This window comes from Amphiprion ocellaris, chromosome 12 (assembly GCF_022539595.1).
Source record: "Amphiprion ocellaris isolate individual 3 ecotype Okinawa chromosome 12, ASM2253959v1, whole genome shotgun sequence".
In the NCBI taxonomy this organism is placed as follows: domain Eukaryota; kingdom Metazoa; phylum Chordata; class Actinopteri; family Pomacentridae; genus Amphiprion; species Amphiprion ocellaris.
The window spans coordinates 19,241,953-19,745,945 of record NC_072777.1 but is presented as its reverse complement, the minus strand read 5'-3'; the positions used below and the strand labels follow the sequence as shown (position 1 = coordinate 19,745,945).

Below are 503,993 nucleotides of genomic sequence, written 5' to 3'. Positions count from 1 at the left end.
CTACTCACATTCACACCTATAAACAATTTAGAGTTACCAGTTAACCTCAGCATATTTTTGGACTGTAGGACGGAGCCCGAGAACCTGGAGAAAACCCATGCATGTGTAGGAAGAATGTGCAAACTCCAGGCAGACAGATCCCAGCAATGCCTAGACGTGAACTGGGGAGTCACCACTGAGTCACTATGCAGCCCTATCTGGTGACATTGTTAATTATATATTAAAGCATTTATAACATTACTACTTGAGATACATAAACTAGTTCATGATTTTTGAGATAATCATTTGATGTAAAATCGAAACAAAGGAAATACCAAGCAGATAGATTTTTCATTTGATATCTAATCTTTTCTCTGCTATGCACAGATTTATTTATTTTTGTTCATTGCAGAAATAAAAGCTAAGATATTACTGATAACATTATTGACGTGTCCCAGTGTCAACAAGTCAACATGCAAAACACACAAATGAGATCCAAATATATAACAGAGATGAGTACACACGTTTGCAATATCATTAAATGTCAAATGTTTCAAAATTATTTCACCGTCCAGTACTGTTAAGTTGAAGTTTGATGACAGACTCAGTCGTCCTTGACATAGAAGATACGAGTGTAGCACAAATTCTGGAGAGCTGTTTGGCCATTCTTCAAGGGCACTTTATTTTTTGCTGCTCTTTGCTGGGGGGCTGTGTTGCTCTAACTTTCTCTTATACTCTCAAACATCCCAAAGGTGTTCTATTGGATTCAAGCAGGTTGACAGACTTGAGTAGGTCATAATTTTCAGTTTTATCTTCTTTAGAAACTCTTGTATGATGTTGGCAGGGTACTATACATGTTTGTCATGCTGTAATATTCCTCTTCTGCCAAGTTTCTGCAGACTGGGAGTCATCTTGTCAGCCAGTATTTTGTTAGATATATCCTCAAGGATTCATGGTGTCATCGATAAATGTCTCTTCCTGACAACTTTTCCACTCATACCCCCATCTCTATGTTTCACTGTCAGGACTATGCATTCACTGTGGCAGTCCTGGCCAGGTTCATGACAAACATATCAGACCCAGTCTGAGCTAAATAAATTCATCTTGATCTAATCTGACCAAAGAATATTCTACCAGCACTCATCGGTCTTCTTTAAATATCTTCTAACAAACTTTCATCTTGCAGTTTTGCACCAAAGATCAAACAGAGGTTCTATTCATAGAGGGTTATGTAACTGTCTGAGCTGTCACAGAAACTCTGATTTCCACTGATAAAACCTGCTTTACAAAGCTCAGTTACTCTTCCTCCTACATCTTTTGTTTGCTTGTCAACTTAGAAGTGAAGCAGTTTTTGCAAGGTGATGCAGTTTTGCATCATTTAACATTTGAGAAATATTGCACAGAGATATGTTCTCTTCTGTTGTATATATTACAGGATTTCTACAGATTGTTTTTATTGCAGATATTTTTGCAGAAATTTTAGATAATACTTATAACATTCCTGAAGTCCCAGTAAGCCAGTGACAACATGCATAAACCAGGGACATTTAAATGCACTGTAGTCATTCTTAATTCATTAACTGTACCTGTGCATTTCTTGCAACCACATGTCAAATTGTCTTTTTCAAAAGACCATATTGGTTGTTTCTGTTTTTTATGAAAGTGTGAAAAAAAGGGTTGATCATTAATGGAAAAGTGTTAAAGGGATCATCTTTTAGTTTTTAAACTTTACTCCAAGAAAACGAAGACACATCAAAGCTGGAGTCAGTTTCTTGTTTTACTGAAAGCAAAAACAGTGAATTATTCAGATATATTCAAGCAGCAGAGCATATATTCAAGAGTTTTTATACTGCTTCATTACAATAAGCAATTTAAACCCAAGTTATCTGAACAATAAATGGTCACAAAGCGATTAAAGCAGAACTGTTTCTCTTCGTCAGTATAAACCTCACGTTTTGCACAAGCATATTTTTCACTGGAGAGCCATATAACGTTGAGCTGTGTCCAAAAAACCCCGAGGCCACTGAGCTTCAGTCAGCCTGCATCAGCTTTCTGTAAGTGTGAGAAAGCTTTCTGGAATTTAAAACAAAAGAATGAGACGTGCAAGAGAGTTAAAGCATAACAACTTAGAAATACACAGAGTGAGCACTTAAACACAGGTAATCCTTTAATCCTAATAAACAACATATGAGGACTGCGTCATCTCAGGGGGTGGATGTTCCAGTAATCGCACACACACACACACACACACACACACACACACACACACACACACACACACACACACACACACACACACACACACACACACACACACACACACACACACACACACAGATTCTTTCAGTCTGTGTCAGCTGCAGTCATCTCTCTGTAGAGCTGTGATCTGCAGTCTAAGAGTTCACCAGATGCTTGCACTGTATCCATATTAAAGCTTTCATTTCTATGTTTGAGCATGACATCTTGAAAAATTGCATGCTGAAGCCTAAGTGTAATAGGGGACTGGTTTTACAAAGATATGTCATTCTATACTGCTCTATAGTGTTAGGCCGTTTTACGTAACTGTGCTCTTAGATTGGTCTAATGCAAGTTAAACATTTTCATAACAGTAAGACTGATTTCTTTTAAGCACAAAAAGTAGCCACCACATGGGGAAACCTACACCAATCAGCTGCATCTCATGTGAAAAATATACACTACCACTCAAAAATTTGGTGTCACCCAGGCAATTTCATGTTGTCCATGAAAACTCACACTTTTATTCATGTGCTAACATAACTGCACAAGAGTTTTCTAATCATCAATTAGCCTTTCAACACCATTAGCTAACACAATGTACCATTAGAACACAGGAGTGATGGTTGCTGGAAATGTTCCTCTGTACCCCTATGTAGATATTCCATTAAAAATCAGCTGTTTCCAGCTAGAATAGTCATTTACCACATTAACAACATCTAGACTGTGTATTTGTGATTAATTTAATGTTATCTTCATTGAAAAAAAAACCTGCTTTTCTTTCAAAAATAAGGACATTTCAAAGTGACCCCAAACTTTTGAATGGTAGCGTACGTAACCCTAGGTATTTTGTTAGACAGTATTTCTCACTTACACTGAAATGTCACTGCTGTCTTGATCTTTGTGTGCTTGCGTTACATACTAAGGAACATCAAAGTAAGACACATATGCTCCTGTTATTACACAGTCAAATCTAAAACTAGAAAAGCACTCAGAGAGCGCAGTACTCCGCCAAGACTGCTCAGTTAACGTATCATTTTCAACGGATAATATATTTAATTAAAAATGACCTTGTGCTGAGCACAGGCATGTGTTATGCAACTGCATGTTATATATGGACACCGAATTGCATGTAAATTACTCTTATAAAGGTGTGTTGATCAGTTCATCACTTTTGGCAAGCCTTTGTTTTGCTGGTGTTAAAATAACCGTTCCCTCCATGCTTTTACTTTGAAGACGTATTTTTAATGTTGCGGGCTTTTATTTCATCACCGTTCCAGCAGCACAGGAAGTGTTTATCTAAGAAGAGGTTTCTTGACATGACGAAGGCGCTGCCGAAAAGTTCGAAAATTCAGATAAAGATGAGAGAAAACGGTGTTGCTGTCTAAGGCTGACAACAACTGAACTTAACGTGTGTGGCTGGGGTTAGGTACACTACGTGATCTAAATTTGTAGCAGGCGGCAGGAATTGATGGCACTCAGAAACACCCCACAGTTTAATCAGTTGTTCCTTGTATGATTTCTAACTGATAAATCATGGTCATTTTGTAGTACGATTGCAATAATGTGATGGTCAGCAGGTAACTGACACAGTGTTCATGTCATGGTTACAGCGACGCTGTGCTGGCAGCTATATCTGGCAATGGGAAATCCTTAACAAAGCCGTGGATCCAGATTATATACCACATCACTGCCAAAATCTAATCACTTGGTCTTTGTGTCATCTCTGACCTTCCCTGAAAATTTTGTCCAAATCCATTTGTCCGTTTTTGATTAGTGTTTCACACAGACAGAAAGACAGACAGACAGACATACAAACGGATGCCGATCGTCACATAACTCCACTTTTCCTTGGAGGAGTAATTAAAAACCTTTGTTTCTTTTCATGCTGGTGACTGACTTGTTCATCATTGTAAAGGTCAGAGCCAACACTAGGTGGCAGTAGCTACATTCTTATAAACTCTCCTTCCTTAAGTTCTTAAGATGAAGTTGTGAGGCTTTAAATAAAGGCATTTGACTGATTAATAACTGCTTTACCGAGTGTTTCATGTTTTCATTTCTTCTCTGGAAACTGAAAAAAACCTTGAGATCAACTATTACTCCTGACATTTGTGCCATTCTCTGGTTTTCTGCACTCCTGAGTAAATGTCCTTCTCCAGATTAAAGATGGAAAAATTGTTGATGTACTAGAGCTTTTCATTGGGCATCTATGATGACAAGAACAGAAAAAGAACAAGCTGCATTCTTTACAGATTTCAAATGCATGTAATGTGTCAACTATATTTGGAATCACAAATGAGAGACATAGGGGTATAAATCATGAGAACTTTTGTTATAGTTGCCTGCTTTTTCTATTCCCTCTATGTGCCACCTTGAAATTAAGAAGAGACATTCAAATGAATTACATTGGAATTTGTATCCTGATTTTGACTTTATTTTGAATGTGAATGGTATCCAAGTTGTGTGTTGATTTTTCCAGTTTGTGAAGGTTTCAGAAGGATTTATCAAGATATCTGGAATGAGGCCAAGATGTTCACCTGCAAAATGCATGACTGAAACTCTCAAACCCTCATGACAACTCTGATGCAAGGCATATAAACAAAGCTAAGTCACTCTTGCATAATGCCAATGAGTGGTAGACTGGGTAAAAACAATGAAAATAATTAAGCCACCTTTTTAATTGGAAGTTTTTCCATATCAAATCAAATCAAATCAAATCAGATCACATCAATTCAAATCAAATCAAATCAAATCAAAGCCTTTATTGTCATTGTATGACAGTGCATACAATGAAATTGAGAGCGCTGCTCCAACTAATGCAATACAAAAACAATTTTAAGAATAAAACAGAAGCAAGAATTTATCAAAATAAATATAATAATAAATGAAATATAAAATATAAGAAACTTAGTGGAAGCATAAGTGGGAAAATATATACAGTATTTACAGTGGGCAACCAGTTATTGCACGATTAGGTTGTTTGCATTGTTATTGTTCAGTGAGTGATTGTGTTCAGAGCTCTGATGGCTCTGGGGAAAAAGCTGGCTCTGAGTCTGTTTGTCCAGGTTTTGTAAGACCTGTAGCACCAGCCAGAGGGCAACAGGTTGAACAGGTGTCATCCAGGGTGAGATGGGTCTCTGATGATATTTGTGGTCCTGCTGAGGGAGAGAGAGCTGGCAATGCCTTCAAGGGAGAGCAGGGAGCAGTCGGTGATCTTCTGGGTGGTGTTTATCACTGCAGACCTCTCTTGTCTGCTGCTGTGCACCCAGCGAACCATACTGTGATGCAGTACTTCAATATGCTCTCCATGGTGGCTTTGTAGAAAGCCACCAGCAGCTTCTCCTCTAGGTTGTTTATCCTGAGCACTCTCAGGAAGTGGAGTCACTTCTGTGCCTTCTTTACCACCGCTATGGTGTTAGCAGTCCAGAAGAGGTTGTTGGTGATGTCACCTGGTGAACATCACCTGTTTGTTAACAAAATTTTAAAACTGTTAATTCACCATACAGAGTCTCACCCTGGTTCATGAAAAGACTAATGTAGTCTTGAGGTTTGAAAAACCAGTGCAGAAGTGCCTTAAACCTGCATTCTTTCAAAGAGTCAACAGGGGGCAACTGGTTGTATAGAACTCTATGACAATATGGTACTATTTCTCTCTTGATTTATTACCTCAGTAAACATTTTCTTAATGAGTTCATGGTCTCACTTGCTAGTTTTAAGTCTTGTTCAATACAGTATGATGTTCATTTTGAAAAATATTTTCCCGTTTAGAGTAAAATAAATGCTAAAGCAGGGCATGTTTTAGGGCAGTGCTACTTTGAGGTTGAGAACTTGCCAACATATAGTGTGTGCAGTGTCCTTCTGCACTCAATCAGATCTGCCTCTCATTTGACATGTCCAGTTTCAGAAAAACAAAATTGTGATGGCATCCCTGTGGCTATATCTTTTGTATATACAGTCTGTGGTCTGGTTATGGCTTCTCACTGGATCAGAATAAATCAACAAGTTACCAGAACATCAGTGTTAAGATAATGTATGAGACTGTACATATGACCCTATACTCTGTCAGATATGGTCTCCACGTGTGAGACAATATTACAGTTCTGCTGTTAGTTTGACAGAACCCTTAGCTAATTTGATCTATTTAACAAAGTTTCTATCCATTTAAAACAGAATTGTGGTGATTGTAAGGGCAGGACTGACTTTTTTTCCTTTGTCATGTGCTGTCTCTATTTCTGGAGTCTTGTTCACTTCACAATATGTAGCACTCCGGATGGAGCTTCATCAAATCAAGATGGATATTGTTGAAATAGAGCAAATTGCTGGAAGGAAGTACAAGATAGAATTCTTGAAACATCTTGTGGTGGTTACTGTTTACACTGATTTACGGCCTCTTACTGAACTTCTACCAAAGTTCACTCACTTACTTGCTAAATGGCAATTCCCGAAAATGCCACCAACCTTGGCTAAAAGATAAAACATGTAGCATTTTCTGTAATCTTAAAACATCTGTATAGTTCCTAATATCAACATGACAATGCAGCTACAGGAACCTATAAACAATAAACGCTTCTGCAACACATGTGCTCTATTTTAGATCAACAACTTTAAACTGAGATTGTGCAAGGCCCTAAGCAATCTGGAACAAGTTTAATACATTTTTGCTTTGTTATATGTTTGGATTGCCTGTGTCTTCAACTGCCAGCACGGACCTTAAAAACACACTAAATGCTGATGGCAAATGGCAACCAGTCAAGTTAGTGACTAGCTGGTAAATGCAGTCATGCATTTTCTTGCTAAAGACCCACATATTTCCCACAGAAGTTGATAGAGGTCAAAAACAGAGAAAAAAAGATATTAAAACATGACATGGTTGAAAACATGACAATGAAGATAACATTAATCAGAAGTACAGTCTAGACATTGTTAATGTGATAAATGACTATTGTAGCTGGACACAGCTGATTTTTAATGGAATATCCACATAGAGGTACAGAGGAACATTTCCAGCAAGCATCACTCCTGTGTTCTAATGCTACATTGTGTTAGTTAATGGTGTTGAAAGGTTAATTGATGATTATAAAACCCTTGTGTAATTATGTTAGCACATGAATCAAAGTGTGAGTTTTCATGGAAAACATGAAATTGTCTGAGTGACCGCAAACTTTTGAACGGCTGTGTACATAAATAACTGCCGGCTAACATGTAAGGTATTTCAGCTTTATGTGTTGTTTTCACATTTTGTTTGCACTGCTAATGTTGTTCAAATTTGTTATTTTAGGTATAAAATCAGACTTGAATTCAAGTCTTAAATCATGTGCCTGCAGTTCTGGCTTTAACAGCATAAATACTGTGAAATAAATCAATCAAACATCAACTGCTGCCTCCTTTGTAATAATCCAATAATACGTTTAAACAGCTACATTGCAGCAAAGTGGAAGAGTTTCTGGCCCTTGAGGTACGTTCAGTTTGTTTGGCTCAGCGTTGACAGTTTACTAGCAGCGGACCTCGTGTGACTAAGCTAATTATCTATTGCGTGACCCGATGCAAACTTGTTTTTTGCTTCATTTTCTCACGAGTGTTTGCTCATGCAGCTATCCAGATGGTCGACAGAGTGTGCGTGCGTCCTTTGCCAAGCTGCTGCAGCGTTAAGTTGGATGACTACTGAACTGAAACCATGTTGCTCTGCAGCCGTCCTCATCTGGTGCCATGACTTTCAACACACACAAGCAAAGAGACGGCTCGCTCTGCTGGCTTCTAACACAAAACATAATTATCAGCGGGCTTAATTGGTCCCACTGGTGGTACTGAATAGCCGTGGCTAACAGACCGCGTAAGAACTTCAAACATTTGGATGATTCTGGTATCACTTTAGGGAAAATTGTGTTTCTGTGTGGATGGATGCGTGAGTAAGAGTTCGCTGGAATGTATGTGACCCAAGCTGATTAAGAAACTTCTTGTTATCAGATGTCAGTGATTTTTTTAGTCACTCTGATTACATTTGTGATGATGGCACAATGTAAAGAATTTTAGCAGCACTGAAGTATTCAGAGTATCTACAGCTGCAACAGTCATGTGGAATGTCCCTCAGGGTATTACAGAGTGCTGGAAAATGTTCTTGGTTTGTTGTTTTTGATGTACCTAATTTTCTCCCCATGTGTCCATTGTCCTTTGCGATGTTTCAGCCAAATAAATTTTTGAAGCTACAGTCATGGTTGTAATTGGTTTAGGGCTTTTAGGGCTTTTGGTACCTCTTTATAAAGACACATATTCTCACTTTTTGCTTATACATTTACTTGCAACATATTCTTAAAAGTATCGGTTTTAAAAACTCTATTTGGCTGGTGTATGTGGTTTTACTGCTGTGGGGACAGGGTTAAAACCATTGACTGTATATTTAGATGGACAAGTCCTCTATGATGTCTCCTATACACTTCTAGAGGTTTTTAGATTTCAGCTTGGTGGCTCCAACTGTCACCATCTTGGCAATGCTTGACTCCTCCTGACTTCTGACTAATCCAAAAATTAGAAGACATGGAGCTTGAGAGGAGCTGAGGAGAGCCATGGAGTGTCCTGTTTTAGTACTCGTCTTTCATTTAAAGCAGTCACACCTTAAATGATGCATAATTTTAAGCCTTAATACAGTTTATATGGGTGAATTATATAAACATGTACCTGTGTGCAGTTGTCATAAATGGGCAAATTAGTTATAGAGATCATTATTATTTTTTGTACAAGGCTGCAAACATGTTTGTTTCTGCTGTAAGGAGAGCATAATAACACGGGGGCTTATGAGGATTGACTCACTTTTGCAGTAGCCTCATCATGGGTGTTCTTGGAGCTGCAGTTTTTAGCTCTTCTGCATTGGCTTCACTGGAGTAGCTGCTTGCTTAAAACTCATGACACTGAAGTCAATTATTGGTTTCTGTCAATCTAATAAGTTATCCGAAATGCAGCTGTAGAGTTAATAACTAGCTTATCAATTTGTTTTGGTCTTGATGCTTTGCAGCTGTTTTCCATAAGGAAACAGTTTATTTGAGGGGGTTTCATTTTAAAGAGCAAGATAAATTTCCAGAGAAGCTGAAGGAGGATATGTTATACATCACAACCTGACAAAACTTATCTTTATTAATGGCTTGCTCTTGATCTATAAAACATTAACATTTTATTAACCATGTATAATCACTGTAACCCTTAAAAGTTGTTGGCTCACTCTGCAGGGCTGTGGGTCAGGCGGATTACAATTCTATAATGTTCTTATAGTTTGCTGTTCTTATATTTTGCTGTCTTATGTGCTAGTACATTACCACAATGGAAGGACAGTTTTCAGTTGGCTTTTATTTCAGCTCCACACAACAACGCTGACCTGTGCTCTCACTCTCCGTGTCGCGATCTAAAAAGGTCGTACCAGAAACAGCAAGAAACAGGAACTAATATCTGGGACACTGAACATGGCAATAAGGAAACACAAAACAATAACTATCAAATAATTCAAATAATCTATGAAATAAGATCCAAGAAACAACATAAATAAACACCAAAGTAATAAGCAAAATAAAAATGTAAATGAACATAATCACACATAAATGCTACAATCACTAATATCCATGTATTCTGCACATGTGCACTACTGCCCTTTTAGTGTGGTTTCCGCCTGGACATTTTGCATGTTTGTGCTATGGTCTCACTTACATGGAGGGATAAGGAAAGTAGTGTCACAAGGACTCTAGATGCAGAAAGTTTAATCGTGGCCTTACATTTCTTTCTAGCTTGCTTGGAATCTGCTTGGAAAGCTCTATTCCATGCATGCGCATTATATCAGTGTCCAATGTTCTGCACATGTGCAATACCACCAAGCATGCACAACAGTGCTCTGGAGCATTGTCGCTGCACAAATTTTATGCTGCATGTAGATGACCACACAGGGGTCTGGATGTTGTTGGAGCACCTGTACCTCAGACTAATAGTAAGAGACACATCGACCACACCTCCCCCTCCCTTCATTTACATTTACTACCTGAATAGCTGTGTACACCAGGGGCAACAAAAAAAAAAAAATTAAAAATCCAGTTGCAACCATTAGCACACACTAGCACTGTTTAATACATTGAATGGCCATAGTGAATTGTCTTCACTTCACTTGTCTCTCATTCTCTTTGCTCTTCTCCACTCTGTGTTAAGCTTGTTCAATGCTTGTCGAATCCGCGAGGTCTGTGCGGCTCTGTGCGGACAAATTACATCATTTATCAGCCACGCCCCCTCGAGAGGCCCTTCTCACGTGGAAAATTTGCACCTCCACATTTTTCTAACTATGCAGATGGAGATGCACAAGGCACAATGGCAGAGGACCAGGACTTACTCGTAGCTGAAGTCCAGAAATACTGGCACTTATATGATTCATCACACAGAGATCACCATGACAACCGAGTTATGAACAATTCATGGTGTGAAATTAAAACTAACTGCTGAAATGCCACTATTCGGTAAAATGCCATGTTAAGTGGTGTAAACAATGGCAAACTTCTTCTACTGTAGTTTAGTACTAGAGTAGACCAGGTAGACGTGTGTTTGCGACACACTGCCCCCTGCAGTTTGGGAGCAGACGCTACACAGAGTATAAAGTCACACACATTCTCTCGTGAAGATTTCTGCGCGGCTCGTTTGCGCAGAAAGCATAACCCAGCCTTAAGTCTATTTCCACCGTTTGTTGACCACAGCAGACTCCTGTATGGAAACAGACACATAAAGAGTGGAGTGAACCAAACATGCACTGAGAAAGAGAAGCAGAGGAAAGTCTCAAAACAGCAATGAAGACTCCATGTCCATATGATCTGTTCTTATTGAAGTATTTATGTTCAGAATTGTGTGTATGGCATCTTTAATTTGCTCTCAATCGAGTTCAAGCCAATTAAATTTAGTGTTATTTATATAGCGGCAATTCGCAACATACACCACTGTTCAAAAGCTTGATTGTCACTTAGAAAAGTCCATATTTTCAAATGAAATACAGTTTTTTCAATGAAGATAACATTAAATGAATCAGAAATACAGTCTAGACATTGTTAATATGGTAAATGACTATTCTAGCTGAAAATGGATGATTTTTAATGGAAAATCTACATAGTGGTACATTTCCAGCAACCATCACTCCTGTGTTCTAATGGTACATTGTGTTAGCTAATGGTGTTGAAAGGTTAATTGATGATTAGAAAACCCTTGTGCACTTATGTTAGCGCATGAGTAAAAATAGGAGTTTTCATGAAAAACATGAAATTGCTTGGGTGACCCCAAACCTTTGAGCGGTAGTGTATGTCAACTTATTGCACATCCCATAGTGAGGTAATGACCTTATGAATTTTAAACAAAGAACAGAGAACCCAATAATCCAAAGCTGCTTCTGAATTCCCTATGAGAAAGCAATGTGTGCATAGCTACGCATCCATGCATATTAATCTTTACATGCAGAGCTTAACAAGGTGTTTTATGTAACGCATCTGTGATTGAACTTTTTAAGAGTCTGCAATATCCTCAACTATTTATTTAGTAGTACATGCCTGTATTAAAATGCCCCAGTGAGTGCAGGAGAGGAAACAAAGGAGCTGACAGTCAAAGTTCCCAGACAGCCACTGGAGCTGCCTTGTCAGCTGGATGGCCGGATGTGTGTGTCGGTGTGAGAATTACACCTGCTGTTAGTCTAACGCGCTGCTGGTCGGGGTGAGCAGGAGCAAGCTGAGAAGACTGCAAACTGGTGCCAGATAGGGATTATAGCTTTGACATGTGTGTTGTTGTTGTTGTGTGTGTGTGTGTGTGTGTGTGTGTGTGTGTGTGTGTGTGTGTGTGTGTGTGTGTGTGTGTGTGTGTGTGTGTGTGTTCACAGAAACCATTTTCCTGCCTCACAGGCCAAGTCCAAAGATATCCAAGGTGCTCACTCCACAATGTTCATACATTTGTTAGCAATTAGCCTCGGCCACAAAACTGACTTTCAACAGAACACATGGACCCTCCCTGCCTCTCTCTCCCCCTCCCTTTCATTTTTTTTCATGCTGTCCCTTTCCAGTCCCTCCCTCATTTTCAACTTTCTTTGTTCCCCTCCCATCTCTCTCTCTCTCCCTCTGTTACCACTCTTCTTTCTTTTTATCCCTCCTAGCTCCACTTCTCCCTCCCTCCTTCTCTAAAGTTGCACATGGTTTCTGTCTGAGGAGGTTTAACTTCTCAGGCTCTGGATGTGAGAGGGATGATACTGGAGAGCTGCAGGCCAGCACACATGTTCAGAGCTTTTTACCAACTTCCTATAGCAATGACAGAATTTCTAGAATATATGAAATAATCTAGAAACTAGATCATTTCTTATGTTGCAGAAGTTTGGTTTTTATTCAGCCATATTGGATGTGGGTGATTCCTCTTTTTTTCTTTGCAAATCTGTGGAAATAAGTATTTAGGAACTTTGGGCTTTCTTCCTTTTGGAGACTTTGGTGACAACAGTCTGATATCTTAAAGGTACTGACTACTTTTGCTGTTCTTCACCAGTAGCTTTGTCTGGAGAAAAGGTGAAGAAGACTGCAGCACGGTCGCCATCATCAGGTTGAGCACCAACAAACTGAACAAGATTTTTTGCACACAGTCTGCAGCCAAAAATCATGAAAGGTAAAATGTCCTTCTTTAATCTACTTTCTGGCTTTCTCTTTTTCTTCTTGTTTGGAAAAAGCATTTAATTTTTTTTTCTAAGTGCATTCCCCAGTGTGGAAAAAAGCTGAAAACGTAGACGGCAGTAATATTTGTCATGGTGGCATGCAGGCACCTGCACAGGGCAGTGACCACATATGCTTCTCATCAGCTCAGAATCTTGGCAGCGCAGATCCTGAGAAAGTGCACGTTTGTTGTTGTTGGACATGAGACTTTGATCAGTCAGCTTTAAATTTCTACATGTGTCTGTGTGCGTGCACCACAGTCCTGTTTCATAAAACATAAAATGTTCTCTGGCCCTGCCAATCTGCCGCAGATTGACTTAATATCCTCCTTAAAAGAGGGCGAGTGAAAACAGTTGAATTTGAGCGTTTTCACAACATGGCATGAATGGAGAGCTGCCAGTGGCTTTGAAGAGGGCAGGAGCTCTTACAAGGTTCCCAGACTTGCAGTATGGGAAGTGAAAGGCTGACAGAGATGGGAGGATATGGTGGGAAAGAGGGGATGGTAGAGCAGGAATGAGAGGGAGCAGGAAGAAATCCTCCCCAAAGGATTACCAACTTGAAAAGATGCTAAGAAATGTTGACATATTCATTACTAACATTAATTGGAATATAGTGGATTTATTCCTGTTATTGTTATTGTTGTTAACTTAAAGCCGGGCTATTCTGTTTTAATTATCTCACTTATTTGGAAGTGTTAGATTGCAAATTCCCACACTTTACATAGTTACATTCGAAAATCAACACACAGAAGAAACTATCACTGTCAGAATTGTCCAATATGATAGAATTACAATTTTTTTTGCTTGTAATTGTGGTTTAAATGATATGGGAAGAACACAATAGAATCCCATCTACCAGCCAGTAATTATCCAAGTATAGCTTTATAATCACTACTGTGGGTTAGTGGATTTGGAGATCGTAGGAGGTGTGTGAACCTGACACCTGAGATGCTGCCATACTGAGGTTAAGTTTAGCTTGTTGATCACTAAGTCCCTCCAAAGTTTAAGGCTGCCTGTTTTTTTAAACCCCAATGTCTTGTTTTTCTCATCTACTTGAGTTAAATACAGAAGATGTGAGATGTACAAATGGATTTGGAGTTTAAGGGTAGTGTGTTACTGCTGTCACTGCTGAGTTTATTAGAAAGAGAAACATAACTGCATTTTCAATAGGTCATATGTAATGAATGTCTGATTATTGTTTCTTGCACAACTGCAAATCATTGGGGAGTGCAATGGAGCTGTGCAGTACTTAGCACACAATGATCAATCCTGGTTACTAAAACTTCATCAATTTTTCATCATCATGGGATGTACACTCGCTCATAAGGCATTTTTTCCTACATGCAATTACAGTCCATGCAAAAGTGACTCTTTTGAATTTGGTCCATTCAAATCAATAACACTGGGAGAATCTAGAGGAGCTGTATGATTATCAAGAATTCATTGGCTTGGGTTGCAGGAGAGGGCACATCCTAACTAACAGCTGAGAGGGACGCTAATACTCACACTCTATGGGCCTGAAACTTCTGAAGTTTGCAGAACTATTGAATATGGAAGATGCTTGGAAAATGTCCACACCTGAGTAACCGTTGTGTAAATTATTTCCAAAATCCGCTTTCCCATTCAACTAGGAATACTTTTATGTATCAATTAACATCCAATACATTCATACTCTTGAAGATTTGCTCTGTGTTTCTCGCTATACAGAAGTTTTAAATCTGGTTGTCATGCATTTTACGTTTGCCTGAGCTTAAGAGGGGACCAACGGTGACAATGGAGATGGAGCAGGCTACAGCAGCTAGGAGTATGGTAGAACCTGTGGTAGAAACACCTGGGAAGTGTCAGATAAAATAGTAGGAATATATAGAAACTGAGTCACAGTCTAGCTCCAGGCAGCACACTGAGACTTGGGGAGAGAAGCTGAAGCATGAACCACAGAACGACACAGCAAATTAACTCAAGAACATATACAGTACAGGAGTCTTCCCCGCCCAACAGTACAGGAGGTCTGCTAATGTGGTTTCCAGCCCTGAGCGACCAGAACAAAATATGCTGCCTCATACATTCCTAACAGGGTGGGAGAGGTGGGAGAGGAGGGAGAGGGGTGAGGGGCGGGGGGAGCGTGGGGTGGATTGAGGGGAGAGAAAGAGAGGACGGGGGACAGGTGTACTGCTGGTCTACTGAGAGACATATATTCTTGTTTTCAGTTCTGTTTTTGCAGCTTTATGAATTTACAGCAGAGGTTTCTTGAATTTAGACTGAAAGGAAACTGAATATCAGAATGTTGTATTAACTTTTCTTTCTTCTTCGTTTGCTTCCATTAGCTTGGATTCATAGACTAAATATTTCTGCTGGACGTTTTCTTGTTTTAACACCAACATTGGCAAATGAAAATGCTGAATGTGTAGCAAATGGATCTTTAACTAAGACATTAGCATTATTATCACTTCAAAACTGGAATTTTATTGCTTCAGCCTTTTTTCCTACTTTTATTTACATGTAATAATGTTGTTTAGTTATTACTTCGCCAAAGAACGCGGCAAGTTATGTAACGATCGGTGTTGGTTTATCTGTGTTTTAGCAGCATTACTCAAAAATGGACAAATGGATTTGGATAAAATTTTCAGGGATGGTCAGAAATGACACAAGAACCAAGTGAATAGATTTAGGCAGTGATGCGGCTTATAGTCTGGATCCATGGATTCGTTAAAGATTTCTGTATCATTGCAAGAAAGTGGCACAGCGTCACTGTAACTATGGCCACAAGTGAACACTACATCAGTTGCCTGCTGATGATCACGATTGTGATCCTACTAAAAATCCACCAATTTTTAAAAAGAGTTCATCTATCGGAAATCATACTACGACTGAGCAGTCTTGGCAGAGTAATGCACTCTCTGAGTCAACGTACTTTAGGTTTAGGTTCACTTTTCAAAGCTTACAAGGGCCTGTAGTTCCTATTAAATGAAATAATAATGCTACTGCATATAATGCTATATTTGGCAATACAGTGTTTTTATTTATATTTACAAGCATGAATATCTTTATTCGCAAATTAGTTGTATCCTTAGATGAGAGGGAAATACTTGATTAAGCTTACCCAGCTGTTTGATTAGTCCAACATTAAGGGTATAAAATGGTCAGTTGAGGTATATTGTACAATCTTTGTGAATTTCACTAAAATTCTTCCATGTAGATGATTATTCAGAAGAAATAATTCTCATTTTTCGCCAAGGTAGAAAGTCCTGCACATTTTTGGAAACAGCACATGACTAGAAGGAGAGAACTAAAACTGTCTTCTGTGCAGTATGACCCAGTTATAAGATAAGATAAGCTTTTGTTAATCATACTGTGAGGACATTTGCAATAGCATATAAGCATTTTGAAGTGCAATAAGAGAAAGAAAATTCAAGTTGAATATCTTTGATCACTTTTTTTTTTTTTTTTTTTTTAAACAAAAATTGGAAGAAAGGTGGAACCAAGCTCTCCACACTAGATGTTTCTCACTACTCTGTACACCTACTCATTACATTAAGATACTTCACCGTGGGGAAAGTATCTTGCAACAAACTGCTACCAGCTTGCTCCTCTGTATGCAAATTTTGTGTCATGCTGCATTTGTTTGTCTCTCAAGTATGCTTTAATTTGTTCTCAATGTGTCTCATTTGTTTCCATGATGTGTAGATACACCCTGCAGTACAGACAACTTGCAAATTTTTTGTCACATCAAAAATGGCTTCTCAGTTGTGCTGAGAATTTCAATTTTGATAATCTTATTTTTTACAGGATCTGGTGCCAACATATCATGAGCTTTATTGTAATATTTCTTGCAGGGTCACAGAACTGTAGTAACATGCATCAGCTACTATTTGTTGCTGTTTTGCTGCACTCAGAGTTCATGCTTATGTTGAAGCTGTTGTATCTGACACTGCAGTGGAAACAGATGAGCTGACAGGGCTGGTTAGGAGGCCATCCTAGTTGATGTTTGTGCCACTGTACCTGGACCGACTTCCCACAGATTTTTTAAAATTATTTTTAAACGTCTGAAGTGTGGGCTGCACAGTGGTGTAGTGGTTAGCACTTTCGCCTTGCAGCAAGAAGGTCCCTGGTTCGCGTCCCGGCTTTCCCGGGATCTTTCTGCATGGAGTTTGCATGTTCTCCCTGTGCATGCGTGGGTTCTCTCCGGGTACTCCGGCTTCCTCCCACAGTCCAAAAATATGCTGAGGTTAATTGATCATTCTAAATTGCCCGTAGGTGTGAATGTGAGAGTGATTGTTTGTCTTTGTATGTAGCCCTGCGACAGACTGGCGACCTGTCTAGGGTGTCCCCTGCCTTCACCCGAGTCAGCTGGGATAGACTCCAGCCCCCCCCCCCGCGACCCTAGTGAGGATTAAGCGGTGTATAGATAATGGATGGATGGACGTCTGAAGTGTGTGCTTGTCTGGTGGGAGGAGTTTGAGCAGAGAGGGAAGATAGCATGAGGGGGGCAGTATTTTTCCCTTTTACAGATTTCTGCATACACCCGCTTTAATATGTGTTGTACACACCCACTGGCCTTCCAGCACTGTAAACCTAACCAGCCTTGTCTTTGTGTCCTAGTCCAGGTTGTCCAACGCAGTTTAGTCCAGACAGCATGTGATGCATTTGTAGGATCGTGACTCTAAAAATCTCTGTTTCACTTGCTGGACCACAATAAAAGAATATCCTTTTGTATTGGCTCTTCTATAACTTCAGCTTCGTAGTCTGCAGCAACACATACCAGACGTTTATAGTTTTGCGAGGAGACCACACATTCCAGTCAGAGGGCACCTAAATAGCTGGGATGTCAACAGAGTTGGAAAGGCACTCATTTGGCTTTATGAGTTGTGGTCAAGACCTCCACTCTGATCTGGAGCAGGGCCCATCCTCTGACTCTGGCTCCACTTAGGACTTGGAGTTGCTGAAGTTATTGAGGGAGATTTTCTGGTTAAAATAACTTAAACAAACTAAAGAGAGAAAAGGAACATCAAAAGCATGACATGTTGAAACTTTACATCTTTATGCGGAACTGGCATCTCTGTTGGCATAGTACATCGGATCATGAAATGATGTGGTGAGGTCAGAGGGCATGTAGACCATGCTACCACCAAGGATAACATTTTGCACAATCCCCTGGTGAAAACAGAAACCAGAGCGAGGAAGAGGGGAGGGAAAGGGTGGGGAAGGGGTTTGGAAAGTCCAAAACCCTTTGAGAGAAACCACAGCAAGGAACCAAAAACATGAATTGGTACAGATGGTTAGCTGACTCAAGTACAGGCCTGGCTCTGTCTCAGAGCACAACAACATTTGAGTTTTTATTCATTTATTAAATTTTGAAATTTAGACAGCTGATAATTTTTGGCTGCTTTCACCTGCTCCTTAATCCCTTAAGGAAGAGATTAGAGAGAAATCAGAAATGTGCAGAAAGCAGCTCTGACATAGTAAGTGACATGTTTGTCTCCTGTCCTGTGTAATGCTGTTTAAATGCGCTGCTAGCCCAGACATCTTCATAGGTGTTGTAGCTAGGTATTGCACACTGTCTAGACATGTGGCTTTCATACAATATTGCACAGAATAATGAGAAATCATACTAGCATTCACTGAAAGCTCAACAAAGGAGCTCCTAAAGTCCTGCAAAATGATTTGATATTAACTTTTGCCCCAAGACTACAGTTCATTCAATTCAGTTCAGTGTAAAATGTCACGTGCTATGTATGAACAAGTTTGGTTAGGTTTAGGATAGTGTGACTCATTGAATGGGAACTTTGGGTATTAGCCTGCCATTTACTCCATCGCATTTCTCTTCCTTCTCCACAACCTGCAGGTTACTGTTTGCAAATTTCTCTTTACTGTGCAAAACAATAACAGCTAGAAAAGCACTCAGAGAGCGCAGTACTCTGCCAAGGCTGCTCAGTCATATCATTTCCAATGGATAAGTCCCAACAAATCCACAGCGGTTGATTTGTAGAAGAATCGCAATCATGTGATCGTCAGCAGGCAGCTGATGTAGTGTTCACTTGTAGTCATAGTTACAGTGATGCCTTGCCACTATCTTGCAATGATACAGAAATCTTTAACAAATCCATGGATCCAGGATATTATCCGCATTACTGCCTAAATCTATTCACTTGGTCCTCGTGTCATTTCTGACCATCCCTGAAAATTTTATCCAAATTCGTTTGTCCGTTTTTGAGTAATGCTGCAAAAAAACAGACAAACCAACATCGATCGTCACATAACTCGCCGCGTTCTTTGGTTCTTTTCCACTTTTGAATTGATAATAATGCTAATGTCTTAGTTAAAGATCCATTTGATACACATTCAACATTTTCATTTGCCAGTGATGATGTTAAAACAAGAAAACATCCAGCAGAAATATTTAGTCTATGAATCCAAGCTAATGAAAGCAAACGAGGAAGAAAAAAAGTTAATTATATATAAATTTGATTTGATTTGATTTGTTCTGATAATGAAATCAGAATAGTGTTTGTGCATGTAAAACGTCTGACCATAATTACACATTTTCTGAAATCTTAATCAAGTGTTTTAGGTGCCTGATCCATACAACACCTTAATAATGAATTACACACCCTTAATCTGTTATATTGCAGTTCAAGTTCAGCTAGTGCAGTAAAAATAGGGTTAGGGTTAAGGTTAACTAACCCTAACCTTAACCCTTAGCTAATGGTGTTGAAAGGCTAATTGATGATTAGAAACCCTTGTGCAATTATGTTAGCTTGGGTGACCCCAAACTTTTGAACAGTATTGTATCAACATCCTTGCAAGGCTATACAATGACAATTTATATACATATTTTGTAGTTTTACTGCAACATGTTCAGACTTACCAACTGTAAGGAAGGGTAGTTGAATTTTTTTGCAAAAAAAGTTTAAAAAAAACCTAATTAAATCCAATTTTGTTTGGCAGACAAGTTCAGTTTTTCATTTCTTATCCCATCAAACCTTGCAGCAGTTATTTCCAACGACACCTAAATTAAAATTAAAATAAAGAAGAAGGTCTCTTGCCAATGAAAGCAAACAAGATATGTTGTTGTTTGCTCATGATGTACAACAAAGAACCAACTGGAGGAGGTAGGTGTGATGGTAAAGAACAGGACCCAGGAGACAGGCATGTTTCCTGTGTGGGACCTTTATTGTTTGACTTAATAGCCTATTTTTAAAAAAAAAGTAATTTAATCCCCTTGATTGCCTGCTATCAATGTATATTATTTTCATTCATATAGGCCAGTAAGGACTTCCTCTGCCTTCTAGATGCCCCAGTAGACAAATTATCATCCATTTGATCACTGGTAAAAAGAAAGTCACCCCAATAATATCAGAAGCGTCTGTGAATAGGTGCATGTAAAATATCTGGTGGAGTTGTCACCTGGGAAATGTACAAAATGGAGCTTCAAAACATGTGGTTAACATGTGCACTGTGAGCAAATCAGGATCATTTTCTTAGCTTAACCAAGTGCCTAAACTTAACCAAACACTGACTGAAAAACAGTGCGCAAAAGTCTCCTTGATGTAAATTCACTGACTTAAGCCTCATCCATCCCCTCTAGCCTCAAATGTGGACTTGTGCAAAATTTGGGCCATACCCTGCCATTTTATGGGACGTTAACAGCCTACTGAGCCTACTAGAAGGTGAAGAAACCCCCTACTGGCTCATATGTATGAGAATGTGCTTATAACGGGTCATTTAATGGGCTGACAACATCCAAACTAGGCAACCTTAAACAATTGACCAGTATTATTGTTTTCCTTGTGAGGTTGAACCGTTTATTTTAAACCCAGAGGGCGTTTTTCCTCCCTCAGTGCAGTTTCTTTAGAGAAACAAGTCATTGACAGAAATTCAGACCAGTTGGATCGAGACTGTGTTGCAGGAGTGACTCTGAATAATCAGATCCCACCCAGTTACAGGAAAGCAAAGCTTGTTATCTGCTTGGCTTATGCAGATGCTCTGTGTTTGTTTAATTTAGGGGAAAATATGTTGCAGAGGCCAATTAAGCTGTTGGTTAGTGAGGCGCGACAGACTTTGAAACACAATCTTTTCACCAAAGCGAATATGCTCTTAGTTCCACAGTGTTTTGCCTGACTGTATAGGTGTGACCTGGCATTGCTGTGTTGTGCTGCTGTCACATCAGCTCAGTTCTGCTCTGTGTGTGTTGGACAGGTCGACTTCCTCACTAACGAGACAGACATGAGGGTTTTTTCCACAGAGAGCAGTGAAAACAAGGAGAGAAAACTGAAAGAGGGAGGGAGGTGAAGGGGGAGAAACATAACCAAGGAGCTGGTGGATATTAGAGGGTGGATACGGATTGTGATATTTAGAATTGCAGCTTCCAATAACAAATGTGCTGATATTTAAGCATTTCAATCTGAGCAATTTTATACCACAAATGTCAAAAAATGTCAGCAATTCAGTTTGTGCCCCAGAAATGTATTTCAATCAGAATGGGAAAGTCTGAAGGAGGATTTAGATCAGTTTGGGACATGAAAGCTGCACTGAAACCCAGAATAATGATGGCATGTGATGTTACTACCACTCTCATTCTCATTCCTTGTACTACTACCTTCACAGTGAAATTGCTAACTTTGACATGTTTTAAAAACAGCACGTTTACAGCAGTGAAATTTTTCTTTTGAGCACTTGGAGGAAGCAGAACCAGTTGTGTCCACCACATTTGAGTTTACAAAGCTGAGAAACCTGTCATCATAGCACAGAAAAGCATATTTACACATCCAAGAGACATAAAACAGCATTACCAGCTATTTTGTTTTGTTCCAGGCAATATAAGGTGAGTATTATTTGACTCTGTAGCTGATCAGTGCTCCTATGTGTTCACTAACCAGTTGCAAATGTTGTCTGGTAGGTAGTCTTCAGGGTTTGGAGGTGAGCTATTTACTGAAAACATGTGCCTCTTGTAGCTAGGAAGATGTGATGAGGGTGAACCAAACCAGTGAAGCTGTGGGTCATAAAACCAAAAGAGAGACCTGAATAATGGTACAACAATATAGATTGTATGTAAAAGATACATACCTTTCTTTATTGATTATTTCTTTAAATAGCACCATAATTTACAAAATGGACATCATGCTGTGTTTAAAAGTTTCCAAACTAGTAACCTAATATCTGTTTACTCGGAAGATGCCATAGAAACACACTTTGACAACATCACTTTTCATTGTGTGAAAAAGAGATCAAAATGAATTTGTCAATAAGTACATCCAGCACTGTCTCCAGCAATGATCAACTTTTAGACACATTCCACCAGCTACCACACTGGAGAATGTAGATTTAATGCAGAATTATTGATATAACATCATATGTGATCCAATCTGCTGATTTTGATTAGCTATTCACTCTTAACTGTCCTCCAGAGACATGCTGAAATTTGACATTTCTTCCAAAGAGTAATCTTCTCCTTGTCCTGGTTAATTAGCTTGTTTTAATTAAATTTTTTTTGCAACTGCAGACAGTGTGAGTCTGCAGTTCTTTTCCCCTCTCCTCCTATTTTCCTCTCCCTCCCTCCTCTCTTCATCATTACGCCAACCTCAGTGCTTGTGACTCGTCCAGACCAGACCTGACCTCAGCTGTTCCACCACTGACTCACATAAACATTCATCTCACTGTGACGTTTGTAAGGGTACCGTCAAAACTTCACTTCACTAACACTGTTTCTAGAGATATGTCTTGTGAGTTCATTTTCTTTTTCTGTTTTTTCCAAAATTGACATTTATGTTGTCTAATATCACCCCAGTGCAGACCCTTTGTACATCACAACCTGTCTTATCATACTACTTAAAAACTTAAAGGATGGTATGGGATGAAAATGGCTGACTTCATGACACATGCACAGTAGCTTGAGAAGTCGGTGAAAAGTTAGTATTAAAACATTCTGTATCTGTTGGCAAATACACAACACATACAGTTTCTGGTCTTCACATATTGTGGTTGTGTGTTTCCGGTTTTGTTCTCCAACCAGCCATTTCTCTCTTTTTTTCTTACTTTAACAGGTCAGATATCTCATCATGTTAAGCTGATGATGTGGTTGACCTCAGAACCTGAACCATGGCAGATATTTCAGCTGAAAAATTCTGCAACATTTTGTGTTAACTTGAGAAATCAAATAAAATAGAAAAATAAACGATTTAAAACCAGTGAATCCACAATTGGTCATAGTTGCACAACTTTTTCACTTACATAAAACACAAGAGAGTGAGGTTAAGTCTGAAATGCCAGACCAAACAACTCTTTATGCATGTGCTCATTTTCATTTAGCAGAAGCTGCAAGTACTGCAGCTTCTGACTCCCTATGTCTCAAAAATTGTTTTGCTACAAGAAGAACACCATTGAAAACCCGCTATTAGCTTCAAACACTCGTCATGTGGGTCACAGAGATGTCTCTGGGAAGTTTATAAGCGTCCTCCCCTCAAATTACACAAACATTTACCATTCAATGTTGGAAATATGCACATTCTGTCTAAAATATGGCTAAATACCTCTTTCACTAGCATGGTTAGCTGTTAGCTAGATATTTGTCCATGACCAATGTGAGGAAATGTTTAAAGACATGCCAAGGAAGTGGCGATGCAAATGTTCATACAGACAGACCAGATGGAACAGCCCGACCTCTTAAGGGGACTCGCACCACTTTTAAAGCTGGGGTAAGCAGGGTTTGCTGCCTCACTGGGCAAAAAATCCACGAGTCTACCAGTATATTGTAATTCACATTGTTTGAGAGGTAACTAGAATTCTCCACCTCCTCCTGGCTCTGTTTACAGGTTTTAGAAAATCTAGCCTGTGATGAGAGATTTTAAACAATCACAGCACTGCTCAATGATCAGATGAGATAGTATAAATAGCAACAAAGACGAAAATGTCAAGTGATTCAGAGGTGCAATCGGTTAGATATAAGACTTTTGACTGGACTATTGTGTCCATGTAGTGGGAGGAGCTTAGAACAGCGGGAGAGAGGGATATATTTTTATATTACGACTTTTTTCTCCTTTTCCAGATTTCTGCCTACTGCAGCTTTAATATACACAATATGTGAATATCAGGACTGAGTAAAACTAACATAGATGCCAAAAACTAGATGGCATAAACATTCAGTGAAGAAGTATCAACCTGTAAATCTTTTTGATTGATTGATTGATTTCTTTATTTTTGTATCATGTACACAAGTGTGCCTAACCCTCGTGGGTTTACAAGACACCAGCATACTAGCATTTCAGCAATATATCCAAAGCACACTTTATTCTGCTGCTCAGTTCTCAAACAAAGTATGTTACCTTGTATCCCAGGCCTGGCAAAGAAATTCTGCCATGAAAAAGGTTCCCCTTCTAAAACATAACTCCAATTTTTCATTGTCATCCAACCAAAAGTAATCAGTATAAACAGAGGACATCTTACTGAAAAGTGCCTCCCTTACATCTTCATTTACAGGACAGTAAAACATAAATCGAACCTCATTCTCAACTTCACTTAAATTACACAGCAAACAAAGTCTGTCTTTCTCTGGATTAACATTAAACCTCCATTTTTTTTCAAGCTACTGATAACGTTCCTGAGTGTCAAACCAAGATATTTATACTGGTCAGTATATGACAGCACTACTGGACCAAAATTAAAAATAACTGAACTTCTCTCCAGTGATTTTCTCCTGATAAGTACTATTTGTGTTTTTTCATGACTTGTCACTGATCTCCATTTCCAGCATGATTCCTCGACATCATTCAGCATACTCTGCAAATGTTCTTCATTTTCAGCAAGAACTACATCATCTGCATATAATAGTATGCCCACAGTCTGATCATCAACTTTAACTCCCAAATTAGAGGCCTTCATGTGAATAGCTAAATCATTTGCATAAAATACAAGACAATGTTGGTGACAAAACATCTTCTTGTTTCACACTGAATAGTTGGGAAAACCATTCTGTTCTGTATTCAATAACTTGAATGTGAGCAACAGGGGCCAGATAAAGGGACTTGATGGCATGATAGAACTTTCTATTAACACCAGATTTTAAAAGCATGTATTGAAGAAGCTCTCTATTAATCGAATCAAATGCCTTCCTGAAGTCAATAATACAAACATAGATCTACTCTTCTTAATTCTCACACGTTTAAGGGAACTGACTACAAATATATAATCAATAAATGTAAGATTGACGAATACAACTTATACACAACTAATTAAACTTATGCCCTATAACTAAGACTGCTAGTAGCCAATCATCTGACTTTGAGCCTTATGTGGTGATTAATGGAGATAATCAGTCATTTTAGTTGGAGTGTGACTTTAGTGTTCCTTTTGAACAAACACAATCTTCCATTTAAGTACAAGAAGGAGAACATGAGAAACATTTCACAGCCGCATTACAAACCTACAGAGAAGCATTTCATCCTCAGAGCAGCAAGTGTTTCTTTAAAACAGACATCTGTCTCAGAGACATCTTTGCAAAGTCAAACAATTTGATGTACTAAGGAAAACCACTTTCAAAATGACTACACAGATTATATTGTTTCAGCAATTAAGACAGTCAAGTCTGACAGTATTTACTTAAAGGCCACCTCAGACTATCAGTAAAGTGTCTCTCATCAGCTACTCAAGCTATGTATATGTGCGTTTTCCAGCTCTTTTCCTTCAGACAAAGTCTCCCCTGTGATTTGACTGAATGGTTAAGTGTTTCCTAAACATGGAGCTGCACACCAGCAGAACCTCAGGTGTCGAGCTGGATGGCGTACAGTAAATGACGTGCTGTATAAAGTCCATAGCGGTTACATACAGCTATGAAAACATGAAGTCCAATGTATTGTGGGACTTTAAAGTAAACCGGTTTTATTTGGTTTATTAGACCCTCTGGTTATATTCTGTGATATTTCTATAGCTTGTTCCAGTGTGTGATGACAGCCTCCGCAGACTCACAAAACACACAATACTCCCACCAGAATCACCACACAAAACCAACAACTGTTCTCATGCTTTGCACCACTATGGGGCTGATTTCTACTGAGTGAGCAACATCTGAGCAGAAGAAAAACATTCACTTTCTGAGATCACAGCCTCATGTTGCACACAATGAGCACAATGCCGAGACTTCAAGGAGATGGACTATGAGGCAGCTGGTTTGTGTGATTTATGACAGGATTAATAAAACTTGTTGGTGGCTCCAGTAGAATTGAATTTCAGTCAGTTTCATTTTTTTAAAATGTCTGCTTTGTGTCTCTCTTTTTTTCTCTTTGGCAGACAACTATGGTGGATACGAGAACCAGCTTTTCAAAGGTAACGATCAAGTTTTCTATTGTTCTGGGCCAACAGGAACTGATGTCAACAAGTTCATTTTACATTATATTACTTGTCTCCACATATACACATAATTGTATGCCCAAGCAGACAAGCCCGATTTCACCATGCTGGCTTGGGTTTTATTGTTCTCATGAGAAATCAGCATAACTGGTCTCAGAGAAAAGCAAAAGAGCTTAATGCTGCATTCGTGATACATAAGCATTGTCATTTTTGGACTTGTAGAGAGTGTTCACATAAATATCCAGATCATAACAGCAACTAGGCTTGCAGTTCACAGTTTTCCAGGCAGAAGAACTGCTCTGTAGAACCTTTTCCAGTGACCTTTTTGTCAGAGAAAATGCACCTACTCCAGTGTAGGGTAGCTACTTTTCATTGGTTAAACTCAGAGAACACAAATGCTGATTGTTAAACCTGGAGAGGATGACGAGTGCCATTTTTCTCTCTTGATGTCCTAATCAAGTAGAAGTCTACCCCACCTCTAATATCCCATCTTCAATACAAAACTCACTTGACAAGCTAGCATAACATATCATACATACTCATAGAAGGGGAGTTGTGTCCTGAATCTTCAATTTTTTCTTGTTTTGGTGCACTCTGAGTTAATGTCATGGTTGAAAGCTGTCGGGTCCTACATTGCAATGAAACTAGAGAGCTGAACGGTCAAATTTCAGGCTGTACCTGTAAATGTTAGCGCCAACTCGTGCCTGCCCAGAGTTCCTGCAGTGGAAACCCATCCATAGATTCAATTACAGCAGTTCTTCTCAGTTTCACTGGATAGTATTTCACACAGGCACGTCAGGAGCCAATCAGCTCACACTGTTAAACTGCCTTCCTTTGTTTCCCTGTTAGTACACTCCACAGTGTTAGATCATTATGTTCAAAGTTAAACCATAGACAACAAGTGCAAACTTGCTACACCTTCTATTAAGGTAAAATAAACCCTTGAAGCGTTTTCCTACCGATGTTTTTATGAACTCCATAAACAGCAATATTTATCCAAAGATCTCAAACATCACCACAGCTCTGCTTAATGAGACCATATACGAATATAAAACAGTATTTCCGGTGCAAAATTATCCATCGCCTTCCATTCCTTATGACATGATATGTTACGCCCGGCCTAGGGGTCACTGTGCGTAACACGAAGAGGCATCCTTCCCCTGGTCCCAAGCATTTCCAACACACGTTTTCGCATAAAATTTAGGTATTTATTTCCCAACAAATTTTAAGAACTGAAACAATGGGGACTGGTAACTGAAAGCGACAGTGAGCAAAACCAAAAACAACAAACAAAACGCCACTAAACTATTAACCCAAAACTGATCTGCCAAAAACAAAAGGTAAAAAGAACAACAAAGTCTAACCTCAATAACTCAATATTAAATCCCTAAATCACAGCTGATCACTGGAAGCCAAGTGTGCTGACGTGTAGGTTGGAAGCAGGGTAGGATGTAGCCACGCCCTCGGACCCTCTGACCACGGAGACGACGTCACGGTTCCGCCTTTATATCGCGGTCTTCCTGGTACAGCCAATCAATCCAGTGCCGAGCCGTCATCCTGGCGACCAACCGTGGCCGTGGTGCGGCGCAGCCCTATTTGCATACATGATGGGGACATAAAAAGGACACACGCAGCACAGGAAACTACAATAACGACCGCAGTCGTAACACCCCCTTCCCCAAGAATTAAATACCCCCCTAAGGTATTTAATTCAAATAGGACCTTGACAGAGTGTCAGCCAATACATTTTCAGAACCCTTCTTATGACGAATCTGCAAGTTAAAATCTTGCAGCAAAAGAGACCAACGCATGAGCCTCTGGTTGGAATTTCTCATCCTAGAGAGAAACACTAGAGGATTATGGTCCGTGAAAACCTGAACTGTTTGTGAGCTAGAACCTAGATAAACTTCAAAGTTCTGCAGGGCGAGCAGCAAGGCCAGTGCTTCCTTTTCTATGGTACTATAATGTACCTGATGCTTGTTGAACTTTTTAGAAAAGTAGCAGATGGGATGGTCGAGCTTCTGGTCGTCTTCCTGCAGGAGAACAGCGCCTGCGCCCCACACACTAGCATCCACCTCCAACTTAAAAGGACGCGCAAAGTCGGGCGCAGCAAGAACAGGAGCGCTACATAACAGAGCTTTGGCTGACTCAAAAGCAGCTTGACAAGCGGGGGTTATCTCTGGAAAAATATCGCTTCAGCATGTTAATATGACACACAAGAGTTTTTCTTCTTCGATCAGGAGTTTTAATGATGTAATCTGTGTCACTTATCTTACGTTCCACTGCGTATGGACCACTGAACCGACACTGCAGACTGGATCCGGGCAGCGGCAGCAGCACCAAGACTTGGTCACCTGGCTGGAAAACTCTCAGAACAGTCTTTTTGTCAAAATGACGTTTCATTTTTGATTGAGCCTGCGTTAGGTTTTCTTGCGCCAGCTTACAAACATGGTGGAGACGCTCACGAAAAGTACTGACATAATCTAGTACATTATACTCACTCTGAGTAGAATCTGACAGCCATCTTTCCTTAAGAAGATGCAAAGGACCAGGCACACTGTGGCCGAAAACTAGGTCACAAGGACTGAACCCTAAGGATTCCTGTGGAGTTTCACGCACAGCAAACATGAGTAAAGGCAGACCCTCATCCCAGTCTGTCTCAGTCTCCAAGCTGAATTTACGCAGCATGGACTTCAGTGTTTGATGAAACCTTTCTAAAGTACCCTGAGACTCCGGATGGTAAGGACTGGATGTCTGATGCTTAATGTTTAACTCTTTCACTACCTGAGCGAACAGTTTTGACATGAAATTGCTTCCTTGGTCAGTTTGAATTTCTTTTGGAAGACCAAATGTCGAAAAAAAACTGTATCAGAGCTTTGACAATAGGTTTAGCTTTTAGCGTGCGTAAAGGAATCGCCTGAGTGTAGCGAGTAGCAGCACACATAATTGTTAAAATATACTGATGCCCAGATTTGGTTTTTGGCAAAGGCCCCACACAGTCCAGCAACACACGTTCAAATGGTTCCCCAAGCACAGGAATAGGATGCAACGGTGCTGGCGGAACAGGCTGACTTAGTTTTCCTGCTAGATGACGTGTGTGGCATGATCGGCAGTATTTGGCCACGTCGGTTTTTAAACCAGGCCAAAAGAAATTGCGCAACACACGCTGATAAGTTTTCTTGACACCCAAATGACCTGCAAAACAGGAATCGTGTGCGATGCTGAGAACCTGAGGGCGATATTCCTTTGGCACGACCACCTGATTAACAACACGTAATTCATCAGAGTCAGGACTCCACTTTCTCATCAGAACTCCATTATCTATAAAGAAAACAGGAGATGTGCTGTCAGTAGCGAATACAGAAGAAAAACACAGAGTTAGCGATGGATCATGTTTCTGAGCAGTGATCAACATGTCATTGTTAACATTCACAGTTAATTCTGCGTCACTAGGGAACAGAGATGTGTCATTTTTACATTTGGACTTATTTTCAGTTTTTACAATTTTGTCAGTCACATCAGATTTCTCATTCTCATCTAACGTAGTCATGAATGAGTCAGACAAATTCACAATTTCACCCAGTTTACCAGCCTGTGTGCGTGTAACAGCGCACACAGGGAACAGATGTGGTTCAGAGAGATCAGCAGGAGTGGCCGAGGACGAGGCGGGCACCGGAACACCGGTAACCACGGGGTGAGGAAAAACGTTTCCTCCTGCCAAATCGTTTCCTAAAATGAACGAGACACCATTGATTGGCAACCGCGAACACACGGCTACTTTTACCGGTCCTGTCACCAGCGGTGATTTCAAATACACCACATGCAGCGGGGCTCTCAGTACAGTCATCCCAATACCCCACACTAACACATCAGAACCACACGAAGTCTCGTTGGACAGTGGCAGGACATCACTTAACATCATCCAATGATAGGCTGCCGTATCACGGAGAATTTTTATCGGTACTTTTTTCCCCTCTCCGGTCACAGAAATAAAGCCCTGAGTAACGAACGGCTGAAAACGAGCATCAACGTCAGAGATTTTGCTTTCAGAATGCACAGAACGCACTTGAGGAGTAGTCACAGTTTTTATTAGACAAACGCCAGCGGGCGGTTTGTTAGATTTAGACTGACCTTTCTTTTTCAGATCAGGACAGACTGCGATTAAATGACCCAGCTCATGGCAGTAGTAACACTCGCGGCTGTCACCGGCAACCGTGGGAATATTTCTCCGCGCAAGCTTCGGTGATCGGTTTCTCCGTTCATACACAACATTTTGACCACGAGATGACTGTGGAGAAAACACACTTTTATGCGTCAAAATAAACTCATCAGCTAAGACAGCTGCGTTCGTAACAGACGAGACTTTCTGTTCATTCAGATACACCACGATGCGCTCCGGCAAACATTATTTTAAATTCCTCAATCAGGATTAACTCGCGCATCTCTTCCAGAGTTTTAACATTACAAGCTTGACACCACTTGTCAAACAAAACGCTTTTCTCGCGCACAAACTCTACATAGGTCTGGTTGGCATTTTTTCCACGATTCCTAAATTTTGCCTATATGCCTCAGAAACGAGTTCATAGGCCTGCAGCACAGCTTTTTTCAGTGTCGTAATCTAAACTCTGCTCTATAGATAAACTAGCACAGACTTCTTGTGCTTTACCCACAAGTTTGCACTGCAGCAACAAGGACCAAAATTCTGTGGGCCATTTTAAAGCAGAGGCTATGCGCTCGAAAGCGCTGAAATAAGAATCGACTTCAGATTCACGAAACGGAGGAACTAATGCAATGTGCTTGCTCATGTCAAACCCACCTGATGACACAGATGCAGCACTTTGACTGGACACTGATGGGTGAGCTGCAGGCTGGTCCCGCTCCAGTTCCAGAGCTCGGATGCGGAGATGCATCGCCTGCACTTCCAGCTGTGGGTTTCCCACCTCAGCTTCTTTAATTGCCAGAGTTAGGCGGAGATCCTCTGTAGCCAAACCTACCAGAGAACCAGCGGCCGGTTTGTGATCCAGACCAGCAGGGGATTCACCGGGAACCTCAGGCTCCGCTGCGTCCACCTGCAGTGGCGTCTTACTCTGCCAGCTGTAGCAGGAAGCACACCTGTGTCCACCAGCTGTTGAGTCAAGACAGTCTGCATCTCTGCTTTGCGGACATTAGCAGACACACCAAGATTAAAATGACCAGAAATAATAAGTCTGTCTTCCTACAGTTGTCAAATTTTTCCCACGAGGGACTATCAGCAAACTCATCAATGGAGAAATCAGCCATTCTCCCCCCTAATTCCTCCCACACACAGAAAAATGCTAACCAGAAAAATACTCACCGATATAAGAGTAACACTAAGCGAAAAAAAGCAACGGACGAGCCCCCAGTTCATGTTACGCCCAGCCTAGGGGTCACTGTGCGTAACACGAAGAGGCATCCTTCCCCTGGTCCCAAGCATTTCCAACACACGTTTTCGCATAAAACTTAGGTATTTATTTCTCAACAGATTTTAAGAACTGAAACAATGGGGACTGGTAACTGAAAGCGACAGTGAGCAAAACCAAAAACAACAAACAAAACGCCACTAAACTATTAACCCAAAACTGATCTGCCAAAAACAAAAGGTAAAAAGAACAACAAAGTCTAATCTCCCTATCCTAACTTAAACATGAGAAAAAGCCGGTTAAACAAAAGGTGGCTGCTCACTGCGATCACAATATTAAATCCCTAAATCACAGCTGATCACTGGAACCCAAGTGTGCTGACGTGTAGGTTGGAAGCAGGGTAGGATGTAGCCACGCCCTCTGACCCTCTGACCCCCGGAGACGACGTCACGGTCCCGCCTTTATATCGCGGTCTTCCTGGTACAGCCAACCAATCCAATGCCGAGCCGTCATCCTGGCGACCAACCGTGGCCGTGGTGCGGCGCAGCCCTATTTGCATACATGATAGGGACATAAAAAGGACACACGCAGCACAGGAAACTACAATAACGACCGCAGTTGTAACAATATGGCATTATGCATGTATTCCATTATATGATGATGGCAATGCAATTATGTTTCAGATGACAAAAATACCATGAAAAAAAAAATGAAAAAAAATACCATATCTTTGTTTTATGGTTAGATCACATCTTGATCTTAAACTGTTTTCTTCATTGTTCCTCAGAGGAGGATTTCACTGGAGAAGAGGAGGAAGTCCCTTCGTTTAGAGGTGAGATCAGCCTGTACACTAGTCTAAAAACAACAAACAGCTTTTTGCATTTTTTCTTTTTACTCATGACATATTGTGTGCATAGAATCTCCTGATTTTACCCTCCAGATTATGATCCCTTCATTTCCTTTATGTTGTACATCTTCCCTTACATGGACATTTCAGGGAAAAAAAAAACTCAGTTACATTTATTTAATGGCTATTTAGCTAGTCACAGTTTCAAAGAATTAGGTTTTTTCAACCAAATCACATAATCACCTGACAAAGTATCCTGCACTGTTAGAAAAAAAAACAACTTACAGGTACAGAAAGGAGTCAGAGTAAGTGGTACTTCAATAATACAACATTTAAGATAATGCCATTAGAAAGATTATTCAAATATACATAGTTGAAGTTAATAAGTTAATTTATGAAAAAAATATTCAAATTAATAGCTTTAGTTGGTTTTGACAGAAAGCTACATAAAATTTCCTTGTTTCAAGCTGTCAATATTTTTGCTAGTTTTCTGTGAGACTTAATTAAATGGCTTTTGGTTTTGAACTAATTCCTATATATTGGCTTGGGATTTGTTGCATTCCGATGGGTAAAACTGGTACACTACTGTTCAAAAGTTTAGGGTCACTTAGAAATGTCCTTATTTTTGAAAGAAAAACAGTTTTTTTTCATTGAAGATAACATTAAATGAGTCAGAAATACAGTTTAGACATTGCAAATGTGGTAAATGACTATTCTAGCTGGAAATGGCTGATTTTAATTGAATATCTCCATAGGGGTACAGAGGCCCATTTCCTGCAACCATCACTCCTGTGTTCTAATGCTACATTGTGTTAGCTAATCATGCTGAAAGGCTAATTGATGATTATAAAACCCTTGTGCAATTAAGTTAGCACATGAATGAAAGTGTGAGTTTTCATGGAAAATGTGAAATTGTCTGGGTGACCCCAAATCTTTGAACAGTAGTATGGCTTTAAATAATAATATATTTTTTTTAACCTACACTAAATATCATGCAAATGAGATTTCTTTATAATGATGCCTTTGATTTGATATTTAAAGCAACTTTCATTGCTACTTTCACTGTAACTGTGCATCAGTTGTCAATGTGAAAGCTTGTAGTGATGAACCTCTTGAGAATTATCATCAGAGTCTGTTGTTTTCTAAGAATTAATGGTGTTTTATAATGACTTTCAGCTCAATGTTCAAATGTCTACTAGCCTGAAACCTTTCTGTTTTGGTTCACTCACTGCTCCTGGAGTTTTGTTTTGGCTACAACAGGCTGCTGCTTTCAGTGAAGAAACTTTAAAAATCCACTGTACACTACCAGTTCAACAACAAACAGCAAAAGATAGCCTACTAAGGCTTCAACTCCATGTGATTAATGAAGATACCTTGAGGTATAATGTGACAAATATGCATGCAGCAGCTCTTTTGAGTCTTGTAAGTTATAGCTGGAGCCACTGTTTGTTCCAACACCTCCCTCAACACCTCCTACATCTTGCTGTTTCAGTGATGCTTCCATTTCCAGTCGTTTGGCTGACATGATTATCAAAGTCCTGCATTAATGTTTTGCTTCATCTGTGTATTTAAATTTTATTTACTTGCACACATTCAATTACTGTATGTTTATGTTGACTTGATATGTCTCCAGGTCGAACTAGAGGTGGCTGTGTGAGGTGCCAGCAGAGCCACTCTCTTCAGCTGGCCGTCAAAGTTCTCTATGGATTTGTTGCTTTCCTCATCATTACTGTTGCAGTGTTGGCGTCACTTGGTGAGCTCACTTTGACTTTTGACTGTCACAGCCTGAAGTGAAAAAAAAATGCCCTATATTCTATCTCTCCATTCCAAGATGCCAAAAGCTTGGCTGTATTGCAAGATAAGATAAACTTTAGTGATCTCTCACTGGGGAAATTGACATGTTACAGCAGCTGAACACAACTGAGGCACGGAAGGGGTAATACACGAAATGCAAAAGTACAGTAGGGCTAAAAATAAAGATATGCAATAAGAGTGGCAAGCAGGCTTGTCCTGGGAATAGGTCAGACTTCTCTACTTACCTTTTACTTGTCTTAATAAAACACAGTCCATTTAACTCCCATAGATCAAATAAATGTGTCCCTGGGTTGCACAGGTCATGTTTTACCTGACAGCTGCTCAGCACCAACAGATGCTTTTCACATTAACATCACTTTTTATTGGAGCTGAAAGCTGTAAATCTCCATCTTTTACTACCGTTCAGAGATCTCAGAGGAGGGAGTGAGGCATGGCAGAGTGATGCAAAATCCCACATCACACCCAAGCCCATATTCAAGCACATAACATAATAAAGTCCAGTTTTGTTTTGGGTGTGCCGTGAACAGTGTGTGGCCATTTCATTTAATTTTTCTAAACACATGTGCAGGAAACATGTTGACACGGTGTAAGTGTATGCTTAAGTTTGTCAGCTGCCATTAGCGGTTAGTGGTTTAATCCATGACAAGCTATGGGTGGATATCACTGAGAACCCATGGGTTGTGACATGTCAGTCACAAGGTAACCCTGTTCTACCTGGTACCCTACTTTGTTTTCTATTTTACTCTAAATGGGATCACAATTTACACAATTAACACCATTCTGTATTTAAAAACACTTGAAACTAGTGGTTGAGACCATAAACTCCTTAGGAAACTGATATTTTTGGTCTCTTCTAACCACACAAATTTCCTACAGAAATCCTTTTTTTGTCCACGTATTAGTGTTCTTTAGTTGATCCTTAAGGTGCCACTTCTAGAGAAAAGAGTTTCCTTCTTGCATGGCAACCTCTCAGTCCATGGGAATGTAAAACCCACTTTACTGTGGACACTGACAACTTTGTTCCAGCAGCTTCTAATTCATTGAAGGCCTGCTTTTTGGTGATTCTTGGTTGACTCTTGACCCTCCTGACCAACTGTCTCTCTGCAGCAAGTGTTGGCTTGTATTTTGTTCCTGATTGTGGCAGTGACACAACTGCCCCATGCACCTTATATTTAGAAACAATTGTTTTCACAGTTGATTTGGGGGTCAGTAGCTGCTTTGACATGGTTCCAAGTGTCTTATCTGTTTGTTTAAAAGTTACTCAAGTAAATGTAACGGAGTAAATGTAACTCGTTACTACCCATCTCTGGCTGATTGTCTGATCTGCAGGTGTGAGGCTCTCGCAGCTGCACCTAATCCACTGATCACCAGCTGCAGAGAGCCTCACAGACTGGAGACACACAGGCAGGGGAGCGGATGACCGGAAGGGGGCGGGGCTAGACCAGGCCCGTAACAATTTTATAGTTACAGCCCTGTTTTAAATATTGATCACAGTCACGTTTTGTTTTGATTTATTCATTTCTGTTGTTACAGCTGACATACAGTTAGCTCCAGTAAAATAAAAAGGTCATCTGCTGTCAAACTGTGTTTAGTCATTACTAAAAGTGAGAAATAAAGAAAATATTACTAGGGGAAACATTTTTAAGTTTTTACAAAATGGTGCTCTGTATGCTATCAGCAGAGACAACTGAAAAACAATATCAGAGTCAGAATCGCTTTAATAATCCCTGCAAGGAAGGTGCTTTGTACACACACACACACACACACACACACACACACACACACACACACACACACACACACAAAATAGTTTTTCAATACTTAGTTCAGGGTTGTGACATCCAGCACAGCTGCACGACACCAAAGCACTGAAGACTTCAGTATCAACAGATAAAATGTTGCACTTGGCTGCAACTATCATGCACTTGTGTGCAAGGAAAACAGGAACCTTTGATTTTCCATTCCCAGCCGAACATCTGTTTTGAAACAAACAAATTCTTCTGCAAAAGCCTGAAACAAATGCAGAATGATATAACACATTTTTATCTCTTTGCATCATGGAACAAAATGGAGTGAAAATGTCACCCAGAGTATTTAAAAACACATACCACAAGTAATGTTTATGCAGAAAAAAATAGTAGTTGATTTCTATTTATGTCCATTCTTGCATCTAAATACTCTGTTGCTTCTTAAGCATTGTTACACAGAATGTAGCAAAAGCCATGAACCACGTTCAGCATCACTGTCACAGCAGCTAATACAGTAGAGCAGGTGGTATGTGCAGAGAGCATGTGGAAGCATTTATATATACAAACATCCTATAGAACAAGCCTCCATTAATCCTCTAAGTCAGAGCTTAGCATGCTGAAAAAGTCTGAAAATATACAGCACACAAGGCTGCACTCTCGTGAATGTAAACTTGTACACACAAAACCTCATGCTGTCTAAACTGTTGTTGCTCTCTCGGGAAATATGCTGGGGGAGCAGGACCCGACCAGCTGGCTAAACCATCATTCTTCAGTGTTTTCATTCCATTTGTTAGTTAATGAAAACTTTATGTGTTTTGTTGTCAGGGCTTAAATTACAACTTCCTGTTTTTACTCCTTTAAATACTTCCCATTTTCTCTTAACACCAAGGTACTGCTGATGTTAATCATTTCTGTATCCACTCAGCAGCTTCAGGGCCAGCTTATTCCTGCTTATTTCACTGCCAGATGTTTATGGGAATTTAGATCTAATAGTTTAATTTCCCCATAAACAAAGCTGTGACACCATTCAACCTGTGCAATGTGCTTGTTCTTAACTATTAATTAAGGAAAAATTCTGTGTACTTTCATAAAACTTGAACATTTTTCCTGACATCCCTGTGTCTTTAGTGTTCAGGAAGGTGGACAACCTGTCTGGTGAGGAATCCATCTACCAAAAGAGGATCACCAAGGCCCAGCAGGGAATAGATGGTAAAGTAGAAAGATTAACTTCCTATAGGTCATTTTTTATACTGACTCAGGTTGATAAACTAAATAAACTTTTGCACACAGAAAATTATTTTTCTAAAATTTTTAGGGTAATGCTAAAACATGTAGATATTTTCTTTTCAGTGCAAGATTTTGTTATATGTATATTCTCAAAGCAGCTACAACTGCTATTCTGTGGGACAATTTAAAAGGAGTTGATTGTTCCTACATAGAATTATCAATACATGGAAAAGGTTCTAAAAATGTACAGTGCAGCACAGTACTTCTCCTAAAACCACAGGCACATTTAGAGATGAGCAAGAGGACCAAATGTTTACTACGGATTGAGGATTGGGTAGAGACCATTGACAAGATGGATCTCCTGTTTGTTTCTTTATGTCTCAGATCTGAGGTCCACGCCAAACTGCTCAGGCTGCCTTGATGTTACTCTGTACAGCAAGGAGATCAGCAAACTGAAGAAAGAGTTTGAAGACATCCAGAGAATGATACTGGGACAGGAGCAGGTATGGATGATCTAAAATGAGGTTCACATAGCAAAGGTTTTGGTTTTGTTCAACCAACAGTTCAAACCCCAAGGACAATCAATTTGTAACAATATAAAACAGACAAAAGCAGCAAACCTCTCCAAATCCTGATCTGATTCCTGTCCCTCTCCAGGTCCTGGACCAGGCCTCACAGACCCAGGCCACCCTGAAGTCCACCAGCAATCGGCTGACGCGTGACAGTCAAAACCACCTCATGTCGATCAAACTTCTCAACCAGTCACTGCAAAGATACCTGGATCGTGTGGAGGGCTGGAAGGACGTGATTGAGGAAACTGAAGAGAAGATGAAAACGCTGACGGAAGATCAGTATGATATAAAAGCAACAGCACACCAAGTTAACACAACAGTGGTGCTCAGGTAACTAAAAAGCTGGAGGAAGACACAGATGAATAGATATACACCGATCAGGCATAACATTATGACCACTGACAGGGGAAGTGAATAACACTGATTATTTCTTCATCATGGCATCTGCTAATGGGTTGGATATATTAGGCAGCAAGTGACCACTTTGTCCTCAAAGTTGATGCGTTTGAAATTGGAAAAATGAGCAAGCATAAGGATTTGAGCGAGTTTGACAAGGACTAAATTGTAATGACTAGACGACTGGATGAGAGCATCTCCAAAACTGCAGCTCTTGTGGGGAATTCCTGGTCTGCAGTGGTCGGTATCTATCAAAAGTGGTCTAAGGAAGGAACAGTGGTGAACCAGCAAAGGTTTATGAGAGGGCCATGAGCGGCCAAGGGTCACTGATGCATGTAGGGAACGAAGGCTGGCCTGTGTGGTCCGATTCAACAGACGAGCGACTGTTGCTCAAATTGCTGAAGAAATTAATGCTGGTTCTGATAGAAAGGTGTCAGAATACACAATACATTACAATTTGTTATGCATGGGGCTGCATAACCACAGACCAATCAGGGTGTTCATGCTGACCCCTGTGCATGGGCACCGCTGAAATCACCAACAATGGGCACATGAGCATCAGACCTGGACCACGGAGCAATGGAAGAAGGTGGCCTGCTCTGATGAATCACGTTTTCTTTTGCATCACCTGGATGGCTGGGTGCATGTGCATCATTTACCTCGAGAACACATAGCACCAGGGTGCATTATGGGAAGAAGGCAAGCCGGCGGAGGCAGTGTGATGCTTTGGGCAATGTTCTGCTGGGAAACCTTGGGTCCTGCTATCCATGTGGATGTTACTTTGACACGTACCATCTACCTAAGCATTGTTGCACAGCATGTACACCCTTTCATGGAGACAGTATTCCTTGATGGCTGTGGCGTCTTTCAGCAGGATAATGTGCCATGCCACAAAGCAAAACTTCCAAGACTTAAAGGATCTGCTGCTAACATTATCGTGCCAGATACCACAGCCCACGTTCAGGGGTCTAGAGGAGTCCATACCTTGATGGGTCAGGGCTGTTTTGGCAGCAAAAGGGGGACCTACACAATTTTAGGCAGGTGATCGTAATGTTATGCCTGATTGGTGTGAATGTGCTAGATGAATGTTAGAATCTCTCTTACAGTTATCCTGAATGGGGAATGAAAGTATGCACCAAATATCATGGTAAACCATCCAAAAAAGTTCACTCTGACATAAAAATGAACTGTAATTTTGTGTCTAAGTTCATAAGATTCATTTTCTGAGGATCATGAATATATGTGTAACATTTCATTGCAATCCATCCAGCAGTTATTTAGATACATCAATCTGTTGTCAGGCTGTTCCCAAAAAAACAGCATAATGTGAAGACTACCCTTTAACTGCTTCTCTCATGTTCTCTATGCTCCTGCTTTGTAGTACCATGTGGATAGATGCCTTGCAGAGGAAAGCAGATGAGGAGACTCTTGTTCTCCAGAAGTTGACCAGTGATTGGCAGAACTACAGTCGAGTTCTTGGTGCCATTAAGTCCAACACGAGCAGCACCACGCAAACCATGCGCTTCCTCCAGAACAATATCGTAGCGGATCACCAGAGAATTGCCATGTCCACTGAGGTGTACTATGACCTCACTCAGCAGGTTAGTGTGAACTTGGTTACAGTTATTGAAACATGAATAGTTTAAAAAAAAAATAAACAAACAAACAAAAAACACCTGTCAAAAATTAAGAGTTATGATGGTTTAATTGACTACAAGGCAGTCAAGATGCAATATTTTGGTTGAGAATAAAAAAAAAATCTTTGCAGCTTAAACTCTAAACTAATCTTTCAATAGCTTTTATAGTGTGTCTTTTTGTACTTGTACATAAATCTGTAGGAACCAATTTAAACTCCAAGAGCAATGTTATTGGAAGGTGAGGACAGATCACCTTCCGTCCTCACCTGCCCTCCTTCAAAGACTTTACAGTTTAAGAAAGGGCTGAGCTTAACCTGGTACTTCATTCAGAGGTATGATCAAATATGAGATCATCCATTAGCTCAATGAAGGTCCTAACAAGTACTGAACTGCAACATGTGTATTTGTATTTTCTGCAGGTGATGAACCTGCAAATGCAACTTGACAATGTGACATCTTTCATGGATGAACATGAGGAAAATATGCATGACCTTCACTACCATTCCAGGTAAAATACATACACACATTGTGCTGTTGCACTTGTAAGAATATTGTATTGACTTATAGCAATTCCCTGAAGACTTATTTGTTCCTGATCCTATCCTTAACCCAAGACTAATTCCAAACTAAACCTTAAATTCTAATCCTAAAACATTTGCCACTTATCTTGAGGTGAATCACCACATGTGGACGAATGTCTCCATAACATGTTACAATATGTAACACACATAGACTACTATTCAAAAGTTCGGGGTCACCCAGGCAATTTCATGTTTTCCATGAAAACTCACACTTTTATTCATGTGCTAACATAATTGCACAAGTCTTTTCAAATCATCAATTAGCCTTTCAACACAAACAGCTAACACAATGTACAATTAGAACACAGGAGTGATGGTTGCTGGAAATGGACCTCTGTACCCCTATGGAGATATTCCATTAAAAATCAGCTGTTTCCAGCTAGAATAGTCATTTACCACATTAACCCTTTGATGCATAACCTGGGTCAAAAGTGACCCAAATCCAATGGAAAATGGGTGTCTCCTGATGTGGTCTACGCATCAAAGGGTTAACAATGTGTAGACTGTATTTCTGATTAATTTAATGTTATCTTCGATGAAAAAAAACTGCTTTTCTTTCAAAAATAAGGACATTTCTAAGTGACCCCAAACTTTTGTGGTGCAGAGAAACACGAGATAGTAATATGAATCCAGTTACTTCAAATCAAAACCACCTCCTTTAGGTACTACGAGAACCGGACAGGTGAGCGTTTCTCTGCCTTGGATGGTCGTCTGAACTCCATCATGATGGAGATTGACACAATCTCCTCCAGCATTAATGCCACTGTCAGTCACGTCCAGAGTATGTACAAATACATCAACATCGAGAGCTCATCCTGCCAGAGTCGCCTGGGAAGACACACAGAAGATCTACAGGTTGTGAAAAACATGAAAACTATTTATTTTTTTAAAGTTTAAATGGTACAATACATTTGAGAAGCATTCTTTGGTGACAGACCCCCACAATGTGACCTACAGTACTGTTATCATCTACATCAAACATTAGACACATCACTACTGTCTGTTCTGCTATTATTTTAAAAGCATAAGACTGGATAAACTAATTTGTTGCCAGATTATGTGTTAGCTTAAAGGTTAGCTAAGCTTACTTATAATCTTTGAGAGTCTGTTGATAAGACTCTTCTGTTCTATTTCTCCTTTTGTTTGTCCTTGCCAGTTTCACCTGTCACCTCATTTATCTGCCCTCTCCTCTGTTTTGTGCAGAACCTGAACAGCACAGTTGTGTCACTTCTCCGCTTAGCCGACACAATGAGGCAGCAGAACATGTTGCTGAATGGCAGACTGGATGTGGATGTCAGGGATTTGTCTATGGTGATGGAGGAGATGAAGCTTGTAGATGTTTTACATACGCAGCTCATAAAGAACTTCACTATAGTAAAAGGTACAGTCAATTTTCATGTTTCACTGAAAACACAACAGCATGTGTCCACCCTACGTTTTGATTGCACCCTACCACGTTTTGTCAACAGGTGCTCCTGGACCACCTGGACCCAAAGGGAACCGTGGTGAGACTGGCCCAAAAGGACCTGTGGGACTGACTGGCAGTAAGGGGGACCGAGGCCCCATAGGAAGCCGTGGATCTGTTGGAGAGAAGGGTTCTCTGGGTTCCAAAGGAGCACCAGGTGAACCCGGCTCCAGTGGCAATAGAGGGGCAGCAGGTATCAAAGGAGCCAAAGGGTCCATTGGTCCACCAGGTGCCAAAGGTGACAGGGGCCAGAAAGGTGACACTGGTCCTTCTGGTAGCGATGGCAGTCCAGGACCCACAGGGCCTCAAGGTATACTGGGCCAGACAGGCCTACCAGGCATCATTGGGCCACCAGGGCCTAAGGGAAAACCTGGGCCAGTAGGGCCACCTGGACCACCAGGACTCCCTGGCCCTCCAGCCTTGTTTAGCCATGACTTCCACCACCAGCAGCAAACTGTGACACCTGCTGCTGGCTCCAAGAGACACTAGAGAGAAAGAGGTGATTTGTCAAAGAAGCTGAAGATTCACAGTGATTGGAGACATAATAGTACATTTCTATGGCATTGGCAAGACTTTAATGAACAAATGCCACAAATTAATTTCAACATGGAGGTTGAAGGGATGCATTCCCCAGAAGAAATGACATGGCCACGTAAAATGAAATGAAATGAAATAGGAAGGCCTAATAAAAGAAAACAATAAACCTCCCACAGACTGAACTGCTGTTAAGAAAGGAAAGTAAAGGCTGAAAATGCACTGTTTGGATAGACTTTGAATTTTGTATGGTGGTGGTCTTCATACAACTCATAAGATGTTGTTTTGCATCAAGATACAGCAAGATTTACTAATGTACAGTACAAGTACCGTACAGACCAGAAAAAAAGTAGATGATGATATATAGGAATAAAAAAAGAAAGTTATGCTTGGTTGAATGTATTAGAAGCAAAGAATGTGTTTGAGGTTATTGTCAAGCCACAAAAACCTCTTGGGACATAATAAATAGGAGGTTTGTTAACCACAGATTTGGACTATAGTACTGGTGTTTTCTATCCAGTCTATTCAAAGGTTTACATTCCCATGTAGTGGAAAAAATCCATGTTTTGCATTATGTACACATTGCTAATATCCTTTCCAAATGGATTGCACTTTGTTCTTTTGTAAAGTGTAAAATTTAAAGTCAGATTGCTTAACTTTGGTATTTCAGAGCAGGTACTCTGAAGACCTTTGCATCTACTGGGTCTGTGGTATGTGGTTTGAAGAGGTAAAGTTGCAGAATCAAAGTCTTAACTTTGTCATACATTGTATATAAAATGTTCTTTTGTTGTTGCTGTCGTTGGTCAAGAAAAATAACAAAGAAAGTAATAATAAAAATGATAAATAACTCCTGTTCGCATGTGAAAATATAATGGAAGTTTATTCACTGCCTGAGTGTCAGACTGTCAGCATTGGAGATTCACTCCACCTTACTCAAAGAGAATGTGAGCAGCTTATATCTCCTCTTCTTACTTTTGAAAAAGGGAAAATAAGCATATCTCACAAACAACCATAGAATACTTAAAGATGTATGAAACATCATAAAACTTACTCAACACACTAATAAATAACAGCATCTGTAAATCTATAAAGTAATTAAAACTTGCAGTTACAGTTTATCTTTTTACTATTGACAACTTTGATAACAGAGCAAAGAATTGTGAGGATTTGGATTTTATTATACACAACATCGTTTATATCACAGACTAAAAATCTTACAAAGAGTTGAATACAGTTGTAAATCTGAGTGTTGTAATGAAATGCGACTGGCTTGCATTGAACTTCAATAAATCCCCTTTTTAAACAATCTCTTCCTTGTCAGTGTCCTACTGTATTTCCATACAGATTGCTTTTTTTGTGCTGTGAAGGAAAGGAAGTGGCTTTGTCATTAATTTAAAACACATGTCAACCCCTCCCACTAGATTTTCGAGGTAGATTCAATTGTCTGTATTTACCCTTCTATTTTAACATAGTACTCGATTAAAAATATGACCTGTAATTTACACTTTGCAGTTGACAGCAAAGTAATCAAGTACAAAAAATACCATTGACATTCTGAATAGCACCTGGGTTACTATTTAGCAAAGTATTTAATGATTGTCATCAGCAATCTGAGAACAGTGATATCTGAGACGGGCTGAACTATAGTAAAACAAATGAACGTCCAAATGTAGAAGAGTGTGGTTGCCCTGAGCTCCTGTTGAATGATATTTTCACAGATTTCCTTCCTTTTCTCAGCTCTGGAACATGACAGGCCATGTGGGATGTTAAAGGAACCTGATGTCCAACAAAAACTTCCTTCAAATATCCAAGAAAATCCTTTATTCCTGTGGTTGCATGACTGTTAGTTATGAGCATGGAACATTTGCTCTTTATCACTTGCTGTTTTCACCTCAGAAACCTGAAGCAAAGGCATAAAATTGCTGCTGTTTCTGATCTGTGAAGCAGCAAAATATAGAATCCAGGATATACTTTCACTTTAGAAATGCTTTAAGCTAACTCGAACCATTTCTCAGCTTTGAAAAAGAATCTAGCCTTGTGGTGACACAGACCTCTTGGAGACACATTTAAACTATTCCCACATGTGGAGCCATAAATCACCAACACTGGTGCTAAGCTGATGGAGGACAACACAGGGCAAAGCATTGTAGATGTCACAACCAGCTACAAAGAAAACACCAAGAAAGCAAAGGGTGAAAGGAAAAGGTGAAAAATAAAGGAACAGGAAAAATTCTAAGTTTACCAAACCCTATAGATATATGGTAATGATCGATGAATGATAAAATGTTATTTAATTAGAATAGTTATTTTGGCCTTCTACATACATATGTAGTCGAACAGCCATGACACTGTTAAAAATGCTTGCCACAAGGAGCTTATTACGACCCACACTGTTGTAATTTTTCATTTTGACACTCTCCTCTAGTGGCCAATATGCGAGAAGTAAAAAAAGAAGTGAGGTGACATAGTTATACAGCTGTAGGGAGATTAGGATGGTTTCCTGAGTCATGAAAACTGGATTTAAAGACAGTGATGACTGTTGGTTTCCTGTTTTAGATCAATCTCATTGGTAATGTTCAGAAACAGACCCACAACCAGGGTTATATTTAGACTTATGCTAATTTTTCCAGATTTTTACTGAAGTTCAAGTACCGTAATTTCCAGACTATTGAGCACACTTGATTATAAGCCGCACCCACTAAATTTAAAAAGAAAAACATTTTTGTACATATATAAGCTGCACTTGACTATAAGCCCCAGGTGTCCACATTGTAACATGAGATATTTACAGAAAGATTTTTTTAACTTTTAATTAAATGCTTTTTTCCAAACAGTGCCTGTAACACGGCAGTAAAACGCACTGAGACAGTTCTTCACGCTGCCGACTCCAACGTCTCACCATCGATTCAGTGATTCCAAGCTCACGTGCTGCAGCTCTATTTCCTTCTTCGACAGGCAGATCGACTGCCTTTAACTTAAAAGCTGCATCATATGCATTTCTTCATGTGTTTTCCATGATGAGGGTGTGTGCATGAAGCGCAAAATGACTGATCCAAATAATTTAGTGTGAATGCAATTGATTTAATTCGAACAGTTTCATTGGTCCACTGTGACATTTCATTCTGATGTGACGAGGCTAAACCTATTGGCGTCATGAAGCTCGCCCGTAAAAATCTATACACTAGCCACATCGCTGTATAAGGTGCAGGGTTCAAAGTGTGTGAAAAAAGTAGTGGCTTATAGTCCGGAAAGTACGGTAGTTCAAGTCCAATGAATGGCTTCACATGGTACAAAGGTAAGTGGTGAACTGCCAGAGGTTAAAAAAAAAAAGGTAAGGTTTCCCAAAATATATATTATACAAAAAGGTCTTTTTCAGGAAACAAGAAATAGACTCACAACTTAAAGCTGTTCTGTGGCAATGGAGGTTGATCAAGCCTTGAAAGTTGGTGCTACCAAATCCTACAGGTGTCCCAACTTTTCTTGATTACTTACGACCCTTACAATGTTGGAACACAGTGGCACCATACCTTCCAGAGCATTATTTGAACAGTATTGTACTGCAGAAAGTAGTGTGATGCTATAAAAATGGTGAGGAAAAGGCAACAATAGTAGAGAGACACTTAAAAATGTAGGTCCTTCCTACAGTGAAATTGCAAAGAAAGTCACTGCGTCAGCGAGTACAGTTTTCTTCACCATCAAAAGGCACTCAGAAACTGGGGGAAACTCTGACAGGAAGAGGTCTGGAAGATCCAAAGTCACAACAGAATCAGAAGACAAGTTTCTGAGAGTCAACAGCTTGGTGATAGGCAGCTCACAGGACAACAGCTTCAAGCACAGCTTAATAGTGGTCGTAGGAAGCAAGTCTCAGTTTCAACTGTGAAGAGAAGACTTGGAGTTGCAGGTTTGACAGGTCGAGTTGAAGCAAGAAAGTCATTGCTAAGTATCAGAATAAGAAAAAGAGGCTTGCCTGGGCCATGAAACACCGCCATTGGACTACTGAAGACTGGAAGAAGGATGAATCAAAATTTGAAATCCTTGCTTCATCACACAGGATTTGAAGGTTCCTCGGTGTGTGACATCAACTGTCAAACATGGAGGAAGTGTGATGGTCTGGGACTGTTTTACTGGATGCAGGGTCGGTGACTTGTACAGAGTGAGAGGAACCCTGAACCAAAACAGCTATCACAGCATTCTACAGCACCATGCAGTACCCTCTGGTTTGTTCCAAGTTGGTCAGGGGTTCACACTACAGCAAGGTAATGATCCCAAAGCATAAGTCCAAGCTTTGCCAGAACTGCCTTCGGAAAAAAGAACAAGATGGTAAGCTTGAAAACATGGAGTGGCAGCACAGTCTCCAGACTTAAACCCCGTGGAGCTGGTTTGGGATGAACTGGACAGAAGATTGAAAGCAAAGCAACCTACAACCCGCCTTTCTAACCTGCCTTTCATCTCCAAAATACTCAAAAAAATTTTTGCTTCTCAATTCGATTCCCATCTAACTCACAATAGTCTCTGTGAACTTCTCCAGTCTGATTTCCGCCCCAGTACAGAAACTGCATTCATAAAAATCACCATCTCCTCCTAGCAGCTGCTCCTGCTCTCTCAGATCCTCTTCCTTCGTCCACCTCACAGTACTCTCCGCCTGTCTCAGCACCACGGGGAGCAGGGCTTTCAGCCGCTCTGCTCCCAAACTCTGGAACTCACTCCCACCGGACCTGACCTCCGTAACATTGACTCACTGCCTCTCTTTAAATCTAGACTCAAAACTCACCTGTTCAAGATTATTTGTTCTCTTTAACTGCCTCTTTTTTATGTGTGATTTTTTTCTTTATGTATGGTTTTTATCTTCAATGTATGGTTTGTATCTGTTCTGTTGAATTTGTTTTTCTTCTAAAATGACCTTGGGTGTCAAGGAAGGCGCTTACAAATAAAATGTATTATTATTACAAATGCCACACATTTATAGCAACTTCTGCAACAGAGTTGGGAAGATCTTTCTCAAGAATATTTGTTTTCCATTGTGGAAAGAATGCCATGAGTGTGTTCATCTGTTATATCTGCCAAAGGTGGCTACTTTGATGAGTCAAATGTTTAGAATACATTTTGGTTTCTAAATGGATATTTTTTTACTTTGTTTGTTTATTTGTTCTATGCTTTCATTTCAATGAGACATTAACATGCATAATTTCCAATAAAAACTGGAAAAATTGGGGTGTCCTGAAACATTTTACCGGCAGTGTACATCATTAATAAAATAAGCAGTCAGCCCTATGGTTAAGCATGCAGTGCAGCGTACTGATGATAGTCTCAAAAACATCCAAGAAACCTAAGGAAACAATCTTGTCATCTTGCAGGGTGGCACTTTCTGTTTTATTATTATTCTTCAGAAACAGTTTCCCTTTTCCAGCATGTGTGACTGAATTACTCCAACAGAACAACTTGTCATTGTTAAGAATGGAGATGTTTTACAGTGTTTGAACAGTCGTAGGTGAGCTGGTGTGCTGAGCTGCAGCAAGTGAATTAGAAGTGTGTGATGAGGGGAGGACTTCATAGTTTTGCACACTCTGGAGTAAGCTACCATATAGAGGTACAGCTAAGTACATTTCAGGCAGGAAGGCATTATTTTCAAGAAAAAACAAAACAAAAATGAATATATAATTCTCATACATGGAGTTTGTTTATATTTGTTTATATTTTCAAAAAAGTTACAGTCATTTACACAATACTTACTAAGTATAAGTGATAATGATATAATATGTACAATTAACAGTTACAGGGGGTATTTTCTCCAGTGAGTGATACTTAAGGTTTATTTTCCTGATTAATAACATACATCCTTCAGTAGTATCTTTTCACATTTATGTTTTTTTCTGTCTCAGCATCATCAAGACCTCCAAATCAGTTACAGCAACATATAGTGCTTCATGTTCAGCTACAGCTCCAATCAACCTGAGGTTTACTCAAGTACTATGGGAAAGGGGCACTGGAGCTGAGGTCTGTTTAAACTGGCTCGAGTCGCTTGTTTATTTCGATTCACTCTGTGCACCACATGCTTACTTGCAAAGGTATATTTAAGAACGTTCAGGCTGGCAGAGGTCACTGGAGGGGATGAGCATAATAATTGTTTTTCTCTTTATTATAGTGTTTTAGAATCTGTAATCCTAGATTTTTGTAAACATACTGCAATGACAAAAACACTGTAAATGTGCATCAGAGGCCACTGTCACTGCAGTGGGTTCTAGCTTGATTTGAGTTTATCCAGTGGGTTTCAAAAGGGTTTGATTAACCTGAAGGTTGTATAACTTTGTGAAATTACAACGATGATAGAAGTTAGAACATGTAAACCTCCAGAAGCAATTTGCTGCGTTAAAGACAAGCAAAGTGTGAGAGGAGGGTGTGTTAGGCTGTAATGGAGCCAGCATCAATCCTACAGCCATCTGCCAACACTGAATTTATGACCTAATGCTTTACTTCAAGACTGAATGTAATACATTTTATCTTTTCATGTATGTATAATTTTCTCACCCAACGGTCTAAAAAGCTTGAACTTCAAAATGAACTTTGTTTTTCTTATGAGCTATAACTGGGGGATGTAAGAAGTCTCTCCCTCTCCACATGAACACTGAGCAGCTGACTGGCTGTGATGGGGGTTGAGTAGCTGTGATGTTGTGTAATAGAGTAATGGTTTGTTGCCTGAAGTGCCTGCAGGACCAGCACCTTCTGCTGACTCAGGGATGTGATGTCATGCCTGCACATGGCTTAACTGAGTGATGGTGAAAGGGTGTTTGAAATTCACAAATAATCTAACTTCAGACTATCATTTAGACTTCATCACAGGGGGGTTTCTGTTTAGACAGCTGAAAGGCAACGATCCAGAGTCTCTTTGTTTATTCCCACTTGCCCTGTGAAATATCTCAACATCTACTCTGTGGGATGGCATAAGATTTTATACAAATATTCGTGGTTTCCAGAGGATAAATCATGTTGTCTTTAATAGATTCCTCACTTTTTCTCTTTTGCAATCATGACAACTTGTCATAAAACCAAATATCCGACATTTATGCCGTCTTTATGGAACTGACCAGCTGTATGGATGTGAAAATTTCTCTCTTAAGCTCTTTTTTTTATTCTTTACATGACTACTTCTATCACTTTTCATCAATCACTTCCTTTAAATGTAGATATTTGGACCTGCCCTCTCACAAAGTGAACAACATGATGTTTTCCAGCAAAGTTCTATTCTGAGATGGATATTTATGTTTTCTTTGAAGAGGACATTCAATCTAGTCTTGATGCATTGAAAGGATTAAATATATTAACTGGTCCATTAACTTCTCCACCTTCACCTTTAACTAGTCAAAATTTCACTTTGTCCAATACTTTATAGTCTCAGGTATACTTTGTGTTCATGCTGATGGTAGATATTTGAAGCTTTTATGTCGCTCTATGCTCTTTTCTATTCCACCAGACTCCATTGACAGAAACAATAAGGCCTAGTTCACAGTACAGGCATTTTGGGCTGACTGAGCCCATTTCTTCTGATAATCAGGTTCTGGTCTGAACTGATGTTTGGTCCACATTACATTAGATTAGATTCCAGTCCCCATTTTGTTTTCATCTGCTTCTCTATGAGACCACGAGCTCTGCTCTCTGAGTGCTGCCTCTGGTATGATAATCTTAAAAATACCCGACAGTGTGATGTGCCATTATTTTACAATTTTATGGTGTGTGCATGTCTGAGATGAGAGAATGGAATATCAGTGAAGTTCTTATGTGTGTGATGCAACCCAGTTTCAAAATTAAGGACTTTAAAATCATTGTAGTGTGAGTTGTCTATTACTTTGCCTTAGTTTGTTAATGTGGACCTGGAATTTACCTCAGAGTGTGCACTCTGAGGTAAGAAGACTGTTTTGGTCAATGGAGTCTTTTGGTGTCTTTTTAAAAAAAGTATAACTGCTGAAACATGGCTAAACTGCTAACATAGGTTGTGCTGTGTCCCCCTTAGCTGGAGTTCATCACTTAGCGCTTAGCGTCCCTACAGGACCTCCTGTCTTTTTCAGACTGGGCACCTACCAACTGCCATCTACAGTAGATTATACACTAACTATCGATAAGTACCTCATAAAACCCCACTTCAAAGAAACCAAACTCTAGTCTGAATTAACTTTCACACAATGTAATCTCTGTTAAAATTTGGTGAAGATTGAAGGAGCTTTTCTTTCATATGTTTTTCCATATCATTAAAAGGAACGATATGCACTTATCACTATAATCATGTATGAAGTGATTACTTTTGCTGAGTTACTGATTGAGCTGAAATCTTCTAACATTTGTGTCACTTCAAAACCTTTTTCCATTTTCGCAGTCTGTCAAGTGATACAGTATATTTTATCCATAAGTACTGCTTTGTGGTTTACATGTTTATTCTGAATAGTTATGGACTGCTTACATGTTTATTAAGACTGACAGTACAATTGAACCCTGCAGCTCTGCAATATTTGTGCCTCTCATTAATAAAACAGCTTTGTAAGGCAGACTGTTTAATTTTCCAGTTGTCCTCTTCTTTTATAGATAAGACTATAAATGAAGTTTTTCTCTTAGCTTTCTGTTGTTCTGATTCCAAGGTCAGATTGTGTAATTTCAGTCATATGGACATCATCTACCAGAAGTGGGAGGTTGCTCAGAGAGACATTACCTAACCTGCACCAACACACACACATACATACGCACATTTAGCACACAATTTGAGACGTTAGCTAACTGTTGACTTGACAGGCCCCGGAGGAGCTCATTACGTAGACAGCTGTAAAAACACACTTGGCCTTTCACTGTGGCTCAGGTAGCTCATGTTCTGTGTGTTTGTGTGAATGGATGGGCCTCACACCTGCTTCAGTGTATGCAGTGAGTCAGCAAGTAACACTGAAAATAAACAGATTGGTCTATGGTTGAAATACACACACACACAAAAAAATTTGAAATAATAGTTGCAGTGGTCAAACTATATCAAAACTGTTTGAGACTAGCGTGTAGTTCCACATCCTCTTATTCACAAGCACCTGGTATGGAGAGATGTTCTGTCATTCTTCAGAGACTATTTTTTTTTTAGCAGTTCTTTGCTGGAGTGTTTCTCTTTAAAATACCTCAGAGTTGTTATATTGGTTTCAAGTTAGGCAATAAACATACTGGCCAGATCAGAGTTTCAGTCTTTCTTTTATTAATTTATCTGATTTTAAACTCACTGATTTTGGCAGTGAGCTTTGGATTATTAAACTGGAATATTCTTCTTCTGCCAAGCTTCTGCAAACCGGGAGTCATTTTGTCAGCCAGTATTTTGGTATATCCACTGCTTTTCATGGTGTTATGTATAAATGCCATCTCTCCAACACCTTTTGCACTAAAGCATCCCCAAATCATCACACTCCCACCTCCGTGCTTCACTGTCATGTGGTGGGGGTTGGGAAGTGGGGTGGGGGGGTGTTCTGTTCATGATGTGATGTTATTCAATTTGGCAGGGTCAGAAATGACAGCTGCTCTAATGATTCATCTGCTTTCATGCTAATGGTCCACTGGCCTGCAACAGAAAAAGTGTTTGAATTTAAATCTTTACTAGACAAATACGTCTGATTCCCTTTGACATACACATTTATGCAAATTGACATTCGTTGGAGTGTGAGAACAGAGTCTAATCCAGCAGAACCAGAGGATCAGATAATCCTTCTCCCTCATGACCTACAAACCCACATCTGCAAAAAAAAAGGACAATTCACGTGAAAACAAAATTCCAGTTTACCTAACAAGACACTGATTGAAAAATATTAACTCCATCATGGAAACATTTGAATTGTTACAAATGTAAATCATTACAGCCAAAATTGAGTCCCAGATAATAATAATAATAATAATAATAATAATAATAATAATAAAAAAACAAACAAACACGATAGCATGAGGACCTGCATGGGGCCTCATGCTCAGCATCTGGAAGGCAAAATGAGCACTGCCAGGACAAGTGTCACTGATGCACATATCAGCTGCTGCTGTCAGCATGTCAAAGGACAGAGATCTCATCATATCCAGCACACAGCTGAAGAAGTCATGGGCATCCTGTACAGAAATACACAGAGAAAAAAAATATTTCAGTGACAAATAATCTAAAACTTGGTCAGTAAAGTGGAAAAGTTTGAGTGTGGTACCATGCTGTGCAGTGTAAATAAAAAATGTTGAGTATGAATGTTGAGAATGCTGAGTTGCACTCAGTGAAAGTCTGTTTGAAGGCAGCCAGGACAAACTATTATTCAAATTGTTGTTGGAGAAGTGGCTGACTCCAACATTCACAAACCCTCTGGAAGAACCAAAGTGTGGAACTCTTTGTTTGCAGCCGGTTGCGTGACCTGAAACAAAACCACACACCACTCTTATACATACTTCAGACATTAAGATTCATAGACTCATACCCAGCATAAAGATTTACATGGTTCTTTAACACTTGGAGGTATAAAAAATATATAATGTGTGTATATCATTCTCTTTGCTGCTGCTTACCCGAGGCTTCTCTGGAGAGGGCTTTACTGGTGATGGGATTTGAAAGGTAACCATATACTTTTTTTCCCACAGATGAGTGTTGCTGGATTTAGCCTACAGGCTCCCACTACGACTAAGACTGCCTGGAAATCGATGCATCAACATCAACTTCTTGTCACTGCTGTAGAAAAGTTGACAATTTAAAAGGAACAGTTTCATTGGCCATCTGTTGACTGGTCATTTGAGCCAACTGTGGTGGTCTCAGATGGAGGGCCTCTCTCTACTCCTTCACCTACTGCAACCCTTAAAAGTCGTTGGTTCACCTCTCCAGGGATGTGGGTCAGGCGGGTTACAATTTTGTAATGTTCTTACATTTCGCTGTTCTTTTGCTGTCTTCTGTGCTAGTACATTGCCACAACGGCAGGACAGTTTTCAGTTGGTTTTTATTTCAGCTCCAGACAACAGTGCTGACCGTACTCTCACTCTCGGTGCCTCGATTGAAAGGGTCGTACCAGAAACAACAAGAAGTCGGAACCAACATCTGGGACACCGAGCATGGCAATAAGGAAACACAAAACAATAAACTATCAAATAATTCAAATAATCTGCACAGTAAGATTCAAGACACAACATAAATGAACACCAAAATAATAAACAAAATAAAGTAAATGCTAATTATCACAATTATACATAAATCCAATGCTACACCTACCTTAACTGGGGAACAACCTTGTTTCTTTCAGGAATAGATAGAAGAAAACAGTGTAAAAACAGCAAATATAACAATATTTAGACTCCAGTAGTTTGAATAATAGTTGTTTAAAATAGTTTAAAACACGATCAGACAGGGGCTTCACAGTGGCTTGGTGGTTAGCACTTCCCCGGCTCACATCTCAGCCTTCCTGGGATCTTTCTGCATGGAGTTTGCATGTTCTTCCTGTGCATGTGTGGGTTTTCTCTGGTACTCCAGCTTCCTCCCACAGTCCAAAAACATGCTCAGGTTAACTGGTAACTCTAAATTGACTCCAGCCCCCATGCAACCCTAAAGACGATTAAACGGTGTAGAGATAATGGATGGATGAAGGCTTCGAGAGTATCTTGTAACTTACTTCTGTAGAATAAAATGGCACAATAATGTTTTCATCCACATATTCAGCCTCAAATCTTGCTTCTTTCTCAGCAGATGTATGTCAAGTTTGGAGGGCAGGTTATCTGAAGTTGATGTTTTACCATTGTAGTCCTAAGATGGTGCGTAGAGGCCATGCAAGCGGCCTTAAGAAAGACAGACTTTCAAAAAGGCCTGCATTGACCTTTTGAACCCAATCCAGCTTGAGACACTATTTCTGTTGGCAGGGACTGACAGTGAGGAGGGTGGGAGCACTACACGCTCCCTCCGTGCTTGAGAGCGTTTTTAAAGTCATGACAGACAATCGAGCAGCGAGCTGAACCACCGACTATGATGGATGCGGCGTCAGTAACGTCACCCTTTCATTTGAAGAACGCTGTCTTGAAGCCTTGAATTTGGCATTTGAGTGCACTGTAAAAAAAAATTAAGTAGATAAAAAAATCCATTACAAAAGATGACTATCTAGCAGAAAGGGTTTATGAGTGGAGTTGAGGGGGTCATGCGAATGTGGCCACCCCCTTATCTATAACTTAAAGCTTTATTGCAATTTAAAGGAAGCAGTTATATCAAAATCCACCCCCCACCCCCCCAATACATTTGACTTTCATGAATTTGACTATAGAAGCCAAAACATGAAGTTTATTCCTGCTGTACAGTTGGATACTTTAACACGAGGGACTGAGGGACTGTGGGGGCCTTCAAGGAACTGCATTTTTTGGCACTTAAGCACAGGTTTCATTTTTAGATGTCTGTGGCTTTATACCTGTTCATGTTTGCAACAGGTCATCTGGTGCCAACGCCACACCTTTCGTGTGAACACACTCATAGCTAGTTTCAGAAAACTTCAGATGAATGACCGAGTTGGTAAGCTCCATGTTTTTTGCATAGCATGATTGTAATTGTGAGGCTTAGTGAAGATGATGAAAAGATATCCTCTGTGTGTTGAACTTGGTTCACAGTACAGGCCTCAGGCGGAGATTGGGGTGGATGGTGGACAAACAAATTGCAAGACTCTCACACCAAAGACCAGCATTAGCATCCATAGTTCCCTCTGTGGTTAGGTTTAGGCAACAAAAGTACCCTGATTATGTGCTTTAGGGTAGTTTTTTCATTATTTAACAAGACTGTGACCTTTCCAAACTATAACCAAGTGCTGACAGCTTCTAAACTCAACAATTAAAACATTTCATTTAAGTGCTACAAGATTTTTGACTTTCCATATACATATGCTTCTTCATTATTTTAATACAAAATTGTGTAATTGTGTGATATAATTTAGCTGTATTTCTAGAAGACAAGGTCAGCACTGAAACCTCTGTGGTTGGATGAGTCCCTGTGTAACATCCACTGCTTCGATCAGCTGTTTACTTTTGCTAGATTTCACAGACTGGATGTCTGTTTTACTGAGTGGAAAGATAGTTTTAAAATGATGGAAAACTGGTCAAAGAAAATTAATGAAAATAAAGCCTTGCAATTTTCATGTCCCACACCTGTTTACCTTGAGCACCAGCCCAGCTCTTAATCCACTCTAAGGCTGTTTTACTCCACCAGAGGAAAAATAACTTGCCTGCAAAACAGCTTCCTTACAGACACTCTCAAGTTAAGTTATTTCAATAAGTAACGTAGCATTTAATCCAGAAACTAAATTAAAGTCTTACATGTTTGTTTGTTTTGCATGGCGGCAGAGGAAAAATGAGGTTTAGTATTACTACAACCATGTGTCTGGAGTCTGCAGCCAAATGAGGAACATTAGTCTGCAGTCACCAGCGGGAGAATATTTGATTTGTTTTCCTTCATTTTATTTTTGGCATATTGATCCAGCGAGTCTTTGGCACCACAAGCCATCATATGAACTGGTTTGACTTAATATGCTTTTTTTAATTGATGCTTATTCCAATAAAATTCTTATTCTCAGCTATTAAAGCCTGGCGAGAAATCATAATGAGTAAATCAGAACATTATACATCACATGTGGGTGACTTAAAAATACTAATAAAAATGTCTCATTAACCACAGAGAAATGGCTGAAATTCTTCACAGAATATTGTAATAAACATTTTTTGTATTTAATTTTCTACAAATGGATTTTAAAACTCATGTCCAGGATCAACAGCTCTACACATATGTTTAGGGGTGGATCAACCTGCCAACAAGATCCATCTGTGGAAGGACTGCTTTTGGTAAGCTCCAGAATTTAGTCAATGAAGTGGAAAATGATCTTCTGATCCCTCATTTTGCTGTCAGGGATGTTTAAACTACATTTGCTGTTCTTTTCACTTCCCCTGTTTTGCCACATAACTAATTTGAATGTAATATTTAAAGCTCTGGGTCCTAGATATCATCATGGCAATTTAGCAGCAACATGCTGGCAGTCTTGTTGTGGGTTGGTGGGGTTTCTTGTATTGAAAATTTTGTTTGGTAAAACAGGCCATATTCTGCCTGTGTTCTAATAACAGACAGCTGGGAGGATTAGCCATGACAGTTTCTCAGCATTTCAAACCAGTAATTTGTTTACTGAAGTAAAAACACATTTCTTTTTGACTTTGTCATCATTTGTAGATGTCCCTTTTAGCCACAAAATGCTACTGAGCCAACAGTCAAAAGCAATTCAACAAAGATTTACCACATTTCACAGATTTTTCTCATTGTGATTATACAAGTAGAAACAATTCCATTAAATATTACTTTTCCAGCTGACTTTAGAGAGATAGAAATCCTCCATTTGGTCCATCGTGTTTTTCTTCATGCATGTGCTTCCAAATCCTATGAGTGTCACTTCAGTAGTGGTGGATTGTAGACAGAGAACGTGTCTCCTTTATTTAACTGTAGCTGAAGCTCAGGAGTCAGTCATGGATCACCAGTAAGTTGGAGTTTTTCATCTTTAAAGATGCAGTAAACTATAACTTTATATTCACAATGAATCAAGCTATTAGAGTATGTTTGCTGTGAAAGGTGCCATTAGTAGTGACAAACCCACAGAGAATTATCACCTAACTCTCTTTCATTCAGTTGAGTGTTTGAGCAGCTTTTTGCTGTTTGTTTTGGTTTTAGAGGTCATAACTTTATTGTTCAGGCTCTTATAGCATCATAACCTTTAAAACCCACTGTACGCTACCTATCAAACACCAAACAAGACAGACAAAACGATTCAGCATTTAGCTAATGAACCAGCAATGTCCCTCAGTAGTTGGTGGAGACCAAAATGGAGATAAAGAAGAGCTAATAACGGACACTCATATCAGATTTGCAAATGAGTTAATATGCTATTATTTGCCAACACATTCCCAACATCTTTTTAAAGTGTTTAAAGCCTGTATGTAATGTGATGTCAAAGTGGCCAAAAATAATTTAGAGGGATGCATCTGTTAGTTTATTTTTCAGTTTGTGGGCTTCAATCAGAATATTTTGTACTGGGTCATCTTCTTCAGATATTTTATTTTATTCTAAATTAATGTGCATAGTACTGTCACGAAAAGTACCATTTTTGAACAAACATTAGCAAAAGAATTAATAATGCAGAAGTCAGTTGGGGATATGTTCTGAACCATATGTAGCTATGGGCCACAATAATACAAAAATAAAATAGAGAAAATATTTTTGGTGTGACATACTTCATCACAAAAATTATAAAAAGTTATTTTCTTTAAACTTTTAAACAGATTGAGCAAGTTGCATACAAAAACATAAATATTGGTAGAGAGCCTAATCCAGGTAGAAAAGAGTTCAGGAGCTTCAAAATGGTTCTCCAAATATAACTAGAAAACCTTTGAAGAAATTTTGAGCATTAGACTTAACTTTTTGAACTGTTTAAAAGTTGTTGTCATAGCTACAGTGACGCCATGCCACTATCTCGCAATGATACAGAAATCTTTAACAAATCCTTTGATCCAGAATATAATCCAATCCGCATCAGTGCCAAAATCTAATCTACTTGGTCCCTGTGTCATTTCTGGCCTTCCCTGAAAATTTCATCCAAATCTGTTAATCCTTTTTTTTAATGTTGCTAACAGACAGACAGACAGACAGACAGACTGATGAATGGCAACCGCCTTCTTGGCGGAGTAAAAATAGAGTTTGTTTGTATAGCACCATAAAACTAAATAATGTGTGCTTTACACACAATATGTTCTCTTGTCCAGGGTTAGTTCAAAGTCTAGCAGCAGTGTCTTTCAGTAGTTGGAGCCTGTTGAAGTATCTCTAGTTTACTCCTGTTAAAAGACTGTAGTTCAGTATAACAGCTTCTGCACCGTTCAAACTTACAACAGGACTGGAGGAGCAAGGTGCATCACTTTTTTCCCATCTTCTTTTTTTTTTAACCCCAGGAACCATGATAAAGCTTGATCTGCACATGCAGGTTTTCTGGACCAATAACAAGAACATCTCTGTGTTCAGAGTTCAACTGAACATCCAGTCTTTCACATCTGCTACACATATTCCCAGGCAGGACAGATCAGAGCAGTTATTGGGCTTCATGAGGAGACATATCTGGGTATCATCTGTGTAACAGTGAAAGACAACACCACGTGTGCATATGATGAGACTAAGCGAAGAATAAAAAGTGCTTCCTACCTCAGGCATGGTCTGTTTCTTTAAAAACTGAGCCCAGCACATGACCCTGCAGAGACACACAGGCAGACCCTTGGTTAACCCTCATCCAGTGTTTTTGGGAGGAGCTGCAATATAAAATCCTTTCTTCATTTCCCTCCCTGTGTTTAGAATAACAGAAATCCAGCTGCCCCGAATGGAAACTGCTGCTTTCAGATACTTTGCTCTCCTCAATGCTCTGTCTTTTCCTCTCTGCTTTATTTCGTGACGCTCAGCCTCATTGATTCAGTACAGCAGCTCTGACAGAGGAGGGAGGTTTTGATAACACCTCCTGTGTGTAGTGCGCACACTGCCATACATCTTCCTGCACTACTACATACATTCACATGATAAACACACACCTATGTATACAGTTTTTTGGGTTTCATTTGGACATGTGGGGAGTAAAGAAGACAGGAAAAATGAAGTTATGTGCCATTAGTAATTTCACTCTTAATAAAGTGATGTAATGAGTCTTTCAGAGGTCAGCTTCATTTATCACACTGACCTGGACCATGAAGGGACATATTTGCAGGGGTGGAGCTGCTAAAGTCTGCTGTACAGACTACAAATACACTCACAGATCTGGAGTTATATCCTAAACTTAATACAATATTAATTATGATGTCAACAATTTAAAACAAACCACAACTTGAAACAGGGGCTTCACAGTGGCTTGGTGGTTAGGACTTTTGCCTTGCAGCTAGAAGATCTCCAGTTTGGCTCCCAGCCTTTACGAGATCTTTGTGCATGGAGTTTGCATGTTGTCTCTGTGCATGGTTGGGTTTTCTCTGGGTTCTCCAGCTTCCTCCCACAGTCCAAAAACATGTTCCAGTTAATTGGTAGCTCTAAATTGTGAATGTGAGTGTGATTGTTTGTCTCTATGTATAGTCCTGTGATAGACTGGTGACCTGTCCAGGATGTCCCCTGCTTTCACCCAAAGTCAGCTGAGATAGACTCCACCCCCCCCCGCAACCCTTATGAGGATTAAGCGGTTATACAGATAATGGATGGAGAGCTTGGAACAGCTGTTTATGATGTTTTTTGTTTGTTTTTTTTTTCTACTGTGTCATCCAAGTGAGAGTAATGCACACATGTTCTGTCACTGACCTTTTTATAAAGTTGGAGGAATTGTGTTGTTTTTAACCTTTTGCCTTTTTCATATCCCAAAGGTGTGCTATTGGATTTAAGTCTGGTGACATACTTGTCCAGGTCGTTGTTTTCCATTTCACTTTTATTGGAGACTTTTGTATGATTTTGACACTGTGTCTTGAACTGTTTTCATGCCAGAAGTTTTCTCTTCTGCCCAACTTCTGCAGACTGGGAGTTGTCTTGTCAGCCAGTATTTTGGTAGATCCACAAAAATTCATAGAGTCGTTTACAGATGTTCTCTGCCATGCACCTTTTGCACTCATACAGCCTCATTTCATCACGTTCCCACCACTGTGCTTCATTGTCAGGAGTATACACTGACTGTGGAAGCTCTGGCCAGGTTCACAGCAAACTTGCTGGACCCCATCAGTGCCAAACAGTTCTATCTTGGTCTCATCTGTACAAAAAATGTTATCCCAATTTAAGATGTATCTCTTGTGCTCCACTTTTTATTTATTAATCTTTGACATGCTGCCTGCTGTGACTTGACTCTATGCACAGGTGACGTTGATTCAAATGCTTAGTATTTATAAATATCATCTAAAATAATTCATTGAACAATAATTGACAATGTAAAGAAATGCTGCAGCTGATGATGTAAAGTTGTCATTATCAGTGTGTGGTCTTTTGCTTGGGACAGATGTTGATTTTCTCAGTGTTTGTTTTTTGTGTGTAGTGAGATATATAACCTATGGTAGAAGTAGATATGATATTTGCCATGTGTTAGTGTTGGAACATGATGTGCTATACAGTGTATAGCACTTTAACAGTAAAGATGAATGTTAGAAAAACAGTACTTTTGGTTGAAGGTTTTGGGTGACATTGTGAAACGTGACAAACAAGAGCTGTTTTATATAGACAGAACCATCTCCTCACACATAATTATTTCCATCAGGATCTGGTTATGGTGAAGCTATAAATGTGACAGGGCCTCCAGCGTCGTGATAGCTGCTGTACGACTGTGGATTTGTGGGAGTCGGGGTCCCTGAGGCAATCAGAAGTAATTATGGAATGTTTATAATGTCATTGCCTCAAACACACAAACACGAACACACATGCAGTCAACCACCTACATAATACATTCTTTTGCACACAGTCATGTAAACATAGAAAAAAAACATTGTCCTCTGGATGCAGTCAGATCCCTCATATTTGGGAAATGGTTTTCAGGGAATTTAGGTGTAATTCTTCCAGATTCTTCAGAGCTCAGAGTACTTACATGCAGATGAGCCTTTTATTCCTCGGGATGATGGATTTCCACTGAAAATCCACTGTACTGAACAGCTAATGGAAAGTCAAAGTGAACACTTTTCTGTATGTAATTCTTTCTGTGTTGCATCATACATCACATTTTCCTTCTTTATATTCATGCGACCTCCTCTTGCTGTCCAAACATTCCTCTTCCAGGCTTACAGTGATCTCTCCTCTGTCAGGCGAGGCCTCAGCAGAACTGGCTGGCTCCCTTTAGCATTTGGAAACCATTCAGATATTTGTTTCTGTAATGAAAGAGCCTGGAGAAGTCACAAGTTAAACTGCTGACACCTCTTCCACTGCAACTGATGCTCCAAAAGGATTAAAGGAAATGTTGGCCGTAGTTTTTGGCCCATGCTTGACCCCTCCAAAAAAAGCTTTACTACACTGTTAAGAAGTTATAGTAATTGAGTGGTTGTTGGGAGGTGTAAAATATTAATACTAATCTTAAGACATAGAGAGTATTTCTTTGATTGCAAAAATATAGGCATGCAAGCACTTTATTGTGGGCATACCCATTTGTTTGATTTTGAAGCATTAGTACATTTTCTGATTTGACATTCATCATATGAGAAAATGAGAAACTGGAGTCAGCTGTTACATGAATTTCTCCAATAAATGCATTTTATTTTTGTTATTTTTTCTACCTCCATCAGGCATTTAAGTATTGCAGTAACATCCAGTTTGCAAAAGGAAACAAGAGATTACCATCTAAGATCTCCTACATGGTGCCACTTGTTCACCATATTTACTTCTAGTAAAGCATTTCATTTTGCAATGAGTGAAATAAATGAGGGATCAGAGCATTCTCAGCACTCTTTATGTACATCAACGTAATCATAACCATGTAATGCAGGCAAACACACACAAACACTAACGGCTGCTAGATCAAGCAGCAGGAGTCCACATGCTGAAAAGAAAACTGATCTCACTGATCCTCAGCAAAACATCTCCTGGTGTGTGTTAGCTGCACATTTTTAAGAAGTCTGTAATCTCATCATAAACTTATGAACAGAAATAATTCAGGCTAAATGTGTGGAATACCACTGCAACAAATGGACTCATATTTTTAGGAGGATGATGTTATTTTGAAATGTGTCATTTATGTAATTTGGACAAACACATAGTTGATGATTCCTTTTAGTGTAAACATTCCATCAAGCTACTGCAGAAATGTATTCTTCTATGAAGCAGCTGCACTTTAGGTATGTGGCGATATTTGTATTTCATCATGCTGAAATATTTCTCTTCTGCCAAACTTCTGCAGACTGGGACTAATCTTGTCAGCGAGTATTTTCCTATATTGACAGAAATCATAGGACCATCTATAAATGTCATCTCCCCAAAACCTTTTGCACTCATGTAGCCTCATAGCATAACACCCCAACATCTGTGCTTCACTGCAGGACTATACATTCACTAAACCTGGCCAGGTTTAGGCTCAACATGCTGAACCCCACCTGAGCTGAACAAATTCATCCTGGCCTCACCTGACCAAAGAATGTGATCCCAATACCCATCAGACTGTTTTTCATGTTCTTTAGAGCTTTTTTTGGGGGGGGGGATGCTGTCCAGTGGAGGGTGATGTTATGAAATGTTTTTATATACACTACCAGTCAAAAATTTGGACACACCTTCTCATTCAATGTTTTTTTTTATTTAATTATTTTCTAAATTTTAGATTAATACTGAAGATATCAAAACTACAAAAAATGCATATGGAATTTTGTTGTAAACAAAAAGTGTTAATCTTCAGGATTATTAATCTACAATGTATATATATATATATATGTATATATAGTATATATATATATATATATATATATATATATATATATATATATATATATATATATATATATATATATATATATATATATATATATATATATATATATATATATATGAAAGCCATAAACAACCGAACTGACTTGACTTGAGATTGCAGCATAAATTAGTACCACAGTAATTGTTGCTCTTGCCGGGTTAGAGATCTTTAGTCTGACTTGATGTGGGCAAGGGGATTTGGAAAACTGAAACCACATCTTCACTGGCAACAGACAGATGACAACATGTAGGTTGAAACACATGAGGTTTGACCTCGCAAACCCCTCATTCATGGGTGACTGGTTCGCATGCACAGTAAAGCATGTCTACACACACACACACACACACACACACACACACACACACACACACACACACACACACACACACACACACACACACACACACCAAGCCAAGACAGTTTCATTATCCAACAAAAGCAAACACTGCTGTTAAACACAGGTTGGTAAAGTTAATGTGTGTCTGTGTGTGTGTGTGTGTGCAGCTGTAGTGTGAGGAAGGTCAACATGGCCGACACATGGTGTTAGAATGATTTCATAATTTATTCTGTGGAAGTGCGAAGACAAGATATCCAGGTCTACTTGTGGTATTTGTGTACTTTTGCGTGTGTGTGTTATCACAATGACATATACTGAGATGGTTCACTGCACTTCCCCGTCCAATTAGGGTCAGGGCATGTAGGTGTGCGTGTGTGGTCCTCTTCTAACATGTTCAACCACCAGCAGATGTTAGGGTGACCACCATGGGGGCAGTGCATGCTGTTTCCATTGTATGTGTCTGTGTGTGTGTGTGTGTGTGTGTGTGTGTGTGTGTGTGTGTGTGACCACTACAGGGGTGGTAGAGGTTGTTGTGACTGGAAGCCTAGCAGATAAAACAACACTGCTGACACCACCACAGCCCTCACTCTGACTCTTCCCCATGAACACACATTTATGTTTCCATCACTTCAGAGAACCTTACACTAACTTACCTTCACTTCATGATATAATGTTGACCTTTACCCCAACCATCCACCAAGTCTTCATTCTAAAATTGCATGATTTATGCAATGGGCACTTTGTTTTTCTCTAGATGGGAGACAGGTCCCCACAATGTGACTGTGTGAAGGGATTTATGTTCCAACAACATAAGTAAGTGTACACACACATACAAGTTGTGTGCAGACTACTGGGCACCATGGGTAATTTTACTGTTTTACAGGACTGAATAGAAAATAAATGTTTCCTTTTCCTTTTACATAAGCCTTCTCTGCCTCTCATTTGTTGTAGGTGGAGGATGAACTGCAATACGGAGAGTATGACAACATATTTCCTATACACGGGAAGACATGTGCACATGCACACACACACACACACACACACACACACACACACACACACACACACACACACACACACACACACACACACACACACACACACACACACACACACACACACACACAGACGGTGAAAAAAATGGCAAAAGGCTGCACAGTGAGGAGCACAGATGATGATTATTATCATTGCCACCAATCCTAATGTGACTGTGACCACTGATTCTGTTAATGCCTCTCCCACTTTAACATGAATTGTTAGTATTACTATTACCAATAAAAAAAACCCCCGAAATAACTTAAAATAACATTCTACATACCAAATTCATATCCAAATGCTGTGACTAAAGGAAACATAACATGATGATATAATATCAGGAAGCACTGAGAAGGAGAAGTGCTCAAAATAAAAATTGACTAACCGAAACAGGCAATTTAAAAAAGGTCAAGGAAAGAGGACTTTATTTCCACCTTCAGTCTTGTGTATTTTATCCGACTGAGCTGACGCCCTGCACCACAGAATGAGACCTTTCTTCCCTGCGCGCCGCTTGTTCAGGTGAAAGTTCTCACTCTTACACTGTTTCTGGCATTCTGGATTAAAGGTTTTCCACTGGAGAGCAGCCATTACAGTGGACCAGACAGTGACCTCTGGTTGTTAGCGGTGATGGGCATTAAAGATGAAAACTTCTGTTGTTTATTGTTTTTATTAAAGAGAGGGGCTGCTGAGGTCGTCCCTGGATGACCACACAGCCATTTGTTACATAGTCCCTCATTTCCACAGGCTCACAAGTATTTGTTTCATGTCCATATGTGGCTGCTTACTCATAATTTCATTGCAAATGAGGGAGATTAAAGGTCTGGAGTTGCTTCCAAGTGCTGAATTTGCGTCGTGTAGTTGTTCATGAAAGTATATGATCCAAAGAGGTGTCGCTGCAAGTCAAGGTCATCAGTAGGCTGAAAACACAAAGCAGATCTGTCAGAGAAACTGAAGATTTTTTAGAAAATGACCAAATCAACAGCTCAAAGCACTCTTATACATCATGAATGTACTGGTGAACTAGAATTTAAAGAAAAAAACAAATAAAAAATCATCTCAAAAGTCAGCCCAATTCTAGAACAAGATTCTTTGGACAGATGAAACCAAGTACAACTTTTAGCAGAATGATGGGAAGAGAAGAGTATGGAGAAAGAAAGGAAGACCCCATGATTCACGGTCAACATCATGGAGACAACTTCATTAAATAATTGTAGTGAAGAGAAAGTATTTTCAGGACCGGTGACACAAACGCAGTATTGAAAATAAGTTACTATACTGAGTCTCATAAGGGGACTTTTCCCCAGCATGCAATAGAGCAAGTGAGAAGTTTCAGAACATCAGAAGCAGGTGGACAACCTGATGCCTCTGTTTTACGCAAAAATACAGCATTTCCCATGACTTTGCTGGTCGGCCACATGGATGGAATTAGATTCAGCTGATGACTAAGAGATATAAACATCAAAATGCACATTCTCGCACTGTGAGAACCAGTCACAGAAAGATTATTTGCAAAAATCTTTTTCCAAAACTACACATCTGTTTTTTTAATGTTAGCCTGCTCCAGTGCATAGTGGGAAAAATAACCTTTAACAGACGGGATAATATCCTCCTCTAGCAGCAGTAAAATACTGGGAATGAGGAAGGGGCTGGCTGACTTTGGGGTCCAGTAAAAGTGATACCATCCACACATACATACTGAAGACATGAGTTATGGGAACCGTGGGTGTTTGGCAGGACTTCTCACCATTTCTCCTCATAAATATGAAACTAAACGTCAGTGACAGAGCTGGACCTGCTCCCTGTGATGGAAGTCTCTCCTAATTTGCTTCTGCCAGTCCATTTTGGCTCACACCGTCACTGCCAACACTTTATTTTGTGGCGGACAGGGACGACCCTTTCACCCCCTGTTAATTATAGCCTCCCTTGCCAGTATTAATCACTATCCTGTAGCTTACGCCGTAGTGTGATGTGCATTTCCCCAGAAATGTAACTACATGCTGTGGAAGTGCAGTCCCAAGAAATGTAATTACTCCACTTGGTAGTAATATGACATGTTTACACAGCATGTTGATTTGCAAAGAATAATGCTTCTGTAAAACACAGTGTACTGTGCCAAAGATTGTAATTGTACATGGCTTGCAATGGCCTGGACTCTTCTAATGTAGTCATGTGCCCTTTCCCCATATGCATAGTTCTACCAGTCTGTGTATAGACTCTAAAATCTGTTCTACTGTCTTGTCTTGAAATCTGCAGGCCCTTTCAGTTGGGTCTTAACAAAGTAAACTTAATGATGTTCTAATCATTGTTATGTCAGAGAGGTCACACAGTGAAATATTCACGACTTGTTGTTTTACCTCATTATTGTGGCTGAAAGGCTCAAAAAGGTGACTGTTCTGTTTACTGCCAGCAAAAGAGACAAATATATCCCTCAGAACGTGGTGGAGACCGTAACAGAGTTAAAAGGAAGGTATTATTTATTTCAGTTAATTGCTATTTCATGAAATCTATTTACATACACCACCATTCAAAAGTTTGGAGTCACCTAGACATGTCCTCATTTTTGAAAGAAAAGCAATTTTTCAATGAAGATAACATTAAATGATTCAGAAATACAGTCTTTACATTGTTAATGTGGTAAATGACTATTCTAGCTGGAAACAGCTGATTTTTAATGGAATATCTACATAGGTGTACAGAGGCTCATTTCCAGCAACCATCACTCCTGTGTTCTAATGCTACATTGTGTTTGATAATAGTGTTGAAAGGGTAACTGATGATTAGAAAACCCTTGTGCAGTTATGTTAGCACATGAATAAAAGTGTGAGTTTTCATGGAAAACATGAAATTGCCTGGGTGACCACAAACTTTTGAATGGTCGTGTACATCAAATTATCCGTAAATTCACTGTTATGGTAAGTCTTTCCTCCATTAATAGAAACAGTGATTAACTGTTGACTTTGGCAATGCCAAACCCATCATACAAACAAGACTAAAAACAACCAAGCAAAAGTAGCAACAAAGAGTAAAATATATGATTAAAAAAAATTGTATGAGAACTTGTCAGGATTCTTTTTGTTTAATGAGTGGACTTAAAGGCCTTGTAGATCCACACAAGTGCTTTTTGTTATTTAAAGGCCAATTATGGGCGCCCAGATAGCTCTCCTATAAAACTATAGGAGCAATTATTCTTGCAGTATGTTTCCTTCCAGTTGTAATGTTAAAGTCTTGGCATTTATTGTGGTAAAGTCTAGCACACAAAATGAGGTTGCTCTATTATGGCATGATTTATTTTCCATATAAGTGAGCCTGCAGGCAGCTTCCCCGTCATAAACAAACTACAAAGCAAATTCCAGACACCATTTCATCTTTAATAACCACAACTGGAGCAAAACATCTTATTTTATAATGTATTTTACAACAGTTTTGGAACAAAGACTTTTTCTGCAGGCACACCAAATTATTCAGCAAACCAAGGCGAGTCACAGTCATTTCAGTGCATATGAGTACTGACTCATTAATAGAATTGAGTAAGATATGACCTCCAATCCAAGTAAATATGTGCCTCCTTTATCTGTGAAGTTCAGAAACAGACTACCTGCACCACCTAGTGCTGAAAGAGCAGATTTAAAAGAGATAGCTGAACTGAAACCTAAGATTTAACCCCAGAGATTTTTATTCACATTATTTAGAGTTCTGTTTTATTATGAGCAACCAGAAAAGCATATGAAACAACTGATTATATATGTTATTTTTGCAGTGAATCTCATTAATATATACAGAATAACATATCAGATTTGTGCCCATTTGGATACAACATCACAAAGTATGTATTTATTCTGAATAAGACTATAGACATTCTTTTTTAACACCTGAAGAGCTTTTCAAAATGGTAATTCTGAAGAGCAGTGTTTACATCTTTACTGGCTCAAAACAAGTCCCAGCATAGTTCTTTTTCCAGTAAATGCTGACGCTATAACAGTGTGCGCTGAGTCACTCACCACATGGAGGCTCTGAGAGGACAAATCTGTAATGAGTGGAAACCTGGATGAAGTCCGACACAGCGATTTTTTTTCAGACTTATGGTGAAACCGTGTTAAAAAAAAAATTGTTCTTATGTAAGTTGATGTCATCTTCGAATCACAGAATAGACGAGGTGTAGTTTTCGTGTTTGCCATGTGATTGGTGTACTAGTACAGTCTGGATAATGAACTGCTTTAAGCTTGTTCTTATTTAATTTATATTAAGTAATAACAGAACTCTTCTTCCTTTGAAAATGAATGTTAACAAAACTAGGTAAATGTAAAATATTTTGCTTTCCACACTATGAAATACCATGTTTTTATGGCTTTCAAAATAGCCCACAGACACATATACTAAATACCTCCACTTTACCTATTATGACCCCTGACATCTGGCCTCCTGTTTCAGAAGTTGTAATTAATAGCAATAATAATAGTTAGTAAATATGATGGTTTATAGGGTGGTGATGGTTTATGTTGACTGTCAGGGTTTCGTTTTGACTCCCCCTGCAGGACTGCTGTAGTTCGTCATGTTCACTCTGCAACAGAGCATTTGACCTTCTGTAAAGAGCTGCAGGTGACCTGCACAGTTACCCATTTAACTGTCTGTTTACACTTACTGCAGATTATGAGTTGTTGTAAAAATTTGATGACTACGTAACGCTAGAAATTCGCAACCCTTCCATTAGTGACAAAAAATGTACATGTGGTGATTAAATTAATAATTTCACTGTTAGAGACAACTTTTTCCACAACCTGACTACCCAAAAGTTGCTCCTGTTGTTGCCATTTTAAGCTTTACTCAATTACAATTTCTAAAGTCTATATGAATTATGCTACAGAGTGCCCCTAAAGTCTGGACACATAAGAAATCTCATTAACTATAATTTTTTGCCTCCACAGATTAAATATGGCTATTATATTAAATATATATTTGATTAATTATCAAATATATATTAAATTCAATATATTAAAAAATGAATATATTAAATAAAATGTTGTCTATGTATTTTTTCTTATATGTCCAGACTTTAGGGACACCCTGTACAAAGAAAATTAGCACCAGTCATAGAATATACATGTATAGATTTGTGCAACATGTAGATAACTTAGTCTTTAGAATCTTTATCTGCAGGGTCAGTTGAGTTTGGGGTCCCAGTGATATTGGTCACCTACTTCTTATAAAATCAGTTGATCAATTTTGATGACTTTTTATTTTTTTTTTGGCTTAGTTGTTTACTGTAGAATAAGCTGCCTCCAAATCTTAAGATGGGGGTTAGGTCACATCCTCATTAGACTGATAATTATTCTTGTTGACTGCTTCGTAAAAGATGTTCAGCCTGTGAAGACAAAAGACAATATACAATATGAGCAGCTGTATGCGATCACTGGTTTTAAATGTATGACATACTAGTAGGTCTGCTGTGTAAATACCAGAAAGTCAACAGAGTCCTCTGGTTTGATCTTGCAGCACTCCAACATGGCCTCAGTGAGAGAGGGCATCACATACTTCATCAGGTAGTTCCTCAGAGGGAGACAGCGAGCTTCCAGCATCCTGTACTCCTGACGCTTCACCTCTGACAAATTCTTTTGCTAATAAATAGAATAATTAAACTGACTGGGATTGTTTACCAGTCAATATAAACAGTAAAGCATGCATTCTTTTTTTCTGCTTCTCCTGATTTGCTCTAAATGTGGGGCTTTGTTGAACCCAGTGTGAATGTTTACAGGGATCATATTATGCAAAATACATTTATTTTTATTGTTCGTGGACATCATTACGTGTCTCCAGTTGATGTAGAAAAGCAGAAAATATGAGAGAAGACCATCCCCTGGTTTCTCTCCATGTTCTTTCTCCAGGCTCTTTCTCACTAGATCAGAAGGTGAATCTCTGATTGAGTTGTTCAGGCTTACAACCTGCTGTGATGCCACAACAGTTGGACTGACAGCTGCAGGCACTAAGAGAGCCCGTCATAAAACCAGGGCAAGGGAGAATTAACGATACTTGTAGTATTTAGAATTGAGACTTGAAATAACATGTTTGGGACAAGTAAGACATAGATTAACTTGTTCAAAACAGGTATGATATTTGACCTTTGGTGCAGCTCTTATGGACTCACCCACTCCTCATACTGAACAACCATCTCAGCCAGTGCAGCTTCCTTCTGGCGTTTCCTCTCAGCAGCCTCTGCAGCCAGTTTCTGTTTCCGCTCTTCTTCTTTCTTTCGGTATTCCTCATCCTGCTCTTCTGGACTCAAACCAAAATTCCTGGGAACCCCCACCATCTCTGTGATCTTCTTCATGATGTCTGTGTAGTCTGGATCATCTGTACTGACCTCTGGAAAAGACAAGTCACATTTAATGCAAAGAATCAGAGCCATAGAACTGAACCAAAAAAAAAAAATCTGTATGGCATTCAATGACTTATGCAACAAACGTGAAAATGTGCATGTTCTTTCCTGGGACAACATAATTTTATAAATATTATATCTGGTCATTTCAGTTGTTTAAACTGTAAGTCTGCTCTTTTAGTAAATACAACATTACTTCCAGGACTGTCTGGAATCCCGCCTCTTTCTCTTCTCCTAGTGGTTTCTTCCATGCTCTTTCTCTGCCAAAAGGTTGTCTTGGGAAGAGCTTTTCCTTATTACTCCACCAAGGAATGCGCTGGAGTTTTGTGAGGATCAGCGTTGGTTTGTGTGTCTGTTAGCAACATCACTAAATAATTAACGGATTTGGATGAAATTTTCAGAGAAGGTCAGAAATGACACAAGGACCAAGTGATTAGATTTTGGCAGTGATGTGGCTTATAGTCTGGATCCACGGATTTGCTAAAGATGTCTGTGTCATGGCGGCATGGTGTCACTGTAACTATGACTACAAATGAACACTATGTCAGCTGCCTGCTGACGATCAAATAATTGCAATCCTACTATTTTTTAAAGATTTCCTCTGTCGGAAATCATACAACAACTGAGCAGCCTTGGCAGAGTACTGCACACTCTGAGTGCTTTTCTGCTACAAATTGAGACACTAAGGACAGAAGGGGTTGTTCACTGCCCTAGACGACTTGATACTGATACTGAGCATGATGCTATCTGTACAACCCAAAAGCAGCTTGCTTGCTTTGTCTTTGTCTACTAACTGCTTGTCTGCTATGTATGATACTTTTTTTGAGGATTGTATGTGACTTGCCTGGCTCTTTAAAGGCTAATATATAACATATGTGATGGCTTTGAGAGCAGTACCAATATGTTCAGGATGAATCTCAAGCTGATCGAAGTAGTCCAGTAATGTTTCCTCAGCACCACTAAGCTGTCTGTATCTCATCAGGCGAGGCACAAACTCATCGTTAGTGTAGCGCATTTGCTCTGCCACACTTTCTTGAAGTCCTTGCACCCTCTTTGTCAAGAAATAATCTGATGCATTTAGGGCCAAAACATGCTCTGCGAACATATAACAACATAAATGTTTAAGTAAGTTAGCAAATTCTGTTTAGATTTTAGTGGTGAATTCATGTCAGAAGTACATCAACAACCTGGAGTGATCCTCTTGTTGCACACTGGTCTTTTAGACATTGGATCCTGGCTCTCCAAATCCTCATCTGAGCAGAGAAAGAAAGACAGTATACTCTACGACACAAGGACTTTATGAAACACTACACAACAACTAAATTAACAGATCAGCTCACCAGAGAAAATCAGCTTTGCTTGCTCATATGTCTTAGGGAAGCCATCAAGTACAAATCCTTGATTCCTACAGGGTTTTGAGCTCAGTTTTTCTTGCAAAATGTCAAAAACTAGATGGTCAGCCAGCCGACCTAATGGAATAAAACACTGCTGTAAACAAACAGAAACAGAAACCAAAGAACAACAGTACACCACAAATCATCAGACACATCAAATCCAGGTAGAATGAAACAGAAAGAAACATCAAGAGATTGTGTTTTACACTGTATTGCTAAAATCCATCATAAAAAGAAAACGTGACAACAGCCTAAACTGAAATTTAATCCTAACCCGAGTGTTCCCATCACTAAAGATCTAAACATTGTCTAAGCATCAGACCAGTTTCTTTTCATGTCTCTTCACACACACAAGTCTCAAGTAAAACAAAAGCCTGTGAGAAATTTTAAAATAACGTCTATTTTGTAGTTTCCAACCTGAAAGATTATTTTTTTTATTTAGTGCTGTGGTTCTAAGACCAACCTTCATTTGCTTCCATGCTTTTGTTAATATTTTCCAGCTGTTTCTGTGCAGCTGCTGCTACCTCCTCAATGACATCTACATGGTCAGCTCTGTTCACCATCTCCTTCTGTAGCATACAGAAAGAAATATGACAAATTAATAGAAAATGTGCATCTTCCACATGTCGCTGGTACCATGGGAGAGTCTTGAAGTGGAGCAAGAATTCCTCACACCTTGTTTTCACAGAACTTCCACAAGAGGCCAGCATAGTTGCCTCTTGCTACACGACAGCAGTGAGAGACAAATAAATCTGTCTGACTGACAAATATAATTCTCCTTCCACTGACCAGCTGTGTAATCTTCTCTTCAATGATGTCTTTGATGTTGATGTGGTGTATTTTGTAATGATGGCAGAGCTTCTGTGCAACACTGGATTTCCCCACAGCTGGAGGTCCAACCAGGAAGATTCTAATTGGCTACAGAAAAAACAGAAAAAAAGGAAACCTGGTGCATAAGTCAGTTATGATAACTGCAATTTTTTTCTGCTAGATGCATATATACAAATACTGGGACATTTCATGAAAACTCGTACCCATCAAAGACACATAAGTTTCCCAGAGTATTAAAGTCTTGTACACCAATCAGCCACAACATTATGACCACTGGCAGGTGAAGTGAATAACACTGATCATCTTGTTATAATGTAATGTTCTGCTGGGAAACCTTGAGTCCTGACATTTATGTGGATGTTTGACATGTACCACCCACCTAAACATTGCAGGTCAAGCAACCCTCCAACCCCCATGACAACAGCAGTCCTTGATGCCAGTTGCCACCCTCAGCAGGACAATGCACCCTGACACGCTGCAAGAACTTCTCATGAGTGGCCTGGGGAACATGACAGGGCTAAGGTATTAATCCAAGATCCAAATCTTATTGAGCATCTGTGGGATGTGCCAGGATAAGCCTGATCTAGGTAGGTCCCACCCTGCAACCCACAGGACCCACAGAATTCACTGCCACCATCCCGGTGCTACAGAACATCCCCAGAGGTCCTGTGTCCATGAACCACTGGGTCAGAGGAGTTTGAGCAGCACAAAGGGGACCAACACAATATTAGGCAGGTGGTCATAATGCTATGCCTGATCAGTGTATGTACCATATGTTTATAACAAGTCCTCATTTTAAGGATATAAACACTCACAAGCAGTTGTCTGGTTTCTTTGTAATCCTCCACAATGTTCTCCATGTTTTCAACCATCCCAGCTTCAGATATCCAGTTCAGGTTGAAGGAGTCTTTTATGATGAAAGCATCGAGACTGAGGTCAATGCTGAGGCACTCCAGTTCCTCTGGCTGAAATGAGACTTGCTAAATTATTAACAGTTTGTTTTGTATGGAATATTGCAATAATGTGGTGGGGCAATATTATGCGGCTATCTATTAAAAGAACAAAAAGCTATTTTTTTCAAAAATGTTTTTCCTAATTGAAATTAGTTTCAATCAGTATCCAGTGGCAAATTTTATGTTTGTGACTGCGACAAAGTCAAACTTAAAGACAGAAAACTTTGAGTTCTGGGATTCTGTTAAAGTAGTTATGAATCCAGTCCTTCTTTACTGTGTTAACCATTTTAAGGCATAAAGCATTTTTTTCATTTGCAAGTTCTTAAGATAAGATAATCCTTTATTACTCCCCATGTCAGGGGAAATTTTCCATGTTACAGCAGCAACTTATAAGTGATAATGATAAAAAAGTAGATATGAATTTGTTCATTTGTCCATAAGTAGATCTGTATTTATTTGTGTGATAATTGTAGAATTTTGAGCATGTTGCCTGCTATAGGTTCTTGTTTTTTTGGGAAGCCTAATTATAATTACAAATAATGGGCAGAGAAATAAGGAATCAACAAAGAGAGATCTAAATTTTCACATTGAACTATAGTCTAGAAAATAATTTTTTGTTTGTTTGTTTTTAATCACATACTGTACCTTAAACACCTTCATGTTGATGGCCTCCTGCACTGGTAATTTTTCAATTTCTTCTGGCCCAAGCACATAGCTTATTTTCTAAAGAGTTAAAGGTCAGAATTGGTTGGTTTTGTTTTGTTGTTGATACCATCAGAAACATATATAGAGAGATGACATGATTCAAACAGACCACCCTAGCACCCCAAAGTAGTATTTTTACTAGAAATACATTTTCTTTAAACTACTAAATGTGCTCATTATCATTTATTACAAGATTACCTTTATAATATCCTCTAAAGTGTACTTGGAATCATCAACAGCAAGGATGTACTTAGACTTTGGCTTGAGTTCAATGATGTTTTGGATCACTCTGTAAAACCAACATAATCAGCAGAGTCAGCTCTAACTCAGTTATCTCCATATGTATATATGCAATATAGATACAGTGTATATTTAAAATAATAGTTTATTCAGGTCACCCTCCAAGATCATAAACGTGAATCATGGGAACATGATTTGTGCCCTCTCCAAATAAAGGAACTTTTGGAAACTGCATCAACCAGGAAATCTATTACAAAATACAAAATATGAATTATGCAGGCAGCTTGAAATAAGACAGGCAGTATAATGTACCATAGAGGTTAATAGCATGTTAAAATGTACCTTGAAAAAGTAGTGAAAGAGGTTTTCCCCTTTTCCATACTGGAGACCACTGGCTACTACATAACCAATAAGTTTGGACTTTTTCTGTAACATAGAAAAATCAGAAGAATCAATATTTCCCACTCAGTTTCTTTGTACAGCTCATCTCATTTTCCAGGTCCTGTTTCATCTAAGCAGTTAAATGTAGCCTATGATCAAAGTGAAGCAGCAATAAAATGTTGTGGTGCCAGACTTTGCTGTTATGTTGGAATATATTTTGGAGGGTATTGATATTTTCGTCGCCATAATCGACTTACCCCTTTTGCCAATGTGAGCACAAGTTTTTCCAGATCATTGTGGTTTCTGAACCTGGGGTGAGGCCTTCTTCTTCTGAACTCTCCCTCTGTTATCAGAACATCTGTTTCATCCTGAAGAGTAGAATTATGCTCACATTGGTTGTGTTTAAGGAACCGGACAAGTCCAGGGTTTGATCAAATTTACTTCAGACTCACCTGATTGCGAGGTTTGGTCATGGCCCACGTCATTACAGTGGAGACTAAGATGAATATTTTCCGAGATTTGAAGTTTTCCATCTCATTATGGAGAGCTGTTTGTGAAAGCAGACAACTGTAAGTGATGAGTGTATCATTATACAGATCCAACAAATATTCAGCCTGCTTCACTCCCTTACCTTTGAGTGCCCATGTTGCTTCTTCAACCTGCTGTTGTGTCGCACTTTCTGAGATGTTGTACACCACCACATCACACGCTAGCAGGCACTGAAGAAGCCTGTCTCTGGTTGGGGACTAACAAAGGAGATTACCATATTACTTCTTCAATTTTGTTTGCAGTGTTCAGAAACTGAATTAATTTAAAGTCTGTCAGCTAAAATATTCAGTTTCAAATCATTCAAGTCTTGCATTCCATCTTGATTACTCGACTAAATAAGATCAGTCTATACAGATGCCCCCTCATCAGATCATAGTATCATATCACCACAGTACACAACAGAAGTGAGTACATCCCCATAAAGTATCAGTTAAAATCAAACAATTCAAAACTGCATCATCTTACAGTACTTTCCATAGTTCCGAGTTGAACTGTAAGATATTTGCTCTTATGTCAAATTACACACCAATAGTTTAGATGTACATATTTAAAAAATACAGTAGAAACAGTTTATTACTAAGGATCAAATCTTTTATTTTTTCAATAGTTCATATATCCACCTTTATTTGATCTCCTTTGATGTGGTACAGACAAAAGTTTTGGTTTCTGGAGAGATATTCTGGGAAAACAAGAAAGTTCTGGCATTCACAAGTTGTTACTCCGTCAAGGTACGAATTATGTGACAATCGGCGTTGGTTTGTCTATTTGTCTGTCTGTCTGTTAGCAACATTACTCAAATACGGACAAACAGATTTGGATGAAATTTTCAGAGAAGGTCAGAAATGACAAAAGCACCAATTGATTAGATTTTGGCAATGATGCAGCTCATGGTCCATGGATTTGTTAAAGATTTCGGTATCATTGTGAGATAGCAACACAGCATCACTGTGCAAAATCTTAGTGCAAAATTAATAAATACAAAGTGCATTAATAAGCAGCAGAAATTGCTAGTAGGCACTCAGGTCCAGGCAGATAGTGTGACTGTTTGGCAGAGTTCAGATATTGTTCTGAGGCAGAAACTGTTTTCAGTCTGTTTGTGATTTGATGCACCTGAAGCGTCTACCTGAGGGTAGTGGGTTAAACAGATGGAGTCCAGGATGGGATTGGTCCTTAAGAATGTTTGCTGCTCTATAACCATGCAATTTATACATACTAATTCTGATAACTATGTATAATGTATGTTAACCTGATATATACATAGATCATTATCATAGCCATGCATGCATTTATTAGAGTCTAATATAAAATAATCTATTGTATACCTTATATTAGATTATTATATTGTTAATACTGATGTCAGGACTTAGGCACCATTTTAACAGTGCATTAAAACTACATTAATGGATCAAATCGGTCCTGGTGGCTCATGTGCTCGAAATAGAGGTTAAATGTAAAGCAGTAAACTTTCCACCACTACTTGCATTTAAAGTCTAAAGGCAAAATGCACCACATTTCTTTAGACAACGACGAACTGTAGCATTTAATACCTGTCTGACTCACCGTGTACTGTTCCAGAAGAAAGTCTGACTTCTCTCTGGAGGCAGAGCTCACAGTTCCTACGACCTGGAAGGCAGCTCCGTATCCGGGGGAGGCCACCGTCCCCTCGGCCTCCTCGCTGCTCTCTCCCTCTACGCATGTTGATAAAAACTGTTGAAGAAGGGCAGAGGGATGAATGTAGACTGATGAATGTATTTCAGGAAAAAAACAACAACAACTTACTTTTACTCTTTTACCTTTGCGATGTGTTTGGAGGAATATCCGTCGACGTCGTTGACAAAAATTCGTTTGGTTCGAGTCTGTTGTTGCTTATTGTCCCCCATTTTAAAAACTGGAGCTCTGAATAAGTTGAATGACTACGCTTATTACGGGACTGGCTATTCTACAACATTAATAGACAACATTTAAGAGTGGAAACTGCGGGCTTCATCAGCAAAACACAGCTGGTTCCTTATACTTTTCCCTGTTGCTACGGACTCACTGCGGTTGCTATGTCTCCAATGAAACGCTGACGTCACAACCCAAACATGAGGACTTCTATACAGTAGAATCAACTTTTGTATGTAACTCTCAGCTGAGTAAATCAGAGACGACTGCTAAAGCTTTTATTTTGATGACTGTTGTTGAACTCGAAAGATAACTATAATTTCATTTATATTTATTTATGCGTTTATATTTATTTATGCAGATTATTAGTTGGGTCTTTTCTTTCTGTTGTGTTTTGCTATTGTTAGGTCCTTTTGTCTTTGTCTTTTTGTACAAATGTGGATTGACAAATTGTTGTATATTTATTAAAAATAATGTTCACACTTATTATTATTGTGATTGCTTATAAATAGTAGTACTTTGAGGAAGCAGGACGATTAGATTCACAATAATTTGTGTAAGGAGAAGGGGTGGTATTGGGTATTAAATGGTTGTAGATTTGTATAATGCATATGACTGTCGGTGCTTTGCCTTGATGATTAAAACATTCAGGTAAATTCCTTTTAATTAACTCTGTGAGATCTAAAACGGAATTTTGTAATTTGTCAATGTGTACAATAAGAAATATTGTAGGATTTTTAACCTCTTATGTAATTTTTCACATACATCTATACCACAAATAACGTTTTCTGCTCTTTCCTTAATATTTAAATCACCATCTCAAATCATCAAATTTTTAGAAGATTTTCTGATCTGAGTTTTTGTAGTATAAATGTGGACATTTATAAAGATATTTTAGATGATGTACATTTTGGAGATTTGTCATGTATGAATTATCACTGCATTAGATCATTAGGATGACATCAGTATAATATAACCATGACTAAATAGATAGATCTGTTAAGACAGTGGAATCTTCACAGTGTGGAATTATCACACCTTGACAAATGTTTAAAGATAATCTGATGTACTTTAATTGTGAACAAAAGTTTACATGAACCTATAAAGACCATAATGGCAGTCTGAAGTTTCCAATGACCTCTACAACTATTTATTTTCTGTACAGCTCTTAATTTTCTGTGATGGAATCATTCAAACACATGTCTGTATCACAAAAAAAAAAAAACCATGTATTTTGATTCTTTCATAACTTTATTAGAAATCTGACATATGATGAAATATCCATCTATCCATTATCTATACACCAAATCCTCATTAGGGTCATGGGGGGCTGGAATCTATCCCAGCTGACTTGGGGTGAAGGACAGGGGACACCCTGGACGGGTGACCAGTGTATGACAGGGCTCCACATAGAGACAAACAATCACATCTCGGACGATTTCGAATCAACAATTAACCTCAGCATGTTTTTGGACTGTGGGAGGAAGCTGGAGGACTCAAAGAAAACCCATGCATGCACAGGGAGAACATGCAAACTCCATGCAGAAAGATCCCAGGCCCAGGCTGAGACAAAAACAGGGGATCTTCTAGCTGCAAGACGACAGTGTTAACCACTGACCACTGTGCAGCCCTAAATTCTAACAGCACAGTCAAAATGTATTGGATCAACAGGACACCATGGAAAGTATATCACTTTCTCTGTTGATTACTGGGTCGTTAAATGTTGAATACATTTACTGTAGTGTCACATGATGATGTGTGTGTTTGTGTATGATACAGGCTAATAATTCCACCAAAACCACTGAGGATGCTGAAGGAGGGAGCACAGTAGAAAACACCGTGGCCTTCCCCAACTGGCTATATTGAGTTAAAACTGCACAAAAAGTCCAAAATATGAGAATGTGCACTACTGTGTCTGTTATCTGTTATAGTTTTTACAGTTATGGATCTAAAAGTGTCATAAATGTATTCCTGCAGTAACCTGTGGTTGCTCTTCTCTTCTACGCTGAGGATGAACTTGCTTTGATAGTTTAGATTGCGAAGATGGCTCTCCTGTTTGAGGAGGATCACAGCAATGTATCATGGGAGGAGAGCAGAGTATATAACCGTCTCATTATGGTAAACAAACAGGCTGATGAATTGAGTTCACTTTCAGTAACAGCATGAACTGAAGTCCCTTCTGTCTCGAGCTATGCAGCTGCCCTACCACACTGTTGTGGGGAGAGACCGGCACATTTCAGCTTCTTAAATGCTGATTTCTCCCCTCAGCTCCTGGCAAACTTCTCCAGAGCCACAATAGAAACCATCCTCTGTCTCATTGCAACATTGTGGTATGGCAGCTGCACAGCTCAGGACAGAAAGGACTTCGCCCAGGTGGTGAAAACAGCACAGGGGAACAGTGGGAAGTCCTCTTCCAGACCTTACCTGAACTCAACATATGCGGGCCTGGGTCCAGAGAAAGGCCTGACATTTCGCTGTCAACCCCACCCACCAAGGAACTAGTCTGTTTGTTCTGATTTCCTCTGGTAAACGGTTCAGGAACATAAAAACTCTAACTTCCAGACTGAAAAACTGTTCTAAATTCCAGAGCTGTCCAGTCCATTTCACCCCTTGCACACACAAACAGACGCACTATGTGCAATAAAGAACTGAGTCTTGCACTGGACTGCACCACACATCCTACTGCTCATTTTGTACTGATTCTGTTTACATATTTATATCTTCTATTTTATTTGTATATAGTGTGCCCTTTTCTATGTTTTATCTATAGCTAGGTGTCAGCAATCAAAATTTTGCTATGTGAAAATATAATGACAAAAAGATTACTGATTCTTTAAGTTCAGCAGTTTACACCACCAGCTTCCAGAGAGAGAAGGTTTCATTCCTACAGACTGACAAAAGCTTCCACACACTTCTACACACTTTAACAAATACAGACATGTGAAATCACATTCCTTATTTACACTATCTAAACAGATGCACTTTAGTACTGCCTATACATTTTTAAGTGACAAGAATAAAAAGTCTTGAGTTGCTACAAAATTAGTGTAAGCATTTACAGTTGTACTTGGTACAACTAATTGGTTGTATATGGCTGAGTAGTGAGTGGTTGTGCTGTTAAAATACATCTGCATAGGAACACCAGCTGCCTCAAAAATTGTAGTACTTTGATGTTACTCTTGTTCTGTAAACACATGCAGCGGTCTAATGGGCTTCACTATCAGTTGCATATGGTGGCCAGACTTCAGTGGTGGCTCTGACTCTATCCCTGTTTGCAGTTAATGTCTTGTAACATTTCAGTTGTATGTTCATTCTCCTACTCTGCAGGGCAATTTTAGATCCTTCAAATTACTATTGCTGAACTAAAAAAGAAAATATTCCAAGAGAAACATAGACAGCTGAATGACTGACTCAACGTTATAATTCAGGGTTACAGTTTGATTATTGTTGCAGATTTACAGCATTGATTTGACATCTAAATAATACATCTGACAATATATGACCTCACAATGCAATAGTTGGCTATATCTTTTTTCCTTTTTTGTACATGGTGATATGATGAAATTCCTCTAAAGCTACTGTAATTATTCCTGCAGGACTAAAGCATCCTCCACCCAGCTCAACATCCCACTTTTGCCCTCTTACTCTTCGATACCCACACATGACCAAATCAGCCACACCTGTGGGCCTGTAAATCCCTTCATGTCGCAGGACAATGGAGTAGCGACATGGAAACATTCAAAGCACCCCATATATTTATAGAGCTGACATTATCTGAGAAACTCACTTCACAGCACAGTGATACCGATGGGGGCTGCTCAGAGGATGGTTGGTTGGTTCTTGCCATGTATAGTAAAGTATAATGTCTAACAAAAATAAAATTAAAAATTAAAATTAGTGTGCATGAATAGCCAACAATTACTTGATGGTACATCAGTTTGATAAATAATAATTACTGGAATATCATGTAATTTTGAATAAAATACAAGAAGTAAAGTCAATAAAGTAGAGGTGGAGGTCAGGGAATGTGTAGAAATCTTACACTTGTAGGGGAAGATAGCAAAATTAACTTTTTGATGTAACTTTGGTTGGTTATTTTCTTGATTAATCATTTAGTCCATGAAATGCAAAAAAAAATAAAAACAAAAAAAAAATCCCATTGCAAAGTGTGATGTCTTTAAATAGATAGATTAAGTCTAGATTGATCCCACAGTGGGGAAATTTGCAAAACCATCGTGGAGGATGCGGGCATAGATCCCACTACCTCTCAAATGATAAGCAAGCGCTGTACCATTTGAGTTAATCCCCCATCTAAATGTCTCTCCAAACAATGCAAAGGCCAAAGTTATTCCATTTAAAAGTGTATGAAGCAGAGAAACACAGATGACTACCACATTTCAGAACAAACATTTGATATTTAATTCAGAACAGTTTACAATGAATTTTCTGTCGGTTGACAAATTAATCAATCAACCAACTGTTTTGGCTGTCATGATTTAGTAGTTTACACATTATTTGATATAACATAAAGTAAACCAGTTGAATGTCATAGAAGTATACATGTTTCTGTGAGTTTGTTTGGTACATACAGCTAACTCTAATTCAGTCAAACAATACTCCAACAACTGTTCCTTCCCTTGAGAAGCTGATAATGTGCAGCTTTTATAAGTAGCAGAAATGTTTGCAGGTTCACAAATCATTTTGGAAGAGTTAGTTTTAGGTGCTGTTTAGCTGTGTTGTAATCAGCTTTACTCATGTATAATGATTTCAAATGCCTACTGATATGATGGTACTGATTAACAACAGTTAAACTGATATGAATTCATCAAACACTGCCTAGTCATCAGCTATTTGTAGCAGGCTTGTAGCACATTACAGTAACAGCTACTGGTGCCAGCAGCAGCACTGCAGGAAAAAGAAAAAAGACTTTTCAAAATCCTCTGTAGTGGCAACACTTTGGTAGCAGTAATAGTCTACTGTTATTGAGATGGGCAACTCTGCACTAGTATAAACTCAACCTGAGATACTCATGTTCACTGAAAATTTAAATAATACACAAAAAAATACAAAAAAAAATTGCCCTCATGCACCACGTTGAAGCCATCAGTTTAATTTCAGCAGATCTAACCTTCTAGCCATCAAATACTGAAGAATTATATAATTTCTTTTGATTTAGATTTCATAAATTCAAGTAAAATATATCTCTGTGTGCCAGTTTTGCACAAAATGTGGCACAAAATGTTCTTTTCCTGCAAAACATGGTGAAATGGTAAACAAACCCCCGTTTACATCAGACACACAGTTGAGAAGCAGTTGTTGCTAACAGCTGCTTAAGTGTGTGTTGCAATGGGGGGTGAAGTGCAGCTGTCAGGACAGAAAAACTGTGTGCTTCCTACATTCCCTTATAAGGACGAATGTCCCTCAAAACCATGACCCATTTGAGACCAAACTGCTGTATCCTGATAAAGACCTGCTGATAAAGACAGGACTCTGCCAAAAAGTGCTTCTTTGACTTGTAGGGAGCTGTTGACAAAACACAGCAGCAGTTTCATCCAGAGACTAATGTGATGTTTCTGTCTCATACTTTACCTCAAAACTATGAACTATGCGGCTCATTTACTCATCAAGCTAAGCTGCGTTAAGCACCCACTGCAAAGATGCATTGTAATACTTAGTACAGTTTAAACCTTGTTTGGCTGATTTAAATGGTATTAGTCAATACGGAATTATACAAATCAAGGTACTAAGGATGCTAATCTGATATATTTAATTTTGTTGTTCTATTTTCTAAGTTGTCAATTTGTTTTATTCACCAGAGAACTAAGAAAATTACATTTGATTGATAATTTGTGGGGAATTTTGACTGCTGCATAACAATTACATACATTTACTCAAGCACTATACTGTACTAAAGTATACTTTTGAGGTACTTTTAAGGTTTTCCATTTTATTTATTTATTTAGACAGACAGACAGAAGAGATGCAATAAACCACTTCTTGTCAAATTTTGACAGGTCCCAATCAGAAGCTGCCACATCACAACCGGAAGGCCTGCCCACCACGCCCCCAACAGATGTTTTTACCAGAAGTCCCGCCTTCCCGTACTCTAATACTTGGATGTATATGAGTGTTGAGTGTGTCCATGACTGTAATCTGCCTAGCAACCCAAATCTGCGTAGCAACCCCTAACCCTAACTAACCGGAAGTCCCTCCCTCTTTAAACTACACACTCTTGCATTTCAACTGTTCTTGTTTGCCAGTGACACAGAATAGAGCAGGGGTAGCCAACACGGGCGCCTGGTTGCCCGCAGAGACCATGTGAGTTGCCCACGACACATGTTCTAAAAATAACACTAGTCACCATGAAATTCCTTCTAAAAAATTATAGTTGCTGTTCTTTTTAAATCAAAAATACTTACATTAATGCAGATTTTAAATTACAATATTTATTAGATTTTATTTAAAAAACAAAAATGTCTTCGGTGTAAATGAACTTTGACCTTGTCCGAGTCAAAGTTCACTGCGCATGTCAAACCACCACGTCATTCTGCTGAAGCGTCCCGACGCAGACACTTTGGGAAGCTAGATGTGGTTTTTACCCCCAAAACATGACAGAGAAGTGAAAGAGAAAACACTATTTTCACGATGACTGGGAGGAAGAGTTCTTTTTCACGACAGTGAAAGATGTGTCCTATTTGCGGGGCGACTATTGCGACGGCAAAGCGGCACAATGTGGAGAGACGCTACTTTAGCCGCTACAAAGCTTCCATGCTAACTAGCCACCTGGTAGCGAGCATAGACTGTATGTGCACTATGGACAGGGAAAACCCAGGACTTAAAGGCAGCTTTGACATCTACTATGTGGTGAAAAGTTTCTTCGTGGAGAAAAATGTACCATTAGAAAAGCTTGTTTCAGTGACGACGGACGGGGCTCCCTCCATGACGGGTCGCCATGCAGGCTTCATTGTACGATGCAGAGGTGATCCAGACCTCCCAACATTCCTACATTACCACTGCATCATTCACCAGCAGGACATATGTATGTACAAAAGTGACCGGATTTGATCATGTGATGACTCGTGTAGTGAAGATCATAAATGGCTCCAAAGCCAAACAACCAGGACATTGAAGGTGCTGCTGGAGGAGCTGTCAGCTGAACATGGTGACCTGTTACTACACACAGAAACCCCGTGGTGCAGCGTTTTTTTGTCACTGTTGGCCGAAATCAAAGAGTTGATGCAATCCAAAGGGGAAGACACCTTGCTGCTTGAGGACACTGAGTGGATTCTTGCCTTTGCATTTTTAACGGACATCACTGGGAAACTGAACCATCTGAACTGTGAGCTGCAAGGCAAAGGTAAGACATGATAAGCTCTGCAATGCCAGGCTTCCCACTAACACACATTTACAAACAAAGAAAGAGGTAACATATGTTGTCATTCAGAACACCGTGTCGTTACACAAAAATGTGAAAAATAATTTGTTGAAAACATGTAATGATTTGTTGTTATGATCTGTTAAAAATGTTGCAATGCTGGTGAAAAATGCTGGTGATTAGTACTAATGTGATAGGATTCATTTCAAAATGTGAAAGAGTTGATTTTTTGTTACATAACTGATAAATTGTACAAACATGGGACAGAGTTCATGAATTGTTCAAAAATGTTACAAAGGTAGTGGTTTGCACAAATGATGCATGATTTGCTGACTGTTAATGATTTCCTAAAAATGTTAGAAGTGACAATTTGCATAGAAATGAAACTGGTGTGATTTTGAGCAAAATGTTGCAAATATGCTGATTCATACAAAACTGACAAGAAAGATATTTACAAAAGTTTCAGAGATGGGATACCTCTGACTTTTAAATATTGGAACAGATTTCCATATATGTGTGTGTGTGTGTGTGTGTGTGTGTGTGTTTCCTACCGTCATTGTTGTGGAAATCGTTGTTAATAATTATTGCAAGGAATAATTAACATAAAGGTGATCAGACAGTCTTTTTATATATTATTTTCATTGTTATTATTATTGTCTAAAGATGATGGTGCAAGTTTGCTATTGAGGAAGTTTGTATCAAACAAGGTGCCATTCGTACTACTCAGTACCCTTGAAGTTGCTCTCAGGTTCAGAAAGGTTGGTGACCCCTGGAATAGAGGTTATCAGGCAAGTTTCATGGATACATGAACACATCTTGATGTCAAATTTTTATACATTTATTCAAGAAACAAATATAAATGAATTCAATTCAATTCAATTCAATCCAATTTTATTTATATAGTGCCAATTAAAATTCTGATTGTGTCAAAATGCTTTACAGAACCCATATGGCCTGAACCCCCACAGAGCAAGCCTTAAGGCGACAGGGGCAAGGAGAAAACTCCCTTTTAACAGGAAGAAACCTTGAGCAGAACCTGGCTCATATGGGGGGACCCATCTGCTGCTGGCCGGCCGGGTTGAAAGAGAGAGAGAGAGAGAGAGAGAGAGACAGAGAGAGAGAGAGGGAGAAAGAGAGGGAGAGAGAGTGAGAGAGAAGGAGAAGGAGAGAGAGAGAGAGAGAGAGAGAGAGAGACGGAGAGAGACGGAGAGAGAGAGAGAGATAGAGAGAGAAAGAGAGGGAGAAAGAGAGGGAGAAGGAGAGGGAGAAGGAGAGGGAGAAGGAGAGGGAGAGAGAGATAGAGAGAGAAAGAGAGGGAGAAAGAGAGACGGAGAGAGACGGAAAGAGAGAGAGAGAAACAAAGACAGAGACACACAGACACAGAGATGTTCCAGCTTCTTGTTCTGAGGGCTGGTCTCCATGTTTCCTCACTGGTGGTGAACAGAGTTACATCGTTAGAAGGAGGCCACCACTTTAACATCACAACTTTAAATTGCTTATTTGCACAATAACATGAGTGTTTGATGTGTAGCAGCACTTTCTGAGAGTGGAAGAGCTGCTCTCTTACCTGCTTTTCATAAAACAGAAGGTATGCTGATACCTGCCTCAGGTGACACACAGATTCACCCGTTGTCACGGTGACGTGCTCATCATTGTAGGTGAGCCAGCGGTCTGTGTCACCTGGTCCCTGAGGCCGGTGAGCACCGTCACAGATGTAGTGTCCTAAGAGGAGAGGAGACATTCAAGTTAATGGGACGTCTGAAAACATGCAGGATTCTTAAACCTTAAAAACCTGACTTCAACAAATGCAAAACACAAGCAAACACTTACCACTGTGAGCTGTGGAGCCCAAATGACTCACGATGCTCACCAAAGTGTAGCGAGTCCCTGTCTGGAAAAGAGCACAGACAACAACAATTAGCTGCACATGTAGAAACATTTCATCTGACTGCAGATACATCTGAAGGGTTTCTCTGTATCCAGAAAACTATACTAGTCAAAGTAACAGGGTCCATTTGTGTATAAAATGAAGTGTGGTTCTAAACATCAGTCTTACCTGTGCAGTGAGGGAGTGTTCTGGGTTCACCACAAGCTCCCTGGTCAGTTGAACAGGAGTGTTGACCTTCTCCAGCCTGAAGGTCGAGGTGAACTTGAATCTTTTGAGCTGGAGAATCAGAACACTGTTGACAGAAAAGACAGAAAAAGGAGATACAGAGGAGAAGGTCACATATCACCATGACAAAGGAAATGAAATGAAAGAAACTGCTGGTTGTTTTAGTCTGTTTGTGATGATAAGATGTTACTCACTTTGGCATCGTCAAAAACGAGAGACGTTCTGTCGACTGTCCAGCTCCACAGGGACACTGGAAGTCCAACTTGCCCTCCTGCAACAGGGAACAGCACAAAGAAATATGTTTTAGTTGTAGTTATTCACAGATTATATCAGATTCACAGAGACATACATGTTCATGCACACACTTTGTTGGAGTGTGAGAATAAAGCAGAAAGCAGCTCTTACTTTCAGGTACTCCTGCAGACACTGGCTCACTGAGCCTGCAGGTACTGGATCTAAAGAGAGGTTCAGGAACTCCTCCTCTCTCATGGATTCACACCCACAACTGCAGAAGAAAGAAAAAGTTCAGATGAAAACAAACTCACACATTTCCTGACACACATTCTGATTGTGAAATGTTCACAATAGCAAAAAACATTTAGCTTAGCATGACTGCCTTTGAAATAATGACATGTGGACAGTCAACAATGTCAAAAGACTCTGATCTCCAACATCAATCACAGAGAAGAAATCTAAATGTGAGGAACAGTGTATACGTACCCCTGGCAGGTCCTGGTGCTCAACATTTCAAATGAAATGTGAGCACCAACAGGGCAGGTGTAGGTGACGCCCATGATCGCTGCTTCTGCCTGCAGATCAAAGGACAGCTCCTTGATCATATTCAGCACACAGCTGAGGAACTCATGGGCATCCTGCACAGAAACATACAGAAAAAAACAGGTTGAGAAGGTGAACATTCAACAAAAACTGTAAAACTACATCAGCAAAGACAAATGTGGTACTATGCTGCTCCTTGTATACAAAAAGTGTACTCACTTTTTGACTGTCGTCCAGGAACTCAGAGTTAAACTGAGCGACAGTCATTTTAAGGTCAGTCAACACCAGTTTTTTCTCCTCCCTGCTGTTGGAGAATCGACTGATTCCAGTGTTCCCAAACCCTCTGGAAAGAACAAAAGTAAAGAGGTGAGAATGCTGTTTAGTTGTTGTCACTTCAGGTAAAGCTGCAAATTAGTGAAGAAACCAAAGAGAGACAGTGTGTGTGTTAGCGTGTGCAATGCTGTACCTGATAACCTGGGATCTCCAGTGAGAAGACCACAACTGCTCCTGGTTGTAGACCTCCTGCATGAAACCAGTCAGTGTCAGGAGGCCTTGCAGCGTGGAATTCATGTAGCACGTCTGCGCCAGGTTGGGTAACCTTGAATCAAACCAGAAACAGGACAAAAGTCAGTATAGGGTTCATTTTCTTTGTTTTAAAGATGTTTCAGCTGTACTTCAAACATGAACATTCATAGACTTCAGGTGGCGTATAAATGTGTTCAGTTTTCAAATACTTGGATGTATATGAGTGTTGAGTGTGCCCATGACTATCTTTGCTTACCCGAGGCAGACTAGCTCCTCACTGCAGAGGGTTCTGGTGCTGGTGGGATTGGCTTGCACCGGCAGACTCCCACCAAGACCCACTGGATTGGACAAACTTGAAATCGGCGTATCGATTTCTGGAGTGACGTCAGCGACGGACTCCACGTCACTGTCACTGTCATCATCGCAGAAAAGACTGCCGATGTCAAACACGTCTGAATAGCCATCGGTCAACTCGTCCACCAAGTTGACCGCGGCAACCTCAGACAGAGGGCTGTTGTTGGCTCCGTCGGCAGCTACTGGAGTCTTCACCTGTTTCTGTTAGGACCAGACAGAATAACACAGTTAAATACAGCAAACATCAAGTACAAAGTCTTGGTTTCTGCATGATGCATAACATTCAGACTCCATGTGTTACTTTAACAGTTGTTCAGTGATAATACTTGCAACATTTAGCTCTGTGAAACATACTTTACGGAAAAACGATAAACACCGGCGCCACCATAGTGTCTTTTTCGTCCTCGTCTCCGTTGCCTCCGTCGCCTCCTTTGTCTCCGTCGTCCCTGGAGTATTGGAGGCGGGTGAAACCTCCTGTTCCCTTTTGTTGACACTGGTGATGAAGGGAAACAGATTTTAGTTGAATTCATGATACTGCTACAATGGCTGGACCATTGCTACCTTGATCAAGTAAAAGCAAATGTTTAATATATTCACGGTCAGTCTGTATCAAATCAGTCAGAATTTAGTTTTAAATGACAAATAAGTGACCTCTGAATAAAATCTGAGCTGGTGGAGAAACAGCTGCCTGAAATGATGCCTTCTGACCCTTGAATCAGATTAAATTGAGGAACAGACAGTAAAAGAATTTCATACCTTTCTGAAATCGCTGTCTCACAAACAGGAATTTTTACAGCTGAAGATGAATCTTTGTAGCAGGTGTCAACACTGCTGATAAAAGGAAACAGACGTAATTCTATCGCATGGAGTGAACAACATGAAAATAACATCAATATAATGCGTTCAATCAATGTAAAAAGGAGCAGAAAGTAAAAGAATTTCATACGTCTCGTCCATGTCTTTTGGAATCAGTTGATTCCTGGTTTCCTGCTGAATACACACACAAAAAAATAACTGTTAAACAGAGCTGAGACAGACAACATACTGCATTGTTTGTTCACTGGTTGTTATTTGATATATTTAGCTTTGCTAAACTTAAATTATATAAAAAATGCAATTGGCAAAAATCTGGCAGAAAAGATGCCACATTTTAAAAATGAGTTTAAAAAATGATAGAATATTGCAACATTCTAAAACTAACATGTCAATATTGTTTTTTTTCTATGATTTTAACAATTATCTGTACTAACAAAACAGGGAAATGTGGAAAATAACAGTAAATTGTTCAAAAATTAAATGAAGTGTACCTTGAATCGACGGAGCCATCTGCAGCACCACCAAGCCTTTTTCTCAGGTAAACCTGAGACTGTGGTGACTGGAGTATCAGGGACATCCTGATTACTCACTTTTTCCTGTTAAACATATAGAAAATCACATGAGGAAATGTGACAGGCACATAACTAACTGACTTACAGAAAAATAGCAACAAAAAACATGAAGACTGACAAAATTCTGTACAAATCCTGTCAATACATGAAATTAACTAAATGAAAAATTTAGAGAGAATCAGATATTAACCTTTCTGCGTTTTCCTATGCAGCTGAACATCTTGTAGTTGGTTTTTGTCTCTCAATATCACGCTGTGATCTTCTCAACAACTCCTGGTTGAACTGAAGTGTTGAAGAGATTTTCACAGAGTTGAAGATTCTAGAATGTTCTCTTATGACATCAAAAAATTGAAAAACAACAAACTTGGTTCATTTTATTGCTGCTTTCAAAATGTGTTTACAGTGAATTATTTTATTTGGCTTGATGTTCCACAAGCAGTTGTTTGATATTATCTTAATATACTCAAGATTTATGAAGAATCAATATGTATATTTATTTCATTTTGTGTTTTTGAATTGATTTTAACTCATGGTAGGAGTTTAAAGCTCCAGAAGGCTCAACTTTGTCAGTTCCTTTGTGAGTCCTGAAAATGAATGTGTAAAATACAACCCTTTAATGGTGGCTGGTGTCTGAGGTGACCACAGATTTAATATTGTAACATAATACAGACATGTTGTAAAAACTTTCATGTGAACAGTTTGAATGAACTGAAGTGGTGGACTCACCTGTTCAGATGTTTCACATCCGGTTGCAGCCCGATGAACTCCTCAACTGGTTTATTTCAGCTTTGTTCATTAATGTTTCATTTTCTCAAATACAACAGACGGTTTTGTTTACAAAAAGTTGTACTTGTCAGGAATTATATTTATATTTTATTTTCCAGTACTAGTTCCACCTGTGTTCAGGTACTTCAATTTCAGCGCAGTTTTATATTTACACAGCAACAAGCATTTATGAGGAACTTTTCAAATCCAGGTTACAAAGTGCTTCACAAGGGAGCAAAATAAAACAGACAAGTCATAAAATCAGCAGAAATTAAAAGACAGATACAAGCACAATGTGGTGTTTATAAAACAAGATATGAAATCATTATTCAACAAAATAAAGGACAGCTGAAAGATAATGAAAACTCAAATATAGTCAATAAGGGATTCTAATAAGCCTTTATCTTAAGAAGAGGCATATGATACTAAAAGGTTAGAAATATAACGAGGAAAGAGGCCTTAAAAGTGACCAATAAATCTTAATATCTTTCCCTGAATATACTGGGAGCCAGTGTAACGAGGCTTCTTGGTTCTTGTTAAAAGTCTGGCAGCTGAATTCTAAAGTGTCAAAGACTGTTACAGTAATAAAAGCAAGAAGAAATAAAAACAATTAAAATGGCCTCAGTGTCTATCCAAGTTAAAATATGCTGCGTTTTTAAAATTTTTTCCTGAGGAAGAGGAAGGCAGAAGACAAGTTTTTTTTAAATTTTCTTTTAAATGACAGCGACAGTGACGTGGAGTCCGTCGCTGACGTCACTCCAGAAATCGATACGCCGATTTCAAGTTTGTCCAGTGCAGTGGGTCTTGGTGGGAGTCTGCAGGTCCAAGCCAGTCCCACCAGCACCAGAACCCTCTGCAGTGAGGAGCTAGTCTGCCTCGGGTAAGCAAAGATAGTCATGGACACACTCAACACTCATATACATCCAAGTATTTGAAAACTGAACACATTTATACGCCACCTGAAGTCTATGAATGTTCATGTTTGAAGTACAGCTGAAACATCTTTAAAACAAAGAAAATGAACCCTATACTGACTTTTGTCCTGTTTCTGGTTTGATTCAAGGTTACCCAACCTGGCGCAGACGTGCTACATGAATTCCACGCTGCAAGGCCTCCTGACACTGACTGGTTTCATGCAGGAGGTCTACAACCAGGAGCAGTTGTGGTCTTCTCACTGGAGATCCCAGGTTATCAGGTACAGCATTGCACACGCTAACACACACACACTGTCTCTCTTTGGTTTCTTCACTAATTTGCAGCTTTACCTGAAGTGACAACAACTAAACAGCATTCTCACCTCTTTACTTTTGTTCTTTCCAGAGGGTTTGGGAACACTGGAATCAGTCGATTCTCCAACAGCAGGGAGGAGAAAAAACTGGTGTTGACTGACCTTAAAATGACTGTCGCTCAGTTTAACTCTGAGTTCCTGGATGACAGTCAAAAAGTGAGTACACTTTTTGTATACAAGGAGCAGCATAGCACCACATTTGTCTTTGCTGATGTAGTTTTACAGTTTTTGTTGAATGTTCACCTTCTCAACCTGTTTTTTTCTGTATGTTTCTGTGCAGGATGCCCATGAGTTCCTCAGCTGTGTGCTGAATATGATCAAGGAGCTGTCCTTTGATCTGCAGGCAGAAGCAGCGATCATGGGCGTCACCTACACCTGCCCTGTTGGTGCTCACATTTCATTTGAAATGTTGAGCACCAGGACCTGCCAGGGGTACGTATACACTGTTCCTCACATTTAGATTTCTTCTCTGTGATTGATGTTGGAGATCAGAGTCTTTTGACATTGTTGACTGTCCACATGACATTATTTCAAAGGCAGTCATGCTAAGCTAAATGTTTTTTGCTATTGTGAACATTTCACAATCAGAATGTGTGTCAGGAAATGTGTGAGTTTGTTTTCATCTGAACTTTTTCTTTCTTCTGCAGTTGTGGGTGTGAATCCATGAGAGAGGAGGAGTTCCTGAACCTCTCTTTAGATCCAGTACCTGCAGGCTCAGTGAGCCAGTGTCTGCAGGAGTACCTGAAAGTAAGAGCTGCTTTCTGCTTTATTCTCACACTCCAACAAAGTGTGTGCATGAACATGTATGTCTCTGTGAATCTGATATAATCTGTGAATAACTACAACTAAAACATATTTCTTTGTGCTGTTCCCTGTTGCAGGAGGGCAAGTTGGACTTCCAGTGTCCCTGTGGAGCTGGACAGTCGACAGAACGTCTCTCGTTTTTGACTTTGCCAAAGTGAGTAACATCATATCATCACAAACAGACTAAAACAACCAGCAGTTTCTTTCATTTCATTTCCTTTGTCATGGTGATATGTGACCCTCCACTCTGTATCTCCTTTTTCTGTCTTTTCTGTCAACAGTGTTCTGATTCTCCAGCTCAAAAGATTCAAGTTCACCTCGACCTTCAGGCTGGAGAAGGTCAACACTCCTGTACAACTGACCAGGGAGCTTGTGGTGAACCCAGAACACTCCCTCACTGCACAGGTAAGACTGATGTTTAGAACCACGCTTCATTTTATACACAAATGGACCCTGTTACTTTGACTAGTATAGTTTTCTGGATACAGAGAAACCCTTCAGATGTATCTGCAGTCAGATGAAATGTTTCTACATGTGCAGCTAATTGTTGTTGTCTGTGCTCTTTTCCAGACAGGGACTCGCTACACTTTGGTGAGCATCGTGAGTCATTTGGGCTCCACAGCTCACAGTGGTAAGTGTTTGCTTGTGTTTTGCATTTGTTGAAGTCAGGTTTTTAAGGTTTAAGAATCCTGCATGTTTTCAGATGTCCCATTAACTTGAATGTCTCCTCTCCTCTTAGGACACTACATCTGTGACGGTGCTCACCGGCCTCAGGGACCAGGTGACACAGACCGCTGGCTCACCTACAATGATGAGCGCGTCACCGTGACAACGGGTGAATCTGTGTGTCACCTGAGGCAGGCATCAGCATACCTTCTGTTTTATGAAAAGCAGGTAAGAGAGCAGCTCTTCCTCTCTCAGAAAGTGCTGCTAGACATCAAACACTCATGTTATTGTGCAAATAAGCAATTTAAAGTTGTGATGTTAAAGTGGTGGCCTCCTTCTAACGATGTAACTCTGTCCACCACCAGTGAGGAAACATGGAGACCAGCCCTCAGAACAAGAAGCTGGAACATCTCTGTCTGTGTGTCTCTGTCTTTGTTTCTCTCTCTCTCTCTCTCTCCCTCTCTTTCTCTATCTCTCTCTCTCTTTCCGTCTCTCTCCGTCTCTCTCTCTCTCTCCCTCTCCTTCTCCCTCTTTCTCTCTCTCTCTCTCTCTCTCCGTCTCTCTCTGTCTCTCCCTCTCTCTCTCTCTCTCTCTCTCTCTCTCCGTCTCTCTCTCTCCCTCTCTTTCTCCCTCTCTCTCTCTCTCTCCTTCTCCTTCTCCCTCTCTTTCTCCCTCTCTTTCTCTCTCTCTCTCTGTCTCTCTCTCTCTCTCTCTCTCTCTCTCTCTCTCTCTTTCAACCCGGCCGGCCAGCAGCAGATGGGTCCCCCCATATGAGTCAGGTTCTGCTCAAGGTTTCTTCCTGTTAAAAGGGAGTTTTCTCCTTGCCCCTGTCGCCTTAAGGCTTGCTCTGTGGGGGTTCAGGCCATATGGGTTCTGTAAAGCATTTTGACACAATCTGAATTTTAATTGGCACTATATAAATAAAATTGGATTGAATTGAATTGAATTGAATTTATTTATATTTGTTTCTTGAATAAATGTATAAAAATTTGACATCAAGATGTGTTCATGTATCCATGAAACTTGCCTGATAACCTCTATTCTGTGTCACTGACAAACAAGAACAGTTGAAATGCAAGAGTGTGTAGTTTAAAGAGGGAGGGACTTCCGCAGATTTGGGTTGCTAGGCAGAGTAGAGTACGGGAAGGCGGGACTTCCGGTAAAAACATCTGCTGGCATGGTGGGCGGGACTTCCGGTTGTGACGTGGCGGCTTCTGATTGGGACCTGTCAAACTTTGACAAGAAGTGGTTTATCACATCTCTGACAGACAGACAGACAGGCAGTTAGATAGATAGATAGATAAATAGATAGATAGATAGATAGATAGATAGATAGATAAAACCTTTATTGATCCCACAGCGGGGACATTTACAGTGCAACAGCAGCAAATAGAACAGTTTGAATAAAAAAGAAAGCAGCACACAATGCACACAGTGCATAGATATAAATATTTTCGCCTTCTAGAAGAAAAAATACAATATTTACAGCAAAATTCCTATGAAATTGCACAGCATCATTATGTACATTTTTATTGCACAGTTTGTAGGTGGGTGAACTGAGCTACTGGGAGCAGGCTTGATTGTAAAGTCTGACTGCAGCAGGAAGGAAGGACCTGCAGTATCTCTCCTTTAGACACCGCGGGTGAAGCAGTCTGTCACTGAAGGAGCTGCCCAGTGATGTTACTGTTTCCTGCAGGGGATGGCAGGTGTCCTCCATGATAGACAACAGCTTTGTCATCATCCTCCTGTCTCCCACCACCTCCACAGGATCAAGGGGGCAGCCCAGGACAGAATTGGCTTTCTTTACAAGTTTGTTTAGTCTCTTCCTGTCTGCAGCCGTGATGCTGCTGCTCCAGCAGACCGCTCCATACATGATGGCTGATGCCACCACAGAATCATAAAAGGTCCTCAGAATTGCTCCCTACACCCCGAAGGACCTCAGTTTTCTGAGCAGGTGGAGTCTGCTCTGACCTTTCTTATAAAGTGCGTTGGTGTTAGAAGTCCAGTCCAGTTTCTTGTTTAAGTGAACACCCAGGTACCTGTAAGAGTCCACAATCTCAATGTCTGTTCCCTGGATGTTCACTGGTGAAGGAGAAGTGTGTCTGTTCCTGCTAAAGTCCACCACCAGTTCCTTGGTTTTCACTGCATTGATCTGGAGGCAGTTCAGCAGGCACCAGTTCACAAAGTCCGGTTAAGTTCTCTGTACTCCTCCTCATCTCCATCCGTGATGAGGCCGACGATGGCGGAGTCGTCAGAAAACTTCTGAAGATGGCAGTTTGTGGTGTGATGGGAGAAGTCTGCTGTGTAGAGGGTGAAAAGAAAGGGGGCAAGGACAGTCCCCTGTGGGGCCCCCGTACTGCAGACCACAGGTCGAACACACAGTCCCCTGCCCTCACAAACTCTGACCAGTTGGTGAGGTAATCCAGCAGCCGCATTGTGAGGTGGGAGTCTACTCCTGTCTGCTCCAGCTTGTCCCCCAGAAGCACAGGCTTGATGGTGTTGAAGGCACTGGAAAAATCATAAAACATTATTCTCACAATGCTCGTCATCTTCTCCAGGTGAGAAAGGCATCTGTGCAGGAGGATCAACCCCGATGCCGGGCTGGTAGGCGAACTGCAGCGGGTCTAATCATGAGCTCACCAGGGGTCGCAGATGACAACGGACCAACCTCTCCAGGGTCTACCTCAGGTGGGATGTTAGTGCCACCGGCCTGTAGTGGTTGAGGTCCTTGGGGTGCGAGATCTTTGGCCCCGGTACGACGCAGGACGTCTTCCACAGCTGTGGTACTCTCCCCAGCTTCACTCTCAAGTTGATGACATGCTCCACAACCCTGCTCAGCTGATCTGCGCAGGATTTGAGGAGCCTGGAGCTGATGCCATCTGGACCCTTAGCCTTTCTGATCTTCAGCCTGCTCAGTTCTCTTCACCTGGGATGTCGATAGGGACAAGTTGGGGCAGGGGGGCTGTGTGCTGGTTGTGAGCGTGGAGCCCTGTTGGGGAGGGGAGGTGTGATGGTAGGAGAACTGTGATGGAGCCCTAAGGAGGGGGAATGCAGCGGGGGTGGTGCAGTCAGCAGGGGGTGCAGACAGATACAGTGGTGGCTGCTGCAGGGTGGACTGGTCCGGGGGAGGGGTGGCTGGCTGTTCAAACCTGTTAAAGAAGGTGCTCAGGTCATTCACCCACTCCGGGTCCCGTGTCAGTTCAGTCTTGGGGTCTTTTAGGGGCTTTCGACCAAAGAGCACCAGGTGCTAGGTTGGTTCAAATTTGAGAGCCAGTGCTTTTTTGGTTCAAATCTCATGCCGCCCAAGAACGGGTTTGTGTTTCCATTCGGAAGGAGCAAAGTTGGAGCTGCGTCATTGCGCCACCACAAAACGTGTGTACGTCACTGCGTACGTAGCCGTTCAACAGCGTTCGCGCCGTACGGAAGCCCACACAACAACAATGGAGGACTTCATTGGAGTGGTGTTCATGGCTTTGCTAGTGTGCCTTGCCATCGTTGAACAGCAAAACCTTCTGTTAGGGGTTACCCATCGGCGTCACCATTCCAATGCCCGGCGACCACGTTTGAGAAGAAATGTAATTATCAAAGACGTTTGGATACTTAACAGTAAACGTGTTAGCGTTAGCTTAGCTATGACTATGCTTACATTGATTACTTAGCGGTTAAACGTGCAATAATTTGATGATCATATCTATGTTTATCTTTTTAGATGTTTTTAGATGTCACCCCGCCCTCTGCCCGTGACATGCTCGGCTCTCAACTCTGGCCAACTCTGGCCCAGCAACGAGTTGGTGCCCGAAACAGCCCCAGTTTTTGGAGCCCGGAGCTGTAGCTCCGGTGGTGGAAAGACAAAAAAACGGCGCCAAGTCGGGCGCTGGCTCCGACTCCGAACGGGCTCCACCCCGGTCGAAAGCCCCTATTTGTGGCCAGAGATGGTTTTCAGGCCCCTCCAGACCCCGCTGACATTATTCAGCAGCAGCTGATTCTCCATCTTCTTCCTGTAGCTGCATTTCCCCTCTCTGGTCTTCCTCCTCAGTTCTCTCTGTGCAGACCACATGTCCTCCTTGTCTCCTGACTTAAAAGCCCTCCGTTTGTCCTTTAGGAGAGCCTTTATATCTGGAGTAATCCAGGGTTTGCTGTTGGCAAAACAGCCTACAGTCCTGGTAGGCATGGTGTAATCCACAAAGAATTTAATATAGTACGTGATGCAGTGAGTGAGGTTGTCGATGTCCTCCCCATGATCCTCACAGAACACTTCCTACATAGTCATGTCGAAACAGTCCTTGAGAGCCTCCTCAGCTTCCTCGGACCATCTCTTGACTGTGCGGGTGACATCGACTGTCTGTGTTCCAGAGGTTTGTATACAGGAAGGAGGTGAACCAGGTTATGGTTGGATTTACCAAGTGGTGGAAGAGGAGATGATGTATATGCCTCCTTGGTGTTGGCATAAAAAAGGTCCAGTATTTGTCTCTGGTATGGCAGGTGATATATTGTATGAAGGTGGGTAGTGTGGACAATGGAGAAGCATGATTTAAGTCCCCGGTAATAAGGAAGAGGGCCTGTGGGTGCTGTGTCTGTAGCTTGCTTGTTACTGTGTTTAGGACATCAGTTGTGGAAACATTCCACAGTCATCCCCATCCCCAAGAAGAGTACAACCAAAGTGCTCAGTGACTTCAGACCTGTGGCTCTCACCTCCCTCTCACGAGGGCAATGGAGAGAATTGTGAAACAACACGTCATCGGATTTACTAACTCACAGATTGACCCTCTCCAATTTGCATATCGTTCGAGCAGAGGTGTTGATGATGCCAAAATATTCATTCTGGACACTTTACACAGTCACCTGGAACACCCGAACACTTCAGCAAGACTCCTGTTTGCCAACTTCTCCTCGGCATTTAACACCCTCCAGCCTCACATCCTGGCTCACAAACTCTCCTCCAGCTTCCACCTGGATGATCAGCTCATCCTGTGGTTATTGGAGTTTTTAACCCACAAATCACAGAGGGTACGGGTCAACAACACCTTCTCTGATTTACAATGCACCTCCACTGATTCTCCTCAGGGCTGTGTCCTCTCTCTACTCTTCATCCTGTACACAGATGACTGCAGATCCACACAATCCAATTCCCACCTGGTCAAATATGCAGACGACACAGTCCTCCTGTCTCTGCTGTCAGGACCTTCTCAGTTCCACAGCTCTGTCCTCCAGGAGTTTGTGGACTGGTGTGACAACTCTTGCCTGGAGCTGAATGTTAAAAAAAAACAAGGAGATGTTGGTGACCTTTTCCAACAAGCAGATGGCGCTGGCTACAGCTGTCACCACCACATCTATGGAATGCCTGTTGAGTTTGTGGAGGAGTACAAATATCTGGGTACCATCTTTGACAGCCAGCTGAAATTCTCCTCAAACACAGAAGAGATTATCAGAAAATGTCACCAGACGCAGTATCTCCTAAGGAAGTTCAACTCTTTTGAGTAAATAAGAACATTCTCCAGACATTCTATTACTCCTTCATAGAGAGCACATCACCTTCTCCATCACCTGCTGGTTCTACTCTATCAGCCTCCAGAACAGAAACCGCCTGCAGAGGACTGTCACTGTCTGCTCAAAAATCACAGGAAAGCCTCTCAGAACTCTACTACAGGAATCAACTACAGGAGGTGGACTGGCAAACCGGGTCATCCATGATCCCTCACATGCTCTCTTCTCTGCATTCGAGCAGGACATAGAGGAGAAGGACTACCTGTGTACCCAGGGCAGTCCAACTCCTCAACTCATAAACCATAACACCCCTACACACCCCCACCCCACCACCACACACGAACTTTAACATGGACCTCTGTGAACTCTGCCATTTTGCACTCTGCAATTTATATCTACTCTGATATATTCTTGTATCTACCTCATTGCCACATTGCACCTACTTTTCATTCGTATTTGCACTATGTATGACATATTTGCACTAATATGTTACCAAGCTATGGTTTTTGTCTCATTTCTTTTTTATTTTTATTCCTATATTACTTGCTATAGATTTGTATAAATATTTATCCCTATTTCTTAAATATTATGTCATCGTTGCACTGCCTGCTCTACGTGCCTTTTTAATTGGCCCCTGGGGACAAATAAAGTTTTCTGAATCTGAATCACAAGCAGAGTTAGCATCAGCAGAGGGGGGAATGTACGCAGCTATCGCGATAACATGCAAGAATTCCCTCGGCAGGTAGTATGGTCTCATGCTAACAGCTAAAGGTTCAATGTCCTTGCTGCAAAGTTTTTCTTTGATAGTGATGTGTCCAGGGTTACACCATCTATCATTAATAAACACAGCCAGTCCGCCTCCTTTCCTCTACCTCCTTCATCCGGTCTGCTCGCAGCAACTGAAAGCCGTCCAACACAGCATTAAGGCTGGGTTACTTTTCACACGAATGAGCCGCACGGAAATCAACCGCACGGAAATCCGCGCTACAAAACGCGTGTGCATTGTTACGGCCAGCGACTCCTACCCCGTGTGTGTGTGTTTTAACCAAATGCTGTGGTTATGCAAATAGGGCTGTGTGATCCCCACTCCCTGGTTGGACCGTGACAGCAGAGGCGTGGCTGCGACCAGGAGTCCAGTGATTGGTGCGGCGCTCACCAGGCCGACCAACCGAAAACTGCCAACTCCTTTAAAAGAGTTGGCAGTTCAACTGAACGGGGCAGCTGACTTCCAGCGTGCCATTCGGTGTTCCTGTGTGGTGGAGGCGAGATTGTCTGTGTAAAAGGAATCGGGCGAGGGTTAGGATCAAAAACTGATACAGCCTCATTTCATTCCAGGTAGTTCCTTTTGTCTAGGTTTCACCAGGATTAGGGGTGCTGACTCCTGTGTAAGTTTTGTTTTGTCAGTTCCCATTTAGTGAGTTTTTTTTGTTCCGTTTTTCTTTTGTCCACTGCGATGGTAGTGTTAAGTTCTCCTTATGAGAACTCTTTTTGTGTTTTGCTATTTTCTTTGATTTGAGCAGCACCCACCCGCCCTCTTCCTTAGTTTTGCCTCAGTTTGTATAGTAACGTGCACATTTCTGTTCAACCTTTTCTGTAATAAATAATTTGATTTTTACCACCAACAACTGGTTATGTTGTTCTCCTCCTCTTAGCTCACGGGGGACGTCAGGCCTCTCACCGGTTAGCCTCGCAGTGCTACGGAGGGCTAACAGCTGGTCTCTAGAGTAAACAACGGGGTCACCGCTGCGCGCTGGGTCTGCTATCACCGATGCGGACAGCAGATTCAAAAACAGAAGAAAAATCAAAACAAACCGCTAATTTCGTGTCCATTATTGACACTAGTTACTAGTGCAACTTCACCAAAAAGAAAAAACAAGAAAAAGCAAGAGGAAAAAGAAAATAAACAGAAAAGAATATTTGAGAGAGTTGCTGTAACTAGTTGCCACTAGAGATGGCGCTGCTTATATTTCCACTGCACTACATTTTAAAAGGATGTTCTTTATTTATTTAACATGAATACAGGTTATTTCAAGATTTCAACAAAATATAGCCAGTTTAATCAGCTTATGAATTAATATGATGCTTCAATACTGAAGATTAAAAGCACAATTCAATTTTATTTATATAGTGCCAATTACAATTCAGATTGTCTCGAGATGCTTTAATCCATAATCAATAATCAGTGCAAGTTAACTTTATCACTATGAACTGCAACATTAAATCCCTTACATGTACTGCATGTTACATTCTTTAATAGCTTGACCCACAAATAAAGTAATCAAACTTAGTTGAGGGACATTCAGCATGAAAAGAGTTTTTACTTTTATTGCTTAAACATCATCCGTGCAATTGATACTTCTTTTCTGAAGCAGATAAGTAAATGATCCGAATATTTCTTCCACTACTGACTGCAGAGCATCAGAGGGCAAACAACTCTTGAGGCACTGTTTTCACCCACTGTCTCTGCTGCTGCTGTAAAAATGTGAATGTAGAAGCTTTGCTGTGTCCATAGGAACACCACTGAGGGATGTCCAATAACAACACAGATGAAACATGTCTCTTTTTTGTCAGTGTCAGTTTGAATTATACTTTCACTCCCCTATATTCTTTTCAAATTTGTCATGACTCACAAAACTACACTTACAAGATCACATGGGAAAAAAATTGTGTTGGTAATTTTTCCTCCTGTCTATGCTAGCTGCATAGAAATCCCCTTCTAAAAAGATAGGAGACAGCATCTGTGTAAAAAAACATGGACAGGACATGTGAATCAAATAGGTAGTTTAGAATGCTATAATCCATTTTGCACAAAGGTTGCTCCCCATTTGCTCTTCCTCCACTTTAATCTAGGAAACACCGCTGAGGGAAACAATAACACAGAATTTTAATCATTACAAGATTATTTTAAAATAAAACATTAAATCCATTAAACAAATGGATATGCGAGACTCATCTGCAGATACCCCAGGCTTCTGTTATGTAAAAGCCTGGAATAGAAATAGACAAGTAGGTTAGTAGTGTCTCTTTCTGCGGTACATTACAGCACATGGCTACAAATGGAATATTTCAGATGTGTTGATGGTATTGGGGGGGGGGGGTGTTTACATTCTGACTGCAGTGGCCTCATAGGGCTACAGCATGGAGAGGAAGGCTCTGTGGGGGCAGTACGACGTGACGGATAAGGAGCCTGAGCTCTTGCCGTTCTGCCCTCAGAGTATTGCGACGTGCAGCCACTGGCACCTGCTGCACTCCACTTCCCTAAAAGGAAACACTGGAGCCAATCAGAGCTGAGGACTGTCGTCAGACGCTCCCTGCACAGGCTGTCCTGGGGATCTGTCTGCTGCTGGAGGTCTGGGCCCTGGTCTCAGCTCCCTCCCATCCGCTGGATATTGCTTCTCAGCTGTCTGGCAAGTTTCTGGCCCCCCTCCCCATTCACACATGCCACAAGACTGGCAAACTGTCACTGGCAAGACCCCTTGGGCAGCTTCTTAACCAGATTGCTCAGACGAGGTCTCATATTACCATCACAGCTTAGTCATATTAACACATCCTTAGGGACCTGAATGGAAGCGCAACAAAGTATGAGTGGGAAAAAGATGCTGCTAGGTGTGAAGCAGGAATATGAACTTTTTACTGATTACATTGCAGATGAGGGGTTTTCTAAGTGCCTTGAATTCTCTATAGGTTTGAATTTCAAAGACATATATTGATTTTTAAAGAATCCAAACAAACAATTTGACACCTAAAATACTATGTTACACAGCATTCTAATGTAAAAACCATATACACTGCCGTTCAAAAGTTTGGGTAACTTAGAAATGTACTTATTTTTGAAAGAAAAGCAGTTTTTTTCAATGAAGATAATATTAAATAAATCAGAAATAGAGTCTAGACACTGTCAATGTGGTAAATGACTATTCTAGCTGGAAACATCTGATTTTTAATGAAATATCTACATAGGGGTACAGAGGAACATTTCCAGCAACCATCACTCCTGTGTTCTAATGGTGCATTGTGTTAGCTAATTGTGTTGAAAGGCTAATTGATGATTAGAAAACCCTTGTGCAATTATCTTAACACATGAATGAAAGTGTGAGTTTTCATGGAAAACATGAAATTGCCTGGGTGACCCCAAACTTTTCAATGGGTAGTGTATATTTGTCTCAAGTCCTACAATTGTGATTTCAGTTTAACATAAAGGTCTTTAGTCACAGATAACATACATAAATTCTGTCATCCATCACATATCAACTTTTTCTAAACTTTCAGTCCTATATTACGTATTTTTGATAAAATTCCTATTTGCTGCTTTTTATGTCTTACTTCTGTCCATGTCAATCTCCAAGGTAACATCCCTCCAGTTTGGTGGTGTCCCTGATACAGGATCCACTTTACTGAACCATTCTGCTGAGCAGCACTTAATTTGGGCTTGTGTGAGGTCCTGAGCCCGCCCACCGGCCCCCAGCCTCAGGACACCAAGACGTATTTAAGGACCCTCTCGCACCCTCGCTTCTTTGTCCCAGTGGAAACTCCAGTCTTGTGGTTACAACTTGGTGAGTCCATTTTGCAGTCTTCCTACTATGTTTCAGCTGTTGCCTGTTGGTGTGTTGGGGTCAGAGAGCATGAGAAGATGCTGTAGCTGTAGGAGATATTCATGCCACAAACATGAATATATCATATTTTTGACAGTTTAGAATTGCATCTTTGTTTTATGTGAATAGATGATTTGTTGTTGAGCACAGCAGACTGGAAGAAAAGGGGTGAGTAGGAGAAATTTAAGAAAACCTATGTTGTTTAACAGTTCAGAGACTGTTGCATCAGGTCAGCCATATACTTTCTTCAGAACAGAAAAGGTTCAAAGGTTTGGGATGTAGGAGTGATGTTTGCTGAGGAGTAACAGACGTACAGCTTTAAGTCAGGTCAGACACAATCTCAGAAGGCTTATGAAGTTTAGCCAGTGCTAATGTACTTTTAGAAAGAAATACTATTAAACTTTACCATTTAGAAACCATAAGAGCCAAACAAATTCATCTTTCCATATCAGAAAAGAAACCTCTCTGAAGGTACATTCATGCTATTGGGGAAAGCTGAAATTCACACAGATGAAAGGCATTTCCTTCATCAGTAGTGGCCACTTAAATGCAGAGTTGTACACTGTGGAGATCTCACAATAGAGAAGGCAGTCTTCGAAGGACAATATTTAGTTGTAAGCAAGTTAGTTACAATGAGTCTCATTCAATCAATCAGCCAATCAATGAAGTAATTCATTTGTAAATTACACAGGCCTTTAAAATCAAGTCTGCTTTTCTCAAATAAAAAGTTTAATAACAAAAAAAATCAAGTCTGCTTTTTAAATTACATCTGCAAGTTGTGGTATTGGTTTGCAAAAACGTTAAACAGCGCTGGCCTGATATGTTCAAGTCAGTTTTGCATAAACAGAATGGATGGAAGGGTCATATTCAGACTTCCTGTCACTGCAAGTATGCCTCTGCCGAAGTAATTTTATTGATTCATTAGTTGAGGCTGATTTCCATGAATACGTTACACAGCAATCATTAAAACTGCCAGATGTTGATTTGAATGGGAAAGCCTTTAAAAAGGAGGGATGCTGACACTTGGGATGCAGGCTGAGGCCAGAGATCCTAGAAGGACCAGAGCACATGGTCTGGATCCAAACAGAGGAGTCCACTATGTGGTGACAGCTGAGAGGAGAGCCAGGCCTCCACTGCCATTTGTCAAAAGACACACCGCTTCAGCTGTTAACTGGCTCTGGCTTAATGATGAGATACTGAAGAGCAGTTGTGGGGGCAGGAGGGGGCGACAAGAGTCCTGAGGCTTAAAATAGCCTCATGAGTGTGTGTGGGGTGGCCGGGCCATGTCCTGTTTAGGCTCTTCAGGCAGCTGTGAGGAGATTAAAGCACTCAAAGGTGCCTTCATACTGAAATAGTGACAGATTGTTTCTCAGAATTCCATGGTTTTGTTTTAACATGTGAAAGAAGCTTCCATTTAGACTTTAAATGGAACAATTACATATTTAGACAAGACATGGGTCTACATTTCTGCCAGTAATCCCCATGGTTTCATCAGAGAGCTTATGATGTTCAGATCTAGACAGAATAAAACATTTCTGTCACAAACTAATATTTTGCTTGTGTTTTCATTTTTTGTCTTGTGTAGCAGGCCAGCACAGAAAAGACCAAACATGTGTGACGATGACGAGACCACCGCCTTAGTGTGCGACAATGGCTCTGGCCTGGTCAAAGCTGGGTTCGCCGGTGATGACGCTCCCCGTGCTGTCTTCCCATCAATTGTTGGGCGTCCCCGTCACCAGGTTAGAATAATGAAAAGGTCAAAGCTTTTGAAAAATGCAATTTTTGTAGGTAGTAAGAGCAGCCTCTGGTTTGATGTTGACTTTCTGAGATATGTTTTCTTTATTTTCAGGGTGTGATGGTGGGTATGGGTCAGAAAGACAGCTATGTGGGAGACGAGGCCCAGAGCAAGAGAGGTATCTTGACTCTGAAGTACCCCATCGAGCACGGCATCATCACCAACTGGGACGACATGGAGAAGGTGCGACTTAAAGACACAATTTGTTTTCCTTTTTGAAATAATTAGACAATATGGAGCAAACATTCTTACTGACCAATGATTAAGAGAGCCTAGTGTTGTAAGGTGCTACACCCATTGCAGTCCCTCATCCTTGTCCTGCTTCCATAGATCTGGCACCACACCTTTTACAACGAGCTCCGTGTGGCCCCAGAGGAGCACCCTACCCTGCTGACTGAGGCCCCCCTCAACCCAAAGGCCAACAGGGAGAAGATGACCCAGATCATGTTTGAGACCTTCAACGTCCCTGCCATGTATGTGGCCATTCAGGCTGTGCTGTCCCTGTACGCCTCCGGTCGTACCACCGGTGAGTCTCTCCCAAGGACATAAACTCCTCTACGGTGTGACATCGTATCTCAATTAAACTAAGCTGGCAAACAATTTCTTTATACCAACAGGTATTGTGCTGGACTCTGGTGATGGTGTGACCCACAACGTACCCATCTATGAGGGTTATGCTCTGCCCCACGCCATCATGCGTCTGGATCTGGCTGGTCGGGACCTGACAGACTACCTGATGAAGATCCTGACTGAGCGTGGCTACTCCTTCGTCACCACTGGTAAGAGGAGGCTATTGCCAGATAACACTAAAGAGAAAGTGCTCAACCACGTTCACTTCCGGTTTACTTAACTCCCAGCTCCACATAATGAGCATAAATGCAATATGTAACACAAAAACAAGGGAAGTAAAGAAACTGACTCATTAATATCATTAGCTTCAGCCAGCAATATTGCCCTCAAGTTTGCTAACATAAGCTAGCATTCGCCAACATAAGCTACTGGTCATACCACGCCATCGAGTAGCAAACAGTATAGAATCATGAATATGTGCTGTAAGGATTAGATCAAGTGATCGACTGAACTGTGACATTTCCTTCCACCAGCTGAGCGTGAGATTGTGCGTGACATCAAGGAGAAGTTGTGCTACGTAGCTCTGGACTTTGAGAATGAAATGGCCACTGCTGCTTCTTCCTCCTCCCTGGAGAAGAGCTACGAGCTGCCCGACGGTCAAGTCATCACCATTGGCAACGAGCGTTTCCGCTGCCCTGAGACCTTGTTCCAGCCTTCCTTCATTGGTGAGCCATGGCAGCAGAAAAATACAGAAAGGCCAACAATTTGGTTTAACTTTATATCGATAGTGGTCAAGGAAAGTCATTTTGACTGTCCCAAAATTAAAATAAAATATATACATGTTCAAAAAAATTTGTATATATCATTTGACCCCAAATAGTAAGCAAGTAGTAAAAGAAATCAGACACATTTTAGTTTAACACTCTCTGTGTAGCATATATAGGCTAACATATTCTGTAAAATAAGTGATAAATGAACAATAGCATTGTAAAATACAGTTGTAATATCATAAAATATGCGTTGATAGTTCATTCAAATCTTAAGTGATGACAAAGATTAGACATAAATTAACAATTAAGAGCATTTTTACATCTTATAATACATTTCTATGGCTTATAATAACAGCATAGTATGTTGTAAAGATTTTGGAAGGTAAGTTTTTTGTCGTGATAAAAATACAGAATGGAAGAATTTACAGTATAATCAGATTTTCTTTAAGTGGATCTAATTTCTTAATTATTTTTTCCTACTTTCATCTTTTATTATTGTGGTATTTTTTTCTCTTTATTTTTTCATTTACGCTTGGTTTCTGAAAGTATCACATAAATAATATTTGTGTTGTTTCTATCTCACCTTCTCAGGTATGGAGTCTGCTGGTATCCATGAGACTGCATACAACAGCATCATGAAATGCGACATTGATATCCGTAAGGACCTGTATGCCAACAATGTGCTGTCTGGTGGTACCACCATGTACCCTGGTATTGCTGATCGTATGCAGAAGGAGATCACTGCTCTGGCCCCCAGCACCATGAAGATCAAGGTGATTCTGACTGGTCGCATCTGCTTAAAGTTTCTGAAGTGGCCAAGTTCACTATATGTAAATATGGTGTCAAATATTGTCTTACCAACCTGCTCTTCCTCTCACCACCTTGCAGATCATTGCTCCGCCTGAGAGGAAATACTCCGTCTGGATCGGCGGTTCCATCCTGGCCTCTCTGTCCACCTTCCAGCAGATGTGGATCAGCAAGCAGGAGTACGATGAGGCTGGCCCCTCCATCGTCCACAGGAAGTGCTTCTAATTCTCCAACCAGCTCCACAAACTGCCACACCAATCACACCAGCCTTTCTTCTGTATCTGTATTTCTACTGTGCCTTTTATTGTATATACATGTACTGTTGTAATAAAAATAGATGCTTTTAACAATAAGCTGGAGAGTTGGAGTCTGTGTCAACATGTAAGTGATGAACATATCCATGAACATGTCAAGATGTTGATTCAGAAGATTTAATGTAGTTAAACAAACTCAACATGTACTTAGTCCAACTCAACAGCATTTTTCATTTATGGTCAACTCTATTGTTCCAAAAGGATTTTCTTGAGGCACACGTCAAACTACAAGCAGACACTTTCCCAATATAATCACAAGAAACAAATACACCCATTGAATTTAAAAAAAAAAAACAGAGTAGGTCAAGACAACAGGATGCATTGAACAACATTTAAAATTCTCTATCGCCCCATAGGTTTGCTTGTCAAAATGACAGGTTTAAAAGTACAATTAAATCATGTTTAAAGGGTCAAAAGATCACTTTAAACTGAAATGTTCACAGTTTTAAAATTCCTCCGTTGGCACTACTGAAACCACTAAAATGAAAATTGCATACTTACTCTTCTAATCCTTCATGCCTTAAAATGGCTTAGATATAATTCCATGCCTCTGCTGTCTCTGCTAGGTACAGACCTATGAATACGCAAATGAATGGCCTCCTCTGTCTCCATCCACTCTTTCCAACGCTCACCTGCAGCTCAAGCACACTGGGTTGCAGAGGTACCAGCTGGGGTACAAAGGCCTTGTTTGGATTCACTGATTTAGACTGACTGATTTAGACTGGCATAGACCCCCCCCCTAAGGGGGGGGGTCTATGCCAGCTGACTTAGGGTGAAGGCAGGGGCACCCTGGACAGGTCACCAGTCTATCACAGGACTACAATACAGACAACCACACTCGCATTCAGACCTACGGACAATTTAGAATCACCAATTACCTCAGCATGTTTTTGGACTGTGGGAGGAAGACGGAGTACCTGGAGAAAACCCACGCATGCACAAGGAGAACACAGAAACTCCATGCAGAAAGATCCCGGGAATGCCGGGATGTGAAGCGGGGATCTTCTAGCTGCAAGGCAAAAGTGTTAACCACTAAGCCACTGTACAGCCCTCAAACAGCAGTGAAAACGTTTGTTGTTCAGAAGGGAAAAATCCGGGCTTAGTGTGGATATAGGTTCAAATAAAAATAAATGTATGTATTTCCCTTAGTCTGTGACTGAGAAGTGGCTCTGCAGTGTTTTCAGCGTAAGCTCATTTCTACCACCTTCCCTGTGCAACCTGAATGCACCACTTTCCCCTCAGCACTCACCTGCTGTGTCGCAGGTGATATGGATGAGTATAATAAAGCCCACCTCCTTCAGTCACAAGTGATTTTATCCAGTGAGTTACAAATAATATAGACAGAGGGAAAGGCTGTGAACTGATTGTTGTTTGACTTCTTTTAGTGAAATCATGAAGGTTACAGATAGCAATGTGATTCGCCTCTACCTTAAGGTCCATTATGGGATATCCGTGAAGAGCTGTGAGAAGACAAATGACAGAGTGCTCATCAGCGGTGCAAAGGTCTTTGGTGTTCCTCTGGAAAATTTGCCCAGGCGATACATTCCTGAGTTTGGACTTGTACCCTGGTGAGTGGAAACCGCAAAACTGGAAAACTTTTCATGTGACTTAAAACAAAATGTCAGACATAAAGCATGGCTTTAAAAGTGATTTGTATCTCAGCTTTTTGGTGGATGCCTGTTCATTTCTTCTGGAGCGTGCTGGTACTGTGGGCCTGTTCAGGAAGTCAGGCTGTCTATCTCGCATCAAGACCCTCAGGGTAAGATCTGGACCTTTTTGTTAAGTTAGATTCATATCATCTCAACTGGAGCAACAGTGTCATCTGGTGGTTTGAGCAAACACTGGTCTGTTTATCAACTACTGTCACTACAGCTGCCAGGTTATTTGGTACACATCCCTAAAACTTATGCAGTTTAATGCAGCATTACTGGTGCAAGTCATACACTCCTCAAGGTTATAATGTTCAGTTTTCATTCAAACTGTTTTAGAAAGGTGCGGAGGAACTAGTTTGATGTGTAACTTAATTTTATTACATTACACTCACAAGAGTTCAAATTGTGTCCACATTTTTATAAAACAGGGCAGACGAAATAACAAAAACACATTGATACCAAGCTACAGTAAGTGCTAAAACAGAACTAATTTGATGCTACAGCAGATATGAATTATTGTGAACTCTGTGTGTCTGGTTTAGGCCAGGCTGAACTGTGGAGAAGAGTGTCTGTCCTCAGCTCTCCCCTATGATGTGGCCACGCTCATCAAACAGTTTTGCAGGGAGCTTCCAGAGCCGTTGTTTCCCTCTGAACTCCACACAGCTCTGCTCAAAGCCCAGGAAGTTTCCGACCAGCAGGATGGGATGGCAGCCCTCCAGCTGCTCTCCTGTCTGCTGCCTGCCAGAAACTTCTCTTGTCTGCATTACCTGTTCAACTTCCTCTCCCAAGTATCTCAGAGGTATGAAAAATTATACCGTAAATGGGATTTGAAGTGAAGTGCGGCGGGGGGGCTGTTTTTAAAATTTGTTTTACTCCACAATATTCACACTGTCTCTTTTTCTTTATTTATCTATATTTGGTCATTCATTTATTGAGGGAAATTATTCAGTATTACAGGTCTAGGAGGTGCAAAAGTGACTGGAAGGGCACACGATCTGTCTGACTGATTGGTGGAGTCTCACCTATTTCAAAGTGTTTTTTGGAACTTTTCCCAGCATGACAACATCAACAACTCTGTTTTTCGAGATCCTCAGAAATCCCTGAGATAGTCCTCCACAAACGTTTTGTGAAGACAAGTTCCTGTTTTGTTTTGTTCTTGAGCCCACTCAGGTAAATAGCATTAAAGCTGTTTTCTACACCAGTGGCTCCCAGACTGTTTGCCTTGTGACTGCTTATAATTCAACAGCAATGTTACACTATGACATCTCATGCAGGTTGTGGCTCTTTCTTTTAAAAATAAAGACATTTCTAAGTGACCCCAAATTTTTGAATGGTAGTGCATATTTTTTTAAAAGTTTTCCTTATATTACTGTATTCACATTTAGAAATCTAATAGATCAGGGTACAAAAAAAATAGAGAAAAGATTCTGTAATCATCTTGAGACTTAGTTGCTTGCTTAGTTTTTTTTAATTTTAGAATTTCTTTGGCGAATTTGTGCAGCCAAGAACAACCAGTCTACAGTGAGGTGACAGAAAGTTTGAATGGCTCAAACGATGAACCCTCTCTTTTTTACTTTACTGTAATACTTAAAATTACTAGACAATCTTCTGCTGACAGGATTTCACTAATTTTTCTGAGACTAAAGATTTCCCGTGTTTCCTCTTCATTGATGTACTGCTGTCAGATGCACTGAGAACCTGATGACCAGCTCCAACCTCGCTACAGTTTTTGTTCCATGTCTTTTACCACCTCCAAACAAGGCAGAGATGTCTGAAGGACGACTGGAACTCAGAGTTCTTGTCCTGCGCACCTTCACTGAACATCCTCATCTATTTGGTAAACACCAGTTATTTAGTATTGACATTGTTTAAAAGAAACATTGTTTGTATATAACCCTAATATCTGCACTGTTTTGATCTTCACTACATCTGCTAGGTGTGATTCCTAAAGCTGCAATGGACAGTATGGAATATTTGATGAATTTCCATTTTCTGAAAGATGCACACTCAGTGAGAGGAAATAGAAAGAGACACAGTTTCAAAGGTGAAAAGACTAGAAAATTATTTAGCAAATCACCATCCGTGCAAACTGCCTTGAAGCAGAAAGTCTGCTTTTCACCTTCATTTTTTTCTAACACATACAGTGATCCGGTCTGTGAAGACGATGCTCTGGATTCAGGGGAGGTCAAAACTCAGGTCTCCAGTGTCAGAGCAGAGCCAGGGCTCCACATCAGGGGACAGACCAACGCTGAGGAGAAGTCTCGGCCAGGTGACTTTCCACAATGCTCACCCATTTAGAGCCAGCGTGCCATTTGCAGGTAAATGCAGCATGAAGGGGAAAAATACACCAGGCTGTAATGGATGAGAATGTAACAATATGACATTTGGTTCCAGATCAAGGTTTTAGACCTGCAGCTGCTTTGTTGAATGATGCCGACGAAGATTCATGCAAGACACTACAAGCAAGACTGAAAAGGTGATTTATGAAAGTTCATTTCATGAAGTTCATTTCTTGTTATGAAATTTCCTAACTTGTGATTAGAGAATAAAATAGAGTGTTCAGGTTTTATCAGGTATTATTGTCACTTTTTAGCCAATATTATTATCTGTATTTAGACAACAGCATTTGGTTTTAGATTTAGATTCAGAAAACTTTGTTTGTCCCCAGGGGGCAATTTAAAAAGGCACGTAGAACAAGCAGTGCAACAATGATGTAAAAAAACAAGAAATTAGAGATAAGTAACATAAATAAACAAATAGGGATAAATATATATACAAATGCAGAACAAATAATATAAGAATAAAAATAAAATGAAAAGAAAGAAAAGAGAAAAAAACAACTTAATAACATACTAGTACAAATATGATATGCATAGATGAAATAGTCAAGTAGTGCTTGAGAAGTACTGTAAAAGTAATTTACATTATGCAACACAAGTGAGTATATCCTGTACAAAATGTTAGATGATTTACTGTTTCACCTTACAGTAATTGCACTTCTATAGGGTATTTGCTCTGATGTAGAATTAAAAATTAACCGTTCAGATTTACAATACATAAACCCACAAAAGGGACAACAAAAATGTGTGTATCTTCATTATTGAGATTCAAATCTCTTCTTTTATTCAATACTTTCTATGTCTACCTTTTTATTTTAGAAGACAGACTCAATCCTGCTCAGGGTAGAGGATTTCAGTTGCATACATTTCTGAGGAGATAGTCTGACATTCTTCAGAGTGTGTTTTTCAGCTGACTGGGTTGTGTTGCTCTGTCTTTTTCTGAAATGCCTAAAAGATTTTCTGTTGGATTCAAGCCACATGACACACCTGTCCATGTCATAGTTTACACTTCCTTCTTTAGAAACTATTGTGGGATTTTTGGCAGTGTGCTTAGGATCAATATGTTGCTGGAATATTTCTTTTCTGTCAAACTACTAGATAGTAAACCCAGAGATATTCATGGTGGCATCCATAAATGCCACAACTTCACATGCAGCTTCATATCATCTCGCCCCTGTGCATCAGTTTCAGGACTATGCATTCACTGTGGTAGTTCACATCAAATATGCTGAATGGAATCTATACTAAACACATTTTTGTTGGCCTCATCTGATCAAGGAATGTGCTCTCAATATTCATCAGGCTTCTCTGAATGCATTTTAGCAATGCAACTGAAACACTGACCTGTGTGTGTTTTTCAGAGTTTTTCAGGTATCTGTTTGAGGTGCAGCTTAGATTAGTGGTACCTTGATGGATTTTTAGTTCGCTGCAGATCTTCCTGTCTCCTTTCAGATCTTTGCAGAGTTACACAATAATTTTTAAAAAATTTTTTTAAGCTTTCTTTCGTCATTCTTTTCTACTTGGAACCCCGATGAACACATAGACACAGTACATAGGTCCAAAACTGAGAAGGTTCTGGTGATCACAGCTTATTTCATACCCACATCTATGCAATTAAGCTAACTGGAAATCACAAGCATGCTAAATTTTGTGTCACTAATCCCATATTCTGTTATATACTGTAGGTACTCACTGACTTCAAGTTAACAACACACCATCTGATGTTTCCTGTTCATTTTATGTCCCTCAGGTTCACCAGAGGTCACGGTGCAGACAGCTCTCCTGTGCTCACTGCTGTGGGAAAGTTGCAGCTAAAACTTTTGAAAAGACGCTCTTCACTATAATGTATCAGATATGTTGGTTTCTCCATGTTTGTGAAGAATTTAGGTTAGGATCTCAGGTTGACCAGATTACATCTCTAAGTTGGCCTAGAGTGGCTGTATATATCTATATCTTAAGATTGTATGTTTGAATACCTGTAGGTATTTTACTATATTACAAGAAACTCAATGTATGAAGCTTTTCCATTCTTTTATATAAAGTGAATAAACATAAAATATTTTTAAAGTGTATGTTCTGCCTCCACATACTATACAGATCAGTGCTACTGTACATGGTCATGCTAAGAGGATTTTTGTCTCACATGTAAATCAAGAGGTAAAAAGTAATTTAGTATTGTGAGCCCAATTAGGGCCAATGAAGGATTAAGGCAATAAAAAACAACAACAAAAAAAAAACCACTACAGACCCACAATGAAGCAGCATACAATAATAAACCATACAGCAAAATTAATTAAAAAAAATCAAACAATTAATAGCAAAACTCTAGCAGCAACACATAAAATTACTGTAAAAGAAAAAAAGTACAAAATAATCCAAGAAAAACCTATATAGAACAGTTTCTGTATGTTCCACAAATGCATAGCTGTTCTTTAGAGTCAGAGCTTCTTTTCCAAGCCCATTATTCAAATATAAGATAAAATAAACATTTATGAAAAAGTGCAAAGTAATTATAAAATAGCAGCCATCTTTAAATACCACTCATGTAGTGGAAGATTACAATTGATGATAAAAGAAAATTATAGCTGCAAGCAGCGTTTGTCGGGTCCTCGCATCCCAGCGGCTCGACTGTCGCACGTATGTCCACCAGGTGGCGCTGTAGCAGAATGTATATCGGCATTTGAGCCATTTTGGCACACAAGTGTGCAATTCCCCTACAATATCAGATTTTTCGCTGGTTCTGGTGTATGTGCAAACTTTACAAATGCAAATTAATACGTTTTCATGTATGTTTAGAGCATCAAAATGCGTTTTTCCTGTCCAACATAGAAAGTAAAATAATAATTCCTTGCATTCCAATAGGTTCCTTGCATCACTACGTGGTGCTTGGACCCTGATTTATGGTAAGTATAGCCTAGTATTTTTTTTTTATTACAAATGGAAACTAAATCTCTAATTTCACACAATGAAATTTCTTTACTGTAAAAATGTAAGTAAATTTCTGTTTGATACTTCTGGAATTTTAAAATAAATGCTTTTCTCTACAAGGCATTCTTTGTAATTTAATGATGAATTAATGTAAAGAAAATATAAAATACAGTGGTGGAAAAAAATTTTCAGACACTCCATACATTTGCATGTATATTGCATTAACAATCACTCACAAGTCCTCACACGCAATTTCTTTTAGTACAACCACAGCCATAATACTAAACAAATCCTTAAAAAGCCATTACAAACTTAACATTGATTGATTCCATAAAAATAAGAAATTTTGAGTATTGGGTCATTTTGGTAGAATTTAGTTTGCTAGTTTTTCTTGTAAACAATAATTTAAAAAAAAATGTATAATTTGTATTTGTTTGTGTCTGTCTAATGCAGCCACACCTTTTGAAATGCAAAAAAAGATTTTTCCACAAATATTTCATGATGATATTTGAGATTGTGTAAAACATTAAGGGTGTCCGAAAACTTTTTTCCACCACTGTATATTTAGAACAGTGACTACTGTTACATAATGCCTTTGTATACTTTCATAGATAGATAGATAGATAGATAGATAGATAGATAGATAGATAGATAGATAGATAGATAGATAGATAGATAGATAGATAGATAGATAGATAGATAGATAGATAGAAAGAAAGAAAGAATAAACTAATTATCAAAAATCTATCTTCTGCCTTCATAAATTTCGTATTCTGAGCTCAGTCAAGACCCATAAAGAATAAAGGGGATGAAGTAATAGAGTGAAATAATCAGCAGCAGTTACATCATCAGCAGAGAGGCCCTGGCTTTGGCCTGCCTTTCATTATTAATACCTCTGGGTATTGCAGAGGTATTAACACAATAAGAACAAAATAACACAATAAATATATACTACATAGAAAATCTTAAACCAGAGAACACATCGGATATGTTGTCCTCTGATTTGTCGTGTCAGTGCACAGCCACTGTGTAGTAATTGGTGCTATGTAACAGCTAATGAAAAGAGAGGATTTTTGGTTTCCTAGCAACTGCATCTGAACCGTGAAGCTAAGCTGATCTCATCCTCCTGCAGGGTTTCATAACAATGCTGGCCACCGTTTCCCTTCAAAATAAAAGAAGGAGTACCAACTATTATAGAAAAAAAAACGTGCAGATTACATTTGAATTAAAGGTCCCACATTCTGACATTCCATTTTTATTGTGTTTTGTGGTTGTTATAAACTTAAAGGTGTAATGTAAAACCTATTAAGACATAAAAAAAACATATAACATCTACCTCCAGCCAGCAGCACAACTATACTCCCTGCTTTATCAGGTTGTCCCAATAGCTGGATCAGCACCTACAGCTGATCCAAAATGCTGCAGCCAGAGTACTGACGGGAGTTAGCAAGAGAGATCATATTTCTCCTATATTGGTTTCTCTTCATTGGCTTCCTGTTAAATCTAGAATAGAATTCAAAATCCTTCCTCTGACATATAAAGCTCTTAACAACCAATCTCCATCATATCTTAAAGACCTGACAGTACCATATTATCCTAGCAGAACTCTTCGCTCTCAGACTGCAGGCTTACTTGTTGTTCCTAGAATCTCTAAAAGTAGAATGGGAGGCAGAGCCTTCAGTTATCAGGCGCCTCTCCTGTGGAACCAGCTCCCAGTTTGGGTTCGGGAGGCGGACACCCTCTCTATTTTTAAGACCAGGCTTAAAACCTTCCTTTTCGACAAAGCTTATAGTTAGGGCTGACTGGGGGACCCTGACGGGGTGAGCTGGTGTTTTCATTTGCACAACTGACTTCCCCTCTTGACGTCCCTTTAGTTTGCCCCTAGTTATGCTGCTATAGGCCTAGACTGCTGGGGAACCTCTCTTGATGCACTGAGCCCTTCTCTAACTACCTTTATATTTAATATATATACCGTTATTGCATTACACTCACTCTGTTTCTTCCTGTGTCCTTTCTCCGAGTCCAATATTACCACCAATTAACCTCAGCGTGTTTTTGGACTGTGGGACTAAGCTGGAGAACCTGGTGAGAACCCACGCTGCACAGGGAGAACATGCCAACTCCTCACAGTTCACCAGGTTTTTTTATTTGCTTGAGCTGCTTCTGCAGAACAAAGCACATCAAATGTTCTTTGCTTTGCAGTGGTCTGCGTGTTCTTTTTTTTGTGGGGGGATGTCCACATATGTGGACGCCATGTCTTGAATTTCCCAGCGTTTTGGTGAAGTACGATTTTACTTTGGAAAACGCATCGTCGTCTCTGTGTCCAGCTTGACTGAGGTCTTCTCCCAGCAGGCAGGTCCTTCCTTCAGCGCCGACAAGGTAAGAAAACGCACACAGAAATCCATTTTTGAATATTGTTGATACCTTTCTAGCAATAAGACCATGGATATAATCTGACAATGGTCGTGAAATATGTCATCTATTATGAATAAAAGCTTCTTCGGCTCAGGTGGGTTATTTATAGACCATTTCCATCGGCCTCAGTGTCTGCTGTTTACAGAGTGAGTGGCGCACCGAAGCTTTATTCCGTTTCACAGACGCCAGTAACCTGAGTGACAATCACTCCCTTTATATTCTGCCTCGTTAATTCCCCTGCCGTGTGTCCAACGGGAAAAGAGCAGCTGTGTTTGCACATGATAACACGCCTGTCCGTGTCCGTGCACTGACATGTGTTGTGTTCGTCCCTGCAGATGACGGAGATGGTCCCGGCGGTGCGCTTCTCGTTGCTCGGCCTGCTGCTGTGGCTGCAGCTCGGTACAGCTCCAGCCCGCAGCCCCCGCACGGCCGACCAGGTTTCCGAGGCCGACATCCAGCGGCTCCTGCACGGCGTCATGGAGCAGCTGGGCATCGCTCGGCCCAGGGTGGAGTATCCTGCACACCAGGCCACCAACATAGTGGGGCCTCAGAGCATACAGGGTAGGCTGGATAGACGGAGACAAGATACAGACTAGAGCCTGCGTTTAATAGTCTCAATAGATGGCACCAGCAGTAATAAGATAATAGTATTTCTGGCTCAAAACATCTCAATGCTGTGAGTTTAACCCAGTGGGCTTATTGCAGTACTGTACAGTACTAGTACTACCCGCTGGGGAATGTGTTTTTTTGGACCTACACGGCTCCTATCATTTATTGTAGGGCTGCGATGGAAAATCAGTTGTCATTGCTGAATAATCTGTTGATTGTTTTCTCTGTCAATCAGTTGGTTATTTGTTTTACAAAATATGAGAAAATGCTGAGAAACGTCTGTCAGTGTTTCCCAAAACCCAAGATGTCCTCTACAGATATCTTATTTTGTCCACAACTCAAAGATATTTATTTTGCTGTCACAGAAAAACAAAGAACCCAGAAAATACTCACATTTAAGAAGCAGGAATCAGGGAATTTAGATCTTTTTCTTTAAAAAAAAAAAAAAACTCAAATTGATTAATCAATTATAAAACAAATTGGGGATTAATTTAATAGTTGATGGCTAATCTATTAATCATTGCTTCTCTAATTGGTTGATACTAATGTATATAACTTGTTCGCAGGCTGCTTTCACTTTCCTCTCAATATAAATGCTTGTTTATGTGTCACGTTCTGTTAAACCTAATCTTTAAAAAGGTATTCATTTGTCCATTCATTCATGTATTCAATGTATATTTAAATTCAAAGCACATGGAGGTTTGGCAGCCTTTATTACAATGTAGCCAAGTAACAAAATACAATAGGTAGGTGCACAAATAAGAAACCCAGATAACAATAAAAAATCTAATAAAACAAGAAAACAAATGTATTGTCAAAAAGAAAATGACCCAGCTTTAGATGGGCCTGCATATTATTCCAGGTTGCAGGTGCACAATGAATGAAACTGGACTGTCCAGGCTCAGTTAAACCAGCAGCTGCAGTTTGATTCAATCAGTTGAGTGTATTTGGTAAGAACTCATGTTAAAATACAGCAATGAAGTCAGCATCTGTCGTACCTTACATAGAGGGACGGCCACCCAACCTCAGTACAGCTCACAGTAATGAGTATTTAGTCATGAAGGGTTGATTCAGTTGGCAGCTTTTTGCAGTGCAGTAGAAAACATGATTTATTCCTGTAACTGAAACCAATTTTTTTTGTTGTTGTAGTTTAGGCACCTGTGTGGACACATTTTGTTTAAAAGTCAGCTTGTCATAGATCTAAATTCCCAAATATTTGTGCCACTATTTCAATATTTCTACCAGCAGTCGAGCAGTGTTTCAGTATTTTCTGTGCCCTCAAGCTCTTAATTTCTTTTTTTAAATCTTTCACATCATATAAAAGCTGATTTCAAAGCAATAGGTACATTTCTCCAGGCTTGTGTTGACAGACAGAATCAGCTGAAGATTGAAGCCGTGAAGAAACACTTGCTCTCAGTTCAGACGTACGTAACGTAAACATAGACATAATCTGATTATGACATAGAAAATATTGTAATATATGGCATTTAAGATTGCCTGTTTTACTGTACTGCAAGTTTTTTTTGTAGCCATTCTGCTGTTTTGTGGTGACTGCAGAGTCTGTTTCCTCCACCAGGTGGTGCTCATGAAGGACTGCAGCATCTCGGCCCATATGGGAACATCCCAAACATTGTGGCTGAACTGACAGGAGACAACGTCCCCAAAGACTTCAGTGATGACCATGGATACCCAGACCCTCCAAACCCCTGTCCTCTGGGAAAGACAGGTACAAGATGTTCCTCTAAACACACTCTTTTTTCAAATACTGACTTTTAGTAAACTCATGGAACATGCTGCTATTTTAAAAATATATGGAACAGAATAGAAATAGAATAGAATAATACTTTGTTAATCCTTTGCACGAAGTTACTTGTAACAGCAGCATGTTAACATGCAGACAACCCACAAACCCAAAAGAACACAACACTAATAGTCATCAGTATGACCATATACATATTATATAAGTTAGAAACATTTTAAAAGTTAAAAACATATGCACAGCATATAAATCATAAGTTAAAATATTAATGGTAATTACTGTGAATTGAAAAGCCTGATTGCAGTTGGTATGTACACTACTGTTCAAAAGTTTGGGGTCAGCCAGGCAATTTCATGTTTTCCATGAAAACTCACACTTTTATTCATGTGCTAACATAATTGCACAAGAGTTTTCTAATCATCAATTAGCCTTTCAACACCATTAGCTAACACAATGTAGCATTAGAACACAGGAGTGATGGTTGCTGGAAATGTTCCTCTGTACCCCTATGAAGATATTCCATTAAAAATCAATCAATCAATCAATCAATCAAAGTTTATTTCTATAGCTCTTTACAACAGCCCAAAATGTGACCAAAGTGCTTCACAGTGAAAACAAGAGAATAACTTAAAAACAATACAGTAACTTAAAACAGGACAAACAATCACACTCACCCCTACGGGCAATTTAGAATATTCAATTAACCTCAGCACATTTTTTGGACTGCGGGAAACCAGGATTCCAGGAAGGCCGGGACGCAAACCAGGGATCTTCTAGCTGCAAGGCGAAAGTGCTAACCACCACGCCTTTTTGATTTTAAAAGACCTAGGTCAATGATGGTGCGCATGCAGCATTTCTCACGAGTTGCAGGTGGCTGATAGATGACTGGCCGTTTCTCGCCAGAATAGTCATAACAATGTCTAGACTGTATTTCTGAATAATTTAATGTTGTCTTCACTGAAAAAAAAATGCTTTTCTTTTAAAAATAAAGACATTTCTAAATGACCCCAAGCTTTTGAATGGTAGTGTATTTTATTTTGTGTGTGTGCTGTTCTTGCCATTTAAAAGACTAAAAATGGTGGTTAAAAACAAATAAAGATCCAGTACATTGACTTTCCTGATTGTCTAGCCTTTTTTCCACACTAATGAACTGAAAATGTGACACCGGCTCTGCCTGTGCCTGGTTGTGTTCACAGCAGCAGATGGGTGTTTGGAAAATGCTCCTGACACAGCTGAGTTCAGCAGAGAGTTTCAAAAACACCAGCACCTATTCGACCCCGAGCATGACTACCCAGCCCTGGCAAAGTGGGTGAGTTCAGAGAAGACTATGTGTTGATTATTGCCATTCTTGTCATTTTTACAGTTTCAGGGTGCTATATGACTAGTTTTAAAACAATGATGTGATATAAGTAGGTTTTAAGATTCTTTAATTTCATCTGAGCTTGAAGCAATTCAGTCTTATCTCACCTTATTGTCATTGTTGGCAGATACAGCAGTGTCACTTACAGCTTTGGTTAAATTGCTTAAATATGAAGTCACAACAAGACATGTCTTTCTGAAAGGTCAAAAAAACATGTTTGTAATTCACATGGATTCATTTGTCAGTGTGTCCTCCAGCCCTGAGGAAGTTACCCTCAGAGAATAAGTGCTTTTATTCCCTGAAAATGGCATTCAGGTAATTTGTTGGCTGTAATTAAGGAACAAAGGGACTAGCTGTAAAACCACAGATACACGATTTTATGTCTGGAATCCTTTTTTTCTGCATTTCCTTTCAGAACAAGGAACGTCTGTACCAAAAACTGAAGGCAGGACCAAAAAGAAGAAAAAGGGTATAATATTTCTAGCTTGTCTTTTTCCTTTTCCTGTGTGGATCATGTCTGAGAAACCACATCACCAGCATAGATATTTACCCCTGAAGGGAATGATGTGCTCATAAACCCACTGATTTACTGTCCAAAGAATCCCCGCTTTTAATTTTGTCAGATGTTTGTACTTTATTTACATGTTTACAGTCTGTATACAAACATTTTTACTTCTCTGTCCACAGAGTGTCAACCCATATTTAATGGGCCAGAGGCTGGATAATGTGGTCGCCAAGAAATCTGTTCCTCACTTCTCTGAGGAAGAGGAGGAAGAAGCAGCGACTGTCCCAGCTGCCAGCCAGTCCATGACCTAAACTCCTGCAACACACACTGTAATATTAAAATACATACATTCTCAGAAAAGAGTTTTTAACACTGCACATTTAAGCATTTTGGTTTGCAATCAATGGGACTGTGACTTTAGTGCAAGTATTGTATTTGTAAATGCTTTGTTTTATTGTATCACAAGCATATTAGTTGGCCAAGATCTGGCTCCCAGTTAGACACAACATGCTTTCTATGTGCTCTTGCTGGTATTATTATTTTAACATGTAGCATTACAATCTGACATCTTGGTCATGGAAACACAATTTTAGGGCTTTTTTGTTAAACATTGAGGGGCACTTTTTACTTCTCAACCTCAGAGCCATGCAAACAGGAATTTGCATGGCATTTTGACAAATGCTGTTTTGAAGGTTAAGAAAAAGTTTGAAGCTCGTCTTGGAGGTAAAATACTTGCATCTAGAACATTAAAAAATATCTGAGTTCAGAGGCTTTTAAGGGTTGATAAAGAAACAATCTTACAGTTTTTACTTCAATTGTGAGTCGAAATTTGTAAATCCATATGTTTTTTGATTTTAAGACAGTCACATTGCAGAGATTCAACCAATAAACCCAAAATACTAGAATATATGGTGTTAAATACTTAACTGGCAGTGTATGGTACATCTGCAGCTGTACATTTAATATGAAGTTGTATAAAGATTGAAGAATGTTGAATCAGAAAGTTATTATTCAGAACTGTACAGAGATCAGTTTACTCACAGTTTCATTTTTGTATGTGACAATATGAATCACTTCTGTGTCTTGAATCAAAGATTTAATTCTATTTATATCCTTAAATACAATTATAATTATTAATAAGTTTTGGTTTGTCATTAAAGGAATGATTGTGACCTACTTCACAGTAGCATGGCAAATATTTTAGAGCTTATTCTGACTAGTATCTGTTCACTACTGCAGTCATGTGAGTGTCTACAGGCAGCACTGACTATCTTGGGTTACCTCATCTCGTCATAAATGGTTGTGTTCTGTTTTTGTTCTGTAAAGTCAAATAAACGATTTATCTGCATTGACAAAGTTTGGAAGGAGGATGTTTTTTTTTTTCTTTCTTCTGTTCTCAGACAGATAAAGTGAGGATCCGGGTTTGGGGGTGTGTTTTGCAGAATCACAGGACAGTTTGGAAAACCCCTCACTGTGGTGTTCATAAAGCCACCACTGAGGACGCCGGACCTCCAGAACTAACACATGCTGTCAGCTGTGTGACTGGATAAAGCTTTCTTCTGAGGAGTCTAAAAATCAACAGGTAACTCAATATAATTATAGCAAATTCGGGTATTAAAGTGAACTCATAGATGATGTTTTTTGGGGGGGAAACACTGCATGCGTACTGCTTATCCAACGCGTAAATCGCGCGTAAAACCTATGCGTAAAATCCTTTCTATTAACGGATGACTTCTGATTTTTTTTTCCCTTTCAGCTTCAATAATGCAGAAACATTCAGTGCTGGTCCTTGTAGTAGGTTTGGCACGGCTGCTCACCCCGTTGGAGAGCACTGACACTGGGGCATTTCAAGGCGCTTTCCCTCATCCAAACAAATACAACCCGAATGAATCGGAGAGGTGTCTGCAGCCGCCCATCAGTGGGCTCCTCTCCCGCGGAACGGGGCCCCCAACCTCAAACGACGAAGTGCTAGAGTCCAGCCAGGAGGCCCTGCACGTCACGGAGCGTCGGTACCTGCGGCTGGACTGGTGTAAAACGCAGCCGCTGAAGCAGACCATCAAGGAGGAGGGCTGCCTGAGCCGGACCATCATCAACCGCTTCTGCTACGGACAGTGCAACTCCTTTTACATCCCGAGGCACATGTACCAGGACGGGAACGCCTTTCAGTCCTGCTCTGCTTGCAAACCCAAAACCTTTAGCACCGTTACTTATACCCTGTTCTGTCCGGGACAGACGCCCAGTACGAGGAAGAAACGGGTCCAGCGCGTAAAGCAGTGCCGCTGCACAACTATTGATACGGATTAGACCCGAACTAAGACCTACTGGCTAATAATGTTCGCTTCCGTGGAAAATAAAAAGGGAAAACTGTGTTTTACTTAGAGGAAATATGAGAATAAACTGGAAATGTGAGGGACGTGCCTGAAAGACATCAGAAATAAGTAGTTGATTGATGTGCCGCGTTCTGTCAGTGACAGTTCGATCCACAAGTAAAAATGTATGGCACTGACCAGTCACCATGTCAGTTATCAGTTATATCTGCTTCCACGTAGTCTTCGTGTGCTTTAACAGATTGGCATTATTTGTTGGCACATGGTTTCAGATGCAGATTCCAAAGATCAAACCGGTTTACTCTGAGTACCAATGAGACTGGGTTTAAGCTAAAAGCAGGACACTTCATAATAACATATTTGTTGCAGACATGCAGGAGAATGGATGTGAAAGACTTGCAAGAGGACACGTCTTCAAAGGTTGTTTCCACTGTGTGGAATGTGAAGCTGAAGGCTTTGGAAATATTAGATTTATTACAACCTGCACTGCTAAATGCTACTTGATTATCTGACTGTGTATAATTTGTGTATCATGTATTGTAATGTTGCTTGTAAATAAAACATCATTCAAGCTACTGCATCACATTTTTTTCTGATCTGATCAGTGATTTTTATTTGAATCAATGCAACAATGTCAAGTACAATGTAAATGTCTATACACATTTGAAGATAGATTTTTAACACCTTTCAAGTTTAAATACATTTTATGTAGCAAAGTATATTACATAAAGCTTTCAGTTGTTGAATGTGAGTACTCAGTGGAGACAAATCCATGTTGTGTTTATCAAGGGAAATGTTTGATGGAATCCTGGTCCACATTCCGTGGAGGACGGTTGTGTGATGAGTTTTTCCTAAGCCTGTTACGTTGAAGACATGCTGGCTTCTTTCTGACGCAGTCGCTCTTTCTGTTGAGAACAAATAATGATTGGATTTATCAATACAAAAGAAGCCACTGCAGAGAATGTTATAATAATTTAATATGGTTTTGTAAAATATGCTGGTCAGATTTGGTTTTCTGTGGAGAATAAGTTAGTTTAGTTGTTTAAATGCAAACTCTTGAGCACATTTCTGAAACTATGCTTTCAGATGGAGTGTATGTTCAAGGTCTGACTCAGCAAATGTCTGCTTGAGGCCGATCTCCTCAGAAAATCCACTAAATCCAGTCTTACCAGGCTGTTGGGGTTGATCTTTCTTGTCTCAACCTTCTTCTCTCCTGTGATCCTTTTCACTGACAGCTGAGCTTCTTTTAATCTGCAAAGTTGTTTTAAGTTATTTGGTTTGATTAAATAGCAGCCTTTAGTCAGTAAAACAACTTCAATCCCAAAAAGCCAAGAAAAGGTCAAATTAATTTGTTAATTTGTGACAAAAATAATGACTACGATAATGCAGATGTGAATATGAGAAGCTTTCAGCATGTCCTTGCAATATCTCAGACATGACAGACTGGATAACAAAACATTTTACAACACATTATGGATGTCTACATTTGCAGGTGGTTGTTCCTGAGTGATTGGTGGGGACACATGGGGAAAAACACCAACAAACACATGCCTTTTATTGTAGGCATTATTTCATTTGAATATGCTACTTGAGATATTTTGGGGCATCTGTTCAGTATTCATCTGGGATGCCTTCCTTTCGAGAGTTTTGCCCAACTTTTAGGCGACCCAGAGGAAGATCCAGATCCCCTCAGGATCGCTGAGAAAGATCTAGGAAATGTTGCTGGGAAGTGGGACATCTGTGCTCACTTGCTTCACCCAAACCACACTCCAGATAAGCAGTAGAAGGTGAGTGCATGGTTATGACCCAAATTCTTATTCCATATTGTTGGGTGCAGTTATCTAAATTAAAACTGAGCTAAACACAAACACTTGGGACTGGCTCACAAAGCGGTAGTCTTAGACACATATGCAAACACACACACACACGCACACACACACGCACACACATGCACAGCTATTACTCACCTCTCTTTCGAGATGTTCTTGTTCTCCCTCTTCCACCTGGCCTTGAAGTCGGCACAAAATTCAAACCAGAGGATGAAGAAGTGACCAGTTGTCACCTCCTTCTCTCCTGTTTTGGGCTTCAGTCCAAAGTACAGAACCAAATCCTGAAAACTAAAAGCAAACATAAAAAGGAATGAGGACACAATGGAGATGTGACTTTAGTTCTGTTTACTTTGCGATTGTTAATTTATTACAGTTTGTAGTTTTATTGTGAGACATTTAACTGATAAGAACACAGAGTTGTTAGCCAGTGTAGTAGCTGCCAGGTGCTATGATTGCTAATGCAATGCTCTAAGTAACAGTGAAGCATTTTGGAACTTTAATTTTGAAGGTGCTCTATAAATAAAGACTATAACTATTATTAATAATAATGTTATTATTTCACTGGTATAGTATAAGGAACAACAAAACAATTTGATCATCTTTACATTTGTGAATCTATTTTCCACAAAGAGACACAAAATCCCCACAAACAGATGCAAAAGGATCAAACTGAGACAGAAAATTATCATGAAAAGCTACAGAACAGCTAAAAAGAGAAACAAAGTGACCAAAACAAGTCAAAAAACAAGAAGAGGATACTAAAATTACTATAAGACACAAAATAACCAAAAAGAGATGCAAAAGAACCAAAGGAACATGTTAAATGATTCAATAAGAGCCATGAGTCAATATAAAGAGACCTAAAAACTGTAGAGACACAAAACAGCCAAAAGGAGATGTAAAACAACCACAAACAGATGTAAAATGACCAATAAGAGCCACAAGGTGACAATAAAGTGAGCAAGATTACAAAAAAGAGAAATAAAACAGCCAACAACACCTGCAAACCAATTACAAAAAGCTGCAGAAAAGAGATACAAAATAGCATTTTTTCTTATTTTTATCCTGTTTGTCACTGTTTCACAGTTGCTAAACTACAAAAGCCAACATTTCAGTCTTCATTAGCAGTCTATTCAACAGTCTAGTATTAACTATCTGTGCATCTACACATGAGGGTAGAAAAGGTTTGTTGCCAAGTTTATCATGTCCTGACCCAAGAATCTTTGAAATGTAAATTGGAAAACTGCTCCACATATTTTCACAGACATCTTAAAATAATTACTGAGCACAATGTAAACTATTACTGTGGCTGCTAGAGCTGATGCTGAACCAAATTCAGATGAAGGTCAGTATTTTACACACAAAGGAAAAGCACAGTGTAATTCTCCCACCTTTTTTGTACAGTCATCAGCTGATAGGAAGCATCAGTGTGTTCTTTTCGTGCTGAAAAGAAGGAATAGGAAAAAGGTTTACTTGTTAGCAGATGCCACAAAAAAAAAACCAAAAAAAAAAACCACAGACATTATTTTTTAAAGAGTCCAAATCTCTATAGAGAGTCTGTTGATGTTAATACTTGTAGGGGCACAATGAGAAACTCTTGTATGATGATGACCTTGTCTAAGGGAGCCAGACGACCATTTGGTCTCTTCAAAATAGCGATTATACAGTCAGTTATTCAACAATGGAGCCATTCTTGCTGCCACTTTCAAATTGCAATACCATTATGACAAAATAACAGATATGCTACTTATTACATGCGTCTGTCTCTCTGTAATTTTTCTGAGTCTCCTTCAGACCCCAGAAAAATGTCCAGATCAACTAATTCTCCAAAAGTCAAGTCAAAAATCATTCTGTTTTATTCTGTTGCATATTCAGAGTCACTATTTAAAATTCCTTGAAACATTTTTTATTTCACATTTTCAGCATTTTAAGTGGATGAAAAATGTTTCAGACAAATTTGACATGTTAAGAATGACATGTAAAGGCTTAAAATATTTAACGTGAGATCCTGCACATAGTCCAACTGTCTGCAATAGTTTAATAACAAATGAAAGAATGTGGAAGAAGAGACAAAAGCTCTAACATGAATAGCTCCAGGGTGATCTGAATCGACTGCAGTCTCATGATACTCAACACAAGAAACACACTTCCATTGAACCAAAACTCTTTCAGACACTGGGTAGAGGAAGCTCTTCTCTATTACTCGACTCTGTTACTTGTGAAAAACCTTGACAGGGGTCAATATCAAGGTCTGTAACATGGAATGATTCTGTTAGCTGGATGGATGTTTTCTGCCGAGAAAGAGTGCCTGTATGTCTCGGCCAGGAGTCACTCAGTCATTTCCAGATCTGCCTGATTCCTATCTAAGTGTCTAGCCTTTACTCTGAATCCATCATATCTCCCTTTTACACACACACATGCACACACACACACACACACACACACACACACGCACGCACGCACACAGATACCAAAGACAAAAAAGAACATTTCAAGACCTGTAAAGGCTGAAGGTTACATTTATCTGACGACTAGAGACAGAAAAATCATTGAATAGGCCTGTTGGGCAGAGAGCTGCTCTTGACATTTCTTGTTGGGAAGTCAATCATGTGTAGAATCAAAAGAGATGTTAATGACTATAAAAACACTAAACAACCTGACTAAGACAAAAAAAAATAAATGGATATCAACATGACCAAAAAGAAACATAAGCCGACTAAGACACATAACACATCTACAAATAGACAAAAAAATGATGAAAAAGAAGTATTAAAGTGACCCCAAAAATGACTATGAGACACAAAACATTGAAAAATGACCAAAAAGACACAAAAACAACCAAAAAGATAAATTAGCAAATGCAAAAAAGGTGGAGGAACATGCAAGGAGATGCAAAATAATTCAAAGGAATCCTTCCTTTCATAGGGGTGGGGGTGTTGTTCAGACATATTGTCTAATAATCAGTCCAAGACTAGAGACTATGGGGTAGTTAAGAAGAGGTACAATGGAGATACTAGTGAAGAAGAATGAGGGCGGCTGCATTTGGATTTCACGATACAACTGAAGCAAATTTGTCCTGGCAAGGTCTTCAAATGCACTGCCTTCCAAAAGTTTGAGGTCACTTAGAAATGTCCTTATTTTTCAAAGAAAAGCAGTGTTTTTCCAATAAAGATAACATTAAATGAATCAGAAATACAGTCTAGACATTGTTAATGTGGTAAATCACTATTCTAGCTGGAAATGGCTGATTTTTAATGGAATATCTATAAAGGAGTACAGAGGAACATTTCCAGCAACCATCACTCCTGTATTCTAATGCTACATTGTGTTAGCTAATGGTGTTGAAAGGCTAATTGATGATTAGAAAACTTTTGTGCAATTATGTTAGCACAAGAATAAAAGTTTGAGTTTTCATGGAAAACATGAAATTGCCTGGATGACCCCAAACTTTTGAACGGTAGTGTATATAAAATAGAACTCAGAGAGTAAAATATCTTCAGTATGGCTCTTAAATTACATTTCAAAGATGCAAATGATATATAAGCTGTTTACTTAAACAGACATGAAGTGAAACTTGAAAGTTATAAAACAGACTTGCAACAGCTTTACCAAGATCTGAGTTTCACATGTCAATACTATTCAATCTTATCAATTTGTTTTGGTTTTTAACTTAATTTATAAAGAAACACTCGCAGTTTTGCAGCTGTACAGAATATGATCATATTTACTCACCACTGAGAACAAAAGCCTCCATCTTGTCCTGAAATGGCTGTAGGTGTTCTTCAGGAGAGTCAGAGCAAACTCTCTGGACATCTTTCTCACATTCTGAAAGAAAACAACAACAGCACTAATGCACCTAGCAAAAATAAGTACATAAATACATTCTGTTTCATTTCAAACTATTTTTATTCTACTCTGAATAACAGAAGATGTTTGGAATGAGACCTCATCCTTTGGTCTCCGCTACACTCCAACATTTCACAGAGAGCTGGATAATCATGAAATATCAACTTTAAACCAGCAGCACCTGTAAAAGCAAGATATGCTGACAAACGCCAGGTGGATCTTTAACATCCACACATCATGTCACATTACATCCTTAAACTGCAAGATACTTAAACACACCCTGTCTTTGTCTTTTCAGTTCAAGGCTTTTATTTTCATATTTCTTACCAGTAAGACAGTGTTAATTATGGAAATTAGGAAACTCTCTTCAGTGATGCAGCCAATATTTGCGATTTAAATTGTTTGTTTCTGCCTTGAAAAGTAGAATTTCTACCCATAAGCAATATAAAGCAGTAAAGGAGAGCTAAATGAAGAGCTAAACTATTTGCAATTTTGACAGATATTGGAATATGATTTGTGATGTTACATGACGTGACGTGACGTGGCGTAATAGGTGTGGATATTATGTAAGATTGTGTCAGTGTGCAGCCTGAACCATATAGTATTCACTGATCTGACAACTCCTGAAAGCGTCAAATCATTTCTTTTAAATTGCAGCCTTTTTGATTTGCTAATTACAATTTTTCAAATTGTGATTTTAATTTTATAATTGATTAATTGTTCAACCCTAGTACTGGGTTTCTGCAGGGTTCACTAAATCAACTTTGACATAAAATACCATTTAAAAACCAGGAGAGGATACAATTACTATAATTAACTTTTAATTCTATGAGTTTATTGACATTCACATCCCACTTTTGTTTATACTGTACTTATTGGCTGAATGCAACAAAAAATCTTGGTATTAGATTTAATCTATTCACATGACGCAGAAGATTGGTTAAATAATTCAGTTAGGTTTGTGTTTAGATTGATACAGCTTTTAGCCTCTGCAGCTAACAGTAATAGCCTGACAATAACTACTAACAGGACAACCTATAACTAGTGCTATTATATATGGCAGGAAAGACATTTGTAATTGAAGACCTTGTAATACCTTGTATTTGATAAATTAATTTCAATGCTTTTAATGACTTTTCAGGACTTGCAGATAACCCGTAGTATGAATAGGAACGCAGCATCGAGGGAATCAGGACCTGAACCAGCTCCACCTGTGCCCGAGCTGGACGTTATCAGAGTTTTCTCTTCAGATATCACTTATTGAGATTCATCCAGAGATGGCGACTGAAACTCCTCTCCCTCTTCCTGTGCCAGTCTGCGGCTCCAAGCTGCTCTGCATCCAATCAGTGGATCAGAGGAGCCAGTCTGCAGAGCCAGTCATAATAGAGGCTGCAGAGGGAGCCGAGCCCCGGCCTCCCTCCACCCTGATGCCCGATCAACATCTCCCAGATAAGATTACAAAAGAATACTGTTTTCATTTGTGTAAACTGTGGAGGCGGGTATCTCTCTCTGCATTGTGTGGGGAGCCTTTCTTTCGCTTGTCTGCCTTTTGTGCCTGACAGAAGTTTGCTTACTTCAGATTGAAGAGGGTTATGGACCTTCACATAAACACAGCCGGCTGATGAAGTGACTGCAGTTACACAAACACTGCACTGAAGCTATGATTTAGTTTCATAGTGAAGGATACGCGCCTGAAGAAGTTTAAAGGTTTTCATGATGCCATGTTTGGATTGGTCATAAATCACATCATTACTTCAGTGACATAAATCCATCAAGAGTGCAAAACACAGGCTGCAGTGCAACAGAGTAGCAGAAGGTTTTCATACACACCACATCTTCATACCTGTAGTTATCATTAAAAAGGTACAAAGGTGGGTGAGAGGTCTTGACAACTCTGGTGGAGCTCGGGATTCATCCAAGAAGCTTTAATACAAATAATTCCACTGTAAAGACCTGAAACCTATGTTGAACAACTGACCTGCCAGGTGTGTAGAAGAACACAGAACATGATTTATCATCACTCTTAATTTAAAGAAGCAAGTAATTAATAAAGTCAGAGGAAAGATTCTGGCACACAGTCACCTCTGGGCAATAAATGGGACTTCAGGAAGTTTATTATTGTTTCTGCAGAATCCTGAACTATATTGTGTGAAACCTGAAGAATATTGTTTCAGACATGAATCTAACATTCAGACCTGCTTGGGTCACATTAATAGCTGTATTTTGCCAGACACAACCCTGCCCAAAGGAATGCACAGTTATACCTAGACTAAAATACAAAAGAACACAATGCTAACATTAGCTGTTAGCATTTAAAACAAACCACAGTGACAATCATTTGCTCAAAGAAAAATGTGAGTTTTGGAGTCATCAAAGTTATTCTAAAATTTCTCACCAACCCATCTAACTATGACTGCTAGTACAAAATTAGGACTAGGACTGCATTTCTGAAAAAGACAAAAACAAAACTGGTGACTTCTTAAATATAAAATTTGAATGAGGTGGATAAAGACACTGTTTTCACAGTCACTATCACTGCGATTTGGCCAAAAGTCACAGATATCTAAAACTCTGGACAAACAAAGCTAATTGGGCTTGTCTACACCCTGTCAGGTAAGTCAGTCACATTTCCTGTAGTAATTTAAAGGAACTTTTCAGTGAATAAACTAGTTTAATATAACATGGCCTCAACATGGATGACTTAAGAGAAGTTAAACCACAATAAACAGTAACATTTCATACCAACCAAACAGAAAACACAGGGAGAGTGAAGAATGACAAAAGCAGAGCTCCAAACCAGGCATGAGGGCAGTTCAAACAGGCAGAACAAAAGGGACCTGCGACGGGCGATTCAGATTGCACGGTGGTTTGGGTAGACTGCCCGATAAGACAAAGCTGTGTTGAGAGGTAAAGAAAGCTATCTGAGGCACACATCTGGGGGCCACACTGGAGCCCAGGTGATATAGCCGAGCAAGTTAAGGATCCGTGCATCTCCGCAGAGATACTGCAGATACTGGAGGTCTGGAGATTACATAAGTGGGAAGCTACGGCCTCCCTGCGATGGCGACAGGGGCACAAAGGCAGGAGATCTGATGGGCAGGAGGATTAGAAGCTGGATCTGAAAGGCGCCAGGCCAGTATCAGCAGTCTCTGAATACACACACATAAACACATGCAATGAAATGCATGCAAAACCACATGCATACATAGAAACCCGACAATGCACTTACTCATAACCACACACATGTACAGTAAGCATTGTCCTCGGAATGACTTTTAACTGACTGGCATACTGAATGGCGTCATATGGGCACACTTAGAGGGTGAAAAGAACAAGCAAGAAGGATAAGAAAGACGAGAGGAAATCTTTTGTTCTCGAGCTTTAGCTAACAGGAGTTCGGTCGGAGAGACTGAAGTATAAACAGTTTCTCAATGGCTGGGGCCAGTGATGGGAAACCAGAGTGGTGAGTTTTTTGAGGAGGGGGGTGATGTCGGAGGAAAAATGATGCCAGACTGAGCCGAGGTTTGGTTTGTGGGAACCTCTTGAGCATATCACAAAATCAGAGTGATAGAGTTTCACTGGCTGGCTTAGTTGTTCAAACAAAAACACACAACAAAATGACCACAACTCAAGACTGTTCCCGGTCAGCCAGTCACATGGATGTTGGAGCTCGCTGTTTGTCTGCTCAGAGTGGAAATCATGTTTGGGGAATGTGCGCAACCATCTAATATTATAGGCCAAAAAGAAAGGAGGGGTTCATTACTCCTCTCAGGGCTAATTTTCACATACTGAGAGAAAACGTACTGTGGTGTCACGTACTTGTCAGATCTCGTCCGAGCTGTCTCAGATCTCTGTTGAGGTCATCAAACTTGACCTGTGCTGCCAGGAAGACGTCTTGAGGTTCAGGAAGAGGGAACATGCTCTTGTCTGTGCCGGCATTCTAGTGGAACACAATCAAAACATAGAAAAATGTAAGTAGCTGATCAGGTGCTTCTTAAATTCAGGACAGCAACTCCTAGCCTTTGACCCTTTTATAACTGAAATCCTGATCAACCAATTGTGCAATAATGAACATAAACCTATTCGAGGCTTTCTACGTACGCACTTGCCTTATTCCCTTGTTCATCTTTATATAAAAATGTGGAGATGGTGCTTTATTTGCGCTACTAAATGCTGCAAACCAACTAGTGCAGTGCTGGAACTCGTTTTGTGTCACAATCGTTTTCCTATAATAACACACTCGCCTGTGTTTCTGAATGAATTTGATTATGAAATAGGAATAACATTCAAATCTGCATTATAAAACAACATAAAGACATCAGTTTCCTGTAAAGCATAGGAAACGACAATATCAGAGTTTTTTTATAGATACCTTGTCCACGTTGTGCAGGTAATAAGACACCACATAGTCCACCAGGCTGATCCGATTGTCCTGGCAAGAAATGCAGGAGACATGTCAGAGCTGGATCAGTAAAAATTAGAACCTTCGTGTGCAAACTTTTGCCTCCATAAAGGCCTTTTATGGGATATATTTTGACTATATAGATTATCATTTGATGTTCAGAGGAAATATGGTTTTATTCCTTTTTTTTTTTTTTTTTAAAGAACCTGTTTGGTTACGACCAGTGTGGATTGAAAGGGATGAAACGGAATGAATTTCCATTGTGTGTAATAATTACATGGATATGGGATCTGGGATCTTTCTGCATAGAGTTTCCATGTTCTCCCTGTGCATGCGTGGGTTTTCTCTGGGTATTCCGTCTTCCTCCCACATCCAAAAAACATGCTGAGGTGAATTTGTAACTCTAAATTGTCCATAGGTGTGAATGTGAGTGTGATTGTTTGTCTCTCTGTGATAGACTGGTGACCTGTCCAGGATGTCCCTTCACACTAAGTCAGCTGGGATAGACTCCAGCCCCCTCGTGACCCTAATGAGGACTAAGCAGTGTATAGATAATGGATGGATGTCTTGGACCTGCTCGACATCTTCACATCATCACCAGTCAATCATCATATTAGACTACTTTTTCACTAGTAACACGTGTCCACTTGAACAGCAAGTAACAAATTTCGTCCCAGCGTTTATGTGTGCTTACCCTGCTCTTCACATCCTTGAGTTTGGGGAGGATTTCCAGGCCGTAGCCGTCAGCCTGCCCTCTGGTCCTGCTGCCTCCATTCATGTGGTTCCCCAGAGCCAACACCAGTCCCATCACCTCCCTGACACTGTCACTCTCCAGTAGAGCCTAGAAACAATTAACACACACACGGTGAACAGTTTTATAAACTAGTGAAGCCAAAGCAGTTTTTACTCCTGTCACATTTTTACTCACTGTGTTGCTCATTTTTCAATTAAATATAATGTTCTGCACATCTATGGAAATAGTGCAATCAGGACTAGATGGAGAGAGAGGTTGTTGGAAGTTCCATGAAGTTGGAATGCCATGAATTATAAATTATAAAATAAAAGTTTACCTTCTTTGATTATTTGTTTTGCAAGAAATACATTGGGGTTTTTTTTGTTTGCTTGCTTTTTAGAATTTCAAGCTTAGATTTGATTATTTTTCCTGATGGAACTGTGCGTCGCATGTAATCATTTATGGGGCATTGAAAAGCTGAAAACGTGATGATTTTTTTTCCATTTATGCAGCTTTTGGCTTGGACAGATACCAGGTATTTTTAATGGACTTCATCAGGGCTTTTACCGACCTTACAGACAGAGGAGAGGGTGTTGAGCTTGCTCTGAATGGAGGCGATCCCATCGATGAAGACTGACTGGAAGATGATGCAGCAAGCTCTTCCTGAGAAGTCTGGGATCTGAGACAGTTCATACAGGAACCTGGAATACAATCACATAAAGAGTGAGAGTCCAAAACATGATGATGTTATCCAGCCCTCTTAGAACTGTTAGCACTGTGCTGCTCTACACACACAACCCATTTCTGCAGCATTCTCTTAACATTGTTCAAATCAGCTGAGGTACTGACTGTTCTGGTTTGTCCAGCAGTTTAACTTCCTCTTCCTCTGACGTCTCATAGTGTTTCTGGATCCTCTCCAGCTCCTCTGGCTGTGCTCTCTGACACAGTGACATTAAAAATATATATATAAATGGTCCATAACTGTACATTTGTCGTTAAACTACAGTAGAGTGTGCTGTGATACATACGTTTTCATACAACGCTTCAATGGTCTCCAGGTCCACCACAGAGTGATCCACTGTCAGCACAGCTGGAAATGACAATATGAAGAAGCACAAACATCAAGTTTTGACAGTAGATAGAACAGTAGATAGAACAGTTAATAGGGCATTATGACTAATATACTAATGTATCTCATGTATCTCATTACGAATGAGTTAATTACTATTCAAAATGTACTGAGTATCTCTTGGTCTAGTTCTAGTTAAATGTCATGTAGTTAAATGACAGCATTGCAACTCTACAGGCATGCTTCCAATCTACAAACTGGGACAACCTTCTGGCATCCAGTCTGATTGACTGGAAGGGAAATATGTGAAACGAAAAAAACTTTCACAATCGCATTTTTCATACTAGTATGATTGCAACCCTGAGAAGTTTATCAAGAAGGTCAATTCAGGAACTTAGGAGAGCCTCACAAGGACTGAGGCTGGTGTAGGTGCATCAAGAGCCACCAATCACAGACTTCTTCAGGGAGGATGCTGCAACTGTTACATTACCAAGACACTCCTGCATCTCACCTGGTCTAAGAAGAAAAAGAACTGGACTGTTGCTCATTGGTCCTAAGTTCTATTTTCAGAGTTTTAACAGAAGAGAAAAGGGAAAACTATGACATGGAGAAGTATGTCTCCTGATCTGAATCCAATAGAATGACTTTGGGGTATTTAAAATTTTGAATCATTTGACTTTAAAGTGATATTGCACATAGATGTACTCACTTCTGCTGTATACTATATCCAAAACCAGCCTAGTAATGCACATGTGTGTAAACGTTTCCAGTGGTGGCTTAATAATTCTACTATAAAGTGGGGCAACTAGTCATCCAACCCAGTTCACTTCGGACAAAGTCAGAGTTCGTCCCTGATAAGTCCCCAGTCTATCACAGGGCTACACATAGAAACAAACAATCACACTCACATTCACACCTACGGACAATTTAGAATCACCAATTAACCTCAGCATGTCTTTGGACTTTGGGAAGAAGCAGGAGAAAACTCATGCATGCACAGGGAGAACATGCAAACTCCATGCAGAAAGATATGAACCAGGGATCTTCTAGCTGTGAGGCAACAGCACTAACCACTAAGCCACCAGGCTGAGCGGGGCAACTATTGCAGCAAAATTACAAATTCCACCCTGAAGAACTGATCCACAACATTTTTAGAAGAGCAACTGCCCATTTTATCTACTTATCCACCCACATATAGCAGGGGTGGCTAATCATAAATATCAATCAGAAATATTCATAGCTGTACAAATAAAAATACACTTTTAAGGGCAAAAAGTGTAGAGGCAAAACAAAGGAATGCATTCTCATTTCTCTCACCAGGAAAAGAAACTGTCTGCTGTCTGCCATAAAGATTTTGCGGTTTGGGATTAGCAGTGGAGATTGCCTCATCTTGCTGACATTGTGGTGAGTGTTTCAGCCTTTAATCCTGCTTTAAGTTCACCAGCAGCTCATATTCAGAGTGAAATACAGGGTGCTTTCAGTGGGATGTCGGGTTCAAGTTAAACACGGGTGATGTTCAGGGAGTTGAGGTCACCTGAATGTTTACAGCAGCTTCAAATTCCCAGACTGGCTTTTTTAGCTTAGTTTGGTGATCTACTGTATTCCACCTCTTATATGACAACGTTTGTTTAGTCTGATGCTGTTTCAGAGGCCTTTACACCACATAAAGAATGCTTAAAATATGTACATTTAACATATCGTAGCCAATAGTTCTCTAGTTTTCATAATGAAATTACAGTATTAGCAGCAAAATGTACTTGAAGTATTTATTTCTATATCATACTATCTGGTTATTATTACTGGATACTGTATGCAGCTGTGATAGAGCTACATTTACTTATTTTATACACTTTCAGGTGGTTTAATCTACTTTATAACAATGCCTTGTATTTCATATGATCACTATAAATCTTTTCCTACATAAACGGTCAAATAACATACAAGCAATTAGAATAGTTTTCTTTTTACCTTTGTACTCATATTTGCATGCATTGGATTGTTCTGTGTTACCATTCTTGCATAAATGTTACTATCTTTCAATTATGGTAGATTATCAGTAGTAGTCCCTGTAGTTTTGTAAAGGTGTGAATGAGGTATTAGTGAAAAAGCCAGAAGTAAATGCAGCCTTTACTAATGAGCTCCCTACGTACAGACACATAATTCTTTCTAATTACAGGTCAATATTGATGATAAAAGAAATGGAGTGTTGCATTGGGTCAACAACAATAAAGCTGGAAATTTAAAAGTGAAGAAAATACAAACTGAGATGAATTTTGAGGATAAGACTAGTAGTCAGTACAGGAGCAAAAAAAATAAAAGCTGCCCCACTTCTTATTAATGTAAGTTCTTAGTGCTGATCAGCAGTTTAAAGAGTATACGAGGCACTATGAATTTAAATCTAAAAAGAAATCAAATCTTATAAAGACAAATCAAGAATATTCATCCACTTCAGACAAGTATTGCACGTGGTGATCTGATTGATTATTTTCAGTTTCTAATATATATGATTTGGTTTTATTGTGTTGTGAATGTCCATCCATCCTTTTTCTCTACACCGCTTAATCCTCATTAGGGTTGCAGGGGGGCTGGAGTCTATCCCAGATGACTTAGAGTGAAGGCAGGGCACACCTGGACAGGTCACCAGTCTGTCACAGGTCTACGTATAGAGACAAACAATCACACTCACATTCACACCTGTGGACAATTTAGAGTTACCAAATAACCTCAGCATGTTTCTGAAATGTGGGAGGAAGCCAGAGGAGCTGAAGAAAACCCACGCATGCACAGGGAGAACATGCAAACTCCATGCAGAAAGATCCCAGGAAGGCCACGGCACGAACCGGGGATCTTCTAGCTGCAAGGCGACGGCGCTAACAACCAAGAAACTGTACAGCCTGTGTTGTAAATGTGATTATAGTAAATAATCATATATTTTTTTTGTTGAGCTCTATATGTGGTTTGTCCAAGTGACAGAATTCAAAGTGTAACCTGTGTCATATGACTGCCAAATAAATTGTAAATGCAACACCGCTTTCCATCATTAGATTATTCATAGTGAAGCATCAGTGTGTCATACTGTCCTAGCTGCTGCAGGTGGAACTGCTTTCAACTACTTTATGTCCAGTTTTCTATACAGGGACAGTGGATACATCTGAGCATTTATCACATAATTAATGGAGAGCAATAAAGAAAAATGAAGTTCTGATACATGAATCTGTTTTTCAATTTTTGGACTTTTTGTCTATCAGTTCATTTGAATATTTATTTAAATGAAGCAAGGGAAAATCTTAATTTGGTCTAGCTGTGAACAACTCAGACACATCTGAGTTGCCATCAGATAAATGTAGTGGAGTAGGGAATATATTGTATTTCCTCTGGAATATAGGGTTATAGAAGTATAAAGAAGCATAAAATGGAAATATTCAGATATAGTATTGCAAAAGTGTAAATGTGCTTAAAGCACCTGCTATTGATGAAATGCCCTCACCTTGTTGGATGTCCTTCATCTCCAGGTGGAGGCTTGATATGAGGATGCCCACAGCCTGAGAGCGTTTACCGTCCAACAGCTTGATGATCTAAAACACACACCGTCACCATGACGACCTCACCATTAGAAACCATTAGCAAGTCATTAGTGGAGAATCTATTGTGGAAATGGAGCAAAACAAATGTTCATTTCACGTTTCACCCTGATGCACCGTTGCATTTGAATCCAGAGTTGTCATGTTTGAACAAATGGGATCTTTTTTTATTCATTTAATTTGATTTAAATTTCATTAGAATTGTGTCTTTGATTGATTTTACAACATTTTAATGTTTTATGTATGTCACTGCACCTTGCATTAAAGTAAGTAAATCCCAATAGTGAATTTAATGTAATGTGTTTAATTTGACTAGTAAAGTGATATAAACATTATGATAGAGTTTTTATCTTCTGTTTGTTTAAGCCACATAACTGTATCAAGACCAGGATTTTTAATATTTTATGTTAAGAGATGACTAGTTTGTAAACACAATGTCATTGACCCCCTCTAGTGGACACATGACTTTTAGTACCATTGGGTCTTGCTTTTTTTTTTTTTTTTTTTTCTTTTAGTAATAACAACTTCAGAGGATGAATTATTTTTAATATGATGTTGAAATGTACTTCTTACCTTCTTGGCTTTTGCTTTTTTCTCATAAGCCTCGGACAGCAGCTTCCTCTTAGACTGTGTTGTGGTTTTAGCGAAGAGATCCTCAAACTCGCTGGTGTTAACGATGTTTGGTTCCTCTAAAACGTTCCACAGTGTGCTCTTACTGAGGAAGAGGGGAACACAATGTTTAATCAGTTTATCATGTTGACTGAAGGAACAGTAACACAATGGTGAATGGGTGTCATTAGCAGAACAAGGACCCTTTTAACATAAGATTTGAACATATACTAGTATTCAAAAGTTTGGGGTCACCCAGGCAATTTCATGTTTTCCTTGAAAACTCACACTTTTGTTCATGTGCTAACATAATTGCACAAGAGTTTTCTAATCATCAATTAGCCTTTCAACACCATTAGCTAACACAATGTAGCATTAGAACACAGGAGTGATGATTGCTGGAAATGTTCCTCTGTACCCCTATGGAGATATTACATTAAAAATCAGCTGTTTCCAGCTAGAATAGTGATTTACCACCTTAACAACATCTAGACTGTATTTTTGGTTCATTTAAGCTTTTCTTTCAAAAATAAGGGCATTTCTAAGTGACCCCTAACTTTTGAATGGTAGTGTATATACTGTGGCTGAAGACATGGTTCAATTACACAGTCATGAGATACTAAACTAGAATTACAATGATTGGTTAATTTGCATAAGAGTTGAAGTGTAACTGTACTTTAAGGGATATTCACTGACTTGGACATTGTTTGTATCCACTCCCTGATTTTTGCTTTTCAGTTCCCTTTTCACTGACTTGTTTGGAGTGTTCTTTTGACTTCATGATGTACAGCACTGTTCAAAAGTTTGGGGTCACTTAGAAATGTCCTTATTTTTCAAAGAAAAGCAGTTTTTTCAATGAGGACAACATTAAATGAATCAGAAACACAGTCTAGACATTTGTACTGAGGTAAATGATTATTCTAGTTAGAAATGGCTGATTTCTAATGGAATATCTCCATAGGGGTACAGAGGAACATTTCCAGCAACCATCACTCCTGTGTTCTAATGCTACATTGTGTTACCTAATGGTGTTGAAAGGCTAATTGATGATTAGAAAACCCTTGTGCAATTATGTTAACACATGAATAAAAGTGTGAGTTTTCATGGAAAACATGAAATTGCCTGGGCGACCCCAAATTTTTGAATGGTAGTGTAGTTATAACCAGAAGTACTGATTCACCAGTGACTGGACCTTCCACATACAGGTGTCTTTACACTACAGCCATGTAGAAACATTAACTGCATTCAGATGAGCTCTGCTTCACCCAAATTTTTAATTGGCTGCATCTGTGTTGAATTAATTGAGCCATTAAAAAGAGAGTGAAGGTGCCCGTATAGCTCAACGCGTTAAGCGAGCGACCCATGTACAGGGGCTGGCACCTGTCGCAGCGGCCTGGGTTCGATTCCTGCTCGCGGCCCTTTGCTGCATGTCTTTTCCCAACTCTTCTACCCTGTCTCTTTCTCTCACTGTGCCTAAATAAAGGCCAAAAAAATAATTTTTTTTTAAAAAGGGAGTGAAAACTTACACGATAACTTATTTTATCTTTTCTGCTTTTATCTAACTGACATTACACTGTAGAAATCTGTTTTCACTTTCATATGAAAAAGTCCTTTTTTGGAAATTGTTGTCAAAGAGCCAAATTAAATTGACCATGATTTATGTTTTAAAGCAATAACAGGGGAAACGTCCAAGGGGGGTGAATACTTATAGACGTTGTATCGTCCTGCTTATAAATCAAAAGAAAGGAAACTTTTTTCCTCAGATGACAGCTGAGGGGGACAGAGCTGCACACAAAGTATCAGACAATCCGGTTAATTTAAGTGAACATTTGGCTACAAAACCTGCTACTAAGCTAAAGTGGAGGATTTGCCAGTGGCAGCTTTTAGCAGGACAGCCAAGTGATGGTGAGTTAAAATCAGTTAAAACTACCAGGGACCTCTGCACTGTTCTCCCACAGCCATTCACTGTCATTAGATATTTTAAAAATCTTATTGTAGAATTGCTGAATTAGACACCTTCAAAAATCGAAGTTCCATATGGAGGCTTAAATTTAAACTGTATATAATAAATAAAGATACGAAGAAGAAAAAAGTTCATTGTGAACTCATAAGTCATTAAGACGCAACATATTATTTCAAAATTTTATATTACACTTTTATGATTTAGGAAGAATAGGATTTAGGAAAAATTTTAATCATTGTTCTTATTTCAAAATGAACCTTTCAATTTTACAGTTGTGTAAAAATTTTTTAGATTGTAGGTGTTTTTGTTATCCAAGTGGAGTTTTAATAAGGTATTTCATTAATTTACCATTTTTGTATTAGTATACACAGTGACTGTACTGATTCCTAATAATAATGTGTAATTTAGATGAGTACATATAAAAAATATAAACAGTATTTAAATAAAAATTCTAATTGTCAAAAAATTTACATTTTAAAAGAGTTCAACCAAGGGGCTGCACAGTGGCGTAGTGGTTAGCACTTTCGCCTTGCAGCGAGAAGGTCCCTGGTTCGCGTCCCGGCTTTCCCGGGATCTTTCTGCATGGAGTTTGCATGTTCTCCCTGTGCATGCGTGGGTTTTCTCCGGGTACTCCGGCTTCCTCCCACAGTCCAAAAATATGCTGAGGTTAATTGATTATTCTAAATTGCCCGTAGGTGTGAATGTGTGAGTGATTGTTTGTCTATATATGTAGCCCTGCGACAGACTGGCGACCTGTCTAGGGTGTCCCCTGCCTTCACCTGAGTCAGCTGGGATAGACTCCAGCCCCCCCGCGACCCTAGTGAGGATTAAGCAGTGTATAGATAATGGATGGATGGATGAAGATTTCAACCATTTCTGACTCTTCAAAAGACACTTCTAACCTCTTTAGTAAATTAACTCTAGATACAATCTCAAATCAAACAGTTCACATTTTACATATTTTAACATTAGAGTGCTGAAACTATCCACTTATCCACTATCTTTTTAGAGCAAGCAAGCACAATGAAACTTTAGTCTTTTCCACTTCACGAATATGCAACTTTATGTCTTATTTATATGTTGTCTTCATTTAAAACCTTGTTTAGCACCGCATTATTAGATAATGAATCTTTAAAACAAATGATATGAGAGCAGTAGCTGCTTTGGGATATGAATATATCTCAGTGGTGAACCTACTTGTTGTCCTGGATCTGGATTCTGGTCCAGTAAAGAGGCTTCATGGGTCTGGAGGGCTCCACTGCCGGTTTCCTGGGAGGTTTGTCAACGATGAGACCCCCAACTGGAGGAGGAGGAGGGGGAGGGGGAGGCAAACCTGGCATGGATGGAGGAGGTGGAGGTGGTGGGGGAGGTGGTGGTGGAGGACCATTTGATGACTGTGTGTGGTTTATGGGTGGTGATACACATGGTGGAGGCGGTGGGGGAGGAGGAGGAGGAGGAGGAGGAGAGAGAGTGTCTGCTTTGGTTGGTAATGCTGTAGAAGAGGCAGGTGGCTGCTCTGACTGAGGTAGTGAGTCTCCAGAAGGAAGAGTTTGAAATGAAGGTACAGCAGACGAGAAGTACAACGTGTCGTCCTTCTGACCAGCCAGGCTGAAGCTGATGGAGGTCAGGTCCAGCTTCTTGGGGGTCACCTTTTGCTGCTGAGGACTCATGCAAGCATCTTCAGGAGTTTTGACAAAGGTCTCTCGATCTGTCTGGATGCAGACGGTACGGAATGATTTGTGTAGAGAGTCATCTGCTGTGGACACAGCCACATCTCTGACTTCGCCTGGACGGTGGGTCCAAACCTGGGAGAGTTTAGCCTGCAGCTCGGCCACAGTGATCTCCAGACGGGCAACATTGTCCTCGTTCTCCACCCTCAGTCTGGAGAGCTCCTGGTTGTAGTCCTCCTGAAAATAATGTTTGTTAAGGTTTAGCACCATTTGGTTCTCTGATATATTTGTCAACAAGCTTAGCATCTCTTTTTCAGAACGATGATAAAAGGCATAACTACCGCAGTTTAATGTTTCGCTGAGTCTGTACAGCTTTATGAGGTTGAATTCAGGTTTAGTGGTGCTTTCAGATATAAACAGTACACTAAAGTTTACATTTGTTAGCACTAAATATGAAGTATGGCTGAGGCTGCTGGGAATGTTGTTAGTTTTGCAGTGATTAGTTCATAAATACTAAAAGTACTGGATGAGACCCCAGACATTTTGCTTTGAATCGCAGATGTCATGTGGCTTGTGTGAGCTTTTGTGGCAAGTCATGCAAGTTGTTGACATATTCCACTAAAAATGCTACTAAAAATTAACAAGGCCAAAATCAATGTGTACATTTTATAATTAATTCACTGGTTACTGATATATTTCAAATTGACACCAAATAACACAGATGGTCATGTATTAGACATAAGGACATTCATAGTCCTCAGAGGATAAAACTTACAGTGTTGTAGTTCCTACAGAAGTAGAAGTACCTGAGTGTCTTTGTTCAGACAATGTGAGTACAAATACAGACATTTAGTTCCCGCTGAGGGCAAACATTTCATTATTACAATAAAATGCTAAAAATAAATTTTTCATTCATTAAGCTGATATTTCTTTGGATGGAAAATGAGTTCTAAAGTGAAAGAACTGTTGAGTTTCTCAAAGTTTTTAAAGATGGATCTATTTTTCCATAAAAAGTCTCACTTATCCCTATGCCTTGACTGTAATGGTACATAAGGAGCACAAACTGAAGGTAATTGTGGGAATTAGTGCAGTAATCAGTGGCAAAGGGATTAGCAACCGATCAAATGACTTGTAGAAATCTATCTCTTTGAGCGTATAGCATAGGCCCCATATTATGGTTCAGCGCCTCGCTGTACCCTGTCCGACTGACCTGTAACCTCTCCAGCTCCTCTTTGCATTCTCTCTTCAGCTGCAGGAGAGCAGCCTGGTGCTCTGAGAGGAAACACAACAGCACATCAGCAAGACAGAACATTTTACCACAGCTTTGCATTCTTCCTGGTACTGCAGCAGATCGTCATTATTGGCTGGTTATGAGCTGCAGACAAATCTCACTCAACAACTGTAACTGGTTGGGCTGGACAAATATAAAATAATGTTTTAGTTGCTACTGGAGGCTGAGTTAGGTTTGAGGATGTGGATGTTGAAGATAGACAGAAACAATGCAAAGTTTTACCAGACGATGGCAGTAGACACTCAAACATAACAGAATCAGAGACATTGATATGCTGGCTGGCTGGCTTATTGAGCAAACTATTTAAGCAAACATTCATCTGCTAATGGATGACTGAAGCTACTGAACGGTCAGTAGGAAAGTAAATTTACTGCCACCTTCCTGACAGTGTTTACAGGAAGAGTATTTTCAGGGCTGTGGGTGTGTTCGCATGAAGCTCACAGTTTCATCCCTGGTCAAACACTGTTTGGTAATCCTGCTGGTTAACAGACGACAGCTTTTACAACGAAGGCTGGACACTTTCATCAGCTCATACACTGACGTACAAAAATATCCTGTTATGTACAATGTGTTTTCTTCCACAATTTTACCTCTCCAAGAGGTACTTTAAAACATTTTTGGATTCACAATTTATTTACCAGGTTTTAGTGCATATTAAATTTTAAATGAGTCAACAGCAGTTTACAGATTTGTATGAATTATTAGATTAAAACACATAGACATATCCGTTTCAGTGCTGAGTGATGAGAAGGGAAAGATATTTTTGAGACTGCAAAACCCTTTTGGAAATAAACAGCAGTGAGGACATGGTCAATCATGCATTTGCTAATGGAAAGTATCTTCAGACTGACTGAAGAGTTAGAAGGAGTACTAAGCTCCACCACATTAGGTGGCATCTCTGCTCTAATACACGTTTATTTTTGAACTGTTAAGACTTCCTGCTGAGTTTTTTTTTCAGAAAAAAATAAATAAATGTAACTGCTGAACTTCCTATAGAAGGAACATTTCCTGCTGGTGAGCTGAGTGGATCACAACAAGTGCCCAGTTAATGATGCATTTAGTTTATAGGTTGCAAATTGACCCAAATTTAGGCCAAATGAGTCCTATTTTAAGAAATTCAAGCAGTAGACAGTGATTATTTCCCTGCTGTCAGCTGCAGTACAACCACTAGGTGGAATCAAAGTAAAAACAAAAAAAAGAAGAATATTAAAATAAATATTTTTTTGTAAGGAAAACAGTGTCACGTGTGACCCAGGTCTGGTGTCCAGTAAATGCTTTCACATAAAGCTGGCGGAGTCACAGTTTACAGACTTTGGACACTAACAGGGTGGTGCTTTGTTTACCTTAACAGCAGGACTTGATATTACATCCACCACATTATACCAAACACTGCTTACCATGAATATTCACAGCATAGTACTTCACCTAATTATAGTACTGCATGTTGAGCTTTGAATTTTATATTAGAGGGAGGTGATTTCTGTGCCATCTAGTGCATTTATTAAAACCATAACTTTCAATTTCTCCAGTTTTTAATACTACTAATAAAATCATTAAAAAATGTAAATCTTTATTCATTCTTTTCTGATTTTTGTCCCATTTTTAACTAATGGCATAGTTCAGACATTCACCACATGACACATTATTTGTTCATGCATGGATTTTAATAGACTCGACAACTTTGATTCATGTGAGGAAAATGACCGCCTTTCCCAAAAAGAAACTATTTGAATTTCTCTTCTTTCTGAGATCTACCAGGGAGTTTTACCTTTCTAAGGTTCAACGAACCCCGGTTTTACACTGTATTTATCTGTGAATACATTTTTGGCAACATAATTATTTATCTGTCTCCTGATATCACATATAACATACAAAATGTGAAAAATCCTATATATTTAATATTTATTGTCACTTTCAGCATGATGTCAAAGTTTAGTTTATAGCACATGGAATGATACAGCATTAATACTGCTGAATTTTAAAACGGAACTTGCTGCTGGTATAACACACTGAAAACTGACTGAAATGTCCTTAGTCAAGATGCAGTTGATAAGGAAAAGAAAAATGATATTTCTGATTCTGCTGCTTCAACTGTCAGTTGCAATGCTAAATGGTGGTTTACTGAAAGATACACATATCGTGGAAAGATGTGTGAGACTTCAAATTATAGGCCATTTTCCACGGCAGAACCTGTGTGTTTCTGACTGCAAAAACCGCCTCTGTGGAATGTGTTTCTAGGTTGTTTTCAGGGAGGAAATAGGTACCTACTTCAGGGAAGGTTCTTCTGAGAGGATCTGAAAAACTGGTCTCAAAGCTGACTGGTCAAGAGTCATTATTCTGCCTGCTATGACCACCCTGCCTAACGTCATCATCAATAACGTAAAATTCACCACATATAATCACATAACAAACTGGAGTTATGTCCAGTAACTAAGATTTGTCGTTGCTTTGGTGTACTTGCAGTTAATATCATGGCTCCTAGACCACAATGGAAGTAAAGGTCTCAAAATGTGGATTACAGGTGCCTGCCCTGAGTTTCTGCAGTAGAATGATGAGGTAATTTAATGTCATCAAAACACCAGGGCTGATTTATATAGACCAAAAATTATATGTACAAATGAATCAGTACCTGCTTCAGTATACTTCAGCCCTACTTTTTCCTCCTTCAAAGGTGGCCAGACAGCTTGTAGACGACCAGGAGTTCGTTCCTCTCCTTCTCCTGGAGTGGAGGTCTCAGGCTGGGAATAGAGATCGACAACAGAAATGATGAACCTCAGTAACAGAGCAAAACAAGCCTTTATCTTGTTCTGTTTAAGACTGATTGATTGACATGATTCACTGTAAAAGAAATCACAATTAACAAGACCCGTACAATGCATACTTTGCCATCGGGTGGGTCTTTCTTGTCTGGTGTCTTAGTGGAGGTTCTGTCAAACAGCGTTCTTAGTGCATCTTTATCAGTTCTGATCTTCTTCCTCACTGCCTCTAGGTCGACCTTCTCTGCTGGATCCTTCTTTAAAGGCTTTGGTGTGAAAAAAGCTTTGAAGGCATCAAAAGCCGCCTCTGCACTTGACACAGAAGATTTTGTGGACTCAAATGACTTTAAAATCTTTCCATCTTCTTCTGCTGCAAGCTCTTTCTTCTCACCTTCTCCACTTTCTTCATTTCCATTCACTCTGGTTTCATACTGGGCTCCTTCAGGTTCCAACTCCCTCTTCTCCTCTTTATTATCTCCTCTCTTTTCCCGACTCAGAAACTGGGAGATCTGGTCCAGGAAACTTTCCTGAATCTTCGCGTCCCCCTGTTCTTCAGCAACCCCTGCTCTCCATGCTCCCAGAGAAGCTGGTTTAATCTGGGCCACGGTGTCGTGCTCGGGACCGACGACCCCCTTCCTCAGGACCCTGAGGCCACTGAAGAGGGCCGGGAGCTGGGTGGGCTTGTTGGTGGAGGAGCCTGGAGAGAAGGTGGCTCTGGTCAAGGTGGATCCAGACGGAGGATTGGGAGTCTGGGGCCCAGATATTATGTTAATATTAGGTGAACTACCGTTTACGCTGACAGGATGGTGGAGTTGGGTAGGGGAATCTGGAAATATATCTCTTTTCTCCTCTTCTTCATTCTTCACACCTGTCCTTTCCTCTTCACCTTCAGCTTCCTCCGATGTTGGTTGCTGCTCATCAACAGTGGGTTCTGTCTGAGTCACAGTTATCCCAGTGGGTTTGGTTTCAGATGGTTTACTTTCCATAGATTCCTCAAGATTAAAACCCACCTTCAAAGCGAATGTACTTCTGACAGAATCTTCCTTACAGTTTGCACTTCCAGCATTTTCATAGCTGTTTTTTACACCCTGGTTGGTTCCGTTAGTGGTTTCCTGCTTGACACAGACTGGTGCAACACTATCACAATCTGCATTTGTGCAGTCAGTTGAATTGTGTTGACATTTTGGCTGCAGAATTTCATCCAGTGGATTCTGTGATTTGTGACAACTATCTTTGTGGCAACCATTAACTTTGCATTCTTCCGTTACATTACTGTGGTTGTGATTTATTGCAAAACTCTGTTTCTCTGTGCCAGTTTCATTAGTTACAGACATATTTAGCTGCTCTGTTAGGTTAAAATGATTCCTTTCCCTCTCCGCTGTGTCTGACTCATTTCTTCCTTCCCTTAAAGTTAAGCGTCCTACTGAGTTGGAGGTCTTTTCACCTTCATGACTCAAAATAACATACGGCACAAAATCTCTAAAATGTTCATCTTTTAGGTTCATATCCACATTTTTCTTGAGATCAGCACTCAACTCTTCCTGCATTAGGTCCTCATTTTGGTCCTCTGAGAGGGCCTTGAAAAATTTCAGGATGGCTTTTGGCTGCTCCATTTATGCCAATCAAACAGAAAATGGTGAAGTTATCCAGAACAGAGTGACAAGGAAGTTCCTGAGAAACCTTGACATTAACATTGTGGTTACCATCCGCGCTGTATATATTTAGAATTTAAGTGCAACATTGTGTTGCTTTGATCTGAAAGAAATGCAGGCTTATGAGGTCTAACTGGTGTTTAAGTATCTCTACAGCATGCATAACTTTGTCTAAATAGTCCAAGCATCATGCAACTTCAGATTATTATTAATAAGTGCAAGAAAAGTTAGAGTCAAAGTCTAATCATGTCTGAAAAGCCAACCTGTTTGCGCTCCAGTTTGTTGAAAAGAAACAGATTTATCCTTTCAGTTTTTCAACCTTCAACTCTTACCAGAGAGCTAATTTTCCAAACCTAAAAGCAGAAGCAGCTGTTGGTCACTCAGAGCAGCCAATTACGGAGGAGAAATCCACCAAGTCATGGAAAATTGAAGGTTTCCAAGCCCGGCTCCAGGACTCTGTTGGCAGGAGTGACTCAGCTCAGCCACAGTTCAAGTCAAATCCAAGTTCCAGCTTTATCCTCTGATTCCTGTCTCCTTTCCCTTCTAGCTCTTCTGTACCTGCTGCAGCAGTTTACTGAGCAGGATCTTGGACGTCATCCTGTAGATTGTCACAGAGTAATTGGAAGCAGATGGTGTCTCCAGCCGCTGTTTGTGACAACACCCTGACATCTGTGAGCCATAAGGCAAAGAAAGCCACCCAGAACAGATGGAGGAACACCACACCCTGAGATGTAGGAGGGTAAATGGGACTGCCAGGGATCACTTGCTAAACGTTTGGCCAGTAAATCCACAGTACAGGGAGGTCTCTTAGCTCCGCTGCAGGTACTGTGCAGCTCCTGGCTAATCTGGGCGTCTTAATGGGTCTAACCCCACCTACAGCACACTGTTAATCAGCTCCCACTGAAGCTCATATACAGGATCAATCAGCAGAGAAGGTTTGCCAGATTATTGGGAAAATAAAAGTAGAGCTACAGGCATTGTTCCTGAGTATTGGTTACTTTTCTTTTTCTTATTAGAATACTTTGACTAAATTTTTGATTAAGAAACTCTACAAATTTATCTTGTTTGCCTTTGCTAGAAAAAATAAGTGGCTTTTCAAAAGAAAATGCTTCATTAAATAGCATTCAAGTTGGTGACATAGATTAACCCGATGGAAGCGAACATGTGGTTGAAAAAAATGTTCCAAAATAAGAATTACAATCCCAGTTCAGTGAATAATTATCCAAAAAAAGGTGTAAAACTAATAATAAAGAATAAAAATGTTGACAAAGAAAGTAGAAGGAAAATACATCAAATGAAACACAATTGCCAAAGTAGTACAAATCAGGAGTGTTTGTCCGCTGTTTCTGTGTGTGTATGTATGTTTTTGGAGGGATTTCTCAATTGGAAGATTGATTCTAAACTTGCTCCTTCACTGCTTCATGTTTGGGTTTTATTCAATTCTCAGGTCCACCCATGTTTGCTTTCATGTTATCACAGCCAGCCGGTTAGTGCAGATTACATCAGTGATAACACTTTTACTGTATCTCATTACACTGTGTACATTTCTCCAATACTTACTGTAGTCTGTTTGTCTGAGACATGACTGTATACCCTGCAGTAAGGTCTTAACAGGCTATACTTAAGCTTCTGAATGCTGATGAGGTATTTTTGCATTCATTCATGGGGCAACAGTGTGGCCTTTATGTGCGTTTGTGTTTGTGTAACAGGAATTCATCCATCTAATCCTGTGAAACTGCATTAAAACAGAACACATTCACAGCATATCTGAACAAACATGTTGGGCTGCAACCAGCATTAGACAGCAGCACTGCACTATATGCACAATGTATAGATCATCAGGTTGGAATAAATATTGATTATTAATAACTACTGAGACTGAATGATTACAGATTAAATTCATAAACATTCTCTTTGCTGCAGAAATGGTTGTTCCTCTCCCTTCTACAACTCGCACCACATTAAGGGGACAATATGTTAAAAAAGGCTTACTCAAAATAGAAAGTGCATTGATTAAGATGGAAATTATCTGTAAAACACAGAATAAGTTTCAAGTTTCACAGCTTCAGGCGGCACACAGAGTAAACACAGTCCAGATGCTTTACTTAAATCACTTTACTCTTCTTTTTCACACTTCATGTGAATCTCAAATCATACTTCTTAGGAAAAAGTTATAAATAAGCCAACACACAGACAACAGCCATGGTTGGAGCTAATATGTTTTTGGGTTTCCCTCTGTCCGTCTGTTCATCGTATTCTCATTAACACAGTATCTCTTGAGCAACTTGGCAGAATTATTTATAGGAGAGAAGAGGAGTGATGGCTGTGTTGTTGTGGCCAAAAAACCTGCGTGAAATAACTATTCTGTGACCTGCTGCCCAGTAAATGGAGCACATGTGTGTCATTACACTATAGTTCAGGTCGTTTGAGATGAATGTTCTGTCTCAGACACATCAGAATGTTACAGTAGAACTTTATCTTGACAATAGGACCCTAAGTTTGTGAATTCACAGCACATAGCCACATGAATGTTGAAGAACAAGCATGTGGCTGCCTGGTTTTGGAAACTGCTGCTCTTTTATTGTAAAAACTACTAGTTTTTCTCTCTCTGGTAATTGCAGATCCACAATTTGTTGCCAGTAATGATCCTCTACATGCAGGTTGAGGCTTGTGGAGGCTGGCTGCTGACCTACACATAATGTGATTTTTTTCTTTCTACTCCAGTTTGAGATTCATGGAGAAATTGCTGTCAGTCTCCTGACTGCTGACAGTTACTTCTCATGCATGTTGTGTGTACACAACCACGATGTACTCTGTGTTCATGAACCACAAACAGTCCTAGATCTTTTTGATTGTACCTTGTATATCATCTAATTTGGCACAAATGCTCATTTGAACAGAATTGGTTGTTAAATGTCAAATGTCACTGTAACCTGTTTTTGGCAACTCTCACTCTACAATTCAAACACTAATTATGACAAAATTCAACACAATTATCTATCTATCAAGATAAAATAATAAAACAAGAAAAGCACTGAGAGAGCATAGCACTCCACCAAAGCTGCTCAGTCGTATCATTTTCAACGGCTGAAATCTTGAAAAAAATTGTGGCAAAAATCACGGCAACATAGAATGTGGCCATTCAATATAGATGTACCCACAAACAAAATGATCTTGCGCTGAGCACAGGCGTGTATTATGCATGTGTACATTATGTAGGGATACCGAATCACGTGACCTAAATATGTGGCAGGCAGCGGGAATTGATGGGACTCGGAAACACCCCTACAATTTAATCAGTTGTTCCTTGTATCATTTCTGATGGCTAAGTCCCGATAAGTCCACAGCGGTCCATCCATAATAGGATCGCAATCATATGATCGTCAGCAGGCAGGTGACGTAGTGGACACTTGTAGTCATACAGTGATGCCGTGCCACTATCTCGCAATAATACAGAAATCTTTAACAAATCCGTGGATCCAGACTATAAGCCGCATCACTGCCAAAATCTAATCAGGTGGTCCTTGTGTCATTTCTGACCTTCCCTGAAAATTTCATCCAAATCTATTAGTCCGTTTTTGAGTCATATTGTGAACAGACAAACAAATGCACACCGATCGTCACATAACTCCGCAGTTCCTTGGCAGAGTAATGATGGCATTCTGTATTCAATAGGTCATCGGCCAATTTCACTGTACCATCATAATGTTCTGCAAAACCCCTTTTTCTGCAACTTGACTGGTTGGTACAGGCATATAACTGAGACAGTAATTCTAGTTAGCACTGAAATGAGGTAACAAACTTAGACATGTCAAACTAAAATTCTTTTTTTTAAATTGAGATTTATCAGCTTTAATTAGAGGTAGTCTCACCTTTAAATCTCAGTTCTTGTGTTTTTATCTTTTTGTCTCACTATTCTACAGATGGCTTAGTTTTTAATAACTGAATATTTTGAGATTTTTTTTTCACATATTCTGTTGCTAACCTTTGTTCCTGTGTTCTACTCAGCTTGATAAGATCTTTTTTTGTGTCACACTTGCATCTTTACATGAAAATACTATTTGAAAATTCTAATCCATTATTCATACAGTGATATTTTAATGACAAACACAGTATGAAATGGCTTTAGCAGCTCCCTTAGTGGATGTTTCCTTAGTAGGGAAGAGAACTTTAAACATATCCAGTAATAAACATACAATGCACCTACAGAGTCGCATTAAACCCCTTCTGTTATACAACCACAGAGAACACAGAAGTCTTTATAACACAGTACCAGTTTATGACGTTATTGTTGGAACTTGGACTTACAGGACTGTGAAGCAATGTACTCCACTGTCATTATAAATGTGGGTTAATGTCATGAGGATGCAGCATTATTCTGATAAGGACTAGTTTCAAATAATTTCATTGTTGCTAAGAGAATAGCTTAACTGAAATTTGACAAGATAGCAGCACCTTTGTCTAACTTTACACAATGTGCAGTTGTTACATGTTATGGGATATGCCACTTTTTAAAAAACATCTCATCTTGTAATAAGCAAAAAATTGGACACATTTTGAAGGTAAATTCTACACAGATTTTATACCCTCAAATATACATGTTTTGTTTTCTTCTGAAATGAGAAGTCCTCCCACGATAATTTTTTTTCCAGTACCAGAAATTGGGAGAATGGGGATAAAATGCAAAGTGGGTTGCAGAGTCTCTGAAAGTAATGTTAAATAATTAAATAACACACAAAAGTGTTATTGTATTAATAGTATTTTGAGTCTCACATTTTCAGGCAAATGTTGCACTCCAAATGTTTATATTCCATTCATAAAAATCCATAATTGCGTATTTATTTTCAAATAAGAGGGATAACAGCTTACTATACTGCAAAAATCATGCAGTTATACTACGCCATATGTACACATACAGCCAAATTTAAGGTTTTAAATGTACACTACCAGTCAAAATTTTGGACACACTTTCTCATTCATTTGAGTGAGAAAGTGTGTTCAAACTTTTGAGTGGTAGTGTATATGAGCTGCAGGTTTTCAGACTGAAGGATCCCTCCCAAAATAATACCAAAACAGTGATGATTTACCGAGAAGCTTGTAGCTGTGACTTAGCAATGGTAACCACTATGCCATTCTGGTAAATAAATTACTTTACACTTTGTGTTGTTAGCTCAGTGCTCTGCATTACTTTGGTATAGGAGCTAATTTCACGTCTATTAAGCCAGATAACGATGCTGTCAACTGCAGACTTTCGGGTCATGGGAATAAATATTTAAAACCCACTAGTCTAGACAGTGTGAGATAGCACAGCACTCTCCTTCACATCGAGTCTCTCACTCTACTCACCCTCAGCTCTCTGGGAAGAGGTGTGGGTGTGGGTGTGTCAATGATGTCATCATCCAGGGCAGTGATGCGAAGGAAGTCGATATGTTTCGGTCTAGACGGATGAAAAAGTGACCTGCAGAGAGAGAGAGATTCCTCAACCTCCTGCTGCCAGATCTCCTCCTGCCTCTGCAGAGCCTCATCTGAAAGCAACAACAGTAGAATTCATGTTTTACATGATAGATAGATAGATAGATAGATAGATAGATAGATAGATAGATAGATAGATAGATAGATAGATAGATAGATAGATAGATAGATAGATAGATAGATAGACAGACAGACAGACAGACAGACAGACAGATAGATAGATAGATTTTAACTGTACAGCTGCATAAAAGAAGACATAGGCCACAAAATACAAGCATTTTTTAAGAGCGTCTTACTTACCTTGAAGGATTCTAGTTTCCAAAGGGAAAAAAAAAATTAATTCCTTCACTAACATTCTCTGACCAGTTCATTTAAAATCTATGAACCTTCAGATATGAGATGCTTTTATTATTCACAGATTTATTCTGAGTGGATGCAGATGAGGCAGCTAAGACTGCCGGTAAGGCATTACCATAAGATCATTACAGTCATTTATTTAAAAGTTAGTATAAATATCGCACGTGTCCATCTTCACCTGGTAGTCATACAACTGTTAAAAAAAAAGGAACTACTTTTGAACCAGTGGTAAATAATGTGTGTTAAGCTTTGGTGTCACCATGAGGCTATAAGGAGGAATTTCATCCAAGACAAAAAGCAAAGCCTCCCTGTTTTACCGTCCACTCTTCAAAAACACTACAAACCATCTGTAGTGATCAGTGTGAGATGAAACACTGATTCCCTGCAGGAAAATTACTATGCAAAATTTATTTTCTGGCAAATGAGGTAAATGAACTGTCAAAGTGAGTGAAGATTTGAAAAGAGGATTTGACAAGACTATCAAATTGATTAGGGTTCCTCTAATATGACTTCCTTCCATTCAGCACTGAACTTCTAGAGCTGCCACAAGTTGAAATCTTATCAGGGGATTTCCAAAACCAACAAAATGTATTGGCTGATGTCCAGTCTGGTCAAACTAAAGATGTTTTGTATGTACTTAAACATCTGGTCAAAGGGAGCTCAACCTTGAGAGACTAGACCAGGGGTGCAGGGTACATTCTGTCATGACAGACAGTCAAAATGTATGTAAAATATTGTAAGTAAACATAGTCAAAATAGCAGAATATGCTTTACTGTACTAAATCTGTGTGTCGTTTCAGATAAAAGTGCTAACAGAGATGCCTTGTGTAATGAGTTGGGTAACTGTCAGGCAACTGTTAAGGCTGATTAAAAGGCTTCTAGAAATGTGTTATCTGCCCCCAGTTTGACCACACTGAACAGAAAACTGGATTTCTGAGGATAACTCTCAGAAGACTCTGAATGTCTTTCTTCTTCTCCCTCTAATCATCGTCCTCTAAGGATTTGCTGTATTTCACAAAGCTCAGAGCATTAATCCTATTTGGACAGCCTGCGGTCCTGCTGCCCGGCCTGAGTGGGCTTTCATTTCCTGAGGGGTGAGAAAAAGACATCAGACTCATCTGAGTGAAAGCCAGATTCTGTTACTGCAAAGGCATTTATTAAAGTATTTCTATACACAAATGTGTCCCAGTTTTACATTTTTACTGCCCCGAACAAGTTAAAGTATTCTTTTTTTCCATAGCTTTCATGTAAAAGATGGATGTGAGTGCTGTGACATCATTCATTGGTTCTGAAGCCTCAAGTTTGGAATTTGGCAGTCACTATCTTTATCATTTGAAAACAGATGTAACAAGTGAGGAGCAGATCTGAGGACAGTCAATCTGGTGATAGATTAATAACCAGTTAAACACAGCCCTGAAACAAACCCTGCTCTATTGTTTATTTCCCTCTAAATGGAACCATAATTTACTAAATGAATATCATACTGTACTGATGGAGATCTAAAACTAGTAATTAAGACTAAATGCTTATAGTGAAACAGTGGGTAGCACGTTATGCTTTAACAAGTGCACTGCCGTTCAAAAGTTTGGGGTCACCTGGAAATGTACTTATTTTTGAAAGAAAAGCAGTTTTTTCAAAGAAGATAACATGAAATGAATCAGAAATACAGTCTACACATTGTTAATGTGGTAAATGACTATTCTAGTTGGAAACAGCTGATTTTTAATGGAATATCTACATAGAGGTACAGAGGAACATTTCCAGCAACCATCACTCCTGTGTTCTAATGCTACATTGTGTTAGCTAATGGTGTTGAAAGACTAATTGATAATTAGAAAACCCTTGTGCAATTATGTTAGCACATAAATAAAAGTGTGAGTTTTCATGGAACATATGAAATCCCTGGGTGACTCCAAATTTCTGAACGGTAGTTTATGTGCTCCTGTAAATGACAGAAAATGTAAGAAACTATTGTTTTACTATATATACTCCTATTACAGCGTAAGGCACTGTTGCTGCTGTGTGTGCTATTGGTATCTTAAACCCGTTTTTACTGTTAGATGTGAGAGGTTTTGTGCTTTTAAATGATGTATACTTTGATTCAGAATGGGCCAATGGTGGTGAGTGTTAAGTTAAAAAATTAAAGAATAAAAGGTAAATCCAAGCAAAGGGATGTTCCAGCACTGCCAGATTTTTCACATCAAAAGGTAAACCTTTTTAACATCTGTATTCCTCTTGAGTCATTATGTTTATGGGGGTTTTATAAAGAATTCGATGCACATAATCCTGCACAATGTCATTGTAAGTGACTCAAAATAAGAATGGCACACGTGATAAACAGGAATGAACTGATCCAGTGCAGTGTTCAATGGTTGAAATTTATCCACAAAGAAATGAGTGAATTCTCATCATAAGCCTCCCCTGGATAAAGTGAGCACAAATACACACATTTGTATAATCCATTCAGTCGACCTTTACGAAAACTTTAACCGTCACAGCTAAACACTAAACACCTGATCCAAGCCCTCACCCTAAACCTAAGTCTCACCTTTCAGAACAGTCAAAATATTCTCACTTTCCTCATGTGTCCTCACTCTCTAAATGCCAAAATGCAAATTGGTCCTCACAAAGACACACGCACACACACATTTTCTGTTCTTCAAACTGACATCTCAGGTCAGTGCAGATCCAGCACAACAAGGGTGTCCACATCAGGTGCTCACTGGTATCTCATGCCTGAGTAAACACACACACACACACACACACACACACACACACACACACACACACACACACACACACACACACACACTTGGATGTGCTGGTATGTTAAACCAGCAAGAGGTCATTATTTACAGACTACCACACATCCCTCAGGTCTGAGATGGGTGGCTATGTGAGTGTTCAATGACCCAGTGGAGACTACAGCAGACGAGCGCAAGCAGTCAGAGCATTGAAATCAGAGCTTTTTAATCAATGTGTAAATCTGACAGTCAGGACTCAGCATGTACCACCGCCAACACCATCTGCTCCTTCTCTGATGTTCGCTTTACTAACCAACCACTGAAAGTCAAAGTCATGCTGTTACACACATAAACACACACACACACACACACACACACACACACACACACACACACACACACACACACACACACACACACACACACATATACCATGCAACATTGGTATTTACAAGTTATTGTGTTCTACTTCATCCACTGTTTGCAGAATGAACATGAAACACATACAGTGTACAACAGAGGTCCTACAGTCCTGTGCAATATCCACTACCGTTCAAAAGTATGGGGTCATCCTGGCAATTTCATGTTTTCCATGAAAACTCACACTTTTATTCATGTGCTAACATAATTGCACAACGGTTTTCTAATCATCAGTTAGCTTTTCAACACCAACAGCTAACACAATGTAGCATTAGAACACAGGAATGATGGCTGTTGGAAATCATCCTCTGTATCCCTGCATAGATATTCCATTAAAAATCAGCTGTTTCCAGCTAGAATAGTCATTTAACACATTAACAATGTCTAGACTGTAGTTCTGATTCATTTAATGTGATCTTCATGGAAAATCTGCTTTTCTTTCAAAAATAAGGGCATTTCTAATTGACCCCAAACTTTTGAACAGTAGTGTATATAATTACATTTCTAAAACTCACTGCAATTACTGTTTACATTCCAATGTTTTGTACTTGTTAAACGTGCCAAAGGTTCATTCTGAATTTGGGAAACACTGTTTTAAGTACTCTGCACCTACTGTCTGGAACTCACTGCAGAACACGTTGAACCTAAAGGAACTCGTCACCCTTGGAACTCGGAAAAAACATACAAAATATTTTGTAGCAGCTATTTATCACACTTGTTGTAATGATGTAAATCCTTCATCCTGTTTCTTTTATCTGGCATGTATTTTATTTATTTCGCTGTGTGAGTTGGTATGTATGTTTTAATTGTTGCAGTTTTAATGCTTCTTCTGTCTTGGCCAAGCTTCCCTTGAAAAAGAGTTCATTGTATCTCTATGGGACCGACCTGGTTAAATAAAGGCTACATTTAAAAAAATAAATAAATAAAAGAATGTCTATGGATCTACCAAGCTGCTGGCTGACAAGATGACTCCCAGTCTACAGAAGCTTGGTTGAAGAGGAATAATCCTGCTTTATAAAGCAAAGCACAAATCAAACAAGAGTTTCTACAGAAGAGCAAAATATGGAAACTGTGACTTGTATAAGTACGTTTCTGGAGTTGAAGCCAGTAGAACACCTCTGAGGCATTTTAAGCAGAAAGGCAGGGCAACACAACCCCTCCAGTATAGATCAGCTGAAAAAAAACCCTCTGAAGAAGAGGCAGAACATTTCTGAGGAAATGTGTGTAACACTGGTAACCTCCTTGCTTAAGAGAGTTGAATTTGTCATCAAAGATAAAAGTGGATATATGAAGTATTTAAAAAAATAAAGATCTGAATCTCAGTAATGAAAGGTGAACTGATTTCTCTTGTGTTGAGTTCCTACAGTGCAGCCTGAATTTTCTTAAACTATTTAATTTTGCATAAGACCTGAGGATCCACTGTTCAACCTAGAAGTAAATGGAAAAGTACTTACAGGCAATACATTCTTACATTATAATCTGTGGCATTAACAAGACTGCATGTGCTTTGACTCCCCTCCCCAGTGTTTGCTGAACAATAACTTAATCCAATGGTAAAATTCAAGGTGAAGGACAGGCGTTTGTGTTGTGTATGAAAAAAGGTGAGATTATGGACTCCAAGTATGGCACAGGCAGCCAGAAGGAACGATTCCCAAACAAATGTCCCTCCACTGCTGAAGGTTGGCAAAAATGACTTAAAAAGTAATGTGTGCACACTTCTACAGTTTCAATCTGCATCATCACCATCTTCATGGTCATCTTCATTATCTCCAGCAGAGTTCTCAAACTCCCCTGTTTCTGAGTTCCACATATGTTATGTATGAGTATGTATGTGGGCCGTATTTGTGCATTAATTTATTGTTGTAGTTACATGCATTACTTGTAGTTGTTTCCCTTGATTTCAATGTCATTGGAGAAGCTCTGTGAATATAGAAGAGCGTGTTGGCTGTCTGGACTGCAGCTGTTAATGAGCTCAGTCTGACATTTGGATAGCATTATCTAAGAGCATAAAAAATAAATTCCACTACCAGGTGGGTCTTAAAATTTAATTGCTCGGGAAAGTGTTTTTTTGTTGTTTTTTTTCTAAGAACATTGTTCATCCTATGTAAGAAGTTAGTTATTGTGTGAGTATCAGTTGTAGCAAAGAATGTTGTATGCAGGTGCACTTTTTGAAACATCACAGTAAGAGCATCCTTAGATTCCTACTCTCCACTGCTTAGGCTTTGATTATGCTTATTGATTATGTTTTGCATTATCAGTACTGTTTTTGTTAGTTTTTTTCTTTAATTCCAGTAACATTTAAGAGAAAAACAGAAACCTCTGTTTACATTGTTAAAGTAAAGATTGACAAAAGGTGTTGTTTTGTTATTTCATCCCGAGTTATAGTTTCATGTGGGAAATGTGACTTCTTTATGACTTGCTTAGGTTACACCCTGTCTGTCACATGGCATTACACTGTAATACTAATGAAATGTTTTCTATTCATCTTTGTTGCACAATGTTCAACAGCCTTCTTAAAAATAATATTTGTATTATATTCATCTATAAATTACTGCTGTTATAGTTTAGAATTCCAACCTCAGTTTTTCTATACCCCTATTTGGACAACAGAAATTTGGGAAAAGATGATTATATTATCACAGTAGAATACCATCTGACAGGTTTGAAGTTGTTGTTTTGAGAGTATTAGAGGCATATTTACCTGAAGAAAACAGGTATTCTTCCTTCAGTTGTAGGCCCGCTGTATTCCTCTGATCATTTTCTCTTCTTCCATTGACTGTAGTGGTGCTCTCACAGCCTCCAGCCTCCAAACTAAATAATGCATCTTCTACTGAGTCAGTCCACACTCTGTGATACTCTGGGACATCTGCCTCCTGCTGTTCAGTCACCTTCAGATTGAATGTGAGCAGAGGTGACAGGATGGGAGACAGTCTCTCTAAGCTGCTGGATGTTCTTGAGGAAACATCCAGGACTGCAGACAGGGATGATGAGCGTGTAGGTGAGACTTCTCCATCTGCTGAAATAGACTGCAATAAGGGATTATTTAGCACAGCAGAGGGGAAATGAGAAGGATTCAGAGGACTTTTTGTCACGTGGCTCTGCTCACAAAATGACTTCTTAATTTCTGTGCAGGCTTCATTCTCTTTTGTTGCTGTCTCCATCCTCAGGGCCTGCTGCAGACTCTGGCTCAGAGCTTCACCCAGAGCATGGAGCTCCTCCAATAGCAGCTGCTTGTCTTTATTAGATTCCCTGTCCTGGTCCTCCAGCCAGGACTGAGTACTGAGTTCATCCTGGCATTTTTGCTGTAGAACATGAAGTTGCTGCAAAGCCCCCGATGAAACATCCTCCCCTGCACATCTATCTGGGACAAACTGAGGTCCATCTTCTCTGTCGCTATGTTCTTTGATCCAATCTGCACTGGTGAGACTCACCTGGCGTATGATCCCCTCCACCTCCTCAATCCTGCCCGTGACTCTTTGTGCTGCAGTCCTCCTTCCCAGCTCCTCAAACCTCTGCTGAGATGGCTTTGTCTCTACATTTTCTGCATTCTTTTCTTCAGGTTTCTGACTTACAGTCTTAGTACTCTTTGCCTCAACATTAGTATGAGAGATAAATGTGGAGTATATCTCATTGTCATATTCAGAAATGTCAGTGTCTGAGTCAGCAGGATCATCGTCTTCCTTTACAGATGAATCCTTTCTGGGAGAGAAAGGACCATTATTGCTGTACAATTTAGAAAAACTTGCAGACGAAGCATCAGGTAGCTTAACTTTCCAGGCTGACTTAAACTCCTGTGTTGAAGCACTTTTATCTTCTCTTTCTCTCCCGATTGCTCTCTTTCTTCTGGCTGCAGGAGTGCAGATGATCGGCCTCTCTTCCTCAAAATCCCATTTCCCAAAGGAAGGAGAACCTGTCATCTGGAGCTTCGTCAGTTTCCTTGCTTTTAGAGGCACCCGTGGAGTCCTGGGTGTCATCTTGAGATCACGATGAAGGTTGTCGGTGTAAACTAGCCCCTCTGCTCTTCTTCTCCGCTTCCGAGGAATCTGGATTCTGTGGGATTTTGATAAAGCATCCCAACTCTCTGCATAACTATGGCAGTTAAGTTTTGTGCCCTGTTGGTTGCCCATCCTCATGAAAGCGTGGCACTCCGAACACAACTGTAACAACTCAGTCAGCCAGCGGATCTCAGATGAGTCGTCTAAAGCTTGGAGGGTTTCTTTAAAGGCCTTAAGGCCAAATTTGTCTGCTTGACTCTGGTTCATTACTTCAGCTGGACCCTCCTCCTCGTGCTCAGAGGTTAGTCTTTGATGGCAGCTGAGAGAGGCTTTAGAGGGGAAACATGGGCCCCTGCAGAGGGAGAGGAGAGGACTCATACAGCACCTCTCGCTAATGGGCCTGTAGAGGTGTATGTCTGTATGAGTGCTCTCCATGATGTTATTTGGTTACCACAGACAAAGCACTGATGGCATCTTCGTGGAAATCTCAGTCATCACCGGCCAACCAACATCAGACCTGCCATAGAAAGATAAAACATCTATTTTACACCTGTTAAAATTAGCTGATGTACTTCTATTTACTTCCAGGTAGTTAAATTACATTTTTATTAAAATAAACAAATGTGAGGGTTGTTTTAGAATACTGAATGATTCCACGAAACATTTTCACCCAGTGCCAAAGTGGAGCTGCAAGAGTTAGTCAGTGCACACAGAAGTTATTTTCATGCAGAAATGACAGAAATTCACTGGCTTTAGTTGCTCCAGTGTGAGTATTTGCTGGTTTCCTAGCCTGTGATTGTTTAATGTACATATTCGGGGTTTTAGCCTGTTGCATTTACAGAACTATGAGTTATATTTAATCTTACATATTTTCCCACACATTTTTGTGACATTTAATAATAATTATTAATAAAATACCTGGTTCCATACATACGTTTATATATATATATATATATATATATATATATATATATATATATATATATATAAAAACATTATTTTCCAAGATCATTAGTTCACAGAGGAAATCAAAAAAATAAGCATACTGTTACTTCATACTTCATTTAACTTCTGTTTGTTTGCTTAGACCTTAAACCATACAGCTGGTCCACAAAGACAAGTTTTTAAAGATAAATATCAAATTAATGTTCACAGTCTTTTAAGATCGTGGCACATATGAAACAAATAACAAAACAAACATGATTTCAAACACTGACTTACTTGTTGCACCCTCCACACAGCAGCAGGTCCTCCTTTGTTGAGTCACTCAAGTGCCAGAAGACTGTTTCCTGCCCACTGTACAGGTTTCAGCCAATCACTGCTGTCAGCTGGAAATTCAAACAGCTCCTATTGGCTCATCTGTTAAAACGCAGTCCCACTAATCCCCTGAGGGCTGACAGTTACTGAGAGGGGCAAATTAACAATTTAACAGATGGCAGGCTCGGCAAGGATTTGGATTTATCGTCTTAATCTTGCTGACTTCAGTCTATACCTGAATAAACACTGAATGGGCTCCATTGTTTCTTCATTTGAGTTTTCCTGTTTGAACTTTTTCTTTTAACAGTAGCAGATTAAAACTTAAAAGGTTTTAATGTTTCACTTAGTGGGTCTCACAATAATACAATGTACAAACATTCGATGACAAGTAAAAGTAAAACATCCAAAGAAAAAGGGGTCATTAAGCAGCCGAACTGGTTCTACTGACAATAAATGCATATATATTTATGATACTGTATTATTTTTTAAAGATTGATTAGTATTAAAACAGCATTTTCACATTGTAGCTGTTGGAGTTAAATTTACCAAATTCATATTGTGTTGGTTCATTTAATATATAACATACATCGAGGATTGATCATTTACTGGCCTACTCAACTGTCGGATCAGATTTTGCTTTTTTGTTTGTTTGTTTTGTTTGATCTGCAAAATCTTTGCATAATAACATATAAATAATGACTATTCCAAATTTTTCCCTTTGTTTTAGTGCAAAAAAGTACATTCTGAAAATGTTCACATTTAAGAAACTGTCTTTTTACAAAACATTATGAGTAACCTGAAGTTTCTTAAGAAAAATAAGTGCAATTTCAACAATATTATGTCTCAGTTTATCATTAGTACATTACAACACAGTGTATCTACAAAGGCACAAACAATTAACTGAACAATATAATATTTAACTTCATGATCAAAACAGCTTGTCAGGATCTAGAAATTATTTCAAATGTACAGTTTTACAAATTTACATTTGTCAGTTAATATCTTCTCTATAATTTTTACACTTTACAAAGTCGTCCCAAGGGCCGGATTGGACCCTCTGGCGGGTCGCTTTTGGCCCATGGGCCGTATGTTTGACATCCCTGTTCCAGAGCAATCTGATTGGCTACACGTCACCGGTGGCAGCCTATCAACAGTGAAGGACAAAGGTTACAGAGTTCTTTTTTCACTAAGCACATGAAGAACATAAGTAAACAAAGTATTTTCAAAAAAGTTAGTTGGTGTTTTCCTAAATTTTGACACCGGCAATTTCATTTTCACTGCAAATATATATTGGTTCCAAATATCAGTTATCCATCTAATTGATCACTAATAATCAGTATTGATATCAGTCCTGGAAAATCTTATCAGTTGACCCCTACAATACATTATACTGTTTAACTGATCACCTTTGTTTTATGTAAAGTCCTTACTGAACAGTGCTTAGCTCCATTTCACCACTGTCTGAGCAAACTTTGAGGAAAACTGCTGCGTCTGCGTGACTTGGCATGGCTGCGATCATATGTTATCTCTGTGTTAACCTGGATCATGGAAGTGACATCTGCCCTGCAGTGGTCTACTAACCACAGACTGTATGTAGGTCAGCTGAGCACCTCGCTGTGCAGCACACCGGTCAGTACGTGCACGAGGCTAATCTGACGACTGGCCAGCTGTCAGTGTGATGGATTACAGGCATTTAAAGGAAACAAACAGCTGTTAGTGTCACTGAAACCACAACAATGACGCCTTTACTGACAACTTGATTTAAATCTCCACGTGGTAACATGGTTACATATTAATAATGTATATTAAAGACAGTGAAAGTGGTCAGTTCTGGTTATAGGTTCATGCAGGCAAGATTCATTTCAATTCAATTCATTTTACCTTAAGTTTACTTTACCTAGTAAATGACCCAGCAAGGTAAAAACCTGAGAATATTACATATTTAGAGAAATTCATCAAATCAAAGTGACTCTCTCTGAGCAGCTCTTTGGTGAAAGCGAGAAGAAAAACTGTCTTTAAACAGGAAGAACCCTCTGGCAGAACCAGGCTCAGGGATACCCTTTACCTCGTAATATTATTTTTCCTTAATAGTCTTACTATCTGTATTATCACTGTTCAAGTGCAATATTTCTAGTGCAACACATTGGTTTACTTTTACTTTCAGTTCATGTATTGTTAATCTGCTTCTTGCTATTAGTCTACAGTTTACATTTTGTACTAGTGTTATTTTATTTTATTTATTTTCATATTTTATTTTATTTATTTATTTATTTATTTTAGGCACTATTCCTTGGCATCCACTTATCCACTTCACACACTTAGACACTTCACACAAACACTTCGACACTTTGCATTTTGTACTTGGTATTTTTTTTATTTCTATTTTACTACTAACCTCTGTGTAATTGTATATATTCCACTAACCTTTGTTTATTGTATTGTATTCTGGCAAAACAATTTCCTCTGGGATAAATAAAGTTGATTTTATCTTATTATGGGCTACATCTTGAACTACACAAAACAGCGGATGGTCCTGATAAAGCAACAAAAATGAACACTAAATGAGCCACGAAGTGCTCATGTTTCTTCTCCAAATAGACTGAGACACAGATACACAGGTTAACAGCAGTGTAACAGACACTGAACTGAGCTACAAATCTGATGTATTATAAGTTGTTATAAAAAAAATATGAAAATGTATGAACACGGATACAAAAATTGTGTTAAGAGTGACTGAACGCCAAAGAGACTGACTTTTTGTACAAACACTGGCTCACATGGTTGAAGATTTGTAGCAACCAATCGTGTAATAACGACCAGTAATATGATATCTGCCAAAAATGTAATAATTTTGGCCATTTTAAAAGTAACAAAGCCAACAATGTAATAACCTGTCGATAATGTAATAAAGTTTTTGAGCCAGTAAAGCAATAACATTTTGCCCATAATCAAATAAGTGATTACAATATGGGCTGGTTATTATGCTAATGGCCTAGCATTAAAACATCTTTTGAAAATGAGTCATCTGCAATCGATGATGTAATAATACATAAATAGCACTGCATTTCTTCTCTTATATGTAAGAGAAACACTCGCAGAGAAGATCACTCTTCCATTGGTATTATGAAGCTCTGCAAGGCTGCTGGAGCAACAGTGGTCTACGTTTACACAGAAAACAGTTATTTGGTGAGGACAGCTGATGTGTGAAAGCTTGGATTCTTCTCAGCAATGTAGCTTTTGGGCAGTACAAAGTTAAAGACATTTACTGGAGAAAGTAATGTCAATCCATCCATCCATTATCTATACACCGCTTAATCCTCACTAGGGTCGTGGGGGGGCTGGAGTCTATCCCAGCTGACTCGGGCGAAGGCAGGGGACACCCTAGACAGGTCGCCAGTCTGTCGCAGGAGTAATGTCAATTACAAGCATAATTAAGGAGAGTGATAGCTACATAGGATGCATCCTTGATGAATGAATATGATGACTATGCCATCCACAATCCCTATTTTTGATGAGCAAACTGCACAAAAATTGCAAAAAAAATATTAAGCCCTTTTAATGTGTTATTACATTATTGGGTGGAGTTATTACATTTTCAAAAGATTTAAAAAAAATAGAATGCTACGTCATTAATGTAATAACCAACCAATAATGTAATAACTTATCACATTATTTGGCAAGTTATTAAATTATTGGCTTTACATTCAAAATGGCCAAATTTATTAAAATATTGGCTTTTATTATGTTACTGGTTGCTCAAAGGTTAAACAACTATAAGGTTGTGTCAAAAATACAGTGAGAAAAATTCCCTCTGCATTTACATAGAACCTAGTCAGGTCATAAACTGCTAAATGCCATGTACACTGTTTCACTGTAAAATTCACTAGATATCCACTAGATGTCAGACATGTCCTTGAAGCAAACATGATGGGCTCACCCAGGCACTTTCATCTTTTCCATGAAGACTCAAACTTTTATTCATGTGCTAGCCTACCTTTAAAAAAAGATCTTAAAGACGAAACAATGCTCTCTACATATCATTAGCGCCATTTTAACATTTTACAAATAATTCAGCTTACATCCATGGCGCTAGTGAGGCTTGGTAGGTGAAAATTAATTCTTTCTCAGCCACACATTTTTTTCCCCCCTGATTACACATGACATTTATAGTGATGCAATCTTAGACTTGAAATTAGAATTTTATAGTGCAATAAAAACATGTAGTTGTGGATTTAATGGCAAACTGATCTAAAAACAGCATGCATCTGTGTTTCTGTGTTTCTCATTAGTTGGTAGACGAGTGAACAAAGCAAGTAAGCATGCAAGTGGGCAGGATAGGGTGGCATGTGTAAAGGAAGACACTAAGTTTGCCTAATATGCAAAAAGCCAACAAACAACAAGACAAAAGCATCGTCAAGGTATAGGAGTAAGTTCACAAGACTGACAAGGAGGAGATGAAAATGTGTCTCTTAAAAATGACAGCTGCTCGCAGTGTTTGGACACAAGCATTCAGTGTCAGGGCTGTGAGTGTGAGTGGGTGAGGGAGGGAGAGTGAGGGAGGGTGAGGGAGGGTGAGGGACTGCCAGTCAGGAGCAGCATGCGTCATTGTCAGACAGGGAGTTGTTAAACTGCTGAATCGATTGGCAAAAGGAGGTTTTCACTTTAACCTCGGACATTTCAGAAGTAGTACCATCATTCTCCTCATCATCGGCAGCAGAGCGGCAGCATCCTCAGCACCGGGAGCTCATCGTCCCCTGATGCCCGGATCCCTCCGTCTCTGCTCCGCACTGCTGCTGCTGCTGCTGCTGCTGGCGTCGGAGCGCAGGGAGGAGGAGGAGGAGGGAGGAGGGAGGAGGGAGGGTGGAAGGGGGGGGAGTCAGGGGAGGAGAGGAGAGGAGGGGGGGGGGGGGGGCTCGGCCGGGCTGCCCTATATGGCTGTGGATGAGCTCTCTGCTAATATCGGCTTGAGAGGCACAGCATCGCGTTTCTGCCGGCAGTCAGTGGTGGCTTCCAGAGTCTGAGCAGGCTCCTTCACAGCCATGGCTGAGGGCGGAGAAGGGGAAGATGAGATCCAGTTCTTGAGAACTGTAAGTAAAGACCGTTTCATCGGCACAAAGAGCCGTTCCTTATTTCCTAATTAACGCTTTGAGATGCCGCAGGCAGCTCGTCAATTGCCGCCCAGCCAAGTTGGATTATTGTGGAAGTTTTTCAGAAATGTTCTGCTTTTGCATGACTGCTGATGGTGAAGTTGCCGCAGGTTGCAAAGGCTGCACCTTCGCACCTGTCGACTGGACTCCTGGTGGAGAGAATTTCAATGAGACTTCCGTCTGCAGGTGCAAGGGCAAAAAATCTGGTCATTTCACAGCCTGGACGCTCTCTGATCTCGCTCAGTGTGCACAATCATTTATCCTTTCACTTGCTCATGGCTGGATTCTTTTCCTCTGGGAGAAGAGTTTCAATAAGTTGTGCTCACACACACAGCACCCTGTGCAGTGACTATTTTAGTTGTTTGACGCAGGTTGCTTATGGTTCTACACAGCAGCTCTCCTGGTAAATGATATGACAGCTTGCGTGTTGGGGTGGAGGGAAGATCTGTCCGCATCTTCTACTGTGCAGCCTCATGAATGTGTGTGGTGTTGCATGCAGAGCAATAAGACTGGACAACGACATGCACAGCAGGACTTCTACCTGCTCTGTGGTACACATGACACTTTATCACCCTGAGACACATATGAGCAGACTGTGTTGATTTCAGTTCTGGGGAGAGACTGTGGTTGTGTACCTTTTGGTAGTATATTCTAATTGGAATCATTTCAAATGTTACCGAAAAAAATATCTGTGTGGGCACTTCGGAGCCTCTGGATTTCTGAAACGCAACTTTCCCTATGCCAAACCAGTTTGTTTGTACACTGAAGCCCAGTCTGTTCCTGTGTAATTGGGAAATTTAGTGAGATTTAGTGCCATGAATGCAGCAAACAACCCTTATTTGACATACGTTACCAGTTTCTACTAAAATGTGGGTTTACAGTACAGTATTTTTTAGCAGGTGACAGATATGTTTTCATGGCTGATGCCAGTTTTGTATTAATCAAGACGACCAGGATCTCATATTTGGAGCCAGTATACAGTAAAGCCTGCAGTATGAAAACATTGTTGTCCAAATTTAGAATAAAACATACTTGAAATGCTTTTGCTTATTCATGTTTTGCATATGCTTCATAAAAAGAGAATTAATCTAAATTTAACTTTTAGTGTTGATATGCCAGTACTCAAGACACATAACCAATGATAGTGTTTTATGGGGAAGCAGTTTTTAAAAACCTGATACCGTTAATTTAAAAAATGCTCAATATTGAATTCGATGTTGACCAAGCCGATAATCAGTCGACTTCTAGTATTTTGTTAAAGCAGTTAGGAATCTCCAGTCTTTTGCATATGAGATGAAAACCTATAATTTGGAACTTGAGTGGTGAAGTTCATCACAGTTTACTTAATGTCAACATCGTTTGAAATCAAAGTTTTAGCATGATTTGCAGATGTATTCTACACTTAAGCTGCATCACCAGAATAAAAGAGTATTCCCAAAAATATTAACAAACGCTTGCTAACTGTGAAGATTACATAAGTCTGTAGAGTGTGCTATTACATGCTCATTTCATATCTAAATGAATGGAAACCAATTGCCTGAACCATTGTAAACACTTTTATAATGTTTGTTATCTCATTAGACCCATCAATTCCATCCAGCTCCACGCAGCTGAGAATCAAGCTGACACTGAGCTAACTTACATGACGTCAGTAGGGTTATTTCCTCAGACTTCTTCCACATCCACAGAGGTCTAAATTCTACCCCTATTCTCTCAGGCTGTCTCATGATCTTTCTACAATTGGTAAAATGATCCCTAAACATGCTGGCGTAGTCTTTTAAGTCACATTCAATGAAGAGACAATCTCTCTGTTTTGGTTTTCCACTGACACCCATTTGGTTCATGACTTTGGGATGCTGATGTATACATTATTGTTAATCCGTATGAAAGCCCCTCAAGGCTTGGCTGGTTGTTAGTGGCAGACGGGAGCTTGTACTTAACAGCGCCTACTATTTGTAATGCCAGTGATATGCTGACCCATGCCTCTCAAATTCTACTGTCACAATGGCATCCTGGTTATCTGATGACAACAGCGATTTGAGAGGGGGGCTTCCCTTGAGGTCCACAGCCTTGTTATCAAACCTCCATGGTGAGAGAAACGTGCCCTCACAGGAAGCCCTAAAAAAAGAGTGCTAATTGACACACACTACATTACAACTGTTGGACATTTTGGGATAAGCTTATGCACAAGTGGCAGGCCCTTTCTAAAGATTGCAGTCAAAGTTGTTGATTTCATGACATTTTTGTTTCTGTTTTGGAAGGAAAGTTGTTGCAGGACAAATGTCGTGCACTCTGGAGCTATTGCGTGTTTTCTGAAGAAAATTGTAAGCAGATTTCACATGGTCAAAAGTGCAAAGAATGCAGCATTTGCATTGATACTGTCAGGTGGTGACAGAGGTCCAAACGTTGTGGTTCAGTTTCAACATGGGCACTCTTCGCTTGCTGTTGATGTGTAACGTTGGGAAAGCTGGCAGTGATGAGAGCCTCTCTGTCCAAGGTGAAGACAGCAATCCCTTCTGTAACTTTATATTCCTACACTGAAGCTCACTCTCTGTTTGATAAAGGGAAATAAAAGACTTCATGTGGTGAAATATACAGTACTTCAAAATCATGTGGTCAGGAATGAGTTGCTTTGGACAGTTCATTTAATTTGGAACTAAATCAACACTCATGGTATGATGTCAACCAGCTCATGATTTGGGTGAAATATATGCTTGTTTGTTCAGTGCACATACAAAGAGTAAGTAAATTTATCGTCAGGTCATAATCAGTTGGGAGCTTCAGCTTGTATTTCACAGGGCGATGGAAATGACAACAACATTGTTTTGGCTTCTGACTTGCATTGAGACATAGTTACTAACAACAAATATATGAACAAGTGTTTTTGCTGGTCAATGTGTTTTAGAATGAAATAGTCTAATGTTACCATTTTGTTTCTCGCCAAGGAACGTGGCGGAGTTATGTGACAATCGGCGTACGTTTGTCTGTCTGTTTGTCTGTCTGTTCGCAACATAACTCAAAAATGGATTTATTGGATTTGGATGAAATTTTCCAGGAAGGTCAGAAATGACACAAGGACCAAGTGATTAGATTTTGGCAATGATGCAGCTTATAGTCTGCATCCACGGGTTTGTTAAAGATTCCTGTATCATTGCGACATAGCGGCGATGTAACTATGACAACAAGTGAACACTACATCAGCTGCCTGCTGACGATCACGTGATTGCGATCCTACTATAAATCGACTGCTGCCAACGTATCGGGACTTATCTGTCGGAAATCATACAACGACTGAGCAGCCTTGGCCAAGTATTGCGCTTTTGGAGTGCTTTTCTGGTTACTGTTTTAACCATTTCATGGAATTAATGTCAGTTTAATTAGTTAGCAAATTACAGCAGATGAAAAGTGCCAGAGCTAGTAGTGATTTATGGCTGTCACTGGCTGGAAATGAAAATCGACTGAACAGCAGTTTTGACATTTATTACTTCAGTTTTATTATCCAGCATTGAAATGACAGATGTCAGTGTAATTTTCAATGATCATAGTTACACTGTGACTAGTCATAGTCTTTATTCCATGTCTAAAATTTCATTTTAACCAGTCAAAGTAACACTTACAGATATCTGTGATTTAGTTTAAACCAGTCAAAATAGTAGTCGCAGATATGTCAAACCTCACAATGTCTTCTCTCAGCTGTTGTGCTTGGCACTGTTTATGAGAAGTTCCCTGTAGGATGTTGGTCCAGAAAAGCATTTGAACAGTGTTAGTAGAAGTAATGGTGGCTGCTGTAGTGGATTAGATTGTAAGAAAATGTCGTCCGCTTATTAGCAGGAGTTTGTGGAGAATGAAAGCTTTGATCCTTGGAATATAATTTCATGTGATCTACAATGTTGTACAGTCTAGTTGAAACTTAAGTTAAGATTTCTTAAAAGGACAATGTAAATATATTGAATTGAGGGGAATTAAAGATATATTGAACTGGAATTATGACTGGTCAGAATTAAACTGTTGATTTCTGAAACTGAAAATCACAACAGATCATAATTTAGATGTAGATATCTGCAGTTCACGTTGGATGTCTGCAGCTGAATTGTAAATATTGGTTACAATTCCAAACACATGAATTGTAAGAGACATCATTTGTCATAACAAACGATGACAATGTGGAAATCTGAAATGCTCCTATAGACTAGGAGGAGTCAAATTACAGATATCTTCAATACATATTGTCACACAAACCCACTGGGGTTTATTTTTGTCTGAAATTAAAGACTAATTGTGTAAGACTATGGTAAAATGTCAGTCATTATCATTGTACACTGTAGATGTGTCACACACGAGAACAAAAAGCTTGACAGGTGATGCTACAGTTACTAAGTTCGACAGAGTTTTGCTAATCGCCAAAGTAGGATTTTCTTTTTAGAGATAATGCGTTTGCACCTGAAAACAGTTTAAGTTCATTGCATCTTGCACTGTCCAGGTGAGCTGCTGCTGCACCTTTTAAAACCAGGTAACTGAGGCTTACAGTCCACCAGTAGCTCCTCAGGGCTTATTTGGACTTTATGTTGTTCTGGAAGCCTTCTGCATACCAAACCGAGAACTCGAGGGGTTTAAATTTAGCCTTTTTAAAGATGATGCTTCCACAGCACATACAGCTCTGCTCGCCTGGCACTAAACCACACCAGGGGCAGTGCTTCAGCCGGCGCAGCACAAGATCGGTGACACTTTAACACCATTTTTATAGGGATAAAGTAGCATTTAAAAATCATATGCTTGATACCACACAGCAATATACAGCATATTCTGAAGCTTAATATATCAAAGTAATGGACAGTGCCACCAGGACTTTAGGTGGCGGAGACAGTTTGGTCGATTTTAAATCAAAGCTGTTCACTTAGGTCTTAATGCTAGCTGAAACATATTGACTTTATTATTTGAGACACGTAATCAAATCAAATATGCAATATGAAGTCAGTGATGTGATTCAGATCTCCATGAGGGTACATATTATTCATGTACATGTTAAGAAAACTGCAGCTAACAGGTGGCATCATTGTTGATCACCTATCAGTCATTTTGCAGCTTCGGAGATTTCAGTCATTGTCGACTGTACCTTTTAGGGCTCCTGGGTATGTAATGGATGGTTAGGGTGCTTAAAGACAACATACAGTGTCTATAAAATGTATTCATAGCTACTGGAAGTTTTAATGTTTTATTGTTTTATAGCACTGAATCAAGTAGATGTAATGTGTTGTTGGGGTTTTTTTTGCCACTGATCTGACGGAAAAAGATTCTTTAATGTCAAAGTGAAAACAGGTGTCTGCAAATTATTCACAAATGTATAATTTGTACATAAAATCTTTGAGGTGAGTTACACACTGTGTATACTACAGTTTTGCTATCACAGGTTAAAGAAAGTATTGCTATTGTTATAAGGATAGTAGGTTAGTATGTGAGTTTCCCTATAATTGTTTAAAGAGTTGACTCAGCAGAACCACTGAAGACAAACTTCCCTGAGTCAAACCTAACTTGATTTTAGTTTCCCTACCTAACAAGAATTCTAATGCATTTTTGAAAGATTATGTTTTAGAGGAGTAATGTGAGTAATAAAATTGAACACTGATTGGAAACTGTTTGCCCTGTACCAAGTAAAATGGAAAGCATTTTGACTGGAATCATCCTGGCAACCCTGCATGTCCTCTAAAACCTATTAAAATAGTTTTACATCAACAGGTCTGAGGAGAAGAATTAAAGCTATAGTATAGATTAATTACTGTAAGACAAAACCAGGAAAACACAGAGCAACATTAACTCTTAATTTCTTTGATAGAGAGAAATTATATCCCATCTGACTCAACTTGATTCTACTGGGCAGCATTTACTGTGGTACTGCATTAGTTGATGCCCTTGTAAAGCTTTCCTCTCCAACAAGATATGGAGCGTTATCCTGCAGCCTCAGGTGAACCTCCCTCAGCTTGATGTAAATTGAATGAGACGGATTTCCTCGGTATTGATTGCGCAGGCTGGGATGGCAGAGCAACAGTGTGTTCTCTGGCCGCTCTGGCTCTCTCCAGTCATCAGTACTGAAGGACAGCGAGGCGCCTGCCATGCTCGTCATTTATACAACCCTGACGTCACGGTGGCGGTACCACAAAACCACTAACTGTCCTCCAGGAGAAGTGAGGGGTGTGAGGGGAAATAATAAACAAACTGATCATATAACATGATATAAGCTCATTTGAAGTTCCATTAACATGAAATTTTCATTATCTTTTTTTTCTTGCTAAAAAAAACAAAACATTATCTTCTCACTAATCTGTCTCCAGTCTTTAAACTGGTGTTGAACAGCTTATGTAAAAGCCATTAAACATGAAGGAGGTAGGACAAGGCTCTTGTCTCTTCAGCCAATGTGAGGCCTTTAGGTTTACCTTCACCTGCAGACCTTATGTAAGTGTTTATTCCCAAAATGCTGCTGGAGCAGTTCCTTAACCAGAAAACAGACTACTATGTTACTATATGGATATAAGTTGACATACTTATTCCTCTGACTGTAAATTATTTTGCCTCGCCACTGACTATGGCCTGTTTTTGTAGTCTTACAAATCACAAGAATGTCACTGCTTTAATTAGCAAACATTATACAATCAAAATCAGTACCTTGTTTAAAATATTGGCTCTAAATTTACTTATACAGCAATATAATTTCATACTAGGTGCATTAGGTTTTATGTCCTTACCAATAATACATACAAATGTAAATTGCGCCTTGAATAAATCGATCAGGTGCTGCAGTTAGTTGCTGTGGAGCTTCAGGCACAGTTGCTAGTAGCAGCAGCGTGAGTGGACTCTAAACCCAAATAATTACCTTCATTAATCAACAGAGGACAGAAAAAGGTGCAGCCAATGAGCTTCTTAGCATTTTGAGTGTCCCTTAGGTCACTCAGTTCATATTCACTTAACACCAGCATGGTTCAGTTTGTCATCAGGGCTTTGCCATAATGATTTTTCCTCTTGAAACTATATAAAAGACAAAGTGACCACTTGTACACTAGCATTGTCAGGCCTTTAGTTTGGCATTTGGCCATCGCTATGTTGGTCTGTTGACACCGGATGTAACAAAAGAGTTTCTTAATCTTAATCAGAGAAAGTGGTGTCATTTTATTGTACCAATCAAATTTTAGCAACATTTGAATAAAGCATTTAAGTTGGGTTTTGTGTTACTTGCTATGAATTAAGTTTACCTAAAATGATTTAGTTTTTAATGTTTAAGTTGCTTATTTTGTCATGAGTGTGACATCGATTAAACCTATTTTTTCAACCTTTGTAAGACTGCAGAAAGAAGCTGTGACCACAGCGCTGACACATCATCAACCTTTTGTTCCTACATCTAGCTGTAAAAAAGCAAAGTTGTAATTTATTTGGAGCCTTGTTTCTATCTCCTTTCAAATTCACATATTATTTTCTAATTGTTTTTGATACATTTTTATTATAAAACATTTTTTAGGGCCTTTAAGCCTGCTGAGCCCTTAGTCACCGAGGAGCTCTGCTGATGCTTTGTAATAATGAGGGAGGACCAAACAGTCAATCACTTCCACACCCATTTTTTCTTAATAAACACTAAGATATATCCATGTTTGAATAATAGATCCCTTTAAAATTATTTTCTGACAAGATAGGATTTGAGGATGTTTCACTTTGACAAGTATGATTGTGTTTGTCATTTTGCTAATAATTCAGTCGTCTTCAGTTTTTCAGTAAGCCCACTGACATCCTAAAACAGCACTTTCTATTTGCTGTGTGCAGCCATCCATGGCAGCTGCAGTCAGAGATGACATCTTGTAGCTGGATGGATCTGAAAATCATTTCCAGCCCTTGTAGTGAGGGAGGTTTACCTTGTCAGAGACTGCTACTGATGTATTGCACAACACTTAAATGCTCATTGGATTTATCTTGTGTCACGTCCACTATCGACCCACAGGTATTCAGTCTGTCTGAGGAATGAAAATTTGACCTCTGTGAAATCTATTCTGCTGAAACAGTACTTACCTTATTGGACTGCTGTTTTCTGAGGTTTGAGGTTGTACCATCTGAGTTAAAATCAACTAAAGCTTGCATCAAATTTGACACAAACAGCACTGCCAACTTGGAAGGTAAAACTAGTGTTGGCTTTGCTCAGGACCTGAGAGCTTAGAGGAGAAAAGAAGGCTGAAGTCAGCCTCAGGTAAATGTCTTCACTTGGCCTGATCCCTGCACTTCTCTGTGTTTTTCACCTCTCACACATACACAATGCTGTCTGCCTCTTAACACGCCACTACATCTTCCCTGTGTCCGCTCTGTCTCATCAGACAGGATGATAGACTTTAGAGATGCTCCAGCTGCATCCCTGACCACAGGCCCCTTATTTCTCAGCACTTCTGCTGAGCTGGACGCCTCGGCCTTGCACGCATGGGGGCCTCTATTATTTGAAGCAGCTCTAAAGCAATATGCATATAAACTAAGCCAAGAAAATCCAATTTGTTATGGGAACACCATATAAATCTTGGAGCCTGTCATCCATGGCAGTTTACTGCGGGGCAAAACTTGCCTTACTCTGGAATTTTATTTCTTTTTTTTTTAATACAGAGCTCAGATGTGCAGTGCATTATTTATTTTGACGCATGATGTTTACTCAGATATGCACTCACACACTTGCATATGGACACCTACACGCATAATGTTCACTCATATGTCTGTATATAACGCATGAAGGCAAGAGCATAAAATTAAGGCATCTTCACTGACAAATCTGTGTGTAACTCTCGAGGTCTCAGATATTTTTTAGTCTTTGAAGTGAACTCTGATGACGTTTTGGGTAAAAAAGATTTTCATCAAAATATCTTTGATTCTCTGAGGCTGCGGGACAGCTATGAAAACCTGCAGGAACTGGGGGGGTCAAGATATTTCTGAAAACTCTTATGGCAATAATTATAGATGAGAACAAGACAAAAATAACACGATACACGAGTCCACAATTGTTTTCTATAAATGCAAATGCTCAGATGACATTTTAAGGCCGAACTTTTGGTGAGAACTGGCCCAGTACATGCATTATGAAGAAGGCATTGAAGATCATATTCCAAACATAATCCTACATCACAAGATATATACACTACTGTTCCAAAGCTTTGAAATGTTCTTATTTTTGAAAGAAAAGAATTTTTTTAATCAATGAAGATAACATGAAATGAATCAGATATCCAGTCTAGACATTGTTAATGTGGTAAATGACTATTTGAATGGAATATCTCCATATGGGTACAGAGGCCCATTTCCAGCAACCATCACTCCTATGTTCTAATGCTACATTGTGTTAGCTAATTGGGTTGAAAGGCTAATTGATGATTAGAAAACCCTTGTGCAATTATGTTAGCACATGAATAAATGTGTGACTTTTCATGGAAAACATTAAATTGTGTGGGTGACCCCAAACTTTTTTTAAATGGTAGCGTATCTGTGTCTGCTGTCTGTCCAGAAGTGAAGTGTAAAGACAGAGATAGGAAAATAAACTCAACAATTTGGCGATTGACTCCTTTAGGAGTTTTAGGAATGTTACAGCCACTGTAAAAAAATGCATTTAACTTCTGACTTTTTTGAGAATTCTGAATTTAATCTCAGAATTTTGAGATTAAATTCAGAGAAAAAAGTCATAATGTCAGAAATCAATTGCATTTTTCACATTGGTCTTAATCCTCTTCCAAACTTTATAGATAATGTTCTCTTCTTTGAGCCTAAATACATTGTCACTGTTCTTCTACTTGTGTGCCTAATGTTGTACTGTCTACTGTGAAACTTGCAGCGCTTTTCCGGCCAGGTCTCCTTGATTGTGGTTGCTAGCTATAGCTATAATAACAACAAAAATAGTGCAGAGAAGACAGCTGCCTTGAGTGACCTCACAGAAATTGAGTTTTTTTATTGGCCGTAGACAGCAGTAAAAATGTGTTCAAGTGAAATCTATTTGAATCAAACTAGGGTAAGACACCCTTGTCAGAGAAATGAAATTACAGCAGTCACAGCCGAAGTCACCTGTCAAATCTGGGAGGCCGAACAATGACAAGAGGGCAGCAGTCGTACGTGACCACACAGAAACACCACAGAAATGTCTAGAAGCTACAGAGAGGATGGCAGCACAGCCTGAACAAGAATTCTTCTCTCCCTGCACCTGATGTGTTTATTTTGTATTAAGCAAAGACACACACCACATAATGCTGTTTATAAATATGTGATGACCTGCTTTGGTTTGTCTGTCTGTTTGTCTGTTAGCAACATTACTCAAAAACAGATTAATGGATTTGGATGAAATTTTCATAGAAGGTCAGAAATGACACAAAGACCAATTGAGTAGATTTTGGCAGTGATGCAGCTTGTAGTCTGGAGCCATGGATTTCTTAAAGATTTTTGTATCATTGCGAGATAGTGGCACGGCGTCACTGTAGCTATGACTACAAGTGAACACTACGTCAGCTGCGTGCTGACGATGATTATGATCCTGCTACAAATCCACCACTGCAGACTTATCGGGACTTATCTGTCGGAAATGGTACAAGGAACAATGCATTAAATTGTGGGGGTGTTTCTGAGTCCCATCAATTCCCGCTACCCGCTACATATATAGGTCACGCGATTCGGTATCCGTACATAATGTACACATGCATATCACATGCCTGTGCTCAGTACAAGGTCATTTTGTCAAACTCTATAGTGCCGTAATTTCTGCCATGAATTTTTTCAAGATTTCAACCATCGGAAATGATACAACTGAGCAGCCTTGTCAGAGTACTGCACTCTTTGAGTGCTTTTCTTGTATCAAATGTTACTAAATTAATACAGAATTCGACATATCTTGCTGAGGCAGCACATGTACTGTAGCTTCTATGCTGACTACATTCTATTTGTGTTCTGAAGTCCATCCCATTCATCAGTTATGACAGAAAGCAGTCAGGGTTTGGTTGCAGATGATTCAAAACAGTGAATGGCCGAGTGTAACTGCTGCTGGTGCTACTGAAGCCCAGACTTGTGGAGATTGTTGTAGCATAGGAGAGTGTTGTGGAAAAGCATATGGACACCACTGAAAACAACTTTCTACTTGCTGCTGAATATTGTAAAAAGTAAAATAATCATTGATTGGCATAGTAGATTAGTCCTTGAATTGATAAAAACTGTCTTGAAGTGACATTCTCTCTCTGGTTTAACAACAACTCATAAACATCTGAAATCTAACAGTGGGCCTCAGGCAGACCATTTTTTTGTCATAAGTCCAGTAATTTGGGTGTAACAGGTCAAAATATATCATTGAAGTTTTCACATGTGTTTTATGTAAAATCTTTATCTAAGAAATTGTGTTCAACTATAATTGGATTGGAGGATAACATTGAATAAAACTGCAAGTAAATCTCAGCTCAAATAGATAAAGTGCTTTAAAAATATGGTGCTTAAATAAATGACCTTAGTTTTTATTATTACATTTAAATTGCACTGGATTTGCATCAAACTTCTGAGGAAAGTTGTGGGACGCCGTATCTATCTGGGATCTTGCCTATCATCAGATGATAGATATGGTTTTGAAGTGTCATCATGGTCAAGCTTTGTTGGCTTCCAGAAGACATGTACATAACTGAACTGTTTATATAACCTGAAGACCAGTTCATGGTTTCCACATCAAGCGTCTGCAGGCCGATAAGAAGAATGTAGACATGGCTCTGTTCATACTTCAACAGAGACACGCTGAACATAGAAAACACATGGGGAGACAGCAGCTGCTTACAGACTGGGCTGTAGCACCATGTCAGTGATTATTCCTGAGGTGTACCAGGTACAGTGTGTTGACTTAGCACAGGATATCTGGAGAAATGAGACTCCTACTATGTTTGGGCCCAATCGATGAAAGCATGTACAAACATTGCTCCTCCAAAGTCCAGCAACGACTACTTTACTTAAAACGCTTAGTAATGAATTATAAAGGCATATATGACTGAAAATCTCCTCGTACAGTCTCTGTTTATATTACACATTTGTTTAAAGCAGCGCTTGTTTTACTGGCACATGGTTGTAGTGCAGACAGTCCTCGTGGAGTGTGTGGATGATGAAATGTACGTATCGTACACTTAAACAGAAAGCACGAATTGTCCTTAGAAGTATCTAAACTTAACTAGCAGATTAATCAGGCATTACTGAGGCTTACGTTTAATATTTATTCAGCGAGCTAGAACTAATTCATAAACAATATAGATAAAGATTTTTCTAACTGTGTGTCTCTGAAGAAGCTACAAATGCAACCACTGCAACTGACTGTGCTGACACATTTGCATCAGACAAAAAAAAATAAAATAAACAGAGCAGCAACACACTGGGGCTGGATCTGGCATACCTTTTCCATTAACCAGAAATACTGAGAGTCTCTGACTTGGCTCGTTAGCTCTCACTCACTTGTTCACGAGATTATTCTACCTTCAGGGCATCTTAACTTTTGAAATATATCTGTGAACTGCAGTAAAATGTCAAATTGCTAAAACATCAGTTTCCCAATCCTTTTTTCTGTTTCTTGTTTATGTTGTCATCTGTTTCTGTTCTATTTTTCACTGTCGCTGCACTTCATCAGGTTCTCCTTTGCCTTTAATCATTTTTCTCTCACCATTGAATCCTTTTCCTGAGGCCCTACAAGATTTTAAAAATTTAACATAAGGTTGGAACATTGTGAATAATAACTTCATTATTTATAATACCGGGCAATCATGGTTGACAGGTCGCTCATAAACGCAAAGATCCCAAAGAGCAAGTTTAGTTCACAATCTATTTAAACCACCATTTTTGAAAATCCTTGTTTTTCATGTCAGAAACAATAATCTGAGTGACAGCGCTTTGATAGGCACGACTATCAGCCCTTATCAAGCTTATCAGGTTTTACTTCTCACACATCTACACTGTATCTTCTTTGCTCTCCATGTTGTTAGCTAAGCTTCACTAAAAACACGTAGCTCAACCTGTACTTAGCACCTTGCCTGACATTTATGAGAAACACGACTCCTGAGCAGTCAGAGACTACACACTGAGACAGTGTGAACAAGGAGACAAATGTGCAGGAATTTTCTTCGTTCCCTTTATTTTCTGACCTCCTTCTACATTTTTCCCCTCCCAAAGCCCACCTGTGTTGATCTCCACTGAGCATGTGCAAGGCATGTGTGTCAAAATAGCAGCGCTGAGGGATTGAACAGATTCACCTTTTCTCAAGTTCACATTGGTGGCAGCGCCGGGTGAGTTGTGGGAGTTTATTTGGCACGCTGGAGCATCGGGAGTTCTCGGGTTTCGGTTGGTGGATGCATCGGGCCGCACACACACACACCTGTTGCTGTCACACACAGGCTGGCTATTCAGTGAATTAAGCAGAGGAAGGAAAAATAAAGGGTGGGGAAATGCCGAGCGTCTGTCAAAGAGAATCAACACATTCAACAGTGATTGTGGTCATTCAAGAAATCTCTGAGCGGCGTGACAAACTCATTTTTTTTGGGGCAAGTGGAGACATGTTGGACCTGCAGGATCCAGAGGGCAATCGAGGGGTGGTGAGGACGGGTGGGGTCGGGTTGGGAGAGGGCAGGGTCAAGTTCCCGCTCTACACTTGGAAGCTGGATAAAGCAGCCACCCAACCCTTACTTACCTCCTCCTGCTGCAGGCCAGGGCCCTATACATAGTAATGATGCTGGTCTTTAGCTGTCTAGCAGATGGTCGCAATGCTGTTGCGAGGATCACTTTGCCTCAGATTCACCAGATTCTCTGGCTTGGAATCAAGTCAGGAGTGCACAGACACACAAAAAGTGTCTTAAGGAAGTGTCTTGGCTGTGGGCACATGATGCCATTTCATTAGGTTTTCAGATCTGATCATAGTGATTGGATTTTTCTCAGAGAACTCCACTATGGCTCCACTGAAGACATTAAACCCTCCCATACAGTGTCTCCTGTGGTTGTGTTTATTATAGAAGTATGTTGGCATTATCATCCATTCTGCTCTTCCTCCTGTTGCTTCACACTGCTCAGATGACTGGATGGCATCCAGTCTATGTTGCTTTCTGATCTCAGTGCAACTCCGACTGCTTCTGATTCTGAAGCTGCACTATGCAAGTGAGCAAAAAATCAATTTTGTGCATCTGAGCCCAGTGTGGTTGGCCAGTTACATTAAATTCATGTACGCATGAATATGTAACAGTTTCAGTGCAACATTTTATGGTCCCATTGCTATTTTAGATGATTTTTCATGCTGATTAAAAGAACATTTCATGAATTTTGCCGCAGGATTAGGATAAGTCGGCACTAATAGTCATCCGTAAGTGATTTCATGAAAAGGCACATCACATGCATGCATAAATATAGCGTCAGCCAACGGTGCCAAGCACTGCTGGTTTCATAAGGCCACCAGAATCCCAAACAGCTGAAAAGAAAGAGGTGTATTTACTTGATTTTAAAGAGGTGACAAGTCTTTGGTCATCCTGTGACCGTATTGAGTTTCCCTATCTGTAGCCTGAAACAACAAACTGCATTAACTCCATCACACAACTACCCAGAAAGCTGTAGCAGTGATTCTGAGCCAACACTGATGCTTTCTGCTATCGGTAATCACCTCCCTGAAGCCCAAAGTTGGGTCACAGATTTTTAAAATGCTACAGGTGTGAACTGCTGTGCCAGTTTTTCCCCTCATTCACTTCACCATGACATTTAACTTGACTATGCTTCACTTTGACTCTGTATGATAGATTTTTATTGTCTTGCAACACAAATTGACCAGCATATAGCTTTGAGGCAAGAACTTTGACTTTTTGTTACAAATTATCCATTGTATGGTCACAAAATGTCTCTTTACTGTTACTTATCCCTGTCTTTCTATTTACATTTAATCCATGTTTGTATTCTTTTTGATTTATACCACTTATGTTACCTACAACTTATTTTATTTATATACTTAGTGTGTTCATAGCACTCTGTTCATACTCTTAAAACTGTATCATACTGTATGTAGTCAGGCTACATTAACTATGCATACACTGTACCTTGCATATTTACATGCATTGTAACTGTCAATCTTGCTCAGACTGTATATATCGTAATACATTCACACTGCCTTTAAAGCTGTTCTACTTAGACATTTTAGATTGCACTGCACTTTTACTGAATCTTTTACACGTCAAGTTAAATGTTAAACTGCATTTTGTTGTCTTAGTACTTTCACTGCAATGACAATAAAGCTGAATCTAACCTAATCTGATCTAATCTTTTGACTCAAATTGTTTATCCACTGGTCTCATTAATTTTTTCCTGCTTAGAAAGTGTTTCTGTGGGATAAAATTGATCACATCTCTGAGACTGAAAAATGTTGGTGCTGGAAGTCAGATGATGAGTTTATTTTTTATTTTGTTGTTTATTGCAAAGATGGTGAAATGTACCTGCTGCAAAATAAGAGCAAGTCTTCATTTTTCTTGCACGCAGATTAAAAGTTCAAAGGTTATACTTTAGTGCAATATCACAGATCTGGACTATTTTAGCCTTCACTAATACTTTTTAGCATAAGAGTTCACAAGAACAACTTACAAGAAGAATGTAACATTTTGGAAAATTGGCTTATTTGTTTCCATGCACAGTATTAGATGAAAAATCTGCCTAGTGACAGCAAAACTCCTTACTAGAGCCAGGAGAACCGTTTCCTTCCTCTGTCCAGTCTTACAGCTAAGCTAAACTATGCTAACTAGCTGTGGCTGTGTATTTATAGCACATACAGTCTGTGGCATGTAGACAGGAAAGTGGTATTGATCTTCTCATAATAACTCCAAGTGTATTGCTCAAACTTTGTACTATTCACTGAATACAGATTGCTTGTTGAATTCTGTTGGGCCTTCCTGTTGTGGGTGAAGACAGTCCAGTCAGTGTCTTTGATTTATGAACACCTCCCACATGTAGAAACCAGAAAGACATATCATCCTCACTAAGTCTGAAACAGAAACTGACTGTAAGCCTCCTGTCTGTTTGAACTTTTACATCTGCTGAGCAAACACGAAAATCTGTCCGAAGATAAAATACCTCAAATATCCTTGTTTCCAGTTCATTTCCATTTGTACAGCAGTGTGTCTGGAAACAATTTTCTCTTATATTGCTGGACGCAGGAGATGAAAGTGAACGCTTTCTAATGTGGAAAAACATATGACAATGTAGTAGGACACATTCAAAAACTGAAAAACCCTCCTATGTTATTCTCTGCACACAGATGTCTGACCATGCAGGGGCTCTTCCTTTGCAATCACACTAAATTGTCTAGTTAGGGGTCTAATGTGGCATTGTTTGAAATAATGTCAGGGTCTGTTATCTCGCCTCCTGAGTCTGTGGGTGCTGTACAGCCTGTATCTAAATCTACTGAATTAATACTGCTGTGAAGGAGATGGGAGCCAGAACCATGGCAACCATCAGCTCAGATTAGTGTGGGACGTGAGCTGGCAGGAGACGTGCACACCACACACACACTGAACACTCACACACTCAAACAAATCAATACAGGTGAGCGTGTTGCCAAATAGAGCCCGACCCTCTGCACCCTGACAGATACAGATGTTCATCTATTGGTTGCACTGATTGAATTGAGGTTTTCGTCTCGCCCACAGAGATATCACATTCTGCATATGACAGCTTTAGAAATGATATTACTCAAAGCTGGTTGCCCTCAGTAGGATTGATTTATACAGCTGTAGTTCTTTTCTTTTCTGTTGATGAAATGAAAAACTATAAATGACAACTGTGTATTGTGTATTAAGTCAAAATCCTGCTTCTATTCTTGTCCTATAAAGAGTTTATTTAGAATATCCAGTCAGCTGCCACCACATAACACACAATCTAAGAATTTATTTTTTATGCTACTTTGATCTGAAATCAAAGTTTCACGCTGACTTTGTGAACTGGAGTACATTTGGATTCCAAGTCAGGGAGGTATCTTGTTTATTTTGGTTAGGTCCCTGTCAGAAAACTTGTGGCTTTAATGCTTCTCCCTCCTCTGGCAGGATGATGAGGTGGTGCTCCAGAGTGCAGCCACCATCCAGAAGGAGCATCGTAAGTTCTGCCTCGCTGCTGAGGGACTTGGAAACCGCCTGGGTTACCTGGAATCTACATCGGAAGCCAAGGTGAGGATGAAACACAGTGGCAGTGCTTCTTGCCTTTTTCATCTGTTGTAGTCCAAGCCCACAAACCTGTCAGATAAGATTAATGGCACCATTGTTACTTGAGTATTTTTACACAATTAAACTATTAATATTTACGTCTGTTTGGTCAAGTTTGTTGTAGAAGTTAGACTTTCCAGTGATTTTTTTTTCATTAAAAAAAATCCTATATTTCTTACAGCTTTTTTTAAAAAAACCATTTACCCTAATTTTTTACTATCTAAATCTTTTCTTTTAGTTAAGTATTTCAGCCATTTACTTGTAGCTAACCATATCAACCACTTAACTTTACATTTGACTAACTACTTACATTTAGTTATTAATTTTAGTATTTGTATTGTTGTAGTCAACTAATTGACTTTAAGGTGACTATTTCAAACATTTGCTCATACACTTTGAACCAGTTACTTCAGTTGTCTGTCTTACCTTATATATTTATATTTAGTTTTTTTTAAGTATGTTGTTTTAGGTAACTATTTCAGCTGTTTATTTTAATCTTTTTCATAAATCTCCTTATATTAAGTAACAAATTGAACTATTTATCAACCACTTACCTTTATATTTTTCAAATTATTCAAATTATATTATTTTAGCTAACTACTTCCACATACACTACAGTTCAAAAGTTTAGGATCACTTAGAAATGTCCTTATATTTTTGAAAGAATAGCAGTTTTTTTCAATGAAGATAACATGAAATGAATCAGAAATACAGTCTAGACCTTGTTAATGTGGTGAATGACTCTTCTAGCTGGACACTCCTGTGTTCTAATGGTACATTGTGTTAGCTAATTATGTTGAAAGGCTAATTGATGATTAGAAAACTGTTATGCAATTATGATAGCACCTGAATAAATGTGTGAAATTGCCTGGGTGACCCCAAACTTTTAAACGGTAGTGTATATACATCACATATCACTTTAGTTACTTATTTAGATCTTTAATTTTAAATTTTCTTCCTTTAGACTTTCCCACAAATATTTAACACATTTATTTATACATTATTTTAAAGCAATTAAAAAAAATTCTTATCCATAACTTTTCCCTAACAATTTCAACACTTAACCTTATGTTAAGCAAAATGTTTTAATTCCTTAGCTTCTAGCCAAAAAGTCATTTTATATAGAGCTATCAATTACTTTTAACAAACTATTTATCCACAGCCTCCAACCAGTTAACTACACATTTGGCTGTTTCAAATATTTAGCTTTCAGCTGACTATTTAAAAAATGTTGTTATATTTAGCAGGTAATTGAACTGTTTATCTTAAACTTTTAGCTAACTATTTCCTAAGCTATTTTGCAAGCTTCCCATATACGCTTTGGCAACTAAGAGGGAGGTGAGATGCTCTCTCTGAAGGGACTATCCTTTCAATACATTCAAGCTGCTGAAGTATCCAGTGAAGTTCAGGTGACCCGTGTCATTAATAGACTCCCATCAGATTAATGCAAAGAAGCTGGTTTCGTCATTTAATGACAGAATTAGGGTTTGGAAAACCTAATATTCAGCAGAGACATTCCTGAAATGTAATTTACTGAGTGACACTCACTTAACTTTGGCCCAGATATGAATATTCTTACATGACTAAATATGTTGTCTCATTCATTGTTTGATCTCAGTGACCAGTAGATGCTTTTACTTAATCAGGAGGATAATGCTAACTCTGATCAAATTACAATAGTTGGAGGTGTATTTATGTCTCTGTTCTCCTGTCATATTTCTGTCCCCTCTCAAAAATATTAATTACATCTTCCAGTAATTGAGTCCTTTACAATTCAGTTTGGATCTGTCCTCATCTGACAAACATTTCTAATATTGAGGTTAATAGATGCATGAAGTTGTGTGGAAATAATGTGGAAAGATGTCTGCAGTGTTGTTCCTTGCCATCTCTCTTACTGATACAATACAGATCAAAGATACCTTTCAGAGTTCTTTGACTAAAACCCATTTGTTTGTCCTCTCTTTCACTCCCACCTACTCCTGTTGAGATGAGCTTTCCTCCAGTGTAGGTTCTGCACAGACTCTGTGATATAAACTACAGTTAATTAGATTTTTTTTTTTTTTTTTTTTTTTTTAAAAAAATCTTTAAATTCATCTCTTGCTGAGCGCACCACTACCACTGCAGTGATCCAGGTTGAGTTGCCAGCTGTGGTTCTTCCAGTTTGGCCAGAACTCAGTGATTATGGGTTCAGTTCTCCTGCACCAAGAGTTGGTCAAGTGACTCAGGCAGACAAAACAATAACAAGTCTGATATATAGAGGATGTTTTTGTTTTGCTGTTAGAGTAGTGATGCTGTTTTATTGTGACTGAATGATGTGGCTGTTTCTGTAGCAACACTGAGCTGTCAGTACACTGTTACACATCTCATTAATCTTCTATTTGACAAAAAGAAAATGCTCGAATTGTCAAAAGATGCAATGAGATGAAGCAGATTGTGTTTTGTCTGGAGAATATGCCTCTTAATAGGAATATAATTGTTGTATGTCATTATGTGCATCATTAGTCACAACATTTCAATGGGAGCATGTATGTTGTCAGTCAGCAACTTCACACTTCCTTTAGATGTCAGAGTTATAATCCCATGATTGTGACGGGGCACTCCGACATGCCAGTTTTTTTTTTTTTTTTTAAACAAACTGTGCATATCATGGTAGTCTGGATTTAATTGGGCACTAAGCAATTTGAATAAAATATGGTGACAGGAGGGCAAGTTTTTGCTCTGTCATTTGGAACTGTTGTTGAGCTGGAGGGCAACACCTGCAGAGCTCCAGACGTACACCTCTCACCTTGGGTGCCAGTGACAATACTTCGGGCCTCCTTTAGTGTGAAATGTGGTTGAGTATGGAGGATGTCAGCTGTGGTTTGGCACAAGGGGAGTGGCTGTCATCTGCTAGCTGATCTCAGGTGTTGACACCTCATTTCCCAGACTTTAACGAAGCCTGGCTGCCTGCCACTGCTGGTGGACAGAAAAAAGGCCAAAGTGAGACAAGGACTCACTGGATCCTATTAAAGAGGAGTTCTAAGACGGTAGTTAAATGCGATGCATCTGTTGTTCCACAGACATATATTGTATTACCATGGCACACTGTGAGCTTCTGTTATTGTAGAGCTTTGACTCTTTCTTGAGAATTAACTTACACTACCGTTCAAAAGTTTGGAGTCACCCAGACTATTTCATGTTTCCCATGAAAACTCACACTTTCATTCATGTGCTAACATAATTGCACAAGGGTTTTCTAATCATCAATTAGCCTTTCAACAGGATTAGCTAACACAATGTACCATTAGAACACAGGAGTGATGGTTGCTGGAAATGTTCCTCTGTACCTCTATGGAGATATTCCATTAGAAATCAGCCGTTTCCAAATATAATTTAACACATTAATAATGTCTAGACTGTATGTATGATTCATTTAATGTTATATTCACTGAAAATAACTGCTTTTCTTTCAAAAATAAGGACATTTCTAAGTGAAACTTTTAAACGGTAGTGTACCTACATTACATGATATAAGCTAACAAGGGACTCTAATTATGAAACATCTTGCTGCAAAAAGCCTTAAGCTTTACAAAGGAAGATATTCTCTAATAATAACTGACATATCTCATTTTTACATTCATCAGTTTAGTCCACACTCTTGTTAATGTCATTGTTTATATCAAATACATAATTCTGATTGATTCTGTTCACATTCTGGATGGGCTAAAGGACTGGGATGGCAATACATCTATTTTGTTTTCACTGTCAACAGTCCAATAAAATTAACATGTTCCAGATTCCCCAAGCTGCCTGTTGCATTTAGCCCCAGGACCACTTTTTCCCACTAAAGAAATAAATCTTTAAAAATGGGCCAGAAAAATATATATATATATATATATATATATATATATATATATATATATATATATATATATATATATATATATATATATATATATATATATATATATATATATATATATATATATATATATATATATATATATATAAGAGGCGATCAACTGATCTTAACAGTATTGTCTGTGCAGACAATATATATATATATATATATATATATATATATATATATATATATATATATATATATATATATATATATATATATATATATATATATATATATATTGTCTGCACAGACAATACTGTTAAGATCAGTTGATCGCCTCTTCATGACATTTTTTGTTAATAAGAATATTTTGGAATATCACCAGATGTGTCCTTTAATATTGATGACCTTGAGAAGATGAAGAAATCTTTTCATTTCCCTTTATGTGGTCTCTTCTGAATAGCTGGCATATGGCATAATAGTCTAGACTGTCAAATAATTCAGTGTGATCTCCTAAAGGATTATTTAACCCATTTTTACGGCTTATAATATTGTGCTCAATCAAGCTCCTTGTAGAGCATGAAAGAATTTGACTTTCTAAAGGTGACTGTGGCCACAGAGACAGACTCATCTCTACCCAGACATGGCAGAATGTTCAGTATGTCTGCCCAACCCTGGAAGAAGTATGATAATTGGAAAATTGGTGGTGAATAATTCATTAGAGGTGCAAGGTTTGCAGCAGGTTTCGAGTTATCACTGTAGAAGGTCGCATGAGACCACAGGTGTAGCTGCATCATGCCATGTTGCATCTTCTTCAATGCAAAAGTAAATATTAACGTGATATTAAAGTGACCTTGTCTTCTGTGGTGCGATAACTACATTTTAGAGCTGCTAGCCTATTAATAAAGTCTGACATTCCTTGTCTCACCGATAACATCTTATCTAAATGGTATTAAATGATGAATATGTGAGTGGGCTGTTGGATGCAGGCACAGTAAAGTGGACACACACACACACATGCACACACTGTGGTGTCAGGTGCTCCCATGCATGTTTGTGTTGAGTTACAGAGCAACCTCGTCCTCATTATCACCCAGCAGCCCTCCCCTCTGCTCACATTTCTCACTCCACTGCAGAGGTGAGAGGTCGGCCGGTTGTGTTAGTGAGTGAGGGCCGGCACCCAGTACCTTAAATCATCGCTTATCCTATTCTGTGTTCAGAGGACATGATGTATGGGAAACTGTTGTCATGAAATGGAGCTAAACATTGTTACATACGTACTAAATAATATTTGGATCGTTCAAGGATAGGAGGGCGTGGAAGTTACTGGCTTGTGGCTAATTTGTTTGTTTATGTGTTGTTGTTTACAAATCATGTCAGCAGTGTACTGTTAATCAACAGTGCCATCTAGCAAATCCCAAAGTAAATTAATTTTTCATACTCTGACAAGAGATGCTAATGAATAGGTGTGCCTCTGCTCTGCGTTTGAGTTGCAAGCAATTTATAAGCATTATGTAACTTCAAATGCCTCACTGTTTTTTCAGCGTCATCTCTTTGCATCGACTCTTTGAATGAATTTAGCTTTTTTAAACATCATTCAAAAATTATACCCCCTTGTTGTGGGCAATCTTTGATCACTGCATAATTTATAAGCCTCAGTTATTACTGAATTTATTGAAGCATAGCCGATGCGGTTTTCACTCTGAAAGCCAGATCTGAGGCAGCAGAAAGCAAAACAACCCTGAGGACTAAGTCCGAGCCAAACTAATTATTGATCATTGCAGCTCTAGGCTGCACACCTTTTGACAGCCCTCCTCATAATCCCCAGCCACTCGTTAGCAGCACACCAGGATGGCAAAGAAGTTGCAAGTTATCAGAATTATTCATGAGCGCCATTTCTCACTGAGCAGTTTAATCATTTCAGCTGGTCTCTTGTCTCAGAGCAGTTAACTTAGTAGACATCTACTACTGTAACATCCGTCCATCCATTAATCCTCTGTAGGGTTGCGAGGGCTGGAGTCTATCCCAGCTGACTTAGGGTGAAGGCAAGGAAGGCGGAGAACACAGTGAGAACTCACACATGCACAGGGAGAACTACTACTGTAACAGTTTCAGTAAATGTTTGGCATTGTAGATCAAATCTTGGTCAAGCATATGTATTTAAAATAAATCAACACCATTGTACAGTACAGTATTTCCCTGTTATGACGTTGATTCAGTTTAATTTATTGATATGCAAAAAGATAACAGATCTCCACAAAAGTCTCCTATACAGTAGAAACCTGTGTATACAGTAAAAAGGCAACAACATGAAATTTGAGGCAGTGACTAGATGTCCACACTTTCAACTGATATTTTTTCTTATTATACTTAAAATTCAAGAATTAGTTTCCATGATTATTTATTGGTCTCAGTTTGGAGCCACTTTAGACTTACGCTGTAATTTTTATTTAGGTCATTGCCTGCACATCACGGTCCATCAAACTGCTTGGATACTTATGTTGACTTTTTTGAATTCACTGAGAATCAGAAAACATTTTTATAGACCAAGTTTCTAAAACTGTTTTGCTTTTTGCTCTGGAGTGTCACGTTTGAAAGAGATTTTTATATGATATCTGACTCCAAAGCAACCTAGCGTTTTTATCTAAGGAAGAGTACTATAGATGAGGGAATTTGGTGCAGCTGCTTCCCTCTGACGCTCTGCAGGTCGCATAAAAAGAAATTCAAGCAGAGTAAACTCCTGGCACATAGTTTTTTGTACCCAAGAGAGGGGCTTGTTTTTGTTCTGCAACTAATGTTTCTTTCCTCTGTCCCTTTGTCCTCCTATTCTTCCCCTTGCATTCTCCCTCCTTACTTTCAACCCTCCCTGTGTTTCTACCCTGCAGTATGTTCCTCCAGACATGTGTGTTTGTAACTTTGTGTTGGAGCAGTCCCTGTCAGTGCGGGCCCTGCAGGAGATGCTGGCTAACACTGGACAGAACAGCGAAGGGGTGAGTACCTCCCACTCTCCATCCCACTGATTCCCTTCTGCTCTCTGTCTCAAGCACATAAACACACTCACATCCTTGTATAGACAACCACACCTATGCACACTTGCATAAATGAATCAGTCTGTTATCTACCATTAGCACCCTGGTACAATATGCCCTTGAGTATTTTTTTTAACAGTATGAGTTGCCATTTGAAGTCTTTATTTCTGTGATCTTGCTAGGTAATATGGCACAGGAACAGTGTAACAGAATAATATTCCTTACACTGCTCTCCAGTGAACATAATTTAGCCAAGAGGATACGTTTGAATGGACTTGGAAGAAGAGCAGAGGAGTAAGAGCACTGGAAGTATGTATTGAATCTGCTTAAAGGAACTTCTCAGTTCAAATACTGGAAATTGACCTGATTTTTCAGGTATTTTCTTAAGCACACCCAATCAAAGTCAAGTCCAGCTATGCCTTTGCTGCTGTTCCCAAAATGATCATTCAAATGCTGTCTTTCACAGAAGGTAGCTGCATTTCAAATTCCTTTAAATGGAGGATTGGGACATCTCAACTTTGTACAGTTGATCACAGGCATTTATTCTTCAAGTAATTAAACTGCTAGCAAAAATATCTGTTGGCTGTGCTAGCTGGATATTGGCCATGTTGGATGTCCCACTTTCCTAGTTGGACATTTGATGTACATATGAAAGACTCATTATCCTAGAAAAGGGATACAAATTTTTCCTTTAAACTGCTTAAAAGTTAACTTAATCACACTACTATTTAAGGCAAATAATCTGCAAAAAATAATACTGAAGCATAAGCACACACACAAAAAAACATTTTCAACAAGGAACTTTAAATTTTGGGTCATTAGATAATTTCTTTTGTCTATAAATAAAAATATTTTTCAGAAACTATTTTCAACATTAGCTGAGTTTCCTTCTGTATGTGGGCCTTTTGTTTTGAGTATTTGCAGTATTTTGCACAATGGAATCTTGTTTGTCCGTATGGAAAATTTTAGGATGGTAAAGCTGTTTGTTTGCTGTTTGTTGCAGCTTTAAGAAAGTAACTTTGAACAGTGTGTATGAATGGGAAAAAAATACAACCAGAAAAAAACTTTGAATATGGTTGCCAGGTCTACAAATACTTATTTCTCACCATTCATAGGTCATTGTTTATATACTTCAAACTATCTGTGCAGAGAATTTTAATTTTTAGAGGTGAATGTCGTAAAAATCAATAAGTAGCTTGGATCAAATCCCAGTAGTGCTTGGATCAAGGAGACAGACCACACAGAGCAACGTTGAGCTACTTTAACACCAAGAACTGTAATTGAATTCTAAGCACTAGGTGTCTCATTTCATTTTCTGTAACACATTCCTGTTTTGCAAAAAGAGGTCAGAATACAAGGCCGTTGGGGGTCAAAGAAAGGAGAGACATTATCTGTGAGTGCTCTGCTGCATCCACAGCATCCTCTCTCCTCTTCCTCTGCACTCTTGATTTACAATAAACAGTGTGAGCTCCTTCCTCCTGACTCTGCTCCAGCCCTCTTGGCATGCTTATTAGAGCAGGTAAGTAATCTTGGATCGGGCATCTTCTGTAATGCCATAGGAGTGTCATCAGTAGCAATGAAGCACTCCGATGGGCCACGTGTGGTCTGTAAAGGCCCAGTCACATGTTCATATTCACTCCTGCGCTGTGCTCTAACAGTCATTTCATGTGTCGTTTAATCTCATCACCCAGAAACTGCAGTTTTGATAGGAAAAGATAGCAAAACCCTTGTCTGAATAAAATTTTTGATCACTTCCCTATAAATATGTTTTGGGAAAAACAAAGAGAAAACAGAGCTTAATTTTCTAATACATCTTACTGTTACATTTGGACAAATAAATCACTACACACAAAGAATTGCTTTTTATTTTTTTTAAAATCACTGTTCCTATAGGATACATGTGGTCTGTACTGAGTTAGAAAGTATTCCTCAAATAGCTTACCTAATCATTATTATATCTCAGGATAGGCCACTTGTATTCTAGGAATAGAGATGACAGCACTATGGTAGCATGAATCATTGTGCAGTACAGCTGTAGCAATTACAGAAACCTACGCAGCATCATGGTGCTATTTGTAAGACGAACTGAGGATAAAAAAACTAATGTGAGACAGCCCAAGTTGTGTGCTGTGCTGGGTTGTACTAGCTACCACTGTACTTCCATGCACAACATAGCCCTCTGGCACAGACGGTTCTTTAAAGTGTCTTATTTTGTTTACTGCTTGGGTCCTCCTCCATGGAGAATCAGGCCTGCATTGTTATTAGCCTGGGTAGCAGATTTGTTTCGTGCTCAACAGTACAACATTGTTGGCTGGCCTTGTTTGGCAAGACAACATGATGCTGGCAAGAGTACAAACTCTCTGGTAGCAAGGCTAATAAATCACTCCCCTCCTATTTTTCACTGTTAGGGCCCATTTCTCTCCATTCTTGCTCTCAGATTTGTGTAAGTGGCTGCTATATGTCCCAATAACACATTCTTTTCATTTGTATTTGTATGTTACTAGAGTGCTGACCTTGAAAAATGGGTAGGTCCATCAGTTTGTTCATCCATCATGTTGTCAGTGTGCATGAGTGATGTACTGACTGCCAGATGACAGGGCTGAACTTGTGGCACTTTCACTAAAAGCAGTGCCTATTTCTTGATTGCCATAAACACCGCATTTATAGCATGTACAGCATTTAGTTATATGGCAGTGCATTTAATTTTCTTTTCACCTTATCACATATTGGGCAAATGAATATTTAAAGACTTTTTTTTCTATGTGGACTCTCTGAGGATAGTAAATTGAGCTTTCACCTCATCATAGCTCAACCTTTTCTCATTCTCTCAGTCAGTCCGCAGACAATCAATTAACCTGTCAGATGTCTCTGAACTTTAACTTATGGCAATCTTGAAATAGACATCCATTGGTGCTGTCACCTTGTGCACATTAGTCAAATCTTTTGCCTGGGCTCTTTGAAGACTTCTGTGTGCAAGTGTGCAAGTACATGAAATAATAAATATTTGCTTTTTTCTTGGGGGTGGGGGGGGTTAAGAAGAATTAATATACAGTGCAATAATGTTTGGGTTGTAGAAAACAACCATATACGTTTTGCTTACCAACAACAGCAATGACCTGTCATAATTTATCCCATTCAGCAAATCTAAATGCAAGAATCAGAAAACCCACATACTGGCAGAAGACTCACTTTGTGGTTTGGATGTGGCGGTCTGTTTTCTCTGGGTTTGGTCTCTAACATTAATTAATTTTAAGGATACTGACAAGAGGAAATGTACTGAAATCAGACTGGATTTCAGATTGTTCACATTCACATTTGCTTAATAAAATTTAAATATAGGCTGTGGCACTACACTGATTTAATTTTCTTTTTTTTTCTTAACCTGCCTATACGTGTCAAACATTACATACCTCAATATATATATCACATTGTTATACTAATATGAAGTAAATGCAAAACATGGAGCACAAACCCGGGCTCATCATACATATGATCTGAATTACTGGGCAATGAATATGTACATGAGAATCAATGTATCAGATGGTACTTAGCAAATGAGTCTGCCATGAATTGTGTCATAATGGTCTTGGAAGATTGATGAGTGTCCTATTTCCCATTCTCAGGCCATTCTACATGAGATAAGCTATCGATATTAAGAGAGCATTTAGGTAAATTACTTAGTCGTGGTTTGGTGTAATAGCTCTGTGCGGCTCTGGCAAAAAGAAAGCCAATAAACACTTATTTCATCCTTTTAAGACAAGCAGGTATTGACGTGTTGAGGAGATTGGTCTGTCTTAGTGAAGATATGTTTGAAATAGCTTTGATTTCTTCTTTTTTTTTTTTTTTTTACATAAAAATCTTATCATAAAAAAATGACACTAAAATAATCTGCGGTGGACACGTATGTGGTTTTAAGTAAGAATATAGGAGTTACTGATTTTTGTCTTTAATGTCTACATTCAGCAAAAAACAAACAAAAAACCCATCCAACTTGCCAGACACCAAAGAATTTGGACATTTTAAGTTCAGATTCATAATTGCCAATGAATAAATAAAATATGATTAGAATCCTGATTGGCATTTCGGTCTAACTATAGCGTAAGTTAAGCTGTGGAGCACTGGATGACTTCGCGTTTGCAATGACAAGGAAGTAGTAGAAGAAGAAGAGGAGGAAGCGAAGGAAGAAGAAGAAGAAGACAGATTGCTGTGATGTTAGCTATTTGCAACCCGCGAATGGAAAGCAGGTACATAAAAATACTTTTAGAAAACTGTTACCAGGTCAGTGCAGTCTGACATATTTGTCTAACCAATGATGCAGGTAATTTCCGACGACGAAATTCCAAAATGGAGCTTTTGTTATTTTTTTTTTCCCACTTGCTGCCGCAACCGTCTGGAAGTCCATGAAAGTGGTTTAAACTCTGTCAGCAGCCTGTAAGGTCATATACCTAACTCGTACTAATTCGGGATAAAACAGTAAATTCAACGTTGTGAACGTTACTGTTCACTTGTTTCAGAGACATGTTTTGGTATGTCTTAGCCATTAGCTCCTATACGTTTCAATTAAGAAAAACTTCAGCTTCCACCAACTATTAGAGAGCACAGCTGCAGCTAATGGTTCTTAACCCTTAGATGCAGTGATTTTACCCTACACTCTTCCGTAAAGGGGTCAAAATGACCCGTATAAGAATCAATGTGTTTTTATGTCATTTTCATAAAGAATAATCATTTGTATTATTGTTTGTATTATATTTTTTGTTTGAAATATGTTTATTTTTTCACTTTCTCGCACATTTTGACATTTGAAAAAGAAGAATATTGCACAGAACAGCAATGAAAGAATGTTAACATCCATTCTGTTAACATTTTTCCACTCTTTTCCTCCAGCTGTTGCTATTCTGTGTCCCTCCAATGTTACATTTTCTTTAAAAGCCTAAAAGGTAACTTTAACATTTAGATGGAATGATATAAAAAACAATTTATTTTTTTTTTTTTGGGGGGGGGGGGGAAGCTAGAATATGAAATGATAAAAACTTTTCATTACAAAGATATTGCAGGAAAACGACCTCACCAGGTAGTTTTTGACCCACTTATGCATCTAAGGGACATGATAAATGGAAAGTAATAGCTACTCAGTTACACTCATTTGTGTGTGCTCAAAGCTTTGCTAGAAGTCAACAGCTGACACGTGACTGACTGATGAGTTTGGTGTGTAACTGCAGTTTTCGTGACTCAGTATAAATGCAGGGAATGTAGGACTACAACAATCTTTATTGTTACTAGGTAGTTTTTTTTCTAGTTATAACATTCAATTTTGAGGTGTTTTCCATTGTCAGCAATTTATATTGCCCTCTTTACAGATCTACAGAAGGTTACATCGTTTCTTAGGGTGAGTGGCTTCCAGAGTGACTTTCAAAAAGGACAAGAGTCTGGATTTCTGTTTCATAAACTGCTTTAGAGAACACAAAGGGAATTGCAGTTTCAGATCACGGCACGGTATAACTTAGTACTAGCATAAATTAAATATTTTTCTGCACCTGTACACACTGTTGACCTCCCAAAATTCCCTTGCTTGACCCCGAGCATCGTGGGTAATGGAGTCCAACAATTCAGCTGACTCATTATTGCTGTGAAATACTCAAATAAAAGTGCATTCTTATTTAACTTATTAATTTCTCACATTAACTGTCTTATATGACTTATCCACTCGGTAAATAAACAAAACTTTATCAAATAAAGTCATAACATAGGGCATAGCATTTCATCCTGACACCCCAGCATGGAACGAAAAAATGACTTTCTGTCCAGAATCTTGAAAGAATAATCATAACTAATCACTGTTGTCAGTGTGTGGAGCTATTTCTGTATAACTTATCAAGCCCATTTACTTTGCGATGATGAAAAGCACCACTCAGTGCAGCAGTGTGGCTCGGTGGAGTGTTTTCTGTAGCTTTTGGTTAACAATGGAATAAGCTAAATCAGATTTTGAAGAGAGGGACAATACTAGTAGTATCAGTTAACCTTCTGAACCCTAAGTATTTTCTGAATGTTTGTTTGCTCCTGTCAAAATTAAAATGGCTAAAATCTTTTTTTAAATTATTATTACATATTTCACAAAAGTTGAAAAAAGAAATGGAATAATCCTTTTTCCAAGCGCCCCAGATGTTATGAGTTTACCAATTCTGGGGAAAAAATGGATGGATTTTTGTTTAAAAGGAAAATCCCTTTGAAACCCATATTTTATCATTGGTTTTAGTCTTTCCACTGGATTTGTTTACAAAAAAATACAATACACAACCCTTCTTCCAATGACACATATGCTCTCACACAAACACTTAAAAACTTTCTGTCACAAATCACTCTCAGCGCGACCAAGCTCTTCAGGATACAGTGCTTCTAGCGGGAGGGGCAGCAAACCAAAGGTCACAGTTCCTGGCAGTGATGTGTCAGCATGACAGTGGGCCTGAAATACAGGCTGGCTGTCTCTCTGTACCCCCTCCCTCACTCCCAGCTGTTGCTGGATACTCTTCCCATTTTTCTTTTGATCGAACCCTCCGTTTCCTTTTTCGTCAGCCTTATAAAAGCCATCTGGGAGAGACTTTGAAACCAAGAGAGAATTAGTTTGGGGTCATATTCAGGGGACAGTTGGGAGTAGGCCTGTTCGTAATCTGTAGTGTTTGTCTAACTCACAACATCAAAAACCCAAATCAAAAATGCTGATGCAGAGGTGAACGAGATTCCACTGCTTATGATATTTTATCTTTTTTATTCTGCTGCTAGAGGTTGATTAAAAAGGTAAGTAATTTCATGATTGCTGTGTTGATGATGATGATGAAAAAACTCGTCATTCTTTATTGCTAAACTCTTTCTTCACATTTCCTCAGACATTTTGCTACTGTACATCAGTTATTCTTGTCTGTCACAAGAATGAGCAAACTGTCTATTGAGTGTGGTACCATACATGTGTTTGGTGGTTTGTTTGACTGTGAATGTAGTTTTGTGTGTTTTCCTCCCTCTTTCTTTGTCTGTTTCCTGCTTGCTCTTGGAATGGGTGTTTGAAGTAGAACACTCCCACACAGGGTGTACAGCAAAGGGATCTTAGACTTAATATCTGACACAGAGGTGAAGTGGAAGTTACTAACTTCAAGTCTGACAGGATCCAGAGGTCAAGAATGCTTAGATATAGTATTAATCTGTTTCCTGTATTTTTCATTGCAGGCAGGTCAGGGGGGTGGACACCGGACACTGCTCTACGGTCATGCCATCCTCCTACGCCACTCCTTCAGTGGCATGGTGAGTGTCAACAATGCATTGTCTAGAGTATCCAAAGTAGAGCTGAGTGGTTTTACAAAAATGTATATATCAGTGTACATATTTGTTTTTACTTTTTATGTGTGTGTGTTTAAATGGTTCATAACATATCAGATAGCAATAACGTGTCAAATTTACAGAGACCATTGTGAAGTCTATGTACTTACTTTCTTTGAACTACATTTGCAAAACCCATTCGGCAAAATCTGTTACTCTTCACATTATAGGACACAATAAATTGGTCATTTAATAGTATTAATTGGTTTTCAAAATCAACTATTCAATGAAGATACTGATTGTTTAGCACTAAATATTTACCTCTAAATACTAAACCATTATCTTTCGAATAAGCAAATGTACTGTACTTTGTTGAGATATTTTACACATGAGCTGAATTGCACTCACAGTTAAGTGTTTTCTTTCACTCACCAGTACTTGACCTGTTTGAAGACGTCAAGGTCTCTGACAGACAAGCTGTCATTTGATGTTGGACTACAAGAAGATTCAATAGGTACAATATGACTAAAGGGTATTTTGCCGAGTTCACTGTATTCAGTTGCCTGAGTTACCTCTTCAGGTTGACATAACCTTGAGATTGAATTAGTACTGTAATGCTGTAACTCCAAGTGTGCTGTGTATTTACAAAAGAGTTACATTTGAGCTACAGAAGGGATTAAAGCCATTTATCAAGTGGAAACAGTACTTCCACTGCTTCTTCAGTCTTTCTCAGATAATGGATATTTTAAGAAATTTCTGAGAGCAGTCACATTAACCAAAAGAAGAGTTTAGATTTTTTTTTTTAAATGGCATGTATATGACTACATTGCTTAACAGAGATGTTCAGATTTTTTCCAACATTATGACCAGTTGATAATGCTTTTATCTGTTTTCATGGGTAATAGGTGAGGCCTGCTGGTGGACTATTCACCCTGCTTCCAAGCAGAGATCTGAGGGAGAGAAAGTCCGCATCGGAGATGACCTGATTCTTGTCAGCGTGTCAACAGAGAGATACCTGGTAAGTCACATCTAAAACTCCTCACCCCAGTAGCACCTTTCAAACTTACCAGAACCTCAAAAGAAAATGAGAACATTAAAAGTTAGTTTCTCACAACAAACAAGCTGTTTAGCCCAAAGAGTGTATTGCAGTATTTTGGAAAAAAATATGTCTGTGTGAATGCAGACAGTTGCATCCAAAAAAAAAACAATGCACCCACAAAAACTAGAAGAAAAACACTGTTTCATAAAGCTCAAGCAATGAAAGGTCATAAAATGAAAAAGTATATGTGGACTCGTAATTATTGCATAAATAAATATTATAGTTATCCACAAGTATCTAATTAACCAGACGCACTCAAAATAATAAAACCTCATAAAAAACTTAAGGGAAAATATCCAATGCTCCTCACTGTTAATGTCAAATAAATACTATGACCATAATCATCTGAGAAAATACACAAATTTTTCTTCTTGTGAAATGCATATGAATGTAGGCACACATGTCGTTACACACACTGCCGTGTTTCATCTGTAGTATTGCTAATTCAAAGTGTGATTTACCAGTTTTTTGAGAACAACTGAACGGGTTAGACATTATGATCAGTGAGCATCTCATCACAAAAGCCTCTCATGGTAATCCTTTCTCTCATTAATATGTACTGTTGTTCAGACAGTCTGTAAACACTAGATACAGCTCCATGTCTGAATTTCACTGGATAACCTCATTTTTCTTTGTCTGGTTTACTTGTCAGATCTCCATTAATTCGGTTATTCTCTGCTGCTTTTGGGGCTTGCTTATTTCTCTGCCAAATGTGTTCATGTGTGAACTGAATTTTCTGCCTCTAAACTTAAAAGAGAATTGTACCGAATACAAAGAGGGGTGTTTGTATTTGGAGATTATGCACCCCACATAGCTACAGTTATCTGCTGTGGGTCACTGTCTGTCTCAAAAGGCACTTTGGAAAGTTTCATAGCTGGCGCATAGCTCTGATATCCGTTTCACACCAGCCAACTTCAGAGTGACAAGGCAATTCAAGCGGAAAAGCTGAAAACTTTACACTGCTATCTGTAATGGAAATCTGATTACCTGTAAAGCCCTCCTGTGCAGGGAAAAAACATATTTATAAGGAATTCATCCATCTTACTAATGAGCTTAGAGTAAATACTGTCTCCCTTATGCAGAGCTATACACCCAACCTCAATTAACTTACCTGGTCAAGAAGGAGGAGAGAGGGATTTCAAGGGATAGTCAGAGAGAGAGAGAGAGAGAGAGAGAAGAAGATGCAGAGAGAGAAATGGCAATAGGGAGGGAATGTAACGTGCCAAGCATAGGAGAGTGAATATGATATCTTCTAGTGGCTGTTCTGGCCCTTCGGGGAGGGAAATGTGCAATTAAAGCAAACCGGCAAAGAGCCAGGCTTTCATCTCCTCCAATGGGAAATCTTCACCTGATTCGGCCCGACAAAAAGTCAGCTTTTGAAGAATGGGATGCATCAAAAATTCAGGCAAAAGCAATCAGTGCTTTATTACTGTGAACAATCACAGAGGTCGTGAAGTAGTCTCTTTAGTACCTAGGAGCTGCTGCTTCGTGTCTTTGTACCCAGTTAGGCTGAATTATGTCCGCAGTTTCTCTTAGCTCTGCACCAAGGGGTCAATTCTGGTGCCCAAATGTCAGGATAATAAAAAAAAGTCATGTCAGTGTGCGCTAGTGCATAGATGGTTTGACGTCAAACACTAATGTACAGCACTCCATCAGTCTATATTATAGGTCTACACATTGGAGCACTGTCAAAATTTTTGAAATCAACCACCTTACAAAGCTAACATTGGTGTGTTCTAATAAAAACACTAAATTGATGCCTGGATTTGCAGACTAGAGTAGGGACTGCTTAGACCCCTCCCTAAATGTGCCGCATGATGCTTAAAATGGAGACATTTAAAGTCTCAAAAACTTTTTCACAGTACTGTACGTAATACAAATTAGCACATCAGCTAAAGGCTAGAATCATTTTGAGCTTTTACTCGCCTCTGAATGTTACCTATTAGGAAATGGATGCTGCTCCAAGTGTTTCTACTCGATGGACTCATTTTATTATCTGGGCATTGCTGCATCGTGAAACACTTAAGCAGCGGTGCTTCTTAGCCCACAGTGTTATAACACAGGCACCTCCACAGGAAACAGGAAATTATTTTAATCCAAACATTGGGACATCTCTCCCCTCCAATGCAGTATTGCTGAATCTCACTCTTTGTCTGTGTTTCCTTCTTGCTAACACAACAACTTTACTGGCAATCCACCATTCTGTCTAAAATACTGTACAACCTGCTTCTCTCTTCCAGCATCTTTCTATCTCCAACGGCAACATTCAGGTGGATGCCTCCTTCATGCAGACCTTGTGGAATGTCCAGCCCACTTGTTCTTCAAGCAACATGGCTGTAGGTAGGTTTATAAGCCCAGCAACAACTGCACCAATCGCACTAACAGCTGTTCATCATTCATCATAGTGAACTGCATTTAAAGTGTTACTGTCTTATGCAATGGATGTGTTGTATCAAATGATCTTCTATGCATCGTAAACTTGAAAGCAAAAGGGGGAAAACCATCTAAGTTGAACTTGAAAAGTCAAATTTTATTTCCAATGATTAACAAATAAGTGTTTTAATGCTTGAGTCTTTAAATGTCATTGTCTTTTTAACCATGTGATTGGTTGCTCTCTTTATCATATACCCATAATAAAACATTTCTGCAATATCAAACAGGAAAATATTGAAGTGCCATGTTAATGTTTCTGTTAGGGTATTTGATTGGTGGCCATGTGTTGCGTCTCTGTCATGGGCACGATGAGAGCTTGACCATCCCTGGAGCAGACAAGAGTGAAGAAGAACAGAGGTTAGTAATTTATTGGTTCAGTAATTCAAAATTCAACAGAATTTCTGCAGGTGTCCTATGAGAACGGTGACCTATCTCTGCAGCACTGTTGAAGCACTATGGAATGGTCTGGCTGCACCTCATTATTATTCTTCTACACGAGGACAAAAAATGTGACTTGTTTGTGTTTCTCTACACCAAGTAAAATTGTCTTGTGCGGTGCTAAGCCTAAGATGCAGTGATGGAATCCCTCCAAAATATTGTTGGGTTATATTGTTTTGGAGGGACATCTGTACATGGGGAGGCAAGCCCTGTCATTAAAATGGATAATTCATTGAAAGAACCAAACAGAGCTGCCATCTTGACTGATCCAAATCTTTGTCAAAACTTGCCCTTTTTCAGCTTGCTGGTTGCCATCTAGAGATTGGTGTTGTTTACCATAGTGAAAGGGATTTTGCAAATGGTAACACACGAATGGTGAAATAGTAATAGCATGAAAAATTCTCTAAAACTAACAGCTGAGAAAGTAGCTGTTAGGAATGACAAATGACAATTGCTGTCTTCGTAAACAGGTACCTTGGGCTAAAGTGCTGTGTGATTGAGATACATTATGAACTAATATTTCAACATGGGACACGTCCTATGTCCTTCCCTTTTCTTCCATTTAATTCCAGTGTCCTTTTTTGTGCTGGGTAATGAGTAGAAAATTCATATTAATGTCAGCTTATTTTCTGGGTGAATCATTGGCAAAGGCATAAAGGGCATATTTCACTGAGTAGCATCATATTTGACGGGACTGTTTGTCTGCATGTGACCCTGACCTCTCATCTTCAAATGTGGACATTTTCTCCCTGAAGATTTTGATGTGCACTTGCTTGAGCAGTAAAATTTGATCAGGATTATTGGGATTTCCTGTTCTGCTACTGCACAGAATCTATTCATTTTATTCTGCTGTGATTTGAACAGCTAAAATAATTGCCATCTCCCTACTTTTTCAGGATAGTCAACTACGAGGCGGGGAAGGGAGCATCAAAAGCCCGCTCACTGTGGAGACTTGAGCCTCTCAGGATCAGGTAAGATCTGACGTAAATACACACACTGTCTAAATTAAATCACTGAGTAAAGTAAACCTTGACTTAGATTTTGCTCAGAAATACAGGAGTTGTCCTTTTTAAGTAGGAAAACGATATAAAAAAAATTGGTACTTTGTTAATATATTACATGCGCCATACTGTGGGTTATATATAAACATCACCTTCCTCTTCTTGGAGCTGTCACTGCCAATTAGTGGTGTAGTCCGCAATGAGAGGGTCTGTTTTCGATCTATTTCAATCTACTTCTCTTCTGTCTATCACCCTCGCTGTTCTTTCTTCTCATTCCTTTCTGTTACTGGCCCCCCACGCATTTTCCCACCAGTCGCACTGACTGCCAGCTCTCACTGGGACTGCCTGTCAGAGTCTGTACACTTTGAAATGGCTCAGGTGCATCTATTAAGACACATGTTTTTCTTCCAGCCAACGGATGAATTTTGGACAGGATTTCCCTACAGCATTATCAATATAGAGAAAGCTGAGCTGTACTTAAGTATAGTGTATGGCCGTTATGTTCCAGTGTTCCATTTTTGTTTCTTTAGCAAACACATTTTTGAGTATAGAATATTATTAAATGTAAGCAGCCAGTGAAGAAGTTGCCTGACTTGAACAATTTCAGATTTTTGAATTGTGATCAAGGAATAAGTAAGCACGATTTCAAATCTGTTATAAATTTGCTATTAGTTCCTTGTTTAGTGCTGTAAGCATGTAACAATCAAGTTCATAGTATTAGGGTTGTAATACCTCACCTCAGCCCACAGCAGCTCTTGATTTTCAAAATACAACAGCATCCTGCTTCATGCAAAAGCTTTAATACTGTTGTCAATTTATAGTACCTTTAATTTTTCTCAAAAAACTGAAAGGTCAAAACAGCTATCAGTGGCTTCTGTATCCAAAATTTGTGACTCCACTTCTCTGTGTATAGCTGGAGTGGTAGCCACATCCGGTGGGGCCAGGCCTTCCGTCTACGACATCTCTCTACTGGCCATTATCTAGCCTTGACTGATGACCGTGGACTGGTCCTGCAGGATAGAGAGAAGTCTGACACCAAGGCCACTGCTTTTTGCTTTCGGGCTTCCAAGGTCAGTGTTATCTTTACCTAAACATAATGCGGCAGTTACACCAACTGAAAGCTGCCTTGGCTGTTGATGTAAATAAAAGTTCTTAGTTATGTTTCCTCATTAAAAGAGGAGTCCAAATCTTTTCCCCTGACTATTTCATCAAAGGCTCCCAAGGCAGGTCCATAAGCTCTTAATGAGCTCATGCCTCCCTATCATAAATTGACCTTTTCACAGCTGCTGAGTAGGCAGCACTGTATATGTTGTAACAAACATTCATGTTGTCCATGTACTGGCCAGTTGAACTGGCTTGCATAAAGCCGTTTTCTATTGGGATTTGTCATCACCAATACAGATATAAGAATTATTATGATGCATTGACATTTTTGGGGGGATGGTAACTTTGTATGCTTTCATTTGCCTTCTCTCATTCTTTCCTCTTAATTACCCACCTTTTTTCTTTCACACTCACGGTGTTAAACTCTGCAGGTTCCTGCAGATATGTTTTAATTGCCTTTGTTCCAAAAACAAATTCTCACTGCTAAAAATAACCCTGAGAAAGTAGCACATGGTTTCCTTGAAATTCTAATTGTAAGTAGGTGTTTCAATGATGCTCAAAATTGTAGCCTCTACTTGTAAATTGTGCTGTAGAAGGTTAGACAGCAGTAAAATTATACTGCATAGCAACGATTGGTTTCTTGCTAATCCTTCAATAAAGTAATGATTTTATGTGTGTATTTTTGTGTTGAACCTATCTAGCCCAAGTTTGTACAAATATCTATGGCTGATTTCTGAATTTTATCATTTGTTCTGTAAGCAAATCCCTTATTATTATCCCAGGTTGAAATGGTTGGTTAAAGCCACATAAAGAGCACATTGCACAATGAGTCACCTTCACAGAGCACCATTTTGTCCCTGTGGATATCCTTTTATCTACATTAGGTACAGTATAAAATCCGTCTGAGTCCTGTCAACTTCCAAGGCTTTATTTTACTGACTTATACTCCTGACAATGCAGTGTAATTGTCCTCCTGGTAATCATATCTGTAGGACCCTCAGGCCTTGTGGAATTAATGAGGACTCATGTTTCATTTGAAAAATATAGAGCCCTTTCTATTTACTTTGTATGAGTTAACTTCTCTTCCCATCCCTTATCCACACTACCCCGTGCCAGTCAGTTCCTGTATCTAGAAAGGTCAATGCTTTACCATGTTGAACATTGGCATTAATATGTTCCTTGCTGCTTTTTGTCGACTGCAATCAGCTGCATCGCTCCATCTCTGCTGTACCAGAAACGTAGCAGAGCTAATGAGGCCAGAAGCAACCTCCTGGCAGGCCAACGAATGCACTCTCCTCAACCTGCCCCTCTGATTACCATCTAGTCACATTATATCTTCATTTGTCATATTTCCATATGTGTGTATGCTGCTTTTCTATCTGTGTATATTTGCTAATGTGGGTATGTTCCTCTCAATATGAACACAACAGGAAAAGGGTGATTCTGGCCCAAAGAGGGACATTGATGGCATGGGAGCACCAGAAATCAAGTATGGAGACTCTGTCTGCTTTGTCATGCACATGGCGACAGGACTGTGGCTTTCTTACCAGGCACCTGATGCAAAATCATCTCGTCTTGGTCCCCTGAAAAGAAGGGTAAATAGGATCAAAATTTTCTTCCACAAATCACTTTACTGAGTCACTCCCAAACAGATTATAAATGACTGAAAGAGCAATTTTTTCAGTCGTTATGACAAACAGTTAAAACATGTACATGTTAATAGGTATTTCAATCAATGCAAGTACAAGAGATGTTTTTATTACTCTGCATAGTGCAGTGCTGAACATACATACAATAGTCCATGAATATACAGTAGAAAGTAAGGTTGAGCTGAATTGACCTGTTTGGTGGCTTTGCAGCAGACATTTGCTAACTTGGGCCCAAGTTGTGCTGAGGTTGCCTTCAACCACAGTGGCCATAACACATTGTAGATAGCTACTTCATTATATTGTGAACAGAGGCTCAAAAGCCAATCAGTATTCCAATACTGGCAATGGTTTCCCTATATGCTAATCATTTGATGAAGTAACTGTATTTAGATGAGTGCACCATGCAAGAACAACGTACACTAAAATAATGAAGGTACTAGAGTGCAGGACACCTCTATTACTGATCCCTCTACTTAATGATACAGAATATGCTTGATGTTGTTCTTTAGTAGCGTAAATTACCAAAGAGATTTACAAGTAAATTGACGTACAGTTAACCTGAGGTTTTGGGAATGTTGCCCCCTCTGCATAGTTCGTTAGTCTAGCTCTTTTTTGTAATGGTTAACTGAATCTTAGCAATAGGACCATATTATTATATCTTTAATGTTGCACTTTGAGATTTTGCTTAAATGAAAAGTGCATTACAAATAAAATTATTATTATTATTATTATTACTATTATTATTATTATTATTATTATTATTATTATTATTATTATTATTATTATTATTATTATTATTATTATCTAGGTGATCTATTATATCATGTGTACAAGTGTAAAATTGTATCAGATTAGCCTTTCTTTTTGTTGTAAAAAAAAAGAAAGGCTAATCTGATAGAATAAGACGACAAAATGAACTTAATCAGTCTACTAATTATAATTGTGTACTTGTATAATTTTGTGGCAATCATTGCACTGGTACATAGTGATACAAATGGCTCTGTATATATATCTGGCATCTTTGTACCTATGTGTTTACAATAAGATCCCGAATGCCTGTCATTGCTTAACTTCTAACACCTTGAAGCCTATTTGCACAGTAGCGAGTCACACCCAATTAAAGCAGCGGGATATATGGCCATTTAAACACCTGCCCCCCAGGCAAATGTTTCTTTTCCTCTCTAGACTTGACATAGTCTACCCTGGAAAAGCTTGACACAACCACTCTATGCAGACATATACCGTCCTGTTTGTCGGAGATAGCAACCCATTTAAATGTGATAATGGGCCACGTGGAGGGTTACAGTTAGTTTTGGGTGAGACAGGGGGATTAGGGCCACACATGAACGCTGCTCATCGTTGGGCAGGCCTCCAGGTACATGAAACATCACCTCATGCTGGTGCCAGGCAGTCTGTGCAGCCTTGGCAGCCTGCCAATGCACCTGACATGTTGGAGGTGATGGTCAGTTTACACTTAAATCCTCCTGACCCCTCTCTCTTCTTGACTATGCTCTTTGATTACAGTGAGTCAGATTTCACTGAGCTTTGGTGGTAGTATACTCTCTCTTCAAAGTCTCCAATTTTATACTTAGATGTTTAGTCATTAAAGCTTGTGGATAGCTTGCACAATACCTACTAAAGCAGTAGAGTTCTGAGAATAATTAAAAACCAAGGTAAAGCAGTGTTTTTACCTGTCTTTTGCTATCATCAATAACTGTTAAAAATCTAAATCTCTAATATTATACAGATAGGTTTTCAAAACTCTAATTGGACAAAAAATGTTATGGCTTGTTATCAGTGCCTAGTTGTGTAATTGCTTTGTGTTGGTCCTGTTTCAATTATTAAATTATATTTAAGTCTGTGGTGTCCTGACCTAGGCCTGCCTACATTCTGAAGGCCACATGGATGATGGGCTCATCCTCCAGCGCTGTCAGCATGAAGAGTCTCGGGCTGCACGCATCATCCGTAACACCACTTTCCTCTTCACCAACTTCATCAAGTAAGGAGAGGGAATATTGGAAAATACTTTCTCTGCCAGTTACAAAAAGACAATATAACAAAACATCCACATAAATTCATTCTCACTGTCTGTTTCAAGTTTTATAGCATGATTCTCTTTCTTGGCCTTCCCCGTCTTTCTTCCAGAGCTTTGGACAGCACTGCAGAGGGTGAGTCCATGGCAGTCGCCGGATACGTTGAAGAGGTGCTGCAGACGTTGAACGATCTCATTGAATACTTTAAGCAGCCTGATTCAGAGTTGGAGCACGAGGAGAAACAGTGTCTTCTTCGTTCACTCATCAAACGTCAAGACCTCTTCAAAGAGGAGGTGAGGGTGGAGCCATTCACTTCTGAGCAAGAATCTCTTACAAACTGTGATTTTAAACTTGCTGCATCAGAATCATTCATTTAAATATTTTCCAAACAACACATAACTTTATAATCAGCTGGTGCAGTCTCATTTTTTGATAAGCAGTTTATAGAGTTTAAGAGGTCAGATGTTTAAAATGCATTTGACAGAAGTTTACAATAATGTTTCAAGCTGTGGGTTCTAAATAAATAGAAAAAAGACATATTGTTACAAAAGTAAATATTGTTATACTGTGATGTGGTAAACCACATATTATTTATGGTTGTAATGTATGCATCTTTTGGTTAGGGTATGCTGACCCTCCTGTCCAAGTGCATTGACCGGATGAACCTGTACAACAGTGCAGCCCATTTTGGAGAGATGGCCGGGGAGGACGCGGGTGCAGCATGGAAGGACATCCTCAACCTCCTCTATGAACTCTTGGGTAAGTATGCCTGAGTGATGGATCACATGAAAAGTCTTCAGAGCTGTCAGCTGTTGACTCTGAGCAGACATATAGTATTAATCTTCCCTCGGTGTCTTCACGGAATCCTTCTCTCATTGAACTTCACATTTAACACTCCTTATCCTGCAGGGTTCAGGGTTCCAGTCATTTTGGTACCAAATGCACCCAAAGTATGTTAAGTGAAACTAGGCATTTACACTATTTATACTGGTGCCCCTGACATTTAGCAGTTCTGTCTGTGTGTGCCTGTGGGCAGCCTGGCCTGCTAGATGAATCACTCGTTTTCCCTTGTTTAATTTTTTTCAAATTAATGTTTGGTTAGACACCTGTTAGAGTTGTAGTAAAGTCAAAAATAGCAACTTATCAGTCGTGTTAAAAGCTTTATTGATAGGACAGCAGTGAGAGAGAGTGGGGAGAAGAATGGGGGAATGGCATGCAGTAAAGGTCCATGAACTAGATTCAAACTAAATGACTGCTGCGTTGGGAACTATATCCCCTGTTTATGGATCACCCGCTAAACCTGTTGAGGTAGTAGGGCAACCGAAAAAGAACAGTTTAAATGTAAAAAACAGTATCTACACTTTTAATCCTATTTACAATCATTTACATAATATGCTAAGAAACTACTTGTATGCAATTTGTAGTACACCTAAATTATTTGTTGATGCAACTAAATTAAAAAGTATGGCGCACCACTGCAACCAGCATAAAAACGTTAAGGTGTAGTGTGTTGTGTGATTTCTTCGTCCTTTCCTTATTCCTTCATAAACGCACTTCTCTCTTATCTTGCTTCCTGCATGTCACATCTGGATTTCACAGCTGACCACAGCCTTTACATGACATTTATTTGTAATTATTTATTATAGGGGAATGGAGAGACAAGCAAAGACAGAATGCCTCTTACATTCTTCTTTGACAGTCTGCCCTGCCTTCCATCTAGGTCACGTCCTTTTTTGAAAGCGGTGTGGACATTTTACAGAGCATTGAGCTGAATATTTGAAGAAAAGATAGCATCATTAACAAAATGCCAGCCATCAAAGGTGCTGGCATTATCCCATTCTCTCAGGGCACGTATTGAGTCATGAATACTAAAGATTTGACCCTGCAAAGTTTTATTTTGGACAACTTTTTCTTGTATATTTGTTTTGCTGTCACTGGAGCCTTCTCATCAGCAGCTTCCCCTCAGCTCACCTTGACTGCCCTTATATTCATCATCACCTCTCCCGCATGTGTCCCCACATGTACACACATTACACACAAGCACACACATACTCAAAACCCATAAATACACTCCTCTGAGTACACTTCAACCTTCCCCACAGAGGGGTCACCCCCAAGGATTCAGAAGGCAGTCTGGTGAAGCAGATTTTGCATGATGAATTGTGCAGGAGCCTTGTTCGTTTTAACCTTCTCTGCAGCAGGCCAGACAATCTATTTAAAGGAAAATACGTATTTATTGGTCTAACTTGACTCTCTGGGTAGCCAACTTGCCTGTTAAATGATCAGAACATTGACATCAAATCCATCTATCATGATAAGTAGCTGGTTTAGGTATTTCCAAAGAGGTGCATTTTATGGATACATAGCCACTGAAAAAAAACAGACATTGAGCTCGAGTGCTTGACATTACCAGTTTACCTTTTAAGTTTAAATATTAAGGATAAGACCCTACAATATTATTTAGTATGTACATTGAAATGACTGATTTAGATATTAAGGTTAATATGTTGCAGTATTTTTAATATAAAAATGTGTCTGACTAAATTAAACATTAAGGTCAAGACCCTGCAATATTGTCTGTTACACAAATTTACCAGCTTGATTTAAATATTTAGGTTTGGACCCTACAATATTATCTATAATACAAATTTACTTGGCTCATTTAAAGTTGAGGTTAAAACCTTACAAAAGTATACATGAACACTAAGGTAAGTACATGCAATAGTGCATATATGCATGGAGGAAAAAGACACATCCATCCATCCAATATCGACACCGCTTAATCCTCTACAGGGTCACAGAGGGCCTGGAGTCTATCCCAGCTGACATAGGGTGAAGGCAGCGGACACCCTGGACAGGTCACCAGTCTAGCACTGGGATACACAGAGAGACAAACAAGCACACTCACATGGGGAATAGAAACAATCAAACAAAACTTGAGTGTAAAAAACAACCACCAAAAACACATTACAACCAAAGTAAAGAATATTGGCTCGAAAAAAAACAGAAGTAGAGCTATGAAAACAGAGGCGTAAACAAGAAAAATGGATATAATTAGGTTGAGTACTGTCAACTGAGAAAATGATCATTTGTAGAGATTTTCCAGACAATGTTTGTCCTTTAACATGTATAATGCAATGCAATACATGAAAGATTTGGGTTCAGTTCATCCTTGCCCTGAGGAGCAACAGTTCAGAAAACAGTTCTACCACAGTGTCCAATGTCCAGCTGGTTTGGAAATTTTTATCATATCACATACTCTTCATTAGCAGATGAAGTTTATTCATCTTTTATAGGATTGTAGATAAGACTTCTATTTCCCCCTATTCTATCAAATAAATTCTTCTTTTCAGTAACAATTTGCTGCCTGTGAATGGATGGATGTTATTTAGTGCTGGGTGTGGTTTCATGGGGCCCTGAAGTGCTACTGCATGGTAGATCACTGCAGCAAGTTGAGAAGTTTACTTGCTGCAGTTCAGCAAAAACAGGATTTTCAGTGGGCTTAAATTTGAAAGTATGCACCACACTATGCTTTGTAGGTAGTTGTAATGTCCCATCTGATATAAAACATGTTAGCACACTGAAACAAATCACAAAGAAAAGCACAAATCCTTTCACATTCATTAGTTGTCTTCATTAAGATATTATCAGTAGTATTAAGTAACATTAACGGTATTTAATACATATACTGCTAATGCAACTATTATTTGAAGTTGGTAGTTTGTGTAGCCCCAGGTTCTCTCTCTGCCTCAGACTTTTAATTTCACATTCACAGTGAACATCCTTGCCCTTGACTCATGAATGGCTCTATCCACGTGTTTGTATTGAACTATAGCTTTCCTGAAAAGGCAGAATTACAGGAGATTAGACACCCATCAGTATTCCTTTGACACAAAATGCTGTTAAATTGGTTCACAGGCATTATCGGCCTAGTGTCCCTGAATTCAAATGGTGAAAAATGAGACAGTGAAGTCGTAAGGAGACTTTTAATGTCACCACAGCGGCAGAAAAAGGGCACAAGGGAACACACCTCAACTCTTTATAGGGCATAGAGCTCCCGGCTTCACACTGGCTTTACATTTTCCCCATGTATTTTTTTATCAGTAAGACTTTATAATAGTATATGACAAGGAATTAAAAGATTTAATGAATTGTATTATCTACCTGTTGATTGAAGATGTCAGATAATGACTTTATTTTCTCAGGAAAATGGAGCCATTTTCCATTAACAGTCATACTATCTTCCACATCCATGTATCTATCATTCTACTACTTAGAAGGCATTTTACAAATGTTACAATAGTATTGTCCTCTCTATACCTTGTGTGTACTTTCATTAAATGTTTCGAAAACTTTCTCATTTGTTAAGCTGCGCTCATTCGTGGAAATAGGAACAACTGCACCCAGTTTTCCCGGAACTTGGACTGGTTGATCAGCAAACTGGACAGGCTGGAGTCTTCCTCAGGTATTGTGGGAAATATATTTTATTTAGATTGTAATGGAAACCTTGGCCCCAAACAATGAGAACATTGTACAGGGGTAAAAATAATTCGTGGGTGGATGTTAAGATGTTGTCTATTTGATAATGGCACATATTTTATATAACCCCTTAGGAATCCTGGAAGTCCTCCACTGTATCTTGGTAGAAAGCCCGGAGGCTCTGAACATCATCCAGAGAGGGCACATTAAATCCATCATCTCTCTGCTCTACAAGCATGGACGTAACCATAAGGTGGGCAGAAATATGAGCACAACACTCTAAATATTAGACAACAGTGTTTTAGACCAAACAGTGATTGGCTCTTGGTGCAAGTGCTTCAGACTCGATGTGGAACTGCTCAAGCAGAGGACGATTTTATATTGAGTACCAATGTTAGCATGCTGTCATGCCTACAGTTACCATGTTACCATTCATGCTATTCACAAATTTATAAAGTTTACATGCTGTAATAAGTGTGTATGGTAACATGCTTGGACAAATTGAAATTTCGGCATCAGGGTGCTACCAAAGTCATCTGAAATGCTTGATGCTTCTGCAATGCAATGAAATATTTTACTCATAACCAAAGTGTGGGACCAGACAGATTAACATTTCCATCTCCAAAGCTAGACTCGTAATGTTGAGATTTAGTTTTTACATTAGTAAATTAAAAAATGTCAAGCTGTGAAATACAAATACTTATTTAATGTAACACAGGCGGCAGTATTTTTACATGCAAGTGTGTTTTATTAAATGTAGGGAATTTAATGATGTTTTGATGACAAGAGAATTTGATTGAAAAGCCCGCCATTATCCCTTTTCAGCCTGTCTCTACAGGTTCATAACACACAAAAGCCAAGCTAACAAGCTAAAACTCTAAAAACAGTTTATTTAAATGTATTTCTGTGCTTGTATTTGATGACATTCCAGCCATATGTCTTACATGCAACATTCAAATGTCAGTCTCCTAATATTTACCCTGTAAATCGTTCCAGACATGAAAGGGCATCCTTGTAAACAACAGCTGTTGATCATGAGTGACAGTTGGAAGACGATGGTCCTGCTGACTTGAAGGCCCTTCTTGCTCTGTGTTAAAAAAATGCTAAAAGCATTGTACTTGCAAAGAATCTGCCTGAACTACTGATCGTTTCATCTTAGAGTGTGATTGTGTGAAAATGCTTTACACAAATGTCATCTTGTCTTTTTCTATACCAGATTCTGGATGTCCTCTGTTCCCTCTGTGTTTGCAATGGGGTGGCAGTGAGAGCCAATCAGAATCTGATCTGTGATAACCTGCTTCCCAGGAGGGACCTGCTGCTTCAGACTCGACTGGTCAATGATGTTCAGAGGTAAAGAAACAGAAAAGGTGCAGCCTTTTAATGATTTTCTTTTTCCACTTTGAAGTATTCATGGGTTCAAAATATTAGAAAATTTTGGACCAATGATGGTAAAAATATAGTGCATATCCCAGCTTTAATGGTAGAGAAATTGGAGCCAGCATTTAGAGCTAATAAAGAGGGTGTGTTTTTTTAGGTTCAACAGAATGTACCTTACTAACTCTTCACTGTGAGATAAACTACTATTTTGCATCATATACCATTCTTCAATCTCTGTTTTTCATTTCCAGTATGAGGCCAAATATCTTCCTGGGCATTGCTGATGGTTCAGCTCAGTATAAGAAGTGGTATTTTGAACTAGTCATTGACCAGGTGGACCACTTTGTAACTGGAGAGCCGACCCACTTGAGGGTGGGCTGGGCCAACACTAAAGGCTACGCTCCTTATCCTGGTGGAGGAGAAGGGTGGGGAGGCAATGGTGTTGGGGATGACCTGTACTCCTACAGTTTTGATGGACTTCATCTCTGGTCAGGTAGGCATTACAGCTTAATGTTTCACTTCTGGCTGGTCCTGTATATGAGTGTGATTGAGAGGATGGAGTATGCAAGGTCTGAGTTGGCCTTACAGCAACAAGGAAACTCTGAAGTCCCTCTCCAGACTTTGATTAAGATAAGATAAGATAAACTTCCCACACTGGAGAAAGTTCACCATTACAGCAGTTCAAAAGACAGGGGTATAAGGGCAGTAAGAATATATTAAAGACACAGTACAAAAATTGCAGAGAAACATTATATGCAAAAGATGAAATTTTCAATAACTATATACAAAAAGATGGGGTTGTAACAAGTTAGTGTGCATAAGTTACAGTAGCAGCATCAGTAGAATGTGTATGTAAGAGGAAAAGTGCAGTAGTATATGTGGTAGACCAGTGAAGTTATAATGTGGCATTGTACAGTGTCAAATGACTTCCAATTCTGTGTGACGAAGTCCATATGAAAACTTTATTTTCTGCTAAATTTGGAAGACTGTTGGTTATCTTACATGAGAATTTGTAGTACTAATGTATTTCCTTGTGTTTCACATTGGTTTGTAATGGGTAGGGCCTTCTTAGTTTGGTGTATGACCCTTGTTGAAGTCTCAGATGTGGCAAATCAACACGTAATTTATGAGTAAAGACCTGAATCTATTTTATAAAGTATACACTTCCGAAATCACTCTGTATTAATTTGCAGTATTGCCTTGAAATATTTCAAAGTCAGTTGTTGTTTATTATACAAATAGAAAAGGTATTATGGAAGGATTTTGCATTGACAGAAATTACTGTGAATTATGCAGGAGCCTGCTGTCCGCTCTCTAGGTTACCTTTTCTTTTTCAACATTGTGAAGGACAAACAGCATTGACACTGATACAAAATTCCACCATCTAACCTCTACTTGACAGACCTTTTTGAGTCATTCCACTCCTTTACATCGCCTGCAAATCCTAAAATTCTCTGTGTTGACTTAAATATGCCTACCTTACATCTTCAAATTGCACTCAGACACACTGTGAATGTTATAACTGAAGTGCCAGCTGACTCCAGATATGGTCTGTGCCCATAAACGCGGAAAGAACTAGTTAGTAGTTTGGATTCATAGAGCCAGCTGTTGGCTTGTTGACTTTGGGCTGTAAGTTCTTCAGTGACTCTCTTCTCTGCTCTCACACTAAAAGCATAACAACTATTTCACCTCTCTTCCCTTCTAAATCTTCTAAAAGACCCATCACCTCCTCTCATTCATTACATGTCATTCCTTTTAAAGCACTTATCTCCCATCTCTACACCTCTCTGCTCCCCTCTCTTCTTCTCGCCCATCATCCTGCCCTACATTCCCAGTGACATTGCAGCTGTAACAGCCATCTATCCTCTGTCTCTGTCTCTGCCTGGGGTTGTCTAGGCCGAATCCCGAGGGCTGTGGCCTCCATTAACCAGCACCTGCTGAACTCAGATGATGTGGTCAGCTGCTGTCTGGATTTGGGTGCTCCCAGCATGTCCTTCAGGATCAATGGGCAGCCTGTCCAGGGCATGTTCGAGGACTTCAACACTGACGGATTCTTCTTCCCCGTTGTCAGCTTCTCTGCAGGTGTCAAGTAAGGATCTTGTGAAAATAAAACACAGTTGTTACCTCTTAGGTGACCATGCACTCATTTTTTGTATGTTTACGATATATTCCGGGTTGAAACTGATCACTGCTTCCGAATTAGCACGTGTGTGTGTTATATAAGTAAGATGAAAAATAGAACCCTCAGACCCTAATGTGGCATTGGGTTTTAGTCTGGGGGAGCCTTTTTGTCAATATATGGACTGCAGTCCCAGAGTTTCTGATATAGTTGATTACAGCTTTCCTGTCTTTGTAGGTTTACATAAAAAGCAATGATGTAGCATAAATAAAAGCTTACTGACAGGATAGCCCTACTACCCAAATACATTAAAAAAAAAAAAAAACTAATTAAGCAGATACACTGTCATGAAACGAAAAAGTAAATCAATCAAATCAATGTTTTAGAAAGACAACTGACATCATTCCATGAAAACTATACCTTACAACGTTATTTATATTTGTATTAGAAAGTAGAAATAGATGAGGTTGCAGACAATTTTATGTCAGTGGAAGAAGATAAAAAATCCCATTTTTTTTAATGGATTTACTCTCCACTGCAGTCCATGGTGTTATGTAATGACAGTGAAGAAAGCTGTCTGCTGAAATTGTATTTGGGTAGAATACAGTTGCTAGTTTCAAAGTAAGTAAATAGCTGTTCTTAAAATACCCAGTTAGTTATGTACCGTCATCCATTGTTATGTAACTTCTCATCTCAGGGTTCGTTTCCTGTTGGGTGGACGCCATGGAGATTTCAAATTCTTGCCACCCGCTGGTTACTCTCCATGTTATGAAGCACTGTTGCCCAAGGAGAAAATGCATGTAGAGCCTGTGAAGGAGTACAAGAGGGACCATGAGGGGGTCCGTGATCTGCTGGGAACTACCCAGTTCCTCTCTCAGGCCTCCTTCATCCCCACTCCTGTTGACACCAGTCAGGTGAGGTATCAAATTCAGGATATAGCCGGTAAAAAACAATGTAGATAAAAGCAGAGCAAGCGGAGGTCTGAATAAATGTGTTGAGTGTACAATAATCCAAAAAATCTAAATAAATTGTACAGAGAAATGGAAATGGTTCTTTGCTCCTGCTCTAAAAAGGTCTGCTATACAACATTAATAATTGTTGCATATATCCAAAATACATCCATCCATTATCTATACACCGCTTATTCCTCATTAGGGCCGCGGGGGGGGGCTAGAGTATATCACAGCTGACTCAGCATGAAGGCAGGGGACACCTTGGACAGGTCACCAGTCTATCACAGGAATACACAGAGACAAACAATCACACTTATATTGGGAATAGAAACAATCAAACAAAACTTGAGTGTAAAAAACATCAACCAAAAATAAATTGCAACCAAAATAAAGAATATTGGCTAGAAAAAACAACGGAGGTAGAGCTATAAAAACAGAGCATCAGGGCCACACTTAGTGACAGACAATCACTCTCACATTCACACCTATGGACAATTAAGATTTACCAATTAACCTCAGCATGTTTGTGGACTGTGGGAGGAAGTCGGAGTATCTGGAGAAAACCCATGCTTGCACAAGGACAACATGCCAACTCCATACAGGAAGATCCCAGCCCCAGGCCGGGATGCGAACCGGGGATCTTTTAGCTGCAAGGCAACGGTGCTAACCACCAAGCCCACTGTGCAGCCCGTAGCCAAAATACAGTGTAGTGGAAATATTGTAGTCAAGTTTTTGTGATGGTAATGACTTTTGTGATTATCAGTTAAACTCCAGAGCTTTTTTAAGAGTTAAAGTATTCAAGGATTCGAGGATATTTATTGTCATTGCATTTCTGCAACGAAACTTTGTATCACGGTGTTAAAGAGAACTCACTTCTTGAATTGACTAAATGCAAGATTTCTACAGTATTGGCGGTCTGCTCCTCCTTTAAGTATTATTTGAAATTAAAATAAAACTTTTTTAAACCGTCAGGAGGTTTCAGTAATCTTCCCACAAGAAATCGGTTCACTTTGAGCTGAGCACCTGTTATATGATATTCAGTGATGCAGAAATGGCCCTGAAGCACAAATGCAAAGTAGGCGCTGACTTGCTAGCATAATGTAACAAAATGATGTGAAGCTTCCTACAATCCCTATGAATCTAACAATTGTGTAGACAGAAGGGACTTTTTTTTCATTTGTCAGCCCATTTTTTCAGCACCTTTCTTGAATCCAACTGAACCATCTGTTTCCCTTCTCAATGTGCAGATTGTTCTTCCCCCTCACCTAGACAACATCCGGGACAAGTTGGCAGAAAACATTCATGAACTGTGGGGGATGAACAAGATTGAACTGGGTTGGACCTATGGCAAGGTAAAGGTGCTAGAAATCATCACACTCAGACGGTGACAAAATTCACACAAAAACACATCCTTGGAAACGGATAGTAATGACAGTCAACTCTAACATTAAAATGATTGTTAGTAGTTTATTAACACAAAGACTTTCCTCCTTTTAACTCCATGTTATGACTGCTGACATCCTGACCTGTTAATGCACATGACTATAGAAAAATCATCTGTTTCAAAGAAGCAGGTGAAAGATATAATTTTGAAGAATAAAATGAGATCTATCTTTAGGTCAGGTAAAGAAGAGAAGAAATTTAAAAAGGAAAGATGTGTGAAAGGAAGAACAGAAGCACAGAAAGAAAGTATCGTTAACCTAGAAAATGTAATTTTTTTCAAAGAGATTGATTGGGTTTAAGAGGGGTTGACCTTGTGGGTAGTATGCCCCCGCACATCCTCAAATCATTGCGTTTGCTCCCTCCTGTAAAAAAAATCACTATTTGGTATAGTTTTCAGTCCTCTATCTCCTCTCAGCAAGCACAGCTCACAAAAAGCTTTATCTAGAGAATGGAGAGGCAAAGGATAATGTGAGTGAGCTGATGATTATGCATCAGGTTATGTTCTGTTGTTTTTGTTTTTTGCAGTGAAATTACAATACAGTTATGCAGAGATTTTTGTGATTTTTTTAAGCTTTCTTGTTTTCCTGCTAACAAAAGCAATATAAAAAAAAATCCTAGAAAAAAATCCTACCAAACAACAAAAATATCCTTTGACAGTATTTATATCATTTATTAAAATGCAACTGATTCTATATTTCTATGTTAAACTTGGATATCAGATGGGAAACCTCTTACTTTTCATTCAAGGTGCTCAGACATATAGTTTAGGGGTTACTAAAGCTAAGGTCTGTTATATCTAAAGACATATTAATCATTCCTTTCTGCACTGTTTCTATCTTTCTTCCATCATTTTACTGTCACTCACTTGTCCTGTTCACTGCAGAGCAGCCCGTTAGAAGTCTGATCACACACGCTGCCTCTTTTGTACTGTAGTGGTTATCATAGAATCATTTCCCACAGAGGCTGTTTCCACAGCGGCCATTTAACAATCTTAATGAGTGTCTCACCTTCCAGGAGTATGACATCCACATTAATTAAGACTGGGAGAAAGCTCCACTCTGGGGGTTAGCCCAGGTCTTATAGTTTATTAAGGACAACATTTAGGTCTTTACAGCTGCTTGGTGTTTAATTTTGCTGTAACAAGCTCCATGAGCTCAGTTTGACATTGCACAGAAGCCTCTTTGAGTAAGCAGCAGTTATTTGGTTGGCAGGATGCTGCTAAAGTTGGATGCAATTTCATTGTATTGTGTTTGAGTGCTTGGTCTTGCTGTGCATTGCTTATACTGCGTGTGTCTCAGTTCTATTCAGCTGTTGTCAGCAGTAGATAGTGCCTTATCAGAAAGAGTCACTAGCAATGTCTTATTGAGAGTCTGGGTGCAGCAGTAAATTTCTCTCCATAAACTCTCTTGCAGACAGCTGAGCCTCTTGCCACTGTGACTGTGTTCTCTGAGCTGATTCAGGCTTTTTTCTGCTTCATCAAAAAAAATCAACACCGGAGCCTTAAATTAGTTAAAGAGGAAAACAAAAATCCATCAGTGATTGTTCACTGTGGCTAATTTTGACTGCAGTGCAGTTTTTATTTTTACTGGATACTAAACCATCCTTAATGATATCAAACGTTGTGTTTGTTTTGCCTTTAAGTCTGCAATAGTTAAAGATGCTGATAGACCAAAAGAAAGTAAGTGTTGGGAGATGAAACATATAGTAATGATGCCTGACTGTTTTCTCTTCAGGTTCGTGATGACAATAAGAGGCAGCACCCTTGCCTTGTGGATTTTGCAAAGCTGCCTGAAACTGAAAGGAACTACAACCTGCAGATGTCTAGTGAAACACTTAAGTAAGGCTGGGCAATTCTCTAAATAATCCAGTTACCTTTTCGTGGAATTGCTACTGCTCCCTGCTGAATGCTGAGCAAGAGCAGATTACGGCTAAGATTAAAGCAGTGCTTGTAATGACTTGCATCTCCTGAGTGATTTCTGGTATTGATTTTAAGGAAATATTGGGTCCAAAGCTTATTTGAGCCAACTACTGAGTCATCTCACTGTAAAAACATTTGGCTTGGCTCAATAAAGCGACCTCCTTTTACAGTGAGTTTAATTCGGTTGTGCAGTTTGTGATTACATACTGTGGGGCCCCAAATATCGTGTATCCTCACAGCCAAAGCTGAGTGCTGTTGACTGTGTTACTGTATTGATTGAGATTCATCATTGTCTAATGAGCTGTGTTAAAAATGTCGAAGTCTCTCAGTTTATTCCTCTGGTGTAAAACTGTGATAATTTTATTTAGCAAAGTGTAATAGGGGTTTATTATTGGTCATAGCCTTCATTTGTCTTCTTGTCTCACTTCTGTCTTTCATTCTCAGAACCCTGTTGTCACTGGGCTGCCATGTTGCCCAGGTTAATGTTCATGCGGAAGATGATCTCAAGAAAGTCAAACTACCCAAAGAGTATGACATCTTGCTATAAATTTAAGTCAACATGCATTTCCTACTTGTAGAATTTACACCGATCAGGCATAACATTATGACCACCTACAATTCTACAACTGTACAATTTCATTTAGCAGATGCTTTTATCCAAAGAAATGTACATCTGAGAGTAGACACAACACAAGCAAGGAGCTACACTACCGGTCAAAAGTTTTAGGACACCCCAATTTTTCCATTTTTTTCTTGGAAATTATGCATGTTAATGTCTCATTGTTGATGATGAACGCATAGAACAAATAAACAAATGAAGTAAAAAAAAAAACAAAAACAACAAAACATCAATTTAGAAACCAAAATATATTCTGAACTTTTTGCTCATCAAAGTAGCTACCTTTGGCAGATATAACAGCTGAACACACTTGTGGCATTCCTTCCACAATGGAAATTAAATATTCTTCAGAAAGTTCTTCCCAACTCTGTTGCAGAAGTTCCCATAAATGTGACACTTGTAGGTTGCTTTGCTTTCACTCTTCTGTCCAGTTCATCCCATACAACTCCATGAGGTTTAAGTCTGGAGACTGTGCTGCCACTCCATGATTTCAAGCTAACCATCTTGTTCTTTTTTTGTAAGATAGTTCTGGCATAGCTTGGACTTATGTTTTGGGTCATTATCTTGCTGTAGGATGAATCCCTGACCATCTAGGAACATAGCAGAGGGCGCCTCATGGCGCTGCAGGAGGCTGTGGTCGCCATTTTGGTTCAGGGTTCCTCTCACTTTGTACAAATCACCAACCCTGGATCCAGCAAAACAGCCCCAGACCATAACGCTTCCTCTTCCATGTTTGACAGTTGATGTCACACACTGATGAACCATCCTTTTGTCTACTTGATGGCGTACAAAAATCCTGTGTGATGAACCAGAGATTTCAAATTTTGATGCATCAGTCCATAATATCTTCTTTCAGTCTTCAGCGGTCCATTGGAGGTGTTTCATGGCTTAGGCAAGCCTCTTTTTCTTATTCTGACGTCTTAGCAATGACTTTCTTGCTGCCACGCAACATGTCAAACCTGCAACTCCAAGTCTACTCTTCACACTTGTGATGGGGAATAAAATTGCACTCACTTGACACCTTGACTTTCTTTGCAATTTCTTTGTTTTTGTAAGAAAGGCTTACATTTTTTAAGTGTTATGATGGTCTGTCTCTCTTCTATTGTTAATTGCCTTTTTTTTTTGCCATTTTTATAGCACCACACTATTTTCTGCAGTACAATACTGTTCAAATAATGCTCTGGAGGGTGTGGTGCCACAGTGTGTTCCAAGACTACTTTTATGCAGACAGAGTCCATCAGTGAGCCTTGGCCGCCCATGATCCTGCCGCTGGTTCACCACTGTTCCTTCCTTGGACCACTTTTGATAGATACTGACCACTGCAGACCAGGAACACCCCACAAGATCTGCAGTTTTGGAGATGCTCTGAACAAGTCGTCTAGCCATCACAATTTGGCCCTTGTCAAACTTACTCAAACCCTTGTGCTTGCCTATTTTTCCTGATAACACATCAGCTCTGAGGACAAAATGTTCACTTGCTGCCTACTATATCCAACCAACTAACAGGTGCCACGATGAAGAGATAATCAGAGTTATTCACTTCATCTGTCAGTGGTCGTAATGTTATGCCTGATAGGTGTAATTATTCTAGAAATAATGCATTTTTTAGTTACCCTAAATTTACATTTTTTTTAATGCAAATAAACAGTGCCACCACATATATTCTTGTCCAAGCCATATAGATGTCAAGATGCTGTGATTTCATCTTTACCCTTTGGTCTTGCTATGTTTTATTGTCTGCAGCTACATGATGTCTAATGGATATAAGCCTGCGCCACTGGAACTCTCTGACGTGAAACTGACGGCAGGTCAGGAGGTTCTAGTTGATAAACTGGCCGAAAATGCACATAACGTGTGGGCCAAAGACAGAATTAAACAAGGATGGACCTATGGCATCCAGCAGGTAAAAGTATTTTGTTTTCCCACAGAGAAAGGAATTGACCCTAGATTTGAAAATGGCTAGTAGTGAGTAATAAAATATTTTATTACATTAACACCTGCAATGCTACAAAACTGAGTATTTTACTCATTTACTTTCTTTTTATGTGCACCTAGCAAAATGAATTCAGTCTGATAGTGTGTTTACTTTTTTATTGGTTTATTTTTTTGTTTTTTTTGTGGCAGGATTTGAAGAGCAGGCGTAATCCTCGCCTGGTGCCATATGCTTTACTGGATGAACGCACTAAGAAATCTAACAGAGACAGTCTGAGAGAGGCCATCAGGACTATGGTTGGATATGGATATGACATTGACCCCCCAGACCAAGAGGGTGAGCCTCTGTTGCTGACATATGTAATATGTAATTTTCTGTGGCATGAACTGTGGATTGTAAGTGAACTAGTATACAGCTAATGTGATCTGATTAACACTCATTGTTATCTGCAAGCACAGCTTCCAGTTAACATGTTGTGAATGTTCAGATATATGCTTACTTTGGCCATGGTCAACTTATATATTTGGTGTATTTATATAGCACTATACTATCTACTACACTTTAGTGACTGCGTTCTTTTCACTGTGTAACCAGGAAAAAGAAAATACTATTAACTTTCTCTTCAGTTTTGCTTATTGGGTCTGTCATTGTACAACCAAACAACATTGCTGCAAATATCAGCACGTGTATCCATCATGTTAAAGCTGTTTTTCTCTCCTTTGTCAAAGTTGTGCACGTGTTAGATGATCAGAGCATCGAGACCATCCGCTTGTTCCGTGTGGAGCAGACGTATGCGGTGAAAACGGGGAAGTGGTACTTTGAGTTTGAGGCTTTGACTGGAGGAGATATGAGGGTTGGTTGGGCCAGACCGGGCTGCAGGCCTGATGTGGAACTGGGAGGGGATGACCAGGCCTTCGTCTTTGATGGATATAGGGTAAACCACATGTGCCCTTTCTTTTAACCACGTCACAGACTGACAGCAATTTAGAAATATTTAGATTTTTGGAATAACAAAGATATTTTTGCACTACTTTAAGATTTCCTTGCACTGTAAAGGAGAAGCTCTGCAATCTCGTTATACATTGTATAATGACAATAAAGAATATTCTATTCTATTCTATTCTATTCTATTCTATTCTATATAGTTTCAAAAAGTTATAGAAATCCCAAAATAAAACTAATATATGCTTGTATACATTAAGATTTTTGTGAAGATCAATTGGCAAGGGCCATAAAAAGGTAAATAGTAACATAACATAAAAAATGAGCTTCAGTGTATTTAAAAAAGACATTTGATTTTTTTTTCTTAAGGGTCGACGTATGCATGCAGGCAGCCGCTATTTTGGACATCCCTGGAAAAAGGGCGACGTGGTTGGTTGCATGATCAACATGGAGGACAAATCCATGATTTTCACCCTTAATGGAGAGCTCCTCATTACCAACAAGGGTTCTGAGCTTTGCTTCACTGACTTTGAGACAGAGGATGGTGAGGGCTACACACTCCAGTCAACTTAAGTGCTAATTCATTCATGTATTCTGTGTGTGTTCCCTCCACAGTGTCTCCAGGGGTAAGACTGTGTTTGTTTGCATGAGGCAAAACAAAAAAAAAAGCACTACAAAATGCTAACAGTGTTGCAAATTAATGCAATGTGTCATTGGCCCATTGCTCTGTAAATGAACCATCTTTTAGGACCAGACAGGGTAGACAGTCACATAGGAACAAAGTTCATCTATTAAAATTCATTAGAGTTGATGTATGATGGATTCTGCTGCATAGACAGTTTGCAGACTGCATAAATATATGACACTGATATGAGTTGTTCCACTGCTAATAAAGATGCGTATTTAGGAAGCTAGCTCTCTTAGATTAAGAGTTTAATCATTTTAAATAATATAAAACATTCCTTTAGACATGTCACTTTTTTTGTTTTAATTAAATGTGCAAAGAAATGTATTTTAAGTTTTTTCAGAAGGAAACCTCTAAAAGTCAGAAGTCATATTTTAGAAAACACAAATATTTTCTAATTGTATGTGAATTAAGCACAGATAAATAGTAATTTCTCGGCATTTCTGTTAGCTCTTAAACCCACTAATCAACCTTATCCTCCTTCAGGCTTCATCCCTGTGTGCAGTCTCGGCATGTCTCAGATCGGTCGTATGAACCTGGGCAAGGATGCCAGTACGTTTAAGTACTACACCATGTGTGGTCTCCAGGAAGGTTTTGAGCCCTTTGCTGTCAACATGAAAAGAGAGATCACAATGTGGTTCAGCAAGCGCCTGCCCACCTTTTTCAATGTACCCCTGGAACACATGCATATTGAGGTAGAGAAATGTTTTCATTAGCATTAATGTTATTATTATTGGTAGTAGTAGTGGTATTCATATCATGACTCCGCCAAGGAACGCAGCAGAGTTATGTGACGATCGGCGTATGTTTGTCCTTCTGTGAATTCGTCTTTCTGTGCACGTCTCAAAAACAGAATAACGGATTTGGATGAAATTTTCAGAGATCCAGAGATTTCTTAATGGTTTCCCATTGCGAGATAGCGACACAGCGTCACTGTACTATGACAAGTGAGTCCCATGAATTCTTGCTGCCCGCTACATATTGAGGGACCACGATTCGGTATCCATACATAGCATATATGTGCATAGCACACACCTGTGCTTAACGCAAGGTCATTTTTCATTAAAGATTTCATCCATCGGGAATGGTGCAAAGACTGAGCAGCCTTGGCGGAGTACTGCGCTCTCTGAGTGCTTTTTTTTTTTTTTTTGTCTGCATTTATTCTCATTGTTTAACTCCACAGAAGGGGTGTCAACATTATATGAGATTGATGCATATTTTAGTCTTGCAGCCAAATATTTTAATATTTAGTGCATGTGTGTGACCATTACCAGCCCTCTCTGAAAGCTAAGCAGACATTCTTTATTAGAATTCCCTATTATGAGCCAGGGAGGGCAGTGCTACACCTCTGAGTGCTTTTCTTGTTACTATTGCCATTTTATGTTCTTGGTCACAGAGACTGTGTCATTGAATATATGGCTATGTGTTACCATCTGGAGTTTTATAATTTTCTGTATATACAGACCTATTCATTATGATAAGGGTAGCTGAAATCCAAGCTCAAAGAAAAGGATTAAAACTAGTAATATGTTTGTAGGACACATTATTATTATTACTAATCCTTGCATTTGGGCTTGGATTCCCTCTTCCTAACTCTTAACTTCTCAGGTGACGAGGATCGACGGAACAGTAGACAGCCCTCCATGTCTTAAGGTCACCCACAAGACATATGGCACCCAGAACAGCAACAGTGACATGGTTTACTGTCGACTCAGCATGCCTGTGGAGTTCTACTCTTCAGACAAGTTACTGGATGAATCACTGAAACTCAGGTTAGACATTCAGTGAAGCATTTGATTTCTTGAACAATGGCTTCAAACTGATCATTTTGCTCACATTGCCTCAGTTTCTCTGTCTGAAATACATTAATCGATGTTATTTCTAACTTCAGTCCTATTTTTGTTTCTACAGCCATCCTCCAAAAGAAGATGGAAGTATTGACTATGGAAGCATTACAACTGTAACTCAACCTAAATCCTCAAATACACACATGGTGTATGAGAAATGTTGCTCTGATTTACTCCTCTGTTCTCTCAGAGTAACCTTTTTGCTCTTTGTTGCTTTTTTAACATTGGCAGTATTACCACTCAGTGAGAGTGTTTGCTGGACAGGACCCCTCCTCAGTGTGGATTGGCTGGGTCACACCTGACTATCATTACTATAGCAAGAACATCAGCCTCAGCAAAATGCGAACAGTCACTGTCACCCTGGGAGATGAAAGGGGCCGGGTCCATGAGAGGCAAGTTCCCTGCTTTTATAATATCTGGTGTTACATGAAAAATGGGAATCCTATTATATGTAGAGCCTGAGAGGACACTGAAGAGTGTCTGTTTTCACAAAAGCATTTTGAGATGATACTCAAATTTTTTTCTTACAATACTGTCTCCATTCCCCTTCATTACTTTTGGATTTCTCCGGACACTTTTCTTGTTGTTAGTATACTGAAGGCCAGAAAGAGGAAAAAATGAAGTTGGTCCATTCAAGTAGGGTAGTGGGTGGTGCTGCAAGAAAATGTAAGAAGTTGAAACATATGAAAGCGAAGAAATCAAGTTCAAGCTGCACAGGAACCCAAAAGTGTTACAAAAACAGCAAAAATATCTAGAATAACAACTTATGCCCGGGTAAACTCGCTCCAATTAGCAAATTACTGTAAAAAAACAACAAAAAAATGATTTGACACTATCTTTTTTTACAGTCCAAATTATTTTGAATGAACAAACAAAGCTTTACAAACTGGTTTAATCAGTAACACAATTTTTTCTTTGATGATGGAAGTGTTGCAGTCATTTTAGCAATCGTCTCCTCAAAGTTCCAACAGTTACTGCAGTGCACATATTGACATGCTTATACCAGGTCTGATTTGGATTACTTCATTTAATTTACATTACAAGGAGGACGGCATCAGATATCACAGATCGAAGAAAGATGTCAAAAATTTATATAGTCCGGTGCCTCTTTCTGTTGTGATGCTTAATGTAAACTATTGCTAAACAACTACCAACAGTCCTGCATGATTAGTACCTATATATGTATTTGCCTCCAAATTAATCATCTAATAAATAATTTTAAAAATATGCTTGGGTGTTTATCAGTATGGTAAGTCTATATTTTAAAGTAAAGGTATTCCCATAAGCCATAATTTGACCTTGGATTCACACGTCTTTTGTGGCTGAAGAACCAAAGACATATTGACTTATCCTTTGTCAGTTGGTTTTCATCCTTATTCAGTATTCATGGGAGTAAGTAGGGAACAGAGCTTCTGTGTGTATCAGACTGAATATGAATGAGGTGAAAGTCACGAGTCAACACAGATCAATGAATGTTGATTTAATAAAAAAAAATTTTGCGCAAATTTTTTATTTTTCACCTGTCTTTGTTGTCCTGTGGATGTTAAGATTCACTTGTATTTATGGATGCTGAGCTTCTGTTCTGGCTGTTTTTTTGCTGCAGTGTTCAGAGGAGTAACTGCTACATGGTGTGTGCAGTCGACGCAGTTGGCCCATCTTCCTCTAGCCGCTCCAACTCTGACCTGGAGATCGGCTGTCTGATTGACCTGGCCACTGGCCTCGTCTCCTTCACTGCCAATGGCAAGGAACTATCTACAACCTATCAGGTAAATGAACAAACTACAACTCGATGGTTAGACACACAGGACTGATGTACAGGGGCAAACTGGCTCATAAACTTCATTATATGCATCCAATTAATTCTTTCACCTTGTGGTAAATCTATTATATTCATATAGTCTTTTTCTCCTGTACATACAGCTTTCCAATCCATCCTGGAAAAAAGAAAATACTATAATGCTGTTTAATTAACACTGACTACTCCTCCAACACTCACTTACTCATCAAATATTTGTATTGCCCGCACAAATTCAGAAAGATCTTCCCTTCTATAGTCCTTTCAGGTAATGTTAACAAATTTGCACTGCAGTAAACTGGACCTGCAGAAAGGCAGTTAGGAAATTACACAGCTGAATTTTCATCAGATTTCAGTATTAGACTCATAGCAAGGACAGACATTACTCAGTGATCCTTGCCTCGCCTTGCTGATTGCAGGTTTTTAGGGATTCATATCGACTACATGACTAGACTTTTTTTCTCTCCTCTTTTCACAGCTTGATTTCTCCATGAATTGGCAGTTTTTAGAAAGGAAGCCCTTTGAGGGAATCAAGAGAATCCAAAACTCCTTTCCTATTATGACATCAAAGCTCTGATTTCTGAGTTTATTTTTCTGGCTTTGTATTTCTTTTAGTCCATGATGGTTGTCATTGATGCACCAACAAATACTCATTGGACTTACATTGAAACTCCTCCTAATCCATGGGCTTAAAGGTTAAAAGCTTTCTGACATTTGTTAAATTTGCTAGAAGAGCACAATGCTGAGTATCACAGTTGCATAATAAGATAATAACAATTACCACACATTCTAGATTCCATAAAATGTTTAGTTCAGCGCAGATCTCTGCCATGTCTGTGCTGTTCATAGACTGTATAATGAAGATGTACGTAGCGCCTGGCTCCAAAAATGAAGCCTACCCGAAGTGTCAAAAACTTGCAATATCACACCATCCACCAGGGGCTGGCTCCAAAAGGCTCTGGCTCCATAGACCCCAATTCATCGTGGGAAAAACTAAAATTTGATCGACTGTTTTTCTACGGCTCAGGGTTTTTTTTTCGTTAGCTGTTATGGTCAAAACGAGAGATCAGGTGGCCGATCTTAAAATCAATCAGTGCTGAATTTTATATAGAGCGTTAAAGTTTTGCGGAGCCAGGGGGCGGGGCTACTTGATTGACAGTCTGGTCTGGAATGATTGACAGGTCCTATGGAGGAGGCAGCAGAGACTCTGCTCTCCTCGTTTGGATTAATTCTGATATAATAACTGTTGGTTTTAACCACTGCCTTAGATGGACAATAAAGTTTATTCTTTTTATTCTAATGTATCATTAGCATTAACATGAGCTCCGCACAGTTATCTGACCATACACTGTTGTATGAACAGAAGCTGTTAAAAACAGTCTGAACCAAAGAACAGAGATATTAAATCAGAACTGAACTGTTCTTCATTCACTGAACTGAGAGATCAACATTCATCAGCAACAGAGTTTTGTGGAGGAACATTACCGTAGATTCATATCTATCTGCTGATCATTAACGAACTGCACCTCGAGACAGCAGTTGATCTATTATGACTGATCAGCTGTGACCTGCAGGACACTTAGCTACAGCTAACAGTTAACTAGTTTATGACACTGACAAACCGGATTTAGCATCAGTGTGAACACAAAGTTAGGAAACGTAACTTGATATTTACAGAACAATTTTAAAACACGATGTTAGAACATGTTTATATCAGAGATGTTAACTTACAGTAACTTCAGCTACAGTAACGTTGGTCACTGCTTTATATGTGATATTCTCCAGTTGTGGAGAAGAGTACAACTAGTTACAAAGATGACTTTAACACTTACCTGTAGAGTTTAGCTCCACTTTGGGATGCTAACGTTGTTCGCAGCAGCGTCGGTAAACAGCAGAAGCTGGTAAATGTGGGCGGGACAGAGAGTCCTCAGCTCTCAGTCTGACCAATCACTGCTCTCCGGCTCCGCCCTCTGAGAATCTGTTTTTCGTCTCTGGCTCCAAAAATCCAAGATGTCAACAAGGAAGTAGCAAAATCCAGGCTTCATTTTCTCAGTGCAGAAACCAACGGGCGACGTCACGGTAGCTGCGTCCATCTATATATACAGTCTATGGTGCTGTTTTATCTTGGTAGACTTTTAAATCCTCTATTCTGAAGGGACTGAGTATATGTGAATACATTGGGAATGTGTGATAGCTTGACTTTGGCTTATTTTCAGGTGGAGCCAAATACCAAGCTCTTCCCAGCTGTGTTTGTACAGCCCACCAGCGCAAACCTCTTCCAGTTTGAATTTGTCAGGATCAAGGTTTGTCTCTTTTCTAATCTGACACTGAAGTTTTGCACTGTTTTATGCATTCATTTATTTTAACAGTAATTACTGATTCCATCTTCCTCACAGTAATTATTGGATTTCTATAATACTGTATGTCAAGTATTTTGACATGAGGTCTTTTACCTTTTTAATGTTTGTCATCTTCAGGTAATCGGGCACTAGTCAACAGTCCTAAATTTTGACTCAGTGACTCACTTAGGAATGCTTTTGCAGTCATTTATGGGTGCTGTCTGTGCCTGAAAAAATAGCAGTTAGAAGTAAACAATGACTGAAATTGATATTTTATATATTCAGAAAAGTACTTAGGATAATATAGGGAAAATAAAAAATTCTGAATTAAATATGAATGAAGTTAAACTTCTCCTTTTGCTCAAGGATCCCTCAAGGTCCTCAGAGCTCTTTTATAGCACAAGTGTTTTTAGAATCAAAATATTATTTTAAGAAAATTTAATATTCACACCAAAAGCATGTGATAGGTAATATAGCTATTCATTCTTGAAGATTGCTTTTTAATATATATTTTTTCCTTCTGATCCCAGGATGCCATGCCGCTCTCAGCAGCTATATTCAAGAGTGAGCACAGGAACCCAGTGCCACAGTGTCCGCCACGACTGGATGTGCAGACTATCGTGGCTGTGATGTGGAGCCGAATGCCGAATACCTTCCTCAGTGTGGAGACAGCTCGGGTCAGTGAAAGGCATGGCTGGGTGGTCCAGTGTCTGGAACCTCTGCAGATGATGGCCGTGCATATACCTGAAGAGAACAGGTAATATAATGGAAACACGCATTTAGGTTAAGAACATATAGACACAATCACATGACTGTCAAAAAATGTTTTAAAAAAATGACGTGGAGAATCATCACTGGTGATTAAGGTTGGGTCTGCAGCTACCACACAGAGAAGAAACAGCAGTTCACACAATGGAAGAGTCACAGGTTCCAATAACGAGCTATGGCGTCCAGGTTTTTAACCACAACCATTGCTCTCTGCCCACCCTGTTCACTAGCTTTGGTAACTCGGGACCTCTTCCTTTTCCCCCAAACTGAAATTCAAGTTGAAAGGTTGAGATTTTGACATGGTTTAAGAATTCAGTGCTTACCACAGATGGTGCTTGACAGGTTTACATGACGGGACTTCGAGGGATCCAGTGTTGCAATAGCATACAAAGCGTTGCTTTTCTGCAGAAGGAGACTACTTTCACAGGGATGGCAGCCAAATTTAGTTCTTCATTTTTATGCACATTCTCAAACATTTTTGATCACCCCTCGTAGAGCTGAAGGACCCTGAAAGACTCACTATAAAAGCCTACAAACAACCCATACCATAACATTCTGTAAAATACCATAGTTACACTTATCTCTCAAATAAAACAAAAATAACTTTTTCCAAGCCTAATTTTCAGGAAAATCTGTTATATGCTGCAATGTGGCGTCCCATCTCTCCATGGCAGTGGAGAACTTTCAGATGTATATACCATGCACATTACTAAATAAAAACCGTCAAATTCCTTGGTAATTATACAACAGTGTGGTTGAAATAGTAAGAGATGTTAAATGTAGTTTGTTTCTTTGGAGTTGGTGGAAGAGGGCCTCTTAAAATCTTTGTCCATGGTACATGTAAGCGTATATTGTTACTGTCAACATATGTGATGAGTACCAACATTGGTAACATTGTTTTTTCAATATTTGCAAGACGACTCTGTAGTTTGCCAGCTAGTGCGTGCGACTGCAATATAAACGACCTCTTAGATCTCTGCTATCCTACTCTGTGTTTTTCTTATAGGTGTTTGGACATCATGGAGTTATCTGAGCATGAAGACCTAAGGAAGTTCCACTACCACACACTGAAGTTGTACTGCGCCCTCTGTGCACTGGGAAACACTCGTGTAGCTCATGCCCTCTGCAGCCATTTGGACCAGTCACAGATTCTCTACACCATCGACAACCAGTACCTCTCTGGCATGCTGAGAGAGGGTTTCTACAATGTCCTTATCAGGTGTGCTGGGTGCACTGCTGTTAACTTGGTTTGAATACAACATAATCAGATAATAGGATTTTATTTTATTGATCAGGTTGTGGTTTTGAAATGCTTTTCTCATTTATCTTCAACTTGACTTGCTGTTTTGAAAATTGTCTCATTTATCTGCATTTGAGATATGAAGGAGTAGAAATTATAGTGAGAAAAATAATACATATTGCTGTCAGTGATACAAAATGAAATACAGGTGGTAGAATTACCAACTTCAGCTGTCATCCACAGAAAAGACAAAAGGGTCGACAGAAAATATTTTACTAATGAGATAATCTAATGATAGTTTATGATTGAATTATGAGTTATTTCAGTGTCAAATCCAGCACCATTAACTGATAAAATGATGGAGCGGTAACCAAGATCTCTGTGTGAATTTATTTTATAAATCTTAATAATGGTTTTGCGATGTGTTTGTATTGCCACCTCACATCTAGTGTAATTTAATCTCTCTTTACTTGACATAATGTGATGTCACATGATTGGGCCAACATCATACATTATGAATGTGATCTGGTACTTTGACAACGTAGTAACCTACTGATATTATCATTGATAAGGCTGCTTTAGGTGAGGGTTATGAACGTGTGTGATTGAAAGACTTTGTCTCAGGAGTTTGATTATGAACCCCCAAAGAGTTGGAAAACAGTAACTAGTCAGGTAATCTCTGAATCATGGGTATTGATCAACAACCCTGTTGTCTCGTGGATATATTATGGAAGTTTTGTGCAATGGGGCTGTAGAAATCTCACTAATTGAACATTTATACTACTTAGGGAGGGTTATTTTTAAACCTACATCTAGAGCACTGAATCTTTATTTGCTGGTGTTTGTAATGGCCAGTGTCTCCAGACATATGCAGTGACTGAACTAATTCCTCTTATTGCCAGCATCCATCTTGAGACGGCAAAGGAGGCTCGCCTAATGATGAACAACGAGTTCATTATCCCTGTGACGGACGAGACGCGTTCCATCAAGCTGTTCCCTGACGAGTCAAAGCGGCATTCTCTTCCTGGCGTGAGCTTGAGCACCTCCCTCAAACCTCGCGTCAACTTCTCCCCTGTCGGCATCATCAACACCAAACGCCACCAGTTTCTCTACAGCCCACAGATCCCACTGGGCATCCTGAAAGAAAAAGCTATCAGCATGCTTACGGAGGCCGTGCAAGGTGGAGGGATCCACATCCGAGACCCAGTAGGTGGGAGTGTTGCGTACCAGTTTGTTCCCATTCTGAAACTCATTGGAACACTGTTGATCATGGGTGTCCTGACCAGTGAGGAGGTGAGGCTGATTCTCCTCTTGATTGACCCCAATGTGTTTGGGGAGGCAAAAGAGAACGAGGAAGTGAAAGGGGATGAGGTGGCTGTAGCTGGAGAGAAGGAGGAGGTGAGCAAGAATGAGGAGAAGGCTGTGGAGGCAGGAGAGGAGGAGACCAAAGAGAGCAAACCGCCCATCAAAGGCCTGCTGGAGAAGTCACTGCCTGAGTCTGTCAAACACCAGGTAATTAAAATGATCATGAAAAAATACACATACACACACACACACATTTAATTTCAATGATCAAGACTGAGGATTGAAAGAAGTTGCATGAAGCTAAATCCATTAATTTATCTGCCAAAGTTTTAATTAAATTTTAATTTTGCCCATCTTATTTTCCTTCATCCGATTTGGTACACTAATTCCACATTTGTCAGCAGTTCTGACTTTTATGATTCATCTCTTGCTGAGAAGTGGCTGCATGAGTGCAAAGCAATGTAGTGGCTGAATACTAATGGTCCTGTCAATGACAAAAGCTTTACAATGCTGTAAACATAAAAATTTTACAACAAACAACTTTTAACGCATGGATGATGTAGGTGGTGGAAAATAGTAGTAATATGCTACTAATATCTCTCTGTATAAAATCACGTAAGCCCAAATAGTCGACATAAACATCATCATCCAAAAACAGCACTGAATAAGAAAGCCATGAGAAAAAAATAAAAGAAGTATAAGAAAAATATTTTTTCATATTTGGAATTGATTTGTGCCATTTTCAGATGTGTGAGCTGCTGCACTACTTCTGTGACTGTGAGCTGAAGCACCGCATCGAAGCCATCGTGTCTTTCTCTGACAGCTATGTTTCCAAGCTGCAGTACAATCAGAAGTTCCGCTACAATGAGCTAATGCTGGCTCTCAACATGTCGGCTGCCGTCACTGCCAAGAAGACTAAAGAATTCCGTTCACCGCCACATGAGCAGGTACAATGTTGAAATAGAGTTCGTGTATAAGAATTTGTTTACATCCTGTTTGAGAAGTAATTTATGTTCAACATTGTTTTGTGGTTTTATACTGCAACAAAACCCTGACACCGTGGATCACTTGGATCTTGAGGTGGAAAGAAATCAATGACCTTGACTGGTACAGAGGCAGAGACTGTAAGACAGGGTTTTATTGTTCTCTGAATCCCTTTTAGTTTTCATTTGTTTCTTGACTTTTCGTTCAGCTAGAATTCCCAAAGGGTAAATTTGACCATATGTGAAGCAAAATTGAATTTGAATTGAGTTGGTTGTGCAGTGAGAGCTAAACGTTTGGCATTTAAGAGGAGAATATTGTTATTCATCCCACAGGGGGAATATATGTTACACTGTTTAACTTTTGAACTTTAAAAGAAGTTTACAGCTCTGGATGCATTGTGAAACACTGTAGGCACAGCAGAATATTAAAGTACAAAAACACAAGGTCACACTTGCTAGATTCACAGCGCATACAGTAGATGCTTCTTGGGAGTCTAAATCAAAACAGCAAACAGAGCAGTCTCTGCTATCTGAACCTCATACCAAAATATACCCCTGATGGTTTACTCACTAATAACAGATGTTGAAGCAATTGACCTCAACTCAGGTTTCGTTACACCATGCTTTCAGGGCAGACTGGGGAAAGATTGGATTGTGTAGTCTGTATTGTTTGTTTGAATCTATGATGGGCCAGGCTCTCACTACTGGGGTTTCACACTGATTTCCTTTTCACCTTTCCGACAATCAGAGCAGAAATCTGGATTGGAACCGATATTGGGCCCAGATTATTTGGTCAAGTGAGGGTTTAGAGATATAGCCTGAAACCTCCCAAAGTGCTCATTGATTAATTTGGGCTGCCGTGATTAATATCAGATATTTTGATATTTCCAAGTTAAAATCAGCATGAGTAGACATCCAACAAGTTGCGTTAATTATCTGTTGATAATTAAAACATGTACTCATCTGTCAACTTGTGTAACATCTTGTTTCGTTTTCCTGGTTTTTACTATTTTATGATACAACAGAAGTTTATATATAAACTGCCTTTGCTGAAAACCTCGGTAAAGTGTTGGATCTTACTGCTCAGTGGCTCACTATGACTAAACCTAAGTGTATCCACAGATCTAATATGTTGTGTCCTTTACACCACATACTACCAGTGTTTTTAAGCTCATTGTTTAATAAGTGTCAGAAGCTGTCCCTAATGGGTAGGTCCCAGTTAACGCTCATTTTTCTTTCAGTCAATCATCAGAGCCAGAGCAGAAAGTAAGAGACATGTACAGCATGATTATTTATTTCTGCCCACTAGCCAAGTCTCAGTTGCTTCATTTTCTTTGTGTTGAGATCACTTATTGTGCCAAGCAACTTTCATGGATACACCAGAGCAGCATTTCAAAGAGGGATCCAGAGTTTTAAATCTGCATACTGCAATGTATTTATGCTACTTAGCTGGACTTCACCTGAGTTGTTAAACCTTGTAAAATAAGCACATACCCACTGCTTCAATCTGATGCCTGAAAAATACTTAGTGGTGGTCAGCAGCAGATGTATACTGTAAGCAACATTCTCCATGATTGCTGTGTGCTCCTCCCATGGTTTATTAAAAAGCTCTGCCAGAAATAGACTTCAGAATAGCCAAGCCAGACTCTGAATTTGGGTAGCCTTAGAAAGCATCTCATTTATATTTAGTGTTCTATAGTTAGCTTGTGAAATTAAGCAATCACAGCAAATTTGCAGTTACTTAAGATATCTTATTTTTTAAGACTATTCAGCATCACAGAACATGAATTGTTTTAGTATTTTATTTCACACTTGCAACCAGACTTGATGTTAACTTTCAGGCTATTTCTGTCTGGGTTGAACAGACAGACACTATCTAAAAGCCTGAATGAGCACTTACTGCAGGACTTTGCCTGAGCAATTCTGCCTGTGTCTCAAGATGGTAATGTGCTGTCCTGTGTCACTTTCCACTGCTCTGTGCTATACCATCGATGTTTTATTCATTCATTCACACTCTTGTGGTGTTGTTTGCTCATTCTCTCTCCATCTCTTCATCTGTTGTCCTCTCTAAAATGTTTTATACCTTCCTCACTGTCTGCTTTTTTAGCCTTATTACACTGTTTGTTTCCTGCAGATCAACATCCTGTTAAACTTCAGTGCAGGAGAGGACTGTCCCTGCCCTGAGGAGATCCAGGATGAGCTCAACGCCTTCCATGAAGAATTGCGACTGCACTGTGGTACAGTCCAACTGCTTACGCAGATAATGTGCATTTCAGTTCATTGATGTCTGAACATTATTTTAGTTTAAGTGTAAATATCTTTTTACACAAGCTGATTATGTTCTGGGCTGTACAGTGTCTCGGCAGTTAGCACTGTTGCCTTGCAGCTAGAAGATCCCTGGTTTGCTTCCCGGCCTGGGATCTTTCTGTGTGGAGTTTACATGTTCTTCTACTCTACTCCAGCTTCCTCCCACAGTCCAAAAACATGCTGAGATTAATTGATAATTCTGAATTGTCCATAGGTGTGAATATGAGTGTGCTTGGTTATACTCGCTATCTAATTTATTTGGCAGATAATTTGATAATATTTCCGTATCAAGCACTGTTAACTTAGGTATACATTTCAGTCACTCTTGGCGTTATAAAACACATCAAAACTCTGAATGTCTGACAGAAATTCTTTCCCCTTGCAGGAATTCCAATAGAGGAGGAAGAGGAAGAGCAGGACACTTCTATAAAAGGCCGTCTCCTTGCTTTGCTCTACAAGATCAAGGGCCCACCTCAGAAAACAGAAAAGGAACCCACAGAGACAGAACAAGCTGCCCCGAGTAAGTAACTTTGAACACCAAAGAGTAATATACCCTAATAAACTGAAAGTGTACAAATTGTTTGAAGTTTCTGAGCACCTCGTGGCACAGTGTTTGTGTGAAATTATAACTTATTCAGATGAATATCCGAACCACTTCACAGACGGTGACCACCTTTGTGGTCAAACCACATGAGAATACTCAACATTTCATAACAGGTCAGCTTTTGAAATTACATTTTTTCTTTTCCAGTGGCATCAGGGTAGAACTGGATCCTAATCTCACATGGTAATGCTGATTGTGCTGGAGGTTTGTTCATTTGGAAGTGCTCCAGCTTTCACACAGGACTTCAGGGTGGTTAACATCAAACTAATGTCTTTTCAACAGGAACATTTTTTGTCTAATTCCTACAAAAAACAAAACAAAACAAAAAAAAAAGCAAACACTTAACACATTGCTGATAAAACATCACACTGGCATTCCAAAAACATTGAAATATCTACAGATTAATCCATCATAAATGATGCACTTTCCAACTACTACTTAGAAGGTCTTTGCTTCAACTGAGGGTCAGTGGTTTCAATATTCTTTTTTTGCTGCCCTTTGCTGAAAGTATGGTTTTGTTCTGTTTCAAATAATAGAAGACTAATGGGCAGCCTCTGCAAGGTTCCCTGCTATAAATTTTAATGCCTCACTCCAGCCTCCCACACCTAGTCTGCATTATTAAAAAGCTTTATAAATGGACAGGTGATGTGATTCACGATGAATCTGACAGACCTGAATTACCTCTTTTCTGTCATATTAAGGTCCTATTGTAGTAGGCTGATTAAATAATGTGAGGAAAGCAAGTTGCTCCTTTTACATTATGTTCAAAGTAATACTGTTTTTTTTATCAATGCGGACTTATTATTTTATTGTCTAATATTTAAGATAGACATTTTGCAATGTAGTTTAAATCAGTTAAAGCACGCTTGGGATAAAAATCATTACTCTTAAGTCAATCTGCTATTCACAAATGTACAATGCCTATAATTTCTCTCTAAAACTGACTGTACCCTTATACTTTAGTCCTCAAATGAAAACCAAACTCTTCATATTAACAAGGACTTGCTGTAAATGATGGCATAACATGGAGTTTTGTAGCATGTAAAAGGACTTGTTGTAAAAATGATGAAGACTAGTATATAGTAAGGCTGCAGAAAACCTGTTCTAATTGCTAATCCTTGGATAAGCTGCTGCTGGATAAGCAGCTCCATCTTTTTTCTGTTGATATCAGAGTTTCTGATTTTTGATCTTTTAGTTTTCCAAAGGCTCAGTAGCTTATGTTGAAAATTGAAATGCTAGGTGCATTAAAAACTTAAAGTGATTTTGGTGACCTGACATTTTGTTTGTACTGGAGGTTATTTTCCTGATAATGGTTTTATTTACTCCAGCATCACTACTCCCTACTTGAGATACACTGTTAACATCTTCATATACTTTAGTGAAATGGCACATGTTAAAACACAGGATTATGTTGTTAGTGGTGGATACTAGTCATGATGGTTAAGTCAAACTCTGCAGGTGTGCTGTAGTGGTACGCTACATAGATTTAAATAATAGAACAGAAACATTGGAGATTTGATACTTTATTCGAGGTACATTTAATAACACATCTCAGTTGTATAGTGTTTCATCTGTGCCTATTTTGGACCGGCTATGAAACAGAAAATGATACTGGAACAGCTGAGTGTGGCCATTTGCAGATTGGCTTGCAGACAGGGTAGTTTTCCCTTGTGAGCCACTGGTTGAGATGATGCAGAGCAGATGTGAATCTGTGAGACATTCACCTTCAGGGCATCTGGCACCTCCCTCCCTCTCTCTTTGTTTGTCTCGTTTCTCATTAGGATTCTGCTTGAATCTGACCCTTTGTTTGCTACAGATGTTGCGCTATTTGACTTAAACACTCAAAGTTCAGCGATAGCTTTGGAATAACAATGTTATCCATTAGAGAGGTGCAACTTCTAGCTACAGTCTTTACATTTATCACTCCAGGTTGCTGTTAGTCTTCTGTAAGATTCAAGTTTGATGAGACGTTAAGATAACATTCGAGGAGTCAACCAGACTTTACAGCTTTTAAAAAACAAAAAAAAAGTTCCTTTCCTGGGCTACAGTTAAATATTTTTTCTCTGTATAGCTGTCTTTCATATTCTATTGTGGTATAAATATCGGAAAAATGTATGTATTAAGAGTGATCTTTGTTGAAAAAGGTGTCTAGGGAACATAGCACACAGATGTTTCTCAACAGTCCTTGGAAACAGGTTAAGCCTTTCTTTCACTCTACTCCCTCTGGAGTCAAAAGTTTGAAGGACAGCAAAAGTCAATTATACCCTGACCTTTAATTAAAAAAAAATACTGCAGGAAGGAAAACATTGAGAGAAATAGTTGTTCTTTTAGTAGCTTGAATTTGCATGAAAAAAATAATCTATATGTTTTTTTTTCTAATTCCAATGCTTTAGAGTCAAGGTTTTTATAATGATGAGTGCATGTTGTGCATTTGGAGAAATCTTTATAAGTTCAGATATGGAAAGAGAATGGCATTGTGATTTGCATTGTTGGGGAGAGGAGAACAAGGGAGTTTTGCAAATAATAAGCTAGTTAATACATTTTAAAAGGGAATCTAGGGGGAGCTCTTTGGATTTGCATTCTAATATTGTACATGTAACATAAAAAAATCCTAGTTTGATATGCTTCAGCTATCTTTCTCCTAGTGCTCAGCTTAGACACCCTGTCAAATTCTAAATGTAAATGAAATAAATTTTTTCATGTTTTGTTATAATGACAAATCACACATACCCAATTACAAACTGCATTTGCAGACTGTTCTGAAAAAACAGTCTTGATTTGAAAAGCATCTCCTCATCACAGCGTGTTTATTGGAAGGGTTATCTGGTCAAATAAATGTAGCAGCATCATCCATCTTAAGAAGCTCCACCTGACATTTCTTTTTAGTTCCTCACAGCAATAACAAAATACAGACACTGTGTTTCTGCTTGACTCTATCTCTGATATTCCAACATTTTTGCTGGATCACTAGATATGTTACTTATCTGTCACCGTAGTTCTCCTGTGAAACATCTACAGCCCCCTAGCGGCTGATCTTTTTGCAGGTGATATCAATTTAACTCCCACTGTAATATTGTTTAGAAAGTGAACCATTGATGATTCACACAGAGAACCTTGTGTTTGTCTGGTAAAGATTTCCTGAGTGCTTCTGAGATTACAAGATTCTCTTTCCTTATTCCTTACTAATGACTCATCAGTCTTATGGCAGCAACACAGCACTCACTCTGCTGCCTATAGGAGCATTTTGCAGATTGTTGTCCCCAATCTGTGACAAACAATCCAATACACACGTGAACACAATGTTTAGCTGGAGTCAGGTGTGGAAGAATGCTTAGCCTCTGACAGCAGAGAAGCATTACTCACTGATGTTGAATTCTCACTTCTCAAGCCAACCTGAAGGAGCTGATCTCCCAAACCATAACCAGCTGGGCTCAGGAGTCTCACATCCAGGACCCAGAGCTGGTCAGAGTGATGTTCAGCCTGTTGAGGAGGCAGTATGATGGCATTGGTGAACTGCTCCGGGCCATGAAGAAATCCTACACCATCAGTGCCGCATCTGTGCAGGATGCTATTAACCTGTTGGCATCTCTGGGTCAAATCAGGTCTCTGCTGTCAGTGCGAATGGGAAAAGAGGAGGAGAAACTCATGATTGATGGCCTCGGGTAAGAAAATATGGTGCTATGAACGCAGCGACATCTCTCACTGTTTTTAAAGGCAGTGTAAATGGTAATGTAGATAACATCACAAAATTGTACACCATTACACATCATTATTGACCATACTCAAGCAGTATTTCCAGTGTGGCGTGTACTGCCTCAAAATTTACAATACGTGACAAATCACTTTCTTGTGTTTCCAGTGACATTATGAACAATAAAGTTTTCTATCAACACCCCAATCTGATGAGAGTGCTGGGCATGCATGAGACAGTCATGGAGGTCATGGTCAACGTCCTGGGGGGAGACAAGTCACAGGTAGGCGTGACAACATTTAGAAAAGATTTATTATGACTGTTACAAATTATTGAATTAATCAGTCCATTTATTTGTCTCCAGTATAATTTATTGTAACATTGGCTCATTTTTGCAGTCATGATGTAAATAGTAATTAACAAACTCAACTCATACAGAACAGTGGATGTAAAAACTTTCCATTGCTCAGAGCACCTCTTGTGTTTTCTACCCATATTGGCTTAATGTTTCAAGGTCAAGTAAATATTAGGGCTGGCCCGAATAGCCATTTCTGGGCTCCGGATATTCGGCTGGATTAATGACGACTATCCGAATATTCGGATGGGATTGTAACGGCCGACAGTGGGGGAGGGTGGGAAGACAAAGACAAAACCAGAGCCAGTATTGGCTCGAAGACGAGCCAATATTCGTATCGTCCGACGGGGTGGCAATCTGAATATTCGGATCTCAAAATAAATATTCAGATGCCACCGTAACGACTGAATATTCGGATATTTGGGTCCAGCCCTAGTAAATATTAGTCTGAAATGGAACTTTTCCATCAACCAGCAAACTTTTGTAGACGTTGACAACTTGTACCTGTGTTTTGACAAGGGCCTAATTGCCTTTTTCTGAACCATAATTCATGCCCCCTCAAAACATCCTTACTCTCAATTTTAAGTGACCATTCTTGTCTTAACTGGGGCTGCAACTATGATTTTTTTCTACTGACTAATGGGCAGATTTAGCTGATGAATCATTTTGTCTATACATGAAAGAAAATAATACATATTTTAAAAAGCTATGATTTTCCTGAGCCTAAGGTGTCAAACACATTCACTTTTTGAAGTTGTAATTTATTGTTGTACTGCCTTTGTACTTTTTTGAGCTGCTGTAACGATGAACTTTCCCCACTATGGGATCAATAAAGTTTATCTTATCTTATCTTATCTTATCTAAAACAAATGCACAAATAAGTTGAAATAACTGTTAGTTCTTGATGTAGAGCAACAGTTTTGTTCCTGGTTAAACCTTTAATGTTCAATGGGTTGCACACTGACCTCAGGAAAACAAATTTTATCCAAAGAGGTTGGGGTGAGCCAAGAGCAACAACGTAATACTCGGAAAAACCACAGGGGTTATAGAGAGGGCAGAGGAGTAAAGTGGGCATAGGATGGCATGAGTGGGATGAGAGGAGGCCTCTCAAACTGACCTTTTTGGGCAGTGCTGACAGAACCTGTTTGTGATTTAATGCCACAGCCAGTGCCAAACATGATTTGAACCTCAGACACACAGACCTCAGGGAGACATTCAGGCCTTCATGTCTGACTCTAGCAGTCTGATCGCGCAGTCTCAAACATAAATTCCAGACCAGTTTACTGCCACTTGATATGAGCACTTTACTTACTGTGGCCATATAAAGTGGCAGCACCACAGCTCATAAGTGTATATCAAGTTTGTAACATTTACTCTTTGATTATCACACATGCTGTCTCAGTCGTGGCGTGGTGCTGCATATGATTTATTTAGTTTGAAGATTTACTAGTCTCTGTTCTTATCACACAGTTAACACTGGTGATGTATAAATATTCCTAATATTAGGAAAGCAAAAGCTGAAATATAGATTTGCTGTTTTTCAACTTCGATTTCAACAAAGATGGATTTCCAGTCACAAACAGCGCAACCACACTATAGTAATTAAGACTTCTTAAATAAAGCTGCACATTCAAAAGGCAAATTTACTTTGAAATCTGCTTTTAGAGGTGAAAGCATTTGGCATGATTGAAAATTCAGCAGTTGTCAGTTGCCTGTTATGTTTATTTTTGCAGATTGTAATTTGCTAAAACGGAGATGAAGCTTTCTTTCCCTCTCGTATCTATCCATCCTCTGGCAATTTACTTGCCTTTCTGGTGTGGAGAAAATTACTCTGCTGATTTATGTTCAGACTTAACCTTGGACTGAGCCCAATCTAGAACTTAGAAAATGAGAAAGACACAGGTGTAATAGCATTAGATGCAAAAGGTCTTGAAAGTAAAATGAATTTTAAGTTGGTGTATTCTGAACAGAAAGTAAATTCTATTCATTGACTCTAGTACAAGCTTTTTGATGGTTTTGTAAAAGACCTTCAGACTTGTCAAAAATAAATCAAAATCTTACTGAGCTCCTGCAACAGCTTCTTTATGACTCAATATGCGTTTTCTTCAGGAGTATAGTCTCGTCTCTTCAACGGCAGCAAATTCACTCATATATATCCTATAGAGAGTTTCAGATTTACAGAAAAAGGGGGGCCTAGAACAAGCGTGTCTTTACATTGTGTTTTAATTTCTTCTTTCCCAGGAAATCGCCTTCCCCAAGATGGTGGCCAGCTGTTGTCGTTTCTTGTGCTATTTCTGTCGTATTAGTCGCCAGAACCAGAAAGCTATGTTTGACCATCTGAGCTACCTGCTAGAGAACAGCAGCGTCGGACTGGGTAAGTACGAGTAGTTTCACTAGATGAGATCTACTGACAGTTACCTCATGGCTTTGTCAGTATACCGTTTTGAGAGGATGATTTTAAAGTACAATAATGAAGGACAGAAAAAGTTAGAGAAATATAGTGGGAAAAAGAAATACTGAGCAAAATAATTCTGTGATATTTTGGCATTTTGAAATTCTCAAGTATTTGCCATACTGTAGCTCCTAAAAAAATGCCCCTTCGCTGTTCCCAAAATTCTAAAAAATGTTTACTGAAACCAGTAGTTGCCGCTTGCTGGAAGATTTTTCCAGCTAATTGAAGTACAGACTCAGGGTTATTACCCACAGTATGACAAGCCACCAGTGAGGTAGAGTAACAGGTTGTAATTCAAAATGTTAGAATATCAGGTTGAGAGTGAAAGAGGCAGAGAAGCAGGCTGCTGATAGAGAGAGAAGAATGGTAGCGAGGGTGGGAGGAAAATGAGGGTTATTTAGCCGTGCATGGCAGGAATGATGAGTCACTGAGGTCCATGTGCCGATGCTGCTGTGAACTAAAACCTCTGCCTGTCAAAGAGAAGAGCTTCACATGGTTTGGAGAGGACAGATGAATGCAAACACAACAGTTGTGTTTCCTAACAGGACACATTAGTTTTGCTTATTTATAAATTAAATGTGTCATTGTGAACTTGTACAGCTCCTTCTGGTTGCTTTAGTTGCTTTCAGTGCTAATTGTCCCAAATGATTAGTTTGCCTGCATGAAGGATGTAGTTATAATATCTGATATATTTTTTAATCTTAATTACCCTGCAACATTGTGCACAGTTATTCTAAGAGAAGGTGCCCAGTGGGGACGTATCCGTTTATAGAGGCACCCGGTGTTTGTGCACATTGAGTCACAGAGGAATCATTAACTTGAATGTAGGAATATTTGCATGTTGTCAGAGTACTTAAGTCTCTTTCTGTGACACAATTTCTGAGACACAATAATGACTCAGTTTACTGTTAAAAAGTATATTGATTACAATATTAATGTTACTGCAGTAAATAGAAGTCATAAATCCGTATGTTGTATAAATTTAACTCAACAGTTTCTTTATATTTGCAATTTTGATTGTCAAATATTAGTGAAATTAGAATAAGTGTAACTAAAGCAATTATGCATTCTCTCAAATTTAATATTATGTAATTTTCTAAATGATATGTTGGTGCATTTTTTACAATCTCCTGGACAAAATATTTTATCTATACATTGCCTGGTATTTTGTGCTGCAAGTGACAGACTATGTTGATAGACTGCCCCCTGTTGTTTAATACGAAACAAATGCAATGCTTGCTTTGCTGGTCTGTGTGTGTGTTTAGCCTCTGAAGCTATGCGGGGCTCTACTCCACTGGATGTTGCAGCATCTTCAGTGATGGACAACAACGGCTTGGCTCTGGCCCTGGAGGAGCCTGATCTGGAGAAGGTTTCTCACTTTCACATGAAAAATAAAAACAAAGCCTTAGTTAAAAAATGTGTGACTACACAGTTAATTAACAGACAGTGCCTTGTGTTTCCAGACTATAAGAATACCAGACAGTGTTTATTCAATCTGACCTCAAGGTATTTGTTACTGTAGTACTATAAATCTGACACGATAGACTTAGTTTCATGTTTAATACTATTTAAGGCATTGCAAAATTGTAAATGTTATAAGGATCAAATGCCAAAAGTGTAAATACAGAAGAATCAGCAGATTCTTTTCAGGTATTAACAAATGACCCAATATCTTATTACAGCTCCTCATCTCTGACATACAGAAAGTAAGTCAGATAGAAATATAAAAACTATGCCACCCAAGTTTTCCTGAAAAAAATGCAGAATGATTTTGTGGCAGTTAGGTAAGCTAACTCAGCAAATGCTTTCAAGGTGTCACTGTCGCTCACACTGAGAGTCAAAAAGACAGAGTGTGCCATTGTAATACCCAGGAGTAAAACTGAATTGTTTGTGTGTAGGTAGTGACATACCTGGCAGGATGTGGTCTTCAGAGCTGTGCCATGCTGGTTGCTAAGGGTTACCCAGACCTGGGCTGGAACCCCATAGAGGGAGAGCGCTACCTGTCGTTCCTGAGGTTTGCTGTGTTCTGCAATGGTACGTCTGTCAACTTTCCCGCTATGTACATGGTGTAAATATCCTAAACCTTGCTTTTCAAAGACCAGCTGTGCCTTCCCTGAAAATCCCCTTTTTGCATAGCATTTCAAATGTATTCCAGCATCTGTCAGGTGAGGTGGGGCTATAACTAAGCACATTTCTCACCACAACCATTAGTGATGCTGGATGTGATCAGATGTGAAGCAGACTTGAAATTGTTAACCACAGAGAGCAGTAAAACATGTTTTTTCACAGTGGCGTTAAAGGTGTCCTGTAAAATTTCTCTATTCTTTGCATTCAGTGTTACTAAAAAAATGCATTGATTGAATCCTTAAGGCCGAAAAAACATGAGTGCATTCTCCATGTAGTGAGATGTATGTAAAGACTGTTTATTTCCTGCAATACCAATTGTACAGGGTCAATAAAAAGAACTGTGTAAACCACTGTAAGAGCTATGTAGTATCACCTTACCCTTGTGTGTATGCATGTGTGCTTGTATGCAACCAAGAGACAAAAAAGAAATCTCCAAATTATAAGATGACTTGTTTCTAAAGGTTTGGTCACATTTCCTATATTACCTGCAGACCTTAAAATCTTACTTTTAATGATTAAGAAGTGTAACACCGACTTTACAGCTCCAGTTACACACAATACACAACTTTATATAGCTAGTAATGGCTGGTTACCCTAAACTCACATATACTTATAGTGGACCATAAATTTTTTTTTACTTAATTTCATTTAATTACTTAACTTATTAGTTGAATGTCTATTCAAGTGTAATTCTGTGACTTTTTTGTTTGATGTAATTGATGTGGGGTAGTGGTTATTGTGCAAACCTAAATATAACATGAATAATATGTAATATGAGATCCATTTGAGTATTTAATACGGACATTGTCAGAGAAATTGAAAAAGGAGGTTTACGCAAAATACAAAAATCTGCCAGGAAGTGCTGCTGAGTTGCCCAGACTGTGAAGTTCCTAAGTGAAAATGTCAGTCAGCTTTTCCTGGATAAGAAATTGTGCCGGTGCTGAACACTACTTCCTGAGTTCCTGCACTCCAGCTGACTCCAGACTTTCCTTTTGGGGATCATTAAATCATTACCTACTGCGTAAGAGAGCTTAATGTAATACGTCTTCCCATTCATCTGCTACATTTGTATACCAGGTGAGAGTGTGGAGGAAAATGCCAATGTGGTGGTGAAGCTGCTGATCAGACGTCCAGAGTGTTTTGGCCCTGCCCTGAGGGGAGAGGGAGGACAGGGTCTGCTGGCTGCCATGAAGGAATCCATCAAAATTTCTGAGGATCCTGCCCTGGACCTGCCGAAGACCCCTGATGGAGTCACTACTGGGTACAAATCACACGCATGTTTTTACATAGTTTTTTCTGGATCTTCTTAAAAAGCTTCTGAATCAGCACTTCGATCACCATCAGGCAGTAAAAGTCTATTCAGAGGCTTGAAAGCAGTCATTACTAATTAAGTCTCCTATTATCTGTTTCAATATGTGAATTGTTACTCTTAATTAGATTTCTCTGCATGTGTCTGGGCTTTGCTAAATCAGCATTATTTGTTCTTGTTATGTTTTATAATAGAGTCATATCATGAATTTGGCATATTGTTCAGTCACATTACTGAGAATAAATCTAAGATAAAGCCAATTTTTGTGAAAAAAAAAACAGGAATTGCAGGGAACAAGTGGGAAATGCTAAAGCAACTGATAGATTTTTTTAAAGCAAATCCTGAAATACAGAATCTTGGGCATTTTTAAACATAACTGAAATGTAAGTACAACATATAGAGGTACTTGCCTGGTTTGAGGCTGAAGAAAAAGCAATATATCAGCCTTGACATTGATCGAAGCTGCAGCTAGTTTGTAAAAAGTGTTTGTCTCTACCTGCTCACATCAGTATGCAAAGGCTGTAACATACTGCCTGCATTTAAATGCTGAAAGTCATTATTGCTTGAAGTGAGGAGAGGAATTGGAAGCTGGTCAAAATCAATATGTGTAACACAGTAACCAGTAAGGAGATTGGCTAGTGGGCCAATACATCGTTAGAAATGCTCGCACAATTGCCAATCTACTTCTCCTCTGTTGCCCATTGTATCCTCAAACTACCATTTAGAATTCAGTCTGCAAAATGATTATTAGAATCACAGATTAATGTTTGTGTTCTTGTGTCTGTCCATTTCAGGTCTGGTGAGGAAGAAGGAGAAGTTATTCACATGGGCAATGCTATCATGTCCTTCTACTCTGCCCTTATTGACCTGCTGGGACGCTGCGCTCCTGAAATGCATGTGAGACTCTCAACACCAGCTTGAGTTGGGAAAGGACACATTTAAATTAGCTCCCACTGTTTGAAGTAAACATATATAAACAGAGTAAGGCTGTCCATTTGTTACCTTGGTAAAACATTGAAACTTAAGTACATAGCAGAAACAATTTTCAGCTTTGTTATTTCAGCTTCTGTTTGCTTGTTTTTCAGGCATCTCATGTTAAATGTGTTTTCACTTTACATATATTTACTTTTGTATTGTACACCCTGCTTTAGTATTGTAAGCTTAAATGTGAGGAACTGAAGCAAACTTAAGATGAGACATGAAATGTCATCAAGAAGCTCAAGCAATTCTGATACCTTTGTTTCAGCACTTAGATATGCCATGACCATGATGAAAGAGAATCTTCACAGACACTCTGTTTTATTACTGCTACAGGATCCAGTTTGAAAAGGTGATTTTTTTTTATATATATCTCTGCATCTGTTATAGCTTATCAATGCAGGTAAAGGTGAGGCACTGCGTATCAGAGCCATTCTGCGCTCTCTGGTTCCCACTAATGACCTGGTGGGCATCATCAGCATCCCCCTCAAAATGCCTGTTATTAATAAAGGTAAGCTGATCTCGGTGGCTCTTGTTTGTTTTATATACTATGTAATGCAATTGTTGATGATTTAAAGCTGACAGATAAACTTAAATAAATTGCACTAAAGCAAGTGGAGCAACAAAAACATTAGGATGAAAGCACTCAGAGTAGTGAGAAGAAGAAAAAAATTGTTCCGGCAGCCAAAAGTGAGACAGAAAATCACTGAGTACTGGAAAGTGTTGTTTGGTCTGCATTCAAGGCTGAAGCTGCACAGTGGTCTGATAGAACATCTAAATTCATCCTGCATATACAAACAGTATGTCTTTACTGCCTCGGAGAACTAATAGGACGTTGATTTAGCTTAGACACTATGCATGTATGCCACACTAGCAGATCAACGAACTGAATATATTTTTTATCTCTGCACTTTGAGAATTTTCTCACCTCTGCCAACTGCAGTTATGTCATTTTAAAGGACTGCTCTACCAGCAGACATCAGTCAAGAATGAAAAGCTGTAAACTTCTCTCTATGTCTCTACTGTGGAGTAAAATCATAGCTACAATTTGTATGATGGGGCATTCCCACATGAAACACCAGCAAAAGTCTGACTGCCACACAGGGAGGACGCTATGAATTTATAAAACTACTGACACAACAGGTTAAACCCTGGGCCAGATGCACTGCGTAACATACAGTGCTGTGAAAAAGTAGTTGCAGATTTACAGAAATCTTTATTTTTGCTTTGTTTTTCATTTTTCTCTATCAGAAAATCCTTCTGGAGAATGTCCACCATCAGTTCTTAACCTGAAGCTCAACAGAAATGGTTTATGCAGAATGAAAATGACCCAAAGCACACAAGCAAGTCCACCTCTGAGTGGCTCAGAAAGAAAAAAAATAAGGTTTTGGAGTGGCCGAGTCAAAGTCCGGACTAGAACCAAATTGAGATGCTGTGGCAAGATCTTAAAAGAGCAGTCCATAATCTAAAACCGGCTAATGTGGCTGAATTATAACTTTTCTGTGGAGAAGAGTGTTTCAAAATTCCTCCATGGTGAAGTAATAGACTGATCACAAGCTGTAACAAGCATTTAACTGCAGTTGTTGCTGCCAAGGGACCAACCAATTATTAGATTTAGGGGGGGAATTAATTTTTCACAAGAATGATACAGGTTTTCAATAAAGCTTTTATTTAATCACCATTTAAAAATTGCATTTTGTGTTGTGTTTGTTATCATCAAAACTCATTTACAGAAAGTGAGCGGCAAAGCAGCTGTCTGATGTGAATTTCACGTGTTTGTTATCTCTGTCTAATATTCATTAAATATAAAAATTAGTTTGATGATCTGGGACATTTAGTTGTGAGAAATGTGCAAAAACAGAAGACATCAGGAAATACTTTTTCATAGCACTGTATATCCTAAATTGCAGCCTTTGTGATTCACTGATTGCATTGTTAACATTACAATTTTGATTTGAAACTGATCACCTTTTAGGCCATATTACTAATGAATGCTGTTAATTGTATATCTTCATACCATTTGCACATAAAAATAAGTTGTTGATTTTTAGTTTTGTTAACCTTCAGATGGCACAGTGACAGAGCCCGACATGTCAGCTTGTTTCTGTCCGGACCACAAGGCCCCCATGGTGCTCTTCCTGGACAGAGTGTACGGCATCGAGGACCAGAGCTTCCTGCTCCAGATGTTGGAGGTTGGATTCCTGGCTGACCTTCGAGCCTCTGCATCTCTGGATACAGTGAGTCCTGAACAACTTTCACCACATATTCTTTCACATCATATCTCTGTCATCTTTTCCCTGATCCTCTTGCATTTCTTTATCCAATTAAGCTTTTTTTCGTTTTCAAATTGTTTCAATCCATACAGTTAAATTGAGCTTCTGTTATGCTAATCAGATATATTGCAGAGGCAGATAATGGTGGCAAACATGACTGCTGAATGCTCAGAACAATCACAGCAAAGCCTTGTTGTGGATTTTCAGAAGCGTTAACATAATTATGGGTACAATCATCAGGTTTGAAACATTACACATCTGCATACCCTCATGAATCTTACCAGTGCTATACTGGCAAGGATATAATACTTCCTTTAGGGGCAATCTGAGTATGACTATATGAAAAGTGATCAGTGTCCAAATAAATAGTTGCTGAACAATTTAAAAACTAGATTATCACTGACATTATTTAAACAGATGGGGTCACATCTATTGAGTCTGCAAAGTTTCAAGGTGTGGTGAGTAATGTTTTCTGGGTAGACTTGTTCAGACTGGTTTAACACAATCATGCTGACACACTTTCTCCTTGACCCATTTAAATTCATTCAAATGAAACACCCATCCATCACTTTTCTGTACACCGCTTAATCCTCTGTAGGGTCATGGGGAGCTGGACTCTATCCCAGCTGACTTGAAGTGAAGGCAGGGGACACCCTGGACAGGTCACCAGTCTATCACAGGACTACACATAGAGACAAACAATCACACTCACATTCACACCTACAGACAATTTAGAATCATCAGTTAACTTCAGCATGTTTTTGGACTATGGGACAAAGCCGGAGTACCCGGAGAAAACCCACATATGCAGAGGAAGAACATGCAAACTCCATGCAGAACGATCCCAGGCTGAAATTCAAACCCAGCACCTTTTAGCTGTACTAACCACTACATTACCATTCTATCCGAAATAAAGCATAAAAAGACAACAAAAAAATATTGTCATTCTTGATTTGTGTTACCTTAAGTTTTTAGATGTACGTCGACAAAAAGAAGTGTCCATCTATGGAAAAATCTTGTGTAATGACATTACTATCTCCATTGCCACATTTCAAGTCTGACTTTGGCCTTTCCTATTACAGATCAAGCATAGACCAAAACAATCTAAAACTGTGAATAAAGAGTTAGAGCTAAAGTCACATCATGTAATTATTATCCACTAATTTGTTTCCTCTCTTTTTACTATTCAATAATCTCCTAAATGTTTTCCCAAGGAATCACATTAGCTAGTTTTCGAATTATCAGTGAAGTGTTTGGTTTATGAACTGTTATGTGTAGGTTCCCAGAGCTGAAGGTGATAGATGTTGTTTACATACAAGCCAAATAAAAACAGAAAACTTAAGAAACTGAAACCAGCAAATGAGAAGTATGGTCTGTAAGTAATGTTATTATTGTTTCACTGTTTAGTTTCCATCAAGAATTGATTACCTTTTGCAAATTAATTTGCAAGCGTAAGCGTTAAACAGCACCGTCACAAACACCACCTGTCTTCTATTAAAAGTCAAAATAGAGAGACGATACCAAGAATAATACAGAGACGATTTAAATCCAGTCGTTACCGTCCTTCTCAGATTTTTTTTTTAAGCAATACAATTATGCCCATCTGATACATTGGGGAAACTCAGGCTTCACTTCTCTTTTTTATTACCAGAAGACCGTGTCATAATTGGTTTTGCCAGGAACATATATTTATTATGACTGTTTGTTAATCTTTACATATAGAATTTGTACTGCACCTGTCATCCTTCATCAAGATGTATTGTTTTCTGTCGCACAGGAGGTGTTGAGCACCACAGAGACAGCATTGGCCATGAACAGGTACATCGGCTCGGCTTTACTGCCTCTGCTGACCCGCTGTGCAGCTCTCTTTGGCAACACAGAGCACCACGCACAGCTGGTTGACTCTACATTGCAGACTATCTACCGGCTTTCCAAAGGCCGCTCACTCACCAAAGCCCAAAGGGACACCATTGAGGAATGTCTGCTCGCGATCTGCAAGTAAGTAGGTTTTGTTTCAGACTCAGTTGAGTGAAAGCATTACAGGCAGACACTGACTGCGTGTACATTTTTATTCCGGTGCCTAACTTGATTTAATTGCAGGGAATTATTTTTCCTTGAGTCTGCAGTCAGTTTACCTACTGCTTTATTTTTAATTTTTTCACAGGCATATTCGTCCCTCTATGATGCAGCAGCTGCTCAGACGACTAGTGTTCGACGTTCCTATGCTCACTGAATACTGCAAGATACCTCTCAAGGTGAGACAGTTTTTTCTTAATGATTTGTTGATTTATGAGCTGAAAAATACGTGGCATAATTATAAGAAGCAATCACGCACTTCTAGTATTTTTTAACTAATTTCTTTCCCTCATATCCTGTGTGTCAAACATGTAAATGATTGTTTTCCTCGATTCTTAAATTTAACATCATGCATTTTAGTTTATCTAGTTATAATAAGCAGTATAATGTTGATTTTTTTTTTTGTTGCTGTTTTTTCCTACATTAGTTTCCTTCAGCGGCAGATTGCAATAATATTCTTTTTCTCACATTTTATCTTTAATGTAATTGCTTTTGTTTCTTGTATATCTGACCTCTAGCTGCTGACAAACCACTATGAGCAGAACTGGAAGTACTATTGCCTCCCGTCTGGTATGGGCAGCTTTGGCATAGCCTCTGAGGAGGAGCTACTTCTTACCAAGAAACTCTTCTGGGGAATCTTTGACTCCCTTTCTCAGAAGGTACAACCAGAAAACATGTTGTATAGATTACTTAAGATAAGCTAACATTGTGTGCATGAAACCAAGACATGATTCATAAAGCTGTATGTTCTATATGTTATATGCTCCCCTTATCTGTTCATTCTCTTGCCCATTTGCACTGAGAATGAATCATCAGTCCCACTTTGTGAAACAAAATATTTCTTAGTCTAGTGGTATTTGTTCTAATATAACTTTCCTTTGTTTGCTGTTATTTTTTTATATTGTGTTTATTGAACATCTTGAGTTTTCAACACTTGAATGTGGTGCTTGAGGAAAGGTTCTTAACAGTCAGAGACAGTGAAGTGGAAGTTCAATGAAGGGCGCCTGAGCAGTGCAGCCGAAGCACGGTCAAAACAGATGAATCATTTATCAATCTGTGACAGCTGCTGCAGGCTTTTATTTTTCTTCCTTTTTCTTTTCTATCCCCAGTTTTGCTCAGTCTATTCATCAGTGGTCAGGAAGCCAGTTTATAACCGCCTTTCTACTGTGTCTTCTACTTGTGTAGAAATATGATGCTGAACTTTTCAAAATGGCCAAGTCATGCCTGTGTGCCATCGCTGGAGCCCTGCCTCCAGACTTTGTGGATACCAGTTTAGGGGCAACACTGGAGAAACAGGCATCAGTGGATGCACAGGGCAACTTTGATCCCAAGCCCATCAACACTGCCAAGTAAGAGAACTGATATTGCACTTAGTTTGTTGGAGTCAACAAGACTTTGAGGTACTTTCGTATATTTAATCTAACATTGACTGTGTTTTCCTGGCATGTTTGCAGTGTATCAATCTAAACAAAGCTTTAACCAGCTCAAAACACAAATATAGTTGACTTTGAAAAAACTGACATATTTAAACATCCCTCTACTTTCCAGTATCTCCCTTCCTGAAAAATTTGAGTACATTGCCAACAAATACGCAGAGCATTCCCATGACAAGTGGTCCTCAGAGAAGGTTTGTTCCCTTGTAATCTGTGTCTTCCTCATTCTTATGGTGTTTCTCATGAACTATAGATAAACATAGACAGGTCAGCAAAAAATGGCAAGAAATACCAACTTGTAACTGTAATGTACATTTTGTGGTACATTTGCATAAAGCTGATAAGTTCTTCCTGAAATGCAGTCATATGACTCAAGTCATTGTATTAAACTTTTGTTGCAGATGTCAGCAGGCTGGAAACATGGAGACAATGTGGATGAACAGGCCAAGAGCCACCCACTACTAAAGCCATACAAAGCTTTGAGTGAGAAGGTACATGCACCCTGGAACATGCACAGCTGCTGAGAGTAGAAACAATCTGAAAACAAACATAAGAAATGTTTGTTTGGCCAGCTTTTACAGGCTTTTAAATGACTGCCCATTTAAAAGCCAGCTTTTACAGGCTTTTAAATGACTGTCCATTTAAAAGCCAGCTTTTACAGGTTTTTAAATGACTGCCCATTTAAAAGCCTTGTCACGACACAGTTACTCACTGCTAATTCGGAAACTTGATTGGCAGGGCAGGAAAATATTTAAAGGTTAGCAATACCATTTTGCATGCCACATGCTGGTCATCAATGTAAAATTTCATGACAGAAAGTGTGTCAAAACCTGTGTGTTCTTTCTGTAGGAAAGAGAAACTTACCGTTGGCCAGTGAAAGAATCATTGAAAAGCATGTTGGCTATGGGCTGGAACATTGAGAGGACCAAGGAGGGAGAAGCTATGTTCCAACAACGAGAAAGTGAAAAACAGAGAAAGATCTCAGAGTCTCAGGTAACTTGTTTTTTTACAGTATGATCCTGGTATTGTGATAATACTTTTCATCACAATTCGAGGGTCAATTGATATGTTTTTTCAGGGCTAATACTGATTACTTGTTATCAAGAAGACTGCATACTGACATTGGGAAATGGTATATGTTTACATGTAAAGTTGAAAATCTTGGTGTCAAAAATTTAATTTAAAATATTGCAAGCCCCTTTGTTAAAATGAAGTTTATTTATGTTTAACATATGTTTAATGAAAAAAGTGTGCACTTACACCTACCCTTGCATTTCGTCCTCTCAGAACAGAACAGTGAAGAAGTTGTATGTTTTTAACATGCTGTGAGCAGGTCTGCACTGGAAAAATTGCTCGCTCCACACTTCAGCTCATTTGCACCTAATATTGAGAATTCAGAGAATTCTCCCTCAGGCCATTGCAGTATGACTCAGCATTCACAGCCTGAACCTGTGGGACGTTTCAGATGCACAACCCAGTGAATGTCTAACAAAATGACGAGCGTGCTTTTGGTTGTGCTCCTGACCTGACCTGCACCTTCTTCAGCTGTTGAGACTCCAGGTTCTTCAGCTAAAGACTGCTAATTGGTGGCTATCACCACTGATGATCCTCAACATGAAAGTTGGGTCATTTTGACACAGAAGCAGATGTTTGTTCTCTGCATAAGATTGAGGACCATGTGAAATCACTCATTTGCACCTGCAAGGGGGCAGGACAGCACATTATTGAAGTGTTTCAATCATAGCAAGTCTCGTAACTTTTTGATAGATATCGCTTCTTGGATTCCCAAGTGTTCTCATCAAGCCTGCCTCCCTGCATTCAGTGGCCAGTTCTGAATACTATGTAGCCTATATTCCCTCCTTACAATGGACGTAAAATACATGAGTAGAACAGTGGTGAAAACAGCAGACCAAAGCCCACTATGTCAAAGGAGAAGGTAATCTGGGTGGGTGATGACAGGGAATGACAAGGTGGCAGAGGTCGCTCTAAACAAGAAACTGAGTGTACCTTCACAGGTTTAAAGAAAAATATTGCACGAAGTATGCATTTCTATTCTCTAATATTCAAATCTGGCTCTTTATTTGCATTTTCTCTTTGTAACTTTGTAGGTTAATGGATTCAGTCCTGCTCCAATAGATCTGCACAATGTCACTTTGTCTAGAGAGTTACAGGTTGGTTTTCATTCCACTTTTAATAATTGTTGCCACATATCGCTAAAGAAGAAGACAGTACCATGCAGTATTCAAATCTGAAAATATTATCGTTTCTGTAGGGCATGGTGGAGGTGGTTGCAGAAAATTACCATAACATCTGGGCCAAGAAGAAGAAATCTGAACTTGTTAGCAAAGGTTGCACTTTACAACTTTTACAATGAAACATTTGAATGCATTTTGAAAACACGTCCGTTCATCCTAAGAGAGACGGCTTAGTTAATTCTAGCTTGTGATTTCTGTGAAACGTATGTAAAATGACATTAAATTTTATGCGACCGACCAGGAGGAGGGACCCATGCACTGCTGGTTCCCTATGACACCCTGACCGCTAAAGAGAAGTACAGAGACAGAGAGAAGGCCCAGGAGCTCTTCAAGTTCCTGCAAATTAGTGGCTACACTATCATAAGGTTAGCCTCGTCGTACTTTGATTTTTTCTTCATTGGAGAAACGGGTAAAAATAAACAGCATAATGTCTCAATAGTAACAGCTGTAACACTTAAGTGTACTTTACACATTAGGGAAAACATTAACTGTTGTTGTCATCTTTCTAAATTTACGGTGATTTCATCTGTGCCTTAGGCTGTGCTTACTAAAGGCATGAACTGGTCTAACATTCTAATACAAATCCTAAAAAGTCACTGCTGTTTATTTCAATTTTATTATTACATTGATAAGTGTTGCTTTTTGTAATGTGATGGAAAAACTCAGAGTAGTAGTGACTTCTGATCTTTCTGTCTCACAGGGGTCTAAAGGACATGGAGCAGGACTCATCATCCATGGAAAAACGTTTCTCCTACAAATTCCTCAAGAGACTGCTGAAGTATGTTGACTCTGCCCAAGAGTTTATTGCTCATCTTGGTGAGTGTGTTGCATTTATACTAAGATATTATTATAAAGCCCCACCTAATACTATTAATACCATAAGTACTAACTGACCTTGCCACTCGACATTATCATTTTTTCAGAGGCTATGGCTACCAGTGGGAAGACAGACAAATCACCCCATGACCAGGAGATCAAGTTCTTTGCTAAGGTTGGAAACACTTTTTGCAGCTGAGCAACTGATGTGCAGTTGCATTTTTTTAAACAAGGATATTATTAACATTTCTTTTTCTTCAGGTGTTGCTTCCCCTGACTGATCAAACCTTTAAGAACCACTGTCTCTACATTTTGTCCACGCCTAGCAAGAACCTGAGCAGCTGTGGCTGTGCCTCTAACAAGGAGAAGGAGATGGTTACCAGGTACTTCTTGCTTTATTTCTTGCTATCTTAAAGAAAAAAGTTCTAATTTCATATCTTCATGAAACCCTTGATATCCTTCCGCACAGCCACTTTTTCTCAGCTTTCCTTCAATTCTCTCCTTCCCTCCCTTTTCCAGCCTGTTCTGTAAACTGGCAGCTCTTGTCAGACACAGGATTTCTCTCTTTGGTAAGGTTGCTATTGCCTCTGTCTGTCTGCTTGTGTGCCTCTTCATTTTGAGTCCTCTCTGATATCTGCAGTAAATGTCTCTGTTACAGGGAGTGATTCGGCAATGATGGTGAGCTGTCTGCACATCCTCACTCACTCACTTGACACCAGGTAAGTACCTGTTATTTGCAACAAGTCATTAGTGAAAGGAACAAATATCCTTTATTGTAAACAGAAATAATAAAATCAGTCCTGTACATTCACACTCACCCTTGCATTCCCTCCTTCTCTCAGAACAGTGATGAAGTCTGGCTCAGAGCTGGTCAAAGCTGGGTTTAGGACTTTCTTTGAGAATGCAGCAGAGGACCTGGAGAAGTTGCTGGAAATGCTGAAACTGGGGAAGTTCTTGCAGTCCCGTGCCCAGATGAAAAGCGTCACTCAGAGCATCAACTATGTGACTGTGGCACTGCTGCCCATTCTCACTGCCCTTTTTGAACACATCAGAACACATGAGTTTGGAGTGGACTTGCTCGGTGAGTTTGTTTCAATGCCTAGCATTTTCAGTTTTTACCATATTTGTATTGCTGTTTAAATAAAACCATAAATGGATCTTTAAAATCGGACAACATGAACAGATAAAATGAAGCAACACTGAACAAATAAAGCCTCTGCCTTCCTATACAAACTGTAATTTAATTTTATTTCATTGTCATTATTTATTTTTTTGGGGGGAGGGTCAATGATGTTGACTAAAAGAGGCATTAATTCAGGGGGAAGGCAAATTTGTGAAATGCAATGTTAAGGCTCTCCTTTGCACAATCTCTTACTGGAATAGTAAATGATAATTCGCTTAGTGTGTCGTTTTCTTCTATTTTACATAAATTCACGCTCTCTGGTGATTTAATGTTTTATTTGGTGTGTTTATTTGTTTCAGTGGATGATGTGCAGCTATCCTGCTACCGAATCCTGACATGTTTCTACTCTTTGGGAACAGGAAAGAATGTCTTCGTGGAGAGGTAGGAGGCCAAACCTTTGTAAGGCAATGTGAAATAGTAACGTATGGACTGCATTATGCTTGTCCTTGGTAACTATGCTATGACTGTTGAGCTTCTTCCTCAACTTCATTTGTATGTCAGATTCAGGGAAACAGCATTTGTCACAAAATGACCACAAAGGTTTGTGGTTTAGAGGCAAAATAAGAGATTTTTGTGTTTTGTAAATATCTTTTTAAAAGAAACATTTCAGTGTTGTGAAATGTTTCTCACTATAGCAACAATTATGTGGCCCTAAAATATCCCCAAATCTGCTGTGGATGAGAAATGTTCTTATCTATAGGCTATAAAATAACAAGTGAAAATATGTAACCACAACCTTATGTTGTCTAATTTAATCTCCGTAGCATCTGTAGCTCTGTGATTGCTGTGTGTGCCCAGAGTCAAGTGACAAAAGATGATCGAGCGTTGAGGATTGTCCCTACACTAACAGAAAACATGTCTGCTTGCCAATATTTGGGAATACAAAACTTTTGCCAAGTGTAATTAAGCAAGCAACTGCTTAATTTTTCATACTTTATTTATTTATTGGATGAATGGTATATTGATAAATAGGCATCTACCAGCGCTCGGGGAAAGTCTGGCAACCCTGGTAGGAGCCATTCCTGTAGCATTCCTGGAGCCTCATCTAAACGCCCACAACCCGCTCTCTGTCTTCAACACCAAGACACCCCGAGAGAGAGCCAGTAAGTGTCCACAAGATCTGCCTTTGTTTAAAGATGTTTTTGTGGCAGGCCATTTTCAGCCTTTATTTTATAGTGAATTTGCACCCATTGGTATTTGTGTTGCCCCCTGATCCTCTTTATATATTTGACTTAAGTGTGATTGTCATCACTCAAGTATTTTGTGCTATATTCACATATTGTCTTGTGTGTACTTGCAGTTTCTTTTCTGTTTTCAGAATCCAAACTCTTTAGAAACAGTCTTTGTGTTTAACCGGAGTGGCTGATGTTTTTCTTTTCTAGTCCTAAGCATGCCCGACACAGTGGAGGAGATGTGTCCAGAGATGCCTCGCCTCGACAGGCTGCTCAAAGATGTCAACGATGTCTCTGAGTCCGGCGCTCGCTACAGCGACATGCCGCAGGTCTGAAGGGCATAAGAGACTTTTCTATATAACCAAACAGCTGCAGTTTTGAAATGATCGATCGTACAGCAAAAGGGTCACTATTTCATATGCTATTAAGTTGCATTGTTGGAAGTGTAGGATCCATAGTGAAACAAATAACGAAGAGTCAGATATCTCAGCGTCTACTCTATTCATTTTGACCTTACTCTTTCAAAATCTGTGAATTTGCTAAATTCCCAGAGTACCTTTTATAGGGTCACATTAGTGAGATCTTTAAAAAAATAATTTAAAAGGATGTGGTTTAAATTTGTGTTATAAGCACTTAATGTCATTACCCAGTCTCATTTTCTCATTCTGGGAATTCATTTCATCTCATTGTAGGAATACAAAACTTTCACATTAAGGGAGCCTCAACTAAATGTCAGTTGTTACACAAAAATTACACAAAGTTGAAGGTAAACTTTTTACAGTCATATGACATAGTTGGCAAAAAAAGAAAAAAATACGCCTTGTGTGTTGTTATGTTAAAATTAATCATAATTGGAAACTGTGCATTAACAGTGTCACATAATAGTTTTGGTCCAATATGTAACACGGTAATCTGTTCTGATTGGCAACTTCTGATTCCGACGTTTAACCTTCAGTCTGCCTCCTGCAGGTCATTGAGGTAATCCTTCCCATGCTGTGTAACTATCTGTCCTACTGGTGGGAGAAAGGTCCAGAGAACTCCCCCCCGGATGCCCAGTGCTGCACCATGGTGACATCTGACCACCTCAGCGTCATTCTGGGAAATATACTCAAGATCCTCAACAATAATCTGGGCATTGATGACGCCCCTTGGATGAAGAGAATTGCAGGTGAGTGCCTGTCTCAAGGTTGTGGGTAAAATAAAAAAATCTGACCTTACAGGGTTCTCACTTGTCAGACTGTGTTGTTTCCAGACCGGCAAGGTCAGCGATTGTAATGAGTTCTTTAGGGATGTTATATATGACGCATAAACTACCTCTGTCATCCATGTTCTCTTCTGAAGATCATTAACCAACCAGGAAATATTCAAGGGTAAGTTTAAGGTAGCACCGTAGCATGCTAATACAAATGCTGAAAAATTATTAATTTGGAGGAAAGGCCTCCAAACATAATTTAACGTAACTGGTTGCTGTGGGAGCACATAGCCTGGAACATTGGCTAAATTTTTAAAAAGTATATTTGAATATTGTACTTGTGACACATAAAAAGGAAATTAGATGAAGACAGTCATGCTGTTTCATGTGTCATTTCTAAGACTTTCTCATTTAAGTATACAAATAGAGTTTCAATATTTGGTTTTATCTGCTGCTAATTTTATTTTCATATGTTTTTTTTTCTTTTTTTATATTTTTATATGCATGACTTTCCCTGTTGCTGTTAATTGTCATTCCTGTGTTTGTCTGACTGTATAAAATTAAATTTATTTTGAGCAACAGTGATAAACAAAACAAAATATCTTATCTCAAAATATTATGTACAAACAAAAAAAGTAGTAGTTGCTAAATACTTTCACATTGGTATCATATCTAGTACTCTTCAGGGATACAGGTATAGCTTTTGTATCTGTTCTGCAGACCTGCAGATCCAAATACTCCCAGACATCCGTTTTAGTCTTGAAAGCGTCTTTCAGTCCAGAATATAATTTTCCATATTTCTGCCTCCAGTCTACTCTCAGCCAATCATCTGCAAAGCGGGAGCAGATTTGCTGAGAACCCACTTTCTGCCAACACTGGATAAACTAAGGAAAAAGACAGTGAAGGTGAGCGTTTAAAATATGCTGTACATGGTATTACAGCTTCGCATTATATCTACTACTGAATGATATGAAGATTTTTTGCTGACTCCAATAATAGCTGCTAAACTTATAACATATATGAAGCTGTCAGTAGTCAGAAAAGCTAGTCTGTGAAAATCCCCTTACATCCCCTTCTGTAAAAATACCTCTCTGTCCTGAGAGAGGACAGAGAGATGGGATTATCACAGTTGTGTGTGAAGACATTTATACTGATGAGTTGATAGCAGAAGATGAGTTGTTGATGTGCTGCAAATGCAGGTGGTGGCCGAAGAGGAGCTGCTGAAGGCTGATGGTAAAGGTGACAACCAGGAGGCAGAACTGCTCATCTTGGATGAGTTTGCTGTGCTCTGCAGGGACCTCTACGCTTTCTACCCTATGCTCATTCGCTATGTGGACAACAACAGGTACGATTTACATACACACACACCTGATAAGAGTTTTTATTTTAATACTGATTCTCCTCAGCAACTGATTTTCATTTTTACTCAATGAGACAGCTACAGCTTACTGCTTTTCCATCTGGCATCATTTTCTGTCTTTTTTAATCTTTTAAATTCCCCATCTTTTCGGTTTGCTGTTTTGCTATATTACCTGTTGCACTGGTGCATACATAGATAATATGTGGTATCTATGTATGCAGCAGATGTGTAGTGTTAATGGTTTCATGGTCGCATATGTTAAGTGAATCTGTCAAAATGGTTTGCTTGCATGATGCCGAATAAAATAAGCCAACCTGTTTTTTTAGATGTATTTGTCATCTTTTTGGATGTGACATGATGTATATCTTACCTCGTTGAAAATTTATCTGGTGTTTGGTCTTGGTCTATTCAAGATCCAGGTGGCTTAAGGAGCCAGATGCAGACTCCACTGAGCTCTTTAGGATGGTGGCTGAGATCTTCATCCTCTGGTGCAAGTCACATGTGAGTCTCACTATTCAATCTGTTACAGCAAGACATGTAATACCAGGATAACAATCTCTTTAACCTCTGTTCTGTGCCCTTTGAATGCAGAACTTCAAGCGTGAGGAGCAAAACTTTGTGGTTCAAAATGAGATTAACAATTTGGGCTTCCTAACGGGTGAAGGCCAGACGAAGATGTCTAAGGTAAAGATATGGACACAGGACATTAATTTCTTGCTGAAATTCTTACAGTTCTTTATTTACTGCTGCTATAGCAACATAAAATGAAACTTGATTTTGGAATTTTATTGTTTTTTGAATTGTTTATAAATAAATCTTCATTTGGAATAAATAGAACTGGGGCTGTAAAATGCAGTTAGGACAAAGAAGTCAGATAGTAATGAGACAGGCTTACTTGCTGGTGATTTGTGTCTTTTTGTTGAACTTGTTGATGACAAAAAAAAAATGGAAATAGCCCAGACTTATACCAAAGAAGTAACTCAAATTTAGCAGTCATCGAGTGATTTTTTTTTTTCCAGTTTATTCAGGAAACACTGTGAGTCAGTAACCAGTAATGTATATATTTCCATAAAAACTTAAAGTAAATCATTGACCTTCCATGAACTAGTCTTTCCTTTTGGAAACGGACCTCATCCTTTAGGGTGGCATCTGTTCTGCAGTGAACCCTGAAGATGGAGTGGAGTAAATCTCAATCCTCTCTGGGTTTAATTTGGATTTATCTCACTCCTTTCCTCTTCACTATGTCAGCAATTTTGAAAAGAACAAGCTGAATTTTCTGATGGGATTTCAAAGTGTCCCAGTTTCACAGACTGTCCTAATGTGAGAAAAACTCCTTACTAGCACTTTTCTTGCATTTTTCATCGGCCCCCTGACATGTGCTGAACAAACCGAATATGTAGATATATGTCTTACAAATCATCTGTGTGAGTTCACACCTCTTAAATTCACTTCTACATCAAGGGTTTACGACGTATGACATTTTTGTCGTAGTAAAGTCGGTCATATATCTTGATACTGACAGTGTTTGGTCCAGCAGCCACTCAGCTAGCTGTCACTGTAAGAAGTAGTTGCTTATTTGTTTTGGCTGAGCCAGACAGTTGATTTATTTGTACTGTTAAGGTGTTTTGACATGACTGCTCAGAGTGGAGAAAATGCTCCTCAGCTTTTGAAGGACTCTCCTTGCTCACTGATTTATGTTGAAGCACTTTGGACACCTCACATTCCATTCATCTTAATCAGCGATTTGAAGGTGAAACACCTTTTGCTTCCTGACAGATTTTATGGAAATTTTAAATATTTAAGTTAAAGATAGTGTACATTCTTTAAAGTTGCTCGGTGGAACGCAGAAAGCAAACTCATGGAAACATGTAATATATAAGCATCAATGTAATGTGAATCATCATATACAGGATAAGATGATTCAGTTTGATTTTGAAAATATAAAAAAAGATCGTACATCAAAACAATTGTTTAAAACGTATTCCATTGTGTTTAATGAGTAACAACATTAAAACCTTGACATACAGCATATAAACATCACAAATGTAACAGTCTTCTGGTTGTTTCCACATCTGTTTGCATGGGCTGTTTGGTTGTAGTTGCTGAGGGACTGTTACTGTTTTCGATCTGTAAACCACATTAATTGTAACAGTAGTAATAATGAACAACATCATCTCTATTGTACAATTAACACAATGTGCTGTACATAAAAGAAAAACATTATGACACTGACAAAAAAGTAAGATAAAGCTGAATTAAATTAGGGACAGGCTGAAATTGTCAAGAAAAAACTGAAATTTTGCCTCTTAAGGTTTCAAGTGTTTACATATTCAGAGTACCTCATGCTCTCATTGAGTTCTTTAATAATAGATTAAACTTGTGAACTCTTGTTTGTCTCTGTAGTCAGGTGGGGACCAGGAGAGAAAACACAAGCGCCGCCGTGGTGAATACTACTCCATCCCAACATCTCTAATCATAGCTGCCCTGAAGAAGATGCTCCCTATTGGCCTCAACATGTGCACCCCAGGAGACCAGGAGCTCATTTCTCTGGCCAAGATTCGCTACAGTCTGGTGAGCTGACATAAAGGATCGATACAGACACGTTGCGACCACTTAAGTACTAATCTAATACTCAAAAAAGTTTAATTTTTTTATGTGGATGACTGTTTCTATGCAGGTGTCCGTGTATTTTTTTTTAGTATGTGGTCGTTACATTTTAGCCTCATCTCAAGTTATTTTAGGTCTTATAATTTGTGATTAGAAGTTCTTCATCAAAGACACAGCGAGGGTGGTGTGTATTGACAGACTTATGTGCTATGTTTTCAGTGTGCATGAGCAACAGTTCAATCATCTACCATGACTATTTCTTTCATGGTTATACTTCATTCAAGCACTTTGATTCCTTTGCATTACAGAGATTTGAGCTCTGTTTCAGTATATTTATAGGATTTCCAGAAAGACTGAAGAAAAAAGAATGTTGAGCCATCTATCACCCTGAAGTCCCTCTTTGATGCAGTAGATGTACAGAAAATATTTACATGTGCATCCCAAATATTTGTGTTTTGATGTACAGAAATTGTGTTACAACACTGTACAGCAATTTTTCTATGGTATGAACATCCTTTCCCTTCATAGAAAGACACAGATGATGAAGTGAAGGAGCACTTGCGTCAGAATATCCATCTCCAGGACAAGGTAAGAGTATGTTCTGTTGTTCAAGTAGCAGGAACAGCATAAGCAATAAGTGAACTAATGGGCATTAATAGAATAATTTGCTCAAGGGTTGTTTATCCATTCATGTGATTGCTTTTTATGCTGTAGTCTGATGATCCAGCAGTCCAGTGGCAGTTGAACTTGTACAAAGATGTTGTGGTGAAGAGTGAGGAACCAGCAAACCCAGAACACACAGTAGACAGAGTCCAGAGCATCTCTGCTGCAGTCTTCCACCTGGAGCAGGTAAAACACTGTTTAATTTCTGCTCACATGACAAACATTACACATCACAAGACATTAAAATTTGCATATACTGTAAAACAGTGACTTGGTTGTTCTGAAGACATACCATTTGTTCATATACACTACCAGTCAAAAGTTTGGACACACCTTCTCATTCAAAGGTTTTTATTTAAATATTTTATACATTGTAGATTAATACTGAGGACATCAAAACTATAAATGAATATATATGGAATTATGTTGTAAACAAAAAAGTGTTAAACTTCAGTATTAATCTACAATGTAGAAAATAATACAAATGAATAAAAAGCAATGAATGAGAAGGTGTGTCCAAACTCCATGACACTGAGCAATGCCATGTAGTTGTAAAACAACTTCTCATGAATCTACTGGAAACATTACTTCATACATTTAATTTTTTTGTTGGTTTACACAGTTTATCCTAAAAATGCAAGCACTTTCAAGTCCTAGCCATGGATGACAGGCAGTTGCAGTTGTGTAATCTTATGATCAAACTTTGACTTTTGGTTTTTAAAGTAACCATAAATTAAAATAGTGGAAATGTCCACCACAAAAAAGTTCCCAGGGCCAGAGGTGAAGTCACAAATAAAACTATGCATCCATCCATTATCTATGCACTGCTTAATCCTCATTAGGGTCTCAGGGGGCTGGAGCCTAACCCAGCTGACTAGGGTGAAGGCACGGGACACCCTGGGCAGGTTGCCCGTCTATCACAAATAAAACTAGCAAATCAAAATTAAATACATTCAATGTATGTGGACCCAGAGATTTTTTTTCGTTTTCATTTTGTGACGGGGATGAGTGTTGCCACCTCCAAGTGTAGAGGCATGGGTCTCTGCTAGAAACTGAAGGACTGGCTCCCCTTAGTTTTGGGTGAGTTGCTGGCCCCACAGAAAAATGCCAGATTGTTAGGTAGATTGGTGCAGTGTCCGTAGAAATGTGGGTGTTGTACCAGACTGTCATTGTAAAGATCTAGCTCATCTAAAAGACCAAGCTCTTGATTTACAACATCATTTGTGTTCTAACCGTCATCTATCATCAGTTCTTGGTAGTAGAAGAATAAAGTGGTACAAGCAGCCAACATGAGTTTCTTCATTCCTTAGGCTGGCTGGGCTCAGCCTTAGAGATAGTGTAACGAGCTTGAACGTTCGAAGAGATCTTGAAGCAAAGTCAATGCTCCTTTGAATTGAAAGAAGAGAGTTGAGGTGGTTCAGGCATCTGATTAGGATGTCTCCAGGGCACCTTCCTTAGGAGCTTTTCTGGACAACTGATATCACAGATTAGACACACAGCTTGCTGGAGGGAGTACATATCTCATTTGGCCTGGAAATGCCTCAAGAGGAGCTGAAAAATGTTGCTAGGAGGGGACAACTGGAATACCCTCTTAGCCTGATGCCACTGCCCCCGATAAGCAGAACAAAATATATAGATGAATGGATTTTTCTTTTCCACTAATTTAATAAAATGACTATTATTCAGCTGTGAAATGAATGCAGTGAACAGATTAATCAATAATGCAAATGCAGATAATTTGCAGCAAGTATGCCATTTAAATAATGAAGACAACATTTAAACATTAGAACAGTTATCACTGTCTACAAGGCTAGATCAAAGGCCATCTCACAACACAGATTGTGTAATTTTACAACTTTCTCATGTTATCCCACAGGTGGAACAACCTCTAAGAAACAAGAAGATGGTGTGCCATAAGCTGTTGTCCAAACAGCGTAAGCGTGCTGTTGTGGCTTGTTTCCGTATGGCTCCTCTCTATAATCTACCCAGGTGAAGTATTTATGTTATTTTACACCTGTCACACTTTTGAAAACGCTAAAAAAATTAAGAATTTAATATTCGCATCCTCTGTTTAAACAACCCAGTCAAGACATTGTTTTGTCAAAATCAAACCGTACATAACAAGAAATCGCCAAATTGCCATGGGGGAGGGGTCATTATTTTTTGATTGTATGCCCATGTAAACCCCTCATCACCTCCCTAATGGCATTCTCTCCTCTGTGTTGTTTCTTGCATAACACTTCCTCATCCTCCCTCAGATACAAAAATAATAATTACTTCCTGAATGGCTATCGGGAGGTTTGGCTGGAAAGGGCATTCAAAGCCTCCAGCTTTGACCGCCTGTTCTCCCTGCTGACGGTAAAGTGAAACTACGGGGCGAATGCTTCATCTGTTCAACCCCCCCTCTTCATCCGCCAGGCTGTGGACCAATCTCTGCCTAGCAACCAACTGTTTCTGCACTGTTGATTCTGATTGGTCAGCTAGAATGAGCCTGAGAATTGACTGAAAAAAACTTATTTGGAAAGTGGAAATACTACAAGCCGCAGGCCTCTGTTTCATTTCAGGTGAACCCTAAAGGAAGGAATGAAGAAAGCAAAGAAGAAGAAAGACAAAAAAAATTCTACAGTATACAGTTTTGACTTTGACAAGTTGATTAGTTGGTTGGTTTATAACATTGTGCCTGGCTAGAGTAAGATATAAAAAGTTGTTTAATGTCATTTTACCTTCTGCTATTATGATAATTTAAAGATTTGTTTTTCATCTGACATTTTGCAAAAGGTTGTGCAGTTTTACAACACATCTGTGCATCTTTGTGAAGAAAAATATTGTGTGATGCGAATCTTATAATTGAAAGAGGAAAATAGAGTATATACACATATGTGTTGGAAAACTACATATCCTCCCCAAAGAGTGCATGCTCCTATAAGGAATTTTCCAACGTGGAATAACTGTAGTTACCTTAGAGACTAAACATGACCAGTCAGAAGAGCCAGTGGATCCCACATTGACCAATCACCACCCTGCCTGAAATGCACTTCCTGTAACTCGTTCCTCCCCCCTACATCCTTCCTTCCTGTCTCCTCCAAAAACTCACCAGAACCCACCCTAATGCCACTGTACCTCCCTCCCCACTTCCCCTTCATTCCTCCCCACCTCCCCTCACCTCCCCCTCCCCAGGCATCGTGCTATCAACTTCTTCATCCCGGCCTATCAGAGACTTTGGATAGAGGCAGAGGAGTACTCATTTGAGGAGAAGCTAGTTCAGGATCTGGCAGTAAGTACTGGGCTCGTCTTGCCCTCGTCCCGTGTGCCCTGTGTTGGCACCCCTCTGCCAGTCCTGTCTGCCGAATGCTTCTTTAGCTCCACGCCTGTTGAGCCTTGGGAGCGCGCCCGGGTGGGGACCTCGCCCAAAGCACCCAGAGGCTCCCACTCTAGGCGTGCAAAACCCTCCAAACAGAGATCCGTCAGGGGTCAGAGGCTGCATGACCAACTCAGGAGACACAGGGCCAGCTCCGGCGCTCACAGCTCTAGAAAAGCAGGCTATGCCTTTCTGACAGCAGTGGTAAGGAGGGCCTTTCACTACAGTAGGAGACTGTTACTAGCTGTTTGGCTGTCAGATCTGGATCCAACCCATCAGTTGTCTTTTCGCTGTACTCTGTAAATCTGTAGTGTGAGTGTGAAGGTGACGTTACAATACGTGCTGTGGCCGTGACGTCAGTGGCATGCTCGCGTAGTCCTGTGAAGATCACATTTCATATTATATCGTATGCAGATGTGCAGCAGATTCATCAAAACACTGAAACTTTCTCATTGACTCAAACTTAAAGTACAGCTTTAGGTACAGTAGCTCAATTACCAGATTGTTCACTGTTCCTGTTGGGAAGATGATTTTATTGTCAGTTTTATTCTACATATCTCTCATATTAGTTTGGACTCTTGAAGATTTGTGTAGTTTTTGGTAGTCCCTCTTTGTCAGGCTCCTTCACTATCATTCTTCATGTTTCGTAGTCATATCACCAAATGGCTCACTGCTTGCATCTGTTTGCTGTAACATGCATGTATTTTAGAACCTGTTCCAACACTGTTCATAATCCACTTAACTTCCTCGTCCTGTCATCTCCATGGATCACCAGGACAACAATTCATCTGCATGTTGGTGCTAGGTGAATGTTAATGACTCTTTTCAGTGTTTTGGACAAGTGTGTGTGAGGTTGTGAAGACAAAAAAATGTTGGTGAGTTTAAATGGTCATGGGATAGTTGTGTGCAACTGAGATTTGGCAAGAGCTAACTGTTCACTGTTGTGGACCTCTGCAGAAAACCCCTATGAAGATTGTGGAAGAGGAGGAAGAGGAGGTGGCTGAGATCCAACCTGACCCTCTCCACCAACTCATCCTCCACTTCAGTCACAATGCTCTGACAGAGAGAAGGTTGAGACTTTAACATGATGAAATCATTTCCTCATTCATTTGTCACCTTGATATATTTAATCTGGCAGTATATGTCACACAGTAATGCAGTGTAACATGATTTTTTTTACAGTTACTTGGAAGAAGATCCTTTGTATATTGCATATGCAGACATGATGGCAAAGGTAGTGGTCTTTTAACTTCTGTTTTCAGTAAATAGTTCTGGTAAAAGTCATCTCTTGGTAAATACTATGAAACACTTGGAATAGTAACTCTTTGTGTTCTCAGAGCTGTGCAGAGGATGAGGAGGAGGAAGAGGAAGAAGGAAAGGAAAAGACATTTGAGGTACTCTGGTTGATGTCTGAGCTAGGTGGCAGTGGTTTGGAGACTTAAAATTGTCCCTTTTGCTAATTCCCATTGGGGTGTGTGTTGCCTCTCAGGAAAAGGAGATGGAAAAGCAGAAGATCTTGTATCAGCAGGCTAGATTGCATGCTCGTGGGGCTGCTGAAATGGTGCTGCAGATGATAGGTGCCAGTAAAGGTAATAATGATACGACTGTTTCTGACTCAGTCAACTACACAGCTAAATTACACTTGTATCTAAAGCAATTAATTAGTGAAGTGGTGCTCTGCTCAACAATTTCAGGGCTGTTTAAAAATAATTCTGTAATCTTTACATTCTTAAAGCTTTTAGACCTAAACTGACACATAACAGAGGCCTTTTATTTACTGTAATATTGGCCTTCTTTGTACTGGGTACTAGCCACCATTGTCCAGTCCACAGACATTTAGGTTGCTCTTGGGCCAGAGTCGTCTAAAAACCTTTTTTTTCTCACAAATTCATTTGACATGCTTAATGTATATGATGTGGGAAATTTCCCCATGTCTCAAAATGAGTTACATTTTTCTCAGACAAAGTAAGAAGTCTTGACTTTATTGATTTTCATAGTCCTCACTCTATGGTCTTGACTTTTACCTTACAACTCTGCTATCAGGTCGTCTGGGCCCCATGGTGACCTGCACCCTCAAACTGGGCATCTCCATCCTAAATGGAGGCAATGTGCAAGTTCAGCAGGTGAGATCAATTAGCATTAATCTATATAAGTGTGTCCATACAGCCACTTTAGCAGTATCATGTAGTGTATTAAAGCTTTTCTTCTGTTATCGCAGAAAATGTTAGATTACTTGAAAGAAAAAAGAGATGCAGGCTTTTTCAAGAGTCTCTCAGGACTGATGCAGTCTTGCAGGTAGGCACTTTGATATTATCTGTGTCACAGAAAAAAATAGACATCAAGTGCTTATATTTGACTTTCGAGTTTCTTCTCCTAGTGTCCTGGACTTGAATGCATTTGAGAGGCAGAACAAAGCAGAAGGACTTGGCATGGTGACAGAGGAAGGTTCAAGTGAGTGAAATTATGTCTTATTAGATGCATTAAATGATATTCTACTTGTTTTCTTTTCTAAGCGCCACATCTTTTACAGTTTTCACTTAAAGTTCAATAGATGCCTGCTGTAGAAAAACACAATATTACTCTTGATTACAACAGAAAATATTCCCCTTTCCCTGTCACTTCACTAATGCTGAACCATGACAACTGTTTAACTTCAGTGTCTATTCTGAGCTATTATCAAGTGCTGATTCCAATATAGTAGTTTCTGTATTTCCTTTGAAACTATCAAAATTTCATTGTCATCAATGTAAATTTTGATTAATCCAAATAGTTTGTTGCTTGCGCTCAAGTCTTGAATTCACCAAAGCTGTCTGTGTGATGTCTTTATTGTCTGGAGTGAGTTGTAAATGTATATGAGAATAGTGTACACTGTAACATGTGGGCTGTAGAAAATAATTAGTCTTAGAGGACATGGTCCAGCATTAAAACAAGACTTACTGTCTCTCTCCAACTTTCAGCACAAACACTCTTCACTTAATCCTTGTCACATCAATCTATGTCTGTGTTTTTATCATTCAGTCCTCTAAACATTTCCACTGAATTATGTGTTTAACAATTCACCGTGACTACTTGTGTCTCTGTTACTGTTATGGACTTTTCACCATGACTGAATTCTTATTTGATTCTCATTCTGTTCGATGCAACATGAATACAACCCAGGCCTATGATTTTCCCTCGTCTAAAACAATTTTATTTTTAACTGCATGTCTTTGTTTTTCACTCTTAGCTGATATATTCATATCTCTTTGTATTGTAACTCAATGTCCTCTCTTTTTGCTTATGTCTTCGTGTATCGTTTTTTCTCTTTCCTGTCATTTTAAAAACCCATCGATGGCAGTCCACACTCAGCGGGGTAAATAGCAAATTAAGATCACACTAATATGGCTATGCTTCCACCCTGAATGTCTCTTCCATATCTGCAGTTCATACTCCCTGCTTTATTGATACCCAGGCCTTCCCTTCTCCAGTTGTCTCTAGGGAGACGCTGTGCATGCTGACTGTTAGAGTACACAGAAAATGGATCTTCAGAACCCATTGCCTGTCCTTTTCTGTGATATTTGTTCTCATCCCCTTCATGTTAACATTTACTAATGCAAATCCTATTACTGATGCTGAAATATGTAATTCTAAGGCCATCGAAGCCACTTTCCAAGGGTTTGACTGAAGGTCTGTGGACTGTTCCACAGCCTAAGCAAAGCTTTGTCTTGCTTTGGACTTGGGGCCTATTTCACCAAGCTGGTTATGATATATATATTTCTAACTTTCACATGATCATAGCTGCTCACAGAAATGTAGTCTGCTCATTTTGTATAGCTCTGTTGACTGGATTATCTGGTTGATATGTAAAGGAAATTATGTAACCATGTCTGTCCCCTGCTTTTCTCTGAAATGATACAGTTCGTCAGGCCTATTCCCGGCCTGCATGTGAAAGTTATCAGGCTTCCTCCAGCTTCTAGAAATGTCCTAGCGTTTCACTGTTGTTTAATATAAGAGCATTTTTACAAAAAGCACTTTGGATTCAACCTGCAATCTAAAGGCTCTGACCTTCAAAAATGTTTTGAACATGAAATCTGTCCTGCTTGCCTCACATTAATTGCTTTTGAGGAGAATTTCACATATTATACCTCCTCATATTGACTGAATAAAAACTTTTGGGCAAGGTTTCAGCTGTATTCACCAGTATATCTGTTATCTCAAGGCTCCAAGGTGCTACAGAACGATGAGTTTACTAAAGATCTGTTCCGGTTTTTGCAACTTCTGTGTGAGGGGCACAATGGAGGTAAGGTTGCACTTTAAATGTTGTGCATTTTCATCTACAACATAGGCATTTTATTGTTTGCAAAAGTTTATTTTGTGCACTCTTTCATTAGAAAGCAGTGGACTAGAGAACATTTGTTTGTCTTAGATTTCCAGAACTTCCTGAGAACACAAACTGGCAACACAACCACAGTCAACATCATTATCAGCACTGTGGACTATCTGCTCCGTCTTCAGGTGTGTAAAACACAAAACTGTAGGCTGACTTCATGTTTATAATTGTTATTATATTGTTACTGTGTTTTTTTAATGCTGTTATGCCTGGTTAATTTCCTCAGTTGACTAATGTAGTCCTCCTCTTTAGGAATCGATTAGTGATTTCTACTGGTACTACTCTGGCAAAGATGTAATTGATGAGACTGGAAAACTCAACTTCTCAAAAGCTTTAGATGTAGCCAAGCAGATATTCAACTCACTGACTGAGTACATTCAGGTAAGAAGCTGATCCCTCGGCTAACCTTGTTGAATCGCAAAGTCCACTCTTAAATATTTCATGATGTCTTTTTCCCTTGTTCTCCATCAACTCTCTGTCCTACAGGGCCCATGTATTGGAAACCAGCAAAGTTTAGCTCACAGCAGACTGTGGGATGCAGTTGTGGGCTTCTTGCACGTATTTGCAAACATGCAGATGAAGCTGTCCCAGGTACAACAAAGACTGTATTTCTAATACTTGATTTTGATCAGTGGTTTAAAAAAGAGAATACTTTAGTGTTCTTGCTTGGGAAAACGTGGGAGAAAAAACGTAAAGAATTTATAATCTCCTTATAGGATGCCAGTCAGATTGAGCTGTTGAAGGAGCTGATGGATTTACAGAAGGACATGGTTGTCATGTTACTGTCTCTGCTTGAGGGTAAGAGCATAAAGCTGTCATTCAATGTCCGAGGGATTCCAAAAGACTGTCAGGTCTTGCTAGGAACAGTAACAATAATCACAAATATGCTGAAACAGTTCTAGGCCACATCTGTGTTGTGTTGGTGCTTAATTGATTGAGTATGTATATACTTACTCACGTGAATTTGTTACACAGGTAATGTGGTGAATGGAACAATTGGAAAACAGATGGTTGACACCCTGGTTGAATCATCTAACAATGTGGAGATGATCCTTAAGTTCTTTGATATGTTCCTGAAGCTGAAGGATCTCACAACCTCTGACAACTTCAAGGAGTATGACCCTGAATGTAAGGGAATTATTTCAAAGAAAGAATTCCAGAAGTCCATGGAGAGCCAGAAGCAATACAGCCAATCTGAGATTGAATTCCTGCTCTCATGTGCAGAGGCTGATGAAAATGACATGTTCAATTACAAGGAGTTTGTGGAGCGATTCCACGAGCCAGCCAAAGACATTGGGTTTAACGTGGCGGTGCTGCTGACCAACCTTTCTGAGCACATGCCCCATGACTCCCGACTTTCCACCTTCTTAGATCTGGCAGAAAGTGTTCTCAGCTACTTTGAGCCTTACCTGGGTCGTATTGAAATCATGGGCAGTGCAAAGCGAATTGAGAGGGTTTACTTTGAGATCAGTGAGTCAAGCCGTGAGCAGTGGGAGAAACCGCAGGTCAAAGAATCCAAGCGTCAGTTCATCTTTGATGTTGTAAACGAGGGCGGAGAGAGCGAGAAAATGGAGATGTTTGTGAATTTCTGTGAGGATACCATCTTTGAGATGCAGCTGGCCTCACAGATTTCTGAGCCAGATGTTGTTGAACAGCCTGAAGAGGAGGAAGAGGAGGATGGATCCAGTCTCCTGGATGACCTGGCTGGAGAAGAAGAGGGTGCCCTGGAGTCGGCCTCTGCCTTCACCACGGCATGTCGCTCAGTCAAGAAGAAGATCACACATGTGCGCCAATGCATCTCTTTTAAAAACATACGTAAGCAGTTCAAGAAAATTAAGAAACTGAGCATCAGAGAGATAATCACAGGCTTCTTCTCGTTCTTCTGGATGCTCTTCACTGGATTCTTTAAGGGAATCTACAGCCTCATCTTTGGTTTCTTCCACCTCATCTGGTCTTCCATGTTTGGCGGCGGGCTAGTAGAGGGAGCCAAGAACATGAAGGTGACAGATATCCTTGGAAACATGCCTGACCCGACTCAGTTTGGTATCCATGGAGACGTGGTAGAAGGAGAGAAAGTGGAGGCTATAGAGTCATCAGGAAGTTCAGACATAGCCATGGCACCACCGGGGGACATTGGAGAAGTTGACGTGATGCTGGAGATGCTGACAATGCCTAAAAAAGAAGGAGGAAAACACGTGGAGCCTGGCCTGGGTGATGTGTCTGAGCTGAGTGCTGAGTCGTCTGCTGCTGATCACAAGAAGGTCTGTAGACACAAAAGTTTCCAAATAACTTTATAAAAATGGAGGATTTTAAACTCTATAGATGCCTGCCTTACATTATACTCTTAATTTAATCTCCCATGTCTTGAAAATGTATTTCAATATTGCAGAAAACTGCTGCCAAGCCTGTTGAAACCAAAGAGAGTGAACCAGAGAAAGCAGAGTGAGTTATATTAAGTGAGAGGAAGATCAACTATAATCATACAGAAATAAATTAGCTAACAACTGATAAATACAACTGTTACAGCACAGAGAACCAGGAAAAGGAGGATAAACCAAAGGAGGAGGCTAAGGAAGCAGTGGCAGAGGAGAAACCCAAGATGAAATCAAGTCAGCCTAAAGAGGCTGCACCTTCCTTTATGTCGACTATATTTGCTGTTCTGGATGTCTATAAGAACAAGATGCTGGTGAGCCATCACAGTGTTCACTCATTTAGTAATGTCTTCACTTTACTGGAGTCTAATCTTTAGGTCAGGCCTCATTCATTGTGCAATTGTTGCTAAAATGTGGATAGGCAGTTTATAGCAGTGAACAGATGTTCTTACTGTTGATCATACTTTTTCCTTACAGAACTACCTGGCTCGCAACTTCTACAACCTCCGTTTTCTGGCTCTGTTTGTGTGTTTTGCCATCAACTTCATTCTGCTCTTCTATAAGGTAACTGACGTCAACTTTCAATCCCAAAGTCATACAAATTTTAGCTGATTTTACAAAAAATTGTTCGACAAAATGCAAAATAATGTGAAATTTTGTTTAACTGCTATTGTATGGATATTAATAGTTGGATGCACTAAGATAAACAGTTAGCTAGTCAGTTGTCAAATAATGGAAAACACGATCTATGTCCTTTCTCATCTCATTTGTTCGATTGCACTTTGCTATGTTCTGCAAATTAAAACACTTGCCTTAAAAATTAAATTTATGACTGTTTTTTAAAAAAGCACACAGAAAATTATCCTAATTATCCTGTTGTCAAATGAGAATGATTGGTGACAAATCAAACATTACTTCTAATATGACAGACATTCAATGCCAACTTTATGACCATCCTCATATCAGCTGCCACTACCACTTATCTAGAGCTATCGTCATAATTCTTGTCTAAACATCTTCATGTTATTGTTGCTAACAATCTGAAAAAGAATTTAAGGAAAATGGAAGGACAAAGAATAAAACTGAAAACACTTTTGCCAAATTTTTAGTAGAAAACAATCAAAAAATACTACAGGTGACATGAAGCATTCATTGTATACATGGTATAATTTGCCATCTAGGTCACTGGTGAAGCTGGAGAAGAAGTGGATGAAGAGAACACCTGGGGTGGTGGTGATGAAGAGGACGATGAGAACACACTCTTTGACATGGATGAGTTTGTCCTTCAGGAGAGCACCGGTTACATGTTACCAACCCTGCGCTTCTTGGCTGTATTCCACACTGTCATCTCCCTTGTCTGTCTGGTTGGCTACTACTGTCTGAAGGTAAGGATATTTATAACATCTTTACTGTTTGAGCAGTATCTTATCTTCACTTGGCTGACAGTAATGACTTTGTAGACGATACAATGAAAGTTTTACTTATCTGTCTTGATGTTTTGCTTTTAGGTTCCTTTAGTGGTTTTCAAGAGGGAGAAAGAAATTGCCAGGAAGCTTGAATTTGATGGTCTTTATATCACCGAGCAGCCGTCTGATGATGACATCAAGGGCCAATGGGATCGACTTGTCATCAACACTCCGTGAGTAACTGGTATTGTTGACACTGTTAACATGAAATTTATATTTGCATTGTGTCTGCATGATTTATAATTAGAATCACAAAATATAGTTTTTGAACGGGTTCTTTATTCAAGAAAGATAAGTTAATCAAAAATGAATATGTGCATGGTTTATAGTGTAAGGTAAAGCTGTACATTACGTGAATTTGAAACATTTTACAACTTGAAGCTTATTGATGAGGCTAAGCATATTACTAGTCAACAGTAGCTACATTCTTTTCTTACAGATATTAGATATCAAAAGGAAATGGTATTCGGTATTAAATGTCCATCTAATACAGGAAGTATAACACTGGCCACAAGATCATTTGCACAGATTGTGTTCTGTTAGTCAGTCCCTCCAGGATTTCGCGGGTGTCAATTTAATCAGTTGTTCCTTGTATCGTTTCTGATAAGTCCACAGCGGTGGATTTGTAGCAGGATCGCAATGATGTGATCCTCAGCAGGCCGCTGTTCTTTTGTTGCCATGGTTACCAGGCCGCTATCAGACGCCGTGCCGCTATCTCAATGGGAAATCTTTAACAAATCCGTCGATCCAGACTTTAAGCTGCATCACTGCAAAATCGAATCACTTGTTTCTTGTGTCATTTCTGACCTTCCCTGAAAATTTCATCCAAATCCTTTTGTCCATTTTTGAGTAATGTTGCTAACAGAGGAATGATTCATATGTGCCGATTGTCACATAACTCCACCGTGTTCCTTGATGGAATAATTAATCTAACTTACCTTCATTCTTTCAGAGCTCCAACAGATATGGATGCTACAGTTTACATGACAGTGATTTGTCTGGTCTGTGGTCTGCTCATTTCAGCTGTTCTCCTGATATGTTTCGTGGTAGAAAAGTGTTTATCAATCGATAATTTTTATTTTTATTTTTTGTATTCCACCACAATATTGCACAGGTGTAAAACAGTTTACTTCCGCTTTGGTGAAGAACATCAGGGAATTAATTGTTTTTCACAGTCTTCAGCAGTAATTTATGTTGGTAAATGAGAGACATTAGAATGGGACATGTCTGCATCTTCAAACCAAAAACAAGGAAGTGAATTCAGTGACGTACGTGCATTACGTTTGCGCTGGGGACTGCTATGATTGGTGGAATTCATGGGAGGCTGGCCAAAATTGTGAAAAAGTTGCGGTGATTGGACAAAATTCCAAGGTTGTGCAGAATTTTTGGAGATTGGTTGAATTAGCTTGAATTCGCACGATCGCAACATTGCGAATTCCTGGAGGGTCTGGTTAGTGGTATCACTTCCACATGTGCATCAACTATACCGCTTAATCCTCATTAGGGTCATGGGGGGAATGGAGCCTATCCCAGCTGACTTAGGGTGAAGACAGGGGACACCCTGCCTTCACCCCAGGTCACCAGTCTGTCACAGGGCTACATATAGAGACAAACAATCACACTCACAAGCACACCTACAGACAATTTAGAATCAACAGTTAACCTCAGCATGTTTTTGGACTGTGGGAGAAAACCGGAGTACAAGTACGGAGAAAATCCACACATGCACAGGGAGAACACGCAAACTCCATGCAGAAAGATCCCAGGCCGGGACGCGAACCAGGGATCTTCTAGGTGTCAGGCCACACTGTGCAGCACTGTATTAGATGTGCTTTTATTCAATTACATTTATTAGCACAGGTGAACTAAGTCATAATTATTGACTTTGCATTGCAGGTCCTTTCCAAGCAACTACTGGGACAAGTTCATCAAGCGCAAGGTGAGTGTGAGGAAGAGACACTGAGGCTGTGTTCACACTTGTGTCTCATCATAGAAGGACAGCTCTGCTGCAAATGCTTCATAGATGCTTTAAGGTCCAGCTGCCCAGACAAAATGCAAAGGTGGCCTAGACAGCATATGGCCACATTCTCCAGCTGTGTGTATGTGTATGTGGACTAAGTCATACTTGTCCAACTGACCACTCTGTAAGTATACATCTTTATGCATCAATGGCATCATTTTAAAGTGCAAGGACAGGCTACCTACTTGTTCAAATCAACACTATGTTTAGTCTTTGCACATGGAAATGATGTACGTGCTTATTTGCATGTAGCCAGATGCAGCAGATGTAGACTTTAAGTAAACACCTACCGTTTCCTCTGCGCATTTCGTTCTTATCACTATCTGCATGTAACTTTCTTCAACATCCCTTATGCTATGAATAGCATCAGCAAAAACCTCAGAGCAGCAACCTACATGCTAAAAATTTCAAGTTTAGTTGAAGATTTGAATCGTACAATGAAGCAGATCTGCTTGGTTCTTTCTGTGATTTTTCTGGCAGTGCTTGCCTCCCAAAACAACTCAACCCTCACTGTTTTGCAGTTGTAGAGTCAGTGCATCCTATCCTGGGCTGAGCTATTGAGAATGGTTTAAAAAATTCCTGGTTTAAAGAAATACAAATGGTCACGCAACCCATGTGGAGCATTGTAATGTCAGGTGTGAACTGTCCACTTGAGATTTTGCCATGCAACTTGCATGTTAAAGCCAGTTGTGAACAGTGCCAAAGTCCATGTTGTGTTGTAAATCTGAACTTTTATATTAATGTGAGTAGATTGTTAGCTCTCCAGACTGCCTGAAAGCCGATGCAGCAGTTTAGGGAATAACCGACACATCTGAAGAAGATTTTTTTTCTAGGAATCCTTTTTAAAGGATTGTTGTTATAAACATTTTATGAGAGTACATTGTCTGTTGTGAAATTCTACACTAACACAGTTTAAAGTTAAAGAACTTGATCTCTGCTGTGCTCTCCGTGCAGGTGATCAACAAATATGGTGACCTATATGGGGCTGAACGCATCGCTGAGCTCTTAGGCCTGGATAAGAGCGCTCTGGACTTTGACCCCACAGTGGAGACTGTTGAGAAGGAAGCTTCTCTGCTCTCCTGGTAAGAAAAAGAAACATCAGTCCCTGCTTTCCCACTCCTCCTTAAGAGCTGGATATACACCAAGCACACCCTTGTATTGTAGATAACACTGGATGTCTGTGTAGGCACCCTGGGATTTTTATACTCTCTGGATGTTTTTTCAAAACAGTAAAAATTGAAAAATGTGTTTTGAAGAAATGTTTGCACTGAGCCAAGTAGTCACTGGTGCTGACTGAACACCTGTAGTTACAGCCACAGAAAACATGAGTTTTTTTTTTTATGTTGTTAAAAATTGTTTAGTTTAAGAGAATTTAGTTGGTCTTGACTTGACTTTTGAGGCCTCACACATTACTTGAGAAGTGCAGGTAAAAACGCATGTTGTTGAGTTTATATGCAAAGTCCATCTCAGGAGGTAAAGACATACTCCTAACTGAGCAAAGCAGATTCATATATCTGTGTGAATCAGCATTATAATGTTGTATTTATGTAGTTCATACATTGTTGCTCATATAGCTGATGCTTAATAAGAACACCATTCCTGTAATTAAACATTTTGTTTTGTTATTGACAGGCTGAGCTCCATTGATACAAAGTACCACATCTGGAAAATGGGCGTGGTTTTGACTGACAATGTAAGTTTATTTCAAGTGTTCCAAAAGCAGTTCTTACATCACTGTGGGCAAAAGCGGAAACAAATTATTGATTTTCAGAGAAAAATAAGGAAGCCATAAAGTGGCTTGAGTCACGATCAGATATTTTTGGTTCATAAAGATGTTTTGTAACCTGTTTAATGATTTTCTAAGTGTTCCTGTACCTCTACTTCTAAAAACTGAAGACAAATTAAAACACTACCTTGATATGACATGCACCCAGACATGCTTATCATGAATAGCCTAACTTTTCAGTAATGAATAACCTTCCCCTCCTCTAGTACTTCCTCTATCTGATCTGGTATGCCACCATGTCCATTTTTGGACACTTCAACAACTTCTTCTTTGCTGCTCATCTGCTGGACATCGCCATGGGCTTCAAGACCCTGCGCACCATCCTGTCATCTGTCACTCACAATGGCAAGCAGGCAAGTACATAGTTTGACCAGCAGAGGGAGGCAGAGTACAAGTAAGGAAAGCACCAATCAACAGTAAGCGTTATGTGGTTTGTATTTCAACTCGTGAAGTACTTGGGTCAGTGTTTTTAACACCGTCTCTTTTGTGCATAAGAAAAATTAAAATGCCTATGAGGCTTAAATAAATACAAGTTTATTAAAAATGCACACAATACTTTCTCTTATTGAGGAATGAATGATTACTAGAAATAAATTCATAGCATTATTTAGACATTTTTCTTGAAAAGTTAAGAACAGTGGGGTTTAGTCTTTTATTTTTATGGATGTTGCATCACATATTAAAAAGGCTTTTTTTTTTTACTATTGAATGAGAAAGCAAGTCACTGCCACCTCCATGTCGCCCAGAGAAACTGAAGAGAACTCATTTTATGTAAAAAAAAAAATAAATCATTTTTAAAAGTTACAGTTGTCAGGGGTACTTGAAGAAACCATAGATTAGCTCAGCTTTTTGGAAAAACAAAATCACAATCTGAAAAAAAAGCAAAATATACAAAAAGTAATTAGCCAATGAGAAGGGAGTCCTTTCAATTAACTGAAAATATGCATCAATAATGAGGTACATTTTATAAGTTGTTTAAAGTGTTGACTAAGGATAATTGATAAATGGTTGAAACAGTTTGCCAGAAGTAGTCAATACACGGTTAAAATAGCTAAATGTAATATATAAATAGTTGAAATAGAAAGATAAAAGTATTGGATAAGGGGGAAATGCTAAAAGTAACTAGATATATGTAATAGCTATTTAAGCAGCTAAATATAACAGATAAATGCCTGCAGCGTTTACTCTCAACTCCAAGGTTGGAGTCGTATGAACACAAGCTTGATCAAGTCACTGCAGCAACATTCGCTTTTATTTAATGTAAAATACAAGCCAGGTTAAAATCTAGTCACATGAATACATTTGGGATATGGCAGGGCAGTGTCAAAGAAGAGGTCCTTCACAACCACTGGTTCACATGTTACCTTTTGCACAACATACTATATGCATCTTAAAACCTTCAGCACTGTAGGAAATGAAGAGTTTGCTTCCTTGTTATGCTGCACTTTCAAAGTCAACTCAGTGTTCAAAGCCATCCTAAAATACTCCATTCAGCTGTAGCAGCCTTGAAAGTACTGCAGTTCTTTTGTGTTCTGCTTTCGTTATTAAAAACCTGCTCCAGCTCTGACAAAAGTTACAAAAATGACCCTCAACATCTACACAGAAACAAACAGTATTTGACTTCTGTGAAAGCTGCTTTCTCCTCTGTTGTTGACTCCAAATGTACCTGGGAATACAATGTTTTTAATGAACGCTCTCTGCTTTCAGCTTGTGCTGACTGTGGGTCTGCTGGCTGTAGTCGTCTATCTTTACACCGTGGTGGCCTTCAACTTCTTCAGGAAGTTCTACAATAAGAGCGAGGATGAAGATGAGCCCGACATGAAGTGTGATGATATGATGACTGTATGTCTGAGTACCTCTGACGTTATTCATTTATGAAACATGACTGAAAATAACTCCTTTTTGTAGCAGTAAAAAAAAAGAAGTATTCAGTCCTCAGCAAGGGCAAATGTTTGGAGCTAAAAAGCATTCCTCAGGCTTTTATTTAGAATGGTTTGGCCTGGGGGCCTTGATCAGTGAATGAAGGTGACTAATGGACTGAGTAGAAAGTATTTTTTTTTTGTGAACTTTGTAATATTTATGGTTAATGTTCTCAAACTGAATCTTTTCAAAGTATTCACCGCTTTTAAATAGCAGGCAATTTTATTTACAAGGACTTGTAAAGTGTATTTTCTCCCTTTTGAAGCAACAGCTTACAAACTCTCAGATACTGATTGTTTTTGACCTTTTACACAACATATTCTTTATTTCTAAAGACTTTAAAGACTCTAAAAACTTAAAAACTAAGAAATATTGCAAAATCTCCAGCTGCTGCTCCAGTCAAACTCAATCGTTGGCAGCAAACTGGACTGAATTTAGTTAGTCTGAAATGAAGAATGACAGTGACTTCCATTTTACTGTTGAACAAAAGACTGCTCCCTTTAAAGAACTTTCTCCCTTTCTTCAGTGCTATCTGTTCCACATGTACGTGGGTGTGAGAGCTGGAGGAGGGATTGGAGACGAGTTGGAAGACCCAGCTGGAGATCCCTATGAACTGTACCGCATCCTGTTTGACATCACCTTCTTCTTCTTCGTCATTGTCATCCTGCTGGCCATCATTCAGGGTACAAAAAGTTTCTCATATCATCCTGAAGCCTAAAGCACACATCTTTGTTTCATTGTCATGCCTCTTACTGTGTGCACTCCACAACAGCCTGTTAGTTGTGTTAGAAAGTATCAGTGGCTCAGTGCTCCTCTGACAGACTGTTGCAACTTCTTCAGGTTTGATCATTGATGCCTTCGGTGAGCTGAGAGACCAGCAGGAGCAGGTGAAGGAGGACATGGAGGTAAGACTCAGCTAAAGCCAGAGAACTGTACTACAAAGCAGGATTTGAGGTTAGCAAGGTATCCCTTGTTTAACTCAGGGTTCCCAGGTCTGTGACCATGGTAACCTATGATGAACACCTAACCTGCTCCAGAGATAACAGATCAACAGGAAGAAAAACACCTGGAACTGACCAGTCAGTTCTCTTTGAATTGGCATTACTGTTACTGGAATATGGTGCACAGATTTTCAGAGTTTCAGTGAGGAAGGTTTTAAAAGCTGCAAACAACTTCTAAGCAGTTTTATTGTTCTGTTTGTTTAGTGACATAATCATAACACAGACTGACAAAGCATCTAAGTCTTGTACTTGCTGACCTTTTAAGATTTGCAGTAAGCCTTCTTAATGGTTTGGGTTTTTTAATATTGAGTGTAGTTTTTGTATTTGTTCTTTAATGGCTCTCAAAACCATTCAACAGTACTGGGGCTGCAGCTGAGAGAATAGGTGTAAAGCTCTTCTAAGATTACTAAATATCATCCTCCACATCACCACAAAAACAGGTATATCTTTATAGGCTACTTGAGTATTTTTTAGATAATTTATCTTTTTGTGAGTAGTGGAAAGGGACATCTGCAATTCTGTGATACAACCTTGTGTTTCATAATGATAATTAAATCAAATCTTGAATGAGGAACGTTTTCACAGTTGTACCCTAATCAGATTCTATCTTTTTTAGGAGGGTAAGATATTGAGAAGTTTAACTCCTGTTTTATTTTTGAAGTCCTTTTTTAAAACGTATCCATATTTGCTAAGGACAATAGTTGTACTTGTGTTAAACATGCAGCTCTAGTCCTGTCAGTGTCTGTGATGGGTCATCTGGTGCCAACTCTGCTTTTCATGTGAAGCTCTGGGCTGATGCAATTAGTTGGTAACCAGCTTCATGAGAGCACTTAGTGTGACTGCGGTTGTTGGGTTTCATGACAGATAAAGACAGATAACGATGAGATATCCTGGGTATGTTGAACTTGCTCTGTAGTACAGGCTTCAGGACCTGTCTGTTTAAATAAAAATATTACCACAATAATCGCATGTTGATGCAAACCAGAGAAACGCACTGAGAATGAAATGATTGCTTCAGTTGACCATGTAAAGCCTTGTATCAATCTCAACATCCACTCTAGGCCTTTAATGTTGTCTCTGCTCATGAGTTAGTTGTTAAAAGACAGAAATGGAATTCCTTTGCATTTTTGTTATTGACAGTGATTTTAAGGAAGAGACCACAAACAATAATGAGTTGATCCTACTCAGAATCGTTTTCTATCTGTTGAAAGAGCTTATCGCTGTGTGCCACAGGGCAGCTCCATTGTCTTAAAAACATATCACTGAGGCACACCACAATCACAACTGCTTTACAGCGACATGAAAGATATCTGTAAAACCTTTTCCAGACATGGGATACATAACATCTCTGCTTCCTCAGTCCGTTAAAGTGACAGCATTCTGTCACTTATGTGCAGCTTGTTAACTGTGACTCTCTGGGTAACAGCTGTTTGGAAATATACCAAAATTCAGTAGCTGCAGCTTCTTAAATGTGAAAATGTCTCGAGCTTTCTTAGTTCTCTGTTACAGTAAATTGAATATCTTTGGTGTTTTGTATTCTGAATTTGAAGACATCACTCTGGGCTCTGGGACATTGTTAACTGAGACTTTACAGCCTAAATGACTGATCAGCAATAATCAGCAGATAATCAGTTGCAGCCCTCATCCCCTCTCATTATTCTTTCAGACCAAATGCTTCATCTGTGGCATTGGGAATGACTACTTTGACCGGACGCCTCACGGGTTTGAAACCCACACCTTACAAGAGCACAACCTAGCCAACTACCTGTGAGTGAAGAAAAAGCATCGCAAGTGAAACCTTTTTGACTTATGGTACGAACATTTTTCACAACACTGCTGTCCTTCTGTGTGCAGGTTCTTCCTGATGTACCTTATTAACAAGGATGAGACTGAACACACCGGTCAGGTATGTGACAGAACACAAATCTGTGTAGTATTTAGCACTATTAAAAGGTATAATCTGCTGTCTGTGACCAGTCTAAAGAAAACAAAGGAAAAACAGGAAGGTTACAGACTGTAACTTCAGTAGGTTTTACTTATGCAACATATCAAGTGGGTTGAAATGTTGCACAAGTGCAGCGTAACAGGAGAAGGAAGCAACGCGTGGGTTGGCTTTGACTTTTTTGATATTAAGTTGTTACTGTGGTGTACCTGAGAGTCAAGTTGTTTTATATTTGATGCACACACACTGTTCTTATGTCACTAATTTAGCACAAGGAAAAGAACGTGTGCACTTCTTGTAATTCTTCCAAACTGCAAAGAACCAAACTTTGCTACTTGTATAACAGAGAAGCATACAAACGGAAGATGCAACATGTTCCATTTGTGCCATGAACAAGGTTTTCTATTGGGATTTGAGGAGAATGTAAGTCCAGTATGAAGCAGAAAAATGAGTCCAACAACAAATTCAAATTCTGTACAGTGAAATTAGCACTGGTCTAGGTGAGCATGTATCCTGCATCATTTAATGTCCTTTAGAAATGTCCTTATTATTGAAAGAAAAACAGATTTTTTTCAATGAAGATAACATTAAATGAATCAGAAATACAGTCTAGACATTGTTAATGTGGTAAATGACTATTCTAGCTAGAAACGGCTGATTTTTAATGGAATATCTCCATAGGGGTACAGAGGAACATTTCCAGCAACCATCACTCCTGTGTTCTAATGCTACATTGTGTTAGCTAATGGTGTTGAAAGGCTCATTGATGATTAGAAAACTCTTGTGCAATTATGTTAGCACATGAATAAAAGTGTGAGTTTTCATGGAAAACATGAAATTATCTGGGTGACCCCAAACTTTTGAACAGTAGTGTTTGTATGAGTATAGTAAATGTGTGTAAGCATGAAGCAATAAAACCAAAACTATCTGCAGGGTTTGATACAATCAGGCTTGAGAGAGAAACTGTTGCTAAAGTGAGCCGTTAAAAGCCTGTCCTTGTCCCTGCAGGAGTCATATGTGTGGAAGATGTACCAGGAGAGATGCTGGGACTTCTTCCCTACCGGAGACTGCTTCCGTAAGCAATATGAGGACCAGCTGGGTTAGAGCGACCAGCCTCGTCCGGTACCCTCAACACCCCTCTCTACTTTCCTTCTATCTGAAAGAGACACCGAACTTGACTTCACCCTGTTAACAGAACTGAACACACACTGTCACAGTGTCAAAAAATGTGACAAAGGAAAAATCTGTAATTCTGATAAAAGGAAAAAAAAAAACTGATACAAAACACAATGATTCTACTACTTTTGACTATGATTGGACATTTTGGGTTTGTGAATTTAAGTCCTTGTTACTGAATATAGTCACCTGCCACGACGCCTCTTTATGCAAATTCTTTTGATTCTGATTCACATTGCCTTCCCACTTGCTTAACCCCAACGTTTTGCACAATTTGCTGTGTAGACATCTGATAATTGTGAAGGGTTACAGCATGACAACTGAATGTCTGAATATGCACAATTTCTAGGTTAACGCCAAGATGTTAGTGTCACTTACTACCAAACCAACTGAATGGATGTGTGCTGCTATTGATCACTATTGATCCAGTTAACATCAAATGAAATGTGTGAGACCTGATCTGCCTTTCAAAGCTGGTTCAAATCTGTCTGATGAAATGAAGATGGTTCTTCCAGGACCAGAGACGACTCACTTTAGGTGTTTATCAAGTGCCGAAGTGCCTTATTAGAAACTATGCAAAAAAAAAAAAATCATTTTTGTCCCTCCTGACACAAGCAGTGCTCTAGTTCTGGATTAGTTACAAGCAGATTTAGGTCAAGCTAGTTTTGTGGCTTTTAAATTTTAAAAAAAGAAACATTTGTTGTATAAAATCTAGATGATCCTTGTGTAAATGTTGCTTAGTTTGGTTTTGTTCCTACACTGTGGTGTCCTGCCCGCCTGCATTTCTTTCCACAGTAGAAGAACCCCACAACAGAGGAGAATTAAAAAACAAAACTTGGTTTAAGGATTTATTGACGACAAAATGGTTAATTGCTATTGGATGGCCATTTGTATCTATGTAGTAGCTTTGGTAAACCGCATTTCTTTTGGTGAGGGGGAGGAAATGAATAAAGTAATTGACGCAATAAACCAAACGTGTCACCTGTGACCTGTTTCAGTATCTGTCCGTCCTCCTCGCAGAAAAGATCCCTTTGGTGGCAACACTCCAGCAGTGTGCAACTTTGTCAAAATCACAAGAACAGAGAGTTCTTTGTCTGAGATGTGAAGCGCTGAGGGAACATTTTCACGCATTTTCACAAATGTTCAAGACATACTGTCCTATTTCTACACCTCCAAAACATATTGTCTCTCTCTTCCAGGCCAGGAAACGACAAAAAGAAAACAAAGAGTGTGTGCAGCATGTAGATGTAGCACATTGGTGAAGTCCACGTCTTTTATGTTGAATGAAGTGTTTCCTGGTGGTCAGGAGATCATGCTGTCGAGCCAGTCCTCCAGGTCCTCCTCTGTCATCTCCTGTTTGACGGACACAGACTTTGAAGGTCTGATGTCTTTATCTTTCACCTCCTCTTCCACCTTCTCTTCTATCACCTCCTTCACTTCCTCACACTCTGCAGGTTGAAAGAACACATGATGGGAGAAGAGTCTTACATTATATCATTTTTTGAAGTTTAATTTCAGAAGTTTAAGAACTAATTTTCCCACTTTATGTGAGATTATCTGCAACTTTTTATTTCAGGTTGTAATAACTTTGGGGTAATTAATGCAAAGCTTTGGTGGTTTGGAAATTAATTTCTATGTCATTGCACAGAGTTAAGTAACTAAACACCACTTTCATATCTGTACAGTAAATATGGAGCTGTTAGCTTAAGAACTAGAAATAGGAAACCAGGCTCTGCCCAAAGCTAAAGCTAAATCTACACATCAAAACATTCCGAAATAAGCATGTTATATTGTTTGCTTGATCTGTATAAAGCAAAGTAGAGACATTTTGCTATTTTATGGGGAATTACACTACTGTTCAGAAGGTTGGGGTCACTTAGAAATGTCCTCATTTTTGAAAGAAGCAGTTTTTTTTCCAAAGAAGATAACATTAAATGAATTAGAAATACAGCGTAGACATTTTTAATGTGGTAAATGACTATTCTAGCTGGAAACGGCTGATTTTTAATGGAATATCTACATAGAGGTACAGAGGAACATTTCCAGCAACCATCACTCCTGTGTTCTAATGCTACAATGTGTTAGCTAATGGTGTTGAAAGGCTCATTGACGATTAGAAAACCCTTGTGCAATTATGTTAGCACATGAATAAAATTGCAAGTTTTCATGGAAAACATGAAATTGTCTGAGTGACCCCAAACTTTTGAATGCTAGTGTATGTATCAGACAATTTCTTCAATCTGGGCAGTTGCCAGGCAACACTACATAAGACTACTTCAAAATGGCAACTTGTCAATTTTATTCTTTTTTTTTTTGCATGGATTACACGAAAAAGATAATAAATTTCAAGGTGCTGGTAGGTTGGTTGAGTTGCCTCTGGAGAGACTTCGTGTCTTGATGCTAAGCTAACAAATGCTCACTGTGGCGTCAGAGCTGCAGACTCAACAGCGGTATCAACCTTCTCTTTCAACTTGCCCCATCCTTTCAGCTGAGGAGAACAACATTATCCAACACACAGGGAGCTAATCATCCTGAATATACTCACCTTGCTCTGGAATATCAGTCTCCTCATCTGCGCCACTGACAGACTGTTTTCCTGCAACACCTGAGACTGACTTCTGTAAACTGAGCAATCGGTCTAACTCTTCATCACCATCATCATCCACCAGAGGCTGAGCAACAGCAGAGGAAACCTGTGAGTCTGAGGCCAGCGCTGGGTTTGCAGCCGTAGGGACTTTCTGGTCGGTGCTGAGGCTTTTAAAAGCTGCAGACGGAGGAGTGAATGTGGACGTTTTGGGCATCTCTTGTTTATGTGCGAGGGTCATAGCAGGTAACTCCACTGGTGTCGCAACCTGAAGCATCAAGAGAGTGTAAAAGATGAGTTGTTTGGAATATGTTGAAGCCAAAAGCACCTTCATAGATACAAAGTTTCAGTTCAGTTAGTGAAAAAATTATCAACCCAATATACTGCTCCAATGGCTGGAAAGTGTACAGGCGTACATGTATGAATAAAAAGGACGTCATTCATCAGAATACAGGCTATTGTGCACCAATGTTGCGTAACAATATTCAACCATTTCATTTATTCCTTTTCATACAAAACACCTTTGTTTTTATTCATTGTTTTATTATTAGCAAAATATAGGGCAGGCCTCAACAGTGGCATCATTAAGCCTGGAAATTCTGAGTGTATAGCCCTGAATGTCAAAAATTAAAATAGTGGAGAGAAACAGCTCCAGGTCTACTCATCTGTCATTCCAAACACACATTAAAGCCCTCAAAAATAAAACAATAACACATTTTTGAAGAAGCCTGTAGCCTATATGTCATTCATTTTCACTCATATTGTGAACATGAGAGAGGAAGCAGGGCCTTTTTCATAGTTATTCACTAAGGCCAGGCTTAAAAGTTGCAGATAAGATGAGAAGCTTTTTCAAAATAAGATAAAAAAAATGAATGTCCTTTTTTTTTTTTTTTTAAAAGAAAGTCGTTTTTTTTTTTCAATGAAGATAACATAAATCATAAATACAGTCTAGATGTTGCAAATGTGGTAAATAACTATTCTAGCTGGAAACGGCTGATTATTAATGGAATATCTCCATAGAGGTACAGAGGAACATTTCCAGCAACCATCACTCCTGTGTTCTAATGCTACATTGTGTTAGCTAATGGTGTTAAAAGGCTAATTGATGATTAGAAAACCCTTGTGCAATTATGTTAGCACATGAATAAAATTGCAAGTTTTCATGGAAAACATGAAATATTCTGGGTGATCCCAACTTTTGAATAGTAAAAGTGAATATAAAAATATAAAATATAAAAGTGAAAGTGGCTTGTGGTGTAGTGCTTGGCACTGTTGCCATCACTTCACATGACTTCTCATTTGCAGGGCTCCTTCCTGAGTATGAACACAGGTCAGCAGAACAGTGTCAGTTTTCAGTTAAAATTCTGACAGCTGGTTTCCTGGATGAGCATTAGGACAAAATCATAATGATTTTTGTTATTTGGCTCACACTGGGCTTAATCTGTCAGGAAATCCATTCTCTGTCATGCCACAGTTTGGATTGCCGAGTATTTTCTCCTAAACTCTGACTAACTACAGCCAACTGAATGTCAGCTCAGGCTGCAGGTGATCATCGTACCTGCAGCAGCTCAGCCTCAAGGTTGAGTCTCTGATGTAGAGGGACTTGTTGAAGAGTCTGGGTGAGAGCTGGGAGGTCCACAAACACTACTGACATCTGGAGAGGAAACAGGACAAGGGTGTCTAACAGTAAGATTATTTAGGTTAGAAATAAAATAATAAAAAGCATTGGAAGCATTTTTATTCAAAGTATCCAACGATAAGACAATCTGTCAAATCTTTCCTGTATCATCATGACAAACGAACTCCTTTGTATTTGCACATAAGGAGCAGAAAGAATTCAGGAGCCCTTCTATAATCTGATGCTTTGTATCCACAGACAAGTGCTGGTTGACTAAATAAGACAAATTCACAAACCCGCAGTCTGGAATGAATATGTGCTGAAGCATCTTTGCATTCTGGGTGATGTTTACAATAACTATGCCACTAAAATGTTGTGTTGGCTAGTTTCACACCAAACATTCTGGACCCCATCCGAGCCGAACAAATGTACACTATATTGGAAGGGAAGGGGCCAGCTCCAAACTGTTCCCACAAAGTTGGGAGCATGGAATTGTCCAAAATGTCTTGGTATGCTGAAGCATTCATAGTTCCTTTCACTGGAACTAAGAGGCCAAGCCCAGCTCCTGAAAAACAAGCCCACACCATAATCCCCCCTCCACCAAACTTTACACTTGGCACACAGTCCGACAAGTATCGTTCTCCTGGCAACCACCAAACCCAGATTCATCCATCAGATTGCCAGATGGAGAAGCGCAACTGGTCACTCCAGAGAAGGCGTCTCCACTGCTCTAGAGTCCAGTGGTGGCTGCTTTACACCACTGCATCCAAAGCTTTGCATTGCACTTGGTGATGTATGGCTTGGATGCAGCTGCTCGGCCATGGAAACCCATTCCATGAAGCTCTCTGCTGAAGCACTGTTCTTGAGCTAATCTGAAGGCCATATGAAGTTTAAAGGTCTGTAGCGATTGACTCTGCAGAAAGTTGGTGACCTCTTGGCACTATGCACCTCAGCATCCACTGACCCCGCTCCATCAGTTTACGTGGCCTACCACTTGGTGGCTGAGTTGCTGTCATTCCCACACACTTCCACTTTCTTATAATACAACTGACAGTTGATTAGAATATTTAGGAGTGAGGAAATGTCACGACTGGATTTGTTGCACAGGTGGCATCCTATCACAGTTCCACGCTGGAATTCACTGAGCTCCTGAGAGTGACCCATTCTTTCACAAATGTTTGTAAAAGCAGTCTGCATGCCTAGATGCTTGATTTTATACACCTGTGGCCATGGAAGTGATTGGAACACCTGACTCTGATTATTTGGATGGGTGAGCGAATACTTTTGGCAATATAGTGTATCTTGGTCTCACCTGTTGTTGATGTTCCTCACACTGAGCCTTCACACAAATCTGATTTCCACTGATAAACCATGTGCCAACTCTGAAGCAGTTGCTTATCATTTTCTCAGAGCTAGATGTGCAAGTAGTGCCCTATCCATGATGTCATTTTAGGAGAACGATACTGATTAGCTTTACTGTGGCTGATTTGTATCAATGATCTGTAGTTGGTCACCAGTCTTCCTGTATGCTTTCCATCTTTGTGAAACCTCATAATCAGATTTTTCAGTTCCTCTGCCAGTTGTTTTCCATGTGGAGCTATGACGCAGACATACAGACAGAATCAGCCCTTCAGTCCAAAACCAAGAAATTTCTGATGTTCACAAGTCATTTTTAGTCATGTTTAGGCAGTTAGGCTGATTGGAAATCAGAGACTCAGTTATCAAAGGTTTTCTAACTTGTGTGCCAGAGATCACAGGTGCATTCAGTTTTGTTGAATTGAGTTTCTACTTTCGGGTCTGTAGCATACACTACCAGTCAAAAGTTTGGACACACCTTCTCATTTAATGTTTTTTTCTCATGAAGCTGATAGAGAGAATTCCAAGAGCATGCAAAGCAGTAATCAAAGCAAAGGATGGCTATTTTGAAGAATTTAAAATATGTTTTGACTTATTTCACACTTTTTGTTTACTATATAATTCCATTATTCATAGTTGTGATGCCTTCAGTGAGAATCTACAATGTAAATAGTCATGAAAATAAAGAAAAAAACAGTAAATGAGAAGGTGTGTCTAAACTTTTGACTGGTAGTGTATGTTTCAGTAGTCTCTCCCAACTACTTGCGTTTGATTGTTCATCAGAGAAAACACTCCACTGTTCAAGGTAGAAATAATGCAATTACAGTAAGGTGATTGCATTTTGAATTTAAGTAATATTGCACAGTGGTGTACTCTTCGTTTATATACTGTAATAACACATCAGTTAAGTGACCTTTTACAGCAGAAGTACTTGTACTGTCAATACTATAATAACATTTGTCTGACAATACTTCTGTAGCCTCAGTCCAAGGCCATGGTTCTCTGCTGGAAACCAGTGGATTGCTCCCTCCGGGTTGTGAGGGAGTTGCTTCCCCAAGCGAAGGAGTTCAAGTATCTCGGGTAATGCAGGCGTTGTACCGAACCATCATGGTGAAGAGGGAGCTGAGCCACAAGCTCTCAATTTACCAAGTCCATCTACGTTCCAACCCTCACTTGTGGTCATGAACTCTGGGTAGTGACCAAAAGAATGAGACTGCGGGTACAAGTGGCTGGAATGAGCTTCCTCCATAGGGTGGCTGGGCTCAGCCTTAGAAATAGGGTGAGAAGACTGGACATCTGTGGGGAGCTTGAAGTAGAGCTGCTGCTCCTTCGCATCGAAAGGAGCCAGTTGAGGTGGTTTGGACATCTGATTTGGATGTTTCCAGGGAGAATTCCTTTGGAGGAGACTCTGGTGTAGCCCCAGAACTCACTGGAGGGATTATGTATCTCATCTGGCCTGGGAATGCCTCAGGATCCCCCAGGAAGAGCTGTAAAGCATTGCTGGTGGTTGGGGACATCTGGAATGACCTGCTTCATCTGCTGCCTCTGTGAGACGGACGGATGGACGGACGGATGGATGGATGCTTCTGCAGCTTTATTCACTGGGAATTTGAAAGCAGGACTTTACTTATATTCCCGTACTGAGAAACTGAAGCACTGGGACTTTAACTTGAGAAGCTTTTCCACTGGTGTTTGTCCAAAATGAGCTGGACTGTGCCATGTATACTATATGTGTATATGTGGAAGTAATAAGATGTTTTAAACCCCAGTGCGTGCACACACCACAATCTTGAAGGGCTGTTGCTCAATGTGGCAAGTACCAGATATACGCCACCCAAGTACCCACTTGCTTACTGAAGATGCTGATTGTGTAAATGTAGACGTTAGTATAGACTCCATGTGGTTGCACTAGGCTACATGCTCACAATCAACAATGTCAGCTGGCTCATCCTGTTCACTCCATTCACAATCATAGCATACTAATATTTACTAATTATCAGTAAATACAAATTGCAGCTGAAGCTGTCCGTAACCTCCATCCTCTGTATCATGGTTTGGAAATCAATCCAATAGCTGATCAGCTCTTTCATTCAGGACCAAAGTGGACAATGCCGCAATCGTTCTCTCTACTGTCAATGCTGTCTATTTGCCAGATGTAATGTGTGCTTTAGGAATCCATAAGTCACCAAGTGTGTTAAATCAATGAAAGACATCAATAAAGCAGAATGCAGAGCAGTGGGTCAGACATAGATTTACCTGACTGGCTGCAAATGGGTCCATCTCCCAGTCCTTTTCTTCTGAAAACCGGAACTGAGTGAAGGAATCCCCTGAGAAAGACACACAGAAACACATTTTGAGTTTCAGTTATAGCTGAACACTCAAACCATTTGCTTTAGTTTCAAGCACAGCAACACTTATTCTCTTCAGTTGATTCACTACCTCTACAAACAAAAACACCTTGTGGCAATGCACGGCTTGTGTAAGCCTAGCGACTGACCTTCAAACATAAAATGTTTGAAATGGTAAAGCAGCGTTTCTCTGGTCAATAGCTTTGTGCAAACTGTTCATCAGTACGAGAGCTAAAGCAACACTAACATGTGACGCTCTCACAACATCAACTGGATGAGGGCTTTGTAACTACAAAGACACTGAGGACGTATTATTAATAAGCACTGGCAGCAGCAGTGCCATACATTCAGCAGACAGACATGCAAACAGTTTTCAGAGCAGATGAACAAATGAGAAAAGTGTCCAGATGAAACTAGTGTTGTTAGAGTGAGGTGCAGAGTCAAAACACAAAATCCAACACAACAAGGACACAGTGTCAGATGTGAGGCACCACTTGTACAACTCCTCATTTTGTGCATCTGGTTATCTCCACAATCCTGCAGGAGTGTGTCACTTTGGGTGGAATAACAGGGCGCTTGTGGATATTTTTAGGTAACGTCATGAAGGCAAGGCTATCTTTGTGCAAAATGGGAGATAAAAATTCTTGACGCCAAGGTAACAGTTAGCTGATCCTTTCTTTGAGGTAAATATGGAACGGACACATTCTAAAAAGAATAATATTACACTTGGAAAAACAAACATAGAATAATAAAGCAGTTACAAGATCAACCACTGTGGCCTCACAGCAAGAAGATCCTGGGATCTTTCTACATGGAGTTTACATGCTCTCCCTATGCAGCATGGGTTCTCACCAGGTTCTCCATCTTCTGCCCACAGTCCAAAAACATGCTGAGGTTAATTGCTGATTCTAAATTGTCTGCAGGTGCAACCTCTTCTTTATGTCTGAAGAGGACAATTAAAGGACAATTCAAATACTATGTACGTAACATAAAGGGTGAAATCAGGGGCAATCAGCTGACTTGGTTCTGTCCACAACTCAAAAACCTGTAAAAATTACACGGTAGCATCGCTGCATACACATATATACATATATATACATATACACATATATACATATATACATATACACATATATACATATTACATATACACATACACATATATGCATATACACATATACATATATATAATATACATATACATATACACATACATATATATATGCATATACATATATATACATATATATTTGTTTATATATAGATATATATGATTCTGAATGTTAATCAGGCGCAGCAGCTCTGAGTTGTCTGATGAGAGAAACAGATTGTTGTCAGTCTGCCACACACAGATGGACAGTCAGTGGGAGATCTGACAGAAGAGCTGCAGTCAGTGGCAGCCTCTCACTGTGCTCCTCTGCCCTCTGTGCATTGTGTTACAGACACCGGCCTTTGGGCGAGGCCATCAGCAGCATGTGCAGATGTTCTTGATTGCTTGGCTGTACGAGAAGCGAAGGGGGTCAAAAAGAGCTGCAGGAGGGCTTTCTGTCTGCAGGTCGAGTCCCTGCTGTCACACAGGCAGAGAAAAGATGATATATGAATAGGAGCATTATCAAGGTTACAATGACTGTGAGGCAGACGGATCAGAGGAGGGAATGGGAATGTCAGCTTTATGTGACGGCTGAGGGGGGCAGATGCCTCTATGTTGGGTCACGTGGCTGTTCGTTATCGGTAAGATCAAGTGATTTTCTCCCTCACTGGGAGCGATCTGAGCTCATAAAACCTGGATTTGGTAGGCGTGAAATCGATTCACATCACTGCTGTTATCTAAAGCACATCAGACATCATTTGTTAACAAAATTCCATGAAACCAGGGAACCACCACTTAGTGATCATAACTAGAAACAGGTGCACATGATCCAAACACAACGGTTTGAATGATAGCAACAAGCTGAGGTCTATTGGACTAAAAAGAAACTCAGAAGAGCTGCGCCGTGTTCTTTTGAAGTCCCACTAAACCATGGCAGCACTACCCATGGTAAATGGTTTGCCTTTCTACCTTTGTGGTACTTGAAGTCCTTTACAATGTGTTTCTCATTCACACACCATGGTGACAGAGCTGCCATGCAGGGTGCTCGCCTTCCATTAGGAGCAACTTGGGCTTCAGTGTCTTGCCCAAGGACACTTTGGCATGTGGAGGGGGCGAGGATTAAAGCTGTAATAAGGCACTTTTTGCTTGTGATCTGGTAAAATACAGCCCTGTCTACTTGCAGCCACTTGCCACAAGCTGCATTAGGGTTGCACATTATCAGAAAATAGCAGACCTTGTGATATTTTGTTGTTTGTTGGTCTGAAAAAAATTTGGATTTTTCAACAGATGACTTGAATTCGGAAAGAATTCATCATTCTAGAATGACTGAGGTGATTTTGTAACGCAGTAGAAAATAAAAGAGAATTGAAAAAAGCTAAAAAGGACCTGTTACTGTGAATTGTGAATACTTTCATGAGTGCAAACCTTTCAGAGCTTTTCTCATATGGTACAACACTGGCAAAATCATCCCAAATAGTTTTGCTTTGGATGGCATTCAGATGCGGCTTTGCACCCATCATACAGGTTTTTGGTGCAGAGTTAAACAAATTAGTCGTGCTGGCTCGTGTAGGAGGTAACAGCTGCAACACACTGCTGACAGAACCTGTTTTTGGTCAACATCTTTCTGTAGCCAGAATATTTCTAGGCAACTGAATAGGGCTGTATTGTTATGGCCAAAATGCTAATCATGGCTGAACAGGACAGAACAGTAGGCTGTGTGTATTGGATAAGTTTATTCCATGTTTTTTTCCATTTTTGTAAAACAATTAATCAAAAAAATCCAACTTTATTTTTTTCATTTATTTCAATCTACAGCATTAGAACATTGTTATAGGGCTATAGTGTTATACTCTATTTCTAGTGATGGTTGTGCGGTTTCCACAGAGCTGCAGGACTTTATTGTACTGAAAACACAGTGAGTTAAGATGTGGAGCAAATAGCATCCATATTTATACATAAACACAAGTAAACATAAGGATTGTTTCTTGTCAGTATTGGCCAATCAAAAATTAATCAAATAAGAAAACATTTTATTGAACCAAGGACCACCTGATTAAATTTTTACAGTGATGCGGCTTATAGTCTAGATCCACAGATCTGTTAAAAATTTCTGTATCATTGCGAGATAGCAGCACGGTGTCACTGTAACTATGACTACAGGTGAACACTAGGTCAACTCCATGCTGACAATCACATAATTGCAATCCTACTACAAATTCATTGCTGCGAACCATGAATTCTTTAAAGATTTCACACAGCAGCAATCATACAACGACTGAGCAGCTTTGGCGGAGTACTGCGCTCTCTGAGTGCTTTTCTTGTTTAAATGTAACATTACAACTATAAGAAATTAAAGTTTTATTTCCCCTGTTGCGCTCTTCAAATAATTTCTTCTTGACATTTTTCTAGCCCTTTTTACTTCCTCAGCAGCCTAACCTCGTGCTCATCACCAAATTGACACCAATTTATGTGAGAGCAGCTGATGAATTCATCTGATGGGCCAAATGGAGTGAATGCACGGCATGTTATCCAGGTCTCCATCTGATAGGCCAAATGATTAACCTGAGTGTGAATGCCCGGCGGGTGGAAATGAAATTTATTTCTTATTCATCACCTTACAGTCAACCTTTTGCGATGTGTTTACTACACATGTTCATATCAAAATGATGATAAAAACAGGATTTATTGGTCAAATATCATGTGGGTAATTAGAGGTTAAAGCACCACAACAGACTAGATAATTAAACGAGATTGGTTTAGCAAGGATAAAAATATTTCACCTCTGTACACTACCACAATGGATTTAGATTGGATTTTCAAGACTTCAGGCTGTCATTGACTGCAAATGATTGGCAACCAAATATTAAAAGTGACAATTTGATTTAAGATTATGGTAGTTTGTCCAAGGGCTGCACAGTGGCTTGGTGGTTAGTAATGTTGCCTTGCAAATAGAAGATCCCTGATTCATGTCCCGGCCTTCCTGGGATCTTTCTACATAGAGTTTGCATGTTCTCCCTGTGCATGTACACCCATAGGTGTGACTGTTAGTGTGATTGTTTGTCTCTATGTATAGTCCTGTGAAAGACTGGTGACCTGTCCAGGATGTCCCCTGCCTTCACCCTAAGTTAGCTGGGATAAACTCCAGCACTCCATGACCCTAATGAGGCTTGAGCGGTGTATAGACAACAGATGGATAGAAGTCATACTACTGGCAGAATGCAATGTGTGTTGATGATTTTGTGGCCAGTGTTATGCTTTCCACATCATGCTTTCATCATCTCCCTAAGTTGGCAAGAGTCTGTGCTGACCCCCTCCGCAAACATATGCCTAAATGCCTAGTCAGCTGGGATAGACCCCAGACCCTGCGACCCCAATGAGGATAGAGCGGTGTATAGATAATGGATGGATAGATAGTTTGTCCAACTACTATTGGTCCCTTAAAAGATGGAGGGTCACATATAAAATGTGTTGTAATTCCTACACCGTTCACCTGATTAGGATGTAAATACCCTCAAATTAAAGCTGAAAGCCTGCACTTAGAGCACATCTTGATTGTTTCATTTCAAATCCATTGTGGTGGTGTACACAGCTGAAATGCTGAAAATTGTGTCAATGTCCAAATATTTACGGACCTGATTGTAAATGTTATGTCCAACTCAGTGTTAAAGGAACACCTGCAGGAGTCAGCGGGCAGTTTCTCATTTCTTTCATTGTATTGCTTTGGCTCAAAGATCTACATTGAACTATTTTGTGTTCAAAAGTAAATCGTCATCCAAATGAAACTGTCACTGGACACAACGAAAGCACTCTGGCCTCTCATGTTCTTTCTGTTTCCGGCTCCTGCTCCTCTCTGTTTAGTATCTTCTCCGGCCCTAATCCTCTCCTTCCTCCTCCTCATCCTCCTGCTACTACGTGTCCTTCAGTCCAACACAGAGCTGCTGACAGCGGTGCATGGCCTCCCTCCTACACCTCAGAGCTCAGTGTCCTCCTGATCTGTGTCCATGGAAATATCATCGCAGGTAGTTCAACGGCAATGAGACAACCATGGCAACAGCTGCCAGTGAGGATGAGATGTCAAACCTCCAGAAGACACAAAGAAAGAGGACTGCAGGAGGACGAGTGTGTGAGGAAGACGGTCCAGTGACAGCGAAACAGACTCTTCATTTCTGCTCATTCAAACAGATCAGAGATTTAAACGCCCTTTTACTGTTTTAAGAGCAGAGTTGAACATCTACAGAGGATTTGCAGCCTCATATGTGCCACCTAGCTGTGTGATAAACCCCAGTGCTGTGCTTTTCACATCGAAGCGTGATATCTAGGCTGGATTTGGAGATTGCAGCTGGTGCTAAAGCTGCTGAATCAACCACACTAGTGTTACTTTCTGCCTTTGTGAGTACATGAGGATATGTCTGATGTAAATTTCATCAACTCCTCACGTCCATGCACATCCCTCCATATACGTCTGTGCAATCGAAAATTTGTGTTAAAATCACACCGCAACAACAACAGTGCACATGCTGTGCAGTAGTGAGTATGGACAGAAAACATAGATACAACCTACTGTGTATGTATGGAACAGAGTCTTTCAAGTGGACTCCTGAAGACTAGAAAAGCAGTACGATAGCAACAACCACACATCTGTGGGTGTCTGCAGCTTCCCTGTGTGCATCCTTGCTGGACTATGATCAAGCTTTAGAGGGCCAACAGGAAAGCAATCAGTAACGATTTCTTTGTTCTCCTCCGTTCATTTTTGGGGCATTTTTGTCTTGAATGGATAGTTTTAGTGGAAAAAGACAGGAAATTTGAAAGGAGGATAAAAGTGTGATTTGCAGTAAAGGTTCATGTTGGCCAGGAATCACCTCAATAGCTGTCACTTCACACGAAACATATCAAACATTAATTGGGTCCAGCTTCTCCAGTGTAAAGGTTTAAGGCTTTTCCTCTTTCCCTATTGCTGTATATTGAATAGAATTGGGTTTTAGGCTTTAGGCATTATAAAATGAGACATTTAAAGACATCAACAGAAATTTTCTATGTTACTGTTTGTCTACATTCTTTCTGCAGTTGCTGTTTTGACCCTAACTTTGAATACTTCATAATATCAGAACACCACAGCTGAAGGCAGTTCTTGTGTGTTTTTTTGCTCCTGTCACATTTTCCTCAACGTAGGCTCATTTTCACCACAATACAAAGTCCTACACCTCTATGGAAACAGCATTACCATGAAGAAGGAGAGAGAACTGTTTTCCGACAACAACAAAAGCATCATAAGGGCCATTTTACAAACAATGCTCAATAACCCAGGGTACTATTTTAAATGAAAACTGATTTTTGTGCTTTAAATCGCTTACAAGTGCTAAGACTATTAATAAATGTCCTGCCTATTGAATAGCTGATTGTTTCAGCACTAATGTGAACAAGACATGCACTAATCTGATGAGCTAGAGCTACATGAAATATGTAGCTGTGTCTTTATCCAGTTTCAGAAATATTTTTTTCCAGTTTACAGGTTATTTTCTGATCTTCTTAAGCTATTTCATCAGGAAATGATCAGTCTAACTTTGGAAACTTTTCTCATTGTGTATAGTAAATTAGTTAAATATTGCTTTAACCACGTTTCCTGCCAGTCTAGATCTGCTCCTCTATGTACATAAATGGTTGCAAATCAATTCATAGTTCAAATGATTGCCTGAGTGTGTCAGTGGCAGTCAGGCCGGTAAACTTCTATGAGTCGTTTCACGGTGAATAAACACTGCATTACTCATGCTGTGTGCTAAGTGGCTGGGCTGGCATTGTGTAACTTCTGTATAATGTGGTATCCTGTCTCTTGACATCTTGCTGGCTGAACCCCATATTAACAAATGAGGCTTTTTGCCTGCAACCCCGGCTCGCTGAGCTATCTATGGCTCGCTAATGCTGAGTCCCACTCTCATCTTTTATTTTTGGGACGTGCTGTTCGCTCTCGCTGGCTTCGCTCCTGCCTTTCTGTTCTGCTCTGCTCTTTTCCTGCTCCACTCAGCTTCACTCTGCTTTCACCTTGCCGCTGTTCATCTTCACCCCTCTCCTCCGTCCTGCTCTGTGCGACAGTCAAGCTCTGGCACCGAGTCAGGGTGAAGATAAGCCTGCTGGTTCTGTATCACCTTGTTATGAACAGAGCGAAGGAGTGAAGAAATGTGTATAAACTGCAAAGTGGTGACAAGACCAAAACTATTCTGTCTTTTCAGGGACACAACTGACTTTTTCTTCGACATCCCTTAGTTATGCCCCTACTTACGCTGCTATAGGCCTAGGCTGCTGTTGGACCTCTCTCGATGCAATGATCCCTTCTCTAATTACCTAGGTATTTACTATATATACCATTATTGCATTGCGTTCACTTTGATGCTGGATGCTTCTGATCTGTGGTTGCTGTCCCACCAACTGGCTTAGTCTCCATCATGTCCATTGTGGGATGTTACTGCTGACTTTCCTTCAGCCCACTGCTTCCAGCTGGCCATTTCCACCAATCTGCTCTGCATCACTCTTACTATACTTGATATGCTCATCTACACACTGTTTGCATCTTACTACCATCTATATATGTAGTATATTTAATGCCAGAGCCTTACATCATAACAGTAAACTTATGAATCAGTGACAACCTGAATTGTAATTGGTGCAATATTAATAAAATTGAATTGAATTCTCGGTGGCAACCAACAGCTATAGCGTAGGGCTTTAGTCTTCGTTGTGAGAATCTTTGTTATGAGTCTTGCATTAGGGCTTAGCTACAAGTGAAAATATGAAATATTTTCTCGATCCAGTTTCTCCAACACAGGAATTTACTGCTTTTCTCTGTTCCTTGGAAACCTTGAACCAAGTTGGACCAAGTCGCTCTTTCCACCATTGTCGCCAAAACTGTAGTTAACCAGCGAAACAAAGGCAACTAACATTGTGACACCACAACTATGCAGTGATCCTGAAGACAAGCATTTGTTAAAGTCATCATTAAGTCGACCAGTGTCGTAGTTTCTCTGATGTTTGTGATGTGCAGGTTAGGAAGAAACGTCCGTTGACACTGACTTACTCAATAATATGTTTATTATAAGGAAGAACAGCATCAGTCAGACAAAGACAGTCTGGGAGAATTCAGCCAAACGAACCTCTCCGAACCCCAACTGGAGGTCCCTTTTATATGCTCTAAACAAGGAGGGCAAATATGCAGTCACAACAAATAGTTTCAGCTAAAAGACCAAAATAGCAAACAGAGGGCCCTGTCAATCTTTCTCCTAAACCCAAGAGCCCCATCACTCAAACTCTTGGACATAGGTACCCTAATAAGGGTCCCTTCTAAAAGAAGAACGCATTCCATTGTAATAGACCATACCTCCCAGATTCCATATGATAAGTAACACATCAGATACTACACCAGTCATGGCAGTTCTAGTAAATTTCATCTCCTCTTTTGCAATATTTTTAGAATAAAATAGTTTTGCCTCTTTAATACCTTTCACACAATTACCCAAACAACAAAATGACTTCATTACATACACAACATATAAACCAAACCTTCCACCTTCCCTCTCTTCAACTACAGGTGCTAACTAAAAGGCATCACTTTAACTGATTTTCATTTTTTGATTAGTCACAAACTTGAAGCCTAAAATAAACAAGGACTCTGAAGCTTTGAAACACTTGTCATGAGGGCTGTTACTCTTTGTGTTAAGTTTACATACAAACAGAGGGAATATAGTGTACATACAAAACATAATCCTACATCCTGGGTTGTGTAGCTCTGTGAAGTGGCCTTGCAGATTCTTACTCATCCTGTTTGCCAGAACATGCCGCTGTTGTCCTGTCTGATGGCGTGCACACCACAGACATCACAGATGCACACCCTTGTTGACTGGGCCACACCTTATGTCTACAGCTTTCTGCTCAATCCCAATGAACTCGCTGTAGAAAGCTGCAGTCTGCCTTAACCTTGATTAGCCTTCTTTCCTGAAGCAAAAACTATCTGAACAGAAACAGGATGACATGTAAGGAGTACCGCTGCTCAGTCTCCAGTAACACCTGCAGTGAAATGTTGACATTTTATGTGACTGGAAGAGGAATAATCACATTCCCCGCTCTCCCTTTATCCTCCATTTGCTAGTAGAGTAATAGCGCGTGATCAGTGAATGATTACTTCTCTTTTAAACTGGCTGTCTTGGCAGATCTTCACTTGATAAAAGAAAAGATAAAGCAAGGCAGCTCATAGAAAACTTAAGAGACACTGAGTGTTATTATAACCATGACAAATCCTATTTGATAGGTGTTTGGTAGCAGTAAGAGCAGGGACAGAATGGAAAATGTAAGTAAAAGAGAAAGAAAAAAGAGAAAAGGGCTGAAAGAAGATGGAAGGAATGAGGGAGACTTTGGAAACATGCAGAAAGAAGTGTTGAGAGAAACTTGCAATTGCAATCTGTGGAGCTGATCCGCTTTCTGAGAGCTGGAGCATCCCCAGCATGCTCCCCGTTACGCCTTTTTAACCAAACCAATTAGCCTAACATGACATGGTGCTGAAACCCACTACGCGTCGATAAATCACTGTCTGTACTAATTGCAATTAAAATCCAGAGCAAGCCAGGCGAGACAATAAAGAGGGCAGAAGCTATTTACTCTTAACTTTTAATGGTGATTGGGTGAGGCTGTGTTTATGTCAAAGTCATATCAGTGGAGCTCCAATCCACTTGAGGCCTCGTTCTCATTAGGCATGTGTTTTTTTTTGGCATGCAGCTTGTTTGGAGGCAGGAGAGTGAAGCTCAGGCATCTCCTAACTCGGAACTTATCAGTCATATTCAGCATCTCATACTGGAATCCAGAATAATTTTCCTGTTCCGCTTTTTTGCTTGATGTCATTAGGTAACAATAGGTGTTGCTCTCTCTTGTTTATATGAAATTAAGGACTGTTGTGATAAATGGTGTCAATAAAAATGTGTGGTTTACTAAATCATCCTGCTGGTGCTGCACACACAGGATTGTTCTTCTGTGACCTGTTTCACTGTAATAGCTACTTTTATACATTCACATCCTCCTACAATGATGTAGATGTATCAGAGCTCATGGAACTACACTAAATTAAGGATAACTCAAGAATGAAAAAGGAGTCTCAGTATCTGTGTGTATCTGTTCTGCACTTTTCTCAACAAATGTTCATCTGATCTACTTTAAACTTGGCAGGTGTTTTGCTGGGGACTCAAGAAAGAGCAGTGTGGTGTATGAAGTTGTTTGGATGAGCAGTTCTCGAGAGACATGAAGAGATAAACAATTAACAGCGGTGGTGATTGCGTTAAGGCTGGGGCAACAATTGTGCATTACAAAGATGGCTGTGCTGGGATTTACAGGGTGCCCCTAAAGCTCACCCGGATAAACAGGCGAGGTCAGATTCCAGCTCACGCCGATTTGCTGCATGTCACCACTCTCTCTGCTTTTCCCTTTTCTGTCTGTCTTCAACAGTCAATATGAACAAAGCCAAAAGGCCAAAAAAAAATTCCACAGAGGACAAGCTACAGCAGAAAAACCTGCCCTGTTTACAGTTTGTCCTGGCTATGAAGCTTGATTTTACTCCCTTGTAAACATGCACACAGACAGCTGCAGATATCACAGACATGTAGTTGTTGTTATACCACTTTTTTTTGTCAGCTTTGAAGTTTCACACATGCACAATGAGCTGCATCTACATATTCCACACAGCCGCACTGCAACATGTTCGTCACGCAAACAAATTTAGGCATATGTTTGGAAAGGGGTCAGCACAGACTCTTGCAGACTTAGGGAGATGATGAACGCATGATGTGGAAAGTATAAGACTGGCCACAAGATCATCAACACAAATTGTGTTCTGTCAGTAGTATCACTTCCATCCATCCATTACCTATCCACCGCTTAATCCTCATTAGGATGGCGGGGGGGCAGGAATCTATCCCAGCTTATGTAGGGTGAAGGCAGGGGACACCCTGGACAGGTCACCAGTCCATCACAGGGCTACACAGAGACAAACAATCACACTCACTTTCACACCTACGGTCAATTTAGAGTTACCAATTAACCTCAGCATGTTTTTGGACTGTGGGAGGAACCCGGACTACCCCAAAAAAACCAACACATGCACAAGAGAACATGGAAGGCCCATGCAGAAAGATCCTGGGAAGGCCAGGAAGGCAAATCGGGGATCTTCTTGCTGCAAGGCAACAGTGTTAACCAAAGTGCCACTGCTGTTAGAACTGTTGTTACAGTCTAAATCCTTTCTGTTATTTTCTTTACCCTACACTCACTGCAGTGATTAAATTAATCTGTGTCTTACCCAGTCAAGTATTTCAGTAAGATACTGGCAAAGAGTTGCTAAGACAGAAAGGGATCAAACTAATCAATGTCCTTTTGATTTTGAGGTCCAGTATTTTACTGATCAGGCATCTGACAAGTAGGATCTGTTACAATTACTAACATCATATCACAGCAGTGATGTGGAAATTAGACAATGATTATTAGATGGTTAATTGAGTAATAAAAAGGTCATACGTAGAATAACTGATGGATTAGTTCTAATTGATAAGGTAACTGATTAATAGAGCAGCTCTAAACTGTGTCAAACTCAGAACCCACGTATACAAAAAGTTCAGGTTAGTCCTCCCTCTTAACTGTGCTGGTTGAACAAGGTGTCAGTTAATCTGAGTTTGAATGTCAACATTGCGATAATCCAATGCAGTCAGTGGTCATTGTGAGGTAGTTTGGATGAGTGCTTTTTTTTTTCTATTTGAAAAAAAATGCAAGCAGCAATATGGGAGAAGCAATGCGCCTGTACATTATGAATGGGCACTGGGCTAATCCGAATAAAAAAGAAATCACAAAGAAACATATGTTCTACAAAAAATAAGGCGAATGAGCAAAAACACAAAAATCTATATCTATAAAATAACTTCTAGTTATTATTCATAGTCCCACACACACCCACACACACACTAACAGTAGCCTATACTGCAATTGCAAAGTGATAGGCTTGTAAAATAATGGTAGCTTTATTAGTTCATTATTTTTGGTCACATAGCTTTATGAGTGTTTTAAAATTCCATTTTAGGTTAGCAACTGAGTCGACTATCACATCCATATACAACAGTCCTGAAATAAATCCTGCATCATGAAGGTTACAATCATTATACTGGCAGGTATTATTTTTACCACCCCATATCAGCGAGGGTTGGCATAAATAATAGAACTCAATTTGACAAACACCACAAATTACAGCCTCCAACATGATGCTACAGGTGAATTATTCTGCATCATTAGACTGGATTAGCTGTAGCTCGGTGCACTGCAATAACTGGTATCTGAGGCTGAAATGATTGAAATCATTGGTCTGAGAGTGCTGGGACATCTGGGTCCCTCATTATAAACATGCAAGGAGCCTCACCGAGACTAATAAAAAGCTAATACTGATCAAGACTGTGCTAAAACTGTGTCAATAATGTTATACAAGCAGCCAATACATCAGGATCATACAGAATATTTCAGCTGTTAAGGTGCTTTCAAGCTTTGCTACAAAGACAAGATAACAAACCTGACAGAAATCTGAAAACATAATCGACACAACACAAACTGATGGCTTTTATTTGTTCAGTTGATGGAATAAAAGGGTAAATTCTAAACTGTGAAGATTTTTTTTTTTTGGCAGGCAAACCATTACTAGTGTTTCTTCTGTCTTTACAAAAAGGAACAGAAAAGGTCAGAGGAAGATAAGAACAATGCTCCCACTGCCGGCTAAATAAAGACCCGTGGATTGCCTTAAATAAGCACCAAACTGCCAGAACACATGAATGTTTCAATCCTTTGAAGGCTTGAGCGGATGAAATGTGACAGTCACCACAGTTCTTAAATCCACACAAGATATCCAGAGCAGCCACCCCAGCTGATCTATTCACTTAAGAAATCCCAAGTTCCTCTGTTCTTGGAGAAAATTCATCAAAAGACACTCAAAACTGTCCGAGTCGCACTGAATCATGAGGCTGCAGTCTCACAGACACAAAACACACACCATCACCTGCACTCTGCAAAGACACACTTGCAGGATAAACACAGTGTGCGGGATTATTCATTGTGCTCATGGCTGCAAAAAGATTTACAATGAAAGAGTTCAATGGCAAAGCTGCTACTGCAGTGAAAAGTCCTCTGGTGTGTTCTATGTTGCTGAGTCTTTGGCTTCCACTTTCATTTAAGTCTAGCATCTGTGTGTGTGTGTGTGTGTGTGTGTGTGTGTGTGTGTGTGTGTGTGTGTGTGTGTGTGTGTGTGTGTGTGTGTGTGTGTGTGTGTGTGTGTGTGTGTGTGTGTGTGTGTGTGTGTGTGTGTGTGTGTGTGTGTGTGTATGTACACTGCCAGTCAAAAGTTTGACCACACCTTCTCATTTAATTGTTCTTCTTTATTTTCAGGACTGTTTACATTGTAGATTCTCACTGAAGGCAACAAAACTATGAATGAACACATATGGAATTATGTAGTAAACAATAAAGTGTGAAATAAATCAAAACATGTTTTATATTTTAGATTCTTCAAAATAACCACCCTTTGCTTTGATTACTGCTTTGCACACTCTTGGCATTCTCTCAGTGAGCTTCAAGAGGTTGTCACCTGAAATGGTTTTCACTTCCTAGGTGTGCCTTGTCAAGGTTAATTTGTGGAATTTCTTGCCTTCTTCATGGGGTTGGGACCATCAGTTGTGTTATGCAGAAGTCAGGTTGGTACACAGTTGACAGCCCTATCTGACAACTGTTAGAATCCATATTATGGCAAGAACCAATCAGCTAAGTAAAGAGAAACGAGTCCATCATTACTTTAACAACGGAAAGTCAGTCAGTCCGGAAAATTGCAAAAACTTTGAATGTATCCCCAAGTGCAGTTGCAAAAATAATCAAGCACTATGACGAAACTGGCTCACATGAGGACCACCCCATGAAAGGAAGAGTCTAGATAAATGCCACACAGAGTTCTAGCAGTAGACACATCTCTACATACACAGAAGAAATTTGCTTGGACCAAGAAACACAAGGAATGGACATTAGACCAGTGGAAATCTGTGGTTTGGTCTGATGAGTCTAAATTTGAGATCTTTGGTTCCACCTGCCCTGTCTTTGTGTGAGTGATGGAGTGCTGCATCAGATGACCTGGCCTCCACAGTCACCTGACCTGAACCCAATCCAGATGGTTTGGGATGAGATGGACCGCAGAGTGAAGGTAAAGGGCCAACAAGTGCTCAGCATCTCTGGAAACTCTTTCAAGACTGTTGGAAAACCATTTCAGGTGACTACCTTATGAAGCTCATCGAGAGAATGCCAAGAGTGTGCAAAGCAGTAATCAAAGCAAAGGGTGGTTATTTAGGAGAATCTAAAATATAAAACATGTTTTGAATTATTTCACACTTTTTTGTTTACTACATAATTCCATATGTATTCATTCATAGTTTTGATGCCTTCAGTGAGGATCTACAATGTAAATAGTCATGAAAATAAAGAAAAAACATTAAATCAGAAGGTGTGTCCAAACTTGACTGGTAGTGTATGTATGTATTTTGCTCAAGAAATTACTTAAACCAGGTATTATCAAAACTGTTATCTCTTGATAGAATAATAAATTAACTGACTTACTGTTTCAGTAAAAGCCACTCTAAAAAATGCAGATACCCCATACTAATTTTGTTCTCCAATACTAATATTGGAGAATTTGAAAGATTTAATTTACCTAAATAGACATTTTCCATTTGAATCCCTTCACTTTAGTCATTTTACTACACAGCATTTCTGTAATACAATTCATTATTTCTTACCGAACGATATGTACTTTGATACCAATATATCCACAATAAGCTAATCTTAGTCTGCAAAATCAACCACTGGAATGCAATGAACAGCCTATTTCAAACAGAAAAGAAATGGCCGACATAGTTCTGATAAACCCCTTGAGACAACTACAGAGATTCACACTTGAAACAGAGCCTTTCGTGATCTTTTTGGCCTCAATAGTCTGAAATGCTGCCATCAAAGAAAATGTTGGTCGGTCAAAACTAAAATAAACAATTTGGAAGTTATCCAGTTCCTCTCAAGTTACAGAAAGGACACATCATAAATATCAAAAACTTGAGAAAGTAGATTCAGTGGGAGGCAAGATTTTACATCACAGCTTCACACAGACAAGAAGTGGAGACATGCAGGCTTCACTGCTGTACAGACATCTCCCAGTGAAGGCTATTATAAGGAGACATCAACTGAGATTTTAAATTATATTCAGCTCTGGTGTGAGAGGCCATCTCGTATTGATTCATTTAAGCATCAATGCATTCATGAGCTATTGACAGCTCTGTGTTGTTCTATGCCGTACTGTGGTCCTGGAGAAATGTTGCTATGTCTCACTGTAATATATATGGTTGAAGTGACAATAAAGTAACACGGTTATCAGCCAACCAAAAGCAGACACTGGGTATCCACAGAGGGTCTGAGTCAATGAATAGGTGTTGGAATAAATGGCAGTTGTTCAATATGTCTGTTGCTTTCTATTCCCTGTGACTTTGTTTCTCATATTTTTCTCTGAGAAGCAGAATTAACATATAGTAAATGACAAACTGGATAATAAAGAGCAGTTTGATAAATTTAAGTGGCCCGTGCTTTCCATTCAACAACCTTTTTCCTGAAGGCTGTGTTACTTCTACTCTTTAATGACTGTCATTTATCTTGTCTGCCCCACTTCTAGGCTGAGGTTACATTCATATTCAAAAGCAGACTCTTTGAGAATTCAGATTAATATGAGACATGGGATTTGTTCAAGGAGGCACCAACATAAAAGCCAACCTATGAAATAATATTGATCCCTCATCACAGAATTTTCTATATGTATGATCTACAGGGAATATTATATAAGTAATCTGAAGTAGTTACAGCTCATTTAAATGCTGCATGAAGCAAAGGTCATCCTGTCCATGTCAGCAGTGCATGTTTACAAGGCACACACCGTTGAGGTGTGAATAAATGACCATTTGACTGATGATCAATGTTATGTTTGTTGGTCACTGCTAAGGAGTGGCTAAAGTTGACATTAAATGCAAAACTGCTCGGGCAGCAGTGTGATGACAACCAAACACTTTTAGAAGCCATGCATCTGGTGGAAAGCTTTTGTGCCATTATCAGCAGTGCTATTGTTATTTACCACAAGACAAGCAATGCAGTGTGGGAGGTGTGAAGCACACAGCAATTATCTTTAATTGAGGCAGAGATTCACACCATTAAATGACTAATTTGTTTTTTTCTTTTTAAACCACACACCAAACCAGCTTTGGAGAATTAAAGGTTATTTCACAATGTTGCTTTGAGACAATTATATATATAATCTGTGAGCAAAAATCTATAGTCAGCATCAATATCAACATTTTGACAGCTTTGGAGGCTGTGCATAGATAACAAGGGTAACCTAGATTTCATAGACACAATAGTTGACAGAGCTGAAGGGGACTTTTTCATCAGTTTCTGAAACAAGAACAGCTAAATCCCACTCTGCTCTTCACTGCCTCAATTACAACAGAAGACATTCAGCTCCAACTGAATCTGCACATGAACAATTAACCTGAGCAACATGCCCACCCTAATGACATGCACAGGGAAGATGTGAAGTGTGATACCCCCAGACATTTAGCACACACAGTTTTTAAAAAACAGGGACAAAGTAACCTAGGTCTGGATGATAAAAGGAGACCAATATGTACCTATAATACACACTTCCTTAATAGAATAGTCAGATTGTGCAATAGTTTCACTTAAATGAAAACCATAATGAAAACACATTTTACAAATGCAGAGTTTTGCAAAGGTTGCATGATCCCTTGTTCATATCGGCCAATCACATCCATTCACAATGGAGTCCCTTTGTCCAAGGCCAACTGAGCCTCTTGTCACCCCTGTCCTCACCCACAGACCTCCCTTGGTGGAAGCTGGGGTCGGTAGGGAATGTTGGCTGCCCTAGCTACACTAGGTCTAAAAATGGAAAGCTGTCCCAACCACTTAATTTTTGTTGTAGCATTATAAAATATTACCTATGTACTTTGCAAACAGGCTACAGTAGTTAAAACCCTGTTTTCTTCTGGTCTTTATTAAATAACAAATTTAAACATTTGAGGTCGCTTAGAAATGTCCTTATTTTTGAAAGAAAAGCAGTTTAACATTAAATGAATCAGAAATACAGTCTATCCATCCATCCATCCATTATCTATACACCGCTTAATCCTCATTAGGGTCGCGGGGGGGCTGGAGCCTATCCCAGCCGACTCGGGCGAAGGCAGGGGACACCCTAGACAGGTCACCAGTCTGTCGCAGGGCAAATACAGTCTACATATTGTTCATGTGACAAATGACGATTCGAGCTGGAAACAACTGATTTTCAATGGAATATCACATAGGGGCACAGAGGTCCATTTCCAGCAACCATCACTCCTGTGTACTAATGGTACATTGTATTAGCTATTTGTGTTGAAAGGCTAACTGATGACTAGAAAACTTTTGTGCAATTATGTTAGCACATGAATAAAAGTGTGAGTTTTTATGGGAAACATGAAATTGTCTGAGTGACCCCAAACTTTTGAACGCTAGTGTAGGTCATTAGAAGGATAACTATCAATGTCAACTGAAATTAAACATTTTATTGTTATATCAGCTATATTGTTCAGTTCAAATTACAATAGAACCACCCCAAGTTCTCCACAGAGGTGGAACCTGTCAGTGTAGCTTCCTTCACCTGATTTTCAGCAAAAATGCCTGAGCAATGACCTGTCTCCTCTTCCAAAGACAAGACAATAGCGGGCCCTTCACCTCAATCCATGGCCCCACCCAGAAACTTTAGGAAGGTCAGATACTTCAAGCAAATCTCTGGATTAGTTTACCACCAGATACCAACAGAGAGGCCCTCAGCTGGGAGAGAGAAGACCTCAAGAGCTGCCAAACTATTAGCAATGACAAATGAACTAAACATGTAAAATGGAGCCACATGAAACAAGACAGCGACGAGGAAAATGTGACATTCTATTTAAGGCAGTAAGTGCATCAAATGAGGTGCTCTGTTCTTGTTAAAGTAACGTCCAAAGCACAGGCCAATGGAATAAAAAGTCTTCTCACATTTGTTCTTTGATATTGTCTTCTCTTTTAAAAAACAAAACTAGACTGATGTGGCTATAGTATAGAGAACAGTCTCACAAGAAATGATTTATTCTTCATGCCACATGAACAAAAATTGATAGCTACTGTGTTATTCTACCATCAATCACTTAAGTCTACAGTAAGTTGCACTAACAGCGTTGGTTAACAAGCCCATGACATAGTGCTGGTGTCACAGTGATTAACTGTGTAGGTGTAAACCTGTGATGTGTCCAAGCTGCAGGAATCAAGCAATCACCATGTATCCATGGGCCTCATTACAGGATCTCCCAGAGGGATACAGCACATGCCTTGGATTAGATTCTCCTGATAATCAATAGGTAGCATAGGTAGCCTGTGGATTAGTGGTCAACAGGAACACGCATGATATACTCACATGAAAGAAAAACTCTTTCAAAGGAATACATGAACCTGCTCTAGTGACACAGTTCAATCACATGAAGTGAGGATCAGTCAACTGATGTTCTGTCAGTTGTTCAGGCAAGCCGTGATCTCAGAAAGAGTCAGGAAAATGGTGGCTCTTCAGCAGTTTTCTCTGTAGGCTGAAGGAGGTGGAGGGAGCAATGAGCAACTTCCACCAAATCATCAATTTTTGTAAGAGCTGTTCCTTTTGCAGAAGCGCAAAAGATTGTACTTCAAGGTTGTAGGCATGCATGATGATATACAAAATTAGATTGCTTTAGGGAGTAAAAAGGCCAAAAGTCTATACCAGGACTTTGATGCTTATTTAATGTATCTTTTAATCAGGAGTAGTGCGCACTATTGTATTTGTTTAAATTGCTATCTTTGATATATTAAATGGTGGCTGCTGCTTTGCAGGTAAGTCACTCAGAATAAGCAGCTGCCTCATAGTCCATCAAGTTTAGTTACTTGTTAGAGCTGCTTCTGTTAACTAACTTTAAAATGTCTCAGGCATGAGTAAAGTTCACTAAAGGTTCTGCTGTCAACTGTAAGAGTGAACACGAGTTTTCATGCACTCCCAGCATCTGAGATACTGAAGATTCAGTGGATTACTTATATTTTTGATGCCAACATTCCCGTAACAATAGGAAAATCCTTAGTGTTACTATATTGTGTTGCTAATGTGGCTAACATTACCATTTATTTTGATTATATACCCACAGGTCAGAACTCTGTGGAAACTGTAATATTAGGGGACACCCAGAGATGGTGGAAACTTTGAGACTGGAAATAAACAAGGACTGGATGTGTTGCTGTGTTTTAATGTTATCTGCTGTGCTTCACTGCAATGTAACTCAGCAGGTGTTTCCATCTGTTTATTTCTCTCCTGCTCTCTGTGCTCACATATACTGTAATTTAATACATCTGAATCACCGCTGTTCTCACTTACATATTTATCTATTTCTGTTGTGTGAACCAGCAGTCACTTCAGAGCCATTTCTCCAAGCTGCTGTTCTGCAGCCAGAATACTGATTTTATCACTGCAAGGTTGTCTGACAAATTCACCAAACACATAAGTTAAAAGCAACAGCTGCTGTGAATTTGGCCATATTTCTTTTTAAAAGATCATTTAGAGATAGAGTTAAAAGCGATTCACATTGTCAGTCAACTGTTTTACACCACGCTGTCAATTACAGACATGAAGTGAGTTTTTTCCCTGAAGTGGGTGCAGACAGCAGCAGTTCAGGTACATTTAAACCTACAGACACTGAAACAGCAGTTATTCAGTCATGGTAAAATCAACTTCTTTGCAATATTTTGAGCTGAGAACTCACAGAAAAACTGTGAGAACGAGTAAAATATGGGCCTTTAAGTTTTGAAGCTCCTTCATGCTGCTAAAAACACAATGCAACAATGACCTGGCAACATATTTATTTTTTTAATTGGGTTGGCAAAATTTACAAAGTTAAATGTGATTTATACCTGACGTACGGGGTAAAGGGGTATGACATTTTTACGAGCCAATAATCACATGACCAAAAGCAGGCATTCCGATGAATGTCGTGCTGTTTTTGTCACCACACAAGTCAATATGACTAAACTATTCTACTATTTAAATCAGCCCCACAAAGCTGTTTGATGAGTTGAAAGACAGATCTCAGTGCCATCTGAAGCAAGAAACTCTTTTGGTTGTCTTTCAGTGTTACACAATATTAGAAAGGTTCCACATTCTGCTCTGAACAGTAACAAGTCATTTTTCAGCTTTTTAATAGTTTTGTTGTTTTTTTTACAGATGTAATCCCTACAAAACACTGTGGAAAGAGCATCCATCCATCCATTATCTAAACACTGCTTAATCCTCATTAGGGTCACGGGGAGCTGGAGTCTATCCTAGCTGACTTAGGGTGAAGGCAGGGGACACCCTAGACAGGTCGCCACTCTACCACAGGACTACATATAAAGACAAACAATCACACTCACATTCACACCTATGGACAATTTAGAATCAACAATTAACCTCAACATGTTTTTGGACTGTGGGAGGAAGCTGGAGAACCCGTAGAAAACCCACACATGCACAGGAAGAACATGCAAACACCATGGAGAAAGATCCCGGGAAGGCTGGGACGCGAATCAGGGATCTTCCAGCTGCAAGTGAAAGTGCTAACCACCAAGCCACCGAGCAGCCAGAGAAAAGATCATTTCTTTTTAAATGTAGTTATCCAAGTAATGTAGTGAAAATTCCTGTAGTTTTTTATATCACAATAGTTATTGCAAAAAAACAAAATACTGCAATGTCATTTTTTTCCAATACTCTTCTGACGTTATTTATTTTTACCTAATTAATTTAAGTTTTAGATAAAAGACGCAAAAAAAACTGCAAAATGTATTTTTTTTCCATATGGGTTAGTAGACTGATGATGAAACAAAAATGCTGAGAAACTTGCCCTAAATTTTGCTCTGAGGACAAGTTGTAAGGTTTATAAATAACTCTAAGACTAAAATTAGAACAGAGACCTCTTCATCACTGTGGCTCTCTGAGATGTTGCATCATTACAAATGTGCTGGGTGCTGACAGCATGTTCCACATCAAGTCCAACATGTTAATCTCATTACGTAAACAGCAGTCACCAATATGCTCTCCACTGGAGTGGACACTGCTTCCTGATATGAATACCAGAGTACAATGACAAACACACGAGCTTTTAAAACTGTTGGGACTTATAATCCTGTCAAATCATAACCTGAATGAGTAGTTTCACCTGATTTTCCTATAGAACAAAACAGCCAAAGGCACAGATTCAAAGCATATGTTGGGAATAAAGGGCCATTTCCCTAGACTGGCCTACTGTCAATAGAAGATCAATGTGTTGTTATCAATACAGTATGTTTTATGTTCCTCATATATGTGTGTATGTGTGTGTGTGTGTGTGTGTGTGTGTGTGTGTGTGTGTGTGTGTGTGTGTGTGTGTGTGTGTGTGTGTGTGTGTGTGTGTATGATACACCCAGCTTGTTCAGAGAAAAAAATGGCTTAAACAAGGAACATACCACAGGAAACAGGCCAGAAGATACAGATTCTCAGCCAGAAAGGGTACAGCTACCACCAGACAGCCAGGAAGTGCAGATGCAGTCCTTCAGCAGTTGGATACCATCCATCCATTATCTATACACCGCTTAATCCTCATTAGGGTCGCGGAGGGGGGCTGGAGTCTATCCCAGCTGACTCGGGCGAAGGCAGGGGACACCCTAGACAGGTCACCAGTCTGTCGCAGGGCTACATACAGAGACAAACAATCACTCTCACATTCACACCTATGGGCAATTTAGAATGATCAATTAACCTCAGCATATTTTTGGACTGTGGGAGGAAGCCGGAGTACCCGGAGAAAACCCACGCATGCACAGGGAGAACACGCAAACTCCATGCAGAAAGATCCCGGGAAAGCCGGGACGTGAACCAGGGATCTTCTCACTGCAAGGCCAAAGTGCTAACCACTACACCACTGCGCAGCCCCGCAGTTGGATACACTTTGCAGAAATACAGACAAACCAACAGCTTGGAACACAAACCAAGATCTAGGCGTCCAAGAGTTTCTTCAGCAAGAAATGACTGCATCCTGATCCGCATGTGCTGGGAGAACCACCAAATGACATCACTGGAACTTCAGCAGCAGTGGTCAATCCAAATTGGTGTCCAGCGTTCCACCCACACTGTACGTGGCCAACTTTTAGATCATGACTTAAGGTCCTACAAGGCTGTCAAGAAGCCCCTGATCAATGAGAGACAGAGGTCAGCATGGTGTCGTTGTGCCCAAGCACACAAGAACTGGACAGCCAGGACCTGGAAGAAGATTCTGTGGTCAGATGAGTCCAGTTTCCAGCTTATCTTCCTCCCGCTAATGTGAGGGTACGCAGAAGGCCAGACGAAGCATTATCTCCAGCATGTACAGTACCTACTGTCAAACATGGTGGAGGCAGTATCATGGTTTGGGGATGCATGAGTGCTGCTGGTGTTGGTCATCTCTCTGACTGTGATATCACATTGAACTCCATTATTGTGCCATTCTCCAAACCTACATGCTTCCTTCTGCATGTGCACTGCTCCATCGCGGTCAAAATCGGATGTTTAAACAAGATAATGCCCCTTGAACACATCCAGGGCAAGTAGAACTTGGCAGCAGGAGCACAGTATAGAGGTCTTCGAGTGGCTAGCTCAATCTCCGGACATGAGCAACACTGAAAATCTGTGGAAGATTATCAAAAAGTCTGTTTCAATGCGTAAACCAAAGAATTTAGAAGAATTAAAAGCAGTAACTCAAGGACAATGGGACAACATTACCCCTTAACAGTGTGAAAGGCTGGTGGGGAACATGCCAGCCAGGATTAGAGCTCTACTGCGTGCTAATGGCAGGACTACTAAATATTAATTTGATGATGTGATGATTTATTTATTTTTGTTGAGTTTTGAACACATTCACTGTTATTTGTTAACATTGATATCGACAATGTTTACAACTGACATATTGAAACTGTCAAGAATTTAGTTTTGTTAGTTTTTCTTTCTACAAAAAAAATTATTTGTTTTTGTTTGTGGCCATCTAATGCAGCCACACCTTTTTAAACATAAAAAAAAAAGAATTTTTCCATACATATTTCATGATAATATTTTAGACTATGTAAAATGTTTAGGGTGTCCAAAAACTTTTTTCCACCACTGTACCTCTATTTACCTCATACGACTACAGAACTGATGACCAAAATCTTTTTTTCTTTGTCCACCTGAGCTTTCGTGCCTCCACCTTGGAGAAGTGGAGTCCTTTTTTGGCCAGTGTCCGTGGAGACCAGTCTAGGTCAGTTTCTGCTGGAATGTCTCACTGAGACTGGAAGGTCTTGGTGATGAACCTTAAATTCTTCTTGGCATTTATCATTCTTGCCACTACAGGGACTATTTTTTTCTTCCTACTACACCTCTGAGATTTTTCACATGGAATTCCTTGTACTTGTGAAACAAAAGTACAACACTTTTCAAAAAAATTAATAATTTTGGACACTGAATATTTGGTAAAAATGTAAAGACCTAAACGTAAACACAATATACTGTACCATACACAATCCATCTAAATTTGTCCTGCCTACAAATAATTTGATACTTAACTATACATTACTATATTAGTATGTAGATACTGTGTATTGGTAATTCCTCACCAAAGGGTGCTGACAAGTCACTTGTTCAACTGTAATACTGTATCCATCAGTCCGTTCATTATCAGGAACAGACTCAAAAATCCTATATCAGGGTACACTGTAGATATCCTCCCACTATGTTCCTGTCTGCTCTTCACTGAATGAATTGAACATTTCAGGCACTGAGCAAATCCATTTTTATTTTGTTTGCTCCCTTTTACATTGTAACTACAGCAAGAAGCTTATCTGTACAGAGAAGGACACACCAAAAGAAAGCCTGGCTCAAGGGGGTAAGCTGAAGGCAGCATAAGAACTCTATTAATCTGCACTGACTGATTCAACAGTCACTCACTCTGCCTTTAAACAAGGTGCACAGCCAAATGCTTTCAGGATAACCAGCCAAGTCACCATGAAGTGGGACGTGCGTGTCTGATGGAGGAGCCATTCACAGTCAGTTGTGTGATTGCACTTCCCCTCTGATGAAGACATACAGTTCTGCTGCACTGTCATGGCAAAGGCAAACATTCAGCTTCTCCTGAACTGCTGCTGACACCCACATCAGCTCCTCCTCCAGCTCCTCCTCCCCCTGTTTCATCCTGCTCCTCCAACTCTTCCACCTCCTCACCTCTTCCTCCCTCCTCTTACATGTTGCTCAGTGCTCTGATACAGCATGTGGCTTCACATATGTGGGAATTTCTTGCAGTAGTGGCTCACAGCTGAATTCGCATGTTGATGAGGATGTTAGTGCAACGAGCATCCAAACAGCATTTTCTGGATCGGCAAGCAGAAGACTGGTAGGAGACAAAAAAAGCCATTCGGTGTGTGCAGCATTGAGGATCAAACAGACTTTACTTGCTTTCCTTGCAGATCGACATGCTCAAACTTTGCAGAAACAGTGGGAAAAAGACTTTTTACTACTTTCTTCAATTTGAGCTTCCAAGTTCACCTTCAGTGGGAAAACGAGCTTTGACGAGACTTTCAGTTAATCATCGCTGCTGAGAACGAGGAGCTCTTTTCAGTAATTCATCCTTCTGAGAAAAAGGTCTGAACGAGGCACCTCGGCTGCTTTGTCACATGGACATTGACACTGAACAGCTGTTGCATTTCACATCTTGTCTCAGAAAGAAGCTGAACCATTGAGGAGCTACAGTATAATACACCACAATGCTGACAAACTTGTTTTCATCAAAGTGCCTCGTACTTAGCAACTGAAGAGGATGAGAGACAGTGTGATGACCTACCTGTATGTGTGCTTTTCACCTCGTTGGAGAGCAGAGCACAGAGGAAAAAGTCAGAGAGAGGGAACAGGGGAGGGGAAGAGAGAGCCAGCAAGGGAAGGTGTGAATCAAACACTGTGAGTGGACAAGAGAGAGCTGGAGAAGACTCACGGAGCTCATAGAAGAAACTGAGCTAATTCTGGTGGACTGAAAAGGAGTGAACGAAGAAACAGCATATCAAAGACTTGGCCAAACGCCTATTTCACATTGGAGCGTCGTGTTTTGTCAGAGCCACGCAGGGTGAGTATGTATGTTGTTTGATGTGGCTGTTATGGCAGGAAATTAAACAGTTCACAGCTGTTAACTGACCCCACTTACTGTGCAGTGAAATAATATTATTAAAGTCGAACATAACCACATTTTTATTACTGAATAGTAAATGGAGCTGTAATAATGACTTGTGAAAAAAGGGCTTGAGTTAATAAGTGTAATCAAAGCTTTTAATTGTTCAGACTATGAAACTATATTTCACAAGAAAAACTGTGATATTTTCTGAATTATTACTTTGGACTATAAAACATCCCAAAACAGCAATAGATCACAAAATTGTTTGTCTTGTTTGCCAAAAAAATCCCAAAATTATCAGTTATTATAATGTATTAACAAAAAAACAGCAAATTGTCACAATTAAGAAGCTAAAATTTTCAAATGATTTGCATTTTTCTGCAAAAATTAGCTCATGCAATCGATAATTAAACGCGACAAGTTTGTTTTGAAGAATTACTTGAATCATCGTAGAAGCTCTATCAGACATCACTATCAGCTCTGAGACAGTGATCTTCGTCTATTTTGCTAAACTATTTGTTAAACAAGTATTTAATAGAGAGATAAAAGATGATGGACAAAAGTGGTCTCTGAAACCTTAATTTTGAAAATTGAACAATGTAATGTGTTGGGTCATTTTTAAGGCGACCAAATTTATGTTGCTTTTGTCTGATAGTAAAATACAATTTCTGGGTTTTGCTCTTGTGGTCAGACGAGAAGAAATCTAAGGGAAATTAACCATGACTCTGGGAAGCTGTGATTGAGATTTTTTTTGCTATTTTACAATATTTTTGTTAGCTAAGATGACTTACAGATTGTGAAAATAATCGGCACCCTAAAATGAACCTTTGTATGTTAACGTACTGGCACTCGAACACTGGTACAGGTATTTACAGATCAAAGTGGGCAGACGGTTCAGAGGGATGATCGCAGTGAAGTGTCTATGATCCACCTACAGCTTTATTTAGCCTCGCGCTATCCTCCACTGGCTTCTCATCTTAATCAGCAGTTGCAAGGAAACAAACCAACCACCTGTAATGCTTTCTTTCCTATTTTTGCCAACAGACAATACACGACTGGCCTCATTCCTCTGCTTTGACGCCAATCTGCTCCATTCTACATGCCTAATCAAGTATCCATAATGACACCGGAACATATAAATTAATGGCATGATTGGGACTATTCATCTCAGTTAGGAAAACGTCCTTGTGTTTGTCAATCTAGTTAGCAGAATCACTGAAGCTCTAATGTGATTTCCTTTTGTCTCATTATGATTGAGCCTTGATAGGTGCACATTAGTGGCCTTGTAAACTACGGCTGCGGGGGAGGAGGATTGATCCTTGCGTTAATGTGTATAGATAGATGACCGTGTTCGGATGTAAATAACTGGGCAGCAATTTCCCCCAGTCATACAGGCTCATGGACACAAATGTAGAATAAGGATATTACACTATGTATGCATTGCTCCTAGCAACGGTACAATCAGTCCCCAACAATGCATTAACAAAGACAAACCCTCGGCAAAAAAAGGAATTTGGAATACAAAAACCAACAGCGATTCATTCCGTGAGGATTGAATGCAGCTTGAAGGTGTTTTAACTCAATCAATGCTGTCTCCATTCACCAAACCTCCTCTCTGATTCATGACTACTTAAATTCTCAAGGTGATGAAAATCTTTCTACACAAAAGCATTTCAAATTTCACCGGTTTTGAAATATTTCAAGTATCAAAAGCACCAAGGTTTCATCCTTGAAAAGTCACCTCAGTCTGGAACCCACAGTCATTAAAAAGGTGTTGCCTTCTGGCACATTGAATCTATAAAAAAAAATGTAATCACATTCAATCAAAACACATGAATGCTAAAAGCACTTGGGATGTTTGAACAAGCAGAGGGGCTACATAATAGCTATCCATGAGGCTACAAAATAACAGAAATCAACATGACCTTCAATTCAAATCAAACAGTCTGTTTACATAATTTCCCAGTCCAGCTTCATTTTTCTCATCACACCGAGTACAGTACAGCTTCAATAGAGATTTTGCAAACACAAAGTCTGGCACTGTATGCCGCAATTATATATTTTTAAATGGACAGGTCGGGGAAATTCAAGTCTTGCTATTGTTGTGTTAAATGTCCCACTTGCATTTGACATTTGTGCATGTATTTGTACTGCAGGCATCCATGCAGAGGCTGGGTGAAACTTTAAGGTCTTTGTAGAAAACATGAGTCACTGCAGTAGCAAATGCATGTGGATACGTTAAAAGGAAGAAACGTCTCAATGAAATATAAACAGCCTGAAGTGATATAAATGGAAACTACATAAACAGCAGTGACAGGTTCTGGGTTAGAACATGTGAGGCAGAATGATTGAATGAAAAGAGTGGGATGTATGGACTGCAGCATTATTATAGTGGAAAGAAGATTTTCTAAGAATACAGACAAATTATCAAGTAATAGAGAAGTTAAATTCTACTCATTGTGGATGCTTGTGAGCATTTTGAGTTGAAAAACAGATACCAATACTCAAGCTATCACACTACACAAAATTCAAGAAAATGATTTAGTATGTCCCAATATAGTTTGTCAAAAACTATATTGGGATGTCCTACTACATCTGATCTCATTTTGCAGCCTGTCTGTTTGTTCTCGCCACCTCAAGCTTGTTACTCAAGTGAGGCACTGTCACAAATGTTATGTATCTTCCACTGTGCAGAGAATTGGTCAGGAAGGTCAAAAATGGCGCTGGCTTGCAGACTGCCAAATGAAACCAGATGTAGTTGGACATCTTGGTATTTTTTAACGTACTATGTTTTGGGACACACTAATTCTTTTCGTGGTGTACTATACATTTTGTTAGTATGGGTATTGTAACCCATACTACCTGGTGACTCATCAAAGTAACAAGCTTGAGCCACTGAGAATGCTCACTGCAGACTGTGACACATATATGAACCACACGGTTAAAGCTTAAAGTGCAATACTATAATAAAGCAGTATGTTCCAAATGTACGCATACGGGTCACGTGATCAGTGTTGCCAACTTGGTGACTTTATCACTAAATATGGCGACTTTCCAAAGCCTCCTGGCGACTTTTTTTTGTCAAAAGCGACTAGCGACAAATCTAGCGACTTTTTCTGGTGTTTTGGAGACTCTGACATCAAAGCTCGGACTGGTCTATAGTTACTGTCCTCAACGAGCAGCAGGTGCTGCTGTGAGCTCCTCTCCTTCACAAAGCACAGGCGGTCAGTCTATGAGTCTCGTAACCCCACAGCAGTCCACTGTCTGATTAGAGGAGACCCACATCACTCCGCGTACAGACGGCAGATGAATCACCATGCGCAAAGTCGCTGCAGATCCCGTCCTGGCTTACAAAGCGGGATATAAGTGAAAATGTTTCTTCACTGTCATACTAAAATAAATCACTGCATTTAGCCTCTAGTTCAAAAACATATTTTGGGTGTTTTATACTCACTTTTTGTCTCTCCTACAACGTTATTCCTCTCTCCTACAATGTTGATTACAATTACATGCAAACGGGAAATTATGCAACTTAGGCGATGACATCATTTAGCGACTTCTAGCGACTTTTAGGACAGCCCATAGCTACTTTCCTTACTGAGGAGTTGGCAAAATTGCACGTGATGCTGTCACCCTGAGCAGGCGTTTGTCGTGCCTCCCAAGCCAAATGTAGTTTGTCTTATTTTTACCAAAATTTAAACCGTAAGTCTACCTTCTAACAACTCGACAGCATGCCCAACTCTAAGACAGCTAAATCTGCCATCAATAAGCCAGCCGAGGAGCAAGACACGAGGATGAGCATGCTAACTAGCAAAGAAGCTAACCAAGAAACGCGGCTGCACATACCACCTGCTATCAACGCTGACACCCTGGTCGCAGATATCTCCCAAAATGTTACTGAGAAGATATCAGCGCTGATGGACAAGAAGTTTGAGGAGTTATCCGCTACAGTGAATAACATTGCTACCAAAGTGGAATCTAACATTGAGCGCATCACAGAAGCAGAACACTGTATTTCAGCGGTGGAGGATAGCATGTCGGCTGTGACACCCAGGCTGGCCGAGCTGGAGGCAAAAGTGCGCATTCTGACAGAGAAGTGTACTGATATGGAGGGACGGAGCTGCAGGGACAATATCTTAATCTACAATCTCAAAGAAGAAACAGAGGGCCGATAACCAGTTGCTTTTTTTGAGCGCTGGCTCCCAACTCTACTCAACTTGGAGACCAAGGGCGGCACTATCAAGCTTGACCGAGCTCACCGGAGCCTCGGTCCGCCGAGACCGGACCGGCCGCGCATTATGATTATTAGGCTGCATAACTCTAGAGACAGTCCAGGATCCTCACCGTGGCCAGGAAACAGGGTCCACTCACCTATGAGGGTCAAACAGTCTTCATCAGACAGGACATAACGGCTCCAGTCAAAGAGATGCGCCGTGCATTTAACGGGTCTGTGAGCGACTCATCAAGAAGGACGTGAGATTCTCCATGTGCTATCCGGCTACCCTGACCTTGACACACGGAGGAAAAACCCGCTCGTTTTGGTCACCCAAGGACGCGCTTGCTTTTCTGGACGAACTGGACTGAACCAACATTACGGACTAGAGGGATAAAGACATTGAGTGTTACCCTGAGGAAACAGTCTTATTTTTTATTTTATTTTCTCTCTTTCTCTCCTGGGTAGATGCTAGACGCAAAGGCATGTGGAGGTATTAACTGTGTTAAGCCAACAGGTATTTGAACACTCGTTTACATCTACCTCTTCATAGCTGTAAACTGGAGATGTTAAATACATGTCGGTTGTTAAGATTTATAGTTTATAGGTTGAAATTGTTTTGGCTTGGGTTAAGCGGGAGTAAATAGGCCAGAGAGGATGTTAGATCTTCTTTTTTTGGCGGCGACTCTTCTCAGTCTCATGTGCCCCGCATTTCTCATTGCGGGTGACATTTCAGGACCACATGGGGGGGCATATATGGCCCTACTAAATATGAGGCTGCCTTTCTCCCAAAATTTCTGTCGGATGTCACATCAGTACATACCCCATACACTGTACTGGGAGGGGATTTTAAATGTATACATGATCCGTGTGTTGACCAGTCTCCTCCTAGACTCAACTCAACAGAGTCTGAGGCTTCAGGAGTTTTGCCATGACTTAGAGTTGTTTGACACTTGGAGAGTTACCAACCCCAGAGAGAGAGACTACACTTTCTTCTCCCAGCCTCATCAGACATTCTCTAGAATTGATTTCTTCTTATCATTGGGAATGGTGTTGCATCGGGTAAAGGAATGCTCGGCACATGTACAATCTCTGATCACTCTCATGTAAGCTTGTGTATTAGCCCTCCTTATGCTGGCCCTGCTTCTCGCCACTGGAGGCTGAACCTCTCCTGGGCCTCCCAAACTTCCTCTCTGTGGAGTCTAGTCGCAGGTGATGGGAAGAAGTCACCAAGGGACATAAAAAAATAGCCCAATTATACACAGCACAGTTAGGGTGTGGCAGGGAATCTGTAAACACCTGGGAAGGGGGCCCTGCAACTCGCTTCTGAGCCCCCTTATAAGAAACCAGGATTTTACCCCAGGTCTCATCCCCAGCATTTTTGACCTGTGGCATAGCAGAGGAGCGAGAGTAGTAGGAGATTTGTATGCAGGAAATGTACTCATGACATTCCAACAACTACAAATAAAATTTGGTATCCCCAAAGAACACTTTTATGGTTTTCTCCAGATCCGCCACTTTGTTGGCTCTAGAAATTTCTCTTCCTCTGGTTTGGTCGTGTACAATGAGATAGAGGGATTCCTCTTTGACCGTAAAAACATCATGCATTTTATCTCCACCTTCTATGCATTGCTTTGCTCTCTTAGCCCAGGTGATGCCAGAAATATTGCACAGAAATGGGAGGGGGACCTTGATACAGTTTACACTGAGGATGACTGGCAGGAAGCCATTAAGCTAATCAGATCAACATTCACATGTAATAGACTCAGAGAGACACAGTATAAAGTACTACACCGCTTACATATAACTCCTTACATACTGAATAAGGAAGCTGGACTTTATCTTGTCTTGAACGTATGACATGGTATGCTGGCAGTATTTCTTTGTATTCATTTATTTTCCCTTACTTTCAATTGCAATTTAGTTTATTTAAATGTTTGACTCTCGATGTACCCTTAATTTGGTTTCTTTTTTATTTTATTTACTATTTTTCTATCTTTTTCTGTTTTAAATGTGCAATGTGTTACAACAGCATGATGTACATTTTCATGTTCTTTTGTATGTGAAAATTTAAAAACCAATAAAACTCTGTCATAAAAAAATGTACACATACTACATGCAACAGTACATGCTATGTATGTGATGGCAGCTGTAGTACAGGGAAAAAAAATTCAACTTGGAATGTAGGGAATATTTGATTCATCTACATTCTCATTTTAGGACTGTCTTTTTAAATGATGACAAAAAAAATCTTATTTTCTTTATGTAGCTGTTCTGAAGCTTTGATCATGTCCTCATTTTAGATGAAAAACCGCTCTTCATTATGCTTCAGAAACAACCACATGAAGACTTCCCAGGGCTGTGTCACACCAACTTTCTGGGATTGTTGCATTCTAATGTGTCATTTCGTAACACTGTGGATTTTGACAGCTAGGAACTGTGCTTCAGTGGGAACTATAATTATAGAAGTGGCATCTAAAGCTTCAGTAATCTCTCCAACCGTGGAGCCATTTTGATAAGACAGTCACTGCACCTCTCCATCTGGCAGTGTTGTGAAGCGCAAGTAACTCTGCACTAAAAGGGAAATTTCCTTTCTTTTTTATTGTTGTTGTCGTCTTTAAACAACTTATTCCTCTGTCACAGTAGTGGCGTTAAAGGTGATGACAGGTATCATCCAAATACGCAGGGCAGTAGGCTAATTACAGTGAATTCTTTTTTCAACTTTCATTTTCCAAACATTTTTTTCATGCCATCTCAAACCCAGCTGATACACAAGACATGTCTCCACAATCGTATGAAAGGGTCATCAGTCCATCTCTGAACTCTGTAAATCACAACATGTGGTAATTAATGTGTAAAAGCAAAAACTCATTTAACTTTGTTCAACAAGTGACAACATAAAAGTCATAAAGGCAACAAACTGACTCAGTAATATCCATTCAGGGCTGTAATTTATCATTTTCACTGTAGATTATTTTTTCAATTAACTAAATAATTATTATACCTTTGCTTTATAAGCAAATCATTGGACAAACACGCATCCAAATTTCCAAAGTGGAGGTTGACAAATTGTCAATCACTTGATGAACATCCAAAAGATATTCTCTCAACTATCATGGAAAATGGATAATTTATACGTTAGGTGAGTACTAGCAGTAAGATACTTAGTCCTAGTGAATAATCATGGTGGGTAGTCTCCAACAGTGATTCCTTCAAAATTAAATTACCTTTAATTTAACAAATCCGACTTTGTTGACCACAGATATTGACTATGACTGTAATTAAAAAGGCCAGCACAAGCACAAGTAGCCCAATACAATCAGCTCTAAGTCTTAAGGTAGATCAGGTGATGTCCCACCTTCTTTAAGAAAATGCAATGGACCTGTTCACTGTGGAAGAATTGATATGCTTCAGATGTTAATTCAGAGTCATCGCTTCACTGGTGTACATTGTCTGATGTCACATCTTCAGATCCTCCCCCCATCCCTCAGTCACAGAAGGTAGAGCTTCTTTATGATCACATTTTTCTGTTTGAGATGTAACAGGTGGTGTTCCCACGTTTCCCAATCCTTCTGAGAAAGAGGATTAGTGTACCATTACCATGGAAAATGACGGTTGCTGTACAGTGGCAGGATGCGGCGGAAGTCACGCCCAGAATATAAGCAAGATATCATGGAGGAATAAAGTGGATACTTCTGAGAAGTAAATTCCAGAATAATTTCTAGTCAACGAAACAATAAACTGACCAACTGCTGCAGCTCTGGAGATCTTCTTTGAAAGATTAGAGTTTACAAAAAGGCATTCTTCTCCTAAATGTCATGAAGGACAAAAACAATCCTCACCCACTCAGATATATATTTGAACCATTTTGTTTTGGGCTTTTTAAATGTGCTCAATTCTGATAACAGTGACTCACAATATTATAAGATAAAATGTCCTGTGATGACAGCCTGAATCTCTGTAGCTCTCATGTTGTAAAGAAAGTGCAGCAAAGGAAAAAACATTTTATCTCCTTGATTAAAATGTTGTAAAAATCAGCCTGTAATCGCACTCTTGTCTAACGCCTCCACCACGCTATAGGTAAAGCTCTGCTCTCAACCTCTCTGCCCTGGGATTTTGAATCTCGCAAGATACATTACAAAAGGTTGAGAAACACTGCTGAAGGCCATTTCTCTCCCGAAATAACATCAAATCTGCAAATACTTTTGACCTGCACATTCTGTCCAATCTTGCCAATATAACAGAGTACTTCAACAATTCAACACCTTGGAAACAAAAGGTGATGGTGACAGTAACTCCACAACAAGAAGTATTCTGTAATGGCTTTAGCCAGGAGGAAAAGGGAGGTTTCTGCGGTGAATTCCTGATTTCATGGCTACCTTAATTGGCCAGAAAAACGACACTTAAAAGCATCACCTCCCACATACAATTAAGTATCCTCTAGAGAGCGGCAGCCTCTTGCTGTACAGCATGACTAATCTGGCAATGTGGGCAAAACACAGAGACGAGAGATGGAGTCAAACAACTCACAAGAGCACCTTTGGCATTTCCACTACAAGAGAAGGAGAGCAAGCGACACGGCACTGCTACACTTTTTAACTTTCTAATGGCGTGAGAAATGCAAACAATCCCACAAAAACAGTTTGCTGCTCCAAACATTCATCCTGAGTTAAAAATGGCCTCATGACTTTCTCCATACAGCTGGTCAGCGTGAACATCTGGGTGTTCGACTGAAACCCCATCAAAGAAATTTGACTTTGAATACCGGTTTCTCAGGCAACTGGAGGTACAAACCTGGCATAACAGCTGCCCATTTATACATCCAGTGAGAGCAAAATGTATTTAACCTTCTGAAACCCAAGTAGATTCTGGACATTTTTTTGTCCCTGTCACAAATTTCTTCATTGCGGACTCATTTTTCACTGCAATATAAAGTCTTCCACTTCTATAGAAAACACACAATATGGTGTAAGGTAGAGAGAACTGTGCAGTATTATAGTCATAATGACACATAGGTTATTTCAGAATTGGAGGGCATTTGGGCTTCATAATTTTTGAAAAACAGACCTTCGCTTTTACAATTTTCGGCTAATTATTCATCAATAATAGTTAATAAATTATCAGAGACTTGATTGGCTCAGCTTACACATCAGTAGTACCATTTTCATTCCATGTTTATTTGTTGTTTACTAACTCTACTTTAATCACAGTAACAGGGTTGCTAATCCATGCTAATGACAGCTTTTTCTCAAGAGTAGAAGCTAGATATTTATCTAACTGTTACTGCTGACCAAGAGGACAAACTTACTGATGGAAAACAGTCAAGAAAAAAGTAAAAAGAATTTGTCTTATCCTGATAATATGCATAACAGGGTTGCACGAGGTAGAGTGAGACATTAAATCAAGGCTGACAATGTCATGAAAATATGAAGAGAATAAGAATAGAAGAGAGGACATAACTTTGCTCTACCAATTCTTTTGGAAAACTGTTTGATGATGTTAATTCCAGTGTATCATGTGATTCATTGTTTTTTTCTTCTACCAGCTAAAAAGATTATGCTAACAGGGTTGTGTGCATGTTGTGGGACACACGTTTCATGCATCATAATTATTAATTAAAATAGTATGTTGATTTAAAAAAAATGTTCCCTCAATTACAAGAGACATCAATGAAAAGAATAATACCATAAAAAGGAGGTTTAGGTTTAACTGTTCTATTTGAGATTCAGTTTGGTCAATTTGGGGTGGGACAAGAGAAAAATGGCATTTTAGGGGAACTCCAGACTTATTTGGTATTATATAAAACATTCTTTTATCCTATTTTTTTTTTTTTTTTATAGATTTGGTCTCCCGATAACTACATTTACACAACAACTGTATATTTTAGTATTTTGTATATGAATTATTTGAAATTTGATAGGATGTAAAATTTCCTCCAATTCTGGAATGACCCATAAATCATGAAAAAAGGCTGCCTTTCATTCTTTTCACAAACATTTAATCAATACGTACAATATTTTTTCAAGTGCCCACAGGTGCTACAAATTCTGGAAAAAGTAGTGGCTAGTAGTGGTATTTCACTGCTTAGATTTTTAATTTGCTTCCATACTAATCTCTTCTCTGCGTCAGCACTGCCTGCAGTTCAGCCAAATGGTCTCTGAATTTTTATAGAATATTGTGATTTTGATAGATTCTTGGTTTTGATGAGGACCGTAGACTTTTTTGCCCAGAATTTGGTGTGAACTGTTTATTTTTGGATAATTGGTAAATGCAGCATAAAGTTATTTTAATGAATTATCATGATTTTTAGGCTTTAGACTTAATTTCCCAAATGCAAGTGCATCACACATAATTAATTCAAATGACAGAAGGAAAGTTGAAAACCTATAGACTTGTTTATACAGCTTCCAGCTGTAAATGTGCAGATTTTTAAAAAATACATGTGTTTAAACCCACGCATGGGTTTTGGGATTTAGAGGTTCAAAGTCATGTTTCTGATAACCTGTTGAATTTCAGTCCAATATTTATCTCCTCCTAGATTTGTTTTGGTCAATTACCAGATTCTTTAGCTGCTAAATCACTCTGCTTTGTTCACCAGCTTCAAGCCAACTGTCAGTATTTTCTTGGTGTTGGGCAAGTAGTGCACAGTGAGTCTGTGCGGTGAAAAAACAAGATGGGAGCTGTGAGAAAAAGGCAAGTCCTAAAACCGAATTCATTACCCAAAAAACACTAAACTGCTCCTTGGATCGGAAGGGAACTGTGGGTCTGGTCTGGTTATTGCCCGACGTTTTGTCACACATTTTAATTTAGACATAGTCAGTGACTTGTGGTTCATATAAACACATCTAGAAGCTTTAAAACATGGTTAAAAGGTAAGACCTATTTTGGGCACCCAGAAAGCTCAGCTAGCTGCATGGGCGACCCAGTAACAGGGGCTATAGTCCCCTATGCAGCAGTCATGGGTTTGAATCCAGCCCATGGCCATTTACTTCATGTGACTGCCCCACTCTTCCATCCACATTCCCTGCCTCTCTCCACTGTCTTATACAATAAAGGCAAAAAGGCCAAAAAACAATTTTAAAAAAAAAAGGTAAGACCTATTTTAAAACTGATGAAAATACTTTTGTCTGGTCTCTGGAAAAACTGCAAACCACTACACCTTTTAAGTATCAGAAAACTGACACCCAACAGGCTTCCATTTTGCACATTTATGCCTACTGCAGCTTTAATTCAGCTAAACATTAATAGATCATTAAAAAAACATGAAATGCACAAAAAAGATAAAGCCTGATATAAATATTTTCTAGTTCCTCTATAGTCCACTGTTATAGAAAAGGGAGACTCAATCATCTCAGCATGGCTGGTTGACTTTGGTTAATTAAACCAAGGGCTGTGTGTTGATGTGACCCTACTTTGAATAATGGCATCCTAATATCCACATCACATCCTACTGGTTTATTAAGTTTAAATGATCCAATGCAAAATAACATTTTAGGACTTTCACACAACACCTCTTTATCCAGTGAATTATTCTACTACCTACCACAGAATGTAATGAAACATGCTCGGCTGTGCTGGAAAACACTACGTGGAAGGGAGGCAGAGATTTGTACTCAGTCATTTCTGCCATAATTGTCTCTCATGAAAACTGGAATCAACATTTAAAACACTTTTTCTAGTTCCCACAGGTATTACCAACAGTGGAAAAAAGTTACTCTACATACTATAGATATTTAACTACTCACATTTTTTATGTTTCCATTATTATATCCCGGTTGATTTTTTGCAAATTATTAAACAAGACATATAGAAAAAAAGTCATTTTGACGAAATAGGTTGTATTGGGTAATTTTTCTGACAGAACTGCATGATTAGGTTAACTATCATCAGGAAAGCTGAAAATCCAACAATTCTTTTAATTTTTACAATTTCTGGCTCTAATAACACATCTTTGAAAATGGCTGTTTTTGAAGGATTCTGAGAGTTAAAGAAAAAATCCACTGCACAAGCTGTAAAATGTTTCAGTCAATTAATTCCTTAGCTGTTATTGCTTAAAAACTATTTTAAAAAAATAAGAAAACTGTGTCAAATGGTGTTTTTATATCATGCATATGAAAAAACAATCAGGCTTTGCTATATCATAGATCAATCACCATTATTGAAAAGTGGACCATTAAAGAGCCTCTACTCAAGCAGTTTCATGTTGACATCACTATCAACATTCGCTAATGCGAACAGACGTGAAAAACACAAGGAACTAAAGCAAACCAAGCACAGTTCTGTCTAAACACTGTTGTTACGATTTTGGAGGAGGTGTGTCAGCTTCATTGTTCAATATCTCTGCTGGAGCTGAGAGAGACGGGAAAGATCAAACTTGACACACAGTTTAAACTCCTAATGGCCAAACCACTAGGGGAGTGTCACCTCAGAAAACATGGCACACATAAAGTTGATGAATAAGAAAAGCAAGTATACCATGAAAGTCTGAGGGTAGACAGAAGTTTCAGGTCATGGTAACTCACCGTCACTGGCCCAGGAATAGTCAGGATGTCAATAAGACAAGAAAGCTGTTAAACTGATCAGAAGATTACTGAGCTGCAGTAACCTGCCTGCATCTGCAACTCATGATCCTGTAAAATCCACACCAACTAGAACAAATTCATTGCTAGAAAGCCAACAGCAATTCAAAACAAGCAGAAATCACTCTGTGTTTCATGGTTGGCATCTGCCAATAAGAGACAAATCCCAATATTATAATCTGGCAACATATACACACACACATTTGTTAATCCCACTTAACACATGACAGTCCTTGCATTTGAAGAAATTTATTTATTTGGAATAACCCCTTGAGGTGTGTCACCTCGTTTTCAAGGGGGTCCAGACAGTCAACAATACAGCAATATAACAACACAATACAATACACCACACAAACACATTCACACACAAACACAAATACAGAGGGAATTCAACCAAACTACCATAAGACAGTCTTTATCTACAGTGACTCAGAAATGGCAAGGTGGGAAAATTGCATGAGGAGGTGATGAAATAAAATAAAGAGATCCCTCAGCCACAAAAGCATTCAACCCTAAGATAAGAAGACAAATCACGTTTAAATAGATTTAGATTAGGGAGGGATCTAATGTTAGCGGGAAGATTGTTCCAATCAGCAGGAGCTTTAAACTTGAAGGCCTTTTTACCAATAGCCTTCTTAACATGAGGAACAGAGAAGAACAGCTGAGAGGTATGTCGTACTTGGTGTAAAGACGAAAATCGAGACAAGTATTGTTTCAGATAGGTTGGATAGTTTAAATTGTAACATTTATATATGAATACAAGCCAGTGCATATGTCTTCTCATATCAGGGGAGATGAGGTTGAGGTTATGATATAATGTACAGTGGTGAGTATGGAACGCACAGCCAAGAACAAACCTACAAATTCTATTGAAAGCAATATTTAACAGAGATAAGTCAGATTTGGAAGCAATTAGATAGACAACATCACAGTAGTCGAGCAAAGGAAATAGAAATTGCATAGCAAGTTTCTTCCTTATATTGAACGTGAAAAAGTGACGAGAGCCCAGGAATAGTCAGGATGTCAATAAGACAAGAAAGCTGTTAAACTGATCAGAAGATTACTGAGCTGCAGTAACCTGCCTGCATCTGCAACTCATGATCCTGTAAAATCCACACCAACTAGAACGAATTCATTGCTAGAAAGCCAACAGCAATTCAAAACAAGCAGAAATCACTCTGTGTTTCATGGTTGGCATCTGCCAATATGAGACAAATCCCAATATTATAATCTGGCAACATATACACACACACATTTGTTAATCCCACTTAACACATGACAGTCCTTGCATTTGATTAAATCTCCCTGAGCTCTCTTACTTGTGATCCTTTGGGGAAAGAAATACCAACAGAATCAGAGACAGTAGAGAGCCCAGGGGCCCAAACACTGGCCACTGGGGCTGAAATTAGCAAACAAAGACAGCCAAGGATCTTCTATGCAGTCATCTGACAACAGTGTCTACACAGAACAATTAAAGTCCCTAAAGACAACACACATTTCTGTTGAACTAATTAGAATGCAGAGACAAATTGAGAAAACTGCATGCAGACTGCAGCAGAGGACCTGACATAGAGTGCCTCCAATACTGAGAACACACAAATGAAGCGTCCACGCCTTTGTACTGTTTCTTTTTTCCAGTGATGGTTTTGGTAATACTGAGTACACATTTATTAATGCCAGCTCAAGCAGGACAGTAAAAGATCATGTTAACCTCTTCCAGCAAATGACAGCAGAAGAAATGAACTGAACATTTGTCATTTCTGAAGCAAACCGCTTTCATTTCTTTGTCATGCTGACTGGGTCACTACCCCAGAAACTGACTGAAGATGTGTCAACACCCCTCCAAATTCCTTTGCAAACTAACATATCAACTTCTAAAACTACATTTAAGCCCAAGTCAAGGCCAAGTGTAACTCGCCTCTGTTGTGGGCCATTTGGGCGCTACAGCAGTGGTATACAAAACATACATCCTCTTTTAACATGTTGTGGTCATATATTACCTGCTGACCCCAGCAGCACATGGTAGTCTGTTCCTCTCTGAACAGGCGTGTCATCCGACTCCTGCCTCTCCGACTCCTCGTAACGATCCCAGTTTGACTCCAGCTTCCTCCTGGAAAACACCTCCAGCCTGTCGCCATCCTCCTGAGACTTGTCCCCTTCATCTTGGTCCTGAAGGAGCACACGTCCGGGTGCACAGTGAACAAGATGATATTAAACAAAACCAGTAGGCAGAATCTGAAAGCTCTGGTATGGCAATGTCATCAGACCATGGCTGAAGGCTTATGTGTTATACCAAATAAAAATGGTCGATTTAGAAGGCGACAGAAAAAGATTTAGACTGAATGACTCCTAAAAGCAGGCAAGTTAATCCCATTAACCAGTAATTCATTCATTACTGTTAATAATTTAACACATTAAAAATATATTAATGGATAAGGCAGAAGATGAAGGACATGAAGTAGTCCTTCTATGGCCAGTTGCGTGCAAACAGATAGTATTGTGGGTTTATATACAGTGTCGTGAAAAAGTATTTGCCCCCTTCTCGAATTCTTAGTTGTTGCTTATTTTCCCCACTTTAATGTTTAAGATCATCAAACAAATGTAAATAAACGCAAAATGCAGTTTTTCAATGATGGTTTTATTTATTAAGGGGAAAAAAACTATTCAAAGCTTTGTGGTCCTGTGTGAAAAATAATTGCTCTCGAAACCTAATATCTGGTTGGGCCACCCTCAGCAGCAACAACTGAAATCAAGCGTTTTCTATAACTGGCAATGAATCTTCTTTGCAGAATTGCTTTAATTCAGCAACACTAGAAGGTTTTCAAGCATGAACAGCTTTTTTAAGGTCATGCAACAGCATTTCAATGGGATTCAAGTCTGGACTTTGACTAGGCCACTTCAAAAACCTTCATTTTGTTTTCTGTTCACTTCTGCAGAAAGTGCACAGATCCTCTGTTTAAGCATGGCACAAAAACTTACAGATACATATTTCACAAATTCTGTGAGGGGTATTTGGTTGTGCTTGAACAATTATTTCCATTTGCAATTATTATTCTATGAACTGACTAATCTTTTTGTCCATAAATATCACGAGGCCAGCACATTACATTCCTGCCATCAGGAGACAGTTGGGAGATTTTGGGCATGTTTACTTAAAACCAGGGGTGTAGTGCTATTTGTTAAAGCACCTTTGATGCAAAGGCACAGTTAAGTTGTGGCTGGTTTCTAAGGTTACATAATTACTCTTCCTACTGTGACAAGTTTAAATACATTAGTCAACTATAACTGACCACATGATCAAATGCTAGACTGTATGAATAGTTGATGAAGTCATCATGTTGCAGCTCAATCATTTACAAAAAGAACAGCTTAATACTCCCATCTAAAGGATTATGTCCATATTGTTACAGTATTTTACCATCAGTCAAATGGCTATGAGATGGCAGACTGTGAGCCGACGACCTAATTAAGTCATTTCTGAAAATAATGTGCTACAAACCCATATTTAGAACCAAACAGTGATGGACTCTAGAAATAATAAAGGCAGAAATAAAGGCTTTAAGTTATTCCCTTCTATAATTATTAGCTTACCTTTTTAGTTGTTCCAAAAAAATGAAAGGATAGTTTGCTTCTTTTTCATCTTCAGTGATTCACATGTAGACTAGATGAAAAAATCATTTCACTCATCATGCCACTCTAAAACATCTAGCAGCTCCCAGCAACATGGGTGGAATGGTTTCTTGTATCTTACTCTGCATGAATCAAACGCGTCTTTAATGTCAATATGACAGCTCAACTGACCATTTGTGTTTAATGCCTAACTTGCTTGACATACGCATGGGGATTTGACTGGACTGAATGACTGGATCCTCTGGTGCTTATTAAAAAATGTATATCAATTTAAACTACATTATGTCAACTGCAAAGATTCCATATCCTCACCCAGAGCAAAAAAAAAAGTGGTGGAGCGTCAGCAGCTGCACAACACCTAAAAATAAATTACATGATTACTTGCTGCAGGTTGATTTTTCTATTGATCAGCTGTGATAGTGGCTTCTCTTAAATGATACAAGTATTTACAGTTTACTGGAGCCTTTAGTTTTACTTTACTTGGGTTGATTTAACCTATTTACATGCAGCATCAATGAATCAAAAGTTAGGTCATAAAACTCTGTAAACACTTATGGCAGTAATTGAAAAATTCTCCATTTTAAACATGTCAGGATGGATTTTCAATAGTTTTTCAAAGTTTAAAAGCAGCAAATCCAATTAAGAGATGAATGTTTGAAAGCTGGAAAAATGTAATAGTAAACATCAATAATCAGATAAGTTGATAAACTTCTCAAGCAGAAATGCAAAAAAAAAAAAAAGTACATACAACAGCTCCTTAAAAAGCAAAGTCCTTGGTTACAATGATCTGTGCACTTTGCTTCACTTCCCAGATCATTCTGCAAAAGTATTTCTACGTTTCTGTGTCCTGTACCATTTTCTGTCTAATGTCACCTTGAAATTTGAACAACAGCACATTTCAGATGATGGATAAAAGGAGACACCTTAAAAATCTTTGAGCATCAAAATCTTACAGGGAATTTTACAGAAATTTAAGGCTGAGCAATTAATTAAATCGCAATATAGCCACGTATAATATCCAAATCACAGAAGCTGCAATTTTTCCTAAAGTTCATATGTGTTATAGCATGCACTACCATTCATACGTTTGCGGTCACCCAGACAATTTCATGTTTTCCATGAAAACTCACACTTTCATTCATGTGCTAACATAATTGCACAAGGGTTTTCTAATCATCAGTTAGCCTTTCAACATGATTAGCGAACACAATGTACCATTAGAACACAGGAGTGATGTTCCTCTGTACCCCTATGTAGATATTCCATTAAAAATCAGCCATTTCCAGATAGAATAGTCATTTATCACATTAAAAATGTGTAAACTGTATTTCTGATTCATTTAATGTTATTTTCATTGAAAAAGTTGCTTTTCTTTCAAAAAAGGGCATTTCTAAGTGACCCCAACCTTTTGAACAGCAGTGTACATTATTATCACAAAAATAAGGCTGTAGAACATTGGGGAAAAATGTCATTGCATTATTTTGTTGGTCTGTAATATATTTGATAATGTATGAAAAAGTGTGAATTTTCAGCAGCTAGCTTAACTAATTCTGTTTGGAAAGAATGAGTTATTCTAGGATGATTGGGGTAATTTTATAGGGAAGGGTATCAGCATTGAAAATAAAAAAGCCTCATCCAAAATAGTTTTGAGTGGCATTCAGTTCTGGCTTTGCATTGTGGTAAGGATTTTAACGGTCAAACAAGCGAAGTTGAATTTCTTTTTGCAACCAAACCTTCCTTTTCAGTGTTTCTCTCCTGTTCCTCATTCATTTTGCGGTGCACATAAGGAGGCTGCCTGTCAACCAACTCAGTGCCTTTAAAAGAAACCTCTGTTTATCCAAGAACCTTTAAATCAGAGTAAATAAGGTTCTTCTCTTGTAGATTAGTTATGGAAAATGGAACCACGCAAGTTTTCTGAAATGATTTAGCTAATTTGAATTACTTCACATCGCACTATGTTTAATGTGACTAATGTATATTGACACATTGAAGCATCAAGGCTGAAATGATATATGCAGCCATAATTGTAAATTTCCAATCTCCAAGTCAAATTCTCAAACTGTAAGGGAGGAAGCTCGTGTGATAAATACTGCAGCAAAAAACATATCCCCATCTTCATACTCTTTTAAGCCAAAAAATACTGCTAAAATGACTATTCCTACTAAAATCCTGACTTATGTTGCATTTTTTTTTTTTATTTTGCATATTGGAAATGTGCATGCAGAATAATATTGGATTTTATAGGCTGGCTTTGATCAGTAATGTAACTGTCATGATTTGGAAATTACAGCATAAAGAGTTGGCATATAGTCTGAAAAGTCATTTAAGACGTCTCAATTTTACATTCATTTTTATTTTATTTAACATTAAACTGTATGTTTTAGATATCGTGACTACAATTTTCCTGTAATAACAACAATACCACAATGAGAATTTGTGAGCTGGTCATTAACACATCGCTCTTATTCATAATTGGTAGCCAAGCCCCACAAAAAGGTCAAGGTAAACGGCATGTCTCACTGTCTCTGCTGAAACTGAACTTGTTAAATTTTTTTGAGTCATACATTTTTTTCTGTATTGTTACATAGCTGCTCAAATCTTCTAATAATGCTGCCATGGAAATGTGCAACATGACAATGACAAAGCTCTGGGTTCACTCAGCATTCCATGTGTCCTAGCAAAAGTCAAACTAAATCATGCACATTTTTCTCCAACATCCTCAAAGACCACATGATAGCTGTGGATGCACCAAAGGAGATTTTGTGATTGCAATCAAGAAGCCCCTGTGTACCAAAGTAGATTTCTATGATTGCAATCACCGAGCCCCTATTGTTTCTCTTCTAATTCTGTAGTTACCATGGCAGGCGCATTAGCTGACTGAACATCCCTGTGGAAATGAAGCTGGAGCCCCTAGTGTCATATCCAAAGCAAGACAATTAAGTGTTTGATCACTATGATGATGCATAAAAAGGTTCATTCTGTTCAGTCTGTCTCTATAATAGACATGATGGCAGGGTCTCACGTGTGTACAGTACAATGGATGACAGAAGTGCTCCATGATAAGCTAAAGCATGTTGCACACAGGACTGTATGGAAGCAAAAAGTATACATAGAATATTTTTTGTCAAACCTGGCATTCAAGGCTCCACCAAGTACAACTTTATTCAAAGACAATATCGATATCTGAATTCGTTTACAACGCTGTGTGCGCAGATGGCTGCGTCTACATGTAGTTTTAGTTAAAAGGAGCTCTGCCACCGGGTAAGCACAGCACTGAAATGGCTGCAAGTTAGGCCGAATTGAAGTCGAGGCCCTGTTTGGATTTACGGTATCAACCTGAGAACGTGTGCCTTTTGTCAGTATCAAAAAATACAACTTTCACTTGTTTTTCAGTTAAGTTTGAGCGAGATAACGGGGCCACCAAGCTCCTATGCACGCTCACCCACTGGTGGAAGTCCGCTGAATGGGCGCCTCCCCCGCGGCCACGACCACGGTGGTGGTCTCTTTTCCCCCGGCCGCGGTGCTGGCCTCCTCGGCTTCGGCCTCGGTGTTCACCGCTTAAACTTTCGCTGTTGTTTCCAGCTCGGCCACCTCTTTTCCAACCGCCTCCCCTACCTCTACTCACTCTACCCTCCATTACTGTAAACTGTAGACGGACAACTTAGCATGTGACACCTCATAGTTGAGCGGAATGGGTGTTACATCGAAAGGTGTCTTATGTGTTTGATTTGGTGTGTAGTTCCGGTTTCATATGAACCAACAGCTTGAGAAAATTCCTCTACACAGAATGTAAAAGCTTTTCAACTTCGAGTGTAAACGGCATTGTTTTAATTTGTTTTATTAGTGTAGATCAGGAAGTAAAACGTATTATAAATTCAATTGATATATTGAAATAGTATTTGTTCATTTGTTCAAGAAGAATAAAATTTGTAAATGTAAAAAATATGTGTGTGTGTTTGTGTAATTACAGCAGATTTACATAATAATCAATAAAACAGAAAACTTTTTTGTTTTTAAATCACAGATCTTACTTGAAATTAGATGTCTTAGAATAAATCACACTTCAGTATAGTTATCAGATTTTTTTTATTAATTAAATTTATAAAGGAGTTTGGAAAATATCTAATGACTGAAAATAATTCTGTAGACTTGTTATCATTTCTGCAGTGGTATTATGATACTATATAATAACATGTTTCTTGGTGACAATATTTTTTTCCCCCTTTTTCCATCCCAGGTGCTGAATACACATATTTTCATGTAACTAACAAACCCAATAACCAAAAATGAACCTGAACGTTGTTGCTTTGTTTTATGAGTTTTTAAAAAAATTAATAAAACAACTTTCCTTTTTCTATCTTTCTTATCAGTCTGAGTAAAATGAAATAGGTGAATTGATTTTTTAAAGCATTTTTTAAATTATATCTCTGCTGTTTTCTTTTCATTTCAGGGTAACTGCTGATTCTGCATGGGGCCACAAACAAGCATTTCTTACCTTTAACACAGACAGATACCACAGCACCATGGATCACCAAAACAGCACTTTTGGCAACACTTCAAATGTCCAGGATGCTCCTCACAGCCTCTGGGAGGTTATAACCATCGCTACAGTGTCAGCCATTGTCAGCCTAATAACTATAGTTGGTAATGTCCTGGTGATGCTCTCCTTTAAAGTAAACAGCCAACTTAAGACTGTAAACAACTACTATCTGCTGAGTTTGGCATTTGCTGACCTCATCATAGGAGTGCTGTCCATGAACTTATACACCACATATATACTGATGGGTTACTGGTCCTTGGGGAACCTTGCATGTGATCTCTGGCTAGCAGTGGACTATGTGGCCAGCAATGCGTCAGTTATGAACTTACTTGTTATCAGCTTTGACAGATACTTCTCCATTACAAGGCCGTTGACTTACAGGGCAAAGAGGACTCCAAAGAGAGCTGCCATCATGATTGGCCTGGCATGGCTGGTGTCGTTTGTCCTCTGGGCACCGCCTATTCTGTGCTGGCAGTACTTTGTAGGAGAGAGAACAGTGCCTGTGGACAAGTGCGAAATCCAGTTTTTGACAAACCCTGTGATCACATTTGGGACAGCTATTGCTGCTTTCTATATCCCAGTCTCTGTTATGACCATCCTTTACTGCAGGATCTACAAGGAAACGCAAAAACGGACAAAAGACCTAGCAGAGCTGCAAGGGCTCACAAAAGAAAATGTTCCAGAGGGAACTAAACCACAGAAAACAATAATTCATTCTTGTTTTCATTTCACCAGAGAGAGAAGAGACCAGAGTCAGGCTTCCTGGTCCTCATCTAATCAAAGCAATGCCACTAAAACTACCACTAGATCAGATGAGGCATGGGCAAAAGCAGACCAGATCACTTCTTTTAACAGCTACACATCATCAGAGGAAGAGGAGCATCGTGTATCAGTAGAAACCCCACAAGGATCTTTCAAAGAGCAAGGCAGTGGACAGAGTAACAAGAATGGGCAGGCGACTGATTATACAGAAGATCCATACTTTTCCACTCCTCAAAAGAAGAACAATAAAAAGTGCATCTCTTATAAGTTTAAGCCCGGCTCAAAAGGTAAAAACGGTAATCCCACAAGTGCTACACCTTGCCCACCTGAAGCAGAGCAGCCTGCCAAAAACGCCTCTCCCTCCACCTCTTCCACCACCTCCAAACCCATGGACCCCACCCTGAAGAACCAAATCACCAAGAGAAAGAGGATGGTGCTGGTGAAGGAGAAGAAGGCAGCACAGACTCTCAGTGCCATCCTCCTGGCCTTCATCCTCACATGGACACCATACAACATCATGGTGCTCATCTCAACTTTCTGTGCTGACTGCATCCCCATGTCTCTCTGGCACCTGGGCTACTGGCTGTGCTACGTCAACAGCACCATTAATCCCATGTGCTACGCTCTCTGCAACAAGACCTTCCAGAAGACCTTCCGCATGCTTCTGCTGTGCCAGTGGAGAAGGAGGAGGAGAGGCGACGACAAGTTGTACTGGGGTGGACAAAACCCAAATGTCAACAATAAAATGACTTGATGAGGCACTGCAATATTATATAGCAGATGAATTGCCCACATTCTGGATTTTCTTGATGTATACTGCCATCAGTGATGCATGTGATTTTTGTGTTGAAATACATTTTGATGGAAATGAGGCTGATGCAGCACTTTAACAGCTGTTCCATATTATTCCAGTGGGGCAACCTCATGAAGGTGGCTGCACATGCTTGCAATTAAATGATTAAAATGGGTTCAGACTGTTTAAAGGTCTATTCTAAAGGGGGTACCGCTGATTTTACATATTGAAGTCTGTTCACAGGAAAAAGCTACAGGGCTGCTGAGGGAACTGAGTCTAATAGAGTGATTCCACTTGAGTAAATGTTGGTTCAGGGAAAAATGTCAATGTAAAGTTCAGAAAGAAGTGAGCTTACCAAATCCCTGCCTCATCTCTGCTTAAGGCTAATATCTCAAGGCTTTTAGCTTGTACTTGAAGGACATGCCCAAATCTCTGCCCAAACTGCAGATACATTGTGTTGCTGGTAATGTAGCCATCAGTCTTTGACAAGGCAGACAAATTTGTAAAAAAAAAACAAAAAAAAAAAACTCTGGTTCTGTTGCATCAGTTATGTTTTTAATAGTTCATCATAAGAGTGCAATGGTAAATTGGTGGAGAACACCTTTAAAACAATACTTACAGGCCCAAATGTGCATTGAAAGAAATATTGTTGTAATTGTTCTTCCTCTCCATAATGGCCATGCAACAATCTATTTCAACCTCGACTCAGATGTGAAAGATGGAAGACAAAATGTACAGTCGTCCTTCTGTGCAAAACTTCATAGTCAATATAAGCCAGAGTCTTTTGTTTAAATGCTTACACAGGCAAAAAGAGGCAAACCCTGACAACCACAGTCTAACAATGCATAAAGTACGAATGTACTGTATCTAAAGACTCAACACACAAAATAGAAGATGTAATAACAGAAACATAGGGGGCGACTTGCCCAGTAAAATGTCCAGATTCTTTGTCCTACATTGTCTGTCTGCATTGCTTTCTCAGTAATTATGTCTGTTTTTATGTGTGTCCATAATTCACTTTGACAAGTAGGATTTTGTCGGAAGAAATAGGCTGCTTGCTTCATGCTGATTATACCATTTTAGTGCCAATTAAAGAAAGTTTTGACATTAAATATTCATTTATTAACAAAAGTCACATTCTACATTTTTACTCTGTCATTTCACTGCACTGTTTAGTCTTGTCTTGTGCACTGTTCAGAATTTGTACTTGTTCCTGTCAAGGCGCCTTATCTTGGCTGTCTTGTTTTTGCACTGCATAAATGTTAATTGCAGCAATCCTGGCCTCAGAGAAACCAGACTTTATACTTGTTTCACTCTTGTATTTGAATGGGCTGACAGAAAAGTTCTTGATTCTTTATGGTTTATGGTACAAAACTAAAGTAGATTTTTGTTACTTTTTTGGTCAGTGTCAGGGTGAAAATGAAAAACTAATAAAATTAAGATAAAATAAAATAAAAACAGAATGAATAATTTAATTTAACCCATTGTATTCTTTGAGCTATTTAACCATATTATAACAGTCTCTTTTCTCCATTTCCACCTCCTCCAGGTTACTTTTTTGCTATACAGTCTCAAGCTATCAATATGACTAGAAGGAAATCTGTACATTTAACATTTATGCCTACTAGTCAAATTCCAATCCTCTGTTCAACGTTCAAAAGTAGTTTGCATACATTTCAAACAGTTTATATTTATAACATAGTGATGTAAGTGTAACCAGCTATGCGTTTATTAATGTACAGTATCTGTCTTCAGCAAGCCTAGTCTCCTATGGAGAGATATTATTAAAATAGTATTTTACAATACAGTACACAGCAGGAGTACACTCCATCAATTAAATGTCAAATGATTTGAAACTGCATCAGCTTACATTAATTACATTACCTCTCAACTTAAGTTGAACAGTAGAATAACTGCTGTTGCGTAAAATGAGAAACTAACAGTTTAAGATTTACCATAATAAAAATACAGGTCCACAGTAAGAACTTAATGCAACAAAAATCAGTCATTACTGGGATTCAAATATATTTTTTAATACTTCGTAAATCTACCTTTATTTTGGATGACAGACACAATTCTCCTCTGCGAGTGATAACAAGTCCACAAAGTTCTAGAGAGATGTTCTGTCTATAGAGACTATTACAGTGGGGATGTGTTGCTCAGCCTGTCTCTTTAAAATACCCCAAAGATGTTCTAGTGGATTCAAGGTAGGCAACAAACTTGTCCATGTCATAGTTTTCACTTTTGACAGTATGCTTTTTAAAATCATTATAATGCTTGAATATTCCTCTTCTGTAAATGTCTGCAAATTGAGACTCATCTTGTCAGCCAGTATTTTGGTATATTAATAGCCTTTTACAGTGTATTCTATAAATGTACTCTCCCAAAAAATGTTTGTGTTCATGCAGCCCCATATCATCACACTCCCACCTCTGTGCTTCACTGTCAGGACTATGCATTCATCGGGTAGTCCTAAACAAGATCACACCAATCTAGATCCCATCTGGGCCAAACAAATTTATCTTGGTCTAATCTTTGAAAAAACAAAAAAAAAAACCGCACTCCAACATTTATCATGCTTCTCTTTGTGTTTTTAAGTTTTGTCTTCCAGTTTTGAACTGAACAGCAAGACAAGGCATTTTTCATGGATGCTGTCTAAAGGGGTTGATATTGTGTCATGTTGTTTACACTGTCACTGGCAGGACCGACTTTCCTTGATAATCCCTGCGGCAAGTGAGAAGCACCTGCAAGTCTGTTTTTTACAGCTAGATTGTGCAGGGAGCGCATTGCCTATGGCATCAACTTAGGAGGATGGGCACTGCAACCTTGATTCTATACTTCTTGATTACGGCTGCAACTGAGCTTCCAAAAAAATTTTTTTGTTCCTCACTGATCTTCCTGTATCATTCCATTAATTGGTGTTCAAATCCAGACTTAAAGACTAGTTGTTAGCTAGCACATCAATAACCCATTTTCAGCTTGCAATGTTTATATACTGATTATATACTGATCAGGCATAACATTATGACTACCTACCTAATATTATGCTGGTCCCCTTTATGCTGCTAAAACTCCTCTGACCCAGTGGTTCATGGACACAGGACCTCTGGGGATGTCCTGTGGCACTGGGATGGTGGCAGTGAATTCTGTGGGTCCTGTGGGTTGCAGGATGGGACCTACCTACACTATTGTTCAAAAGTTCGGGGTCACTTAGAAATGTCCTTATTTTGAAAGAAAATCAGCTTTTTTCAATGAAGATAATATTAAATGAATCAGAAATACAATCTAGACATTGTTAACCTGGTAAATGACTATTCTAGCTTGAAACGGCTGATTTTTAATGGAATATCTACATAGGAGTATAGCGGCCCATGTCCAGCAATCATCACTCCTGTGTTCTAATCGTACATTGCATTAGCTAATCGTGTTGAAAGGCTAAATGATGATTAGAAAACCCTTGTGCAATTATGTGAGCACATGAATAAAAATGTGAGTTTTCATGGGAAACATGAAATTGCCTGGGGGACTTTTGAACGTTAGTGTAGATCAGGCTAATCCTGGCACATCCCACAGATGCTCAATAAGATAATGGATCTGGGGAGTGTGGAACCCAGGTGAACATCTTAGCTCTGTCATATTCTGCAGGCCACTCCTGAGGGGAGGGGTTGGAGGTTGCTTGATCTGCAATGTTTAGGTGGTACGTGTCAAACATCCACATAAATGTCAGGACTCAAGGTTTGCCAGCAGAATGTTGCATTATTGCAAGATGATTAATGTTATTCACTTCACCTGTCAGTGGTCATAATGTTGTGATCGTTGTATTTTAGTAGGGGCTTCTGAAGTCAAGCGTTTGCATACGCTAATCTCGCCGCAGTCATTACAGTGCATTTTTAATATAGCCTGTTTTTTGTTTTTTTTAGGTTTAAATGGCATTAGATAAGCTCTGGTAAAGATGAATTATCTTTCACACATCAGCACCTGTGTTTTAAATTTCCACTCCCTGAGATGTGGTGGAAAAGAATGCATTTTACGCTAAAAAGACTGTAACATATTCACTTTATCTGGCTGAAGTTTAAAACTCAGGAATGTATATTTTGTCATTCTTGTCTTCATCAGAGCAAGGGTTTTCATAGAGTGAGTATTGTGTTGCCACGGAAACAGTAAGTTCCATGACGAGCACACTTTAAGCCTCACTTCTAAAGCTTGTTGGCATGAATGTGCGGCAACTATCACTAGTTTACTTACCAGGCATGTTATGGCATCATAGGGAGCAAGTTTTTCTATTTCCAAGCAGACTTACAGTCGTTAATTTACAATAGACATCACAGACAATACAAATCTTGGATGTAAAAGTCTCAGTGAATCCAAATTAAAAGGGACAAATTTCAATAACTTGCTCATCTTATAGCATCAACCTGTCTTCGCCTGATCAGAGGAGTAATAACAACCAACTTTTAACCAATATACTGTATGAGCATGTCAGTAAAAACTCTGCATAACCTGCGTATAATCCTCCTTTATTCTATTGTTTACTTGTATATACATACATAATATAGGCTTACATGATTGAAACACAATGTATAGTATGAAGAATATATTTCACTCATGTTGGATTTTACACCTCACATTTGGTAAATGTAACTTGCTTAGTGTAAATCACTGTTTAGTGAATGTTTTATCTCCTGTTTTCTATCTTGGCTCGTGCAGTTGATATTTGATCTTGTGTTTAAGGGCTAATCTGTACGTTTATGCGTATTTACAGCTACATTAGTTGAACAGTGGTAATATTACATGTGAGATTATTTATGGTTCACACCTCTTCTCCCATTAATATTCAAATTACTGTAAAAAAAAAAAAAAAAAAAAAAGACTTTGTACATGTGTATTTGAAGCCTGACTACCCTCATGTCTCTTTGATGGATGAGTGACGCTCTTGTAAATTATTGCTTTTATGTGTTTTATGGTGTAATGTCAAATGTATCTCCCTAAACTCTGTGCCTTTTGTTCTGCTCATTGTGGCAAAAGTGCTTTATGAATGAATCTGTATTCATCATCCGTCTGTGCAGTTTTGTTAAGGTGAGTGTGTGTGCCAATATGGACAGAGAAATTCACATTCAGAGACAGAATTCTAATCACCATCAGCTTGTTGAATCTGATTCGATTTGTTTTGAAAATTCTTTTTATTTGAGAAGTGAGGAAAGTCATTACTGAACTCAACTAGCTGACTTCTCAAATATGCCATGAATAGCATGTGCTAATAGCATGACTGTTGCTAAGCGCAGAGAGACTTCAAAGAGGTCACTGGAGGTTTCACTGGCCCCGAGACTACATGGCAGCATGTGCTGTTGTCCAATAAAATAGTCTCTTTGCTCTGATGGAACAAATGAAAACAACAAAAGCTTGATATACAGTAGCTCCACAGACCTCAGACATTCTTCCAAAGATATTAAAAACTGCAGAAAAACAGATCACCTTGATACAGAGCATGGGCACAATCATTTGTTTTAAGCTCATATATCCCAAATAGTGAATGGTGGTGATGTGCCTGTGACAAAAGGAAAAAACACAATTTTCATGCACTAAAACATGTCTTCTTTTGAAGTGGAAGCTAAGTCCCAAATCACGGGCCAGAGTCTAAGGCTTGATCGTCTTCAAATGTCCAAAAAGCTTCTTTAAAGATCTTTAAAAAAAATAATAAAAAATCACCAGAAATCAGCACTTGGAGGCAGCAGGATTTATTGCCGACAGAAAATCCAGTAGTTCTTAGAAGTGATTTGCACCCCTAAGAAAAACCGGAGATACTGAGTTGTGCATCATCTTTTATGCTGACAGAGTTGGTCATTTTTTCCACGCCTCTCAGGGCATATGATTGGAGAAGCAGTTTTGACAGCATTATACTATTCTACATTTAGTCGTCAGATATTGACATCAGGTTATCATATTTCACACCCAACAGAGGACATTAGGTTATCATTAGGTTATGTTTTATAGAGAACATGCCAAGACATGTTCAGACTCTGCTTCAGCCCCCTTGCACATTTTATCCCTATTGAGACAGATTTCATGCATATTATACCTTTATGTATTGTTCTTTCTGATAGACCTCTTTTAAAAGTTAGATTGCCTTAAGATTACACAATTATGGTTTGAATACTTCATATATCATTTTCTAAAACTCGTGATTTGTCTTTACACCAAAAATACATGTTTTACTTTATGATCTTCCAGCTGTGTGTGTCCTCCACAGACACACAATACCATCAAAACATCAGTGATTACTAGAATCTCCATTTTTATGCATTTCATACACATCTTAACTCTATTCTTCAGTTGAATAGCATTTGCCATAATTACATCATCTTTTACTTTTAGTATATTGCACCCAAAAAATATTACACTACACTTTCAGAGAAATTCTAAAAATGTTCAATGTACCCATTTCCTGTAGGTTTGATCACATATTAAACCAGTCTTAATTGTCTTGGGTGGTGTAGTGACAGTGCTCCTGCAAAATAACATTGGTGAACACTAAAATGGATAATTCAGCGAAAGTACTAAGCAGGCCTGCCTTACTGCACAACGCAAATCCTCAGCAAAACTTCCCATTTTCAGCGTCAAGGTTGCTGCTTGGAGGTTGTTGTTCCCTGTAGCAAAGGAAACTTTGAGAAACATAACATGCAGTGAAAGAAGAGGAGAAAGCTGCTGGAAACGACAGACTTACACCTGAAGCCTCCATCCAGTGAGTCAAAATAAATTGTCTGCAACCTTCAAGAACCAGTAATAGCTTTGTAATCAGGCTTCTGATAGGCCAACGTGGTGCTACAGATATAATGCTATCTGTTGGATTGACTCTTGACAGCACTTCAATTGTGTTTTTATGTAAACATTTATTTCATATTTAAAAAGTATTTCTTTGAATGTGTGAATGGTAACAATAGGGCTAGAAGCCAGCATTCACAATTCTTTGCACCCTGAAACAGACGCAACGAAATAAAACTCTTTTATTTAGTTGCGTCTGTTTCAGGGTGCAAAGAATTGCACCAAATCAAATTATCACATCAAATTATTTTCCTTCTTAAATTTACAACCACGCTTTTCCTTACTGAAAATGTCTTCCCTCAAAAAATGAGAAGACAATGAAGTGTGGATCAAAGGAACAGCTGAAAGTCTGTGGTAGCGTAGTATACATTATGCTGCTGAAAAAGTTGTGTGCATGCATTAGATACAAGCAAAACGAAGAGTCACTCCTGCTGGAGAGTGGTCAAAACCTGTTCATGGTAACAAAAAAAGCAAAATCACATCACCTACAGAGCTTGCATGCCAACAGATTCATCTCCATAAGAATTTCGCAAACACAAAGTTCTGATGATGAACATGTGATATGGCTGAAAGCTATGAAAAAAGCCAGCAGCAAGACCTTGAGCTGGATTTGTTGTTAATCAAACTCTATTATTAGTTATTGATAATTATTTCAATTCAGATACCATGATGTGAATCAGCAACTAAGAGTGATGAAATGAGAATAGTTATCACAAACACATTTTATGGTGACTTTAATATGGACTCGACAGTCCACTTTATTAAAAGTAAAGCCAGTTACACTATGTAGAGACTGCAAAAGCAGACACACAGCTCTTTCACTCTTTGAACTCCCAGAGGTTATCAATTTAATTTATATACCTTAGGCACACAATTTACAGTCTATGAATTCTATCCAGACAGTTGACCGCAGGAATTCAAAAAATGAAAAGATCATGTGCTCAGTCTCAAATAAGATGGACTGAAATGAAAACATAGTTGTCATATACCATTGCAATTTATTTCTCTAGGTTTTTAAATAAGAATTTATCAATCTTAAAATTCAATTCATCTTCATTCACAGTCGTATTACCGAAACCGAAAAAAACAAAACAAGAAAATCTCTTAATATGTATATATGCTCTCTTTCAGGTAGTGGAATTAGCAGCGGTAGATAAATGCACAACAGAGGGTTAGCACAGAACAGATTGATGAGTAGTACAGTCACATGTACAAAGTACAAAGCAAATGAAGAACAGCTTTTGCAGAATGTTCTATCAGTGCAGTATGAAAAAAATATTTTTACTCAGTTTCCAATACCATATTAGAAATCCTGATGTGCTCAAAACATGTATTAATAAAGAAATCTGTACAATAAACCCAGAAGAAAAAAAAGACATTTAAAACTCTTGCTTCCATGGCATAAGTCAAGCTTCTGCAGGCAGATTTTAGGAGACATGTGCAGTACTACCTCCTCTTGGCAGCTGGCCTGGTGCCCTTGCTGCTGCTGCCTGCCTTGCTGGAGCCCTTGGAACCAGAGAAGAGCTTGGTCATGAGCTCAGAGACGTCTGGAAGCTCAGGGTTGGGATTCAGCATGTTCATGGATTGCTCCATTTCCTAAAAAAATAAAATAAATAAAAGCAGTGGATAAGAAAAAAACAGCTGTAGAAGGAAAAATGAAGGCTGAGGACAGACAGAAAAATCAGGCTGCAGTGACATGTATGTCAGCTCTGATGAAATCACACTTCAAAATAAAGCAAGGATAGGGTGTCATGAATGTAAAACAAACATTTATTTTAGTACTAACATCGCATTCTTTCAGAAACTTGTGCTGCATAAATCCACACAAATCAATCCTTATTAAATGGATCAGAATAGATGTGATGTAATTCAGACACACCACAAAATAGAACTAGCTATTATACCATGTCCAGAATTTTTGCAATAACACTTAAAGGTATTAATTACCTTTCTCATCTCTGGGTCATTGGTGTTGACCACCTTGGGCAGCAAAACAATGATCAGCAGGGGCAGCACCATCATCATGACCTGCAGAAGAGCAAATACACGAAAAATAAACAAGTTCAAATGGAATTAATTCATCTTTGACTAAGCATCAACGAGCATCATTTTTTTTGTAGAATACACGTCTTTCTAACCTACTAACATTCACACGGTTCATATATATTCACAAATTTCTCTATATTTTCCTACCATTGGGTTCATAAGGAAGTCTGTCCATCCCCAGGTTTCTCTCTTCATGAAGTAGCTGTGGGGGCCGCTAGCTCTAATCTGAAGAGGGTATGGCTGGCGAATTACCTCTGATGTCTTGATGTAGTTGACAAGGCGCGCCCTGTGAAATGACACATTGTTTTAATGGTAAAGTTGTTTTTAAAACACACACAAAACATGTATATGCAATTTGTTGGGTTCCCTACTACAGTGAGACCTTACCTCATTTTCCCCTTAGTTGTGATATCAACACGCACTGGTTCAAATCTATAGGTGGGGGTAACAACTTCCACAACATAAGATCCTGAAGGGACATCATTCACAGCAAAACTCCCATCAGTTCTGCAACAAAGATGTGACATTTTGGTCAAGGCTGCACATAGTTACAACTTAATTCAATTCAATTATTTATATAGCAGCAATTACGATTCAGATTGTCCCAGATGCTTTACCAGAATCCATATGCCTGAACCCCCTGAGCAAGCCCTAAGGCAACAGTGGCAAGAAAAAAAACTCCCTTAAACAGGAAGAAACCTTGAGCAGAACCCAGCTCATTTGGGGGGGCACAAAAGTCAAACTGATTCATAAGTTTACTGTTATGGTGTAAGACTCTGGCATTAAATATAGTGCATATTTAGCTGGTAGTAAGATGTAAACAGTGTGGAGATGAGCATATCAAGTATAGTAAGGGCAATGCATAGTAGATACAATGCACTTATTAGATACACATAAGAACTCAGTCCTGTCTAATACATATTCAACTGTGTGGACAATTTTTAGCCTGTAGTATGGATTGCTGCACTGTTGTTGAGCTTTACTGCAATAGACTAAGAAATGAGGCTATCGGCAGTATCACAATTCCATTAAATTGTGCTAAGAAAAGCGTAAATGATAAATTATTGACTGATTGTGTGTTCTTCCAAGTTAATGGTTAAAGCACTGGCTGGGAAGCAAGGTCCAGCCTTTAAAGGTTGAGTCATTTGCCAGATCCTAAAAATGCTTTCAAGTAAACAACTCTCAAGTGGGTAAAAGTATGTGGTTATTCAACTAAGTTTTCGAGTCAACAACCTGTTTATCGATTAATAATATGAAACACACACTCCATCATAGTAGACATACACATGGATGCAAATGGAAAATGGAACAGTTCAAACTGAAAATCGGCAACAGACAACTGAAACAATGGCTTTGTTATCAAGACAGATGCTCATGATTTTTCTGCACCATTTGAGTTCAAGAAAATTTTACCTTTAAACGAGTAACTGGTGTGTCAAAAAAGTGATCCTCTGCCAGGAACTGGTAAAGCTATATCGCCCTGTTTACAACTACATCTGCTTTTAAGTGGATCAAACGGTCACAATGTGCAAATACACAAAACTCCATGTCTGTGGTGACAGCAGAGATATTTTATGTTTGTGAACAAAATAACTGTGACCAAAAAATGTTTGTTGTTTATAAAGTAATCACACACGTTTACAGTATGAGTAATGATACAGAATTATGTCAGATGTTTAGGCCGTATGTATCCTATCTGCTATATTCTTCAAAAGACAACTCTCATAAATAAAGTCAAGCCACTGATATCATTTTAGTCCTAATGTAGGGGTAGCAGTCACTTTTTGGCTGGTAGAAAACTGAGTAATGGGAGTTAGACTGGGAGTTAAATTTCATTCATGTATATATATAGAATCCATACCGCAAATCATGTTACATATTTACCAAACATAAAGAATGATATTACTATGCAGCGCGCTACTCAACAATCATTTACGTGTATCTCAGTAAAACTCATACTACATGTCATAACTAACTGAGCAAAGCAAACACAGTAAAGGTGTATTCCGTTTAGTGGTAAATAACTAACATGGACGCATTGCTGCTGTACTTCACTGTTGGTAGGGCTTCAACAACAGGCAGTCTCTCGTGGCAGCGGTTTGTTATGGTTACATCTGCTATAAGAACAGCAAGGCCTGCTGAGTTTATAGTAAAAGTAACATCTAAGTAAAGAGACATGTTGCAAGAGTTACGTCCAGAATAGCTGAGCTGTAAATTAGCTACGACAGTTCGGACCTGCCATCTGCCCATTGCAAATGCCGGGCGCTCAGTAGCAGCAGAACTTCAGGTTTTAGCTATAAGCTAACAAGGGTAATGCTAACTTGATAGCTAACACGCTAGCTTGCTAGCGGCTATAGCTGTAGCTGTTTCTTACCTCAGAAACCCCACATATTCTTCTCCCTCTACCAGGACTCTGGCTGTGGATACCCAATCTTGTGTTTTAATCCCCGGAACTATTGCTCTTCCCTCGATTTTGAAGCGATCTCCGTTCGGCTGAGTCGATACACCTGCGCCAGGCCCCGTTTCCACGTCAGTGAAACACCACGCCACGACGAGCGCAGCCTGAAGGAAAATCAGCTGCAGCGGTATTCTCTCCCTCTGCAACATACTGGTTAACCTGTAGTTAATGAACCAAAATGACCGCTGACTGTTTGAGGATCAACATGTATTCAGGAGCAGCTCGGGAGGACGAAGACTCGGCGCATCAGCTGTCTCTGCGGAGAATGACGTCACCGTTAAAAAAAAACCAAAACTTTATTGTACAACCCGACAATGACACTCCGCTGATGTGTCGGTGCGTTTTGTACATTACGGTCAACATGCAAAGTTTTTTTTTTTTTTTTTTTTTTTGAATACGGTACGTGGCAGTTTTAATGTAGTTTTGATTTGAATTAGAAATATCCACACAATATTTTTGCCATATAGAGTATACAACAGAAGTCTACACATCTGTGCGATATCACGTAACTGTCAAGTGATTCAGCATCACAGTAATTGCAACAAAGTAAGAACACCTTTCATTACTAAGTTTCAAATGTTAGATTTTTGAATGCTTCGTTTGTCCACCTTTATTGCTGACTAGTGGTACCACAGCTTGTTCTGTGCCTAATTTTTGCTGCTGTGTCAGTGATAACAGCTGTATTCACTTTTGCTGAATGCAGTTTCTATTGGGGGCTGTATTTTCAAAGTACCTTCCCTAAAGTATTTGGTTTGTATTTTTCATCAGAAAAAATACTTTGTTTAAACGTAGAAATATTACAATTACTATATGGTGATCCAATTTGGAATCATTTGACATTTAAGTGATATGGCACAAGGGTGTAGCTGTGCCTTCAGTTTATTTTCTAATGATATTGTTTTAAAAGCTTACCCTGTTTAAGTTACTGGGAGAACAAAGTTCAAGAGTACAAATCAACAATGACATTTTGTGATCATGTTTCTGGTGCAGTTCAACGGGGGTTTATTTTTATTGTACCTTCTCTATACAGAACACAAAACAATAGAACAGCATAAAGTTTAGAGTTTTATGAAATTTATTTAAAAGAAGATTAAAAGAATCAGTTGTTTTTACACTTTACATTATACAGTCAAATGTCATAGGAAGAGTCAAAATGAAAACAAGAAAACATGCTCTAATAACTTAAAGACTGTTGCAGATTCAAGTTCCTGATTCCAGAGAACCCAGGCGCAAAACACCAAAACAGCGGAGCATTCACACATCCACAAGATACATCCATTACACGGTGAAGAGTGCTGTAGTGAGAGACAAAGAGCTTGGCACTTCATAGAGCGACATTACACTCAGTCTCACGGAGGTCCACTAAACATGCCCCTTCACAAGATGGTCCACTTCAATGTGAAGCAGTCATTTGCTGTGCAGGAAGGCTCTCTCTGCCCTGCTTAAGATTCTCCTCCTCTATCTGAGGGAGTTGTCTGAATGGTCAAGTTCAGTCCAGTTAAGAGATTTTTGTTTAAGTAGCAAAATGAACCAGTCCATTTCTCTGGCATCATATCAGTCAATACGCAGCGATGACTGGTAGTAGTGGTCACATAATCCAGAGTGCTACGTTGACTACTGTCAGGGCAGCTTCAATAGATAAGCCTCGATGGCCTGCAACACAAAGTAGAGATAGCTTATTATTGCCGTCACTAAAGACATTCAAAAATGGTCTTTGCTTTTAGATATCAATGCAATGAATAAGTCCCATTTCAAACGATTACTTTTGCTTTTAATTTTCACTTTTCTCCAATTTTGACATCAGAACTTACTTAGAATATTGATATTGAATGCCAATGTTGATGCATGTATAGGAATGTGAAGATAACACAATCACAAAAGCCTATGGTGAATCTCGAGGTGTTTTTGTTTTGTTTTTTTAGGGTGGGAGTGGTTGGCAGCATCCACACAAAATCAGCAGAGGGTGGAAAAAACATCAGGGGTACTTGTGCAGTCTGGCAAAAAAGTTCTATGACAAATACTTATGTGAGGCAATTCTCATTTTTGAGACTTTATCATGGACATGTTGATGCAGCTCTATTGCATTTGTCTTCATTTACTTCTGACACAATGTCAAATAGAGTGCTTTAGGTAAAAGCCCCTTTCATCTCATTCAAACAACTGACCCAAACAAAGCTGACCAGACTAACTTCTCCACTGGCAGTAGTGTTTTTTTAACAGCATGGTATCAATCAATAATTGTCTTTGCATAAGCCAGTTTTGCATTAACGTAAAGATTGCAGTAACTCAACATTTGCAAAATACTTAAATGAGGAAACATATAATTTTTTCACCAGTCTTTCCCTAAGGTTGTCTGATATCACTGCTATAAATCCTTAGTTGCTGAACATCTGCTTATCACCAGACTAACTGTAGCACAGTAGCTCAGACAGGCGTGTGACCAAATATTACTTTGAAAATAGTGAAATAAGGAGTTCTGATGTCAGATTTACCCATGATGAAAGCAAGTGGTTTTATCTCCATGAGCTGTTTTCTATGAGTGCATTGTATTTCAAACAACATCATTAGCTGGAATCACTATTTGATTACATTGCCGCCTCAGTATTGCGTTAGCCATTATGATTGCATTTTTTCTTCTTCTGTAGCTCAGACAGTATGAGACTGTCTGCACCTGCACTCTCATTTTGTTTTTTACATTTTCTGCTATAGACTGATTGAACTTCGAAGCATGCAACACCTGAATGGATTGTTTCACATGTCAGAAAGGGAGAAACTGATTGAGCCACGAAAGAATTACTATTTCCAAACAAAATGGCTAGCACTGTAGCTCCTGGTGCCGACTGGAGAGGCATCATGTACTAACACAAATGCAACCATGTGAAATTTTAACTCGCACATTCTCAAAATGGCTGCAATATGGTCATAGTTTGGAGCCCTGATTTTAACCACGTTTGCAGGTATACAACATGCCATGTGAAAAATCCCTGATAAGCAACAGAATAATGACCTCCTTCTTACCTTGGCCAGTTCTCCCATAGATCCTGGAGCCGTACATAATCGGGCTCCTTCCTTCCACAAGTCCTTCAACCGCTGCTTCATGACTTCAATATTCCTGGAATTAAACATACAGGCATTATCACTGCGATATTAGGAGAGTGCACAAGAGACCACCACTGCCAGTTACTGTCAGTAACACTCAAAATGCTCAAAAAATTCTGTATTCTCTCATGCAATCGTTCGAATCCAAATTCAACACAAACACAAGTTAAAGGAACGTGGATTGGCATTTTTGAAAATATTCTTATTTGGAAAAAGATTCCAAAGTGCTCTTTTTAACGTAAGTAGTAATACATCCCATCATTGGCTGTTTATATATGTTTGTTTAGTCAGATGTAATCCAACACAACTGGTCTGAGATAAGTCTACTGTTATTCTAGTTCTTCATGATTATTGATTCTCGCTTTTTTAGTTGTAGGTGGTTGGAGTTACTCCATCAGTAAAATCCTGCTTTCACATTAATGCACAAGTAACAATAATCTCCAATCACAGGAGATATTTTTCCTGCATTGAATACTTTTAATAGCACGTTTTGCTGATTATACCAACTGACTTTTATTTGCTTTTCAATGTGGGACTATTGCTGCTGTGTGGTGTTAAAGAATCTGAATACTTCCTCGACTACTGCCCATCTCTATCATGGTAAACTAATTAATATATGACTTAGTACATGTATAGTATATTATAGGACATAGTTATAATCCCCTGTGCTTCCACAGTAAATAGCCTGTAATGTTATTTATCTCTTCACCACAGTTTTATACCAGGATTATCCTCACAATTGATTTAAATAATGTATGAATGAAGTAACTGTAGTTAAGTTTGGTCCAGCTGCTGGAAATAGCTGCTCAGATGTCTGCAAGTGCTGTTGCAGAAACCTTATCAGACCAGGAAATTTGTCAGTATTTACTGCCATGTCTAAAATGCATGTATACTCAGAGCAGCACTGCACAGAAACACTTCATCACTTTAGTTTAAATGTTGTTGGAAGCATGTAATCAAAAGCTGAAAGCTAAAACTGTGTGGAAATCCTTGTTTGGTGTTAGCATGAGTCTCAGATAGCTAACTAAACCAGCCACCACCAGACAACTTTTGTTTTACCAACTGGACAGCAGGAGGGTGTGCTCATTTTATGCAGCACAGTCAGCAAACACATCTCTGCTTTTATCTCATTAAACTGTAAAAGGCTTGACCTGTTGGCACTATGTACTACATCAAATATGTAATACATTTTTGTAGTTATATTTTTATTGGTTAAATTATCACACATGGAGATGTAGTAACCATTAATTGGCCTCTACAGAATTTCAATCATTTACTGACAACAGCCGATTGTCGATTCTGTTCCAAAAAGGCCATGATTAAAAACTGAAAGCAGGAAACAGGTTGTTTACCAGACAACAGACAAAAGTATAAACAACAAAAAGAAACATTTCTCAAAATTTCATATCATGTTTGTTTTTTAAGAGATAATGAGAGATATTGAAGCATGCAGTGCCCACCTGTCTTCTGAACAACTGTCCCGCAGTCTTTTCTCATTTTTAGAAAGTTCTGGCCACCATTTCCTGATGACGGATTGAACCCAGTGTAAACCGACCACTATATGCCTATCAAAAAAAAAACAAAAAAACACAAACAAAGCACAAATCAGACAAGTTAGTCAAATCATAAAGTCAGACATCTACGAAAATTCTGTCATGTAGGTCATTATATATATATATATATAAATATATAAATATATATAAATATATAAAAAAATATATATATATATATATATATATATATATATATATATATATATATATATATATATATATAGAGAGAGAGAGAGAGAGAGAGAGAGAGAGAGAGAGAGAGACACACACATATCAGGCATAACATTATGACCCCCTGCCTAATGTTGTGCAGGTCCCTCTTTTGCTGCCAAAACAGCCTTGACTCATCAAGGTACTCCACTAGACTCCTGAAGGTGTGCTGTGGTATCTGGCACCAACATGTTTGCAGCAGATCCTTTAAGTACTGAAAGTTGCGAGGTGGGCCTCCATGAATCTGACTTGTTTGTCCAGCACATCCCACAGATGCTCGATTGGATTGAGATCTGGGGAATTTGGAGGCCAAGTCAACACCTAAAACTTGCTGATGTACTCCTCCAATCATTCCTGAACCATTTTTGCTTTGTGGCACGGCGCATTATCCTGGTGAAAGAGGCCACAGCCATCAGGGAATACTGCTTCCATGAAAGGGTGTACATGCTCTGCAACAATGCTTGGGTAGGTGGTACGTGTCAAAGTAACATCCACATTGATGGTAGGACCCAAGGTTTCCCACCAGAACATTGGCCAAATAATCACACTGCCTCTGCCAGCTTCCCTTCTTCCCATAGTGCATCCTGGTGCCATGTGTTCCCCATGTAAACAATGCACACACATCCAGCTATCCACGTGATGTGAAAGAAAATGTGACTCATCAGACCAGGCCACCTTCTTCCACTGCTCCGTGGTTCAGTTCTGATGCTCACATGCCCATTGTTGGTGCTTTAGGTGGTGCACAGGGGTCAGCATGGGCACCCTGACTCGTCTGCAGCTATGCGGCCCCATACACAACAAACCGAAATGTTCCGTGCATTCTGACACCTTCCTATCAGAACCAGCATTAACTTCTTCAGCAATCTGAGCAACAGTCACTCGTCTGTTGAATCGGACCACACAGGCCAGCCTTCACGCCCACGTGCATCAGTGAGCCTTGGCCGCTCATGACCCTGTTGCTGGTTCACCACTGTTCCTTCCTTGGACCACTTTTGATAGATACTGACCACTGCAGACCAGGAACACCCCACAAGAGCTGCAGTTGTGGAGATGCTCTGACCCAGTCCTCTAGCCATCACAATTTGGCCCTTGTCAAACTGGCTCAAATCCTTTGGCTTGCCCATTTTTCCTACTTCTAACACATCAACTTTGAGGACAAAATGTTCACTTGATGCCTAATATACGCACCCATTAACAGATGCCATGACGAAGAGATAATCAGTGTTACTCACTTCACCTGTCAGTGGTCATAATGTTATACCTGATCAGTGTGTGTGTGTGCAAATCCAATAACTTTTAACTCTGTACCTCGAACGATGATGTCTAAGAGAAACAGATTATCATGACTGTAAAATTCCTCAGGACCACTTACTCTTCATATTTACTGGTAAGTATCATTTTGACTTGCGGCATGAGGTCAACGCAGCAGCCAAGTGACAAACATGGTGCTTCAGCTTGAAGGCTGATGACAGAGAGAAAACACAAGATGAAAGTAAGTGAACTGAATGTCAGTAATGTGGGTAGGCATAAAAAACCAAACAGCAAACCAGGCTCAAACTGTCATAATTGTTGACTTCAACCTCACACTTGCTAATTGATGGACAACCATCAAAACAAGTTGTCGGAGACTTGCAGGGACAAGGACAAGGCCTGTAAAACTTCCAACATGACAAACATGAGTGGATAACAGTTTCCTTCCTATTCACAGTCTTGTTTTCATTTTTATGTAGTTTGTGTTGGGGAACCGTTTTCAGTGTGCACAGCTATAATCCCAGTAAAAGATACACTGGTTTATTATTTATTCTCTGAAGACAATAAACCAAAGAAAGCTGTCATTAAGCTCTGTGGGATTTTACATTCCAGTTCACGGACAGTTTTGAACCTTGAAACTGGTCAAGTGTATTTCATATGGTCTACATTTATACTAAAGTAATGTCACAAAACATAATTTGAATGATACAGTAATTGATATAGTTGTGAACAAAAGTTTACATACTTATATAGTGACTCCTTTAATTATTAATTTTCTATGATGGAATCATTGAAACGTGTGCATCTTTATCACAAAAAACAATCATGCCTTTTGGTTCTTGCATAGATTCTTTATAGGTCTTCTGGAGACATGACAAAATCTGCTGGGCCAAAAATATGCATACGACGTTTGATTAAACGTCCATTTGCCATTTTCACTTCATCTAGGTGCTTTCAGTGTCTGTCCACAAGGTTCTGGTCATATCTTTGGCCAATCCTCTTGACTTATCACAGCCCACAGGTTCTTGGAAGGGTTTCAGTCAGGACTATGGAAAGGCCAGACTAAAACTTCAATTCTAGTCTGACAGAGCCATTTCTGTACCACTTTTGTGCATGTTTGGGGTCATTGTCATGTTGGAACATCCACCTGTGTTCAAGACCCAACCTTCTGGCTGATGATTATAGGTTTTCTTTAGGAAGAATGTGGAGGTAATCCTCCTTCATTATTTCATTTACTTTGTGTAAAGCACCACCCACATTGCAGCAAAACAAGCCAAGATCATAATACTATCACCACCATGCTTGATGGTATGTTTGGTGGTTTTGGGGTTAAAGACCTCAACTACTCTCCTCCAAATATATTTCTGGTCATTGTGGCCAAACAGCTAATTTCTGTTTCTTCTGACCAAACAAATTTCCTTGAGAAGGCCTTTTCTTCGTCCATGTGTTACTGTACTTTAGTTGAGCGTTACGGTGCTGCTTCTAGAGGGAAGAGCTTTCTTTTGTGCACAGCAGCTTCTCAGCCTATGGGAATGTAAAACCCACTTTACTGTGGACACTGACAACTTTGTTCCAGCAGTTTCTAATTCTTTGAAGGTCTGCTTTCTTGTGATTCTTGGTGGACTCTTGACCATCCTGACCAACTGTCTCTCAGCAGCAGATGATAATTTGTTGTGTTCCCAATCATGGCAGTGACACAACTGCAACATGCACTTTATACTGCTCTGAGTAACTTTCTTGACTCGTTTAAGTAAATTACTTGTGTTTTTAGACATGTGCTGAGCTCCTCAGATTTTCCCATTGTTGTGTTTGTAGTCTAATGTGTGCATCACATGGGTCCTATTTAAAATGGCCCAGAGGAGTCAGCCGGGCTCGTCAATTGTAATCACTCATGAGAAGTTAAGAGGCCATACTGCTACAAAAATTTGATTAACATCACCAAAATTGTAATTTCAAGTTGCTGCATGTATATTTTTGACCCAGCAGATTTTGTCATATTTCCAGAAGAGCTACAACAACTCTATGAAAAAAAAAAACTAAATGCATAATGTTTTTTTTGTGAGATAGACATGAGTTTCAATTATTTCGTCATGGAAAATTCAGAGTAATAGAAGTCATTGGAAACTCAAGACCATGATATACATAATCTTTAGAAGTGTATGTAAACTTGTGTTCAAGACATTGATCCTTTCAGTAAACTGAGTCAAAAATGCTGCTTCCACTCTGTAAAATCTGAGGATTTTCAGCCTTTGTTCAATACAATGCAAAAACATTATATAGCTTAAACTTGTTTAGACAAATTCCCTTTGTGCTCCAGGAAAACTACCCTGCTGACTTTTAAACAATTTCTGACATTTTATACGCTTACATTGACAAACACATATTGAAAACCAGTAATTGCAGCCACATGGTCTTATGTAGCCCTCTGAACACCCAAAGCCCTCTAGTGGGTTTCAAAGGCATGTTATCTTGGTTCTTAAAGTTAAACTTTTACCTGTAATATTCCTTCAAAGACACTACATTATACATGTCTCATTTAAAAATTCACCAAAAATAGACCTTTTACACTAACTGGATTCTGTAAAAAAAATTCTGTGCTTCTTGGTGTAACTGAGAAGACATGACTGACTCAGCTGAGACAGACAGTTTTGAGACAAAAATTCTGATGCGTGTTGTATTTACTCAGAGAAGAGGCGGGGATGGAAACAAATTAAAAATCTAAGAAGTAAAACAGTATCCAGAGTCACCATTCCCCCCAGTACAGGTGACACCTGAGGGCACTTGGAAAAATAATTAACATGTCAATTCAATTTTTCTTCAATTTCTGTAAAAAACATAATCAAACTGTCATCCTTTTCATGATTTATGGCATTATAACTAGGGATGGGTATCGTTAAGATTTTAACAGTTCTACTACTTTTACTGATGCACAGATAAAGAAATGTCTGGCGAATGCTTCCTTTTAATCAGTAACCTATGTAGCCTACGTGTAGTTTAGTTAACTCCGTGTTAAGGCTGCTAGCAAACATAACATACCTGGTTAGTGAGAGGTGAACTACAAGCTCAGCATTAAAGTGAGCATTTCTCTGTCTGTATCTGATTAACTTTGACTGAAAGTTTCGACCTACTGATCGTGTTTCTGCTCTGACATACAAACGACTTGCTACTTTTATGGCAACAACATTTTCTGCATCAACTGTAGTTTAGTGTAACAGTTCATCACCTGTGTTGATGCACAGAACTGCAGGTGAGTGACAGAGCTGCTCCGCCCCTCAGACACCCGGTGTTCTGTCTGCTGGAACCTGCAGCTCCGACAGACAGAACACTGTTTAGGATTTGCATCATAGACACATTCACATCAGACACATTTAATGGTGATGAGACAGAACGTGCAACACAACATTCTTCTTACTTTCCAAAGTACTGTCAGCAAAACCATTAATGTTGGAGCTTATCGATCCTCCGGGATCTAAAAGTTTTGTCCCGGGGCTTGGTACCCATCCCTAATTATAACTATGTCATGCCACAAAAAATACCTTTTTGAGTTCCCTCTATTTCTATTCAATGTTGTGTTGCTTCACCAGTGGTACACAACTTACTTTGCACTGAAAAATGATGAGTGAGTAAAAATGTGACAGGAGCAAAGAAACATCCAGAAACTGCTTGGAGTTCAGACAGTTAATAAAGATTTGCTGTGTTATGCAGTGAAGTTATTACAGGTGAATTTAACACTATAATTTGACTTACTTGTTTGTTAAGACAGGTAAGCAGTCAAGCAACACCCCTGTGTCTTGAATTCTGCAAAACCACAAAGTTGAAAATGAAACATGTTGCATTTTTGAGGAGTAAACACAAACTACCAAACAGCACCATTAGCCATAGTAAATAATATTTTACCTTATAAGGTAGGCCACTAATTCACTGGCATTTTTTCGCCATAGTGTTAGGGCCACTTTAAGTCGAAGGTTTCTTCCAAAAAGGACGTGGGTCATAGCTTCGTGGTCCTTTGATAGCTATACATAGACAAATGTACAAAAGGAATTTAGTGTCTCCAGTATTGCAGTTTTTAATCAGTAACAAAAAACAATGAAAAGTGCTGAATTCATTTTACATATAAACTTTAAGTTGCAAATATTTTTCCAATGCAAGCAACAGCTTCAGCTTTGTATCTCACCTCAGTAAAGTCACTGTACTTGGAGCTGGCCCCTGCCATCTTGGAGGCCTCTGCAGAGTTCACTGGGAGCCCACGGTTGTCATTGTAGTGAACGCCCCGCACATCATCGGAGCACGTCAGCTCATTTTCTTTGTTGGCCATGCCGGGGTCACAGGAATGGCCTACATCGGACGTTCTGCGGTGCAGCTTTAGACCTGCCTCCACCAATGGACAACTCTTCCTCTTGCAAGATGACAACCGCTTCGCTTTGTCTTGAATGCGTACTCTGCGATGCACCTGCAATCTATCAAGAGGGGAGTCGAGGTGAACCACATACAAACCTGCCCAGCTTGGAAATTCATCAAACTCAAAGCCACAGACATGGTGGTAATGGTTATGGAAAGGTGTCTTAATGGTCCCGTGACTGAGAAGGGTCTGTGTGATCTGAGAGACTGATAGTGAGTGAATGATTATAATTAGATGAATCCCACAGATGTGGATCAAAGACTCACCTGTCTTTATCTAATTCTTCCTTATTAATAATATCCACCTAAAACAAAAGGATAGGGGATGAGGCCACTACTACAGTCTATACTACTACAATACCACTGAACTGTACTTCACTTCAGTCACCAGGATTTAAGAGACAACAGGATAGTTATTTATACAATAAGTCATGATATGCGCTATTACATCTCCATACCTGCTTCATGTTCTTTTCAGCAGAAGTATGCAGGCAGAATTGAAGAAAGCCATTGGATTTGCTCTGGTTGACCTTAAAGACTTCCTGCTGCCAAACATTCTTACCAGCTGCCATAATAAGGGACACTGTTGGACAAACAGTTGGGACAATCGTTGATAGCACACCTCCACTTCAGGAGAAGTCACGGTCACTTCTATTAGCCTAACAGCAAACAGGTTGACTAACTGTACAGCATGTGGTCTAAAAAGCAACATTGTGACTGAAGAAGATTAAACGCACATATTCAAAGGAGATAAACACAACAAAACGCTGTATTAGAGTTACAAAGGCGTTGGCTGCTGTTAGCAAGTTGGGCTATAACACAAGTGACAAATATCACTCTATGTTAAATAAAGTTAAGTCGGTAAGTTGTCTGCCGTACTGGAAATTAAATAATGATATGAAATATGTTTTGAGAAGTGCAACGCGGCTAAAAGTTAGCTCATGGTCTCACGGTAACACTACAGCTAGCTTTAGCATTAGCTCAACTATTAAGAAAGCAGGGAGACGTATGTAGAAAGTAGCAAGCTGGGCCGCTAGCGCGACCTAGCCAGCTAGCTAGCTAGTTAGCCTTCCAACTTAGAGAACATATGGCTTCATGAACTCTACTTCAGATATTATTTTCACACAGTAAAGTTCGATACAGACCGATTCATTTTGTGAGATCGAAGAAGGGCTCCTCAGTATGTAAATCCAAAACGTGAAAAACTGGTTAAACTCAAGCGCAACTCCCCTCCGGGCAGGATCGCTAGCGTTTCAGTTTTACCATTCAAATGAATACACCGCCGGTGTGTGAGGATTGTGGGATTGATTTTGGCAAGAAAGGCTGGAGTTTTAGCGACGACTGCTGGACATTACAAAGCGCACTTAAATCCTGGTGTGCTGTGGCGCCATCCAGTGGCATGTAGTCTGTAATGCAGTGAGGCATGTATGTACACCATGTACACTAGCTAGAAATATGTATTCACCGAGCACTTTATGAGGAACATCTGTGTAGTGTAGAGACAAGTACAACAGCATGCTGCTGTTACAACAGAATTTCCCTCTGGGGATTAATAAAGTCAGTCTAACTGCTTCAGGTGTTCCAACACCATGTAAAGCAGCAGTAGTGCTCAGATCCCTGAAGTAAAAATACTACACTATTACCACAAAGCAATAGTACTCATTAGTAAATGCTGAACAATTACAGTCTTACTTAAATTAAAGTATTATCAGGTAAATGTACAAACTATTGACTGTAAAATTACCTATGTTGTAGCAAATCATCCAATTTGACTGTGACTGATACACCGTAAACCACTGTGTCATATCACTAAGCCAGCAGCTGCTCATCAGTCTCAATCTTGAGGTCCTACACAGTCTTGTTCAATGTTCTATTGGGACATAGGGGCTTCTTTTGACTCCTCCTTGGATCTTCCTCCCAGCCACTTGAAGCACAGTCTGTGTATACAGTCCCACTTGTATCTTACACCCTGCTACTGCTGGACTATCTCGTCTTTGCACAGCCTGCACATTTGGTAGACCCCTGTCTGTATTGCTGCCACCACCAGAGCCTTTGTGCTTTCCTTAACACCGGCCTTTTCTAGCTGCTCTTAGGCTGTCTTGATGTCACCCACCTCCTCTACTTGCCACTGATATGTCCCATGGAGGGGTTTGAGCTTTCACAGTATTTCCCCCTTTCATTGTTCAGGTATATTTTAAAAAGTGTGTTTTCAATGAAATTCTGCTGTTTACATTCTGTTGGTGGTTTTGCCATATTGTTCCCGACCTCGATGCCAGACTCTCCTAAAGGGTCACTATCAGATAAATGGAGGGCTTGTGAGATGACTTTTTGTGGAACAATATGAGAAATTTTGACAGAAAATGTCTCTTTTTGTTGAAAATCCTAACAACTTACAGATATCTAAAAAGTGAAAACTTTATACTTATTTCTTTGTGAGAGTTCATAAGATGAATAAGAAAAGGAGTCAAAGAGTGTAGTACTCCGCCAAGGCTGCTCAGACGTATTATTTCCGACAGATAAGTCCCGATAAGTCCGCAGCGGTAGATTTGGAGTAAGATCGCAGTCATGTGATTGTCAGGAGGCAGCTGATGTAGTGTTCACTTGTAGTCATAGTGATGCTGTGCCGTTATCTCGCAATGATACAGAAATCTTTCACAAATCCGTGGATCCAGACTGTAAGTCGCATCACTGCCAAAATCTAATCACTTGGTCCTTGAGTCATTTCTGACCTTTCCTGAAAATTTCATCCAAATCCATTAGTCCATTTTTGAGTAATGTTGCTCACAGACATATTCACAGATTAACAGAAGGACAAACGTACGCTGATCGTCACATAACTCCATCGCGTTACTTGGCAGAGTAAAAGTATTTTGATGTATACTCTTATGTCAAAAGTCACTCCAACGTTGAGAAAATTATGCTTCGTGTTTCATTAAAGTGTCCAGCATTATATCATTCGAAATGTGAAGGAGTAGAAGAGTTGCTTTAAATGAAACCATACAATTTCAAAATCGCACAGCCCATGCAATCTATTTTCCCTTAAAATTATTGAAACTGACTAAAAACTTCTTGATTGTCCAACTACAGAGTTTTGTTTTGTCAACCAGCCAGAGGCATCACGATTCAGGGCTATAGCTTTAATACATTTCAAAAGTCACCTTATTGTCTTTTACCTTCTTCTTTCTTGTGTTGCTATCAAAATACTGAAAAATTCCTTTGAATAACTCACAGAAGCCTTCAAGGGAAGCAGGAGTTGAATAAACCTGAAAATCTCTTTCAGGCTGTCTCGCATATTGTCTTGACTTCTATGGCCTTATGATGAAGGTTGCTTAGTTCAAAACACTGCATGAAATCAATATGAGATAAAGCAACTCTAAGCGAAACAATGTGCAGGAGTTTTTCACATCATTCTGACCCTGAATAACTGCTGCAAGAAACTTTCTTAACAGGGAAAAGGGGCCAAAAGTGTAGAAGAAGTGCCAAGCTCCCAAACTGGCGTAACAATGGTTAAGATAATACAGTTTTTCCAGCTGTATGATAGGGTATCTCTTTAAAGCATGAAATATATGATGAGTTTTGAATTTAAACATTAGATTATATAGTTTAACACTGACATGAGCTCATACCTGCCTTCCACATCTGCAGCTGTTCACTGTTATACACTCAGTTGAATTTCTGCTGTTGACAAGATTTTTCCATATGGATCGTGGTTTCATTTCTCTCGACTGAATGATCTGGTCCTTTTGCGACAACACACCCTGGAGAGGTCGCCAGTCTGTTGCAGGGCTACACACGTGGACAAAATTGTTGGTACCCCTCGGTTAATGAAAGAAAAACCCACAATGGTCACAGAGATAATTTGAATCTGACAAAAGTAATAATAAATGAAAATTCTATGGAAATTAACCAATGAAAATTGCTTTTGAACTGTGGTTTAACAGAATTATTGTAAAAAATAAAGTCATGAAACAGGCCTGGACAAAAATGATGGTACCCTTAACTTAATATTTTGTTGCACAACCTTTTGAGGCAATCACTGCAATCAAACGATTTCTGTAACTGTCAATGAGACTTCTGCACCTCTCAGCAGGTATTCTGGTCCACTCCTCATGAGCAGACTGCTCCAGTTGTCTCAGGTTTGAAGGATTCCTTCTCCAGACGGCATGTTTCAGCTCCTTCCACAGATGTTCAATAGGATTTAGATCAGGGCTCATAGAAGGCCACTTCAGAATAGTCCAGTGTTTTCCTCTTAGCCATTCTTGGCTGTTTTTAGCTGTGTGTTTTGGGTCATTATCCTGTTGCAAGACCCATGACCTGCGACTGAGACCAAGCTTTCTGACACTGAGCAGCACATTTCTCTCTAGAATACCTTGATAGTCATGAGATTTCATTGTACCCTGCACAGATTCAAGACACCCTGTGCCAGATGCAGCAAAGCAGCCCCACAACATAACAGAGCCTCCTCCATGTTTCACAGTAGGGACAGTGTTCTTTTCTTGATATGCTTCATTTTTGCGTCTGTGAACATAGAGCTGATGTGCCTTGACAAAAAGTTCCAGTTTTGTCTCATCTGTCCATAGGACATTCTCCCAGAAGCTTTGTGGCTTGTCAACATGCAGTTTAGCAAATTCCAGTCAGGCTTTTTTATGATTTGCTTTCAACAATGGTGTCCTCCTTGGTCGTCTCCCATGAAGTCCACTTTGGCTCAAACAAGGATGGATGGTGCAATCTGACACTGATGTACCTTGACCTTGGAGTTCACCTTTAATGTCTTTAGAGGTTTTTCTGGGCTCTTTTGTAAACATTCGTATTATCTGTCTCTTCCATTTGTCATCAATTTTCCTCCTGCGGCCACATCCAGGGAGGTTGGCTACAGTCCCATGGATCTTAAATTTCTGAATAATATGTGCAACTGTAGTCACAGGAACATCAAGCTGCTTGGAGATGGTCTAATAGCCTTTACCTTTAACATGCTTCTCTATAATTTTCTTTCTAATCTCCTGAGACAACTCTCTCCTTCGCTTCTTCTGGTCCATGTTTAGTGTGGTACACACCATGTCACCAAACAGCATAGTGACTACTTGTAACCCTATAAATAGGCCGACTGACTGATTACAAGTTTGTAGACACCTGTGATGCTAATTAGAGGACACGCCTTGATTGAACATGTCTCTATGGTCACATTATTTTCAGTCTTTTCTAGGGGTACCATCATTTTTGTCCAGGCCTGTTTCATGAGTTTATTTTTTTAAAATAATTCTGTTGAACCACGGTTCAATAGCAATGTCTGATTTTCATTGCTTAATTTTCATTGAATTTACATTTTTTTATTACTTTTGTCAGATTCAAGCTGTTTCTGTGACCATTGTGGGTTTTTCTTTCATTAACCAAGGAGTACCAACAATTTTGTCCATATGTGTAACTGCTGAAATGGTTTTATTTGGTAAAATGCCATGTTGTAAGTGGTGTAAACAATGGCAAACTTCTTCTACTCTAGTTTAGTACTAGAGTAGACTAGGTAGATGTGTGTTTGCAATACACTGCCCCTGCAGTTTGGGAGCAGACGCCACACGGAGTATAAATGCACACACGTTCTCTCGAGTGGATTTCCACGCAGCTCATTTCCTCGTGGTTCGTTCGTGCGGAAAGTATAACCCAGCCTTAACGGGGCATGAAGACAACAGTCCTTGTTCACATAGACGCACAGAGCCCCGCCTCGGCTCTTACTAAAGCTAGCAGCCTCACTGTCCTCCCAGAACGATGTCACCTCCTCCAGCTGTATGGTTGTGTCTGGGATGTTGTTATGGAGCCACATTTCTGTGAAAGCAAACACACAGCAGTCTCTTCACTTTCTGTGGGTTTCTCTCAGCAAATATAGCTAGTCCAGCTTATTGTCGAGAGAGTGGACATTGAAGAGTAGCAGCGACGATACTGATGGTCTGGAGGACTTAGCCTTTAGTCTAGTATGGATACCGGCTCTCTTCCCCCTCTTTTGTTTAAGTTCAAATCGCTTGCACTTCCTCCTCTCTCAGGTAACTGCCAGTGTAGTCTCCGACCGGATTCTGTGCTGTCGTAGTATGTCCAAATCACAACCAAGCGTCTGAATTTTAGCGACATTCACTGCTCTCGTGTTCAGCAAAGTCTCTGGGCTGCAAGATTTGTGGAATGAACGCCTGGGATAAGCAAGACACTCAAAACTATCACTCTTGCTGTTTCCTGGAGGGACCGCTGCATTCATGCGCGCCACCATCTTGTTTTTTTCCCCACATGTCGTCATCCTTGAACATCAGTCTGTTATAATCTAAAAGAAGAAAAGATACCAATAGTATCACATATCCAACTTGCTGCAGTCATACATTATAAAAGCATCTAGAAACTTGAGAGCTTCTTTTAAGTAATTATTTGTTAATACAGTACAATGTTGGCCATTAGGTCTATTCCATTATCTTTTGACAGGATTCTATCATTAATAGAGGACCTCTCTCTGTCTGCAAGTTCTGTTAAGTTGTCCGAGAAAAACTGTTTATTTTCTGTTAAAATCAAGTTATTCTGTTTGTTTTCAGATCAATGGTTTTTTAATGTGATTTTTGTTTGGGCTTGTTTTGCTTTGGATTGAATAATTCATGAATTGATGTAAGTCTAGACATTGTTTATGATCATTAACTTGTCTTCACAGCCTTAAGCAGAGTTTAAATTATGGGCAGAAATAAGCAATTTAGAGCTTAACAATGTCTGAGCACCAATTCTGAAAAAATAGTCCTGTCTGCTGTCAGCAGGCTGTTGTGTTGGAAATATTTAGGGAGGCTTATTAGCATATTGCTGGCCTCTGACAAGACGCACATACTCAGCCAAACTCACTCAAAATGGATTTTAAAAGATCTTTGCTAATGCAAATCTGGAGCAATTTGTATGCTGAGGAAAATACCAGAGAAGAGAATATTCTTATTTTTAAGATAAATATTGAAACATCACATTTAAATAGTTTTGCTAATCTTCTGTAGTATTGTGTGTGTTTTTTTCTTTACGAGATCATTACCTCAGTCAGGAATCTTTACTGAACAAAAATATAAGCACCATATGAAACATGCTATTAAATTCTATTCATTCTTTTTAACATAGGGGAATTTGTTGTTCCAACCTGCAGCATCTCTGTAACAGAAAGGACAACATGAAACAATCAAATATGACTATATTGAAAATGAGAGTGGTCACATAGAGAGTGGAGTCATAGACCAGAAATCATAAGTCAGTAACGGGTCACACATCTGTGATGCACAGTGTTATTGATGCTGTTGATGCCAATCATTGGAGAGACATTTCATTCCAAACCACAAAGGATAACTCTGATGGTATCACTACATGGAAAATCAGGGAACCACCAGTTATCAAGCAATCAGCTTTCATCCTCTTGGCAACAAAGATGTCTGTCCTAAATTGCTTGGAAATCCATTTAGGAACTTTTGAGGTGTTTCACCTGGGCCCAAACAATGGACCAACTAATTGACCAAAAGTGCCATTCCAATAGAGCCAGTGTTTCTGAATCATCAATTTTCAGTCTTTTAAGTTTTTGGAATCTCTGCCCCACCAGTGGATTCATTTTCAGAGCTTTACTCATAATAAGTGTTCAAACTAGCAATCTATTTCAATTTATTTGCAAAAATCAGCAATGGACATAAAATAATTTGTAGACGAGGACTGAGAACAACTAAAATCTGGCAAGTCAGCTTTACATTAATTAAATACTTGGTAATACTTTATATTTTTGTTCATTGTGTGCTTATTTCTTAAGGAATATCATGTAAGTCACTTTTCCAAAAAATTGGGAGGATCTCACATCTGGTAAATATAGAGCTAAAGGAAGGCGTTGGCTGAGCCTGATGAGAATCAGCTAGGCTAGTTTGTCCAAATGCAACAAAATGTGCTGCAAGCTCAGTGTTCAGCATGTTATATGTTGTTTGTTTAATACATAAAAATCTGCAGTGTCAAGAATTTTAGTTTGTTTTAGAGCTTGTTATGTGCTGAACTGTGTTTCTGGCTAAAGACTGTTGTCAGTCAAAGAGTGGAGACTACAGACAGGTACAATAAATTGTCTGGCCAAGAAATGCCCAAGTACATGACAACCCATGACATTACAGCCCAGTGAAATGACCAACTGTTGTTCTTACACATGATAAATACAAACACTACCAGTCAAAAGCTTGGACACACTTTCTCATTTGAGTGAGAAAGTGTGTCCAAACTCTTGACTGGTAGTGTATACTGGGGAACTTTGTAAAGCTTAACTATTTGGTGGTTGACTACAGCTACATATTTCCGATACAGATCTGTGACTTTACAAAAATGTCAAATTATTTTTTTATGTTATTTATGCAGCCATACTTGCAAAATTTTGGAACACTGAATTTCTTAATCATAGTCCCTTGCCTCAGACACTTTTAAAAATGCAATTCTTTATGGAGTAAACATTGTCCATGACCAGAGAAGGCTGCTCTATACCCTTAACCCTGCACTTTTTCCTGTCAGTATCTTTCATTTCACAAGGTTCTGGCTGCTCTGTTATGTAAGGAAGAAAATTTCCTGGCACATGGGTGCCCTGAGACCTTTAGTGGACAACGTCAATGCCAAAAACCACAAAACAAGTCTAAGTAATTGCCATCATCACTTTATGCTGAAGGGTTTGTGCCCTTATGGAGGTGGGATCAGACTTGTATTGTCTCTACAGGCTGTGAACGGTCACTGAAAGGGTGGATAAAAATGACAAGAAAATAAATCATTGACTATGTCTGTCCCTGTCAACACTCAACTGATCTTGCAGTGGCAATGGCAACAACATGCTCTGCAGTTACAAGAAAAACTTGTGAAAGATAGAATTTTCTCTACAAGGTATATTGATGTAATAGGTTTGTTGTGAACAGAATCCATGCCAAGGCATGATGAAAGAACTGAGACTGGTCCGACCTTCCTGAAAGAATTTAATGTTGTTTCCACTGTTTTTGCAGCTACCTGCAATTACCTTAAACAAAATGATCTACGTCTTTCCCCAGACAGCCACAAAAATTAAAATGCCTAGGGGCTGTGTCTGTTTGTCATGTCCAAGAATCAGAGTGCAGATGCATATACCACCCCAAACATACCAAATCCTGGATTTACTTTGGTTCATATTTATTTTTGAGAGAAAATGAATGTTCAGTTGATGTATATGAACAGCATCCAAAGAAAATGTTCCAGTTGTTTGATGAAAGAATGATTTAGTTTTGGTACAATTCTTGGTAAAGAATATAATTCCCATTTAGGCTATTCAAATGCTGGGGATTCAAACATAGACAAGTCACTGAATATGCAAATAAGGTCAAACAGTCATTGCAAAAAATGATTTTGTTAAGATGATGCATCAGATCAAATCTAGATATAGAGTAGATTAATGTGATGTTTCAACAGTTTAAAGAGGTCAATTGCTTAAGGTGTTGAGAGAAAGCCTGTTCTTTATGCTCACACTTGTTTGTCTCTTTTGGCAAGCGTCCTGTAAACCTCTGCCACCCTACATAACCTATACCTTTCATCCACAATAAAATTAAAACACTTAGAAAAGAACAAATATTTGGTGCCTTTGCTTGAAATCTCTGAGTAATGCCAGCTAGGGGAAAAACTGAACACGGCCTGTTCTCCAGCTCATGTTCCTTGTGTGCTGTGGTTAGCTGCTACCAAAAGAGGTTCAGGGAAGGACAACTGGTGAACCAGCAACGGGGTAATGAGCACCAAAGCTGACTGATGTGTGTCGTGTGTATAGGCTGACCTATATGAGCTACTGTAGCACCAAGTGCTGAAACCTTAATGCTGCCATGATAGAAAGGTGCCAGGACATACAGTGCCTCACACTGCAGAGCTGCAGACTGGTCAGAGTGGCCATGTTAACCCCTGTCCACCACTGACTACAACTGCCACATGACCATCTCATGGACAATGGAGCAGTAGAAGAAGGTGGCCTGGTTTGATAACTCACATTTTCTTTTACATCATATCTACAGTCAGGTTTCTCTGTGTGGTTTACCTGAGGATAGCAACAAGATGCACTATGGGAGGAAGGTGAAGAGAGTGTGATGCTCTGCTGTTAAAGCTTTGGTGCTGGCATTCATGGGACTGTTACTTTGACATGTACCACCAGTCTAATTATTGTTCAACATCACATACCACACATTCAAGGAAGTTCTTGGTTTGAACCTGCTGGGTTCTCTAGGTTTTCTAGGTGGTCGAACACATGCATGGTTGCAGGATCCATTGGTGTCCATCTCTTTGTGTTAGCTCTGTGATGGATTGGCAACCTGTCCAGGGTGAACACCATCTGTCATCCATTCTCTGCTGGCACAGGCTATATCATAAAGTGAGTATAACTAATGAATAAATGGATGAATATAACTGACTTAAAAAGTCTGTTTACTATTTAAAAGTAATTTAAGGCATTTTGCAGCTCTAGAATGAGTGGTGTGACATTTAATAAACCACCTAATTGCAGTCAAAACATTAATAAGCACATTTTATCCAAAACTTCAACATATGCAGGGATATAACAAAAAACAAACGCAAAACCCAGTGCTACCGACTTCAAAAATAACAGTCCAGTGAAACAACATCTCAGTTGCCTCCAAATGATGACAACAAAGCAAATCCACAGCTATTGTAAGTTATTGTAAGATGTTTTCCTGGCTTGCATTAGATGCACAGGTGTTTATGATATTGTTCCCACAACATGTATACCTCATAGTTCTGTAACATATAGCAGCAGGACAGACTCTAAAGCACATGCTTGTAATCAAAGAGTTTATTGTTCTGATTTGAAACAAATTAGCAAACAGATGTTTCAGCTTATAACTGAGGCAGATTTTATTATTGTAACTGGGTAATGTAAGTAATGCAATTTAAGCCACAGCAAGTTATGAGGGTATTCTTTCTGTATATGAGGGAATAACAAGACATACTTCAGGGTCAATTTAAAACAGATCATTTATGCATAGATCCAGGTTGTAAAAAATAATATCAAATAAAATATTTACAACATGCTTAATCCCTTCAGTGATGATGTGATGCATTTCTCTGCTGATAGCTACAGTCTTTTTATTTAGAAGCTTTTTTTTTCTACATTCTGCAGTGTTTTTGATGAGAGGAGAAGGATTATCTCCTGTATAAATCAGCACACAAAAAGAACTAGAGGAGGCACACATTGTGTTCATTTCAGTCCCCTGGGGAATATTGTAAACACTGCTTTCAAAAAATTAGTTAGAGATAAACATGGAGTGCAAAATCAGATTTTCTCAGACAAAAGCAACCACCCACAAAGGCGGTAAGAGTATTAAGAGATTTACATTAGCAAGGAAGGATTTATATGACATATAACCTCCAGATAAAAACAGAGTGCTTGTTAGACTCTGTGGGTGTTTAAATTTAAGCTGGAATTTGTCCGAGGTGCAGAAAAATACCCTTCACATTTGTGAAAGGCTAAATCTCTTTTAAAAGGATGTACTTATGGCTAAGATTTGAAATAGCAGAAAACCTGTTGGCAGTAAATGGAACCATGTTATTCAACCAGACTAGTGGATAAAACGAAGTCTATCAAGGCTAGAAACAAGAGATCTAGCTAACTCTTCAGCAGACAACAAATCAGGTGATGTAGTCACAGAAGTGAGAACATGTACAACGTCACGGTAGTGCCACTGAAACAACTGTCACCACACCAATGAAAATGTGACATTTAATTCATCCAAATCTGCACTCACTCATTCTATCCCAGCAGTTAATTCTGCTCTGCAATTGCTGACTGCAGTTTTTTTTTCAAATAAATAAAAGACAACTAAATATTAAATTTGAGCACCTTTAAGAGCAAAGGGGCAGGATTCTTAAAACCTTGAAAGCGTTACTGCTGCAGCCCCTGGCTCTAGATAGTGGCAGCTCTCTCTCCTCCCCCTCCCCTCTCTGTTCTCCTCAGGTGGGCATGTGCATGTGACTCTGGAGATGACAGGTGCAAACAATTCCAATCAGCAGGCCCTGAGCACGAGCAGGTGGGAGTGATCCAATCAACCACTTCTTCAGCCATATAAGCAGACTCCACTCACCACTTGATGCTGGACTAACCTCTGGGGTCAGCCTTACTTTTGATTGGCCAGTTGGCTGGCTGTATCACGTGGACCTACCAACTCTGATGTCACGCTTCACTTTGCCCGTATTTGTAAACACAAGTTAAAATGCTGAAGACCTCAGCTGTTCAGGAATTCTGCAGTTTAAATGAAGACAAGACAAAGGCAGTGTGCAAAATTTGCAGTTTAAAACTGGTCTACCATGGGGGTTCAACAAGAAAGAAAAGTCACCTGAATGCTGTCTGTAGCTGCTGTTTTTTCGTACAAAGCTAGCGTTAGCATTTCCAATTGTGTAACCTACTGTCGCCATGAAGCTCAGACAGTAACTGTTACTCATGATAAAATAACATTCACTCACTTTGTTTGCATGGAAAATATTTAAACCGGCCGCCTGTTTAATTTAACATTAGGAGCAATGTAGGAAAATGACTGGTTGCTGAGCCTAATGGTATGATTTGTCTATAGATGCATCGCAGCCGTCAACATCTTCAACCTCGACCCCCATCCCCAAATACACGCAGCAGACCCTTCATTTTCAAAACCAGTAACGGAAAAAAGAAAAAGATAATGGTTGCCATTATGGATTTCATTGCCATGGACATGGTAGAAGGTGACAGGTTCAGAAATTTAATTAAAACGTTGGGGCCTGAGTACACTGTCCCCAAATGCACCAGCATTTCACAGGCACTCTCTCGGAAGCACAGCAATCTCCGGGACTATGTCACAACTCTTCATGAAAACTCCACTGCCCTGAGTTTTACCACAGACATTTGGACATCAGTGAGTATGGAGGCATACGTGGCTGTTACATGTCACTTCATAAATCACGATGGGGAACTCGGTGACTTTGTGCTGGAAACTAAAAAAAAAAAAAAAAATGGAGGCAAGTCATACCAGATTTAACATAGCACAACAGCTTGGAGAAGTGGTAGAGGTATTTAATATTCCCAGCAGCCTTTTATCTCCTGTCCTCTGCACTGGACCAGCGCTTGACACAGCTGAGATTCCTCGACAACGAGAAGAAGGATCTTGTCTACACTGAGGTGTGATTATTATGCCTAAATTGAATCTATTACATATTCATTAATATGCCATACTGTTTTATCTTGCATGACCCATTTGATTTGAGATTTGACTAATGAAGTGTTATTTGATTTAAAGGTTGTCTGCCAGGCCTTAGCATCTGTACCAGCAGCACACAATTCAGGAAGCGGAAAAGGAGCCAACAGAAAGGCATGGCGAGGACGCTGCTGTACCGCCGTCAAACCCCCCCCCCCCAAAAACCCCAGGAGATATCTATGCTATTGCTGTCGGACTCAACGATGGACTTCCTGAGGAGCAAAACGAAAGTGCCAAGCGAGAGATGGAGCAGTGTTTGGCTTACTCTACTTGAGTTCAGTCTAACCCACTTGGATGGTGGACACAAAACTGACCGCTATCCAAAACTGGCATTAGCAGCCAAATACTACATGCGCATTCTGGCCAGTTCCACCCCATCGGAGCACATTTTCTCCAAGACTGGCTACATTGTCAACAAAACCAGGAGTCTCACTTGCCCAAAAATGTAAACATGCTCATCTTCCTGGCACATAACATGAAGAGAGTGTAGGTAGGCTACTGTACGTTCCTGTAAATATATACCACTGTTTCATTGCACCACTTCTGCTGTTTACATTTGTTTCATAGAAATGTCCGTTGTTGTAAATATATGCCACTGTTTTGCACTACCTTTCTATCTCTAGTTAATATAATTCATTAGGTGAAAGTGTCATTTTCTTATCATTTTCTTAATGTGTCATTCTGCGTTCACTGTAGTCCTCTTGATTGATTTTCGATTTGTAAAATAAAAGCCCGATATCTTTTATTGTCGTGCCCATTAAGTTGCACTTGAGCCTCATAGGGATTTGTAACAGATGTGGTTTTAGGTAAAACGCCTTCAACTGCAATGGAATTGGATGGATTATCAAATTTGGTTCAGACAACTTTGATCTCTGGCTTTTCATAAAGATCAGTGTGACCAGTAGTGTAATGGTATAGAAAAATCATTGTTTGGTATGTTTTTGGTACAGTAGAAACTTCAGAGAGTGTGATGCTCTTTATGCTGTAGAGGATTGTCAGAGGGCTGGAGTCTATCCCAGCTGATTCGGGGTGAAGGCAGGGCTTACCCTAAACAGGTCACCAGTCTACCACAGGACTACACATAGAAGACAACCAAACACGCTGAAATTCAATTCTACAGGCATTTCAGAATCACCAATTTATTTCAGCATGTTTTTAGACTGTGGAAGCTGGAGAACACGGTGAAAACACACGCTGTACAGGGAGAACATGCAAACTCTAAACAGAAAGACCCCAGACCCAAGTTGGGATGGGAACCAGGGACCTTTTAGCTGTGAGGTGATGGTGCTAACCATCAAGCCACTGTGCCACCCCAGTTCAATTCAATCCATTATATCATGTAATCTCATAGCACTTCAGGTAGTAAGGTGAAGACCTTACGAATTTTAAACAGAGAATCTAACAATCCAAAGTTGTCTTTGGATTCCCTGAGCAAGCAGTTGGCAATGAAAAGGAACCAAACAAGTATAACAAAAACCCTATAACGGGGAGGAAAAAATCCCTCTGACAGAACCAGGCTCAGGAAAGGAGGCCATCTGCCTTGACCGGTTGGGGTGAGAGTGGGAATAGCAGGAGGAGTTGGGTGGTCATAGCAGGACAGCAGATGGAGATGTCTGTTTATGACAGGCTGTTATGACTTGCTGGCTGAAATGCAAATGAGTAGGAACTTGGACTCAATTGCTTTCAGGGTTTCTGTGTTGTTGACGACAAATAGAACTGCAATTCCTCTGCTATGAACTGGGTTTGGACTCACTTTTTCTCTTGTAGCAGATGTAATGAAAGTGGAGGATCCAGCAACCATCACTCCTGTGTTCTAATGGTACATTGTGTTAGCTAATCATGTTAAAAGACTAATTGATGATTAGAAAACCCCTGTGCAATTATTTTAGCAAATGAATAAAAGAATGAGTTTTCATGGAAAACGTGAAATTGTCTGGGTGACCCCAAACCTTTGAACGATAGTGTATGAAAAAAAAGAAACTGAAGATTTCTGATTATGTATTGATCTTTAGAAAAGTACAAAAATGGTCAGACAAAACAAATGAAATGTTAGAAGAAGGTAAGAGGAGGGGCTTTTCTGGAACTATCCAATCATCTGAGAAGCCATTCATAAACAGAATACTGGCATCTTGAATTCTCACCTATATATCCGCATCTCTGAGAAACTAAAGTCAACTTAAAGCATGTTACAAAGTGTGAAACAGTAGAATTCATTAACAAGCTGAAGCACAGAGCTCTTCTCTTGGGCCCAACAACCAGCAAGCAAACTAATCTGCTATTTTGTTTTATCAGAAGAGGGAGAGGACACACTACTGAGTTTACTAAGACCAATCAACTTTGCTCCGTAGTCTGTCTTTTCCTGCCCTCACCCCTTCACAAAAGCCCTCAGATCAAGGACTGAAAAAACTGGCCTGTTGCGCTTGAATTTACTTGTAGCCACCAGAGCTTAGTGTCGGTAATTGTGTTGACATTATGTAAGACTGTTTTGAGAGGTGCTTCACACACAGCATCTCTGTTCTCAGAGCAGCTCTCTGCAAAGATGAAGGGTTCGGGGTCCTCATCCACAAACCGCAAACCAAATGAAATGAAAAAGATGGCAGTGATCTCAGGAAAGAAGCATCAGCAGTAGCATTTTTGTCATATGATTCAGGGGCAGATGCTCTGGATGGAGTTGGTAAATTTCTCAAACGGAGCAGTCAGTGTTCTGACTCATCAGCACTGAGCTGAAGCTCCCTGATGAATCGTCTAATAAGCCTTCCAACCAATAAAACTGCACCCAAGCCAAACCTTCATGGAAGGGTCTATATTGACATCATCCTTTACAGATCCTGTGATCTATTTCGTACCTCTTCTCCTGCAGCAGCACAAGAGCGTCCTCTGAGAGGAAGCAAGAGACAGGCTGATGTAATTTTATTGAAGTAATGATGTCTAACACACATCAGCTGTCTGGCTGAGTGTGGGAATAGTTCCATCTTTGCTGAAACAGTCAGGGACTTCAGGGGTTAATGCAAAGTTTTTCTGATTCATTTTATCTCTTACATTTCAAGGAGCAATACTCTCTTTTTAAGCATTCTTATAAGCAGTATCAAAGGGGCGTTGCTCAAGGAAAGCAAGATGTTGGCATAGATAAGCGTCACTCAATCTGTATAGAATTGATGGTTTGTCTTTGATTTCTTGTTAGTGGAAAAATTTTGCATCTGTGTTTCAGAAACACTGGTTATCATTTCACCACCTCAATCACAGGCGTGTTGAAAGTTTCTATCAGTCACATAAAGAATTGAGTGTCTCAGTTTCAAAACACTCATAGAAAGCTAAAAAGCTCAGGTCACAATGTTTATTTAATGGTATGAGAGTTAGTCGTAATCCAGTCTGTCTGGTTCTGTTTTATGCCAAGTTTGTTTGCAATTTTAGGCTGAAGTGCTGATTTATTTGAGCCTCTAGTCTGCTAGGGAGGTACATTTGGATGAGTGGCAGATCCCCTTAGTTGGAGTGAGCCGGGACATACAGATCTTCATGTAGGTGGCCCTTTACAACAAACAGATGCTGAGAGTATGAAGTCTGTCATCCTTTGGAAGCTCATTCCAGCACTAGATGGCAGTGCGTGTCTGTAGCTTGTGGATGGTGTCCTGAGGGATCACGCTATTTAGTCCACCTTGAATAATCTCACAAAGACTTTTGCACAGTCACAGCACTGCCAAAGTGTCTGTCCAACAGAAGCCACAAAACTAATGCAAATAAAGTCACAGTGTATGGAATGAAAGAAGAAGCTCCCTACTTCACAAGACTTGGCAGGGAAAAAGTAGTCTGATGTCTTCTGTCACAGGATGCTTAACAGGTTAACATCCATCCATCCATTATCTATACACCGCTTAATCCTCATTAGGGTCATGGGGGGGCTGGAGCCTATCCCAGCTGACTCAGGTGAAGGCAGGGGACACCCTGGACAGGTCGCCAGTCTGTCGCAGGGCTACATACAGAGACAAACAATCACTCTCACATTCACACCTACAGGCAATTTAGAATGATCAATTAACCTCAGCATATTTTTGGACTGTGGGAGGAAGCCGGAGAACCCGGAGAAAACCCACGCATGCACAGGGAGAAGCTTAACAGGTTAACATGTCTTTTCTAATGTTTAAACGCTTAAGACAATGAACTGATAAAATATTTTGAAAAAAAGCAGATGTGATGTCATGCCTGTCTTATACTATGTTTTTTGTCGAGGTAGATGTCAGTTAGCCAATTTAACACTTCTGCGCTGCCTGGGTAGGAAAACCCTGGACACAGTAAAGTGTTTGCTCACGCATTTGACTCCGTACGAGCACCAGAGGCAATAGATTGTACATGACCGTATGCTTACTGTTATGTGTGGATTGTACACTGTCATTATGATGACTGATTGCTGCATATAAAGTGTTTAAAGACCTTGTGCATGCACATGGATGTTGTTTAAGGCAGATCTCAGGTCAGGCTGACATATGCAGGAGCTATGCAAAGAACTGGATGATGCTACCAAGGACTATGTACTAATAAGAATAGCTGTGCACCATTTAGTCTAAATGTTATGCAGGGATACAGGCAAGGAAATCAATTCAAAAGTGCAGGTTGCACGTGTTAATGGGTATGATGTTGAATCTTCATCAAATAGCATGTTAACATGCATTAACAATTTTTTGGGGGGATAAATGGATTGAAATTTATTTGCAGCAAAACTTTAAGCTGTTTAACCAATATTAACAATAGAACAACTTAACAATATACAACAAAAGTGAGTAAACTCGTGTGATATCAGTTAGCTATCCATTGTTTCAAATTTGTATCAACTTTCAATAATTGCATTATTTCTAAGTTGACAAGCAGAGTTTTTCCTCAGACAAATAAATAACAATAGATAATTTAGAAAGATTACATTGAACATAAAGGTCCCAAAGTAAGAACTCAGTGCAACACAAGTGAATAAACTTGTGATCACCACTGACACACAAGTAAGAAAACCTGTGATTACTGAAACAGCTGTGTTTTCAAATTAATTTTAAAACGAGCTGTAACCACCAGAACCTTCTCAGTGTCAGACCAGTGGGCTGCATGTTCCTGCACATCAGCATCGTGGCTCCACATGGAAAAGAATTGCCAAAGGAATTGAACTAGAAATAAATGTGATTGTGAGACTTCACAAAGATGGTAAAGGATATAAAGAGATAGATGACAATAGACAAAACACAGCTGCAGCAGTAATCAGGAGGTACTGAATGAGTCACAGCACCACCAGTCAAAGTTTTAAAATGACACCACAGACAGTGTGCTACTAGCACAGTGTGGCTCTGAAAAACAAATGGGCTTGGTACAGGAGTTATCAGACTTTCTGTGACCGCTCAGACATTGGAAAGGACATTGCATAACACTGACCTCTATAGACAGCACCCAAGAGAAAAACATTGTCTTTCTTGCTCTTGGGTAGAAAACTACAAAATTAGCTTTGCTAAGGAACATGAATAGAAGCTTGATGAATATTGGGAGCACATTCTTTGGTCAGATGAAACCAAAATAACTGTTTGGCTGAGTTTGGATCCAGCATGTTTGTGTGTACCTGGCCAGGACTGCTATAGTGAATGCATAATCCTGATGGTGAAGCACAGATGCGGTAGCAGAGTGTGATGATATGGGGCTGCACAGGGGTGATAGGTGTGGGAGATATGACATCTAGAGATGGCACTATAAAGAAAAGAAAAAGTAAAAGTAAAAACTATGACCTGGCCAAGTGTGCTGTTTGACTTAAATCCAATAGAGAACCTGGGCTTTTTTTAGAGCCAGCGATGGAACTCCTCCAGCAAAAAGGAACTAAAAAAAATATCCTCTGAAGAATGAACATTTTTCCTGAAATTTGGCAACACTCACGCTGAGGGAGATAACTGATTTCAAGAAAAAAGTACATAGTAAAGCCTTAAACTGCAGTTAGTCAAAAGTTCTCTTCAGGACTTTGCAGATACCAAAACAAAGGTGAAAGGAGAGTGATTATTAGAATTACATTATTTCAGCTGGAAAGTACACAACTTAAAATCAGTGCTGTCTGCTAGATAAGTAAATAGGCAAGAGTTTGCTTAAATATTGACAATTACAACTTCCCAAAGTGGTAATATAAATTCATACAGGTTTAAGTATATTTTCCGGGTTGATTGTTAAAAAATTTTGCTCCAGTTCTTATGAAAGCTTGCAGGTGTTGACAAAAAGACAATATGATTCACGAGCATGAGCTATTTCTTGTGTCAAATTAAAACAGGAGAAGATTATGATTATTTATCACCTAATAATTAAAATAGAGGCTGTCCTGCCCTATAGGCTGTAAAAAGGACCTACAGAAAAGAGGGCTGATCATGTAAATGAGTGAATAGAGCTATAGAAGCTTTACAGGTGTGGAATTATTTTTAAAAAATGTCAGCAGTTCAGCATCAATGTTAAGCACTTTTATAACAATTTCTTCTCCTGGTCAAAGCAACAGAGCAGTAAGCACAGAAAAGACACATCTCATGATTTCATTTGCTCCTCTCAGAATTTGGAAGAGTAAGAAGCCATTAATTTGGTTTGCGTGAAATGTGCCAGAGGTTGTGAAAGTCTTCCATTATAATTCCTCTGCCAGGACCAGAGGCCTAATATCAGTTTCTTTGTTTGTCTGTAGAATTGCTCAAAAACCACCTGGATAAATTTCATGAAAACATGTTGGAGATTCTGAACAAAGGTAGAACACATTAAACACATCCATCCAGCAGATCATTTTCTTTAAAACTGTGAGAGAGTGTGGAGGACTGAGCTCTCTGAGCGCCTCTCTAATTTATGACAGGGACAAAGGGCAGAGTTTTCAGCAAATTAATTACACCACAGCAACATCAAAACACAACACAAGAGCAGTTCCTGACAAGTGATCACTCAGAGACTGACCTCAGTCAGACCATCACGAGCTATTGCTAAATTTCAGTGGCCTTCTTCACACTTGACCCTTGACCCTGTGGTCTGGGTTATTCAAGCCTCTCTTAGTTAAACATATCCCATATTTACACTCCATCTGCATATTATTCTATGATAATGCATCTCATTGCTTGAATGCTACTGGGGTTTATATAAATGTCAAATACGTACATTATTCACAACGACGTCTTGAATTCAGGATGTGAAGCTCAGGCCTGGCCAGTATAAATTTACTTGTGTACCTTCATGGCATGTGCACAGACCAAATGATGATAAAGTGCCTTCAGACTTGAAGGATGAAAACACATTTCTTAGCCCGCATGGAACATATGGTTGCTCTGAGGTTCCCCTTGTGTTTATATTTGTTCAGCCAAAGATTTATAGATTGACTTTGTTGGATGTGTGTCTTGGCTTAACGTTCTGTTCTCTACTTTGGTCATACATAGTACAGAGCATGAAATTAAATGTATCTATGTGCTGTAACTCTCAGATGGGAATGTCTGAAGAGGGAGGGTTGAATCTTGGACTGAGCAGGGTGTGTCGCTATGGTCTATTTAGAGGGACACATATGCAGTCTTTATGAAGAAATCAAGGCCTTAAAGAAAAACAACCACTTATTAAAACTTACATTTTATTGCTGAGATGTAGGTCCAACAGAGTAACAAGCATGAGCAGTCAGAGAGTTGTGCAAGTTATAGGCTAATCCCTGGGCTAACTGTTTTAGATCAAAGAAAGTAAAATTATTACACCAACTGTTAGTTGTGAACATACAACATAGACTTTTTGTTCCACTTTTCATTCACAGTTTCTGTGTAGTGCTGCGCAATGAATGATTATTACAGATATTACAAATGCATTCACAAATTTCCTGATCTGTTGCTTCCTTTGGCAAAACAACATCCCTTGTCTATGCCTTCCAAAACTATAACAGATCCCAATCAAAAAATGAGTCAGGGTTATCATGTGGCATTTCAGTTTAGGGGCTTTGTGATTATGAGTTGGGTTAAATAAGTACTTCATTCAAGAAGTACTGGTTGAATTAATACAACATTTTGTTAAGGTTAGTGGACTTTTACCATCATGGTTACATTAATAAACATGTGGTTATAGTGATTAGTGCTTCAAATCAGCGACTGGATGCTGCAAATAATAGTTGTGATCCTTGTTAAAGAATGTTTTGCAGACATATGATGGCTTTATGACTGTCCTCCACTGCTTAGGCTATTTTTCCTGTTTCAATAGTGTTTAAGCTGTTTTTACTTTATACAATGAGAATTTATAGTATGATATGAACTTACAGAATATTTTATATTGTCATTCTTTCTAAGGCTTTTACTGTTGCAATGAGCGGGGTAAATTAGAGCTGAACATTTGGGAGATCTCTAACAGTTATAACTGATCATCCAGCTGCTCTCATAGGGTGAAAATTCAACATGACTCAAAGTGATCGAGACACCTGTCACCACTTCTGTCAGACCTTTCACAATAAAATCTAAGCTAAAACTCCTCTAGTCTTGGATTAAAGTGACAGGCTTTGCTTCCAGGCAACCTTGCCTCCCGATTTGGACACTATAAGCCTATTAAATAGCCCATTGTAAGCACAAATCATTCCCATATACATTGGCCAGTAGGGATCTCCTTCACCCTCTAGTAGGTTGAGTAGGAACATTATAAAAAAATAAAGTGTAATATAATATAAGGTAATCCTGAAATTGTTTGTGACCTCTTGCATACATGAGGATAAGTGCTACAGGGAAGTTGTCATCCTGCAATTGTAAAACATGGAGTTTTACAATATGTAGCAAATAAAATGTATTAAAAAAAATAATCGTGAGAGTGAGTATTTTCCCCCTAACACTAACCCTTTCTAAACCTAACCAAGTAGTTTCAGTGTTTAAACTTAACCAAACACTGAGAGAAAAGCAATGAGTGCAAGCATCTATGCTGATAACATTCCATTTAAAGGGGCTCATATCAAAACCTTAGTTTCCTTCAATATCTCCATGAAAGAACTGCTATTAGAATAATATCATTTGCTTTTTCAGTTACCGCTTACATTGCTAGCTTTTCAAAAGAGATTTGTAATTTTTAAAAATACTTTAGAAGGGTTTGAAAAACCATGAGGCTTTGGTGAACATGTAAAAAAACATGTTAACCTTTAAATGAACTGAAAGCTGACAGTTGGGGAATTTTGGTCAAAGCATTGTATATAAAAACAAAGTGCTATGTTTGGATTAAACACACAGGAGGACACAAGTGCTTTACATGTCCCATTTACTAGACTGATACATCACAGCAGTGTCCAGTTTAGGTATAGTTCATGTTGTCAGAACATTCAACTGGACACCTCTACTCACACACAGATGTTTGAATGAGAAACTTGCTTTAATCAAGAATCAACCATCTGCCTTAGGCTCTGCAGAGACCGACAGGGGCCCTGCAATTTCCCTCCTAAACCCTCCCTTCACCCTAACCGAAGGCCAAAATAAGATATGCAAGAGTGGCCCCATACAGGACGCTAGTTGTCCCACTCCCAGCATATAGAAATGAAGTCAATATACCACAGCTATATGCAGCATGGTGCAAGTATGCATGAATAAACATTACGACCAACCTCTGAAAGAATGATTTGCACCACTGACTACACTAAACAGTCTTTAATTTTAAAATTAGGACAGGAAGAGAGTGTTGCACTGGGTGACACTGGTGGCCATTGATGGTTTGCCAGTCAGGATTTAGCTATTTAAATGTTGGTTTGGATGGCCGAGTTCACAGCATAGAGTCCACAGAATATGAGAACAGCTTTACTGCTATATTATAAAACTATGTTACTCTGACAAGAGTTCATCCACAGCAGTAAAGCTGTTGACCTCACACAGCACTTTACTTTTCAAATGTCTTGATATGTCAAACAATGATCCTCAAAAAAAAAAACTTCAAAATGAGCAAATCCTCAATTTGGAAAACTTTGCCATTTTCACAAAAATTTCTATGTATTTTTTTCAGTTGACTTATTGAATAATCAACCAATCATTTAAAATTCAGTGTTTGAAAACAAAGAGGTGAAAATGGGAAAAAAAACATGTACATTGCTAAAATATAGTTATCATACCGTCGTTTGTGACAGAATAAAGAAGCACAATTCATGTGTACATGCATTCATGGATGTCGAACCATGAAAACTCTTCAGACATGATGCAAATTGCTCATGATCACCAAAAATCTTGTGCAGCAGGATGATCTTCTGTGTGGAGAGGTCTGCAAAAGCAAAAAACAAGGTTCATGTTTGAGTGGCTTAAGACGTTTTGAGCAGAGACTGGCACTGTCAGAGGTCTCACCTCCATGAAACACAACAATCTCCACCATGTGGTCTAAATATGTTTTTGTGTGTGTGCCTGACTCACAAAACACTGCAAACCAGTCAAATCATGTTTCCATTTGGATACCTTCCCCACGGTGGTACGTGCCGGTCCTGACAGCTCCACTGGCTCTGGAGAGAGCTCCCATCTGCACGTTCAGGTGCTAATCTCTTTGGCTGGGGTTAGTCTCAAACTGGATGGGTATTTAAAAGGCTGACATCCAAATATGAGCCAAGGAAGGCTGATATACTGTGCTGCGAGTCAGCAAACTGATCTGTCTACTCTACAACCTGATGGAAAATCACTTCACAAGAAAAACACACATGTACATCATATTCTTTTCTAGCATTCTTAATCAGCTTTACTGCTGCTGTGAACAAGACTCTGTTCGGGAAATAAATATTTTATACCTTTAAGATGTGTTGCACTATTTTCTCTCTATTTAACATAAAGAGCTGCAGATTTTTTTTCTTAATAATACCAACTTCACTTACATTTGTGAATAAAAGTTTACATACACTGGTAAAGACCACATATATCATGGCAGGATTGAGCTTCCAGTGTCTCATCACAAAAAACAATCATGCATTTCAGTTCTTTCACTGATGTATTATAGGTCTTCTGAAAATCTGCTGGGTCAAAAGTATACATACAGCCATGCTACTGTTCTTACTACTAGTCTCTTAGCCATTTTCACCTCTGCTAGGTGCGTTTGGTAGTCGTTCACAAGGTTCTTGCAAATTTCTGCTGGCATCTTTGGCCAATCCTCTTGACAGAATTGTTTAAATTAAAATAAAGCAGATTTTCTGGCACTGACTTGTTTCTCACAGTTTTTCTCAGTCGCTTTGGTACATTTCTCAGATCAGAATTGAAATTCTCAAAACTACTTGTTCAATCTTCACATCATTGTGTCACTTGTGCACATCAAAAAAACAATTTCTCATTTCTTTGAACAAGTTGCAAATGCTTTGGTTCATCCATGCAAACGGTTATGTACAATTCTCTGCTGTTTCCTGCATTATCAACTGCTTGTGTTATCCTGATCAAAATGTATTATAATGGGTCTGTGTTGAATAGTCTCACCCTCCACAACATTTAGGCATTAGTTCATTGCATAAGTCTTTATATTCAAAATGGGTGAACAAGTTGTCATAATATGTCAAGGATGTTTCTATACATTTCCATTAGACTTTTTTTCTAAATCTGTCCTGAATTGGTAAATTGCTCCCAGGTGAATCCTGACTTTAACAAAGGGAAATATGTGAAGGGTTAGGGATTTCTGAAATCGTTCAGAGACGCAAGAGAAGATATTCATGATGTGGATGAGAATTTGTGGCCCAACAGACAGGAACATCAGGAGGTGTAGGAAGACTGCACTGTAATTCCTACAGCACTGCATGTACAGTTTTCCCTAAGGAGACTGTCCTGTGTTCACATTTCTACTTTTGTTATTTTGTTTTTTTCTTTTTGCTATGCAGTGCTGTTTTCCTTTCTGTATCGCAATGACGTGATCTGTCAACAATTTTACAATAATTGTCATCAAAACTTTAGCCATAGTTTACATCAGAACATCCCTCCAGAGTACACTGTTATAATGACAACATGACTAAGCAATTTGACTGTCTTATCCACACAATGACACAATGACTTGTCATTCTGATGGCACTGACATGTTCATTGACACAGATATTTACTTTTGAGAGATGAACTAAGGATTTTGAGCAAGAGACTGGCTTTTGCTGGTAATCCATGGTGTTTGCTATTTATACGAACTGTTTTGAAAAATGCACTTACTGTTTTGCAAATGTCGAGGATGATTTGAGAAATGTACCAAAGTGACTGAGAAAAACTGTAATCATAGTTTACAGGTTCATGATGGGGTTTTAATTCAGGACTTTGGGGAGACCAATCTAAAACCTTAATTCCAGCTTCATTCCTTAGTCATTTCTGTACCACTTTTGAGGAGTGTTTAGGGTCTTTGTCTTGCAAGAACTTATGGTTGACAATTTTAGGTTTTCCAGAAGAATGTCAAAGTAATCCTCCTTAATTATTCCATTTACTTTGTGTAAAGCACCAGTTACACAGACACCAAAACAGCCCCAGAGCGTAATACTTTCACCACCATGCTTGATGGTAGATTTGATGTGTTTGGAGTTAAAGGCCTCACCTTCTCTCCTCAAAACATATTTGTGGTCACTAGTCAAATAAGTAATTTTTTTTGTTTTATCTGATCACAGACCCCCCCCCCCCCCAGGAAGTCCTTTTCTTTATCTGTATAATCAGCAGCAAACTTGAATCGAACCTTAAGGTGTCGTTTTGCAACCACCCTCATGGTGATTCAAAACATGCTGTGTTTCAGCAGTTTCGGATTCATTTTTAGCCCTGCTTCTTGATGATTCTTGGTTGACTCTTGACCATCCTTAACCGTCTCTCAGTAGCAGATGATAATTTCAATTCACTTTGTCACTGAACTGAAGTTGACCTGCTGCCTATTGTTGTATGTGTGTCATTAGAGGTTCCAAATTAATTTGATGAATGAAGACCCATGAACATTCCTGCATCGTTCCTCCTCCTTTTTGCTGCTGCCGTGCTCTCACCACTGTACCACTCAGCTACAGCTGGACTGTAAGAAGATTTCCACTGCTCTTTCACTCACCCTTCAGTTCTCAATGAGGAGTAATTGGACACACCTGGAGAAAGCATGAATCACGGACCACTTCACCAAAAAATATCTGACTACAATTTTGAACCAAAAGGCAGAGATAAAGGGAATAAACAGCTGAGGGCAGAGGGGGCACGCTCAGCAAATACAACTATCTGAGCACGCTACAACTTCCCATGCAGAACTAAACAGCTCTCTCAATGAGCCACAAGGAAATATCAGGAACAGACTGTAGCCTTACTTCTAGTGGATGCCGTGTCGAGCCATGAGAATGCATGGATGAAAAGCATTTTCACATGTGTGGGCCGACACTGGGTTCTCCCCAGCTGACCAGGTCGCCAGCACATTGCACTGGTCTATCTCTGTGCGCTGTCACCACCAGCTACTGGACAGATGGTTGGCCCAACCTCCTACTAGAACTGAACACACAGCAACATGCTGAACAGATGTGAGAAACCTGCCTGCGGCTCTCTGTGCTGCTGGAATAACACTCTGCACATCAACACATGGTGAAGAAGAAAAAAATGCTTACTGGTCACGTTCTCTGCAGCATGCCGGGCTGTCGGCCCACAGGGTGGAAAGGTCAGCTGAGAGAAAGGACTGAGGTGGTGAATCCACCTGGCTGTTCTTTTCAACCTCAGTGCTGTACATCCTAAATGCCAAGTCTCTGCTGGACTGTCCTCTTGATTAAATTAACTCATTTGGGCACAGTCACCACAGTCATACTATCTTTAACAAACTGATACCTCCAGTGGACTAGTGACAGTGGGCACATTGCAGACACCGTTGACCCAAAATAAAACTGTTCAACACTTTTATATGTACAATATAAAAATGATGCCAGACTCCATTCTACTAAGCTAGCATGTGTGCTACTTCAAGCTATGCTTATGCAGTTTTAAGTTGATCCAAGCATGTGTTTCAAAGCAATAGTCAATATATAACTGTAAAGTAACAGCATTGATTGAGGGGAAAAAAGGAATGAGTGAAACCAAACTGTATTATAGAGGGTGCATGTCCCACTACACATCTGTCTTCTACTTCCAGCAAGAGGTTTCTAGTTTTTGAGGTCGCATGGGGGTCACGCGATGAATGTAGGAGGACACAAAATGTATTAAGATGAATCAGAGGCACTTTACAGCTGTTTTCTTGTCTCCTGCCTCTGTGCTCACATATGCAGAATTTTAAATAAAGCTGTTCTCATTTCCATTTTTGTCCCTCTCTGTTGTCAGAAGGAGTGAGAAATAATGATTAACAATAAGACTACAGTGTTGACCAGCAGCCACATCTATGCTGCAGTTCTGCACTGCTAAATCCTGATTTTATAACCATGTCATCTGACAAACTCACCATACACAAGGTAAAGGGAAAAAAATGCACATATTTTTTTATATTTTCATAGATTTTAAAGCCAGAGAACAATTACACAGTAAGTAGAAAAAGAGTTGCTTTAGATCCACCTTGCAGAAAAATGAAATCTTCAGTAGAAAATGACCTTGCGCAGAGGACAGACGTGTGTTATGCATGTGTACGTTATGTACGGATACCGAATTGCATGACCTAAATATGCAGCAGGCAGCAGGAATTGATGGGACTCGGAAACACCTCCACAATTTAATTAACTGTTCCTTGTATCATTTTCGATGCATAAATCCCGATAATCCGCAGCGGTCGACTTGTAGTAGGATCGTAATCATGTGATCGTCTGCAGGCAGCTGATGTAGTGTTCATTTGTTGTCATAATTAGTGATGCTGTGCCGCTATCTTGCAATGATACAGAAATCTATAACAAAGAGGTGGTCCCTGTGTCATTTCTGACTTTCCCCTGAAAATTTCATCAAAATCCGTTAATCCGTTTTTGAGTAATTTTGTGCAAAGACAAACGTACGCCGATCGTCACATAACTCCGCAGCATTCCTTGGCGGAGTAACTATTTGGAGTTTACTTAGGGACTTGAGGGGGAGACCAGAGAGAAGGGAGTTGCAGTAATCCAGGCGGGAGGTGACCAGAGATTGGACCTGGATCGCGGTCGTGACAGGGGTGAGGGAGGGATGGCGGTGGCTGATGCAAGGAAGATGGAAGTATGCAGACTGAGTGATGTTATTGATGTGGGTTTGGAATGACAGAATTCACAGGGAGGGGAAGAAAGAGGAGTTGTTGATAGTAATAGTGAAACTGTTAGCTTTTGTGACAATGGATTTAGAGTCAGTGAGGAGAACCTCGGGTTTGTCACTGCTGAGTTTGAGAAAGTTGGAGGAGAACCAGGATTTAATTTCCTATGGGCAGATTTCTGTGGAGATTTGGCACCACCATTTTTTGGCACAATTAATCTGCAGCATGTGCGTGTTTAGCTGTCTTCTCAAACGGTCACATTTTATAATAGGAGCTGTGAAAATGGACGGCCACCATATCATCAGGAAATGAATGTACCAGCTGATGAGGAAATTGTTAAAAATCACATACAAAAAAGTTAATTGCCCAGTGTAAAAACTCCCTCTGCCCGGTCAGCTAAAGACTCTAAAGATTGTTTCAGTTCCTGGGACATGTTTTCACACTGTCAGTGACCGAGTATAGAATAACAAATACTCAAGTCTTTGAACTGTCGCAGAAGTTAATCTCCCAGCACCAGAAACCTGAGGAGGAAAACGGACCACCAGTGTGTGTTTCTCAGTGCGTGCAAAGGGCTATCCTCACTTATGAGTGAAAATGCAACACAAACCCCACTAGTCTGTCTTAACTAGTTAAGTTTGGAATCTAGCTAGAGTACCTGTATAGAAAATAAACTAAAGCTCTTTGTTCAGTCATTGAGAAAGAATAGGATCAAATATTCTCAGGACTTGAAACACACACATTGTCACAGACCGCCAAAACTTTAAAGCTGCACCAATCACTAAGTGTAGGGGTCACAATAAACCCATCACCTGACTCTGCAGTCCACTGTAAGTTTCTTGCAGATATTTTGATCTGATAGTGCGTGACATACTGATTTGAACATTACAAATACTGCAGCTTCAATTTAAAAAAAAACAACAACAAAACATTAATACCTGTAAACATATTAAATCAAGCTGATTATATTGCATTTATCCAAGCAGGATAGTAGTGCTGCCTGGTTGTGTGTGGCATGTGGGAAAGTCACATAACATTCAACATGAACTTCAAAAACAAAAACATAGTGACTGAGTGATGACACAGCTTAAACATATGTAGTTTTGATATAAATAATACACTACCAGTCAAAATTTGGACACAGCTTCTCATTCAATGCTTTTTCTTTTATTTGTATTATTTTTCTACATTGTAGATTAATACTGAAGTTTAACACTTTTCTGTTCACAACATAATTCCATATGTATTCTTTTATGGTTTTGATGTCTTCAGTATTAATGTACAATACACAAAATAATTAAGTAAAAACCATTGAATAAGAAGATGTGTCCAACTTTTTGACTGGTAGTGTATGTTAAGTCTACATCTTTCGCCTAAAAGTGAAACACATTCAGTTCTTCTCCCATGTGATCAGGCCTGCCCTCGAGCTCCCCTTCTTTTCACACCTTAACTGTCCTACATTCTTTCTGGCCCTGATTAGTCACTAAGCCTTTGACTCTGTTATTATTGCAAGAGTATCTCAGGTCATAAGACTTAAACATCAGCAAATTCCTGCCCTCTGGACCCCCCTCTCCTCCTTGTTATGTTCTGTCCATTAATACTGTGAATTACTGAGCTATCCCAGGCATGAAAAGAATGGATGTCCAGACGTGGGCGTGTTGAAAGGCTACAGTTGTTGCTCTGTGGTTTACAGTCTGTCATGAAATCATGTATAGGTTACAACTTTATGTAGTCTGGTGGAATGCTTTATGGTTACTTTAAATAATGTGGGAATACATTTTTCTTGGAAATCCATAGTTACTTAATTACCAAGGCAATTTGTGGTTCTGCTGAATATTTACAGTTTTCCTGAAATGTCTGATGTGAAAATATTTTCTGCATTTACAGACCCATGACAGAGGGCTTCTACTGACTGTCAATCAACAACTCAATATTCCACCTGTATTGATAGTCTTGTCTCTTTAGTAATGAGTAAACAACTTCAAGAGCTACTGTAACAGGCTCCAAATTCCTCCACATGCAGTCATGTCTGCTTGTATGTACAATAATTAGAATTTTTCCTTCACCATCCCCATATTGACTGGCAGTATGATTGTGCCCTTTGGCAATCATTACAGTCATGGACACGTGCAGTGAAAAACACGTTCAAGCACATACAAGGCCACAGTTGTCCTTAACTTGTACTAACTCAGATCTGACAACAGCTCTAACAATTACTTTCCTGCTCATAATGATGACAGTGCTCCACTGATAAGCCCCTAAAATACTGAGGAATGGGTCGAGTAAATTATCACAGTACTAATCAGCAAAGCAGATCTCATGTTACTCCCACCCCCATGGGACTTTTAAGTTGAAAACACACATGACTTCATCAGTGACATTCATGGAGCTGGGATCTTTGGAGTCAGAGGATCACATTACTCAGGTAAGGCCCAGAGGAATGTGGCATAGACTGTACATGTTATCAACTCATGACCAGGAGCTGATGAAAGGTTGACCTTTTTGGTGATTAAACATGATGTAACTGACAACAGTGGCGCTCTGAAGGCAATGTGATGCTAGAAATGTGAAGGTAGTAAGCAGAGCAACCTGGCAGCTGAAGTCTGCCCACTAACAAGAAACTGGTCTTCTTCCAGAACTTTTGATTCAAATAGGAATGAACTGGCCAGTCGCATGTCTTAGCAGATACAGGTTAAGATTGTGTTCTTTACAACACTAGTGAGTACACCGATGTTCATAATTGTATCACCTCACAGTAACTGCATTATTTCTAAGCTGACAAGTAGAATATTTTTTCTTTCGAACAATCAAAACCAAATACTTTAGAAAGACTATATTGAAAATACAGGCCCTAAAGTCCAAACTCAATGCATACACCTGTGATCACTGAAACAAAATCAAGTACACCTGTCATTTCCAATTAGCCCAGTGAAGGTGGTTATAAAATGATCTGCAAACACTAGAATTTTCTCAGTTTTGGACAAATAGGCTGTGTCTGTGTGCATATCTCTATTATGGCTCCAAGTAGAAAAGAATTGTCAGAGGAAGTGAAACATTAGAGTTTCTGTAACAGCTCAGATAGGATGTTCCATCAACTTCTCGTTCAAGAAAAATAAAAACCTTATTTGCTCTTCAGCAAAAAATTTCAAGATTAACCTTTTCATAAAGAACATTAAAAGAAGCCTGTTGAATGTTGGGAGCTCCTTCTTTTCGATCAGATCAGATCAAGATAAATTTGTTCCACTCAGATGAGTTCCAGCATGTTTAGCGTGACCCTGGCCAGGAGGTCCACAGTGAATTCATAGTCCTGGCAGTGAAGCACAAAAATGGGAGTGTGATGATATGGGGTTGCATTAGTGCAAAAGATGTTGGAGAGACAACATTTATAGATGTACCATGAATGCCCGTAGATCTACTAAAATACTGACTGACAAGACAACTCCCAGTCAGCAGGGGCTTGGCAGAAGAGGAATGTTCCTGCTTATAAAGCAAAGGCCAAAATCACACAAGAGTTTCTAAAAAGAAATAAAGTGACAACTATGACCTGGTCAAATATGTCACCTGACTTAAATCCAACAGAACGCCTTAGATAGATAGATAGATGGATAGATAGATAGATAGATAGATGGATGGATAGATAGATAGATAGATAGATAGATAGATAGATAGATAGATAGATAGATAGATAGATAGATAGATAGATAGATAGATAGATAGATAGATAGATGGATGGATGGATGGATGGATGGATGGATGGATGGATGGATAGATGGATGGATGGATAGATGGATGGATGGATGGATGGATGGATGGATGGATGGATGGATGGATGGATGGATGGATGGATGGATGGATAGATAGATACATAGATAGATAGATAGATAGATAGATAGATAGATAGATAGATTCTTTATTGTCATTGCATATTCTTATTCAGCGAATAAGAACGAATTTGATATGGTATCCTCCATGGCAAGGAGGATTGAATCTGTATACATAGATTACAAAAATAAAAGATTTGAATCTCAGTAATGAAAGCTGTACTGACTTCTGTTGTTTGATTTTCTGCTGTGGTCTCTATATTCCTGATATTGTACATCTAAACTGTTGTTTTTTAATTTTACAGAAGAACACATACTCTGTTGTTTATCTTAGAAGTAATGCAATTACTGAAAGTTGACTTACATTAACTGAAAATCTAACCAGAAACATGGTGACAGGCATGTCTGAGATTAGCACAGATGCAGAAGTAGCTGCAAGTCGACTTACAGAACAAACAAGCCTTGGGTCAACAGGTTTATTTGATTGGCTTGAAAGGTATTAAGTGCTCCAATCAGCTTTTATTTTGACAGACACATCAGATGCTGCTGGTTTCAGTGAACCAAAACAAAATATCTCCAGTTCCCAACAACAAATTACCTAACACAAACACAATGTGATCCTGACTGAATGAAACATAGAATTTAGTCAGATGATGAATCTAATTGGTGGTCATATATGTGGAGCATTGTTTGTCATGTGAAGATATCATTACTTACTTAACCTTGGAATACACAGAGAAATGGAGGCCTCATTTAAAATGTAGTTGAGTAAGAAAAAAGATGTAGGCACACAAATATGAAGCTTAGATAACAATAAAACATTAAAAGGCAAAGTTAGTAAAATAATCAAAACACTAAGTAGAACATTTAAAACAAATGAATCAATTAAAACAAGAACAGCTGGACGTTAACTAAAATGAAATTAGAAGTCTGAATTGCCCTGCGGCTAAAAACAAGTCAAGCTTTAAACTGTTCTGCTTGTTGATCAATGTTGCAGGTGCACAGAGGGTATAAAAGTGGGTTTTCTAAGCTCTGTAATAGCAGCACCTGCAATGTAATCCAACCATTTGAGCAAGTATAGTAATGGCCCACATCAAAACACAGCAATAAAGCAATGCATGGGGAAATAAACCAGTGAGGGCCTTATAATTAAATAGGGCTCAGTGTCTATCACAGAGAGAGGGCCACCCAACCAACACATATAGCTCACAGAGATAAATATTGTAATTATCACGTTTATATGATAGAGTAATGATGTGGAATCTAAAAATGGAAAGCAGTTTTCCTTCCAATATTTAGATTTTTTTTTTTTTTTAATTTTAAGGCATTATTTTCAAATTCTCACTTTGTAATCTTCAATCCTGAGGACTCAAACTAGAGGTGTTTTTAATAGAGTTTCCTCTCTGCACAGTGCTGCATTCTGTAGTAAAACCCACACAACATCATGGCTCATGTTGTTTAAAAGTACCATGTTACCCTCTCAGCCCAACACTGACTGATCCTCATATAGAGCATGTGAAGGAGTGTGGCCCCTGTGTCACTGAAGAACCCTTTGAGAAGACATCTCCTCTGACCGTCTTCTGTCTGCACGTCTAATCTTTTCTGTCTGCTCCTGAATCAGCTCAAAGCTCTACTTATGCACCAATTTGGGCTGTTTACCTTCCATCAGAGATTCAACCTGCTTTGGAAAAGTTGTACAGCCGACTCGTCGAAGAGTCACTTAAAACTCCTGGATGATCACACAATCATGATGCTTTAAAATAATTTTTCTTGCGTAAACACACTTGTCTAGTGGTTTATGTAGCTCTACAGTTTTCTACAGTATCCATTCATAAGTCTGAAAAAGCATGTCCTGAAAATAACTTATTTTGTCTTTGATGACTATGCTGGTTTAGCAACACTGGAAACATAGACAAGCATGAATTGAGAGTGGCCATCAATATGTTTTTCATAGTTCAGGGGTTTAAAGCATCACATAAATAACCACAGCCGGGCCAGGTCTACATTATCACCACGGTGCTCATGTAGGCTGAAATTACAGAAAACAAATGCCAAAGATATATTTAGATAAATGAAACAATGTCCCGCTCAGGTCATTACACAATGCTAAAATAAGTGCACAACCTTTAGTAATAAATTGAAGGGGTCCTTATAAAAAAAAAAAAAAGATTTGGTAAAAAAATCAAAAAAGAGTGTTTAGATTTTTTAAAAAAAGAGAAAAAAAACTCTGAAATATCCATATTTGCACTGACTTTAAATATTTAGTCCTGTTCAAGCTCGAATTACTCCGCCAAGGAATGCTTCATGATACGCAATCCAGGTACGCCACTGGGCATGGACGCGCTTGCGCACATCTGGCCGCTGGTCCTCATGTATGCTTTTCCCTCATTGGCTCTGATACGTCCGACTCTGGACAGAGTCAGAGAGCATTGCCACACACTAATTCTGATAGCTCCACACTGGCCAGCCATGCACTGACTGGCGGAGAAATATCAGCTCCTGTCAGGACAGCCATGGCAGATTCCCCTGCACAGGGATATGCTGTCCCAGACAGGGAGAGCAATAGTTCACCCACGCCGGGAGCACGTGGCCCTTTGGGCCTGGCCCGTAAGTGGTGTAATTTAAATACTACAGGGCTCCCTCAAAGTGTGATTAACACTATTCAGAGCACTAGAGCATCCTCCACCAGGTCTCTTTATGACGGTAAGTGGAGGGTGTCTGAGGAGTGGTGTCAGAGGAGAGGACACATCTCCTTTCAGTGCACTGTTTGTGTAATCTTGTCTTTCCTGCAGAGCTTGATAGACAATCAAACAGCCTTCAGCACAATTAAAGTGTACCTGGCTGCTATTGCAGCATGCTATGTGGGATTTGAAGGAAGGATGGCCAGCCAACATCCTTTGGTCTGCCATTTCATGAAAGAGGCAAGCAGGCTGCTTCCTGTTTCCAGGTCGCTGACCCCTCCATGGGACTTGGCAGTGGTTTTGAATGGGCTCTCCAGGGCTCCATTTGAACCACTGGAGGAGGTTAGCTTGAAGCACCTGTCTCTGAAGACAGGGCTGCTGCTGGCATTGGCCTCTGCCAAGCGTGTCAGTGATATTCAGTTATTCAGTGATATTCCTCGTGCACTGAGTTTGCTCCTGGGCATGCCAGGGTGTCACTGAAGCCCATCTCTCTTTCGCAAGATGGGATGGTTGACTGTTGAACTGCACAGTCAGTACTGACCCAGCTGTGTGCTGCCTCATGCTCATTCCACTTTCTTGCGTTTCACTTGTGGACTGCCACCTGCTCGTCTTCCCCTGCCTCAATCCCTCTTTTGTCTTGATAATCTTGGGTTCTACCAACAACTCCGCCACTCACTGCACTTTCCAAGATGCCAACCGTTACCACTCCACCTCTGCCCGCATTCAGTTCGCCTGTCTTCCCCCTTCAAGCCAGCAGTTAAGTTCCCTGCTCTCTCTAAGAGTCCAGTTCAGGTTATTGTGGCTGTAGTCAGTTTTCTGAGTCGAATTATTGGCATTAGTGTGTTAACCCACGTTTTGTCTTTCGTTAACTTTACTAGCTGGGCAGTACCTTGTTTGGGTTAGTTCTTGCTTAAGTTCTGTCTTACAATTGAGTCAGGTATCTGTACATCCTCTGAGCCCTCAAGTTGGCTCATGCAGCGTCCTATTACCGTGCCCTCTACTGAGGAATTTACTGTTGTAGTTATCCTGTGTGCATTGTAAATAAAAATACTTTCTGTTTTCTACACTTGTTCGTCGTGTGTCCGCTGCTCTGCTCTCTGCTCTGAGCCTGAGTCTCTGATCCGAACCATGACAAGGACAGATTTCTGTGAATTCTCCACATCCTCTTCCTCTCCCAGCCTATCCTGTTGACTGATTGGACAGCTGCCCAGTCCAGTGTGCCAATCAAGCTGCAGAAATCACTACACCTAGTTCAAATGTGCACCTAACTGGGTGTCTGTGACTTAATGTAAGCAGCCTGCCTCTGTGCTTCTTCTTTCTGTAATCACATACCACTTGGTGTTTTTGTATTCTGTAATTTCTTCCCAGTGGCTACATGAAGACTGATGCTTTTCGGTATGTACCTGCTGTTGATTACTTGTCTTTATGTGTCCTGTTGCCACTTACTTGTGGTTACTCGGAACTTTGTGCTATCTTTGAATTACTGTTTTGAAGCACTCATCTAACTGCCTTGAATCTGGGCCAGGCTTAGTTCATTTCACAACTAGGAGCAGGTGTGTTGCTGCCCATGTCTTAAGTTTGGATTTTCTTTAGTTTTCGACTGCAGTTTATTTCTCATGTAGGAGCATTGTTACCCCTATGTTAATTTGATTTGTTTTATTGATTTAGCAATACCCAGAGACCCTGTTTTTTGATGCAGCTTTGCCTGCTTAATGTGTTAATTATGCTACTATGCAATAAACAAAAACCAAAAACACGTTTTAAGTTATTTCTCTGTGCCTTAGCATAGCTGGGATACAACACTGAGATTCACAAGTTGTATTATGAACAAAAATATGTCTAGTGAGGCCGCAGTGACCTTTGACCATTAAAGTCTAATCAATTCATCTTTGAGTCTATGTGAATATTTGTACCAAATTCAAAGAAATTCCGTCAAGGCTTTCAACAGCTTTCGCCTTCATGAGAACTGAACAACATGACACCATAATAAAATGTATAGTTGACTCAGCAAAGAATATCTCCTCAAGAACAGGCACTTTGACCTCCAACAGAAAGCTTTTTTCAGCGACTATAAACCCAATTTAAACTTCCTACTGTATAAGTAAGTGTTACTGTAGACTGCATATAAAATACAACACAAACAGAAGGGGAAAACCAGCGATGTGTCAACATACACTGAAGAATGCTGCATGCAAATGCTGTTTCCACTTTATTTCAAGACTTGGTTTCCTTGTTCTGTCAAGTTAATGACGTTATTTCTTTCCACCTGGGACTTTAAGCAGCCTTCAGCTATAATGCTGTTTATTTTACAGCAGCATGTCCTACTTAAACAGATCAATCTAAAATTTTCACACCTGCACTTAGTTTTCTTTGCCACTTTGTGTGACCACACATTACATAACCCTTCTGGTAAACTGAATTAATTAAATGACTTCCTAAAGCCAAGCGTGGTTGTAAATTAACAGTACCAGTGTTGTACAAAACTGGGCTTTTCTTTGAATAGCCATTCATGCTGAATTAGCATGCATCATTCGTATGCCTGGTTTGATATTTGTAATTCAAATATTGTTTTATGTAAATGATAAGGGATCAGAGAAGCTGCTGGGAAGGCCTCGGCATTCCTCCTCACTGAATTCCACAGTTTGTTTCAGTCCAGCAGCTTCCCAACCTGAAAGAGCACGCAAACACACCAGACCAAACAGACAGAGAATACTGTGGAAAATGTGTAATGTTTTCATTAGTTTACAGGAGATGTTCACAGGTTGTATTTCAAAAAGAGATCTGAGCAGTGACTGTCTGGGCTGACTTTTGGTGGTCAGGCCACAGTGTTTACAATTTCAACTTCACAGAAACACCCAGGAAGGACCAGTACTGATCAGTAGTTCTATGTGTTGCAAATTCATGTTGTATTATATCAGTGTTTTAGATATTTTATTGATTTTTGATCACTTTACTTCTGATGGTCATCCAAAATTGCTTTTGGATTCCCGAGGAAGGTTCTTACTTGATGTTGATTTTGCAACCTCACTGCAGTAATTACTGTTCATACTTTATCCCAACTGAAGTCAGACATCCAGCATCCAACAAAGACTAGATCTCATCTGTGTCCAAGATTCCTGCCTTGAAAACCAAATGTGGTTTTGATCATTTTTGCTTTTTGGCAAACTAGGTAATAAAACAGACCTAAATAAGAGCAACATGTGTATTAAATTGTGTGTGAGAGAAAACAACTTATTGAATGGATGAAACAGTGCTTTAAAAAGGTCATTCGTTATAGTTGATGCTTGTTTATACAGTTGCAAAATGATAAACAACTTGTCTATCAATCCAGGCCGTCACAAGCTCACCACAACTGGCAGGTTGGAAAATATTTGCCATTTGCCTTGGAATGAAAGGAAAAAATATCCTGTAACTCTGTGCAGATGTGTATGGGTTTGTTGAAGCTGTTTATTGAATTTTGTGTTGCATTTCTTTTAGCCAGACATCCACAAGCAAGTGTGGAAACAGAACTCAGTGTCCAAATGCATGTGATAACTTCAATATTGGTTAAATTAAATGACTAATACCAGGAAAGCCAAACTCAGGCTCAGAGCTTTGCAATGAGATTTTAAATAGCTGCTCTTTGATTCCCTCAGCATCACGAGCTGATCCACAGATTGGCAAGCAACATGATGTAATCCTTTTGGGATCAGTCAGGCAGTATTGTCGCTGGCTCGCGGTCACTATCTTGCATCATCTGGCAGTTGAGCTTCTGTATATAAAATTTGCAGGGCTCTCTGTCCAAACCCAAATGTTGTAAAGGGCTGCGTGAATTCACAATACTGAATTTCCAAGGATCAAAGTTTAACCATCCAAATTCAGTAATAGTTCCCTGTTGGAAATGAACAAATAGGTAAAGTGCTTGCTTTTCTTCCACTGGTTAAGAAGTCTATATGAACTGACTCTCTCACCCCTCAGGGGTTCCAAAACATAAAGGAAATATTTCCAAAACCAATTAAAGTGATTGGTTACAGTTTAATCATAGTGTCACCAAGTTAGGTCAGAGGTCTGGGGAAGTAAGTGTTTGTTTAAATGGAATTGATGGTTGATTTAAGTGATTCTGACCCACAGTGAGGTCAATATGAGAAGGCAAAGAGTAAACAACGACAGGATGCTAGAAGGTCTTCAAAGAGGCAGAGTTGAATGTGAAGGAAAATGAAGAAGGAAGGCGGTGAAACACGTTAAACAAGGGCTCATTTCAAAGTTTATTTAACGCTGAATTAATGTTATCTTGGTTTATAAGGAGAAGTGAGTCGTTGAGGTACAGTATGAGGGAGAGCAGGAGGTGTCGGATGGTGTGGGTCTGTGAGTCAACTCAGAGGACCTCATACAATGCCCCTCTCTGTCTGGACTGTTCAGCCAGCTATGGTCCAATACTCGCTCACATACCCCGTCACCACCCCTTTACCACCAGATATACTCCAGGGCCACAGAAACAGGGGGGCCTGGGGCCTCTGCATATTTCATTTTTCAAACTGAACTTCGTCTCCTCAGAGGAAAGGGCTGTCTGGTGACCTTGTGGTCAAACCTACCTTTCCTGCTCTGGCAAACAAAACTATATCCTTCCAAGAATGAACATTATCACCCTGAACTATGCTGTGTGCAGGTATCATATGTATGTGTGGACACATGGCCATTTGGACACAAGTCACAAGGGCCTTGCAGAGGAGGACTAACTCTAGAACGCAAAATTACAATATACAAGGGGGAAAAAAAACACAAAATCAAAGAAGGTTGGTAAGATGAAAGAAACATTGCTTATTGTAATAAAAGATGATGATTTAGAATCAATAGCTTGATTTCTTTATGGAGTTATCCAAGTGACACAGTGAATACCAAGACTGAAGTATTCTATGTCCCACAGCACTAATGTAAGACATGAACATAGCTTACCATTGATTGTGGACATTAGGAACCAGTTTAAAATTAGAACCTGCTCCAATATTCGGATTCTAAGGTAATCGTTCAGAAATTTCAATTTTGATTCTGTTTACTGTGTCCTTGACAAAATTCACCTGTTAGAATTTTCAAAAGACTGCACATCTGCTATACATGTCTGTCCGTCTGTCTGCACCACTAGTCAATGAATGTTATACAATTCATTAATATATTTGTGTTGAAATCCCCTCACAGTCATTGGTAAAACCCTTTCAAACTCATCTCTGTGTATCAAGGTTACATATTTACTGTGATATACACTATATTGCCAAAAGTATTCGCTCACCTGCCTTGACTCGCATATGAACATAAGTGACATCCCATTCCTAATCCATAGGGTTCAATATGACGTCGGTCCACCCTTTGCAGTTATAACAGCTTCAACTCTTCTGGGAAGGCTGTCCACAAGGTTTAGGAGTGTGTTTATGGGAATTTTTCACCATTCTTCCAGAAGCACATTTGTGAGGTCACACACTGATGTTGGACCAGAAGGCCTGGCTCTCAGTCTCTGCTCTAATTCATCTCAAAGGTGTTCTATCGGGTTGAGGTCAGGACTCTGTGCAGGCCAGTCAAGTTCATCCACACCAGACTCTGTCATCCATGTCTTTATGGACCTTGCTTTGTGCACTGGTGCACAGTCATGTTGGAAGAGGAAGGGGCCAGCTCCAAACTGTTCCCACAAAGTTGGGAGCATGGAATTGTCCAAAATGTCTTGGTATGCTGAAGCATTCAGAGTTCCTTTCACTGGAACTAAGGGGCCAAGCCCAGCTCCTGAAAAACAACCCCACACCATAATCCCCCTCCACCAAACTTTACACTTGGCACAATGCAGTCCGACAAGTATCGTTCTCCTGGCAACCACCAAACCCAGACTCGTCCATCAGATTGCCAGATGGAGAAACGCGATTTGTCACTCCAGAGAAGGCGTCTCTACTGCTCTAGAGTCCAGTGGCGGCGTGCTTTACACCACTGCATCCCACGCTTTGCATTGCACTTGGTGATGTATGGCTTGGATGCAGCTGCTCGGCCATGGAAACCCATTCCATGAAGCTCTCTGCTGAAGCACTGTTCTTGAGCTAATCTGAAGGCCACATGAAGTTTGAAGGTCTGTAGCGATTGACTCTGCAGAAAGTTGGTGACCTCTTTGCACTATGCACCTCAGCATCCACTGACCCCACTCCATCAGTTTACGTGGCCTACCACTTGGTGGCTGAGTTGCTGTCATTCCCACACACTTCCACTTTCTTATAATACAGCTGACAGTTGACTGTGGAATATTTAGGAGTGAGGAAATGTCACGACTGGATTTGTTGCACAGGTGGCATCCTATCACAGTTCCAGCTGGAATTCACTGAGCTCCTGAGAGCAACCCATTCTTTCACAAATGTTTGTAAAAGCAGTCTTCATGCCTAGGTGCTTGATTTTATACACCTGTGGCCATGGAAGTGATTGGAACACCTGATTCTGATTATTTGAATGGGTGAGCGAATACTTTTGGCAATATAGTGTATATGTAAGACTTCTTCCTATTCATAGACTATTCCTGTTTCTCATTCTCTGTCTTGAACATCCTGCACAAACACACCATTACATGAACGTCAATATCTCATTTACCTGAGGTAAAGCCTGGAAATCAGCTGCAGTAATGGTTTTGATATCAGAAAGTTACTTTTTTTTTCATTTAACAAGGTAATGCATATTGCATTTGTAACCCTTGTTATGCTAGAACTATAAATACATTAAAGGTACACCTGTATCAGAAGGCTAGGATGCTTGGAGCCTGAGGTCTGAACATCAAGAAAGAGACACAACACAAGGATAAATTTGCCAAAAGGTGTATAATAAACACACTTAGTGCAGGTTGACTGCACAACAACAAAAAAGTCCAGCCTTTCAGTGATAAGTCATTGAAGACAGTGAAGGCAATAAATCTTTAGTAGAAACAATCTTCCTGTTCTCTCTCAAGTTGTTGTAGTTGGCTCACCATCCAGTTAATTGGAATCTCGATTCTCTGGCGGATGCCTTCTTTAATAGATGTTCTGCTGGATGCTGGACAGGTCCAGAAATCCACCTTTTACCAAAACCTGACCCATGGACAGGTCATGCATCCATGTAAACTGTTATCCACATATCACTATCAAATTAGGCAACACCTTACTCCAACACTTAGCATGAAACAATACCAAGCATCACTACAACCTTTGCTTCAATTCACAAGTTTCAATTGACTCTGTTGTACAACAAAAATCAGTTTCTCAAACTCAATTATATCATAAATCATCACTCTAACAGTTTTAACAATATTAACAACATGAATTACCCTGATTTCAGGTTAAGGATAATTCTCATCAGTTCACTATTTCCTTCTCTGAGGCACATTATGACATTTTATTGCACTTACTACACTGTTAAGTGCTGAAGCTAAATCTGAAAAAACAAAATTCTACAGCGAGAGTATAACTGACAAAATACAATTAACAAACAAACTGAAACTACAGTAACTCAGTTACGCATTGTGATTTTAACAGGGTCACTTTTAACTTCACAGTACCAATATTCACACTTCCACATGCTAAAACCATGGATTGCTACGCACAACACAACTTTTCACTCTTAAATTTCCTAAGCACTATCATCAGCCATCGGACTTTTCTTCCCTCACTAATGAATCCGACAACTGTACCCTCAGTTGGGGCAATAAGGTTAAAGTTAACTACCACAAATACTCGGTTTGAACAGAGTCTGACATGGCCTGGAACAACATGCCCAAAGCATGGGCAACAATATGGCTGATAACAAAAAAATAGTTCTCGGACCAAACAGCAAGGGATGCTGGGAGTTTCACCTGGCTAGTTAGTGCAGTCCAGTCAACTGGCCCCTCCTAGTGTCGATCTCTGGTAATACTGGTATAAACACATACAGTCTGACGGTTCTATTTAGTTACTCTTCTGTTTCTCTTTAGCCTGGGCTACATATTGCAAACAAGGGTTTACACAGGGTTTAAATCATAGTGTGCGTCAACATCTATTGGTTGTTTTCATGCGTACTGGGTTACATTTCCAGGTGTGTAAACCTGAAACTATGTAAACTCCCCCCATCCCACATTACCAGTCACTAGTAGAACTACTGCTCAATGGTTAAAAGGCTCATTTCCCTGAATTTGACAGGCAGGGCAGGAAACATGGCATTTGCTCAGTATCTGGTACCTTTACACTCATGATGGTATTTCAGGTAGAAGGATATTGTAACCTCAAGGTGTGTGTGCAGGTTTATTCACATGAAAGCTGGATGTAGGGGATGCAGCAGGCTTGGGTGAATTCTCCACGTGTTTGCTCATGAGACGATCATTTGATTCAGCTGTTCCAAGGACATCCATCAGTGTCTGGTAGAGAAGTAGCAGAGCTTAGTCAGAGGACCTTCACAGTGAGCATCTGTTGAACTGTTATGTAACTTTTAATGAGGCTGTGGTTTATAGAGTTGGGCCTCTGACAGAGCAGTGCTGTGGATAGAGGAGTAAAAACCCATCACACCTGCCTCTGTGAGTTTGTGTAGCTCTCTGACAGATGATCACAAATATACAAAAACACACACACAGGGACATGTAGTATTGCAAGGACTAATATTTTCACATATTATAACATAGCCTACTAAAACATCAAAGCATCGAAGCATTCAAGTGTGGACATGGCCACTCATTCTAAGGTTTTTAATACTTAGTATCTCCTGATATATGCTTCAAGTAATGTATAGCTTAGCTTTAGCTGTAGGACCTGGTGGAGCCTCTAACAGTTTAATACTATAGCGACTAGAAAAAACAAGCACTTCTGTGTTGATCTGCAGAAAATATTGTGGAGGTTTCCCTGGCAAAGGAGCACCATGGCACTGTTTTCTGTGATGCTTAATGTCAATATCACATTTAATGGAGACCATGACATGGCTATTGAAGTGGTGCTCTTTATACTGTGTATTTGAAGCAGATAATACAGTCAAAGAAGATGGTATTGGTGTCTTGATATTTATTGCTTATAAGAAAATGGGAGAAAGCCTACAAAAATGTTTTATGTTTAGTGGGAAATATTGGGTGTTTCCTTTTTAATTTAAATTTAGATAAGCAGCATGACAGAGTTTCTGTGACCATCTGACCATCTTTTATTATATTTTACAATTTCATTTGTGGCATTTCATTTCTTTACACATAAATCACTCATCAGAAAAACTGTGTCCAGCTCTGACACAACTGTAGTGTGACGGTGCCACAGCTCTCACTGCCCTGCAACATGTAACATACAACTGCAGACTGATTGTATACAGCTTTTGGACAGCAACATGTCACACTCAGCACTGTGGTATGTGCATGAACTTTGTGTGGTGTGTTCACGTGCACCTTTCTGTTTGTGTTCATGATAAAGGACAGAGTAGACATCTTTACACCAGGATGCAGAATACTGCTGAATGGGGTCATATAACATATAGAAAGGTCAGTTGGTCCCAAACATACACACCAAGGCCCACTCACTCCACATTTCTGTATACCAAGAAAACAGACCCCTGCATGTGTTAGTGTGTAAATGTCACACATTTGCTCAACCCCTGGAGCTCTGAAAACAGACAGCAGGAGGTCAGCTGGGAGGCCAGCTGGGAGCAGAAAAACAAATGCGACAGATCTAAACACTGGACTGAATACAGAGGAGAAGCAGTGCTGGGAAACAAGTAGCTCTTGAAAAAAAAATAAATTGAAGTTACTATCTGTGCATTTTTTCATTTAAATTATTATTATTATTCTTAGAAACTTAACTGTCTTAAGTCCATCCACCCATCCATTTTCCTCACCTTATCCGGGGTCAGTAGATGAAGCAGGTCATTCCAGACGTCCCTCCCCATGCCAACGCTTTTTAGGCCTTCATGGGGGATCCCAAGGTGTTCCCAGGCCAGACGAGATACATAATCCCTCCAGCGGGTTCTGGGTCTGCCCCAGGATCTATTCCCAGTTGGACGTGCTTGGAAAACCTCCAGAGGAAGTCTCCCCAGAGGCATCCAAATCAGATGTCCAAACCACCTCAACTGGCTCCTTTTGAAATGAAAGAGCAGCGGCTCTACTCCGAGTGTCCGAGTGTCTCACCCTATCTCTAAAGCTGAGCCCAGCCACCCTATGGAGGAAGCTCATTTGTACCTGGATTCTCATTCTTTTGGTCACTACCCAGAGCTCATGACCATCGGTGAGAGGTTGGAACATAGATGGACTGATAAATTGAGGACTTTGCCTTGCAACTCAGCTCCCTCTTCACCACAACAGTTCGGTACAATGCCCACTGTAGTGGTTATGTCCTGTACTTAGCCCTACTGGTTGTGGATGGTGGCTATATGAGAGTTTTGACGTGCACTCAGCTAAAAATAAACAAACGGATTCTTCATAAGAGTTGAAATAATCCCAGTTCTTTATTATCACTCTTCACCTGACTTAAACTTGGTCATAAACAAAATAATAAAACGCAAAGTCGAGCACAGTCAAAAACTGTGCATCTCTGCCTGTTTCTATCCACAACACCTGAACCAAATCATACAATCAACTAAATACCTTAATTTGACCGTGGGCCGTCGGCCTCAGGTAAAAGAAACACAGCCCCCTGGGGTCTTGGGTGGTCAATGACAAAAACAAGAACAAAATGAAATATGGCTCCTATACCCACATTACTGCTGATGCTGCATCAAGCCGCCTGTCCATCTCTTGTTCTGTTTTCTCATCTCTCGTGAACAAGATCCCGAGATACTTGAACTCCTTGACTTGGGGAAGCAACTCCCCACCCATTCAGAAGGAGCAATCCACCGCTTTCTGGCAGAGAACCTTAGCGTCAGACTTGGAGGTGCTGATCCTGTCTTAAGTGTATTTTAAATTACTGTGGTACTGTTTACCACAGTGCTACAAGTTTATAATGTAGATAAAGCAGTCTTTTTGTGCACTTTATTTTTTTCATCACCAAACCGTCAGAGTCAAAGTGAAGGGTGTAGCAGCTGCAGAGTTATACGGGATGGTGGAGTGGAGCTGTTGCTGGGATCAGGTCTACAGTTGTTGGGTTGTCATAACCACACAGCAGGTTTCCAGTGGAAAGAGACCAACGACGAAGTGTTACTTGGCTGAAAAATAAGATCTCGTCCTAAAACTACTCAAGAGCCCCTTTAGACATGCACTGCATTTTGTTAATCTGTCAGCATCTGAACATGTTTTCTGTGAAGTCACATAGGTGGGCGCCCCTATAGCTCACTGGAGGAGCATTTGTCCCATGTATAGGGGCTATAGACTCTATCACAGTATCGCTTCCTACTTAGGATGATTTGTTGCATGTCATCCCTTTTCATGTCTCTCACTGTCAAAGGCAAAAATGCAAAACAAAGTTGGAATTAAAAACAAAAAATCGGAATTTCATGCTGCTGTATTTAGCAAGAGGCACACGTAAGGGATATACTTGAAGTTGAGTGAAGTGATTTGAACCCCTTGACGTATGAATTTATTTAGAATTAAATAAAACACTTTTTGTGTGTTTTTGCTTTCCAGCTGATGCCAAAATAAGTGGAGATTGTTAATTTGTCTATTACACATAGAACAGATATATAACAGTAATAACAGATATATAATAATTAGGTCCCACTCCCACCAGTCCTACGAGAAACCAGTGCTTGTAAAAGATTCAGAGGTACGTATTGAATATGCAGAAACCGGCATTGTGGGAATGGATACGCTATCTCAGCTGCAGTCTTAATGAAAGTGGTATGTTGCGAATTCCTGACAATAGGCGTCAAGGGGTTAAAAAACTCTCTCATTCAGGTCTACACTACCTCCTGCTCACTATACTCGGCCAACAAAAGGCTCCTGATACAACCACCACAACAGGGCTGTTTGATAGCTAGACTCCTCTCCTCTGTGGTTCCCCAGTGGTTGAACGAGTTACAAAACTCTGTTCGATCTGCAGTCTCTCTCAGTCCTTAAGAAAAGACTAAAAACCTTACTTGACAGAAAGCAAAGCAAAAAAAAAAGCAAAAAAAAATCCTACTACATTTGCACTGCCTTTAGACACTACAGTCCTATTATCACACTTGAACTTGAATTTCCCACAGGATTAATAAAATATCTATCTATCTATCTATCTATCTATCTATCTATCTATCTATCTATCTATCTATCTATCTATCTATCTATCTATCTATCTATCTATCTATCTGTCTGTCTGTCTATCTATCTATCTATCTATCTATCTATCTATCTATCTATCTATCTATCTATCTATCTATCTATCTATCTATCTATCTATCTTGTTTTATGCCACTTATCCAGGCTGTTTTCTCCTGACTAGATCCTTTCTTGTGTTGTGTCTACTCTCAGATGTATGCAATTGTAGAACTGTATGGCAGCAGAAGAACCACATAGTTCCATCAGGATTCACCATAACATTCCTCCATGTTAGCTAGTTGTATAAATAAGCAAAAGCAACTGTTTGCTAACACATTCGCCATATCAACTTTGTAAGGTGCTAAAATGTCAAAGTTATGTTTATAGCTTGTCACTGCACCCAAGTGAACAAAGAATATCAGTAAATGCAGTTTTTAGGTGATTTATAACTTGTGAATCATTGATGTACAAGCTGCCCTGTTACAGTTACAACGTTTGTGTCTGCCTTTGGAAAGTCAGATGACCATTTTTCCATTAAATCTCTTCTCTTCTCTTTCATCAACTGTCTCTCAGTAGCTCTCCTGTGAGAGTTAAGGTTCAGGGAACAGAGGCCGGCTTCAGCAGACCTCACTGAGGCCGTTGGCTGGGTCTCTCCACTCTCTCTGGAGGCCCTCTGGCCCACTGCTCTCTTTTCCTCCTTTCCAAACGAAGTGGGTAAAGTCAACATGTTTGGAGGGGGCTGCTGGGGGGAGCTGTGAGACAAGCCTATGGTTGTCAGCAGGCAGAAGTGTGTTTGCCAAACAGTTACAGGGTGTTGGTGAGCGAATGAACAAGTCAATGAGAGTATCTGTGTAGGCTAGCGAGGGTGTTGGAGGATTCAGGAGACACAGACGCTGCAGTTTTTCTCTACACTGCTTCATCTGCTGAGATAAAAGGATCCACAAGTGTTTCCTGCTGATTTTTTGGTGGATAACATTGACTGAAAGTTTTTGTCCAGTGAACTCTGAAACGCTATGCATTATATATCTTGCAGCATATTAGTTATTAATAGTCAGTTAACAGAAATTACACCCTTATAAATATTAATTGTCATATTCATGCACTACAGTTCAAATGTTTGGGGTCACCCAGACAATTCCACGTTTTCCATGAAAACTCACACTTTTATTCATGTGCTAACATAATTGCACAAGGGTTTTATAATCAGTGGAGGAGTTTAAGTACCTCGGGGTCTTGTTCACGAGTGAGGGAAGGATGGAGCGAGAGATTGACCGGCGGATTGCTACGGCCTCCGCAGTAATGCGGACGCTGTACAGGTCCGTCGTGGTAAAGAAGGAGCTGAGCCGAAAGGCGAAGCTCTCAATTTACCGGTCGATCTACGTTCCTACCCTCACCTATGGTCACGAGCTTTGGGTAGTGACCGAAAGAACAAGATCGCGGGTACAAGTGGCTGAAATGAGTTTCCTCCGCAGGGTGGCTGGGCTCTCCCTTAGAGATAGGGTGAGAAGCTCGGCCATCCTGGAGGATCTCAGAGTAGAGCCGCTGCTCCTCCGCGTAGAGAGGAGCCAGATGAGGTGGCTCGGGCATCTAATTAGGATGCCCCCCGGACGCCTCCCTGGTGAGGTGTTTAGGGCACGTCCCACTGGGAGGAGGCCCCGGGGAAGACCCAGGACACGCTGGAGAGACTATGTCTCTCAGCTGGCCTGGGAACGCCTTGGGGTCCCCCGGGAGGAGCTAGATGATGTGGCCGGGGAGAGGGAGGTCTGGGCTTCCCTCCTAAAGCTGCTGCCCCCGCGACCCGACCCGGATCAGCGGTAGAAGATGGATGGATGGATGGATGGTTTTATAATCATCAATTAGCCTTTCAACACAAACAGCTAACGCATTGTACCATTAGAACACAGGAGTGATGGCTGCTGGAAATGTTCCTCTGTACCCCTATGTAGATATTCCATTAAAAATCAGTTGTTTCCAGCTAGAATAGTCATTTACCACATTAACAATGTCTAGACTGGATTTCTGATTAATTTAAAGGTTTTCTTTCAAAAATAAGCACATTTCTAAGTGACCCCAAACTTTTGAACGGTAGTGTATATTCTCTACATAGGAGGTTACAGAAGCAGACTTACAGGCCAGGTGATCCAGACTTCACACTGGCCTGATGAAGGAGAGTATTATGTGCTTTAGTTCATGCCCTGGCTCTGTACCAGTCAGTAAATAAAACAGGGAGCGATATGAGCCATGGTAACGATGCTGCTGACCTAAATCTGAAACAGAAGTCCTCACAAGTCCAGAATCTAATTCATATTCTGTTCACAGTGTCCACAGGAAAAGGATGTGAGGCTCTGGTTCAGAGCCATACCACAAGGATGTGATCGTCTGCTCTCAGCCCACTCAAATCAAGTCCAATGACTCTCTCCATTTTGGCTGAGGAGGTAGAACACTGATTGAATTTCACTTATTACAACAAAAATAAATTAACTTTGACCAAGGAACACACTGGGTCACACTGATACAGCAGTTTGTCAAATACTGGGCTGATTTTAAATTCGGCACTCTTTGTGTGTTCTGGCCATTAGCCCACCATGGGCTAATGTGAGTGTACTTGGTTGTCCGTCTCTGTGTGTAGCCCTGTGATAGACTGGTGATCTGTCCTAGGTGTCCCCTGCCCTCACTCTAAGTCAGCTGGGATAGACTCCAGCCTCAGAGAATGAAGCAGTGTATAAATAATGGATGGATGGATGGATCAATGGATCAATATCATAATTATACTTTTGTTGCGCATTTCATTTGATCATTGAATAATCATGTTAGTGTGTGATATCTGACTCACAATGACCCAATACAGGAATTTGTTCATCTAATTTTGCTTTATTTTAATGTATAACCAGCCTCATTAAGAGTACCCTTGTTTACTGATAAGAGACCTGTTGCCAGAATTTAGGAAAACTGTTGGATTCAGAGCTAACTTTTGAACCACAGATCAAACTAGAAAAGCACTCAGAGAGCGCAATACTCCTCCAAGGTTATTCATTCCCCTATATGGCATTGTCGGAAATGCAGCACTTTTTTTTTTTTTTTTTGGAAACACAGCATTTGTTTATTAGTTATTGATGATCAGAAATCACAGCAACATAGAATGTGGCCATTTAATATAGATTTACCCACATTTATATTAGATGTGGTCACGCAAACAAAATTACCTTGTGCTGAGCACAGGCGTGTGTTATGCATGTGTACGTTGTGTACAGATACCGAATCACATGACCTAAATATGTAGCAGGCAGCTGGTATTGATGGGACTTGGAAATACCCCCACAATTTAATCAATTGTTCCTTGGATCATTTCCGATGGAGAAGTCGCAATAAGTCTGCAAAGGTGGATTTGTATTAGGGTCACAATCACTTGTAGTTCACTTGTAGTCATAGTTACAGTGACGCTGTGCCGCTACCTCACAATGATGCAGAAATCCTTAACAAATTTGTGGATCCAGACTATAAGCCACATGACTGCCAAAGTCTAATCAACTGGTCGTTGTGTCATTTCTTCCCTGAAAATTTCATCCAAATCTGTTCGTCCATTTTTGAGTAATGTTAATAACAGACAGACAAACCAACACCGATTGTCACATAACACGTTCCTTGGCGGAGTAAAAAGTTGTCCTGTCCTGCTTCCTGCCGTTAAGAACAAATTCCAGAATTATAACGATGCTCACACACTCCTAAGCATATACAGTGATTCATGCATTTATTTTCTCCACGTCTCACCACTGTAACTCCCTCCTTACTGGCATGAATCTACAGTCACCCTCTCACCTCTCGGGCAGTAAACATCGCATCACTCCAGTCCTGGCTTTCTTCCATTGGCTTCCTGTTTGCTGTAGAGTTGATTTGAAGAGTTTGCTGATCACTTTTAAACACATCAGGGCCTTTCCCAAAGATGCATAGCAGAAATGTTGACCTCATATAAGCCAGTTGCTGGGAGGCGTTGCTCTGCGTCTCCTCCCAGAACAACACCTCCATCGTCAAGTTTGTACATGATACAACTGTGATCGGGCTGATCACTGGTGGAAAGGAGACAGCCTACAGGATGAGGTGGCTCAGCTGGTGTCCTGTTTCCAGGATAATAATCTCTCCCTAACCTCTGAGAAGACTAAGGAGATGATTATCAATCCGAGGAAGAAGAGAGACCAACATGCCCCAATACACATAAATGGGACTCAGGTGGAGAGGATGAAGACCTTGAAACTCCTCGGCCCTCACATCAGCGAGGACCTCTCCTGGACTCACAACATGCAACAGATCATAAAGAAGGCTCAACAGAGACTCTTCTTTCTAAGGAAGCTGGGGAAATTTGAATTATTCCTCAAATTCCTTGGCAACTTCTACAGATGCACAGTGGAGAGTGTCATCAACACTTCCATCACAGTACGGTACGGGAACTGCAGCAGTAAGGACAGGAAGGCTCTTGTCATTAAGACAGCACCGTTCATCTGCGGAGCAGCCTTCCTCTCACTACAGGACATTTATATCACCTGGGTCACAAGAAGAGCACACCCATAGCACACTGTTTAGACTTCCTGCTGTCTGGAAGACCCTACATGAATGTGAAAGGAAGGACCATCAGACTTAAAAACAGTTTCTATCCACAGGCTATCAGTCTCCTAAATCACTGAGTCACCAACAATTTCTGTAAATAGCATTGCACAAATCTCCTACCTTTGCACATATCTCTTGCCAGTTTACATATGACAGTATTGCACAAGATGCCAATATTTGCACATAGATTTTACTTTAAACTATTTTTATCTTATTTTATTGGTTATTTCAGTTGTGTGAGGGGTAACCACTGTGTAAAAGTTCTTGAATCCTCTTCAATCTTGAATCAGTTGTTATAGATCATCAGGTTTTAGATCCTAAATCCTTCTGGCTGTTCCAAAGTCAAGGCTGAGATGTAAGGTGACTGTATTTTTGCCAGCAGGACCCCTCAGAGTTGGAAAGACTTGCCTGAAGAGATAAGGTTTGCTTCAGTTTTTCTCCTTTTCGCCATTCTCTTGTTGCTTTTATAATGTTATTCATTTTTTAATAATACCTACTAAGTTGATGTATTTATTATTGTAATTTCTTACATTGTTTTAAATTACACTATCTGTGACGCTTTTGGCAGTAACTCTATCATTCATGCCAATAAACCATGTGAAACTGAATAGATTTCTTTTAAACTACTTTGATTTAATGCAATGTCATTTATTAAAATTTTATTGCTTATTAAGGTTTTATTGCTTTTATTATTTTGTTTGCATTTATTAATGTTGACATGTATTTTGTGCATTTCTTTTGTCGCATCTTCTTGTGTTAACTTTATCTTAATGTTGTTAAGTTGCCTTCTGAGTATCTGGCTTGTGCTTTGTCTGCAAATGCACTTTGTAAATCCTTGTTTTTAAATGTGCTATATGAATAAAATCATTATTAATTAAAACTTATTGTTGGAGACTGTTATACATGTACACTACCATTTAAAAGTTTGGGGTCACTTAGAAATGTTCTTATTTTTGAAAGAAAAGCATTTTTTCAATGAAGATCACATTAAATGAATTATAAATACAATTTAGACATTGTTAATGTGGTAAATGTCTATTCTAGCTGGAAACGGCTGATTGTTAATGGAATATCTCCATAGGGATACAGAGGAACATTTCCAGCAACCATCACTCCTGTGTTCTAATGCTACATTGTGTTAGCTAATGGTGTTGAAAAGCTAATTGATGATTAGAAAGCTCTTGTGCAATTATGTTAACACATGAACAAAAGTGTGAGTTTTCATGGAAAACATGAAATTACCTGGGTCACCCCAAACTTTTGAGCAGTAGTGTGTATTTTCAGACATTTTGTATAAAAATACACTTGAAACACCACCTAACACATAAAGGGCTATCATGATGGAGACAGATTATTTCAAATATGGCCATGACACCCTCTGAAAATTAACCCCAAAGATGATTACTGCTTGATTTGTACTTAATTTCATCAAAGGAATTAGAATAAATAAGTTGGAAAGAAAAGGGCAAACCTTAGAATGACATACAGTTTCCTACTAGAAATGGCTCATTCACAGCTCTGTGACATAAAAATAGTAGGGTCTCAGTTCTAAAGTTGGTTGTGTCTACTTTTAAGTGTCAACTCTGATTGAAATGTAAAAATGTCAACACTTCACTGAGCACATGAAGTGACCAGGAGTCACTGGTCAGCAGCTTATAAACACCTCCACAAAGACAGACCTTATGGGAAGTGAGGGTCGTTAACAAAGTATGTTTTTAAATGATTATTTCTGTGTGTCTATCTGTTACATGAGTGTATGACCTTTCTTTTAATGCTTGTTTTTTTGTCAAAATACACAACTAAAATAACTGCATATATTGTGTATGTGTGTGACTGGCACTTCCACAAGCCTTGCATTCCGAACTAATGAAAACACTCCCAGTCTTAATGTGCCATTGTGTAACAACAGTGTGTAAGTGCAGAGCAAAGGCCACCAAAGAAATTTATAAGGATCAGAAACTGGAGGTGTAGTAATAAGAACACAGGGAAAAAAAGCAGCACTTAGTGTGGTGATAACCTTCCATGTGATGTAGTTATTATAGCTAATGCTGTGGTTTCTGTTAACACCAACTAAGATACTAAATAGTGTGTTTGTGCACTCAACACTTTCCTGTGTGTGAACTGGTTAATGTGTGTGAGAATAAATCATATAAGAGACTGTGTTAACCTTTGTTAGTCTGCATTTATTAACGTCTGTAAGCGCTTAGCTGATAGAGAAAATCTTTAACTAGAGGTTAATATCAACTGAATTAAGCAGCTCTGCGGGACAGAATCTTTCCACCTGTCAGACCTGAACTTCTCAATAAACTCACTGCCTTGCAAACACACCAAACAGAAGACTCTCCACCCTCCTCCCTAAACTTGTCAGACCCCCTCTGAGACTTGAACTCAGCTGATGCTGGCGTGTTGCTCCGTGAGCAGCTGCTGATGTTTGACAATTCCTCAGCTTGTTCACAGGCACTATGTCCTTTAATGGACAGCAGCAAGGTCCCCTGCTATCATACGTCACACCTCTGAGCACTGGTGGACTCTAGGACACCTGCCTGCAGTGCTCAGGTCCCTGTAAATGAAATAAACTCATCAGAGGGGCAATTGTGCTGCGTGGCGACTCTCCTACAAAGCTGCTGTTGATGCACGAGAGCCAGACGTCACTGGCAAAGATGAATGTTTGGCCTGAAGAGAAAGCAGAGTTCTTTCTTCTCTTACACACTGATTCATTTCTAGATTCAATTTTACAGTACAGATTTCACATTCTTCAGGAAATACATGTATTCTCCTTTTGCAGTCATCCACAAAGACATCTTTTAGTTTTAAATAAAAGGTCTCTGTAGTCATTTTATATAATCCTGTCCTATCTTGTATCATTTGCATTAATGTGGAAAATCTTCCATCAAAGTAATTGCTTGCACTGCATGACTACTTTCCTATTTCCCTGCTCGATACTGTGAAGGGATTTGCTTTTTAATTATATCAACGTCTGTTAAAAGTAATGTCCCACCTTCCAACACATGATATTCGTGATTATGATGACATAGTGGAAGTATTTTGGCAACTTCTGTGTTTTTGGCACTTTCTCTGGTCTGTATCTGAACTTGGAGACACAATAGATCACGCTCCCTCCGTCCATTGCCTTGTTTAATCTGTGAAGTGAACGTGAGAGCTTTTAACTGGCTCACAAAACAAGGATCAGGCCAGTTGGTCTCAATGAGACACTAGAGTTAACGCTCCCATAACTCTTTCACATTAGAAACTGGTTTGTCAGTCATGGCAGTTACAACAACTGAGAAGTGGAATTTATCTGATGGGAACCTACTGCATGTATTTATGCCATTTCTATACACGGAATACATGACATTGTTAAAGTAATGACTTTGGTCATCATTAAGTAAATGTTTGCTATGGCTTTCTTCAGACATGACAGGAGAGTTATATAAAAAGCCCCAGTGTGAGGGAACAGAACTTCGCACGTACTGTTGTATGCAAGAACAAGGGATGTCACTGATGGAGAACAATGGTGAGGAGTAACAACACTTGACTAGAGCAATTTTGAGGTGAAATGTATGATATCTCACTTGCCTACATCAATATCACTGATTTGCGCTTTTTGCCACATAAACTCTGGTGTCAGTGGTTGCAGGCTACTGTTACTCCCACAAAGGTATCAGTGGACTGCATGTAAAACCCTTCTCCTGAAAACAGCAACTGTCCCCCACATGCTGAGAAACAGTAAAAATAAGATTTAGCTATCACAAAACCAAAACTACTAAAGTTAAAGTGTGGGCAGTGGATTTTTTTCTGTCCCCAAGTAAGCTTCAAACAATAACATGTCCTGCTAACAAGCTTGCCAGCCAGCAACATCAGCCAGAGTTTCTTTCAAGGCCTAAATGTTGTGCATTATTTACTTTGAATAGGTTAGGTAAAATATGCATTTGCCCTCGAAATATGTATTATGATATCATGCTGTGCATGAATTGACCAGCACACAATCCTACATAGAACAGATGCAGCAGGAGCTCTTGTGAGTCAGGATTCCAAAGGGATGTTATGAAATCAGCATTGGGATCTCTAATAATGTGTGTTTTTTTTCATCACTTAAATTCTAACATTTGTGATTTCTCCAGGAATCTGCAGAGGCAACGGCATGTTGAATTCTGCAGGTACAGGATGCCCCAACCGTTAAGCCGAGGATCGTCACTGGTGTTGAGAGTTGGGCAGAGCAAACAGCATTTCTGCAGCTTCCATATCAGGACAATAGCAAACCAAGAGGATGGTTTAGTTTTCTTTGACATTCATGTGATTTTCACCATGATTTTGTGAATTCATCCCTCAGAATCAGACTGTCAACACCAAGTTCTACTGTAGTGTCCTGAGGTATCTGAGGGAGAACTTTGGGAATCAAATGCTCCAACATGGCAATGTGCCTGCTTTTCTCTTCAACAATCATGAAGTTCTTCACTACCTGTAACATGTGACATTTATTTCACTTCTTACATTATTAGCGCCATGATTTCTTGAAAAAAAAAAAAACAGTCACGTTGCTTTTCATTTGGGACCTCATCCAATTTCAAGGAAGCTATTTTTGTTAATATTTTGCTGTAATTTGAATGTTCAGACAAACAGACCAAATGCTTGGAGCTAAAATCTAAGGTGACAATGATTTGTGGTGAGACATTGCTGATCCTCATTTTACATCTCATGCCACACAGTTTCACCAAACAGGAATGGATTGTTCCAGGTTTGTGTGAGACTTTCTAGAAATATCACAAGCATCTGTATTCACTACTATAAAAAAACAATACCATTGCTAACGATACCATTTGGACTTAAAATAACCTCCCACTGACCAAAATGCTGTTTCATGCAAGTACGTTAATCATTACACTCAAAGAACACAAAAACTTTATGTATTCAGGCGTTTCAGGCTTATTGGTTGGCAATGAAAATAAATCATCTCACACATGTTTTTATCACATCTTATATGCAGTATTAAAGGATTACCACCATCTGGAACTTAAAAATATACCTTCCAAAAACCTCAACAGCAAGTCCTTTGTTCCCCAGTTAACAACAGAATGTTGTTAAAAGTTTCTGAGGTGCAGAACAATGCTAGAGAGGCTGTATTATGGATTGATGTCTGTTTTTTTGGGCATTTGTGACATAAAGGTCCACATGGAAAAACATCTTTATTTATAAAAGCAAAGTGTCTGCACATTGAATTTTCAGAGTTACAATATTTAGAGTTCCCTGATGAATTTGGTCTAAAATGTACCAAAGTCTGGGTGCAAGATTTATCATACTGGTATTTAGAGTTTTTCCCCCGTGAAATTGACTCACTTTTGCTTTGAAGATGTTTCAAGATGTTTTCTGGTGCATTTAGTACTTTTTGGGAATCATTTCCAACAGCTTTGAGTGGTGTTTTTAATTTAGTTCCTGAGATCAAATATCTAGTATCATATTCTGAAGCCAAAAGGCAAAAATATGTAACTTTTAGTGGCTTAATTCTCTGAGTCATTATAACTTGCTGCTCTTCTCTCTTTTATAAAACTTGAAATTGAATATTTGGGAGGTTTGCATTGTTAGTCAGGCAGAACAAACAGTTACCTTGAGCTGTCTCAATCTGCAATTTAGGCATTTTCAATAGTTTTTGTCAATAGTTGTACAATTATTGATGAATTAAAAATGAAAAACATTTCTTTCCTTTTAGACCTAATAAAAATTCATTACTTTCATGTTTCAGAGTAAGAAAAGAAATTCATGAACTCATACATAAAGTTGGATACAGATCTGAAAACAGCTAAGCTAGTGCTAGTTGCAGGAACAGGTCTCAGCTAGAGACTCACTGCCTGGATCACAAAATCAGTTGCCTGAGGTTGAACCACAAACCCACCGTAGATGACTGTGATCTGTTTTGACATCTGTGAATCTTTGTTTTTAATGAGGAATGTGCTGGACAAAGAAGGAGAAAGAACATCTTGACGTTTGTGGCTGCGTTCCTGTCCAGAGGACAGTTTGTGGATGAATGGGGTCGCTTTTGGCACTAATATTTGAATTCATTTAGTTACTGTAATTATGGGTTTACCAGTAAATGTTGTGAAGAAACAATCATTTCCATGCCCATCTTCTCGCTGAGGACTGTAACTGTTGAACAACAGATCAATACTAAAACAAAATAACCTTTCTTGCAGCCTGGCCTGACACAAACTCTGGACTTCGAGACTTTAATAGACATGTTTGCTGGAAGCACTAAAAGATGTCTGTCTTGTCTTCACACCAACAACCAGCAAAAAGAGGAAAAAAGAGACAAAAAGAATAGAGAATGAAGATAGAAAACCAAGATAAAAGAAGTAGGGGAAAGCTGTGAGAGCAAAAGCTTCAGTCCTTGCAGGATCAGTCTGTTCCATGCAGCTATCACAAAGACACCACTGTGAAGACTGTAAGTTCCTGGACTCATGGGAGATGGAGAGGCCAGACAGCAGGCCCGGTGTGAACCCGCTGATCCAGACAGAGGAAGGATCCAGTCGCTGTGCAGACCACATTTTACCGTAACACAGAGTCCAGCGATCAAGTTCAGGTGGTTCTTTTCTGCTGGAACGTGTCGCATCTGATCACTGACATAATATTTTTAGAACACATAGTGGGAGAAGGGAGATTGACACACTGAGCAGTGTGCAGCAGCCGACATTTTCGTAGAAATTTGACCCTTTATTTCCTATTACATAATAGTAATCAAATCCAGGACATGAAATCTTTTACATTTGTTATTTTGAACTTCCAGTGTCTGGTGGTTAAATCCTCTGGCACACCAAAGATGTATATATAAAGCAGTGGCTACTAAAAAGAACAGAGAAGAATCCAGCAAACACATCAGGATGGAGTAATTTTATTATTCTTCTAAATTTGATTAATTCTGTAAATTGCCTATTTTGGCTGTGTGTATAAACTAACCAGTGGCAATATTTTCTCTGGCCTTCTCTCTGCTCTTGACAGCATCATCAGGAGACTGTATCAAACAGTACCAGGCCAACAGTAGCACACCAACCCTGTCTCCTTAAATTTCTCATTATATAGTATGAATTTATGACAGAAAATATATTTCAAAAAGAAAGTAATTCATGGCAAGTCCATCAACATAGTAAAAAATGTTTTAAAGGTCATTCAAAATTGTCCCATAATTACTGTTGACTGAAGTGAAACATTTTATCGTGATACATTTTTCAGCTTTATCTCCCAGCCCTCCTAAGTCATGGATTTGTCAGAGCAAGAGATTTTCTCAGGTCAAGACACCTACAGCTGCACACAACGGTATGATAAGTGTTGTAAATCTACATTACTATGTCAACCAGTATAACTTACTTTAACACTGGGATCACGCATACAGAAGCCCTCAGGGCTGCAACCTTCCACTTGTGGGCTGAAGATGAGTCATATTGCATGTTACATTTCCAGCAGCAGCAGCAATGGAAAGTTTGGAATAAACATGAAAAAAGCAAGCACAATGAGCTGTGGTAGCTTCCGTGGATGAGCAACTGCAGAGTGCTGCAGTCTGAAAGTCAAACCACCTCAAGACAACATCCACAACAATGGACATCACTGTCCTGCTCTGGTTGGGAAGTGCAGCATTAAGACCTTTAATATAGTAGTGTAAGCTTATCAAAGCTGAAATGCATTAGAGCATGTTCAACTAATTTATACTGTAGAAATGAATTCAAAGAGCATCCTGCAGTGTGGTAGTGCTGACAACACAGAACAATGAATCTCTCACAATATTAGCTTAAGTGATTCCTGAATGTCTCTAGAGGAGGACTGGCTGGACTGAAGGCTGGATCAGCCTCTCTAGGTTTAGCCTGATCCTCCAATGGATCAATCAAATCCCAGCATTCCAGTGGGAACCATTTCCCGAGCACTCTGCAGGAATCCCTGCTTAGGCCCTGGAGGAGGGGGCCCGCCACTCAGGAATGTCCTGGGACATCTTATCTGATCGGCCCTGGGTCTATAGTACTGGTTCATGGTAAACTGACCTAAGTCGGCCCTGGCTTGAGGGACTTTTTGTGCTGCTGAAGACCCCTGAAGACTCAGTAACTCTGAGGCCCTGGGCCCCAGCATCAGTCAGAGTTTGATTGCTATCTGAAGGTCTCGACAACTTAAACGATTCACACGGTGAATTCCCACCTGCGTGCTGGGTCTCCTTGTTATGTAACTTTGAGCTTCTCCCTCTTCTGTAACACTGAGCTACAACTAATGATCATTTTCCCTGTCAATTAATCACCAATATAGATGGTGTCTGTTGGTTTATAATTTTGTTTTTAAAGGTGTTATTGTTTTGGTTTGGTATTGTTTTAAATGATTTTGTGTGCTGGGGGCTAGGTTCCTCCATATGTGAATGTGTGCATGATGAAACGCCTTAGTTTTTGCGCCACAGGTCTCAGCCATAGCCCCTCCTTCCTCCCTCATACTGTTAATTGCCAGTCACCATCCAGCTGGGGGTATTTAGAACCAGACAACCTCCACTATACAGTCTTTTGGCTATTTATTACTACATGCTTACTCCCAGAGTAGAGTTTTGTGAGCTATCTGGTTTGGACATTGTACATAGCTCTGTTGTACTGTTGCTAGGATAAAGTCAGGGGTAATGAGAGTTGTTAAATGTAAGTTATCCATTGGTTTTTGTAGTTGTTTCCTCTTTGTCTATGTTCCAATTGTTGGACCCTTTGTAGGGCAGACCTACCAGTTTGGTTGTATCCCTTTTTTCTTCCTTTTTTTCTCTTAATAGGGAGGTCAGTAGGGACTGTGTGGTACTGTGATTTTATTTCTACTTAGGGACTTTTGTTCTCTTGTTTTGGTCTTGGCTCTCCCTGAAGTTTTTTTCTTTTTTTTGAAGTGACACAAGACTGAAATGCTAAACAGCTGACATCTATCCTCAAGTTGTATGTTGCTCTTGTTTCCCTCCTTAGATTGTAGCATATGGAGCAGGCAGCTGTCCTCTGCAATAAAAACTCTGAGAACCAAACAGCAGCCACAGAAAGCTAGTGACTACCTGGTGAACATAAGATCAGGTTGTTGAGCAGGTTGTCCACTAATCACAGTGCTGATGGTTCGATCTCTGCTAAAGAGCCAGATATTTCCCTCAAGAGTTAGCAATGACCAAACTAGAACTTATCAGCTTTATACGGTAATGATATGTAAGCATTGTGGGAGCAATTTGCTGCACTACTATTATTTTTGGTTGAAGAAAATCTCATCCTTTGATGGCTGTACAATGATTTCACTTCCTCTTCCCCCTTTTATACATTGAAGCCAAAAGATAGAGCATATATACTCTCTGAGAGGAAACCCCAATGGAGCATCTTTCTCAGATACCTGAAGCCCCCTTCCAGAAACTCAAGACAGAAAAGCAGCACATACTTTTCTTATGATTACATGGTGAAAATAAACGTAAAACAAAAACACTGCTAAATTTACATCAGTGTTTTACGTTTATAGAAGCCATTCCAAGAACTGGAAGCAGAACAGAGATGAGAGTGGGTCCAAAGTGAACCACAGAGCGGTGCAGCCAAAGGCTTGTGACAAAATTAATAAAACCCTCTGGAGCAGTTTGTGACTTTAACTCAGTGGATATGGTGTGGAAATTGTTTTGGCAATGATAAATCTTTTTTCCATTTCTGACTATACTTTCACTCCTTCATCTGACATTTAATTATGTAACATATGAAAGTTGGTCCTGCAAAAAGAAACACCCTGCTCTGTGGTGCCAAAGCAAATCTGCACTGAGTGGAATGAGCAGGTAAATGCAATCGAAATACACTTCCTCTTAATAAAACACGTAAAAAAATTTGTTTGAGGCAGGAATGGATTAGCATGATTTAAAAACACATTTCCTAAGGTTTTAGACAAAATAAGTACAGGATGACTATCATTGTGTGGATTTCGGGGGCCCAGGTAAGAACCATTCCTCTCGTGACGGGATGAAGCATTTGCTTGAAAGACTAGCCAAGGAGCCAGGAAGGTGCACCGAGTGCTGAACTCTCACTCACAAAGGCACCATTCTATGTGCGCTGAGAGAGGAACAGCAACACCCAAGGAAAGTATGACACTGGATGTCCAGGTAAACATTTCCAAGGCAGCTACATTTACAATTGCATGAAGGCTGCTCTGCACTGTTCCTCGTAATGGCTTGAAGCATGCTCTAAATGGAGGAGATTTGAGGGTCGGGCGTTGGTATATGGTGGTTTATTTTCCCTGTGTGTAAAAACATTCCAGCTGAGGGCGAAGGCAGACGAAAGATTGGGAATGAGGGAGACTTAAAGGGATTGTAAGGCTGTGGGGAGGCGTGAGAGATTAAAAAAAAAGAGTGAATGTGCAGTTAGTGGTATGTATAAGGGGGTGCAAAGAGGGAGTGCACGGACATGGGGCACCAAGCCAAGATGGGCAGACCACGAGTGCTCCCTTCGCAAACAGATAGCCGTGTGTTCAACAGGAACTGCAGTGGGGGCCCCCTCACTCATGAAAGCCGCTTCATAAATTGGTAAACCTAGAAGACCAGTCGCTTTTCCCCTCAGCGCTTATTTTCTCATCCCGATACCTTAATGATGAAACGGGCAGAGGGCAAACACGACACACACAGACATCTCTTTATAAGGCTGATGCACACCTGCAGAGGAGACGTACTGTCCATCAGCGGACGTAGGTGGTAGGAGCCTGGGGTCAACACCACGCCACACTGGACCTGTATTTCCCTCGCTGCAGCACACAGGGGCACCTACTGTATGCTCAGGGCCAGGTGCTGCTCCGTGATGTCAGTCAGTTCATAAGGTGACCTGACTGTTCACTAAAGCGCACCACTGATTCTCCAATCATAGCGTAGCAGCCATAAGTAGACCCAACAGATCTATTCTGCTCTGATTTTTCCAAATGTTGGAGTAGTGCGAATGGGACCGAAGGAATTTGATATTCTACATGTGCACTGTTTGTAGAACAGTGACTCTACCTTTTCAAAAACTAGTAACAAGGGTTGGATGAAAATCTTGCTGCTGTATTTTAAGTGGCACCGATTATAGAAAGTTTGAAAGCACAATGCAAACCATGTTAAAGATACCAGCGCCACAGCAAGAGCAGCAGCAACAATGATTCGTTACTTTGTAGTAACAGTGCAAACACAGCAAAGTCTTAGCTCTTGTGTCATTTATATGTGCTGTACACTGTTTTAGGTGCTCCCAAAACTTTGAGTTTTTCTTTGTGAAACAATAAGTCTGTGCACATCAGATAACAAGAAAATCACTCAGAGAGCGCAGTACTCTGCCAAGACTGTCCATTCTCCCATATGGCATTGTCAGAAATGCTGCATTTTTTTTTTTTTAAGAAATGCAGCATTTGTTTATTAGATATTGATGATCAGTGTTCTAAAAAAAAATTGTAGAAAATGGGTGTTGAGTATAGACTGTATATAAAGAATATCTTTACATACATGATATAATATAATATAAGATATAATGATAATATCTTACCAATACTTGTTACTTCTTTGTCTTTTACATGAATCAAGTACTGAGCATGATGGCTTTTTGTAGCTTTAGTGTCAGTGTTTTGCACAGTATCAGTTGTCAGGTGTATCGTTAAGATGCCTTTACAGGGTTGTCATTTCAGAATGTGTCAACTGGAAACATTAAAATATCAGCTAAAAACAACCAACTGACATCGGCTTAATTAGCTACCTAGCTTCAGGTAATAAAGTCTGCCAACAATGGCTGCCATTACAGTTAGCCAAATCAGTGACAATGAGAAATGACAAGCTGCTTTGCCTGATGGAATCTTAAGTGATACATCTGCCAAAGTTTTATTTATTAATTACATATGTGCAGAGCAAGGATTAAACAGTTTGACAGGTTTAGCCACAGTAGCGAAGGATCTGTTTGCTGAGTCATGCATCTATAAAGCATTAATTCAAGATGTTATCACCTCTGCTTACTTTTTTTAATATCATGAATCTTCCAGAGTTGCTGACAAATTCTAATTTTTGTCTTTTTTGCTGCATCAACTGATTACCCAAAGTGTCTGTTCATGGTGATAAGTTAAAATCTGTCTCTGAGACAGAGAAAAAGGAGAACAGCCTGTTGGCTGGCTGAACATTTTCCCCGTCTGCCAGAAAGCCATTTATCACTGGAGATGACTAATCTCCCTCTTCTCCTAGAATCGTCCTCTGGAGGTCAATGCATCTTCATCAGAGCGCCTTCTAAAACCGACTCTGACATGATTTTGATTCATTTCATCTGGCAAAGTCACACTCACATGAGGTCATCATTGTCTGAGCTGTAAATCCGCCTCACTTTGTAGGATATTATAAAATAAGACACACATATTTTTCACAAATATTTGGTTGTGATTTAAACTTCTTTGATTGTCACTTTTTTATTTTAACATTTTGGCATGACCTACATAAATGACACTGATTTTATTCACAATTATGGACTATTTGAAAACAAAATAAGCCTTACAGCTCCATAATTGAAAATGATGAGCATTGCTGTGGATGGTTGATGGGGCTGTTGATCATTGTCCGTAAGTACTTTACCAGGTCATAAGATTTCTGACTTTTAAGATGGATCTTCCAGGCTGTATTGGAATGAAAACTCTTGACCCACAAGAGACAGTTGGGCTTTGTCCAAACCTTTGTAGAACATTCTGAAACGTGTTTTGATGCTCCACTTTCAACGGGGATGGATCATTTCCATAGTAAAACTATCTGGAAAGTAAGTAGCAGCTGAAATATGGAGGAAATAGTGACAGTGCCTCGTTTTCTGTCTTACTCTGTTCGCAACGCTTATTAATAGACAAAAACCAACACCCTTTTAACAATTATTGCATGTTTACCAAAAGCTTGATGTAGCTGTTATTATGTGCGCTGCAGCTTCATTGTTGCACTGGATGACGTGTTCTGCCATGGGCACTGTAGTGTATCTGTAGTTAGTCCCAAACTAATCACCGACCATAACTACCATCTACAGCAGCAAAAAGTCCAAAGCAGTTCCCAACAAACTTACTTCTGTGGGAGTGATGTTTGTTAAAGTCTACAGTGCCCACATGTTTTATGAAATTAGCCTTTCTTAAAGTAATAATTTTCATGGTTTCATGTGGTTCATTTCAGTACTAGTGGATTTGGCAACAGCTGTGTTGCCTTTGGTAACAGCAAACACTCCATAAAGAGTTCATTTCTGTACATTTACAGGTCTATAATTTTATTTTTTGGAGTCTAGGAGAATATGTTTACATGTTTTAATAGCACTGAGCACAGAGCATTGCCCAAAGCATCACACTGCCTCTGCTGGCTTGCCTTCTTCCCATCGTGCATACTGGTTCCATGTGTTCCTCAGGTAAGCGACACACACGCACTCGGCCGTCAACGTGATGTAAAAGAAGATGTGATTCATCAGACCTGGCCACCTTCTTCCATTGCCCCGTGGTCCAGTTCTGATGCTGACGTGCCCAATGTTGGCGCTTCTGGTGGCACACAGGGGTCAGCATGGACTAACTGACTGATCTGCAACTGTACAGCCCCATATACAATATAAGTGTGATGCACTGTGTATTCTGACACCTTTCTATCAGAACCAGCATTAACTTCTTCAGCAATTTCAGCAACAGTAGCTCATTTGTTGGATGGGACCACATGAGTCAGCCTTCACTCCCCACATGCATCATTGAGCCTCGACTGCCCATGACCCTGTCACCGGTTCACCACTGTTCCTTTCTTGGATCATTTTTGACAGATATTGACTACTGCAGACCAGGAACACCCCACAATAGCTACAGTGTTGGAGAGGCTCTGACCCAGTTGTCCAGCTATCCCAGTTTCACCCTTGTCAAACTCGCTCAAATCCTTACGCTTGTCCATTTTTCCTGCAGCCAGAATATGTGCCCTCGGTGCTCTGATCAGTGGATCTGAGATCCTTCTTTGCCATGTCTCATAATAGTTAAATGAAGGACCAATGAAATGTAACACTAAAATCTGCTCTAATTATTAAATAATGTATCTTAAATTAGAAGAAAGTACCACTTGGCAAAGTATGAAACAAGTTAAAAACCAGCATGAAATCAGAAACACAAGAAATTAGTGATGAATAGTGATTGAGACTTTTCTGTGAATGACAGATATTTTAGTGCTTCATTAATAGTTTTTATCTGTGTTTATTATAATCCTAAAACCAAAATGTATCTGTTTTTCTGACTGTTCAGAGTATTTGTCAAAGGCAAAATGCATTTATCTCATTGCTTAGTGCAGAGTGGTGGATATCAATGACACTGTGGCCATCAAGATCTTCAAGAAGATGACCAGAGACTCCCAGCAGCCCAACAGAGAGGTAGATCCTCAGCCTTAGTCTCACACATTTCATCACACTGTTAACATGAACTGTCACTGAGCTGCATCATCTGTCTGATGTCTTCTGTTGTCTCTCCAGCTGGATGTTCTGAAGAAGATCCGAGGCCTTGACCCCGTCCACATTGTTCGGTTCTTCGAAAACTTTGACCACAAAGGACACATTTGTCTAGTTTTTGAAAACCTGGACAAGAACCTTCATGAGCTGTTGAAGGAGAAACGTGGAGAACCTCTCTCACTTCATGTTGTCAGACCAGTTGCTCAGCAGGTAGGTGGATTTGATGACTGTATCACCAAACAATGTCTACAGATTCACAGAACATATCAAACTAACATATCACCAACATCTGAATATGAAAAATCAGTCTTTGTTTCTTCTCACACATAAAACAAATCTGTAGGACTTCCTTTTTCCACCTGAAAAATATTGTGAAAATCAGGAACATCCTGTCTCAGAGTGATGCAGAAAAACTAGTCCATGCATTTGTTACTTCTAGGCTTGACTACTGTAATTCCTTATTATCAGGTTGTCCCAATAGCTCTCTGAAACATCTACAGCTGATCCAAAACGCTGCAGCCAGAGTACTGACGGGAGTTAGCAAGAGAGATCATATTTCTCCTATACTGGTTTCTCTTCATTGGCTTCCTGTTAAATCTAGAATAGAATTTAAAATCCTTCTCCTGACATATAAAGCTCTTAACAACCAATCTCCATCATATCTTAAAGACCTGATAGTACCATATTATCCTAGCAGAACTCTTCGCTCTCAGACTGCAGGCTTACTTGTTGTTCCTAGAATCTCTAAAAGTAGAATGGGAGGCAGAGCCTTCAGTTATCAGGCACCTCTCCTGTGGAATCAGCTCCCAGTTTGGGTTCGGGAGGCGGACACCCTCTCTATTTTTAAGACCAGGCTTAAAACCTTCCTTTTTGACAAAGCTTATAGTTAGGGCTGACTGGGGGACCCTGACGGGGTGAGCTGGTGTTTTCATTTGCACAACTGACTTCCCCTCTTGACATCCCTTTAGTTTGCCCCTAGTTATGCTGCTATAGGCCTAGGCTGCTGGGGAACCTCTCTTGATGCACTGAGCCCTTCTCTAACTACCTATGTATTTACTATATATACCATTATTGCATTACATTCACTCTGTTTCTTTCTGTGTCCTTTCTCCGAGTGTCCCTGGTCCCAGAGCTGGATGCTGGATGCTTCAGATGTGTGGTTGTTCTCCCACCTCCAGCTGCCCATTTCCACCGATCTACTCTGCATTGCCCTTACTATACTTGATTTGCTCATCTTGAATCTTTCACTCATTTATTTGTTGTCGTTCTTCATCCAGTGACATGGTCTCAGCTCCCTCTGTGAGCGTCCCTCCAGTGGCAACATCATCAGAGGAAGGCGATGCCTCAGCAAACATGCACTCAGCTGCCAGCTGCTCAGCTGATGAAAATGTCCCTGCTGTTTGCTGTAAACACAAAGCCTCAGATGAAGCCACCTCCTCTCCAGACAACGCTGGCAGAAATGATAACATTCCTGCTGCTGATGAGGCCTCAGAGAGCTCTGCCAAAGCGGACAATCAGACAGCTTCTGCAGAACAAGGTCCAAAGAAGTCTCCAACAGGAGATCTGAATGAAGCTGCTCTCACCTCTGCTTCATCCATCATTGTTCAGACTGACCTCTATGGCACCATTTCAGCTGATGAAGGTCCAGTAGAAACTCCTTCTACTGCTGAACTTACAGATGAAGTGATGGGTGAAGCTCATGATACCACAAAGGTTCCAAGGAGACCTCTGAAAAGAGTCCGAAGATTTTTTGGCAGATTGTTTAGATTGTTTACCATTTCATTTATTGTTTACTATTTCATTTATTGTTTGTTATTTCATTCATTGTTTACTATTTCATTTATTGTTTATTATTTTATTTACTGTTTATTATTTCATTTATTGGTTATTATTTTGTTTATTGTTTCATTTGTTGTTTACTGTTTCATTTATCACTTATTATTTCATTTATTGTTTATTATTTTGTTTATTTACTACTTCATTTATCACTGCAAAATAAACAAAAATATCAACTGCATTAAATGTCCTGAGTGGTCTGAGTATCAGCTGAAAAAGCAGAGTATCAGTTTGAACTGCAGAATTAACAGTCGTGTTGTAGCTGTAGCAGCAGTTTAAGGTAACAGGCAGATTAGATGTAGCATTTTGTTTAAGCAGTTTGGTTAATTAATCGTTGTCATCAGAGTATGAACATATTAAAAATAATTTAGAGAAATGGCCAATTACGTAACACACAAGTGATTCCAGGAAAACCTCGGTAACTTCAAATCCTGAATCCAACCTGATGTTTAAAAACCCAACAAAAGGTATTCTAATTTTGACTAAAGTAGAAATACCACACTGAAAATACTAAACAGCCATTACAGCAGTTTAATATATGTGTGATACACACACACACGAAAACTAGAGCATAAGACAGACAAACCAGCTCCAATTGTCACATAACTCCACCACATTTCTTGGTGGAGTAATAAATTAGTTTTCTGAATTGTTATTCATGCAAAACAGTAATATTATAGACACAATTAAAATGCAGACAGGAAATGGACTTGACATGTTACCTTTAACATCACCTATCAGCACAATAATATTTACCTTTATTCCTACATCTTTTATCTACCTTGATTTGTTAAAACAATACTCCCTTCAATACAGCGATAGCAAAGTTGAGTAAAGCTGTCCAATGATGTGTAAAACTCATAGCTAGGCCTGAGACAGTAGTAGTTTCAATGACTCATTTATAACCACTGTGGTCAGAGTGCTAAAACTCTGGCTTATACAGTAATGCTTGGTGCAGAACACTGCCTCAGAATAAGAAAAACGTATTTTCAGTATTTAGACTTATTTTCTGTCACTAAGAACTTATTGGAAATGCTGTTTTAATACGCAGTTCTTGGTGGCATCAAACATGCTGTTGAGATTTTGTTCCATGTTGACATGATTACATCACATCATTTTGGCAGATTTGTCAGTTGCACATTCAGACTACCAATCTCCTGTAGTCCTATATCCTAAAAGTTTTCTGCTAGATTCAGATCTGGTGACTGGGGAGGCCACTGAACTCACTGTTACAACCATGAAACCAGTTTGAGATGACTTTTGCTCTGTAACATAACATTATGACCCTGTTCTTATAGGCCCTGTTCTGAGCCTTAGATCTGCAGCATCCGCAGAGATGGAGATCAGGTCAGACTACATTGTTCCATCTTCAACTTCTCTTCTTTTGATTTTGCCTGTATTATATATGGGGTTGCACAGTGGCTCGGTGGCTAGCACTGTTGCCTTGCAACTAGAAGATCCCTGGTTCATGTTCTGGCCTGGGATCTTTCTGTGTGGAGTTTCCATATTCTCTCTGTGCATGCGTGGGTTTTCTCTGGGTACTCTGGCTTACTCCTACAGTCCAATAACATGCTGAGGTTAATTGGTGATTCTAAATTGTGAGAGTGCTTGTTTGTCTATGTCTATTCCTGCGATAGACTGGTGACCTGTCCAGGGTGTCCCCTGCCTTCAATAATGAGGATTAAGCAATGTATAGATAATTGATGGATATATAGGGACAGCAGACAGCAGAAGACAGGCCTGGGGTGGAATCGAGCCCATGCTGCTGGACTCTACTTCAGTACACAGAACGTGTCCCCTATCAGGTAAACCACTGGTACTGCCTTATCCAGCTTTTGCTGGTGCCCACTGCAGAATCAGATTGCTGTCTTACCTGATAGAAATGAATGCCCTGTTGTCAACCATCCACCTCAAGATTGTTGTGAGTCTAAGATGGTTCTCTGCTCAGCACATTTGTAAAGAGTTTGTTACTGTAGTCTGTCAGTCCGCTCCAAGCATGTCTCAACAAGCTGCTTTTCTCTGCAGAACAGGAAGTGTAACACAACCCTGTCTTCACAAAAGTACATTTTTATGCAACTAAAGTATTTAACATATGACTGGCTTCCAGTTTGAAAGACCTAGTCTGCATAAGGAGGTAAGGGAATGGAGTCACAAGTTGGCACAGGACTCTCACCCAGGAGAGACAAGGTTCCCATCTCACATGGGGTCACTATTCCTGGATTTAAGTTTCATTGTCACTCACCATTTTTTTTTTTTTTTTTTTTTTTTTAAAGTTTTCACACTCTTGGGTAAGGATTAGGCACCAAAATGACTTTGTTAGGTTCAGGAAAATATCCCATTCCCACAAATGCGACTCTTTCACTATATGTTTAAAGCTTTGCTGTTATGCATCCGCTGACAGAGGCTCAAGTGCAGGGTAAAGAGCCATGACACAAGATATAGGCAAAATGTAAGATTTACTTACAACAAGCAATGAACAGAACTACAACTGTAGTCAAAGAGCTACAACAGGAAGTACAATTTGACTGGCAGAGACAGCACAAGAACTAAACTAGACAAGAGGTCCCACTGGCATACAGGCAGACTAACAACCAGTGTCTATTCGCCTATATAAGAATAAATCTATAATCTATCTAATCTATACAAGAATAAATGCAAACCCACGTAAGGCAAGACCCAGGTAGGAAAGCTAGAAATCAGGGAACTAAAACTATATCTAACACAGGAAGACCGAGAATACGGCTTAGCTAGAATTCACCAGAACAGAAGTTAACAACAATACTAGGCCTGGCTCAGATGTCAAGCAGAGACTTAAGTGCTATGGAAGGCTGAGAGGAGGGGCTACTGGAGGCCCTGGCAGCAGGAATGGTGGCGTGTGGCAGATGGTTGGATGGCGGGGCAGGTCCTGCGATGGCGAGGCAGGTACTGTGGCAGGTTTTCCTTTAATGTCGGAATGATCCAGAAGATGAAGGTGGTGAAGGCAGACAGATTTAGATTTCTAGCAGAAATACGGATCGCTTGGTTGCAGAGGGGAATCCAGGTGTAGCACGAGCAGGCAGGAGTCCAGAATGGAAGGCAAGAGATGTGAGGTAAGTACAAGGTTTAAACAAAGGAGCGAGACTGAACAGGTGACCAGTACTGACTGTGATTTCTTCAAAAGTCCAGCATGAAGTAGTGCGCGGCGTCTGTTCTCATGGGAGAGGAGGCAATTGGCTTGATTGGTCCCACCTGCTCACGAGCCAATTCCAGTTGATTGGATAGGCAGCACCTTCCAGCCAGCTACTTGCACACACGCCCACCTGAGGGAGTGAGATCAAGGGAGGGGGAAGGAAGAGAACCTGCCAGTATCTAGATCCAGAGTCTGAGGGCGCGACATTTTCCTCCTATTTCTGGGTTACCAAATTGATTAGAAATATATAGGAACACAGGTTCGTGAAAATAGAGTTTGTTTTGCACCATTATGAGTTAACTCCAGTCCCTCTTGTGTATCTGACCAGCAATTATGCTGTGGTCAAAGTCTGCCCGAACATTAACGGAAGACTATCTACAGGATTTAATTAATCCTAGTACTGCCACATGACTGGCTGATTGAGTCGGACTAAGAAGCAGGTGTAAAGGTGTTCTTCATAAATACAGTTTGAACTGAACTGCTCACAAAGACAAAAGGGACACTTACAGCATTAAACGTGTCACATGTGACTTGCTCTTTTTCAGCCCACAGGATCAAATGGTTACATTGCTCAGCATTATATTATCATCATATTTCATCGATTTTCCTGACCAGAAAAATACTCATGTGAATAGCTTCAGCATGCCCAAGCTGTGAACACAGACCACATCACATATCTGCAAGCTTACTGCTGCCTCCACGGTGGTAAGAAAAAAAATACAAAACAGTAGCCAGAAAATGGCTGCTGTCCTTGAATAAAAGGCTTCTATGGGATTCAGGAAATGAAGAGAAGAAGAATGAGAGAAAATATGGCAGCGTCTAAACACAGTGATCAGTAAACTAGATGTCAGCCAGTAAAAATGCAGGAGAATTGCTTTTACATGACGCTGAGCCAGTTTGTTTAAAGTATCAGGGGATGATAAGTGGAGGAGACAGGAGTAGCAATACGTCATTTTGAAAGGGTGTGTTTGTGCCAGGGGTGTCGTTTACCACAGCTCAACCTCACGTGGAACTCAGAAACAGTGAATAAGAACTTACGTGAAGCCATTACCTGCACCATGTCAAACCTCACATATCCATATGGAAGTTAAATTTATCTCCTTCTTCACAGCGCATATCAAACACCCAGGAAGACCTCCCACGATCAACTGTGCAGGCTCTACCTCTAGGGCTCCACGTTCTGACCTAATTCTAATAGGAGGGGGTACTAGATCTGAAATATGGCCAAGCTTGAGTTGACACAGGGTGGTTTTAGGCCTGTGCTGGAGGTCCAGACCTACCGTACATACAAATACATGTCTCTGACTGTTGGCAGGTGTCAGATTGTACAGGAACTGCAGCTGGATGTTGGCGCAGAGCTGATGCTGTGAAGTCAAACAAAGTGGAATACAGGGAGCTTGTGTTTAATTTGGTGAGCACTAAGAGAAAATGTGCACACTCACTGTACCTGGAGAGGAAAACAGCACTAATGTATCATAGCAATAGTGTGAAACAATGTGGGAGATTTATTAGCTGCAGAGGAACTTTCTGTAAAGTCAAACATACTTTGGTTGGCTGGGGCAGAACTGGATTGACAGTTAACAAAAACCCTTTCTCCTGGATTTTCCTACCATTCTCTGTCCTTATCATCTTCTTTTCCCACAAAAGTGATAGTAAAGTTACTTGTAATGTGGCATTAATTTAGATCCTATGCAATACACAAGTTCAGGAATAGCACACAGACATTGTGGCTGCCATGTGTACAACTTGGAGATTAAGCTAGCACTTGCTGTAACTAGTATCAATATGCTGTTTTACACTGCATTAACTTGAGGAAACCTGAACCTTTGTGTTTGTACTGGCTGATAAAACCACTTATGTAGAACCTCTGCCATGGACATCTTGGGAGGACAAAAGGACCTATTTTCAGGATAGGTACTTCCAATTTGGCTTGAGAAGCCCCTGTATAGGTATCGATGCTGATTGGTTCAACTTGGAAAATACAAATGCTGACTCATTAAACTCATAGAGAACAAACACCATTTTTTCTTCCTCTTTAGATGCTTGTTCAGAAGCAGCCCTCTCCACTCTAACATTGTCGTCCTCAACATAAAATTCACTATATAGGCTAACATAAGGCACAAAAGCAGAAATAAAACACATTAATGGCAGATACAGTCTACTCATCAAAAGGAGCAAGCAGAGGTTATTCAGACATCTGATTCAGATGCCTCCTGAGGGACTTCCCTTGGAGGTTTTTTGAGCATGTCCACCTGGGAGGAGACCTCCAGACAGACCAGAACTCGCTGGAGGGATTATATATCTCATCTGGCCTCTCAAAGCTTTGGGATCCCCCAGGAGGAACTGTAAAGCATTGCCAGGGAGATGGATGGATGGATGGATGGATGGATGGATATTTTTAACTAAAAATAAAATATAAATAGAATTTCTGGTATATGTGTATATATGTGTGTGTGTGCGTATATATATATATATATATATATATATATATATATATATATATATATATATATATATATATATATATATATATATATATATATATATATATATATATCAATCCAGATCAAAGGATTGTTTCAACCATATTCATTATATCAATACAATACACAATGACTGTGTGTTTATTACTGGAACCAGCCTGGAATATCACGGGTCATCAGACCTAGATGCCCACCTTTGCTTGCAGACTGCCTTACAATTTGCCCAACCCCAACACCCATCCCTGCAGGTGGTGGGCCCACCAAGCAGCACCTCTTCAAACTGTGCCCATCTGAGCCCCATGGATGCAGGCTTAGTCACCAGATGCTAGCCAGTGAGCTTCCCTCCCTGGCTTGGCTCTAGAATGAGGCCCAGTATCCCTATTCCTGGCAAGATAGCTGCAGCTCCATCTACACTGATTCACTGAGATCTTTGAATTACTCTTGGAGATTACCAGAACAGTCCAACACTCACTGAAGGGATGGCATGGCTCATGTGGCCTATCAATGTCTGCGGAGCCACAAGAGAAAGTGGAAAACATTGCTGGGAGAAAGGGATGTCTGAGATGCTCTGCTTTATCTGCTGCCACCAAGAAACTGAATAGATGGATGAATCATTGCTGGACTTCCTGCCATCAAATTGCTTTTTAAAAATAAACAGATTCAGTCTCTTTCTCTGTCATTGTTGGTTCCTGATGGTTATTACTCTATTGTGATCCTGCTGCTCTGATTCAGTCTTTTTTGCATTTCATTTGCATTTTTCAGTACAGCAGCGTGTACTTTGACAACAGAACAAACTGAGAATGCCAGGTTTGTACCCTTCCCCAGCCTATCTGAACAAACATATTACACTTGAACAAAGTCTACTGACTGTGTTCCATGTTAGCGGATAACTGGGATTAACGATACAAATAGTATTAGAGTTAAAATGTGAAAAAGCTACGTACCCTCTGTATACTGTAGCATCCATTCTACATGGATTGTTCTTCATTCTGATTTGCTTGAGGATATTCATTATTTTCAGATTACTGTTGTAAATGAATACTCATAGCTGGAAGGCTCCTAATTTCTGCTCTTATTAGGTTTTTAGAACAAGGAAGAAAGATTTTCTCTAAGACAACATTTTACCTGAAAGAGCTCCAAAATCCGAAAAAAAAAAAAAAACCCAACCAACCAAAAATAAAAAAAACACTCTATGTTTGATTGCTGGCAGGTGACCCTCTCATATGAGAGAAAATTCACTCAGGTTGTATAAAAGAATGAGACAAACTGCTCCTGGCATTCATGCCATGCACTATTTTTCAGTAAAAATCTGGCTCTCTGTGTTTTATCCCTGACATTCATACAACATTACAATCTATGAACCCTCTCAGGGGCATATAAAGGAGCATGATCTAGCCTTTAAAAAAAAAAAATCACTAAAGTAATTTGAAATTAAAAAAGTAATTTTTACTTGTTGCTCGGTTAATTAATGTATGTTGGCATGCATACTACTAAAATATTTTTTTTCAGTGAAGATAACATTCAATTAATCAAAAACACAATCTAGACGTATATGTGGTAAATGACTATTTCAGCTGGAAACGGCTGATTTTTAATGGAATATCTACATAGAGGTACAGAGGAACATTTCCAGCAGCCATCACTCCTGTGTTCTAATGCTACATTGTGTTAGCTAATGGTGTTGAAAGGCTAATGGATGATTATAAAACCTTTGTGCAGTTATGTTAGCACATGAATAAAAGTTTTCACGGAAAACATGAAATTGCCTGGTGACCCCAAACTTTTGAACGGTAGTATATATGTCTTGTTATTCAAGAAGATTTAAGACTAAAACAGAAATGTCTGTAAGATGTTATTCAGCAGTAACCTCATTCACACACTATCATCTCTGTTCTGCATAGCCCTAATGTTGGGCAGGTAGCTCTGCTCTCACAGACCCTGTATCATTCCAGTTCAGATTCACAGGCCTCTCTCTTTGCCGCTCAGGGAAAGTATTTTGCTAACCTTCAGCAACTTTGAAAAGTCAACATTTATTTCCAGTCAAGAATCCAAAACAGGTTTCCACAGTGATCGTTCTGTCCTTACTGACAGGATGCCAAATACAGTGGTCCTGCCAAGGAGGGGCGCCATGTCACCCACCATGGTCACACCCGAAATTTGATTGGCCACCTCACATCGGATAGATAGTTGGTCAAGTTCATTCACTGAAACTCTAATGTCCAAGAGTCACTGGTTGTCTGAGTGCAAGCGAAAGCAGCATTTGATGATGTGATGTTACTGCTACATGTACAATACAAAGTCTGAACATCAGGCTCTTGCCACATTCCAGCACCAATATAGGCCCATAATCATCACAGAAAGCACGAAAATATATGGTCTGCAAGCATTCACTTCATGGAGGTACATGCACAAACCTCCCTAAAATCACAAAACATTTTCATGTGTGTTGAATTTTTCCCAATTCACTTTACTCTACAATTCCCCATCTATTACAAGGTGGAATGCCTGTAAAAATACATGTAGTAACAGGTCAGATTAACAAGTGAACGGTCTACAAATGCAACATGTTAAGTGTAGCCATGAGATGAGATTCATTAGAACAGTTTTTAAAGTCTTGAAGAGGTCAAATTATTTGGTATTTTACAAGAATTAGCAGAAACTTCCCGTCTTGTTGATAATTTTAGAACATCTCAGAGTTATGTTGCGAAACAATGGAAAGTCCAACTCCAAGGTTGGGAACCGCTGAGTTGAATAATGTCGGCCTTATGAGATCCAGCTGAAATCAAAATAATAAGACTATTATTGTGTTACAAAGAGTTACTTAGCTCAGTCAGTGTGAGCCAGCCTACTGATGTAATGTGCCGTTTTTTCATGATGGCTGAAGACATTGCAACTGACAGAAGGACAGCGTTGAAAAATGACGACCTGAAATGGCTGCTGTTCAGACTACAGTTTTCACAAGGACTCCTATGTCACAGAAACATATGTCATCATACAGAAAATAACAAACTATGACAGTAAATACTGCATTACATGATTAGCCCAGAAAGGTGCTAGTAGGTGGAAGACTAATAATGTCCTCCCTCATCTTCTGTCACCACTGAGGCAGTAACAGGTCAATGTGTTGATGTCACCTCATTTCAAACCCCATGTGTTATCAGTATAATTTATACAGCACCATCTGATCATCTGTTATGACTAAGCAGGAGCGCTGCAGTCCCTGCAGGGTAGACACAGTCAATGGGGATGACAATGAGAGGTTGCTAAATGGCAAATCCTGCATGTGAATCAAGCACAAAAGGAAGGCTGGGGATATTTAACTCAGCATCTGGAATCTATTCATCAATTTCTTATTGATGGTAATTATTGCAGTGGGAGGACCAGTGGATAACTTCTATCATATGCAGCCAGACTGACAAAACGTTATTTCACCAGTTGTTTTTACTCTCACACTCAAAAGTGTTTTTGTGTAGAACAGAGTTTGGTTTTTCTAAAGGCTGTTTTGTCTTTTGCATAACATTCTCTGCCTGTCCTTGGGGGGTTTTGTTGATCGAAGATGCACAATACGCCATCCAACAGAGGAGGAACAAACTTTCTCTCAGTTTTATCTCTCATGTAGCGTCCAAGTCAACACGTGAAAGCTGAACACAATTATGAGGAAGCTTATAGAGCTCTTAAGAATAAATTCATTTGCTGAAAAGACTTAGTAAAAGCTGTAGCTTGGGTCATGATTGCAATTAAAAGAAACATACTCTTCAGGGACAGATGGTTGAACAGGAAGGTTTATGGTGATTGAACAGTTTCCTGAATCATCAATATGTTATCCAGTAATATTTCACTAATAATAACAATGACAAAGCAGTGGAGCTTTTAAAATACATAAAGCTGCACTAATCGGTGCTTTATAATACTCATTTCTTTTATTTCTACACCAATTAACTGTTTTGGTTTTATGACAACAGTCTCACTGCTCTAATCTGTACACAACCTGCCTGGCGTGAAACAGCAGACAGACATGTTAGTGGCTTATTAAAATAGTGAAGAATTTAGGAATTTATATCTGTAAACTTAGAGGTCATGAGAAAGGTGGAAGACACCAAAGTCAGATAGAAGTGTCCAGGGACTTTCTCACCCATAATAAAATTTTGGTGATTTTGGTAGAAAACGGAAGTTTTTTGGAGAATTTTGAGATGAATATCTAAGAAATGTAGATTGATCCTGTTGAAGAAGTCCGACTTTCACCTAACATTGCAGTATGACTTAATCACAGCTGTGACATTTCTAATTCCATTATACTGTTACATTTTATCTGCTTATATTTCTTCTCTAAGTACTACAATGGGTTTACAATAACTGTAATAAAGAAATGAGTAAAGTCATTGATTTTTCTGCAGTGGATTGAGTCTAATCAAGCAGAGATTTCCCACAATATGTTTCAAGCAGGCCCATTAAAGTTACATAACCTCATATTATGCCAAACTATAGCAGATACTCTGCTGCCATGTTACACATCAATTGTAAAAACAATCAGTAGGTTACTTTATAGTCTGGTAAATGCAGATGACTGAGAACCATTCTGCTACAGGTCAAAATGCTCTGGTGTGTTTGTATTTCTTTAAACTAATTTCATCAAAGTCATCTTGGGTGGAGGTAAGCGAAGGATGCAGTGGTGGTGCCACTGTAAAATACTGACTGGGGAGTTTTTGGGTGGAACATTTGCATGCAGACATGTGAGCACTCTCATTAAAACAGATAATCCACCAAAAGAGCCAAACAGGTCCTGGACATGATCCACATCCTGGTCAAAACTTGCCATTTTCAGTTTGTAGGCTGCTGTTTGGAGGCCGTCGTTTTCCAGAGTGAAGGGGATTCTAAAAAGGTTAACTTGTAGAGAGTGAAGGAGAAGTAGAAATCCATGTGAAATGCACGCTGGAAATGGCAGGTTTATACTTAAAGTCTACAGTTGATGAGTCAGGCTATAATGCCACGATCATTGTTGCATAATTCACATTAACATGAGCCAATAAAAAGCCACACTGTAGCCTCCAAACATGACAAGAGTGACAGTGCCCTTAATGTTTGATATGAAAATAAAAGCTTAACGTAACCTCAAGTTTTAAACGCCACAATCTCCGAGGGAGGATTTTCAAAAACTCAGCAAAACTAAATGAATGACCGGGTTGACACAAAATACTTAGTTTGCAGGTATAGAAATGAAAGATATGTGCAGTATCTTCCCCAGGAGTTGGTGAAAGACCAAAGCAGATTAAAAGTAGGGTGAATATCAGACTGTATTTGTCATGTATATAACCTCAGATGAATGGTAACGTTTGTCTGTGTCTAAAGGATATCCAAACTGTTTGTCATCACAAATGAAATATTAACATGTTAATTAATGCACTTCAGAGGTTAGGCTAGGCAAATTTTTTTTGTGTGTGTGACAGTCAGACTAGGTGTATTCCTCTGTTTCTAACGTTTGAGCTAAGCTAAGCTTAAGAGCGGCAGGCAGCTGCCTCACATTTACCACTGAGAGTGGTACTGATCTTCTTACCTGATTAACTATTTCTTCAAGGTTGTTAACTGTAACACTGCATACATACATACTTTGACTGCTTCAGGTCTTGTAATTTGCTGAACAAATTGGTTCTTTACTCATTTAATTATGTTTTAACTTCATCTTTATGATTTTAAAAGACATCTTTTGTATGTTTAGATGGAGATAAATCCAGGAACTATGCTTACTATCTAGACCATCCTCAGTGGCAATATGCACAGATCCATCCATCTCTGAGTGAAAAATTATTGCCATCCTTTACCCCCACATGTCAGGGGTCATACATCTTCAGTCTTGAGGATTTCTATGCATCTGTTCTGTCTCCGAATCTCCTACATTATAGCCCACTACTCTTTGTCCTCATCTTAAAACAAAAGGATGAGGAATGGGCCTCATAAAGTTCAGGGCTCATCCCCTGCAGTCGTTTCCTCCCAGGTCTTCCTAATGGGAACCCGCTGTATGTTCAAAGACAAGGATAGAGAGCCCTAAATGGGCAGATTCCTCAGGAAAGCCCCGAATTTACTATCAAACGGCTGCAGCAGGGCGAGCGAGTGTCATCACCATTGCCTCATCAACATTGGATCAGGCAGCAGCTACTAAGAGATAGGGAAGAAATAAGGTCTTGAGCATCTGACCAAAACATCTTCCTCTCAGGTTTATGAGGCTAAGGACAGAGATTGGAGAGAGTGAGAGTCACGTGCCAAGGAACATGCTTTGATCGCCCTCACCACCTCGACTTTGAACACGTGGAAAACACCACTGCTCATTTAGAACAGTGCTTCAAAGGGGAGAGAACACGGGAGGTAATGTAGATGACCTTACCCTGGCAGAGAGTGAAAAGACTGTCAGAGAGGAGATGGGTGATTCCAAGTAGACAAACATTACAAGCACACACAACATAGAGCCTCTCTTTTTGACCAAAATACTGACTTTGATTTATAAATGAGCCTAAGACTTAGTAGGGTTGAGGTGGATTTCTCTATGGAATTATGAAGGCAAATGAGGTGAGGTATAAAGACATGCCTGTTCATGGAAATCTAACTGAGCAAAAGAAATCATCCTAAAAAATGCTCTCATAGGTTGCCATTAAGTCATTAGACTTACATAAAATTTTGCAAATGTGATGGGACTTCACAGTATTTGTCAAATAAAATGGTTGTGCTATTTCTCACAAGGTGTAACTGATGCTGATTGAACACCAAACACACTTTTAAAATAAGTTTTACATGAACTTCTCTCATGAACCGTTTGGAATCACACAAAAGTAGGTCACATACTGCAGATTACATCACCCCATGACTATATTTCAACCCACAAACATGTATTATAGAAGTATAGTGCGATATGTGCTAAAGAATGTCTGACAAACTTCAAAATCCACAACAGCATTGTTAAAATCAGGCTGCATATCCCCATTGTCAGTCCACCATTTTGTTTCCTGATTTAAACAGACTAGAAGATCTGCTAAAGCAGAGGTCTGTCTGGGAGGACTGTTAAAGGCTTTACTGCTAATAAAAAGCAATATGGAGCTCATATAGACTCCTGGTTCCAGGAATTTAACTACCTTAGATGGACCTCCGGGTGGCTAGGCTAGTGATAGCTACAGGGAGGCTGTAAATCTGCAGGATTTACCTACACATACAGTTAGGCAGCAACCTGCAGAGTTGAGCAGATCACGTGGCTTCCACACAAAGTTTGTTCATCCATCCTGGTTTTAACTACTGACCTAAAACAAAAGTTGTGTCCTTAATTTAAACTCATACAAAGCTGTGGTTAGGTGTATGTATGGACTCTGCTGTGTTTTGTGCTGTTTGCTGCTGTATTTTTATTTTACTGAGCAACAGACTCAGTGATGTCATGTTAAAGTACAGATATTGATATTTGTATTTCTTATATCAGATCGAAAGACATTTCATTCAAAAGACATAAAACTTTAGACCTAGTCTGAACAAGAAGGCAAGTTGAGAAAAGGCCTAAACTTACATTTTTTTTCCCAAAACAAATGCTGAGACATACATCAGATGCTATTAATTTCTCCACATACGTGTGATTGTAACAGACATATACTTCATGTAAGTATATGAAATCAACTGCAGCAGACAAACTTCACACAACAGTGGCAATCGCAGCATGAGAATATCACTTAATGATATTAAAATGTAGCTGTAGCAGGAGCAACTCCATAAGGAAATAATGGCACACTGCAAGGCAACTGCTCTTTCTTTGTTTGAGGGCGAAACTAGCTGCTGCACAGTTGCTATGTAAATGTGTTACATGGTGACGTAGATAAGTGATGAAAGAAAAGTCCAGACTTCAAGCAAGGCATTTCAGACTCTATATAGAAGATAGATGTAGCAACTGCAATGTCACCTGTTGGTTTGTCAACTTTTGTTGTGAAGCTACAAGTTTGAAATGCTGCTGTTGGCATGGCTTTTGAAACTGGATATAACAAGTGATGGGCAGCTCAGACTGGAAAACCAGGGATACAGTAGCAACCTGCTAATAACCAGGTAGCCCATCCTAAAACATTCTTGCTTTATTGTTTATTTTACTTTAAATGGGACCACAATTCAGAAATTTAACATTGTTCTGTAATGAAGGGGATATGAAACTAAAAAATTAGATCATGAACTCACCAGGAAAATGTTTACTAAGGTCACAGATGACGTACGAAACAGGATAATTTTCTTGTAGACTTTTATTCAAACAAACTTCTTTTTGCAATGAGATGAGCTGCCCCCTGCTGGCCATTAAAAAGAACTCAGGTTTAAGGCACTTCTGCATTGGCTTCACTTTTCAGACCCACAGACTATGTCCATCTTGTAAATACAGTTCATGCAAGGCAGCTGATCATTCTTCATTCTGTTTGATGGACAAACTAATTGCTACACAGGGGCTCTGCAAATGTAGATAAGATTAGAAAAGCTTGGAATTAAAATAAGGTGTTGCAGGGGCTGCACAGTGGCTTGGTGGTTAGAACTTTTGCCTTGAAGCTAGAAGATCCATGGTTCATGTCCCCACCTTCCCGGGATCCCGGATCTGTATGGAGCTTGCATGTTGTGACATTTCTGACCTTCCCAAAAAAATTTCATCCAAATTCATTAGTCCGTTTTTGAGTAATGTTGTGAACGGACAGACAAACAGACTAACAGGTGGACAAACCAATGGCGATCGTCACATAACTCCGCTGCGTTCCTTAACGGAGTAATAAGGAATTCAAACATTTTATGGGTTTCCAGAGAAGAAGTCGGCCTGTGATTCGTGTGAATAAACACACTTATTTATTTATCAGGCTGCTTCATTTTGATTCCTGTTGAGCTTGAAATAAATGTGTATACTATATAAATGTAAAGGTAAAGCTTAACCTGTTATGGGAGGGGTCAGAGAACCCAGGCACAGGTACAGATAGTGGCAGACAGGTGGTCAAAGGGAAATAGGTTTTTATTTAAACAAAACAGGAACTAAACCAATACAGAAAAAGGAAAACCGAACAGGGGGGAAAACTAAACCAAATCTATACTAAAATAAATCACACTACTAAACCTACAAAAACCCACAGCTAATCTACAAAAACCAAACAGGGATAAACTGAAGCAGGCAATGAAACAGAGTACTTACAAACCAGGGAAGCTAAGCTACAGGGGCAAGGTAGGCAGACAAGGAACAAAAACAGGAACTGGAAGGAATCCGGGGGGAAAAGAAGAACAGAGTCCATGGAGCTGAAGCACTCATTGCAGTAATCAGCAGGTAGTGAATGCAGGCAGGTGAAACAGGGAAAGCAGGAGGGCGAGTGAACAGGGAGAGAGAGACAGGCGGGAGAGGTGACAGACAGAGGGAGCCAAAAAGACAGACAGGTCAAAACAGATAAACGGATCAGGAACCAAGGGAGAAACAAGGAAAAAGAGGGAGAAGGGGGAAGCAGGGATCATGACACAACCAGTAAATAAATGGGGGTTTGAGTTACACTGAACTGGCTCCTGAATGCTTTATGGACTGAGTCAGTGCAGGAGCAGAAACAGTTAAACTGTAATGAGACTCTGAAAGTTTGGAATCTGCTGTTGTGACTGTTGTACTGATCAAAATACAGAAAATGGGAGCAAAGGACAGTTTTTTACAAAGTAAAGACACTATCATCAATACTGGTCCATTTTGTTTAGCAATGATGTTCGACGATGATGTAAACATATGATAATAAATTGATTTGTTTCTGGGACATTTACTTGTTTCAACTACGTCATGGTTATGGTGAGAGCAATATGATGCTTGAAGTCACTTTGCTCATAGTTAAGAAACTAAAAACACCAAAAGTGAACATTCATTTCAGGCCTGCATATTATGAGCTGCAGATTTGGGACCTCAATGGTCCGAAAACCAGGATTGAATTGAAGAAAGATTCATATGTAAACTGAATTTAGTATTTAAATTATGGATATATTAAGTAGTTTACATTTGTTTTTGAAATAACAGGAATTGCACGATTAATGCTGGACAGATAGAAGTAGAAAGAGGATGCAGAAGAAGGCAAATTTACAAAGGACGTGGGAGAAAACAATTCCATTGGAATCTGCCATTATAGTATTATCATATATTATACAGTACATTATACAAAGTAAGCAATATACACTGCCTGGCCAAAAAAAGTCACCACCTGGATTTAACTAAGCAAATAGTTAGGACCCTTCCATTGGATAATTACTGCAGTGATGAATACGTTTCAGCTGCAACAACTTATTTAACCCTAGCTGATGCAGTGAGGAACTTCTCATTTCTTAAATAACCATATGATGAGGAAACATGTAAACTTGGTCAATGATCTGAAACATTCAAACAAGAAATAGATAACAGAAAACAATATCAACATGTTTAAGCAGCTGTACCAATAACACAGTAACACTTACTATCTTTTGTCACATGATTACTTCCTTTCTACCCAGAAGAAACCTACTGATAAAATAAAAATTTATTCTGAACCATAAATATAAAGAGGTAGGTCTGTAACCAACAATAATCTCTCTTTACCAAAAGCAGGGCATCCAGCTAGTGTTAGACAGATTCCCTACTGGCTGACTTATTCATCACCACCACAGCACAGTCTGATATTTAATATTCATTTCACAGAACAAAATGAATCAATAAATGTATGTTCCAATGTTCGTCCTGACTTCTTTTTTCAAATGCATATCTGGCAATGTTAAAACTGGGAATGCCTTAATCAATTTAGAACACTAAGGGACCGACAAAGACTGTAGCTCAAAGGACATGTGGTAATGTTCCCTTTCATGCCAATTCAACAGTCCAGACATTTCAATGTGGAGCAAATTGTTGGGCTGACTGACAGACTGATTGTCCTTCTATAGACCAACACAGACAACATGGCCATACCCAGAATAAAAGTCTCCTCTTTTATCACTGTGTTCTGTCCTAGCTGCAGACTGAACTACACCTGAAAGACAGCAGCGTAAATAAAACTGTACAGCATCCTTCCATTCCTCCTAAAGAGGTCCGCAGTCTTTGGGTAAATACCATGTCAGCTGAGTGACCCCAATGTGAAAATTGACAGCTCTTTTTTTAGCTGTTGCCTCTGTCCTTTTATGGACAGGAGGGTTTTTTTTAACACTCTGAGCAGTGCTGAGGAATGGGAGGAGTGTCAGTGTCACCAAACACATAGGCAGCAGAGCTAAGGGCAACACATCAGTTATGTCACAGCTGGGTGAGAGACATGCAGCTCAGTGTGTGTCATGTGCTCTCTGACAGATATGCAGTGTCAGGATGATATTGCCCATATGATTAAATATATCCTATCAGTCTGGTTTTTGCTGCTTCCTTCAGATATGACAGGCTTCCTTCCTGACCACAGCTTAATAGAGACAGGGGGCTTTATTTATATTTAAATGCAAAGAGGCACAAAATAAGGCACAATGCTTATCCCATAAAACGGCAGCAGTTGTTTTACTGTTGTTTGGTATTTTGGGGCAGTATCTAAATGGAACTGTGTCATAAGGATGAAACTTGAAGTTGTATTTATGTACAGTACCGTTTATAATCCCTACTAACATATCAGGTTACTTTTAGCTGAACATACTGTTTTTGGAAAATGATTCTTGCCAGCATTTTCTAAATGTACTGTAAATAAACACTTACCTATGGTTATGCTGTTGTAATGATACAGTAGATACAGTCACTCACTGTAGTCCCTTTTTTAAATTTTCTATTTTTTCTGATTTCTTAGTTTGCTAGATACTTGATTATTATTATCGGCTGATTGTTAATCTCAACTTTCTTTCATTTCAGTGAGAGCAGGTGCGAAGCAGTCAGTTTGTCTAAGCTCCTGTGAAGGTGTATACAACTAAAGTACATGGAACCTGGAAGTTCAGCATTAATTCTCCACCCACACTGATACGTTTTCATTACAAAACTGCATTTTAAAAACTAAAACAATCTCTGTCCAGGCGAGCATTTTAGTTTAGTTTCAGAATGTCAGTGCACACAAACATGTCTTTAATCTCCCATTGCATGGATATTCTCGCTCACTGGACATGTGGATGCTGATGCAAACATGAAGCAGGTATTGGTTGTTTGGTTGTAAAAAAAAAAAAAAAACAACAAAACACTTCCATAGAAGAACAACAATAAAGACAAATGAGAGATTTCCTGAACTGCACAACAACTGCTAGCAGAGATAATAAGGTCAGCACTGATGTCTTTGTGTTCTTCTGGAAAGCATTGATAGGAGCGTGACGAATCAGGGAACTTAAGGCCAATCAGAAAGTGAACATGGATGCCTGTGTGATTGTTTCCAAATTCTCTGTTCCTGCTCATCCAGACTAAAACAAACCCCCAGAGATTTCAAACTGAAAAAGGGTCAGCATTATCTCCAAAAGCCCTAAAACTCTAGAGCAGTTTGAACATGAGGTATAAATGCAGCAGAAATTCTGTATTCTAAAATGAAAATGTGTAAGAGTGGCTCCACCCTTTCACATTACAGGAAGACCTTCATTGGGTGAGATGAATTTTACCTGATGAGGGTCTGAGGACTGAATGGTTAAAAAAAAAAAAAAGATTTAGATTTTAGTTTTTTCAGATATTTAGTGTTCAGTTCATTGTTAACATTATAAAATTATTAGTGCTGTCAACATTTTTAATCAGATTTATCACAGGGCTACTGTGGATTAATTTCAAGTAATCATGATTAAATCCCATTCATTTCTAATCTATAGTAATCGCTTTTCATTTTGCATGATCAAACAGACTCAAGACAGAAGGGGGGAAAAAAAAAAAAAAAATATATATATATATATATATATATATATATATATATATATATATATATATATATATATATATATATATATATATATGCACATTGGACAAATTGCCCGAGATGCATTGCCAGAGACGTGTCAGGGATTTTGAGTCATTCTGTGCTGCAGTTGGGTTAATTGCGTCAGATTGATCGTGATGATGGATTAATCCACATGAATGCTTTAATTTTTCCAACCCTAAAATTTATGCATCCCAACTCTTGTGTAGTCCCATTTTATTATCATGTTAACTGCAGGCTTGCAGAATGTCAGGAATGCCCACAGACAGGAGCTGTAGGAGGTGACCATAGGAACACAGTGAGGCCCACCAAGCTAAATCAGAAACACAAAGTGACTATTGTTGCCCCTGGCAGCCGTCCTAGCTGCTGCCTTCCACACTCCCCTTGTTGTGATGGGATGGAGTGTTTTTGTTTTGAAATGAGAGCACCCTGAGTGAGGATCCCAATTATTATTTATTATCATGTCAGCACAAATTGTCGACATGGCAGACGACCTATAAAATTAGAACACAAAAATTGTTAATCTGCATACATGGCTGGGCACACTGAATCACAACAAACAATCTGTCCGAGCCTCTTACCATTAACTAAAAAGCTCAAGATATGTAACATTTGTTTTCTCAAGACTGTATTCAAACCAAATTTAGGACTTCATTTATAACTGGATAAACAGGACCATAGGATCGTCTTCCTTGTGTAATTCTTGTTGTGACAGTGCACCAATTCAGCCCAAAACAAAACCTTTTTTGACACTGGATCAACAGAAAATCATCAGAGTGGGAGGTAAGTTATCACTTCAAAGCCTAACAAATTTCTGGAATCAAACTCTCAGTGTTATGTACTCAGACACATGAAAAATGCTCATGAGCCAGTCGAATTGGCATTTACTCAAGCTTGCCTACGTCAGGGAGTTTGTCATCTGAAAACGTTTAGACAGAACGTGGTGGAAACCTCACTTCCCATCTCTGCTGATGTGCTGGCACTGCTAGCTGCCGTGAGCTGGTCTGGCGAGTCTTATTAGCAGCTGGCAGTGGTGTTCACAGGTCAATGGGCCTAGAATCTGAATATTTCCCAGTCCTGGAAAAATATGGGCCTACACTTTGTTTACTATTATACATAATTACACTTTTCTTGACTTGTTTTGTAGGTAGCTGTTGCACACAAAAAGTGTGGTCTAGTGACCACACTACAACACTAAATTGCTACACAGTTCAGATTGTGCAACTTATGGAGTAACAAGGCAATAACTTATATCGGAAAACCTAAAGCAAGAATATGATCAGTGACTGTTATTGATGGATCATGTACTTGAATGGAAAACTCAGAGGTTGGGCTGAGACAGAGTCCTCCAGAGAGAGGAAGTCCTGTAGGACCAAACAGAGCTGTCACAGATGAACTTTACTTCTGAAGGAGACGCAACATGTTGCCACAAGTAGGAAGCAGCAGAGGGAGCAAACTGTGGTATTAGTTCCTTAGTTTCACATCCATTACCAGAATGTTCCAAATGCAAGAGGCAAGTGGATCTTTTTCCCTACAATAGAATGAAACCATTAAGCACACATGAGATTTTGTCTTAAAGGAATTTTTCGTCAGCTAAAACTTTGGGACAGGCAGGCAAGATGTCTGCTTTAGACTTTGGACTGACATGTTGATTTACCTGATTTAGATGTTATCATATCATTCAGTAGGTGTCATTCCCATATGTATGGGTTGGTAGGGATCTCCTCCACCTTCTGGTAAGCTCAGTAGGCCATTATCTCCTCATTTAATGGTGCCCTATTATAGCTTCATTGCACTTTTTATTGTGAGTCAGTTAACCGGAAAAGAAGAGAGAAAGAAATATATGTCTGCTGTGTAAAATTGCCATATTATACTATTTTAATTGAATAGGTTACTTCTTCATAGATTTAATATCTGTTTTAAACTGTAAAAATTTTTTTTTTAAAAAGGTTTGCAACCATTGTCACTCTCATTAGAGAACAGAGAGTAGTGTCTAATATTTCATACACACATGTACAAAAACATGGACCTGAATACATGCGCAGTGGTCCCTCTACAAACAGATTTACCTGATTTACCTTTTTCACACAATATATCAGAATAGGTTCTATGAAGTGCTACAGTAACCATACTACTAATTGTTATATGAATTACTGCATTTTGGCTGTAATATAATGGAAACACATCAGTGTCACTTTTCATTTAGTGTAACAGGAGGAACAAATTTGCTGATTCTGCAAGTGAGCATGTAATAAATGCAGTTGGCTTACAGTGTGTTCCGATGCATTCAACACAGTGGACACATTTTACAGGCTGCTCCATAAAGTCTCTGTTCAGACCCTGCGGTTCCTGTGGCTTTATCCTCTCAGAATCCTGGATGATGTGTCCATTAATGTGTTCTCCAAATGCCCACATGAATTTTCATCCCTGTAGTTGATAAGGGCCATTACTAAGAGGACTCTGTTAATTTAACACATGACAGAAGGACATTTACAGTGGGGTATTATTCTGCATTTGTTCATTCATTTTGTTTTTAAACTGAAAAAAAAAACAAATAGCCCTTAATTTACCATATACAGTACCTGTCAGAAGTTGGGGGTCATCCAGACAATTTCATATTTTCCATGAAAACGCACACTTTTATTCATGTGCTAACATAATTGCACAAGGGTTTTCTAAGCACCGATTAGCTTTTCAACATGATTAGCTAACACAATGTAGCATTAGAACACAGGAGTGATGGTTGCTGGAAATGGGCCTCTGTGCCCCATGTAGATATTCCATTACAAATCAGCCATTTCCATCATTATCTTAACTTTTGAATGGTAGTGTAGATATTAATACATAGAGTGTATAGAAAAGATGAATGTAGCTTCCAGGCCTGAACTCAACTTGAACTTGAACTTGCATTTTTTTTCTAACAACATGCAGGGAGGACTTCCCTGGTTGCAAAAGAAATCAGATTGACTAAACGTCTATGAGAACGTGACTGTATTTGTCATTTGATCTGTTACCTCAGTAAACATTTTCTTCATTAAGTTACGGTTTCAAACACTAGTTACAAGACTTTTTGAATACGATATGAGGTTTTTTTTGCAAATTATGGTCACATTTAGAGTAAAATAGACGATAAAGCAGGATATGCTTTAGGGTACAGCTACCTTCTAATTGTCAGGTCACTGCCATGTCATGTATTTAACTTGCATTCACCAGTCAGACCTTCTCAAATATAAAGATTTAGTAGAATTGAAGATGAATTCAACTGATAATAAAATGTAACTGTAGGTACCTGGGAGTGCAGCTGGACGACAAGCTGGACTCATCCAGACGCATGGAGGCAGTGTACAAGAAGGGCCTAAGCAGACTTTACTTCCTGCAAAGTTTAAGATCTTTAAACATCAGCAAGCCTCTTCATTATATTTTACCAGACTGTGGTGGCCAGTGCTCTTTTCTTTGGGGTTGTGTGTTGGGGGGATGGGGCTTGCTCCAGGGGCAGAAACTGGCTGAACAAGTTGATTAAGAGGGCGAGCTCCACAGCTGGTGTTGAGCTAGAATGAGTACAGGTGGTTGGGGTGAGAATGCTCAGGAAACTGAACTCTGATATAAGCAATGCTTCTCATCCACTACACAGTTTGGACGTGTTTCTTCAGAGCACCTCCAGCCACAGATTCATCCCCCCTCAGTGCAGGTCTGAACGCAGCAGGAAGTCGTTCCTACCAGCTGCAATCAGGCTTTTCAATTCACAGTAATAAACATTAATATTTTAACTTGTGAATTATATGATGTGCTTATGTTTTTAACTTTTATATATTTAACTTATATACTATGTATATAGTCATACTGATGACTGTTAATGTCAGTGTTCTGTCGGGTTTCTGGGTTGTCTGCATGTTTATATGCTGCTGTTACAAGTAATTTCCTGTAAAGGATTAATAAAGTATTAATGTGAAGTAAGTATTAGAGGAGAGAAAGGAGAGAAAGCAGACTACAAAAGAAACAGACAGCACATGAGAGAACAACAATTTGGAGGTCAGTGAGGTCAATAAATACAGATCAGAAACATGACGCTCCACAGTCAGAGACACCTGCAGGGAGGACAAAACAAAAACTACTAGAGACAGAAGACACAAAGTTAGTGATATACAGTGGTGTTACATAAATGTATGGAGAGAGGAGACGAGAGGTGCTCAGTGCATGATGGGATGTCCTCCAGCAGCAGAGGTGGGTAGAGTAGCCAAAAATTGTACTCAAGTAAGAGTAACGTTACTTCAAAATAATATCACTCAAGTAGATATAGAAAGTAATCATCCAAAAAATTACTCAAGTAAGAGTAAAAAAATATTTGGTGAAAAGACTACTCAAGTACTGAGTAACTGTTTGATTGTAATGTCCGATTAATTTTTTTGTAATGATGTGATCCGACAGACAAAAATGTAAAATAATGTGCTAATTTTGGTATTTCCAAATAATAAAAAAATCCATCCATCCATCCATCCATCCATCTTCTACCGCTGGTCCGGGTCGGGTCGCGGGGGCAGCAGCTTTAGGAGGGAAGCCCAGGTCTGGGCTAATAAAAAAATAGCAAAAATAAATAACATCTTTACAAAATGACAAGTTAAGGCACAAGAAACACAAATTTCCAGATCTCAGTTTTTCACAACATAAAGCTTTTGAAACAAATACCTGTAGTAAGGTTATGTTTTTATGTTTGAACAGTGCAAACTACTTCCAGTGACAAAATATACTGTATTTCACTTCCCTTCAAATGGCACGGGCTCAGTAGATAGAAAATAACATTACAACTAGGGCTGGACCCCAATATCTGAATATTCAGTGGTTGTGGTGGTATCCGAATATTAATTTAGAGATCCGAATATTCGGACCCTATTCCATCCACCCCCTGCTGTATTACACGGACCTACCAAGCCTGAGGTCACGCTTCACTTCACCCGTGTTCATAAACAGAAGACAAAAGACGGATATATCCATGCTAATGCTATGCTAATTATGTCGGACTCCGAAGCAAGACCAAATTTCATGAAAATGACCCTGTTTTTTTCACTCCCCATCTGCTAAGTGTGTAGAGTTTTTGCCGCTATGCCACCATAGTTCGTATTGTGGTCATGTGACCGCAAGCAACGTCTGGTGAAACGGAGTCACGTGATGATTGTTGCTTCGTCTGATTGGTGAAACACAGTCATGTGGTAGATCTACTGGGGCAAAATAAAGCATATCTAATGGGTAAATAAAAAAGTAAGGAATTGAGTATAGCCCAGTGTAACAGAGTAAGAGTAGCATTTCTTCTTCACAAATCTACTCAAGTAAAAGTAAAAAGTATGGCAGACAAAAACTACTCTCAGAAGTACATTTTCTTCAAAAAGTTACTCAAGTAAATATAATGGAGTAAATGTAACTCGTTACTACTCACCTCTGTCCAGCAGTCTATACATATAGTACCATAGCTAACCACAACCATGGTCATCTGAGTCAGCCCTAACGATGCTTTGTCAAGCAGAAAAGCATTAGGTCTCATCTTAAAAGTAGAGAGAATGTCTGCCACATGAGTCCAAACTGGGAGCAGATTCCACAACAGAGACTGTTAGATGAAGGGTCTGCCTCCGATTCTGCTTTTGGAAACTGTAGGAACCACAACTAAGCCAGCAGTCTCAGCAAAGTACTCTGTTGGGATAATATGTTACAATAAGGCCTTCAAGGTATGAAGAACTTGGTCATTAAGGGCTTTGTATCAAGAAGAAGGAGAAATCATCATCTGAGCTACAATTTTTATTCACTACTGCCTGTTTCTTAAATGTGTTTTGCAGAGTCCTACAATATTGCTTTGACTATATTTGGACTATTAGTCTGACAAGTCATTTAAAGAAGTCATCTTGGACCTTAATCGATTATTGAACAAAGTAATCAATAGACTAATCGATAACCACAATAACTGCTAGTTGCAGCCCTACATGTCTTGCTGGACTTGGAGGAAGTCTCATTTTTCTTTTTGACATTTAAAAGATAGACAGTCAACCTAAAACAAAATGATCAATTAATCCATAGTGAAAACACTTGCAACCCCTTAAAAACAGAGAACAAAAGGCGCCAGTAAGCATAGTGTGTCTGCATTTCCACCTAAGGGAGTTGAGGACAAATATGTTTGATGAAAAACACAAAGCTCCAATCTGTGATATGAATGTCTTTGTGTTGGAAAACCTCACAGGAGGATCAAATGCTTGGAACACCGATTAACAGGCTAATCAGTGACATCACTGTGTCTGATAGTACCATATTACCCTAGCAGAACTCTTCGCTCTCAGACTGCAGGCTTACTTGTTGTTCCTAGAATCTCTAAAAGTAGAATGGGAGGCAGAGCCTTCAGTTATCAGGCACCTCTCCTGTGGAACCAGCTCCCAGTTTGGGTTCGGGAGGCGGACACTGTCTCTATTTTTAAGACCAGGCTTAAAACCTTCCTTTTTGACAAAGCTTATAGTTAGGGCTGACTGGGTGACCCTGACGGGGTGAGCTGGTGTTTTCATTTGCACAACTGACTTCCCCTCTTGACGTCCCTTTAGTTTGCCCCTAGTTATGCTGCTATAGGCCTAGGCTGCTGGGGAACCTCTCTTGATGCACTGAGCCCTTCTCTAACTACCTATGTATTTACTATATATACCATTATTGCATTACATTCACTCTGTTTCTTTCTGTGTCCTTTCTCCGAGTGTCCCTGGTCCCAGAGCTGGATGCTGGATGCTTCAGATGTGTGGCTGTGTTTTATGGTCCTTGTGTCCCACCCCCCCACCTCTCTATCGCTACCCCTCTATCTGTATCCCTCTATCTCTACCTCTACCCCTCTATCTCTACCCCTCTATCTGTATCCCTCTATCTCTACCCCTCTATCTCCACCTCTCTACCTCTTCTGTCCCTCTCAACCCGCCCGGCCAGCAGGCAGATGGGTCCCCCCACATTAGAGCCGGGTTCTGCTCGAGGTTTTTTTCCCTGTTAAAAGGGTGTTTTCCTTGCCACTGTCGCCTTTTGGCTTGCTCTGGGGGTCAGGCATATGGGTTCTGTAAAGCGTCTCGAGACAATTTGACTGTAATTGGCGCTATATAAATAAAATTGAATTGAAATTGAATTGAATTGGGGGATGTTGAGCTCTGCCAGCCCAACATACCAGGAGATACACAGGGGACTCTGGGAATGGACACATGAGTTCAGGGCTGCTGCCCTCTATACCAATGTATATAAATAAACAGTGGTATTTAAAAACAAACATACAAAAAACAGGTAAAAATGACCAAAAATGAAATAGCAGTCATATGGTATTAAATGAGCTTAACTAACATGAACTGAGGACATCTGATGTATATGCAGTGTCTTTTCATGCCATCCACAAAATACAGAAGTGTGGCCTCAGACTGGATCTTCTGAAAGTGAAGGAGAGGAAAACACATATCGCAAAAGAGGAAATCATTTCCATTTCTACCGAAGTCAAATAAAATGCCATTCAAACGCAATGCAATAAGTAGAAAAGCCTTGTAAAAGATCCTTTTTTTTTTTTTTTTTTTTTAACTCGCTAATTTATATAACGTAACTGCATTAGTTTTAGGAACACAGTTGTATTAGAATTCAGTACCCCACAGAAAATTTAAAAATTCCATGTTTCCCCCAGATCCTGTAATCACTACTGCAGAGCTTTTACAGCACATTTCCACTGAAAACCTCCTCAAGCAGCTGCCCACATGTGAAAGAAATGCCAAGTTCGTCCTAAAAGGAAAACCACAGATGAGCCCGACATGATAAATGCAGTCATAGCTCATTTCATATTTGGCAGAGGTGTGAATGGTAATGAAATTAATGATTAGATCAACAAAAGCCAGCATGCTAATGACTTCAGAGAAATGTGACGCAAACTAGTGTGTTTTTACACTTTACAGAGGAAAAATCCTCAACAAAACACTTGTCTTTCAATAATAAACTTACATTTCTGTTTGGTGCCTGCATGACACGTTATCACAGATTATTGCATTCCAAAAAGCATTTAAAGGTGGAGTGCTGTGCACCAGCAAGAACCCGTATGACAGACATGCACAGGTCATGCTGGACTTCTGTAGTGTGGATCACTTGAGTCACTTTATCTCACATAACAAGCTGTAAATGTTACAGTATGTTATCAGTTCAAAATGACATGGAGTGTCACACAAAGGTTGCTTACCTACATTTTCAGCAGTTATGGAGGAACGTTATGATTGATTTGGAGTTGTGTTTGTGTCTACCTGATGACCCACAGGTGACAAATGAAAATCAAAACAAACATACTAGAGTATGTCAGTAAGGTGCACGGCCACCATGTGTTGCCTGTGCAGCTTCAATGCATCTTGTCATTGATTCTACACACCTCTAGAACTCTACTGGGGGATGGAACACTGCACTTCTAATAGATATTTACGATCTATTGGCAGAGAGGCAGAACCTCAGCGGAGTTATGTTACGATGGCATAAGTTTGTCTGTCCATCTGTTTGTCTATCTGTCTGTCTGTCTGTCTGTCTGTCTGTGTGCAACATTAGTCAAAAATGAACAAACGGATTTGGGTGAAATTTTCAGGGAAGGTCAGAAATGACACAAGGACCAAGTGGTTAGATTTTGGCAGTGATGCGGCTTTGTTAAAGATCTCTGTATATTGTGAGATAGCGGCACTGTAACTATGACTACAAGTGAACACTATGTCAGCTGCCTGCTGACAATCACATGATTGTGATCCTACTATAAATTACCTCCTTTGCAGCACTGAACTCTCAAGTGTGAATCCTTTGTAATCAGAGGTTTATGCTTCCTTGTATACTTATGCAATAATATCTGTTTATTGATGTCTCATCAACAGGTTCAAGTCCACGTGCCACTTTAGTCAGAGTTGAAACACTAATCCTGTTGAGCAGTCTTTGTGACTGAAGCTCCTTCCATTTGTGTCCCATCAATGACCCGTCTTTCAAACTCAATTAGATCTTTCCCTCCTCCCATCTCGATGGTCAGAATCAATTGGGTTGACTCTGCACTTTTATACATGTCACAGACAAGCGAACCACCAACAGCCAAATGCCAACATGTAAACGTGTCACAGAGCATTTGAAATGACAGGGGAAAACACTAACGTACCTACACCTCAACACATTATATTGCAAAGATAATCACAACTTGTGACTTGTGTCATGGCACACGTCAAACTTTTACCCAGACTGTCAGAAGATAAAGCTGGGACAATGACTGAAGGTTCCACAAATGCATCAGGGGCTAAAATGAATGTTTTGGGCTGCCCTGAATGGCTGGTGCCAAACTGTTTCCCGGTTTTGGCTTCAAGTGAAGCTGTATTTTGTGTTTCTTATGACTGGGCAGCAGTATAATATTGATTGTTGTGACAAAGAGTAAGAAAGAAAAACACCATGAGTGACCATGTCAGAGGTGATAACATTCCATTTGGTGAACAGTTTTTCCTATAAAATGAGCTAAATAACAGGTCCGAATCGTCTTCTCAGATTTTATATGATGCACACTCCCACACAAACATAAACACTCTCAAATTATTCACACCAATAAAACTAAGTCATGGAAACTGGACCAAACAATGCAACAACATCAGTCTTTCACTTTAAGGCCATCTGATTTGAGTCATATTGAGTCATAATGATAAAATGAAGACTGTTTTCTTGCATCCTGTAAGTGTGCAGTCAATCCAGTGACAAGATGAGAAAAAGAACCAAAACCTTTCCCTAAAAATGCAAGTATGTACGCTACCGTTCAGAAGTTTGGGATCATTTAGAAATGTCCTTATTTTTGAACAAAAATCATTTTTTTCAATGAAGATAACATTCAATTAATCAAAAAGACAATCCAGACATTGTTAATGTGGTAAATGACTATTCCAGTTGGAAACGGCTGATTTTTAATGGAACATCTATACTCTGGGTACAGAGGAACATTTCCAGCAACCATCACTCTTGTGTTCTGATGACACATTGTGTTTGTTAATGGTGTTGAAAGGCTAATTGATGATTAAAAAAAACCCTTGTGCTATTATGTTAGCACATGAATAAAAGTGTGACTTTTCATGGACAACATGGAATTTCCTGGGTGACCCCAAACTTTTTCACAGTAGTGTATAAATATGACCTGCTTTGAGCGGTAACATCAAAAACTCTTGATTGTATGTTCAAATGCTAAATTCATTCTTGACATGAGCACAACCTCATTTTCCTCCTTCAGCAGATGAATGTGTGAACAGTCTTCTAGTTTCAAACTCTAAACATTCATCATTCTGCACAGTCAAGGTCAACCACTCGAATTAACAAGAAAAACTTTTTTTGAGCAGAGAAGGACTTAAACTGTAGAGTTCAACAAACTATTTCGTGCCTACAAACTCCCTATTTTCAAACTTTCTCAAAAACTACCCTGATCTCACAAAAACACTTGGTCTACGGAGAAGATCCCACACAAGTTGCCATAGTGACTTCTGTTTACTCACATGACGAGTGCTGCACAATCTAATCATGCCTTCACAGAGATAGAGCTCACTGCATTTACTCAGTAGGCAAGAGGGATGCCTGCTCCTCCTCTGTCCTAGTGTCTTTGATGTTTCTCTTCTGTGGATGAAGAAAACTGTTTTGTTAGCAGCAGTCAGACGTCCTCCTCTATCCTTGCAAGTGAAACAGCTCGTCCCTCTTGAATTCATCACACACAGTGAGGAAACTCTCCTGACAGTAAGTGGAGCCACATTTGGGCCAGAGACGTAGAAAACAGAACTTATTTCCTTTCTCTTCGACAGTCACTGACGATCTCAAGAGTTTGTCCGCATAGACCTTTCCATCGCCTTGTCAGTGAGGGGCAGCCAAGTGCAGTGAGTGGAAACTGGACCAAAAGGGAGAAAGCACCAGGTCCTGCCAAGTGCTGCACAGCGTTACTGGACATTTGCAAAAAGAAAACAGTCCTCCACAATGTCACGCAGCAAAGACGAGGTCTGGGCGTCAGCAGTGGAAGAGGAAAATCAGTGGAAATCCAACCAAAGGACATGCAGAGGGTGAAACAGGACGGGGATGTTTTGATAAATGCAGCTGTAGCACTGACCGATGAGAGTGACACAATGACAAAAGAATTTGTTGACAGCTTGTTTTAAATGATGAAATCCAAGCTGAACTAACTTCCAAAAAATGTATGAAAGCATGCATGGGGACAAAATGTCATTTTTCTTCAAGAAATAAATAAACTAAACAATAATGGACTAATTACTAAATACTCTTTTCTTTCTGCTCATCAGTTCCACAACAAATTTTAACAACTTTACAAGCGCTATCAAATGATTTACTAGCACCAGCAAATAAACTATGTACTCCTACTGTGTACCACTATAAGTCTGTGTCAATAGTAATGCCAGTTGAATGCCTGCATATCTCCCATCTATTGATGCATTTGTCTTAATGAAACTGTGCCTGGCAGTATTCTCAGTTAACCTACGCTTGATTAGCAGGTGAACAGCACAACTTGTGTGATTATCTTGTAACAATAACATTAATTTAGAAAATGTTGCTACACAATACTGTAAAAGGAAGAAACCACTGTCACTACAGTTATGATTACTTTATGGAGCCCTGTGTTTACGCTAGTTACATTTATCTGCTTAAGTAGTGTTTCACACAACTCTGTGAAAGCTGTCAAAAATACAGGAGAATGCTGTAATAACATCACAGAAACGGGAAACCTTTATTTCTGTTCTGACAGTGAACACAACATACAGACTTTCAGTAATCATTCTGCTTATTACACTACAGCTGTCTAGACTAACTTTGCTCAGTGTATTGAGGAAAATATACTATGGCAGTAAAAATTACTGGAATGCATCAAGCAAAGAAAACAACTACGGAGATTTCTGAAACTGCTAAAATCAGGTTAAGAACCATTCAACTCATTAATAAAACCTTGAAGGATAGTGGTGAGCCATGATCTACGAGGAACAAATGGAAGAAGGTCATGTGATCTGATGAGTCCAGATTTACCCTGTTCCACAGTGATGGGTGCATCAGGGCAAGAGGAGAGGCAGATGAAATGATGCACTCATCATGGCTAGTGTCTACCAGTCTGTGGGGGTTAGGGTTATGATCTGGGGTTGGTCAGGTTCAGCAACATTATGTTCCCAAAGAATGAGGTCAGCTGACTACCTGAATATACTGAATGACCAGGTCTTTCCATCAGTTGAGTTTTTCTTCCCTGATGGCATGGGCATGTTCCAAGATGACGATGCCAGGATTCATGGGGCTCACACTGTGAATGAGTGGTTCAGGGAGCATGAGACATCATTTTCACGCATGGATCAGCCCCGCTTAGAATCTTTGGGATGTGCTGGAGAAGACTTTGCACAGCGGTCCGACTCTCCCATCATCAATATAAGATCTTGGTGAAAAATTAATGTATCTCTGGACAGAAATAAATGCTGTGACATTACAGAAGCTTATCGAAACTATGCCACAGCAAATGAGTACCGTACTCAAAGCTAAAGGCAGTCCAAAAAATTTTAGAGTGTGCAACTTTTTTTTTGTCTGGGCAGTGAATCTTCTAGAGGGCTGCTAAACAAAACTTAAAGGATGTTGTTCAAATGTTTACCTTCTTAAGCTAAATCCAGACAGTCCACAGTATTTTAAGGAACATGTGAAAGTATTCAGCTTCTGAATGAGTAGAGACTACAGGACTGTGGTAATTGCTGTTGAGCAGGAACAACAAACTTCAGCCAGAAGCAGCATAGCTGCTGAAGCAGTGATTGTGTGTAAAACACAGCATATGAATCGATCATAGGAAAGTGATTTATGCTGCAGAAGTAGGGTTAGAAGTTTCTGCAAATATTTTCATGCATTATGACTCATTTTTTCGATAGCAACTGTCAGTCCAACCAGACCACATATGCAAGGAGCAAGTCACAATGTTTTCAAAGTCAGCTTTTAAATCAATAGATATGTTTATATATGTTTATTCATATTAGAAGGATCAACTGTTATAAGTGTTGCACAGTTATTGGTCCTCTATCTAACATCTAGCTTTAAGCAGTTCCAGTATTTTATTTGCATGCTTTACTCTACATTTACATCTCCATTATTTCATCATGCTGTTGTATTATGCTATGGCTGTTACACTGCACTTAGTGTAACAGCATTAGCTGACCACATCACCAGAGACAAATGAAGTCAAATTCATTTACTGAAAAGTAAAGAATTAGATTCCGGTACGGTAGGTGCAAAAGAGTCTGTCATAGAGACACGCTGATAAGCCGTAATGTGCCTCTAACAGAACAGTGACCACAAAAAATATCCATGCCCCATTTTATTGGTATTCAGCATTTAACCATGGTAAGCATATTTTGGCTTTTTTGACAAGAATTCACAATAAAACACTTTCATGTCAAAGAAAACAGATTTCGATAAAGTAATGTAAATTGTGAATTGTGTCAAGTGTTTGCAGAAGTATTCCCCCACTTCAAGGCCATATTTAGTAGATGCACATTTGGCCGCGGATGCAGCATTGAGCCTGTGTGGATGATCTCGATCAGTCTTGCACGTCTCAACACCCCATTCTACGTTGCAACACTGCTCAAACTCTGTCAGACTGCATGGGCTGATGAAAAAACAACCCTTTTCAAGTGAAGTGTAGATTGCATCAGATTGCCTTTCTGGATTGTTCTGTAGTTTGCTACATTCATTTTACCCCCTACCTTTACATGCCTTCCAGGCTCTGCTGTAGAGAAACATCTGCACATCATGATGCTGCCACCACCATGCTTCACTATGGCCATGGTGCAGTGTCAGCCAATGGAGTGTAGTCTGTTGGCCAAAAAGCAAAATTTTGGTCCCATCAAACCAAAGTATGTTGATTTCTGAGTCTCCCACACGGCTCCTGGTGAACTCTAGCCAAAATTTATTTTGAGCTTTTTTTTCAACAGTGACTTTTCCTTTATCATTCTCCCATAAAGCTTGTGACTGGTGAAGAACAGGCAGCAGTTCTCCCATCTCTGCTCTTGAAGCTTGTAACTCTGTTAAAGGAGACCTAGGTATCTTGGTGGCCTTCCTCACTAATCTCTTTACTGCATGGTCACTTAGTTTTTGAGAACCGCCTGCTTGAAACAGATTTATTCATGTGCCATCCATTTTGTAGTGGTGGATTCTCACAGGGATTTTCAGTGACTTGGAAATTTTCTTAAATCTATTCCCTGATTTAGGCTTCTCTATAATGTTTTAATGGAGTGACTTGGAGTGTTTCACCAGTGACTGGGCTGTCTAGAAACAGGCGTCTGTTGTCTTTATGCTTCAGTGTTGAATGGTGGTGTTAATATTTTCTATAGGTACTGTATATCTTTGGGTTTGAAACCGCAGGTAACCTCAGTCATACTGTTTGACTGAACACACACTCTTATCTCCAGCCTGTGTTGCTTGACAGTGCTCTCATATGCTCATATGCATCTATCCTCACACATGCTCCTGAGCTCAGTCCATTCTGCCCATTCCTCAATGGCAAAATGATCAGGCCACCCACTGCACCACCAAACAAACCCGGCTCTGTCAGATGTTGGTAGCAGCGAGGCAGTTTCCTGCTCTGGGCTCCACACAGCAATCCCACTGCCAATTATCTCAGCATGGGGAAATGAACGTGTTTGCTTTTACTTGAACAGTACTGAAGAATGGGTTCTCACAAAAGGCAATGATGCAAAAGGCAGTAACTACAAACTCTTAAATCAGAGTAAGAGGAAACTAAGAGACTGCCATGATGATTTTGGAGGTTGGTCTGCTGTACAATATATGACAAGGGAATTGCTGTAGAAGTCATTGAAAAGTTTGTGTAACCCCTAAAGTTTATAAATCCAAATGACCATATGCTGTTGCAAAGAATGAGAGTGGCATATGCTTAAAGGTAAGACAGCACCCAAACTACCTTATAAGTACCAACTCTAGGGAAACAATCAGCTATAACTTAGTTGTTAATCTCGAACTACAGATAACAAACTAATTTGCACATTTAGTACTAGCTGACCACTGCTAGCATGCAAGCTATTACTACAGTGAACTAGATGAAATTGAATAGTTTTTGGGATTGCACTATGCCCTCTTTATTATGTAACTGCTAACTACCAGTAGGAGTACATGTCTGCTGCTGCATGGTTCCGTTTTGTTCGTGACTGCATGCCATCGAAGTTTTCCCTGGATGATTTACTGTACGTAACTTGTGTTAAGTGCCATTTGTTAAATATTGTAAATTTTGCACTCTGCAATAAAACTATAAATATACTCCAGATTCAGTTCCTTGATATCAACCAGGTGATAATAACTTAAATAGAGAAAGCCCCTAACAGATGTGCCCATAAGCCTTTTAAAACCACTATATATTATCATTATTGTTTACATGTTGCAATATCTGCAATTGCCGCTCAAACAAGGTGACTGCAAGTTCTAAAATAGGCAGTGACTCCTTTCTGAGTTAAAGAGATTTTGGTTTGTCCTGTTTTAGTGTTTTTATGGCCATTTTGAATGGGCGGTAGTGTTTTACTGTAGTGTTTAGGGTGCAACCCATTGGTTTTGGGAAACCAATGGTGAGCACTTGAGGCTAAAATAAAATAGGTGGATGTATTCTATGGGTAAAAGTCCCAAGGTGCCATTGTCAGTCCTAAATATTTAGACTTTTTTCCCCTCTTAGTCAAGATGTCCACATTTGAAAATGTTTACATTCCTTGCAGGTCAGTCATGTCATGCACGGGCAAACCTTATAAAAATAGTGACCTACTGCCTGTTTTGACTTTCACATGGCTATTAGTGGCTCCTTGGAGCTCTCAGTTTCATTACCATTTAGCTAGGTGTTTGTGAAAAGTCCAACCAAAACCATAAGCTAAAAGAGGCTAAGCAATCTCAGTAGAATTAAGAGCGAGCTGCACAGTTGAGTGTGTGATAATCATCGGTAGCGGTTTGTCACTACATGGTCATCTGTTCCAATATATGTAAAACACAAAGATAAATTAGGCTTTAATCTCCAAATGACAAATAAAAAAAAATAATATTATCTGGATCAGACATTCTGCATAATGTACATCTTGAACTGCAGTCTTTGTAATTAGCAAATTACAGTTGCATTGTTTGAAATTGTGATTTTGATTAGAAATCCATTAATTGTTCAGTCCTATCAAAGAGGATATTTTATTCAATTTAAAAGCACTATAGTCAGCTTTTCAGCTGGAGAAGATTCTTCTGCCACATGGCTGCATGTCCACATAACAAAGTTAACATTATACCGTACAATTGCAACATTTATACACCTTAAATCTCAAAGCATTCAAATATTCTCTTCATTCATATTTGATCTCATGCCAGACAACGTCTATAACAAAACAGGATTTATGCTTTTCCATTCATATGGCCTTTGCTGCCCTCCTCCTTCCCTTCACTTAGTCATGATCAGACACTCAGTCCACTTCCATACAGCAGCTGCCTGTAATCCAAGGCATCCTTGTCTGGCACATAAGCTGTGAGCCATTTTACCTGAGGCTGTTTTTCAGAAGCAGGAATCCACCAGATGGAGAGTGATGGAATGGAAGGATTCTGGGCAGCTGGGGAAGACTGGAAGCACTGGTACAATGGGCCCAGTCTGTATCTATTAAGTAGCCTTTAATGGAGAAAGCCTGTAGTAAAGTGATTGATTCTGTTTTTCCTCCTCTTACTCAGTTTGGAATTTATGATTATGTGATTTCTCTGACATTTTTACATCTTCCTCTATAATTTTTAAATGTAGTTATTCATTTGTCAGCTGTTGCACCTTGTGGTAAAAGACTACAGCACACTGATTACACATGAGGTTGTATTTAAATCATTTTTTGAATTTTGGATGTTGTCTTTAACCTGCCTCCCAACATCCTGACCACACATTTAGCATTCACAACCATTAATCTACAAATTGCAGATTTGAAGAAGCAGTAAAATGTATGTATTTGGACTAAAAAAAAAAAAAAAAAAAACACAAAAAAAAACACAAAAAATGCTCTACTGTAAGTTGGTTTTTGTGACAACGTCTAATGAAAATATGTTCAAACTACAAAGTGTTAGGTGAATTAGCTTTTGCTAAAAAGTTTATCTACATTAATCAGTTACCAGCTTTGTCTTGCATTTAATTAAGTGCTACAGTAAGAGTGCATATAAACCTCTACTTAGATGTGGTAGATGAGGAGGAGTTAGAGTTGTTATCAAATACAATAACTACAAAAGCGCTCAGAGAGTGCAGTACTCCACCAAGGCTGTTGAGAAACACTGTCAGAAATGCAGCATTTTTTGTAGAAGTGCAGCATTTGTTTCTAGTTATTGATGATCAGGAATCATGGCAACATAGAATGTGGTCATTTAATATAGATGTACTCACAAACAAAATGACCTTGCGCTGAGCACAGGCGTGTGTTATGCATGTGTACGTTATATGCGGATACCGAATTGCGTGACCTAAATATGTAGAGGGCGGCAGGAATTGATGGGACTCAAAACACCCCCACGATTTAATCAGTTGTTCCTTGTACCATTTCCGACGGATAAGTCCCGATAAGTCAGCAGCGATGGATTTGTAGTCGGATCACAATCATATGATCATCAGCAGGTAGCTGACGTAGTGTTCATTTGTTGTCATAGTTACAGTGATGCCGGGCCATTATCTCGCAATGATACAGAAATCCTTAATAAATCTGTGGATCCAGACTGTAAGCTGCATCACTGCCAAAATCTAATCACTTGATCCTTGTGACATTTCTGACGTTCGCTGAAAATGTCATCCAAATCCGGTAGTCCATTTTTGAGTAATGTTGCTAACAGACAGACAAACAGACAGACAAACCAACGCTGATCGTCACATGACTCCCCTACGCAACAAACACTTAAATCAGCTACATTACACTATGTTGCAAAAGCGGATTCATTAATATCATCATTGTAGCTTATTATTGGTAAATATGTGGGGTTAATAAACTGTTACTGATTGGTAAAATAGGCATAATTATGTTAGCAATTAACCTCAATATTTAACCATCTCATTATCACTTCATGAAAGTCCGAAACTACTCAGCATGCTGGTTTAGGTCATAAAGCTCCAGTCATGCGAACTTTATCAAGCAAAACAGGCAGCATGGTAGCCAGATGGTAAGGCAGCTCGCGTGGGATCTGCTCAAACATCGACCACTTTTGGAGAACAAATGCTAAATAACACATGGTATGTGAGTCTCAAGCAAAAATAAGATTGTTCCTTTTTCCTCAGACTGTTTATGATGTCTGTAAAGGATGGAATGTTTCTACACGACAACTGTATTGAAGAGAAAATGTAAATAAAACCTGGAATGAAAACACGTTACATCTTGATAATAGATGTAATAAAGTGCTTGTAACAGAGTCATGTCATCCCTGGGCTATTTACTGTAATGACATGGTAACAGTAAACACAACAATCTATTTTAGTACAATTTAGTTCCATTTGACAAAGCATCCTTCAAGCTTCAATCTAGGTACAATTTTGGCAATTTGTTTTGCGTACTCAAGCAATTTTAATCTTGAAGCAATAATATTGTGCCTTCCTCTCCAGAGCCCAGAGAAAAGTGACCTTAGCCATATATTATAAACAGTGTGAACAGAACAGAGAGTGGGAACATGAGGTGAAAGAAACCATCAAATTAGGAACCAATGGTCCAGAACTTTACGAAGGAAAATCACATTAAAGCTGTCCACTCTTTGAATGCAGTGAGAAGTGATTTTTTTTTCTTTTTAAAGCTGATGATCTGAAAATTTGCCAGTTATAAGGTTCCACATGGAACAAATTATATAACATGTCTACTTCTCTTTTTTTTTATGAAGCAAAGTGAAACTGAGAAGAGAGTGTTGCTCCAGGGGCCCGCACATCCCCTTGTCTGGTCTGAAACAAAAATGAAAAGTGGGGGATCGAAGCAGAGTCTGGAAAGCTGGAAAAGTCAGGAGAAACTTATCAGACAGTCAGATCTGCCTCTCTGACTTGTTTTCAAAAGAGAGACATGTAGATCCTTATCTCTCTGTCAGGCTAAAATCGCATTTTTAAACAATGAAACATGAAACAATGCAAGATGTATGGAAACAACTAAAGGGAGGATTGCTTGAGACATATGACATGGAAAAAATCTGAAAAAGGTCTGATTATATTTCCTAAGTGAAAACTTTACGGAAACCTTCAGAATGACTTTCAAAGGAATACATTAGTCAGAGGAAAACAATCATATGGACGGTCAGACTGTACATGTTGCATAATAGTGAACTTAGTAGAGGAATATAGAGCATGTGTTACAGTAATTGTGAACAGGAGAAGATATTTAGATAATGTGCATTAACATCCGCTACTAGTTCTGCTATCACAAGTCACCATTTACTGTTAATAAGGGTATTTACTTTTATGATTCAACCTAAATATGTTAATGCATTTATTTTAAACATTATGTTCTAAATGAGGGCTGCACAGTGGCTTGGTGGTTAGCACTGTTGCCTTGCAACTAGAAGATCCCTGGTTCATGTCCCGGCTTTCCTGAGATCTTTCTGCATGGAGTTTGCATGTTCTCCCTGTGCATGTGTGAGTTTCCTCCTGGTACTCCGGCTTCCTCCCACAGTCCAAAAACATGCTGAGGTTAATTGGCAAATCTAAATCGTCCGTAGGTGTGAATGTGAGTGTGATTATTTGTCTCTATAAGTAGTCCTGTGATAGACTGGTGACCTGTCCAGGGTGTCCCCTGCTTTCACCCTAAATCAGCTGGGTTAAACTCTAGCCCCCTGTGACCATAATGAGGATTAAGTGGTATATTGATAATGGATGGATGGATGGATGGATGGAAAAATTTACAAAATAAAATGTATAAAAATATACAGAATATATCCCCTTTGCGCTCTACAAGTCATGTCCTTTTCCACAGCGTAAGCTGATCTGTTCCAAACCCACAGTGTGTGAATCAGCATCCCCATCTTCCATGCATGCTATCCTGATTGTCCTAACTGGAATTCTGAATGGATGGCTTGTTTTATTTCTTTGGGAATCAAGAGAAAGAAAGATCTGACTGGCTCTACAGGAAGCTAAAAAAGGCACTGCAACTGGTTAATGTTTACACTCATCCAAAATTTCTGCCCTCTGATTGGTTCCCTTGTCTCAATTAAGGGGTATAGATAATGGATGGATGGATGGATGGATGGATGGATGTTGTAAATGAGAGGTAATCAGAAAATTCCTCCTAGTCTATGGAATCAAACAGTCAAGCCACATCATCTGTCATAATTAAGAGTCTAACAGTAAGATACATAATCTGCAGCAGCTCCAGAGTAGCAGATCTGCTCTACCAGCCTGTGATCTCTGACCTTGTAAAACATGGATCAATAATCAACCTATCTGCTGGTTGGCAGTCCCGAACCTGCGTCACACCGTTTCCACAGATGTTAGCTGTTGCTGCTGGCTGTCCTGAGAAGAAATGAACACAAAATGACTATCATGTTTCCACAAGCACTCTGCAAGGTCAACTCTGTGATGGAGAGATGGACACTTGGATTTGCTGCGGCCCCCATCAGAGAACATCACGGCCCTGACATTTGGAGTCACGTGGGTGAGAATGACGTCAGTTTGCAAATGTACGCATCTCCAGAGGATTGTTGGATCATAACACATAGTAATTGTCAGATCATATTTGGTGTGTTTGCTTGAGATGTCTAATACATAAACTAATGATGGAAATATGTAATCCATCTGTGTAGAAACAAGTTTTCTCTCCTTTCTGAATGTATTATGAGTAATGCTCAACATCAGGATGAATGCAATTATGTTAACAAGGTTTTTGTGCACGTGGGAAAACATATGCATAACTGACCTTTTCACAATTCCCATGTATTAGTTGTATTTAAGGTTCATATATTTAACTGTTGTTTGGTTTACTATGACTGTCATAAACAAATACATGCACAGATCTTCAAGTTCACAGACAAAATAAAGCAAGCATGGATAATGTATTTCCCAAAAAATCATAATACAAAACATTAAAGAACACAAAACAGAAATGTTAGCAATAAAAATAGCAGTCTCTGTATGTGTATACACAGCTTCAACATTTTTGTTTAAACACCTTTTACGTAACCAGGTACAATTTCACTGAGATTCAAATTTTATTTAAAAGGGGGACCTGGCCAACAAGACAGCTGCATCAAGTTTACTTTTTCCTTCCTTGTGTGCTGTGCATGGAGAGCAGTGAATACCACAACGTGATCAGCTGTTACTGACGTTCAGCCTATATAGCAGCCACTGTACATGCACTGGCCGTGTTTAAATCATGTGATGAGGCAGGAAATAAAGACACACATTTTGAACTTGCTGGGAGGTTGAGGTACTGGGATCAAACTGGTATGTTCTCATCAAGCTGTAGTGTGGTTTCTGAAGCCAACATCCCTATCACAGTTCGTGGCTGGAGATTGTTTATCAAAGATACCTTTTTTTGAGGATGAATCACTAATCATTTTTGGGATTTTGCCTGCATAGTACAGCGTAGAATAGAGAGAATTAACAATCTCACTGAAATTTTAAATGATTCAAAATTGAATCACACGATTGAATCTCAATTGAATCTGCGATGTTTCTAAGCTGGCAAGTAGTATCTCCTGTTGTGAACAACCAAGAACACATTTTAGAGAGACTATAGTGAAAATGCAGGCTCCAAAATGAACTCAATGCAACCAAAGTGAATACACCAGATCATTGATCACTGAAACAACACTGAGTTCATCTGTGATTTTTCAGTCTACTTAACTGCATGAACATGGATATAAAATTGCCTGTGAACATCAGAACTTTCTCTGTGGGTTGTGTTGTCTGCATGCCTACATCATGGCTTTATATGGAAACTAAACAGAAGAATTTAAGAAATGAAATTGAAACTTAACAAAGATGGAAAAAGAAACAGGAAGACTAGTGACAAACTAAAATTCAGTTGAAATAAAGCTGCAGGGATAATCAAGAGGTATAAAATCAACCATGATATCACTGATCAGTGCCACACATCAACCACTACTGGCTCAATGTAGTTCTGAAAAACACACAGGTAGGGGTCTAAGATTTGGCATTGGGGTTTTCAGTGGAAACTAAAGTTTCTCTGACAGCAAAACTGCAGGATAAAACTCTGTGAAAAAACACGAAAACGTGCTTGATGAATGTTGGGAGCCCATATATTCTAAATTTGACTGCCACAGTGAATGCATAGTCCTGACAGTGAAACGTGGAGGTGGGAGAATGATCATATTAGGCTCTATGAGTGCAAAAGATGTTGGGAGATGACATGTATAGATGTCATGATACCAAAAGACTGTCTGACAGGATGACTCCCAGTCTACAGAAGCTTGACCAAAAAGGAATATTCCAACATTATAATGATCCAAACCACAAATTTACAGTTGCAGTTTCTAAAGATGAAAATGGTGAAAACTATAACCTGGACAAGTATGCCGCCTGACTCGAATTCAAGAGAACACCTTTTAAACAGAAAGCCAGAGTAATACAACCTCAGCTGAAAAAAAATGATGTCTGGAACAGAAATCTGTGAAACACTAGTATTCTCCATGCTAAGGACGATTCAGTTTGCAAGTGGAAATAAAAGTGGACACATAGAGTATCGAAAATATAAAAGATTTAAATCTCAGGTACAAAAGGTGTACTAACTGTACTAATGGTGTTGAGATTCACACCATCCTAGAAGATTTAGAGCTGAATTTGTAGTTAGTGAATAAAATTGTTGGTAATTGATTGATTGTTAGTGTTGAAGTGATTTCTGAATCATAAGTCCCACTGGTATGAGTTCTCAGCTATGAGGTTTTTCCCTCTTCTCTGTGTTAAAAATAAATAAATAAATAAATAAAAACCTTAAGTAGATGTATATCTTTAAATGCCTTTTCGACGAAACAAGATAAGCAATTTGAAGGAATCTAGTTTTTCACTATTTTCTGACAGTTTATAGGTTTCAAAAGCTCAGTCAAAAAAAATAAATTGATTCATCTTCTGGGGAGAATGTAGTTATATCTATGTCAATATGAATGGTGCTGAAGTGGTTTTAATGAGTTTTAACAAACCAAATAGACCACCAGCACAGTTTGCAACAGTACAGAAAAAAGAAGTAAGATGTCACTTAAAATATAAGAAGGTAAGAAAGACTAATAATTCACAGCTCTTTAGGTTTACGGGTCAAGAAATATTTCATGGTTCTATAGATCACAGAGGCTAAATCTCCTTAGGAAAAATACAGACAGCGTTAGGATTAATATTTCACTGCTCCTGTTGCGGCATCACTTAAGATTCCTAATCTTGCTTCATAATCAAAATTAAAATATAATAAAATGAATATATACCGCATTACTATCAAATGAATGTTAAGAATGAAAAGGTAAGTGGACACGTCCACTGAAGAAATCTCAAGGGTTTTATAATAGTCGATGGATCAGTCAAATTGCTGACTGTGTCTTTAGCTTCTATTTTTCCCAGCAGATTCCTCCTTGGATCAAAGGCGTTCCTGTCCAATCTGGGTAGCAGTGCACTGATTTTGTCCAGCTCCTGCGATGCATTAGGCCCATTATGTAACAACACTTCAGATTGCTTCAGGGGGATTTCACCCAGTTTTCAATCACAGCATCCTTGGGAACTGTTTCTCCACTCCTTTTAATTTGTAACTGACAGAACTGGGCCAAGGTGAATTTGGACATCAGAAAGAACAGATCTTACAATCATGGAAGAGATGTGAAGGTAAAGAATATGAGATCAAGCCAATTCGTATGATAGACAGGTATGAAAATTGTACTTCCACACCCTTTAAAACAATAGAATTGACCATCAAAATGCACAGTTGGAGAACATTGTTGTCCTGCTTATCATCACAGTCTCAGGATAAAACCAAATGCCAACAAACCAAATATCTGGGGCAAAGCTGCTTGGGTAAGTTAGCGCTGGTATTTCTTGACAAAGCAGTTGTGTTCCAGACACAATAATGACCTCTGAGCAATCAGGCTGCATCTGATAGTCAACAAGTACCTCTTATCAGTCTCTAAGTACTCTGTATTCTGGCAATGATCAAGAAGAGTGCTTCTGTCTCAACTAAACAACTCTGTGGCCTATGGAAAAAAATGTATAGAAGCCAGACTTCTCCAGTGTGCTTTTAAGATAACAAGGTCACCTTTATGACCCCTTTTCCTACTGCTGACCGCAACACTGTTGGTATAGGGCTGTGATTGACAGCTTGTAACTCTGTGCAAAAAATACCACAGAAGCCCATGTGTTTGCTGGTTAAATTGTACTGAGGAAGTCTACATGCTGTTAGAAAAAAAAAGCCAAACACGTGTTTCCCACACTGTAGACATTTAGTTCACTCATAGCACATATTCATAGTGTGTTTATGACACAAAATATCGAAAAATGATCAATTTCAAGACTTTTTTTCAACTCTCTGAACTCATCAGTATGATTCTTTCTATAATCGCCAGAATTATACCATTTATCAGAGCAAGAAACTGTGAAAACAGAAAGAATGGTCAGATTTTTACCTTGCCATCGGTCTGTAAATATATCTTATGTGATGTCCTGTTCTGCCAGGAAAAAGCATGAAATTAAGATTAAAACTGGGATATTTCATCCACACTTTTTCCCTACATGCCTCATTCAAATAATTGCCAAACAAAAGACAAATCTTGTTTGCAGCTGGAAGAAGCTATGGTTCAGTCAGCTGTAACCAACAATCACAAAAAAAAAAAAAAAAAAAATCGGTATTTTATGGTAAACTGCAGACTTTGCCTCAGCAGTACTGGTACCACTTGAAGACTCTTGGAAAAATGTTATACATGCTAATTACATTTTTTTTTAAAATTTTGGGTAACCAAAGAATCAATAATAATAACACTTTATTTGGTGTTCTTTTTTTAGTATCTATTGCATAACTTTCTCAGTTCTCTCTCTTTCTAGCCATGGTTTCTATGTGACAAGATGAAAAAACATACACAGAATACAAATCCTACTATGTATTTGAATGGCACAAAGATCAACTGACTGCATGATTGTTACTCTGCCAAGGAACAGTACAACAGAGTCACAACAGTAGAGTCCAAACTTTCAGAGTCTCATTACAGTTTAACTTTTTCTTCCCCTGCACTGACTCAGTCCATAAACCATTCAGGAGCCAGTTCAATGTAACTCAAACCCCCATTTATTTACTGGTTGAGCTTTACCTTTACATTTATACAGTATGGACATTTACTAAACTCAGCCGGAATCAAAATAAAGCTGCCTGATGGTTAATAAATGTATTTATTCACATGAATCGCATACCGACTTCTTCTCTGGAAACCCATAAAATGTATGAGTGTCTTATTACTCCACCAAGGAATGCAGCAGAGTTAAGTGATAATCGATGTTGGTTTGTCTGTCCATCTCTTTGTCTGTCTGTTTACAAAATTACTCAAAAATAGACAGACAGATTTGGATGAAATTTTCAGGGAAGGTCAAAAATGACACAAGGACCAAGTGATTAGATTTTGGCAATGATGTAGCTTATAGTCTGGATCCATGGATTTGTTTAAGATTTCTATATCACTGCAAGATAGTGGCACAGCATCACTGTAACTATGACTACAAGTGAACACTACATCAGCTGCCTGCTGACGATCACATGACTGTGACCCAACAACAAATCTACTGCTGCAGACTTATCGGGACTTATCCGCCAGAACTGATACAAGGAACAATTGATTCAATTGTGAGGGTGTTTCCAAGTCCCATTAATTCCCACCACCCACTATATATTTAGGTCATGTGATTCAGTATCCGTACATAATGCACACATGCAGAACATGAATGTGCTCACTGCACGGTCATTTTGTCTGTGGGTACATCTATATTAAATGGCCAAATTCTATGTTGCTGTGATTTCTGATCATCAATAACTAATAAGTAAATGCTGCATTTCTTAAAAAAAATAAATAAATAAAAATGCTGCATTTCTGACAATGCCATATGGGGGAATGAACAACCTTGGCAGAGTACTGTGGTCTCTGAGTGCTTTTCTTGTTTTTTTATATAATGATGGTAAGCTATTAAAGCTTTAGCTAATTCCAAACAAACCATACAAATACCAATATATGACCCAATATTAACATGTGCTCCAGTCTTTCCTTTATTTCATAGGTATGCAGGCAGACTATAAACAATTGTACGCCTCTGCTGGCTAGCATAAGCATTTAACTAAGTAACATGTAAGCCAGGACATGGAACAGAACAGCATATGGCCATCAAAAAGAACAAAAAATTACGCACTATTAACTTAATTATTTTTTTAAAAAATCAATCAGATTAGGAATATCTTTGCTCTTTTTAGATTAAAATTCACATTGGCTTGAAAGAAAGTTTTCCACTGACCTGAATGCATCACATTCAGTTTGAACACACTTTAAGCATTTTGCAGAAATGGTCTGATAAAGTCAGGAAAACTGGTGTGAAGCAAGTTAGTGCCAAACACGACAACAAATCTTTTCATGAATGCACCAAATGTAAATTACTTTATTAATTCACTGAATATAGGGTTTTCTGAGGAAACACTACATTTAAATCGATCCTTTAATTGTAAGATCAGACAAACTGTCTACCAAAAATTTTATGTAAATACAACAAAATGCATTTTGAATTACTTTTTGAAGAGAACTTTAAATAAGTTAAATTATGTTGGTTTTTTTTATAGCAAATCACATTGAATCAGGCACAACGGTGGTCATATGTTCTTCTCTACCATCTACTGACTGAGTTCATTGCTGGTGCCCAACTGCAGATGCAGAGTACACTACTTCAGTGTACCAACTCTGAAAACAGGTTTAAGACTAGAAATGACTTGGTGTTACTGAGAAACAAGTTTATGAACTGGCAAGCATCACAAAGCTTCGCCTTTATTCACTTTACAGTGGCCTTTAAAGGAAAGAATGAAAGAGAAAGGGAAAAGAAAAGGAAGAAGAAACCCAGACACCCTGCAGAGGAACTGCCAGATTGTAAATTAATTGTAACCAGAAAGGAGAGAGTCCTTTTGCAATAGCATCACTGCTTTTCCACTGCAGTTTCAGCTGCAGTTAGTTCCACTTCAAACCAGTATGATGGTATGGCGGAGGAGAGCTGTGTCAAAATGAAGAGTCTAAATGGAAAATTTCAGGGGAATGTCAAGATTTCACTTAGTTTTCCATAAACTGTGATATCTCAGATTATAAACTGTCTCCACATAATGTTTCCTTTGGATTTGTTAGCACGAGATTTAAAAACGGATGTGTTAAAAAAAAAAAATAAAAACTTCTACGTTCTGCTTCACATTTAAGTTTAAGAGAAAAGTTTTGGCTGCATTTGCAAAACACTTGATCATGTTGTTTGTTTATTGGCTCAAACAGTGGGAAAGCATGGACTGTTAACTGGAAGTCAGGACTTGGATTCCACTGCATATTACTTTGGCGAGTGGTGACAACCCAAATGTAGTCAAACCCAGCTAAAGTTTAGCTGTGCATGGCTCCAGACAGAAGCTTGGAGAGGGAGAGTGGATCAGGGAAGGCTCGATGACTGTGATGACAGTGAGTCAGAGGGACAAAGACAGAGCCAGACAGTCTGAACATCGCCACAGGAGCATGACGCTTTCAGCTGCTGAAGATTTCCAGTCTCACAGGGGATGAAGCAACAATTCTAGCATTCACAGAGACAGATAAGCCCTTGAACAATTTTGAAAAGGTCAGAAAATATCTAAAAATACAACGTAAAAGATTCACAGGTGCACCATGTAACGTTCAGGAGACAGCACAAAAATACTGTCAACGTGAGCAGGTGTTGGTCTGCTTTTGCTTTTGATTTTACTTTCATTTTTAATCATAAAAAGAAGCTCTGTGATGCTTTTCTATGTGGTTTAAGCTCAAAAAAGCCCCTAAAACAGGGATGTGATATTATGACATCGGTCATTTGCTTGTTTGCAGAAGATTCACTTCATGGCTTTGGACAAATATGCCACAATTACATGTACATTTGTGTTTGAGATGTGGCAATCTAAATGTTTTACGATTAAAGAAAAGATCAAAAGTTACGCAAGAGTGTTTTCCGTCTTGTGTTGGCATGCTTTCAAAGCTGCTCATTCATGGACCTCCGCCGTGAGATGCTGGAAATGTCTGAGGATTGCCAAGGACATTCTAGCGATAAAAGCGATCCCAGCATGCATGGCTCCTTCAACTTCTAAGAATTGCAGTCTTTACATTGAATCAATCAATCTTCAGGTTGCATGAGCATATAACCATCAGCATAACTTAGGGGAAAAACTTGAAACTGAGAATTTATATCATCTGAGAGCTCAACTACTGCTCTGCTCATTTTTAACAGCACAGAGAAAGATACATTTTGCATAGTACAGTCACTGCTGGTCAGAGAAATTCTTCATAGTTTGTCTTTGCTTCAGTGTGCATCACTTTCAGGGGGAGCATTTTCCAGCAAATGAACATAGATTGTTAAAAGAAGCTTCATGTCTTTGTTTTAAATGTGACAGCAACTGTGGGAGGAATGAAAATTGACATAGCTATGTATCTTGACAAGACAAAAACTTATTGGAAACCAGCACTACTGAGTGTGTAGTGTCTGACAGACATAAAGTGTCTCTTGAATTTTAAAAAAGAAACCGTCTTGGTAATATTATTGCACATTATACCTTATTACTCTATGCTAACAATACACAAGTTATGTGACAATTGCTGTTGGTTTGTCTATCCGTACTTTAGCAAACATTGCTCAAAAACGGACAAACCGATTTGTATTAAATTTTCAGGGAAGGTCAGAAATAACAAGGACCAAGTAAGTAGATTTTGGCAGTGATGCAGCTTATAGTCTGGATCCATGGTTTTGTTCAAGATTTCTGTATCATTGCGAGATAACGGCACAGAGTCACTCTAACTATGACAACAGGTGAACACTATGTCATGCAACAAATCATGCAACAACTGAGCAGTCTTGGCAAAATACTGCATTCTCTGAGTGCATTTCTAATTTGATTACTGTTTTACGTCAAGAATGACAGTACCAGAGTTTGACAAGATAGTTAACAATACCTGGTAAACTTGGTGTTACCTTTATGGCTAACTTACCAACGTGACAAACATCTCTATATTCAGATGCAGCCCTCACAAAGGTGACATTAACTCATGTTACTGCAACCTGCTAAAAATCAGGCGAAGAACCAGAACAGGAGTTATAAAAGATGAAATGAATTCCTGCACAACAGAATGTGCAAAGTACTGCTGCACTTACCTCTGCAAGACTGCTTTAGGTTTTTGCTGTGCTATCATTTTAGGAATTGTATCGATATATTTAGACAGGTGTCGCACCCAAATCAGAATTTTGTCATTATGACCACACTACTTAGTAAGATGCTAGCAAAAAGAAAATAAATAATCCAGCACAGCTATTCGACTTCAATTACACCATGCTTTCTGAAGAGTCCTGTATCCACTTGTTGCTAACAATTTAAAAGAATAAAAATTCAACACAATACACTGGATCACAAGATGGCACATCAATATCAATGAGAGTGAGCTTAGCAAGTGTGACCGGCTAATTAGCCGTCATGCCCCACAGCTGCGGGGTGGGTGGGTGCACTAATGATTGGTTTGGCTGTTGCAGCCGGGGTTCATATTGACTGGCGGACGTAACTCCAGTACACTCCTGGACACTTCTGGACAGGTACGTGCTATGCAGCATGCGAAATACTGATAAGCTTTGGATTTTGTATTAATATTATTTCTAAGACCAGTGTTCTGTGGCTGCGTTGCAGAGTTCGCCGACGGTGTCCCGGCTTAGTGTCGTCATCATGAGATTGTAGGGTCAGACAGCCGAGGTAACCGAAATGTTTGTTTATGATTATTGTTATAATTCTCTTGCTTTATTGTGGTTAAACATTTCTTTGTTGTTTCATTACAGTTTTGCCTCTGTTGCCTTGTCTTTTTGCTTTTCTTTCCTTAATTTCTAGTCGTTTTACCTAGTTTTGAGTCGTTTTGCTTGGTTCGAGTTTAGTTTCATTTTCTCCGGGTGTGTTTTATCATTAGGTGACCTTGGCTGGGTTCTCTGGCTCTTTTAGTCAAGGTTCTCCACTTCATAGCTGCACATGGCATGTGTGACCTCCAGTTTTAATAACTACGTTTATATTAAAATTAGTGTGTGTTGTGCTGAACATATTTTGGTATAATAATAAAATTGTATTTATATTTTTGTACACATTTGCCTCTGTATTCATTTGTGCATGTACCTGTGTGTTTAGTAGGGGAAACCCTCTGTTGAGAGGCAGTATCGTTAACATTCTTAGGGTGAAAGACCCTAGGTGGCGTTGTCGGTTCCGTGTTAAAAACCAGAAGTCCCTCACCTGTCCTAACTTGGTTACACAAGTCTCAGTGAATGTCCAGTGTGGTGTAATTTAAGTTGCACTCATCAATATTACCATCACAGCACCAATGACAGTTATTGTTGAACTTAACTCAGCTCCTTAGAGCATTGCACCAAGGCATGAGTTGAACAATGTGCTTTTGTCACTCTCATTTTAGCGGTTTTCAGCCTTTACAAACTGAAGAGCAAGACGGTTCTCTTAGGAATCGGTGGAGACCAAAAACTGAGTTAAAACTATAAAGCATTGGCCTCAGATTGATAAGGTGGAAACAAACATGACTCAAAATGACTGACTGCTCATCTTCACTATCAGTTAACGTAACAATATGTCAATAAGGTGATAAAATTTCAGTGTTGTGTTTTCAGCTTGTCCCACTGCCCTGAAGTGGCTGAAAAAGTAATTGTAAGCTTTACCAATATAAGCAGAATATTATGATGTCAGGACCAGCATACCTTTCAGTTTTAAATTAATAAAAGCACAGATCCCTGTATCGCTCAGTTAGTCACAGCCGACCTTTACAGTTTCACCAATTTTCTTTAAGAAACAGTTAATACAATAACTTACCATTCTTTCCTGTAGTTAAGTTAGAGTGAGTATGACTTGATGTCAAACTTGCTGAAACCAGAATAAATTTGTTGGCTGTGCTTTGCAGGAACGAACTTAATTAAAATTTCTAAGTAACAATCATAATTACACAATGTGCCTTACTCAGTGATCGTGTGGATTTTAATTTGCGCACTATGACAGCTAAAATTTGATGCCCTGAGCCATGAACGGCATGTAAAAAGATGGTGTTAGAGATCATATTCCAGCTGCTTCACCCATCATTTTGCCCTTTCATCTCACAGATGCTGGAGCAGATATTAAATCTGAGAAGCATGTTGACCATGAAGGTGTAGATTCTTTCCTAGTTGTCTCTCCAACAAAGAACATTATCATATGACAAGCTTCACAAACGCCCAAAACAAGAGGAAACCCAAGACAAGCCATGACAGAGAAAGTCTGCTAATGATTTTTGGGTGAAAGCTATTCTAAGGACATGTTTGTTATGGTGTACTTCATGTGAGACAGAGCAAAGCTGTGAATAGACATGATCTGACAAGTCTGAACCTCCAGCTTGTAACTGACTGAGCGCAGATAGAGGTTTGTCAGAGACTTTGCAGCTCTTTAATCTTCCTGGCTGATGATTTTTGGCTCCTACTTGTCAATGCTTTGTTGCAGTGTTTTGACTGGTTCGGAGCAATGAGAAATAATAATGTGCTGACAGCTAAGATGACTATCAAAATAAAAAATATGTTTATAGCTTGTATGTTGGATTCCAACCTACCACAGTGACACAACCTTGAGGAATTCAGATCTTCATCATACCTACAGCTGTTTGTTGTCTCACTCTCAGTTGACAGGTTAAAACAATTTCTGCATGTTGTTGGTTTGAGGACACATCATCCAAAATATTAGATATAAATATGCTGGACATGTTTTATGATCTTCATAACAATTAATAGTGTGTCCCAGTGGCTTTATTACTCCGCCAAGGAATGCAGTGGAGTTATGTGACAATCGGCGTTGATTTGTCTGTTTGTCTGTCTGTTTACAACATTACGCAAAAACAGATTAATGGATTTGGATGAAATTTTCAGGGGAGGTCAGAAATGACACAAGGACCAAGTGATTAGATTTTGGCAGTGATTTGGCTTAGAGTCTGGATCCATGGATTTGTTAAAGATTTCTGTATCATTGCAAGGCACATCACTGTAACTATGACTACAAGTGAACACTTCGTCAGCCGCCTGCTGACGATCACATGATTGCAATCCTACTACAAATCCACAGACTTATCGAGACTTATCTGTTGGAAATGATACCAGGAACAATTGATGAAATTGTGGGGGTGTTTCCAAGTCCCATCAATTCCTGCTGCCCCTACATATTTAGGTCACATGATTCGGTATCCGTACATAACGTATACATGCATAACACATGACTGTGCTCAGCACAAGGTTATTTTGTTTGTGAGTACATCTATAGTAAATCGCAGCATTCTATGGTGCCGTGATTTCTGATCATCAATAATTAATAAACAAATGTTGCATTTCAAAAAAAAAAATGCTGCATTTCTGACAATGCCATATAGGGGATGAACAGTCTTGGTGGAGTATTGCGCTCTCTGAGTGTTTTTTTTAGTTGGTATAGCTTTTACCTGAATTATACCATAATTTTGTAGTAGGTGATTCTTAAGGTTGTTCTTAGCATTCGACAGTAACCAGGCTGTTAGAGCTACAACTAACAACCATTGTAATAGTCGATTAATCTGTCAATAAGTTGTTTGGTCGATAAAATATCAGAAAATGGATAAGAAAAAGAAAAAGATGACGTCATGAAATGTCACATTTTGCTACAACCCAAAGACATTCAGTTCACTGTCACTGAGCAGGAAAGAAAATGCTTACCTTAAGGTTACAAGTGGAGTACTTAGATTTTTCTTTTCTTATTGTCATAATAGTTGATTAAATATTTGACAGCTAATTGATTTATGACTGCAGCTGTACATGCTGTTGCGGCCAGAAAATAAACCAGGCTCTTATTTTCTCTGTCATACGTGTTGCCTGTGAGGTGTTGATAGTTTCATGTCCTGTGTTGTTGGTAGATGCGAGGAAAATAAAAAGTAATCCGATTTTTTGAGAACATTGATTGTGATGTCTGGTAGTTTATGTTGAAGTGCTCTTTTTTTTTTCAATAACATGCTGGTATCAATTCTACATGTAAATATCTGTAATGCACAAAGTCCTTGACAATTTTGTAAATATACTTTTTCTTTTGAAAGATATGTTACAAAGACTTGTGTTACAAAAAATATTTGTCATTTATTCATGAGTTTTATCTTAAAATGTTTGTGTTCTATGGCACATTTCCCAAAATGGGAAATATTTTTGCTACTTAAATCACTGTTGTGCGTCATATTCTGCCAGCTTTCTGGAAATGCTGTTTTCAATACAATAATTACAACACTTAAGTAAATCTCTTTAGCTCTACTAAAACAATCAACACATTTTATTTATTAAATATTAGGAATGCTAACAAAGCAAATGCTCAGTGTTGCTTATATACTTTATTAGTTAAAACACTTACACATTTTAGTCATAAATTTAATGAACTGTGTGTTTTTTTCTTTATTATTTCTTACATCTCTGAATATGGTAGTTAATACATGATTTTCCTTGCCTTGATATGTTTAACAGCAGCAGTAATTAAATGGGAGAAAATGTGATAGTTTTGGAACATGAAAGCTTTAGTCTCCAAAGGCAAATCAGAGTGCTGGCATTAGTTGATCTACTGCTGCGTTAACAAGTTTTCTTTACTGTATTCTGCAAATTTGTGATGCAATGTTTGAAACTATTATAACCTATAAAGATCCCACAAAATGTGAATGGGAAGTCTCTTTTGGTAAATTGCACTTACATAACATGAAATCACAAAAAGAATGTATCGGAGGACAAGCAGAAGTGTTGTTATGTAAAATATCTGTCGATGATGATCATGACAGAGATGAACTGAGACAACTCAGATAAACACAATTAAAGCAGAAGCACACAAAGCATGTTCACACAAGGTGACACACAGAGTACAGATAAGGTGTATGCTGTTCTTTTCTTTCATCAAAAAACTGTTATGTCTGGCTTGTGTGTCTCTAGAGTGAGACAGGAATGCAGTCAATGTCTATTTTGGGGTTTTAAAGGCGCACCAGGGTTTTGTGAGGCCTGACCCTGAGATTATCTGACGTAACACCTTGTCAATATTTGGAGTCAAACCCTCCTGCTATGTACAGCGGCCGTGTTTGGCTGCCCTCACAGTGCTCAGTTTGAGGAGATCCCATCGCACACATAAACACCCTGTGCACACCTGTAGATGGCAAGCAACACGCAGAAAATGGCCACACACTTTTTATGACCATGCTTGTGATTTAATGAATGTCCTTATGTCCTAATCAAAATCTAAACTGTCAACAGTAAACAGCATCTTCTCACAGAAGGTTCAACTGAGGCTAAAAGATGAAACAGTGACAAAAAAAGGTGGATTCACAGGAGCAATTTATCAAAAACTTTCCCATAGTAAAAATATCCTTCCATGTGTGTGCCAACTGACAGTAAACTGTATTAACAAGTCCTCATTCATCCATTTTACAGCTGCCCATAGGAGAAAGTCACTCTGGCTGTTCTGTGTATCATGTCACTCCTTGGCTCAGATCTTTGTTTCATTTGTTTCCAGTGTAGTTATTTTATCTAACGTTCTACAATAAACCTTGACAGTCACTGGAAAATGATCACTAATGAGCTACCATGGGACAGCAGAGGGTGTGGACCACCCTGCATCTCCTTGCCCTGGCACACTGCAGCCATGCAGCACTCAGAAAATAGAGAAATCAAAAAAAAAAAAAAAAAAAAATGGCACCCCCTGTTCTAGCTTTAGCTTCTATGCCTGCCTGAAGGAAGTCAGTTAATTTCTGCTGGAAAATCCACAACAATGAGGTGTTGTAGAATTTATGACCATTGGACTTCAGTTTGAACTCAACAAATACTGACCCTTGGTCTCTTAAAATTCAAGTCATGAAAGAGGTTGGAGCGGTCAGTCCTGTAGTCTCAAACAGTTTTATCTGTTCAGCTGGTTTACCAGAAGACTCGAGCAGGACAAGACCAGCTGATTTGAATGTCATCAGTCAAATGGGGACCTTCTAGTTGGCTCAACTGACACATTATCATCCATTCTGATTGTCGATAAATGTAAGCAAGTGCTAAATCCCAAGTGAAGTCACCACTCTGAAGACTTACAAAATGTATCTTTGTAACATGCAGTAAAGTGGAAACAGGAATCCAGGCTGTATTTTTAACCCAAAATACAAACCTTTTCTAAACTTAACCAAATGGTACTCGAGCAGTCAAGTCCAACATTGTTGAGTAAACATCTGAAAAACATCTCTAGATGTGCACATCTTCTCCATATTATCAAGTCTTTATCCATTCGTTATCCAGATGAGACCACCAAGGTATTTTTGAGCATGGCTGCTTCTGTTTTTCTGCTTTTTTCCCCAGTTGTATGGTCAAAGCATGCACTTGACTCCTTTAAACTTTGCAACACAGCTGTGCTAAAAATCTAGAACATTTGAAGCCGTTCTAAGTTGCCAAAATGAGCTGTTTGCTAAATCTATATGAAGAAAACTACCTGAAAAATAGAATGTTCTCGTATATGTTAACCCTCACCTTACACTAACTCACCTTATCTTCAGTGTTTTAAAATTGTTGCTGTTGCTTTTGTAATCAAGAATGATGTTGTATAACCATTATCTGTTTTGGAAAAGACCCAAAGTGTGTGTTACTGATTATTTAGCTGATACTAATAAACATGTGGCTCTAAATTTCTGAGTTGTATAACAATCAGAATGATGTAATTCTTCTCACACCCCTTTTACATGCTGGTCCTTGTTAATAAAACAGCTGCAGGTTGAATCTGAGCAAAGAAGTGCAGCAGTCTTGTATAACACTTGCTGAAAAACAAGCTTTTCTTTAAATATGCAGAGGATGAGACTTCAGATTGTCCTTTGCTTTGCTTAAGAGACACGCTTCTGGTTGAACTGAGCCACAAAGGCTGCTGGATGGTGGATGAATTAGTCTTTTCACTGTTCTGGAGGTTTAATAATGACTTCACTACCCTCAGCTTACTGGGTGCAGATCACAGAGTAACTGAAACCCCAGTGACTTATCGCAGCAGGCCATGGAAAACACTGCAAGATGAAAAATAAGGCAGGATTTAGCCCTACTTTTCTTTAAACGTGACTTGAAATGTACTCCGTTAAACTGAGGTAGTCATCCATCAGATCACTGTGAACATGCAGATTGTTTGCTGTTTCAATGGAACATTTTCACCAGCTCTTAAAGTGTGTCAGTCTTTGCAGGAACGCAATTGTGCAACATCTTGGCATCTGTTGCAGGAAAAACTGTGCAAAGGAGCATCAGCTTTGAGTGTATATAATCTCAGCAAGAACATACTGGCATACAAATATTTGGATAGCTGTGTTTCAGCTGAAGGAACCTCAAGAGTCTAATTTCACAACAACCCAAAATAGACTGACCAGCTCTCTCAGCTTTTGGAGACACCAGTAGCTACATGAAACTATCCAGCTCAGTATGAAATCAGTGTGATCCCCCAGAGGTTACTGTGACATCCGTCCGCTGCCTCCATCAGGCTGGGATGGTGCACGATGTAACTCATGTAAAAGCCAGTGGTGACATTAGTGAAAATCACAGAGGTAAACCAACGATGCAAATCCAAACATGGATGGTGTTATTTGAGATGGCTTACAAAGACTGCTTCACTGTGGCAAGTTCTTCAAATGGTACTTTTTTCTTTGTCTTGAACAATTTTGAAGACTAGATGGTCTGTTAAAGTATATTAAACTCATCTGATTAAACTTCAGCAACTGTAAACACTTAAGTTACTGTATCAAAAAGGTAGTCTACAGAGAAAATGCTGTTTGTGCCTATGCAGACAAAGTAGTGGCACTAAATCCAGCTCCCATATTACAGCCACGGCGTCAACACTGGATGGACAAGGGTTAGGGTTTGGGTAAAGCTGACATTAAAATGCCTTATTTCTCTCTGTATAAAACAGTATTTGGTGAGAGAGGGGTTGAGAGGATTTTAAAAGCTTGTCTGTAGACAGCCAAATAGTTTGCTTCTAGCCTGCATGTGATGTGTTTGTGAAAATTAGTAAATTGTAGTGTCCATCTATATGCAGATGTTTTTTTTTTTTTTTTAAACAAGGAACACGGCAGAGTTATGTGACAATCGACAATGGTTTGTCTGTCTGTCTGTCCGTCTGTCTGCTAGAAACATCACTCAAAAATGGATTCACAGATTTGGATGACATTTTCAGGGAAGGTCAGAAATAACACAAGGACCAAGTGATTAGATTTTGGCAGTAATGTGGCTTATAGTCTGGATCCACGGATTTGTTAAGGATTTCTGTATCATTGCGAGGTAGCGGCATGACGTCACTGTAACTATGACTACAAGTGAACACTACGTTAGCTGCCTGATGACGACCACACGATTGTGATCCTACTACAAATCCACCGCTGCGGACTTATCGGGACTTATCTGTCGGAAATGATACAAGGAGCAATTGATTAAATTGTGGAGGTGTTTCTGAGTCCCATCAATTCCCGCTGCCAGCTGCATATTTAGGTCATGCGAATGGCCGCATTCTATGTTGCCGTGATTTCTGATCATCAATAACTAATAAAGAAATGCTGCATTTCTTTAAAAAAAAAAATTAAAAATTAAAAATTCTGCATTTGTGACAATGCCATATGGGGGAATGAACAGCCCTGGCGGAGTACTGCGCTCTCTGAGTGTTTTTCTATTTTTTTTTTTTTTTGTGATATATGCTAACAAATTAAAACAGTAGATGTTTACCAAGTGATGATTTTAGCCTGTGTCCAATTTCTAAGAATAATATCTCAGGGAAAAGATTGGTGACAAAAACAATGTACTTTCAAATTAAAATCAATTGGTCTTGCTTCTTGAGTATTGGTGCTAAGCAGGTATCAGTGCTTCTTTGCTGAAAACAGCTGCGTGGAATAAGCTTGATATGTTTGTTGAGCGTTTATGCCAACAATAAATTGGTGACTTGTAAAACCAAAACTGTGAGCTAGATGTAGGTAAATTGCTCCACAGAGCCGTGGAGTTGGGTTATATTGTTCAATGGGTTTGGCTGAGCACTTTAACATTACAAAGTAGAACTGTTTTGTCACTGTGTCTAAAATGTGTATACTACATGAGATTTTGTCATCCAAATGTAAACAGTATGAGAGCAAAACAGACAGGTTGTAGAGCTGAGGAAGTGTTGTTTGTCTGAGGGCTGTGAGGAGGCGTCGTCTCGCTCCGCCTCCAGGTTGTCTAGTACCTGATGTTCCCTCCAGCATCTGCTCCCCATTCCCAAGACTCGAAAGCACAGGGCCTCTCAGTGGGAGGGAAAGTCACATTATTTGTGAGCCTGTCTTGGAGCAAGAAGCTTTACAGAGATCTAACTTTGAAAAGGGCAGAAAACAGAACTAAGGGAAGCTCGGTAGATTTGTGGTGATCATTGATGTTGGTCCTGCAGCAGATTGAAACAGATGACATTCTGCCCAGAGGAGAAAGATTTTAAAGCTTCTAGCTTGAAACTGGATTCTTGCCAGACTAGGAATCAATCATAAAGGAAAAGCTGGATTTACCAGGGGGTAGACTGTAGTATTACCCTTGTGCTTGGCATTAATATGTCTCATTGTAATTCTGTGCTGCCTCACTGATGTAAGTTGTGCACTAAAAGTCACATCAAGGACATGAAACTGTAGAAAGAATTTTTGTTTCATGCTGGATACCAAATACAATGATTTGTCACATAATATGAATGCATTCATCACACATTTCTTCCTATAACATATTAGACAGTCAAGACAAGGCTTGGAGACAGAAAAAGCTTTTGCTTGGGTCATCTACTGTGCTATTCACGGTGAATTTGTCTCTATTTCATGTTAATTAAGGGAGATTTAATGATGCTGATCATCCTCATTAAATCCTCTTTAAAACAGTAAGAGATGGCTTAATTCACAAAATGTGACAGTAAGAATTATTGTAACACTGAACAGTCACACATTTTTTTCATTCATTGACAGAGCAGTCTGATTGGAGTCTGATCTATCACTGTCTATGAATCTTCAACATACGAATGTTAGCAGGGTCTTAGGCAAATAAAGGTATAGGACTGAGTGAAAATCAGGGCAGATCTCCCATGGTGGAAAATAAATAGAATTCTGAGTTAGTTATACTTTACTTGAATATTTTCATTTGATGCCACTGAATACTATGAATCCACACACTGCATTTCAAAGAAAATATTTTTTTCTTTGAAATGCATTGGAATCATTTGACAATTTCAGCTCATAGTTACTTTTTACAGATTAACATTGAGATTTTGTTCAGTTATATTTTTAGCATATGATAAACTCATAAATTACAAAAGATTGTGAAAGATTTTGTTAAAGATTATTTTGGCATATAAATTACAAAAACAGTGTCTGGCTAGCATCGACTTTCACAGATGGCTACTTCTCACATAGCTTCAGTTATAAATAGCTGTAAATATGAAGAAAAAACATCACAACAAAATCAGATTAGTGATAAAGTCCAAGAAATGAATAAAAATTTGTGTACCAGCACTTAGTTTTTTTTCCTTTACTGCTCATCAATCATCCTAAAACCTTCACAACTTATCTCAAGATTTGTTTATTGTCATTTCTTGTGTATTTGCTTACATAAAAAGTAAATGCTGTTCCAGTATTGTCCCAATATATTGCAACTAGGAATAATACCAAATAACCATTTTATTTATTTGTATGTCTTGTATAATAGATTTATACCTATTTGTATTATTTTTGTATTATTTGTTTTGTTTTGTATTTTATATTTTTACCTATTTAATATTTTGTATTTATAAAGCCTGGTGGACAGTCACTGCATTTCACTGCCATACTGTATGTGCATGGGACAAATGAAAAAAAAAATCTAATCTAGTCTTATTAAAGTGTATACCAGCATTCATCTTCTGCAATACTTGCCATTTTCAACATGTTGCTTGCTAGATCAGCAGGTGTTGTTGTGGTTTCTGGTAGCAAAGAGGATTATGAAAGCAGTAAAATTTAGATAAGGGCAGTGGAGGACAAACCTGTGGGAAATGTGTGGAGGAAATGACAGGCTTATACCTGAAGTCTACATTTGGTGAGTCAGACTGCTTTAGCCACAGTAGCTGTACAAATGCTCCACCAATCTAAAGTTAAGTTACCCATCAGAGCTATTTCAATAGACTGAAATGACATAATGTGAAAATGCATCCATGATGTGAATAAAACTTTATTACATCACCTTGCCCATGAATATGATTTCTGCCTGAGTCACGTCAGAAAGGTTTCCATCAGCAGTGGTGGTGCAGTCAGCAATTCCCATGATCTTATGCTACTTTATGTTGTTAAACTGATTTGACTGAGTGACCACTCATGGAAACAATCTAACAAAAACATCCTAACAACCTAAAAATCCATACATCAGTGACAGGGGACAGGTACATTTACATCTGCAACATTTAGCGCATGATATTTATGTAGTGAGATTTGGAATGCAACATCTGTGAATTTCTTTTACCACCCCCGATCTCTCAGCAGAAAAACAAACCATATAACATGCTTCATCAGCTCACAAGCACACTTCATACAGTCTGCACAGCATTTTATTTGTACTGGATATGGTGCAGAAGAGGGAACTTGTCATTGGCGCAGCATTGATCTATTGATTCCAAAACACATCATGATGAGATAATCACAGGAACCCCCTCAGCAAAGTACACTCACTTGATGAATGTTAGGAATCTCTTTGGCAGCTTGCAAACCACACACACTCGCATGTACACACACACACACACACACACACACACACACACACACACACACACACACACACACACACACACACACACACACACACACACACACACAGCCCTGTGGACAGGATATGTGGAACCTCCTCACTACTCAATGAATCCAGTGTGTTTCCCAAAACTAAATGAGCCAGCATCTGGTTCATCTCAGAAGTCTATCCTCCAAACCTTGACCCATTCCTCCTTATGTAATATTTACACACTCAAATAGATTACATAACAATCACCTTACTGCTATAGATGAATGGGCATGTTATTTTGGCCAAATAGTTTGTTTATTGTTGGCGTTGTCCATACAGTAGCATGTGAACACTCATTACCTATATTTAAATCACCCATGCAACCCTTTGAATCCTTGGCATTAAAGGAAACACGCTGCGTCTAATGGATGAGTTGGCACTGGATCATTCCTTATAGATGTTGGGCAAATCAATCTTCCAGTTAGAAAGGCTTTTAAGCTATGGAACCACTTTATAATCTGAATGAATGTACAGTTTAAGTTGATTCTCCACATCAGCTGCATCAGGATTCAGGTGATTTGTAGCTCAGTATGGAAGTAACTTGTATGGCAAATAGGTATTTAATGATGCTATTGGGTGGTACGCCTGCTACTTTGTAATTAAAAAAGGAAATGCAAGTTGTGTATATCATTTAAGCTATGAAGATCATAGTTGCTCCAAGAGGATGGCATAATGTGAACATAGTTATACCCGTTATTCATTAAAATATAGAATTGGTTTTGATCTATTTTCATAATCAGTGGAATTGGAGGAGCATAAGTTACTGCTTGAGTTGATTTCTGCTAGCTCTTCATAGAGGAGAATGAAAATCAGTGTTGAAGGGCCAAAAGTATCTCTCAGCTGTCGTCATTATGTGATGCTTAATGGTGCAAGATTGAAACTGATTATATGATTGTAACTCAAATTCATACTGCAATGCCTATGGGAAATAGAAGAGCAATTTGCCACTGACTTTACAGAGTAAGGTTTCCTATAAAGAATCTTCAGCCAGTTCATGAAACTGGTTTATGTAACAAACTTTTATTGAAGTGAGAAGAGCCGACATTAATGCTCAATGAAGGCAGACCAGTGGAAAACTCTTGAGGCCAGCATCACCAAAAATTAAAGTTGATTGCAGGGATGTTCCTGTTGAATTCTCATTAACTGTCAGTTAAGGTTCATTGTGCTTACATATTTAACCCTTCCGAACTCTCTGTTTTGCTCAGTTTAAGCTTAGATCTTGTTAACTTTCCAGACAGAACCAGAAGTCCCACACACCGTTTCCAGCTACAATAGTCATTTACCACATTAACAATGTCAAGACTGGATTTCTGATTAATGTTATCTTCTTTGAAAAAAAAAAAGCTTTTCTTTCAAAAAAAAGGACTTTCTATGTGACCCCAAACTTTTGAATGGTACTGTATATTTCATTCTTTTGGTGTGTGTTATAAGTAATGCAGCAGCCTCAATTAAACTTTCTTTCTTTAAACAACAGAATCCTCAGACACACCAAAAAAGGCAATCAGGAGTTTGGAGGACTTGGTTACACATTTACAGATTTCAGTGTCTCTAAGTGGGTGTATTGCTTTATAGACATCACTGTTACGCTGTGAAGCAGCACACACTCACTTCCGTGCTGAGGTTGATCCTGGATAATCCTTCTTTGGAATTCATGAACTTTGCTGCAGGCCAAACAGTAGCAATGTGGTGGCCTTTTTGATCATACAGCAGTGGACATTTACAGAAATACAATTTACTTCAGCTCTGCAAAGAAAAACTAATTTTCATCAACTTTTAGTGTTCTTTTTAGGTGTATCAGAATGCTCAAATGAGAACTGAACTGTCGTCAACCTGCAGCTTTACTGAGGTAAAAATTAAAATTTAAAATGTGTGATACCTTCTTCTCTGTCTGTTACCCTCAAAAAAAAAACAGCCATGGCACATTTTATGATTTAACCAACTACATCTTAAGCCCAGTATCTGTCATTCTAGTTTTCTGTTTAATTCTGCTTTTCATTTTTATTGCTGAAATATACAACAAAATGACAAACTTGAACTTGGCAAAACAGTAAAAATTCTTTTGCTACTGATTGTAAATCCCTCAGGAGTGTGAGGAATACCATCTGCAACACAGTAGACAGAGAAGTGAAGGCTGACAGATTTAAAGCTTGACAGATTTCTTCTTCTTTTTTAACTGCATACTTGATTGAAAAAGTATTATAAACAGCTGCCAGTTTTCATCCCAGAACCCTCTGATGGTGTTTGTGAGGATTCTTGAAAGTCTTGCCATTCCTTGTTGTTTGAGTGCATTAGAGTTTGATCTAAATGAATCATCACGCATGTAAAAATGGTGCCGTGAACTTGGAGGCAGAGAAGAACACTGCTCAGTAACGGCTCCAACTCTGTTAGCCGTTTTAGTTTCGATGGAATCACACTGGGAGTGTTGAAAAGCACACATTCCAGCACATTTCCTCATCTGTGGCCTAATAGGGGGCTGCTGTGATTTGTTCTTAGGCTGGTGTTATTAACTTTATCTGCACCGGGCCTGCCACTGAAATATGCAGCTCCTCTGTGCTTCCGAGACCTCATTTACAGATTTCATCTAGACCAACAAAAGCAGGACATCTCAGGCTAATGCATGGCTAGCTGTGGGCTGGGTCATTTTAACTGCTGGACAATTACGTAAGAGCAGACTGGCTGTAATAAGCACTTTTATAAGACGCTGTGGATTTCTCGTACAGTAGCAGCAAAAGCAAATCCTCCAATAAAGGGCATTATGGTGTGAAATGAAGGACTATAAATACATTTATAGAGCAATTAACTTACAGGTGGTTTATTTAAATGGTCTCCCAGCTGCTTTGCTTGCTGGACGGCTGTCCTCTCCAGCCTGTTTACCCCAACACACACAAACAGAAACCCAGAGGATTGAAAATTTATTAAGCCACTAGAGATGCCATTCAGGCCAAAGTGCCTGTTGCACAAAACCTCTGGCAGCACTTCGAGTGCACAATCCACATAATCTTTTCAAGCTACTTCAATGTGGATTAAGTGAAACATTTGTCTGGTTAACAGATGTTTATTTGGGGAAAATGTTTTAATCATCTTGTGTTTTTGCTTTTCACACCATGAATCACATTTTGTGCTGCATGCAAACCTCAAACCTCAGCCTTACAGTGTGTTCTGTTTACCGTCTTTGATGAGTCGTTGTTAAAAGAACGATGAAAGAGTTACAAGTGCGGCATGGGAAAATAATTTTGATGTGGTTTTAAATATTTGTGTTCTGTGTCCGCGGGAGAATTGCAGGAGGCTGAAGAAACTAAATGCTTTCAACTGCAATAAACGTGCAGCCGAGCTGATAGCGTGAGCAAGAGAGCTTTAAGTCTGTGCTGTCTCTCACTGATTTGTAGATTGTCAGCTGTCAATCTTCCAACCAACAAAGAATAATTGGTTCCATGAAAACCTTTTACCTTTTTTGGCACTTAAACAAGCACCATTGAGGTAGCAGCACATGAATCTTCAACACTAATATCACCATATTTTTACCACATTAAAGCAGCCACCAGAAGAATTCCAAATCTAATGACTTTGCCTGTCATTTAACTGTTGTTTTTCATCATCATCATTTTATCATATTTGGCAGTGGTTAATGTAAGCAAGACAAAAATAAAGCGGTGGATATTTACTCCGCCAAGGAATGCGGTGGAGTTATGTGGCGATCGGCGTACCTAAATTCGTCTTTCTGTGCACAAATAATGGATTTGGATGAAATGACGTTAGATTTTGGCAGAATCCACGGATTTGTTAAGGATTTCCCATTGCAAGATAGCAGCATGGAGTCACTTTAACTATGACAACAAGTGAACGCTACGTCACCTGCCTGCTGACGATCACATGATTGTGATCCTACTACAAATCCACCAGGACTGATCCGTCGGAAATTATACAAGGAACAATTGATTAAATTGTGGGAGTGTTTCCGAATCCCATCAATTCCCGCTGCATATTTAGGTCATGCGATTCAGTATCCGTACATATGCATAACACATGCCTGTGCTCAGCGCAAGGTCATTTTTTTATTAAAGATTTCATCCATCGGAAATAATACAACGACTGAGCAGCGTTAGCAGACTACTGCGCTCTCTGAGTGCTTTTTTTTGTTTAGTCATGTCTTGGCCCTGGCAATATCATTCCCTCTCCCCTTCATGGTGTTTCTGGTCCTCCTTCCCCCTGTTGGTCTCATTAAATCAGTACATAAACCTTTGTTCAACTCTTCTTTCTCCACCAGATCATTCTACCTGCTCCTTTAGCAGTATCACAAATTCTGATCCACATTCGTGCTTCTCTGTCTGCTTGTTTGCTGTTTAATCCTATCTCCTGTGTCAGCTTCAAACTGCAAGTCACCAACCAACCTGACCTCTGCTAAATCCACACATCAGGGAATCCACCTATAGATCCAAAGCTCTGAGCTCAGTTTCCTCAACCACTTACAGTCAGTTAGGCTGTGCAGTATCCACAGCTTCTATCAGCCAGTCTCAATCACTCAATTAGCCAGCTACCTGGAAGTCCACCTAGATTGTATTCAATACACTTGCCTCATGCCCAGCCCCACTCTTGGCTCCTAGAAGACTCTCTTTAAGTCTGCCTTACCCTCTTCGGAGACTAAAGTGGATAAAACTAACCTTTTAAGTTTTGCTTTCTGTTTAGTAATATTGTAGTGACATGTAAATCACAAGGCTGCCCTGTCCTAAAACATTGTTACTTTAAAGTCTATTTTCCACTAACTGACTGACTGACTGCTAGACATTCTGACATTGCCATTCACAGAATTATGCTTACAGCATAGTTACAAACATTTCATGTATTTTCTGTGTTATTTCCATTTAAAGGAATCCAGTTGCTTAGGGTCATAGTGGGAAATTTCTGTAATTGGAAAAATGTAACATTAAGCTGTTTGGACTGACCGATACTCATGTATTGGCTTTTTGAAACAATGTCTGTGCTATTACTAGTGTGATCCATCTTCATCCCAAAGTTGTGTCTCCTGTCAAATGTTTTCCTTTCTAGCCAGTAAGGTCATGGTCTGTCTGCTGCCCTTCTGCATGCCTTGGCCTCTGGACTTCAGCCAAGGTCATGGTTTTCCTTTTCTCCTTCCCCTTCGCTCCTCATTTGATGACTGAGTAACACTTATGAATGAGAACAATTTACAAGTGATGCATTGTACGTAGCTAGCTGAGGGGTTGACATCAAATGTTATCTTGTCATTAATGGAACAAGTGTGGTTTGGGCACACACAAAAAAAATAATACTGCATTTATTTGTCTTTATCTGAGGATATCACAGAACATTTAATTAAATTGTTCAATAAATGCAAGACAATATTTTTAATCCAAGATTTGAGTGAAGTAGCAGGCCAACTGTATACATTTCAGTCTGAGCAAAAGGCAGCCACTTGCTTTTGGGAATGTCATTAATTTCCTGCCAGGGTGGTTGGACTTGGTGAGATTACTGTTCTGGAGTGTATTGTTTGGCTGAGATGATGGAGGGCAGCTGCTCACCTCAGAGTCTCTTATTTCTCATCAGAGATCAGCAGCAGAAGGAGGGGGTTGACAGATAATCTCACATGACTAATAAAACAACTGGAAAGTACTTGATTTCCTGCTACCGATTCTTATGAATGGATCAAACCTACTGAGGTGCTGAATTGTATGGTCTGTGGTAAATTGTGCCTCACGCTGACAGGAATGGGTTTTAGATATATAGATATCTAGGCAATCAGATAACATATTTTTCTGTCTGTCTGTGTGAGTCTGTCTGTGCAGCATATGTACACATAAGTGCTACACAGTGTGTATACCCTTTCTGGTGAAACACACTACTGTTTTGATTCTCAAAATATATCCTATAACCTCTTCTTGCTGGTCCTCGCCTACTTCTAATAAATGTCTGAACTTACCTGCACTGTTTTCTCTGCTCATGGAAAACAACACGTAAATAAAATCAGCTGCTTTCATCTTGGACTAATCTGAAATGAGGACACTTAATTTCACTCTTTACAAAGTAATTGTTGCTCACACTCCTGTCTAAGCACCACAGCCACTGAACAGCATCTACCACAGTTTGCACTGTGAGTTATTTAGGGAACATCAGTAAATGTAGTGTCGTCAATAAGCAAATGTTCAGCTAGTGAGGTGTTTGGCCTGTGACCAGGTGGGACCAGGTGGGTAAGACCAACTGACAATGTCTGTTGCACCAGTGAGACTACGGAAAAAGTTTGTCTGGAATATCGGTATTGGCAATACTGGCCCTTGGTATTGGATCAATACCAAATATTGCAGTATTGCACACTACTTAGTGGAACTAAGTTGGGGCAATATGGCAAAAAATAATGCTGCAGTAGTTACCATGGTATTACCTTATCTCAAAAAGTAGTATGTTAGGACACTGATGGTCTTGCATTGTCAGACCATCCTCTGATCTGACTGCACCTCATCAACATTTTGCTACAGCAGGACAAAACAACAGAACGGCTTGTTTGTGTTGCTTTAAATCAATTACACTTTCTTGTGCAATGCTAAGCCCAGGATGCAGAGATGGTGTCCCCACAAAATAGTGCTGGGAGAAAATTGTTTTGGTGAAACATTAGCACAGAGGGGGATGAACACTGTGTGGTAGGTTGCTTCTTGGAGGTAAAACTGTCATGCCTTCCACCTCCACTGCTTAGCTGGTAGCTCTCCCTTCTTTTCCCTTCACCCTGTGGGCTGAGTGTAGAGTATGTGTGCTTGCCTAGGTGTGATTGGATAATCAGCCTAGCAAGGACACCTGCAGCAGGGAGTGGTTCACCTCCCAATGATCTCAATTCACCAATCAACACCGGACCATTGCATTGCATTCTCTTAGACCACTTAGGCCAGCTCCAGTTCAGTTTGTGCTCTGTTACTTTGTTCACACTAACCTCTGTTCTCCTGTTTAGATCTCTGTGCCGCTCCCCGTTGGACTCCTGTCTCAGAGACGACTACATTCCATACTCATCTGGATTCCGGTCCTCCGTACCCACTCTCTGAACACACCATTCCTCTGAAGACACGCAGTCCTGGATTGATGCAGCCACTACCACGCTCCTCGGTCTGCATGCTCCTGACCACTCTGCCTTTACTGCTGTCAGCTAAGATGTTAGTTTCGCTTTTTTTGCCTGGCAATTATTTGCACTTGTATAGTTACTTCTGTATTGTTTGCGCCTAACGTTAAACTCGTGAGTCTCATGTCAGTATAGTGTGTGTGTGCTCTGTCTCTTTACGCAGTGTTTGTGTCTCAGGGTAATTAGTCCACCAAGGAATGCGGCGAAGTTATGTGACGATCGGCGTACATTTGTCCCTCTGTCTGTGTGCAATACTACTCAAAAATAGGCAAATGGATTTGGATGACATTTTCAGGGAAGGTCAGAAATGACACAAAGACCACCTCAATAACTTTTGCCAGTGATGCGGCTTATAGTCTGGATCCGCAGATTTATTAAAGATTTCTCTATCATTGCCGGATAGTGGCACAGCGTCACTGTAACCATGACAACAAGTGAACACTATGTCAGCTACCTGCTGATGATCACATGGTTGCGATCCTACTACAAATCCACCACTGCGGACTTATTGGGACTTATCCATCAGAAATGATACAAGGAACAGTTGATTAAATTGTGTGAGTGTTTCCGAGTCCCATCAATTCCTGCCGCCCAATACATATTTAGGTCACGCAATTCGATATCTGTACATAATGTACACATGCATAACACACGCCTGTGCTCAGCGCAAGGTCATTTTGTTTGGGTACATATATAACAAATGGCCACATTCTGTAAAGCTGTGATTTCTGATCATCAATAACAATAAACAAATGCTGCGTTTCTAAAAACAAAAACGCTGAATTTCTGACAATGCCATATGGGGGAATGAACAACCTTGGCAGAGTACTACACTCTCTGAGTGCTTTTCTTGTTTGTTTTTTAGCTTGTCTGGCTTCCGGGTATCGCACTTTATCAACATGTCTGTGTAAATTCTGTATTCTCCGTCCCACAAACTTTCTTGGCCTGGCTTACTCTGTCCTGGCAAGTTTTCCCAATCCAAATATTCTAGAGTATCTTGTGTTTTGGTCTGATTTGTTAATTGTGCTTGGCATTCCTAGCTTGGTGTCTCTTATGGGCTTCCATAGATTCTCTGAGTAGTATAACCTTGATTGTGTAGTTCCCAGTGTTACCTGCTAGTGTCGTTCCCATTCCAATTCTCAAGCTTCGATGTGTCTAAATAATAACTCTGTTTCATGTCTCTCTTTCTGTGCTTGGGTCTTTATACAAACTGCGACAAAATCGATAACAGCAGATTGTGCAAAGAGAGAAGAAACCCGGATGAAGTGTGAAATTTGCACTGGAAACGGCTGGCTTTTACCCAGAGGCTAACTTTTGATAATGAAATAGACATGTACGTATCGCCCACAGTCCAAAAATATGCTGAGGTTAATTGATTATTCTAAATTACCCATAGGCGTGAATGTGAGTGTGACGGACTGGCGACTTGTCCAGGGTATCCCCTGCCTTCACCCCGGGTCAGCTGGGATAGACTCCAACCCTCCCACGACCTTAATGAGGATTATGCGGTGTATTGTTAATGGATGGATGGATGTACGTATAGCACCTTTAAGCTAATCACAGAATCTGTATGATTTCTGCGGAAAGCAGACCATATGCCAAATTAAGATATCTAAGATGTAAGATTATCAAATCACCTTCCCTCCCCATTTTATAAATATGCAGTAAGATGCATATGCATTCACATGAGCATGTGGGTGATACGAAACATTTGGTTTCCAAATGATCAACAGTTAGTGGCAATAAGGCACCACAAACTGCATAAATGCACTAATAAAAACAAGAAAGAAGCATACTAACACCTAGTAGACATAGGGACATTGAATGGTGGTTTTAATGCTGGGACTATGAGATTGAAAACCCCTCTAGATGTTTTTTAGACCTGTGTTAGAATGCACACAATACAAAGCAAGAGTGTATCTTAAGAGAGTTTGCAAAAGTAGGAGAGAGAGAGATTTGTTTGACATTGTTTTTACTGATTGTATTATGCCTTGTCTGTGACTAAAAGGGAAAATCTCACCAAATAAATGGCTATAAAAATCCCCATTTGGGGATGGGTGACCAAAAGAAAAAATCTAAAAAGCATCTTAAGGCAGTCACACACGAAAACCTATGAGGGAGACTATATAGTACCATAACATCTATGGTGTACACAGAGGAACACGTATTTGCACACAGATTTTTGGCATAACTTGATCTCCTGTCACAGCTTCTCTTGGGAAAGTAAACTATTTCATACAGCCATCTCACAGCTGAGCTCCTGTTCCAAACATATCCTCTGTCCCGTCACAACACGCCTTCTTCAATCAGCTCACATTTATTTCCCTCCTGTGCTCCTCAATGGGCCTTTATGGACCATTTTCATTGCACAAAACCCACCTTTGTCCAGCACAGCCCCTTTCTGGAAGAGTCAATCTCCATTTTTTTGCACAGAAATTCTTTGATGTGTGGATGTTTCCACTGGAATCAACTTAGTTCAGGGAAACCAAACAACTCTCCATACAAGCGGGGTCACAGGCCCTGGGCTGTTTTGTATATTATGTAATTCGGCCTGTCAGTTGGGGAAAATAGATGGGAGTAAAATCTTCAAATGTAATAAATCTAGCAGAAGTGAGATAGCATATGTTTAACTCTGCTGTTGCAACCCACCACTGACACTTCACCTTGGTAGAAGTAGAAAAATAATCACACATCTTGTCACAAGAGGCTTCTGTTCTCAGTTTCATAACATTAGTTGTATTTGATACAACAGCTACAAATGAGAGACCAACCAAGCATTGCTTTGAAGTTATTTTTTAATCAGTATAATTTCCCTTCATGTGGTAATGTCTATAAGAGGAAGACTTCTGTAAAACTACGAGAAATACACTGATTTGCATCACCTGGGTCATCACAACACACCCCACAGGCTGAAGAAGGGCAAAAGTGAGAAGGAAAAAAATATGCTTAACTGCTCTTACCTAAGTAGGCAGTTTATGTCATCTTG

General features: G+C 39.4%; 12 protein-coding genes and 1 long non-coding RNA gene across 22 annotated transcripts; 7 read left to right on the top strand and 6 right to left on the bottom strand.

Moving 5' to 3' along the window:
- Window positions 1-12,388: 12,388 nt before the first annotated feature.
- On the top strand, window positions 12,389-43,745 carry scara3 (scavenger receptor class A, member 3). Of its 2 annotated transcripts, none has more exons than XM_023299685.3 (13): window positions 12,389-12,599; window positions 12,742-12,855; window positions 26,177-26,212; window positions 32,405-32,449; window positions 34,098-34,217; window positions 37,156-37,236; window positions 37,639-37,757; window positions 37,912-38,156; window positions 39,604-39,823; window positions 40,279-40,367; window positions 41,103-41,295; window positions 41,644-41,821; window positions 41,910-43,745. In XM_023299685.3, exons 2-13 carry the CDS (start codon window positions 12,849-12,851, stop codon window positions 42,392-42,394), a joined length of 1,818 nt encoding a protein of 605 aa, XP_023155453.2. In that variant the 5' UTR covers window positions 12,389-12,599; window positions 12,742-12,848; the 3' UTR covers window positions 42,395-43,745. The 2 variants fall into 2 exon arrangements, with proteins under 2 accessions (XP_023155453.2, XP_023155454.2); XM_023299686.3 differs by having other exon boundaries at window positions 12,739-12,855.
- Window positions 43,746-69,487: 25,742 nt separating this feature from the next.
- LOC111589027 (adenylate kinase 7-like) lies at window positions 69,488-77,709 on the bottom strand. The gene is made up of 18 exons (XM_023299717.3): window positions 77,490-77,709; window positions 77,257-77,403; window positions 75,779-75,893; window positions 75,600-75,694; window positions 75,405-75,515; window positions 75,109-75,192; window positions 74,925-75,013; window positions 74,725-74,815; window positions 74,467-74,544; window positions 73,684-73,833; window positions 72,827-72,955; window positions 72,501-72,606; window positions 71,984-72,112; window positions 71,831-71,896; window positions 71,541-71,738; window positions 70,413-70,630; window positions 69,727-69,885; window positions 69,488-69,632 (listed from the first exon to the last, which is right to left on the bottom strand). Exons 1-18 carry the CDS (start codon window positions 77,574-77,576, stop codon window positions 69,597-69,599), a joined length of 2,088 nt encoding a protein of 695 aa, XP_023155485.2. The 5' UTR covers window positions 77,577-77,709; the 3' UTR covers window positions 69,488-69,596.
- An 8,819-nt stretch (window positions 77,710-86,528) lies between these two features.
- LOC111575670 (uncharacterized) lies at window positions 86,529-87,133 on the bottom strand. The gene is made up of 3 exons (XR_004848252.2): window positions 87,012-87,133; window positions 86,786-86,846; window positions 86,529-86,677 (listed from the first exon to the last, which is right to left on the bottom strand). It is a non-coding gene; the product is annotated as an uncharacterized LOC111575670 (long non-coding RNA).
- Window positions 87,134-103,519: 16,386 nt separating this feature from the next.
- Window positions 103,520-108,006, top strand: actc1a (actin alpha cardiac muscle 1a). 2 transcript variants are annotated; one of them, XM_023280937.3, is made up of 8 exons: window positions 103,520-103,672; window positions 105,297-105,450; window positions 105,561-105,689; window positions 105,837-106,032; window positions 106,124-106,285; window positions 106,610-106,801; window positions 107,438-107,619; window positions 107,735-108,006. In XM_023280937.3, exons 2-8 carry the CDS (start codon window positions 105,322-105,324, stop codon window positions 107,876-107,878), a joined length of 1,134 nt encoding a protein of 377 aa, XP_023136705.1. In that variant the 5' UTR covers window positions 103,520-103,672; window positions 105,297-105,321; the 3' UTR covers window positions 107,879-108,006. The 2 variants fall into 2 exon arrangements, with proteins under 2 accessions (XP_023136705.1, XP_023136706.1); XM_023280938.3 differs by having other exon boundaries at window positions 103,531-103,672; window positions 105,300-105,450.
- Window positions 108,007-109,246: 1,240 nt separating this feature from the next.
- On the top strand, window positions 109,247-114,037 carry LOC111575673 (inactive Rho GTPase-activating protein 11B). Its single transcript, XM_023280949.3, has 8 exons — window positions 109,247-109,535; window positions 109,630-109,726; window positions 110,162-110,418; window positions 111,305-111,456; window positions 111,556-111,663; window positions 111,764-111,937; window positions 112,014-112,095; window positions 113,709-114,037. Exons 1-8 carry the CDS (start codon window positions 109,360-109,362, stop codon window positions 113,800-113,802), a joined length of 1,140 nt encoding a protein of 379 aa, XP_023136717.2. The 5' UTR covers window positions 109,247-109,359; the 3' UTR covers window positions 113,803-114,037.
- A 3,075-nt stretch (window positions 114,038-117,112) lies between these two features.
- LOC111575672 (neuroendocrine protein 7B2) lies at window positions 117,113-122,882 on the top strand. 3 transcript variants are annotated; one of them, XM_055016063.1, is made up of 6 exons: window positions 117,113-117,265; window positions 117,637-117,862; window positions 119,487-119,636; window positions 120,869-120,978; window positions 121,445-121,498; window positions 121,717-122,882. In XM_055016063.1, exons 2-6 carry the CDS (start codon window positions 117,637-117,639, stop codon window positions 121,843-121,845), a joined length of 669 nt encoding a protein of 222 aa, XP_054872038.1. In that variant the 5' UTR covers window positions 117,113-117,265; the 3' UTR covers window positions 121,846-122,882. The 3 variants fall into 3 exon arrangements, with proteins under 3 accessions (XP_054872038.1, XP_023136713.1, XP_054872037.1); XM_023280945.3 differs by having other exon boundaries at window positions 120,866-120,978; XM_055016062.1 differs by lacking the exon at window positions 117,113-117,265 and adding an exon at window positions 117,282-117,395 and having other exon boundaries at window positions 120,866-120,978.
- Window positions 122,883-122,967: 85 nt separating this feature from the next.
- On the top strand, window positions 122,968-124,436 carry grem1a (gremlin 1a, DAN family BMP antagonist). The gene is made up of 2 exons (XM_023280950.3): window positions 122,968-123,116; window positions 123,291-124,436. The coding sequence occupies exon 2, from the start codon at window positions 123,299-123,301 to the stop codon at window positions 123,836-123,838; it is 540 nt and encodes a 179-aa protein (XP_023136718.2). The 5' UTR covers window positions 122,968-123,116; window positions 123,291-123,298; the 3' UTR covers window positions 123,839-124,436.
- Window positions 124,437-124,469: 33 nt separating this feature from the next.
- Window positions 124,470-163,507, bottom strand: fmn1 (formin 1). Of its 3 annotated transcripts, XM_035953147.2 has the most exons (19): window positions 163,472-163,507; window positions 160,957-162,767; window positions 154,609-154,787; window positions 147,484-147,592; window positions 144,774-144,835; window positions 143,091-143,800; window positions 139,895-140,036; window positions 139,228-139,315; window positions 135,700-135,761; window positions 135,521-135,609; window positions 135,243-135,372; window positions 134,633-134,779; window positions 133,909-133,968; window positions 133,356-133,476; window positions 129,423-129,515; window positions 127,082-127,133; window positions 125,829-125,978; window positions 125,031-125,112; window positions 124,470-124,766 (listed from the first exon to the last, which is right to left on the bottom strand). In XM_035953147.2, exons 2-19 carry the CDS (start codon window positions 162,683-162,685, stop codon window positions 124,722-124,724), a joined length of 4,050 nt encoding a protein of 1,349 aa, XP_035809040.2. In that variant the 5' UTR covers window positions 162,686-162,767; window positions 163,472-163,507; the 3' UTR covers window positions 124,470-124,721. The 3 variants fall into 3 exon arrangements, with proteins under 3 accessions (XP_035809040.2, XP_035809042.2, XP_035809043.2); XM_035953149.2 differs by lacking the exons at window positions 154,609-154,787; window positions 160,957-162,767; window positions 163,472-163,507 and adding an exon at window positions 147,727-149,517; XM_035953150.2 differs by lacking the exons at window positions 154,609-154,787; window positions 160,957-162,767; window positions 163,472-163,507 and adding an exon at window positions 147,736-149,517.
- Window positions 163,508-168,439: 4,932 nt separating this feature from the next.
- On the top strand, window positions 168,440-289,786 carry ryr3 (ryanodine receptor 3). 4 transcript variants are annotated; one of them, XM_035953144.2, is made up of 107 exons: window positions 168,440-168,594; window positions 185,718-185,837; window positions 192,585-192,689; window positions 195,233-195,253; window positions 199,944-200,018; window positions 200,469-200,547; window positions 200,939-201,051; window positions 203,373-203,472; window positions 203,829-203,922; window positions 204,900-204,974; window positions 205,918-206,074; window positions 207,539-207,703; window positions 209,635-209,756; window positions 209,903-210,083; window positions 210,414-210,549; window positions 214,160-214,255; window positions 214,404-214,522; window positions 215,486-215,619; window positions 215,898-216,139; window positions 217,543-217,735; window positions 218,463-218,679; window positions 219,966-220,070; window positions 221,895-221,998; window positions 222,524-222,607; window positions 224,442-224,601; window positions 224,823-224,967; window positions 225,360-225,565; window positions 225,943-226,117; window positions 226,745-226,953; window positions 227,867-228,030; window positions 228,170-228,218; window positions 228,337-228,497; window positions 229,709-229,871; window positions 232,117-232,203; window positions 232,770-232,996; window positions 234,014-234,226; window positions 235,150-235,759; window positions 236,299-236,499; window positions 238,670-238,772; window positions 239,228-239,362; window positions 242,835-243,108; window positions 243,306-243,420; window positions 245,734-245,866; window positions 247,210-247,313; window positions 247,843-247,978; window positions 249,149-249,332; window positions 250,175-250,277; window positions 250,749-250,869; window positions 252,426-252,595; window positions 254,409-254,629; window positions 254,796-254,886; window positions 255,226-255,366; window positions 255,893-256,056; window positions 256,256-256,334; window positions 256,542-256,631; window positions 256,990-257,133; window positions 258,249-258,311; window positions 258,413-258,488; window positions 258,637-258,760; window positions 259,096-259,211; window positions 259,319-259,386; window positions 259,473-259,594; window positions 259,731-259,780; window positions 259,870-259,930; window positions 260,054-260,292; window positions 260,694-260,775; window positions 261,367-261,497; window positions 261,777-261,895; window positions 262,536-262,734; window positions 263,569-263,663; window positions 263,958-264,103; window positions 264,532-264,619; window positions 264,710-264,802; window positions 266,522-266,689; window positions 267,254-267,313; window positions 267,440-267,574; window positions 269,265-269,377; window positions 270,566-270,662; window positions 271,704-271,816; window positions 271,929-271,980; window positions 272,084-272,140; window positions 272,236-272,335; window positions 272,790-272,869; window positions 272,965-273,041; window positions 273,124-273,197; window positions 274,084-274,098; window positions 274,945-275,025; window positions 275,152-275,240; window positions 275,368-275,496; window positions 275,602-275,706; window positions 275,832-275,913; window positions 276,091-277,376; window positions 277,505-277,557; window positions 277,642-277,801; window positions 277,965-278,051; window positions 278,669-278,872; window positions 278,996-279,126; window positions 280,850-280,892; window positions 281,928-282,055; window positions 282,606-282,666; window positions 282,966-283,112; window positions 284,467-284,601; window positions 285,206-285,362; window positions 285,520-285,584; window positions 287,347-287,447; window positions 287,535-287,586; window positions 288,631-289,786. In XM_035953144.2, the coding sequence occupies exons 1-107, from the start codon at window positions 168,547-168,549 to the stop codon at window positions 288,724-288,726; spliced, it is 14,568 nt and encodes a 4,855-aa protein (XP_035809037.2). In that variant the 5' UTR covers window positions 168,440-168,546; the 3' UTR covers window positions 288,727-289,786. The 4 variants fall into 4 exon arrangements, with proteins under 4 accessions (XP_035809037.2, XP_023136707.2, XP_035809039.2 ...); XM_023280939.3 differs by lacking the exon at window positions 195,233-195,253; XM_035953146.2 differs by lacking the exon at window positions 274,084-274,098.
- aven (apoptosis, caspase activation inhibitor) lies at window positions 289,634-342,241 on the bottom strand. The gene is made up of 6 exons (XM_055015876.1): window positions 342,006-342,241; window positions 336,934-337,102; window positions 296,613-296,683; window positions 292,941-293,036; window positions 291,344-291,650; window positions 289,634-290,246 (listed from the first exon to the last, which is right to left on the bottom strand). Exons 1-6 carry the CDS (start codon window positions 342,198-342,200, stop codon window positions 290,101-290,103), a joined length of 984 nt encoding a protein of 327 aa, XP_054871851.1. The 5' UTR covers window positions 342,201-342,241; the 3' UTR covers window positions 289,634-290,100.
- chrm5b (cholinergic receptor, muscarinic 5b) lies at window positions 321,206-350,591 on the top strand. The gene is made up of 2 exons (XM_023271761.3): window positions 321,206-322,096; window positions 343,014-350,591. Exon 2 carries the CDS (start codon window positions 343,087-343,089, stop codon window positions 344,617-344,619), a length of 1,533 nt encoding a protein of 510 aa, XP_023127529.2. The 5' UTR covers window positions 321,206-322,096; window positions 343,014-343,086; the 3' UTR covers window positions 344,620-350,591.
- Window positions 350,592-352,198: 1,607 nt separating this feature from the next.
- emc7b (ER membrane protein complex subunit 7b) lies at window positions 352,199-356,259 on the bottom strand. Its single transcript, XM_023271759.3, has 5 exons — window positions 355,898-356,259; window positions 353,911-354,030; window positions 353,671-353,809; window positions 353,425-353,505; window positions 352,199-353,073 (listed from the first exon to the last, which is right to left on the bottom strand). Exons 1-5 carry the CDS (start codon window positions 356,128-356,130, stop codon window positions 352,924-352,926), a joined length of 723 nt encoding a protein of 240 aa, XP_023127527.2. The 5' UTR covers window positions 356,131-356,259; the 3' UTR covers window positions 352,199-352,923.
- Window positions 356,260-357,033: 774 nt separating this feature from the next.
- Window positions 357,034-367,797, bottom strand: katnbl1 (katanin p80 subunit B-like 1). The gene is made up of 10 exons (XM_023271766.3): window positions 367,638-367,797; window positions 366,951-367,075; window positions 366,760-366,797; window positions 366,269-366,551; window positions 365,992-366,107; window positions 365,842-365,892; window positions 362,216-362,305; window positions 360,541-360,645; window positions 359,000-359,093; window positions 357,034-357,634 (listed from the first exon to the last, which is right to left on the bottom strand). The coding sequence occupies exons 2-10, from the start codon at window positions 367,062-367,064 to the stop codon at window positions 357,602-357,604; spliced, it is 924 nt and encodes a 307-aa protein (XP_023127534.2). The 5' UTR covers window positions 367,065-367,075; window positions 367,638-367,797; the 3' UTR covers window positions 357,034-357,601.
- Between the last annotated feature and the right edge of the window lie 136,196 nt (window positions 367,798-503,993).

What these genes read in the sequence shown, in the direction of transcription:
- LOC111575672 (XM_023280945.3), top strand. Translation starts at nt 117,637, where the DNA reads ATGACGGAGATGGTCCCGGCGGTGCGCTTCTCGTTGCTCGGCCTGCTG. An exon ending in CTGTCCTCTGGGAAAGACAG is followed by an intron (nt 119,637 to 120,865) that starts GTACAAGATGTT and finishes TTGTGTTCACAG; the next exon opens with CAGCAGATGGGTGTTTGGAA. An exon ending in GACCAAAAAGAAGAAAAAGG is followed by an intron (nt 121,499 to 121,716) that starts GTATAATATTTC and finishes CTCTGTCCACAG; the next exon opens with AGTGTCAACCCATATTTAAT.
- actc1a (XM_023280937.3), top strand. Translation starts at nt 105,322, where the DNA reads ATGTGTGACGATGACGAGACCACCGCCTTAGTGTGCGACAATGGCTCT. An exon ending in TTGGGCGTCCCCGTCACCAG is followed by an intron (nt 105,451 to 105,560) that starts GTTAGAATAATG and finishes CTTTATTTTCAG; the next exon opens with GGTGTGATGGTGGGTATGGG. An exon ending in CCAGCACCATGAAGATCAAG is followed by an intron (nt 107,620 to 107,734) that starts GTGATTCTGACT and finishes ACCACCTTGCAG; the next exon opens with ATCATTGCTCCGCCTGAGAG.
- aven (XM_055015876.1), bottom strand. Translation starts at nt 342,200, where the DNA reads ATGGAGGGTAGAGTGAGTAGAGGTAGGGGAGGCGGTTGGAAAAGAGGT. An exon ending in CAGCGGACTTCCACCAGTGG is followed by an intron (nt 337,103 to 342,005) that starts GTGAGCGTGCAT and finishes GTGCTCCTTCAG; the next exon opens with GACCAAGATGAAGGGGACAA. An exon ending in ACCCATTTGCAGCCAGTCAG is followed by an intron (nt 293,037 to 296,612) that starts GTAAATCTATGT and finishes TTTCCTCTCCAG; the next exon opens with ATGTCAGTAGTGTTTGTGGA.
- emc7b (XM_023271759.3), bottom strand. Translation starts at nt 356,130, where the DNA reads ATGTTGCAGAGGGAGAGAATACCGCTGCAGCTGATTTTCCTTCAGGCT. An exon ending in GAATATGTGGGGTTTCTGAG is followed by an intron (nt 354,031 to 355,897) that starts GTAAGAAACAGC and finishes TCTTTGTTGCAG; the next exon opens with AACTGATGGGAGTTTTGCTG. An exon ending in ACAACTAAGGGGAAAATGAG is followed by an intron (nt 353,810 to 353,910) that starts GTAAGGTCTCAC and finishes GTCATTTCACAG; the next exon opens with GGCGCGCCTTGTCAACTACA.
- chrm5b (XM_023271761.3), top strand. Translation starts at nt 343,087, where the DNA reads ATGGATCACCAAAACAGCACTTTTGGCAACACTTCAAATGTCCAGGAT.
- ryr3 (XM_035953144.2), top strand. Translation starts at nt 168,547, where the DNA reads ATGGCTGAGGGCGGAGAAGGGGAAGATGAGATCCAGTTCTTGAGAACT. An exon ending in CACTGACTGAGTACATTCAG is followed by an intron (nt 275,497 to 275,601) that starts GTAAGAAGCTGA and finishes TCTGTCCTACAG; the next exon opens with GGCCCATGTATTGGAAACCA. An exon ending in AGTGAACCAGAGAAAGCAGA is followed by an intron (nt 277,558 to 277,641) that starts GTGAGTTATATT and finishes CAACTGTTACAG; the next exon opens with CACAGAGAACCAGGAAAAGG.
- scara3 (XM_023299685.3), top strand. An exon ending in AACACAACAGTGGTGCTCAG is followed by an intron (nt 38,157 to 39,603) that starts GTAACTAAAAAG and finishes CCTGCTTTGTAG; the next exon opens with TACCATGTGGATAGATGCCT. An exon ending in GACACACAGAAGATCTACAG is followed by an intron (nt 41,296 to 41,643) that starts GTTGTGAAAAAC and finishes TGTTTTGTGCAG; the next exon opens with AACCTGAACAGCACAGTTGT.
- LOC111575673 (XM_023280949.3), top strand. Translation starts at nt 109,360, where the DNA reads ATGAAGGTTACAGATAGCAATGTGATTCGCCTCTACCTTAAGGTCCAT. An exon ending in GAGTTTGGACTTGTACCCTG is followed by an intron (nt 109,536 to 109,629) that starts GTGAGTGGAAAC and finishes TTTGTATCTCAG; the next exon opens with CTTTTTGGTGGATGCCTGTT. An exon ending in TGAACATCCTCATCTATTTG is followed by an intron (nt 111,457 to 111,555) that starts GTAAACACCAGT and finishes TACATCTGCTAG; the next exon opens with GTGTGATTCCTAAAGCTGCA.
- LOC111589027 (XM_023299717.3), bottom strand. Translation starts at nt 77,576, where the DNA reads ATGGGGGACAATAAGCAACAACAGACTCGAACCAAACGAATTTTTGTC. An exon ending in AAGAAACCAGACAACTGCTT is followed by an intron (nt 72,956 to 73,683) that starts GTGAGTGTTTAT and finishes TTTTTTCTGTAG; the next exon opens with CCAATTAGAATCTTCCTGGT. An exon ending in TTGTTCAGTATGAGGAGTGG is followed by an intron (nt 69,886 to 70,412) that starts GTGAGTCCATAA and finishes TCTATTTATTAG; the next exon opens with CAAAAGAATTTGTCAGAGGT.
- katnbl1 (XM_023271766.3), bottom strand. Translation starts at nt 367,064, where the DNA reads ATGGCAGCTGGTAAGAATGTTTGGCAGCAGGAAGTCTTTAAGGTCAAC. An exon ending in TTAGTGGCCTACCTTATAAG is followed by an intron (nt 365,893 to 365,991) that starts GTAAAATATTAT and finishes GTGGTTTTGCAG; the next exon opens with AATTCAAGACACAGGGGTGT. An exon ending in GACAGTTGTTCAGAAGACAG is followed by an intron (nt 359,094 to 360,540) that starts GTGGGCACTGCA and finishes GTTTAATTCCAG; the next exon opens with GAATATTGAAGTCATGAAGC.
- grem1a (XM_023280950.3), top strand. Translation starts at nt 123,299, where the DNA reads ATGCAGAAACATTCAGTGCTGGTCCTTGTAGTAGGTTTGGCACGGCTG.
- fmn1 (XM_035953147.2), bottom strand. Translation starts at nt 162,685, where the DNA reads ATGGAGAGCACTCATACAGACATACACCTCTACAGGCCCATTAGCGAG. An exon ending in CTGCTGGACAAACCAGAACA is followed by an intron (nt 135,373 to 135,520) that starts GTCAGTACCTCA and finishes ATTGTATTCCAG; the next exon opens with GTTCCTGTATGAACTGTCTC. An exon ending in GGAGGCTTTTGTTCTCAGTG is followed by an intron (nt 127,134 to 129,422) that starts GTGAGTAAATAT and finishes CCTTCTTTTCAG; the next exon opens with CACGAAAAGAACACACTGAT.